Raw genomic sequence first — 576,716 nt, 5'->3', positions numbered from 1 at the left:
GATGCAATTAGTAGAATCACACATAGCTTTTTTATATTCCATTCCTTATTAGAGACAGTTACGTTCCCTACCTATCTCCCTAATCGACAGGATCAGCAAGCCTCACTTATAGATTTATTTCTGGCCACAGTTCCCAAGGATTGTGTAACAAATGCCAATAGCTCAATTGAGAATGCCGATCACATTGTGATAATGGTAGAAATCACCTTAAACTCTTGACCCCACGTTAAAGAGTCATTACTTAAAACGATAATGTACTATAAGAAGGTTGACTGAGAAGCCATAAGGGATCATATTAGAGGTGCTCCATGGTGTGGTCTTTTCTCTTCCTGTGGAACAGTGTGCAAATGAGACTACTGAATGGTTCAAAGCAGCAATTGAAGCACACGTTCCCACACAGAACTTCTTTAGCAAACCTCACTTCCTACAATGGTTCAACTATGATTGTGCAGCTGTCATCACTCAAAGGCAGCATGAATTCTGCAGATTAATCAGACATAAGACAAAAGTTTGTAAAAACTAGAAATAATTGTAAGAGAAAGATAGCCGCAACCAAGAAAAGGTATTCAGAAGTCACTAGAACGCACATTAAGTCGCAGAAATTAGGGGCTTGCGATTTATGGAAAATCCATAACAGCGTAGTAAATAATGGTCAATCAACAATTCTCCCACTATCCAACAACCTGGACATTGTTTGCATAAAAATTGTAAAAGCAAATCTGCTTGTCCAATGGTTTGCTTCAAACTCTACTATAGACCCAACTAATGACGCCCTCGAAAATTTTCCTTTGCAGACTGAAGCTACACTCGATGATCTGAAAATCACCCATTCCCTTGTTTGTGATGCCATAAAAACCTCAAAGACATATGAGCTCGATCTTATCCCTACTATATTATTCCAAAACATGCTCCACCGAGGTTACTCCGGTTCTCCCCAAACTCTTTAACAAATGCTTTAACGAATCTTCTTTCCTGACTGCTAAAAATGCTTCTGTTGTACAAGTTTTCAAAAATTCTGGTGAAAGAACTGATCTACTAAATTATCATCCCATTACCCTCCTCCTTCTCTTTGTTAAAATCTTTGAGTTTTTAATTAATCAAGCACTAGTCCACCACTTCATAGACAATAAACTTCTTTCTGACCGACAGTATGGATTTAGGCAAGCCCATTCTACTGCAGATATCCTAACTGTAATCCCCGAATGTACATACAACACACTGGATACGGCAGGGGAGATTAGGTCATTAGCTTGAGACATATCTAAGGTCTTTGACAGGGTTTGGCACGAAGGTCTTCTCATCAAAATTAAATTGTATGATATTACTGGAAGAATACTAAACATAATCAAATCCTTCTTAGATAAGAGAAAAATTCAGTTTGTCCTTGATGGTCATACATCTGAACAACATGATATAAATGCAGGTGAGCCACAGAAGTCAATCGTTGGACCTTTATTATTCCTGATATTCATAAACGACTTCCCTGATAAAATTATCTCTGAAATGGATATATTACTATAACAAACTCGAACAGGAAATGAATGAATGCATATCTAAAGAAATGGCTAAAACTCTAGAGAAAGGCTTCCAGTCTGTCGTAGAATGGAGCTGAAACTGGATGGTAACGTTCATTACCACCAAAACCTTTAATAATTGCGAGAAACCTTCTCAACCATTGATTGCTATGCCTAATGAAGAACCTGAAAGCACTTCCCTCAAACTCCTAGGCATAATCTGCAACATGCTAAGTATGCTGATTGTGACTTTTACAGTACGATTGTGAAAGAAAGTCTACTCGTTCTTCGTCATAGGCTTCTCTACAAAAATGTCTAGAAGAGTCCACAGTCATAAAATAGGGAGAACACCATCACACCATGACGCTAATAAAACAATTCAAACATTACCAAAACATAATTTTATTTCCTATCATTTTTGACTGAAGGTATTCACTAGTTTCAAATATTTCACATGACTAAATCAACCAACATGATATTTGCTTTATAACAAGAAATAAGATAAGGTTGGAGCCCTACGATTGGTTTCAATAAGAATCGAGTACGTTAGCTAGTTTAGCTATGCAGTTTGGATAATGAAGCCAGACAGATATAAATGAAATGTTTGATTTATAAGAGTGCGGCTGTAACAAAAATAATTAGAATGAGTTGAATATTTTAAACAAATAATGGAAAGTTAAAAAAAAAAAAAAAGCAAATTAAATGTTTTGAGAAAAAATAAAAAAATAAAACAATAAAAAATGACAAAAATGGAATAGTAAATAAATGGCAATCGGTCTAAATAAAGAATTTATGATAGCAAAAGTTTGCCTTTTTTTGCAAAATGCAAAAAGATGGCACAATCAGTTTCAGAACAAAGAAACGTTTTGATTATATTAGGTTAGCAACCGAATCGAGCAGAAGAGAGTTGGCTTTTAGTTACTGAGAGATTTGCTTGATGATAGATCGTCACTTTACTTTTATGATTAAATGATGATAGATGATAGATGATTAAATGATGATAGATGATAGATGATTAAATGATGATAGATGATAGATCGTCACTTTACTTTCTAAGAATACGTTACAACAAGATGTAAAAACTAGCAAGAGACGACCCAGGGATGCAACTCAATCTAACTTGACATTCATCTGTTGAAAACTGATAATAGAGCTACTGTTGAAATATAATCAGAAGTTGTCTTAGCGTTACTTCTCATGAAAGAAATGTCATTATTTCAGCGTCCACAAGACAAGGTGAACTAGCGACAAGAAAAAAAATGTCGACGAAACTGTAAAGAGGTATGTCCACTGATGTTATTCAACTGTCATGTTTAGTGATGTCACACATTAACACATTTATACGTGATACGCAAAATGTCAACTTATGCATTCATTTCAAGACGTACATCGGTGTCTGTATATACATCACTATGACATGCATAATTATGACGGTATATACCCGGTATGCAACATTTTTACTGGCTGATCATTGGGTCAAACCCAATCAATTAAACTTATCTTCTAAAAACGTTTGCTATTAGCAAAAAGTAACAATGTCTTTTCTTTCTTTTTTTACTCTTTTTCACCCCAAGCAGCTATATTAGAACGTAATGGGCTACTATTTGGGATTGTGTCTAACAGAAGACTGTGGAGAGTTGAGCAACGACATGTTTGTTCACGCTACATTTAAACTTCTGCAGATTAGTACAGTCAGAGGCAAGAAACAGGATGGGAATTCCAAAGTCCAGCAGTCCAAGAGAAGAAACTATTAGAGTAGAAGATTTTCCGGCATCTAGGGGCCTCAACAGCGAAGAGGTGGAATTTTGCTGCTTGTTGGGTTAGTCAGGGGTACGTACATCGATTGAGGAAACAGTGTTATGCGTTCATCATAGCAAAATCCATTAAAATACTTGTAAAACAAGCACAGGGATTTGACATTGCAGTGATGGGACAGAGGTTGGAGCTTGGCTGATGGTGATAGAGTGAGAGTTTATATTTGTACACATGTATTTCTTTTTATGGAGAAACAATTTTCTTTTTATTCAACAAGAAAAATACTGTGTTGCAGATGATGATTGCTAACATGAAGTTCTAACAAATGTTTTAATAGAAATTTAAGGCATGTCCAAATATTGATTTCCATTATTGAATGAATCTGTGAATATTGGGAAAGAGAAGATAGCAGATCAACATTTTACAGTAAGAAACAGATTAGGGTTAGGGTTTGGCCAGAAATTTCTCATACACAAGCAGTGTTCTTATCACCCAACCTATATACTAGTGTTGGAGCAATTAATCAGAATTTAAAACATCTTAAATTTGGGGGATAACAGATTCGAAAAAATTGTATTTTCCAATACCAAAAACGATTCTGTTTATTGTTTTTATTTGTTTTTGTTTAAAACATTTTTTTTTGTAATAATAATAAAATTTTTTGTAATGATAATAAACTTTTTTGTAATGATAATAAAAATTTTTTGTAATGATAATAAATTTTTTTGTAATGATAATAAATTTTTTTGTAATGATAATAAACTTTTTTGTAATGATAATAAACTTTTTTGTAATGATAATAAATTTTTTTGTAATGATAATAAACTTTTTTGTAATGATAATAAACTTTTTTGTAATGATAATAAACTTTTTTGTAATGATAATAACATTTTTTTTGTAATGATAATAACATTTTTTTTGTAATGATAATAACATTTTTTTTGTAATGATAATAAAACTTTTTTGTAATGATAATAAAACTTTTTTGTAATGATAATGAAATTATAAACATTTATTGATTTTAAACTACCAGTAAAACTAAAATTTGTTGGTCACACCCATAAGTGTATTTTTACATCATGCACACATGTTTTTGCTTGTTAATTTTTATTAATTTATTTATTTTGTTGCGATAATCACACAATTCTCATAAAAAAAAATTCATATTTAAAAAATTTTAAAGAATCGGAATCGATAATTGTATCGGAATTGGGGAAAAATATTGGAATCGTCCCATCACTACTATGTACCGTTCTATAAGTGAGGATATTGAAGTGCTTTCTTACTGAACTACGTATTAATCATTCGGCAAATAAGAACATGCAATTATCTGTTCAAATCAATAAGCTGTAAAATGTTGCTGGAACTTTCAAACAGTTCAAATTTGATGATTTATAAAATAGAAGTAATTGGGTACACGCCATTTTTTTTTCAAAGCTATGTGAATTCTTTTAATATAGATAATAAACTTATGTCAGTACATCCGGTTCTAGCATTAGGGATTACTAATGCAGGACGTTCACTAAGGCAGGGTTTCCCAAACTTCAAGATACCATGTAGCCCCTAAGCAAGGCAAAGGTTTTTCACGGATCATTAACAAGATAATTTCTAAAATAAATATGAAAAACATTAATTTCAAATTTTAACACTAACTAATGATAATGTTTACAACCATGTTGTGTTTTTGATTAATCAAAAATTGTTGCATTTTTTTGTTAATTTATTTGTTGTAGTTTTCGTACGAAATTAATTATTCACAAGAAGAAAACAATAAAAATAATTATGTACAGTTTTTCACAGGAGAATTAAAAATAAAAAGAATGAAAATGTCGATTACAACTTTCTTTTTCTGGTAGTAACAATAGTCGATGAACAAGGCCTTGGTTTTGTTTCCAACAACTGATTTCTTGCTTATCAATCAATCAAAGATGAGTGCTTTCTCGAACACTGGGGTGTGGAGTGGTGAACAGTCTCCCTCCGAGCTCAAACAGACTTCAAAACCTGAGTTCCAACTGACTTTAGACCGCTGTGTCTTATGTATGAAGGAGGGGTGTAGGTCTAAGCAGACATGTTTTTTCCTTTAGCCAATCCTTGCTTGTTGTATCACACTCTTGTTTGCTCTGATTGGATAATGAGCCACCTCCCCCATACGTCCCAAAAAGGTTCTCATCGATAATTTTCTTATGCACTCGGCGGCTTCAGTCCTTGATCCCCGGTCAAATTTCAAGTTGTCAGGGTTATCTGCTGTCATCAAGGACCTTTAAAATAAAAAGGTTCTAATTCATCTTTCGCTAGCACCCCTTTTTGGATCAGTTTTCAACCATAATTCTAATTTAGCTTTCTTTAACTCCTCCTATGAGGTAATCTCTTACCATTATGGTTAGTTGGATAACAAAGGTGATAGATGCCCGGAAAGGGGGAATTGAAATATCTTTTTTCCGTCTACTCAAGAGATGATTTTGTTGTTGGTTGAAATAAAACAAGTGCCTCTTTAAGCATGGAATCATATTAAGACCAATCGTTTTGAGAAAAATAATTCTTCTAGATAGGCTCCAGATACAAGGTGGAACAATAAAATTGTCCCCCTATAGAAACAACACTACAGCTTTTTTTTAAAACTTTTATTGAAAAAATCAATTCAGGTAACTTGATTATGTAGTTGAGTTGACATCTATTCAATGTAACCGCCTTCAACCTCAATCAGTACTTTGATATGGAAGAATGCCTTTTCCACAAGCACTGACGGGAGCTCGGCGAATACTCGGCAGATGGCAGCAATCAGGCTGGCTTTAGTGTTGTGAAAGGTCATGTTGGTGATGTTCTTGACGTATGACTAAACAAAGTAGTCCAGCAGGTTCAGGCTTGTGGAGGGAGGGGGGGTGAGAGAAGGGTACAAAGTCTTAGCACTCTGAAACTAAACCTGGGTCTCTTTGAACTTGTAAGCCAGTGCTGAGTCCTGCTGCCACATCCAAGGTCTGCCAGAGGCCATCTAATTGCACCAGGGGATCACCACACTTTTCAGCACATCCAGATACACTTTGGTGTTGATGTTCAAGCCGACTTCAAAGATTTGAGGTCGCATGATGTGGCCCTTATTTGAAATCACACCAAAGACCATAACCGTAGCCAGAAACTTTGTTTTCATCACCCAGGGTACGTCCCAATTATCTGGATTTTCATTTTGATGGTGCTGGCAATGGTCCAGTTTTCATAACTTGGATCAGTAGAGAGCATGAGTTGTAATGATTTCATTCATTGAACATTGTGTCACTTTCAGACATGATAGAAGGCTCCTATTGCTCTTGGGATTTGTATACAACTGGCCAACTAGTAGATGGTTTGCAATAAAAAAGAAAACCAGTTTTCATTAAATGGAAATGGAATCATGTCGTGCAACAATTTTATTGTTTCACCCTGTGCACATCTTTGAATGTCTAGCCATTATTTCTTGTGGATATTGCGGGTAGTCAGCTTCTTTGTGGCCAAATGGTGACCACTAAGGCCAGAATCTAAGATTTCTGGTTAGAGATAAAAAGATTCCAGGAGATGCCTTCCGAGTAGGAGGGGGGGGGGCGTTCACAGTATTCAGTATATAGGTTGAGAAGTGTCCTCACACATACACACACATTCTCACTTTTATAGATACTAGCATGGGTGTCTGGCATTGCCCGGGTGTTTGGAGGTGTGCATTGAGCAACACTTGTATAACACTTGCATATGCATAAGAGAGAGCGAGCGAGAGAGAGCGAGAGAGAGTGAGAAAGAAACAGATAGCCCATCTCACTACATCAGCCTCCCGATATGAGCGATAATAGAGCTTCCTGGAGAGAGATTCTAGGTACATCTTCTCCCTGTTGAATCTCGCCAGCTAAGAAAAAGAGACAGCTTCACTTGGAAATCATATGGTTGCATAACTTTCATCTCATGTCGCTCTCTGACCTCTTCAACCTCTTAAATTTCCCACTATATAACATATAGCAGATGTACCCAGCATTGTCCGATATTAAACATAACGTTACATTCCTTAAAAAAATGACGTAAAAAAATGGAAAGAAACTGAGACATGTGCATACAAGTATTGTTTTTTCTAAACAGTTCAATTCTTGTAAGTAAAAAAAAACTCGAGCTGAGATCGAAACCAAAACCTAAAGACAGTGAGTAAAGTACGATAACCATTAGTCCAACTTGACACGATCACCAAAAGGTGTTTTCAAACCTACTAATTCCTATCATAATGTAAACAAGTCATGAAACAGTTAGCAAACAAATAAAAATAGGACGAGCCCCCAAGTACTGATTTTTCAATTTTTACTCCTTAGCAGCCTGTTTTTTTTTCAGATGAAAAGTTTTCCACATGTCTGAATTCCCTATATACCAAATTTAAAATCTGTAGATCAAAAATTCGTTCAGTATATACGTTGAAATGTGTCCTCACACATACACACACATTCTCACTTTTATAGATACTAGCATGGGTGCCTGGCATTGCCCGAGTGTTTGGAGGTGTGTGTTGAGCAAAAAAAAAGTGGTGGTAGGAAGGCAGGCTCGAACCCGTACCACGAAGGAGGAAAAGAACAATAAAAAAAGTGACGTCTTTGCTGTTACGACCTCCGTCAAACCGGGAGTGACATAGGTTTTAATTAAGGCTAGACAATCGAAAAGAGGGGATGACTTTCGAAAATATCGGTGAAAAAAAGCAACCCCTCCCGGTAGAAAGTGCCCAGTTGAGGGTGAAGATATTAATGTTTTTAGACAATTTTTCGGTATTTGTCGTCTGTAGGGTCAAGCTTCAAAATGATACTGATCTTGTGAAAATCCGTCGCCTCTGTTGAAGGTTTTAGGCAGACATGCAAACATACATTTATATATTGGTAACTCAAATTTCGACCCAAACCGATTAAAAAGCTTGCCCTATCTCTGAATATTCTTTATTTAAAACTTCAAATGTTTAGACCAGAAATTGTCTGAGTAATTTAGTAGAGACCAAAGAGGTCAAATTTTTTAAACTTTGACCCCTATTATAACCCCTTAACATTTATTGTTTTGGGCTCAAATCAAGTTATTAAGTTAGATCCATGTCCAAGGAACCTATATCTAAAATTTCAAGTGTTTAGACCCAAAATTGGCGGAGGAGTTTGGTAGTTCTCAAAGGTCAAATTGTTGAACTTTGACCCCTTAACAGCCAAATTTCTGGCTGAAAACGGATTGCAAAGATTTTCCAAAATCTCCATACCCTGTATATCAAATTTCAAGTCTGTAGACTGAAAATTGACAAAGTTATTGTGTAGGGAAATGTACACAGACAGACAGACAGACAGACAGGCAGACACTTTCACTTTTATAGATATACTAGCATTTCAGCCCGGCGTTGCCCGGGTGTTTGGATGCGTATGTTGAGCAAAAAAAAAAAAAAAAGTGGTAATAGGCAGGCAGGTGCGAACCTCTACTCTGAAGCTTTCAGGACCGCGAGCAACTACTGTAAAAGAGTAATTAAAAATGCAAGAGAACTATATGCTCAATCCGTTAAATCCAAAGTAGCTGAGCAGCGGCTTGGTTCCCACCAGTTCTGGCGAATAGCAAATAGGATCCTGAACAGAAACGTGCATTCTATCCCAACCATTATCAATGGACCAGAGGTCATCTCGACAGCATCTGACAAGGCCAAACTATTTGCCAAGAACAGTATGTCCTGTATATAAGAATTCAGGTGATAAGTCATCTCCCTCTCAGTACAGACCAATAAGTCTCCTGTGTGTCATGAGTAAGTTGCTGGAATCCACAATAAATAGAGAAGTAGTCAACCACCTCAGCAGAAATAACCTTCTTAGCGACACACAATATGGTTTCCGTTCTGCTAGATCTACAGCAGATGTGCTAACGGTTATATCTCATAGGATTAGCGAATTTCTCGACAAAGGCTTCATTTCTAGGGCAATTGCTCTTGACATATCAAAGGCCTTTGATAAGGTATGGCATAAAGGCCTACTTCACAAGATTTCCAGCTACGGTATAACTGGAAATGTTTTCTCAACCATTAAATCATTTCTCTCTGATAGGTTCATAAGAGTAGTGGTTGATCGGCAGAAATCAGAGGCCCACAGTATTAATGCTGGAGTCCCTCAGGGGTCCATACTGGGCCCAACTCTCTTCCTGATCTACCTCAATGATCTCCCAAAACACATGCTAAAATCTTTCGTTGACATCTATGCTGATGACACTACTATCTATGGCAACACATCAAAGGCCGTAAATGATGATGTTCTCTCTGATTCTCTCTCCTCTGATCTTGAGCGGGTGGTACAGTGGGGGAAGAGGTGGCTGGTTACCTTTAATGCATCTAAGACCAAGCTCCTATCTCTACATCATCAACGCTCTGATCCCCATCTGGCATCAATTGAAATGGATGGCTCTCGTGTAGGGAGACCCCATGTTTTGATAAGCTCCTGGGTTTGACCTTTACTCCTGATCTTAAATGGAACACATACATCAAGTCTGTGGCCAAAGTCGCTGGGAAAATGGTGGGATCCTTCTACCGCTCCAGAAGATATCTCACTACTGATGCAATTCTCTATCTATATAAAAGCCAAGTACGCCTAAGGATGGAATGCTGCTGCCATATCTGGGCAGGAGCTGCTAAAAACAGCCTATCCTGCCTTGACAGAGTACAAAATAGACTTTGTGACTTGGTGGGGGATGCCCTTTTCTCTTCCCTGCAACCTCTCTCCCACAGAAGAGACGTAGCGAGCCTATCTTTGTTCTATCGTTATTTCCATGGCAAGTGCTTGTCTGAGCTCCATCTCTGATCCCCCCTCGCCAATCTTTTTCAAAAAACACCCGACTAGCTGAAACCACCATCAATAATTTTCCCCACTCTTTATCTGTGCCTAAATCCAAACGTAGATTCCATGAACAAAGCTTCTTTCTTAGAACTGCATGCCTGTGGAACTCTGTTCCACTTGCCTGTTTCCCTCCCGACTTCAACCTGGATGTCTTCAAGTCCAACACAAACAAATTCCTGATGAACCGCCCCCTTCAAGTAATGACACTTTATCAATTCTCCAATACTATTACAACACTATCCCATTGATTACTGTACACACAATAACCATTATCACCGAGTAGTCATTGGGCCTTGATAAGTGGTGAACTCCATGTAAAAAAAAAAAGGGGAAAAGAACGGCGAAAAAACGTGACATCTTTGCTGTTACGACCACTGCCAAACCGGAAGTGACGTAGGTTTGAATTAAGGTTAGACAATCGAAAGGAGGAGATGACTTTGAAAAATATCTGCGAAAAAAGCGACCCCCCCCCTGTGGAAAAGTGCCCAGTTGCAGGTGAAGATATTAATGTTTTGCCAATTTTTCGATATTTGTCGTTTGAAGGGTCGAACTTTAAAACGATACTGATTTTGTAAAAATCCGTCGCCTCTGTCAAAAGTTTTAGGCAGACATGCAAGCATACACACATACATTTATATATTGGTAACTAAAAATATTTGACCAAAACCGATTAAAAAACTTGCACTATCTCTGGATACCTTTTACGTAACATTTCAAATGTTTAGACCAGAAATTGTCTGAGTAATTTGGTAGAGACCGCAGAGGTCAAATTTTTTTTAACTTTGACCCCTATTATGACCTCTTAACATTTATTGTTTTGGGCTCAAATCAAGTTATTAAGTTAGATCCATGTCCAAGGAACCTACATCTAAGATTTAAGAGTTTAGACCAAAAATTGGTGGACGAGTTTGCTAGAGTTCTCAAAGGTCAAATTGTTGAACTTTGACCCCTTAACAGCCAAATTTCTGGCAGACAACCGATCACAAAGATTTTCCCAAATCTCAGTACTCTGTACATCAAATTTCGAGTATGTAGACTGAAAATTGACAGAGTTATTGTGTAAGGAAATGTACACACACACACACACGCACACACACACACACACACACACACGTTCACTTTTAAATATATACTAGTATTTCAGCCGGCGTTGCCCGGGTGTTTGGAGTTGTATGTTGAGCAAAAAAAAAAAAAAACGGTCAATTTTTTAAACTTTGACTCCTATTATGACCCCTTAACATTTATTGTTTTGGGCTCAAATCAAGTTATTAAGTTAGATGCATGTCCAAGGAACCTATATCTAAAATTTCAAGTGTTTAGACCCAAAATTATCCGAGGAGTTTGGTAGAGTTCTCAAAGGTCAAATCGTTGAACTTTGACCCCTTAACAGCCAAATTTCTGGTCGAAAGCGGTTTACACAGATTTTCCCAAATCTCTGTACCCTGTATATCAAATTTCGAGTCTGTAGACTGAAAATTGACAGAGTTATTGCATAGGAAAATGTATACAGGCACACACACATACACACAGACACGTTCACTTTTATATATATAATAGATAGATAGATCGATAGATAGCTATATATATATATATATATATATATATATATATATATATATATATATATATATAGAGAGAGAGAGAGAGAGAGAGAGAGAGAGAGAGAGAGAGAGATAGATTGGATGCAATATATAGTAATGATTTAAAAAGTATAAAAACAGATGCATGCGCCACCACCGAGAATCAAAACCAAAATGTTTAGCTCACGGTTTATTTTGCCACTGCTGTCAATGACTGGGCTATGAAGACATTTATAAAGCAAGGCTAAAAATTAAAACATGAACCAATAGCTACTACGTTATGCATTCGTAATACCGGCGTTCGGCCTTCACCTGGCAAATTTCTTTTTATTCTTAATTTTCACACTTTTGTGCCGATTTTTCCTGAACACCTTATATATGAAGTTTCATATCTGTAGACCAAAAACTCTAAGAGGAGTTTGGTAGGCAAAATTTGTTAAACAAAAATATATATGTACACATAAATATATATGGAAACAATTTTGTGTTTACTATAAACTTTTTACGCAAATATTACGCAAGTATAAATCATGTAGAATATCTGCATGAATATAATTACACGTAATAGTTAACTAAAGATGATTATCCCATTAGAAAACCCAAGCAACTTATAGCTAATTAATTAAAATGAATGTTTAAAAGAATATGCAAATTAGCTAGATCTTTTGCTAGTGAATGCAATTCCACAACCCATATATAAGAAAATTGTATTTTCTTTTTAAATAAACAGAAAAGAGGGGTTTTAATATGAATATCAATACACACAAAAGAAGAACGAATTGATAGGAGTGTAGATAGATATAGATTACCACAGTAACTACAACTATCCTTAAAAATAGAAGGATTTTTAAATCAAGGTTAGACTTCTCTAGATCCACTACTATGTCAGTGACATGAAGGCTGTGACTCTTTGCCGCCCATGGGCGGTTATTTACTGTAGAGAGTCTAATAACAGTGCTATGAGATGCATCATTATAGTGCTGGGTGTATGGCATAATCATGTTGACACACTTGTTCCCATCGAATCACTGAAGTTAAGCAACGTTGAGCCTGATCAGTACAAAAATGGGTGACCATTTTGGAATTTCAGGTGATGTATGAGCTATCCGTTTATCTTAGCATTGTTTGCAGTCAGTCTTTGGCCTCTCCTTGCTACTGGACCCAACCAGTGCCAATTCAGTAAAGGTGCGGTTGGGGATTGTGCACTTCTTGCTTCACAATTATGCACGCAGCTACCCTTAAAGAGATCTCCATTACCTCTTGAGACTGGATGGAGGCATCGAATATAGTGCTGGGCTTATGGCTATAAGTATTCCATAGCAGACCATCTCAGAAAGGTATTTTTTTTTTTTTTTTTTTTTACACAGTGATCACCACTTATCAAGGCCCGGAAGCCACTCAGGGATAAGGGTTATTGCAAGTACATTACGTTAGTGAGGAGATTTGCTGAAATGTTTACTTAAGGGGGCGGTTCATTAGGAATTTGTTAACATTGGATTTGAAGACATCCAAGTTGTAGTCCGGAGGGAAGCAGGCAGACGGAACAGAGTTCCACAGGCGTGCAGTTCTAAGAAAGAAAAATTCCTTCATTGCATGAATACTTTAAAGGTGACCACTAAAAACTGGTACTGATGGAATCCTTTCTACAATCCAATTATATTTGGTACAAATAAACTTCAATCTATGTCTGTCTTGTCCATCAAGTTCCAATCACGATTACCCAACAGTCCTATTTTTCATGTTCGATGACAAGCACATCGAGATACAATATGACACTGCCCTGATTTTGGCCATGATGTCCGTCTTCATTGCAGGAATCGTCTGCAACTTGTTTTAATAGGGATTATCATTGAAGTAACATTCACAGATAAAAATCTGAGTGGCATATGGCTCAGTGTGGATTTAATGCAGAATCACACCTCCTACTGATAAGACGATCACCAAAGTGTCCCCACATATTTTATTTATACAGAAATGCCACCATACCACTGACAAGAAAGAACAGACATGCTTTTCATCTGAAAAGATCTTAGTTTCAATAAAGAATTCCAGAGAAAACCCACCGAGTCTATATAAGAGTGCTGAATAAAGCTATTCTAACGTCCTACTAGCTGTACTAGCGTCTATGCAATGTTGACGACTTCCGCTGGTGTGAACACTCTAGATTGTGATTGTATTCACCAGAATTCGGCGTTTAATAGTTCTTAATTCACTTTATTGTCGTGGCAATTGTTTGGTGACAATGAGGCTCAGCAAATAGAGCAAAAGGTGGTTTTGTGGCTGGGTTCGAATACGGTGAGTGGCAGGAATTGCTACCCTACACTGATGATTGCGTTAACATAAAACACTAGTGTCTGTAGGTCTAAATGAATAATTATATATATATATATATATATATATATATATATATATATATATATATATATATATATATATATATATCCTTCAGAATAAAACAATGCAATAGATCTACTGGTATGGAAATCCAGTGATTATCGGTCTTACAAAAATATTATTGGCTGTAATATTTTATAAAGACAATCCCAGCTAAATAAAAATTGCTCAATATACCAGATAGAGCAAATAAATAAAAATTTAGTATTTTAAATTTTATGACATAATATATATATATATATATATATATATATATATATTCTCTACAATTATATAAATGCAACTTTGTCTCTGTGTGTGTGAGTTCGTTCCTTATAGACTCTGAAACAGCTGAAAAGATTTTCTTTAAAATTTACAGAACTTTAGTGTATAAGTCTGGAAGTGATCTTAGTTAAGTTTTGTTTCAGAATACCCCTGATAATTACCGATAATCGATAATCGAAACAGTTATTTAATTTATCTATCATCGGTAAAGCCATTTTTTCCATGTTGTCACTTAGCAGCAATGATAGAACAACGGACCATGAAAATTCTACTGTGGGTAAGTTGATAGCGTGTTTGTTTGTTTGTTTGTTTTTTGTTTTGTTTTTTGCATGACGTGATCTGTAGGTTCAAACTCTGCACGTAAATTTGTTAATGTTTTTGTTTTTTTTCGTTAACTGGAAAAGAAGTTTATATAAAATAATTTTATAAAAGAAACAGTAGATTCTCTAGAGTGCAATGTAGAATAACATATATTTTGGACTAAGTTACTGCGTGGAGGCATGTGAAGATTCCTCCCGGGCGATTTCACGGATTTTGATGACAATAAATGTGGGAAATATTCGTTGATTATTATTCAACACCGGGCAATGTCGAGTCTCCTTGCTAATATATATATATATATATATATATATATATATATATATATATATATATATATATATATATATATATATATACATACCCCGAGATACGGTGGCCCTAGGATACTGTTTTTCCAGGTTACGATGTGAAATACAATGTTTTTCGGCCCATGGTTACGGTATTTGCCCTGCCTTACGATGTTATTTATATTATAATGTTATTTGATTATATACATGTGTATTATATATTATACTGTATTGTGTTACTATTTCTTAATGCTATATCCCGGGGTTCTACTGTATATACTTATACTTATTTCTATTCTTATCGAATTTGATCACTTTCCTCATCTGAAGACACGGTAGTCAGTACTGACCTTAGCTACTCTCCTCTAATTGTCTTTCATTTTGTTCTTTCCGATGTCTCGGACATTTTTGGTAATTCTTAATGTACATTAGCAAACGATAAGTCCAGAAGAAATCTCTTTCTATGTTTAGTACTTGATTTAGAGGAAATGAATGAGTCATAGGAAGAGCCAGAAAATATTGCACCCAATTTCAGTCCTCCTCCCTCTCCACTTCTTCCTCCTCCTCTTCTGCTTCTTCGATCTTCAGTCTCCGTGTTGACAGAACATGGCATCTCAGAATTGCAGGATTAGATGCAATATTGATTTAATATCTTATGCAACATATAAGGATTATTTATGATACTGCATCAAATGTAGTTAATTCCAATCGGTTTACTCTTAGCTGTTCTCTTTCACTGGCTTCAATTTCATATTTAAAAATAAGAATATCATCAGTAAAATGCTATCAATTTGTACTTGTATCTTGTTCGAATTTATCTTGTCTAAATTTACCTTGTTTGAATTTACCTTTTTCGAATTTATCTTGTTCGAATTTATCTTGTCTGAATTTATTTTGTTTAAATTTATCTTTTTCGAATTTATCTTGTTCGAATTTATCTTGTTTGAATTTACCTTTTTCGAATTTATCTTGTTCGAATTTATCTTGTCTGAATTTATTTTGTTTAAATTTATCTTTTTCGAATTTATCTTGTTCGAATTTATCTTGTCTAAATTTACCTTGTTTGAATTTACCTTTTTCGAATTTATCTTGTTCGAATTTATCTTGTCTAAATTTACCTTGTTTGAATTTACCTTTTTCGAATTTATCTTGTTCGAATTTATCTTGTCTGAATTTATTTTGTTTGAATTTATCTTTTTCGAATTTATCTTGTTCGAATTTATCTTGTTTGAATTTACCTTTTTCGAATTTATCTTGTTCGAATTTATCTTGTCTGAATTTATTTTGTTTAAATTTATCTTTTTCGAATTTATCTTGTTCGAATTTATCTTGTCTAAATTTACCTTGTTTGAATTTACCTTTTTCGAATTTATCTTGTTCGAATTTATCTTGTCTAAATTTACCTTGTTTGAATTTACCTTTTTCGAATTTATCTTGTTCGAATTTATCTTGTCTGAATTTATTTTGTTTGAATTTATCTTTTTCGAATTTATCTTGTTCGAATTTATCTTGTTTGAATTTACCTTTTTCGAATTTATCTTGTTCGAATTTATCTTGTCTGAATTTATTTTGTTTAAATTTATCTTTTTCGAATTTATCTTGTTCGAATTTACCTTGTTTGAATTTACCTTGTTTGAATTTACCTTGTTTGAATTTACCTAATTCGAATTTGCCTCGTTCAAATTTATCTTGTTCAAATTTACTTCGTTCAAATTTATCTTGTTCAAATTTACCTTTACCCTCATGCATGCAAAGTCAAGGAAGGTTTGACTCAGAACGCATAAAGAAATGATGTAGAAAAGAAATGTTGCCATTTTCACTCGATGTATTAGCCGTTCCACACTTGACATATCTTCGATTTCCACTCATATAGGCAAAGACAACCAGAGGATGACGGATCATGGTTCCAATTCCTCCTCGATTCCTACCAAAGCCCTGTTAACTGGGTAGCTCTGACATTACCACATTGTCACAGTCTTTACTGTAGTTGGTAACGGTTGGACTTTTGCTGCAGTCTGTATACCCTGGAAATCGAGACAGACACACTGTGGGAATTGAAAAACACTCCAGCTATATGACACAAATGTGCAAAAAATAATAATTTGAGAAACCCAAATAATTCCCCCAGAACTGCTAGATTTTGGAATTTCCTTCCGGCTTCCTGCTTCCCCAACTGTACTGACATGCAGAAGTTCACGTGTAACGTGAACCGACATCTTGCTGCCCAAATCCCAACATAGTGCCCCAGTAGTTGCTGCCCCTGATAGTAGCCCCCTAAACCATAGTGGCAATGTGCCTTGTTTGGGGTGAAAATGTAATAAAAAATAATAATAATAATTCAGGTGTAAATATAACATGTTTTTACACTACACTTATATTTATCTGCCAATCAATATTCTAGCAATATTTTAACATGTTTTTTGTGCCAATTATCTCCCCCTGAAATAGAAAACTTTTAATTCAATACAGCAGTTCAATATAATAGTGTATCTTTATAAAAAATAATACACTCATACCCACGTCAGTGCTTCTATATTATGATAAAGAAAAAATATTGAATTTCAAGTAAAACTAATGGTACCTAATGTAATTGTCAGGTCTCAAATAGTAAAATATCCAACAGTTACGAAAAACGATAAGGTAGAAAATTAATTATTCATGAAAAAAGACATTTATAAAATCTAGCGATTAGGTTTCAAAAACTACCGATTTGAATTGGAGGGGAGGTAATTAAGTTTTCAGTTTCTCGGAAATCTTATGCCAATTTCTGAAAAGTAATTTCGAAAAGTTTGGAAAACAGTTAAAAAACGTTATTTTAAAAAAATTCACAAATTATGTACATATGTTTATTTTTGTTTTGTGAACAAATTCTTTCTGCTAACAAATTGTTTCAACTGAGTGACTTCTCCTTTTACTTAACCATGTAACCCAATATGTCCAACCTAGCATGTAACTTTATTGAACTGTTTTTAACATTATAGGAACTGTTTTTTCATGAATAATTAATTTTCTACTTGATCGTTTTTTTTAATTTTTGGCTATGTTACTATTTGAGACCTGATAAATACGTGCTTCAATCTATGCCCCCTTTGCCAAACTTTCACAAAAAACACTCGACATTTGCAACCACTATGTCCCCCCACTTTCTGTCTGTGTCTAAATCTAAATGCAGATTGCATGAACAAAGCTTTTATCCAAGAATTGCCTACACCTGGAACACTGTTCCACTGGCTAACTTCCCATTTGATTACAACATACTTCAAATCCAATTTATGGGGACGGCTCAACAAGAACATCCCATAAATAATCAAATTCTACCCAATTTACACCATTAACGATTACTGAACTACCACCTTACATTCATCAACCTTTATCCTCAAGTGGCCTTCAGGCCTTGATAAATGGTGACTCCCAAGTAAAAGAAAAAAGTTACCATTTTTGTTATTATAAGATAAAAGCACCTCACATACCTTATAATCATCTTTAAACAGAGGCATTCTTGATCTGGAATTAAAGTCTGACACACCAACTACAAATGAACTTAATCAAAGTTAATCAAATATTCTTAATGCAAGGTTTATCTAACTAAGCTTGTGTTTGCCATATGATAACAAGTGCGTGTCAAGAAGAAGGGGTAGAAGGACGTTCACCATACTCATGATCTTGTCCTTTCTCATTTCATTGTCGCATGTCATAATCCTTCAAGTCATAATTCTCCAACGAGTTAAACATCCTAACAAATTAACTGTTTCAACCATACACAGCTCACACCGTGTTTACTTGATTAAAATTTCAGCACAAGCATAATTCTCCGAATGTTACCAGATGGCAAATGATTTGTGGACAGGCCTTTTAGTGATCATTTGGAAGATCCTAAAACTCAACTGGAATTCTTTGCAAGCTGAGAAAAGATTACCAGAAGAATTGTAAGACAATGGAGATGAATAAGAACTCAGATGTGGAGAAAGTTTATCTGGATGAGGTTTTTGAGATTGTCCAGTTTTTATTTACTTTTTTATTACATTTTCACCCCAAACAAGGCACAGTGCCACTTTGATGTAGGGGGCTATTATCTGGGACATAAGTTGAAGGGATACTATGTAGGGAGTTGAGCAGCAAGATGTCTGTTCACATTACACTTAAACTTCTGCATGTCAGTACAGTTGGGGAAGCAGGAACCCGGAAGGGAAATCCAAAATCTAGCAGTTCTGGGGGAGAAACTATTAGAATAGAATGCTTTCTTACATCTAGGGATCTCTACTGTATAGGGGTGGGACTTTGCTGCTTGTTGGGTTTGTCAGAGGTATTTTCGTCAAGAGGTACAAGGGTTTGTAGTTCATCGGAGCATCCGCCATTAAAATACTTGTAAAACAGGCAGAGGGATGCAACATTTTGTCGATGGGACAGAGGTTGAAGCTTAGATGACAGATCAGGACCTATCAGGTTGGTGACTCTCTTTTGAATCCTGTCCAGATGCACCAGCCCAAATGTGAGAACAGTACTCCAATGGTGGCTTTGTAGAGGCATAAGTAACTTTTTAGCATAGTAGAAGAAGCCCAATTTCTTTGCAGCAGCCTTGGCAATGCCCTCAATGTATCTGTTCTAACTCATGTTCTCTGTGAACATTAAGCCGAGGAGTTTGTTACCTTAGTGATACCATTGGAGCACATGGTGGAGCAGGTGCTTGGATGATTGCAGGAATTGCTTAAGTTGTGGTAAGGGAGTTGGGTGCAAATAAGTATTTTGTGGCACATAAATATTGGGGAAACAAGAAACGCAGTCGAATTACAGGTAAGTTGAAAGATGATAGTCAGTTTGTGTGCAAGAAGTATAAGACAATGGAGACGGATGAGACAGTACATTGGGATGGAGAAGATATTGAAACTGTTGCAAAGTTTTGCTACCTTGGTGATAACAGAGCGGAGCAGAGAGTGATGCAGATGCTAGTGTGATTGCAAAAAATGAAAAGTGCATGGAATAATTTCAAGGAATTTCTGCCATTAGTAACCAGCAGAGAGCATCACCACTCAAGTGACCAAGAGAAGAGGCTATCAGGTCTGTGGGTGCAATGAAATGAGGTATGGAAGAGTAGACATCTATATGGTCACATTGAAAAAAAATGGATAGAAGTTCTTGGATTTAGTAGATGCAGAACAGTTGAGATAGCAGGGTCAGCTCACAAAGGAAGATCAAGGAAAACAAATAAAGTGATAAAAATGTATTTGAAGAAAAGAGGGATCAATAAAGACCTAGTCAGAGATTGGAAGTCAATTTCTTAAAGCTGTCAACGTATGCCAGCACGTAAAAAAACATTAAACTGATGATGATGATGATGATGATGATGATGATGATGATGATGATGATGATGATGAGGAGGAGGAGGAGGAGGAGGATAATGATTATGACGATAATGATGACTATAATGATGACAATGATGATGACGGTGACAATGATGATGATGATGATGATGATGATGATGATGATGATGATGATGATGATGGATGAGAAAGCATATCTGAATGATGAAGCTATTGAGGTTGTTGAGAAGTGTTGTTACCTTGGTGATACCATTGAAGAAGAAGTAAGGTTAAGAGAGTATAAAGCGGACCCTGGGTTTACTTTCGACAGCCTCATAACTTTTGCTTCCTTTATTTTGTCATTTGGTCCTGTAGTGGAACAAGATGAGGGGATAAATGAGATTTAGAAACAACGGTCACTACATGTTAATTACAATTATAATTTTACTGTGAAGATAGCAAAAACAGTGCGAATATGACAACAATAGATTTTTACTTATGAATTAAGTGTACAGTTTGTGAATGTCCTGTTGATTTTTGCTAGGGATTTTTTTTGCTGAACCCTCAAAATCAACAAAGATTAGATCATTCCTGTAATGATCTGGCCCCTGTTGATTTTGCGGTGGGAGTTAAGTTCTTTGCAGTTTTAGGAGGTCCACCCTCCCAGGATTTGCCTTCTCTCTTTGAGAAGGGGTTAGTTATTGCTAATCGCCTGGGGCACCTCTACCAGGGAATGCCTACGGGGCTGCACAGGCACTTTTTGCAGGTCAGAACGCCCCTCCTCGGGGGTGCTGACTTCTCAATCCCACTTTTTTGCCCTGGTGTCACAGTTCTTGCATTGGGAAGGAATGAATACCTAGTTTTCTAAAAAGTTGTCCAACACATGCCAGTACGTAACAATGGACGTTAAAACGAATATCTGTATAATGTTCTGCTTGTTCTCTCCTTAGTTAGTCCATGCGTTACTCTTTGAAAAAGGTCAAATACAAGAAAGCCAAATTCGCAAAATTTGGTTTTAAAAAAGCCAATCTGGCAACCCTGGACAAGAATATGAGAGTGAATTCCCTTTGATGTAGCCTCGTTTTCGAATATCATTCGAATAAAATATGATCATTGTTGTAATGATGTGAGAAAGGAGTTTGTGGTAATTTTTTCACTGAAGAAAGAAGTTAGCAAAACGTTACATAAAAAAGGGAACATTCGAAAGAAAACGGGGAAAAAGAACATTGTCTGCTGAGAGATGTTGGACTAAAGAAGTAAATTAAAGATTGTATCTTACAATGTGATTTTATTATTTGTATTGAACTATGTACCACAATATTATTTTCTGAGTAATTATTAGTACTTATTAATTTGTCTCATTTGCGTCAGTTCTATATTTAAAATACAAATGGACACTGTTTTCATAGAAATGTTAAACTCATATTTACTGTGCGTTATTGGTTTTTATGCCCCCCCCCCAAAAAAAAGAAAAAATTGTGCTTTCCAGAAAAATATCGGCTTTATCCAAACATATTTGTTGATTCAATATATTTCTCATTCCGTGGAATTTCCATGGGTTCTGCTAGTGATAACAATTCGTCTAGAAACTTGATTAAAAGAATGGACATGAACGAGCAATAAATAAAGGGATAAGTTAGTTTGGATGTCAATTTCTAAAAGCCGTCCAACACATGCCAACATGTAAAATGGATGTTAAACTAAATATGATGATGGAAAATAAAAAAAAAAAACACTCACTGATTTCTGGCACAAGGTTCAATTATTAGGAGGGTTCAAGTGAGTGGGTCACGATCCAAAATCTTGGCAGTGATTCATGTTCACAAATGTAATCTTGCCAATATCGTTTGGCTCTACATAGTCAAATATTGCTGATGAATAGAAATACGAGACAGAAACGGAGGCAGTGCGTGTAACCACACCATGTTGGCAACGTGGGGGTTAAAAACATGGTTGATTTTATCGGCAACATTAAAAAGGATAATGCCAGTAATAAACGCGCATTCTGACGTCTTCTCAGTGGACAGATTTGTATTTGTATTGGACGACTTTTCTTATCTAGATGTTTATTCTGACGACGTTTAATGGAATGAGTTGGACGAAGAAGAGAGATAGAGAGGGAGAGGAGGAAAGAGAGAAGCATAGAATTTATACTTTTGCCTAGGGCAATGTCGGGTAGCCCTGTTAGTCTATTATATAAAGAGCAAATATATGTATGTTTGTATGTCCGCTAAAAACTTTCGTCATCCGCATCAAATTATGTAGATAGATTTTTTTTTGTAGAATCTGTTATGTTTCAGAGTTTTTTGTTTTGCTTTTTAATTTTTTTTAATTAAGTACATACGGTTATATTGTCCAAAGATGCGATTATTTCTTCTTAACGCTGTTTTGGGGGGAATAGAATTCAATCTGTGAACGATTAAAGTAACCATGAATATAAACAATCCTATTGCAATGCAGCCACAAGGTCTCGTCGACCTGTCATACGGTGACGTTTTTCATCCCTCGATTACTGCCCTTGTGTGCCGCTTTTAATTCGTTCCTGCTATTTCGTTTCAAAAGTGAAGGCACACGTTGTCGCTGATCAATAAACCTGTGTGTAAATACATCATGTCGCTAAAAGTTTATACTAACTGTCCAAGCCTTGTGTGCAATTCCACAAAACACACGCATCCTGAAGGCAGTATAGTTAAACGGTGATTCTCCAAATATATCTACATATCTAAAGGGATAGAAACTATGCCCTAAAAGTCATGCGGAGGGCTAGGTGTGTCAGAAATTTCGTAAAAAATATTGAATAATTCCACCCCGTCTTTCTAAGCTTATAACTCATCGAAAAATGTAATTCAAGCCCTAATTTTTTTTTCAATTAAAGGAGCAAGGTTTCATTAAAAAATATTCCTACAAAAATTCTGATACACCTAGCGGTAGCAGTATCAGAATTTTGGGGGAATTTTTGACACCCCTAACAGAAAACTGCGAATAAAATATAGAAAACTCGTAATTTCTCTTTCTAAAGTGGGTTATTTATTTTCTTTATAGAATATGCTTCCAAAATAAACTATTTAAGTTGTTTAAAAATAATAGAAATATTATTTTTCATTGTTTAAAAAACAGTGTTTACAAAGTGCGTGCGTGCGCTCTGGGAGCCATTTTGTTACGTAATGAAATCAATTGATTTTTATGAGATGAATATTTTTCAATTTTTAAACTTTAAAAATCTATCAAAATTTTCCTATTCGTTCAATTGTTACGTTTTTTTCAGGGTGAATGTAAAATTTTATGCTCTTTCCGATAAACTAAATATAATATTTTAGACAAACGTTGTTTTATAAATTCACCCCCCCATTTTGGAATGTCTATGAGAATTTTAATAATTAATTTTGGTCGGCACGTTTTATATATCACAAATTGAAGATAAAACATGAATAAATAAAATACTCAAATTTAAAATAACAAAAAAATATCACTTATTTGTAAATTTACCGGTAAAGTCCAAAATGTAAATCCTTCTTTTTTCGATAACCACGTGTTTTTTTTTTGTTTTTTGTTTTTTTTACGTGGAAGCTTAATTTTTGTTTAGAATTTTCCAGTCATTAATGGTCGATCAGTTTATATTTTTATATTCAATTCCTGGTTTCCTTTTTTTCGATATAAAAAAAAAAAAGACGAAACCCGATAATGCAGATTTATAGTATAATAAATAAAAAATTCAGGTATTTCTTTAAGATATTAAAAAAAAAAAATAACATTGCATATCTTCGTCATTTCGTAATCCGTGTAAATGCAAAAATGAAAAATCCCAGTTTTCATGTACGATAGCGTAAAGGCGCAAAAATAAAAAAAAGGACAAGTTATCTCCCTTTATTCATATAGGGTCAATATGAAGCCACCCTCGAAAATTCCTTTAAAATTACGGCCAAATCTGTTCATTGCAATGTGGCCATAAAGTGGGTGCCCATTTGACGTCACATCATTATAGAAAAGTGACCCCCCCACTTTGTGACCATTTGTAAAATTTTTTATCTTGGAAACTACTAGTTTCGTTTGCCGTATATATAAATGTTTTTTTCCGTTTTCAGCGCCTCCGAAAACCTTTAAAAGTGGAAAATTTGAAGGAATATAATCCAATATCGAGATTATTAAGGTTTCTGAATTAGTGTTTTTTTTACACTTATAGGCTTCCATACATAAGTAAATTATAATTTGCACTTCCGGTGTCTTCACAACTTTCTTGAAAGACACGCGTTGTCGCGATGTGTGTTGGAAAACTCCTTCCATTTAAAAAATACATGGATTATAATACATAAATATGAATAAATTCTCATACAGGAAGATTAAAAGAATGCATATCTTACTCATTAACCAGGTAAGTTCTTTATTTTGCCGTTAAAATATATATCGTAAGATTCAACTGTGTTATTTGTTCGACATTCCGTGAAATGTTAAGTGAAGAAATCGAAGGAAAAATAAATAAAATTGTTTATTTCTCTATTAAAGCTTTTATGATATTAAAATTTGGTTTTTGCTCGTTTTATTGAAATAAAATTTACGGGTTTAAATTACGTTTTCATATTATTAAAATCTGATAGAAATATAGGTGTCTATTCAAAATGGCGACTCGGCTGAAAATTCCCCCAAAATTCTGATACTGCTAACCTAGCGGAGGGCAGCTAAGAGAGATCCAGGACAGGGCATTGGTAGCTTCAGTCGGGGAACGGAAAAAAAAAGAGTGCACGCACAAAGGGAGATAAATGCAAGATAAAATAGAGAAGGCTTACCGCTAAACGTGTTCGTGTCTGTAATGTTGAAAATGAGTGGAAGTCATTTAATAAAAATGTGGGGACGCATACCTCATCACCGGAGCCTGCGACATCCAGAAAGGTTTTAAAAATTACTATGAACACATTTTGTTTGACGAAATACTAAGACGCACACAATGTGTGTGTATTTTATTTACAACATGGAGAACCAAAGAGTTACAATAAAAGGGGAGAGAATCCCCACAGTAAAAGGGTTTTGGAAAGGGGCAGATAACCCTATAGCAATTGAATATATATCAACATGTTGTACAGGCCGAGAAGGAAAAAAATGAAAATATCCAAGATGGCGACCATCGTCTTTAATGTCAACGGTCTCAAACAGTTCTTGAAAAACTGCGTCTCATACGTGATTTTGAAGTGTGCCTGGGCACCATAAAAGCAGGTTGATGGGGGGGGGGGCAGAAGCGTTCAGACCTGTGTAGAGTGAACATCGTCAGACTATTCCAAACTTGTTTACATTGGACTTGAAGGCAATGATATTGTAGTCGGTCAAGAAGCAAACCAGTAGAACAGTGTTCCATAGGTGGGCAGTTCTAAGAAAGAAGCGTTCAGACGTGTGTAGCATGAACATCGTTGTGCGACTCAGACTTTTCCGATTCTTTCAAGGTTGAAATCATGTAAATGGCTTGCATAATTATTTCTACACCAATTATTTTATAATCTGCGAGGATGAAACATATATTTATGTAGATAATATTTATTATTAAAGTAATTACATGCATATATATATATGAGAATGTATGTGTGAGGACACTTCTTAACTTATAAACTCAACGAATATTGAATCTACAGACTTGAAATTTGGTATATAGGATATTCAGACACGTGGAAAACTTTTTAATCAGTTTTCATCCAGAAAAAAAGGGCTGCTAAGGAGTCAAACTTGAAAAATTGGTACTTGGGAGTTATCAAATTTTTATCTGTTTGTCAACTGTTTTATGAATGCGCATGTATGAATAGTTCACATGACAGATTACTTATGTTACGAATAAGTAGGTTTCAAAACACTTCTTAAATACGTGTCTAGTTGGCCTAATGGTTATCGTACTTGTCTCATTGTTTTTCTCTTAGTTTTAGTTTCGATCCTAGCTCGAGTATTTTTTTTTTATTATTATTTACAAGAAGTGAACTGTTTATAAAAACCATAATACTCGCATGCACACGTCTCAGTTGCTGTATCAATTAAAATATAATATTCAGCCATACTTTACGACTGGGTAACACCAGACGGCCTGCTAGTCTAATAGAAAATTCGTTGTTAAACATTGTTGATATTGGAATGCAAAATTCAAAATTTAACGGTTTAAAGACCAAACAAGTGCAGAATATTTTTCAATAAATAAACATATTTATTGATATTAAATTCGATATTTCGATTCATAACAGAATCTTCAGGATTTTTTTTTTTTTTTTTTTTTTCATAACGTGCTATTTGATGGAAAATTCCAAGGATCCCTTTCATCAATAGTAAAAAAATAGGCATCCTCACGCAAATGCAATTTATGTGTCGACATAGCAGATAAATAGATTTATTTACGTATCATCTCTACGGCTGGAGATGAAACTTGTTTTCTTGATTTGTGCTTCGGGGAAACTGCTATACACCTGCAGAATGAAAGCAACAAAAAATTTTAACCTTAAACTAGATTTTATTTACTTTAATGAATCTCTAATTCCTTAACTAGGAGTTCCTTTTGAGCTATCTTTGTAGGCAGAACAAGGTGTCGTAGCACCTATTTTTTATTTTTTATTTATTTTTTTTTTTTACTCACGTCCACCACAATCAAGGCATATCGCCAATTGGACGTTGAGACCATGCCTAAGGAAGATTAACAAGATAACGAGATGTTGGTTTACATTACATTTAAACTTCTGCATATCAGTACAGTCAGGGAAGCAAGTAGAAGGAAGGGAATTCCAAAGTCTAGCTGTATGAGGGAAGGAACTATTAGAGTAGAAAGCTTTTTGGCATTTAGGGACTTCAACAGTGAAGGGGTGTGATTTTGTTGCTAAGCGGGTTTGTCTGAAATATGTATGTCGAGTGGGCACAAATGCAAGAAGTTCATCAGAGCACATTCCATTAAAATACTTGTAAAACAGGCATAGGGATGCAATATTGTGGTGATGGGACAGGGGTTGGAGCTTAGTTGTTTCAAAACCTAAGATGATGTGTTATTCAGCTTAAATTTTGCAGCAACTGAATTTAATTTCAGTCGTCAAATCTCTCTTATGTCATATGATTAAAATAACCAATCAATTGACTTCTTTGGGATAAAATCAAAGTGAAGTATCTGTTCACAGAGAAAAGGAAATCCTTCTAGACTGAAGTAATTTTGATTTTTGTATCATTCATAAGTAATAATCTGTTCTAGGTTTTATGTAACAGGTCTTCTAGAGGTTTAAGGTTCAATCCTCGGTGCAAGCGATACTAAGACTCCAATTAAAAAAAATTACTTAAGACTAATATATGTTCATAGTAGATGGAATAAGAATAAGCTACACCTGTATGAAATTATTTTTATATAATGGCTCCAATTAAAATTTAAGATGCATATGTCAAGTATCATAGTTCGAGTGTGCTTTTAACAGAAACATTTTGAACGCACCTCTGGTATATCAAAGAACCTATTGTTGATTTTATGCACCAAGCTCTTCTACTTGCGAGGTGATAAAACTTCTTAAATGCACTTGTGATGTTAGGCTGTATAAAAGTGTTAACTTTGGTCAAAATTGGATTGTTCCTGCTTTAATAAGATTTTTTTGATTATCGATTTTTCAATACTTATTAGATGTATTGCGATACAAAACATATTTAAGAACATTCCTAGGAACATAAAGTGCATTTGTGTGAAATTCCATAAAAATCGGCCCGGCTGTTTTGGAGTCCATAAGGTACAAATACACACACACACACACACACACACACACACACACATGTACACACAAAATGCTTTTTATATAAAAGTACAGATTCATTCATTCAAGTGGTGTGCTGCCCGGGACAGGCATTGACTGCTATGGCTCTCCGTCTATCTCTCTCCCTCAGGCATTCATGAATTCATTGTTGCTCATCATTTTTTATGTTGCCCAGGTATTCAGACTGTCAACGTATCTTTCTCACTGTTGTTCTCTGCTTCTTCTTCTACCTCTGATCTTGCCGTCAAGCTAATCTATTCTATTTGTTTTTTTGTTTTTTTTTCTGTAGACATGGCCCATGAACCTCATTTGTCTTTTGCATACTATTTTTATGAGAGACCTTTCTGTTTGCTATTTCTAATACATCTCGATTTGTTTTCTTTTCCGTCCAAGATATTTTCAAAATTCTACTCAGGAAGTTTTAGTTGCCATCAATCTCTTCCTCCTGCTGTTGGTAATTGCCAAGCACTCACAACCATACGAAAAAGCAGACCGTACATACGTCCGTGGTATTCTGAATTGGGTGTCTATTTTAATATTTCTGTAGGTCATGATTGATAACAGTCTCTTGAATGTGACTTTGGCTGTGGCTGTGCGACTTTCAGTATTGCATCTTCCATCGGATGTGATCCAATAGCCCAGATATTTGAACAAGTAGAAATAACTTTATCAATTGGGGTCTCTTAAAGAAAATGTACATCAAGCTGAAAAAAAAATGAATTAACTATATTTCCTTACATTACATTTTGCAGTGGAATGTGGCCGTAAATGGTTGTCAACATTTAAATGTAGTGGAATGTGGCCGTAAATGGTTGTCAACATTTAAATGTAGTTGAATGTGGCCGTAAATGGTTAGCAACATTTAAATGTAGTTGAATGTGGTCGTAAATGGTTAGCAACGTTTAAAGGTAGTGGAATGTGGCCGTAAATGTCTGGCAACATTTAAATGTAGTGGAATGTGGCCGTAAATTGTTGGCAACATTTAAATGTAGTGGAATGTGGCCGTAAATGGTTGACAACATTTAAATGTAGTGGAATGTAGCCGTAAATTGTTGACAACATTTAAATGTAGTGGAATGTGGCCGTAAATTGTTGACAACATTTAAATGTAGTGGAATGTGGCCGTAAATTGTTGACAACATTTAAATGTAGTGGAATGTGGCCGTAAATGGTTAGCAACATTTAAATGTAGTGGAATGTGGCCGTAAATGGTTAGCAACATTTAAATGTAGTGGAATGTGGCCGTAAATGGTTGACAACATTTAAACGTAGTGGAATGTGGCCGTAAATTGTTGACAACATTTAAATGTAGTGGAATGTGGCCGTAAATTGTTGGCAACATTTAAATGTAGTGGAATGTGGCCGTAAATGGTTAGCAACATTTAAATGTAGTGGAATGTGGCCGTAAATGGTTGACAACATTTAAATGTAGTGGAATGTGGCCGTAAATGGTTGACAACATTTAAATGTAGTGGAATGTGGCCGTAAATGGTTGGCAACATTTAAATGTAGTGGAATATGGCCGTAAATGGTTGGCAACATTTAAATGTAGTGGAATGTGGCCGTAAATGGTTGACAACATTTAAATGTAGTGGAATGTGGCCGTAAATGGTTGGCAACATTTAAATGTAGTGGAATATGGCCGTAAATGGTTGACAACATTTAAATGTAGTGGAATGTGGCCGTAAATGGTTGGCAACATTTAAATGTAGTGGAATGTGGCCGTAAATTGTTGACAACATATAAATGTAGTGGAATGTGGCCGTAAATTGTTGACAACATTTAAATGTAGTGGAATGTGGCCGTAAATTGTTGACAACATTTAAATGTAGTGGAATGTGGCCGTAAATGGTTGACAACATTTAAATGTAGTGGAATGTGGCCGTAAATGGTTGGCAACATTTAAATGTAGTGGAATGTGGCCGTAAATGGTTGGCAACATTTAAATGTAGTGGAATGTGGCCGTAAATTGTTGACAACATTTAAATGTAGTGGAATGTGGCCGTAAATTGTTGACAACATTTAAATGTAGTGGAATGTGGCCGTAAATTGTTGACAACATTTAAATGTAGTGGAATGTGGCCGTAAATGGTTGACAACATTTAAATGTAGTGGAATGTGGCCGTAAATGGTTAGCAACATTTAAATGTAGTGGAATGTGGCCGTAAATGGTTAGCAACATTTAAATGTAGTGGAATGTGGCCGTAAATTGTTGACAACATTTAAATGTAGTGGAATGTGGCCGTAAATGGTTAGCAACATTTAAATGTAGTGGAATGTGGCCGTAAATGGTTGACAACATTTAAATGTAGTGGAATGTGGCCGTAAATTGTTGGCAACATTTAAATGTAGTGGAATATGGCCGTAAGTGGTTGGCAACATTTAAATGTAGTGGAATGTGGCCGTAAATAGTTGACAACATTTAAATGTAGTGGAATGTGGCCGTAAATGGTTGGCAACATTTAAATGTAGGTGAATATGGCCGTAAATGGTTGACAACATTTAAATGTAGTGGAATGTGGCCGTAAATGGTTGGCAACATTTAAATGTAGTGGAATGTGGCCGTAAATGGTTGACAACATTTAATGCTACTAAGACTAAGTTAAGTTCTTTCTTTTAACGATTGCAAGAAACCTTCTCAATTAAGGATTGCCATGACAAATAACACCCCACCTAAGAGGCCATCTTTCAAACTCCTCAGTCTAACAATCACAGGCGATATGAATTGGAACAAATACATTGAGGACATTGCTAAGGTTGCTGCAAGGATGTTGGGCTCCCTCTACCATGCTAGAAAATGATTCACACCAGAGAGTATCATATATCTTAACAAAGCCATGCATGGAGTATAGTTGTTACATCTGGGTTGGGGCACCTACAACTAGTCTCTCAATCTTAGACAGGGTCTTAAACGAGACTGAAGTCCTGCACGGTCAGCCAAGCTCCAACCTCTGTCCCATCACTGCAATATCACAGCCCTGCACCTATTTTACAAGTGCTTTAATGGAATATGCTCTGATAAACTCATAGCACTTGTGCTCTCTCAAGGTGCCTAATCTGACTAATCCGGAAAGCAGCCAAATTCCCCCCTTCACTATTGAGGTCCCTAGATGCCAAAAAGCCTTCTACCCTAATAGTTACTGCCCTCAAATCATTAGACTTTGGAATTCCCTCCCGGGTTCCTGCTTTTCTAACTGTCCTGACTTGCAGAAGTTTAAGTGTGATGTGAGCATATATCTTGCTGCCCAACTCCCCTCAGTCTCCTGTTAGACACGATCCCAAATTGTAGCCGTTTATGTTCTAAGTGGCAATATGCTAATGTTGTGGTAGCATTGTGTGTTTTACGACATAAATGAATGAAAATTGATACCGAGTTTATTTACGACTGTAGACTTTATTTAAAATGAGTAAAAACTATTTGCACATTTCTTTATGCAAACAATACGTTTTTGGCGGGAAAATGTATAAGACCATGTGTGTGTAGCATATGCATGCATTTGTTGTCTTCTTTGATCATGTTTATTTTGTTTAAGTGGTTACGAACTTAATTCATGGATTTTAGAGTTTGCTTGTTCATGATTTTTGCAAAGTTTAGCTTACCTCTGTAAGGCTGTATCAGTACACCAGCAATTCGTTTCCTTACCGAGTCGGTTTGCATATGTAACCCAGACTTGGAATGCGTGGGGCACGTTCATCCTGTTGTGTACCATGGGGATAAAGAGAAAGAGAAAAAGATATAGAACTCCAGAAATCAATTTTCTATCTATAACTAAAGCCTACCTGCCGAACCAACTTGCCTTACATACTAGCATTCTTTATTTAAAATTAATTAAAATGTTTATTCAAAAATTAATGAAAATGTTAAATAAAGTTGATTAAATTGTAAAAAAGATGTTGGTATTTTTTTATGGAACTCTTCTTCATCATTTCAACCAACTCAGCCAGATAGATACAGATACGACTCTCTACAAAATAATTATTTTTAGCCTCTGACAAGCATCTCATCATGTTAGTTATCAGCAAGGCAACGCTGAAGCTATGCTAGTCGGTGTTTATTATGATCATTGCAATATTTATAAAAAACAAAATGCTATAGCAAAATAAATATTTACAGAGGAAATTATAAAGACGTTTAATAGAAAAGAATGTTAGAACATAAACAATATTTTTTTTCAAAAGTTGACCTCTGTAGTCTTATGCAGAGGTCACTTCAACTGACATGAACTTCATGTAGAGCTTGGAAAAGCCACATGACTTGAGAGTCAAGAATCAGGAACCAGAGAGAGCAGATGGAGTTGGAGTTAAAATGTATTTGTTGTTAAAATGTATTTGTTGTTAAAATGCATCTGTTGTTAAAATGTATCTGTTGTTAAAATGTATTTGTTGTTAAAATGTATTCGTTTTTAAAATATATCTGTTGTTAAAATGTATTTGTTGTTAAAATGTATCTGTTGTTAAAATGTATTTGTTGTTAAAATGTATCTGTTGTTAAAATGTATTTGTTTTTAAAATGTATTTGTTGTTAAAATGTATCTGTTGTTAAAATGTATTTGTTGTTAAAATGTATTTGTTTTTAAAATGTATTTGTTGTTAAAATGTATTTGTTTTTAAAATGTATCTGTTGTTAAAATGTATTTGTTGTTAAAATGTATTTGTTTTTAAAATGTATCTGTTGTTAAAATGTATTTGTTGTTAAAATGTATCTGCTGTTAAAATGTATTTGTTGTTAAAATGTATCTGTTGTTAAAATGTATTTGTTTTTAAAATGTATTTGTTGTTAAAATGTATCTGTTGTTAAAATGTATTTGTTGTTAAAATGTATCTGTTGTTAAAATATATTTGTTGTTAAAATGTATTTGTTGTTAAAATATATCTGTTGTTAAAATGTATTTGTTGTTAAAATGTATCTGTTGTTAAAATGTATTTGTTGTTAAAATGTATCTGTTGTTAAAATGTATCTGTTGTTAAAATGTATTTGTTGTTAAAATGTATCTGTTGTTAGAATGTATCTGTTCTTAAAATGTATTTGTTGTTAAAATGTATCTGTTGTTAAAATGTATTTGTTGTTAAAATGTATTTGTTGTTAAAATGTATTTGTTTTTAAAATGCATCTGTTGTTAAAATGTATCTGTTGTTAAAATATATCTGTTGTTAAAATGTATTTGTTGTTAAAATGTATCTGTTGTTAAAATGTATTTGTTGTTAAAATGTATCTGTTGTTAAAATGTATTTGTGGTTAAAATGTATCTGCTGTTAAAATGTATTTGTTGTTAAAATGTATCTGTTGTTAAAATGTCTTTGTTTTTAAAATGTATTTGTTGTTAAAATGTATCTGTTGTTAAAATGTATTTGTTGTTAAAATGTCTTTGTTTTTAAAATGTATTTGTTGTTAAAATGTATCTGTTGTTAAAATGTATCTGTTGTTAAAATGTCTTTGTTTTTAAAATGTATTTGTTGTTAAAATGTATCTGTTGTTAAAATGTATCTGTTGTTAAAATGTATTTGTTGTTAAAATGTATTTGTTGTTAAAATGTATCTGCTGTTAAAATGTATTTGTTGTTAAAATGTATCTGTTGTTAAAATGTCTTTGTTTTTAAAATGTATTTGTTGTTAAAATGTATCTGTTGTTAAAATGTATCTGTTGTTAAAATGTCTTTGTTTTTAAAATGTATTTGTTGTTAAAATGTATCTGTTGTTAAAATGTATCTGTTGTTAAAATGTATCTGTTGTTAGAATGTATCTGTTCTTAAAATGTATCTGTTGTTAAAATGTATTTGTTGTTAAAATGTATCTGCTGTTAAAATGTATTTGTTGTTAAAATGTATCTGTTGTTAAAATGTCTTTGTTTTTAAAATGTATTTGTTGTTAAAATGTATCTGTTGTTAAAATGTATTTGTTGTTAAAATGTCTTTGTTTTTAAAATGTATTTGTTGTTAAAATGTATCTGTTGTTAAAATGTATCTGTTGTTAAAATGTCTTTGTTTTTAAAATGTATTTGTTGTTAAAATGTATCTGTTGTTAAAATGTATCTGTTGTTAAAATGTATTTGTTGTTAAAATGTATTTGTTGTTAAAATGTATCTGCTGTTAAAATGTATTTGTTGTTAAAATGTATCTGTTGTTAAAATGTCTTTGTTTTTAAAATGTATTTGTTGTTAAAATGTATCTGTTGTTAAAATGTATCTGTTGTTAAAATGTCTTTGTTTTTAAAATGTATTTGTTGTTAAAATGTATCTGTTGTTAAAATGTATCTGTTGTTAGAATGTATCTGTTCTTAAAATGTATTTGTTGTTAAAATATATCTGTTGTTAAAATGCATCCGTTGTTAAAATGTATCTGTTGTTAAAATGTATTTGTTCTTAAAATGTATTTGTTCTTAAAATGTATTTGTTTTTAAAATGTATTTGTTGTTAAAATGTATTTGTTCTAAAAATGTATCTGTTATTAAAATGTATTTGTTGTTAAAATGTATCTGTTATTAAAATGTATTTGTTGTTAAAATGCATCTGTTGTTAAAATGTATTTGTTTTTAAAATGTATCTGTTGTTAAAATGTATCTGTTGTTAAAATGTATCTGTTGTCATTTGTTGATGTTATTTACTTTCTGTTGTAAATGTTACATCTCTGTTGTAAAACTGTATCTGCTGTTGTAAGTTTTATACACACATCAATTCAACGATAGATAGAAAAACTAGATTAGGCGAATACACATAAATGCATATGGATGACTGTGACACGTACAGACAAACATATACAAACATATATACACACATTCATTGGAAGAACATTTTATAACACTAGACGATGCATAAGTTTAGACACACGTAAATAATCATAGTCATTTTGGATAACTTGTTATTCTTTACCTAATGGTTTATATATCTTTAGTGTGTATTTCTAAATACAAAGTGTGTATATCTCAATAGATTTTAATTCTAAACATTCCTTATATAATTATGCATGAATATTTAACAAAAACAAAAAATATTCTTTTAATGCCTACACAATTTTGTTCTCGCAATAAACTCACACTGTCATTTAGTGCATTTGCCCAAAATACATAGCTAAATAATTTTGGAGCAACCCCACAACTAAACATCTTTTATAGGTTTACAATTACTTACAATCTTTGCATGATGGCACATATATTTTTGAGCGCTCAAAACCGATCATGCATGAATATTTGAATAACTATTCTTTTAAAATGTCTAAATTATTTCGAAGCAAACACAAATGATATCACACAAAAAGATTAACAATTATTTGATTTAAAAGTAATTGAAACCCTTTCGTGTTAACAAAATAAATATGCCTAAAGTATTTCTAGGCAAAGCGAACTGATCACACTTGAATAGCTTAAACATTACCTTTTTTAAAAGTAAATGAAAACCATTCACGCTAACAAAAAAAGCATACCTATTTATTTATTTTTTTTTTTTTTTGACAAAATCCCACTGCTTGTTCATAGGTTTCAAATCATTTTTTTTTAAGTAAATGAAAACCATTCACGCTAACAAAAAAAGCATACCTATTTATTTATTTTTTTTTTTTTGCCAAAATCCCACTGCTTGTTCATAGGTTTAAAATCATTTTTTTTAAGTAAATGAAAACCATTCACGCTAACAAAAAAAGCATACCTATTTATTTATTTTTTTTTTTTTGACAAAATCCCACTGCTTGTTCATAGGTTTCAAATCATTTTTTTTAAAGTAAATGAAAACCATTCACGCTAACAAAAAAAGCATACCTATTTATTTATTTTTTTTTTTTTGACAAAATCCCACTGCTTGTTCATAGGTTTCAAATCATTTTTTTTAAGTAAATGAAAACCATTCACGCTAACAAAAAAAGCATACCTATTTATTTATTTTTTTTTTTTTGACAAAATCCCACTGCTTGTTCAAAGGTTTAAAATCATTTTTTTTAAGTAAATGAAAACCATTCACGCTAACAAAAAAAGCATACCTATTTATTTATTTTTTTTTTTTGACAAAATCCCACTGCTTGTTCATAGGTTTCAAATCATTTTTTTTAAAGTAAATGAAAACCATTCACGCTAACAAAAAAAGCATACCTATTTATTTATTTTTTTTTTTTTTTGACAAAATCCCACTGCTTGTTCATAGGTTTAAAATCATTTTTTTTAAGTAAATGAAAACCATTCACGCTAACAAAAAAAGCATACCTATTTATTTATTTTTTTTTTTTTGACAAAATCCCACTGCTTGTTCATAGGTTTAAAATCATTTTTTTTAAGTAAATGAAAACCATTCACGCTAACAAAAAAAGCATACCTATTTATTTATTTTTTTTTTTTTGACAAAATCCCACTGCTTGTTCATAGGTTTAAAATCATTTTTTTTAAGTAAATGAAAACCATTCACGCTAACAAAAAAAGCATACCTATTTATTTATTTTTTTTTTTTTGACAAAATCCCACTGCTTGTTCATAGGTTTCAAATCATTTTTTTTAAAGTAAATGAAAACCATTCACGCTAACAAAAAAAGCATACCTATTTATTTATTTTTTTTTTTGACAAAATCCCACTGCTTGTTCATAGGTTTCAAATCATTTTTTTTAAAGTAAATGAAAACCATTCACGCTAACAAAAAAAGCATACCTATTTATTTATTTTTTTTTTTTGACAAAATCCCACTGCTTGTTCATAGGTTTAAAATCATTTTTTTTAAGTAAATGAAAACCATTCACGCTAACAAAAAAAGCATACCTATTTATTTATTTTTTTTTTTTTGACAAAATCCCACTGCTTGTTCATAGGTTTAAAATCATTTTTTTTAAGTAAATGAAAACCATTCACGCTAACAAAAAAAGCATACCTATTTATTTATTTTTTTTTTTTTGACAAAATCCCACTGCTTGTTCATAGGTTTAAAATCATTTTTTTTAAGTAAATGAAAACCATTCACGCTAACAAAAAAAGCATACCTATTTATTTATTTTTTTTTTTTGACAAAATCCCACTGCTTGTTCATAGGTTTCAAATCATTTTTTTTAAAGTAAATGAAAACCATTCACGCTAACAAAAAAAGCATACCTATTTATTTTTTTTTTTTTTTGACAAAATCCCACTGCTTGTTCATAGGTTTAAAATCATTTTTTTTAAGTAAATGAAAACCATTCACGCTAACAAAAAAAGCATACCTATTTATTTATTTTTTTTTTTTTGACAAAATCCCACTGCTTGTTCATAGGTTTAAAATCATTTTTTTTAAGTAAATGAAAACCATTCACGCTAACAAAAAAAGCATACCTATTTATTTATTTTTTTTTTTTTTGACAAAATCCCACTGCTTGTTCATAGGTTTAAAATCATTTTTTTTAAGTAAATGAAAACCATTCACGCTAACAAAAAAAGCATACCTATTTATTTATTTTTTTTTTTTGACAAAATCCCACTGCTTGTTCATAGGTTTCAAATCATTTTTTTTTAAGTAAATGAAAACCATTCACGCTAACAAAAAAAGCATACCTATTTATTTATTTTTTTTTTTTTTGACAAAATCCCACTGCTTGTTCATAGGTTTCAAATCATTTTTTTTTAAGTAAATGAAAACCATTCACGCTAACAAAAAAAGCATACCTATTTATTTATTTTTTTTTTTTGACAAAATCCCACTGCTTGTTCATAGGTTTAAAATCATTTTTTTTAAGTAAATGAAAACCATTCACGCTAACAAAAAAAGCATACCTATTTATTTATTTTTTTTTTTTTTGACAAAATCCCACTGCTTGTTCATAGGTTTCAAATCATTTTTTTTAAAGTAAATGAAAACCATTCACGCTAACAAAAAAAGCATACCTATTTATTTATTTTTTTTTTTTTGACAAAATCCCACTGCTTGTTCATAGGTTTCAAATCATTTTTTTTTAAGTAAATGAAAACCATTCACGCTAACAAAAAAAGCATACCTATTTATTTATTTTTTTTTTTTGACAAAATCCCACTGCTTGTTCATAGGTTTCAAATCATTTTTTTTTAAGTAAATGAAAACCATTCACGCTAACAAAAAAAGCATACCTATTTATTTATTTTTTTTTTTTTTGACAAAATCCCACTGCTTGTTCATAGGTTTAAAATCATTTTTTTTAAGTAAATGAAAACCATTCACGCTAACAAAAAAAGCATACCTATTTATTTATTTTTTTTTTTTTGACAAAATCCCACTGCTTGTTCATAGGTTTAAAATCATTTTTTTTAAGTAAATGAAAACCATTCACGCTAACAAAAAAAGCATACCTATTTATTTATTTTTTTTTTTTTTGACAAAATCCCACTGCTTGTTCATAGGTTTCAAATCATTTTTTTTAAAGTAAATGAAAACCATTCACGCTAACAAAAAAAGCATACCTATTTATTTATTTTTTTTTTTTGACAAAATCCCACTGCTTGTTCATAGGTTTAAAATCATTTTTTTTAAGTAAATGAAAACCATTCACGCTAACAAAAAAAGCATACCTATTTATTTATTTTTTTTTTTTGACAAAATCCCACTGCTTGTTCATAGGTTTCAAATCATTTTTTAAAAGTAAATGAAAACCATTCACGCTAACAAAAAAAGCATACCTATTTATTTTTTTTTTTTTTTTTGACAAAATCCCACTGCTTGTTCATAGGTTTCAAATCATTTTTTTAAAGTAAATGAAAACCATTCACGCTAACAAAAAAAGCATACCTATTTATTTATTTTTTTTTTTTTGCCAAAATCCCACTGCTTGTTCATAGGTTTAAAATCATTTTTTTTAAGTAAATGAAAACCATTCACGCTAACAAAAAAAGCATACCTATTTATTTATTTATTTTAATTATTTTTGTTTTTTTGACAAAATCCCACTGCTTGTTCATAGGTTTCAAATCATTTTTTTTAAAGTAAATGAAAACCATTCACGCTAACAAAAAAAGCATACCTATTTATTTATTTTTTTTTTTTTGCCAAAATCCCACTGCTTGTTCATAGGTTTAAAATCATTTTTTTTAAGTAAATGAAAACCATTCACGCTAACAAAAAAAGCATACCTATTTATTTATTTATTTTAATTATTTTTGTTTTTTTGACAAAATCCCACTGCTTGTTCATAGGTTTAAAATCATTTTTTTTAAGTAAATGAAAACCATTCACGCTAACAAAAAAAGCATACCTATTTATTTATTTATTTTAATTATTTTTGTTTTTTTGACAAAATCCCACTGCTTGTTCATAGGTTTAAAATCATTTTTTTTAAAGTAAATGAAAACCATTCACGCTAACAAAAAAAGCATACCTATTTATTTATTTATTTTAATTATTTTTGTTTTTTTGACAAAATCCCACTGCTTGTTCATAGGTTTAAAATCATTTTTTTTAAAGTAAATGAAAACCATTCACGCTAACAAAAAAAGCATACCTATTTATTTATTTTTTTTTTTTTGCCAAAATCCCACTGCTTGTTCATAGGTTTAAAATCATTTTTTTTAAGTAAATGAAAACCATTCACGCTAACAAAAAAAGCATACCTATTTATTTATTTATTTTAATTATTTTTGTTTTTTTGACAAAATCCCACTGCTTGTTCATAGGTTTAAAATCATTTTTTTTAAGTAAATGAAAACCATTCACGCTAACAAAAAAAGCATACCTATTTATTTATTTATTTTAATGATTTTTTTTGACAAAATCCCACTGCTTGTTCATAGGTTTAAAATCATTTTTTTTAAGTAAATGAAAACCATTCACGCTAACAAAAAAAGCATACCTATTTATTTATTTATTTTAATTATTTTTGTTTTTTTGACAAAATCCCACTGCTTGTTCATAGGTTTAAAATCATTTTTTTAAGTAAATGAAAACCATTCACACTAACAAAAAAAGCATACCTATTTATTTATTTATTTTAATGATTTTTTTTGAAAAAATCCCACTGCTTGTTCATAGGTTTAAAATCATTTTTTTTTAAGTAAATGAAAACCATTCACGCTAACAAAAAAAGCATACCTATTTATTTATTTATTTTAATGATTTTTTTTTTACAAAATCCCACTGCTTGTTCATAGGTTTAAAATCATTTTTTTTAAGTAAATGAAAACCATTCACGCTAACAAAAAAAGCATACCTATTTATTTATTTATTTTAATGATTTTTTTTTGACAAAATACCACTGCTTGTTCATAGGTTTAAAATCATTTTTTTTAAGTAAATGAAAACCATTCACACTAACAAAAAAAGCATACCTATTTATTTATTTATTTTAATGATTTTTTTTTTACAAAATCCCACTGCTTGTTCATAGGTTTAAAATCATTTTTTTTAAGTAAATGAAAACCATTCACGCTAACAAAAAAAGCATACCTATTTATTTATTTATTTTAATTAATTTTTTTTTTACAAAATCCCACTGCTTGTTCATAGGTTTAAAATCATTTTTTTTAAGTAAATGAAAACCATTCACGCTAACAAAAAAAGCATACCTATTTATTTATTTATTTTAATGATTTTTTTTTTACAAAATACCACTGCTTGTTCATAGGTTTAAAATCATTTTTTTTAAGTAAATGAAAACCATTCACGCTAACAAAAAAAGCATACCTATTTATTTATTTATTTTAATGATTTTTTTTGACAAAATACCACTGCTTGTTCATAGGTTTAAAATCATTTTTTTTAAGTAAATGAAAACCATTCACACTAACAAAAAAAGCATACCTATTTATTTATTTATTTTAATGATTTTTTTTTTACAAAATCCCACTGCTTGTTCATAGGTTTAAAATCATTTTTTTTTAAGTAAATGAAAACCATTCACGCTAACAAAAAAAGCATACCTATTTATTTATTTATTTTAATTTAATTTTTTTTTTACAAAATCCCACTGCTTGTTCATAGGTTTAAAATCATTTTTTTAAGTAAATGAAAACCATTCACGCTAACAAAAAAAGCATACCTATTTATTTATTTATTTTAATGATTTTTTTTTACAAAATCCCACTGCTTGTTCATAGGTTTAAAATCATTTTTTTTAAGTAAATGAAAACCATTCACGCTAACAAAAAAAGCATACCTATTTATTTATTTATTTTAATGATTTTTTTTTGACAAAATACCACTGCTTGTTCATAGGTTTAAAATCATTTTTTTTAAGTAAATGAAAACCATTCACACTAACAACAAAAGCATACCTATTTATTTATTTATTTTAATGATTTTTTTTTGACAAAATCCCACTGCTTGTTCATAGGTTTAAAATCATTTTTTTTTAAGTAAATGAAAACCATTCACGCTAACAAAAAAAGCATACCTATTTATTTATTTATTTTAATGATTTTTTTTACAAAATCCCACTGCTTGTTCATAGGTTTAAAATCATTTTTTTTAAGTAAATGAAAACCATTCACGCTAACAAAAAAAGCATACCTATTTATTTATTTATTTTAATGATTTTTTTTTGACAAAATCCCACTGCTTGTTCATAGGTTTAAAATCATTTTTTTTAAGTAAATGAAAACCATTCACGCTAACAAAAAAAGCATACCTATTTATTTATTTATTTTAATTATTTTTTTTTGACAAAATCCCACTGCTTATTCATAGGTTTAAAATCATTTTTTTTTAAGTAAATGAAAACCATTCACGCTAACAAAAAAGCATACCTATTTATTTATTTATTTTAATTTAATTTTTTTTTTTTTAAAAATCCCACTGCTTGTTCATAGGTTTAAAATCATTTTTTTTAAGTAAATGAAAACCATTCACGCTAACAAAAAAAGCATACCTATTTATTTATTTATTTTAATGATTTTTTTTTGACAAAATCCCACTGCTTATTCATAGGTTTAAAATCATTTTTTTTAAGTAAATGAAAACCATTCACGCTAACAAAAAAAGCATACCTATTTATTTATTTATTTATTTTAATTTAATTTTTTTTTTTTTGAAAAAATCCCACTGCTTGTTCATAGGTTTAAAATCATTTTTTTTTAAGTAAATGAAAACCATTCACGCTAACAAAAAAGCATACCTATTTATTTATTTATTTTAATGATTTTTTTTTGAAAAAATCCCACTGCTTGTTCATAGGTTTAAAATCATTTTTTTTAAGTAAATGAAAACCATTCACGCTAACAAAAAAAACATACCTATTTATTTATTTCTTTTAATGATTTTTTTGGACAAAATCCCACTGCTTGTTCATAGGTTTAAAATCATTTTTTTTAAGTAAATGAAAACCATTCACGCTAACAAAAAAAGCATACCTATTTATTTATTTATTTTAATGATTTTTTTTTGACAAAATCCCACTGCTTGTTCATAGGTTGAAAATCATTTTTTTTAAGTAAATGAAAACCATTCACGCTAACAAAAAAAAATATACCTATTTATTTATTTATTTTAATTATTTTTTTTGACAAAATCCCACTGCTTGTTCATAGGTTTAAAATCATTTTTTTTAAGTAAATGAAAACCATTCACGCTAACAAAAAAAGCATACCTATTTATTTATTTATTTTAATTATTTTTGTTTTTTTGACAAAATCCCACTGCTTGTCCATAGGTTTAAAATCATTTTTTTTAAGTAAATGAAAACCATTCACGCTAACAAAAAAAGCATACCTATTTATTTATTTATTTATTTTAATTTAATTTTTTTTTTTTGAAAAAATCCCACTGCTTGTTCATAGGTTTAAAATCATTTTTTTTAAGTAAATGAAAACCATTCACGCTAACAAAAAAGCATACCTATTTATTTATTTATTTTCATGATTTTTTTTTGAAAAAATCCCACTGCTTGTTCATAGGTTTAAAATCATTTTTTTAAGTAAATGAAAACCATTCACGCTAACAAAAAAAACATACCTATTTATTTATTTCTTTTAATGATTTTTTTGGACAAAATCCCACCGCTTGTTCATAGGTTTAAAATCATTTTTTTTTAAGTAAATGAAAACCATTCACGCTAACAAAAAAAGCATACCTATTTATTTATTTATTTTAATGATTTTTTTTTGACAAAATCCCACTGCTTGTTCATAGGTTTAAAATCATTTTTTTAAGTAAATGAAAACCATTCACGCTAACAAAAAAAAACATACCTATTTATTTATTTATTTTAATTATTTTTTTTGACAAAATCCCACTGCTTATTCATAGGTTTAAAATCATTTTTTTTTAAGTAAATGAAAACCATTCACGCTAACAAAAAAAGCATACCTATTTATTTATTTATTGTAATGATTTTTTTTTTACAAAATCCCACTGCTTGTTCATAGGTTTAAAATCATGTTTTTTAAGTAAATGAAAACCATTCACGCTAACAAAAAAAGCATACCTATTTATTTATTTATTTTAATTATTTTTGTTTTTTTGACAAAATCCCACTGCTTGTCCATAGGTTTAAAATCATTTTTTTTAAGTAAATGAAAACCATTCACGCTAACAAAAAAAGCATACCTATTTATTTATTTATTTTAATTATTTTTGTTTTTTTGACAAAATCCCACTGCTTGTTCATAGGTTTAAAATCATTTTTTTTAAGTAAATGAAAACCATTCACGCTAACAAAAAAAGCATACCTATTTATTTATTTATTTATTTTAATTTAATTTTTTTTTTTTTGAAAAAATCCCACTGCTTGTTCATAGGTTTAAAATCATTTTTTTTTAAGTAAATGAAAACCATTCACGCTAACAAAAAAGCATACCTATTTATTTATTTATTTTAATGATTTTTTTTTTGAAAAAATCCCACTGCTTGTTCATAGGTTTAAAATCATTTTTTTAAGTAAATGAAAACCATTCACGCTAACAAAAAAAGCATACCTATTTATTTATTTATTTTAATTTTTTTTTTTTTTTGACAAAATCCCACTGCTTGTTCATAGGTTTAAAATCATTTTTTTAAGTAAATGAAAACCATTCACGCTAACAAAAAAAGCATACCTATTTATTTATTTATTTTAATTATTTTTGTTTTTTTGACAAAATCCCACTGCTTGTCCATAGGTTTAAAATCATTTTTTTAAGTAAATGAAAACCATTCACGCTAACAAAAAAAGCATACCTATTTATTTATTTATTTTAATTATTTTTGTTTTTTTGACAAAATCCCACTGCTTGTTCATAGGTTTAAAATCATTTTTTTAAGTAAATGAAAACCATTCACGCTAACAAAAAAAGCATACCTATTTATTTATTTATTTATTTTAATTATTTTTGTTTTTTTGACAAAATCCCACTGCTTGTTCATAGGTTTAAAATCATTTTTTTAAGTAAATGAAAACCATTCACGCTAACAAAAAAAGCATACCTATTTATTTATTTATTTATTTTAATTATTTTTTTTTTTGACAAAATCCCACTGCTTGTTCATAGGTTTAAAATCATTTTTTTAAGTAAATGAAAACCATTCACGCTAACAAAAAAAGCATACCTATTTATTTATTTATTTTAATTATTTTTGTTTTTTTTGACAAAATCCCACTGCTTGTTCATAGGTTTAAAATCATTTTTTTTAAGTAAATGAAAACCATTCACGCTAACAACAAAAGCATACCTATTTATTTATTTAATTTAATTTTTTTTTTTGACAAAATCCCACTGCTTGTTCATAGGTTTAAAATCATTTTTTTTTAAGTAAATGAAAACCATTCACGCTAACAAAAAAAACATACCTATTTATTTATTTCTTTTAATGATTTTTTTGGACAAAATCCCACTGCTTGTTCATAGGTTTAAAATCATTTTTTTTTAAGTAAATGAAAACCATTCACGCTAACAAAAAAAGCATACCTATTTATTTATTTATTTTAATGATTTTTTTTGACAAAATCCCACTGCTTGTTCATAGGTTTAAAATCATTTTTTTTAAGTAAATGAAAACCATTCACGCTAACAAAAAAAAATATACCTATTTATTTATTTATTTTAATTATTTTTTTTGACAAAATCCCACTGCTTATTCATAGGTTTAAAATCATTTTTTTTTAAGTAAATGAAAACCATTCACGCTAACAAAAAAAGCATACCTATTTATTTATTTATTGTAATGATTTTTCTTTGACAAAATCCCACTGCTTGTTCATAGGTTTAAAATCATTTTTTTTAAGTAAATGAAAACCATTCACGCTAACAAAAAAAGCATACCTATTTATTTATTTATTTTAATTATTTTTGTTTTTTTGACAAAATCCCACTGCTTGTCCATAGGTTTAAAATCATTTTTTTTAAGTAAATGAAAACCATTCACGCTAACAAAAAAAGCATACCTATTTATTTATTTATTTTAATTATTTTTGTTTTTTTGACAAAATCCCACTGCTTGTTCATAGGTTTAAAATCATTTTTTTTAAGTAAATGAAAACCATTCACGCTAACAAAAAAAGCATACCTATTTATTTATTTATTTATTTTAATTTAATTTTTTTTTTTTTGAAAAAATCCCACTGCTTGTTCATAGGTTTAAAATCATTTTTTTTTAAGTAAATGAAAACCATTCACGCTAACAAAAAAGCATACCTATTTATTTATTTATTTTAATGATTTTTTTTTGAAAAAATCCCACTGCTTGTTCATAGGTTTAAAATCATTTTTTTAAGTAAATGAAAACCATTCACGCTAACAAAAAAAACATACCTATTTATTTATTTCTTTTAATGATTTTTTTGGACAAAATCCCACTGCTTGTTCATAGGTTTAAAATCATTTTTTTTTAAGTAAATGAAAACCATTCACGCTAACAAAAAAAGCATACCTATTTATTTATTTATTTTAATGATTTTTTTTTTGACAAAATCCCACTGCTTGTTCATAGGTTTAAAATCATTTTTTTTAAGTAAATGAAAACCATTCACGCTAACAAAAAAAAACATACCTATTTATTTATTTATTTTAATTATTTTTTTTGACAAAATCCCACTGCTTATTCATAGGTTTAAAATCATTTTTTTTTAAGTAAATGAAAACCATTCACGCTAACAAAAAAAGCATACCTATTTATTTATTTATTGTAATGATTTTTCTTTGACAAAATCCCACTGCTTGTTCATAGGTTTAAAATCATGTTTTTTAAGTAAATGAAAACCATTCACGCTAACAAAAAAAGCATACCTATTTATTTATTTTTTTTTTTTGACAAAATCCCACTGCTTGTTCATAGGTTTAAAATCATTTTTTTTAAGTAAATGAAAACCATTCACGCTAACAAAAAAAGCATACCTATTTATTTATTTTTTTTTTTTTGACAAAATCCCACTGCTTGTTCATAGGTTTAAAATCATTTTTTTTAAGTAAATGAAAACCATTCACGCTAACAAAAAAAGCATACCTATTTATTTATTTTTTTTTTTTTGACAAAATCCCACTGCTTGTTCATAGGTTTCAAATCATTTTTTTTAAAGTAAATGAAAACCATTCACGCTAACAAAAAAAGCATACCTATTTATTTATTTATTTTTTTTGACAAAATCCCACTGCTTGTTCATAGGTTTCAAATCATTTTTTTTAAAGTAAATGAAAACCATTCACGCTAACAAAAAAAGCATACCTATTTATTTATTTTTTTTTTTTTGCCAAAATCCCACTGCTTGTTCATAGGTTTAAAATCATTTTTTTTAAGTAAATGAAAACCATTCACGCTAACAAAAAAAGCATACCTATTTATTTATTTTTTTTTTTTGACAAAATCCCACTGCTTGTTCATAGGTTTAAAATCATTTTTTTTAAGTAAATGAAAACCATTCACGCTAACAAAAAAAGCATACCTATTTATTTATTTTTTTTTTTTTGACAAAATCCCACTGCTTGTTCATAGGTTTAAAATCATTTTTTTTAAGTAAATGAAAACCATTCACGCTAACAAAAAAAGCATACCTATTTATTTATTTTTTTTTTTTGACAAAATCCCACTGCTTGTTCATAGGTTTCAAATCATTTTTTTTAAAGTAAATGAAAACCATTCACGCTAACAAAAAAAGCATACCTATTTATTTATTTTTTTTTTTTGACAAAATCCCACTGCTTGTTCATAGGTTTAAAATCATTTTTTTTAAGTAAATGAAAACCATTCACGCTAACAAAAAAAGCATACCTATTTATTTATTTTTTTTTTTTTGACAAAATCCCACTGCTTGTTCATAGGTTTAAAATCATTTTTTTTAAGTAAATGAAAACCATTCACGCTAACAAAAAAAGCATACCTATTTATTTATTTTTTTTTTTTGACAAAATCCCACTGCTTGTTCATAGGTTTAAAATCATTTTTTTTAAGTAAATGAAAACCATTCACGCTAACAAAAAAAGCATACCTATTTATTTATTTTTTTTTTTTTGACAAAATCCCACTGCTTGTTCATAGGTTTCAAATCATTTTTTTTAAAGTAAATGAAAACCATTCACGCTAACAAAAAAAGCATACCTATTTATTTATTTTTTTTTTTTTGACAAAATCCCACTGCTTGTTCATAGGTTTCAAATCATTTTTTTTAAGTAAATGAAAACCATTCACGCTAACAAAAAAAGCATACCTATTTATTTATTTTTTTTTTGACAAAATCCCACTGCTTGTTCATAGGTTTAAAATCATTTTTTTTAAGTAAATGAAAACCATTCACGCTAACAAAAAAAGCATACCTATTTATTTATTTATTTTTTTTTGACAAAATCCCACTGCTTGTTCATAGGTTTAAAATCATTTTTTTTAAGTAAATGAAAACCATTCACGCTAACAAAAAAAGCATACCTATTTATTTATTTTTTTTTTTGACAAAATCCCACTGCTTGTTCATAGGTTTAAAATCATTTTTTTTAAAGTAAATGAAAACCATTCACGCTAACAAAAAAAGCATACCTATTTATTTATTTTTTTTTTTTTTGACAAAATCCCACTGCTTGTTCATAGGTTTAAAATCATTTTTTTTAAGTAAATGAAAACCATTCACGCTAACAAAAAAAGCATACCTATTTATTTATTTTTTTTTTTTTGACAAAATCCCACTGCTTGTTCATAGGTTTAAAATCATTTTTTTTAAGTAAATGAAAACCATTCACGCTAACAAAAAAAGCATACCTATTTATTTATTTTTTTTTTTTGACAAAATCCCACTGCTTGTTCATAGGTTTCAAATCATTTTTTTTAAAGTAAATGAAAACCATTCACGCTAACAAAAAAAGCATACCTATTTATTTATTTTTTTTTTTTTGACAAAATCCCACTGCTTGTTCATAGGTTTAAAATCATTTTTTTTAAGTAAATGAAAACCATTCACGCTAACAAAAAAAGCATACCTATTTATTTATTTTTTTTTTTTTGACAAAATCCCACTGCTTGTTCATAGGTTTCAAATCATTTTTTAAAAGTAAATGAAAACCATTCACGCTAACAAAAAAAGCATACCTATTTATTTATTTTTTTTTTTTGACAAAATCCCACTGCTTGTTCATAGGTTTCAAATCATTTTTTTTAAAGTAAATGAAAACCATTCACGCTAACAAAAAAAGCATACCTATTTATTTATTTTTTTTTTTTTGCCAAAATCCCACTGCTTGTTCATAGGTTTAAAATCATTTTTTTTAAGTAAATGAAAACCATTCACGATAACAAAAAAAGCATACCTATTTATTTATTTATTTTAATTATTTTTGTTTTTTTGACAAAATCCCACTGCTTGTTCATAGGTTTCAAATCATTTTTTTTAAAGTAAATGAAAACCATTCACGCTAACAAAAAAAGCATACCTATTTATTTATTTTTTTTTTTTTTTGCCAAAATCCCACTGCTTGTTCATAGGTTTAAAATCATTTTTTTTAAGTAAATGAAAACCATTCACGCTAACAAAAAAAGCATACCTATTTATTTATTTATTTTTATTATTTTTGTTTTTTTTGACAAAATCCCACTGCTTGTTCATAGGTTTAAAATCATTTTTTTTAAGTAAATGAAAACCATTCACGCTAACAAAAAAAGCATACCTATTTATTTATTTATTTTAATTATTTTTGTTTTTTTGACAAAATCCCACTGCTTGTTCATAGGTTTAAAATCATTTTTTTTAAAGTAAATGAAAACCATTCACGCTAACAAAAAAAGCATACCTATTTATTTATTTATTTTAATTATTTTTGTTTTTTTGACAAAATCCCACTGCTTGTTCATAGGTTTAAAATCATTTTTTTTAAAGTAAATGAAAACCATTCACGCTAACAAAAAAAGCATACCTATTTATTTATTTTTTTTTTTTTGCCAAAATCCCACTGCTTGTTCATAGGTTTAAAATCATTTTTTTAAGTAAATGAAAACCATTCACGCTAACAAAAAAAGCATACCTATTTATTTATTTATTTTAATTATTTTTGTTTTTTTGACAAAATCCCACTGCTTGTTCATAGGTTTAAAATCATTTTTTTTAAGTAAATGAAAACCATTCACGCTAACAAAAAAAGCATACCTATTTATTTATTTATTTTAATGATTTTTTTTGACAAAATCCCACTGCTTGTTCATAGGTTTAAAATCATTTTTTTAAGTAAATGAAAACCATTCACGCTAACAAAAAAAGCATACCTATTTATTTATTTATTTTAATTATTTTTGTTTTTTTGACAAAATCCCACTGCTTGTTCATAGGTTTAAAATCATTTTTTTTAAGTAAATGAAAACCATTCACACTAACAAAAAAAGCATACCTATTTATTTATTTCTTTTAATGATTTTTTTTGAAAAAATCCCACTGCTTGTTCATAGGTTTAAAATCATTTTTTTTTAAGTAAATGAAAACCATTCACGCTAACAAAAAAAGCATACCTATTTATTTATTTATTTTAATGATTTTTTTTTTACAAAATCCCACTGCTTGTTCATAGGTTTAAAATCATTTTTTTAAGTAAATGAAAACCATTCACGCTAACAAAAAAAGCATATCTATTTATTTATTTATTTTAATGATTTTTTTTTGACAAAATCCCACTGCTTGTTCATAGGTTTAAAATCATTTTTTTTAAGTAAATGAAAACCATTCACACTAACAAAAAAAGCATACCTATTTATTTATTTATTTTAATGATTTTTTTTTTACAAAATCCCACTGCTTGTTCATAGGTTTAAAATCATTTTTTTTTAAGTAAATGAAAACCATTCACGCTAACAAAAAAAGCATACCTATTTATTTATTTATTTTAATTAATTTTTTTTTTACAAAATACCACTGCTTGTTCATAGGTTTAAAATCATTTTTTTTAAGTAAATGAAAACCATTCACGCTAACAAAAAAAGCATACCTATTTATTTATTTATTTTAATGATTTTTTTTTTACAAAATACCACTGCTTGTTCATAGGTTTAAAATCATTTTTTTTAAGTAAATGAAAACCATTCACGCTAACAAAAAAAGCATACCTATTTATTTATTTATTTTAATGATTTTTTTTTGACAAAATACCACTGCTTGTTCATAGGTTTAAAATCATTTTTTTTAAGTAAATGAAAACCATTCACACTAACAAAAAAAGCATACCTATTTATTTATTTATTTTAATGATTTTTTTTTTACAAAATCCCACTGCTTGTTCATAGGTTTAAAATCATTTTTTTTTAAGTAAATGAAAACCATTCACGCTAACAAAAAAAGCATACCTATTTATTTATTTATTTTAATTTAATTTTTTTTTTACAAAATCCCACTGCTTGTTCATAGGTTTAAAATCATTTTTTTTAAGTAAATGAAAACCATTCACGCTAACAAAAAAAGCATACCTATTTATTTATTTATTTTAATGATTTTTTTTTTACAAAATCCCACTGCTTGTTCATAGGTTTAAAATCATTTTTTTTAAGTAAATGAAAACCATTCACGCTAACAAAAAAAGCATACCTATTTATTTATTTATTTTAATGATTTTTTTTTGACAAAATACCACTGCTTGTTCATAGGTTTAAAATCATTTTTTTTAAGTAAATGAAAACCATTCACACTAACAAAAAAAGCATACCTATTTATTTATTTATTTTAATGATTTTTTTTTGACAAAATCCCACTGCTTGTTCATAGGTTTAAAATCATTTTTTTTTAAGTAAATGAAAACCATTCACGCTAACAAAAAAAGCATACCTATTTATTTATTTATTTTAATGATTTTTTTTTTACAAAATCCCACTGCTTGTTCATAGGTTTAAAATCATTTTTTTTAAGTAAATGAAAACCATTCACGCTAACAAAAAAAGCATACCTATTTATTTATTTATTTTAATGATTTTTTTTGACAAAATCCCACTGCTTGTTCATAGGTTTAAAATCATTTTTTTTAAGTAAATGAAAACCATTCACGCAAACAAAAAAAGCATACCTATTTATTTATTTATTTTAATTATTTTTTTTTGACAAAATCCCACTGCTTATTCATAGGTTTAAAATCATTTTTTTTTAAGTAAATGAAAACCATTCACGCTAACAAAAAAGCATACCTATTTATTTATTTATTTTAATTTAATTTTTTTTTTTTTGAAAAAATCCCACTGCTTGTTCATAGGTTTAAAATCATTTTTTTTTAAGTAAATGAAAACCATTCACGCTAACAAAAAAGCATACCTATTTATTTATTTATTTTAATGATTTTTTTTTGAAAAAATCCCGCTGCTTGTTCATAGGTTTAAAATCATTTTTTTAAGTAAATGAAAACCATTCACGCTAACAAAAAAAACATACCTATTTATTTATTTCTTTTAATGATTTTTTTGGACAAAATCCCACTGCTTGTTCATAGGTTTAAAATCATTTTTTTTAAGTAAATGAAAACCATTCACGCTAACAAAAAAAGCATACCTATTTATTTATTTATTTTAATGATTTTTTTTTGACAAAATCCCACTGCTTGTTCATAGGTTGAAAATCATTTTTTTTAAGTAAATGAAAACCATTCACGCTAACAAAAAAAAATATACCTATTTATTTATTTATTTTAATTATTTTTTTTGACAAAATCCCACTGCTTGTTCATAGGTTTAAAATCATTTTTTTTAAGTAAATGAAAACCATTCACGCTAACAAAAAAAGCATACCTGTTTATTTATTTATTTTAATTATTTTTGTTTTTTTGACAAAATCCCACTGCTTGTCCATAGGTTTAAAATCATTTTTTTTAAGTAAATGAAAACCATTCACGCTAACAAAAAAAGCATACCTATTTATTTATTTATTTATTTTAATTTAATTTTTTTTTTTTGAAAAAATCCCACTGCTTGTTCATAGGTTTAAAATCATTTTTTTTAAGTAAATGAAAACCATTCACGCTAACAAAAAAGCATACCTATTTATTTATTTATTTTAATGATTTTTTTTTGAAAAAATCCCACTGCTTGTTCATAGGTTTAAAATCATTTTTTTAAGTAAATGAAAACCATTCACGCTAACAAAAAAAAACATACCTATTTATTTATTTCTTTTAATGATTTTTTTGGACAAAATCCCACTGCTTGTTCATAGGTTTAAAATCATTTTTTTTTAAGTAAATGAAAACCATTCACGCTAACAAAAAAAGCATACCTATTTATTTATTTATTTTAATGATTTTTTTTTGACAAAATCCCACTGCTTGTTCATAGGTTTAAAATCATTTTTTTTAAGTAAATGAAAACCATTCACGCTAACAAAAAAAAACATACCTATTTATTTATTTATTTTAATTATTTTTTTTGACAAAATCCCACTGCTTATTCATAGGTTTAAAATCATTTTTTTTAAGTAAATGAAAACCATTCACGCTAACAAAAAAAGCATACCTATTTATTTATTTATTGTAATGATTTTTCTTTGACAAAATCCCACTGCTTGTTCATAGGTTTAAAATCATGTTTTTTAAGTAAATGAAAACCATTCACGCTAACAAAAAAAGCATACCTATTTATTTATTTATTTTAATTATTTTTGTTTTTTTGACAAAATCCCACTGCTTGTCCATAGGTTTAAAATCATTTTTTTTAAGTAAATGAAAACCATTCACGCTAACAAAAAAAGCATACCTATTTATTTATTTATTTTAATTATTTTTGTTTTTTTGACAAAATCCCACTGCTTGTTCATAGGTTTAAAATCATTTTTTTAAGTAAATGAAAACCATTCACGCTAACAAAAAAAGCATACCTATTTATTTATTTATTTATTTTAATTTAATTTTTTTTTTTTTGAAAAAATCCCACTGCTTGTTCATAGGTTTAAAATCATTTTTTTTTAAGTAAATGAAAACCATTCACGCTAACAAAAAAGCATACCTATTTATTTATTTATTTTAATGATTTTTTTTTGAAAAAATCCCACTGCTTGTTCATAGGTTTAAAATCATTTTTTTAAGTAAATGAAAACCATTCACGCTAACAAAAAAAGCATACCTATTTATTTATTTATTTTAATTATTTTTTTTTTTTTTGACAAAATCCCACTGCTTGTTCATAGGTTTAAAATCATTTTTTTAAGTAAATGAAAACCATTCACGCTAACAAAAAAAGCATACCTATTTATTTATTTATTTTAATTATTTTTGTTTTTTTGACAAAATCCCACTGCTTGTCCATAGGTTTAAAATCATTTTTTTAAGTAAATGAAAACCATTCACGCTAACAAAAAAAGCATACCTATTTATTTATTTATTTTAATTATTTTTGTTTTTTTGACAAAATCCCACTGCTTGTTCATAGGTTTAAAATCATTTTTTTAAGTAAATGAAAACCATTCACGCTAACAAAAAAAGCATACCTATTTATTTATTTATTTATTTTAATTATTTTTGTTTTTTTGACAAAATCCCACTGCTTGTTCATAGGTTTAAAATCATTTTTTTAAGTAAATGAAAACCATTCACGCTAACAAAAAAAGCATACCTATTTATTTATTTATTTATTTTAATTATTTTTTTTTTTGACAAAATCCCACTGCTTGTTCATAGGTTTAAAATCATTTTTTTAAGTAAATGAAAACCATTCACGCTAACAAAAAAAGCATACCTATTTATTTATTTATTTTAATTATTTTTGTTTTTTTTGACAAAATCCCACTGCTTGTTCATAGGTTTAAAATCATTTTTTTTAAGTAAATGAAAACCATTCACGCTAACAACAAAAGCATACCTATTTATTTATTTAATTTAATTTTTTTTTTTTGACAAAATCCCACTGCTTGTTCATAGGTTTAAAATCATTTTTTTTTAAGTAAATGAAAACCATTCACGCTAACAAAAAAAACATACCTATTTATTTATTTCTTTTAATGATTTTTTTGGACAAAATCCCACTGCTTGTTCATAGGTTTAAAATCATTTTTTTTTAAGTAAATGAAAACCATTCACGCTAACAAAAAAAGCATACCTATTTATTTATTTATTTTAATGATTTTTTTTTGACAAAATCCCACTGCTTGTTCATAGGTTTAAAATCATTTTTTTAAGTAAATGAAAACCATTCACGCTAACAAAAAAAAATATACCTATTTATTTATTTATTTTAATTATTTTTTTTGACAAAATCCCACTGCTTATTCATAGGTTTAAAATCATTTTTTTTTAAGTAAATGAAAACCATTCACGCTAACAAAAAAAGCATACCTATTTATTTATTTATTGTAATGATTTTTCTTTGACAAAATCCCACTGCTTGTTCATAGGTTTAAAATCATTTTTTTTAAGTAAATGAAAACCATTCACGCTAACAAAAAAAGCATACCTATTTATTTATTTATTTTAATTATTTTTGTTTTTTTGACAAAATCCCACTGCTTGTCCATAGGTTTAAAATCATTTTTTTTAAGTAAATGAAAACCATTCACGCTAACAAAAAAAGCATACCTATTTATTTATTTATTTTAATTATTTTTGTTTTTTTGACAAAATCCCACTGCTTGTTCATAGGTTTAAAATCATTTTTTTTAAGTAAATGAAAACCATTCACGCTAACAAAAAAAGCATACCTATTTATTTATTTATTTATTTTAATTTAATTTTTTTTTTTTTGAAAAACTCCCACTGCTTGTTCATAGGTTTAAAATCATTTTTTTTTTAAGTAAATGAAAACCATTCACGCTAACAAAAAAGCATACCTATTTATTTATTTATTTTAATGATTTTTTTTTGAAAAAATCCCACTGCTTGTTCATAGGTTTAAAATCATTTTTTTTAAGTAAATGAAAACCATTCACGCTAACAAAAAAAACATACCTATTTATTTATTTCTTTTAATGATTTTTTTGGACAAAATCCCACTGCTTGTTCATAGGTTTAAAATCATTTTTTTTTAAGTAAATGAAAACCATTCACGCTAACAAAAAAAGCATACCTATTTATTTATTTATTTTAATGATTTTTTTTTGACAAAATCCCACTGCTTGTTCATAGGTTTAAAATCATTTTTTTTAAGTAAATGAAAACCATTCACGCTAACAAAAAAAAACATACCTATTTATTTATTTATTTTAATTATTTTTTTTGACAAAATCCCACTGCTTATTCATAGGTTTAAAATCATTTTTTTTTAAGTAAATGAAAACCATTCACGCTAACAAAAAAAGCATACCTATTTATTTATTTATTGTAATGATTTTTCTTTGACAAAATCCCACTGCTTGTTCATAGGTTTAAAATCATGTTTTTTAAGTAAATGAAAACCATTCACGCTAACAAAAAAAGCATACCTATTTATTTATTTATTTTAATTATTTTTGTTTTTTTGACAAAATCCCACTCCTTGTCCATAGGTTTAAAATCATTTTTTTTAAGTAAATGAAAACCATTCACGCTAACAAAAAAAGCATACCTATTTATTTATTTATTTTTATTATTTTTGTTTTTTTGACAAAATCCCACTGCTTGTTCATAGGTTTAAAATCATTTTTTTTAAGTAAATGAAAACCATTCACGCTAACAACAAAAGCATACCTATTTATTTATTTAATTTAATTTTTTTTTTTGACAAAATCCCACTGCTTGTTCATAGGTTTAAAATCATTTTTTTTTAAGTAAATGAAAACCATTCACGCTAACAAAAAAAGCATACCTATTTATTTATTTATTGTAATGATTTTTCTTTGACAAAATCCCACTGCTTGTTCATAGGTTTAAAATCATTTTTTTAAGTAAATGAAAACCATTCACGCTAACAAAAAAAGCATACCTATTTATTTATTTATTTTAATTATTTTTGTTTTTTTTGACAAAATCCCACTGCTTGTTCATAGGTTTAAAATCATTTTTTTTAAGTAAATGAAAACCATTCACGCTAACAACAAAAGCATACCTATTTATTTATTTAATTTAATTTTTTTTTTTTGACAAAATCCCACTGCTTGTTCATAGGTTTAAAATCATTTTTTTTTAAGTAAATGAAAACCATTCACGCTAACAAAAAAAACATACCTATTTATTTATTTCTTTTAATGATTTTTTTGGACAAAATCCCACTGCTTGTTCATAGGTTTAAAATCATTTTTTTTTAAGTAAATGAAAACCATTCACGCTAACAAAAAAAGCATACCTATTTATTTATTTATTTTAATGATTTTTTTTTGACAAAATCCCACTGCTTGTTCATAGGTTTAAAATCATTTTTTTTAAGTAAATGAAAACCATTCACGCTAACAAAAAAAAATATACCTATTTATTTATTTATTTTAATTATTTTTTTTGACAAAATCCCACTGCTTATTCATAGGTTTAAAATCATTTTTTTTTAAGTAAATGAAAACCATTCACGCTAACAAAAAAAGCATACCTATTTATTTATTTATTGTAATGATTTTTCTTTGACAAAATCCCACTGCTTGTTCATAGGTTTAAAATCATTTTTTTTAAGTAAATGAAAACCATTCACGCTAACAAAAAAAGCATACCTATTTATTTATTTATTTTAATTATTTTTGTTTTTTTGACAAAATCCCACTGCTTGTCCATAGGTTTAAAATCATTTTTTTTAAGTAAATGAAAACCATTCACGCTAACAAAAAAAGCATACCTATTTATTTATTTATTTTAATTATTTTTGTTTTTTTGACAAAATCCCACTGCTTGTTCATAGGTTTAAAATCATTTTTTTTAAGTAAATGAAAACCATTCACGCTAACAAAAAAAGCATACCTATTTATTTATTTATTTATTTTAATTTAATTTTTTTTTTTTTGAAAAACTCCCACTGCTTGTTCATAGGTTTAAAATCATTTTTTTTTAAGTAAATGAAAACCATTCACGCTAACAAAAAAGCATACCTATTTATTTATTTATTTTAATGATTTTTTTTTGAAAAAATCCCACTGCTTGTTCATAGGTTTAAAATCATTTTTTTTAAGTAAATGAAAACCATTCACGCTAACAAAAAAAACATACCTATTTATTTATTTCTTTTAATGATTTTTTTGGACAAAATCCCACTGCTTGTTCATAGGTTTAAAATCATTTTTTTTTAAGTAAATGAAAACCATTCACGCTAACAAAAAAAGCATACCTATTTATTTATTTATTTTAATGATTTTTTTTTGACAAAATCCCACTGCTTGTTCATAGGTTTAAAATCATTTTTTTTAAGTAAATGAAAACCATTCACGCTAACAAAAAAAAACATACCTATTTATTTATTTATTTTAATTATTTTTTTTGACAAAATCCCACTGCTTATTCATAGGTTTAAAATCATTTTTTTTTAAGTAAATGAAAACCATTCACGCTAACAAAAAAAGCATACCTATTTATTTATTTATTGTAATGATTTTTCTTTGACAAAATCCCACTGCTTGTTCATAGGTTTAAAATCATGTTTTTTAAGTAAATGAAAACCATTCACGCTAACAAAAAAAGCATACCTATTTATTTATTTATTTTAATTATTTTTGTTTTTTTGACAAAATCCCACTCCTTGTCCATAGGTTTAAAATCATTTTTTTTAAGTAAATGAAAACCATTCACGCTAACAAAAAAAGCATACCTATTTATTTATTTTTATTATTTTTGTTTTTTTGACAAAATCCCACTGCTTGTTCATAGGTTTAAAATCATTTTTTTTAAGTAAATGAAAACCATTCACGCTAACAAAAAAAGCATACCTATTTATTTATTTTAATTTAATTTTTTTTTTTTTGAAAAAATCCCACTGCTTGTTCATAGGTTTAAAATCATTTTTTTTTAAGTAAATGAAAACCATTCACGCTAACAAAAAAGCATACCTATTTATTTATTTATTTTAATGATTTTTTTTTGACAAAATCCCACTGCTTGTTCATAGGTTTAAAATCATTTTTTTAAGTAAATGAAAACCATTCACGCTAACAAAAAAAGCATACCTATTTATTTATTTATTTTAATTATTTTTTTTTTTGACAAAATCCCACTGCTTGTTCATAGGTTTAAAATCATTTTTTTAAGTAAATGAAAACCATTCACGCTAACAAAAAAAGCATACCTATTTATTTATTTATTTTAATTATTTTTGTTTTTTTGACAAAATCCCACTGCTTGTCCATAGGTTTAAAATCATTTTTTTAAGTAAATGAAAACCATTCACGCTAACAAAAAAAGCATACCTATTTATTTATTTATTTTAATTATTTTTGTTTTTTTGACAAAATCCCACTGCTTGTTCATAGGTTTAAAATCATTTTTTTAAGTAAATGAAAACCATTCACGCTAACAAAAAAAGCATACCTATTTATTTATTTATTTATTTTAATTATTTTTGTTTTTTTGACAAAATCCCACTGCTTGTTCATAGGTTTAAAATCATTTTTTTAAGTAAATGAAAACCATTCACGCTAACAAAAAAAGCATACCTATTTATTTATTTATTTATTTTAATTATTTTTTTTTTTTTGACAAAATCCCACTGCTTGTTCATAGGTTTAAAATCATTTTTTTAAGTAAATGAAAACCATTCACGCTAACAAAAAAAGCATACCTATTTATTTATTTATTTTAATTATTTTTGTTTTTTTTGACAAAATCCCACTGCTTGTTCATAGGTTTAAAATCATTTTTTTAAGTAAATGAAAACCATTCACGCTAACAACAAAAGCATACCTATTTATTTATTTATTTTAATTTTGTTTTTTTGACAAAATCCCACTGCTTGTTCATAGGTTTAAAATCATTTTTTTTAAGTAAATGAAAACCATTCACGCTAACAAAAAAAGCATACCTATTTATTTATTTAATTTAATTTTTTTTTTTTTACAAAATCCCACTGCTTGTTCATAGGTTTAAAATCATTTTTTAAGTAAATGAAAACCATTCACGCTAAAAAAAAAAGCATACTTATTTATTTATTTTAATTTAATTTGTTTTTTTGACAAAATCCCACTGCTTGTTCATAGGTTTAAAATCATTTTTTAAGTAAATGAAAACCATTCACGCTAACAAAAAAAGCATACCTATTTATTTATTTATTTTAATGATTTTTTTTTTACAAAATACCACTGCTTGTTCATAGGTTTAAAATCATTTTTTTTAAGTAAATGAAAACCATTCACGCTAACAAAAAAAGCATACCTATTTATTTATTTATTTTAATGATTTTTTTTTTACAAAATCCCACTGCTTGTTCATAGGTTTAAAATCATTTTTTTAAGTAAATGAAAACCATTCACGCTAACAAAAAAAGCATACCTATTTATTTATTTATTTTAATGATTTTTTTTTTACAAAATCCCACTGCTTGTTCATAGGTTTAAAATCATTTTTTTAAGTAAATGAAAACCATTCACGCTAACAAAAAAAGCATACCTATTTATTTATTTATTTTAATGATTTTTTTTTTACAAAATCCCACTGCTTGTTCATAGGTTTAAAATCATTTTTTTTAAGTAAATGAAAACCATTCACGCTAACAAAAAAAGCATACCTATTTATTTATTTATTTTAATGATTTTTTTTTTACAAAATCCCACTGCTTGTTCATAGGTTTAAAATCATTTTTTTTAAGTAAATGAAAACCATTCACGCTAACAAAAAAAGCATACCTATTTATTTATTTATTTTAATTTAATTTTTTTTTTGACAAAATCCCACTGCTTGTTCATAGGTTTAAAATCATTTTTTTTAAGTAAATGAAAACCATTCACGCTAACAAAAAAAGCATACCTATTTATTTATTTATTTTAATTTAATTTTTTTTTTGACAAAATCCCACTGCTTGTTCATAGGTTTAAAATCATTTTTTTTAAGTAAATGAAAACCATTCACACTAACAAAAAAAGCATACCTATTTATTTATTTATTTTAATGATTTTTTTTTTACAAAATCCCACTGCTTGTTCATAGGTTTAAAATCATTTTTTTTTAAGTAAATGAAAACCATTCACGCTAACAAAAAAAGCATACCTATTTATTTATTTATTTTAATTTAATTTTTTTTTTACAAAATCCCACTGCTTGTTCATAGGTTTAAAATCATTTTTTTTAAGTAAATGAAAACCATTCACGCTAACAAAAAAAGCATACCTATTTATTTATTTATTTTAATGATTTTTTTTTTACAAAATACCACTGCTTGTTCATAGGTTTAAAATCATTTTTTTTAAGTAAATGAAAACCATTCACGCTAACAAAAAAAGCATACCTATTTATTTATTTATTTTAATGATTTTTTTTTGACAAAATACCACTGCTTGTTCATAGGTTTAAAATCATTTTTTTTAAGTAAATGAAAACCATTCACGCTAACAAAAAAAGCATACCTATTTATTTATTTATTTTAATTATTTTTGTTTTTTTGACAAAATCCCACTGCTTGTTCATAGGTTTAAAATCATTTTTTTTTAAGTAAATGAAAACCATTCACGCTAACAAAAAAAGCATACCTATTTATTTATTTATTTTAATGATTTTTTTTTTACAAAATCCCACTGCTTGTTCATAGGTTTAAAATCATTTTTTTTAAGTAAATGAAAACCATTCACGCTAACAAAAAAAGCATACCTATTTATTTATTTATTTTAATTATTTTTTTTTGACAAAATCCCACTGCTTGTTCATAGGTTTAAAATCATTTTTTTTAAGTAAATGAAAACCATTCACGCTAACAAAAAAAGCATACCTATTTATTTATTTATTTTAATTATTTTTTTTTGACAAAATCCCACTGCTTATTCATAGGTTTAAAATCATTTTTTTTAAGTAAATGAAAACCATTCACGCTAACAAAAAAGCATACCTATTTATTTATTTATTTTAATTTAATTTTTTTTTTTGAAAAAATCCCACTGCTTGTTCATAGGTTTAAAATCATTTTTTTTAAGTAAATGAAAACCATTCACGCTAACAAAAAAAGCATACCTATTTATTTATTTATTTTAATTATTTTTTTTTGACAAAATCCCACTGCTTATTCATAGGTTTAAAATCATTTTTTTTAAGTAAATGAAAACCATTCACGCTAACAAAAAAAGCATACCTATTTATTTATTTATTTATTTTAATTTAATTTTTTTTTTTTTGAAAAAATCCCACTGCTTGTTCATAGGTTTAAAATCATTTTTTTTTAAGTAAATGAAAACCATTCACGCTAACAAAAAAGCATACCTATTTATTTATTTATTTTAATGATTTTTTTTTGAAAAAATCCCACTGCTTGTTCATAGGTTTAAAATCATTTTTTTAAGTAAATGAAAACCATTCACGCTAACAAAAAAAAATATACCTATTTATTTATTTATTTTAATTATTTTTTTTGACAAAATCCCACTGCTTATTCATAGGTTTAAAATCATTTTTTTTTAAGTAAATGAAAACCATTCACGCTAACAAAAAAAGCATACCTATTTATTTATTTATTGTAATGATTTTTCTTTGACAAAATCCCACTGCTTGTTCATAGGTTTAAAATCATTTTTTTTAAGTAAATGAAAACCATTCACGCTAACAAAAAAAGCATACCTATTTATTTATTTATTTTAATTATTTTTGTTTTTTTGACAAAATCCCACTGCTTGTTCATAGGTTTAAAATCATTTTTTTTTAAGTAAATGAAAACCATTCACGCTAACAAAAAAAGCATACCTATTTATTTATTTATTTTAATGATTTTTTTTTGACAAAATACCACTGCTTGTTCATAGGTTTAAAATCATTTTTTTTAAGTAAATGAAAACCATTCACGCTAACAAAAAAAGCATACCTATTTATTTATTTATTTTAATTATTTTTTTTTGACAAAATCCCACTGCTTATTCATAGGTTTAAAATCATTTTTTTTTAAGTAAATGAAAACCATTCACGCTAACAAAAAAGCATACCTATTTATTTATTTATTTTAATTTAATTTTTTTTTTTGACAAAATCCCACTGCTTGTTCATAGGTTTAAAATCATTTTTTTTAAGTAAATGAAAACCATTCACGCTAACAAAAAAAGCATACCTATTTATTTATTTATTTTAATTATTTTTTTTTGACAAAATCCCACTGCTTATTCATAGGTTTAAAATCATTTTTTTTAAGTAAATGAAAACCATTCACGCTAACAAAAAAAGCATACCTATTTATTTATTTATTTATTTTATTTAATTTTTTTTTTTTTGAAAAAATCCCACTGCTTGTTCATAGGTTTAAAATCATTTTTTTTAAGTAAATGAAAACCATTCACGCTAACAAACAAGCATACCTATTTATTTATTTATTTTAATGATTTTTTTTTGAAAAAATCCCACTGCTTGTTCATAGGTTTAAAATCATTTTTTTAAGTAAATGAAAACCATTCACGCTAACAAAAAAAACATACCTATTTATTTATTTCTTTTAATGATTTTTTTGGACAAAATCCCACTGCTTGTTCATAGGTTTAAAATCATTTTTTTTTAAGTAAATGAAAACCATTCACGCTAACAAAAAAAGCATACCTATTTATTTATTTATTTTAATTATTTTTTTTTGACAAAATCCCACTGCTTGTTCATAGGTTTAAAATCATTTTTTTTAAGTAAATGAAAACCATTCACGCTAACAAAAAAAAATATACCTATTTATTTATTTATTTTAATTATTTTTTTTGACAAAATCCCACTGCTTATTCATAGGTTTAAAATCATTTTTTTTTAAGTAAATGAAAACCATTCACGCTAACAAAAAAAGCATACCTATTTATTTATTATTGTAATGATTTTTCTTTGACAAAATCCCACTGCTTGTTCATAGGTTTAAAATCATTTTTTTTAAGTAAATGAAAACCATTCACGCTAACAAAAAAAGCATACCTATTTATTTATTTATTTTAATTATTTTTGTTTTTTTGACAAAATCCCACTGCTTGTCCATAGGTTTAAAATCATTTTTTTAAGTAAATGAAAACCATTCACGCTAACAAAAAAAGCATACCTATTTATTTATTTATTTTAATTATTTTTATTTTTTTGACAAAATCCCACTGCTTGTTCATAGGTTTAAAATCATTTTTTTTAAGTAAATGAAAACCATTCACGCTAACAAAAAAAGCATACCTATTTATTTATTTATTTATTTTAATTTAATTTTTTTTTTTTTGAAAAAATCCCACTGCTTGTTCATAGGTTTAAAATCATTTTTTTTAAGTAAATGAAAACCATTCACGCTAACAAAAAAGCATACCTATTTATTTATTTATTTTAATGATTTTTTTTTGAAAAAATCCCACTGCTTGTTCATAGGTTTAAAATCATTTTTTTAAGTAAATGAAAACCATTCACGCTAACAAAAAAAACATACCTATTTATTTATTTCTTTTAATGATTTTTTTGGACAAAATCCCACTGCTTGTTCATAGGTTTAAAATCATTTTTTTTAAGTAAATGAAAACCATTCACGCTAACAAAAAAAGCATACCTATTTATTTATTTATTTTAATTATTTTTTTTGACAAAATCCCACTGCTTATTCATAGGTTTAAAATCATTTTTTTTTAAGTAAATGAAAACCATTCACGCTAACAAAAAAGCATACCTATTTATTTATTTATTTTAATTTAATTTTTTTTTTTGACAAAATCCCACTGCTTGTTCATAGGTTTAAAATCATTTTTTTTAAGTAAATGAAAACCATTCACGCTAACAAAAAAAGCATACCTATTTATTTATTTATTTTAATTATTTTTTTTTGACAAAATCCCACTGCTTATTCATAGGTTTAAAATCATTTTTTTTAAGTAAATGAAAACCATTCACGCTAACAAAAAAAGCATACCTATTTATTTATTTATTTATTTTATTTAATTTTTTTTTTTTTGAAAAAATCCCACTGCTTGTTCATAGGTTTAAAATCATTTTTTTAAGTAAATGAAAACCATTCACGCTAACAAACAAGCATACCTATTTATTTATTTATTTTAATGATTTTTTTTTGAAAAAATCCCACTGCTTGTTCATAGGTTTAAAATCATTTTTTTAAGTAAATGAAAACCATTCACGCTAACAAAAAAAACATACCTATTTATTTATTTCTTTTAATGATTTTTTTGGACAAAATCCCACTGCTTGTTCATAGGTTTAAAATCATTTTTTTTTAAGTAAATGAAAACCATTCACGCTAACAAAAAAAGCATACCTATTTATTTATTTATTTTAATTATTTTTTTTTGACAAAATCCCACTGCTTGTTCATAGGTTTAAAATCATTTTTTTTAAGTAAATGAAAACCATTCACGCTAACAAAAAAAAATATACCTATTTATTTATTTATTTTAATTATTTTTTTTGACAAAATCCCACTGCTTATTCATAGGTTTAAAATCATTTTTTTTAAGTAAATGAAAACCATTCACGCTAACAAAAAAAGCATACCTATTTATTTATTATTGTAATGATTTTTCTTTGACAAAATCCCACTGCTTGTTCATAGGTTTAAAATCATTTTTTTTAAGTAAATGAAAACCATTCACGCTAACAAAAAAAGCATACCTATTTATTTATTTATTTTAATTATTTTTGTTTTTTTGACAAAATCCCACTGCTTGTCCATAGGTTTAAAATCATTTTTTTAAGTAAATGAAAACCATTCACGCTAACAAAAAAAGCATACCTATTTATTTATTTATTTTAATTATTTTTATTTTTTTGACAAAATCCCACTGCTTGTTCATAGGTTTAAAATCATTTTTTTTAAGTAAATGAAAACCATTCACGCTAACAAAAAAAGCATACCTATTTATTTATTTATTTATTTTAATTTAATTTTTTTTTTTTTGAAAAAATCCCACTGCTTGTTCATAGGTTTAAAATCATTTTTTTTTAAGTAAATGAAAACCATTCACGCTAACAAAAAAGCATACCTATTTATTTATTTATTTTAATGATTTTTTTTTGAAAAAATCCCACTGCTTGTTCATAGGTTTAAAATCATTTTTTTAAGTAAATGAAAACCATTCACGCTAACAAAAAAAACATACCTATTTATTTATTTCTTTTAATGATTTTTTTGGACAAAATCCCACTGCTTGTTCATAGGTTTAAAATCATTTTTTTTAAGTAAATGAAAACCATTCACGCTAACAAAAAAAGCATACCTATTTATTTATTTATTTTAATGATTTTTTTTTGACAAAATCCCACTGCTTGTTCATAGGTTTAAAATCATTTTTTTTAAGTAAATGAAAACCATTCACGCTAACAAAAAAAACATACCTATTTATTTATTTATTTTAATTATTTTTTTTGAAAAAATCCCACTGCTTATTCATAGGTTTAAAATCATTTTTTTTTAAGTAAATGAAAACCATTCACGCTAACAAAAAAAGCATACCTATTTATTTATTTATTGTAATGATTTTTCTTTGACAAAATCCCACTGCTTGTTCATAGGTTTAAAATCATGTTTTTTAAGTAAATGAAAACCATTCACGCTAACAAAAAAAGCATACCTATTTATTTATTTATTTTAATTATTTTTGTTTTTTTGACAAAATCCCACTGCTTGTCCATAGGTTTAAAATCATTTTTTTTAAGTAAATGAAAACCATTCACGCTAACAAAAAAAGCATACCTATTTATTTATTTATTTTAATTATTTTTGTTTTTTTGACAAAATCCCACTGCTTGTTCATAGGTTTAAAATCATTTTTTTTAAGTAAATGAAAACCATTCACGCTAACAAAAAAAGCATACCTATTTATTTATTTATTTATTTATTTTAATTTAATTTTTTTTTTTTTGAAAAAATCCCACTGCTTGTTCATAGGTTTAAAATCATTTTTTTTTTAAGTAAATGAAAACCATTCACGCTAACAAAAAAGCATACCTATTTATTTATTTATTTTAATGATTTTTTTTTGAAAAAATCCCACTGCTTGTTCATAGGTTTAAAATCATTTTTTTAAGTAAATGAAAACCATTCACGCTAACAAAAAAAGCATACCTATTTATTTATTTATTTTAATTATTTTTTTTTTTTTTGACAAAATCCCACTGCTTGTTCATAGGTTTAAAATCATTTTTTTAAGTAAATGAAAACCATTCACGCTAACAAAAAAGCATACCTATTTATTTATTTATTTTAATTATTTTTTTTTTTTGACAAAATCCCACTGCTTGTTCATAGGTTTAAAATCATTTTTTTAAGTAAATGAAAACCATTCACGCTAACAAAAAAAGCATACCTATTTATTTATTTATTTTAATTATTTTTGTTTTTTTGACAAAATCCCACTGCTTGTCCATAGGTTTAAAATCATTTTTTTAAGTAAATGAAAACCATTCACGCTAACAAAAAAAGCATACCTATTTATTTATTTATTTTAATTATTTTTGTTTTTTTGACAAAATCCCACTGCTTGTTCATAGGTTTAAAATCATTTTTTTTAAGTAAATGAAAACCATTCACGCTAACAAAAAAAGCATACCTATTTATTTATTTATTGTAATGATTTTTCTTTGACAAAATCCCACTGCTTGTTCATAGGTTTAAAATCATTTTTTTTAAGTAAATGAAAACCATTCACGCTAACAAAAAAAGCATACCTATTTATTTATTTATTTTAATTATTTTTGTTTTTTTGACAAAATCCCACTGCTTGTTCATAGGTTTAAAATCATTTTTTTTTAAGTAAATGAAAACCATTCACGCTAACAAAAAAAGCATACCTATTTATTTATTTATTTTAATTATTTTTGTTTTTTTTTGACAAAATCCCACTGCTTGTTCATAGGTTTAAAATCATTTTTTTTAAGTAAATGAAAACCATTCACGCTAACAACAAAAGCATACCTATTTATTTATTTATTTTAATTTTTTTTTTTTTACAAAATCCCACTGCTTGTTCATAGGTTTAAAATCATTTTTTTTAAGTAAATGAAAACCATTCACGCTAACAAAAAAAGCATACCTATTTATTTATTTAATTTAATTTTTTTTTTTTGAAAAAATCCCACTGCTTGTTCATAGGTTTAAAATCATTTTTTAAGTAAATGAAAACCATTCACGCTAACAAAAAAAGCATACTTATTTATTTATTTTAATTTAATTTGTTTTTTTGACAAAATCCCACTGCTTGTTCATAGGTTTAAAATCATTTTTTAAATAAATGAAAACCATTCACGCTAACAAAAAAAGCATACCTATTTATTTATTTATTTTAATGATTTTTTTTTACAAAATCCCACTGCTTGTTCATAGGTTTAAAATCATTTTTTTTAAGTAAATGAAAACCATTCACGCTAACAAAAAAAGAATACCTATTTATTTATTTATTTTAATGATTTTTTTTTTTACAAAATCCCACTGCTTGTTCATAGGTTTAAAATCATTTTTTTTAAGTAAATGAAAACCATTCACGCTAACAAAAAAAGCATACCTATTTATTTATTTATTTTAATGATTTTTTTTTGACAAAATCCCACTGCTTGTTCATAGGTTTAAAATCATTTTTTTTAAGTAAATGAAAACCATTCACGCTAACAAAAAAAAACATACCTATTTATTTATTTATTTTAATTATTTTTTTTGACAAAATCCCACTGCTTATTCATAGGTTTAAAATCATTTTTTTTTAAGTAAATGAAAACCATTCACGCTAACAAAAAAAGCATACCTATTTATTTATTTATTGTAATGATTTTTCTTTGACAAAATCCCACTGCTTGTTCATAGGTTTAAAATCATTTTTTTTAAGTAAATGAAAACCATTCACGCTAACAAAAAAAGCATACCTATTTATTTATTTATTTTAATGATTTTTTTTTTGACAAAATCCCACTGCTTGTTCATAGGTTTAAAATCATTTTTTTTAAGTAAATGAAAACCATTCACGCTAACAAAAAAGCATACCTATTTATTTATTTATTTTAATTATTTTTTTTTGACAAAATCCCACTGCTTATTCATAGGTTTAAAATCATTTTTTTTTAAGTAAATGAAAACCATTCACGCTAACAAAAAAGCATACCTATTTATTTATTTATTTTAATTTAATTTTTTTTTTTGAAAAAATCCCACTGCTTGTTCATAGGTTTAAAATCATTTTTTTTAAGTAAATGAAAACCATTCACGCTAACAAAAAAAGCATACCTATTTATTTATTTATTTTAATTATTTTTTTTTGACAAAATCCCACTGCTTATTCATAGGTTTAAAATCATTTTTTTTAAGTAAATGAAAACCATTCACGCTAACAAAAAAAGCATACCTATTTATTTATTTATTTATTTTAATTTAATTTTTTTTTTTTTGAAAAAATCCCACTGCTTGTTCATAGGTTTAAAATCATTTTTTTTTAAGTAAATGAAAACCATTCACGCTAACAAAAAAGCATACCTATTTATTTATTTATTTTAATGATTTTTTTTTGAAAAAATCCCACTGCTTGTTCATAGGTTTAAAATCATTTTTTTTAAGTAAATGAAAACCATTCACGCTAACAAAAAAAGCATACCTATTTATTTATTTATTTTAATTATTTTTGTTTTTTTGACAAAATCCCACTGCTTGTCCATAGGTTTAAAATCATTTTTTTTAAGTAAATGAAAACCATTCACGCTAACAAAAAAAGCATACCTATTTATTTATTTATTTTAATTATTTTTGTTTTTTTGACAAAATCCCACTGCTTGTTCATAGGTTTAAAATCATTTTTTTTAAGTAAATGAAAACCATTCACGCTAACAAAAAAAGCATACCTATTTATTTATTTATTTATTTTAATTTAATTTTTTTTTTTTTGAAAAAATCCCACTGCTTGTTCATAGGTTTAAAATCATTTTTTTTTAAGTAAATGAAAACCATTCACGCTAACAAAAAAGCATACCTATTTATTTATTTATTTTAATGATTTTTTTTGAAAAAATCCCACTGCTTGTTCATAGGTTTAAAATCATTTTTTAAGTAAATGAAAACCATTCACGCTAACAAAAAAAACATACCTATTTATTTATTTCTTTTAATGATTTTTTTGGACAAAATCCCACTGCTTGTTCATAGGTTTAAAATCATTTTTTTTTAAGTAAATGAAAACCATTCACGCTAACAAAAAAAGCATACCTATTTATTTATTTATTTTAATGATTTTTTTTTGACAAAATCCCACTGCTTGTTCATAGGTTTAAAATCATTTTTTTTAAGTAAATGAAAACCATTCACGCTAACAAAAAAAACATACCTATTTATTTATTTATTTTAATTATTTTTTTTGACAAAATCCCACTGCTTATTCATAGGTTTAAAATCATTTTTTTTTAAGTAAATGAAAACCATTCACGCTAACAAAAAAAGCATACCTATTTATTTATTTATTGTAATGATTTTTCTTTGACAAAATCCCACTGCTTGTTCATAGGTTTAAAATCATGTTTTTTAAGTAAATGAAAACCATTCACGCTAACAAAAAAAGCATACCTATTTATTTATTTATTTTAATTATTTTTGTTTTTTTGACAAAATCCCACTGCTTGTCCATAGGTTTAAAATCATTTTTTTTAAGTAAATGAAAACCATTCACGCTAACAAAAAAAGCATACCTATTTATTTATTTATTTTAATTATTTTTGTTTTTTTAACAAAATCCCACTGCTTGTTCATAGGTTTAAAATCATTTTTTTTAAGTAAATGAAAACCATTCACGCTAACAAAAAAAGCATACCTATTTATTTATTTATTTATTTTAATTATTTTTTTTTTTTTGAAAAAATCCCACTGCTTGTTCATAGGTTTAAAATCATTTTTTTTTTAAGTAAATGAAAACCATTCACGCTAACAAAAAAGCATACCTATTTATTTATTTATTTTAATGATTTTTTTTTGAAAAAATCCCACTGCTTGTTCATAGGTTTAAAATCATTTTTTTAAGTAAATGAAAACCATTCACGCTAACAAAAAAAGCATACCTATTTATTTATTTATTTTAATTATTTTTTTTTTTTTGACAAAATCCCACTGCTTGTTCATAGGTTTAAAATCATTTTTTTAAGTAAATGAAAACCATTCACGCTAACAAAAAAAGCATACCTATTTATTTATTTATTTTAATTATTTTTGTTTTTTTGACAAAATCCCACTGCTTGTCCATAGGTTTAAAATCATTTTTTTAAGTAAATGAAAACCATTCACGCTAACAAAAAAAGCATACCTATTTATTTATTTATTTTAATTATTTTTGTTTTTTTGACAAAATCCCACTGCTTGTTCATAGGTTTAAAATCATTTTTTTAAGTAAATGAAAACCATTCACGCTAACAAAAAAGCATACCTATTTATTTATTTATTTATTTTAATTATTTTTGTTTTTTTGACAAAATCCCACTGCTTGTTCATAGGTTTAAAATCATTTTTTTAAGTAAATGAAAACCATTCACGCTAACAAAAAAAGCATACCTATTTATTTATTTATTTATTTTAATTATTTTTTTTTTTTTGACAAAATCCCACTGCTTGTTCATAGGTTTAAAATCATTTTTTTAAGTAAATGAAAACCATTCACGCTAACAAAAAAAGCATACCTATTTATTTATTTATTTTAATTATTTTTGTTTTTTTTGACAAAATCCCACTGCTTGTTCATAGGTTTAAAATCATTTTTTTTAAGTAAATGAAAACCATTCACGCTAACAACAAAAGCATACCTATTTATTTATTTATTTTAATTTTTTTTTTTTTACAAAATCCCACTGCTTGTTCATAGGTTTAAAATCATTTTTTTTAAGTAAATGAAAACCATTCACGCTAACAAAAAAAGCATACCTATTTATTTATTTAATTTAATTTTTTTTTTTTTTACAAAATCCCACTGCTTGTTCATAGGTTTAAAATCATTTTTTAAGTAAATGAAAACCATTCACGCTAACAAAAAAAGCATACTTATTTATTTATTTTAATTTAATTTGTTTTTTTGACAAAATCCCACTGCTTGTTCATAGGTTTAAAATCATTTTTTAAGTAAATGAAAACCATTCACGCTAACAAAAAAAGCATACCTATTTATTTATTTATTTTAATTATTTTTTTTTTACAAAATCCCACTGCTTGTTCATAGGTTTAAAATCATTTTTTTTAAGTAAATGAAAACCATTCACGCTAACAAAAAAAGCATACCTATTTATTTATTTATTTTAATGATTTTTTTTTTACAAAATCCCACTGCTTGTTCATAGGTTTAAAATCATTTTTTTTAAGTAAATGAAAACCATTCACGCTAACAAAAAAAGCATACCTATTTATTTATTTATTTTAATGATTTTTTTTTTACAAAATCCCACTGCTTGTTCATAGGTTTAAAATCATTTTTTTTAAGTAAATGAAAACCATTCACGCTAACAAAAAAAGCATACCTATTTATTTATTTATTTTAATGATTTTTTTTTTACAAAATCCCACTGCTTGTTCATAGGTTTAAAATCATATTTTTTAAGTAAATGAAAACCATTCACGCTAACAAAAAAAGCATACCTATTTATTTATTTATTTTAATGATTTTTTTTTGACAAAATCCCACTGCTTGTTCATAGGTTTAAAATCATTTTTTTTAAGTAAATGAAAACCATTCACGCTAACAAAAAAAGCATACCTATTTATTTATTTATTTTAATTATTTTTTTTTGACAAAATCCCACTGCTTATTCATAGGTTTAAAATCATTTTTTTTTAAGTAAATGAAAACCATTCACGCTAACAAAAAAGCATACCTATTTATTTATTTATTTTAATTTAATTTTTTTTTTTGAAAAAATCCCACTGCTTGTTCATAGGTTTAAAATCATTTTTTTTAAGAAAATGAAAACCATTCACGCTAACAAAAAAAGCATACCTATTTATTTATTTATTTTAATGATTTTTTTTTGACAAAATCCCACTGCTTGTTCATAGGTTTAAAATCATTTTTTTTAAGTAAATGAAAACCATTCACGCTAACAAAAAAAGCATACCTATTTATTTATTTATTTTAATTATTTTTTTTTGACAAAATCCCACTGCTTATTCATAGGTTTAAAATCATTTTTTTTTAAGTAAATGAAAACCATTCACGCTAACAAAAAAGCATACCTATTTATTTATTTATTTATTTTAATTTAATTTTTTTTTTGAAAAAATCCCACTGCTTGTTCATAGGTTTAAAATCATTTTTTTTAAGTAAATGAAAACCATTCACGCTAACAAAAAAAGCATACCTATTTATTTATTTATTTTAATTATTTTTTTTTGACAAAATCCCACTGCTTATTCATTATTTTAAAATCATTTTTTTTAAGTAAATGAAAACCATTCACGCTAACAAAAAAAGCATACCTATTTATTTATTTATTTTAAATATTTTTGTTTTTTTGACAAAATCCCACTGCTTGTCCATAGGTTTAAAATCATTTTTTTTAAGTAAATGAAAACCATTCACGCTAACAAAAAAAGCATACCTATTTATTTATTTATTTTAATTATTTTTGTTTTTTTGACAAAATCCCACTGCTTGTTCATAGGTTTAAAATCATTTTTTTTAAGTAAATGAAAACCATTGACGCTAACAAAAAAAGCATACCTATTTATTTATTTATTTATTTTAATTTAATTTTTTTTTTTTGGAAAAAATCCCACTGCTTGTTCATAGGTTTAAAATCATTTTTTTTTAAGTAAATGAAAACCATTCACGCTAACAAAAAAGCATACCTATTTATTTATTTATTTTAATGATTTTTTTTTGAAAAAATCCCACTGCTTGTTCATAGGTTTAAAATCATTTTTTTAAGTAAATGAAAACCATTCACGCTAACAAAAAAAACATACCTATTTATTTATTTCTTTTAATGATTTTTTTGGACAAAATCCCACTGCTTGTTCATAGGTTTAAAATCATTTTTTTTAAGTAAATGAAAACCATTCACGCTAACAAAAAAAGCATACCTATTTATTTATTTATTTTAATGATTTTTTTTTGACAAAATCCCACTGCTTGTTCATAGGTTTAAAATCATTTTTTTTAAGTAAATGAAAACCATTCACGCTAACAAAAAAAACATACCTATTTATTTATTTATTTTAATTATTTTTTTTGACAAAATCCCACTGCTTATTCATAGGTTTAAAATCATTTTTTTTTAAGTAAATGAAAACCATTCACGCTAACAAAAAAAGCATACCTATTTATTTATTTATTGTAATGATTTTTCTTTGACAAAATCCCACTGCTTGTTCATAGGTTTAAAATCATGTTTTTTAAGTAAATGAAAACCATTCACGCTAACAAAAAAAGCATACCTATTTATTTATTTATTTTAATTATTTTTGTTTTTTTGACAAAATCCCACTGCTTGTCCATAGGTTTAAAATCATTTTTTTTAAGTAAATGAAAACCATTCACGCTAACAAAAAAAGCATACCTATTTATTTATTTATTTTAATTATTTTTGTTTTTTTGACAAAATCCCACTGCTTGTTCATAGGTTTAAAATCATTTTTTTTAAGTAAATGAAAACCATTCACGCTAACAAAAAAAGCATACCTATTTATTTATTTATTTATTTTAATTTAATTTTTTTTTTTTTGAAAAAATCCCACTGCTTGTTCATAGGTTTAAAATCATTTTTTTTTTAAGTAAATGAAAACCATTCACGCTAACAAAAAAGCATACCTATTTATTTATTTATTTTAATGATTTTTTTTGAAAAAATCCCACTGCTTGTTCATAGGTTTAAAATCATTTTTTTAAGTAAATGAAAACCATTCACGCTAACAAAAAAAGCATACCTATTTATTTATTTATTTTAATTATTTTTTTTTTTTTTGACAAAATCCCACTGCTTGTTCATAGGTTTAAAATCATTTTTTTAAGTAAATGAAAACCATTCACGCTAACAAAAAAAGCATACCTATTTATTTATTTATTTTAATTATTTTTGTTTTTTTGACAAAATCCCACTGCTTGTCCATAGGTTTAAAATCATTTTTTTAAGTAAATGAAAACCATTCACGCTAACAAAAAAAGCATACCTATTTATTTATTTATTTTAATTATTTTTGTTTTTTTGACAAAATCCCACTGCTTGTTCATAGGTTTAAAATCATTTTTTTAAGTAAATGAAAACCATTCACGCTAACAAAAAAGCATACCTATTTATTTATTTATTTATTTTAATTATTTTTGTTTTTTTGACAAAATTCCACTGCTTGTTCATAGGTTTAAAATCATTTTTTTGAGTAAATGAAAACCATTCACGCTAACAAAAAAAGCATACCTATTTATTTATTTATTTTAATTATTTTTGTTTTTTTTGACAAAATCCCACTGCTTGTTCATAGGTTTAAAATCATTTTTTTAAGTAAATGAAAACCATTCACGCTAACAACAAAAGCATACCTATTTATTTATTTATTTTAATTTTTTTTTTTTTACAAAATCCCACTGCTTGTTCATAGGTTTAAAATCATTTTTTAAGTAAATGAAAACCATTCACGCTAACAAAAAAAGCATACTTATTTATTTATTTTAATTTAATTTGTTTTTTTGACAAAATCCCACTGCTTGTTCATAGGTTTAAAATCATTTTTTAAGTAAATGAAAACCATTCACGCTAACAAAAAAAGCATACCTATTTATTTATTTATTTTAATGATTTTTTTTTTACAAAATCCCACTGCTTGTTCATAGGTTTAAAATCATTTTTTTAAGTAAATGAAAACCATTCACGCTAACAAAAAAAGCATACCTATTTATTTATTTATTTTAATGATTTTTTTTTGACAAAATCCCACTGCTTGTTCATAGGTTTAAAATCATTTTTTTTAAGTAAATGAAAACCATTCACGCTAACAAAAAAAGCATACCTATTTATTTATTTATTTTAATTATTTTTTTTGACAAAATCCCACTGCTTATTCATAGGTTTAAAATCATTTTTTTTTAAGTAAATGAAAACCATTCACGCTAACAAAAAAGCATACCTATTTATTTATTTATTTTAATTTAATTTTTTTTTTTGAAAAAATCCCACTGCTTGTTCATAGGTTTAAAATCATTTTTTTTTAAGTAAATGAAAACCATTCACGCTAACAAAAAAAGCATACCTATTTATTTATTTATTTTAATTATTTTTTTTTTTTTTGACAAAATCCCACTGCTTGTTCATAGGTTTAAAATCATTTTTTTAAGTAAATGAAAACCATTCACGCTAACAAAAAAAGCATACCTATTTATTTATTTATTTTAATTATTTTTGTTTTTTTGACAAAATCCCACTGCTTGTCCATAGGTTTAAAATCATTTTTTTAAGTAAATGAAAACCATTCACGCTAACAAAAAAAGCATACCTATTTATTTATTTATTTTAATTATTTTTGTTTTTTTGACAAAATCCCACTGCTTGTTCATAGGTTTAAAATCATTTTTTTAAGTAAATGAAAACCATTCACGCTAACAAAAAAGCATACCTATTTATTTATTTATTTATTTTAATTATTTTTGTTTTTTTGACAAAATTCCACTGCTTGTTCATAGGTTTAAAATCATTTTTTTAAGTAAATGAAAACCATTCACGCTAACAAAAAAAGCATACCTATTTATTTATTTATTTTAATTATTTTTGTTTTTTTTGACAAAATCCCACTGCTTGTTCATAGGTTTAAAATCATTTTTTTAAGTAAATGAAAACCATTCACGCTAACAACAAAAGCATACCTATTTATTTATTTATTTTAATTTTTTTTTTTTTACAAAATCCCACTGCTTGTTCATAGGTTTAAAATCATTTTTTAAGTAAATGAAAACCATTCACGCTAACAAAAAAAGCATACTTATTTATTTATTTTAATTTAATTTGTTTTTTTGACAAAATCCCACTGCTTGTTCATAGGTTTAAAATCATTTTTTAAGTAAATGAAAACCATTCACGCTAACAAAAAAAGCATACCTATTTATTTATTTATTTTAATGATTTTTTTTTTACAAAATCCCACTGCTTGTTCATAGGTTTAAAATCATTTTTTTTAAGTAAATGAAAACCATTCACGCTAACAAAAAAAGCATACCTATTTATTTATTTATTTTAATGATTTTTTTTTGACAAAATCCCACTGCTTGTTCATAGGTTTAAAATCATTTTTTTTAAGTAAATGAAAACCATTCACGCTAACAAAAAAAGCATACCTATTTATTTATTTATTTTAATTATTTTTTTTTGACAAAATCCCACTGCTTATTCATAGGTTTAAAATCATTTTTTTTTAAGTAAATGAAAACCATTCACGCTAACAAAAAAGCATACCTATTTATTTATTTATTTTAATTTAATTTTTTTTTTTGAAAAAATCCCACTGCTTGTTCATAGGTTTAAAATCATTTTTTTTAAGTAAATGAAAACCATTCACGCTAACAAAAAAAGCATACCTATTTATTTATTTATTTTAATTATTTTTTTTTGACAAAATCCCACTGCTTATTCATAGGTTTAAAATCATTTTTTTTAAGTAAATGAAAACCATTCACGCTAACAAAAAAAGCATACCTATTTATTTATTTATTTATTTTAATTTAATTTTTTTTTTTTTGAAAAAATCCCACTGCTTGTTCATAGGTTTAAAATCATTTTTTTAAGTAAATGAAAACCATTCACGCTAACAAAAAAAACATACCTATTTATTTATTTATTTTAATGATTCTTTTGGACAAAATCCCACTGCTTGTTCATAGGTTTAAAATCATTTTTTTTTAAGTAAATGAAAACCATTCACGCTAACAAAAAAAGCATACCTATTTATTTATTTATTTTAATGATTTTTTTTTGACAAAATCCCACTGCTTGTTCATAGGTTTAAAATCATTTTTTTTAAGTAAATGAAAACCATTCACGCTAACAAAAAAAAATATACCTATTTATTTATTTATTTTAATTATTTTTTTTGACAAAATCCCACTGCTTATTCATAGGTTTAAAATCATTTTTTTTTAAGTAAATGAAAACCATTCACGCTAACAAAAAAAGCATACCTATTTATTTATTTATTGTAATGATTTTTCTTTGACAAAATCCCACTGCTTGTTCATAGGTTTAAAATCATTTTTTTTAAGTAAATGAAAACCATTCACGCTAACAAAAAAAGCATACCTATTTATTTATTTATTTTAATTATTTTTGTTTTTTTGACAAAATCCCACTGCTTGTCCATAGGTTTAAAATCATTTTTTTTAAGTAAATGAAAACCATTCACGCTAACAAAAAAAGCATACCTATTTATTTATTTATGTTAATTATTTTTGTTTTTTTGACAAAATCCCACTGCTTGTTCATAGGTTTAAAATCATTTTTTTTTAAGTAAATGAAAACCATTCACGCTAACAAAAAAAGCATACCTATTTATTTATTTATTTATTTTAATTTAATTTTTTTTTTTTTTTGAAAAAATCCCACTGCTTGTTCATAGGTTTAAAATCATTTTTTTTTAAGTAAATGAAAACCATTCACGCTAACAAAAAAGCATACCTATTTATTTATTTATTTTAATGATTTTTTTTTGAAAAAATCCCACTGCTTGTTCATAGGTTTAAAATCATTTTTTTAAGTAAATGAAAACCATTCACGCTAACAAAAAAAACATACCTATTTATTTATTTCTTTTAATGATTTTTTTGGACAAAATCCCACTGCTTGTTCATAGGTTTAAAATCATTTTTTTTTAAGTAAATGAAAACCATTCACGCTAACAAAAAAAGCATACCTATTTATTTATTTATTTTAATTATTTTTTTTTGACAAAATCCCACTGCTTGTTCATAGGTTTAAAATCATTTTTTTTAAGTAAATGAAAACCATTCACGCTAACAAAAAAAACATACCTATTTATTTATTTATTTTAATTATTTTTTTTGACAAAATCCCACTGCTTATTCATAGGTTTAAAATCATTTTTTTTTAAGTAAATGAAAACCATTCACGCTAACAAAAAAAGCATACCTATTTATTTATTTATTGTAATGATTTTTCTTTGACAAAATCCCACTGCTTGTTCATAGGTTTAAAATCATGTTTTTTAAGTAAATGAAAACCATTCACGCTAACAAAAAAAGCATACCTATTTATTTATTTATTTATTTTAATTTAATTTTTTTTTTTTTGAAAAAATCCCACTGCTTGTTCATAGGTTTAAAATCATTTTTTTTTAAGTAAATGAAAACCATTCACGCTAACAAAAAAGCATACCTATTTATTTATTTATTTTAATGATTTTTTTTTGAAAAAATCCCACTGCTTGTTCATAGGTTTAAAATCATTTTTTTAAGTAAATGAAAACCATTCACGCTAACAAAAAAAGCATACCTATTTATTTATTTATTTTAATTATTTTTATTTTTTTGACAAAATCCCACTGCTTGTCCATAGGTTTAAAATCATTTTTTTAAGTAAATGAAAACCATTCACGCTAACAAAAAAAGCATACCTATTTATTTATTTATTTTAATTATTTTTGTTTTTTTGACAAAATCCCACTGCTTGTTCATAGGTTTAAAATCATTTTTTTAAGTAAATGAAAACCATTCACGCTAACAAAAAAGCATACCTATTTATTAATTTATTTTAATTATTTTTGTTTTTTTGACAAAATCCCACTGCTTGTTCATAGGTTTAAAATCATTTTTTTAAGTAAATGAAAACCATTCACGCTAACAAAAAAAGCATACCTATTTATTTATTTATTTATTTTAATTATTTTTGTTTTTTTGACAAAATCCCACTGCTTGTTCATAGGTTTAAAATCATTTTTTTAAGTAAATGAAAACCATTCACGCTAACAAAAAAAGCATACCTATTTATTTATTTATTTTAATTATTTTTGTTTTTTTTGACAAAATCCCACTGCTTGTTCATAGGTCTAAAATCATTTTTTTTAAGTAAATGAAAACCATTCACGCTAACAACAAAAGCATACCTATTTATTTATTTATTTTAATTTTTTTTTTTTTGACAAAATCCCACTGCTTGTTCATAGGTTTAAAATCATTTTTTTTAAGTAAATGAAAACCATTCACGCTAACAAAAAAAGCATACCTATTTATTTATTTAATTTAATGATTTTTTTTTTACAAAATCCCACTGCTTGTTCATAGGTTTAAAATCATTTTTTAAGTAAATGAAAACCATTCACGCTAACAAAAAAAGCATACTTATTTATTTATTTTAATTTAATTTGTTTTTTTGACAAAATCCCACTGCTTGTTCATAGGTTTAAAATCATTTTTTAAGTAAATGAAAACCATTCACGCTAACAAAAAAAGCATACCTATTTATTTATTTATTTTAATGATTTTTTTTTTACAAAATCCCACTGCTTGTTCATAGGTTTAAAATCATTTTTTTTAAGTAAATGAAAACCATTCACGCTAACAAAAAAAGCATACCTATTTATTTATTTATTTTAATGATTTTTTTTTTACAAAATCCCACTGCTTGTTCATAGGTTTAAAATCATTTTTTTTAAGTAAATGAAAACCATTCACGCTAACAAAAAAAGCATACCTATTTATTTATTTATTTTAATGATTTTTTTTTTACAAAATCCCACTGCTTGTTCATAGGTTTAAAATCATTTTTTTTAAGTAAATGAAAACCATTCACGCTAACAAAAAAAGCATACCTATTTATTTATTTATTTTAATGATTTTTTTTTTACAAAATCCCACTGCTTGTTCATAGGTTTAAAATCATTTTTTTAAGTAAATGAAAACCATTCACGCTAACAAAAAAAGCATACCTATTTATTTATTTATTTTAATGATTTTTTTTTTACAAAATCCCACTGCTTGTTCATAGGTTTAAAATCATTTTTTTTAAGTAAATGAAAACCATTCACGCTAACAAAAAAAGCATACCTATTTATTTATTTATTTTAATTTAATTTTTTTTTTGACAAAATCCCACTGCTTGTTCATAGGTTTAAAATCATTTTTTTTTAAGTAAATGAAAACCATTCACGCTAACAAAAAAAGCATACCTATTTATTTATTTATTTTAATTTAATTTTTTTTTTGACAAAATCCCACTGCTTGTTCATAGGTTTAAAATCATTTTTTTTAAGTAAATGAAAACCATTCACGCTAACAAAAAAAGCATACCTATTTATTTATTTATTTTAATGATTTTTTTTTTACAAAATCCCACTGCTTGTTCATAGGTTTAAAATCATTTTTTTTAAGTAAATGAAAACCATTCACGCTAACAAAAAAAGCATACCTATTTATTTATTTATTTTAATGATTTTTTTTTTACAAAATCCCACTGCTTGTTCATAGGTTTAAAATCATTTTTTTTAAGTAAATGAAAACCATTCACGCTAACAAAAAAAGCATACCTATTTATTTATTTATTTTAATGATTTTTTTTTTACAAAATCCCACTGCTTGTTCATAGGTTTAAAATCATTTTTTTTAAGTAAATGAAAACCATTCACGCTAACAAAAAAAGCATACCTATTTATTTATTTATTTTAATGATTTTTTTTTTACAAAATCCCACTGCTTGTTCATAGGTTTAAAATCATTTTTTTTAAGTAAATGAAAACCATTCACGCTAACAAAAAAAGCATACCTATTTATTTATTTATTTTAATTTAATTTTTTTTTTGACAAAATCCCACTGCTTGTTCATAGGTTTAAAATCATTTTTTTTTTTAAGTAAATGAAAACCATTCACGCTAACAAAAAAATCGTTCCTAAATCAAATGTGGAGAAAACCTAAAGGATCACGCATGAATTTCTACTGTTATATAAAAGGAAAGTGTGTGTGTGTGTGTGTGTGTGTGTGTGTGTTTGTGTGTGTGAGTTCCCTATGGACTCGGAAACGGCTTGGCCCATTTTTTTTTTATTTCTCATGAAGGTACTTGATGTGTCTGGGAGTGTTCTTATGTAGGTTTTGTATTGTAATATGCCCAATGAGTATCGAAAATTGATAATTAAAAAAAATCTGATTAAAGAAAAAAGTTCGATTTTGACCAAAGTTAACACTTTTATACAACCTAACATCACAAGTGCATTTAAGAAGTTTTATCACCACACAAGCAGAAAGGTCCATCCCATGTAATCAACTGCAGATTACAGACAGGGGCGCGTTTGAAATGAATGTTTCTGTTTAGAGCACAATTGAACCATGATACTTGAGTTTTGTATGTTTAACTTAAAGTGAAGCCATTATATATCAAAATAATTTTATAACATCAACAGTAGACTCTCAACAGTGCAATGTAGATTACAATGTATTGTGGACTAAGTCACAGCTGGGAGACATGTGAAGCTTCCTCCCGGTACTCTCCGGGGGAGGGGGAACGTCTCTAACTATTGATTAAAAAATGGACGATTTCACCGATTTCGATTGTTATATTCGCATATCTCTCCACATTTCCATGAATAAACCGGAAATCAGCAAGGCAATGACGGCAGGAACAATGGCGACCCTAAGACAAATCTGTTCGCCGTTACAACGTAGTCAAACACAATGAATACACAGGACAATTTCAAATCCCATCCCTTGAGATACACACACCATTAAAACAACTCACACCGTACTTCAACATAGAAAACCTCCAGAGAAAGTTGCACAGCAAAAGAAAAAAACCTAAATAAAAAATCACAGACACTACCGTAAACGCAACTCAGATAGCATAAAAACGCAAATAATGATTCCACAAAACACCCCAACAATACGACACCGACTAGGTTACATTCACAACTTTCTCAGCTTTAAATCGATGTAACACACGCATACACACACCAAACAGATAATTCTCTACAATTCATTAAAGCACAAAAAACAAACACAAATAAAAAATACGACGGCCATTTTGACGCCGGAGCCGATGTGCCTTTTACTACGTCCGCACGTGCTGTATAAATAAGCCGGCCGTCGGAGAGAAGGTCAGTCTTCCAGCAGATCGCCAGCCAGAGCAGGTCGCCTCGCTACCAGTAGAAGCGGACACAGCCGTTCCCCTCAACTCTTTGCAGCAGCTCAGCGACAGCCGTTCCCCTCAACCTTCCAACAGCAGCAGCAGCAACAGCCGTTCCCCTCAACCTTCTAGCAGCAGCAGCGGCAGCAGCAATAGCCGTTCCCTTCAGCTCCATCTAGCAGCAGCTCAGCGACAGCCGTTCCCCTCAACCTCTAGCAGCAGCAACAGCCGTTCCCCTCAACTTCCTAGCAGCAGCAGCGGCAGCAGCAATAGCCGTTCCCTTCAGCTCCATCCAGCAGCAGCAGCAGCGACAGCCGTTCCCCTCAACTTTCTAGCAGCAGCAGCGGCAGCAGCAATAGCCGTTCCCTTCAGCTCCATCCAGCAGTAGCAGCGGCAGCTCAGCGACAGCAGTTTGATTCAAAGCGCCTAGTCACCATATCACCGCTTGTTCCAGTCCCGGACGTCATCCCTAGACCGTACCAGCATCTAGGCCCCTATACCTGCCCGAACCTGATCAGGCCAGGATCCCTACCTCTCTAATCCCTATTCCGGCCTTCCTGACGCCCGGCTGACCGTTCCGGCTTTGATTGAGGATATATATGCTTATTCACTTTGACCCTCAATAAAGGTTGAAACCAAATTACTTCGTTTGTTCTCCTTGCTTCCATACGCTCGTGTTATTTTATAACAGATGATAACAAAAGTGTAGGAGGGTGGAACGTTTCTTGATCCTTATTCAATCCCGGACAACGTCGGATCTCCCTGCTAGTAGGTTAATAAGTATTCCTTTTAATTCACGCTAACACAAAAGACCTTCCTATATTATTTTTGGTACAAATCCAACTGCTCACACCTGACTGGATTGACGATTATTCTTTTTTAAAAGTACCTGAAAACTTTATAGTCTAACACAAAAAGCGTGCCGACATGATTTCAGAAGGAAAAGACAGCTGATCATGCATGAGCAGGTTAGCAATCATTCTTTGTAAAAGTACTTGAAAACTCTACTCATACTGGCTATTCCGTGCCCCTAATTAGCATACGAATAGGAAAGAGTTTATATATAATTCTCGAAGAACAGTTACATCAGACTTGATGAGCCACTTTACATTGCAAAAAACACTTCAGATTAACACAGTTAACATGGCCAAATTATTTTTCGAACAAACCGAACTGACCATGCATGAATAGCTTAAGAATTATTCGGCACTACTTTAACTAATCGGAAGTATATTTTTGTTTTCATTCCTGGAAGTGTTATAGTAGGGAAAAGGGGAGACAATCCAAATTTTAATTATTTTTTTAATCAAGTTCAATAAAATAACGAAGTAACACAACAGAAAATATTACTGACAAATTTATTAAATTAATTTAATTTTCTGACTCTCTTGACAACGGCTTCCTTTCTAGGGCAATTGCTCTTGACATATCAAAGGCCTTCGATAAGGTATAGCATAAAGGCCTACTTCACAAGATTTCCAGCTACTGTATAACTGGAAATGTTTTCTCAATCATTAAATCATTTCCCTCTGATAGGCTCATAAGAGTAGTGGTTGATGGGCAGAAATCAGAGACCCACAGTATTAATGCTGGAGTCCCTCATGGGTCCATCCTGGGCTCAACTCTCTTCCTGATCTACATTAATGATCTCTCAAAAGACATATTTAAATCATTCGTCGACATCTATGCTGATGATACGAGCATCTATGGCAACACATCAAAGGCCGTAAATAACAAAGTTCTCTCTGATTCTCTCTCCTCTGATCTTGATTGCGTGGTACAGTGAGGAAGAGGTGGCTGGTTACTTTTAATGCATCTAAAACCAAGCTCCTATCTTTACATCATTGACGCTCTGATCCCCATCTGGCATCAATTGAAAGGGGAGGCTCCATGTTTTGATAAGCTTCTGGGCTTGACCTTTACTCCTGACCTGAAATGGAACACGTACATCAAGTCTGTTGCCAAGGTCGCTGGAAAAATGGTACCGTTCCAGAAGATTCAATTCTCTAACTATATAAAAGCCAAGTACATCCAAGGATGGAGTACTACTGCCACATCTGGGCAGGAGCTGCTAAAAACAGCCTATCCTGCCTTGACAAAGTACAAAATAGATTTTGTGGCCTAGTGGGGTGGTGCCCTTTTCTCTTCCCTGCAATCTCTCTCCCACAGAAGAGACATTGCGAGCCTATCTTTTATCATTATTTCCATGGGAAGTGCTCGTCTGAGCTCCAATCTCTGGTCCCCCCTCGCCAATCTTTCATGAAAAACACTCGTCTAGCTGAAACCATTGTCAATAATTATCCCCATTCTTTATCTGTGCCTAAATCAAGATGTAGATTCCATGAACAAAGCTTCTTTCTTAGAAGTGCACGCCTGTGGAACTCTCTTTCGTTTGTCTATTTCCCACCTGACTTCAACTTGGATGTCTTCAAGTCCAACATAAACAAATTCCTGATAAACCGCCCCTTTAAGTAAGACACTTTATCAAATCTCCATTACTGACGATTACTACGATATTATCCCATTGATTACTGTACACGCAATAACCCTTATCCCCGAGTGGCTCCCAGACCTTGATAAATGGTGACTACTATGTAAAAAAAAAACGAAAGTGTTTTTATAACATTTAAGAAAATATATTTAAATGTAGAATGTAACAATCAAATTTTGAAACAGTTTTTTCTTTTTCAATAACTTTAATTGTAAAAGTTGAAATATAAATGCTTTTTTAAGATAAATTTCTTTAATAAATAAAAATTCTTAAGATTTGTAACAATCTTTTGAAAATATTTTGATTTGTTTGTTTTCTTTGAGCCATTACTTTAAATATCAGCGTTTCCTTCTAAATTTGGTGGAAAAAATTTCTTTAAGAAATAATATTTATGGAAAAAAAAATTTTTTTTTCTTTTTTTGTGGTTTATTACATTCGACGAATAGTGTATTCATAACGGATATAGTTCTTTGATCTATTGAAAAAGTCCTTTTAAATTGTGTGCATTTACGTCCATTTTTGGAGATATCTATATATCTATAAAAGTGAGAATGTGTGTGAGGAGATTTCTCAATCAATATATTCAACGAATTTTTTTTATCTAGACTTGAAATTTGGTATATAGGATATTCAGACACGTGGAAAACCTTTTAATCGGTTTTCATCCGGAAAAAATGGCTGCTAAGAGGACAAAATTGAAAAATTAGTACTGCAGGTGGGGTCATCGGATTTTTATCTGTTTGTCAACTGTTTTATGAGGTTTGAAAACAGTTTTTAAAGATTTTGGCAGGCTTGTCTGATGGTTAGCATACTTGACTCACTGCTTTTAGGTTTTGCTTTCGATCTCAGCTCGAGTATTATTTTTTTTACATTTACAAGAAGTGAAATGTTTAGAAAAAAACATAATACTCGCATGTACATCAGTTTATTTCCGTTTTTTTACTTCATTTTTTTTTTAAGGGATTTAACGTTACGTTTAATACCGACCAACGCCAGGTACATCTAGTTATTCAATAAAATACATTAACATTTCTACCATTAGAACGCTGCTGAAAATGAAAACAGAAAATTCTTCTGGTTAAATTATTCTTTTTTAAAAGAACGTGAAAACATTTCATACTAATAATGCTGACTGGGATAGCTTCCATACATTTATGTTGGATCTACCTCTGCGTTCCATGTTTAAAAAGGATGTGTCCTCTATAGTATCAGACCTGATGGAATGGTTAATTGTAGGTATAGACCGTTTCATACTCTCGAAAAAGTTCTAGCAAAAACCTAATAGCCAGCCATAGTTCTCTCCAGAATGTGCTGCTGCCATTGCGTACAGAAATCACTTTTTCTACTGCTTCCAACGTAATAGATGTATGGAAATTAAAGCTGCTTTCAGGAATGTGAGCAACCATTGTAAGAAAGTAATAAAGAATGCAAGAGAGTTGTATGCTCAGTCCGTTAAGTCCAAAGTAGCTGAGCAGCAGCTTGGTGCCCACCAGTTTTGGCAAATAGCAAACAGAATCCTGAACAGAAGCGTGTGCTCTATTCCAACTATCATCAATGGACCGTCGGGTTAATCTCGTCAGCATCAGACAAAGCCAAACTTTTTGCCAAGAACTTTGCAACTAATTCTATCCTTTGCGACCAAGGCTGCCAACCCCCAATATTTCCTCCTGTATCAGAAAACACGTTATGTGATATGCATATATCTGTACGTGATGTTACCAAGCTAATCAAAAACCTGGATTCCAGTAAAGCAACTGGCCCTGACGGTATTCCAATTATAGTACTCAAAAAATGTCAAACAGAACTAGCACTCATACTTACAAAACTGTTTAAACGTTGTCTTAAGGAGAATAGCTTCCCATCACCCTGGTAAATCTCACCAGTATGCCTTGTATTTAAGAATTCAAGTGATCGCTCAGCCCCTCCCCCTCTCAGTACAGGCCAATAAGTCTCCTGTGCGTCATGAGAAATTTGCTGGAATCTGTGTTAAATACAGAAGTAATCAACCATCTCAGCAAAAATAACCTTCTTAGTGACACACAATATGGTTTCTGTTCTGCTAGATCTACAGCAGATGTGCTTACAGTTATATCTCATAGGATTAGTGAATCTCTTGACGGAGGCAACCTTTCTAGGGCAATTGCTCTTGACATATCAAAGGCCTTTGATAGGGTATGGCATAAATGTTTACTTCACAAGATCTCTAGCTATGGTATAGCTGGAAATGTCTTTTCAATTATTAAATCATTTCTTTTTGATAGGTTCATAATAGTAGTGGTTCATGGGCAAAAATCAGAAGCTCACAGTATTAATGCTGGAGTCCCTCAGGAGTACATCCTGGGCCCAACTCTTTTCCTGATCTACATTAATGATCTTCCAAATCACATCCTTACATCATTTGTAGACATTTATGCTGACGACACTACCATTTATAGTAGTACATCTAAGACAGTAAACGACCAAGTTCTCTCCAATTCTCTCTCCTCTGATCTTGAGCACGTGGTACAATGGGCAAAGAAGTGGCTGGTTACTTTAAATGCATCTAAAACCAAGCTTCTCTCTTTACATTATCAACGTTCTGATCCACATCTGGCATCAATTGAAATGAATGGCTCTCGTCTTCAGAAGGCCTCAAGTTTTGACAAGCTTCTGGGCTTGACCTTTACTCCTGATCTTAAATGGAATGCGTACATCAAATCGAGGCCGCTGGAAAAATGGTGGGATCTTTCTATCGAACCAGTAGATATCTCACTGCTGATGCAATTCTCTATCTATATAAGAGCCAGGTACGTCCAAGGATGAAATACTGTTGCCACATCTGGGCAGGAGCTGCTAGAAAGGACTTATCCTGCCTTGATAGTGTTCAAAATAGACTTCGTAGCCTCGTAGGTTATGTCCTTTTCTCTTCCCTGCAACTTCTATCTCACAGAAGAGATGTTGCGAGTTTGTCTCTGCTGTATCGTTATTTTCATGGAAAGTGTTTGACTGAGCTTCAGTCTATGGTCCCCCCTCACCAAACTTTCACAAGAAACACTCGTCTAGCTGAAAACACTATCAATAATTCCCCTCACTCTTTATCTGTGCCTAAACCTAAACGTAGATTCCATGAACAAAGCTTCTTTCTTAGAACTGTGGAATTGTCTTCCGTTTTCCTGCTTTCCAGCTGACTACAATATGGTTGTCTTCAAGTCTAACGTAAACAAGTTTTTGATGAGCCGTTCCACTTGTTAACAAATTGACAGAATTTCCATTTACTAGCGATTACTACTGTACACTCTTTAACCCTTATCCTCGAGTGGCCTCTTGGCCTTAATAAGTGGTGATGCCTATGTAAAAAAAAGACTAAATTATTTTTTGAAAAAAAATTAATATATCTTAATAGGTTAACAAGTATTATTTTTTTTAAATATTTGAAAACATTTTATGCTAATAAGCCTAAATTATTTTTGGAAAAAAAATAACTCTTTTTATTTCTAGATATAAGGAAACTTTTTATTTAATTTATTTTTTGGAAGAAAAACCAACTTAATAATAATTACCAATTATCATTTTTTTTAAATATTTGAAAATGTTTATGCTAATAAACCTAAATAATTAAAAAAAACGTAATATACCTTACTAAATTAACAATTATTATTTTTAAATATTTAAAAACTTTTTATGCTAATAAACCTAAATTAATTTTGGAAAACAAAACAGCATAATATACTTTAGTAAATTAACAATTATTATCATTTTTAAATATTTGATAATATTTTATGCTAATAAACCTAAATTATTTTACGACTTAATATACCTTAGTAAATTAACAATGATTATTTTTTAAATATTTGAAAAATTTTATGCTAATAAACTAAAATTATTTTTAAAAAGAAAAAACAAGTTAATTTACCTTAGTAGATTGACAATTATTATTTAACTAGCGGGGGTACCCGGCGTTGCCCGAGTGTTTGTTTCCGGGACGGGGGGGGGGAGTTTTAAAAAATGTTATGGTAGGCAAGTAGAAAGGATCAAACCCGGTGTCATGAGTAAAAGTAGGAAAATAAAGTGTGAAAAAAAAACAAAAAAAAAAAACATCTGCAACGTTAGCAGTTCGGCCACCAAGAAAAGTCCGTTCCAGTTGTTTAGGAAAAAAAAAAAAAAAAAAAAAAAACGACTACGGTAGGTCGGCGCGAACGTGAAAATATAATGTGAATTGTCCAGCACGCTAACCACTATGCCACAGAGCACTGCAGCTTAGTTTAGTGATTTTAAATAACTTCACATGAAAGAACTACGAAGCCAAACCGGTGTTCTCTTCTCAACTGTTCCTTGTGAACGATCCCCAAACGGTGTTAAGTGGTGGCAGGGGGAGGAGGAATTTATTAGAGAGAAAATATTTTACCACTTCCATTGATCTTAACCGATTTTGGCCGTGACTTCTCAGCAGAAAAAGTATAGAAATCTAAGATTATCGAGGAATTTGAGAAATAATAAGCCTATAACACACCTCAGATATTGTTCTGCCGTTTGTGCATATTATATTTGCATGAAATATCTTGATTTTTAATCCTATTAAGGTCAAAATCCCACGGGAAAAAATGAGTTCATTTTATTTATATAGAGATTATTTTTTAAACCTTCCATCCGAACCTTATATCAACTATCTTGATTTTTTTGGTGCAAACTGAACTGATTATGAATGAATAGGTTAAGAACTCTTTTTATTTTTAAAGTTTTCATGCTAACATGAAAATCAAGAAATTATCAATTAAATTATTTTCAGTGCAAGTGCCTATAATCATCCATGAATAAGTTTGCACATTTTTTTTTGTAAGTATTAGGAAACTTTTCATGCAAAAAAAACATGTTTTTATTTTTAGAACAACAGATAATACATAAATATCTTAACTATTACTAGCAGAATCCGTAGAAATTCCACGGTAGTTGAAAATTTTGAAACACATTATAAATAAAATGAATAAAAAATTTAAAAAACAAAAAAACAAATAGCGACGAATTTAAAACAATTTTTAGCAATTTTTTAACCTTTCAAAGTTAAAAAGAATTGATTTCAAAATTTAGATTTTTTTTTATTGAAAATCCATTTTTTACCTTTCAAAGTTAAAAAGAATTGATTTAAAAATTTAGATTTTTTTTCATTGAAAATTCAACACACAACACTGTTTTGTTTTGCTTTTTTTTCTGAATAATTTTTTATATAGATTATAAAGGAACGGATGTCAATGCACATTTCTTTTTAATTTTAAAAAGAAAACTAAAAAAAACTTAGTTTCTCTTCATCGTGACTTTTTTTTTAATTATAAAATAGAATAGTGAATTTGAGACCGTAAACGGACAGCCATGTATTTTTTATTTTTGAAAATTTTTGGAGAGGAAATGACTTTAATAATTTCTAACTGATAAAGAGCAACTATAAAGGAAGGTATTTGTTTCTCATTAATTAATGTTTGCAATGATGATGTTTGTTTTTTTGTAACACTGGACGTACGGACAAGTAAATTAGTATTAAGATTCTATTATAAAAAAAACTTGAAAACTTTCTATTCTAACACAAAAAAAAACAAGAATTATTTTTGGAACAAAACCTTGTCTTTAAGATTCATATTACACATTCATTTTCTTATCATTTCTATCCATGCAACACATATCCTCAACTCTCACTAGCCAGGTTTCACTTCTATACATGATCACACTCTACATTAATAGATTCTTCAGAATATGAGATACGAATGCTGTATAGCCTAATATTATTGATTAATCCTTAGAATATTTCGAGTTTCAAAGATTGCTTAACAAAATCATTGATCAGCTCATTCTTACGATTCTCACTTCAATAATTTTACCAATTCTGATATGAAAGGTTCATTTAAGATTGCATTGTATTTAGCCATCAATTCGATTCGATGCCTCCATATAATCTCAAGAGACAATGGACACCTCTGTAAGGGTAACTGTATGTGTAATAGTGAGGCAAGGGTTACACAATCCTCAATCATACCATTCCTGAATCGGCACTACTTGGGTCCAGTGCCAAAGAGAAGCCCAAAACTGACTGGAAACAATGCCGAGATAAGCAGAGAGCACATACAGCACTTGGAATTCCCAAATGTCACCCATTTTGGTTCTGACTAGGCTCAATGTTGCTTAACTTCAGTGATCTGATGGAACCGGTATGTCAATGTGATTATACTGTATTATCAATTATCCATTTGTCCCCTGAAAAGCTAATAATTGTACCCATAAAAGGGCTCTATATATAAAACTCAATGTCCGTCTGCATGTGTGTCTACGGTGTTTATGTATTCCATATAGAAAGAAAAGTTGTAAAAATCTGTATAAAACCTAAAAGTTTGTATTATTTGGACTATTTTTTCTCATCTTTAACTGCATTTTACTTTATACTTAATCTGGTAACAAGGACCTGTGGCATAACAAATAAAGTTCTAAGTGATGCTCTTCTGGATGTTGAAGGTTCAATCTTCAATATGAGCAATGCTAAAAATACAATTGTAAATTACTCCAAACTTCTAGCTGATCATGGCTGATGGAACAAGAACATGCTACTCCCATAGATTAAATGAAGTGTTCCACTTAAAATTCCCTGCAGATTTCTGAGTTCGACAGAAAGATTTTCAAGTTTGACAAAATATACTTAAAGGTTACATCGACTGAAACGTTGTAAAAATAACACTCAAGATGAGAACAGTAGTTTGAATAATCCAAATGATAGGAATTATTAGTTGTCATCACAAAAATTCAGAAACCAAACTAAAAGGATATTTTCATATAAAATTGACCGTGGAAGACAATCGAAGTAGTTTTGAATCGTTAAGTGCACCCATAAAGGGGCTATGAGGGCATAACCCCCTTAAAACTTCAAATATATCCTATTTTAATGAAATTTAAATCCTATATATATTTTCTGCAGGGGAAAATGGAAGTAGTCCAAAGTCTTTAAGTTTCTTCCTAACCTATTAATTTGATTCATATTCTCAGGATTACATGAAAAATTTTATTTATTTATTTATTTTTTTCCCATCCCTCGTTTTCTCCACTAACATTATCTGTAGAAACTGAAATTTTCGAAAAAATCTCTGAATTAATGTTCTCTACATATAGTATAAATTCCATTGAAATCAGATATACATATTTAAAGTTTTAAAGAAGTTCTGCCACCATAGCTCCCTTAAAGAAATGACTCGGAACATTGAGAAGCATGTAGAACTATTAAAACCAAATCTCCATTAAAACTTCAAATTTATCCGGTTTTAATGTAATCATGTGCATATACCTGACAATGGTTTTAATGTAATCATATGCATATACCTGACAATGGTTTTAATGTAATCATATGCATATACCTGACAATGGTTTTAATGTAATCATATGCATATACCTGACAATGGTTTTAATGTAATCATATGCATATACCTGACAATGGTTTTAATGTAATCATATGCATATACCTGACAATGGTTTTAATGTAATCATATGCATATACCTGACAATGGCTTTAATGTAATCATATGCATATACCTGACAATGGTTTTAATGTAATCATATGCATATACCTGACAATGGTTTTAATGTAATCATATGCATATACCTGACAATGGTTTTAATGTAATCATATGCATATACCTGACAATGGTTTTAATGTAATCATATGCATATACCTGACAATGGTTTTAATGTAATCATATGCATATACCTGACAATGGTTTTAATGTAATCATATGCATATACCTGGCAATGGTTTTAATGTAATCATATGCATATACCTGACAATGGTTTTAATGTAATCATATGCATATACCTGACAATAGTTTTAATGTAATCATATGCATATACCTGACAATGGTTTTAATGTAATCATATGCATATACCTGACAATGGTTTTAATGTAATCATATGCATATACCTGACAATGGTTTTAATGTAATCATATGCATATACCTGACAATGGTTTTAATGTAATCATATGCATATACCTGACAATAGTTTTAATGTAATCATATGCATATACCTGACAATGGTTTTAATGTAATCATATGCATATACCTGACAATGGTTTTAATGTAATCATATGCATATACCTGACAATGGTTTTAATGTAATCATATGCATATACCTGACAATGGTTTTAATGTAATCATATGCATATACCTGACAATAGTTTTAATGTAATCATATGCATATACCTGACAATGGTTTTAATGTAATCATATGCATATACCTGACAATGGCTTTAATGTAATCATATGCATATACCTGACAATGGCTTTAATGTAATCATATGCATATACCTGACAATGGTTTTAATGTAATCATATGCATATACCTGACAATAGTTTTAATGTAATCATATGCATATACCTGACAATGGTTTTAATGCTTACATTATTTGCTGTGTGCCAAATATCTATGCACTCTCACCTCTAAATTTACCCATGGAAATGAAACCTTCAAAAAACTTAAAATACATCCGCTTTTTCTTATAAGTGTTCTTTTAAAAGTACATAAAAATCCATTGCCAAGGTCGTTGGAAAAATAGTGGGATCATCCTATCGTTCCAGTAGATACCTCACTGCTGATGCAATTCTTTACCTATATAAGAGTCAAGTACGTCCAAGGATGGAGTATTGTCATTACGTCTGGACAGGAGCTGCTATAAAGACCTTATCCTGCCTTGACAGAGTTCAAAATAGACTTCATAGCCTAGTGGGGATGCCCTTTTCTCTTCCCTGCAACCTTTTTCCCACGATGGCAAGTGCTCGTCTGAGCTCCAATCTATAATCCTCTCTCACCAAACTTTTACAAAAAAACACTCGTCTAACTGAAACCACTATCAATAATTTCCCTCATTCTTTATCTGTGTCTAAACCTAAACATGGATCTCATGAACAAAGCTTCTTTCTTAGAACTGCCCGTCTATGAAACTCTCTTCTGTTTTCCTACTTTCCAGCAGACTACAATATGGTTGTGTTCAAGTCCAACATAAACAAGTTCTGGATGAACTGTTCCCCTTAAGTAATCCAATTTACTAAATTTTCACTTCTAATGATTACTATGATATTGTCCCGTTGACTACCGTACACTCATTAACCCATATACTCAAGTGGTTTCCGGGCCTTGATAAGTGGTTACTCCTTTGTAAAAAAAACATGAGTTTATTTATCTGAATATTTAAAAATTTAAATAATAATAATAAAAAATTTTTTTAAAAATGCATAAAAAAAAATGCATATAAAAAAATGCATATAAAAAAAATGCTCCAAAATAATTTGCAGTTTAATTTCAAAAGAGGACAACTTTGAATTATCGCCACAAAAACAGACAAAACTCGTCTGGAAAAAAAAAATACACGTCTGTCTCATTTAGGAGTTAACATCTTCAATACAGCCAAAAATTTAGATTTTTTAAAGAAAAAAGTAATCTTAGTCTTAAACCGCTTTCAGCTGTAAAATTTTACAAACTCGATAAAAGAAAAAAAAAATCATCTTGAAAAGAATTAAATCATCCCCGCAATCACGTGACACACAACAAGAATTCAATGTATTTTAATCTTTTATAAGCCTCCCCTCCCCCGTAATGTCTATTATAGACACATTACACAATAGACACAGGGCCTCACTCCAGCAGATCTCCCTATCAGGCAGCACATGCATCGTCCTTTGCACCAGGCAGTGAGGGGGGGGGGACGAGATAAAGTGAATTCCTAATGCTTGTAAAGGGTCCTCGAAAGGGGGAGAGAGTCTTAAATCTAAGATGTTTTGATCAACGGATATTTTAGCCAGGTATTTTCCAGGGATGAGGAATTTTTGTGATAATATACGAAATAAATAAAGTAAATAAAAAATTAAATCAATTACTAATGGAAATTTGGTATCTGTCTGAAGCCGGAACTATCCTATTACTTCCTGTTAATTGCATTATGGTGATGTCGTTTGATACCTAATTCAGTTTATTATACTCTTTCAGACTAATCTACCATCTTTCAATGCTGAGGAGGTGTAGTGTAAACCTATTCTGTTGTAATGAGACCATCGTCCCAGACATTATCTCCTCCTTTGGGATGGAGGATGGATAGTGTATCATAATGTTTGTTCATCATGATAGCTTCTCAGGCATCATCTCCGTTTTTCTTTTCTTTTTTTTCTTTTTTTTTTATTACATTTTCACCTCAAACAAGGCACATTGCCACTTTGATGTAGGGGGCTACTATTAGGGACACAGGCTACAGGGGTACTAGGTGGGGAGTTGGGCAGCAAGATGTCGGTTCACATTACACTTGAACTTCTGCATGTCAGTACAGTTGGGGAAGCAGGAACCCGGAAGGAAATTCCAAAGTCTAGCGGTTCTGGGGAAGAAACTACTGGAGTAGAAGGCTCTCTTACATTAGGGACACAGGCTACAGGGGTACTAGGTGAGGAGTTGGGCAGCAAGATGTCGGTTCAAATATTTTAGCAAAAAGTGGGAGGAGGCTAATGAGGCAGTAATTTGTTGGGTCAGTTCTTTTGCCAGAATTCTTGAAAACTGGTACTACAGAAGCAGTTTTCCAGCATGCAGGAAAGCAAGATTCATTAAGGCATTTGTTGTAAAGTTTGGAGAGGATTAGAGCTACTTCGGCGGAGCCCTTTTTTAATAGCACAGCCGGGATGAGATCAGGTCCACATGCTTTTGCAGTGTCAAGATTTTTTATAATGACATGCACCTGAGAAGGGGTGATTTTCAGATCGTCAAGTGTGGCGTCTGTCTGCAAAGGAAAGTCTGGGCGAGGGTGGTTAGCAGGGTCTAGTGTGGAGTTTGAGGCAAACCGACTGGCAAGCATGTTAGCCTTCTCGGTTGCTGAGCAAACAACTTCATGATTGTTGATTGCCCATTATTTACTACACTGTTGTAGATTTTCCAGAAGTCACGGGGTCCTAATTTCTGAGCTTCGATGTGTTTTTGGATGATTTCAGTAAATTTTCTCTTAGCTGTCACTATTTCTTTCTTACAGTTACTTCTGACTTCTACATACTTCTGTCTGTTTGAACTGGATTTATGTCGGTTAAATCTGTGGTACGCATGCTGCCTTTGCGCGATGGCAGCTGCACATGTGGAAGTAAACCATTGGGGAGAGTGGGGCTTGCTATAAAATTTCCACATGGGAACATGTGCTTCAATTGCTGTTTTGAACCATTCAGTGGTCTCATTTGCGCACTGTTCAGCAGGAAGTGAAAAGATATTTCACCATGGGGCGTCTCTAATGAGATCCCTGATGGCTTCCCAGTCAACCTTTTTATAATATCTCGTTGTTTTGAGCAATGGGTCTTCCATTTTGGCTCTAGAGTTTAGGGTGATTTCAACTATTATCACTACATGATCAGCACTCCCAAGTGGGCTGTGGGCGTTTGTAACACAATCATCAGGAACTGTGGTCAGAAACAGATCTAAAAGTGATGCATGTTGTTCTTACTGGTCAGGGAAACGGGTTGGAAACGTAACCGTCTGTGATAGGAAATGAGATATAGAGAATCTATGTGTTGTGGTACCAGCTGCATCTGTGTAATTAGAGAATCCAAGCCAGTTGCTGTGGTGGACATCGAAGTCACCAAATACATGCACTTGTGCGCTAGTGTCGAGGTGAAGTGCTGTATCTATGCTGTCAGAGACTTTGTTTATTAGGGTACAGTCCTGGGTCAAAGGAGAGCGGTAGAGGAAATAAAAGTAACTAATATTATGTTGCATGTTAAGTCTAAAGCACATAAAGGTTTGATCGTCCGATTCTAGTTTTCTTTCTCTAGTCAGGGAGAGGGTGTTTCGAATATAGACTCCAAGCCCATGCATATGTCTGTCAGAGTCCTTACGGCAGAGTGGGAGATATCCGGGCATGTTAAAGTAGTTAGAGGGGATGGAGGAGTGTAGGTTAGTCTCACTTAGTGCTAAGATATCCAGGGTGTTTGTTAGGAGAAATGCTTCAGCATCATTTAAATTAGTTCTAAGCCCACGAATGTTAGTAAATGCAAGCCTCAAGAGAGGAGGCAATTTGATTTTCTTTGAGTTTTGTCCTGGTTTAAGCGTAATTTTAGATTGTACTGTCATTTTTTTTTTTTTTAAGTTTCAGTTAGGTAAGGGGTGCTGAACAATTGGTTATGCAGAACACCATAAATGCAACACAAGTAGACCATCAGCTGACCTTCCATCTACTAGGACTGTGGCCTCAGGAAAGCCCACCAGGGATGATTGCAGGGTCCCTTTCCATGCGCGACATGGCACTACAAACATCCCGATATTATTCAACTGTTGATGGAGCAGCTGCTCTAAGCATTACCAAAGAGTTAAGGTTCCTGTACTACCAGTCGGAAACAGCAGCCAGGAACTGTCAATCTGGTACCCTCAACCCATCAGACGATGGTCTACTCAATCTACTTGTACTGGCATTATGATGTTCAAGCACTCCTCAGTGCCCAGTTTAGAGGGGGATGAGATGTGTCGGGAGAGGGGGAAATTGGCGTTCATTGCCCTAGTCAGGAAACAAGATCGACAACTGAGTGTTCCTGTCGAATCCCTGTACTTCGACCTCTATGCCTGGCTAATGGGCAAAGAAGGAGTATGGAAGCTGGGTGATAGACAGTGCCTATCTACTCCTTAAGCAGTTTAGGTTTGCAGACCGGTAATTTGTTCAAGTCACGGGCTCCCTTAGGTTTAGTTTCAGAGTTTTCCTTCTTCTGGACGGATGACCTGGGAAGATCTACGAGTCCATCAGCACTGAGAGGGTTTACCCCATGCCTGGGTCCTAATCCAGGTATTTCTGCGACCCAGCGTGAGTAGTTAATGTTACTGGGTTAGTATGTAAATGTTATGTCTACTGAGAAATTACACTCCTCAAAGTGATTAAGGGACATTGCTATTACATTGTTACTGGAGGAGGGGGGTTGAGTAAAAGTTCATGCAACTATATTTGCAACAGGTTAGTTGAAAAGAGTCAAGATATGGTTTAATATTTTTCCTTTAAATTTAGAATTTTTTTTTTAATTTATTTATTTATTTATATATTTATTTATATATTTTTTTTAATTTATTTATTTATATGGTGGCTTAGGAATAGGATAATGCGTTACAGAATGACTTTATATTAAGCGTGTGTAATGTATGAGTGTTAGTAGCAGCTTGGGGAGTAGGGTAGACTTAGTGTTTAGGAGAGGATTAACTTACAGAATACAGTAGAATTAATTTTTAGAATTTATAGTCAAGTAAAATTTAGTTATAGAGAAAAAAAAATTTTTTTTTTTTTATTTATTTAACATGCAAATCAGACAATGGCAGTCGTCTTGGAGGAAATGAATATATTGGATATACGTAGCACGCAGGGGTGTTTCTACCGTAATAAGACTATGTGGCGCGTCGGAATTCGTAGTTAACGGCAGTCAATTAGGGCAGGTACAAAGCATTGTGTATCTATTCAGAAAGTCATAGTGACGTATCTAAGATCACTGTATATTTATTAATTGAAAGTAAGGCAAACTATATTCCGTGGTTTGCTATAGATAGCAAGGAAGCCACATATTCAATACAAGCAAGGTTATAGTAATTGCAGATATTAAGTATATTACTTAAATAAAGTCATATCTTCTAGTGTGGAAAAAAAATATGTCCATGTTTCTGAGTGAGACATCTACTGGATCGATAGAAGGATCCCACCTTTTTTCCAGCGGCCTAGGCAACAGATTTGATGTACGTTCCATTTAAGATCAGGAGTAAAGGTCAAGCCCAGAAGCTTGTCAAAACTTGAGGCCTCCTCAAAACGAGAGCCATTCATTTCAACTGATGCCAGATGGGAATCAGAAGTTGATGATGTAAAGAGAGAAGCTTGGTTTTAGATACATTAAAAGTAACCAGCCACTCCTTTCTCCATTGTACCACGTGCTCAGGATCAGAGGAGAGAGAATCGAAGAGAACTTGGTCGTTTACTGACTTAGATGTACTACCATAGATGGTAGTGTCATCAGCAAAAATGTCTACGAATGATGTAAGGATGTGATTTTTTCAGAAGGGTGGAGGTAGTAGATAGTCTTGTATCTGTTTTGTTATCATGATACTATTTTCCCAGTTGTTATCTCCTCCTTTGTAGGGAAACAGTTGTGGAATATTAGTTCTGTAGTCATAAGACCATCCTGCCAGGCATTACCTCCTCTTTTAAAGGGGAGGCGGATAGCGTATGTCAATAAGAAATTGTCATAATCGCCCAATGGTCAATATACAAGTCTCCTCGACCTTTTTCTTACAACTTGCTCTGAGCTATGTTCATCTTCCATTCTGTCTCCACTGGGATCTTCTGATCACTCGGTTGTCTTAGTTAAGATAAAAACAAAATGTAATATGTCCTCAGACGTACATGACCATCATACAGTGTATCGATACTCTATGGTTGACTGGATAGCTTCCGTACATTTATATTAAATCAACTTCTTCATTCCATGTAAAAAAAGAATGTGTCCTCCATAGTATCAGACCTGACTGAATGGTTAATTGTAGATATAGATCACTTCATACCCTTCAAAAATTCAAGCAAAAACCTAACAACTAGCTGCAGTTTTCTCCAGAATGTGCTGCTGCCATCGCGCACATAAATCACTTTTTCCATTGCTTCCAATGTAATAGATGTACTGAGACTAAAGCCGTTTTCAGAACTGCCAGCAACGACTGTAAAAGATTAATAAAGAACACGAGAAAGTTGTATGCTCAGTCCGTTAAGTCCAAAGTAGCTGAGCAGTGGCTTGGTTCCCACCAATTTTGGCAAATAACAAACAGGATCCTGAACAGAAGTGTGCGTTCTATTCCAACCATCATCAATGGACCTGAGGTAATTTTGTCATCATCTGACAATGCCAAACTCTTTGCCAAGAACTTTGCAGCTAATAAATAACCTTCTTAGTGACATGCAATATGGTTTCCATTCACTAGATTTACAGCAGATGTGCTTACAGTTATATCTCACAGGATTAGTCAACCTCTCAATGGAGGCTTTCTTTCTCGTGCAATTGCTCTTGACATATCAAAAGTCTTTGATAGGGTATGGCATAAAGGTCTACTTCACAAGATCTCTAGCTACAGTATAGCTGGAAATGTCTTTTCAATTATTAAATCATTTCTTTCTGATAGGTTCATAATAGTAGTGGTTCATGGGCAGAAATCAGAAGCTCACGGTATTAATGCTGGAGTCCTTCAGGGGTCCATCCTGGGCGCAACTCTCTTCCTGATCTACATCAATGATCTCCCAAATCACATCCTAAGACCGTTCATAGACATTTATGCTGATGACACTACCATCTATGGCAGCACATCAAAAACCGTAAATGACCAAGTTCTTTCTGATTCTCTCTCCTCTGATCTTGAGCACGTGGTACAATGGGGAAAGAGATGGCTGGTTATTTTTAATGCATCTTAAACCAAACTTCTATCTTAACTTCATCAACGCTCTGATCCCCATCTGGCATTAATTGAAATGAATGGCTCTCATCTTGGGGAGGTTCCATATTTTGACAAGCTTCTGGGCTTGGCCTTTACTCCTGATCTGAAACGGGACACATACATCAAATCTGTTGCCAAGGTCACTGGAAAAATGGAGGGATCCTTCTACTTCTCCAGAAGATATCTCACTGCTGACGCAATTCTCTATAAGAGTCAAGTATGTCCAATGATTGTGTACTGTTGCCACATCTCGGCAGGAGCTGCTAGAAGCACCTTATCCTGCCTTGACAGAGTTCAAAATAGATTTTGTAGCCTAGTGGGAAATGCCCTTTTTCCCTCCTAGTCAACCTCTTTCCCACAGAAGAGACATTGCAAGCCTGTCTCTGTTTTATCCTTATTTCCATAGCAAGTGCTCGTCTGAGCTCCAATCTACGGTTCCCTCTCGCTAAACTTTCATGAAAAACACTTGTCTAGCCAAAACCACAATCAATAATTTCTCCTACTCTTTGTCTGTGCCTAAACCAAAATGTAGATTTAATGAACTGCACGTCAGTGGAACTCTTTTCTGCTTGCTTGCTTTCCAACTGACTACAATATGGTTGTCTTCAAGTCCAACGTAAACAAGTTTCTTGATGAGCCATTCCCTTAAGTAATCCAATTTACCAAATTTCCACTACTAACGATTACAACAATATTTTTCCATTCACTACTGTAAACTCATTAACCTTTATCTTCAGATGGGCATCTGGGCCTTGATAAGTGGTGACTCCTATATAAAAAAAAAATACTTACATTATATAAATTCCAGCAAAAATATGCGACTAAAATGGGGTAGGACATGTTTTTGTTCATTAAATGAAAATCAAAAATATTAGATTTAGCATATTTAACATAAACATGAAACATGTTAATTTTAACTTCTTAAAAGAAAAACATAATTGAATTAATTATAATTGAATTAATTATAATTGAATTAATTATAATTAATTCAATCATAATTGAATTAATTTGTTTGGTTGTTTTGTTTTACAGCATATCAAACCTTTTCAAATTATTTAATGCCAAATCCTGTAATTTTGGAAAAAAAAGGGTTTTTTGGTTCAAGTTGTTTATATCTTCAAATATTTATTTGTAGAGTTTGCTTTGGTTATTTTGTAGAAAAAGTTGGGTCTTTTTTTTTTTTTTTTGCTTTGTAGAACATGATTGAGTTTTGCAAAAGAAAAGGAACTTTCATGCATTTAAATAAAAAAAAAGCCGATAACTTCAGACAATCTTATCTGGTAGCACCAGGGGTCAGCTTGGACAACAACTCCCAATCTTCTGAAGCTGATTGACCTCAATCATTCTGGGACTAAGCGTAGAGCTAATCTCATTTCACTGAACAGTTGCATTCCGGATGGAGTCACTTGTCTGAGAGCAACTGCCTTACCACACAGCAGTGCCTTGCTTAGTACAATTCCTTCGACATCATCAGGAAACTTTTTTGATAATCATATTATCAGGTTTACTGTCTCACAACAGGTAGAGCTTTATTAACGCCATCGACAACGATGCTAATTCAGTTAAGCTGTTAACAAATTTGTCTTGTCCTGTAAATTCAGCGCAGATCGTTTGTCTCACCACTCTACATTTAATGGCATAGCCAAATAAGGTCTCGATTCTATCGATTTGCATCAGTTCTTGAGCCAGTCAACCTAGATAGAGGTGATCGTCATTGAACTGAAAGCATATGATACGATCACAAATATTAGCCTCTTACATCCCAAGTGGTAATATGCCTTGCTGGCGTGAAAATTAGAAAAAATTTGACACTTTCTGCTTTTAGAGTCGAAAGGACACCGTTTGCTCTGACCATTGCATGCTGTAAAAAATTGGAGAATCTGTTGTCAATCTTGGTACCACAGTTCATTTTGTTGAAAACAGAAAAAATGGCAAATATAAGGCACTAATTAATTGCTGCATTTTCCAGCCTATCTAAGTCAAAACATCATGAGTTCCTCAGTCACAGCCATCGTAAAGCAGGCCTAGTCATTAACAAAATGACTTCATGCTTGAGGTACAGACAAGCAAGATCTGTCGAGCAGTGAGACTGTCTATAATAAATAAGAGCTTTTTTTACAAAAAAAATGAGAAATTTTTTAAAATTCATTGAAAAAGAGAAAAATTGGAAAAGCAACTGATGAGAACGATAAAAATGCTATTATCGTCATTTGTGACTAAATTAAATTTGAAAGCGAGCTAACATTGCATTTAAATGAAAGACACCTCTAACAAGACATATCGACACTTGGACGTAAGAGGCTACTATTTGGGGCCATGCCTAGGAAAAATTAACATATTGCTGGTTTATGTTACATTTGAACTTCTGCATATCAGTACAGTCAGGAAAGCAGGTAGCAGGAAGAGAATTCCAAAGTTTAGCTGTTCAAGGGAAGAAACTATTAGAGTAGAAAGCTTTCTGACATTTAAGGACCTCAACAGTGAAGGGGTGAGATTTTGTTGCTAAGTAGGTTTGTCGGTTATATGTATGTCGAGAGGGCACAAGTGCAACAAGTTCATCAGAGTGCATTCCATTAAAATATTTGTAAAACAGGCACAGAGATGCAACATTGCGGTGATGGGACAGGGGTTGGAGCTTAGTTGACAAAGTGGGACCTAATAGATTGAAAACTCTTTTTTGGGCCCTATTCAAGAGGGAGAGGCTAGTGGTAGATGCACCAGCCTAAATGTGGAAATAATTCTCCAAGCACAAGCGAATGGTGGCCTTGCGGAGGTACAGGATACTTTCAAGTGTGAGTAGTCTTCTAGCGCGATAGAGGGAACTCACCTTCTTTGCAGCAGCCTTCGCAATGTCCTCAATATATTTGTTCTAGTTCATATTGCTTGCAAATGTTAAGCCGAGGTGTTTGAAGGAAGAATTCTCAGGTAGGGTTTCTCTATTTGTTATGGATATCGGTGGTTGGAGAGTCGTTTGTAATCTTTAAAGGAGAGCAGCTTAGTTTTACTAGCATTAAATGTTACGATCCATTTTTTTTTTTTTCTTTACACGGTGGTCACCACTTATCAAGGCCCGGAAGCCACTCAGGGATAAGGGTTATTGCAAGTACAGTACTTTCGTGTGGAGATTTGATGAAGTGTTTACTTAAGGGGGCAGTTCATTAGGAATTTGTTAACGTTGGACTTGAATACATCCAAGTTGTAGTCAGGTGGGAAGCAGGCAGACGGTATGGAGGTAATTTTCTAACGATTCTGCCATTGTTCTAGATTTGTGTACATCTATTCTTCCCTTGTGCATGTTATAGAGTGTTGTATCATCAGCAAATATACCCATCTCGGACACAATATTATCAGGGAGGTCGTTTATGAATATCAGGAATAATAATGGTTCAAGAATCAACCCCTGACGCACTCCTGCATTAATGTTATGCTGCTTGGATGTGCGTCCATCAATGACAACCTGAATGGTCCTATTTTCTAAGAATGATCTAATTATATTTGTTAGGAGTGAATGTGAGTAAAAAAAAAAAAAATTTTAACTTCTATCTCTTTACCCCTCTTTACCTATACATCTTTCTTTCTTCCCCTTTTTCCATTTTCCCCTTCCTCTTCTCTTATTGCTCTACTGCCCAGCCTATTTCTCTCTCTGGACACACACACACACACACACACACACACACACACACACACACACACACACACACATACACACACACACATAACTTTCCTTTATATATAGATTCCTCAAAAAATGAGTTGTCATAAGGGAAATAACACCTTCATAAAAAATCAGTTATTTTTCTCTAGTACATAAAATGACAACCCCCTAATCTACACAGACACGAATCCTAGAACTATGCCTCCAGACATGGCAACTTTAGACCTTCCCAGAACTTTACTGCCACTATTCATAGCGTTGAGAGCGTCCCCTTTAACAGGCGAATAAGCGGCTTAATTCTTCTTGTTGGCCTAGTGCTCTCAAGCAACTCGCCGATTTGGAGACAGGGAGACCGTCGCTTAAAAAAGTATATGAGTCTCTCCAAAACCTGTCAGCTGCTTAAATCCTATAAGAGCACTAGACTATCTGAAAAACGATTAATATTGCCCTATTGGGCTAACAATAGCAAAAAACGATTAATATTGCCCTATTGGGCTAACAATAGCAAAAAACGATTAATATTGCTCTATTGGGCTAACAATAGCAAAAAACAAAAAGCAAGTCCCTGTGGGTCCAAACACCCAAAGAATGGGGTCGGTCCTTGAGGAAAAAATCTTTAAACTTAATCAATAGATTAAGTTGGTTTCGTCACAAAGTGTAGCATCAGAACAAATACTACGCTCTGATCCAGACCTGTGCCAGGTAAGTAAAGAGGATTAATGGTACTTGCCAAAAACGACGTATGTGACGTCATAAATGATGAATGAAAGTTGCCAAAAGCAATGTGACGTCATAATGGATAGATGTTAGCTGTCAGATTGTAATTGATCAATTTATGTGATTTTTGGAATATGACATTTTCTTTCCGTTGCTGATTCGTACATCATAAAGATGTTTTCTGTGTTTATGTTTTTTTTTTAGGTTGACTTATGGATAAAAATACTCTCATTTTGTTTTTATTTTGGTTTAGTAATATTCTAAAAAAAAATTCCTTTGAGCATAATTTCAAAACACCTTATCGTAGGTAACCCTTTATTTATTTTTACTCACGTTCACCCCCTAACAAGGCATATTGCCACTTGGACGTAAGACGCTACTATTTGGGACCATGTCTAAGATTAACAAGATGTTGGTTTACATTACATTTAAACTTCTGCATATCAGTACAATCAGGGGAGCAGGTAGCAAGAAGGAATTCCAAAGTCTAGCTGTTTGAGGGCAGAAACTATTAGAGTGGAAAGATTTCTAACCTCAACCTCAACAGTGAAGGGGTGTGATTTTGTTGCTAAGCGGGTTTGTCGAGGGTATGTATGTCGAGGTATCACAGGTGCAACGAGTTTATCAGAGCACATTCCACTAAAATATATGTAAAGCAGGCACAGAGATGCAACAATGCAGCGATAGGGTAAAGGTTTACAAAGTGGGACATATTAGATTGAAAACTCTTATAAACCTTTATATTTATTTATTTTTAGGAAAAGAAATGGTGGGGGAGGATCATTTTACGTTAAATTTAGATGGGAAACTGATCTCCTCTCTAAATTAAAAAAAATGTTCACATAATCTCCTAAAAATAGAATCTCATTTTTTGTAGGGGAGGGGTGATTTAGCGGGAGATGTTAATCTACAATAATACCAAAACATTACTTTCTCCGACCGTGAGAGGCCATTTTTCAACATGGTTATATCCTGTTTATAAAGCTACTGATGTATATTTTTTTAAGGTTAGATTCATAAATTTTCACACAACGAAGAGCATTTATTTCAAATAAAAATTTAAATAATGATTGAAAGGAATGAGGAAAAAAAGGCGAAAAGTTTATTGTAAAACGAATTGTTATTGTTCGCATTAAAATGATTAGTACTTAACTCAAGTACTACGTGAGTGAATGAATGAATGAATGAATGAATGAAATCGGTTTCTTCGTTTCCATGGGATGACGTCACCGCTCGGAGAGCCGGTTTTCTTTTCACCTGTGTAACTAGTCCCTGTCGACCGGTTTACCGCCAGCATCCGCCCCCAAAATAGTCTGTGTATTGTCACCGATTTTTTCGCGTATAGCATTCAATTTAAACAGACTGCAAGTTGCGAAAATCTATTTAAGGATGTAAGTAAATTTCTGAATCGAAGTTTAATCGTTGTTAAGCAGGGCAGAAGAAGAACGACGTAGAGCTGCTGAGTCGATTTCTTTTTTTGTTGTTCTACCACTTCGCGATTACTGCCTTCTCTTCTCCTTCTTCTTCCATATTGTTGTTGGTGGGTGATCGGAGCGTTTCGCTTTTTGCTGGCTCTTTTTTTGAAATTAAATACCGGCGTGTTTTAAATAATAAAACAAGGTAAAATAAAAAAAAAAAACGAAAACAAAAAAAAAACACGTTCAGATAAAAAAAAAAAAATGACGGATCAGAGTCTAAACAAGGAGGATTTCGTGATAAAGGCTAAATTGGCCGAACAGATCGAGCGCTATGAGGATATGTCGGAAGTGATGAGGGAGCTGACAAAGTCAGGCTGCGAACTCAACAACGAGGAGCGAAACCTGTTGTCAATCGCTTACAAAAATGTCGTCGGCACGAGAAGATCTGCCTGGAGAGTTATATCCAGTCTGGAAACAAAAGCCGACGAAACTGAAAGCTACCGGGTCATGGTGAAAGCCTACCGGGAAACCGTGGAGGAAGAATTAAGAAAAAATTGCAACGAAGTTCTCGTGAGTAGAAGTTTCTTTTTTTTATTGTATAATTATTTGTTTAACAGCTTTTTCTTATCTGGTTCAGATCGGAGTGGAGTATCTGTGCGGTTCTAAAAGGCCATCTTTAGAGGCATTTGCCTTCGGAAGGGGGGGTATTCCTATTTATTTGTCTACCCTCCCCACGAGAACAGAGTTAGACACAAAATCTGTTTTTAATGTGGGGAAAATCCATCTCCCCAAAAAAGGACACTCTGGATAGGAACAAAAAATAAAAAAAAAATTGTATCGGATAAGGATTGTTCTCCACTGATTGAGTACAGAAAAGGTGAAGTGTATAGCATCATCAGCACAGATATTACACTTTGTTCCTAGCCAAAAGGTACGATGAACTGGGGGTTGCGATCAGGGCTTATTTTATCCCAGAAGGGCAGAATTAGATATAGTGAGGAAAATATTCAGCTCCCCCCCCCACACACACACACTCTGGATTATGGAATAAAAATAAAAATTTAGAATGATTTCTATGAAGTGTATGAGCAGAACAGATGCTACACTTCACTCCTAACCAAAAGGTTTCTACCCAATCCAGAGTACCCTCATGTTCAGCGGACGGGGTGAAGATCCGGTTTTCTCACGTTAGACTGACCTCGTGTCTCATTGCAGTGAGAGATGGATGGGAGAGGGTCGGGGGGCAGGTAAATATACTTTTCAAAACAGAAATCTTCCTCGAAATATTGGTAAAACTATACAAACACCGTGACAGCGAATTACCCCTAACCCTAACCCTAACCCCTAACCCTAACCCTAACCCTAAACCTAACCCTAACCCCAACCCTAACCCTAACCCTAACCCTAACCCTAATCCTAACCCTAACCCTAACGCTGTCACGGTGTTTGTATAATAATACCGAAATATTGACGTCTCCCCTCCTTTTTTAAATTTTTTTTTTTATTTCAGTCAGGAAAAACAAGTGAACGAAATTGGCCCTTCACTTTCGATAAAATAATCATTTTTTTTTTCTAGAAATGTTATTTATTTATTTTTTTTTTTTTCGATTTATTAAAGCCCTGAGCAGCACACAAACCCAATCATAATAGTTGACTTTCACTAAATACACCTTTTATTTATTGAAATCAGAAATAATTTCTATCCGGCAATTCAAAATCTCTTTTGAGTGTTCAAGTTTCCCATGTAAACATTGTATCGCACATTTTTTTTTTTTTCGTTATTATTCGGACGTTATTTTAAAAACTTTTTGGAAATTCCCGAGTTAATTTCTGACTAAAATTAAAATGTCAAGTATTAAGGTTCTTTTGTTGTATTCCTTAAGCTATATATATAAAAAAAAAAAAAAAAAAAAAAAAAAAACGTGTCAAAATCATTTCTCAAAAGATGTCATTTTATACGATTATTCGATTTGTACTTTGAAAATCACATTACAATTTAAACTGAAGTAAAAAAAAAATTATTCATAGATTTAATTTAATCTTTCAATAACTTGTGTGTGTATATATATATATATATATATATGTGTGTGTGTGTGTCTTTATATTGATTTCTTGTTTGAATATTTAATGAAGTAATAAATATTGTAATTTATTCAATATTTAGATCTATCATCCTTCTCAGATTTCAGTCTTTTTTTTTTTAAATATGAAAGTTAATATTTTGTTTTCCCTTTAAAACTGGATATTGATTTTAAATCTTAAATGTAACTTTATTACATCTTAAATTCCAATGTAATTTTAAAATTACCAATCAAATAATCGTATTTTTATTTATTTTAAGTTTATGCGCTGTAAAACCAACAATCCCCATCGCACGAATTGACATTTTTTTGTTTTAAGTCCAGGGACGTTTTCAACGTCCACAAGCGAAAAAAACGTAACTCTTTTCTAACATCAATGAGAAAAGAACCCAAAATTGGGCACTCATTGCATGGTGTGGTACTCTTATGCAGTGCACTTATTGATCGTTATTATTTAAAAAGCCATTCTTAACATGGGGAGGGAAGAATGTTTTGTAACTATTCTATACTTTAACCTTACAATTGAATAAAAAAAACATAAAACTTTAATTAAACTTGGAAGTACGATATTAAAAAAATAGCGCGGATCAGTAAGTGCATTAGCACAATATATATATATATATATATATATATATATATATATATATTAGTTCTAATTTTTTTTTTCTTTTTCTGAAAAAAAAAGGAGCACATAAAACGACTGAGAATGGAATGCATGCTAGGATTGTTTCGAGACTTCGATTCTAAATAAATTAAATAGTTGAACTTTGCGAGGCATAAGTTTTATAAAGAAAATTTTTGTAGAAAAATCTACATTGAACGAGATCACTAAAAAAACTTAAAAACATTCAACATAACCTTTTTGTATTATTACTGGTAAACGTTACTGTTGACGACATGAATTACTTTGAAAGAATTTTTTTTTTTTTTACATAGGCATCTGGCATCACCACTTTTTTGCGAGAAATTAGTCATTTGTGACAGATTTGCATTAAAAAATATTTGTTAGAAAATATATATCCTGAAGTTACCGTACATGTCGGTTGTGAGTAAATTAATCAGTCTTGTTATTTATTCACTGCCAATATTTATTTTAATGCAATAATTCGGGCTAAGATCCAAATGTAGTATCTGTTCTGATGCTGCTACAATTTGTCCTTAATGCAGGGGAAACCCTTCCATAAGACAATTTTTTCCCCCCGAGTGCCCCTTGTGTCTCACATTTTACTTTTTCGTGGGGAAGCAATACTTACTTTAATGCATATTTTTAACGTAAACCCGTCACTAATGAGTAAACCAAAGTAAACATTATTATTATTTATTTATTTATTCCTGCATTTTCTTTAAAATATTTTTGTCATCAATAGTAACATCTACTGGTCTACTGTTCGCATCGTTATTAATGTTTTGGCCGATCTAACTTCCGATCTTCTTTGGGTGCCGAAAGGTTGTGAATTTAAGCATGATGTAAATAGTAGTCCAAACACAAGTACTCCTTATCTAAAAAAAAAAAAAAAAAAAAAAATCCGATTTTTTTTTTTTTTATTGACTTCGATTTTTTTAAACATCATCACATGATTATCTAATTTATTTCATCAGCCGCATGGTTTATATGATGGAGAGAAGGATGAAGATAAAAAAGAATATAGCTTTCATTGGCCTGCTATTAAATGTTTTTATTTATTAAATTAAATATGTTTTTATTTTTAATGGATTAGATGGATCTCCCAAAAGAAAAAAATAGGGAGGGGGGTATATTCCGTATCCTTTAACATTAAAATATTTAATTTAGTAATAATCGCATTAATTTATACCAAGTAAAAAAATAATTTTTAGTAGCCTAATTATTATTTTATTTAACCAGCATGAAAAAGTGTCACTTTGATCATTGGTGATGATCAATACTTCCAATATATTTATTGGTGCAAACTATTAACCCTGTCTACCCCCTCCCCCAATCAATCGTTAGAAAAGATGGACTATTAGCTTCATAGACATATATTTTAAAACTTTCAATTCAAATAAACAGCAAAGTGTTTTCAACATGCTTTTCGTATTTTTAATGAAATGGTTCGATTGTGTGCCCCACACAAAAATACAAATTATGTTGTGAACTCTAGCAGCAGCCATCTTGGATTACGCCTACACCCCAAATAAATTTTAGCAACATTAAACACCCTAAATTAAATACAAAATAGATTTAAATACCTTTAATTAATTTTTAATTAATAATATGTAAGCCAGAACAATACAAACACGCCGTTTATTGTAAGTTGCATTTAAAGAAATCCAAACAGTTTGGCAAATTTTCTAAGAAATGTCATTTAAAAAAAATATGTATTTCCTGACGTTTTACGATTTTTTAATAAAATAATTTTTTTTTTTAATTTAAACTTGTAATTTTAGTTCTAAAATAAAAATGTCATTATTTTTCAATTTTAAAAGTAAAACTTTTAATTCAAAGTTTTAATCGTTGGCGGCCATTTTTTTTATTATTACATTAAAAATGATTTTAGTTTTATAACTTTATTTAAAATTTAAACCAATTAAAAATCAAGAAATGTCAACAATCTCCAAGAATAATAAAAACATAGCCGCGAGAAATTAAAAACTTTCTCTGCGATCAAATGTCAGTGAACGAGAGATCCTTCTAGACTGAGGCAATTAAAAATGTTTGTTATAATCCAGAGTGCCCATTTTTGGTGAGCTGTATTTTTCCTACATTAAAAACTATGTTCGGCTGCCCTCGTGGGGAGGCAAGTAAGTAGGAAAATTTAAGAAATTACACTTTTGGCTTTCGATCTGCGCCGATCAAATTGTAGTACCTGTTCTATCTTTCGTCAGGAGAGGATAAATCCTACCAAACAAAAGCAGTTTTACCCCCCCCCCCCAATCACGTGCTTCTTTTTTTTTTCTGGGGGTGGAGGGTGGAGGGATTCATCACATAAAAAATAAACTGAATTTGTGCTTAAATTTGGCCTCGTGATGAGTAAATAAGAACTTTCAGAATGTAATTTTAGTTTCTTAGTCCTAGGGACAAATCATTTTCATTTTTATCCAAAATGTACTCTAAAAAATAAAAAAAAAAGGCGAATTGTGGGGAAATTTCTGTTTCTACTGACTCTCTATTTTGTAAATGGACTTCTTTCTAAATATAGCTGTGGAAAAGAAGTACCGTACTTTTCTTGGAGAAAATGTCGACTTTATTTTTGTTTTTCTATACCGCTTGACCACATGATAATATCACGTCACAAAATCGACGGAGCAAGATTTTCCGTTTTGACAATCTTAACGATTTGATTGCTTCTTCGATACAACAACGGCGACGCGTGAGAAAATTAATGTAAGCACTTGTGCAATTTAACATCCCCAGATTTTCGACCCCCCCCTCTCCCCCGATTTTCGAAGCGTTACTGTTAGTGTTTACGCTAGTACAAATGGCTGACATGCTTGTTACTATCGTGACACTTCGAAGTTAAAAAAGCTGTCGAATAGAAAGGCATTTCTTGCTTTGTTTAAAAGTGAGAAAGAAATAAAATATAGTTAATTTGTGCCCCTAAACCGAAACGAAAACGTTTTCTCAAGCGCCTTTGTCACATTTTTTTTTTTTTTAAATAAAATTTAATGTTTCCTGTTCAATAAACGACGTTTATTTTGGTTTTGCTGAACTTGGTCAATTGTTTCTTTTATTTTTCTTGCCTCTGTGACTTGCACATTTTTATTAATTGATTATTTATTGAAAACAAAAATGCAATAGCGTAAAATGCTGGAACAAACTTAAAACAATTTAATTAGGAAATTAAATCCATCTTAATTGTTAATGTATCTTTTTTTTTTTTTTTTTCATTTTTCATATACAATTTGGATATTTTGCTAATAGCTGTAAAAAATGAAGAATGAATTCGTGATCGTTCGAAATTTGCAAGGAATTTGGAAGATTGTCGAGGAGAAATTTATTTCATACTTTTAATGACGCTAATTTCAAAATCCTAGTTAAAAATATAGAAATGAAAATGAACAAAAAAAATCTTTGGCAATATTCGGTTAGATAGAGGTAAATTGTTATTTACTAGATTGGAATTTTGTATCTCCCTGGAATTTCAAATTCTAAAATTCCACCTTATTTAGTTGAAGAGCACGTGATGAAAATGAACACCGCAATCCATTTCCAAATAGACTTTTTTGTTGTTGTTGTTTTTTTTACAAAAACATACGACATGAGGATCCCATGGTCATCCATTAGTTATTTTTAACGTGTTTTATTTTAACTTTTTATTTTCCATACTGTCATATTTAGCGGTTATTTCTTTCAATTTTAAAGAAAATAAAAGTCACTGCTTAGGAGGGGAACTTTTTTTTTCTTCATAAAACATGTCCCCCTCTTCAAAGAAGCATTAAAAGGGACGCGGTCCAAAATACTGTTTAACATTCGTTTAGGAATAGCACGACTGAAACCATAATATTAATCGAATATTTACTGAAATCAAACACGTCAGGTCGAGTTAGATAATAAATGGATGTCACAGTGATTGGTCGTAACGAAATTTAAAAATGAATTAAGTCTTTAAATTGTGAATTCGAAAGTAATGGTTCAGGTTCGTGTATTTATTCTTCTGAACGTAAGAAAAACTTTACTTTTACACGGCGCATCTATTCTAACAATGAAATTGAAAGTTAATTTAAACGATGAAGGCCACGAACGTATCTGTTCCAAACATTTGTAAATAACGCTTTTACCTACCCGGCGTTGCACCGTTGCATGTTTATGCACTTTTGTTACCGTGCTATTATCTTTTTTTTATTAAATTGTTAGGTGAAAGTACAGAATAATTATAAAACACCCTTGCCGCCTCCCCATGTTAAGAATGGCTTTCTAAATAACATTATTTCAGCACGGTAACAAAAGTGTATAAGTACCGTTTTACTTTCATTTTTGTTTCGCCTTTTAACCTTTAACTCTGCCCTCGAAAAATATTTTTTGATATGATTTGAAAAATCAAGACTTATGGCGAATACGAACCGTGCTACTTTTCTTTTTTTTTTTTTTTTTTTAGATAGGATTTTCAAGTTAAATCCAATTTTAAGCTGAAAGTACAGAATGGTTACAAAATGCAGTTTCCATCTTAAGAATGTGTGTTCTAAATAATAACGGCATATCAACATGGTCCGTATTCTCCACATAAGTATCATTAATTATTGTCTTGTTTGGTCATTTAACTTCACTGAATTTGTGGAGCTAATGCTGCTTTCATCTGTTTTCAATTGCTAAGAATTTTGTAACTAGAAATATTTTTCCGTGCTTGTTAACATAGTTGACAAATCGATTTTTTAAATATGTCATTCTAAGTAAAAACAATGTTATGTACTTTATTGTCATGTCGAAAATAGTAACATATCCAAAAATTTCGAAAAATCATCAAGTAGAACAACTGCTAATGTTTTCAGTAAAATAAAGTCAATCGCTTATAGACTTCAGGTAGATTTTCTGCGTGAGTGCACAAAACCCCTAATAAAAGATTAATTTGCAACACAAAAGCAGAGTAATTAATCAACACCTTTTGAAACAAAACAACGAAAGTGTTTATTTCGAAAGAAGGGGGACTGTGTTCGAAGTGAAAGAAAGAAAAGGAAGTTCTTGGATGATTTCGTGTCAGGAAGCAGAAACTTGGAGTGTCCTCAGGTTGTCCAGTAGAGGTCTTGAAGCAATCGCAGCCTGGGGGGATTCAGTGGATAGAGAGTGGGAGAAGAGAGATCTGTCTTCTTTGGTCAGAGCTCTCTCCTCTACTGGCTAGTTAGGTATAATTAGTTCCTTAGCTGATTGGTCAGTGCGTGGCCACATCAGTCAGCAAGAGAGCATTATTAATCCACAAGAGAAAATAGTCTGTTATTGTGACTGCTACAAGACAACAAATATTGCAACCATGAACAAGTAATCTCAAAAATTCGTTCCAAATTATCTCCCTTGAGTGAGTGTCTACTTTATAACGTCTAAATTCAATTTTACCCAATTTTCTGTAAAAAGTACTTTTAGTTTTAACTATAAATAACTTTTTACTCGATTAATTTGTCATTTTTGGAGATATTACTACTTTCGACACGATAATTAAGTATGTAATATTGTTTTTGCTTAAAACGACATTTTTAAAAATCGATCTGTCGACCTATTTTAACAGGCATAATAACAGTAAATTCATTTATTTTGAATTCTTAACGAATGGCTGAGTTGTTTATGAGGAAAGCGAAACTTCCCAATTATTTTTTTATAGGATTTTAAATTTATTTTCATTATTTTATGCATTTTTTGTCCAAGTTGTATCTGTGTTTGTTTACTTCAACTGATATTTGGGCTTGACAATGCATGTCCTGGAAAGGTCAATTCTGATTAATATTTACCAGTTTAAAAATGTTTTTTTCTGAAAATTTTTTTAAAAAGTTAATTGCTATTGAAAAAAAACAAACTTTAAAAAGTAGCTTTCAAATTCATTTATAAAAAAAAAATCATTGATTTTATTCTCAAAAAAAAAAAAAATGAAAAAAAAAATGTAATATTGTAGTCAGTTGGAAAGCAGGAAAACTGAACAGAATTCCACAGGCGTGCAGGCAGGTCTAAGAAAGAAACTCTGTTCATGGAATCTACGTTTAGGTTTAGGCACAGATAAAGAGTGGGGGAAATTGTTGATAGTGTTTTCTGCTAGTGTATTATTATTGTTTTAAAAACATTTTAATTTAAACAATCGTTTCTGCCCATTTTTAAAACATTCTCTTCATAAGGAAATTCTGGATGTTTTTAAAGTCTTCATCAATAAATTTGTTAGCATCAAAATGAAAATAAAACAAAAACATTAAAGAAAAATGTTGACAAATATAAATCTTTCCAACTACTTTCCGAGAAAGCTTGCCTTTTTTCTGTTGTTCTTGGCCTTTTGGCCAGGATCAAAGTGTAGTATCTGTTCCGACAGATACTGCGAGCAAAGACCATATGTGGGGTTACCCCCACATATCAGACCTTGGTCAATGTAGGGGCAACTCTTCATACCAATTGTCACTATCCAGCTGCCATTTCCCACCCATCGGGAGCTGGTTCCCTTTTCCCTCCCTCTCTCTCTCCACATTAAAAAACGGCCTTGTGCCTAATTTGCACAGTGGGGAAGCAAATAAATACAAACTGTTCTGCAGATGCTGCATACTGCACTTAAGATGATTTGTACCAGTCAATGGAGGGGAAACCCTCTATACTGGGACAATTATTATTTTTGGTAACCAAAGTGCCCCCTTTTTGCCTACTTTTAGGGGAGCTGTTTTTTACCCCACATTAAAAACGGCCTTGTGCCTAATTTGCTTTGGTGGGGAAGCAAATAAATACATATAGTTTTGTCTCTGAGTTGTTTAGTTCCGCTGAAGCACGTGTAAGGCGTACTTCATAAAAAATATGATAAAATAGGTGCTTGTGCAGTTTACCAAAAACATTATAAAAAATGAAAATATTGAAAAAGAACTACATTGTACGTACCCGTTACGGAATAAAGTTCTCATTTAAAAAAATCGCTTAAATTAATCAATTTATTTATTTATTCATTTTTTTTTTTTTTTTTTTTTTTTTTTTTTTACAGAAGAAAATAAAATTTTAATAAGATCGATCGTCTTGCGGTCATCTTGCCTATTTCCGCGGACGAAAAGGCGGGTGACATCACTGCTTACAGTTTGTCAAAATTTGACGAGATTATTTTGAAACATGGACAGAAAAAATACCTAGATTTTAGTTTTTTCGTTTATTTTACAGTTTCTCTGTTCTTTTAAAATCTTTTTTTTTATTTTGTTCTTTGTTAGTCCGCTTTCCGTTTAAAGGCACCCCTCCTCGTCCGCGGAAATAGGCAAGATGGGAGCGACACAATCGAACTTATTAAAATTTGATTTTTCTCTGTAAAAAAAAAGTACTTGCTCAAATTAAGCGATTTTTTTTTATAAGTTTATTCCACAACGGGTACGTATACAATATCGTTCTTTTTTCAATATTTTTGTTTTTTAGTGTCTTTAAGCACCAAAAATATTGTGAGTGAGAAGAATTGTTTGAGAATGTTGTCTATACATATTAGTTTCTACTTTCAAAGTAATTCTGACGCCTTTAAAGTGCCAATTCGAAAGTGTCTAGCTAAAATTTAGAATCACATTGGGGAGTTATGATTATTTTTTTCTAATGATAAAAAAGAAAAAAAATTGAAACGTATTGAATATTTGTATTTCGTCTTTTTAATCTCGTTTGTCATCGAGTATCAAAAACTGCATAGTTTCACAGTTATTCTTAAATCAAATAAAAATCTCATAAAAGATGTGTAAAAAATGGTTTCGCTTGCATTGCTGCTGATGTCTCTCACAAACGCGAAATGAATTGTTCGACTTCATTCCACATTCCTTCCTTCCAGTCATCGTTGAATGAATTAGATTTTTTTTTTTTGTCGCATTTTTTTCAAATCTGCCCTTTCTCTCTTCCCTAACCCGATGCTGTCTTCACGACGACGACTACTACTGTGGCCCGGACACCAAAATCTTAAAGTAGCGGTAGTTCTTTATTTAATGCATCCATAGAAATTCACCGCTCTTAAATGGTAGAATTACTGTTAAAAAAAGAAAACGCATTCACTTTTAATGTAAGCAACTTCTGCACCTTTCGTTTCTCTTTATAAAATTGAAATGAAATTGGGGAGGGGGTGACATACCGGTATAATGTTAGAATCGCACTACCCCCACCCTGCCGGAAACAAAACTGCAGGATGTGTCACAAGGCACCTAAAATGATGATGGTGATACTGATAGTCACGCTACGTACTCACCCCCATCCCACCAAACAGTTACCCCCTCCTCGTCTTCATTTTATAAATTTTAAGAAGATATTTGTTTATTTATTTTTCAAGAAAATCATATTAAAAAATTTGCTAGCAATTACAAAAAAAATAGTTGATCTCAAAGATTAATTTTAAATACCTCAAAACTAATAAGGAATACTTGTGCAATGCTAGTGTCTGTAGGTATAAAAATAATATTTATAATTATAAGCCTTTTTAAGATTATTAAAGTTGTCTGAGAAAAAAAGTGGCAGTCAGCTGCTGTATATCACAACCTCTAGTCGTTAGAATACTCTCCGACTGCTTTTCTCTTATGCTTGCATTTAGCATTTATAGGTGTTTAATTTCCTTTGATTGTCATGTTAATTGATGCTAGTCAGGGGTAACATCCTATCAAATGAAGTCAAAGGTGACTTTGTAAATGGGTTCAAATCTTTCAATCAATAGTTCTTATCATTTCCTGCACTGATAATTGCAAAAGCATAGCACTAGTGTCGAGGTATGAAAACAATTATATATATATAATCACGGACATGTTTTGCAGTCTTTGGCTCCTCAGTGTAGTTGAATCAAGCAAGATTTGAAACCAGGATCCCAGTGTAATCTAGTATCTTACCACTGAGCCATGAAAACTTACTAGCAGCAGAGAAGATATATCACATAAATGTTATTCTTGTGATATATATATGCCACTATAATAAAAACCATGTTATATTATGGACCCACCTATCAATTTCAACATTTGAGCTCTGCCACAACACGTAAGTTGCTCGGAAATCCACATAAATGATTTGTTTATAGTGGTGAAGGCTTTGTGCAGAATCAACCACACTTTTTGGTACAATTGCAAATCTTTGTTGGTGCAATGGCTGGCACAAGGCAGAACATACAGTAGACCTTAGGTTTTACATCAGAATTTTTCATTCTCCATAGATACATGTCTTAACGAAGACTGGGAGTGCATCTCTCCCTGCGAATTAACGTGGCTTCAAATACCGACCTGGAATTTTTTATGTCACCGGTGCAGTACCTTTAGCATTTAGCATTCTCAAATGGTCACGCATCTGGTACTGGCCAGTCTTATTGTTGCTTAACTTTGATCTGGTGAAAACCGGTGTGTCACCGTGATTGTGCTGTATTACATATATATTTCTATGCCACCATGTTAACGTGCGTTCTTCTAGTCACATAACCGTTTCAGTGGTGAAGAGAAAGTGACACAGTATATCGCAAGTCAATTACTTCATACATGTCCTGCTTTTGCAATGAAATTTTGCACTCTATAATAATAAAAATAAGTCAATGGTGTTTTTTTATGTTTTCTTTAGGTCATCAGAAATGATAATTTATACATGAAAAATAAAATTACTGATGTAATTTTATGATTTCGTATGGATACTTTTACATCTAGATAATGACTGAACACTGAAGAATTTTTTTGCCATCATTTTTAACAGGGTGTATACCAATGACACACGCCTCTCAATAAGTCAAGGGCCTAAGTAATAAAAGAACAAAATTTTGGCAAAATTCGACTTTATTAACCAACATGGCCTCCTTTTTTTTTTTTTTTTTTTTTTTTTTTTGTAGAATTTGTTTCCAAAAAATACACTTCAGTTTCTGATATCAATTCTTTATTGGAACCAAATTTTTTACTCTGAAACATTCTTTTGAGTTTTGCAGCCAAAGGTGCTGGGGGTTAGATCTGGAGAATAGGATATGTGCGGAAGTGCAATTAATTTAGTTTTTTCATTGTTGCGATAACTCATGACACATTTTCTTGATGAGTTTTTCTTAATCATTTGTGGCCGTTTTTTATTTAATTTTTTTTTTTTTTTTTTTTTTTTCAAACAAATAATGCTCTGATAAAGATTTTGATGGTTCTTAAGATAATCAATAAACAAAATATGTTGCACATCACAAAATAGAAAGACCAAAACTGTTTTTATCTTTGGACAGCTTTCACAGTGAATCCCTGTTTCATCAAGTTTATGGAATTTTTAGATGTTTTCTGGAATAACTATTTAGTCCACCAAAGCATTCAACATCATTTATTTCCATATAATTGTGTTTAAAGTAAGCTTACCAACTCTTAACCGTGTTTTTTTTTGGGGGGGGGGTTCTGATGAGGCAGTCTAAATAACCTGTATCAAGCCATTACTTTGCATGAACAGTACTTTTTCCGATCAAAAAGCAATGTTTCTTTAACACAATTTCTAGAAATTTTTTCGTAGTTTAAAAAATTTTCAGCTATGGCTTCACTCAAATAACTGTAATTTTTAAACTATAAATTTGATTGAACTCAGTTTTACACGTGATATTTGAAGGTTAGTATGTTATAAAAATTATGAATTTTGCACTGTTGGTACCATTTGATATCAGACTAAGGACTTGTTGAATTATCATTAGAAGTGATTCAGATTTGTATGAATACTCCTTCCCAAACTGATTTATACTCATTAGTGATACTTTTGATAATGATCTCATGAAACTGCAGTAAATTGTGAAAAATAAGTATATCGTATTATCATTTATAGTTGATATAGCTTTATTCGATAATATATTAAACTATTTATTTGTTTAAGATCTGCCTGAATTTGTTTTTTTTTTTATTTTAGTGTGTGTGTGTGTGTGTGTGTGTGATGCTTGATGCAGCTGCAGATTGGCTGTCATGTGTCTCACGAAGAGACATGTTATTATCAGACCTGAACAAATATTTTTTATTCAATCAAATGAAAATAAAGTGGTTATCCGTTCCCAAACTCTGCTTTGGACCGTAGAAGATATCAACAAACACAACTTTCTGAAGAACTAACGCAGAAGGTTGTATGAAATATATACGTTAAAAAAAAATTCATAGGGATTTCAAGAAAACTATCATAAGAACAGAGGAAAATGAAAAGATAATAGAGAAAAAAGGATTCATGCAAAAAGTTAAGATGTAAACATTAAAAGTGATGTTTTGGTTAGGAATGAACAAAATCTCAGTGAATTTAAAAAAAACATTTCTAAAGATAATATTGATCATTTTCCCTTGCTGATGAATTGGACAATCAGTCTGTTAAAAATGGAATTAATTGCTGTTTAATGCCTTTTAACCTTCCACAAGAATTGCAGATATCTGAATTTTCACAATGAGTTTCCACCCACTTTTTTTTACCTCCATTGCATAAAATTAAATTAAACTAAATATAGTCCACGTTTTGACCTCTAATGCCTCGATGCTGTGCTCCAAAGTTCATAATGATCAGTTAATTAGTTTAGGAATGAATCCTGTACATATAAATATATAAACATATACACATAACCAACTTTATATATGAATTTGATTAACTAAACATCACGTGAATATATAAAAAAAATCAGCTAACCTAAATTCTATGCGCTTTAGTTTGATGATACCTTATGGGAATGAATCGTGGAGGATTCTGGGTAGCTTAATTGCCATATATTTTCATAACTTACTACCTAGCTCTGCTAGTGTATTGAACACTGTTGAAGTAAATATTGAAAATCAATATATATAACATCTCATAACATTTTATGTGGACACATAAAATAATGTGTATGCTTTATATATATACTAGCGATGGGTACCCAGCGTTGCCCGTGTGTTTGTTAAAAAAAAACGTGCGTATGTTAAAAAAAACGTTAAAATGTTAAAAAGGGTGAGGCCCCGTGTTTTGATAAGCTTCTGGGTTTGACCTTTACTCCTGATCTGAAATGGAGCACGTACATCAAGTCTGTTGCCAAGGTCGCTAGAAAGATGGTGGGATCCTTCTACCACTCCAGAAGATATCTCATTACTGATGCAATTCTCTATCTATATAAAAGCCAAGTACGTCCTAGGATGGAATACTGTTGCCATATCTGGGCAGGAGCTGCTAAAAACAGCCTATCCTGCCTTGACAGAGTACAAAATAGACTTCGTGGCTTAGTGGGGGATGCCCTTTTCTCTACCCTGCAACCTCTCTCCCACAGAAGAGACGTTGCGAGCCTATCCTTCTTTTATCGTATTTCCATGCCAATCTTTTACGAAAAACACCCGTCTAGCTGAATTCACTGTCAAAAACTTTCCCCACTCTATATCTGTGCCTAAATCAAAACGCGGATTCCATGAACAAAGCTTCTTTCTTAGAACTGCACGCCTGTGGAACTCTGTTCCGTCTGCCTGCTTCCCACTGGACTACAACTTGGATGTCTTCAAGTCCAATGTTAACAAATTCCTAATAAACCGCCCCCTTGAGTAAACACTTCATCAAATCTCCACACTAATGTAATGTACTTACAATAACCCTTATCCCTGAGTGGCTTCCGGGCCTTGATAAGTGGTGATCACTGTGTAAAAAAAAAAAAAAAAAAAAAAAAAAAAGAAAAAAATGAAAGTTTTAGTAGGAAGATCGGATTGAACCCTGAAGCCTTGACGCGAAGGTGGAAACAAAAGGGAAAAAATAGGCAACCACCTAGGAATTGAGAAGCGTGTTAAATTAAGGGTTAAAAAGTCCCAGAGGTTTGAATGACAGATGGTCGCTGTATGAGGTCATCGCGGGGTCGTTACGATGACGTGTCATTTTTTTTTTTTAATTACTGCAGGGCAGTCTTTTGGCACTTGTTTACTCTGTTTCAATGTGGTCAGTTTTGGCTTCCTGAAGATGATGGGGGTGGAAACTAGCTCTCCATTTAAAGGGAATATTCCAATCGGACGATCACGGTGATTGCGCCGTGAATGATGCCAAGAGTTTGTTGTAAAACATGGAATCCATGGTTAGTTCGTTTCATTTATTTTTTTTAATAAACGCGTTTTTTTCTGTGTAAATTGTAAATGATAATGAGAAAAAAAACAATAAAATAAAAACCAAAAATGGGAAAGATGGCGTAAGTACCCATTGGATTAGGTAATAAAAGAACAATAAATAAATAAAAAAACATGTAAAAAAGAAAAGAAAATGGAATAAGTAACCGTTAGAATAGCTGTATGCCAATCCACTTTTTTTTAAGCAACTATGAATGCAAACCGGTGTTTTCTCATAATTTTCTGTGAACAGTCAAGTCCGGTGTAAATGGGTGGCGGTGGAAGGAGGAATCTAATAGAGAGAGAAGAGTTTACTACTTCCATTGATCCAAAGCGATTTTTGCAGCGAACTCTCACCAGATGAAATATAGGAATCTACGATCAGCGACGTTATGGAAAGCTAATATGCCTATAACACACCTCAGATATTGTGCTGCAGCCTGTGTGTAATAGATTTGCATGTAATGTCTCGATTTTTAATCCTATTAAGGTCAAACTCAGACGGGGAAAAATAAGTTCATTTTATTTATATAGAGAAGATATATATATATATATATATATATATGGAGGAAAAATATGCTTATTGGTTCCTTAACAAATGAGGGATTGGATCTAGTAATTCATATCCATTCGTTTGATCGCACTTTTTTCAATAACCACGATTTTTTAAAAAATTTTGCACAAACATTAGTCATGTTGACAGCAAACTTTTCACTAGTGGAAAGGGATCTCACATGCTCAGCTTGTTCAATTATATTTCACCCTTTATTTATACCAATCCTTTTATTTATGAAGCTCAATGTAACTACAGAGCACATACAAAGTAATGACAAAAAGTCTATATTCCAAAATTCAAGATGTTCATTTTACTCTTTATTTTTTTCAGCATGGTCAATTCTTGACAGCATCTGTTTCATAGCATAGAACCATTATATATATATATATATATATATATATATATATATATATATATATATATATATATATACACACACTAGCAGGGCTACCCTGCATTGCCCAGGGCAAAAGCATAACGTTTCTATTAAAACTTTTGTTTTCCCACTTTCTCTTCTTTATCCAGCCCATTTGTCTTTGTCTGAACACACACACACTCGCATCTCTCCTTTATATAATAGATTCTTCATGGAATTAGCATTTTCTTTTCAAATTAGTATATAATAATACTTAGTACATGTTGAGCCTGGCCAGTACCAGATGGGTGACCATTTGCAAAGGCTAGGCGCTGTATGCACCTTCTGTGAAGGTTGAACGTGGGGCCAGCACCTTCACCCTGTAAAAAGAACTCGCTACAAAAGCATCTACAAAGTTGTAGTGGCCTATGCTCCCCCAGGGCTACGATATAATAATACTTTAAAAAAAAAACCCAAAAAAAACACTTTTCTTTGAACCTGGCTGAATTGACCCTCGGAGAATGAATATTTAAAAAAAAATTTAGGCATTATTCATCCAGGGCAAAACAAGTCAAGAATGTACCAACTTTGTGGGTGTTTGTTTTTTTGTTTTTTACTTTTAGCTAGATATACAAACGCGCACAGACGTTTGCCCTTTATATAATAAAGATATATTATAAAAACATTTTTATAAGAAGAATGGTTTGTCTCATTTTTTTCAATTTCATACTTTTGAAAATTCAACTTTTTTTTTTTTTTTCTAACATTAATTTTTATCACATGAAAAATTAATTATCCGTGACGATAACTGTATAAGATATAACTCTTAATATTTTCACAAAAAAACTTACAAAAAGACATTTTCTCATTTCTTAATCTCTTTGGCATAATAAACTACACATGCTCAAATGTAATCTGAGAATCAGTGTCACAGTAGACATCAACTTGATTCACATGTCTGCTGAGAGAGAGATGTTTTTCTTTAAAATATAGCACGCTTTTTTGACCCCATAAAATGAAACTGGTTTTCCGTTGCTTTTAAGTTTATGCTTGATCTCATTTTAAGTTGATCAGAAGAATTTACACTTGATTTTTTTTTTTTGTTAATACAAGATCAAACTTTTCATTATGAGCTGCTTAAAATAGCACACGGTGAATTACTGCTATCACATAACCCAAATATTGGTAGGATTTATGGCATTTAATAATTGCCCCAAATTTTTATTTTTTTCTGTCTCCCTTACTAACACTGATTACAAAATGCATGAAGGGAAACAACTGATATTCCTGTATTTCTTAGCATCAAATTTGAATATAATGAATTATTTGATTTGAATTTTTTTTTTCTTACATCTCACCACATAATTAGTAAATAGTTAAAATAGTGAATATTTATCAAATATTTTTTTCATTTTTAAATAAAAAAAATAAAAAATATTTTCTGATATTGAAAATGTTGATTCCAAATCTGTTTAACTGTAATGCACATATATGCATGCAACTTTGCAATATATATATATATATATATATATATATATATATATATATATATATATATATATAGAGAGAGAGAGAGAGAAATAAAAAGGAACAGAGTTATGTGTTCATAAATGTTTCGTCTTTATTTTGAGACTTCCTCTGGATGAAAGACGAAACGTTTATGAACACATGGCTTGGTTTGTTTCTTTTTATTTCTCTATTTTGTCGGAATACTATTTCCATCATTCTCATCATAGATATGCAAGAAGTTGTTTGAGGGCTGTGACATGTAATCTTATAAAAGAAACACTGTTACGTATGAGACCTGGTAAATAGAACCTACCACCACGATACGATCCTGTTTCAACGCATTATGTTGGAAAATTGTTGAAATCTTTCAATATTGTCATTCTTTTTACTTGTCTCATACTCAATGGTGTTCTACCAAACTGCATTGCCATAGCTTTGAAATACAATTCAGGTGCTTGTACACTTTTGTCACCGCGCTATTTTTAAGTCATTTTTTTTCAGGTTAAATTCAAGCTTCACAATATTTGTTTTTTGTTGTTTTTTTATTAAATGGTTAGGTGGAAACACAGAATAGTTACAAAACACCCTCCTCTTCCCATATTAAGAATGGCTTTCAAAATAATATTATTTCAGCACGATGGCAAAAGTGCACAAGTATCTACAACTCATTACACGTTACACATAATGCTTAAAACAGACTAGAACATCTTCCTTATATACATATATTGTGACATAATCCTTAAATTGAATTATGTATTTGAATAAAAATTTAAAAATTTAATTTTAGGTCGACGAAAAATGTATCATTTCTGTTTGTTGTTTTTATATTTTGTCGCTGAAGCAAAATGAACATGGAAGAGAATGAGAGAGAGTATAGAAGAAAGAGAGAGGTGAGAAAGACGTTCAGCAGACAAGCTAGTGAGTTGGCAGGTGACCCGGTCAGTGACATGCTCTCTGACCCCTGTTAGTTACTAAGTGAACCAAGAAAAAAGAAGGATAAGAAGAGTACTGAGAAGAGAAAGAGACATTTTTTGCAGTAAAAACACACTCTGTTGACCTGCCGAGCAGGGAACACTCTGCCGTCGTGGAAAAATTTCCACCCAACAACAGGGAACAACCAATGTCGAAACAGATAATGTCGACCCCCCCCCCATTATCAGCGAAAGAAAAGAGATAATGCTTACCGTAAAATGACAAGGAAACAGTGAACTTTACAAATGTTTTAAACCGCATGAAACAAAATGAAATGAAAGTGTCTGGAACTCAAGGAAAATAGAAGACTACATCGAAAAAAAAAATCCCATATCAACAGCGAAAGGAGGTGATATCGGCAGCGATAAACGGCGAACTTTACAAATATATATTCGAATTATAGACTAACAAAGAGATGAATATTGAAGGCATTCATTTTAACCAACTGCTTGAAACAAAAAAAAAGGAAAATAAGAACTGTAAGTCCTCTCTCTGCATACCTCTCTCTTGTATATTAAGTTGGCAAGATCATTTTGCTATTGTTTTGTTTGGAGTGATATATTTTTTGTATCGATATATTTCTCGTCAGCATTTTCAGATAGTAGGTAAAGATACCCCTTCCACACCCTCGTAATTTGTTTTTTTTAATTTTTACTTGATCTCATCGCCCCCCCCCCCCCACCATAGTTTAATTTTTATAATAAATTAACTTTAAAACGTTATCACTGGTGTCCGTGTTCGTTCTTTCTTGCATGCTGTTGTATTCGTCCTCGTGTCTCTTATTTTTACCCTTGTCACATGTGCGATGAATATTTGTTTTTTTGTAAAATTTCTTTTTGTATCCCTTTGTTTGTTTTTTATTAAATTGCTTTTATTCCCTCCCCCCTTTCATATTCGTAACAATATATATACATATATAGTAAGTTATAAAAATATATATGACAATTAAGCTACACAGAATATTCCACGTTTCATTTTTGTGAGAATTTGTCAGGCTTATGCGAAGAGTTGTAGTTAACAATATAACTATGCTTACTAGGTGTTGTGATGTTTTTTCAAAGTTAACCCTTTCCATATCTATTTTTGGTGTGGTGCATGAGTCGCATCTTCTGTTTGGTGCAGATTGCAAACTACATACCTTAATCTCTGCCATTCCTTCCGATCTAGGGCAAGTTGGTTGATGGACGGCCAACTGTTGAGAGATGTTCAAATAAAAACATTTTCTCTTCATCTTCTCCTTGGTTTTTCTCTGCCTCTTTTGCCTTCTAACATACCCTCAAAGCATAACTTTGACAGGCCAGTGGTTGATTGTTTGAAATGGCAAAAACGTTTAAGGATTTTACTTTTGATTTTATCAAATAGAAGGGTGGATATTTTTTCTTTTTTTTCTTTCAATCAGGCAATGTCCTGTAATGAAACGCATTATGTGATTTTGAAACACCTCAATGCAATTGGCTAGTTGTTTAGTCCATGTGATACAATCAAAGCTATATAAAACTACTGGGAGGACATTGTATATAAATATATAAGGATAATCATGGTAAGTTTATGTGCCCATGGTATAATTCTTGTGTGTGTGTGTGTATATATATATAATATATATATTTATTTATATTAAAACCCTTTTTTCTATTTATTTAAAAAGAAAATACAACTTTGTTATATATGGGTCATGGAATTGCATTCATCTGCAAAAGATCTAACTAATTTGCATATTCTTTTAAACATTCATTTTAATTAATTCCCTATTAGTTTTTTTCGGTTTTCTTATGGGATGATCATCTTTAGTTAACTATTACGTGTAATTATATTCATGCAGATATTCTGCATGATTTATCCTTGCGTAATATTTGCATAAAAAAGGTTATAGTAAACAAACCTATTTCTGTATATATTTATGCATGCGTATATATATATTTGTTTAAAAATTTTGCGTACCAAACGCCTCTATCAGTTTTTGGTCTATAGACATGAAACGTAATACATAGGGTATTCAAAACCATGCAAAACTTTGTGTTTTTGCTCGAGAAAATCGGTGAAAAAGTGTGAAAATTAAAGAAATGGTATTTGCCAGGTGATGGTCGAATGACAGCATTACGAATATGCATGTGTAACGTAATAGCTATTGGTTTATGTTTTAATCTTTAGCCTTGCAGCAAACATGTCTTCATAGCTCAGGTATTAACGTCAAAGGAAAAAGTGAATTGCAACACATAAGGACACAGTTTAGTTTGAACAGCGTTTTTACATTCACATACAATGTATCTCATAATTATCTCCATCTAAACGTTTTCCATTCCAGTCGTGTTGATAATGAACAAACCTAAAGTTTTTCTACTGGTAGAATGCCCATATTTCTAAGATGTGTAGAGGGTTGGGGTTCTCTCCAATATCTCCTCAAATCTTGAGCAGTTTCTCATTAATTTCTTTTCATCCTGCCAACCAGAAAAAAAAAAAAAATGTTCGTATACTTTTAATATAGTTGATCTTGCCAACTTGTCAATCAAGCGACTTATATATAGTCTTACAATCATCCAATATAAAACTGGCAATAATTTGAAACTTATAATTTCATTTTTGAATTATGAATTTCAAATGTCTGATTGCCCTTTGATCTTTTTCATAGCAGGGATTCAGCAGACTTCATTTCACTTTCACAAAACTTATCACAAAAAGTAAATTAAAAGTGTTAAAAAAAATATCCTCAATTTCTGATTCAAAAAAAAAAAAAAAAATGGTGTCAAAATTTTTGAGATGAGGATTATTTTGATTATTCAGGTTCTAATCTTGGATTTTATTTTCACGTTTCTGTCAATATAACCTTCGACTTTTCTCAGATGTGTCTTGTCAAACTGCTCAGTGACATGTAGTATGGTTTTCATTCTTCGAGATCAGCAGCTGTATTGTACTAACTGTTATATCACACAGGATTAGTGAATCTATCAACAGGGATTTAATTTCTAGAGCAATAGCTCTTGACATATCAAACGCTTTTGATAGAGTATGGCATAAAGGTCTACTTCACAAGGTCGTCAACTATGAAATAGCTGGAAATGTCCTCTGTTAAATCATTTCTCTCTGATAGATTTCTAAGAGTAGTCGTAGATGGGCGGAAATCAGAAACTCATAGTATTAACACTGGTGTCTCTCAAAAGGTTCTCCAATTGAAATGATGGCTCTTGTCTTGGAGAAATTCCATGTATTGACAAACTTCTGGGACTGACTTCCACTCCTGATCTGAAATGGAACAAATACATCAAATCTGTTGCCAATATCGCTGGAAAAATGGCTGGATTACTCTACCGCTCCAGTTGGTATCTCACTGTCGATGCAATCCTCTATCTGTATAAGAGCTAGGTGCGCCCTAAAATGGAGTACTGTTGCTACATCTGGGTAGGAGCTTGCTTGGCACGCCCTATCCAGCCTTGATAGTTATAAACCGGCTTCGAAACCTAGTAGCAGATGCCCTTTCGTCTTCCCTGCAACTTCTTTCCCATAGGACATGTTGCAAGCCTGTCTCTGCTTTATCGTTATTTTCAAGGTAAGTGCTTGACTGAACTCCAATCCCCTCCCCTTTGCCAAACTTTCACAAAACGCACTTGACTAGCTACAAACATTTTGTGATTTTTTTTCCCCTACTTGCTGTGCTTCAATCTAAACGCAGATTCCATGAACAAAGCTTCTTTCCAACAACTGCCCATCTGTGGAACTCTGTTCTGCTTCCCGGTTGAATACAATATAGTAGCCTTCAAATCCAATGTAAACAAGTTCTTGGTGAACCGTTCCCATAAATAATCAAATTCTACCCAATTTACATCATTAACAATTACTAAACTACCGCCTTACATGCATTAACCCTTATTCTCGAGTAGCCATTGAGCCTTGATAATTAGTGACCCCCCCCCTCAAAAAAATGTATATGGAATTTGGAACTGGACCCATTATTTAATCTATAAAGGTAGTTTGCTTTCGTCCTGTCAGCCATGACCAGATAGAAATTTTTTAAGTAACTTTTATATTCTTGGTATTGCCTAGACTAAAGATGCCACTTAAAAATGAGTATTACATAAGCATTACATCCGTTGTGCCATAGTTACACCAGTTGAAACTTGAGAATAATCACCCAAGAGGAGAATAATTGTTCAAATGTTAAAAAATACAAAAATGTGTTCACCAATTTTTAAATAAAATATTCAATTGATTTTGTCTGAGGTTAATGGCAACATTTTTTTTCTTATAGTCTTTTTGGTCTTATTCAAGACCATACTCCAGGAGTATGGGGTTACACTCACAAGTCCGGTGGTCAGGGGTGATGAACATTATTAAACAACTACACCTGGATTGGCTTTATGTGCAGGAGCAGTCTTACTAGAATATTTTGTCTATCAGGGTTACAAGATGCTCCTCAACACCTTCTGGTATTTCATTTACTTCTTTTGCTGTAATACCCTGTATGTATGAATATATAAGAATGTCTTTTGTATTGTTTCCTTACCTTCATCAGATCTGTGTATGATAACTTCTATGAAATGAGGGCACAAGGAACATGTAGTTCCTCCAGGTGTGATGCTTGCTTTCGTATAGTTATGATGGAAACAGACTTTCTGAGGAAACAATACAAATAGAACATGTATTATTGATTCTGTCATACATACATGGACATACGACACCAGATTACAATGGTTGTCCCTAACATACATCAGTGGGCATATTAATACCTTTCTACCTTTGCTAACAGTATTAGTACGTAAATGACCACGATAGATCTCAGAGTATGGCAATCCTGATTAGCTGATTCTATTCTCCACTATGGTATCCATTAGGACAATAAATTAATATCTATTTTTAACATTTCTTCGATTTGTACTTTGTCCATATGGACTCATAGCATAACGGTTACAAACATTGGTTAACAAGCATTTCTAAATGACAATATTCTGGTGGTTTAAAGTTCATTCCTTAACCATGTATAATAAAAACATTGACCTTTCTACTCAGTCATGGCTGAAAGAATGAGAACAAGAGAGCCAGAAGATATAAGGGTTGACTCTGATTCCAAAATGTTCCACTTTTACTTATTTAAAAGTCTTCCAATATTCAGACTGTTGATTCTTTGAAGATTAGAAAATTTGACTCCGGTTCCTATCATTCTCATGCCTCTATTTCCTTCCAAAACTTCTGACTCGGCAATCTATCCTGCATGGGGTCAATGAGTTCCAAATTTCATGCAGGTTCCCAAGTTCAACAAAGATTCCGAGTTTGAAAAGATGTTCAAAAAGAAGGTCAGTTTACATCAACTGAAACGTAACTATAACAACTAAGATGCGAATAGTAGTTCGGATAATACAAATTATCAAACCTCATCTCCAAAATTCCGAAACATTTATGGTCAATTTTCAACAAAAGTATTAGCATGGTTTTAAATAAGTCAAAAATTTGATAGTGAAGATTACACAAACAAATTTACATAGTTAATGATTATTTGTCCCAAAAAACAACGGATTTGAAGAAATGAACCAACACTGCTGGTGGCCTCTTCGGAACATCAGGCATAGGTTAAACACTTAAATGAATCTTCTTTGCCACTTCTCTCATATAATTCTTTGTCTCCCTCCTCTTTCCAGCATCTGTAAGCCAAATGATTTACCTTGATGTGAGTCTTATATAGCTGTGGCCTTCACACTATAAATTGATTAGTTTGGATTGACCAACAAGCAAGCATATCATTACTAAGCAAATATCAACCTTTCAGTGACTCTTGACTTTCTCTCTTCACTATTTTGGGCGTTTTTATACGAAGTGTTAACATGTTTTTCTTTTTGATTAACTGATGAAAGTTCTTGGCTGAAGAAATAGTAATCATTGACCAACCAGTGCTGTTTGTAAATTGCCATTTAATGTAAAGATTTACTACTGGAATAAGAAACTGTATCACAATGAGGTATCAAAACAGCAAATTGATGGAGACCAGTAGACTAACATGTCAAACGAGCTAGAACAAAAGGAGCAGGGAATAGACAATTCTGAAGAACGTCTACCATAATAATATTTATAGAAAAGACTATCATATCCCATATCTGAGGGAGAGGTTGCAGAGAAGAAACGTTTCTATACCTATCAAGGGCCCTATGACTACAATACTGTGTACATGGTCATAGTAGGAATAAAGAACAGGTGTGAGAAAGTGTTAGTTAAAGAGAACTAACTTTACAAGAAGTAGAAAGAGCAATGGATCTAATATATGAACTCCAGAAAGATTTGATGAGAAAGAAAGATGAAGTTTCAGAGTTGATTTCTCCTTAAGAGCAGAGAAATCTCATGAGAATCTCGGGAAGAAAAGGGGCACACCTATGATTGAAAGACACATGCTGAGTCTTAACAGGATTAAATGAAACGAACCATTTCATACCCCAATTTACAACTGAAAAGTCAGTAAACTTATAGATTAGCTGCATATTTCAACTGATCCAGATGGGCAAAATCAACACCAGAATACTGCTGTCATCATCATCGTTGTCGTCATCATCATCATCGTCAGCTAATCTTTTCAGTCATATTCTATCGAAGATGATTGATAAAGAGAAGAAACAGTTAGTATTATTTGGACTATTGTTCTCATCTTCAGTGTTATTTTGACAATGTTTCTTTATGTAACCCTCGATCTTCTTCAGGGGCATCTTGTCAAACTTGAAAATCTGCACAGAATTTCAAACAGAATCCTTTCCAAATAGAAGTCTTAATTCGTAATTGTATTCTCAGTATTACCTGAGGATTGAATCGGATTATAACTGATTATTACTTTACACTTGCTGTATTACAGATAAGTGTTAAGTAATAATCGGTTCGGTCTGCAAGGGCCATCATACAATGGATGAAAGTGCATAGAGATACAGTATCGTGCACTCTAATTTTGAAAAATACTAACATAAAAAATAAATCGACCGTCACTGAAAATAGTAAGTTAACGTTAAGTAGCCTTTAGGAGAGGGGAAAAACAGCTATTAATGATACAAGAGAAAGAATTGTACATTTATAAAGATATTAGATTTTGTTTGCGTTTAAATTTGATCAAAATACCCCCCTCCCCCTCAAAAAAGCAAAATAAACGTGATATCGCAAGTTCAAATTAAAAGTAATTTCACTCAATTTACCCATGTTGTGCTCTAAACTAACTAGTTTGCGATACTTAATAATGCTAAACAGATCTTCCTGGTAAATGATGAGATTGCCATCCTAAACAGAATGCGATAAAAACAAATTGTGTATAAGCGCTATGACATGATGAATCATTTCAAGTTCAAAATCTATTTAGTGTTGCACATGAAATCTCAACAAAAACACATTTAAAATGTTCTAAGTTCTAAGAAAGAAGCTGTGTTCATGGAATCCATGTTTAGGTTTAGGCACAGATAAAAAATGAAGGAAATTATTGAGAATGGTTTCAGCTAGATGAGTGTTTTTCGTGAAAGTTTGGCGATATTTCGGTTGATGTAATCTTCAACCTTCTTCAAGGATAGGTTGTCGAACTTGGGAATCTGCATGGAATTTTGAATGGAACCCTTTATTTAATCCACGAGGGTAGTATGTTCTTGTTGTATGCTACAACTGGGTATTTAAGATTTCTACGCAGTCATGGCTGACTGAACAAGAGCATGCTACCCCCTGCGAATTAAATTAGTTCTGTTCAAAATTTTGTGAAAATTCCAGAGTTCAGCAGAAAGATACTAGAGTTTGACAAGCTACACGTGAAGAATCACAAATTTGTTTAGGTTTCAGAATTTTTTAGATAAAAATAATTTGAATTATTTGGACTACTGTTCTCATCTTGGATGTTATTCTGATATTTATGTTCAGTTTATGATTCTATCTTTTGTCAGATTGCGTAAGCAGTCGGCAGATGTCAAAACAAAGACTGCCATCTGATGGAATTTCCACCCTTTTCCTCATGTTAAGAATGGCTTTCTATCTAGATGTCCATTCTTAACATGGGGGAAAGGAGGGATCATGTTGACATCTCGTGTTGAAAAATCATTTTCAGTTTAAAATTTTAATGTCTTTATTTAATTTCACTGAAACTTGTCTTCTAACAGCTAATTGGATAATCGTTTCGGCATCTTCCGGCTGCTTATATAATCTGTTGGAAGATACCAATGCAAAGTTGCCGAAGATTGGGTTGTAAAAACTGGATCAGTATTATTCTTACGTTTCAGTCAATGTAACCTCCAACTTGAGGTTTTTTTTGTTTTTTTCATTAAAAAAAAGATTTTAGTAATTCGTACTTGTACTAAGTAAATGCTATGTACAGAGTTCGCATAGACTTGAAAATTCCTTGGGTTTTGATTTTTTTGTCTTAAAAAGGCCTTATTTCTATTATTACCTTGAAAAATTCTTGAAAATGTCTTGACAATTGTATTTTTTATGTCCAGTAAAAATTTGTGTTACAATATTAAAAATAATATCACAATAAATGCTATTAAATTATTTTTTAAGTATTAATAAAATACTATCAAAATAATTTTGTAAATGTTGAAAATAAAATCAAAATACATTGTTCTAAAATTGCATTGTATTTTTGTGAATACAAGAGTTACGTCCCTTTATCACGAAACTTTACAATATTTTCCATATAACACTAGTTGGCAGCCCAGCATTGCCTGGTCGTACAATGTGTAAACATGATATTTTAATTTATGCAGATTTCGTATGAATTATTATAGAATCAATCCTCTATTGAATATTATATATTACGAGGAATAGTTTGGCCGGTGGACTAATTCGCAGAAAACATTTAAAAATTAAAAAATGATAATGTCGTTCATCGAATTCCATCTGTGTTTGTTCACAATATCATGTGAGTTAATATTTGGGCTTGAAGTTGAATGCCCTGGAAAAGTCACTTGTGATTTAATGTTTTGTTTAAAAATATGCAAACAAATAAATGATTTGCGGTGATTTTAAATGATACCTCTGCTTTTATCATAAATTGAACTCCTTAAGAAAAAAAACTAAAATAAAATAATGAGGTACATCCAGGCTTAAACAGGAGATCATTTAATCTGCTGTTGAATACTCTACCACTAAGCTATCTCTTCAGATTATTATAAATTTTTTTTTTAAGAAGAAATGATTTGCTCAAATTTTATTATCTCCCTTGCCATTATAACATTAAATATTCCCCTGTAAAAATTATTCTTTTTTATCTATAATAGAGAAAAGCTATTTTTAAGATGAGATTTTTTTCGATACTTATCAGATAAATTTCTGTACAAAACATATCTAAGAACACTACCAGATATATAAATTTGTGTGAAATTTGCAAAAAATTATGCTCAGCTGTTTCGGAACCTATGAGGAAGGAAAACACACACACACACACAAAGTGATTTTTCTATAATAGAGATTGGGTAGTTTAATGATAAAGAGGTGTAACTTTTGTATTCACAATACTAGAAATTCAAAATTTAAAAGTGAAGCAGACACAGTATAGATCAATCTACAGTGGAGAAAATATTTAATTCCGCTTGGTTAGCCAAATATAAGTGGGTCAGGAAATATAAATATGATTGTCGGCAGGCATATTGTTTTGTATGTAAATGAAAATGACTTGTTGTCAGTTAAGTTTTTTGGTTTATTATATCATTTTTTATACATCAAATTTTTTTTTTAAAACTTGAATTTTGATTAATAGATTAAATAAGTTTCCATTAGAAATCCTGTACAGATTACTGAGTTCAACAAGACATATTGAATAAGTTAGAAGTTATATCGGCCTAAACGTTAAAATAATTTCCAACATGAGAAGCATAGTCCGAATAATCAAAATGAAACCAGTTCTTTTGCCATCACTCAGGACGTTATTAGTATCACTTGTTATTAGTATCACTTGTTATTAGTATCACTTGTAACTTGCTTTTGTAACTTGTCTTATGTACTAGCAGGAAGCCAGGTGTTGCCCAGTTGTAAAATATGCTTAAATATGATATTTTAATTCATGCAGATTTCATATTTATTACCATAGAGCCAATTCTCTAATGCTTATTATATTGTACCAAATATATATAGTAATGATTTCAGAAGTAAAAAAAAAAATGACTTTGGTGCCATCAGATAGAATGGAAACCAAAACATTTACACTCCAGCCTTAGTCAATACTGTTTGATCTATCAACAGATGGATAAGAAGGGTTAAAAATTAAGTGACTTCAAGCTAGAGATGCCTATTTGCACATGCGCAGAAGTAACAAGTTTAGTCGACTTACTTCTGCCAAGGTCAACTTTTTGGTTTCTTAATTTTGACCCCTTTTAGCAGCTATTTTTACTGGCTAGAAAATGTGCATAGATAGAACTGAGCATAATATTTAAATGGAACCAATTATATAAGAAATCTGATCCCGACACTAAATATGTTTTTTATATTTCTCATAAACGTTTTAGATGCCTTTTTTTTAAAAAAAACTTTTTTATTTACTAAGCATTTAATTTTTACAGCGGAGAAAATGGGTTGATAATATTAAATAATAAGTTTGGATGCCTGCCATCTGATATGGATTGAATCCTCATATACATTTACCAAGCAGTCTTTGTCTACAAAGCCCAATGCAGTTTCTCAAGTTTCCAGTCCCTAGTTTCTTCTTTGACCTACATAATGATTTCTGAAAGGATTGCTTTATGGTGCTCAACAACACCATTTGATCATGGGTATATGCCGCGGTTGTTTTAATTATAGATTCAACATTAGTAATTTCTTGAAACTTAACAGCATTATCTATACAAAATGTGTCTTTTAGTCTATACATACCTTTAATAAAAATACATTCAATTTTATTTATCACTAGCAGGCCACCCAGCATTGCCCGGTCCTAAGATACACTTAAATATGATATTTTAATCCATGCAGATAATGTATTTATTATTATAGAGACAATTTTCTATCGATTGTTACATTAAACCTAATATATATAGCACTGAGATCAAAACTAAATATATATGATTGGGATGAATGTCATATTAGCATTGTTACTGTGTGTAAAATTTTAGCAATTGTTCATTTTTCTATTTCAACATTCATACCTGTGATTCGAGATGGATAAAGCCTTATTAACTGGTTTTCATTCGTCTTCCATGTTCCGAATCATTATAATTTATTTGTTTAAAATCTAATTCAAAATAGACCAATTTCTGAACCGACAGCGTTTTGATAATCTTTCAGCACCTGATTCCGCATACCATTGAACACATTGGCTCTGTACACATTCAACAACTTCCTGAGGTCAATCGACTGTCCACCAACTAGTAAACTAAACTTTCTTACCAATTACATCTCCCCATCATGTGTACAAATTAATAGCAAATTGTGACTCGTATGAATCAGCCATCGTTAACTTCAGTCTCTTTTCGTAAAGCCCTCTAACATCGTTCATTCTAGACAGATTTTTGCAACCTTTAGGCAGAAGCCTGGTAAAACGATTTTTTTCAGAAGGTAGATTCACTTACTGCGGATTGTCACTTTGAGGTAGTAACGGCCAAAGAACATTGTAGCCAGGTGTGTTTGTAATGAAAAAAAAAACAGCCATACAATGTCTGAAAGTTATTATTTTAGTAATAGGAGGTGGCGATAATGTGGATTAACTCTTGAAAAATTATTGTCGAAATTAGTAACACATCCAAGAATTATGAAAAATGAAGTTTTAGTTATTTGATTGGTGTGTTTATAATGAAATAAACAGCCCAGTCAATGTAGCAAATTTATGATTTTAACAGTTTGTGATGCCTTCATAACAGACGTTCGCTCTCATACAATTCGACAACGACTCTTAGAAACGACACTCAATTGGAAAGATGCTTTTGACATAGCTCATTCTCTAGAAACAGCCAGGAAACAAACTGAATCTTCTATCAACCTCACACCATGTGGTGCCACCACCGAACCATCAGTGATTTGTGAGGTTTCTCGTACTTCCAAAAATGTTTCAGCTGCTGCAGAGGGGGGGGGGGGGTGTTTCTTCTGCAGTAATTAACATCCACAAATTAAATGCCTCACCCGTGATACGAACTGTAGAAGCTGCAGCAAAAGGGGACATTTCCAACTAGTTTGGCTATCAAATTGCTCCCCTAAGAAGGTGACTTCTGCTTGTGAATCATCAATCGCATCCATTGTAACACCTGCATCACCTGATTGTGTGTCGAAAGCCATAATTAAACTTTCAGTGAATGGAGTAATCCTGGAGGCTCTGGTGGATGCTGGTGTGTCAGAAAGCAATATATCATCGAACATCATCCATCAGTACGACTGACCAACAGAATCTTCTCATAGGAAGATATCAATGGCGTCCACAGCTTTATCAAGCAGTACATTAGGTCACTGCAATGCGACATTAACATAAAAGGTTTACCCACGTTTCAAACTTCCAGTCCTTCTCTTTGCTCAGACGTTTTACTTGGCCATGACTTTCTCAAACTACACTCAAAGGTAGAAATACCCTCTGGAGGTCACAAAGATCCCTTTTTTATATGCAACATAATGGTGTCCTGTCTTGTTTCTCCACCACTATTCGAACATTTATCGCCTGGTTGCAAGTGTATTGCTACAAAATCCAGAAGACGCTCATTGATCCATCAGCAGTTTCTACAATCTAAAATTCATGACCTTCTAAAAGATGGTGTTATTGAACCCTCTTGCTCTCCCTGGAGAGCACAGGTTCTAGTAACCACTAATGAAAGATACAAATGTCTTGTTATTGACTAAAGTCAGACCATCAACCGGTTCATGTACCTTGATGTTTATTCTTTATCAAGAATTGATGAACTCGTCAAAAAAAATCGCTATTCTGTTTTTACTATCCTGGATTTGTAGAATGTTTATCAAATACACAAGAAGAGAAGAAATTCACAGCTTTTGAAATCTGTGGAAATCTATATCAATTCTGCCATATTTCATTTGGCATAACAAATGGTGTATCATGTTTCCAACGATTGATAAACAATCTAATAAAATGTAAGAATGTTGCCGACACTTTCACGGATGCTGATAACATCACCATATGCGGCCATAATATATATCCAGCAAAATAAAAAATGAAAAGGTAGAACGCCAGAGAATCGAACTATCATCCCTTACATTTGATGTAATACATAGTCCAGGGAAAGGTAATGCAGCCGCAGACACACTTTGTGTCATCCAGCCATCACACGAATATCTCATTTTGTATGTCTGCATAACCTCCCTTACTCGATTGAGGATATTTAACAAACTATTGGGAATGGTTCCGTCTGTACAAAATTAAAACCACAATTTTTACATCCCACTAATTCTAAGCTTGTCAAAGGGGCACAACCATTTGAACGCTTAAGTGTTGACTTTAAAGGTATCCTGCCATCTAATATTCAAAACAAATATCTATTAACAATTATTGACGAATATTCACGCTTGCCCTTTGCCTTTCCTTGTCAAGATATATCCTCACAATCATAAATTGTTTCTCTCAACTATTTTCCCTGTTTGGCATGTCTTCCTTTATTCACGCTAACACAAGTCCAGCATTCCTTTCAACAGAACTAAGATTTTTTTGCAGAGAAAAGGAAAAGCAAGGAGCCGCACAACCACCTATAACCCGCAGGGAAATGGCCAGGTAGAACGACTAAATGCCACATTATACAAAATGATATCACTGGCATTGAAGTCGTGAAGACAGCCGATTTCTCATTGGGAATCAGTTTTGCGATGCCTTGCATTCCATTCATTCGTTATTGTGTACTGCCATTAATGCTACACCTCACGAGCGAATATTCCAGTGTAATCGGAAATCAGCATCTGGTACCTCTTTTCCCAGTTGGCTTTTGAATCCCGGTCTGGTTCTGATGATGTAACATGCAGTCCTCTAAATATGAACCCTTTATCAATGAAGTTGAATTGCTAGAATACAACCTTCAATACACCCATGTTAGACTTGCAACTTGCAGGGAGGAAACAGTGTTGCTGCGTCAACTTGCCCCAAAATCACAATGTAGCACCTGATACTAATGACTCTTATTTCACCGGAGACTTCATCTCTACAACCAGATGCCTCATTTGAATCGGATGTATCTGAAGAACCTTGTGAAACCTCACAGGCTGATACAACGCTTGATATAACCTATCGGAACTCATCCTTAGACAATGTGTCCATCCCTGTCCTATAAGAAACAGAGATGCTTTAACTTGAACCTTTGTATATCATTTCATAACCTTTCCCTGAACTCTTTCTACTTGGGATGAAAGTCATATTAGCATTGTTACTTTGTGTAAAATCTTAGCAATTTTTCATTCTTCTGTTTCAGCACACAATATGTGTGATTGTAAATGAATAAAGCCTTATTAACTGGTTTTCATTTGTATTTTGTGTTCCAGATCATTACAAGTATTGTCAGCTAGAATCGAAACCAAAACACACAATTCTCCACCCTCATTCCTTAGCCTCTCAGCCATGCCTATGTGCATATATATATATATATATATATATGTATATATGTATGTATATATGTATGTATATATGTATGTTTAAACAATAAATTGTCAATTTGTGATCTCAAACTTTAAAGAAGGGGGCAGTAAAAAATGTTTGTTTATTTAACTGTTTTATTAAATACAAACATTTTATTCTATGCGTCCATCTTCTGGGTGCACAACTTGCTGAATGCAAGCTCTAAAAGCAGGACAGGCCTTGACAGCTGACTCTTTTTTGATAGTGCGAAATGCTTGCTTTAGGGAGGTCCTTAAGGAGACCACACTATTATGGGGGTGGGTATTAGATTTTTTCAACATCACTCCATAACCAATAGTCGCAGGGGTTCAAATCTGGCGAACTAGAGGGCCAGATATTTGAGGGCACAAAAAGTGGCAACTCTCTCTTCAAGAATATCTGCACTGTTTTTGACCTATTAGCAAGTACAGTCCTGGATAAACATCACTTTCTTGGGATCATAGTTCTTCTAAATTCAGAGTAAGAGAACTTCTTCCAGAATTTTCAGATATTCCACTGTATTGATCTTCAGGTCCACTTCAATGAAGTGAGGTGACATCATTTTCCCATCGCTGACAATAACTCCAAACACTATGGCACAAGCAGAGTGTTTACTCTGCATGACTGGAGGAAAACCAACAGGGTCATCGGTGATAACTCGAGTTTCTGTGGTTGCAGACTTCATCCACAACAAGCTTTTTCTTTGTCCACAAAAATGAGTACAATACCATGATGATGTTTCAGGTGATTGAGTAGCAAAGGGCTTCCCTCATTCAGAATGGTCTTACATTTTGCTATAAAAATTTTATGACGTCATCTGCAATATGACTTCATCCCAAGATCTTTCCGTACTGCATTAGAATTAGTCATTTTAGTCATACTTCGCTTTTTCACTATTTTCAGCCATTGATTGTGATAGATTTGCTGCAATAGACCATTTCAAGGCACCAATAAACCTTTTGGTGCAGATTTCATCGCTTCTCGGACTGTGAGCCTTTCTTTGGATGTCTTTATTTTCCCTTAAGTTTGTTGCAACATGATAAACAGTTCTAGGAGCATAGCCAGTGTTTCCGATAATGTCAGATATCTTATGGCCAGCATGGAACAATTCTGCAATGACTATTATATGGTGAAATTCTTCACTCACACTTGTTTTTTTTTTAGTATTTTTACGTGGCTAATTTGGAACATCCGACTCTAAAGAATACAGTAGATTGATAATGCTGCTTTAAAAACTTTAATTGCAAATTGAAATTAAAGTTTTATCATTTACACCTTGTGTCATATATATATATATATATATATATATATATATATATATTGTGTATTTATACAGTATGTTTTCATTCAGACAAAGAGTGTTTAATAGCATGAAGCATTTATTTCTCAGTTGAATCTGTGCAAGAAAGTTCCATAGTCATCTTCGTCCATCTGTTTTTTCTTTTGGTTGTTTTTTGCAAGTACTTTCGACTGAATTTCATCAGTCGTCTCCAGGCAGTTTTTGATTATTGTTCGTTTAAAATCTGGATGCTTTAATATGTTTCAGTTAAAATTATATTTAAATTTCTTGAACTAGTGAACTGTCTTGTGTGTAAGAAAAAAAATATATATATATATTTATACACATTTGTTTAATGTGTTAGGAACGTGGCTGAAATAAATGTACTCTGGTTTTAAAGGTGTGACTTGCAAGATGGTATAGAATTTAGTTTTTTTATAATTTATAATTTTACATTACAACATATATATAGATATATATATATATATATATGCAACTTTGTGTGTATATGTATGTGTGTGTGTATATATATATATATATATATATATATATTAGATGGTTACATACCCAGGCACTTCAAATGTTACTACTATTTACATTGTTTATTTTTGGTTGTTTAGTTCTTATATATATATTGCTTCAGTATTTTTAATGTTTGAATCCATATGGATGATTTTTGTTTTCAACTAGGACCTTTCTAAACTGAGAATGTGGGCGGCCATGTTATTTTAGCTGTTGGCAAATCGAGCTTGTATTAGAAAGGTGTAGGGTCAATCATCTGGACTATGTATTGATCGTGTTTCCAATGTAACTATTGGTGTTGGAGATGCATTCTCCCAAGGGGCATTTGAATTAGTAGATCACATTGGTTTCATCGACTGATTTTGTTGTCCAGGAAGTGTTGTTTTTAATTATACGATTAGCAGTTGTTAATTTCTTGTAGTAGATGATAAATCGGATCTTATTATTAACTGGGGATATATATCGATTATCGTTATATTTCTTAGTACCTTTTCATCTGATTTAAAGTTTTGGTGTAATTGGTTACGACAGAATATATTGATCGAGTGGGGATTGTTAACTTGGTTATTATTAGTTTTGTCTAGGATTCTAATTGAATATATATGTGTGTGTGTGTGTGTGCGTGTGTGCATATATATATCTTCAGGTTTTAAATCAAAAACTTCCTGAAGATAACTGATAAAACTCAGTCGAAAATACTTGCAAAAAACAACCAAAAGAAAAAACAGATAGACGAAGACGACAAAGGAACTTTCTTGCACAGATTCAACAGAAATAAGAATGACAATTCAAAAAATTGAAAGATTACAAAAAAGTTCATTAGCAAGAACACTCCATGCTATTCAACAATACTTGTCTGAATATATATATATATATATATATATATATATATATAAATTCAGCTGTCATCCTGTTTTTTAAAAGATGGAATCGCATATTTGTGGTACATAAGATTTCTGTTAAATATGATTTAAATCTTTTGTTTCCATGGAATCATTGTCCCATCACCGTGACGTTGCATCCCTCTGCCTGTTGGGCAAATACTTTAACGGAATGTGCTCTAATGACCTCATTGCACTTCGGTGTAAATACCTTCGACTAAACCAACAAGTAGCAATTTCCCACTCTTCACTGTCGAGATCCGTAGATGTTGGAAAGCTTTCTACTCTAATAGTTTCTTCCCTCAAACAACTACACTTTGAAATTCCCTGCCTCTTTCCTGCTTCCCTGGCTGCATTAATGTTGAAATTTAAATGTAATGCAAACAGACATCTTGCTTCTCGATTCCTTACATAGTGCCTCTGTAGACATGATTCCAACTAGTAGCCATTTACATTAAAGTGTCAATATGCTTTCTTTGGGATTAGAGTTAAAAAAAAATATAGTATCATATGTTACTAAACAAATTATACAAACATCAACCAACAGATGGAATGGGAAAACCGCTATTTGACTGAAGACAGGTATTTAACAAACTTTGAACCAGACATACAAATTTAATGCATCACAGTCGAGCATAGCGAGGATACTAAAAAGAGCTCTCGGTTGGTTTCAATAAAAAAGTGGGGCAATGTTGGCAGCTGGTTTGGCTGCCCCATACCCAGCATTACAATCTTCAAAGGAAGAAAAAACAAATAAAAAATACAAAAATAATTGCAAGAAGTACTATCACATACCAAACCAAATCATGCTGCTCAAAAATATGCTTACCCGACAAAAATAGACACAAAAGCAAATTACTGTTAGCTCCTATACAAGAAGCCAGATACAATCAAGTGACTTTACAAAGCTTATCAAACGACTATTTTATAGATACACTAGCAGGGAGACCTGACGTTGCCCGGGAGTGAATGATGATCAACAAATATTTCACTCATTTTTATTGTCATTGAAATCCATGAAATCGCCCAGGGGGAAGCTTCTCATGCCTCTATGCAGTAACTTAATTCAAAATGTATGTTATTCTACATAGCATTCTAGAGAAACTACTGTTTCTTTTCTAAAATTATTTTATATAAACTTCTTTCCAGTTAACAAAAAAAATAACATTAAGAAATTTACGTGCGTGGTTTGAACCTACTGACCACGTCATGCAAAAAAAAAAAAAAAGTAAACAAAAAAAACATGTAAAAACATAAAATTCTTTGCAATTGATGGAAAAAAATTTAAGAAATTTATGTGCAGAGTTTGAACCTACAGACCAAAAAAAAACACGCTATCAACTTACCCACAGTAGAATTTTCACAGCCCGTTCTATCATGGTTGCTAAGCGACAACATGGAAAAAATGGCTTTACCAATGATAAATAAATTAAAATAACGGTTTCGATTATCGGTAATTATCAACAAAACTTAAGTAAGATCACTCCCAGACTTATACACTGTTCAGCCATTTCAGAGTCTATAAGGAACGAACTCACATACACAAAATTGCATTTATATAATTGTAAAGATTATATATCACAAAATGACTTATGGGGTTGATGTGCTGAAAAGCAAAAAATCTCAATCATAATCATCTTTGAAGATTTTCTTTTGTCAAAAGCCATGGTAAAGTATGACTCTTGTCTCCAAATATCAGCATCTTTTTATTTTACTTCATCTGTTTAATGACTTACTTTCCACAGCAGGGAGATGTGGTACAAAGTTTGAAGGTAGGAAGAATGAAGCCAGCATTCTTACAGGATGGGCATTTTGCTCTATTAAAAATTGCATGGGTAGCTCTGTCCGCATCCTCCATTCAGAGTACCTAAGGCAGTTAGCAATAAACTAATTCCAGCCTACTTCTGCATGGTTGCTGCTGGGGTTTGACACCTTGTCATGTTACCCCTGGTGTTGAGAGCTGCTCTCCAGGCATTACGATCATTGACCAGGTGCTCTAGGATGTTTAAAGCGTGGAGGTCAGCTTCGATGTTGTCCAGCCATCATGTCTGACCGGCTGTGGTATTTGCACAAGAACAAGTTTGTGTTGTCAAACTTGTCATCCATTCTATTCGCCTTTCCAAACCATCTCAAGTCTTCCACACCTCAGGATGACTTCCAAAGAGAAGATACCCAGATGTTCTCTCAGATTGCCCATGTGCTTCTTGTCCATAATTTTTGAAGAGTAGGTCCATCTGACCATGGCATTGTCATTTCTCACAAGCCTGTTCATACCATCAACTGTGACAGTCCAAGTTTCCTTGGCATGAAGAATGACTCCTTGAACAAAAAAGAGGTAAAGCAAGACTGGGGGATTGGACCTCCCAACTGTTATCAGTACCACAGTTCAACAAAATGGCCCTGTTCTTGCCAGACTGATTTTCGAGAATAGATTCTCGACTGGTATCTCCTAGTCAAGAGTCTCTGAGCAACAGAAACCTGCAAAACACATATCTGATAAATATTTTAAAATTTGTATCCATATACATGTGCTTCATCCTTTTCTGGGAATCATCAGCGTGCAGGAGGATTGTTCTGCTGGTCACACAATTCGAAACTCTCAAACTCAAGTGAACAGTCTCACTTTTGTCTGAACACCTAAGAACATATGACCAACACAACAACCACATATTTAATGACTGACCCCTTCCTCCCGCCTCTTCAATGTCTTATTCCTCCTTGATTATTTCTGCTTAATTCAATTAATATAACCTGACAAACTTACAGGATAAGCCACACTACATTTTGATGATTGATAAACTTGTTAGTTATGAATCGCATGAGTGTAAGATTGTGTGAACAAATCAACATAACAAATCGGAGAGAAATAAAATGCATAACAAGAATAAACGATGACGTGAAAAACGAACAAGTGTGTTTAAGAAAGTTTTTTAAGAATACACTGCTACAGAAGTAAATCAAATTATAACGGCTATCGTGAAAATAAAAAGAACAGAAAAGCAAGCAAAAAATAAAATAATAAAAACTACCAAAACCAATTAAATTAAAAAAAAAAAAAAAAAAATCAAGACACCCACATGAGGAACAATAAAAATATATTTTGAAGTTATGGTGATTAATAGAAGTGCAAACTAAGATTCTATATATTAATACCTATCTATATCTATTAACCGTTTAATTTGTGCATGAGTCAGATCTTTTGGTAGTTGCATTTTGTATACAACCCTATAAACAAAACTAGTTCTTTGTTGGAGTAGTGCGCCGCCACTTATTTAAACTGTTGCATCTACCAAGCTGTTTCTCATGGTTTCACTGTAACCCTGGCTGGATGAGTTTGGGTGCTATGCCTTGCCAGAGGGCAGCTTGGTATTTTGTCTGGAACTCGTTTGTATATTCATAGTTGTCTTCTATTGCTAAAGACTATTCTCCTATCCACAACCCAGGGAGCCAGTGGATAAGTTTTCATCTCTACACTTCCACTAGAGTGAACTGGACAAGATGAAAGCAATCTGGAAGGGACATTGTCCGACCAAGATAAAATGTGACATTTTTTAAACCATTGTTACATCAGTATACAGAAATAACATCCGGACGTTTACAAAAAAAGATTGGAGAAGTAAATTGATGTGTACATCAGAATGCATTTCTGAGTGTAGACATTTTTTTTTTTTTTTTTTTTTTTTTTTTTTACATGGGGGTCACCATTTACCAAGGCCCGAAGGCCACTCAGGGATAAGGGTTTCTTAGCCAGATCCCTATCTACCAAAACTGTTGGAGGCAGATAAGACCAATGTGACATGGGTAAAAGATGTGCTGTGCAGAGCCTTTGTGCTTGAAGGTGCAAATTAGTGAGGCCTCGGTTGGATTGTACACAATAAAAATAATCTGGAAGTCAAATTATCCTAACAAGATGAAATGCGATTTTTTTTTTTTAACGTCATTGTTACATCAATTCTGATTTGCAGAGGTAACATCTGGACTTTTACAAAAAGAGATTGAAGAAAATTGACAATGTGTACACCAGAATGCTAACAGCTACTCTTAATATTTCCTGCGGACAGCACCCCACAAGAGGTCAACTTTATAGACACCTTTCTTTGGATCTCAGTCTCGATCAGAAAGAGAAGAACTAGATTTGCTGGTCAGTGTTGAAAGGCCAAAGATGAAATTGTGAGTGATGTTCTTTTGTGAATACTAAAACAGGGATGTAGTTCAGCAAGGAGACTTCTCAACATGTACATCAAGCAACTAACAGAACTCACAATGCACTTATGATGACCTACCAGATACCAGGAGGATAGAACCATAGTGGCCCTACCAAGGCTTTAGAATTTAGTCTATCCTACTATTTCAACCAAAGCTGGAATGAGATGGGAGATAAGTGAATTTATACAATTCCCAAGAGTATTTAAGAAATTTATTGAAGTCACTTCCACTTATGAGATATTCTCATCCATCTTTGCACTGACAAGGTTTCACATTATTTGGGCGATCTAAAAATCAATATTTCAACATATTGTAACTTATATAAGAAAAGAGTGCACTTGAGGATAAGTTTGTTGATTTTGCTTGATGTAATTGTGAATTGGTTATTTCCCTATTGAACATACGTTTTTATTGCCTCAAGGATTGCAATAATGGCTAGCATGTATTTAAACAATTGCAATAATGGCTAGCATGTATTTAAACAATTGCAATAATGGCTAGCATGTATTTAAACAATTGCAATAATGGCTAGCATGTATTTAAACAATTGCAATAATGGCTAGCATGTATTTAAACAATTGCAATAATGGCTAGCATGTATTTAAACAATTGCAATAATGGCTAGCATGTATTTAAACAATTGCAATAATGGCTAGCATGTATTTAAACAATTGCAATAATGGCTAGCATGTATTTAAACAATTGCAATAATGGCTAGCATGTATTTAAACAATTGCAATAATGGCTAGCATGTATTTAAACAATTGCAATAATGGCTAGCATGTATTTAAACAATTGCCAACAGGTGATGGAATGTTGGGACCTTAAACTTAATGTCTGTTCTGTACAATCTATGATGTTTTGTGTGCGAGAACTTGAGAAAATTATTTGAGGCTGATATTTCTACTGATATTCATTGTCATAACTTTATCGGATAGTATACATGCAGTTCGTGAACAGATTTAAGGGATTTCTTTTTTTGTGTGTGTGTGTTTTTTCGTTTGCTTTGGAATATTGTTCTGGAATTAAATTTCTATTTGATTGTTTACTAAGGTCCAAGAGTGCTTAATCTGCCATTCTGGGTTTCGGAAAAAAAAAAATTTTCTATAAAAAAAGTAGAGTTATTGACTGGTTCTGTGCTTTGCCACCCACTGCAAAGTGTAATTTCTGTTGAGAATATACCAAAGAGAATTCGAAACACTTCGTTTGAGATAAGGACACATAACTAGTACTGTAAGTATAGTTTGGAGTAATTGCTAGTTTCAGAATTCGTACACAAAAAAAAATAAAATTTTGTAAACATGAAGCCTTTTGTTTCCATTGGTATGATTAAACCTCAGTCACCATTTTCTAATGTCAACAAAAGTGATGGGTGTCTGCTCAAAGAAAGATTAGGTTTAAAGTACAATTCGGATTAGTTTTTTTTTTGTTTAGCTCAACAGCCAAACTTGATGTGTTTCAAATCATGTAATCCTCTTTGATTGCTTAGCCATTAGGATCCCGTCTTTTGACATCATGGGTCACCATCAATGGCAATTTTCCTGTTGAGGGAATCTTGCCCCTCAGCTGAGGTGCAGTCAGCATATTCTATTGCACTTGCTAATAGATGATGATGACACCAGGAAGCACATGTGACTTATAAAAATTCTGACTTCCAAAGAAACCTGAGCAGAGATAAGTTTGAAAGTCAAATTCTAAAAGCCATCCAACATATGTCAGCATGTCAAATGGATGTTGAACCTATGATGATTATAAGGAGGAGGAAGTGTTATGAGGAGGCATATCATTGGAGTCTTTGTTTTTAACTAGTAAATGTAGCCATCTGGAGGGCGCATAATTTTGCTAGTAAAAATAATGTTAAATAATGTACTTTATTGTTTGCCCATTATTTTAAACATATAATGTTTGAAAGTAAAACCTGGCCAGTGATGGTTGAGGACATTTGTCACACAGGTCGAAATGATACGGTGGATGTGTAATCAGTAGGGATGTGACAACAGAATATTATTTCAATTTTAGGGTTTATGTTCTTTGATAGAAGTGCTGGTTGAGTTTAAATAAAATAAATACGTATTAGATATGTTTATTTTCTAATGCGTTGTTTTGGCTTCAAACGTATCTCATATGTGTTTATTTTATTCAAACTCAAACAGCGCTTCTATCAAGGAACATACACCCTAACATGAATTCCGCATGACCAACGCACTGTTCCGACATTTGAAAAGACTACTGTAAAAACAACAAACGGACTTCTACTGAGTCTATGCTCCAACAACAACACGGCAAAAAAGAAAAGAAAAAAAAAAACATACTGATGATGAAGTGTATCTCCGAAATATATTTATGAATTTCAATATAAATTTCAAACAAAATAAATATCTGTTTATTTTGTGATAATGCATTGTTTTGGCTTTAAACGTATTACTTTATTCTTTTCATTGTTTTAACTCTTGAGTATATATTCATCGCAGTTAGACACAGTTAATCAACTGAGAACCCTATCACTCTATATAAAAGCATATAAGATATCAACGGATACACACTCGAGTCAAAACAATGAAAAGAATATGCTGTTGAAAGTCAAATTCTAAAAGCCGTCCTAGTAATGAGTCTTAAAAACAGGCTTAGATCTGATGATCTCAACGAAACATTAAATCTGGACAGTATAGGAAGATGTGTGTAGAACAGGAAACTTTGGTGGTATGGCCACATTAAAAGAATGAGAGTTCTTGTGTTAGTAGAAGTAGATCAGTTGAGGTAGCAAAGTTAGGGAAAGGCAAAGAAAAACATGGGAAGAAGTGATAAGGATGAGTTTGAAAGATAACGAATTGGCTAGAGATGCATTAGTTTGAAAGTTAATTTTTAAAAGCCGTACGCACGTGTTAGCCTGTAAAATGGAGATTAAACTGAATATATCTTGTGCACTGTAATATGTTGCTCGCATTGAAACGATATTAGATAAATGATAACCTATTTTTTATGTTTATAACATAAAATGATCGTATGATGTCATAAACCCAGAAAATGATATTCTGGCATGTTTTATTGTTAGCTTAGAATCTCAACGGTGTGCGATCACCATATTTGACATGGAAATGTTAGCATTTTAATGAATAGCTATCACGTGCAAATGATCTGCTGAATGCGTCTTGGGAGTTTTAAAGACAGATCTGAGGACCTCAGAGAAAAATTATCTCTGGGACAGTATTGGAAGATGTGTGCCAAACAGATTTTATTTCTTTGGCCACATTGAAAGAATAGATGAGAGTTCTTGAGTAGAACAGTTGAGGTAGTAGGGTAAGTTTGTAGAGGAAGGCTAAGGAAAACTTGTGAGGAAATGTATGAATTTCAGAGAAAAAGAGTTGCCTTCCAAACTAACCTATCTCTGACCAAGTCTTTATTTAACTGAAATAATGATTTGGTCAGAGATGGGTTAGTTTGGAAGGCAATTTTACTAGAAACCATTCAACATATGTCAGCATGTCAAATGGATGTTAAACTGATGATAATGATGAGGAATAAAGAACTCATTAGAAATACATTAGTTTGAACTTTTAAAAGCCACCCAACATATGTCAGCATATAAAACTGATGTAAAACCGAATATGATGATAGACGATAACCTTTTTTAGTTATTTTTTTTATTTTTATTTTTTTTTCAGCTGCAATGTGATCTTGGCAATGTTAGTTTTTGCAAAAAGGTTTTACCATCCGCCTACACACAACACCTGGCGACCATTTAATTCTGGTCAAGGCCTAGAGCTGGTGTGCCAATCTGATGTTTTATAAGTCTAGCAAGCTTCAAACATTTTTTTTGTCATAGTCATCACTATTCAAAAGTGTGATTCACTTAATACACACATGAAATACTTTTGCCTGATCAGAATTTAAAAAAAAAAAAAAATGAACATGCTTGATTAACTATCTGCTATTTTGAGATATATTTTATGGGGAAAAATGTTTCTTCAATTTCACCTTTTATTTATACCAATCCTTTAATTTATGAAGCTTGATATAACTACAGAGCATGTAACAAATAAATGACAAAAGTCTATATTTCAAATTTTAAGATGTTGACCATCTTACCGTTTATTTCTTTAAGTACGTTGACATGCACAATTCTTGACAACACCTGTTTCGTAGCGCAAAATCATTCATGTAATTATTATGTCAATTATTGAATTTATTTCGCCATAAACTCATCAGAAGAAAAAGCACTTTGCAATTTTAAAAGAAAATAAAAGCATATGGGCATGATTACAAAATCTGAAAATTGGAAGAGAAGTTGCGATTATTTTTTCATTTAGTTACGCAATCTTTGAATTTTTTGTTATGAAATAGGTGTCAAGAATTGTGCATGTCAACATACTAAAAGAAATAAACGGTAAGATGGTCAGCATCTTAAAATTTTAAATATAGACTTATTTGTTACATGCTCTGTAGTTATATCAAGCTTCATAAATTAAAGGATTCGTATAAATAAAAGGTGAAATTGAAGAAACTTGAATACTAAAAGAAGTAAATGGCACGATGGTCAATGTCTTAAAATTTGCAATATAGACTTATTTATTTGTATATATATTTACTATTATATAAAAGGAACTCTGTGTGTATGACAGTTTATTCCCTTTGGATTCAGAAATGCCTGAGCTGATTTTTTTAAATTTCACATGAAGTTATTTGATGTGTCTGGGAGTGTTCTTACATAGATTTTGTATGAAAATGTGTCTGGCAAGTATTGATAATAAAAAAAATCAAATCAAAAGAGGAAGTCCGATTTTGACCAAAGTTAACACTTTTCTACAACCTAACGTCACAAGTGCATTTGAGAAGTTTTATCGCCGCACAAGCAGAACAACCCAGCCTATAAAATCAACTGTAGATTCTTTTATAAGATGGGTGCGTTCGAAATGAATACTTTTTAGAGCACAATTAAACCATGATACTTGACTTTTGTACGTTTAATTATGTAAAAATAATTCCATAAAATCAGCAGTTGGTCCTTTGATAAGACAGGGGTGCATTCGAAATGAATGTTTCTGTTTAGCGCACAATTGAACCATGATACTTGACTTTTTAAACTTTATGTGAAGCCAATATTTACAGATAATTTTATAAAATCAACTTTAGATTCTTTATAGTGCAATATAGATTACAATTTATTGTAGACTAAATCACTACAGGGAGGCTTCCTCCCATTACATTGTGCATGTGTGTGTGGGGGGGTGGGGGTCCCTAACTAGAGCAGGCAATAAATCGATTCGATTAAAAAATGATTGATTTCACTGATTTCAATGGCAATAAAAATATGGGTGGGTGGAACATTTGTTGATCCTCATTCAATCCCGGACAATGTCGGGTTTTCCTGCTAGTATATATATTTTTCATGTATCACTCCTATATCACCATCAAAACAGATTACTATTATTCAAATAGATAATACATGTTTTGAAATCTAATTTATAAAACTCACTATATCTGTCTCCATATTTTCAAACTCTATCTCTTCCGAAACTAAAAGTCACAAAGCGGCGCTAGGGGCCTCAAATGATTGGATTTTTTATGGACTGTTCTTTTATGGATTTTATGGGTCTTTAATTGGTTAAAATAGTTTTTAATGGGGTCAAAATTAAAAAAAATTGTTATGCATTTTGTATATTCATCTTAGTTTATTTTTAAGCAGTTCCTGTGCGTGTCACATTGTACAGTGGTAACGTCACCAGCTTTGAATGCTACAATTTTGCTTTTGGTTTCGATTCAAGCTGATTGCACCCAAGTACTTTTTTTTACTTTTAAAATCCTGATTCTATAATAATTGTACAAAATCTGGACAAATTAAAATATCATATTTAAGCGTATTTTACGATCGGACAAAGCTGGGCGCCTTCCCTCCCCTCGCCAGTACTGTTTGTATAGTACAAACAGAAGATCCAAAGACATCTATTTAAATGCCTAATTTGCATAATTAATTTTGAAACAGTTTCTAATAAATGTTTGGTGTCATTCATTTGTAATTTTATTGCCCTATTTTTCCTATACGTTGTTGATAGTAAAGTAATTTAATAATAAAAGATGAATCGCAAAAATCTTAGTCTTTTATTAAAAAGGTATAGAGAGAAAGGGGAGCTCTCTCTCTCTCTCTCTCTCTCTCTCTCTCTCTCTCCTACCCCTTTCTTATTAATTTTAAAAGATCATCTCCCTTCAACTCACGATTGCTCAACCAAATTGATTTCTTTTTCATATCTTTAAAGTCGTATTCAAAAGATGAAGAAATTTGTATCAAAAAGGTTGAAGCATTTATAGAGAGGGAGGAAGAGGTGACTGTTCTCTTATCCCTATTCCTCTCCTCTCTCGCTCTAGCAATACCAATTTTTTTATTGTTTTTACAAGAATCACCTCGGGTAAATTGATTTCTTCTCTCTTCCATTTTTTTTTATAGCATCTTATTTAAAAGATAAACAAACTTGCATCAAAATTAACAAAATGTTAATTTTGATCTTGGATGAATACATGCGAAAGTTTATCAGCTGTTTACAAGTAACTTATGAATAAATGTTCCTTATTTAAAAATGCAGAAAAAAAGCCGGATTTCTTTTCTTTATTTTTGGACATACGAAATAAAGTATTCGGATTCATAATTGCTCTTGATTTTGATTGCACCCCCCCCCACGTTTGTGTGTGCGCACAGGTTGAAACCCTTTCAAATTTCAAATGATGATAGTAAACACGTCAGCTATTTTATTCATTATTAAAAGGTTTAAAGGTGAACAACGCATATTTACATTGTAATTGGAAAGTAATTTTGAAGTTTGTAAACTGTAAAATTTCTGGCTTAAATAAAAGGCAGGTTCATTTCTGATCCTAAACTATAGAAAATTCAGAATTATCGCACCTGCTTGTTATTAAAAAAGGATGAAATATAACCATTATGAACAGATAAAAAAACTTTAAAAAATATTTTTTTTAATAAACAAATTAAATTAAAGATAAATGGCAAAAATTTTTTTCATGTTTTTGGAATAAATACATTGAGGACATTACCAAAGCTGCTGCAAATGAGGTGAGCTCCCTTTAGTGTGTCTAAAAATTATTCACACAAAAGAGCATCTTATATCTTTACAAAGCCATAATTCACCTATGCTTGGAGTATTGTCACATCTGGGTTGGTTCATCTACCATTAGTTTCTCATTCTTAAACAGTGTCCAAAAACGAGTCTCAAATTTAATAGGTCCTGCACTGCAAACTCCAACCTCTGTCCCATCACCGCAGTATCACATCCGTGTGCCTGTTTTACAAGTACTTTAATAGAATATGCTCTGAATTCGTAGCACTTGTACTTCCTTGACTTACATATTCCTGACTAACTCAACAAGCAGCAAAATTCCACACCTTCACTGTTGAGGTCTCTAGATACTGGAAAGCTTTCTACTTTAATAGTTTCTTCCTTTAGACAGGTAGACTTTGGAATTCCCTCTCTGTTTCCCGTTTTCCTGGCTGTAATAAAGTGCAGAAATTTAAATGTAATGTGAACAGACATCTCACTGCTCAACTCCCCACAGTTCCCTGTTAGACACAATTCCAAATAGTAGCCCCCTTACATTCCAAGCAGCGATGTGCCATGTTTGGGGTGAAAAAAAAAGTAAAAAGACAAGTTCGGGACAAGATCAAAGTGTAGTATCTGTTCCGGCAGATGCTGCAAGCAAAGACTAGCTATGACTAGCAAAGACCATATGTGGGGGTAACCCCATATATCTGAACTTGGTCAATTTAGGGATCACCCTACAGACCACAGTTACTATCCAGCTCCCATTTCCCACCTCCCGGGAGCTGGAGCCCCCTTTCCCTCCCCCCTCCCTCTCTCCCCACATTAAAAAACGGCCTTGTGCCTAATTTGCTCAGTGGGGAAGCAAATAAATACCATCTGTTCTTCAGATGCTGCACTTCAATTTCTTGTTCTGTCAGTGGAGAAAAAATCCTTCACGACTGAGACAATTTTTATTTTTGTTCCTTTTCTCCACATTAAAAAACAACCGTGGTGTCTAACTCTGTCCTGTGGGGAGGCATTGTAAATAGGGACAAGATCTTTTTAGCCGTTTGACTGTAGGCTACATTGATATACCAATGCATAAATTACCCCACCTAATGTGTGGAAACATTGTTGACTTCTTGTTCACAATTCACAAACCGGCTTTTATTTAAAAGAATTTCAAGATTTCTTGAATAGCTGTTGTCGTCCTATTTTTAGCATTATCACTAATGAATATGGAATAGCATTCAGCAAATGTTATAATGACCAGAGTGAGTCAAGTGTTTTGTAGTTCCGGATGCTTTTGTTAAGGCTGGGAATGTAACAAACATCACTGGATTTAAAAAAATTTTTTTTTTTTACTTATTCCAACATTTATCCTGTGCTTTCCAATGAATTCACACAGTCATAAATGATGCCTCACCAAGCAGTACAGTCTGTCACAAAATTTGAGAAAGTCATAAGCCGATGTTGAGTTTGTCTGGTGCTTTCAAAAAGCTACTCATGATTGGATTTGACTTTTTGGCTTTAAATCTATGCTTTCAAGCATATCTGACCCTGCTTATCATTGAGTTGCTGGTTTTGTTGAAACCGCTCAACTCGCCGGGGGTGAGTTGAACTGGCTTCATCCATCCTCGCCACTTTGTCTCCTACACGAATCAATCAAGCCTGACAATTTGATGTTAACGATTAGGAGATATCTGTTCCAGCGGAAAATTCTGTAGACACAGACGCTCAGGTTGGGTTCGGGTCATTTCTAACCACCATCGGCCAGGTTTTTCATTACCCACCCGAACACAATTTCTGGAAGGATTTTTGATTACTGTCTTGTGAAAGATAAAGCTACAACTGTTTTCCATCGCTTCTGCTGCATTATGGCTCAGTTCCAACTCTTAAGCCATAAGTTCCAGACTGAGCCTACATTGCAGCGCACAAATTACCACAATACGTTCAACCACAGAAATTACCGTTTCACAACTTTAATTGCTTCAGACACCTGATATGAGTGCCAAAATATTGCAAATTTTTTCAATCTCCCCTTGTTTCAATATCAGTGTTTCTAAAAGCTATTTTCATTCAAATAAACTACCCACATGATTCTTTTTTTTTTTAAAGTTGAACTCATAAACCTGTGAGGAATCTTGAACTGAAGGTAGTCACACAGAATGAGAATAATCTAAGTACAAGTGTTTATTTGTATGTTATTCTTGATATCATTTGTAGTAAGGACTAAATCTTCACCCCCATCCCCGGAAGACGGTGACAATTAGAATTTATTGTTAATCAACACTATTAACGATTAAATTATTAAATTCTTGTAGGTAATTCTAGTATGGGGAGCCTTAACTGTAATTTTGTCTAGATTTGTAGTATTACTATAGAACTAGTGGGACTTGTGGAAATTCCACAGCAGCATCTTTCATTGTGGATGTCCAGCATGAATGGAGACCCCTTAATATTATTGTAGCCCTTTTGTTAAAACTGTAAAAGTATTTATCTAAGTAATCTGGTTAATGTAGTGTCATAATAAATCTGGTTATTACAATTTATCTCCAATATCCTTCAAGGAGTCTGTAGCATATTTCCATTGTATGGACGCCCAGCACAAACAGAAACCTCATGATATCAATATCGTCTTTAGACAATACTGATACTACCTTTGAATTCTAACCAGAGGATTACAAAGATATATTTTAGTTTCATGTGCAGCCGAAAAGCGGCATTTTTTATTATTTTTTTAAAATTTATTTTTGTTTTTTACATTGCATCTTCAGTGATCGGGAGATCCTATTTATTAAAAAGAAGGATAGAAGTTGATAACATGCTACAAACATTAAATTAATATATAGATATTCTAATTTGAATGTTCATAGTATTTTGTCACCTTCCATCCTCCTTTTTAATAAATAGAATGTTCCGATCGAACAATTTATAATCTGAAAACCATGACACACGTATGTACGTTAAAGATATTATGGTATTAATATATAGATTAGTATTATTAATGCAAATATATGTGATGAAAGATTGCATAGTATCGTGATCACTGCACTACCCTTTCTCCCAAAGTAGGAGATAATGCCGGGGAGAATGATCTTATGACAACAGGTGCATCTTGTTAAACTCTAAATTTGCACCAAATGTCGAATAGAACTCCATGGGAGTAGCTTGTTCTCGTTCTGTCAACCATGGCCAGGTAGAAGTCTTAAGTAATTCTTAATTATATTCTTAGTATCATCTGTATTGAAGATTGAACCTTCAACCTCCAGAAAACTGTCACTTAGAACTTAGCACTTTTATTCATTGTGCTGCATGTCCTTGCATTGTGAAAATAACATCCAAGATGAGAATAGTAGTCCGAATAATTCACATAATGCAAATAACCAATCCTCATCTCAAAAATAACAAAATCTGTTTAAAACTCTTATTGCATTATTTAAAAAACTGCTTGTGACAGTCAAATATATTTGTTGTATTCAATAATTCTGCTTTAAATGGATGCTGGGGTTCATACCACTGAGACACTCTTTGATACTAGTAATTTCCAAACAGTATTGCAATATTTGTCAAAGCTAAAAACGTCAACTGCTATGCTGAAAACTCGTTATTTCCATGGCAGGTGCTGAACTAAGTTTCAATCTATTATCCCCCACCCCTCGTAAAACATTCTCAACACTTGTCTACCTACAACCACTGTCAACAATTTTTCTTAACTTTCTATCTGTGTCTAAAATTAAACAATATTTTATGAACAAAATTTGTTTCCCAGAGTTGTCTGTCTGTGGCACACAATACCGCAGGATTGCTTCCCAACTGACTATGATGTGGTTATTTTCAAGTTCAGTGTAAACAAGTTTTTATTGAGCTGTACTCTTAAATAATTCAATTTTACCCAATTTTCATCATTTCCGCTCCTCGGTTTTGTCTCACCAACCACCTGACACGTATTAACCCTTGTCCTCGAGTGACCTTTATGCCTTGATATGCAATGACCTAGTAAAAAAAAAATGTGCTTTAGAAAAATTTCAGAATTTCAAGGGAATGGATCAGATCAGTCATAAAAAATCCTAGGATTCAAAGTCCTTTTTTTTAAAGCTCCGAAGAATCTACAGCCTGAATATTGGAAAACTTTAAAATAAGTTGAAGGCAGGATTTTTTGAATCATTGGAGTCCAACCTCCTATACTTTCCAACTCTGTAACCCTGCTAATAACCATTCGGCCATAACTTCAGTTATATAATCTCTATTTTGACAAATTTTATTAGAGTAATGTTTTTATTGCTTTGACGTATTTAGGGGTCGATCTCTAATTATTATGAACTTGCTCTGAGATAAATATTTCATAAGAGATCTTTTTGACTCTAACACCAAATAGCTTGTAATCTTTTTGTTAATAGAAAAGAAGTGACACAATGAATAGTGACGTCTCTCAGTGGTGGCAGATGGTAGTGGAGATACAGCAGCAGCAAACAAAAATTTTCCTCTTGTAATAGAATTTAAATATCAGTTAAAATTTATACATAAAAATGTACACTTGTATTTCATAACTAAGCACATATGTAGATTGGGTGAAAAGAAGAGATAATTAATGTTAATACACAAACACTGTAAGGAAAGTACTATTTGATAGGATTAAATATATTTGTAAATGAAGTAAATCTAATTTGCTTCAGGGACGTGTTTAAATGTGAAAGAGATCAAGTTTCAAATCTATTAAAAGCAATGCAAAAACTGCTAAGTAAACCTAATATGATTAAATTTATGAAGAAAAGGTGTTCATTTTGTAGAGTTGAGGCCCATTTGAGTGTCTGAAAAAATTGGTCAAATTTTAAAAATCTGTTTAATTTTATTAAAAGAAAAAATATTGTTTTAAATTTTCTTAGAATCTAAGGTAAATTTTTTCATTCAGTAAGAATTCTTCATTCTCTCTCTGGGACACCCTTTATAAGAAAAGTAAATATGATAATCTCCTATAGTATATGTTCTGATACTACATTAATCTTTTCTGTCCTCAACCAATGAAAGAGAAATCCTTCTAGAGCGAGGTAATTTTATTTTTTGTCTCAGTGCAGTGTCTTTTTTGGAGCTGAATTTTGCCCACATTAAAAACTGACCTTGTGGACAGGCAAGTAAATAGACATAGGTGTTATATGCTACTGAATTCTGTCTAATCCAGCAAACTTTGCTAGGTTTTCATTTTGAACAAAAAAAAATGTTTCTTGAATATTTTAACTGACTTGAAGCGGTCGAAAAATAATTCCTGCTTATCTTGAATTTAATTTCACATTTGGAAAAGGTCAAGTGGTTTGCTCTCAACTATACGTTAAGGTATCTGATTGCTGTAGATATTTGAACTTATTAGTCTCCCTAAGCAAGGCAATACCGATATGTCCGGTTTTTTTTTTGTTTGTTTGCTTGTTTGTTTTTTTAACAGAATTAAATAATCAAGTATAGCTAAATAAACAGTAACTCAATTCGTTTTATTATTCAAATGCAAATTATTCTGCATACTCCTATCTGAAAAGAGACATTTCTTGAAAAGGAGTGTATGTACAGTAAGATAGGTTGATTTACGACTTTTCTTTATTTTTTTTATATAAATATTTATATGACTATGCAGAGAAAGTTGAGTATTTGTTATGGTTTTTAATTTTTGACTCCTTCAAAACTTCTCTCTTTGACTCTGCAACTCTACTTAAAACTTTTAAGAGTACTCTTATTACTGTTCTGAATTTTTGAGATGAGGATTGATTATTCAAATTCTCCTGGCTGTCTGGTGCAGGCACTTTTGCTTCCACTACCAATGTGTCCACATTTTCCATCATAGAGTGAAATTTTAGAAGTAGGTGGCTCTGATTGCAAACAGATAGAATTTAATGCAAAGTTACTTGCAAAAAGTTTAATTTATGAGGGCCGCTCAAAAAGTAATGTTTCCTATTTTTTATTCTACCAGAGTGGATTCGAGGTGGATTGCAAACTGCATTGTTATGATGACTGAACTTATGCATTGATGACTTCAAAGTTTCATCTCTCGGTTGAAGATATTGACGGTGTAAGACTCTAAGAAACCAACTCCTCATTGACATACATTGGAAACAGATTTATCATTGACTAAAGTGCATTGAGAATGGCAGTAACTATGTAGAAAAATAAATTCTGGAACACAAAAGGTTTGTTTGTTTTAATGATACCACTCCCCTCTTTGTAGCTCTTCAACTTTTTGAGTTAAAAAAACATAGGAGGCCTTACTTTTGGAACTACTATTAAATTCTGAGATTATTTAGTTCATTAATGATGGTTTGGTTAGAAGTCTTATGTCTGTTCGGTATCTTGTTTGTTATTCTGCAAAATTTCTGGGAACCAAACTTCTGCTCAGCAACTCTTCATTTAACAAATTCTTCATAGGTCTGTTTTTTCATATTCTATAATGCATTTGCAGTGGTTGCAGGCAGTATTACAGGTGGTTTTGGTTTCAGAGAATCTATTCTGTTTAAATATGAGTTTCTATGAGCAATAGTAACAGCACATTCACAGGTGTACTATGATTTGTTTGTTTGGCTTTTGTTTTGTTCACTTTTTTAGAGGGTATGTAACTCAATACCAATGATTAACAAATTAGATATATTGGCAGTAATACAGAACACATTCTTTTTGAAAATGAAATGCAGAGGAATTTCAGAGATGAAAAATTTAACGCCGTCCAAATCAACCTTCGAGTATTGATACATTCTCTGTTGGAAAGGGACATCAGAGGTTTTTCAGAACTTAGATTTGATTTTAATGAAGACAACTATATGGTGAAGGAAGAAGTCGGCAAGATGTTACATAAAAAAAGGAGCATTCAAAAGAACTGGGGGAGGGGATTTCTGCTAAGAGGTGCTAGACTGAAGGAGTAAATTAAACATTGTCTTCTATAATGTGATTTTATTTGTATTGAACTATGTAACACAATATTACTGTCTGAGTATTTTTTAGTATTTATTAAGTTATCTCGTTTAGGTCAGTTCTATATTAAAAATACAATGAACACTATTTTAATAGAAATGTTAATAAACTCATATTTGCATGTTATTAGCTTTTCTGTGCAAAAAAAAAAAGTTTTCTACCATTCAGAAAAATATCAGTTTTATCAAAACATATTTGTTGATTAAATATATTTCTAATCCCGTAGAATTTCTACGAGTGCTGATAGTAATGGGACTGTGTAAGAAGTCAGTAGAAGAGTCAGAACCAAAACACAAAATGAGTAAACTGATTATCTTTGTAAACCATTAAAGAAAGAAAAAACATTGCAGTTCCCACTAATGACATCAAGAGACTCCACCAAAAATGACTGCATTGTTTAGACTTTATCCACTAAATACTAATACAGCAACCATATTATACACCTGTTGATAGGACAGCCTCCTTGGGAGTTATTTCAAGGTTTGGGTCAGTCCAGGTAAAATATTTATCTTCAACATCTTTTTTTAGTGACATTGCAAAAAAGAAAATGCAAAGAAAAATACTCAAAGCATCTTCATGTAATGTTCACATTAAATAACAACCAACTCAAAAAAAAAACTTCTCCCTTTGTAAGAAATGTCTCTTATGAAATGTGACTACTGAGGGACAAAGTAGAAGTAGCAAGAGATATGGGGCTGCCAAAATTACATCCACGCTGCACTTTCTTCATCAGTATGGATGCACATATAGATGTTGTGCACTTAGATGCACAGTATGCTCTCCTTTATATTCAGGAGGACCGTCTAGGCAAATATATATATATATATATATATTATTTTTTATTTATTTATTTATTTATTTGTAAATGCATAAATACAGTGTCTGTTTTCTGATATAACTATATTTTTTTTAAATAAATATTAATTTTAATACTTACAGACACTAGTGTTCCATATTTATACAAACATTAGTGTAGGAAGTGATAATTACTGCTGGTCAGGAGATTCAAACCCAGTTTACAAAGCCACTCTTGGCTTATCAGGCTAGTGTTCTATCCTCCAGGCCACAGGCAAACACTACGTAATTGGAAGTGAATTAAGTATCTACAAATACATTTTTTGGCAGGCTTTCATAGTTGGCTGTTAGAGTATTCAACAACAGAAAGTTGGAATGATGCGTTTCACTAAAGTTGACCACTTTTTCTTAATTCTGAAATAGGGCTAAAAAAATGTTATTACTAAAACTAATAATTTTGCTTTCTTGCACATTGAATATATTAATTGATAGAAGGACAATTGGGACAGGTAGAGGGAATAAAGAGAGGGGATTTGTAGGAAAAGAGGTAGAGTAAGAGAATGGCCGTCGGGTTAGTCTGTAAACAGTTGTTTGTCAACTAGGGTCTTGATTGGATGCTGTAAATATAATTTTATCCATTAGCAGTAGTATTTGAAACTGTTTCTTTTTTTATTTTTTGTAACTAAAAAATGCTGAATTTTATTTCTGAAATCTCACTAATTCCCATTAAATTGGGGGAAAAAAAACAAAAACGGGAGTAAATTTATACTCTCTTGATGTACTTTTAAAATATTTTTTTATCTTCACAATCAGTTCCGGTCACTAAATGTAGATACTAGTGCTGGGACGATTAATCAGAATTTTTTGGAATATCGGAATCAGAAAATTGTGCCTATTTTCCAATGAAAATAATGGTTCCTTTAATTATTACTAGTAGGGATGAAAAAATAAATATTTATTTAAACTTCCAGTAAAACTAAAATCTATTGGTCAACCCACATTTGAGAAAATATATACACATTTAAAGCCAGTTTTTACGGCAATCAGGACAAAACAATCATTTTATAGTTAAACTAGCAGGAAAACTGACGTTGCCCAGAATTGAATGATGAACAACAAATATTTCACACTCCTATATTTTTATTGTCATCGAAATCCGTGAAATAGCTTGGGAGGAAGCGTCACATGCCTCCATGCATAATTTTGTCCAAAATATGTTATTCTGCATTGAATTCTAAAATTATTTTTCATGAATTTCTTTCTAGTTAACAAAAAAAAAAAAAAAAAAAAAAAAAAAAGCATTAAAAAATTTACATGTGGAGTTTGAGCCTACAGATCACGTCATGCAAAAAAAAAAAAAAAAAACGTAAATTTTCAAGTCTTTGCAGTTAATGAAAAAAATTACGTAATTTACGTACAGAGTTATAACCTACAGACCCCGTCATGCAAAAAAAAAAAACTATCAACTTACTCACAGTAGACCTTTCATGGCTTGTTGTTCTATCATTGTTGCTAAGTGACAACATGGAAAAAAATGGCTTTACTGATGGATAAATTAAATAATTGTTTCGATTATCAATTATCGGTAATATGCTGAGACAAAGATCACTCTCAGACTTATACAGTAAAGTTCTGTAAATTTTAAAGAAAATTTGTTCAGCCGTTTCAGAGTTTATAAGGAACAACTCACACACACACAGTTGCATTTATATAATTGTAGAGATATTTAGAGATTTATAAAGAATCAGAATTAGGAATTTAGTACAGAACTGGTAATTGGAATCCTGCCATCACTAGTAGACACTATTGTACAATGTATCAATTTCAACACAACAAGTCACAAGTTGTTTAGTGCACCTATGTTTATATTGTAATTAATTTTAGTTTTACCTAATTACCTAATAATCAGCTAATTTGGCATAATTTTAAGAGTGTTTGTTGATGGGTAAGGAAAACTAGGTTCAATCCTCAGTGAAATCATACCAAAAACTCAAAAAAATCATATTTACTATTCCCTTGTCTAAAAACTTAGTATTATATGATGAGGATCAAAAGTAATTGGAGTCATCCTGGCAAGAAAGTGGTGCCCTCTCCTACACTTGGGTGTTATACATAGTGAAAAAGGAGCCTTCAGGTTGCTCTCAACTATGGTTGATCACTTTACTCTTTTCTTTAATTGCTCAATTATTTCCAAATCTAAGATTATCAGCTTTTATTTATTAATTTTTTTTTTTATTAATAATAAAGTGTGATTTAAATCTTTCAACAACTCTTGATTTAAATCTTTCAACAACTCTTGATTTATCCTCTACTATTATAATAAAGACCAATGTGTATTTTTGTCACACAAAAGTAAAACTGTGTGACAAAATGAGTTCAGATAAATACACGTTTCCACTTCTCATTGATGCACTTCACAGCTTCCGTATTCAGCAACCATGTCACCCGATTTCTACGAGACCGTTTTGTCCACTCACAAATCTGGTCTGTTACATTCTTCAACTTATTTCACTGTTTTTCCACATTTCTTGAACCGTCTCATCTTCATTCATAAACTTGAATTTCATGTGTTCTTCATTCAACACGCACACGTTTCTCTTATAATGATAAACATGCGCTTTACCTCGAGAGCTTTTTCAATTTAAAGCCATTTAATTGGTTTACGCTGCGTCACGATTTCCTCACCAAGTATTACTTTCACATCACTCCTGATCTGAAATGGAACACGTACATCAAATCTGTTGCCAAGGCTGCTGGAAAAATGGTGGGATCTTTCTATTGATCCAGTAGATATCTCACTGCTGATGCAATTCGCTATCTATATAAGAGCCAGGTACGTTCAAGGATGGAATACTGTTGCCACATCTGGGCAAGAGCTGCTAGAAAGGACTTGTCCTGCCTTGATAGAGTTCAAAGTAGACTTCGTAGCCTCGTAGGAGATATCCTTTTCTCTTCCCTGCAACCTCTTTCTCATAGAAGAGATGTTGCGAGTTTGTCCCTGCTGTATCGTTATTTTCATGGAAAGTGTTCGACTGAGCTTCAGTCTATGGTCCCCCCTCGCCAAACTTTCACAAGAAACACTCGTCTAGCTGAAAACACTATCAATAATTCCCCTCACTCTTTATCTGTGCCTAAACCTAAACGTAGATTCCATGAACAAAGCTTCTTTCTTAGAAGTGCACACCTGTGGAATTGTCTTCCGTTTTCCTGCTTTCCAGCTGACTACAGTATGGTTGTCTTCAAGTCTAACGTAAACAAGTTCTTGATGAGCCGTTCCATATAAGTTATCAAATTTACCGAATTTCCATTACTAACGATTACTATATTGTCCAATTTCTACTGTACACTCTTTAACCCTTATCCTCGAGTGGCCTCTTGGGCTTGATAAGTGGTGATGCCTATGTAAAAAAAAAAAAACTATAATTTTTTTTCCTTACCAACAGATAATCTATTTATGTCTCTGCTGCTTCAGATTCGAAACAAAATGGCTTATCCTTTTCTTGAAAACAATATTTGCAACCAACATGTCCATAGAAAGACCAAACGCTAAGATTCTTTCTCTTTCTGCATTCCTATCATTACGATATCCATTGTTTCATGAACATCCTCAAAATCATCAGAGATCTTTCCAACATTGTTGTAGATGCACCAGCCCAGACGTAGGCTGGTACATCTACAACTAGTCTCTCCCTCTTATACAGGGTCCAAAAATGAACCTCAAATCTAATGGGCTCCGCTCTATCAACCACGCACCATTGCTGCAATGGGGTATCCCTATGCCTGTTTTAAAAGTACTTTAATGAAATGTGTTCTGATGAACCCATAGTACTTGTGTCCCCTTTATGTACATACCTCCAACTCGCTTGACAAACAGTAAAACTCCACCCTCTTAACTGTTGAGGTCTCTAGATGCTTGAACGCCTTCTACTCTAATAGTTTCTTCTCTTGAACTGCTAGACTTTGGAATTTCCTCCTTGTTTCCTGCTTCCCTGACTGCACTAACCTGCAGAAGTTTTAATGTAATATGAACAGACGTCGCTGCTCAATCCCTACAGTTCTGTTAGACACGATCCCAAATAGTAGCTCCCCACATTCTAAGTGGCAATATGCCTTGTTTGAGGTAAAAATAAAAATAACCTTTGAAATCTCCTGTGACAGCAACCTTGCCAGTTAAAATAATAAACCTGGCATAAAATGCTTTGTATGATTAATGGTTTCACTTTAAATGATTCTTTTCATTTGTCACACAGAAAATTATTACGACTTAACAATGCACAATTATTCACTACAAATATTTCAATGAAACAAAAGTTCATAGTCTCCTTTCCATGTTTCAAAATTTTTTAGATGAGAATTAATAATTTGGATCATTTTCAATTATTCAGATTACTGTTCTATGATTCAGACTACGATTTTATGCACGCATTTAACCTTTGACCTGCATTGGATGCATCTCGTCAAACTCTGGAAGCTGTACCGCATTTTGAACAGAATCTTTTATTTAATCCATAGGATTAACTTACTCTTGTTCGGTCAAGCAGATCTTTACTTGATAATGGCTGATGGACTGGGAGAAATTTACCCTGTGAGTAAATTATGTTAAAGATTCTTTTCAAAACTCTGTGCAAATTCCTGAGTTCAAAAGATGATTCTGAAGGTCAGAGTTTAGATCAGATGAAAAAATCGTAGTCTGATTAGGTCAAATAATATAACATCCCCGTTTTATTTATAACATTTTATTTATAACATTTTATTTATAACATTTTATGAGTTTTTCTTTAATGAAGTAATAAATTATATCCTTGAATAATTTGTACTAGCACAATTTGTCACATATATATATATACATATATATTAGTTTTATGAAAAGGGAGTCAAAATCCTATGAAAATTTAAATATCTCCAATTTTTGTGAAATTTTAACAATAAGTATTAGACATTAATTAATAAATATTGCCCAAATTTCAGTTTCTTTGGAGTATTTTAAATAGTTTATAGGTAGCATAATATGGACATAACTTTTAATTTAAAAATTCAAATTTTTCTTAATTTCGATTTTTTCTTAAACTTTAAATTTGAGACATTTTCTAGAATCAAAATCATGTAATAAATTTGGATCCAAATTGGAACAAGAATGGTAGACATTATATATCATTTTTAATCTTCATCATTATATATCATTTTTAATCTTCATCATTATATATCATTTTTAATCTTTATCATTATATATCATTTTTAATCTTCATCATTATATAAAAATGGTGCAAAACTTTTCTTTTTGGGGGGATTCATTTCACTCGTCCTGGGGCAGCTATTCTTACACATATATACAGCTGGCAGTTCCTGTCTGTTAATTCACAGGGAGTATTCTTGCTAGTTTTATACATAGACTGGCTGCAAATAGTCTATCATGCAAGATATATTTGAATTTTTTAGCTTAATTCTTATTAGTTGTAAAAATAATCCCCTAAACAATTTCTGATCATCTAGCCTAGGAGTAATCTCAAAATGCCTTCTGCATTTTTTTTTCTTTCTTTTTTTCTGAGACCTGAGGTTGTGTGGCCCAAAACTATAGTTTATTTAGCTTATAGGTAAGTACAGCATCATCACATTCCAAGAGTAAATGTAAACACCTTATATTGCGTATATGCACGCACACCTCGATTCCCTTCACTACATTGATACACACACACATTCTTGTCATATTTCTCCTTTCTCCCCTATTATTCCTGCCTTTCTTACTGAATGTGATGAGCTAGGTATGTCACTGCTTCACCAGCTGAAGATTTGAATGCCATAAATCACGAACAGTATTACTCCTTTCTATTTCATCTGGGTTGTGTTCAGCTTAATGACTAACAAGGAGTTATCAACACACACAAAAAACCCTTTAAAATGTTGAACTATTATGTCTTCAAAATGCAAGTCATTTTAGAAAATAAAAGTTGGGTAAAATAGCAGTATAGTTAACAGTCGATAAATAAAGAAAAAATAAAAACAAATAATTTATAACAAACGAAATAGAATTAAATTCTCTATCACCTCTTATATATTTAATGTGTGGAAACTAAGTTTGTCTTTTTTAGAATTTTATTTCTATGATTATAGTGTGCCTATATGACATCTATTATTCTCACTTCCATGACTCTCACTCACTTTTTGTTTATTAATGGTCAAAGGTAATAAAGGAAAGAATAAAACGACTGGAATAGTCCATTGTAAACAAAAGTGAATATCAAGTATTGATATCATTTAACCCACATCTGTTGAAAAAAGAGAAGCAGAAAGACAAATTGGGATTTTTTTTTTTTTTTTTTTTTGATTTGGCAAATTCACCCCCTCCCCATCCTAATTCAGACAATATAATCTGAGCTCAATTGGACTGTCTACTTTATGACTCTTGAAAATATGGTATTATCTGAATTTATATCTAATTACTCTGAAAGAAAAAACAATTGTATATTAAGCACATTTTAAAATGTTAAAATTATAATGCTGAATTAAAAAAAAACTCTATTTTTTATATATATATATATATATATGTGTGTGTGTGTGTAGTCTATAAATATTACCTTTCAATAATATTTTGTAAGACTTGAAACCACTAGATTCACTAATCTATAATCTAATTCATTTCATTATCTTGAAATATATATATTCTGTGTATTTAGGTAGCATTCTTTCATTTAAACAAACGTTGTAAAAGACAACAGAGAGCTTCTGTTTGATTAGATTTTTTTTTTTTTTTTTCAATTTTTCTGATCTTTTTAGTGTGTAGATCGAAAGAATTGATATAGTTTCTGTGGTGTAGTTCAAAGTTGGCCGTGGTCATACTTTATATATATTTATATATAAACAAATAACTTTTACTGAATGCAATTTTCTATCAACATGCATAGTTTTCGAATTCTGAAATTTAATTTTTTTGTATCAATATATGACTTTGTTGATATGTCTTTCAGATGCAGTCAGAATCCAATATGGTCGACCTCTATTGATGTTTCATTCTTAATAAAATTAGTTTGCAAAAAAAAAAAAAAAAAAAAAACCCTATCACTTGTCTAAGTTTGATCACTTCCACCTCCGGACTTTTGGTTAGTGATAAAGTAAGCTTTTGTTTGTTTTTGCTATTTTTTAAGCCTGAAATTAGCAGCAATCTTAAAAAAAAAAAAGAAAAGTCATCTTTGATTCGTGTGTGGCTAAATCAAAGTTACAATCATATATTCAGGAGTAATAAATCTTACAATCACTTTCCACACTTGAAACCTTTATAGATCGGTAGAAAATTAATTTTTACTGCATCCAAGTTATGCATTCCAAATTTTGTTTGTTTTTGATTTCTTGGTCGGTCACTATACTGTATGATTGGCTTAAAATTTTATTCTATATTAATAAAATCAAATGTGTTTGCTAAACCAATAGTGAATATGACACCATTGTAATTATTATAATGGAATTTGTCCGTGTAACATTTCTCAAATATATTTTCATCAATCTGTGACATTGTGAATTCATCTCCTATTTCATTATAAATAATATCGTCTCATATTTTGAATTCTTAGGACAACTATTCTCGGCTTGCTTGTTGCTTGTGCAACATAATGACGGAAGCTCCAATCCTCTTTAGGTGCATCTTTTCAAACCTAAGAACTATTTATGGAATTTGAAACTGAACTCTTTATTTAATTCGCGCTCGTACAAAATTCTCATTCTGTTGTGTATGAGCATGGCTAATAAAATTCTATACAAGTTCCCAAGTTCGACTAGAAAGTTCTCACCCGAAGAGGAACAGCGGTTACATTGGTATGTTGAGAATACAGGGTGTTTCAAAAGTATTGGGCACAATTTGACATTGAATATCTCGATAACTATTAAGGATATAAAAACGCTTCTGATATGTTCAGAAAGCTTGTAATCTCAAATTTTTCATGGAATGTTCAAGGATGTTCAATGTGAGCACCATTAGTCACACAACACATATCAAGCCGATAGTCAGATTCTTGCCAAACGCGTCCCAGCATTGTGTTGTCAATAGTTGCAACAGCTTTTGTTATTCGGGCCTTCAGCTCATCCACGTTTCTTGGAACGGGAGGCATATAGACCAGTCATTTTACAAATCCTCACAAAAAAAAAAAAAAAAAAAAAAATTGTAGGATGTGATCTCTAGAGATTTGGGGGGCCAGGGTATGAGATTGTGATCATTTTACCCAGATCAGCCAATCTATCTGTCTGGTGGTGTTGTGTTCAGAAACTGTTTAACCCTGAGGCTTCAGAATGGTGATGCCCCATCCTATTAGAAAATGAACTTATCAGACTCTTTCTCACTCAATTTATCCATTAACTTGAAATGTGCCCAAGACTTTTGGAATACGCTGTATAATAACCACGATGAGGATAGTAGTCAAAATGTTCGATCATCTCGGGAAAATTCCAAAACATTCTGTTTGTACTTTCAAAGTTAGATTAACTTTGACAAGATGTAATGAAAACATATTGTTAACATGCTGATAATTACTTTTGAAATGTTGCATGGAAAGACATGATGAGAATGATGTGTGTAATGTATGCCAGCAGTCTTCACCGGAAGTAGATTAAACCAGCTTCCTCCAAGAAAAGAAGTGTTGAGGGAAATTCACAAGCGGTCACTAGTCGTATGTATAATGTAAGTCTTAAAAACAGATTTGGATCTAATAAACCTCGGAGAAAGATTAAATCTGGGCAGTTATAAATGTTTGCAAATGAGAAGATTTTAGTAGGTATGACTATGTTAAAAAAAGTGGATGAGAGTTCTGGGTTAGTAAATGTAGAACAGGGTCAACCAATGGGGGGTAGACTAAGGAAAACATGGGAGGAAGTTATAAGAATGGACTTGAAGAGAAGAGGGATAAATAAAGACCTGGCTAGAGATAGATTAGTTTGTATGTCAATTTCTTAAACTTATCCACCATATGCCAACATGTAAAACGGATGTTAAATGGAATAAAATAATAATGTTGGCATATTTATCAGGTGTAAGTTAAGGAAACCTACAATCGCATTTCTTTCTTTTTATGTATAGAGAACACCTAACAGAAAAGTATTATAAAATCTGTATCCTCCCAAAACGAAAAGAACACTACACCATACAAAAAATAAGTCTTTGATTTTTATATCACCATCAAATATAATGTTCGTTTCTTTTTTGTTTTTTTATCGATTTTTTATGAACTGTTATAATATCAACACCAACTCAAATGTAATGAATTGACTTGCATAAAACTGATTGTTTAAAGTTTATGTAACACAAACAGGAAGACCTGGTGTCGCCCAGGATTGAAAAAAGATCTCTATGTCCTCCTGTTGATACCATAATACCATATTGCCTTTTTTATTAAGTTTTACATTTTTTTTTAAATATGTTTGATGGCATGCTTGATAATTCAGTGGGATTTTAAATGAATTGATATTGCTTGAAATCATTTTGGGTAAGTGTATAATCTTTAAGCACCGTTGAGATATATCGGCAATTCCCGCTTGAATATTAACATTTATAATATTTTTTCATTTCTATAATTTTCAAATCAAAAGATTAAAAAAAAGGAAATATGATTCTTCTTTTTTTTATGGTAGAAATTGGCTTCCAAACCAACCTATCTCTGGTCAAGTCTTTATTCTTTTTATTATGGCAGAAATTGGCTTCCAAACCAACCTATCTCTGGTCAAGTCTTTATTCTTTTTTTTATGGTAGAAATTAGCTTCCAAACCAACCTATCTCTGGTTAAGTCTTTCTTCTTTTTTTTTATGGTAGAAATTGGCTTCCAAACCAACCTATCTCTGGTCAAGTCTTTATTCTTTTTTTATGGTATAAATTGGCTTCCAAACTAACCTATCTCTGGTCAAGTCTTTATTCTTTTTATTATGGTAGAAATTGGCTTCCAAACTAACCTATCTCTGGTCAAGTCTTTATTCTTTTTTTTATGGTAGAAATTGGCTTCCAAACCAACCTATCTCTGGTCAAGTCTTTATTCTTTTTTTTATGGTAGAAATTGGCTTCCAAACCAACCTATCTCTGGTCAAGTCTTTATTCTTTTTTTTATGGTAGGTTGGTTTGGAAGCCAATTTCTATCTCTGGTCAAGTCTTTATTCTTTTTTTTATGGTAGAAATTGGCTTCCAAACTAACCTATCTCTGGTCAAGTCTTTATTCTTTTTTTATGGTAGAAATTGGCTTCCAAACTAACCTATCTCTGGTCAAGTCTTTATTCTTTTTTTTATGGTAGAAATTGGCTTCCAAACTAACCTATCTCTGGTCAAGTCTTTATTCTTTTTTTTATGGTAGAAATTGGCTTCCAAACCAATCTATCTCTGGTCAAGTCTTTATTCTTTTTTTATGGTAGAAATTGGCTTCCAAACCAACCTATCTCTGGTCAAGTCTTTATTCTTTTTTTTATGGTAGAAATTGGCTTCCAAACCAACCTATCTCTGGTCAAGTCTTTATTCTTTTTTTTATGGTAGGTTGGTTTGGAAGCCAATTTCTACCATAAAAAAAAGAATAAAGACTTGACCAGAGGTAGGTTGGTTTGGAAGCCAATTTCTACCATAAAACAAAGAATAAAGACTTGACCAGAGATAGGTTGGTTTGGAAGCCAATTTCTATCTCTGGTCAAGTCTTTATTCTTTTTTTATGGTAGAAATTGGCTTCCAAACCAACCTATCTCTGGTCAAGTCTTTATTCTTTTTTTTATGGTAGAAATTGGCTTCCAAACCAACCTATCTCTGGTCAAGTCTTTATCCTTTTTTTTATTGTAGGTTGGTTTGGAAGCCAATTTCTACCATAAAAAAAGAATAAAGACTTGACCAGAGATAGGTTGGTTTGGAAGCCAATTTCTACCATAAAACAAAGAATAAAGACTTGACCAGAGATAGGTTGGTTTGGAAGCCAATTTCTGTCTCTGGTCAAGTCTTTATTCTTTTTTTTATGGTAGAAATTGGCTTCCAAACTAACCTATCTCTGGTCAAGTCTTTATTCTTTTTTTTATGGTAGAAATTGGCTTCCAAACCAACCTATCTCTGGTCAAGTCTTTATCCTTTTTTTTATGGTAGAAATTGGCTTCCAAACTAACCTATCTCTGGTCAAGTCTTTATTCTTTTTTTTTTATGGTAGAAATTGGCTTTCAAACTAACCTATCTCTGGTCAAGTCTTTATTCTTTTTTTTATGGTAGAAATTGGCTTCCAAACTAACCTATCTCTGGTCAAGTCTTTATTCTTTTTTTTATGGTAGAAATTGGCTTCCAAACCAATCTATCTCTGGTCAAGTCTTTATTCTTTTTTATGGTAGGTTGGTTTGGAAGCCAATTTCTACCATAAAAAAAAGAATAAAGACTTGACCAGAGATAGGTTGGTTTGGAAGCCAATTTCTACCATAAAAAAAAGAATAAAGACTTGTACTAGAGATAGGTTGGTTTGTAAGCCAATTTCTACCATAAAAAAAAGAATAAAGACTTGACTATAGATAGGTTGGTTTGGAAGCTAATTTCTACCATAAAAAAAGAATAAAGACTTGACCAGAGATAGGTTGGTTTGGAAGCCAATTTCTACCATAAAAAAAAGAATAAAGACTTGACCAGAGATAGGTTGGTTTGGAAGCCAATTTCTATCTCTGGTCAAGTCTTTATTCTTTTTTTATGGTAGAAATTGGCTTCCAAACCAACCTATCTCTGGTCAAGTCTTTATTCTTTTTTTTATGGTAGAAATTGGCTTCCAAACCAACCTATCTCTGGTCAAGTCTTTATCCTTTTTTTTATGGTAGGTTGGTTTGGAAGCCAATTTCTACCATAAAAAAAGAATAAAGACTTGACCAGAGATAGGTTGGTTTGGAAGCCAATTTCTACCATAAAACAAAGAATAAAGACTTGACCAGAGATAGGTTGGTTTGGAAGCCAATTTCTGTCTCTGGTCAAGTCTTTATTCTTTTTTTTATGGTAGAAATTGGCTTCCAAACTAACCTATCTCTGGTCAAGTCTTTATTCTTTTTTTTATGGTAGAAATTGGCTTCCAAACCAACCTATCTCTGGTCAAGTCTTTATCCTTTTTTTTATGGTAGAAATTGGCTTCCAAACTAACCTATCTCTGGTCAAGTCTTTATTCTTTTTTTTTTATGGTAGAAATTGGCTTTCAAACTAACCTATCTCTGGTCAAGTCTTTATTCTTTTTTTTATGGTAGAAATTGGCTTCCAAACTAACCTATCTCTGGTCAAGTCTTTATTCTTTTTTTTATGGTAGAAATTGGCTTCCAAACCAATCTATCTCTGGTCAAGTCTTTATTCTTTTTTTATGGTAGGTTGGTTTGGAAGCCAATTTCTACCATAAAAAAAAGAATAAAGACTTGACCAGAGATAGGTTGGTTTGGAAGCCAATTTCTACCATAAAAAAAAGAATAAAGACTTGTACTAGAGATAGGTTGGTTTGTAAGCCAATTTCTACCATAAAAAAAAGAATAAAGACTTGACTATAGATAGGTTGGTTTGGAAGCTAATTTCTACCATAAAAAAAGAATAAAGACTTGACCAGAGATAGGTTGGTTTGGAAGCCAATTTCTACCATAAAAAAAAGAATAAAGACTTGACCAGAGATAGGTTGGTTTGGAAGCCAATTTCTACCATAAAAAAAGAATAAAGACTTGACCAGAGATAGGTTGGTTTGGAAGCCAATTTCTACCATAAAAAAAAGAATAAAGACTTGACCAGAGATAGGTTGGTTTGGAAGCCAATTTCTATCTCTGGTCAAGTCTTTATTCTTTTTATTATGGTAGAAATTGGCTTCCAAACCAACCTATCTCTGGTCAAGTCTTTATTCTTTTTTCTCGCAAGTCCATCCTTATCATTTCATCCATGTTTTCCTTGGCCTGTTACATAATCCAAAAACTTATATCCATTTTTTTTATTTTCCACGTCACTATACTATTGAAATCTCTTTTCTGCACTCGTACTTGTACTTTCCAAATTTAATCTTCCTCTGAGGTCATCAGATCTAAGCCTGCTTTTAAGACACCCTTTTAAAGATCCATTGTGTTATCTTCATATCATTTCTCTCCATGCAACATATATCTCCAACTCTCACTGGCCAAGTTTCACTTCCATACACATGCCTTACTTTTTCCTTAGTTTACAGTTTTCATGCACTGTTAGTAATGACAAAAGTATTTGAACTTCATCCATTCCTAACTCTTTCAATAACACTAGCACCAGCTCTTCCCGGTGCTCCAATGATACCAACATAATAAAACTTTTGAGCAACCTTAATAGCCTCGCCATCTAAATATGCTGTTGTCATAGCCCTAGTCATAGGTGCAGCATTCACCCTAAGTTGGATCTTTCCAGCAAGTTCACCACGTCCCAAACACTGGCTGAGCAGGCATGGCAATTCAAGGCTGCTTGTTATGAGTAAGCCATTCATAGTTCCAATGCACCCTATAAAGATGAGGACCCAGAATCGGTTCCACATCCTGCTTTGCTGTTATGAGCCAGGTTTTGAGTTGATCACCGCAGCATTTCTTCCAGCGTGGTGTTGGAGTTGGATTGATGACTTCATGGATGAAGTCGGCTGATGTCGTCGAAGGGCATTACTGAACCAATGAAGGCATCTGATAAGGAGAGATTTTTGGAGGGAGTGTATCCTACAATGAGTGCAATACTGATGCAATCGTATAGTTTATGATCAGTAATGGAGTGCTTCTACTTTTTGATGTAATTTTGTATTTTTATTGACATAATTGATGGAAATGTTTTGATCGTAATTGCTCTGTAATAGCATCAATTTACTGAATGAATTGTTGATGTTTTCTAAAAGATCTAGTATCTCACTAACTCGAATACATTCTGTGACTCTTCGTAATTTTGGAAACTATTATGTTGAATTCATTTTATTTACATCCAAATTTTTATCAAAATAATCTAAAAACAAAAACAAAGTATCCCAACTTGAATGTGAAGGGAATTTTGCTATTTACTCATTTTCACACTCTAGGCTGGTTTGTGATAACTTATTAAGGAATGTCATTTGCTGATATCTATATAAGATATTTTTTGTAAGCAGAAAATTAAAAAAAAAATAGATTCCTATTTTCATTAGTATTGTCAGTTTTAGAAATAAAGATAAAAATTAGCGATATCAGATTCCAGGTGAATTCAGTCAGGATTTAAACATTGATTAAAAAGAAGAAAAAAAAATGTAAATTGACTAAATTTAGCAAAGCAGCTATTTGTACTTTCCTCGGTGGTTGTGTGGTTTGTTATAAAAATCTATACTGTCCTCTCCCATTCTTTCTTGGACATTAATTCTATTGCACTTTTAAATTGAAATCGTCTTCATTTCCTTAATTTTCACTTCTTCAATTTCAGTTGTTCATTTTTATGACGGATTAGTTTCTTCCTGCTTTATGTATTTTATCACCAATTTTTTTTCTTTCTTTTTACAGAAAGAATATAAAAAGACTTACTGTCTACTTTTATATAACCCAGGCAAGATTATCTACTAGGTAACATGTTCACACTTGTTTATATATATATATATTCCAGAGGCAAAATAACCAATAAAGTTTTAATGGGGTTAATACAAGAGTGCTCAATAAATAGGGTAAGATATGCTTTTTATTTGTTCTCCATAAGTATTAATATGTCGTTACACATTCATGAGCATGTTTCGGTTAGCTAGTTACTAGAGACCTATCCAGGCGATTTAGCTTATACAAAAGCTTAGTCATAATAAAAATCATTCGGGTAATTAGCGTCACAAGAAATTATTATCATGGAGGTCACATTACATGTTATTAAGAATAGAAATAAAAACTGGAAATGGTTTTTAATGTATGTGAAGAAAACTGAAAAAAGGGGTGTGGATTAAGGTTTGTATTGAAATAGAGAAAAAAAAAAAAAAACAAAGGAAAAGACAAAGAAAGGAAAGCAAGGACGGGAATGATAAAACACAAACAAAAAATAAGATAAAGGTTTTGCATAAGCTAAATCGCCTGAAGAGATCTCTAGTTACTTGAAATTGGCTGACTGAAACAGGCTTATGAATGTGTAGCGACATAGTAATGCTTATGCAAAAACAAATAAAAAAGTGTGTGGGTGTGTATATATATATATATATATATATATATATAATTTTTTTTAAAAGCCAAAGACAATGCAGGGAAAGACCGGAATTGTGAAAGTAAAGAAAGAAAAACAAACAAATATAGATGGGTATGCTTGAGTAGAGGAGTGTCTAGCCTTTATTCGTCTCTTTCCTCACCTCAATGCATAATTATTTATAACCAAGTTGCTGGTATGTCCGGTGTATGTGAAGTCGGTGGGTGGTATGGAACTTTGATTAATTTCGAGAGGAAGGGACCTCTCTTTTTCAAAAGACAAAAGTCGATTCAAGATGGCGGAAAAGAACGTGGCCAATTATCTCATCTTCAAATAAAGTCCTAACCTTCTGAGCCTTGTGGCAAAATGCATCGTCCTCCACAAAAAGATTCATGAGAATTATGCTATTATTTTTGTACCACATGCTGCTGAAAAAGCCTTCTGTAAATCTCCGCATTGATATTAGCATGTATGTGAGTTATAAGCCAATTGCTGCAGATAAAATTATTTCCAACACCATCACACTGCGACCACTTAATTTTACGGTTTCCTTGACACATCGAGAAGATGGTCTTTCATCTGTTCTATGGCGTACATAATTTTTGCCATCAGAAGCAAATATATTAAACTTACACTCATCACTGAAATGAAATGTGCATCAGTCCAAACATGTTCTTTTGCATATTCCAGGAATCCTCTTTGGTTTCACTTTTAAATGAGACGCTTTGAGTCTAAAATATAAAAATGCAATTTTTGTTTCTTTTTTTTTTTTTTTAACATGCAAACATGTTTTTCTATGAGATCTTATCTGTCGCTTCATGAAATTTACGGATATTTGATGTAGCATTTTCAAAGCGGTTTTGTAGACCTAACAGTTCTTCAATCTTTCCTTTGCAAACTTTTTGGAGGTTTGCTAGATTTTAGCTACATATGTACCGTTTTCTCAACGTTGTACCTGCTACTTACACAATGAACAACAAGTTTTAGACCTTTGAAAAATATCAAGAATTTTCTGAAATTGACTTTTGTTCTTTATAGTTAAGGATAATTGAGGGTTTTTTTGTTTTTTTTTTTGCTACAAAAGAAAGCATTTTGTGTGTAGTAGTTTCCATATTGCTTTAAAATAAAATCCTAATGATAAATAAACTTTTGTTTTATCAGGTTTTTTTTAACAATATAAATTTATGCTAATTACCAACCTCGTTTCTTAACTTTTGTTCCACTTTTATATGGTCAGTAAGTCTCATATCCTAAGCAGAAAAGAGTTATTTATATATTTAATTATTTCCTTCTAATAATGAAATATTTACCGATTCATGTATTAGAAAAAAATTTTTTTTTTTTTAATTTATTTGATACTGTTGGTTGCAGACTTCGTGTTGCCTATTTTTTTCGGTTCACACACACAGGGTGTTATTTCTTTAAGATGGTCAAAGAGTTTCGATTATGAGTATAATACAACGTATTCTGTCCTTGAAATGAAGGAATAAGGTAAAGCAAAATCTGATATAAAAAATCTGTATTTTTTTTACTATTGATTGAAGAAATGTTTTATACTAGCACCACCACCAAATTGATAGAGCCTCATTATTTTTTTTATTACCTTTTTTGCATTGTTTTTCTTTTTTCTTTTTCTCCCTCCTCCTACTCCTCCTCCTCTCACCTTATTCATTCTCTTTGCCGTTGTTTTTCTCTTCCTCTCGTCTTTTCTGTCTTTCTCCTTTTATGACAGTTTATGAAAACTGAATTTCAAGAGTCAGTGACCTGTGTCGGCCAAGAACCTTCCCCCACCACCACACACGCTTGTATATGGGTGTATGGGTGCCTTTCTCTTGATTTAAAGTTTCTCAGTTGAAACTGATTGGAATTGATTTTGGGGGCAAAGTGTAGTATCTGTTCTGATAGTACACTTCATCTTTTCTGTCTTTGATTGATTAGAGAGAGATTCTTGTAAACTGAGGCAAAATTTTGTTTGTCCTAATCTAGAATGCCCCTTTCGAGGGAGCTGATTTTTCTCCATATTAAAACCTGACCTTGTGTCTATAACTCTGCTCTCGTGGGGAGGCAAGTAAAAATAATATGTTGTAACAAATTTAGATGGGATTGGTGAAACGTTTCTATTTCTAGTAGTAATGGCTACTTCCTTTCTTCTTCACACATACAGGGATGGGGGTGGGCATTGTCAGAAATTCATGGAGGGGGACGTGACCCCCAGTTTGACACATTCACTTTGATTTCACTCGTATCCCTGTTAAACAGGATTCAGAAAAGAGTCACCAACCTACTACGTCACACACTGTCAACTAATCTTAAACCTCTGTCCCATCAACAAAATGTTGCATCACTGTACCTATTTTACAAGTATTTCAATGGAAAGTGTTCTGACGAAGTCCGAGCCCTTATTCCTCCGACTAACCTGATAAGCAGCAAAATCCCACCCCTACACTCTAGAAATCTTAGATACCGGAAAACCTTCTACTCAAATAGTTTATTCCCTTAAACTGCTTGACTTCAGAATCCCTCCCGGTCCCTGCTTCTCTTACTGTACTGACATGCAGAAGTTTAAGTGTAATGTGAACAGACATCTTGCTGCTCAACTCTCCACATAGTATCCCTGCAAATTTTTCTCCCAAATAATAGCTCTTTACATCCAAATATCACTGTGCCTTGTTTTGAGGTGAAAAAAAAGTAAACCAATGATCATGACTACAGAACAGATACTACACTATGAATGGAACACTCCAATGAAGCATCTCATCAGTGAAACTTTGAAAAAAAACTCCTTTTCTTTATTGTCACTATAATTGATTCCCTGTCATTTTCTTCTAATATCGATTTCCAAAGAAAATAAAAAAGAAATAAGGTTTGGATTTTTTTTTGAAGAATCAGATTAAATAATGCTGTTGAAGATGAACTTAAAGATACTAAGGCATAATGTGTGACAAGCTGATTGATTTTAAACTTTAATTCAAGCGATTATGCAAAAATGATTTTATAAAATCTGCAGTAAGTTCTCTACAGTGCAATGTATTGTGGACTGTCACTGCGGGGAGGCATGTGAAGCCTACTTTTGGTGCACTATGGTGGGTCCCCTACTAGAACAGACAATCAATTTTATTGAAAAATAGGTGACTTCACCGATTTTGATGGCAATAAAAATAGACGATTAAACATTTGTTGATCCTCATTTAATCCCGAGGCAACGTTGGGTTTCTCTGCTAGTATAAATAATAATATTAAAGACTGTGTATATAATATATAATAGCATTATAGATTGTGCATATAATCTATAATAATATCATTATAGATTGTGCATATAATCTATAATAATATCATTATAGATTGTGCATATAATCTATAATAATATCATTATAGATTGTGCATATAATCTATAATAATATCATTATAGATTGTGCATATAATCTATAATAATATCATTATAGATTATGCATATAATCTATAATAATATCATTATAGATTGTGTATATAATCTATAATAATGTCATTATCGATTGTGTATATAATCTATAATAATATCATTATAGATTGTGTATATAATCTATAATAATATCATTATAGATTGTGTATATAATCTATAATAATATCATTATCGATTGTGTATATAATCTATAATAATATCATTATAGATTGTGTATATAATAATAATATCATTATAGATTGTGTATATAATAATAATATCATTATAGATTGTGTATATAATATATAATATCATTATAGATTGTGTATATAATATATAATAATATCATTATAGATTGTGTATATAATATATAATAATATCATTATAGATTGTGTATATAATATATAATAATATCATTATAGATTGTGTATATAATATATAATAATATCATTATAGACTGTGTATATAATATATAATAATATCATTATAGACTGTGTATATAATATATAATAATATCATTATAGACTGTGTATATAATATATAATAATATCATTATAGACTGTGTATATAATAGCATTACAGTAGAACACCAGGATACGGCATTAAAATTAGTAACAAAATACAGTACAGTATATAATACACATAGCATTATAAATAACACCGTAGAGTAAGGCAAACGCCGTAACCAGGGGCCGGAAAAACATCGTATTCCACATTATAACCTGTAAAAAACGTATCCTTGGGCCACCGTATCCTGGGGTTATATATATATATATATAGCTTTTGTCCGAGTTAGAATTAACTTTTGAATAGAAATTGAATATTTAAAAACAGTGACCAATAAATTTCTATTTCAAATTGTAAAACTGTTCACCATTCAAGTATATTTAATCAATAACCTATAAAGTGTGTACTTATGAAATATTTCTGTTGTGTTTCTGCCTGATAAGTAACAGTACCTATCCTTTCAGCATTCCCATTGTTTCTTCCAAGTTCCTTTTGACACTTAACTGTGCCTGGTGATATTTCAGTGTTGTTTGTGCACTTGTAAGATATTTAGACATTTTAAAAAATGTGAGGAACTCTCGTCTGACTGGATATGACTGACCTACAAATTTCACTTGACTGCAGTTTTTGTACTTTTTAAAATGTACACGAGAGCCTTGGTAAAACAAGACATTGAGTGCAACTTTGTTCACATTCCGTTTTTGTTGTTGAAATAATTTAAAAAAAAAAATCATTGCAATAAAAAAACTTTTTTTTTTAGATAAGGTTTGGTTGTATTTGGACTATTCTAATAACATTTCAGCCGATGTCAACTGCAACCTTCCTCAGATGCGCCTTGCTCAATCTGAAATCTATGAAATTTCAAACATAATAACCATAGTGCACCAGATAAAAATGCTCTGTAATCAGTTCTAAGTGACAGTCGACTGGAGGTTGATGGTTCAAATCTCAGTACAGCCGATATTAATGAATGCAATTACAAATTACTTAAGACTTTACCTGGTTATGGCTGATGGAACTAGCGCAAGTTTCCCCTGTGTATTAAATAAATTACATTCAGAATTCCTACAGATTATGGAGTTTGACAGGACGAACCTGAAGAAGGTTGGAGGTAGCATTGACTGAAACGTGAGAATTAAATCTAAGATGAAAACAGTGGTCTGCATAATACAATGTACTTTTTTTTAATAGTTTAATTTTGGGTGTGGATACTCCATTAGAAATTTATTGGTAAAAAAGATTAAAAAATTTCAATCTATTCCATTTTTCTAGATTTTCTTTTTTTCCTGAGAGTAAGTTTGGTTGACAGTTATCATGCTCTGTTAATTTGTATTGGCAGAAGTTCTCGTAATTTACTCCATACACTGTAAACTTTTGCAATCACACCAGCATTAGTTTTTTTCTATCGCACCAAGTTTTTTTTTATTTTTTTATTTTTTAACTCTTGAATAATCTCAATAAGTTGCCATTCAAATATCCTTTCTCTAACTCTGCTGAATTCTCATTCATCTACATTTTTTTACACTTAGAAGTAAAATTTAAAATAATTAGAATTAAAAACAAACTTAATGATATGTTATGATATCCACATAAAAAAATGTCCCATTAAAACAAAAATTATTAGTAGTGTGATTATAAAACAAAATACAATAAATATCTTTGGTGTTTAATTATCACCAATTTTCATAATGATGCGCATCATGTTCGTCCGTACGTTATCACCTTTCACACAGATTTTTAAAAACTGACATCGTCTGATTTACAAAGATGGTGACTGGTATTATCACTAAAGTAAAACATTCCGACATCATTTTAAAAGAATTTTTTCCCAAATTAAAGTGTTATCTTGTCAACATTACAATTTTAAATAAATTCGTTAAAAAAAACTGACATTCGTTATATTGGTGACACTTATTTGTATGCTAAGAAGACAGTTTATTGTTAATGCAACAATTTTAAATAAAGAAAACAATATTCGATTTCTTCATTTAAAGAATATTTAGTTGACGGTGACAATTATTTTTATGGAAGAAGTCAACTTTGTCTTAATTATATTGACTCTGACAATATTTTTTTTATTTTTTTTTTTACACGGTGGTCACCACTTATCAAGGCCCGGAAGCCACTCAAGGATAAGGGTTATTGCAAGTACAGTACGTTAGTGTGGAGATTTGATGAAGTGTTTACTTAAGGGGGCGGTTCATTAGGAATTTGTTAACATTGGACTTGAAGACATCCAAGTTGTAGTCAGGTGGAAAGCAGGCAGACGGAACAGAGTTCCACAGGCGTGCAAAAGGAATATTCTTAACAGTTAATTATCTGTAGAGGACGGGGTCGCCTTTCGATGTGTTGGGGGCAAAGTAATCCTCTATTGTTAAATAGGGAATTAAAGAATAAAGTCGCATGGTCTCCTTGCCATGAAATATAAAGACACGAAATATGTCGATATTTAATTAAAACCAAAGTAAATTTATTTACATAATACAAATATTAAATCGTAAAAGTTTATAGTTAGAAACGTATGAACAATGTTACTTGTGTTTTGACCTCAAGAATTCTTGATGAGAGGTCAAACGTCGGTTTAGTTGTTTGCCAAAACTAGGATGTGTTTTTCATCACATCTGCATTTATTGCGAAGTCCAGCGAAAAGAGAATGAATGATACAAACTGGAAGTGAAGGTGGTTGTATCGCCCCCTTGTGGCAATGAATAATATTGCCAGAGTTAAAAGGCGATGAACGTGTTTGCCTTAAGGTCATCCGTTTGTATTTGTGTGTCCGCTTGTGTGGAAAACTCGGTATGGAGGGTGGAACATTTCTTGATCCTCATTCAATCCCAGACAACATCGGGTCTCTCTGCTGGTAGTACAGATTAATGTTGAAAGTTATCTCCCTCCCACAGTGAGAAGATATGATAGAAAGGTCGGAAGTCGAATTGAAGAGCTAGCACCCTAAAGAAAGAGCACTCTGTGCTGCAAAAATTGTTTTGGTATTCCCCGGTAGCGGTGCTTCAGGTAGTTAGCAATAAACTAACCCTTCAAAAAGAGAAAAGACAAAGCCTGAGAGAGTGGACCTCCTAGAACTATACAAGACCAGCAATATATCGTAATCAACAAAGATAAAGCCATTTTAATAATGGCCTTGACTCTCTTGAATTTAGTGTTGATGAAAAAGAGAACCTTTCCGCTAGTATTAATAGATACAATAACTGTGTTTTATTGTAAACTAACAGGCCGCCCAGTGTTGCTAAGTCATAAAATATGCTTAAACATGATATTTTAATTCATGCAGATTTTTTAGGTATTATTATAAAGCCAATAATCTGTAGATTATTATATTGTACCTAATACATAATGATTTCAAAAGTTAAAAAAAAAAAATGACTTGGGTGCTAATAGTTAAAATCAGAACCAACTCCAGCCTTAGTCGTTATCATTTGAACTATTATCAGAAAGATAAGAAAACACTAAAATTTAACTGACCTTAATGTATATTTGCATATGCGTAAAAGAGCAGTTTAAATCGACTTGTGTATGCCAAGTTCCATTTTTTTTGTTCAATTTTAACCCCCTTAGCAGCTATTTTTACCAACTAAAGGCCAAATCCCCCATATATTAAGTTTCAAATCTTCAAACCAAAAATTAAAAGGAGTTTGGTAGAGACTGCTCCTCAGACATATGGTTACTTTTATATATGTACTAACAAGCCGCTCGGCGTTGCCCAGTTCTAAAATATGCATAAGCATATTTTAATTCATGCAGATTTCTTATTATAGAGCCAATTTTCTATTGACTATAATCCAATATAAAGTAATAATTTCAAGTTATTTAAAAAAATTTGTCTTGGGTACCATCCGCTAGAATCAAAGCCAGAATGTTCATAATGTTCCAGCCTTAGTCATTATTTATAGCTACTGACAGACGAACACAAACGGTTAAAATTAAGTGAACTTCGAGCTATGAATGCTTCATTTTACATATGTGCAAAAGAAACAGAAGGAGTAATGTTTTATTAGACTTACCCTGTCAAAGTAAACTGTTTTGTTTTCGATTTTGACTCATTAGCAGCAATTTTTGTCAACTAAAAACTAAATCAAGTGTGCTACAGATCCAGTACCCTATATATCAAACTTCAACTCTGTAGACCAAATATTTAGATGAATTTAGTAGACTTTTCGTACACACACACACACACCGACAAAGTCTCTTATATATATATTAGAGTTGGGACGATTACTCCAAACCGGGAATTGGAAAAATCGGAACTTTTTAGAGTATTGGAATCAGTATCGGAATCAAAAAAATTTGTGCCTATTTTCCAAAGCTAAAACAATTTGTTTGATTATATTTTTTATTTGATTTCGTTTTTGAAAAAATCTTCCACTGCTGATATGAATGATAAAATAAATATTTATTGATTTTAAACTTCCAGTAAAATTAAAATCTATAGATCACCCCCACCTCACAAGTGTTTTTACATTTGAGAAAATATATGGCACATTTAACGTGTTTTTATGGTAATCGGGACAAGATAACCATTTTAGATTGAATTATTTAGAGATTTGTAGAGAATCGAAATCTGTAATTGAATTGAAATCAAGAATTTAGTACAGAATCGATAATTGTCTCGGAATCGGGGAAAAATATTGGAATCGTACCATCACTGATATATAAATTTCCATGTGCTAGAATTCTATGCAATTATGCAGAATGTAGAAACTATGCATGAATAGAAATTGTAATAAATGAAACTACTCATCTAATAAGAAGCCATAAAAATTAACACTTGTTTTTAAAAGAAATATGCAAATTAGTTAACCTTCATGTAGTTGCTTGCATATCCTTGACTAAGTATAATAAAGAAGTTCGTTTTAATAATTTTTTAATAGAAAAAGTAGGCTTTGAATATGAATGTAAGAGCGAGAAAAAACTCAACTTTATAGACAAAGGTTTTCTGGGTTGTTGCAATATTTTTGCCCTTTTAATGGAGTATGATCCCACACAGTCGGACGATTCTATTTATAAACGATGCTCCTAGGAACTGACGAATCGAATTAATTTACGTTCTGCTACCAACCAATCAGAAACCAGAATTGCTCCATAAATATTAAACCTTTTCTGGAGCAATTTCACATGTTTCTTTCCGTCTCGACACGGTAAGAATATTTTGCTCTGTGGAACTGTTTTGGTCAAGATCAAAGTGTAGTATCTGTTCTTCGGATGCTGCACTTCTATTTCTTGTTCTCTTTCGGTGGAGGATCAGTCCTTCACGACTGAGACAATTTTTTTTTATTTTTGTACCTTTTCTCCGTTATAAAACGACCCTGGTGTCTAACTCTGTCCCGTGGGGAGGCATAGTAAATAGGTACTGCAAACAAGTCACCTCTCAGGACTTGTGTGTAACAACGAACCATCGGAAATTGTTCTGTCTACTGCAAACCAGTCACCTCTCAAGATTTGTTTAGAACAACGAACTATCTGAAACGTTTCTGAAACTAAACATGGCTTACACTTCTAGATGGGTTAAAGTTAATTCTGTATTGTAGACATCTTTTTTTTTTTTTTTTTTTTTTTTTTTTTTTTTTTTTTAAATTAAAGTGCCTTTTCTCTTTCTAAGTCTGACCCAACAACATTTAAATGTCAGATCCTATAATCTACTTTGAAATCGAATCTCTCTCACTTAAATGCTAAAAAAATTAAGTTTTAAATTTCTCTTTTGTTTAAGGACAGATAAACTTTAAGTTTGGGTTTTTTTTTTATCTTTGATAAAAAGCTTCTTTTTTTTTAATTCATTTTTTTAATTTTCCATAATATACGCAGGATATTTCTCAGCAATATGTTAGAAACGTAGCAGTTCGTCAAAGTCGACGTCACTCCTCACAATTAGCTGCATGGAATCAGTGTCTTTGTTAACGAACTCTTATTGCTGAAGGCGGACGATTTTTGATCCGCACTGCTGTTCAAGCGCTGCAGATGTGCGTTTCATGTCTTAGTACAGGTGCACTCTCATCAATGCTCACACAAAGTTCTTCTACGTAACGCTTCAAACCCTTTTTAACATGCTTCTCACCAGGTTGCACCACCATCGACTAGGTCTTACAACTTTTGTGGTGAGATGTTACAATTAAAACAAAAAATCTTTTTAAAATAGAACTAATGTAGTTTCTCTATTTTTTTTTTCATCTTTTCTTTCTTATCTTATTTCAATTGTTATTTTGCTATCAAGAATTAGCAGGTGAAACGTGTGACCAACTCAGTTTTACCATAAAGTAAACAAGTGTGTGTGTGTGTGGGGGGGGGGGTCTCTATATTGCCCGGTCATTAAAAAAAAATAAAGGAATTGACAAATGCTGGCTGCAAACTCGCATAACTAGAATTAATAAGCAAATGCATTATCAATGCAATCACGAGGACGCAGATGTTATCATGCAAATTTAGCTTTTTAAAACAAAAGAACGAAATGAAGGTTTGCGCATGCACAGTTTGCAAACCACGTCAAAAGCAAGGTTTTTATCTGACCCTCCCCTTTTAAACAAAACATTTCTACACGTAATAATGGAACTTTCCAATTTTTCCATGTTATGTGTTCGAGAGATGACTCTTTCTAACGAGACCATGTTCATGCTTGTACGATACGGATGACAAGTTTTTACGGACATACAAACACACACACACAGACGACTGAGATTTATATAACAGATAGAAAATTATTTTTTTTTTATATGAGGATTGATAATTTGTAATTTTGTAACTATTGTTAACATCTTTATTATATTCTCAGCATTCCAACTGATATGAATAGATTAGAACACCAGTAAGAAAACAGTAATTATTTATTTATATATACTAACGAACCACCCAGTGTTGCTCAGTCGTAAAATATGCATAAATATCATATTTTAATTTTTACAGGAACTGAGACATGTGTATGCAAGTATTGTTTTTTTAGTCGCATGCAAGCGACTCTAGAAGTCACTCCGTCTGTCAGTCGGTCTGTCGGTAACACTTTTGTGCTTGGCCTTTTTGGTTAAGATCAAAGGTCTGCTGTTAATAGATGCTGTTCTTAGCTTTTTAAGCTTTTCTTGGCCTTTTGGTCAAGATCAAAATGTAGTATCTGTTCTTACTACATGTTGTACTTATTGTGATATGAAGTGGGGGATCACTTTTCTGTATTAATTTAATGTAAAATGATCACCCACTTTACAACCAGTCAATCTCGAAGCCATTCAAATCATTCTCCAGATCATTCAAGTTGTTTTTCAAGGATTCCAGTTATTTTTTAAGCATTCAAGTCATTCTTACGATCATTCAATTCATCCTTAAGTTCATTAAAGTCATTCTAAGTCATTTACTTTTTATTTAAGTAATTTCAGCCCATTTTTCGGTCATTTTAGTTTATCTTTAAGAATTTCATGTCAATCCTACATTCACGCATTCATTCATTACACAAGAGCACAGACTAATGGCTATCGGCCTTGTTTCTAAACAGTTCACTTCATGTAAGTAAAAAAAAAAAAAAAAAAAAAATACTTGAGCTGAGATTGAAACCAAAACTTAAAGATAGTGAGTCATATACGATAACCATTAGGCCGGCTTGACACAATCTTTAAAAAAGTGTTTTCAAACCTACTTATTTTTAACATAAGGAATATGTGAAATATTTATGCATGTACATTCGTGAAATAGAAAACAGTTAAAAATATGACCCCCCCCCCCATGTACTAATTTTTCAATTTTGACCTCTTAACAGCTCGTTTTTCCAGATGAAAACTGATCAAAAAGTTTTCCATATATCTGAATATCCTATATACCAAATTTCAAGTCTGTAAATACAAAATCTGTTGAGTATATAAGTTAAGAAGTGTCCGCTCACACACACACACACACACACACACACACACACACACACACACACACTTTCTTTTAGTCATTTTTTAGGGTGAAAAAGCAGTAAAAAAAAAAATATATAGTGTAGTAATCCTGAGGACAGAATGATGCTCTCCCCTGCATCTGTGTTTAGCCAATTAAAAGGGAGCCTTCAGGTCGCCTATACTATTTTGCAATCATTTTACTTTTTACTTACTATCTTTTAATACTTAGTAGTATGTGTTAGTGTTCTGCTGTCATGTGGTTATCTTGCCAGGCATTACCTCCTCCTTTGGGAGAAAGTTAATATACCATGATACTATCCTTATATAGAGGGTAGTAATACACTAGCAAATATCTATACAATCTCTAGTCTTATATTTTTGTGTTTAATAATAGTTTTGTAACAATAATTCTGTAGTACTACAACAAATCTAGACAAAGTTATAGTTGAGGTTTATACTAGAATTATCGACATAGACATATGACGTAATGGTTAAAAGCATTGGTTAACAATCAGTTCTAATTGTGACAATCTTCTGTAGGTTGTAGGTTCAATCCTTCCTATAGGCAATAATAGCTAAGAATAATACAATAATGAATACTTTTACTCCATTATGATTGACAGAACGAGAACAATTTACTCCCATGGTTTAAATAAATAATTCAGTTGAAAATTTCTTACAGGTTCCTCGATTCGCAAAGATGCATATGAAGATGATGAATGGTTACATTGGGCAAAACATTGAATATAGCAACCATGATAAGAATAGAAATCCAAATCATAATGTCATTAAAAACTAGCAGGACCTGTGGAAATTCCACAGAATGAGAAATATATTTAATCAACAAATGTTTTCATAACGCTGATATTTTTTTATTTTATTTATTTATTTATTTTTTTTTTTTTGGATAACACAAAAAATTAGTTTTTTTTTTTTGGATAACACAAAAAATTAGTTTTTTTTTTTTGTTTTTTTGTTTTTTTACAGAAAAACCAATAAGACATAGCAAATATGAGTTTATTATCATTTTTATGAAAATAGTGTCCATTGTATATATATTCTTATCCAGGGTTGTCAGATTGTTTTTTTTTTTTTTTTTTCAAGTCAAATTTCACGAATTTGGCTTTTTTTTTTTTTTCTTTTTTTTTTTTAAGCAATTTGGCCTTCAAAACATAACAGACTAAGAAGCAATCATAATATTAAATAATATAAATAAATAATGTTTTAAATATTTATATGGTGTTCTACTCATTATTCAAGGTTTTTTGCAATATTGACTTTTATAACTATTAGATGTGAATTTTTTATGCCTTTCTTTTTTATATAAAACTTTGTTAGATAAGAACCTATGATCATGGCCAATTTCCTCCCATCATTGTGGTGAGGATGATCAGAGTTCACAAAGAAAAACTTTGGCAAGTTTATTTGTACAAATTTCCTCAGGAATTAGTAAACCAGCCATGGTATGTATCATGGCTAAAGTGCACGTAGAAGAATCGGCAGTTGTGTAGAAATTAGAAAATTAGATTCCCAGGCGAAAAAAGAAAAAAATGGTGCCAAATATTTTTTTAATTCTTACATGGCTTAATAAAAAAAAAGTTTTTATTTATTTGCTTTGTTTCTTTAAATCGATTTCTTAAGGTTTTCAAATCCAGATAGAATACCAGATGTTTGCCTATTAAACGGTACATGGAAATCTTCATTTTTATTACTGTATGTTATGGTTGAATACGAGTTTATGTACTTGATATAAGTGGGGGTTTATTCATTATCTCTACTGTTATATAAAAAGAACTTGTGTCTGTGAGTTTGTTACCTATGAACTCCGAAACAACTGGACAGATTTTTATGAGATTTCACACAAATGTACTTTATGTATCTAGCAGTGTTCTTAGATAGGTTTTGTATCAAAATAAGTATTGATAATCGAAATAATCCGATGAAAGAAGGAACAGAAGATTTTGACCAAAGTTAACGCCTTACACAGCCTAACATCAAAAATGCATTTGAGAAGTTTTATTACCACACAAGCAGAAAGGTCCGGCATATAAAATCAGCAATAGGTTCTTTTGATATGACAGGAGTGCGTTCAAAATGAATTTCTTTTTAAAGCAAAAGCTTTAAAAGTTTTCAATTTTATAATACCTGAAAATTTGCTAAGAATTTTAAAGGCAGTCATAAATTCATTCTTTTTTTTTTTTTTTCCTCCAGATTAAGAGCATAAGATAAAAATGGTTGATGAATAAATATAAGTGCATTCTGGTAGATTTAATTTAGTAATTAAATTACATTTTTGATTTAAACAAATATTTCATTAATAGTAAATAAAAATTGTTATAATCAAAGTTCCTATTTATTTACTTCCCCACAAGGGCAAGGTGACACACTGTCGGTTCTTATTGTGGAAAAAATTCAGCTCCCAAAAAAGAGCACTTTCGATTGAAGCAAAAATTAAAATTGCTGCAGTCTAGAAGGACTTTTCCTCCACTGACCGTGTAGAATCGGAACATACACTACACATTGTTCCTAACCAAGAAGAGTTAGTATTTATCTCCCGTTTCAGAAATGACCTATACTGTTGATTTTTGTATCAAAGTAAATTTCCCAGTGGTGCTGAGGCACCAGGTAAGTATAAGGTCTGAAAGATTTAGTTTTTATCAAAGTTACATAAGTAATTATTAAATTTATATTGAGGTGAGAAATACACACGAATATCAAGATTTCTTATAATTTTATTGATATTGATTATCAGAAATTTCCAATCTGAAACATGAACTAATCACTTAATTGCTTTCTTTTTCTCTGCCTTTCTCCCTCTCACACTCTCAATAATTTTTATAGGCAGACTGTTTGCTTTTAGGTTCTGAGTTCAGTTCCTATGATGAACTAGCTTTTTCCTTTTTCTTTTCTTTTTTTTTGTTCTAGCTGGAGATAGCTGGATGCTAGACAATCCCCTGTTATTCCATACATACCAACCCAGAAATCTTTTTAAAGATTCTAACCGTCCCTTTAAATGCAATTATTTCTATTTCTCTTGCACTTGGTTCACTGGGTATATTTGCCAAATATTTTTGAAAATTCTATTTTTGTGTGTTTGGTTGCTCCTATAATTTCTGGAATGATGGAAATCTTAAGATTCCAGTTTCTTTTCATTTTGGACATAAAACCTTGGTATTTCGTTATCTTTTTCACTCTCAGCTCTGTTTAATTCTGTATCATTGGGGGACACTAACTTCTAAGGTTGTTTCTTTCTCCTTGTCCCATACCGCTATGTCAGGTTTAATAGTTCCACTTTCTAGGTAGGATCGAATCTTCAACCTTCAGAATGTAACTTACTACTGAATTTTACTATGCAAGAACCGATAGCATAATGGATAAAGTTTGATAACACTAGAATAATGCTTAGAAAAGATATGCACTTTTTTATGAGTTTCAGCATTAAGTGTATCAATTAAAACAAAATTTTGATATTATAAATAAAAAATAAATTGAATAAACACAGATAAAATAAACTGTTAATTACCCTTAAAACAACACTCCTTATAATTACTTAGATGAGGTTTGTGACTGTGAGCAGGAGTTTTTTTCATTCCTCAACCCTCCACCCCCGAGATATTCGTCACGCTAGTTTATTATTAAATATGCTGTTGACATTTGTTGCATACAAATGAAGATTGCCTAATTCTGTCAAACTATTTTACGTTGTAATTGATTGCAATCACATTTGTAAACCTAATTTACAATAAAGCATGATCTTATTATGAAAGATTATTTCTTGAATTAGATTGGGGTCACCGTTTATAACAATTATTGGTCTCTTAATTGTTATTGCACTAAAAGACATGAAGCACAAATGAGGGCAATTTACTCTTAGGGAATGAAAATGTTTGGATTGAAATTCTCAGAAAATTAATGACATCTGAAAAAAGGCCAAAGAGTACAAGAACTGAAATATTAAAAATGCTAAACATGATGCGGAAAATAATCTAAAACGCATAAGCTATTATCGTTTAATGTTCGTTTTGCATGCTGGCATGCATTGAATGGCTTTTCAAATTGATTTCAAACTAACCTATCTCCGGCCAGGTCTCCCTATTTCTTGCAAGTCCATGTTTATTTCTTCCATATTTTGCACCACTTATCAAGGCCTTGAGGTCACTTGAGGATAAGAGTTAATGAGTGTACAGTGATAAAGGGGAACATGTCATAGTCATCGTTAGTAGTGGAAATTTGGTAAATTGGATTACTTAAGGGGATGGCTCATCAAGAATTTGTTTATGTTGGACTTGAAGACAACCATATTGTAGTAAGTTGGAAGGCAGGAAAGCGGAACAGAGCCCCACAGGTGTGCAGTTTTAAGAAAGAAGCTTTGTTTATGGAATTTAGGTTTAGACACAGACAAAGAATGGGGGAAATTATTGATAGTGGTTTCAGCTAGACGAGTGTTTTTCATGAAAGACAAAACAGAGGGAGACCATAATCTGGAGCTCAGATGAGCACTTGCCATGAAAACAATGGTAAAGCATAGAGACAGGCCCGCAACGTCCCCTCCGTGCGAAAGAGGCTGCAGGGAAGAGAAAAGGGCATCCCTCACCAGGTTACGAAGTCCAGCACCAAGCTTCCATGATAAATGTTTTTTTTTTGTTTGTTTGTTTTTTTTTTTCACTAAAAAACATTGCAAAAAAAAGCATTAGTTTTTTTGTTTATGCATATATTTATGTTTAAGTTAATACTTTGTATCTTCCCATGTTTCTATCAACACTATTCATCTATTGTTCCATTGTCTCTTTAGAAATGAATTAGAACTTCCTTAGAAAAAGAAGACAAAGTCCATTTCTAATATTTCAAACAACTTTATTGAGTCATTCTCGTTGTGGTGTAAATAAAAGAAAGAAAAGAGAAGGTGTCAGTAAGAGAATACATCTAAAACTATGGATGACGACAAATGCTTAGAAAATCTTGTTTGTAAAGAAGATAAAAGAGTTTATGTATGAAGGGCGGGCCATGTAGGTGTGAGTGTGTGTGTGTGTTATATTAAATCCAGGTGTGTGTTGCTTCTGTAGCCATGTTGGTTTGTGGAACTTCTTGTTGAACCCCAGGACTAGATGACCGTGCGGAGAACAGGTGCACCCCAAGAGAGAAGATTGGAGGGTTGAAATTGTCAAAACAGTACCTGCTATAAACAATTCATTGAACACGAGTTTCTACTTTACCCATAGTTTAGAAGGGAGTTCATACCTTTCCAGATTATTAGTGCATACTATGCCTAAACTTTAACAGATTCCATGAAAAAAGTTTCTTTCTTAGAACTGTGCGCCTGTGGAACTCTTTGCTTACCAGCTGACTACAATATTGTCATCTTCAAGTCCAACATAAACAAGTTCTTGACGAGCCGTTCCCTTAAGTAATCCAATTTACCAAATTTCCACTATTAGCGATTACTACGATATTGTCCCATTGACTATCATACACTCATTAACCCTTATCCTCGAGTGGTTTCCAGGCCTTAATAAGTGGGGACTCCTTTGTTAAAAAAAAAAAAAATGAATTCAATAGATCTGGTGGAATTTTGTATGATTTTGCTCTGAACCATTGTGCATGGGCCACCATAGTTTAAGATATGGTATATAAACCAGGTGTTACATGAAGAGCTGCCCCTTATGTATGTAAGAAGACATACTAGATAAATGAAAATGATATTAGAATAAGGTTAGAATCGAACCCTGTAAGCAAGTGTTAAAGATAATAAATGATGGAATGTTAGAAATTCAGTCTATTGTTAATTCTATTAGAAATAGTTAAATATTGTTAATTCTATTAGAAATAGTTAAATATTGTTAATTCTATTAGAAATAGTTAAATATTGTTAATTCTATTAGAAATAGTTAAATATTGTTAATTCTATTAGAAATAGTTAAATATTGTTAATTCTATTAGAAATAGTTAAATATTGTTAATTCTATTAGAAATAGTTAAATATTGTTAATTCTATTAGAAATAGTTAAATATTGTTAATTCTATTAGAAATAGTTAAATATTGTTAATTCTATTAGAAATAGTTAAATATTGTTAATTCTATTAGAAATAGTTAAATATTGTTAATTCTATTAGAAATAGTTAAATATTGTTAATTCTATTAGAAATAGTTAAATATTGTTTATGTCGGAAAAAGAGTTGAATGGACAATGCAAATCAAAAATATATTGTTTAAAAATAGGTTAGATTAGAATTGAGGATGCTTTTGTTTGCCAAAAGTGTGTTTGGACAAACATATGTAAAGCCACATGAAAAATAGTCACGTTTGAAAAACACACTTCTGAAGTCATAAACAAAGATTTCTCAATATAGGAATCTGAGGGTTCGGAGTTAGGGTCAGTTGTCAGTCAGTTGATCAGAGTTGAAAGTCAACAGTTGATGAGAGATAGTCAGTTGGAGAGGAGAGCCCTTAGAAGCGAAGGGTAGAAGATTAGACCATGTAGATCCAAGTTTGAATTCATGACGTCATCGACCGGCCGATCAGATGAATAAAGAAATCACATTTATGTTTGTAAGTGTTCGTCTCGTCATTCCTTACAACAAAAAGGTAAATGTGTTTTATCCTGTAACGAGCATTGTGTAACCCTTTCCAAGTATTATGTGTCCCATCCTCCATCATAATGGAGTATCTCCTCCCCTCCATATGTGTATAAGAACTGTTGCATCATATCTCCCAGTCCGCATTAATATGAAACCAAGAAGCATCCCAATCTGTATAAATGTCTCCCTCTTCATCATCATCGTCATATGTGTCTTTTCCCAATATGAACTCCCGTCATCTTTGAATATGAGCCTGCTGCTACACAACACAGGGAAGACACCAGTTCAATCTGAAATCAGAATAATGACTGTTACAACAAATCAGCCATTGGCTATCACTCCTTCAAATGCGTTTTACCTACTGAAATATTTACAAGTGTCTGATTACAATGTGTCTATGGCTGAAATGAATGGTTCATATTTAACCGTATAACAAAATGTATTAAGATTTTACTATTAAAAACTAAACTGTTTTAACATTTTTAAGTATTTTTAGAGGTGTTTAATTGGTGCAAATGGATATTCACACAGACTTTGTAATTGCCTATCAGGTTTATTGCATTCAGTTACATACTAATATTGTACCTATTTATTTGCCTCCCCACAAGGACAGAGTTAGACACATGGTCGGTTTTTAATGTGGGGAAAATCTAGCTCCCCAAGAAGGGGCACTCTGGATAGGAACAGAAATTAAAATTGTCTTTGTCATGATGGATTTCTCCTCTCTCCACTTACTGAGGACAGAAAAAGTGAAGTGTAGTATCAGAACAGACACTACACTTTGTTCCTAAGGGAAAGTATAAAGTATACAGCCTAAACTCCTTCACATTGTCCATAGCTAAAACTAACAACTGTGTCTTCAATACACAAACATTAAATAACCAAAATGCCAGAAAACAGAAAAACTAAATCAAACTGTTTGCCAACATTTGGGCAATTTCAATGCTAAAATATTTTTTATCTTTTTAAATGTGATCGTAAGGTAGAGAAATCACTTTGCCTTTTTACTTGCAATTTAGAAATAGATCGCAACTTGTTGAAAATCAAGTCTTTCTAAAGAAACATTTGGGCACAAATGCTAAATATTGGGTTGGAAAATAAAACAATATTGTGAAGGAGAACTATGAGGGGGTGTACAATAAGTAATGCCCTTGACCCACTTCCCATAGCAGTAGAGCAACGAAACTTGGCACAGTTATTATTCTTTCTCTACATAGGAACCAACCAGAGTTATGCAATTCTCCCATCGTTTGATGCAGCTCTGGAGACCGTTTTTGTAGAACACCCCAGGTTGGTCCTCCAACCACAACGTGACTTCAGAAATCAAGGCTGCATCATCTGGGAAATGCTTTCCTTTCAAAAACAACTTCATGACTGGGAAGAGGTGAAAGTCAAAGGGTACAAGGTCAGGAGAGTAGGAAGGATGGAGAAGGATTTCATAACCACACGTCCCGTGCTTCTGATCTGGCGACATGCGAGTTGTGGACCAGAGCGTTGTCCTGCAGGAGGAGGGTACCTTTGCTGATCTTGCCCCACCTCTTGATTTTGATAGCTTCTCTTAATTTCCTCAAAAGTGAAGCATAATAGGCTCCTGTAATTGTGGTACCCTTTGCCAGGAAATCTGTCATCACTATTCCGTCCTGGTCCCAGAAGACTGTGAGCATGACCTTGCCAGTGGAGGGCTGCACCCTAGCCTTCTTTGGAGGTGGGGAGTCCAAGTGCTTTCACTGCATTGACTGGGCTTTGGTCTCTGGATCATAGTGATGGACCCAGGTTTCATCCTGTGTAATCAGTCTTTTGAAAAACTTTGACTCATCTTCTTGGCACATCTCCAAATTCATCCTTGAGCACTCGACGCATTCTCGCTTCTGGAATGGTGTGAGCAACCTGGGAATCCATCTGGCAAACACCTTATGCAAATGGTCATGAATGATAGTTTCCACAGACCCTGTACTAATTTTGACATCTTGGGCTATTTGGCGAATAGTAATGCGCCGATCTTCCAAAATGGCAGCCTCAACTTGACGGACAGATGCCTCATCAATGGCAGAAGGGGAAGGGCGACCAGGTCTGGCAGCTGTTTCCACAGACTTCTGGCCATGTTTGAATTCACAATGCCAGCGTTTTACAAGGTCATATGATGGGGCATTATCACCATAAGTTTCTTTCATTTCATCAAAAGTCTCCTGTGGGGTGCGTTCTTTCAAATACAAAAACCGGATCACTGATCGACATTCAACAGGCTCCATTTCACACCTGACTCCGTTCAAACGCCTGTAAAACAGAAACCACAATTAGTCCCGAGCTGTAATTTGCCACATAACCTGTAGAGATATAAATCATTGCACAAGCAAAATTTCAGGTAGATCAGACAACTGGAAGTGAGCCAGGGACATTACTTATTGCACGCCCCTTGTATTTCTTATATTAAAATTAAAACAATCAGTAAATAAAAAAGTAACTTATAATTAATAAAATTTCAATTTGTAAGGCCAATATGCAAATCGGTAAACTTTGCAACAAATATCACATATACAAAAGCAGTATACAAAATGATGCATCTATTGTGTTGAATTGACTTGAAATAATATTTTTTGATTTTGTTGTGAGTGTGAGAAATGGGCATAACTTCTGTACTTGTTCATTCAGAAGATGATACAATTAAAATCCTTTTTTTTTTCTTTTTTTTTTCATTAACCATGGAATTTCCACAGGCCACATGAGTTTAAAATATTTTGTTTCATTCACATTAAATTCTAAAACATTTTGTTTAGAAAACAAATAAAAAAACTTTGTTTTTCATCAGTATATACTTTTTTCTTTCTTTTTTTTTTTTTTTTTTTTTTAAATTTCTTTACCTTTTTAATTGATTCCCTTTCTTTTTTTTTTTTCTTTTGTAGAATCTTCTGGCAGAATATTTAATTCCCAAAGCATCCGGAGAAGAAAGCAAAGTATTTTATTTGAAGATGAAGGGTGATTATTACCGGTATCTTGCTGAAATTGCTCAGGGAGAAGACAGAAAGGGTGAGTAGTATTGGAGAACGATTATTAGACATTGTGTGGGTATAATAATAAAAAAAATACTTTGCCCTCATTGATTGAGCACTATCACCGACCCTTGTTGAAATTCAATTATTCCTAATTTTTGGATATCTTTCTACCTGGAATATATATGTATATATATATCTTAGTAGTATTATTCACCAAATATATGGTTAGTAGCGAAAAGGAGATATATGAAATTTTAAATTTACTTTAAAACCACACATATAACAAAAAAGATCATGCATAAATAAATACAGTGATATATCTAAGGGTTATGAATAATGTTAAAAAAACCAATAATGAAGACGTTTTAGTTAATTGTCCATTTGAATATTATCAAAGTATAAGTATTTAGCCCAGCACACACACGCACACATATCTTTATATAAAAAAAAACATCAGTGCTCTATCATAGATTCTACAAGAGCTAATATTATTTTATTTATCTGTTTGTTATGGATGCCCGGGTTTCATTTAACTGTTTTTCCTGGATTTAGGAAAAAATCCGACTTATTTTTTGCTAGAAGGATTCGTTAATCCTTATTGACACTTTGAGATCGATGTTAAGGAGTGTAATGGTAAGTTTTTAATCCTGATCTTGGAATATCTAAAGTGTCCAATAAATCTTGCAAAAACACTTATTTTGCACTAAATACTCATCCTGATTATCCTTAACTGTGCATCGAATGTATACTATAAAAAGTGCATACAAAATTTCAGCCAGATCAGACTAGTAGTTTCTAAGAAAAAGTGGGACAGACAGACAAAGAGAAATATATATAACCACATCAGTCAATAAGTTCCGAACCTGACATGTAGATGGTACCACGAATAAAAGAAATTTATAATTTTTATAAAGTACTAACCTTCAAAAGGTACGTGCGAAATTTGAGCCCACTTAGATTATTAGTTAAAGCAACCAAACACAGGTGAAGCTAATGTTGCAAATTTTTAAAACTATGGAAAAATCTAAATTTTGTGTGTTGATAACACATTAATTTTTGATGGAGGAAAATACTGTTCAAGTAAAGTAAGGGTTTGACAAGTTGGTAACAACGCTTAAGAGGTGAAAGCTAACTTTAAATGCAATCATACAGACACAATAGTGTCAAATTTGACAGTTGTGTCAGAAAACTAAGTTCACAAACTCATTTTTGGACAATTGTAAATTGATGTTGCATGAAATAGCAAATTGTAAGGTATTGGAAGGAGTGTATTCACTAGTGTTGACTGTTGGGATGAGTAATCGGGAATCAGAATTGGAAAAATTATAGTCTAATTTCCGATTCCAAACTGATTCTTTAAAATTTTAAAATAAAAAATGAAACAAGCACAAATTGTTATTTTTTTTATTAGAAGTTGTTCCTTTCCTTTACAGCATAAGACTCAGAAGAGCCACAGAATGGGTTATAAATCTCATAGATTTAACATTGATTCAAAGAGTTTAATTTATTTTATTAGTCATTTATCACTTACTTATTGCCTCTGTCATTGTTTAGCATCTATTTGCGAAAATGTCTATGTGCCCTCATTGGAGGGAATTCATATGATTATACCTATTTACTATGCCTCCCCACGGGACAGAGTTAGACACCAGGGTCGTTTTTTAACGTGGAGAAAAGGTACAAAAATAAAAATTGTCTCAGTCGTGAAGGATTTCTCCTCCACCGAAAAAGAACAAGAAACTGAAGTGCAGCATCTGAAGAACAGATACCACACTTTGATCTTGAACAAAAGGCCAAGATGATTATAACCAAGTGTTAAATGCTCTGGCCGGGGGGGGGGGTAAATTTCGTTGATGCCAACTGTACATTGGGGTGGTTGTCATAGGCTTTTTCTGAAATAATTAAAGTTTTATGGCACCTTTTTGGATGCAAGGAAATCCTTAGACTCTCCAAACCTAATTTAATTTGTTTTTATTAGTTTTTATTGTAAGCAAAGTAAATATTTTAGAGTTCACTTGCCTATTCAATATCACAGATTTTAAAAAGCTTTTTACAACTTTTTGATTAATAGCCATATGGTGTCTATTAGAGTTTTCGCACTTTAATATCAAAGATTTAACATGATTGGCATTTTTTTTTTCTGGTGCTGGTTTTGTCTGATCACCACATCCTTTGAAATATTTCATGTTTTCTTATATTTTGCTTAGTTTGGCACAAAAATATAGATGAAAATCTCACAAGATTATGAAAACTTTGGAAGAGCAAACATTGAGAAGTTTGCTAACTTCAAATAAAAAAAACTTTCATTTACATTTAAAATACCCAAAACATATGAGATTCTACTTTTTTAGGCGATTATGTGTGAGCACGCTGAAACGTTATTTTAGAATTTAGAATAGGGATTCAGTTGTGCATATAAATATAATGTAAACTAATCTCATTTCGGTACATTATAACTTTTTAAACAGTTAAGTAATTTTTATTATTAATTCTAAGGCCGATCAGCAAAATCATAAAATCACATGTAATTGCTTTATTTTTTGTATTGCCATCCGAACTTAGGGTTAGTAGTAGGAAAGGAGTGTGGATTTTATGACTTTTAACAATACTATATAATAATATGATAGCGTGAGTGTTATTTATTTTGTGTGTCACGATTACATCCGAGTGACTGTTGTTTAATTATGGATTTCCTTTTCTTATAAATAATTTCACCAAGATTAAAAAAATAAACGTAATCACAAAGTCTAGACACAAAAAACAAAACCAAAAATTTATTTTAAAAAATAATTTAGTTTTAACACTTTTTGTGTTATCGTTACAAAACAAAAAGAAAAGAAAACACGTATTATCAAAGAAAGTAATTATTTTATTTAGAATAACTTAATTTAAACAATTCTTGTGTTATTACGAAACAAGTCAGATTTCTGCATAAAGTTCAGACTTTTCTCTATAAAACTTAAGACACCATTATTCATTGATCTTCTTTGTGTGCCTTTAAAGCATGTGTTCGCACAAATTTTCAGTTTTCATGCAGTCTTTTGCATTATTCTTACATTCTGCAAGATCTTCCAAGCTACATCGGTTGGGCAGTAGAGGGCAGACAAAGCAGTGTTGCAGCGTATGGTTCTTTTCTGTTCGCATTCACAGGTCGTTTGGTCAGTTTTGTTGCTCTATTCAGTCATAACAACTTCTCATCGACCCATCCGCATTCTCATGCAGTTGACTGTTTTCCACTAAACCCAGGATATTTTTGTGCTAGGAGGACCTCAGAAGTAGAATTGCCATGTTAGGAGGGGAGTTATTATCTAGCCGTCTGATCTCTTCCTGGGATGTTGTTAGAGGTTCAACTTGGCTAAGGAACTGACTTCAGTTGTTTAGCTGCGTGTTCATGTCCATTAAGGAGATGGCGTTCATTATTAGTAGCTTTTGTGATCTCTACTCGGTGGACAACTTTCTATCTTGTATCTGCAAGGAGTAATGTCAGTGAAGAGCTATTCAGGTTGGTTGGCTTCAAGTAGTCAGTGATCAAACAGCAGGTGTTGTTCCATGATGGGTCTAATTTTTTTAGCGTGTGTTGATTTCTCTCCCAAACAGGACACACACACATATATTTCACAAAGGAGTTACACAGTTTGCTGATGATTGAGAATTCATTGGAAGTGTCAAGTAATAGAATATGATCTTTATACTATTAAAATATATGGTGCTTTTTGAAGTTTGTTCATCTGCAAATAGAAACATATGATTGGTTGACAAAAAAAGGAATAGGCAGAGTATGCATTACCTATAGCAGTAGTTTTTATAATGTCAATGCCATATGCCTGTAAATTTAAACTTTTCTTTTAATTGAATATTTATGTTTTATCTATTTAAAGAAATTAACATAAAAAATATTACAGAACTTTTTCATCATAGATGCCCCCTCCCTTTCTTTATCAAAAAAATAAGACATAAAAAATTATTCGGTATTAGTTCAAAGCAAATTTTTGTTTTAAAACATTTTTCTTATGTTTGTTGCCAATGAAAACAATACACAAATGCATTCATCATAGTTACTTACTCTCTCATCCAATAACTAATTACTTTTTTTTCCACATAATTTAAAAAAATCGGTTTCTTTGTACTAGCTATAAAAGCAATAGAAATTAGGTAAAAATGGAAAAAGTACATATCCAGCTTTTGTATCAACGTCAGTCACTCAAGGAGCCAGTGGAAATTGGTCCGATATATATTTAAAAGAAAAAAATATCCAAAGTTTTTTTAGGTGTCTATGTGGAGTGGGGGGAGGAATCTTTAACCAATATGGGAGTCATATTTTTTTAAATGACACTCTTACCTCAGCTAGTATGGTTTGATGTTTTCGATTATAAACTAAATAAGTTTTACTTTTTTTGTACTTTTTCTGTCTTTGCTATTTCGTCAAAAGAAGAAAACCAAAGAAATCTTAATCATATTATGAAAATACCTGAGTATTTATATCTTTTTTGATTAAGAACAAATAGTTTCTTTTATTTTTTGTTTAGAAATAGATTTTGTCTTTTAATAACAAAAATCCAATAAGACTTTTTATTCTTTTCATCATTGTTGACATCACCTGCTTTCACAGGTTAAACCTTAACAGTTGAAAAATGACAGGAAAAAGAATTTTGCTAACTATCCATTGTGCATTGCGCAATCTAACCACACTGGAATTGTTTGTTTTTTTTTATTTTTGCTCATCAAAATGTTTACAATGTATTTTTTTTTAATACATTAAAACATATTTTTAATGTAGTTTTTTAATAGATTAGCAAATGTATTTTTTTAATACATTAAAACATATTTTTAATATAGTTTTTTAATAGATTAGCAAATGTTTACAATGTATTTTTTTTAATACATTAAAACATATTTTTAATGTAGTTTTTTAATAGATTAGCAAATGTTTATAATGTATTTTTTAAATACATTAAAAAATATTTATAAAGTTTATAATGTATTTTTAATAGATTAACAATTATTTATAACTAACCTAGGTGCCCGGTGTTGCCTGGGTGTTTGGAGGTGTCAAAAAGGTAGTAGTAGGAAGGCAGGTTTGAATCCGCAACATGAAGGTGCAAAGGAAAGTGAAAGAAAACCTGACGTCTTACCGCTACGCCATGACGCAACCGGAATTGTAAAGCGTTCAAATTAAACGTAGTCAATCAAAAAGATGACTTGCAGAAATGGCGTTGCTTTTAAACCTCCTACAAAGGTCGTTTTAAATGTGTGGGAAAAGCAGCTAGGCCAAAAAAGAGGGCACTCTGGCAGCATCTAAATAAATAGTAAATGAAAATTACAGAACAGATATTACCCGGCCGGGAGTTGGCAGTTGTGTTCGATTAGTCTTGCTTTATATATATGAAAATGACAAACACTGGAAACGATGGCACGGAGGGAATTTTTTAAAACTCAATCAAAAAAAGATAGAGATCATGTCCGTTTGCGAATCTGAGATATTATGATCTAGGAAGTATGCGAAAACTTCTCTCGTAATCTGACATGAGAACTCCGACACAAAAACCTTTCGTCGACATGCACAAACGCGCATGCCCATTTTGCCTTTTATATATTAGACTAGTGAGGGTGCCCAGCGTTACCAGGGTGTTTTGAAAAAAAAAAAAAAAAAATTTTAATAGGCAGGTAGGTTCAAACCCGAAGCCTTGAAGTGAAAAAGAAAAGAAAGTGAAAGAAAACGTGACATCTTACCGTGACGCTAAGAGGGCAGAGAAGTGAGAATCGTTGAAATTAAATGATTAAAAAGTTAAGTGAATGGGTTGGTTGGTTGGTTGGTTGTTTTTGTTTTACGGCATATCAACCTTTTTCAGGTTATTTAATGCCGAATCTAGTGATTTTGAGGAATGATTTTTTTAATGGCGTATATTTGTTTTTTAAGTCAGATTCTATTTAACCCATAGTTGGGACCCTAACAGGTACTACCACTCCGGGTCAGTGGACCTGGGAGCAATGGCAATTAAAGGGTGGCTCCACACTCCCCAAGGCCCGCAAGCTGGGGCCTCACCATCGGATATAGTTTTAGGTCATATCCAGGACCGTTGTATAAAGGGTTCTTAAATTTTTTTTTTTTAAGATATGAGAGTATGGTGTGAATGAGTTCACACAGGTGCGTAAATTTAACAAAATCAAACATCATGCCATAGGAGAATGAAATCCCACACTTAACTTTGGCTGCAAGCCAGTTTCTGCATATTTGTTTGTTTCCCCCAAGATGTTGGGGAAAACCAGCTCCCCCATAAAAAGGGGGGTGTCCAAATGAATAACAGTTGTTTGATATGACGGGTTTTCCCCACATTGATCAAAGCTTATAGCTTTCTGGACGTCCCTGGCAAGAGTGTCGGGGAAACGCAACTTTTTGGAATACTTTTGCTTTATTTATAGGAAAAACACAAACAAACACGCAAGAAGACAAAATAGCGGGAATTTTCTAAAATAAAAGTCACTCAAATAAAAGATAGACAACCTCCTTTTGTAAATCAGATATTATAATCTAGGGAGTATATAAAATGTTCTAAGATGTGATAACCCCTCCCCCCGAGCGCCCTACCCCCAAAAAAAGCCTTTACCGGACATACAAAAAAAGCGCACACACAAACACACATTTTCGGTTTTATATTATAGATGTTTATAATGTATTTTTTAAATACATTAACACATATTTATGTTTACAATGTATTGTTTAATACATTATAAATACTTCCTAATCTCACATTCTAATAAACAGCTCAGTTTTGTGAACATTTTCAGATCCTACGAAACAAACCTTAATACTCTTGGTTATCCATGCAACAGTCGATGCGGAATGGAATTTTGGTTTGTTTTCAAGTCACACTGAATCTTTTGATAGCTTGGATAATATCACTTGTGTGAGCTACGTCTACAAGTGAAACACAATAGTTTCTTAATTAGACTGGTTGATCCTGACCGCTGATCAATGATTGATTCTTCCGCTCAGTGTTTTTTATGCCTTGTCATTGACTGGTTCTTTAGTTCTTCCGCCAAGGCTTACCATTGTCATTCTGCTCCCCATGACATCACCAGAAACCTGTTAGCCAGCTCAGGTTCTTCATCAGTCTTCCTGCCATAGCAACATAGCATATGAAATATCAAAATTTGCATCTCAAAAGTATGGGCTGCATTAGATAAGCTGCAGTCAGTATGGACTTCAAAGCTAACTGACAAACTGAAAAGGAAGTTCTTCAGTGGTGGAGTCTATCCTTGTTTATAGTACTACAACCTGGACATTCACCAAAAGATTGGAAAGAAAGCTGGATGGCACATACATCTATATGCTATAAACAGTGTTAAATATATCTTGGCAAGATCATCTCATGAAGCAGCAACTTTATGGCAACCTACCTACCATATCTACTAGGATCAGAGAACAACGTCTACGATTTAGTGGACACTGCCAGAGGAGCAAGCAAGAGCTGGTGAGAAATCTTGTGGACTCCACGGCACAGGCGCATAAGCATAGGACAACCTAGATCCACATGCATCCAGCAAATTACACATGATGTAAGCTGTGATCCTGAAGATCTAAGGCAGCTGATGTAAGACGGGGATGTCTGGAGAGAGTTACATTGATCCAGGCAAGGAGCCTGTTTAGATTAATAGAATTATTACTCTCTTAACTCATTCAAATATTAATCACTTGAATCATGTCTCCTGGAAGAAAAAGAACCTCCGTGTACACTGTACCAGTCACCCTTCATTGTTGAGCACCTAGTCATTGCCTGTAAAGATCTCCAAGAAACCCATCAAAAATTCTACCAAATCAACAATATGAAGAATCTGTTTAACAAAATTCATGTAGACAAAATATATTCAATTTTCTGAAAGTCACAAAACTTTACAAGAAAATTGGAAAAACACAAAAATCTCTTCACTAACATCTTGTGAATTTTTACTACTACGTTTAAAAAGAAAAAAATATACAACTCTATACTAGTGCAAATAATAATCTACAATAAATTTCACATTAAATGGCCTAACAGGATCGATATGTTGTTAAAAACAAACCAAACTAAACCAAACCAAATATTATGCTCACAAAAGAAAACATTTGTATAAGTAACTTTCAAATTCCATGGAAAATTAATTAAAGCTAATCATAATTCTTTGAATTTTATTTTTGCAACAACATTTTTTGCAAACTGTGATTGAAGATGACTACTGAGCCTTTTCTCAGCAGAAAGCTTGTATATTCATGAAACTACGAAGATCTGAGTTTATCAAGTTCTTGTTCACACCATCCATCTCCATTGGTGTGAGTCTTGGCTGACTTGAGCGGCAGATCTTTGAAGACTGGAAATCTTTGATCATTACTGTTTGTGTTGCATCCTCTAAGTTTACTGGCAGCAGTTTTTTTTTTTGAATGTGGTAGTCTGGATGTGGTGCTGATTATCTCCCCTTTAGCAAACGTTTCTCGTGAGATGACTTTGCTGGTTCTGTCATGCTCTTTAACTCGACTGAAACAAATTCTTCAGAGAAGTCGTCAATCCAAAAGAAGAGGTGACCAACTCCAAATGTTATTCAGAATGCAGAACTCATTTGCGATAACCACGTGATCACCATTGCTTCTATGGTCTTCTCTTCTAGGGAGTGTCGTCATCTCTCACACATTGGTAACTGTCAAAAGGGTGCACTAACAACAAAACACAAACTGACATATTTTGCAAATATCAATTGCATTCTGAGTGCATGTGTGACACTATCATGGGAAAACAACTGCCTGAACATTAACATCCACATCTTTGTCTTCTGCTAAAGCCGTGTTTGTTAGTTCATTTCAACAATTTGTCTTCCAACTATCAGTCATCAACCATCACAAACTCAAGACTGTTCACAAATCCTTCCCAACTGTCACAAACTGTTGTAAAACTCATTACCACTGCTAAAAGTGACCATAAACTAACCATTTTTTTCTTTCTTTTTTTTTCTCTATGTTCACTCCAAAACAAGGTACATTACCACTTACACATAAAGGGCTATTATTTGGAACTATGTTTAGGGGAGATGAGCAAGATGTTGGTTTACATTACATTTAAACTTCTGCATATCACTACAGTCACAGTAGGTTGGAGCATGGAAATTACCAAAAATGAACTCTTCTTAGGCACCAATGGCTCTTAGTGTTTCAGAAACTAGAGAAAAAATCCAGTTTAATCACAAAAAAAAAAATCAACTGAAATGATCAATTCCAAAAAAAAACATAGTGGGCGTTTGAAGATTGCCAATTTTTCAATTTCGCGATAACATTATCTCACTTGTTTCATGGGAACTGTATTTTACCACCAAATCGCTGAAAGGCTTAAAAATTGACAAAAATCTGTCCAATAAACCTAATTTTTTTCACAATAAACCAGAAATGCTCCCAAGTTTGCTGAATTTAATAAAATATATCTTACTGCTCTCAGGTGCAAAAAAAATCTAGATTTTCGATAAAAAATTTTGCCGATTTTTCATTAAAAAATCCTTAAAATTCACCTTTTTTTTTTTTTTTTTTTTCACCTGAAATTTGGCACAAAACAGTAACAATTTCAAAATGCCCCAAGCCAAATTTTCCCTTGTGTATATTTTTTGAAAATATAGGTCTATGTCTTAGAAAATCTATATATGGTGAAATCTGACCTGTGGCAAGTCAAGAAAAATGAATTTTACACAGAAGCCAATTCTCTCATATCTAATGCAGACCATTTCTGGAGCGTCCATTTCCGGTTTAACATTTGTTTTTTATATTTTGAGATCAAATTAAGTTTTGATGCTGAAATTTCACATGAGAAAAGGTTTTTGACTTTGGAAATCCAAAAATTCTGTCAGATTTACCCACAAATTAACCAACTCTATTTTATGTTATTTAATAAAAATTATTTCTAGCTATGATTGTATGCATTAAACTACCACATATTGCATGATAATACCAGACCACACGTTGCATCATCATACAACACACATTGAATATATTGTCAGTGCACTACACTTTTTTTTTTTTTTTTTTTCCACATTTGCACTCCTGCTTTACCTATTTAGAAAGTTTCCCTACCCAATCGAAGAAGAAATCACCTCAGTCAGTGGATTTGATGTGGATTAGTGTTCCATCAATTCTACACAAACTACCTGCCCACTCTCTCTTGGGAACTCATTGACATGAATGATGGTTGTGGGTTGAAGTGTTTTGACGAATCTGGTTTGGAGGCCAATAACAAAATTCTCAAGCTGACAATTTGGAAAACGTGATAAACCAATTGTGGTTAGGTTCAGATCCTAAAGTAAACATTTGACTGCAAGCTCAGTTATTCTGCAAACATTGCAGTGAGTATGGTCATTGTACACGCTACTGCAAGAAAGCCTACCCAGTCTCTGAGCAATTATGACGCTGTTTGAGAAACTGTTGCTGAGGTGATGATGTGATGTTTTTTTTTTTGTTGTCTTAATAGTTGAACATGGTTTATTTTCTAAAGTCAGATAGTAACGTTAAGAATTTGGAAATAAAGTTGACAATTTTCAAGCTTGTGTATCGGCACAATAACATATTACTTATTTCTAGACTCTGCCTACTACCTAGATTTTGTTTTGGCCTTCATCCTCAAAACCCAGAAATCTATCATTAATAAGTACATTGAACAAGTCATTTCTTTCTGTTATGTAATGCACTTCCAATGAGCCCTCAACCATTATCAGGGGATCATTTTAAGCCAAATATTGCCCCAAACATGTTTCTGGCCAACGCCTGTCCAAATATGATTATTTCAACCAAGACCCTTCAAAAATTTTAATTCTGGAAAAAAATTTTTTAGCGCTGTAATAAGCTCAATAATATGATTCCAACGAGCATTCAACCATCATCAGGGGATTATTTTTACCTGAGATATTGACTTATTTCCAATATTTCACTCTCTCAGCCCATTGTGAGTCAGGGAAGCAGGTAACAGGAAGGGAATTCCAAAGTCTAGCTGTTGTGAGAGAAGAAACTATTAGAGTAGAAGGCTTTTTGGGATTTAGGAACCTCAATAGTGAAGGGGTGTGATTTTGTTGCTAAACGGGTTTCTCAGAAATATATATGTTGAGAAGTGCAATGAATTCATCTGAGAACTTTCCATTAAAATACTTGTAAAACGGGCACAGGGATACAACGTTGCAGCAATGGGACAGGAGTTGGAGCTTAGTTGACAGTGTGGGACCTACCTTCTTTGTCCTAGTCCATGCCACATCTTGACCAATAATCCCATTTCAGTTTCCTTTTTTGTTCCTTTGTGAACAACGTTGACAATGGACCTTTATGATTGATCAGTCCTCATTCAGAACTGTTAATTCATTACAATGAGCTCAACTGACCTTGGGTGAACGACATCACAAATCAACTATTCAAAAAGAAAGATTCAGCAACACTTTTCATTGAAACCAGACTTTAATTTACTTTATTCAATCTCCATTCCATTAACGAGGAATTGCTTCAGATTTTGACCAGCCGCATACAAAGAGGTGATCCTCCCAGACGCCTATTTCTCTCAACCTTGCATGTGTTTTTGATTCACTTCACTAAGATTTGCACAAATTTTTAACTTCAAATATCTCCTATGACATGATTCAACACAGAGTCGGAGGCGATAAAATCTGATTTGGCGATTCGCAAAACTCATACTCCAATTTCTAGAATTCTAAAATATTCGACTTCAACTCATTATTTTCAAGTCTTCCAATATTCACAAAGTGTGTTGATTCTTCAGAGATTTAAAAATTCAACTCGGATTCTTTCTTATGCTCTCAACTCCGACTTTGAAACTCTGGATCTAACTAATCACTCAGCTATCTTGTTCTGATGGAGTTTAACGACTGGAAATTCATTATTGCATCTGCCCTTCCCCCAATCAATAACACAATCATACAATCTACATAAGAGTCTGATGATTATTTTCTGCTAACAACCTCTGAGGCACATCAGATTAGCAAAGAATATCCGATAATTTGAATTTTTGCTATTTATAGGTTTTTGATATAAAAAAAACAAGTAAAACCTTTTTTTTTTTTTTCCTAAAAGAAACTTTTTACTTTATCAGACCAATACATACGTATATATATATATATATATATATATATATGTATATGTACGTCTTTAATTCATATGAATTGGATTGTTGTTTCTCGTCGATTCGTACGCTGATTTATATGAAAAATTATGTGTGAATTCGTCAACATCATCATCATCATCATTATCATGTACTGCAGAAGCATGAGTCTAAAACAAACTTTACTTAAAAAAAAAACAAAAAGGAAGGAGGAAAAAGATCAGGAAGGAAAAGGGACAAAAACGGTCCAGCCGCTGATCACTTACTATGTATGACTTTTGGAATGTTCCTTCATGTGTATTTTACATGTATATGTGTGTGCACGTATGTATAGGCATATGTATGCCTCTACGTGATTATGGTTGCATGTGTGTGCACATGCATAGTATGTTGGCGTACATCTGTATATATGCTTGTGTTTATTTCCATGTGTATGTGGGGTGGAGAGGGCTCCCGTAAGCCGTGGTGAAGGCAACCCCTCTAGGAGAAGCAAATCTTTGATTTAAAAAAAAAAAAACATAAAGCGGGAGACCAGTACCCGCATTAAGCTAGTCTGCAGTTTAACTTGTTGCTGGCTATCTTGCTTTTGCTTGTTGCTGGATGTCAACATTTCGAACCGAGAGAGGTTTAGCTGTCATACAAAGCTAAAACTCTGTAACATCATCTGTGTATAGATACTCCCTCAGCCATTTGTCTATGAAAAAAATGGTCCTGTGACGATGGAAAAGTTGTGATGCGTGTAGGTCTGAAATGCTGGAAACATGTAATAATTGATCTGCCATCATTATGTGTGTGTGTGTGTGTATGTATATATATATATATATATATATATATATATATATATATATATATATAGCCAGTAGAGTTTAGTTTCCTAGAAGTACATCCAATGAAACATGTGTCTACCAAAGAGTGCTTAATGAGTGAAATTTATTTATACAAACATTAATGGCTACATATGTGTATACATGTTTCTGTAATCACCCGCGTTGGGGGATTACGTCTTCAGGCCAAGAATTACCATCGAGAACTGATATTTCAAGCAAAAACATTTTCTTATTTCATTTACAAAGTTAGAATGTAACCTGGGTGGGAGTTATAAGCGGGGGGGGGGGACAAGTGAGGTTTTTGAAGATAATAAACATCTTTTTTATTTCCCTTTCTTTTTATCTATCCCATCTTTTGGTTTTTATGGCATAAGGTACTTGAGAATTTAGTATTTTTGTCTTGCAGTCCGTAAATTAAAAACATTTCGTATGGTCACTGAGTACTGACCGGTGTCTTTTAATCTACACCCATCCACACACATACATGTATACACACACACGCACACACACACACACAGACATAAACACACACGTTAATACAGATGTTCAGAAGCGAATATATGCTGTTCGTTTTATTTTACTCGCACAACTATAACTACGCAAGATTAAAATTAAAATTAAAATAAGGTAAATAAAACAAATAAATAAAACAAAACAAAGCAAAACAAAACAAAACCAATAAACAAACAAAATAAAAATAAAACCTCGAAAGTTATCAAAACTCCACATGTATACATATATATATTAATATACGTATAAATACCTACACCTTGCTACACCTGCGCATATATACACACACATACACACATACATAGACATATAATGGTCATATACAGTTATGACATGTTTACATCCATACCTACATACGTAGTAATATCCATACGTGGAATCTCAAATCCAGACATCCATGTACACACTTGGGTAACATACATCATGACTGTTATTATATCAAAACTAATATTAATCCCACTAATAATCCTAATAATAATAATTCTTGTAATATTGATAATACTAATGACACCACCAATATCAATAATAACAATAATAAGACTGTACGATTGGGAACCCCAAAACCCGTGGACTCCAACCGGATACACGTCCCCACAAATCAACCCATATCTATATATATAAAAATGTAAATTTGGTTCGTTCCAAACGAATAAAACCATATTTCTACGTTACCAATTTATTTGAAATTTTCAGACAACCCATCTTTAGAGTCGAGGCATGTTTTTATGTTATTAAAATAAATTTACCTCGCGAATTATTAAAATATTAAATAAAATAAATATATTCTTTTAACCGTGGTGCGAATCTGCTCTGTTGATAAAACTGAACTTCCGGTTCGATTCATTTCACAGCCACGAATTGACGAAAGATTTCATTTTCTGTTTAGTAAGTAAAAAAAAAAAAAAAAAAAACATAATTCATTTGTTTATCTTCCTAATTTTTTAATTTACACATTTTTTCTTTATTATATAAGGCCAAAAAAAAAAGTTTGTCGCTTGCTTTTTGAGTTTTTTTTTTGTTTTTCGATATAAGATTGGTTGGAATAAAAAAAAAAAAAAAAACACGATTTAAAAAATAGCGCGGATCACTCTCTGCATTAGCACCGAAAAATGTTACTAAACATTTATTAATAATTATTAAATTAATAATTTCTCACTTTTACAAACATTTGATTTTAAATTTCTTTTTAAATGATGACTTTTAACGACTTTTTTTTTTTTTAAATATCTCCCCCCCCCCCCAATGGTGTTTATTCCGAAATCTGTTAACATGGAGAGGTTGAGGGTGTTTATTCTGAAAGTCGTTCTTAACATTTGTGGAGATGGACCTAATGTAAAAAAATAAATAAATAAATAAATTTAAAAAAAAAACTAAATCATTTACTGATAACTTCTCACTTTTACAAATATTTTTTAATTTACATGCGCGGATGAACAAATTGTTGAATAGTGCGAAAACAAAACGTTTTTGCAATAAACTTCGGGATAATTTTTTGGGTAAATATTTACATTTAGGTCCACCTCCACAATTTTCTTTTTTAAATGACGACTTGTATTGATAAATAAATTTACTTCTCCGCAGCTTTTATGATAAATAAATCTACTTCTCTGCCACGGGCACTGAACCCCTCCTTTTTTTTTTTTTAATAGTATTTTCGGGTGGGTATGCTGACAACAAATATCGGTTAAATTTTGCAAATAACCACCCTCTCCAAAAATGGTGTTTATTCCGGAAGCTGTTCTTAAGATTTGGAGGTTGGGGGGGGGTGATTCTAAAGTGGACCTAATCTAAAAAAAAAAAAGAAGTTTTTTATGTGCACATAAGCAACTATTTTTCATTAACTTTTTTTTTTTTACTTTTTTATTTAAAAATTAGTCAATTTCAATGAATACAATAATAAATCATTTATCATTAATGTGTTTTTGGTTTTGTGTTGAATGAAACTTTTTTTTTTTTTTCATTACAACATTAATGAACCAATTTAAACCTTCCGGCATGCGTTTAAGGGTTACGAAATTATCAATAAATCGTTTAGTTACTAAGCCAACGTCAGTAAATTAAAAAAATGTTACGTGCGCATGCATTAGCCTTGCTAGGGGGGGGGGCTAAGGGAGCGACCATTAAATAATTATGCTGGTCGCCATGGAACTCAACGCCCAAGGAGTACCTAAAGTGGCACTTATGCACTTATGTTGTGCTATTTTTTAAAATAGTATTTTCATGTTAAATTCAAATTTTACAATATGTTTTTCTTTTATTAATTTGTTAAGTGAAAGTACAGATAACCCGGTCGGTTTCTAATGTGAGGAAAATCTAGCCCCCCCCCCCAAAAAAAAAGGGGTACTCTGGATAATAACAAAACATTAAAATTGCCTCAGTCTCAAAAGATTTCTTCTCTACTGAACGAGGAAACAAACGGTGAAGTGAAGTTCACCTTCTGTTTCTCTCCCCCTCTCTCTTCCTCTCTTAATATCTCTCTCTATCCATCTCTCCCTTTCCCTCTCTCAATCTATCTTTCTCTCTATTCACCCTCTCCATCTGTCTTTGAGCCCCTTTCTCTCTCTAACTCCCTCTATCTCTCTCCTTTCCTCTGTCTCATCCCTCTCTGTTTCTAACTCTCCCCCTCTCTCTGTTTATCTATCAATCCCTTTATCTCTCTATCTCCTTCTCTTTCTCTATTTTCCTCTCACTTTCTCTTTTCTATCTATATATCTTCCTCTCTATCTGTCCATCTCTAATCCCTCATCCTATTTTAGTCTTCTAAATTAATTACAGTGAATAAGGCATTGTCAAAACATGGATAAATCCTATTTTAGTCACCTAATTTACTGACACTGAGAATAGAAGTTATTTGGAAATTACTGCTACCTTGAACAGCACCAGAAGTAACTGGTAAAACCTTTCTAATTAAATTGATTTTGGCAGCCATTTGGTAACAAAATGACATAGCCTTAGCCCTTGCTACATGAGGAATACCTGCGACCTTGCTGCCAAGTAGAAGAATTATTTATTCTACTTTAAAACATTCAATTTTTCAAAAATCTCATGTTCGACATCTCCAAAACATCCAATATGGGGGAAAATATAGCAGAAATGCAAACTTATTGTTTAGGATGAATGCACAATGGTACGCAAAAAATCACTTGAGGCTCTTGGTCGATCCTTGCAAGATTTGCATGGCAATGTCAGACCATTTGGGGATGCAGTAATATTGCTTGCAGGAGATTTCAGGCAAATTTTACCTGTTATTCTTCAATCAACACCAGCAGATGAAATAAATGCTTGCCTCAAATACTCTACTTTTTTGTTCCATGTGAAGACATTAAACTTAACTCAAAATATGCATGTTCAGTTGCCGATTGTTCGATCCGCACAAAAACTTTTGCATCACTTGTGGGAAATTGGGTACGAAAAAGTGCCAGCTTATCAGAGTTAAGGGCAAAATTCTTTGACTTTTAACTTCTGTAATTTCTGTAATTTTATTTCATCAAAAGAATAGTTAGTTTAAAAGGTTTTTGCAGATATTCAAATTATAAGAATTCCATTTGACTGAGTGAATGAGCTATTCTTGCAGGTCAATACAAAGATGCCCATGAACTTAACGCTATTATTCAATGTAAAATTCCAAGTGAGGTAGTCAAATACAAATCCATCGACACTGTTGTGAAAGCAGATAAAGTGGTTAATTATCCAACAGCTATATTTGCCAGGGATGCCACCTCATGTATTGCAACTGAAATTTGGTGTACTAATTATCATGTTGTGAAATATAAACCAATCCAAGCTTTGCAATGGCACATAGCTTGCAGTAAAAAAAAATTAACAAACAATATCATAGAAACAACAATCTTAACAGGACCTTTCACAGATGAATATATCTTCATTCCATGCATTCCTATGATTTCACCGGATACATCATTACACTTTAGGAAATTGCACTTTCCAATTTTATTGTCATTTGCAATAACCATCAACAAAGCACAGGGAACAATCTTTACAATTGTGGGCCTTACAGTTACACACTGACTGTTTTTTCACATGGACAATTTATATTACGTATTCAAGAGTCACCAAACCGGAAAATCTCTATATCAGCTAAGAAAATGGAACAACAAAAACTGTGTACCCATGCAAAATGGAAAATTAAACCTATAAGAAACATGCTTTTTCTCATTTTGGAACTTTTTCCATTGCGCCAATTTGAGCCACAGCAACGCGTGGCAGGGTACAGCTAGTATATATATATATATATATATATATATATATATATATATATATATATATATATATATATATATATATATATACACATACAGATATACACAACATATATATATATACATACATATACATACACACGTACACACATCTATACATATATAAGCACACATACGTATATACACATATACGCATATACATACGCACATGCGCACCAGCATACTCACAATACATACACACATTCAGACCATCCACAGGCGCAGACAACATCCCCATCCCCTCGTGTCTCCAAATCTCCACAGATGTATACGAGACACATACACATATAGATACCAACACAGACCCACGCATACACACACACGTGCAGGGACACACAGAAACTCGCTCACTCACAACGCAGGAAAACACAGCAATACATGCACAAATGCAAAAACCTTTTTCAATAATAAGGTGCCTTTTTACTTCAGTAGTGTGGTAACCCCTTTATATATGAAACAGCATGCCACTACAGTCCACACGGGTGTACATATACATATATAACATACATACATATACACTCAGACACCCATAGATTCTTGTAATATGCATTGCTACAGCTATCATATACGAGACAGCCTATTTTAATAATTCAGAAATATATATGCATATATATATACATATATACATACATATATACATCTAGATCCATATACATACACATAGACACACATATATACATACATAAGCATACACGCATACATAAATACACTTATACATACATATTTACACAAAATACAGACATATATATATGTACACTGCCACCAAATGATACATCTAAAATAGAAATAGACATGAACTCATTTACTACATAATTCTCTTTTTCTATCAAACCCCACACGCATAGTTATATTACACGGCCCCACCCGCTTGTTACCTTTTCCTAAGTTGTAGGTTTTTTTACTACGTAAAAATTTATAATGAATTCAGCTTGAAGTTCATAGGCCTGTCTTCATATTAAGCAAGCACTCTTTCGATGGTTACGCAAATATACATAAGATATATAATGATACAATAATAATATATAATAACATATGACAGAAATCAGAGTATTTAGGTTATACAAACTGAGTATAAAAGCTTATATATTGTAGTACTTACCTTCATCTTTATTCATTCCCCCCCCTTATTTCTTTATTCCCTTTTCATTCATTCACCCTTCATTCCTTACTTTCTTTTATCTATTTATTCATTCATCCTTTTTTTTTTTTTTAATTAATTTTCCTACCCAGGTATATAAAGATCATATATCCATACATGCATACACCCAAAAATATCCACATGCATACATTATTACGAGGTTCACCCAAACAATCTATTACTCGTTTGGTTCAAATATAGTTTCATACAGGTATTTATTTAGGTTAGTAATATTATAGCTGCTTGATGAAGTAGAATATTAAGCGACTTATGTAATCCATACGGGTAGGATCATAGTTGCGACCTCACTTATCCTCTTTGGGGGGGGGCGTTATTTGATGGGGGATAGTTGTACTCATAGTTGTTCTGGTCTACTAATTTAGAGTTCTTTAAGTGTGTGTATTCTGGAATGTTTGCAGGATATAGCAGTTTCTTGTTTAATATTTAATAATTTATCCCTATCTTTAAACCTAGTTATCTCAAGTTTTTCTGATAAGCATAATGGACATGGTGAGTTCAATGAGTGGCAAGTATTGGCCCTTCTAATAATCTTCCATTCTATACTAGGTGTTTTATTTTCTCTAACTAATTTCCAGTAATATAACGATAAGGAAGTGTCCTTTTCATATGTTTGATTATTCATCGAGCGTGTATGTCCATAGAATCTATTTTTGAAAGTCATTTGGGTACTACCTATGAAGAATCTTTCGTCCCTTGAGTTCTCTACTGGGAATATCCTGGCCTGGTATACCACTGATGAGGTCAGATATTCATTTTTTATTGGGCATCCCTCAGGCTTTTGGCAGTTACATTCATTCACAGCCGTGTTTGCACTAGTATTTACACCTTCTCTATTAGTCATCCTTAAGATTCTTCCATTATGCTTTTTTTATAATCCTTTCTAAGTTATCACTACAGCTATAACTTAATTTTAATGTATTTTTATTAAATATTTTATGTAATATATTTATTTGGTGGGAAATGCTTGTTAATAAGTTGTAAAAATTTTGTACCAAGTTTTGTTTTCAACATAATATTAAAGGGGGGTGTGAACCAAATAATTTTCCTACTACGATTTCTAGACCCATTTGTGCTAGCGTTAGTTACTTTATATTTTATCTCTGTCTTTATACCCACTATTTTTAAGTGCTGTATTATAAATAGCTTTGCAATCATTAAAAGTTACTTCATCAGATGAATTGTTACTTATTCTACTTTCAATAGATAACGGTATATGTTTAATAATGGATGGTGGATGGTTAGACTGTGGGTGTATATAAATAGGATTAGCGTTATCCTTCATATAGGGTTTATAAGTATTTAAATCAAGATCTAATGTAACGTCAAGGAAGTTAACCTGTTTTAAGTTAACATTAACTTCTACTTTTAGGCCAAAATCTTTCATGTCCCTATGGATTGTTCTCCTAACCTGATCACATTTAACACTTGTAGCATTCCTCACTATTATTAGCCCATCATCACGATATAAGCCCATGTCCCTTCTATCAATAATATTATCTTTTGTTAAATTATAAATGATATAAAGTCCAACGAGATCTGTTGCCTCTGCAGAGTCCAGCGATCCCATTGATACCCCGAAAAAGTCGTTTTGCCCATTTTTTGCCCATTGTTCTCCGTTATAGACAAGGACAGCTGTGCGGCATTTCGTAATGATTTCAAAATCCTCATCGGAGACATTGGTATAGGTCTTAGCAAATTCAATTGCCTTTCCAAAAAGATCCTTTGTGATTGACGGGTAGTAATCCATTATGTCAAATTGCACGAAAGCACATTTTTTCTTGTTGGCAATGTTAAGAAACCATTTTACAGGATCCGCCGTATTTATCCATAGGTTCAGGTTGAATTGCCGTTTTAATTCTAGATTGATTCTCTCTAATATTCTTTTACTAATCTTTCCAATTTCGGGTCTGGTTGGGTTGATCAATCTTGTTGTTGGATTTGTGTGGAAGCTAGGTTTATGATCCTTTAAAAGGATATACGCTTCGTTTCCTCTAAGCTTATTTACTCTATCACTGATTTGTAATTCATCCGTGATCTTTTTACTGTCCTTATTTATCAAATCAATTATGTTGTTATTTTTTACCTTGTGATAATCTTTTTTCAAATTCTTCTGAACTAGGTCATTATATTTCTTCTTGTCTAATTTATAAAAGTTTCTGGTCTTATCCACCTTAACAAGGATATGCTGTGATTTGTTGATTTCCCTTACAATGTTGTCGAGTCTTTTTTGGAAATGATTTTTAGTTTTGTGGAATTCTAAATTTCTAATTAGTGAATAGAGGTCCTTCTCGAATAGCACTAATTGTGGGATTACTGGTGGTGATTTTATGCTTTTAAATCCATATCTTTCTTTTTTCATCTTTATCAAGTAGAAAAAAGGTAGCTTTCCATTTCATCCTTTTGAGTAAATCATCCATTTTTCATATATATATGTGTGTGTGTGTGTGTGTGTGTATAGGTGTATGTATGTTTATGTACAGGTGTATGTATATGTGTGTATATCTATGTGCATATGTATATATGTGTGTGTGTATATGTGTATATGTATGCATGTATATGTGTATGTATGCGCATGTACATGTATAAGTGCATATTTATGTATATGTAGGTAAGTGTATGCATATATATATATGTGTACATGTGTGTGTATGTATTTATGTTTATAATCATATTTACGAACTTCATTGAATGTTTTGCCGTTTTAGGCTACAGCCAGCCTTTTTTGCTATAAAGATACACGAGATGGTAAAAAGTGTATCTAATTTATATCAAGCAATGCCTGTGCGTGAGGATTGTTATAGTGGGGAAAGACTTTGCACAGAGACAATCCCACTCTCTAAACAACTGCCACATGTAAATGGCAATAAGGGAACTGGAATTTCTAGAGCCTGGCCCGGCAGGTGTTTCAGGGCTCCATAGCCTGGACACGGTTGTCATCATGCTACTGCGAGAAAATATATGACAATGACCATCGGCTGTTGGAATGTGCGGATGCTGCTTGACTTGCCGTCAGCAATAACGCGTCCGGAGCATTGATCTGCTCTTGTATCTAAGGAACTTCAACGTTATGACATGGACATAGTTGCTCTGTGTGAGACCAGGCTGGCTGATGAGGGACAGTTTTCTGAGTTGGCTGAGGCCTACTCCATTTTCTGGAGTGGTAAAGCGGATGGATATAAGAGGGAATCAGGCGTGGCTTTTGCTATAAAGGCATCAATTCTTTCTAGCCTGGAAGAACTTCCCTGTAGTGTGAGTGACCGGATCATGACTGAGGTTACCTCTGGTAAATGGCCGTTATTCAACTTTTTTGAGTGTTTATGCACCCACTATGGATGCAACAGAAGATGAAAAGGTTGCTTTCTACCTTGCTTTGTGCAGTGTAGTTAGACGCATTCCCTCTGCTGACAAGATCTTCATTCTTGGAGATTTTAATGCTAGAGTGGGAAGAGATTTTGAAACCTGGGATGTGCTGGGTAAACACGGAGTGGGCAAGTGTAATAGCAATGGTTTGATGTTGTTGCAGTTTTGTTCAGAGATGGTTTTTAAAATCGGTAACACCGTGTTCCAGCAGAAGGACAAATACAAGATGACCTGGATGTATCCTGGTTCCAAAAAATTGCACTTGATAGACTGTTAGTCAGAAAATGTGAGATGAGGGATATCTGCAGCGTTCGTGTCATGCGGGGTGCAGAGTGCTAGACCGACCATCGGTTGGTCCATGCAAAGATTAAGTGTGTTGTGAAGCCCAAGATGAGGGGAGCTAGTGTGGCTATCCCAGAGCGACTTAATGTTGCCCGTCTAATGGACAATATTGTGAGAGAGAAACTAGTTAAGGAGATGGAAGAGATTGATTGTGAAAATACTTGGCCTGCTTTTAAGGAATTTGTCTATGAGATATGTGAGAGAATATTAGGTTATTGTGAGCGTAAACATCAGGATTGGTTCAATGAGAATGATACTGAAATTCAGGCTCTGCTTGATTCAAAAGCCAGGGCATTGCACACTTATCTCGGGAGTGGTTTGACGGATGGTGAGCAAGATCGATTGAGGGACAAGTTTAAGGCAATCAAGCATGAGATGCAGAGGAGGTTGCATAATATGCAGGATGAATGGTGGAGACAGAAAGCTGAGGAAATACAACTCCCCTTGGATTCGAAAAACACCAAGGTCTTATACAGCCTACTGCACACGGTTTACGGACCATCCAGATCATCTATCACTCCTCTGCGCTCAAAATATGGTGGGGATCTTCTTCGAGACCCTACCGACATTCTTCATAGAGGGAGGGAGCATTTTGATGACCTCCTGAACAGACCTTCTTACGTTGATCAGGAGTTTGTTAGGTCGATTCCTAGCAATCCGGTCAAGGATATCTTGGCAGAGGTTCCTTCTCTCCAGGAGGTTGAAACAGCTGTCCATAAGCTGAACAATGGAAAGTCTCCTGACCCGAATCATTTGCATGCAGAGATCTTTAAATGTTTTGGACCCAAGATGATGCAACGCTTAGCGGAATTGTTGCAGACTGCTTGGCGGGATGAGTGTATTCCGCAGAATTGGCGGGATGCATTGATGGTAGTGCTATACAAGGGGAAGGGTAGCAGAGATGAATGTGGAAACTATCGAGGCATCTCTTTGCTGTCAGTAGTCGGTAAGGTGCTCTGTAGGATCATGCTAGACAGAATGCTGGAGCATATTACTGATGATGTTTTGCCTGAGTCGCATGTGGTTTCAGAAGATGTCGAGGGACAGTGGATATGATTTTTACAGTCAGGCAACTGCAGGAGAAATGTATAGAACAGCAAAAGGGACTGTATCAGGTGTTCATCGATTTAACTAAGGCTTTTGATACAGTCAATAGGGATGCTTTGTGGGAGATTTTGAAAAGGCTTGGCTGTCCTGACAAGTTTATAACTATCTGAAAGCTCTTCTACGATGATATGAAGGCTGTGATCAACGTTAGGGGAAAGCTGGCTGATCCTATCTCAGTAGAAAATGGTGTTAAGCAGGGAGACATTCCAGCACCCACACTCTTTGCATTGTATTTCACCATGGTCTTTCAGATAGCATTTGGTGGGGGTGCTCTGATGGTGTCTATATTCATTACCGAACTACTGGGGGGGGGTTCAACATTAGGCGCTTCAATGCAAGTACAAAGGTACTCACCAACACGATTCGTGACTTGCTCTATGCAGATGACTGTGATCTGGTGGCTCATACGGTGACTGATATGCAGCATCTTGTGGACGCTTTTGCGGTTGCCTGCAGTGCATTGGGCCTGACCATCAATCTGAAAAAAACTGTCTTAATGTATCAGCCTGCTCCGGGCATGCCATACTATGAGCCATTAGTTTATATCTGTGGGTCAAGGATAGCAGTTGTCTCTAAGTTTGTATACTTGAGTAGCACACAGCACACGCCTGGTACCCTGGATGATGAGGTATCGTTACGGATCAGCAGTGATGCTTTTGGAAAGTTGGATGGGTGTCTGTGGAGACGTCATGGGATCTTGCTGCCAACTAAGATTAAGGTTTATGCCGCATGCATTCTCTCTGCTCTTCTCTATGGTTGTGAAACTTGGACAACATATACGGAGCATTTGAGATGTCTCAAGCGGTTTCACCAGATGTACCTAGGGCGAATCTTAGGTGTGGGTTGGCAGATGTATGTCAGTGATGTGGAGGTACTTGATCGAACCCAATGCCTTAGCATTGAGGCTCACGATATTAAGCATAGACTGAGATGGAGTGGACATGTGGTGAAGATGTTAGACAGTCGACTTCCCAAACAACTCCTTTATGGTGAGCTCGCCGAGGGAAGACGTCTGGCTCAAAAGCCTAAATTGAGATTTAAGGATTGTTTAAGATCCACCTTAAAAAAATGTGGGATTGATGAAAGAACCTGGGAGAGTCTTGCTTTGGATCACGGAGTGTGGAGAAGGACCTTGCGGGGAGGTGTGGGCAAGTTTGAGGTGGGTCGAAGCGTGATATCCGGAAAGGGAGAGTGAAAGGAGCCGTGGATGGGAGGGGGAGCTAAATTGGTCTGGAGTGTGAGGTGTGCAGAAGAATATGTCTTAGCAGAGCTGGGCTGATGAGTCACCAGTCTACTCATCGGCGCAGCGGGCCACAAAGCAGTCTTGAGTTGCCAGAATTGACCTGTGTACACTGCGGGCGAATATACAAAATGACAGGCGGTTTGAAACGGCATTTGATCCTGCATAGAAAAGAACAGCAAGAACGTGCTGCTAGTGGTACACATGTCTGTACAATGTGTGCTAAGGAATGCCAGAGTTTAGCAGGGCTTAAAAGCCACATTCGTGCAGCCCATCACTGAATGTTTTCGTGTTTCTATATACCTTTTTTTTTTTCTTTTTTGTTGTGCTATATCGAGTGATGGCAATGTTCGAAAGCGAATTTGCTGCCATCATATGTATGCATGGGTATATATATGTATGTATGCATGTATATGTGTATGTATGTGTATAAGTGCGTATTTATGTAATATGTAGGTAAGTGTAAATATATATATATATATATAATATATATATATATATGTATATGTATTATGCATTGTGTATATTTACAGATATGTGTGTATGTGTATATATGTATGTATGTATGCCATTGGCCGTCTTGTGTATGTTTATGTATGTGTATTGTGTATGTATGTATGCATATATATGTGTATGTATGTGTGCATGTATATATATGTATGTATACTAGTGACCGTCTTCAGTGTCATGTCTGCTTGAGCGTGTGAATTTTGGCGCAGGACTGAAGTCATTTTCGGCTCATGAACTTTTAGTGCCGGAGGGAGTGGCACTCGTCTGATAAGACGATATATAATGTATGTTTGTGTTGGGGCGATTAATTGGAATCGAGAATCGAAAAATCTGAATTTTTGTGGGTATCGGAATTTGTAAAGCGTATGCCTATTTTCTATTGCTAGAAACGATTCCTTTAATTTTTTTTTTTTATTTGATTTTGTTTTAATCAGCAATGGAAGATTTTGTTTAAAAACAAAATCTTCCATTGCTGATTGTAATGATAATTAAATAATATTTGCTCATTTTAAACAACCGATAAAACTAAAATCTATACATCATTCCACACAAGTGTATTTTTTATGTTTGAGAAAAAATCTGCACGTTTAACATGTTTATATGGTGATTGGGGGGAAATAACAACTTTAAAGTTGAACATGTAGAATTGAAATTAATAATTGTATTGAGATTGAGAAATAATATTGAAATTGTCCCGTCACAAATATATATATATATATATATATATATATATATAGCTGTGCATATCCGATGTTGTTCAGGAGTTTTTTGACTTTATTTTTTATTCACTTTTTTCTTTAACTATGCCATTAAAACATTCTTTAATGGAATTGTAACATTTTGTATTATCTGGACTACTGATTCCATCTTGAATGTTGATGTAACCTCAGACTTTTTTCGGGTGCATCTTTTTATTTAATCCATAATTCATTAAAATTTTTTTAACCATCAACAAGATTATAATAACGTTTTGTGAATGCATATGGCAGCTGTATGCAAATGCTGCGCCATGTGTGAAGTGACGTCACGGTAAAGAAAAAGACTAGAAAAAAGAATGCGTGCACAGACCGATGATCAGGTTTGAGAGATTCATGTTAGAGACGTAGATGATGTGACAGCCGTAACGAGAAGTCACGTATGGTGGGAGAATGAGAAATAAGTCATTTCTTAAAACTTGAAACAGCAAGTTTCCCTTCTTTCCTATTCTTTCTTTGTCTCCTTTGCGACTGAGTCTACAACATGTTGGGTCCCGAGTTAACTCGTGTGTAAACGTATATGTTATATGTGTAATTGTTACATTTATGAGTTTTAAGACTTCCAAACTAACATATCTCTTGCTAGGTTTATATTTATCCCTCTTTCTTTCGAGTCCATTTTTATCATTTCCTTCGATGCTTTTCTTGGCCCTCATTTGTGAAATTTGTACTGTGACCCGGATATGAGACCATGATATAAGAGAGATTTTTCTCTGCTCCCAAATTAGAGTCTGTGTTAATGTACAGTGTAACCCGGATATAAGATATTTCTGGCCTGTGGGTCTCTTACATCCGGGTTAAACTGTATTTTTCTTTTCCCATCAATCAGAGTGAAAAACACAACCAACTAAACTTGATATTTTTTTTGATGTAAAATGTGTGAAATTTCTATGTTTTAAGACCCCCCCCCCCCGTCTATATTTTATTTTGAAAAATAGTATATTTTTAAATGAAGATTCAACATAGTAAAATAAATGATGGTTGACACTGTGACAGTTTGCTTGGTATGCATTGAAATATAGATATTAGGAAAAACAGAAAACTACTCACACTTTGCAGTATCCTGTATCTCTACAAAGCTACCATACACCTATGAGTATTGTTGTTGCCACATGTGAGTTGGTGAATCTACTACTAGTCCCTCCCTTTTAGACATGGTCCAACAAAGAGTCTCCAATCCAACAGATTCCGCACTATCATCATTACAAGACTGAAAACAAACAAAAAATCTTGGAAGTTCACATCGAGTTATCTCCCTTCGTTTATCCAAGATGGTAGAGCAAGACACAATCCTCATTTCCTCATAAAATTTGATTTTCTTAGTTAAAAAATATTTTATTAATTTACGTGATGTTTGGAATACGATATTATTATTCTGTGACAGGTACATACGTCATACAATTTTTTTTTTTTTTTTAATATAGGGGAATTCTAAAAGATTGCATACACCATCAGAACAGATATTACACTTTCATCCTAACTAAAATTAGTGATGTCTATATGCATCAATATTATTGTAATATTGGTTGGTATTGTGTGATGGTGACAGAAGTCTGTGCCTAAACCTAAATGTAGATTCCATGAATAAATCTTTCTTAGAACTGCACATCTGTGGAACTCTTCCGTTTGCCTGCTTTCCAGCTGATTACAATATGGTCATCTTCAAGTCCAATGTAAACAAGTTCTTGATAAACCATCCCCCTAAGTAATCCAATTACAAAATTTCCACTACACTATAATTACATTGACTAGTGTATACCCATTAACCCTTATCCTCGAGTGGCCTCCGGGCCTTGATAAGTGGTGATTCAAGTGTTAAAAAAAAAAAATTTGAAGATTTTATGTGTGCAAAATTTGTAGCATACATACAAAATGATTTACAAACTAAAATTATTTATAATAAAATTTGCCATAGCAAACTGAACACTTGAAAAAAAATTGACATTTGTCTGATTTCTTCCAACTTGATTTAGCAATGTTGTGCACAAACATAAGATAACGAACAATGTTTATGGTTTTAGTAGTAATATATATATATATATATATATTAAGGGTGTACTGATCAATTGGCAGGTAATTGATAATCTGCCTAATTGGCTACTTTGCCAATTAATCGGTAATCGACCACTTTGCTGATTAATTTGCTGAATAATTACTTTTCTCTTTCCTATTAGATTTAAATCATTTCATCACTGCGAAGTGACTCATCAGATAGCTTTGACACATTAACATAGTAACTGCTAATTTAACTTAACATTTAATTGTCTGACCGCTATTATGACTTTTTGTCTTTATTAAATAAAATTACAAAATACAATTTCTAATTCTTAAATGAAATTATTAAATAATTAGATAAGAAAAACAAATTACAACACAATTACAAATTATAATTCTTAAAGTGAATGACTATAAGCTGAAGTTCTGCACCTGCTGCTGCTCTACTTCCTCTCCTATTCTAGCTGCCTGCCTCCTCTGCTCTCATAGTCTCCTCAGTATTTAAAGTTGAATACTTTTAAGTTGTATTGTAAAAACATTAGATTTTCTCTATTCTCATGAAGCAGCATATTCCTCATAGGTTCATGCACATTACCACATGTACTAAAGAGCCTTTCACCCTCCAAGATGAAGGTGGTGCGCTTAAATATCTTGAAACCAGTTTACTCAGCATTGGTAAAGTCTCCTGTGTCTACTTTCACCACTGAAATGGATCATCACCTTTTTGCGAGTAGTTGTAAAGCTACGTAATGGTCAAGTTCTTTTGCCATTTAATTATAAAGGATTTACTCCTTTTGAGTTTAAACTGTGATTCTCTTGTATTTCTATTGTAGTTTCCAGGTTTAACTCAGTTTCTACCTGCTCCAAGTTTTAATTTGTTACTGTAGGCTTATTCAGAGCTAATTCATCAAACAGGTTTGAAAGAGATACAGTTTTACTTTCACTTTGATCTTCTTGACCCTCAACAGAGCTTGAAGAAGTGAATCCTGTCGATTCTGCTTCATTATCATCAGTAGAAGATATAGAATCCAATTCTTAGTGTTTTCCATGTCATTCTTTTGAAATTTAAATGTGAATCTTGGATTTAGGAAAGTAGACACAAGTTTTTATCATTTGGATTAAAATCTTTTTTCCATGGATTCATTGAATTGTTCAACAGTGGTAAGGATTCTACTAAAGTCAGAAATATCAGGATTAGATTGGACAGCTTTTGAAATAAATAACCTCAAATCTAAAATTGTAGGTATTATCGATATGGTTGTAGTTCTGTAATTTGCTTCTTTAGTGATTTTTTTTTTTTTTTTTTTTTCAAATTGATTCAGTAACTGGATAATTTCTTGAACAAGTTCCCAATAGTAAGTTGTTAAGGTAGGAATTTTATAGAGTTGCAAATTCTCATATGAAAAAAATGAACGAATCTCTTATTAAAAGATTTTGGTTTGTGCAAATCATTCTGCTTCACATATGCCATGAAAAAGTCCTTTCTGATTAATGTTTAGCAGATAAAAATATTCTGTTAATCTGAAAAACAAGTTCATTTGCTTATTTTAAAACTGGTAAACATATGGGAGAGAGGGTGTTTTTCTAACTAGTCTGTACTTTCACCTAACAATTTAATAAACAATGCAAAACAAATGATTTGTGCCACAAACATTGAAGGACAACTGAAGTTTTTTCTCTATGGGTTGAGGGAACCACTTCAAATGAATGAATGTGACCCGTGCCAAACGAAGAATCGCAAAGAAATACCAATTATATAAAGAACTCTTTTGTTCATAATATGCAGTTCTTAGTTTTATTAAAATCAAATTGATGTTGAACTTCTACGTTTACTTAATTACATCGCCATGATAAAGTGAAAAATACAACATAAAATTATTTCATTTTCTTGCGGATACTATTTAAGAAGTACATGGTGTAAAGAGCTGAGATTTCGATACAACATTCTACAATATGTATTGATTAGACATGCAAAATTCCAGATCTTTTAATAGTTTTTTGATATATGATTTTGAAATTAGTATATGTTTATGAAATTTGGTAATTTATTTCCGCCACCAAAATTGAACATATCAGCATTTTTATTGACTTATAATAAAGTTGCAGCTGGAATTGTTTAAAAAAAAAAAAAATAGTCATAATAACCATTATGTATAGAATTATATTGAATGTTTATATTTGCTGTCGTTGAATTCAGTTTTATTTGATGATACTTTAAAAATTGTCCATCAGTGCAGTTTTGCTATTATAAATGATGCAATATTCACTTTTCATACCTCAGAAATGAAGGCCGAAATTGAATTGGAAACAATTGTATTTGCTATTGTTTTCTTAAATTGGAGTGATAAAAGCATCTTTTTTTGTCGCAATTTACTTTACAATTCCTTAACATGAAATATGCAAGATGAAATAATTTTCTTTAACAAAAAATAATGTTAATTTGATAGGATGAGAAAGGAGGGAAATTTTCCATATGCTTACATCTATTTGCCTCAAATTGAGTGCAGCTGTAAAAATCTACATGTTAACAGCACGTCATGCCTGTTATTTGATAATGATATTGATGTCGGTCTCTTCGATAGATTTTCACTGGCAAACAAAAGAATGAGTTAACTTATCTTGCTTTCTAATATTATTAATATTAGTATCATTTATGACAACAAAATTTGTTGAAAAATCGGCATTAGAAAACAGATTAATCAGTAATCAATCGATTTTTAAAAGGGCGATAAATCGGTAATCAGCTAATTTGATAATTGGTACATCTCTAGTTAAAACTAAAAAATTATACAAAACACTGTTAGAAACCCAACGAATATATGTCAGCCTATGTCACAGTAACATATATTGAGTGAGTTTCTAACAGTATCTTGGATAATTTTTTAGTTTTAACTCATTTCTCCAAACTTGATTTAACAGAGAGCTAGCTGCCATTTGTCTTTTTCAAATAAACACAATTTTTTTAACCGATCAAATGTTTTAAAGCGAGTAAAACCACTTGAAACTTTGCCAGGTAGGTAGAAGAGTAACTTATCTTGCCGTTGATAACATTTATTTTTTTTACCACTTTTTTATACGTCTCATTATTACAAACCCATATTTCGAATCAAAATTCTAGTTTAGTCATTATATGAATACGACATCAGTTCTAATTTGGTAATCATTTTGTTTTGCTTCTTCAAAGAATGCTGACACTTTTCAAACGTGCTTTTCTTAATTTTAGATGCATAATGCTAACTCAATTTTTAATGAAAAGGTTTCCTCGAAAGAACCTAGAACTACTTTTAATGTCCAAACAGTTTTTCACATTCATAACCACAACATTTATAAATTGCCGGCATTACATTCAGTAGAAGGGCTGGTTTATTGCTGATCGCCTGAAATGCCCACAATGGGGAGGTCAATCATACCAAATTTTGCACTCATCCGGGGTGATTAACATGGAGCCAAATTTTTGCCCGTTAAACAGAAGTGTGTGCCGTTTTCTTTGTTTTAGTAATGTACCAAAAACCAGGCAAGCAAAAGAGTGAATTAACTTGTCTTTTCTAATATTATTAATATTAGTATTATTTATGACAACAAAATTTGCTAATGAATCTGCATTAGAAAACCTATTAATCGGCCGATAATCAACATCCGATTAATCAGTAATTAGCTAATTTGATAATTGCTACATCCCTAATGTATATATACTAGCGGGGGGTACCCGACGTGGCCCGGGTGTTTGTAGGTGTGTGCGTTTTTGGGTAAATGAAAAGAAAAATCGTTGGTTGTTTTTAAAAAAAAAAAAAGCGAAGCCTTGACGCGCAGTTGGAAAATAGTAAAGTGTGAAAAAAAAAATGTGCGACCTGGCAGGTGCCCGTTTTTGACGAGTTGATGACGTGAACTTTGAGTGCGGGACAGTGTTTTATTTACGAAAAAGCTTAATGCACATGCGGCGATCGTAAGCAATAGCTATTCAGCAGTTAACATTTTCTGCGGGACAGTTTTTAATGAGGTCAATAACCTGGTTTGTTTGTTTTTACCGAAGTTTGGGGAAAACCAGCTCCCTGTTTATTAGGGGGAGTCTCGTCTCGAAATGAAAGCAACCATCTGATATGACGAAGCCGACATTGATCAAACGTTACATCGCTTTCTAGAGACCACTGGCCGTGGGTCAATAATTCGAATCGAGTTTCGCTTTTATTATACAAGAAAGGTGAATCTACACGTGCCGATCCGAAAATGTTGAATATTTAACGTTTTAAAGTTGGGCAAATTAAATAGAGAGGCGACCACCGTTAAGTCGTAAATATTATCATTTAGACGTGATATAAAGTTTTAAAAATGAGCGACGGCCTTGAGAATCTGCCGGAAAAAAGCCTTTTGAAGACACACGCAAAAATTGAACATACATACACACATTTTCGCTTATATATATATAGACTAGTGGGTGTGTACCCGGTGTTGCCTGGGTATTTGGAGGTAAATCAAAACTCCGGCGGGGGGGGGGGGTTAGAATAAAAAAAGTTTTGGTAGGTGAGTATGAGGATCGAACCCGAATCCTTGAGGCGAAGTTGTAAATTAAAGTGTGAAAAAAAAAAAAATGTGCGACGTTAACCATTGCGCCACCGCGACATACTAACGGAAACACGTTTGAATTTATTTAATTACTTAGTTTGGGCAGGTGCACGTTTTAATGACTTAATTAGGTCAACTTTGACTGCGGAGTAGTATTTTATTTAATGCGGTAACGCTTTTTTGATTTTTATTTTCCCAAGATGTTGGGGGGGGAGGGGAACAGCTTCCCTTGTCCAGTCCAAATTGAATAGCAATATATTTCCACATTCAAAGCTGATTGCTTTCGGACATTTCCGGCGATGGCGACCGGAAAAATACCGCCAGAACTAGTGTCGCTTTTATTATAGGAAAAAGCCTAATCCACATGCGGCGAGCGAAAAACTATTGAATATTTATCTTCCCGAAGTCGAGCAAATTAAATAGACAGACGAGATCCGTTGTTAACTCAGAGATATTATGATTTATATGTGATCTAAAAAGTTTTAAGAAGTTGTGAGCCGACCGAGCGCTTCTCTGAAAAAAAGCCTTTCTTGGACATACACAAAAGGTGAACATACATACACACATTTTGCTTTATATATATATATATAGATGAGTATTTAAAATTTTCAAAGGAAATATGCATATTAATGTTTCTAGATTTTGATAAAAATGCTCAATATTCAAGATAGAACATCTATAAAAAGGTAGTTGAAATTACTCAAATTATTATTTACAAACAGTTATTGTTCGTACACAGATTGTTTTCTTATTGCATGGAGTTTTAAATTTTTTGTCAGAGGAAAAAGGTTAGAAAAGAAATTTTATATAATATTGCTGGTTAGCGCAAAAATTGAAAGCTTCAGAATTTGAAAGGCAATAATGTACGATGGATTATCTATCTACAAAAGTGGGAATGTGTTTGTGGGTGTGTGTGAGGACAACTCTCAACCTATATACTCAACGAATTTTTGATCTACAGACTTGAAATTTGGTATATAGGGTATTCAGACTTGTGGAAAACTTTTTAATCGGTTTTTATCTGGAAAAAAGGGCTGCTAAAGGGTCAAAATTGAAAAATTTGTACGTGAGGAGTCATCGGATTTTTATGTTTGTCAACTGTTTCACGCATTTGCATGCGTGAATCATTCACATGACCGCTTCCTTATGTTAATAATAAGTAGGTTTAAAAACACTTTTTAAAGAGTGTGGCAAGCTGGCTTAATGGTTATCATACGTTAGGTTTTGGTTTTGAACTCAGCTTGAGTATTTCTTTTTTTATTTTATAACTTACAAGAAGTGAACTGTTTAGAAAAAAACATAATAGTTGCATGCACTTGTCTCAGTTTCTTTTTTTTTTTTTTTTAAACAATTCAACGTTACACTTAATACCGAGCAATGCCAGGTAATTTTCTAGCATAAAAATATATGCAACTTGATTGATTGGATTTAATTACCCAACTGCATCTGTATACTTTTTTTTTTTTTTTTTTTTTTTTTTTTTTTTTTGCATCTGTATATTTCTATATAATTTTTTCGACATTTCTTTTGAAATATTTAATTTTTGCACTAACCAGCAATGTTATATAAAATTCTTTTGCTTACCTTCTTCCTCTGGAGGAAAAAAAAAAATGTTTAAATTCCATGGAATAAAGAAATAATTCACTTTACCTTGCTTGTATTCCTTGTTTTATGAACAACTAGTGTGTGTGCCTGGCGTTGCCCGGGTGTTGGGGGGAAGGGGGGAGTGTTAGTAGGCAAGCAGGCTTGAACCCATGACGCGAAGGTGGAAAAGAAAGTTAAAGAAAATCTGAAGTCTTACCGCTACGCTACAAGGTGAGAGGAAGTGAAAAGCGTCAAATTTATCAATCAAAAAGTTGACTTGAAGTGAAGAATCACACAGGCACAGAAATGAAGGTTGGCTGCAGGCCAGTTTCTGCTTCCCCACAATGTTGGGGAAAACCGGCCCCATCCCCAAGAAGCGGGAGATTTCCAAATGAATAGCAATTGTTTGATATGAAGGGTTTCCCCGACATTGATCAAAACTAATTGCGTTTGTGGAGGTGCCGGCTGGAAAGCCAGGCAGCCTACTTCATTCCGATTAGTTTCACTTTTATACAAAAAAAGACGAGCAAACACGCAAAAGGACGGAATGGAGGGAATTTTATAAAAAATAAATGTAGAGACGACGTCCATTCGGAAATCGTAAATATTATGATCTAGGGAGTATATAAAAAGTTCTCCAAAATAGTAAACCCCCCCTCCTCCTCCCCTCTCCCCAAGAAAGAAGTCTTTCCTGGACATACAAAAATGCGCGTTCCACTTTTGCTTTTTATATATATAGGTAAAAGTTTTATAAATCATAATTTGCATAATTTTAATTCTCTTTATATATATATATATACACACATATCTATATATGTACTTTGTATGCATCACATGTGCATCTATCACTCAATTTCTTAAGAGTAAAAAAAAATGCTAATATCTGTACTTCTTACTCTCTAAATAATCGTCTACAGCATAGAAATACATATGAATATTAAATTCTATCAAAATTGCTCCCAAACAAAAGAAACAGTAAAGAAATTAATGAATTTCTTATTGTGAAAGGGTTTATAATTTCAAGTACTTTTATGTATAGTAATGTTAATTTTGAATTTGAATTTCTGCGCTTTAAATTCTCATAACTTTTGAACTGGGACCCATGGCGCAATGGTTAGACTACTTGGAAAATTCAGTTGTGAAAGTAATATTCTCCTGAAGGTTGAAGATTTAGTTTTTAGTGTGGGCGACTGAAAAATACAATTGGGAATTACTCAGGACCTCTATTCAGTCATGGCTGATGGAATGAGAGCATGCTACCCCCGTGAAGTAAAAGTGTTCTGTTCAAAATTCTGTCCAAATTCCCGAGTTTAAGCTTCTGGGTTTGACCTTTACCCCTGATCTGAAATGGAACACATATATCAAGTCTGTTGCCCAGGTCGCTGGAAAAATGGTGGGATCCTTCTACCGTTCCAGAAGATATCTCACTGCTGATGCAATTCTCTATCTATATAAAAATCAAGTACGTCCAAGGATGAAGTACTGCTGCCACATCTGGGCTGAAGCTGCTAAAAATAGCCTATCCTGCCTTGACAGAGTACAAAATAGACTTTGTGGCTTAGTGGGGATGCTCTCTTCTCTTCCCTGCAATCTCTCTCCCACAGAAGAGACGTTGCAAGCCTGTCTTTGTTTTATTGTCACTTCCATGGTAAGTGCTCATCTGAGCTCCAATCTTTCATGAAAAACACCTGTCTAGCTGAAACCACTGTCAGTAATTTTCCCCACTCTTTATCTGTGCCTAAATCAAAATGTAGATTCCATGAACAAAGCTTCTTATCTTAGAAGTGCACGCCTGTGGAACTCTCTGCCGTTTATCTGTTTCCCACATGACTACAATTTGGATGTCTTCAAGTCCAATATAAACAAATTCTTGATGAATCGCCCCCTTAAGTAAGACACTTTATCAAATCTCCAATACTAATGATTACTACGATACTATCCCATTGATTACTGTACACGCAATAACCCTTATCCCCGAGTGGCTTCCTGGCCTTGATAAGTGGTGCCCCCCCCCCCAGACTGAAATGTTGTGAAAATGATATTCAGGATGAGAATATCCGTTGAATGCTAGTTAGTAACGAACCTGAATTTATTTTGTTTGCATTTCTAAAATAACGTTTCTAAAAAATCACATATGAAAATGGTTGAATTTTTTTTTTTCTTTCAGATGTGGCAGACAAATCTCAGGCAGCCTACCAAGAAGCCTGGGATATTGCTACTGGAGCACAGAGTACCCTGCGCCCAACAAATCCTATTCGACTTGGTTTGGCTCTCAATTTATCAGTCTTTTACTTTGAAATGCAAAGTAACCGAGAAAAAGCGTGCACTTTAGCAAAATCTGTGAGTTTTATTTTTTTTTTTAATTTTTTATTACAAGAATTCATTTTATATTCTGAAATGAATATCTAAATGGATCATGGATAGCAGGTGTTTAAATATTTTTTTTCTTGAAAACATTTCTGATTTTTATTGATTTTCAACCCAATTTTCAGATTACTAAAAATACATGATTTGCAGACGCCTTTGTGGATATTTGAACAGAATGATCATTTTTATATCAAACTTACCATTACAAACTGAACACTTCAAAAAATTTAATAAGTTTTTATTTAAAAAATATATAATCATTTTGGTATTTAATCAACAGTAATCTGAAGAATTAAAATAGGATAAATTTTACATGATTTAAAAAAACTTGAAATGATACTGAAAAAGTTCTGGAGGACTGCGGTATTGCCTCCAGAGGGACCAATTTATGTGAAACATATAACCAAACTGATTGAATGTGCATATCACAGCAAAATTTAGATCTGCAGATTATGTAATCTTTACATTTTACCTATTTACTTATTTATTTTGTGCTTTGTAAGGTCATTTAACTTTTTTTTAAGAACATTTTTTTAGAAACTTTCATATTTTGGAAATTTGTGGAGATTTTTGGTTTTATTTCATGATATAAAGTAAATATCAGTTTTTATTGAATAATAATATCACCGATTTTCAATATAAAAATATCCGTTTAAAGTGGGATATTTCCAAAGAGGCTTCACCATTTTTATCTTTGAATTATGTTTTTATTAGAAGTAAAACTAAGAACTTTTTCTTAGAAATAAAACTAAAGAACTTTTGGTAAAATTTCAAAATATTCAACACAATAACTTACACACCACAAGAAAACAACATGTGTTATATCAAACTCATTAAAACATCTGTTATATCAAACTCATTAAAACATCTGTTATATCAAACTCGTTAAAACATCTATATTATATCAAACTCGTTAAAACATCTATATTATATCAAACTCGTTAAAACATCTATGTCATATCAAACTCATTAAAACATCTATGTCATATCAAACTCATTAAAACATCTATGTCATATCAAACTCATTAAAACATCTATGTCATATCAAACTCATTAAAACATCTATGTCATATCAAACTCATTAAAACATCTATGTCATATCAAACTCATTAAAACATCTATGTCATATCAAACTCATTAAAACATCTATGTCATATCAAACTCATTAAAACATCTATGTCATATCAAACTCATTAAAACATCTATGTCATATCAAACTCATTAAAACATCTATGTCATATCAAACTCATTAAAACATCTATGTCATATCAAACTCATTAAAACACATATGTTATATCAAACTCATTAAAACATCTATGTCATATCAAATTCATTAAAACATCTATGTCATATCAAATTCATTAAAACATCTATGTCATATCAAACTCATTAAAACATCTGTTATATCAAACTCATTAAAACATCTGTTATATCAAACTCATTAAAACATCTGTTATATCAAACTCATTAAAACATCTGTTATATCAAACTCATTAAAACATCTGTTATATCAAACTCATTAAAAAATTTGTTATATCAAACTCATTAAAAAATTTGTTATATCAAACTCGTTAAAACATCTATGTTATATCAAACTCGTTAAAACATCTATGTTATATCAAACTCGTTAAAACATCTATGTTATATCAAACTCGTTAAAACATCTATGTTATATCAAACTCGTTAAAACATCTATGTTATATCAAACTCGTTAAAACATCTATGTTATATAAAACTCGTTAAAACATCTATGTTATATCAAACTCGTTAAAACATCTATGTTATATCAAACTCGTTAAAACATCTATGTTATATCAAACTCGTTAAAACATCTATGTTATATCAAACTCGTTAAAACATCTATGTTATATCAAACTCGTTAAAACATCTATGTTATATCAAACTCGTTAAAACACCTATGTTATATCAAACTCGTTAAAACACCTATGTTATATCAAACTCGTTAAAACACCTATGTTATATCAAACTCGTTAAAACACCTATGTTATATCAAACTCGTTAAAACACCTATGTTATATCAAACTCGTTAAAACACCTATGTTATATCAAACTCGTTAAAACACCTATGTTATATCAAACTCGTTAAAACACATATGTTATATCAAACTCGTTAAAACACATATGTTATATCAAACTCGTTAAAACACATGTGATATCAAGCTCGTTAAAACACGCATGTGATATCAAGCTCGTTAAAACACGCATGTGATATCAAGCTCGTTAAAACACGCATGTGATATCAAGCTCATTAAAACACGCATGTGATATCAAGCTCATTAAAACACGCATGTGATATCAAGCTCATTAAAACACGCATGTGATATCAAGCTCATTAAAACACGCATGTGATATCAAGCTCATTAAAACACGCATGTGATATCAAGCTCATTAAAACACGCATGTGATATCAAACTCATTAAAACACACATGTGATATCAAACGCATTAAAACACACATGTGATATCAAACGCGTTAAAACACATATGTTATATCAAACTCGTTAAAACACATGTGATATCAAGCTCGTTAAAACACACATGTGATATCAAGCTCGTTAAAACACGCATGTGATATCAAGCTCATTAAAACACGCATGTGATATCAAGCTCATTAAAACACGCATGTGATATCAAGCTCATTAAAACACGCATGTGATATCAAGCTCATTAAAACACGCATGTGATATCAAGCTCATTAAAACACGCATGTGATATCAAGCTCATTAAAACACACATGTGATATCAAACTCATTAAAACACACATGTGATATCAAACGCATTAAAACACACATGTGATATCAAACGCATTAAAACATCTATGTTATATCAAACTCATTAAAATGAAATTCTCTACCTGACTGGACAAGATTGAACTAATATTTATGACACTTCACTTTTTTCTTTTTTAATATCTGTCAGCTTGTTTGTCAATTTGAAATGATGTCCTACAAATGTAGAGATACTATGGCTGCCAGTAAACGTTGATTATTGAGAAAACAGAAAAAGTCTGAATTAAAGAGTTATAAATGTTAAACCTTTCTGGTTAAGTAGAGAATTTCATTCTAATGAGTGATATAAAATTATGTCTTGCCATTTTTTGGAGAGGGAGGAGGGGCTATTTTGTATTAATTATTCTGTACTTTACTAAACTTTTAAATAAATAGACAAATAGGTTCATTGATATAATAGTGGTGGTCGTTGAAAATCATTCATTTTGAATGAATCAGATGATTATTGTTGGCATTTGTTTCCCAAATATCTTTCTAGTTAGAATTCTTTTTAGAAAGATATTGAGTACTTACAGGAGGAATCATGTGACGATTGCCAACGTCCCTAAGTGAAAGTGTTTCCATGGAACAAACTAGATTCAAACTTGGCACACCCAGGTTGTCAGTTTGTGTCGTTTACCATTTAAACTTTAATTCCAGTCAGAAATGCCTTTCCATCTGCTATTGTAAAAACTTGAAAATCAAATTTGAATGTCTAAATCATGTAAAGACTGTTGGCCATTTTTTATCTGCATATTTTAGATTAAAAAAAAAATGTTTGCGTATTTTGTAGATTTTAAAAAAATGTTTGCATTTTCTAGATTTAAAAAAAAAAAAGCTTTAAAAACAAAAATGCTTGCATATTGTAGATTAAAAAAAAATGTCTGCATTTTCTAGATTTAAAAAAAGAAAATGTTTGCATATTTTAAATTAAAAAAATGTCTGCATATTGTAGATTTATAAAAAAAAGTGTCTGCTTCATGAATTTATTCATTTATTATTTAATGTTTAAATAAAAAAGTGTCTGCTTTATGAATTTATTTTAATTTTTTCTGCATATTGTAGATTAAAAAAAATGTTTGCATATTGTAGTTTTTAAAAAATGGGCACTTCATTGAATATTTTATTTACTTTTTTTTTTACATTTTAAATCGAAATATTAATTTCCAAATTAACAATTTAAAATCATCAGTAATAAAATAATTTTTCAACAAAAGTATTGTGCTTTGTGCTCATAAACCAAAGAAAAGTCTGAATCACTATTGCAGCAATAAACTCAAAAGAACACGCTTATGGGTGTGTAAACAACCTGAAAATAAATTTCCACAAAGTGTTATGATAGAGCTAGCTTATCTGTCCAAGGATGGGTAACATTAATTCTCCAAACAGAAAAGGTTTTGCACCAGTTTTATGTCCCCTTGCGAAGATTAAAATCCAAATTATAACGATCCATAATATCCATATTCTAATTTTGATCCAAATCCATTGACATGATTTTGATTTCAGAAAATGTTTTAAGATTTAAGGCTTAGAGGGATTTAAGAAAAATTGAAATTCAGGAAATCTAAATTCAATGCAAATCTAAAATATTTGAATTTTCAAATGGGAGGTTATGCCTATATTAAATCCTTTAAAATATTCCAAAGAAACTGAAATTTGGAGAATACCTTCAATTAATGCTTAATACCTATTGTTAAAATTTCACAAGAATCGGAAGTATCTGAATTTTCACGAAAGGGTCAATTGTTTTGCATGAAATTAAACTAAATATAACCCACAATACCTATCCTTACACCGAGTAACTGTCTTCCAAAGTTTATAATCAGTTAATTAGTTTAGGAGTAAATTGTATACATACAAATATATAGAGAAATAAAAAGGAACAAACCGTGTTCATCAAAATTTTGTCTTTATTTCGAGACTACCTCTGGATGAATGAATACAAATATATAACCATGCTTAAGTTTTGTGAAGATGCGCATAATTAAAATGTGATAATTTCCTAATTTTAATTTTGATCAGCATTTTTTTTTTTTTAGTTTTTGTTAAAATGTTATATTTTAAGAAAAATAAGTACTAGTCTTTAAAGAAAAATGCATGATCAAGTTTGCTGGAGCAGTGCGGCTGTAAATAAGTACGGGCTTGTTTGAAATGGTGTGAATTTTCATGAAATGTTATTTTAAGGAGCAAATGGAGTAAAGAGTGAACCTAATGTCTAGAATCCTTATTCTAATTTTAATCAAAATCCATTACATGATTTTAATTCTGAAAAATGTCTAAAATTTATGGCTTATACTTAAAAAGAAATTGGAATTAAGGAAATCATTCATAACTCTTTATGACCTGAATTATGATGTAGATGATTAAAAAATATTTATTGTTAATTTTAGTTTAAAAGGTAATGATACTATGATTGTCTTCAAACTGGAAAAAGTAGATTTCAATAAAAACTACTGAACTAAGATGTGCAAAGTGTGTTTGAATCAATTCCTACTTTATTTATCCCGTTATATCCATTTATTTATGACTGAACAAATTAGTTTATCTGGTCATGAAAAGTGATGTCAAATAACTATGCTTCAAGTTCAACGCAAATCTGATATGTTTTAATTTTTAAATGGAAAGTTGTTATATTATGCTGTCTATAAATCACTCGACTAGCTACAGCCGCTATAAACTCTCTATCTATGCCTGAATCTAAATGCAGATACCATGAAGCTTCTTTTCCAGAAGTGCCAGCCTATGGAACACTGTTCCGCAGGCATGCTTCTCCATTGAATACAACATAGTAGCCTTCAAATCCAATGTAAACAAATTCTTGTTGAGCCGTCCCCATAAATAATCAAATTCTACCCAATTTACACCATTAACGATTACTACACCACCACCTTATATTCATTAACCCTTATCCTCAGGTGGCCTTCAGGCCTTGATAAGTGGTAACTCTCAAGTAAAAAAAAAAAAAAAAACCTTTAAAATACTTCCCAGAAACTGAAATTTGAGGAATGTTTATTAATTGATGTCTGATCCGTAATGTAAAAATTTGACAAAAATCTGAGGTATCCGAATCTTTTTTAGTGGGAGCCGCTCCCAAACTTGTGCGGTGAATAAAGTGCTGATACTAGTAAAACTGCATCTACAGACTTGACACCTCGATGTATTGTCACTTTTTCATATTTATGAAGTCTTTTCTTTTTTCTTTTTTGTCTGTGGCATTTCACATGTACCGTCTGCTCAGTTGGTTATGATCTCATCGCCTGGGAATTTGTTGCCGTATTCTCTGCTTCTTGCACACATTTTCAACCTCTCTCTCTCTCTCTTTCATTTTCATCAGTTCGTTCGCTTCATTTCTGTTGGAAATAAAAAGGGAGGGGAGGTCCCCTCCCCACCTCTTCTATCATCAGTACAGTTTAAAAGTTTGCACAGCAAATATGCACTGATTGAGGGATTCTGAAATTTTCTCTCAACTTCTAACAAAATTTCTTTTAGAAGATTTTAAATAATGCAACTCATGGTGATCGCCATTTTTTTTTTACTTCACTCATTTTCATTCCAAACACAGCATATTGCCACTTGAACTTTACGGCTACTATTTGGAATCATGTCTGGTAGGACACTGAGTGGAGCGGAGTAGCAAGATGCCTGTTCACATTACATTTAAACTTTGCAGGTACCAAACAGTCATGGAAGCAGGAAACAAGGAGGGAATTCCAAAGTCCAGCAGTCCAAGGAAAGAAAATATTAAAGTAGAAGACTTTCCACCATCTAGGAACTGCAACAGTATCTATCCATAGCCCTTGAGCCCCTGGAGAGGCATAGGCCATCTACAACTTTTTTGTAGATGTTTTTGGAGCGAGGAGTTCTTTTTACAGGGTGAGGGTGCTGGACCACAGAAGGTACATACAGCACCTAGCCTTCCCAAATGGTCACCCATCTGGTACTGGCTAGGCTCAACGTTGCTTAACTCCGGTGATATGGCGAGAACCAGTGTGTCAACGTGATTGTGCCGTACATAACAGCAACAGTATAGTGATGAAATTTTGCTGCTTGTCAGATTAGTTGGGAGTATGTACGCCAAGGGGGCATGAGTGCGAGGAGTTCATCAGAACATATTCCATTAAAATACTTGTAAAACAATAAGGACGCAACATTGCGGCAATAGGATCGGCTGAAGAATTTTGTTGATCTGTTATAAATAATCCTGTCCGAACATATTTAAATTGTGATGACTTGAAGAATTTCTCCCAAATTAAAAACAAAAATAAAGAAACATCTGTATGATGTATATACCTGTGACAAAAAAAATATTGTTCACCAAAAATCATAAAAAATTTATCAGTTTTGTTTTTACAAAGGAAATAAAATTTGATGGTTAAACTATGAGCGACATTCTTGCAATGCCATCTTGAAAACATCTGAAGAAACAAGGGAGATGACTCTAAATTGAGATGTCATTTTCATGTTTCTGGCAGTTAAAAAAAATATCAATACCATTTCTTTTATTAATAAAGTATTTTTACCATCTATTATATAAACCTCAAACATCTGTGTATATGTATGTCCGCTAAAAACTTTTGTCAGTCGCATCCAACCAGGTCGAGACCAGTACCATCTGAAAGAGCAATACCTCGGATGCATCTGTGAAAATTAGGAAAGAAGATTAATTCTGTGATGGTTAACTGGACCACTTTTTGGAAAGAGGAGAGGTTGGTTTTTGTGACACTGTTTTTGCAAGTTACACACACGTAAATTATTAAAACTATATTTAAAAAGCTTATTTTGCAACATCATGACATCATAAGCACTTGTGGCCATGTTGGCTGATACGTTTGCCCATAACTTTTTGCCTTCTTCCTCTCTTTGGTTATTAATGTTTGAGCCCGGCCACGGCGGCTCTTATTTTATTTATTTATTTTTTTTTTTACCCCCCCCCCCGGTCACACATTCACTCCTTGCTATTTTGATTAAAAGAAAAATTGTTTTTATTTATTTATTTTTTTGTTTTATTTGGGGAAGGAGAGGGTTGCAGTTCACAGGCAACAAAAACTTCTCAATATCCGGAGAATAGCTTCTTCTCTTTGTATTCCTTCTGCCGAAATATCTGATGGAGAGGTTGTCATATACTTCATTTTTTGGACGATAATATTTTCGTGATTTTATCCATTCTTTTATTATTGAAATTGATGTGGGGTTAACAATGGAGTTCACATATAATAATGAAAAACTGTTCAATAGCCTTAGTATAACAGCTGTCACCAAGCGGAATTTCATGTCGACCCAGGCAACACCGGGTATCCATTCTAGTCTATTATGTAAAGGGGACCTGTCTGTGTATTTGTATGTCTACTAAAAACTTTTGTCATCTGCAGCCAACAGGATTGAAACTGATACCATCGAAAAGGACAATGCCCTGGATGCATAATATGTGAAAATTAGAAAAAAATATTCATTCTGTGGCAGTTAACTGGACCACCTTTGGGAAGGGGGTCTGGTTTTCGAAGCATTGTTTTTGCAAGTTACGTACACATAATTAATAAAAACTATGTTTAAAACGCTTTTTTTTTTTTAGCAGTGACGTCATAAGCACTCGTGGGCAAAAGCGTTTGTCTGTAAGTTTTTGCCTTCTTTCCCTCTTTCACGTTTCAAGTTCGAGCCCAGACACGTGGCTCATTTTTTTTGAGGGGGGGGGGCACACGGGATCTCCGTGCTATTTTTATTGAAAGAAAAAGTGGTTGGATTTACTTATTTTTTTTGGGGGGAGAGGGGAGTTTGTTCGTTTTTTTTTGTTTTTTTTTTTTTTTTTCCAGCAAACGAGCAAAAAAAGTGCTCAATATCCGGAGATTAGCTTGTTCTCTTCATATCTCTTCTGCCAAAATAATATCTGCTAGGGAGGTTGTCATGTAGTTCTTTATTGAAGCGATTAAATTTTCGTATTTTTATCCCTTTTTAAGTATCTTTTATTTTTGAAATTGTTGTGGGGGTATCGCTGTTACCAATGATGGAGTTGACATATATATAATAATGAAAAAGTGCTCAATATCTTTAGTATAGTAGGTGTGTCCAAACGGAACTTTGCCATGTATCCACGCTAATGTAAAAAAAATCAAGACTATTTCATTTATTAAAAAAAATATTTTTACCATGAGAAAAAAATTTTTTTCTAACTAACCAATTTGATGATTGTGTATTTAAATGATTCAGATTACTGTTTTGATCTTGGATTTTATTCTCACAATATTTCGACCAATGTCGATGACTGTTTAGTCTCAAGAGACAATGGATACCCTCTGTTGTAATTATGAGGCAAGGATTGTGCAATCCCCAACCACATCTCTCCTGAATCGACTCTGCTTTGGCAAGGAGAGGCCCGAGACTGAACGAAAACAATGCCGAGATAAGCAGAGAGCACATACAGCACCTGGTATTCCCAAATGGTCACCCATTTTAGTGCTGACCAGATTCAACATTGCTTAACTTTGGTGATTTAATGGGAACCGGTGTGTCAATGTGATTATGCCATATATATTTCAGCCAATATAACCTCCAACTTTTTCAGGCACGTCATCGAACTTGAGGGATCTTTATGCTGAATATGGGAATCTGTATGAAATTTCTGACGAAAGTTTTCATTAAATCAGTGAGGGTAGATAGTTTTTCGTTTCGTTAGTTATGACCGGGTAGAAATCTTAAATTCTTATCATATTCTTAGTGTCGTTTCTTGTGACGATTGAACGTTCAACCTCCAAAACACTCTCACTTAGAATTAACTAGCGAGGGGTACCCGGCGTTGCCCGGGTGTTTGTAGGTGTGTGTGAAAAAAAAAAAGCCTTGACGACGCGCAGTTGGAAAATAGTAAAGTGTGAAAAAAAAAAAAACAGGTGCGCGTTTTTGATTGATGTGACGGCGATAGCTATTCAGCAGTTAGCATTTTGTGCGGGACAGTTTTTAATGAGGTCAATAAATCAGTTTGTTTGTTTTTACAAACCCGCTCCCTCGTCTCAAAATGAAAGCTACCGTCTGATATGACGAAGTCGACATTGACCAAACATTACTTAGCTCTCTAGAGACCACTGGCCTGTGATTAGAGTCGAGTTTCGCTTTTTGTTTATACCGAAAACCGAATGTAACGCGTGCCGATGCGGGAAATGTGGAATAATTAACGTTTGAAAGTCAATAAAATTAAATAGACAGGCGAGCTCCGTGGTTAACTGTGAGATATTACAATTTATAGATGATATAAAAAGTTTTAAGAAGTTGTGAAGCGAGCGAGCGCTTCTCTGAAAGAAGCCTTTTGTGGACATCGAGGAAAAGCGTACATGCATACATTTTCGCTTTTATATTTATACTAGCGGGGGTACCCGGCGTTGCCCGGGTGTTTGTAGGTGTTTGTGGTGTTAAATAAAAAAGAACCCGGGCGAGGTGGTAGGATCAAACCCGAAGCCCTGAGGCGAAGTTTGAAAATAAAATCGGCCAGCCAGAATGAGTTAGTGAAAGATGTTTGAATTTATTTAAGTAAGAACCAAATTGACAGGTGCGCGGCTGGAAGTCGTCGAGCGTGACGATGATATAGGTTTGTTTGTTATAAGCGAAGTAAAAAGAGAAAACAACGTTAACACTTAAGCGGGGGGGGGGGACAAAAAAAAAAACTAACGTAAGGCAAACGAACGATGAAAATAGAAAAACTAACACGTGAAAAATTGCTTAAATAAGCCTGTTTCGATATTAAAATTTTAAAAATCGGTGGGTACCCGGGTGTTTTTGGGTGTGTGGTTGGGGGTGGATAAGCGAAGTAAAAAAACAAACAGAAAAACGAACGTTACATGAAAAATGGCTTAAATAACACTGGTTCAATATTTAAGTTTAAGCCGAACCCCTGAGGCGAAGTTTGAAAATAAAATCGGCCAGCCAGAAGTGAAAGATGTTTGAAAGTCGTCGAGCATTACGACGATGACGATGTAAGCATTGTTATAAGCGAAATAAGAAAAGAAAACAACGTTTTAATTAAGCGGGGGGGGGGGTAAAACGCAAAAAAAAGAAATAACGTGAAAAATGGCTTAAATAATACAGGGTTCAATATTTAAATTTTAAAAATAAAAAAAAAAAATAAAAAAGACGTCTCACACCACGATTCAAACCCAAAACGTTTAGATAACAAACCAAGGCCTTAACTACCTGCGCTAAAGCGGCGTATATAAAATTTGTTTGGTTTATCAACTATTTAAAGTAAATCAGGTCATGACGTCATCTGACGCATGCGTTGTTGACCCTTCCCCCTGTCGAATCTGTCTAGACATCTCTCTGTCTCTCTCTCTCTCTCTCTCTCTCTCTCTCTCTCTCTCTCTCTCTCTCTCTCTCTCTCTCACTTCGTCTGCCTTACTCTAAAGACTGGAAAATGGCGTCTGGCTGTTTTTATTTTAAAAAAAAAACTTCGATCGTTAATATATTTTGTAAGCATATTTTTTTTTACTTCACTTTTTTTTACTTTATTTTTCGTTTAACTATCGTATCTACCTATTTTGAATGTGGTAATAACTTTGGCAACGCTGCCATAGCGTAGAAGTTCATAGTTTAGCTTTAATTCATTTTTTTTTTACCGATAACAACATTTTTAAATTGTAAATTCCGACGGCCATTAGAGGTTGCTGACGTCAAGATCACGTGACATGACTCAGCGGGTTTTAAATACAAGTTGACCCAAAATAAACGGCCGCGTGTATACTTTATGTATAAGAGTTGGCGGCCGTATTTTTTGGGGGCAGTTATAAATCGATTTAAAAATATGTAATGTTTAACATTAAAATGTCACTTTTTTTTGTCCCCCCACCCCCATCCCTGCAGAAAATCGATCGGTTGACACACTTCTGATGGTCACTTTGGGCCAATTTTTCAATATTTGTCGTCCGGAAGGTGGGGCTTTCATATGAGACCAAGTTTGTTAATTTTTGTTGTGTCTGTCGAAAGTTTTTAGCATACACACAAACACACATACATTTTCGCTTTTATATATATAGATAGATATAGATATATAGAAGATTATTGTGTAATACTTTATCCGTTGTACCTAGGATTCATGATTATAATAGAAAAGATGGATTGGATATTCGATTGACATTATTTGAAGCTTTCATATGTGATATTTAAAATGATTTATTATCAGTTATACTCAAGTGTTACAGAAAAAAATTTGAATCGTTGAAATAAAATTTTGTATAATTTATTTATTTTTATTTATTCTCATGCGCTTTTACTAAGATGGTCAACGATGCATGAATGAAAGCGTTAATATTTCCTCACATCCGTTGATGCATTCTTAATTAAAAAGTATAATTGTGCTGATAAGCAACCGATTAACTATGACTAACAAAAAAAGAAAAAACTAAGAAAAGTATTTTATGTTTTTTCACATTATTAAACAAAATACGCTGAGCATTATTTGACTGAACTACAAATCTCGTTATTTTTTTTTTTTAAGAACAGGTATGGTAGGCTAAGATAAGCATGATTAATAGAGGGAAAAACCTAAAATTATAATCTCACAGAAAAAAGAAAAACAAAAATAACTTTTGTGTGAACAGATTACATGACTTGTATTTGTCTTCAGACATTTTCACATTTAAAAAAATTTATCAGAATGTTGTCCAGTTGTTGAACATTTAAACAACTTTTTTTAATTATTATAAAAATAAAATACTTTTAACCAATTTTATTCAATGTAATTCACTTCGAAAGTCCACTTTAAAGAAAGGTCAGCATAACACAGGTTTTTTTTTTATCATATCTATTTTCTATTATGTTGAGAGAAAAAAACTGAAGTATTTATGGGATTTAAATTTCAAAATTTTGTAAAATGTCCTATTGATTTTATTACAAAGCCTTCTTTTTTTTTCTTTTTTTTTTTTACTAGCATATATTTATATATTGAATTATGCTTCTAAAAATGTAAATGTTTTTTTATACAAAAAAATAGGAGAAAAGCATGAGAGGGGTTAATCAACAAAACAAAAATGAAAGTAAAATAACTTTATAATGCCAGATACATACAGTTAGTAAAAGGTAGAAAAACAATTTTTTATTATATTGTAGCAATTTAGAATTAAAAAAAAAAAAATTTAATTTATTTTATAATAGCAACTTGTATTCACATTTTGTGATCCACAAATCATTTTAATGTTATTAATTATTAGCAAATTCTGTATCTTGTTAAACGATGGAAAGTTTCAGAAGCTATATCTGATATTCTGTTTATATCCGCATTGCCATTTGTGTGGAAAGATGGATTAAATATGTCTACCACTAGGATAGTGTTTCACAACTTTTTTTGTTTACCTTTGTGTAATTCTTCCAATAATAGTGATATTTTAAGGAACCTTTACATAAGGAAATATTTTACAATCTTATTTATTTCTCCTTCAATATTTTTTCTTTTTATAACAAGTTTAGTTTTAAAAAAAATGATTTTCCTCAAATTTATTGACTATTTAAAAATATTTCGACAACAATTTCAAATACATAATAACTTTATCTTTTTTTCCCCGAGTTTATTCACAATTCAAAAATAACTGAAATAATTTCAAGAAGCAATAGCAATCAAAATAATACAAACAAAAATATATTTGTTCACAATAAAATGTGCTTCTTGAAGGAATGCTTAACAAGCTCTTAAACTTCAGAGTTCTGCAGAATCCTGGTTAGGAAACTCTTTACTAGGGTCATCTATGCATTTAAACCAGAGTTTCCCAATGGGGTTCGTACTGTACATGGGGAGATTTCAGATCAGCAATGGCCAAATTTATCATATAGGGGGTCTCTGAGATCCTTTGAAGGGGTGAAAGATTGGAGCTTCTAGTAACGTGACTAGTTTTTTTTTTCAACCCATTTTCTTTGGAATTCACAGTTCATGTGGAAATTGATTGCGTCACAATTATTTTTAATTGAAAAATGAATTCAAGAATCACACACGGTAATGTTGAATATAAACTATTATGAATATTCAATCATTTATTTTAACTTTAATTATGTACTACCTCCACTACTACTACTACTACTACTACTAATATTATTATTATGTAAGGATGCATGTAGGGAGGGGGTGGTAGTAGGTATGCAAGTGTTCTAGGGGGCGTTTGCTGAAAAAGGTTGGAGAAACCCTGGTTTAAATGATTTGATTTTTGTGAACAAATGATTGTGGAATAGATGATTAAAAACGAGTTAAGCGCATTCTATTTGTTGGTGTTGGTTACAGTCAAACTAATGGAACATTAGTGAATGACAAAATCATTAAAAATTAATTCCTTACAATGAATTCATTTTACGATGAATGAGTTTAAAAGCTGCAAAAATACCATTTTCCATGCTGATCAGCTTACATTTTTACTCGGTTCTAAATGATCAAATTAATGTTCCTTTAATTCACGAATCGAATTTAGAAAACCATGACAGCAAAATCACGATCAGGACTCAATCACCTCAATGTCTGCATAAAAATAAAAACTTAGTGCCGATTTAACTGACTGACGATGAATATTAGGCATGGACAGCTTCAAAATGACAATTTTGTCTCAGTTGGCTTTCTATTTTATTTCTTCAACAGCAACCCACCCCCACCCCCCTCATTTACCTCTGTATCTACAATATGTAAGTCTCTGGAATCTTTCAATAAGCCATGTTTTCAGTAAGTTTCAAACATGCTCGGGTAATATTTTTTCACTTTGAAGTATTTTGACCTTCCGTGAAGAAAACTAATTTTTAAGTATCTTTTTTAGATTTTCTTTTGTTTTTCTGATTTTTCAATCCATATTTTCATTATGGTTTTAAATATTTAGCTTGACAGAACCATCATTACATAACATGATCCTAAAAAAGAAAAAAAAAACCTCAATGTCTTATTTTCTCATGGTGGGAAGGCCAATAGAAACAAGCATTAAATTATCAACATAAACGCATCGAAACAATCCGTGTGAAATTCGTTGGACAATGCTTCTAGGACTCAAGATGAAAAGCAAATGTCTTATAAAATATCTTATAAATATTTTATTTTTGTGAGCATCATTGATTTTAATAAAATTATATAGATTTATACGTCTAATTGAATCTGCCTTTAACCCTTATCCCCGAGTGTCTTCCGGGCCTTGATAAGTGGTGACCACTGTGTAAAAAAAAAAAAAAAAAAAAAAAAATATTCGGGTTGGTGAATCTGTGTCCCATTTGAAGGTTCTTGATAAATTGCAGAAATGTTTCCGTAATTTGATTGGCTCCACATTTTCTTCTTTACTGCAATCTCTTTCTCACAGACGTGATGTTGCTAGTCCCAGTTTTTTTTTTCTACAAATACTGTTATAGCATGTGTTCCTCACAATTGTCTATTTCCTGCTTCGTTTGTTCCAGCTCGTTTGATTTGTTAGTCTAGTGGTCTCCATCAATTTGCTGTTTCTCATTGTTACGCATCTTCCTATTCCAGTAGCTTCTTTCCAACAATTGCAAAGTTGTGGAACTCTCTTCCTGCTCACTGTTTTCCTTCTACCTACAGCCGTGGTCTTTTAAAGACTAAGGTCAATAGGCATCTTCTGCTTTTGTACTTGTTAGCTTCTTAAATCAAGTGACTTCATGCTTTCTCTCAAGCGATTTCCATTAAAAAAAACCCACTCCGCCAACACAATAAAACAAAACAAAAAAAGGTTTCTATCACATTTCTCCCCACCTATTATTATATTTATTTTTATTTATTTGGATTACTTATTTAATTTATTTATTTTATTTTTTATTTATTTTTTTTTTTCAATACATGGTCATCTTAACTCGACGAAAATACCCCCGACAAACCCAACAAGCAGCAAAGTCCCACCCCTACACAGTAGAGATCCCTAGATGTAAGAAAGCCTTTTACTCTAATAGCTTCTTCCCCAGAACTGCAAGACTTTGGAATTCTCTTCCGGATTCCTGCTTCCCCAACTGTACTGACATGCAGAAGTTCAAGTCTAATGTGAACAGACATCTTGCTGCTCAACTCCCTACATAGTATTCCTGCAACTTAGATACTTGATAGTAGCTCCCTACATCCAAGTGGCAATTTGCCGTGTTTGGGGTGAAAATGTAAAAAAAAAAAAAAAATTAAAATCTTTACTAAACGCATATGTTAGACGCAACCACTTAACTTTAAATTCAACACATGAAACTCTAGCCATTAAGCAAAGCAGAAGCCACTACATTATTAAACGTCCAGTTTTCTTTTTATTGATTTGAACAGTTCATTTACTTGGAATTAAGATAATATGGCCTCATGAGTGAGTGGGGCTGATGCATATAAAAAGCTGTCGAGAGGTTGGCCCCAAAATTGTGTGTATTCTCTCCTGATGACCAGACATTCTGGAAACCAAAGTATAATAGTACACAATTAAAAACAGCCTACAAATTAATTTATGAATGAAATAACTACAAAAAAAGATGACAAAACGATTCATATTTCTATTCTGATTACCTGACACTAAGTGGAAGATGAATGGAAATACTTCACATGTGAAAACAACTAAAAAAAAAAAAACAATTATATTCAAACCTACAATTTTTTTAATAAAACCAGCAGATGAATTGTCGAGCATTTTGTTTCTTCCTTTGCATTTTAAATTCATATGTATATATATTAGTGACCACCGAAGCAGCAAAACCGATAAATGTAGGGGAAATAACCGAAGCTGCTTCCTCGAACATTATATATACAAATGTAGGCAAATTTGGGCATATTTTATTGGTTTGAAAATATAGGGTTTTTTTTTTTATCAATTGTCATCAAATTTTAACCAAAGAATAGTATTATAACCTTCAAAAAAGCTGCAAATTTTCATGTAGTTTTGTCCCATAGAACCAAAGATATGAGCATTTCAATATTCAATTTTGTTACGAGTATAGATATATTCACATATAGATATACCACCTTTTTTGGCAATTTTATAAGTTCAAAATCTTGGCAACAATTGATCAGAATTTAATAAATGAAGGCACGTTGGAAAGCTAATGGCCTGAATTGTATAGTGGGCTATGTGACATTTGCCCTTAAGGTTGTGCATTGTTGTTTCAAAAAGTGGGGATGACTTTTCTTTATTAATTTAATGTAAAAGGGGCACCCACTTTCTGGGGACCTTTTTTTGGAGGGAGAGGTTTTTTTTTTTTAGGGGTGGTGTTTATTGTGGCCTGGTAGACCAACGCAAAACCTTCCCTAAAATCTTGTTTTCTATAGGTTTTCGGATATGCTGAAAACGAATATAGCATTTAAATTTTCCGCAAATAAGTATTTTTCTGGGTATTAAGCAAAAATGGCCACTACTTATAACATATAGAATTACATTGCTTAATATCGGGAAAAATACTTATTGTGTTATTCTCACAGTTTTTAGACTTACTGGAGTGTTGATTGTTCTTGTTCCATCAGCCAGGGCTAGATAGAAGTCTTAAGTAATTTTTATTTTATTCTTAGTTGGAATTGCCTGTAGTGAGAATTGAACCTTCAACCTCACGTAGTTCCATGGGATTATGAAATTCACAAGCCGTCCCCAGTCACATGTACATCCATGTTAGAGATGACGACGACGCTCGGTTATTGCAACTTTTGCAGGGAGGTGTTGATCTCCTCCTACATACAGCGCCTGGAAATGCCCAAATTGGTCACCCATCTGGTACTGACCAGGTTCAACTTCGCTGATCTAACGAGAACCAGTGTGTCAACGTGATTATGCTACCACCTCCTGTAGATTGTTATTTAGAGCTAACGTTCCGTTACACCATGAGTCTTTTTTTTCCTTTGTTTTTTTTTGTTTTTTTTTTTTTTTTAGTCATACATTGTAAAAGAATAAAATGTACATAAAGATTCTCAGATATAAAATCTCTTCCCCCCCCCCTCTCCCTCACTACGAGGTATCACTCATTTGAAACTGTTTCAAGTAAAATCTCTCTTCCATTCAATGTTAAAAAAAGAATTTCTTCTGATGTCAACTTGCTTTTGCCTGCAAAGATTAAAAAAAAAATTTTTTTCTTTCTCTGCACCTGTTTCTTTTTTTATTCATAAACCTAAAAAAAAGCATCTTTTTTTTTTTTTTCTTGAGATTTTTATTTATTTATTTTATCTTGTGCTCCACATAGATAAACTCTGGTGCGGGGGTGGGGATTGACATAACTGAAGCAGCTGCTGCTGCTGCTATTTTCAGGTAGAAAAGAAAAAGGGATGTTACCCCTACTCTCCTCCCTCTCCCGTTAACATGACTCACTCGGTTTACCTTTTTATCATTTCAGCTCCAGTTTACATGCAAGCCCTCCTCCCCAATCCTTCTTTAAAAGAAAAGTGATGAAGTGTGAGACTTTTATGAAACAACTCTCACTCATATATATATATATATATATGTATATATATGTAGTTGCTGTCTGTTCACCACAAAGTCTGATTACAACCACACCGTGTATATATATATAAATATATTCTGAAATTACATTACCCAACATGGATAAATACATTTTGATCAAAAATGGTGGGGGTACAACATTATTCTGGCGTCTGTGTTCTCACTTGCCTCTAAAAAATGGAAATTTTTTTTTCTTTTTTTTTGTAGTTGTGTAAGAAATGTTGTATATGTTGATTGTGGAACAGCTAAAATGAATTCCTTGAACAATTTTGTACCATCTTTATTTCCTTATGCAAATTAAAATCAATATATAATGATACAAAACCTTATGTCTAGGATCCTTATTCCAATTTTGATCAAAATCCATTACACGATTTTAATTCTAGAAAATGTTTAAAATTCAAGGCTTGAGCTTAACTAGTCTTAAGAAGAAATTGAAATTCAGGGTATCTTGTTTAATAAGTCACTAATGACAGTTTCAAATTTAATAGAATTATGAAATATTTCAATGGTGCCCATGTTATGCCATTAAAGGTCCTTTTGAAATACTCATAAAAATTGGCATTTTAGAAAATATTTATTAATGTCACATATTCTTAAAATTTTGGAGACATCTGAATTATCTGTCTTTTTACCCACTTTACATAAAACTAAGTATAGCCCACATTACAACTCCTTATGCTTAGCAGCTGTGTTCCAAAAGGTATAATGATTAGTTAGTTAGTTTGGATTGAATCCTATACATACTTTTAATATAATTTTATATAAATAGATTTATTAGCAACACAGTGTAAGAAATGTTGTATGTGTTAGATTTGTTCAGAAATTGTCTGTTTATTATCCTATTGAAACTGAAGCTAACGGAAAACTGTATTATATAGACTTATAACTTGAAAATGATACAGGTGTGCCTCAATGATGGAAGGGATACAAAAAATAAATTTATCAAGGAGTATTTCAATTAATATCATTTTACGTATACTACCTCAAACTCAATTAATGCAGAGTACTTTATTGAGCCCAACTCTTGAATTGGAAACCATGTTTAATTTCAGAAGAGTTTCCGATGTTTATTTTATACAAGTTCTGGAGATGAAGAATTTTCAGTGGGCAGCTGTACTGTACAGGTTCTTGATTTTATAGTTTTGCAGCCAAAGAGCAAAACCTCCTTCTCATGTTGACATGAAAAAAATTAAGTGTAAGATTGCTAAAAAGATTTAATTTTTATGGAGCAATTCTGATTTCTGATTAGTTGATAGAACATGAATTAATTTGATTCGTCAGTTCCTATCGACAGGTTTTATAAATAGAATTTCTCAACTTTTAGAGATCATACCTCCGTAATTATATCAAAAATATTGCACCACCACCCCATTTTTATATAATCGAAAAGTTTTCCAGTTCCTGTTTAATTCTGTTCAAAAACAAATAAATATATATATTCAAATATGTAAAATAAAAACAGAAGTCATTTAGATCTTAAAATTCGAGCATGTAAAAAAGGAAACCACTTAATTTTGTTCAAATTTTAAAGAAAAATATGTGTAAAAAAAAAAAAAAAAAAAAAAAAAAATTGATTTTTATTTTTACCTTAAAAGGTGAACATGGGAAACTAAAGCCATTTTTATTGTAATTGTGCATTCCTGTTCTAAACCACACACACACACGTGTGTGTATATGTATATATATATATATATATATACACACACACCCTACCCCACCCTAAAGGAAAAGTAAAAACATTAGGAGAAAGAGATAGCGACTGCAGCCAGGTCAACGATCTCCCTCACAAGCCCAATAAAAGAGCAATAAAAATTGAGCATGCCAATGAATAATAAACACCTACAAGCCTCCACCCCTTGGAAAAACTTCAAATTAACTACAAAAATCGCCATTTTTACATCTCCAACACATTTGAAAATAATTTCTGACGAGGACGCATCACAGAACCTCTGAAACGCGCGTAAAAACGATTTCAATGACTTAAAAACATTATTACAATGATCCAAACATAATTCTCAATGAAAAACCAAGACACGGAATAATAAAATAATGTTAAAAAATACACATTGTTGGTGACTACTCCCTTATTTAAATCTATATATATATATATATATATATACACACACACACACACACACACACACACACACACATGTAATATGAATCCATAAAAAGTAAAATCAAAATACAGCAAAGGGAGAAAATAGGAAATTTTCGATAAATTAGAGTATTGTAATTAGTATTGTGCACAAAATAAAAATTAAAAAAGTCAATTTTAATTCATGCACACCTAAAAATAAGCATGTAAAAAGTATTTGTAAAAAAAAAAAATAAAAATAAAATGCTTACAAAAAAGTTATTTTTCCATTTTATTTTAAATTTGTTTATTTTAGTAAAAGTTCAAACCTTTGTTACACATGTTAAGTGTTAATGCAAACAAAATGGATGTAGTTTAACGTCTTGCTCAGGACAATTTTTTTTTCTTCATCTATATCTGGGCTTGTGAAAAATTATTTAAAGTCAAATTTTTACAAGTTTAGAGGCAAAACATTTCAATTTTATTTTTGTCGCCGGTTTTGTAAATAGTCTAAAACAATATTCAGTTATACTTTTTTGATCTTCATCAACGAAGGACTTGTTTAGTTCTGTTTAAATCCTTAATTTTCAGTCTTGATAATTTTTGTGATAGTTTTGATACTATGTAACATATGTCAGGTTTCATAGCAGTCATTAAGTATATAAGGCTTCCTATTATCTCCCAGTATAGTTTATTGTCAATTATTTCAGATTCTGTGTATGTATTGGTCCCCCGATTTATTGGAGTGGGACCTATGTTTTCAGTGGCGTCCGTCTGTTCGTTCGTCAGTCTGGACGATTGCCAGAGAACCCGTCGATTAGTTTTTCCTGAAATTTTGCCACAAATTGTATTTCATTATTATTATCATTTGCACAGTAAAATTATTTTGCGAAAATTCCCGTTGCATCCCGAGGGGCTCAAACGAGGAAAAAAAATGCCCCAAAAATGATACGTTTTGCCCCAATAACTTTTGATCTATCCATTAGATTTTTTCTGAAACTGAAAGTTTGTAGTTTTAGTTATATATTGTGAAAGTTACCCTTCTAGACTGATAACTGTATTCTCTACATTATACATTCCAACAAATTTTGAATTGTCATAATTTGAGAACTAATTGAGCTACCAAAATAAATTTGAGTGTTTGTTTCTCAAAAATAAATTGTCTACATTAAGTCTTTAAATACAATGAAAATAACGTTTTTGTTCAAGATACTTACTATAGAGTTTTTTTAGAGGCAGTAAATTTTAAAATGACAACTCTATTTTCTTTAATTGCAGATTCGGCAAATATCAGTTATTTTGAGTTCAGCTTGGGTTGGCAATTCATCATGTGGTCTCAGCAGGATAGAGCCACATGTCATGCACTTTGCATTACAATCTATTTACTGAAATAAATATTGATGAATGAATAATTGTCAACTAGCCACCTTGTTCATGCGATTTAACCCCATTAGATTATTGGGGGGGTATATAAAGTTCCATGTTTTCACTGATAAACCAGACATAACAGACTGCTTGGAAGACAACATTAGATATGTTATTGCTGAAATACAACTTAATTTAATGAAAATTGGATCTCTAGATTATGCCATATATGCATGAGCTGCAGGGGCCATATTTGTATTTAAATTATAAATGTAAAAACTCGACCTTTGGAATAAACCCCATATTTGTATAAGAATATTTTTGTGTGATTTATTTTGATTTAAAATTCGCTACCTCTTTAAAAAGAAAACAAAAAAAAAAGTTCTTTATAAGTGAGCAGACAAAAAGTGCTCAATAACAATATCGAAATAATACGTTGTCTATATTATAGATGTACGATAATAATATGTTGTCTATATTATAGATGTACGATAATAATACGTTGTCTATATTATAGATGTACGATAATAATACGTTGTCTATATTATAGATGTACGATAATAATACGTTGTCTATATTATAGATGTACGATAATAATACGTTGTCTATATTATAGATGTACGATAATAATACGTTGTCTATATTATAGATGTACGATAATAATACGTTGTCTATATTATAGATGTACGATAATAATACGTTGTCTATATTATAGATGTACGATAATAATACGTTGTCTATATTATAGATGTACGATAATAATACGTTGTCTATATTATAGATGTACGATAATAATACGTTGTCTATATTATAGATGTACGATGCAAATGCAGATCCTATGCTATTAGCGTAATAATCTTGATACAAATTTGATAAAGTCATTAAATTCCTTGTAAAGTTAAGGGCAGGTGAAGCCTTAGTGAGCAATTATCGAGAGATAGTGTCTTGATAAAAATTCTGGTTTCCATCATCCACTGGGTTGGTGTCAGGAACAGCTTCTGGCTTATACAAAACTTTGCCTCAATTGAGGAAATGACCTCCCAAAAAAATTCATCTCATTTCAGATGTTGGAAAGTCTGGTGAAAGTTTCTTGAAATATCTGGCCAAAGATAGGTCAGTTTGAAAGTCAATTTCTATAAGCTGTCCAACACATGCCAACATGTAAAACTGATGTTAAAGCAATGATGTTACTGCTTTGGTGTTTTCATAAAGTTTTAATTTGGTTTGGTGGTTTTATATTCATGACATAGCAACACTTATTTGATGTAGAATACAGTCCTATTAGTAAAACATTTTATGCTTGAAATTCTTGATATCTTCAAGTATTTATAAATTCATTTGTTTTATCGACATGTATTATTTTTCAATGTAAATCATAGATCCGATTTATATTATAAATAAGACTTTGACAGGAACTACCACTTCTGGATGACTGGGGGAGCAATGGCAGCTAAATGATGACTCTCAGCGTCTCTCTCTCTCTCTTTTTTTTTTCTTTCTTAGTGGTGGTGGGGCATATGACTGGAAGGGGAGGTAACTTTGAAAATGTAAAAGTAAGAAAAATATCAAAAGAAAATGAACTATGACTCCAAACTATTCTATAGTTTCTAAAATACATCTGATACATTTTACGAAAGAGGATGAAAATAATCATCTAAAAAACAGTAATATTTTAATCAACAGTTGATTTATGTAAACTTTAATGGCAGAGCTTGGTTAGATTGTTGGGTTTTACAGCGTGTCACCACGTTCATGTTTATGCATAACCTTTTTGTATAGAGATGGGGTTTGAATTAATTTGTTTTTGTAGTGAGATTTTCACAAAAAGAAAAAAAAGGAAAAAAGACTACGTGACTCTAGGAGAGGAGGTAACTTTTAAAATGTAAAAATTGGACTATTGTCTCAATATATGAAAACTGTCAAAATGAAAATGGCCGTATCTGACTTAAAAGTGTAATCTTCTCTTGATTGTATTTATGGCATATCAACATTTTTAAGATTATTTAATGTTGAATAGTCATTTCTGTGAAGCATTTTATACTTCCTAGTTTTTTAATATTTTCAAATATTTAGAGATTTGTTTTGTCAACATGTATTTTTTTCTATTAATAGTTTGCAAATGATTTATCTCATAGAGCGGAACCAGATGGATACTACGACCCTAGATAGATTTAGATTTGATGAGTTTAGAAGATTAAATTTAGACAGTAGAGAGAAATGTGTGTAAAACATGAGACTTTGATGGTATGGTCACAATGAAACATGAGTTTTTGGGTTAGCAAATTTAGAACAGTTGAGATAGCAGGATCGGTTGGCAGGAAAAGTCAGGGAAAACATAAGAATAGACTTAAGAAGAGGGATAAATGAAGACTTGAGCAGAGACAGGTCAGTTTAAAAGCATGTAAAATGGGTGTTAAACCGATGATGAGGTATATATTTATTTTATGAATTTTATTGACATCTTTTTAACTTGTAAATGACATTTTTTTTTTTTCTTTTTCGAAATCTGATTACTTTTTAATTAAATGTTGAGTTTTATCAATTGCATTTTTCACCAGCTTCATTCTTTAACTATTTTCATAATCTCTTATGATGTACATTTCTCTCTTGGGAGTGATTTTGTTTGATTACAGCTGCTTATTGTTCAGATTTGAATTGGCACATAAGTTCTTATCCCCCCCCCCTCTCTTCTTCTTCATTTAAATTCACAAAAGGTTTGTTTTTTTCATCCAACGTAATCTTACCAACCCTTCTTACCTCTTCCAATTCACCTTTTGTGTCTGGAAATTTAATCTTTTTTGTCCCCCCCCCCTTTTTTTTTTACTTTTATATTTCACATTTTATTTTTTTAATTTTATTTATTTTCTTTTTTGTAACACACTTTAGAGTTCTCAGACGTGCACTTCAACAACAAAAATCCAAAACAATATATTGTAGTAAAAGACTTTCAAAAGTGCAAGGGTGTTGCATATAAGAAACTAAGGACAATCGAAAAATAAAAATGTTTTTACTTTAAAAAAAAAAAAAAAAAAAAAAAATTGCATTATCAATATGTAAACCTTACTCTTGTTTGTTTTTTTGTTGTTTTGTTTTTTTTTTTCTCGGGGGGGGGGGATATTCGGTCCTAGTAGCCGGATTCAAACCAATTATTTAATTTTAATGAAAGATATTTTAAATTAATTAATGAAATAGATATCTCATCTTAAAAAAAATCTGTTTATGATTAATAAATTGTTGCTCATATTATTGAAAGACCTTTTTTTGGGGGGCAGGATTGATAATAATCAACTACTTGCATTATTTCATGTCAACAACATTATAAGTAACTTTTTTTTTTCTTTCTTTTTTTTTTTTTTTTGCATAGGCATCACCACTTATCAAGGCCAAGAGGCCACTCGAGGATAAGGGTTAAAGAGTGTACAGTAGAAATTGGACAATATAGTAATCGTTAGTAATGGAAATTCGGTAAATTTGTTTAACAAGTGGAACGGCTCATCAAGAACTTGTTTACGTTAGACTTAAAGACGATCACATTGTAGTCGGCTAGAAAGCAGGAAAACGGAAGACAATTCCACAGGTGTGCAGTTCTAAGAAAGAAGCTTTGTTCATGGAATCTACGTTTAGGTTTAGGCACAGATAAAGAGTGGGGGGAATTATTGATAGTATTTTCAGCTAGACAAGTGTTACTTGTGAAAGTTTGGCGAGGGGGGGGGGCATAGATTGAAGCTCAGTCGAACACTTTTCATGAAAATAACGATACATCAAAGACAAACTCGCAACATCTCTTCTGTGAGATAGAGGTTGCAGGGAAGAGAAAGGACATCTACAAGGCTACGAAGTTTATTTTGAACCCTATCAAGGCAGGACAAGTCCTTTCTAGCAGCTCCTGTCCAGATGTGACAACAGTATTCCATCCTTGGACGTACCTGGCTCTTATATAGATAGAGAATAGCATCAGCAGTGAGATATCTCCTGGATCAATAGAAGGATCCCACCATTTTTCCAGCGGCCTTCGCAACAGATGTGATGTACATGTTCAATTTAAGATCAGGAGTAAAGGTCAAGCCCAGAAGCTTGTCAAAACTTGAGGCCTCCTGAAGACAAGAGCCATTCATTTCAATTGATGCTAGATGTGGATCAGAACGTTGATGATGTAAAGATAGAAGCTTGGTTTTAGATGCATTAAAAGTAACCAGCCACTCCTTTCCCCATTGTACTACGTGCTCAAGATCAGAGGAGAGAGAATTGGAGAGAACTTGGTCGTTTACTGTCTTAGATGTGCTACCATAAATGGTAGTGTCGTCAGCATAAATGTCTACAAATGATGTAAGGATGTGATTTGGAAGATCATTAATGTAGATCAGGAAAAGAGTTGGGCCCAGGATGGACCCCTGAGGGACACCGGCATTAATACTGTGGGCTTCTGATTTTTGCCCCTCAACTACTACTCTTATGAACCTATCAGAAAGAAATGATTTAATAATTGAGAAGACATTTCCAGCTATACTGTAGCTAGAGATCTTGTGAAGTAAACCTTCATGCCAAAGAGAACTTGTGAAGTAAACCTTCATGCCAAAGAGAACTTGTGAAGTAAACCTTCATGTCAAAGGCCTTAGGTATGTCAAGAGCAATTGCCCTAGAAAGGTTGCCTCCATTGAGAGATTCGCTAATCCTATGAGATATAACTGTAAGCACATCTGCTGTAGATCCAGCAGAACGGAAACCATATTGTCTGTCACTAAGGTTATTTTTGCTGAGATGGTTGATTACTTCTCTATTTAACAGATTCCAGCAACTTACTCATGACGCACAGGAGACTTATTGGCCTGTACTATGGGAAGAAATTCTCCTTAAGACAACGTTTAAACAGTTTTGTAAGTATGGGCGCTAGTTCTGGTTGAATTTTTTTTAGTATTATTATTGGAATACCGTCACTTTACTTTACTGGAATCATGGTTTTTGATTAGCTTGGCAACATCACGTACAGATATTTGTATATCACATAGCGTGTTTTCTGAGACAGGAGGAAATATTGGGGGTTGACGGCCTTGGTTGCAAAAGGTAGAATTAGCTGCAAAGTTCTTGGCAAAGAGTTTGGCTTTGTCTGATGCTGACGAGATTACCTCAGGTCCATTGATGATAGTTGGAATAGAGCACACGCTTCTGTTCAGGATTCTGTTTGCTATTTGCCAAAACTGGTGGGAACCAAGCCGCTGCTCAGCTACTTTGGACTTGACGGACTGAGCATACAACTCTCTTGCGTTCTTTATTACTTTCTTACAATGGTTGCTGGCAGTCCTGAAAGCGGCTTTAGTTTCCATACATCTATTACGTTGGAAGCAGTGGAAAAAGTGATTTCTGTGCGCAATGGCAGCAGTACATTCTGGAGAGAACCATGGCTGGCTGTTAGGTTTTTGCTGGAACTTTTTCGAGAGTATGAAACGGTCTATACCTACAATTAACCATTCCATCAGGTCTGATACTATAGAGGACACATTCTTTTTAAACATGGAACGCAGAGGTAGATCCGATATAAATGTACGGAAGCTATCCCAGTCAGCCATAGTGTATCGATATACTGTACGATGGAGAGGGACGTCTGGGGACTTATAACATTTCATTTTTATCTTAATTGATACAACAGAGTGGTCGGAAGATCCAAAAAGAGACAGAACAGAAACTGAACATAGTCAGGGCAAGTTGTGAGAAAAAGGTCTAGTAGATTCGCATACTGGCCATCATTGTCGGGCACATGGGTGGGTTCGTGAACAATCTGAGTGAGGTCGTAAGCAATAGAGAAATCATGACAGAACCTCCCCTCATCATCAGTCTTATTTGAGTGGGTCAACCATTCCTCATTGTGAACATTGAAGTCTCCACATATGTGAATGTTAGCTGAAGAAGGTAAATCATTTTACCTACATGTGTAACCATGTATAACCTGCATTATCTACTTTGTTCTATTTGCTGATTTAAAATTATTTGTCTCAAATAGAATTTCAATAATAATTATATTATACAAATAATTTTTAGAAATAAATAGTTTAATATTTATTTGAAACAATATGGTCATCTTCAAGTCCAATCTAAACAAGTTCTTCTTTAACTGTCCTGTTAAATAATCAAACTACACCAAAGTTTTACTACTAACAATTACTACACTATTGTCCCAATGACTACCATACACTCATTAACCCTTATCCTCAAGTGGCCTCCAGTCCTTGATAAGAGGTAATTCCTTTGTAAAAACATAAAACGTAATTATTTATCTCATGAAATAGATATAGCAATGACAAGAAATAAATTTATTAATGTCATAAACAGATGCTGTTTAAATTATTTTTGAAAATGTATCCATTTTAACAATCTTTCTAGTCAGAATGAGTATTTTTAAGTAAACTGAATGAAAATACATTCTGTTCTTGAAAAGCATGTGATGAAATGTAAAAAGAAAAAGTTGGCTAGGTAGAATCAAATATCGATTTGTTAGATTCAAGCTATTAAGGACAACTTTGAGAAATAGACTGGTTTTATTTTATTGTATCGACCATCATTAATTACACAGCGTTCTATTAGTTTAGATCAAATGAAATGGCAATCAGATGAAATAGTATGCTAAATTAAGTAAAAATATATAATTGATTGTATCATGATCCGAGAAATGTCCGACATTACAATAAGGATATCATAGCAATGGAAAAGTAGGCCAACACAGAATGAAATGTATATAATATGCAAGTATACCCCTCTCCTCATCCAAAATGAGAGGGAGATTATGTTTTGCCAATGTTCGTTAGTATTCATATAAAATGTTGAGTTTTTAACTTTCCAGTTTAAGACGTTTTGTTTTTTTTAACTTTACTAATTGACACATTATTCATATGAATATTAGTGCAAACATTGGAAAATACATTATTTTTTTTTGTTGTTGTTAAGTTTGGTAGTGTGTACATTAGTGAATTGTATGTGACAGACCCCCCCCCCCTTTTAGCATTTCATCGAATTCCTAATAATACATCCAAAAGAAGTAAAAGTAAAAAAGTTCTTGTTTGCAAATTCCTTTTTGTTGTGCAAACGCAGAAAGGTCATCCTTAACGCGATGATAGCAATTTTGAGTGACAAGAATGCCATTAATAATTGGTATTAATTATTAAGTCAAGGAAACAAAAAAAAACTTTTTCTCATATGCACACACACACATACATACACACACACACACACACACACACACACACACACACACTTTGGTCCTAAAAGATTTAATTAAGGCTGCATTACCTGCATTCTATAATAAATGCTCCAATGTGAATGCTTAGAGATGGCAGCCTTGTGCCAGTCATCTGGCACAAGGCTGCCATCTCTATTAAAAGCAACCTGAGCTTGACCTTTAAAATAGGGCTTCGGCATGCAGGTCACAAAATATGTGAGTGTCAAAAAGGTCAAATGAGTTTGCGTGTGAAAAAAAGATGCAAACAAAACTTGAGTTTCTGCTTTCTCATAAGATAAAGATCAGAAACCCAATTTTTTTACGATTTGGGCTTAATTTGAACACAGACCAGCGAATTTATTCTTAAAAGGATGCAATCTTTATCGATTTATATGCATCATCTATAGACTCCCGTGTGCGTTTTTGTAATACATGTAGCTGCTAACAGTAAGTGTTCGTTGAAGCGAGAGGGAAGGAGACTAATTTGCTCATTGACATATCCAAGAGTGAGAGGGGGGAGGTCAAATAACCTATTTTTTTTTTTATTTTATTTTTTTTTTTTATTACATTTTCACCCCAAACAAGGCAAATTGCCACTTTGGTGTAGGGAGCTACTGTCAGGGGCAACAACTACTGGGGTACTATGTAGTGGTGGGACGATTAATCGGAATCGTTAATCGTAAGAATCGTGTATTTTGGGAGGTATCAGAATCGGAATCGCATCGTTAAAAAATACCTTAATTTTCCGATTCCTTCATTACGATTCTTTTAGTCTGATGTTGAAAAAAAGAAAAAAAATTCCTGATATTTCTAACCGCAAGAGAGAAATGTAGCATGTTATAAAAAGAAACCAAAGAAATTCATTATTAACAGGGCAATGCTTAGTGCCCCTCCCTTACAAGGTTCATTCATTCAGATCTATTGTAATCAAAACTACAAAAGAGTTAACTTGAAAAGAAGTATGCAGGGCTCTACATTGCGAGTAAAAATAAAAAAAACGCTTATCTTTTTGGCGATTGTTTTTTTTTACTGACAAATCTTCTAATACTGAATGAAAATGCTTTTTCAACTTATATTTTCTTAAAATAAAACGAGCAAAGTCAAATTATTTAAACAGTAAACGGTTTAATAGAACAATGTACTTTTTTTCTTTTTTTTAAAGAAGGCTTTGGAAAGAAATATCTCTAAAATGAAATTGATCACGTTGTATTATTTCGCAAAGTTTTGACAGTTGTCGGCTTCTTTTGATGTTTCCAAAAAATCGACCCCATACCTATCTCTTCCAAACCTAAAGTTATTAAATAACCCCTTCGTTAATTCAAGGGTAATTAATTCAATTCAGTCAAGTTTTTTTTTTAATTTCTTTGAAATAAAATCCATTTTTTAAATTTTTTTCTCCAGAAAGATAAAACCCTGAATTTGATTAATTGATGAAGCAGAATAATATAATCTTTTTTCTAGAATTTTAAATTGAAAATTAAAAGTGATTTGCGCAGTTTTTTCCCGAACGAAAAAGAAATTAATATATATATTTTTAAAAGGTTTTGTAATCAATTAATTTTTATGTCTAAATAATATTTACGATTAATTAAATAATTTCATTTTAAAAAGTATTTATGAATAGAATTTTACTTAAGACTTATAGTTTAGCAATATTGAACCGCATCAACCATGTGTGAATTGAACACAGTCAACCAAAAAAAATTCAAAAGAAAATGCATATTTGCATTTCATTATGTAAACTTTTATACATTGGTTTCAAAAATTAAATTCTATAAGTTTTTTTTGTTAACTACCGGTTGGTACAATTTACCGCCCCATCCCTTTATATTTTTTCTTTTTGTCTTTTTTAGCGGATTTTTTTTTTTTTTTACACAGTGATCACCACTTATCAAGGCCCGGAACCCACTCAGGGATAAGGGTTATTGCAAGTACATTACGTTAGTGTGGAGATTTTATGAAGTGTTTAATTAGGGGGGCGGTTCATTAGGAATTTGTTAACATTGGACTTGAAGACATCCAAGTTGTAGTCCGGAGGGAAGCAGGCAGACGGAACAGAGTTCCACAGGTGTGCAGTTCTAAGAAAGAAGCTTTGTTCATGGAATCCGCGTTTTGATTTAGGCACAGATATAGAGTGGGGGAAATTTTTGACAGTGGATTCAGCTAGACGGGTGTTTTTCGTGAAAGATTGGCGAGGGGAGACCAGGGATTGGAGTTCAGACGAGCACCTGCCATGAAAATAATGATCAAACAAGGATAGGCTCGCAACGTCTCTTCTGTGGGAGAGAGGTTGCAGGGTAGAGAAAAGAGCCTCCCCCACTAAACCACGAAGACTATTTTGTACTCTGTCAAGGCAGGATAGGCTGTTTTTGGTAGCTCCTGCCCAGATATGGCAACAGTATTCCATCCTTGGACATACTTGGCTTTTATATAGATAGAGAATTGCATCAGTAGTGAGATATCTTCTGGAGCGGTAGAAGGATCCCACCATCTTTCCAGCGACCTTAGCAACAGACTTGATGTACGTGTTCCATTTCAGATCAGGAGTAAAGGTCAAACCCAGAAGCTTGTCAAAACACGGGGCCTCACCCAGACGAGAGCCATCCATCACAATTGATGCCAGATGAGGATCAGAGCGTTGATGATGTAAGGATAGGAGTTTGGTTTTGGATGCATTAAAGGTTACCAGCCACATCTTCCCCCACTGAACCACGCGCTCGAGATCAGAGGAGAGAGAATCCGAGAGAACTTTGTCATTTACAGCCTTTGATGTGTTGCCGTAGATGGTCGTGTCATCAGCATAGATGTCAACGAATGATTTAAGTATGTGTTTAGGGAGGTCATTGATGTAGATCAGGAAGAGAGTTGGGCCCAGGATTGACCCCTGAGGAACTCCAGCATTTATATTGCAGGCCTCCGATTTTTGTCCATCTACCACTACTCTTATGAGCCTATCGGAGAGAAATGATTTAATGATAGAGAACACATTTCCAGTTATACCGTAGCTGGAAATCTTGTGAAGTAGACCCTTATGCCATACCTTGTCGAAGGCCTTTGATATGTCAAGAGCAATTGCCCTAGAAAGGAAGCCTTTGTCAAGAGATTCACTAATCCTGTGGGATATAACCGTCAGCACATCTGCGGTAGATCTTGCAGAGCGGAAACCATATTGTGTGTCACTAAGAAGGTTATTCCTGCTGAGGTGGTTGACTATTTCTCTATTTAATATGGATTCCAGCAACTTACTCATAACACACAGGAGACGTATTTGTCTGTACTGAGAGGGAGAGGACTTATCACCTGAATTCTTAAACACAGGGAAAACTGATGAGGTCTTCCAGGGGGTCGGAAAGCACTTCTCCTTAAGGCAGCGCTTAAATAGTTTCGTAAGTATGGGAGCAAGTTCTGGTTGAAGCTTTTTTAACACTATAATTGGGATGCCATCAGGGCCAGTTGCCTTACTAGAATCTAGGTTCTTGATTAGCTTGGCGACCTCATGCACGGATATTTGTATGTTACCTAGCTTGTTCTGTGTTGTAGGAGGAAATATGGGGAGTTGATGGCCTTCGTCGCATAGGGTAGAATTAGCTGCAAAGTTCTTTGCAAATAGTTTGGCCCTGTCTGACGCTGACTAGATGACCTCTGGTCCATTGATAATGGTTGGGATAGAACGCACAACACCAAAGTCCAAAAAAAGTCTTCCATGGAAACTTTTTGAAGTTGATGAAGATGATGAGTTGAAAGCCATTTGAAAAGTCTGTCAAATTAAAATATCGCGAGGAATAAAACCATCTAACATGACCACAACCAACATGTTAAAACATTTAACTATGATGCATCCAAATAAATTGGAGGAGCAAAATAAAAAAGAAAAGGAACAAAAAATTACCAACTAGTCACTCAGAACAGTTTTATTAGTGAGGGTCGAAATCGCAGTGTCTTTTTTTTTTTTTTTTGCCTACGTCACCATCTAGGTGTCACCATTTTTTTTTTAACCCTCCTTAACTTCAAAGAGTAAATACAATATATACAACTAAAAAAATAATTTTTAAAAATGCTGATTCTATTCATGAAAAATTCTTTTAACTAGAAATTAAAACTTAGGTAAAGATAGCTGACTGACAGCAACAGGAGCACTGGTTAACTACTGAACCACGTGGAAAGGTGTGGGGGGGAGGAAAAAAAGGAAATTAAATGATGATAATAAATTATGATAACCGTCTTTGAAAGGCACTAAACTCCTAAAATTTACTTCTTTAAAATTTTAGGCGGCACTCCCCGGCGATTTTAAAGCACTCTCTCTCTCTCAAAAAAAAAAAAAAAAAAGATTTAATTTTTAAGTTTGGGAAAGATATATTTATTATAACCGAATTCTTGTATGAAGACTGGATCTACTTTATTGGACGTTAATTTGTGAGATAAGTAATTTTTCAATGTTTAATATGTTTTTAAAGTTTCAATTATCAATTAAATTTTTTTAATTGCGTTTATTTTTCAATTTATTTAAAAAAAACAGGGTTTTAAATGTATTTTTCAAGGTAACAAGCTTCGAAAGAAGTCTAATAAAAAAAAAATCACTTAATTTTTAATTTCGACAACCCTGAGAATTTAATTATTAAAAAAATATTGAAATGTGACATTTTTTTTATTTAACATTTCTATTAGTTCAATTAATTTTCTTTCAATAATTCATTTCACTCAACAAACTTCACCATTTTTTTATCGTTTTCTGTAATTTTGGTAATTATGTTTGCTCAATTTTATCTAGTATTTCATTTGTTTTTTATAGTGGTATCATTTTTATATGTGTTCCTTTGATATACCCTATTTCAAAATTAGTTTGGCTAAACTTATTCTTCACGTTAGAAACAACGTGTAAAAGCAATGAAAAAGTAAGAAAAAATAATAGGTGTTAACTACTCCTTGTGAATTATAGAGGTCTGAAGAACTGCCGTCACAAATACAACTATCAATAGCCAAACAAAAAATCGTTTTTGAAATTCCTTTAATTGTAACTTTTCGCTATAATACCTTTTTGGTATAAAACACAAAGACTTTCGATTAATGGTATTTCTCATATATGGTCGTTAACTTTGGAAAGGTTATTTTGTATCTACGGCGCCATGTCACATGGTATATTGTTTTGTTTTTTTTCATTACGCACGTTCATTTATAAATTATTAAATTAAATATTTATCTTTTTTATATTTAATTAGTATATATTTTCTTTCTCTTCCGCTATATTTTTTTTATTTAATTCATTAAATCTGTTAATTATGAGGACCAAAATAATGAATCGTGTGTATTTATTCTCTAATTTTCTTGTTTTTGTTCTGTTATATAAATTCTATTTTATTTGTTTTTTCTCTGAAGGATAAATTCTATTTTCTTTGAGTTTCTTTTCTGTATTCCAATTAAGTAAAATAAATTTTCTCTAAAATAAATTTTGCTAAGTTTTCCGTTTAGTTTATTATATAATAATTTTATTTAAACCAAAACACGACGGTGTACTGGTGTAGACATAAAATATCTCTTCCAAAGTTAGGGAACATATTTGGGAACTACTGACCATAAGTATAAAACTACCTGGTATATTTCAAAACAATAATTCCCTAGGAATCGGAATCGGAATCGTACTTGGTATCAGAATCGTTAATCAATATTTTCCTGGAATCGGAATCGGAATCGTATAAAAATTAAGAATCGTCCCAACACTAGTACTATGTAGGGATTTGGGCAGCAAGGTGTCGGTTCACGTTACACTTGAACTTCTGCACGTCAGTACTGTTGGGGAAGCAGGGACCTGGAATGGAATTCCAGAGTCTAGCGGTTCTGGGGAAGAAACTATTGGAGTAAAAAGATCTTTTACATCTAGGGATCTCTACAGTGTGGGGGTGGGATTTAGCAGCCTGTCGGGTTTGTCGAGGGTGCTCACGTCGTGGGGGCACAAGTGATTGCAGTTCGTCAGAGCATTCACCACTAAAATACTTGTAGAAAAGGCAGAGGGATGCAACATTTCGTCGATGGGACAGAGGCTGAAGCTTAGATGCCAGTTCAGGGCCTATCAGGTTTGCGACTCTCTTTTGAACCTTGTCAAGGAGCGAGAGACTAGTAGCAGATGCACCAGCCCAGATGTGGCAGCAATACTCATGGGCGAATGGTGGCCTTATAGAGGTACAGGATACTTTCGGGTGTTAGTAGTTTTCTAGCACAGTAGAGAGAGCCCACCTTTCTTGCAGCGGCCCTGGCAATGCCTTCAATGTAATTGTTCCAACTCATGTTTCCTGTGAACGTTAGGCCAAGGAGTTTGAAAGATGGACTCTCAGATAAAGAGTCGTTGGCCATTGCTATGGGTGGTAGGGAGGGTTTCTTGTAATTATTGAATGAAACTAGTTTAGTCTTGGCAGCATTGAACGCGACCAACCACTTTTGTCCCCATTCCACTACAGATTGGAGGTCTTCTCTAGTGTTTCTGCCATTTCTTTAGAAATGTGTTCATTCGTCTTCCTGTCGTGCCTGCCATAGAGTGTAGTGTCATCAGCATATATACCCATCTCAGAGGCAATGTTGTCGGGGAGGTCATTTATGAATATCAGGAACAATAGAGGTCCAAGGATAGAACCCTGGGGCACCCCCGCATTTATATCATATTGTTTAGATGTACGACCGTCGAGGACAACCTTGATTTTTCTCTTATCTAAGAAGGATTTAATTATGTTAAGTATTCTACCAGTGATACCGTATGATCTGATTTTACTGAGGAGACCCTCATGCCATACCCTGTCAAAAGCCTTAGATATATCTAGAGCTACCGCTCTGCCCTCCCCCGCTTTGTCCAGTGAATGATATATACGTTCAGAGATCACAGTTAGGATGTCTGCTGTGGAACGGGCTTGTCTAAATCCATATTGTTTGTCAGTCAGTAGTTTAGCATCTGTAAGATGATGGACTAGAGCATGGTTAATTATGGTCTCAAATATTTTGGCAAAAAGTGGGAGGAGGCTAATGGGGCGATAATTTGATGGGTCTGTCCTTTCGCCAGAATTTTTGAATACTGGTACAACAGAAGCAGTTTTCCAACAGCCCGGAAAGCAAGCTTCATTAAGGCATTTGTTGTAGAGTTTGGAGAGAACTGGAGCTACTTCGGCTGAGCACTTTTTTAATAGCACAGCTGGGATAAGATCGGGTCCACATGCTTTTGAGGTGTCAAGGTTTTTTATGATAGCATGCACCTGAACAGGGGTGGTTTTCAGATCGTCTAGTGTGGCGTCTGTCCGCATAGGAAAGTCATGTAGGGGGTGGTTGGAAGGGTCCAGTGTGGAGTTTGAGGCAAACCGACTGGCAAGCATGTTAGCCTTGTCAGTTGCTGAGGAGACAACCTCGTGATTGTTGGTTAGTGGGGGAATTGTTGATTGCCCATTATTTACTACACTGTTGTAGATTTTCCAGAAGTCTCGAGTTCATAGTTTTTGTGCTTCGATGATCTACTTTGTTTTTGTGCTTCGATGATCTACTTTGTTCTATTTGCTGATTTAAAATGGTCTCAAATGGAATTTCAATAATAATTATTATAAATCTCAGTATTATAACACTATGACAAGATGTGTGTGTGTGTGTGTGTTTCTCATCTATATGTAACTATGATAAATATATAATGAATTATTTTTTATTTATTTACTTTTCTGATTTGAAATCATTCAAACGAAACTAATCAATAAGAAAAAGAAGACAAAACTTCCTCTCATATGTATATACAAGGCTTTAGGGACAAACTTATCTTCGTTTACTAGCCAAATAGAAACGTTACTAGCCAAAACCACATGATTTTTAGAATATGACTTGTTTATGATGTACATACTTGTCACAAAATAAAGAGTTTTCTGTGTGTGTGTGTGTGTGTTTTTATAAGTGTAATTCTAAATATACAACAAATTTTATGTTGATACTTGAAGGTATAAACATTTTAATTTCTTCAGTCTTTGTTAAAAAAAAAAAGAGTATATTGTTCTATTAAACTTTTATTTTTTAAAATATAGCTTGAATGAACACATATCTAAAGAAATGGCAGAAACACTAGAGGATGACCTCCAATCTGTAGTGGAATGGGGACAAAAACGGATGGTCACATTCAATGCTGCCAAGACTAAACTTGTTTCCTTCAATAATTACAAGAAACCTTTCCTACCACCAATAGCAATGGCTAATGACTCTTTATCTGAAAGTACATCTTTTAAACTCCTCGGCCTAAACGTTCACAGGAAACATGAGTTCGAACAATTACATTGAGAGTATTGCCAGGACCACTGTGAAGAAGGTGAGTTTTCTCTACCGTGCTAGAAAGCTACTAACACCTGAAAGTATCCTACATCTCTATAAGGCCACCATTCGCCCATGCATGAAGTATTGTCATATTTGGGAGAGTCGCCAAGCTGATAAGTCCTGAACTGTCATCTAAACTTCAGCCTCTGTCCCATCGACGAAATGTTGCATCCCTCTGCCTGTTCTACAAGTATTTTAACAGTGAATGCTCTGACGAATTGCAAGCACTTGTTCCCCTCTACGTAAATACCCCCGACAAGCAGCTAAATCCCACCCTTTCATGGTAGAGATCCCTAGATGTAAGAGAGCCTTCTACTCCAGTAGTTTCTTCCCCAGAACAGCTAAACTTTGGAATTCCCTTCCGGGTCCCTGCTTCCCCAACTATACTGACGTGCAGAAGTTAAAGTGTAACGTGAACTGACATCTTGCTGCCCAACTCCCTACACAGTACCCCAGATGCTTATGTCCCTGATTGTAGCCTACAACAAAGTGGCAATGTGCCTTGTTTGGGGTGAAAATGTAATATAAAAAAAAAACAAAAAAAAAAAAACATTGGGTATAAACTTCTAGTTTGAAGTTAAAAATAACAGCAAGACTAGAGTGCAGATAATTTCCAGTTATAAAGCAATTTGAGAGATTACAGGATATGATAATTACAATACTTCAAATACAAATCTATTTAATCAAAAATGCAAATCAATTTACAAAGGGACATAATCAGGGGAAATAAAAACACCGTAGACATACAGAAAAAGTATGCTATAGAAAAAGAAATATTTTTTTTACAATTTACATTTTTTTTTTCAATCTAAAAATACAAAAATATAAGAACCCATAGCTAAAAAATGAATTAATGACTTCACCATTAATTAAATTGAAGAGATATTTAAATTATTTCAAAAAACATTATCCTGAAATATATCTAAATAAAGAACTTTAAAAAGCAGTAATATAACTTGCAGTTTAACAATTACACTAAGAAGTTTTAAAAAAATCATAAATAAAATAATTGTTAAAGAATAAGCTGAGCTTCTGGAAATAAATAGACTTAGCAAGAGATAATAACTACAGGGTGGAATGATAAATTGTCGCCCTGGAAAAGACACAATTCTATTTACATTTGATGAAAACCAGTTTTTTGTTTTCTTTTGTTGCAGACCCTCTACTAGTTGGCCAGTTGTGTACAAATCCTAAGAGTGATAGGAACCTTCTATCATGTCTGAAAATGACACAATGTTCGATGAGCGAGATCGGAGATGCGCCACTGTACAACTCATGCTCTCTACCAATCTCAGGATTATTGCCAGCACCCTTAAAATGCATCGCTGGGTTGCCACGAATGACAGGGACGTCACCAGGGTGATGAAAATAAAGCTTCCTGCCACAGTTGTCTTTAATGTGGGTTCAAGTGAGGGCCACATCATGCCACCTCACATCTTCAAAATCGGCTTGAAAGTCAACACCAAAGTGTACCTGGATGTGCTGAGGAGTGTGGTGATCTCCTGGTGCAATCAGGTGGCCGCTGGCAGACACTGGGTGTGGCAGCAGGACTCGGCACCAGCCCACAAGTCCAAAGAGACCCAGGCTTGGCTTCAGAAGGATTGCTATGACTTTGTATCCTTCTCTCATTGGCCCCACTCCTTCCCTGCCCTGAACCCGCTGGACTACTTCGTTTGGTCATATATAGAGAACATCACCAACATGACCTCCCACAGTACCAAGGCCAGTCTGATCGCCACTATCTGCCAAGTATCCACCGAGCACTAGCTAGTGCTTTTTTTTTTTTTTTTTTTTTTTTTTTTTTTACATGGGGGTCACCACTTATCAAGGTCTGAAGGCCACTCAAGGATGAGGGTTATTGCGGGTACAGTAATCAATGGGATAGTATTGTAGTAATCATTAGTATTGGGGGGTTTGATAGTATCTTACTTAAGGGGGCGGTTTGTCAGGAGTTTGTCTATGTTGGACTTGAAGACGTCCAAGTTGTAGTCAGGTGGGAAACAGGCAAGCGGCAGAGAGTTCCACTGGCGTGCAGTTCTAAGAAAGAAGCTTTGCTCATGGAATCTATGTTTGGATTTAGGCACAGATAAAGAGTGGGGAAAATTATTGACAGTAGTTTCAGCCAGACAGGTGTTTCTCGTGAAACATTGGCGAGGGGAGACGAGGGATTGGAGCTCAGACGAGCAACTGCCATGGAAATAGTGCTTGTGGAAAAGGCATGCTCCCAGTTCCAGATCTGTATCGAGGCGGTGATTGAGGCTGAAGGTGGCTACATTGAATAAATGTCAGCTCTATAACATAATCAAGTTACCTGAATTGATTTTTTTTTAATAAAAGTTTTAAAGCTGTAGTGTTGTTTTCTTTAGGGTGACACTTTTATCGTTCTACCCTGTACAGTTCAATCTTAAATGTCCGAGTAGCAATTCATGGCATTGTGACAGTGAGACTGTGGAAATATGAGAATAACATCTCCGAGATGAGAACAGTTTTTTTATTCAAACAATTTAAATAATTTTCGAATAAACAAAGTGTTTTCCCACCAGATTCGGCATCAATTAGGAAAAGATGGAAGAGATCCGATGAAAGAGACATTTCTTTAGAACTGGTAAATACTACTTTGAACTTTGAACTATTGACAGGTTGACAAGAAAGTTCTTGCAGTTTTTAACTTTTGAATTCAGATGAACATATCTCAGCTCAAACCAAAATCGAAATAATTGAAATAAGCAGCATCAGAATCAACACAATTTTTGCCAACGCAAAACAAGTGTATTTATGCCAGTAACGTAAAAAATCTTGCATTCTAGTGGTGATGAAGTCGCTGAAGGCGTTTCTGATATTGCTTAGGTTTTTGAAGCATTTCTAACGCAGAAAGTTGTCGTGATGTTTGAAAAAGTGGTAGTCAGTAGGTGAGATATCTGAAAAGTCTGGCAGATGAGGCATAGTTTCGTAGCCCAATTCGTTCAACTTCTGCCGGCTCGGTTTAGCAATGTGCGGTCAGGCATTGTCGTGGAGAATTTGAGCCTTTTCTGTTGGTTAATGCTGGATGTTGTTATCAAAGTTTCTGATGCATTTCATACATTTGTAGACAGTACTTCTCCGCTGTAACGGTTTCGCCTGCATTAAAAAACCTGTAATGGATGAGACCATTTGCAGACGACCAAACAGTCAGCATGACCTTCTTTTGGTGCAACTCTGGCTTCGGGAAGTGTCATGGCGCTTTGTCAGTGTCTAACCACTGAGCTAAGCATTGTTGGTTGTCGTAAAGAACCCACTTTTTCTTACAAGTCACAACCCGGTCAAGAAATGGGTTATTCTTGTGAAAATGACACTTCATAATAGCGTTTCCTTTGGTTGTCATTCAATTCGTGAGGCACCATTTATCAAGTTTTTTTGTCTTTCCAATCCCTCTCAAGAAAATCGTCATACATCTAATTCAGAGGCAAGTTCTCAAACAGTTGTGCATGGATTGGCTCTGACTATAGCTCTTATCATTGTTAACATTTGATGGTCGACCACTATGCTCATCAAGATTCTTGTTGCTGCCACAAAATTTCTTAAACCACCATTGTGCTGTGTATTCAGTAGTGGTTCCTGGGTTAAACGCTTTGTTGATATCGCAAGCTGTTTCAGCAGCTTTTTGGCCTAGCTTGACTTGAAATAAGAAAATTGTGCAAATTTGATTTTTTCTATTTTGCATTCAACATTCTGAAAAGAAGACATAATTGTTTTAAACGATTGTAATTCAAACAATTAGATTGAACGAAAAAAACGCTCGTTTAAATAACGATATATAAAGTAAAACTTATTTGAAAAAACATTATTTGAAATCAAAATTAAAAATTCCACAAGAACTTTCTTCTCAACCTAATATCTTGAATTTTGAATTTGTTAATGAGAAATTTCTGTGTAGCTGGGTGAGGGGATTAGATTTGTGTATTAAAATCATAATCGAAATAGGAAACGGCGACATATCTGACTCCGTTTCCTATTTCGATTGCTTTTTGAAAAATATCTAATTCTAAATGCTTTTGTTTTGTATGAAAGAACCATTATAGATTACAAGATTTTTTTTGTTTGTTTCTTGGTTTTTTTTTTTCATCTGACAACTTTTCAAAGAAATAAAGTTGGCATAATTTACCTGCAAATGATCTGCTTGAGAAGTTCCCAGCATTCCAGTTGAACAACTTTGACATGAAATGAGTCACTTATGTATTCACATACATTTGCTAATTTAAGTTGTTTTATTTTTGTTATATAAATTGCAAAAGACAAGAAATGAAAAGAAAATCGGGCAATCTTAATAATTTAAAAACAATCTTTGACAAAAGTATTGACACATTCAAGATTGTCCAATAAGAATTATCTTGTTGATGCAGAGTTCAAATATAAAAGCTCCCAAATTTGTGTTCATTCATGCGCCTTTTTAATCACACTCGATAAACAATGTATATCGGTGCACCAACTCTACAATACGACCAATAACCACATGCATCCATTCCTTTGCAGATTATTATCCTAATCTTCACAGCTATTGCTGTTTCACCAAGTTTCGGCCAACTCATTCTCTGGCCTTCTTCAGGTTATTAACTATGACTGTATATGGATGCTGAGTTTTATAACTTTTATATCCCCAGTAATTACTGCCTTCCATAGTTGTTGTTTTGCCACATTTGACCATTTTCCTCATCTGGTCTGCTTTGGGTAGAATTGAAACTGCTATCTCCAGACAATGCTCGCCTGGAAGCATATAGACTCAACACCTTTTTCCGCTGCGCCACAGACCCCAAAGAATGAATACACAAATTATGGAGGCTCATTTAAAAAAATTTCTAAAAAAAAATAAAAATTTACATTTTACCAAAAAAAAAAAAAAATGACAACTGTCACGTATCGAACTGCTTTGTTTACACAATTACTAAACTTTTGTCGACAGAAATGTTTTCGACATTTATGCATTCATTTTTTTACAGTTCTGAATTTTTGAGATGAGTGCCGTTTGTTTATATTACTTGTTTGGACTATTGTTCTCATCTTGAGTGTTATTTGTGCAATATTACAGTCGGTGTAGCTTCCGACCTTCGTCAGGCATGCTGATGACCATCTTGGAAAAGAAAGGAGAAAAGTTACTTGCTTCGTAGATGGTTTTGTAGTCTTGGAGCTGTTTTAGTCTTTTTCATCGTGGTTTTGTATGCGTGGAAAAAAAAATTTGGTTGATAAAGGGGAGATAACTCTAATAAAGTTTGGCAGGTATTTTTAATTCATTTTTTTTTTTTTTCTTTTTTGTAGGCATTTGAAGATGCAATTGCAGAATTAGATAATTTGACCGATGATACTTATAAAGATAGCACTCTGATTATGCAGCTTCTACGGGATAATTTAACAGTAAGTAAATTCCATTTCAATTTTTTTTTTATATATATATGCATTCTTAATAATTCAACTTAGATCATATTCCATATTAACGATCAAAAATTGATTTTAAAAAATGAACTGCGATAAATCATGTACATCATCATCATCATCATCATCATCATCATCATCATCAGTCGCATCTTCTGCTGCTGGTGCGGATTGCAAACCCACGTGACTTATTTTTCGCCATTCCTTCCAATCCAGGGCAACTTGGTTGATGAACACCCAACTGTTGAGAGATGTCCAATCAAATAACATTATAAATAACACCGTAAGGCGGGCAAATACTGTAACCAGAAAAGCATTGTATTCCACGTCACAACCTGAAAAAAAACGTATCCGGGGGCCACCATATCCCGGGATTCTACTATATATATATATATATATATATATATATATATATATCATCATGAGTCACATTTTTGACTTGGTGTGGATTGCTAACCTGTATGACTTATTTTTTTGCCATTCCCTCCAAACCAGGGCAAGTTGGTTAATGGACGGCCAACTGTTGAAAGATGTCTAATCAAAAACATTTTCTCTCCACCTTCTCCTTTCCTCTGCTTCGTTCACCTTCTAACATATCTTCAAAGCATAACTTTGACAGACCAGTGGTTGATCGTTTGACATGACCAAAAGGTTTAAGGGTTTTACTTTTGATTTTATCAAATAGCGAGGGAGTAGGGAAGTAGTTTGATAGAGGGTGGATATTTTGTTTTTTTTTATTGTTTTTCGATGTCCCGAACAAAAACGCATTATGTGATTTTAAAACACCTCAATGTGATTGGTTAGTTGTTTAGTCCATGTGACATAAAAAATTTTTAAAAAATAAAAAAATTGTCCAGAACAACTTTCTTTGTTTAATATGTAAATCCAGTCATTTTTTACTATAGACAACAAAAATGAAAAAGTGATCAAAAAACAAATATATAACAAATAAATGTTACCAAAGGCAAGATAAGTTACTCTTCTGCCAAGCTGGATGTGTAATGTAAATGTACAATATCCATACTACTCTGATGTAGGTCTTTTGAAAAGGAGGTTATATCCTTGAAATATTAGTAAAACTTTTACACTTTGTAACATGAAATGGTAAACAAGAAATATAGAGAAATTGATTTTTTTTTTTTTCGCTGTTTCTCACTTATTTGTTTCAATAAGGAGAATAAGGAGAAAGGGAAATGAACTTTGTTGTGAATTTGTGTATAAACCCACAATCCGGACAGAGATCCTTGATTTCTGATAAATGAAAGAAAATTTATTTATTTGAAGCCAAATTTCAGGGGAGAAGAAAAACTAAAATGGAAATGATGACCCTTTCAATGGGACGATAAATGCCAGTGTAAGGGCTTATGAATCCCCACTCATGCCCAAATTATTATATTTGTCTGCCACTGGGAGACTACTTGTAAATAAATGAACATGTTAGCCTTGACTAAATCAGAAACATTTGGACACTGTATAACACATTATTGATCAAAGATTTTTTAAAAAAAATAACTAGAAAAGAAAGATTACATTGGATTATTGTCTTTCTTATGTCCTTTATCATCTTACATTATATTGTCACAGCCTTTAAAACCCCCAACGTATTTGTACACTACAAACAATGATTGAAGCAAACTACATCTTTTTGTTCATTTTGTTTTTTGTTTCTTGTTTTGTTTTTTTTATTATACATTTGGTGCTTATCCAGTTTTACCCAATATTAAAAAAAAATAAAAATTGCACAAAAAACTTAATGTGCATTCTTGGTAGGTTAAAAAAAAGGTTGTACACCAAAATTTATGCAAATATTTTTAACAAATAAAATTTGATCAGTGAATGATTTCTAGATGATATAATTATGATGACCCTTGTCTGTTGACCTTAATGTTAGCAGAAAATAGCAGACAAGATATTTCACTGTTAAAATGTATTTTTCCCATTTAAAAAAAAGTTACTTGAGAAATTTGCATAATTTTTGGTGTATTATCTTTTTTAAACCTAACACGTAATTCTTTTAAAATTTTTTTTTTTTTATCAGTTTTAACATTAACCCTTTATGACCTGAATTATGATGTAGATGATTAAAAAAATATTGTTAATTTTAGATGGCGGCATAATGACTGTAAGCAATGGACAGTTGCAATCTGGAAATATCAGTATCATATCCGAAGTATTCAGTATCTGGCATCTACCCAGATACTGAACTAATATGTACAAGGCGTGTTTATGCTGTTATATTCATCTACTAGCATTTCAGCCCGGCGTTGCCCGGGTGTTTGGAGGTGTGTGTTGAACAAAAAAAAAAAGTGGTAGTAGGAAGGCAGGCTCAAACCCGTACTGCAAATGAGGAAACGAATGTGAAAAAAACGTGACGTCTTTGCTGTTACGACCACCGTCAAACCAGAAGTGATGTAGGTTTAAATTAAGGCTAGACAATCGAAAAGAGGGGATGACATTCGAAAATATCGGCAAAAAAGCAACCCTTCCCTGTAGAAAAGTGCCCAGTTGAGGGTGAAGAAATTAATGTTTTTAGCCAATTTTTCGGTATTTGTCGTCTGAAGGGTCGAGCTTCAAAACTATACTGATCTTGTGAAAATTGGTCGCCTCTGTCAAAGGTTTTAGGCAGATATGCAAACATACATTTATATATTTGTAGCTCAAATTTTCGACTCAAACCTATTAAAAAAACTTGCCCTATCTCTGAATACCCTTTATTTAAAATTTCAAGTGTTTAGACCAGAAATTGTGTAAGTAATTTGGTAGAGACCGCAGAGGTCAAATTTCTTTTAAATTTGACCCCTATTATGACCACTTAACACTTATTGTTTTAGGTATAAATCAAGTTAAGTTAGATCCATGTCCAAGGAACCTATATCTAAAATTGGCGGAGGAGTTTGGTAGAGTTCTCAAAGGTCAAATCGTTGAACTTTGACCTCTTAACCGCCAAATTTCTGGCTGAAAACGGATTACAAAGATTTTCCCAATCTTTGTACCCTGTATATCAAATTTCGAGTCTGTAGACTGAAAATTGAAAGTTATTGCATAGGGAAATGTACACACGCACACTTTCACTTTTATAGACATTATAATCTATATATGTTCAACCAGGTCATAAAGTGTTAAAATCATCATCATCATATGAATGATTCTATTGGCGTTGGTTTCCCCAATATTTTTCTAATCAGAATTTTTTCTAGAAAAAGGGGCCACGTGAAAGTTGCCAACATCCTAAATTAAAGTAATTTTGTGGAACGAACTGGATTTGAACTTGAAACATCTGGGTTATAATTAAATCCACGTTGTTAAACATTTAAGCATTGTTACGTCTCAATATTAAATTAAAACTCGGTACAATTTTTTTTTTTTTTTAAGTTTTCAATTGTTCTGCTGAGTTGAAACATCTTTTTTATTTGTTTTGTCTTTTCAGCTGTGGACAGGGGATTCAGATGGCGGTGATGGTGATGGGGTCGAAAACTGAGTCGTATTGCCTTCCTAACACCCCCCCTCCCCCCTGTGCGCATACACCGATACCACTACTATGAAAATGCTGCCACTTGATTTGTGACGGCCATCATCTAAGTAAACCAAAAAGAGACAAGATTAATGGTTTAACTTTTAAGGAAAAAAAAAACAAACAAAAAAACAAGGAGTGGGGGTCGAAAAATGGAAGGAAAGAGAAGGAAAAAAACTCCTTGAAAATCTGAAGCAAGTTAAACCACTTTTACTGTATTCCCATGTCAAATGGTCTAGATGGAATTGTAGTTGTCAAACGTCTGTACGTCTGTCTGCGTAGCCCACAGCTCGCTCCTCACTTCCAAATGCTTTACTTCTTGAAGAGTTGAGCAAAAAAAATTAAAAAACAAAAAAAAAAAAGCCACATTTGTTCTTTCTCACCATTGGTCTTCATGCTCAACCAGCTAAGCTCTTTTTCACCTGGACAGAATCTGGCCAACCCTTCTATTAAATAACCAATTCTCTCTCTTTCTTCCAAATGCCTCCATTTTTCAATGGCTTGCAAGTGTGCTTGTTTTCTTTTCCTTCTTGTAGCTGTTGTTAATATCACAATCTGATTTCTTTTCCAAATGAGACTGATTAAAAAAAAAAAAAAAAAAAAAAAAAAATTGGTCAAACCCTTCAACCATTCTTTTACCCATTTTCTTTTTACAGAAATTATTTTTATTTTAAATTCGAGTGACTTGTATGTGTCAATTTTTTTTTTTCAGTTCAGCATCAATTAATTTTGTCTTTGAAATCAAAAGCAACATATTCCATAAAAAGCTTTTCTTTTTTACTATTACAAATTTTAAGATGATTGTCGCGCAGTGAAAAAATACTGTTTTTCTTTGGTTTAGAAATGTAAATCTCTATAACAATACGCAAACACGTTGGAATGTGCATTATCACCTTCACCCATATATTAAAAAAAAATATGATCAACCGATCAGCAAAGATGGTGATTAATCCGATACTGCTATGGTAAACAATTCTGACTTTACATATTTTAAGATGAATTGTTTCAAAATCAAATTATGTCATCCCATCGATTAAAATAGTCTTAATTTTAAATATATTTTTAAAAAAACTGACAATAACTTTTACAATTTATAGTTTTTCAAATAATTAAATTGCTACAATTTATAGACATATTTATTTTTCACCTGGGAATAACAATTATTTTTACAGAAGTAGTCATTTATTTTTATTGACCCTGACAAACTTTCTTCCAAAGGGAATATTATTATTATTAACAAAAACATATACAAATTGGTGTAGATCAAATCATTATAAAAACTTTAAAATAATTTTCAAATGTCAAACCTAATTTGTTCTCAATTATTATTGATATCACGTTGATTTCTTTATGGTCGTGCAAAATTTGAAAAGTGCTTTTTTTTGCTAGAATTAAACTTTACATGCAATGTTCAAGTATTCATACATTGTTTTATTTCTAAATGAAAGAAAAACAGTATTTTGTTAACCCTGCAATTATTGTACGAGGGAACTTTATATTTTAAAGTTGTAAAAAAAAAAAATCTTGGATTAATTTTGAGCAGCCATCATTTTTCCTACTTCCTGATATTGTTTGGTTGAGTAATTTTTTTATGGAAAAATGTATCTAAATTCTTGTTTTTTTGTTTTTTTTTCTCTCCAGTAATTACTTATCCCTCCCCACCCCATCCTCAACATTTAAACAAATTTTTTTTCTTTTAAAATTTTCGCATTTTAATTTTTTGTCTGCATCCTCTTTCAGGTTATTTTCCTCATTGTCATTATTGATTTTTTTTTTTTTTTTTTTTTCAACCGTGTTTTAGCTGATCACTCTCCAGCTATGTTCTCTGCATTCAATGTCTGATTACGTACGTACATTGAACAAAGGGAAAACATCAGCGTAGACAAAAGGTAATTCGTTTGAATTATCACCACTTTTATGGTCGGCTCGATTCTCTTTTGTTGGCATTTGTTTTGCCAGTCCTTTCATTCGAATCAGGTATTAACAGTAGGGCCCACATGAAGGTTGCTAACATATCCAATGATAGTGATGTTATGGCTCCGTCAATATCAACTTCCTCCATCGACAACAATAGTTTGAGGGAAATTATGCAAATAAAAATAAATTTATTGTCTTAGAAAAAAATAGTTTGGTTGTAATTTTAGATATTTTCTTTCGGTAAACAGCATTGACTGTGAATTGAGCAGAAGCCCCCCCCCTCCCCCTTTACTCCCAACCTTTTTGCTTATTAAGAAAGTGATACTTTTTTTTTTAATTTACTTATTGTCTTTTCTTTTTTTTAGTGAATCCTTATTCTCTGGCCGTATATTTTTCCATTCATGAACTGTGGTTACATTCAAATAAAAGAAGTTTGATCATAAAAATTTAGTTTGATTCATACGTTGCACTTAAATCAGAAGTGAGCCCAACTTTCCACGTGATAATTTGCTGAGTCATGAAAATAAACGCAAAGTCTATTTTACACGTTTATTTCGTTTCGCCTTCCAAAATATGAACATATTTTTCTCATCGTATTTCAATTTAAAAAAATATCTTTTTTTTTTTTTTTATCTAAAAATTTGGTTCATTCCATTTTGTTCAGTGCATTTAAAAAATGATGAGTATAAGAAAAAAAAAAATGTTTTAAAAAAATCATTTTTTTGAATTTGTATTTTGAGCAGATTTTTTTAACTGTTTCTTTTCTTTCATTTTACCATTATTGACATGGGAATTTCTTTTAATCCCTTAAAAAATTATTAAAATAAAAAAAAAAAATTGCCCCACATCCCTTCAAAACTTATTGGACTGAATTTGGATTTTGTGAAATCTTTTCATTTTGCAGACCATCTTTTTTAGTATTTGGACATTTTTTTTTTTTTTTTCTGTTTCAGCTGTAGCTCTCGTTCAACATTTCTCTTCTTCTCAGGTTCCATTTTCAGTAAATAAATTTCTCTAAAAACTTAATCTAATCTCAAAGATTCAACCAAAATTCTTGTTCTATTTTTATCTGCGAACTCCTTACTGACGTTCATCCCAATCAGATTTGTTTACTGCATACGTGATAGAGTTCAAGTGGCACTGAGGTCTGTACAAATATGTAAATTAACCACATGCCTCTTTAATGTACATTTGTGTTTCGTCCACAAAATATTTTTTGCAACACTCATTAAGAATCAAAACATTAAGTTTAAACACATTTTTCATTTCAATAAATAAACTGCAAAAAGTAGAAAGAAAAATTTTAATAAATTTGAACTAAAAATCAGAATTAAAATAAAAAAAAAAAATATTTATGCATCTATAATTTGAGTTGTTTTATTTTTTATCGATGCTAACCATTTTCATATCCAACTTTTTGTATAAATGGAGAAATAATTTCCAAATTTGTTTTATGTTTTTTTGCCCACTTTTCAACCATTCTAACAAGTCGTCTGCACATGAAACTCATCTAAGATGGAATGGACGTCACTAAAGAGATTCTTTTTTGTTGTTTATTTTAACCATTAACTCCACCCAATGTTTTTGCTGGCTTTGTTTCAAATGTTGTAACCTTTTACTGAACACATTTAAATATTCTCCCCTTTTGATTTGTCATTTTCTGAATTGCTCTGATTAAATGAGACGAGCAACTCCAACTCTTATTGTCATTCGAATTCTATTCTGCAATCCTTATTGAAACCATTTAGGAAATTTTTACCAATTTTTAAAAGTCACTGAACTTTAAAAGTAGGCATTTCTTGTGTGTCGATATTAAAATCCAAAACCACTTTAACCAAAGAAAATAAAAACAGCGTTGCCCAAATAAATGACGACATGCAATGATCTGAGTAACTACATCTTCAAGGCAAAACTGGCTTTAAGTTGAATGATAGATTTATTCACAAAATTGTTGATTTTGCCATTTTGTATGGAATGTGATCTCATCACTGAAAGCAAGAATAATTTTTTTCAAGTTTCTTAGTGATGCGGAATTGCTTGTACTAATCCGTGTCATGTCTTGAATGAGCTGCAGTGTAAGTTGCACAAGTTTCCTTACAAAACATTTAACCTGCAAAGATGCTCTTATTAGAGACTTTCTATGGGTTTTCACAAATGTTTCAGAACCTGATTGACAATATGGTGCACATCGAGGTTACTTTTCTTCCATTTTGAATTTGTTGTGCAGTGTCCAAATCTTTCAGTTTTGACTTTTTTTTTTTTAATTTTCTCCAAAATGCATTTTGTTTGACGATGTTTGAGCATATTCGAACAAATGCATTTTTATTTCCAGTAAAAGTGATTCTTCAATCTTAGAGAAAAAAGAAAGCGTTGAACTTGAGGTTTTTTTTTGTTTTTTGTTTTACAAAATTTGTGTTAAAATTGATTGAACATTGGCTACAAAGTTTTTGTTTTGTTTTGCTTTTTTTTTAATGAATTCAGTATCTTCACAGCAGCTGTAACTTTTTTTTTTTTATAACTTTCATCCCCCACCCACTGACTGTCTCCCCAGCCAAGAAAGATTTCCCCTCTTCTGACTGGAGACAAAATAAATACTGCACTAGTCCAAACACTATGAAAGAGTGTAGTTTGAGTTTCATACTAAAGGTCAATATAAAAAAAATAAATAACCTCTAAATATCGATGTAGCCAATTAATTTTGTACTTTGTTCTTGGTGACACACACTTCTCTCACCAAATTAACATATAACAACAAAAAAAAGTTTATTCTAAAGCAATGCTGAAGAATATATCAGCTTTATTGCTGTGTCTTGTGTGGCATTTAACTGGACACACACACACACACACACATGCACGGCAGTCATCCTTTATATAAGAAAGAGAATCATTTTTAACCTGAATCCTTTTTTATCTTTCCAACATTTTGTTTTTATAACATTCAAAAGAAATAATTTTTTTCAGAAATCAATAAAATAAAAAGATTGTTTAGTAATTTAAGTTTTTCTGATGTTTAACATTATTGGATGGCATAAATTAAAATGGAGACGCAACAAATAACATTTATTATTTTAATTTCATCACTCCAAAATAAAATTAAAAAAACAAAAAAACAGGTGTAGTCGATAAATGGTTCATAAAAAGTGAGGGCATATTTATTATTCTGACCAATTCCATGGAAAGGCACTCAAGAAGCTGGATGTCGTCTGTTTTATTGTCACAGTAATTAAAAAAAAATTGTATTTGTGGTTGTTTTTGTTTCTTTTCCATCTGAATCTCAACTAAAATAGACTTTTTTCTTTCTTTTTAATTCCTCTAAAATTTCTTTATGATTTTCCGAAATCTAATGTTTCTTCCTTGGAACTTGCTTCAAAGTTATTCCCCCCCCCCCTCATCTCTTCGTACTTGACGTGTTCATAAGTAATCAACCTTTTTTACAAGATATTATTCTTGGAAAAATTTTCTATCAATAAAAAAAAAAAAAAAAATAAAGATAAATTAGAGAAAAAAAATTATATTTTCTTTGTTTTTTTCTTCTTTTTTTTTTAAACTTATAAAATATGTTCATTTTTCATGATTTTCCTTAAAAAAAAGTAATTTTATTTTCTTCAGCAAAAAAAAAAAAGTAAAAAAAAACTTAATTCCAACTATTTTCTTTGATAAATGTAACATCTCAAAAAATGCAGGTTAATTACTTTTCTGGCTTTTTTAAATCATACAGAGTTCTCTCCCCTTTATCCGCTTAAGCGCTATCATTTAAATGAAAAATATCTTTCAAAACAGAAGTGATTTTGTAAACCTTGCAAATGAAGTCCATGCTTGCCAAAAGAAACCTTTAATTGTACCTTAATATATAGGTGATGTATAAAAACTTGCAAAAAATATAATCTTGGCTTAAATCCCCTTGCAAACATTCTTGTTTCTATGGATTAATATTAATGGCATTTGTAATGGATGTTCTGTTAACCCCAAAAGTAGAAAATTTAGATCACACACACATGCATGCTTAAGGAGAAATATGTTTATTCAATTAGATTTCACCTTTTATTTATACCAGTCCTTTATGAAGCTCAATGTAACTACAGAGCATAAACAAATAAATGACAAAATTCTGTATTCTAAATTTCAAGCTGTTGACCATCTTACCATTTATTTCTTTAAGTGCGTTGACATGCTCAATTTTTGACAGCACTTGTTTCGTACTACAGAATCATTCATGTAATTATTATGTCAATTTTTTATTTTATTCCGTCATTAACTCATTAGAAGAAAAGGAACTGATCAGCTTTAAAAGAAAATAAAGGAATATTGACATGATTGCAACTTCTTTCCGCATTTTGCAATCATTCCTTTATTTATGACGGAATAAAATTAAAAATTCACATAATAGTTACATGAAGGATTCTGCAGTATGAAACAGGTGCTGTCAAAAATTGAGCATGCCAATGTACTTAAAGAAATAAATGGTAAGATTGTCAACAGCTTGAAATTTAGAATACAGAATTTTGTCGTTTATTTATGTATATGTGTGTGTGTGTGTGTTGCATCTTCATAGCCAGCTTCCATTGAACAAATTTGACTTATAAATTTTGAATGTTTTTTGCAAATGAAAAAATGTAAACTTAATTGTTCTCATCATCTTGTATCGCAGATCCTTCCACTTCTCTCACACCATCTCGCTCTATCCTCCATCATACTAGGTTTTCATAGCTACATTGTGTGTCCTTTGTTTCTTGATGTTTTTTTTTTTTTTTTGTTTTTACACAGTGGTCACCACTTATCGAGGCCCGGAAGCCACTCAGGGATAAGGGTTATTGCAAGTACATTATGTTAGTGTGGAGATTTGATGAAATGTTTACTTAAGGGGGCGGTTCATTAGGAATTTGTTAACGTTGGACTTGAACACATCCAAGTTGTAGTCAGGTGGGAAGCAGGCAGGCGGAACAGTTCCACAGGCGTGCAGTTCTAAGAAAGAAGCTTTGTTCATGGAATCCACGTTTTGATTTAGGCACAGATATAGAGTGGGGGAAATTTTTCACAGTGTATTCGGCTAGACGGGTGTTTTTCGTGAAAGATTGGCGAGGGGGGACCAGAGATTGGAGTTCAGACGAGCACCTGCCATGGAAATAACAATAAAAACAAGGATAGGCTCGCAACGTCTCTTCTGTGGGAGAGAGTTTGCAGGGTAGAGAAAAGGGCATCCCCCACCAAGCCACGAAGTCTATTTTGTACTCTGTCAAGACAGGATAGGCTGTTTTTAGCAGCTCCTGCCCAGATATGGCAGCAGTATTCCATCCTTGGACGTACTCGGCTTTTATATGGATAGAGAATTGCATCAGCAGTGAGATATCTTCTGGAGCGGTAGAAGGATCCCACCATCTTTCCAGCGACCTTGGCAACAGACTTGATGTACGTGTTCCATTTCAGATCAGGAGTGAAGGTCAAACCCAGAAGTTTTTCAAAACACGGGGCCTCTCCCAGACGAGAGCCATCCATCCCAATTGATGCCAGATGAGGATCAGAGCGTTGATGATGTAAAGATAGGAGTTTGGTTTTAGATGCATTAAAGGTAACCAGCCACGTCTTCCCCCACTGAACCACGCGCTCGAGATCAGAGAGGTCATGTACATTCTGTGTGATCTTCTCACTGAGCCATATGCCTGTTTTAGCAGACACAAAAGAACATTGCTGACAATTTCATCGTCGGCCCTTCAATAGTGACCAGCAAATTTGGTTCTGTCTCTCTCTCTGTCTCTCTCTCTCTCTCTGATCAGTGCTGTGATCCAAAGAACGTGTCTTGTAGAGTGCTGCCTCCAGAGCAGCTCTTAACATGGACATACCATCAATTTCTTTATACAATCTTTATAGTTAAAGTCCAAGTGCTATTTTTTACTGTGTATATGCAAAAAACTGATGCAACAATGACTTCCTTTTTTTTTTTAATCATGTGGGACCATGCCTAAGAAAGATTAGCAAGATGTTGGTTTACATTACATTTAAACTTCTGCATATAAGTATAGTCTGGGAAGCAGGTAGCAGGAAGGGAATTCCAAAGTCTAGTTGTTTAAAGGAAGAAACTATTAGAATAGAAAGCTTTCTGGCATTTAGGGATCTCAAGTAATGGGGTGGGATTTTGTTGCTAAACGGTTTTGTCGGGAATATGTACATCGAAGGGGTACAAGTGCAACAAGTTCATTAGAGCACATTCCATTAAAATACATGTAAAACAGGCACAGAGATGCAACATTGTGACGATGGGACAGGGGTTGAAGCTTAGTAGACAAAGTGGGGTCTATTAGATTGAAAACTTGGGGGGGGGGGGGGCTATTCAAGAGGGAGAGACAAGTGGTAGATACACCAGCCCAGATGTGGCAACAATACTCCGTGCATGGGCAAATTGTGGACTTGTAGGTGTGAGTAGTTTTCTAGCTTAGTAGAGGGAACACACCTTCGTTGCAGCAGCCTTTGCAATGTCCTCAGTATATTTGTTCCAGTTCATATTGCCTGTGACTGTTAAGCCAAGGAAAGAAGAATTTTCAGGTAGGATGTTATTTTTCATGGATATTAGTCTTATAAGCAGGAAGATTTGACTTACAGATTTCTTTCATCTTTTGTTCATGTTTGGCTGATTCACACATTTAGTTCAATTTTGCTGCTGAAACTCAACATTTTTATAGACCAGTCACATTTAGAGACGAGATATTTGTATGTCGATTGAGAATATGCGAACGATGTCATGTGATAAATACACAAAATATGGCATCGTTTCTAAAGTTGTGGAAGACAAATAGAAAATATTTTTGAATTCGTAATCCTACATTTGCATCTGTTGCAAAGTTTATTTTTTATACAAACATGTGAGATTTATTTAAATTAAAAAATAAAATCGCATCCTGAATCTCATACTAGAGTTCTTTTTTAATTTGTGAAATTATTTGTTAAGCAGAAATAAATTGTTTAGAATTAGTGTTTAACTAGAACAAAACTCTTGCTATTAAAAAGAAATTTTCTCTCTGTAAAAAAAAAAAAAGCTGGAACTCTTTTTTTATTTTTTTTTATTTATTTTATTTATTTTTTATTTTTATTTATTTTTTATTTTTATTTATTTATTTATTTATTTATTTTGAAAGTTCGTAAGTCAAGTGCAACTATTTTTTTTCTATTGAATTATAAGAAACCAGAGAATGCTTTCTTGATGTCAAGTCTGATAGCCCCACCCCTACTCCAAACCACTGGTTCCGTTCAGCGTCTCCGCCCTCAATTCTCCTTGATTAAAAAAAAAAAGTGAGAAATGATTATTATTTTACAGAAATTTGGCTTAACTGAAGATGCAAATATATCCCCTTCCCACAATAAGATTCTGCTTTGTCATTTCGATGCTTAATATTTTTATTTTTTTATTTAGCCAAACGTTTTTATAAATAGAATGGCTTAAACTTAAGACAATTTCGGGGCGGGGGAGGGGGGTAGCTGAATAACTTATTTTTCTTTCAAAACTTTTAAAGCTAATCCTCCCTTCACCATTGCGTGTTATCGGACAGCAACCCACTTTGATTAGTTAAACCTTCTGCTTCATACAATCTATATCATATATAACTGGAACTTGTACTTCTCATGAAATATTTTACTTATTTTGTATTTATTTTGTATTTTCCTGCAAATAAATTGTCTGCGATTTTCTACAAAATGTTTGTTTTTGCTCTGATGAATTTGAGAGAATCGTGTTTGCAAAATTTAATTATTATTCAAAGTATTTTGCCTTCGTAAATTTTTATTGAAACTTTTCATTACTCGTAACTCATCACTTTTTGAACGGTTTTTGATTTTGTTCATTATTTTAACCCTTGAGTCTGAGAATGTGTTTAGAAGTCGTTTTTAAGTCATGACTGACCTTATAAAAAAAAAATCTCATTTGGAGTGACCTTTTTGTTTTACAAGTGAAAAATTAATATTAAAAGGTGTGTGTGTGTGTGTGTGTGTGTGTGTGTATATATATATATGTGTGTGTGTGCATTACAAAACATCAGTTCAACTAAACATGATACCATTGGTGTCAAACCAGCTATAGCCTCAGAAAAGTGCCTATAAAGATTTCATACCCTTTAACTCCCATGATGCATGATACGTCTGCAAAGGTGCGAACAAATTTTGGGTTTGAGGTTCTTCGTTTGTTTGTTTATTTATTTATTTTTTTTTTTTGTCTGTTCTATTTCCTCCACCCTTTTCCCTTGAAAGAATATCCACCGGTTTATTTATTTTTAATTCTTTCTAAATAAAACCCATTAATTTAATTACTTAAATATAAAAAAAATGATTTTTTTTTAATTACAGCATATAATTCATGCGACTTCAACTTTAAAATAGTGTTAGTTTAAATTTTATTGTTTCATTTTCTGAGGCTGTAAAAGTTATGGTATCGTGTTGATTTAACTTGATCTTCTGTAACGTTACAAATAAATAAATTGATTTAACTTGATCTTCTGTAACGTTACAAATAAATATTAAGCTCTTGTTAGATAATCAAGCACTTTGTTGGATTTCTTTCTATGAAACTGCCTCAGGGGTCGATCCTTGAACCTTTATTCCTAATATTCATAAATGACCTTCCTGGTAAAATTGTCTCTGAGATGGGTATTTTTGCTGATGACACCATGCTCTATACAGGCACAAGGGGAAAGCAAATGAACACATATCTAAGGAAATGGCAGAACCACGAGAGGAAGACCTCCAATCTGTAGTAAAATGAGGGCAAAAATAGTCATATTCAATGCTGCCAAGACTGAACTTGTTTCCTGCAATAATTACAAGAAACTTTTTCTACCACCAATAGCTATGGTTAGATACATTACCTGAAAGTACTTATTTCAAACTCCTCGGCTTAACATTTACAGGAAATATGAGTTGGAACAGATACATTGAGAACATTTCCAGGGCCACTGCAAGAAAAGTGGGCTCTCTCTACCGTGCTAGAAAGTTACTTACGCCTGAAAGTATCCTATATCACTATAAGGCCACCATTCGCCCATATCTGGAGTATTGTTGTCGCATTTGGGCTGGTGCATCTGCTACTAGTCTCTCGCTCCTGGACAGGGTTCAAAAAAATTGCCAACCTAATAGGTCCTGAACTGTCATTTCAGCTTCGGCCTCTGTCCCATCGATAAAATGTTGCATCCCTCTGCCTGATCTATAAGTATTTTAGTGGTGAATGCTCCAATGAACTACAAGCACTTGTACCCATCAATGTAAATACCCTCAACAAACACAAGCAGCAAAATCCCACCCCTACACAGTAGAGATGTAAAAAAAGTCTTCTACTCTAATAGTTTCTTCCCCAGAACTGCTAAACTTTAGAACTCCCTTCTGGGTTCCTGCTTTCCCAACTTTACTGACATGCAGAAGTTTAAATGTAATGTGAACAGACATCTTGCTGCTCAACTCCCTACATAGTATCTCTGCAACTTATGTCCCCGATAGTAGCCCCCTACATCAAAATGCCACTGTCTTGTTTGAGGTGAAAATTGAAAAAAAAAAAAACTTAAACCAACGATTATATATCTTTCTAGGGCAATTGCTCTTGACATATCAAAGCCCTTTGATAAAGTATGGTATAAAGGCCTACTTCACAAGATTTCCAGCTACGGTATAACTGGAAATGTTTTCTCAATTATTAAATCATTTCTCTCTGATAGGCTTATAAGAGTAGTGGTTGATTGGCAGAAATCAGCAGCTCACAGTATTAATTCTGGTGTCCCTCAAGGGTCCATCCTGGACCCAACTCTCTTCCTGATCTACATCAATGATCTCCCAAAACACATACTTAAATCATTCGTTGACATCGATGCTGATGACACTACCATCTATGGCAACACATCAAAGGCCGTAAATGACAAAGTTCTCTCTGATCTTGAGCGCATGGTACAATAGAGGAAGAGGTGGCTGGTTACTTTTAATGCATCTAAAACCAAGCATCTATCTTTACATCATCAACGCTTTGATCCTCATCTGGCATCAATTGAAATGGATGGCTTCCGCCATGTTTTGACAAGCTTCTGGGATTGATCTTTATTCCTGATCTGAAATGGAACACATACATCAAATCTGTTGCCAAGGTCACTGGAAAAATGGTAGGATCCTTCTACCGCTCCAGAAGATATCTCACTGCTGATGCAATTCTCTATCTATATAAAAGCCAAGTACATCTAAGGATGAAGTACTGTTGCCATATCTGGGCAGGAGCTGCTAAAAACAGCCTATCCTGCCTTGACAGAGTACAAAATAGATTTTGTAGCCTAGTGGGGGATGCCCTTTTCTCTTCCTTGCATCCTCTCTCCCACAGAAGAGACGTTGCAAGCCTGTCATTTTATCATTATTTCCATGGAAGTGCTTGCCTGAGCTCCAATCTCTTGTCCCCTCCCTCGCCAATCTTTCACGAAAAACACCCGTCTAGCTGAAACCACTGTCAGTAATTTTCCCCACTCTTTATCTGTACCTAAATCAAAACGTAGATTTCATGAACAAAGCTTCTTTCTTAGAAGTGCACACCTGTGGAACTCTCTTCTGTTTGCCTGTTTCCCACCTGACTACAACTTCAAGTCCAGCATAAACAAGTTCTTGATAAACCGCCCCCTTAAGTAAGACACTTTATCAGATCTCCGTTACTAACGATTACTACGATATTGTCCCATTATAAGTGGTGACTTCCATGTAAAAAAACAAATCTATTATATATATAAAAGTGAACATGTCTGTGTGTCTTTCTGTCTGTCTGTGTACATTTTCCTACGCAATAACTCTGTCAATTTTCAGTCTACAGACTCGAAATTTGATATAGAGGGTATTGAGATTTCGGTCAGAAATTTGGCTATTAAGGTGTCAAAGTCCAACAATTGTACCTTTGAGAACTCTACCAAACTCCTCCGCTAATTTTGGGTTTAAACAATTGAAAGTTTAGACATAGGTTCCTTGGACATGGATTTAAGTTAATAACTTGATTTGCACCCAAAACAATAAATATTAAGGGGTCATAATAGGGTCAAAGTTAAAAAATTGACCTTTTTTTTGCTCAGCATACACCTCCAAATACCCGGGCAACGCCAGGCTGAAATGCTAGTATGTATGTATGTGTATATATATATATATATATATATAAGTTAAGAAAATAAAGCGTAAATCGACATAGGAACTTTATTACATTATCAATTCCATAAGGGTTATAGGAGGAGGAATAAGGGAGAAATCTCTTTAGGCCATGGCATTTTGAAGCTAAATGCTTCTTGTCAGAAGAGAAGGAAATACAAGTATCTTTCATCTTCTCAATTGTCTTATAACGACAGCCTCTAAGGTTTTCCTTAAACTGAGGAAATAACCAAAAGTCATTGGGGGAGTGGTCAAATAGTCTGTGAAAAGAATGGAGTTGTAGACTGGTGCATTCATGCAAATCTTCCGCATCTTCAGTTCATCGCAAATAATTGTGTGTACATTTCCCACACTGACATCAAACTGTGCACTTATTGTCTCTATGGACACATAACGGTCCTTATCCGTGAAATGCATTTATTTGGCAAATCAATTCTGGTGTTCTGACTTCCTTACTCCTCTCACACCTCTGGTTATCCCTCATAGACTCCCTGCCTTCCTTGAATCTCTTATGCCACTTAAAAACTAATGCTTGATTCATGCAAGATGGTCCTAAAGCAGTATGAAGCATTCCATATGTTTCTCTAGCATTTTCCCAAACAATTCTATTGCATAACCTTTTTCTAAAATGTCCTCATGTCCAGATTGCATTTTTAAATTCACCAGCTGTGGCAATCAGGCTGTAGTAGGGTGTATTCCAATTCCTGCTGTAGTTGTTCATTTGAACCTGAAATCATAAAAATTGGTCAGTCATCTCATAGCAATAAGTCTGGAAACTTATAGAAGGTACCTCGTGTATATACAGTGCCACGCAAGAATATTGGATACATTACATTTTTCTTCATAACTCTAATTAGGGTTCAAGATTTTACCTAAAATTTGGTCTCTATATTACTATTCTAATTTACATTTGGGATAGTAATTACAAAATCAAAGTTTAGAAAGTTTATATTTAAGGAAAATATAAATGAACAAACGCAAAAATATTGGATACACTTAAAAAAATCCTTTTTCTAAAATAATTTTAGATGGCTTTTGCTGTGCATGTTGCAATAATGCAAATGAGTTATCAATCAGAGAGCTTTATATTAAAATAATTTTTATAAAATTCTTCTGGTTTGTGTTCACCTGATTCAAAGTCAACCGGATCATTTATAAAAATGCCTAAAACTAAAGAGTTGTCAAAAAATCATTGATAAGCTCAAAGAAGGAAAAAGGTATCGAATAATATCAAGGGAACTTAATCTACCACTTAGTACAGTTGGAAACGTTATTAAAGTTTAAAAACCTTAGTGAAGCTGTTACAAATCTTCTAAAATGTGATCGACCAAAGAAATTAAACAAAAACAAAAAAAATCATGGTGGGTAAGCAGAAAAGTACAAAGAAACCCTTTTGTTACTTGTGGTGAAATTCAAACCTCAGAGAAGCTGAGATTGGTGTGAGCAAGGATACAATCAATAGAATTCTAAATCGTACAGGTTTTGTTTAGGTGTTAACATGTCAGATCACGTTTGAATTATGTTAAAACATATAGAAAACAACCTCAAGAATTTTGGAACAAGATGATCTGGTCAGACGAAACGGAAATCGAAATTTTTGGAAGAAACAGCAACACAGGTATGGCGGGAAAATGGCACCGCCTACAACAAAAAGAATACCATTCCTACAGTGAAGTTTGACGGTGGTTCAATTATGATATGGGAGTGTTTTTCATCCAACGGTACTGATGAGTTAGAAATCATCAATGGTAGAAAGAATGTGACAGGGATATTCTGGAGAAAAAACTTTGGACATAATAACAATTTTGTGTTTCAGGATGACAATGATCCCAAACATACTGCCAAACTAACCAAAGAATGGCTTAAAAATAACGAAATTGATGTTCTTACTTGACTCAGTCAGTCTCCAAACCTCAACCCAATTGAAAATTTGCAGAAAATATTGAAGATCAATGTTCACAAGACGAATCCACAAAATATTCAACAACAAGAACAGTTCTGCAAAGAAGAATGGTGCAAAATATGTGCAAATTTTTGCAAAAAAACGTGCAAAAAAAAAAAAAGTGACTGGAAGCTGTTGAACATAACAAAGGCTACGAGACCAAATATTAAATCAATGTATCCAATAATTTGCATTTGTTAATTTATATTTTTCCTTAAATATAAACTTTCTAAAATTTAATTTTGTAATTACTACCCCAAATATAAATTTAAAATAGTAATAGGAATATACTGACAAAATTTTAGGTAAAATCTTGAACCCTAATTAGAGTTATGAAGAAAAATGTAATGTATCCAATATTTTTGCATGGAACTATTGACGTTGAAACATATTTTAATTTATGCAGATTGCATATATATTATTATAGAATGTATTCTTTATTGAATATTATATATTATGAGGAATAGTTTGTCCAGTGGACATATTTCAAAATTCTTTTAAAATAATAATTCTTATAATGACGTTCATCAAATTCCGTCTGTGTTTGTTTACAATATCATGTCAGCTGATATTTGGAGTTGATGATGAATGCCCTAGTAAAGTCACTTCTGCTTAATGTTTAGTTTTAAAATATGCAAACGAAGAAATGATTTGCAGCAAATTTAAATGGCACCTCTTTTATTGCAAACTGAAGTCATTAATAAGAAAAAAATAAAAGAAAATGGTGAGATACACCCAGGCTTAAACAGAAGACATTCGATCTGCAGTCGAATGCCCTACCATTGAGCTATATTTCTAGATGATAATAGTTTTGTTTTTGTTAAGAAATGATTTGCTAATAACTGAATCTCCCAAAATTTGCTGAGAATTATCTCCCTTGTCGGTGCAAGATAAAATATTCCCCTGCAAAAATTCTAAAAGAGAGAAAAACTATTTTTAGGATCGGATCTTTTCGATTTTTTATATTTATCGGATGAATTTCTGTACAAAACATATCTAAGAACACTGCCAGACATATAAAATAGCTTTGTATGAAATTTGCAAAAGATAGATTCGGCCATTTCGAAACCTATGAGAAAGGAACACAAAAGATATGTATTTAGTACTTTTGTATAATGCCGTTTTTCTCCTCTTCTAACAATATATTTATTTGGTACTGAAGGCAAATGCGGATAGTACTTACAATATAAACAAAAGAAAGGCCTCCTGAAGAGATCAAGAGAGCCCAAGTGACGTTGGGATGTTTGTTTCAAGATTTCATGTGATCACACGGCAAGCGAATACTTTCGTTAATTTACATGAAGAGAAATAAAATGAAACAAGATGAACAACTGAAATAAGAAAAACTGCAGTTTGCAGTTGTCGTTGTTGTTGAATATTATTATTGTTGTTCATTATTATTGTTGTTGTTGTTATTGCTCAATATTATTGTTGTTGTTCAATATTATTGTTGTTGTTCATATATAAACCACAACAATAATAATATTGAACAACAACAATAATATTGAACAACAACAACAATAATAATATTCAACAACAACAACGATATTCAACAACAACAATAATATTGAACGACAATAATATTCAACAACAACAATAATATTGAACAACAATAATAATATTCAACCACAACAATAATATTGAACAACAACAACAATAATATTGAACAACAACAACAATAATATTGAACAACAACAACAATAATAATATTCAACAACAATAATAATATTCAACAACAACAAAAATAATATTATTGAACAACAACAACAACAACAACAATTAAAAAACGTTGTAAAGTAACTAATAATTTTAGCTAATAATTCAACTGAACATGAAAATCATAACCAAAATTAACACAGTTCGTAAACTGCAGAAGTAAATGTCCATCCAAAAAATTGAAAAAGAAAGTTAAATTAAATTTTTACAGTATTTTCTGAATATAAAATATCTAAAAAAAAAAAAAAAAAATGAATATTGAGTTTTCACAAAAATGTTGTGAGTTATTTTTTTTTATTTAGCATAAAGTAATAAAGTTTTGCTTACGTTTGAATATATTTTATGAAAGTTTTTGCTGATTTTAAAAAATTAGAACGATTTTTTGTGTATCAGAAATAAATTTAACTTTTATGAAGTAGATATTTTTATTTGGAAGCATTTTGTTTTGTTTTTTTACATGGAGGTCACCACTTATCAAGGCTCGGAAGCCACTCGGGGATAAGGGTTATTGCGTGTACAGTAATCAATGGGATAGTATTGTAGTAATCGTTAGTATTGGAGATTTGATAAAGTGTCTTACTTAAGAGGGCAGTTCATCAGAAATTTGTTTATGTCGGACTTGAAGCATTTAAATTATCTAGACAGGCTTTGGTTCAAATTCTGTAGAAGCACATTGCATTTGTTTAGTATTCAGAGATAAGTGCTTTCTTAACTATTCTGTACTTGTACACAACAATTTAATAAACAAAACATACGATAAACATTGAATTTAACTTGAAAATCCTATCTAAAAATAGCACAGTTTGTAAACTGCAGAAGTACCAAATGGATAAAAATATGAAAATATAAGAATATGCATTTTTTAAGGGATCGCACTAGAGCTTACCTCCTAATTAAAAAAATGTTGTTTTTTTGTTTTTTTTGTTTGATTTAAAACAGAAACAAATGTGCATGGGGGGGAGGTAAGATATTATCAATTAAATAAACCCTACCATATACAAAATAAAATTTTGACATTTATAGCTTTGCTTTTTTTTTTTTATTTGTTTAATACTAATTATGTGGGTTTTCATGTGTTTAAAATATTAAAGATTGACTGGTCAAGACAAACTTGCAAACAAGTGATCAGATAAGGCTGCACTGATTGAAATTTTGGTATAGTTGATCTCATCAACTGGAGAGTGAGTTTGCGTAATATTAGAAAATGTCTGACCACGGAGCAAGGGAAAAAGTGACGTTAAATGCACATGGAAGAATGGTTGTCTAACCATTATAAAAAATGAAATAAGTAGAAGTACCTGGATGTAAGGCTTTGATAGTTATAAGCAAAATATTCGATGAAATCGAATTTATAAAACTTACTATAGTAGAGATTTAGAAGGCTGTCACAATGCGAGGAATGAAATATAGTCATTGTTGGTGAGAGAAGACGAGAACAAGTGGCGATTTACAAATCAATAAGTACATACATATATTTTATATATACATTCATATTTATTCAGTTGTACATATGTAATCTCTACTACATACCTATCCCACATAATGCTTCAAGCAAACTACATATCAATCCTAAAATAAACAATGTTTCTCTGTCTGTCTGCATATTTCCAAACTCTATCTCTTCCGAAACTAAAAGTTGCAGACCGGCGCTAAGGCTTCAAATGATTGGATTTTCTACGGGCAGTTCTTTTATGGAGCTTTAGCGGGTTAAAATAGCTTTAAATGGATCAAAAATGAAAAAAAAATCGTTATACATTTTGTACATTAATCTTAGTTTATTTTTAATTTTTAATCAGTTCATATGCGTGTCACGTTGGTCCAGTGGTAACGTCACCAGCTTTGAATGCTACAGTTTTGCTTTTGGTTTTGATTCTAGCTGATGGCACCCAAATACATTTTTTTTTACTTTTGAAATCATGATTCTATATATGAAACCTGGACAAATTAAAATATCATATTTAAGCATATTTTATGACTGGGCAAAGCCGGCCGCCCATCTCCCATGCTAGTATTAAATAAATAGATTTGTTTTGAGAATATCTGCAAAATCTACCAAAAAAAAAAAAAAATTTTAAATAAATTTTGCAGATATTGTCATGTTTTAAGATTTTGTTTTTCATGGATATTCACTTCAGAATTTAAATTTCTTCACTAACATTCATGTTGTACTCCTGTAAGAAAGGTGGGTTCCCTTTACCGTGCTAGAAAAAGTGTTACACCTGCCAGTATTCTATATTTCTATAAAGCCATCGTTTGCATACCATGCATGGAGTATTGTTGTCCTATCTGGTCTGCTGCATCAACCACCCGTTTCTCTTAAACAATGTCCAAAAAAGCAGCACTAATCCATTATGTCCCATACTGTCTACCTAGTTCCATTCCCTGTCTCATCACCACAATGTTGTATCTGCTTGTTTTACAAGTATTTTAATGGAATGTGCATTGATGAACATTGTTGCACTGATGCTTCATTTGTGTAAATACTCCCGACTAACTTGACAATCAGCAAAATCCGATGCCTTCATTGTAAAAGTTCCAAATGTTAGAAGGCTTTCTACTCTCATAACGTCTTTCCTAGAACTGCTTCCCTTTCGAGGTCGCTGATTCTTTGACCGTGCAGTAATTTAAATGTAATGTGAAAAACATGAATAAAAGTTTTAAAAAAAAATGTATTCCGATTGTTTTAAGTGTCGAGAGGTTCCAATTAAATTTGTGGAATCCGTCACACTTACATTTGGCTTAAAAAAATAAGAGATAAAAGTTCTTGGCCTTTTAGAAATAAAAAAGTGTAGTATCTGTTCTGATACTATACTCCATTTTCTCTGTCATCGGTGAGTGAAAGAGAAATTCATCTAGATTGTGCCCATTTTAATTATTATCTCAATCCCGACTGCTCTTTTTTGAGGAACTAAGTTTCCTCACATTAAAAACTGTAACTGTGCTCATAGAGATGCAAGTAAACAAGGACAATATAAAAGCCAAGGCAGATAACTCTGCAATGACTTGCACAGATAGCAAGCCAGAGTTATGAAATTCCTATAATCTTTAAAGACTACACAAAATATTGTAACAAAGCAGATGTTTTTTTTTATCTTTACACTTTTAGATTGCGTTCTGATTTCATAAAATATGTGAATATGAGTGCTAGAGTTAATCAGATGCACTAGAACTTCGCATATATATATATATATATATATATATATATATATTCCAACACTAATATATGTTGGGACAATTAAGCGGAAATCAGAAAAATGAGAACTTTTGTATCAAAATAGGAAACATTTCTGCCTATTTTCCGATGCCAAAAACGATTCCTTTAATTATCTTTCTTTATTTGATTTTGTTTAAAACAAAATCTTCCACTGCAGGTAGTCATAATAAATAATAAATATTTATTGATTTTAAATTTCCAGTAAAACTAAAATCTATTGATCACCCCTCCCCTCACAAGTATTTTTACATTTGAATAAATATATAAACTCATTTAGCATATGTTTTTGTGGTAATTGTGAAAAATAACTTTATAGTTAAATATATTTATAGCTTTCTAAAGAATCAAAATCGACATCAGTAATTGTATTGGAAGCAAGAAAAATATTGGAATTGTTCCATTACTAATCTCTCTCTCTCTCTCTCTATATATATATATATATATATATATATATATTAGTAAGTTTTTAAAATATATATGGCAATTAAGCTACACAGAATTTTCCATCTTTCATTCTTGTGAGGATTCTTCAGGTTATTCATGGAGTTGATGTTACTTTGTGGTTTTATAAATTCACATGGTGCAGAGATTGCTAATATTTATATTTAACTTATTGGCTGTGATAAATGGCTGTATAAATAAAGTTATACAGCCATTTATCAGTCAATAAGTGCAGAGGTTTATTTGGCCTATAATTCACCACTTTCTTTGGTTGTTTTGTACAGAATAGAGCCACCAATTTTATATGTATAATAGATCAATATTTCTACATTTTAAAGACACCAATTGAAAACATTAGAAACCATTTAGGAACTTTTGACTCTTTTGTCTCCCAATTTTTCGTCTGCTAAAATTTTAATCACGTGATTATGGTGTAGCGTCAATAAAATAAACCATTTAGTCAAGTGCCGTTTCTTATGGATTTACCTGAATATGATATTAAAAATCACTTTATTGGTACTTATGTACTTATGTTATCAGGCTGGAGGGTGTTTTGTAACTATTCTGTACTTTCACCTAACAAATTCATAAAAAAAGGTATTGTAAAACTTGAATTTATATATATATATATATATATATATATATATATATATACTATTTTCAAAAATAGCACGGTAACATAATTGCATAAGCACCACTTTATTTTACATATTTCTTTTCCAAAGGACCGTTTGAATAAATTGATTTAAATTTAAAGTGTTGTGTAATCATTTCTAAAAAAAATAAGTAAAAAATAACAGGCTATATAGGTAGAAAAGAAACTTTTGTTAGTCATGGTATATTTTTTTTTTTTTGCTTTTCTTTTTTACTTTTTTGTTCTTTGTAATGTATCAATTCAATTCAAATAAGACAAACCAAAAGGAACAAGAAGTGAGTTAAATTTTTTCAACAGAAATCATTTTAAATTCGAATGCACTCAATTCAAAGAAAGAACCAGCAGTAAAATTATTTTCCAACGAACAATTTATCAACAGAAACAAATAACAGGAACATGTATTTAGTTAATTTACATAAAATTCTGCAATTTGAAGGTTTCAGTCTATGTGCGACCGTATTGTTGTCGCCACATGCACTTATGTTACCGTGCTCTTTTTTTTTAAATAGTATTTTCAAGTTAAATTCAAGTTTTACAATATCTTTTTTGTTTATTAAATTGTTAGGTGAAAGTACAGATTAGTTACAATACACCTGCTGGTTCGGTAACATAAGTACATGCAACTGAAAATAATATTTTTTTTATAATTACAACTTTAAATTATGAATTTATTCAAACGGTCCTTTATTTCGCTAAATCAATCCCCCTCCCAAAAAAAAATATATATATATATATATATAAATTCAAGTTTTACGATATCTTTTTTGTTTATGAATTCGTTAGGTGAAATTATAGAATAGTTACAAAACACATACTAGTCTTTTTTTTTTTTTTTTTTTTTTTTTATTACATTTTCACCCCAAACAAGGCACATTACCACTTAGGAGGCTACTATCGGGGACATAAGCGTCAGGAGTACTATGTAGGAAGTTGGGCAGCAAGATGTCGGTTCACGTTACACTTGAACTTCTGCACGTCAGTATAGTTGGGGAAGCAGGAACCCGGAAGAGAATTCCAAAGTCTAGCTGTTCTGGGGAAGAAACTACTGGAGTAGAAGGCTCTCTTGCATCTAGGGATCTCTACTGTGAAGGGGTGGGATTTAGCTGCTTGTCAGGTTTGTCGGGGGTATTTACATCGTGGAGGCACAAGTGCTTGCAGTTCATCAGAGCATTCTCCGTTAAAGTACTTGTAGAACAGGCAGAGGGATGCAACATTTCGTCGATGGGACAGAGGCTGAAGTTTAGATGACAGTTCAGGACCTATCAGATTGGCGATTCTCTTTTGAACCTAGTCTAGGAGCGAGCGACTAGTGGCAGATGTACCAGCCCGAATATGATAACAATACTCCATACATGGGCGAATGGTGGCCTTATAGAGGTATAGGATACTTTCAGGCGTTAGTAGCTTTCTAGCACGATAGAGAGAACCCACCTTCTTCCCAGCGGACCTGGCAATGTTCTCAATGTAATTGTTCCAATTCATGTTTCCTGTAAACCTTAGGCCAAGGAGTTTAAAAGATGTACTTTCAGATATAGAGTCATTAGCCATTGCTATTGGCGGTAGGGAAGGGTTCTTGTAATTATTGAAGGAAACCAGTTTAGTCTTGGCAGCATTGAATGTGACCATCCATTTTTGTCCCCATTCCACTACAGATTGGAGGTCATCCTCTAGTGTTTCTGCCATTCTTTAGATATGTGTTCATTTGTTTTCCTGTCGTGTCGGTTGTAGAGCGTGAGGTCATCAGCATATATACCCATCTTACAGACAATTTTGTCAGGGAGGTCATTTATGAATATTAAGAATAGCAGAGATCCAAGGATAGACCCCTGAGGCACTCCTGCATTTATATCATATTGTTTAGATGTACAACCGTCAAGGACAACCTGAATTTTTCTCTTATCCAAGAAGGATTTAATCATGTATTCTTCCAGTGATGCCATATGATCTGCTTTTCTTGAGAAGACCTTCATACCATACCCTGTCAAAAGCCTTAGATATATCTAGAGCTACCGCTCTACCCTCCCCCGCTTTGTCCAGTGACTGGTATATACGTTCTAAGATTACAGTTAGGATGTCTGCTGTGGAACGGGCTTGCCTAAATCCATATTGTTGGTCAGTCAGAAGTTTAGCATTAGGTGATGGACTAGAGCTTGGTTAACTATGGTCTCAAATATTTTGGTGAACAGTGGGAGGAGGCTAATGGGGCTATAATTTACTGGGTCAGTTCTTTCACCAGAATTCTTGAAAACTGGCACCACAGAAGCAGTTTTCCAGCAGGCAGGAAAGCAAATTCATTAAGGCATTTGTTGTAAAGTTTGGAGAGAACTGGAGCTACTTCGGCAGAGCACTTTTTTAATAGCACAGCCGGGATGAGATCAGTTCCACATGCTTTTGCAGTGTCAAGCTTTCTTATGATAGCATGCACCTGAGCAGGGGTTATTTTCAGATCATTTAGTGTGGCGTCTGTCTGCAAAGGAAAGTCAGGGAGGGGGTGGTTAGCAGAGTCCAGTGTGGAGTTGGAGGCAAACCGTCTGGCAAGCAAGTTAGCCTTCTCAGTTGCTGAGCAAACAACCTCATGATTGTTGGATAGTGGGGGAATTGTTGATTGCCCATTATTTACTACACTGTTGTAGATTTTCCAGAAGTCTCGGGTTCCTAATTTCTGTGCTTCGATGGGTTTTTGGGTGGTTTCAGTAAATTCTCTCTTAGCTGTCGCTATTTCTTTCTTACAGTTATTTCTGGCTTCTATGTACTTCTGTCTGTTTGAACTGGACTTATGTCGGTTAAATCTGTGGTATGCATGCTGCCTTTGGGCTATGGCATTTGCACAAGTTGAAGTGAACCATTGGGGAGAGTGGGGTTTGCTATAGAATTTGTATGTGGGAACATGTGCTTCAATTGCCGCTTTGAACCATTCAATGGTTTCATTTGTGACATGTTCAGCAGGAAGTGAAAAGATATTTTGCCATGGAGCGTCCCTGATGGCTTCCCAGTCAGCCTTTTATAATATCTCGTTGTTTTGAGCAGTGGCTCTTCAGTTTTGGCTCTAGAGTTTAGGGCGATTTCAACCATTACCACTGCATGATCGGCATTCCCAAGTGGGTTGTGGGCATTTGTTACAGTCATCGGGAACTGTGGTCAGAAACAGGTCTAGAAGTGATGCGTGTTGTTCTTGCTGGTCTGGGAAACGGGTTAGAAACATAACCATCTGTGATAGGGAATGAGATATAGAGAAGCTATGTGTTGTGGTACCAGCTGCATCTGTGTAATTAGAAAATCCAAGCCAGTTGCTGTGGTGGACATTGAAGTCACCAAATACATGTACTTGTGCGCTAGTGTCGAGGGGAAGTGCTGTTTCTATGCTGTCAGAGACTTTGTTTATTAGGGTACAGTCCTGGGTCGAGGGAGAGCAGTAGAGAAAATAAAAGGAGCTAATGTTGTGTTGCATGTTTAGTCTAAAGCACATAAAGGCTTGATCGTCCAATTCTAGTTTAGTTTCTCTAGTCAAGGGGAGGGTGTTTCGAATGTAGACTCCAAGCCAGTAGTTAGAGGGGATGGAGGAGTGTAGGTTAGTCTCACTTAGTGCTAAGATATCCAGGGTGTTTGCTAGGAGAAATGCTTCACCATCATTTAAATTAGTTCTAAGCCCACAGATATTCGTAAATGCGAGCCTCAAGGGAGAAGGCAGGTTGTATTTGTTTGAGTTTTGGCCTGGTTTTAGCGTAATTTTTGAATGTACAGTCATTTTTATTTTTAAGAGTTTCAGTTTAGGTAAGGGATGCTGAGCAAGTGTTTATGCAGAATACAAGACATGCAACACAGGCACAACATAAGCTGTCACTCCATCTACTAGGGTTGTGGCCTCAGGATAGGCCACCGAGGATGAGTGCAGGGTCCCTTTCCATGCGCGCCATGGCACTACAAACATCCCGATATTATACAACTGTTGATGGAGCAGCCACTCTAAGCGCTACCAAAGAGTTAGGTTTCCTGTACTACTAGTCGGGAACAACAGCCAGGAACTGTCTATCCGGTACCCTCAACCCATCAGATGATGGTTAACCCAATCTGCTTGCACTGGCATTACGGTATTCAAGCACTTCCAAGTGCCCAGTTTAAGGGTTGGGATGTGTCGTGAGTGGGGAAAAATGGCGTTCATTGCCCTAGTCAGGAAACAAGACCGATCACCGAGTGTTTCTGTCGACTCGCAGTGGTTCGATCTCTACGCCTGGCTAATAGGCAAAGAAGGAGTATGGAAGCCGGGCGATAGGCAGTGCCTATCTACTCCTTAAGCAGTTTAGGTTTGCAGACCGGTAATTTTTTTGAGTCACCAGCTCTAGGAAGGTTGTCATCCAAGACTGGAGAGGCCTTCCTACCCTTAGGTTTAGCTTCAGAGTTTTCCTTCTCCTAGACGGATGACCTGGGAAGATCTACAGGTCCATCAGTACCAAGAGGGTGTGCCCCGCGCTTGGGTCCTAATCCAGGTACTTCTGCGACCCCGCGAGGGTGGTTAGTGGTGTTACTGGGTTAGTTTATAAAGGTTATATATCTACTGAGTGATTATACTCCTCAAAATGATTACGGGACATTGCTATTTCATTGTTTGTTACTGGAGGAAGGGGATGAGTAAGAGTTCATGCAGTGGAAGCAGTATTTTGCGTTACAGAGTATTGGTTCAGTTTTTGTATTTAAAATTGCAAAGCTAAGGAAGGGACAGATATTGCTATGCAATATAGATAGCTGTAAATCTAAGTACAGACCATAGTTAGTAAGTATCTACCTGGTTAAGAACAAACTAGTCCGTGCTTTAGGGGTAGAAATGAATGGATGTTTAGTGATCATGACTTCCAATCGGTCAGCATGCGAAGGTTAAGTACTGAAATCTGAGGTCCCCCATCCAAATCGTGTGTAACGTATGCGTGTTAGTGGCAGCTTGGGGAGTAGGGCAGATTGTTAGTTTTCAGGAGAGGGTTAAACTTACAGAATACAGTAGAATTAATCATTAAAATTTTGAGTGTCAAGTAAAGTTTAGTTAGAAGAAGAAAAAACATTTTTTTTTTAAATTTAATTTAACAAGCAAATCAGACATAGGCAGTCGTCTTGGAGGTAAAATATATATATATTGGATATACATAGAATCCAGCAGGGGTTTGTAACGTAATGAGAGAAAAACTATTAGTGTATGGTGCGTTGTGATTCATAGTAAAATACAGTCAGTTAGGTACGGCTCAATAAAAGTCCTAACGACGTAGCTATGTTCACTGCGTTTAAGTTACAAATATAATTGAAAGTAAGACAATGTTCAGTGATTTGATATAGCTAGCAGAGAAGCAACATTTCAATACAAGCGAGCTTATAATATTAGATATTAAATATACTACTAAATAAAGTCCTAGCTTCCTATATAGGAAAAAATAATTCCTGGTTTGTGGAACATTCTGGAATTTTGCCTAGCCTTTTTATCGCTAGTTTACTTGAATATAGCATGGGTGCACAGGTTTTTTTTTTCCCCTTTTAAGTGGAGGGGGTGGGTGACAATTTTTATCTTAGTTTGCAAGACAAGAAAAATAAACACATAAAAAAAATATACATAACTAAAACAAATAGAAAGACAAAATTATAACGAGGCACCGTGGTACATTTGTTAGGAGTTAAGATGAGTTTAAAAAAAAAAAGAAAAAGATATTAGTACTTAACTCGTTCCGGTTTGCTTGGCCAAATGACAATATGGAAATGTCTTTTAGAGGAAGAAGAGGATTTCTATATTTCCGGTTATTTTGTGCACATGTTCCTAGCTAGATTTATAGAATAGTCATTACGTTCATTTGTAAATGTTAGTTTTATTTTTATTTATTTTTTTTTTTTTGTGTAATTAAAGTCTGGTAACATAAGTACCAATAAAGTGATTTTTAATATCATATTCAGCTAAATCCATAACAAACGGCACTTGACTAAATGGTTTATTTTATTGACGCTACACCGTAATCATGTGATTAAAATTTTAGCAGACGAAAAATTGGGAGACAAAAGAGTCAAGAGTTCCACCATTTATAAAGCTAATTTAGGTGCCAAAGATGTATGTATTTGTGTGTGTTATATAACACACACACACACACACACACACATTTTTTTTCCAACAAAATAACTTAAAATCTATAACATCCGATTATTTCCTAATTACCTATTTCAATTTCACTTGGAAGCAAAGTCAATTGAAGAGTATGACACTAAAATGTTGAACAGAGTTATCCTTCTTTTTTCATTTTAGATAGAAACAAAAGGAAACTCATGTTAAGCGATTTCTTTTATTTCTGCTTTAGAATTCTTCACATAAAAATGAATGAGACTAAGTTTATGATCTGACCGTGTATTTTGGTTGAGTTTGAAATGTTTTCGAGGAATCTGAATGCTTTGACGATATTACAATTTGTCAGTTTATAATAAAAATTACGCAGAAGTCATTTGTGCTTTAGTGTTTATTTACTTACCTCCCCACAAAGACAAAGTTGGATACAAGATTGATTTTTTTTATATACTATGAAAACCAATCTCCTCAAAAAGGAGTACTCTGGACCTGAATAAAAAATATTGCTTTCAATCGAGAAAAATTTCTGAGGGCAAAAAATTTTGATTTTTGGTTTAGATAAATGAACAAAAAATTTGGATAGATGTTATTGTCAAAATAAAAACAAACAAAAACACAAAAACGTCAAAGTGGATATTGTCACTGGGCTGCAAGGATTTCCTGAGCACTTGTTCTGGATAGATAAAATGGATGAGGAAACGCCAACAAAAACTCATAAAAATAACCAATGGGAATTCATTTTTATGATTTTCAGATTTCATTTGTGAACCAGCCTGCAGCGGAAGATGCTTCCAGAAATGCAAGAATTCCCCTGACACCAGAAAGACAAATAAGCGTTTCTTTTTAGCTTTTATGTTACATTGCATTTTCAAAAAAAAAAACGTCGGATAACATCACGCCTAACCAGTCGATGCAGACTTTTACCTATGGCATCCAACAAAGAATTGAGGATGGACACGTTACATTAGCACGTTACATTAGCACATTACATTAGCACGTTACAAATTAATGTAAACCATATTTATGCTTGACATCAAAAGTTTTTTGGTTTTCTTTAATGTTTACATGCCAACTAATGCTGACAAAAGTGAATATAAAATACATCATCGGTTTAACATTTTATATGCTAGTATGCATTAAAAGGTTTTTAAGAAATTAATTTCCAAACCGACCTATATCTGACCAGGTTTTTATTTACCCCTCAGATACATTTCTGATCACTTCCATCTTTTCCTTGTGAATTGAACCTGCTACCTCAACTGTTCTACATCTAATCTAAAAACTTTGATTCAGTCAATGTGGCCGCACACCATCAAAGTCTATTCTTCTCCATATAACTCCCTAGATTTAATCTTCCTCTGAGGTCATCAGATCTAAGATTTAAGATTCACATTATATATTCATTATGTGATTTCTCTCCATGCAACGCATGTCCTCAACCCCCACTGACCTGAGTTTACTTCCATACATCACACATGTTTGATAGGCTCCTCCTATCATCAAAAGTGATTATGTACGGCCAAAATACTTTCTATGATTCTTCACTTTTTCTTTTAACGATTTTCAAATCATGCAAATTCGTTTTTTATGCATGTCCAAAAATAATTTCAATTGCAGATTTTAAACAAAATTTTTGAAAAGAAAAAAATAGCAAATGTAAAGTTTCTATTCATAAATTTTTTTTTTTTGCATCAAAAATTAACGTGTGAGATAAGCAACAGGTTTGTGTGGATGCATTTCTGCCATCGAACATCATTCAGAATTTAAGGATAAATTTTGAGAAGTTTTTCACCCCAGTGCCAAGTCATAGTCACCACTTGACAAAGCAAAAGCTGTAATGTAATTGCATTTGTCTCGTCAGAAGAAAGGCAGCATCCTCTGCCCGTGATTCTGACGATAACCATAGCTTATCCGAGATTTTTTTTTTTTTTTACACAATGATCACTTATCAAGGCCTGGAAGCCACTCAGGGATAAGGGTTATTGCAAGTACATTATATTAGTGTGGAGATTTGATGAAGTGTTTACTTAAGGGAGCGGTTCATTAGGAATTTGTTAACATTGGACTTGAAGACATCCAAGTTGTAGTCCGGTGGGAAGCAGGCAGACGGAACAGAGTTCCACAGGCGTGCAGTTCTAAGAAAGAAGCTTTGTTCATGGAATCCGCGTTTTGATTTGTGGGGGAAATTTTTCACAGTGGATTCAGCTAGACGGATGTTTTCGTGAAAGATTGACGAGGGGGGACCAGAGATTTGAGTTCAGACAAGCACTTGCCATGGAAATAATGATAAAAAAAAGATAGGCTCGCAATGTCTCTTCTGTGGGAGAGAGGTTGCAGGGTAGAGAAAAGGGCATCCCCCACTAAGCCACGAAGTCTATTTTGTACTCTGTCAAGGCAGGATAGGCTGTTTTTAGCAGCTCCTGCCCAGATATGGCAACAGTATTCCATCCTTGGATGTACTTGGCTTTTATATAGATAGAGAATTGCATCAGTAGTGAGATATCTTCTGGAGCGGTAGAAGGATCCCACCATCTTTCCAGCGACCTTGGCAACAGATTTGATGTACGTGTTCCATTTCAGATCAGGAGTAAAGGTCAAACCCAGAAGCTTGTCAAAACACGGGGCCTCACCCAGACGAGAGCCATCCATCACAATTGATGCCAGATGGGGATCAGAGCATTGATGATGTAAGGATAGGAGTTTGGTTTTGGATGCATTAAAGGTAACCAGCCACATCTTCCCCCACTGAACCAGTCATTATGGACAAAAGATTGAAACCATAAACATACACATCTGTCATTTTACATAGCTCGTTACTAATAAATTTGATATTTTTTTAATACGGAATGGGTGACGTATATAGAAATTTCTTTTGAATTCTGGTTACAGATGATGCAACTCATAGGTCAGTATAAATATTATAATCAAATTTAACTGAAAAATAAAATGTAATGCAGACGACACTTTAATGGTATAAATGCAAGAGAAAAAAGTTTATTTTTATTGTAACAGTAAAGAGGCCGAAAATGATCAAAATATCTCCATTTATTCTAGTATTGGTTTTTTGGGTGTCTTCCCCATACAACTGGACTTAAAGAACCTCCCCCTCGCATATCCTTTCAGAAAGTATATATTATCTTTTTTTTTTTTTTTTTGAAGCCAGATCATTAGTACAAATAATTAAAATGAAGTGAAATGCAAAAATTCTATTTGAAAATTAACACGTAGCTGAGAAAGAAAATACTTGTTCTTCAAATTACATTTTATCAGAAAAATAAAAATTGAAAGAGTTATCTCCCTTACACTTTAAAAAGCGCTTTTTTTTTTTTTTTTTTTACACGATAAATAATCGCGCTATTCAATCAGTATAAAAACTACACAAACTAATCTATATTTGAAAAAGCTTTATAAAAATCCCTTTAAACAAACAAGAAATCTGCTTTACTATTGAAACCAAAACAAAGTAAATTTCTTATGTGTGCGTTGTATTTTTTTTGTTGTTTTTTTTCCTCCAAATAGAATGAAAACAATATTTTGAAAAGACAGGCTGAAATTGAATCGGAGATGAAAATTAAAAGTATTACATTTTATTTCAAAGTTCTCATAAATCTTGATCTCCACACAAGTTCGAATTTTCCATTAAATTCTGCTTTTATTAACTGAAAAGTAAAAAACATTAAGTTTCTTCTCAACTAATCAGTTCACCGTGTTACAGTATATTATTCTTGTGACCTCTGAGTTTTACTGGGTTCTACGACAAAAATTCACTCAGTCTGATAGAGTATCTAGGTTAGTGTGTGATTTGAGATAATATCACTAAGAGACGGTGCACTATTAGTTAGACCAAACCGTCTGGGATCATAGTTAGGCTTTGTATACTATCTTTAATATTTAGTTTGTGTTTTTTTGTTGAGAAAAGTATCCTCATGCCAAATTGTCTTGCCAAATCTTGCACAGAAAAAAACGTTAGACACCTGAAGATGATGTCTAGTAATTATTCAAGTTCTCTCCTGCATGTGTGCATACAAAGTGATGTCATTAAAAAATTAAATGTCATTTTAAACTTTTTTTTTTTTTTTTAAATCAATTATGTGGATGGCAAACTTGCCAGTGAAACCACAAAAAATCTTGACAAGGAAGTTACTATGACTTCAGGAAAAAAAAAAAAAACTGCCAACAACCCAGAGATGTTTGACTTGTGTGAGAGAGATGTTTTGTGTGTGTGTGTGTGTGGGGGGGCTTCTATACTATCAGAACGAAATTTTGTAGTCAATAAATGGAGTTTTCAGCTAATAAATTACAATATTAGCTTCTAAATTATGCAATCGAAATTACCTGAATATTCTGGAATTATTTAAAAAAAAAAAAAAAAAAAAAAGCAACTTTAATCATGTTAGCAGATGAAAAATTGCGGCCATCTTGTTTTGAGAAAATAAATCGAAACGGAAATTACTTCCCTTTTGAACTCTCCTGTGTCTTACATGAGCAAATACGATCGATTTTTTTCTACCTTATCGATTTTCGTAATTTTTTAATATAATCATCTTAAAAAAAACACAGGGAATACGTAGACACCATTGTTTTCATGTGAAATTCAGTTTTACGATTTCTGAAAATTTCGTTCTGATAGTGTAAAAGCACTTTAAAGAAAAAAGAAGCTATAAATCTTTTCCTGGCTTACTTTCCTCAACAGTGCAAGGTCAATGGACCATAAATGTGTAACGTATCTCTAGAACATAAAACAGTGGAGAATCACTACCATTGAGTAGAACAGACAAGGAAGGAAATTTGGCTTGATAGAATTTATAGGTAGATGACACTAATGTTATATAACCAGTTCCTGATGGAAGGGTCTCACCACTTCACAAATGCAGTCAAGGAATAGAAGCCAAGATTGCTAAGTGGTTCCTTCTACAGATGGATTGAGCTGTGGACCTACGGAACACAAAAAGATCAAGTCTTTTATTCAAACGTTCAAAGCCATAAATAAATAAATGGTTTCGAGTTTTTTGTCAAAGATGAGATTAACTAAAAATTGTGGGTCATTGATTAAAATTGGGATTTGATTTGAAGAATTTCAAATGATCCAATATTAATCAAGGAAACCAGAACTTAGCACCCTCACCCATTTTGATACTGGGAAGGGATAAAAAGCTTTAATCAAAGATGTCAAATTAAATCTATTGGCAAATAAAAAATAAAAGTGCAACAAGTCATGTCGAAGATATATCATCTAGATACCATTGAAATGGTTTTGTTCAAGGCGACTGGATATGATAGACATTGTATCTCTTGCAGAAACATGGCTCGAAAAAGTCATTCTAATGAATAGAAAAAAAAAAAAGCGACCGATACATACGTTTGCCGAATCCAGTGGAGACCATGAATTGGTTGTGGGGCATCTAAACTTCTGTTGATGTTCATAAAGCAGTTCAAGCGAGATGTAATTCCAGCACTGCATTGAACTGTGGTCGTTTGTAGATGAACCATCCTGTAGAGCGTAACAACTGAAAAGGACAACTTTAAAACCATGTCGGGTACAACTCAAGCTTTCAGAAAGACCTCTTTTGGAAGAAACTATTACTCAGAATGACGTGCATTACTTTTTCTTTTAAATCTCTAAATGAGTTAACTAAAAAGGTTAATCAATTTGTAATTAATACTTATTGTAAAGTTACCCCCCCCCCCCATATTCTTATGGGTTGATTTCAATGAGAAATCGACTGAAACTGTCTTTCCTTCTCATCAAATCTTTCTTGGGAGTTCATATACTAAATCCATTGCTCTTTCTGCCTCTTGTAAATATTGGTTCTTTCAATTGTTCCAAACATTTTCTCAGACGAGCGGTTTAATGTATGGAGTAGTGTTGTCATATTTGGCATGGCGAATCTGTTTAACTTGGAGGGTTTTTGATGCAGAAACATCTAATTTGATTGCTTCCTCTATCACAGTTGAGGTTACTAATCTCCGTCTTTTTTATAAATTTGTTGCCCCAATGGTCTCCATCAATTTGTTTTAATAGCTCAGCATAATGCAGCTTTTTTCCAAAAAGTTTTCAAATAATCTGCGATAAATATGCTGCAATAGCACAAACATTCCATTAAAAATGGAGAGAATTCAAAGTTGGATTGTAATGCTTTTTATGTACAAAAAACTGAAACCTAATACTAGAACTGCTTCAAAATGAAATTGCAACATTTCTTTGCCATCATTGGAGATTAACACCGGCTAAATCGCCTCTATCCGCCTCTCCAAAATATGCAAGTCTTATTTTTAGGCAATTACATATTAACACACTGAAAAACTTGTCAAAAATAATATTAATTTAATAAAAATTTAGATGTAAAATAATCTAGGATTTTAATTCCATTCAAAAGTTTTAGAGCAGTTAAACTTTTTTTTTTTTTTTTTTTTTTTTTTTTTTAGGATGATTATGTGTGGTTTTAAAATGATTTGTATTATAGGGGTGCCACTCGGACTTAGTGGTAGGGTTAAAGGATTTTTTTTTTTTTTGAGCTGAAACTTGTCACTTCGATTAAAGGTTAATAGTGCAAGTTCAAGGGAGGCACTTATAGGAGGTGGGCTTTGTCTGTCATCTTTTTCAAATAAAAAAAAAAAAAAAAAAAAAAAAAAAAATGGGGAGGGGGGGGGATTTTTTTTTTTTTTTTCCACATTAAATTTACATGAAAAAATACCCCCCTCTTTTTAAGGGCATTTACACATAATCGCCTAAAAGTAGAATTTAGTTTTTAATTAGCAGTTATGAAGTCATTTATTACAAGTTGGAACGTTAAGTATATTTGCAAACCAAAATTTCTTGAAGGAAATTCCATAAAAGAATCAAAAACTGCATTAATTTTAAATAATGTTATTTTGAGGGGAAAAATTTCACATAACTTGTTGATTTCAAACAAAGGCAACAACAGCAGCTACTGCTGCTGCTTAAGCACTACTTGTTTAATCGTTTACTTTCGTTGAAAATGTTTTTATTGGGGGGGGGGGGGGGGGGGGCTATTTAGAAGCATTTTGTACCGAAAGAGAAATCAACACTTTTTCTTCTTTAAAATTATAATACAATCAATTCACTCAGTACTTGGGGTATAAAACATTCGGGGAAGGGGTTGAAAGTTTTATTTTTCTTAAAAATAATAAAAAAATCATTTTATACTCTGACTATGAGTAAGATTGATGCTAATTGTTTTCCAAATTTTATGAGAAAATTTCTAAGGGAATGGTAGTGAGCTCCTAAACACTGCAGGGGTTAAAAAATCTGAAAGATGGCGGTTACATAGCGTTATCAAAAAAAAAAAAAAAAAAGAAAAAAAAAAAAAAAAGGTAATTTGAGGATTTATAAAAAATGTTTTGGTTTCTGGATTATTTTAGTAGAATTACCTTGAAATCTCCAAAGCAGTTTTAATGGGCATTTCATAATGTGAAAAATAGTTAATAGGATTGAAAATTATAAAATTAAATTTTTGTTCTTGCCCATAATCCCCGCCCCATATATTTATAAAAAAAAAAAAATCTGTACAATGTACCTGTAATAAAAAACTTTTCAAACTTGCGAGATGCATGTCGTAATGTTCACAAATTCTCATTAACCGCTTACAAATGATTGATCAACTTATGGGATATTTGGAATATGATATTTTCGTAAAGCCACGGAAATTATTTTTTTTTAATATAAGGAAAATTCTGGACTTAACCCATAAATTTAAGCAATGAAAATAATGAATAAAAGAATCTGATTTTTTTTTTTTGTTGTTGTTCATTACTTATGATTGATGTAGTTGACACACGGTGAAGCTCTTCATGCTTATCGAAGACTTCCTGTGGAAACGAGTTGCAAATGATTTGATAATCACAAGTTTGGGAGGGAAAGAAGAAGAAAAAAAAAGAGAAGAGAAAGAGAAAGAGAAAAAAAACACACACAACTCAAATGCAATAACACTTATTAAAAGCCAATATCGTGAACCTAACCGGGAATAAGTATTCTATATAAATTCATTTTAATACGATGTTTGAAAAGGAATTTTAAAAACTAATTGTTAGTTTCTTATGAATCTCAAGGGATTGAGGAAATTTGTAACATAACCATACAGCCTACATGTAGGAAACGAGATTGGTTTGCTCATTTTTGCAATTTGCTGCATTTATAAAAAATATTAGCAAAAACACCCGCGCTTTGTAACGGACTTTGCTGTACGCTCGAATACAGCAAAGACCCAACCTTAAAAAATGGTGTGCACCATCCCTAGGGACAATCATCATCAGTCCAGTGATGTGGACTGTAGGAGAGTTATATACACAGGAACGCTACTATTTTTTTTTTATTATATATATATATATATATATATTTGATTAAAAGTGAAGATTTATAATTTTAGTGAATAATTAAGATCGTCAGTGACAGATGAGAATTTTTCTGAAAAAAAAAAAAAAAAAAAATTTTTTACATTTTGTTAATATCAAAATCAATATTTGAAAATATTGTTTCAAATTATGTGATGGAATTAGATTTATTAATTCCAAGTATTTGATGGAAGTGGGGAATAAAAAAAAAAAAATATATAATCGACAAAAACTTTGGATTAAAATTAATGTATAGATCTTTAGGTAACACTAAATTGAAGATACAAGAAGAAACTGCATATATAACTGAAACCGAACCAATAGACATTGGATTCCTTGTAACAAAATTTTAGGTAAAGAATTTGTTTACCTTGATGGACAATCGCCTAGAAATTTTGTTGTGATTTATAAAAAAATAAAAATAAAAAGTCTTCATCACTCCACTCAGTTGGTGCCAGAAAAGGCATCTGGCCTCTGAAAATTAGGCTTCAAATTCAATTCAAGCAAATCACTTCAAAATGAACTCGGCCACATTTCCGATTGTGCAATTTAAATGCAAGATCTGCTGAGTTTCTGGAAAATTCTGGACAGAAATAGACCATAGGTCAGCTTGGAAGTCAATTGTTTTTTTTTTTAAAAAAGCAACCCAACACATGCTGACGTATAAAACAGACGTTAAATGGAATATGGTGATAAGAAGCAACAATGGCTAAAACAAATGCTTTTCATGATTTGAAATTCTATCAAACTTTTCTCATGATGACAAATGTTAAAAACAAAAGGAAAAGTCTAAGTTTTATTTTTCTTTGCGAGGGAGAGATGATAAGAACAGCATTGAATTGTTAAAATTTCAAATCAAAATGAGGGAACGTCAAAAATAAGTCCAGCAATTGAGCAGATAGGTAAGCCGTGTTTAATTGAGAAAGTTGATAAACATTTACTTCCTGTCCTGTATTAAGCAACGTATTGTTTACAATTAACGAGAGAAGCGATCAGTGTATTGAAAGAAAATGAACACGATAGAAAACTAAAATATTTTACCAATTTAAAGCAGGTTTTCAATTGGTTAACCACTTTTGGGAAACCATAAACTGGATATGCTGATATTACTGACATCAAAAAATTCATGTTCAGCTTTTGAAGGAGACAATATTTAATATACTACATAATCACATCAACACTAGTTATCGTTAGATCAAAGTTAAACAACATTAAGTCCGGCTAATATTAGATGGATGACCATTTCAAAATACCAGGTGTTGTGTAACATCTTTCTATGACAAAGGTATACATGCAGTCGAGGACAGTTTGCGAACGCGAAATTCCCTTGAGAATTTCATTCTATGTAGGAAACGGGTTTAGACCATATTACTAGATGAAGATGTTCAAATTTTTCATTACTATTAGAAAATGGTAAATTCGCCTTTTAGAGTTAAGAGAAACATTTGAGATTTCTAATGAACTTTTTTTCATAAATACAATTGTTTTTAGATCTATTTTTACTTGTGAATCGAGAATAAACAGGTGCAAAATATGGAATTCATCGAAGCCTAAACACTGAAAGATTACCTCATTTAACTAAAAACCTACAAACATCAGTGAACGCATACATTACGAAGCATACTTGGCTAACCTTCATGTTTGATTAAAGGCTATACGAGTGCTTCATAAAAAATAAAGAAATGGCAAGGCTTTTCTTGGACAATGGTTGCTTTTCTGGTACTGTTAATATAATAGTTAAAGGTAGAATGAATAAAAAAAAAAGATTTATCATTCTTATAAGCAGACGAATCAATGGTGCAATCTTAGGACACATACCCAACTAAAGACTTGATTGTTCAAGTGAATGAAATGCTCATACAGTCATCCGTCTTTCATATTACAGCAATGATTGACTGTACTTGCCTTAACTTACACTTAAAGATTGGTGATATCATGAAACTGCAGTTTAATAAAGCTCTATCCAATAGAATAAAGCTATATCTTGTCTATCCAACGTTGAGTAACTTTGCTCAAGACTGCCATAATTAGGGCCATAAGGTTGTAGGCCATAGAAGCTCAAGCCAACGCTAAGTAGCATTGCATCGAACATAAGATATCGAAACATGTTTCATTCTGTTTGAAAGAACGCTTGTTATAATTGCAAAATGCAGAGTTTAACATCAGAGAAATGCAACTAGATCAGAACAAGAAAATGGCAAGCATGTATACCCCCACATGGTGCAAGATTGCAAAAATATTTCACGGTCATTTTAGAGTTTTAACTAAAGTTAACCGAGAGAAAGAAAAGGAGAACAATCTAATAGAGTAAGCAAAGAAAAAAGTTTCCGCAAAATCGATTTTTAGTGGAAATCAGAAGCAGGTTGGATTAAGTGGGGGGAGGGGGAAAACAGTAAAAACAATAGAAATAATAGAACATAAACAGGGATACGCGAGTATACAAGGGGTAAGTAAGCAGTTGGAAGCAGGAACATAATGGTAGCGTCCATGAAAAGCTATCAACCATGTTGAGAGAGAGAGAGAGAGAGAGAGAGGAAGGGGAGAGAAATTCTAAAAGGCATCGTGGGGTTTTAAAGAGTTTTTTCACTTCCACCTCCAAAAGCGAAAAGAAACAGTTTTGATAAGATGGAAACTTTTTTCTTTTGAGTGGAGCAATAATTTTTAAAAGACTTCAAATTGTTGGTTCACAGGTTTCCATGTCAGAACAACAATGGTTGCAAAATCCAAAAGATTTTCTTGTTTAGAAAAAAAATTGCAACAATTCAAATATAAAGCTTCCACTTATGCAACATTTTCTGGCTAAGAAAAAAAAAACAAAAAAAACTTAAGTTTCCTTTGTGTTTCCAAACCAAAGAAAGCATTTTCTGGTTCTTATTCACAATTCAACCTAATTATAAAATAAAAAATAAAAAAAAATAAAAAATCTTTATTATGTACATACCAGTTACAGAACAAAAATGTTATATTCAAGAAATTACACAAGTTGATCAAGTAGTTTTTTTATTTATTTTTTTTTTAATATAAAAGAAATTTTTTTTAAAAATGATTTTAAAGTGAGGTGAAATCAGTAGCATTACAAGACTGATCTTGCAAGTTTAAATTATTGTGGACTTATCCGTCCTTGTTTTTATTTGAAGATGGCGATGTGAGAGCCAATTTTTCCTATCCATAATTTGATTTTCTTAGTTAAAAAATAAAACTAATTTGTGATTTTTAAATTTTTTATTTTTAAATTAAGTTGAATTAGAATAAAAACCCATTTTTTCCGGCATGCCACGATATCAATCAAATATGAAACCTCTTGCAAAAAGGATAACTATAGAAAGTTTGAAAATTTTGCTCAAGATTAAGGAGGGAAGAAAAAAAAAAATCAATGATAAAAACGCCACCAAACACTTTTATATAATATTTAAATCATTTTAAGTATTCTTCAACCTAAAAAGTAATTAGAGGAAAAAAAAAATAACTCAAGCGAATCCTTTTAAATTGAATTTAACCAAAGTTTAGAAATATCACATAAAATACGGAATGATGATCTCATTGAATTTGGTGGCTTAAAAAATTAAGATATTTTAGATATTTTATTTTTTTATCTGTCCAAATCCATATTTCTTGATCTGCTACACCAATTAACAAAGCCAATATATACAAGTTCGGTTGAGTGGAAAGAAATCCAATAGTGCTCGAAGATTCTATAAAAGCAATGTTTATTAATTTTACAGAAGTTTAATAGATGTGTGTAAGAGTTCATAATTAACAGTAAATAAAGAAAACTAAAAAGTTTGCTAGATATATTTAAAAAAATTGTTACACACACAAAATTACACAGCAAAATTTTTAATCTAAATGTTATACACTAGAAATATGAACAGAGAAACATGCTGTATTAAAGAATTATGCTTTAAGTATCCAGAGCTGATTAGGAAACACCAAAATCCTTTTTAAAAAAGACATGCAAGTATTGGTAATTTATTTTTTGGCAGTGAAAATTATTTGCTACATATAAAAAAAATTGTTAGACAAACCCGAATTGAAATTTTGTTCAAATTATATAGTGAAATGAGATTCCTCTATTTTGAACAAAAACATTGAGGAAAAAAAAAAAAGAAAAAAAAGGTAAGAGGTAGAAGAAATGCGGTTCCTTGCTACAATCCATATTGTGCCAAAATTGCTTTTATTATTTAAAAAGTACATTTAAAAAAAAATTGAACAAACAAACAATACGTCCTGTCCAGATTTGGTCACAAATAATTGCACATCTTCGAATAGTCTTCAACAATAAGAAACACAAATTTGTATTTAAAGAAACTCAATGTCGTATCTTTAGAAATGTTTATTTAAGAGTCATCGAAAACTATCAGAAACGTCATAATAAATAAAGAAATTATAAAAAAATTGGTTGTGTTTCACCAAGCAACAGAAAACATAATTAGCATTTAGTGACTAAATCTTTTACAATTTTCAAATTGTTCTCAGCTAAATTTAAATTATTTTATTCTTTGATTTTCTAGTAGTTAATCTAAATTAAAAAAAGAATGGACCCCCCCCCCCTGCACTCCCGGCAAGATTCATCAAAGTAAAAATTCAAAGACATGATTAGAACTGAAGGGGATTTTTTTTTTTTTAAAGACAGAAATTAGAATTCACAGAAAAAAAAAAAAAGTATATTTATTTCGAAAATTTTTCTGCATGATTTTTTTTCCAGGAGGAAAGCAAATCTAAACTTGTCGGGTTCAGTCGAGAGAAGGGGCAGGGAAGAAAGATACACCTGTGAAAAGATTGGAACCCCAAGAAGCGTAGACAATAGTTTTCATCTCCCAAACCTTCAGATTTTTCATAAATAAGGGAGTAATTTAATTTCTTGAATATTAAAACAGATTAAGAACATGTCTGTAGTGGGAGTTGGCAATGTTAATACACATGTACTTATTCTGTAAAAGATAGAGAGAGAGAGGGGAGCTTCTTGTTCTTCCAAAAGTGAACTTGCGAGGCCATCCGTGCAACACACAAAGACGAATATGATGGAGAATAGAGTGAAGATGTACTCTCCATATTTAGGGGGATTTAAAAGAAAGAAAAAAAAAAAACCTGTAGTCGCTGTTCCCTCAAAAGAGAGTAAATAAACACTTCGGTTAAGTTCTGCTAAAATTGGCAGTTGGAATTTAATCTTCAGAATTCATGGCAACATACAAAAATGCATTATTCCACGGTAACATCAGTTTTGCCAGCGAATGCTTTAGGTATATTGAAAAGAAAAAGAGAAAAAAAAAAAAAAAAACCCTCCTCCATCATTCTGGAGGAAAAGAGGGAGGAGGAAAAGAACGAATTTGGTGGGATTGTGGTGGAAGGAATACGCGAGAGATTTTCTCGTATTCCTACAAACATCCAAAATGAGACATAATTATTAGACAGGACTTTATTAACTGGAAAACGAATTCGGGGTCAATGAGGACAAGGTGTAGCAAGCACAAATTTGATCCATAAGAAATCACCCAATTAAGAAAAGAAAAAGCCTAAAAATATGCAGGAGTTTCTTCTGGTTTCGTGTAAACAGAAACAAAACGTTTTCGATTGGATTGAATATAATTGATTTAAGAATCGATTTCAATAATCATTACAAAAAAAAAAATTGAAAACATTCTGACCAAGCTTTAATTTGTTGACTCCAAAGAAAATTTTAACTGGCATAAAATAGGCAAAGTTTAATTTTATTTAATATTTATAATATAATATGTACGTATACTTATGGAAAGGGTGGTTAGGGGTGAAAAATAAGAAAAGAGCTTACCTAACAAATTCCTTCAAGAAAGAAACTTTTTGTCAACATTTAGTTATTCTTTGCCTAACACAGAAGAGGGGAAGGGGCACAAAAAGTCTTGACATTGTTCATCGCTAGCAACGCTTCAGTAACACCAATTTGGATGAAAAATGCAGGAGGGGGGGGGGAGAGAAGAAGAAAAAGGCATGATTTTTTTTCTTTTAATTTTCACACCAATAAAGTGATTGGACAACAGCACATGGAGAAAGGAACATTTATTTTGTAGTCTTAAAGAGTGCATCATTCCAGAGGTTTAATATTATCATCATCATGAACCTTTAAAAGAGAGGAAGTGGCAAGCCACAAGGCCCAATTCTATTTTTTTTTTGTTTTGTTTTTAATAATTGGGCCACACAACTTGTTCGCACATGCTGCAACACAAAACAACACTTGGATATGTTCAATGATACGGCTAAATCTAGCTAGAATAGCAGTCTCTGGATGGCCTGAATGCAGCACATCATTGTAGTACAAGGTTGCACCACAATAATTTTAAACACTACAGCTGGCTAAAGACAAAGTAGTGTGCGATGAGCACAACAAGACTGCCACACTGGCAAGACCATTGCATCTCACCATGATACAATGGCACCTTAACTGGAGTGATTGGAATCAGTAACCATCTGTAGGGGAGGGTGGGGGAACGGGGGTAGTCCACCAAGCAGAACCTTATTAAAATAGGAATAAAAAAAAGGGAGGGGGGCATTTTAAAGAATGTTGTACATAGAAATTATTTTTTTTCTTTCTCCCTTCCTTCAAGCTAGCAAATAGCCCATGGTGTTGATCCTTGAGAAGAGCGTGTGTGCATGCACGTGCATACATCTACACAGACAAGATATGCACAGTACATTGTCAGTGCATGCAGAACTTGTGTATAGAGTACACACCCATACATATCAACATGGATTAAAAAAAAAAAAAAAAATTTTGAATCTTGCTTTAACATCCTTCCATCTTGAGCAACTGTTAAGTGATAGTGTCGCTAATATAAGTTTTTGTTTTGTTTTCTGATAGAAATGGATTCCTAAATTAAATAGTTGCTAATAGAATGTCATCTGTTGATGTCACGAGAGGAAGCGGCACCAACAAAGTTTAGAAAGCCTCAGCAAAGATCTTCAGCATTTTTTTTTTTGTTTGTCAGCATCAGATTGGCTCACACAGAAGAACTAGAGAATGAGAAGAGGAGGACGTCTTGAGCTTGGTAGATAAGTAGTAACAGTAGACGTGATGATGGTTGTTAGTACATGACCAAATGAGGTTCTGAAGGCTGCGCGGTCAGACACTTCTCAGTTATTGTCACCTCCGTCGCCACCTTCTTCTTCTGCACCTTGCGCATCAGACGTCCACAGCTGGAACGAGGAAAGAAACGCACTTAGGACGACAAGGAGAGGATTCTTTTCAAATTAAGAATACACTTTCTAAAAGGTTATACTTGAATAAAACCATCCAATAAAATTGTGTGACCACTACATGGTTTGCACATTTTTTTTTTTTTACTCAGAATCGTGAAAGCGCAAATTAAAACAAATCGTAAAATCCCATTTAAAATTTATCATGAAACAAGTCAAGTCTATCAAAAATTTGGAAGGATTTAAAAAAACTATTGACTAGAAAATTACACTGCAAAGTTTTTAGCAAATGCTGATGTATTAAAAATTTCAATATTTTGGAAGCTATTTCCATTCAATCATTTTGCAACTACAGATTACAACAAAATTAGTTTTATAACCATTTGGTTGAAGTAAAATTGTAAGTCTGCACAACAGAATAAACTATTTCAGGTAACAATTTTAATTTACGAACATCAAGTACCAGATAAGCAGTCATTTAAAAAAAAATTAACACGAATAAGCATATAAGAATATATGGAGTCAAACTAAAGTTGACATGTTAGCATCTGCACAGGAGGAAAGTTCTATTAAATGTTTAAAAGTTAACTAAAATAAAAAGCAAATGCCAAACTTACTGTTAAATTGTCCCTCAAAAGCTGCATTATCAATGTACTATCCTTGTAAGATTCTTCATTCAATTGATCTAATTCAGCAATTGCATCATCAAAAGCCTGAAAAACAGAATCCACATTTTTAAAGTAATTTCACAAGCATCATAAGTAAATTCAACATGTATTTTTTTAATCATTCAAACTACTGTTCTTATCTTGTGTTTTTATCAGGTTTCAGTCGATGTAACCTCTGTCTTCAAATATATTTTGTTCAACTCTAGAATAAACACAGAATTTCTAACAGAACCCTTTATTTAATCCATGGCAGTAGCAGGCTCTCGTTCTGTTAGCCATGAGTGGGTAGAAGTCCTAAGTAATTTGCAATTGTATTTTGAAGATTGCAATTGTTGAAGAATGCAACTTAGAATTGAATTTTACCAAATACTTCATCCACTATGCCATGGGTCCTTGTGAACAGCAGTTTGAATAGTCTAAATATGAATGAGCAATCGTCATTTCATAAATTCAGAAACACATACTACACATTCATTACTTGTTTACTTCCTGCAATTTTGTTTGGACAATTTTAAAAGTTGTATTTCCAATAAGACACTGACATTTTGAGACTTGGTGAAATTTCAAAAAAAGAAAAAAAAAAAAAGGCTTCTTTCACACATTATCATTTGTTAAAAATACAATTTGAAAACATTGTACGCACAGGGTTGCAGGTGCATTTTGATTAGCAAATTTCAACCAATCCTTCATTGCAAAGTTTTGATTTTAGCAATTACATATCAAACTATTTTGATATTGCTTAAAATAAAACAATTTGTGAGAAAGCAAATAATGAATTACTTTAAAGGAATTTTAAAGTCATCTCTAAAGTTTTACGGTAGTTGAATGTGATACAATCATGTAGTTTGCCAGGAAACAATTCCATAACATGTTGCAGATAAGGAGTTCTGAAAAGAAACTGTTCATTGAAAGTCTGCTTAATGCTCAGCACATGGAAATAAATTCTTTGTAGCCATGTTAAAACAAGTTCTTATGATAGTCTTTAATGAAGACACTAGTGATTGAAACTGGTCAATTCTTGTTCTGTATAATGAATAAAGATTAGCAATGCCCTACCCCACTATCATGTCTATACTAATAATGCAACAACAGTGCTGGCACAATGCGACAATAGTGGGTTGGATTTCCATGAGAATTTGTTTTTACTTTTTTGTTTCGTAAAAATTGCTGTTTGATAAGTTCTGTTAATTACAACATTACTTTAAAATCATTCATATTTTTTTATAACAATTTGGTTCAATTAATAATTTCATGACAAACTTTAAATTATCAATTAGTAAATAATTTCTGGTTAAAATTAAAGTTCACAGGCAAAAATTGGTTCATCTCTAGTTTTAAACTAATATTTCTAGATTAGGTTCTTTTCCACACGCATACACGTGTGTACGCAGTTATTTTTTTTCTAATTAAAACAAGAAAAAAAAAAAAAAAAAAAAAAACAAAAAAACCCTGGAACATTTCATGTGTACCACCAACGCTTTTGATTTATCAATCAGGTGAAAAAGTGAATTAACATACTAAAGACAGGCATGTTAAATCAGTGTGTGTATATATATATATATATATATATATATATATATACACACACACACACACACACACACACACACAGAATTTAAAGTTTTTTTTTGGTTGACAGGTGAATACATTACGGATGTAGAGAAGCTCATCTGAAAATTAGTTCAATTAATACCAAGTTCAAATGATAATTATTATTTCACAATTATACTTAGAATAGAAAATTTTTTTTTATAAGTCAGATTAAAGAGAAAATAAAATCTCCAAGGCAACAACACCAGGTAGGACCAACAAGTATGCAATATGTAACTGTATTTCCCTTATCTTGTTTTGAAGTCTTGTAATTTTTTTTTTTTTTTTTTTAGTATATATATATATATATATATATATATATATAAAAAAATTTGAATTTAAATATCCGTGGAGTTTCTTAGTTCTTACAACTTTTAAATTTATCAAAAATTGCTATTTTCTTTATATGTTAAAATAAAAACACCAAGTCTTGTAAAAATTATCAATTCACGCACATGTCCACTTCCTTCAACATAATTGGTCACATTTTTGTTGATTAGCCAATAAAAAATACTTGAAATATGAATAAAAGTCAAAATGGCAATCAGTAAATATGTTTACTGTTCTTTGATGAGCAGTATCGTTTTCTCAGAGAAAAAGATCCTTTTACCTATGATATATCAGTAATAGTCAGAATTAAATATTAAAATAGATTGGAACTTTTAAGGCAGAGTCAGAATTTAAAGTAAATGTTATAGGAAGCTATATAAAAAAATGATAAAATTTAGAACAAGCCGTGTGTACATGGTCCCCCTCTGGTGCTGCATGCGAGATCATGCCACAAAAAATAAAGAAATGATGAATGTGAGGAGGTGCAAAGGGCCAATGTTGCCTTCAGTTTTGCCAAGTTTCAGAAAAATCTATTGGATAGGGCATAAAGTGTTATTTTTTTTTTTTACAATTTGGAGGCATTTGTGACTCCTTTTGAGCTCCAAAAACCAAATCCCAGTGAAAAAAAAATAAAAATAAATAAATATTGGACAAATCATTTAGTTTCAAGACATATTTGAATTCAGTATCATGGAAAACCACTATATAGACATACATATCAAGATTTTGAGTAATATGAAAAAAAAAGCTCCAAAAAGGCATGTTTTTTTAACCCTAAAAGTCCCAAACCTCTTGAGCCCCTGGGGATACAACGGGAAGTTTTGCAAAAAATTTTTTTTAGTGCATACATTTATTTAATAAAATACAATTTGTAGCAAAATTACAGGATAAACTAATGGACGGTTATCTGGCAATCATCCGGACTACCGAACGCCACTGAAAACATAGGTCTCTCTCAGATAAATCGGGGTACCAACATACAAATTGTAGTGTATATCTGTTCAACAAGTTTAGTGCGTGCATCACACAGACAGCAATAAAAAGCAAATGGAGGGTTTTACTTTATAATTTATAAAAACAGACATTTCAATAAGGAACAAGAATATACAGAGGGGTTCTTATGGATTCCAAGGAAATGCTAGATGCACCTTGAAAGGGTGGAAAGATTAAATATATATTTCCTCATTCAGAACTAAACATTAAGTCTTACTGTTACGTTGCCAAGGCTTCAGGTTTGAATGGAGGAAATGAGTGTCAGGTAGGGGTCAACAGGTGACCTCAGTAAAAACTAAAGTTAGTGAAATCATGCAACTTCCTGGGGAGAGATACTTTTTCCTGGTAACACACCAAGCAGAGTAAGACGCTAACAGTGGCCACTCCTCATTTAGCTCCATTAAAAGGGGAGCAAATTTTATAGCCATCTGTATTTATCCAACACACAACAACCCACTTGCATAGTGTTTAATCGCTTTCTGGTTTTCCTGTGACTATCCATTCTATGGAAGAAATCTTACATAAAAATGACTTGTGAAATATTTGGAATGTTAAGATGAACCTGCGTTCACAACGATGGGGCATCGTAACAATGCTTTTTTTTTGTCGATAATTATAAATATCTATGTGTTTTGTTAATTTATCAAGATGGCTAGATATAAATGTACCACTAATCATAAGATTTAAACCTGGTACTTCAATCCAAAAATATCTTCTACCTGTGTTTTTTTTTTTTCATTCTCCAATTTATTTTGTTCAAACTGGTGGTGATGCAAGACATTTACCTGCGATCTCATACATTCCACAGATGAGAGATCTTTCAAGATTTTAACCATTGCTTACATCTCTCTTACACGTGTTATATTTGCCAGGTAGTTTTTAAAATTCTTTGAGGAGTCCAGTTGCTCCTATATTACTGGAACTATGGAAATCTTCCTCGGGAATTTTGCAATATAATAATTTAGTTAGCTTTTCATAGTTCCCCTACTGACCACTCTTCCTTTGAAAGGAGCTTTTAAATATTTATAATACATATTTTTCAATATCTGTAACGTGACAGTTACGCTCGAACCGTGTTTGTCACTCTCGAAAAGGAACAAAACAAAAGCGGTACTTCTGCACTTTAGTGCCCGTTTTCCCAGGAGTCGCACTCGGCAATACCCGCCGAAAAACGGAAAATGCTGGATTATAACGCAAAGTATAAAAAAATCAGAAAGAAACAAAAACAAACCTACCGTAAGAATCAAACATTTAACTGTTTTATGATTTTTTTAGGCAATTGTTTTTTTTGGGGATGGGGAGGAGGAGGAGGGGGGGAATAGGTTATTTTTTTTATTTTATTTTATTTTTTTTTTTTTAAATTAAAGTTTTGGGCAGTCGATGACAACTGTGGTTTTTGTATTTTTTTTTTTTTTTTTTACAGAAAAAAAAAAAAAAAAATAAAAAAAATAAATCCTTTAATATGCAATGTGTATTTTTTTTTTTAACAGAAAAACGGTTTCTGATTTACAGTCTAGGATTGTAACAAGAAAATCCTCCTTCTCAGAAGGGTCGTATCCTCTTAAGACACAAAGCAGTTTAACGACCCTCCCGACATTGTTTTCATCTATTGAAAACAGACTCGTCAACTTCCACTGGGCCTCCGATCTGCCGGGGATACCTAAGGAAATAGTCTTTCCAGTCGGTGAGAGTGTGATCCAACCAGATATCACACTCTCGTCCTAGGTCTTTGTGTGTTGCCATTTTGAACGCCCACAAATATATAATTTGTCTAATCGTAGATAGCATGGAGATGGGACCTCTTGAAAAAGGTGCCATGGCGCAAGGATGTCCATTGTCCGCAGTGGCCATTAGTGCACCGCCAGCCAAAACCGTCGTTTATGTTATGTTTCTTCATGATGCACTTTCGCCTACATGTTTTGCATCTCTTCATTGCTAGCCACTGGTTTTCCTGACAAAAAAGCGAGGACGCTTTCTTTTCTCTTCCAGTTTTTAACGTCTGCTAGTTGGCGTATCTTTTGGATTGCTCCTTATAATCAGACGTTTTCATTTTCCGCTGGGTGTTGCCAAGCGTGAGTCATGGCAAAATGGGCACTAAAGTGCAGAAGTACCACAAAAATAAACCTTACTGCTTTCCTTTAACACAAGTCGTTTATTACCGTTTTTTTTTCTTTCTCCTCATCTCGACACCAGATTAAAAGTCTATTGTTGCAACTATGGGGCCACATGTCCACCTCACTTGACTTGTGTTTTTCTTTCTGCTCCACTACATGCCTGCCATAGACAGCCATTTCTCGTTTTTGACTTTACCCATCCATTTTCAACCGCACTTTTTCTTCTCCCAACCACATGGTGTCCTTTTTTCATATCATACATGGCCTAATTTGCATATGTGCTTTTTTTCGGTAAGCCAGCTGTTACATATCTACAAACGTTTCATTTTAATCAAGGATAATCAGTAAGGGCTAGATAAAACTGTATCATTAGTTGCATGATTCCTAATCTTGAATTTAAAATCTGACAATTCATTGACAATGAAATTTTTTTTTTCTATTTTCTGTCGGACTTTTTTTTTTTTTTTTTTTTTTTCCAAATTGATCCTAAGAATGAGATAACACTAAGACATGGAAATACAAGTTTATCTGTTCATTTTACGATGTTTTTCCAAAGACAAAATTTGATTTTTCATTATTTAAACAATTCTGCTTCATCCTATCAACTGCCATAGTCACTGATCAAAACAACATAAGCAATAAAAAAAGTGATTAAATAAAAATAAAGTGATACTCACTAGTTTTGCTAAGCTACAAGCCTTATCTGGTGCATTTAGGATTTCATAATAAAATACAGAGAAATTAAGTGCCAGACCGAGCCGGATCGGATGTGTTGGTTGCATTTGATGTTTGGCAATTTCCCATGCTTCTGAATATGCCTCCTGTGAGTTTTCTATATCATCTATCCAAAAAGACAAAAGGGGCAAAAAAAAAAAAAAAAAAAAAAAAAAACCCCGAAAAAGAAAAAAAAAAAGAAAGCATTAAAAAATATGAAGAAATACATTTTATAAATTAATAAATTTTCAGATAATTGAAAGCTTTGTTTAGGAAAAAAAACAAAAAAACTATCAAATCGAAAATAGAGGGGAGGGGGATGACAACGACAAAGATGAAGAATTACCTTTTCTTTCATCGCCTTGGGCAACTTCAGCAAGATACCGGTAATAGTCCCCTTTCATCTTCAAATAAAATACTTTGCTTTCTGTAGCAGTGGCGTTTGGTATCAAAAAGTCATCCAGAAGACCCTATAAAAAAAATTAAATACTTGAAGTAAATGTAAACAGTCAGCATAAAAAAGGCCACCTTCTTTGTGGAGTATAAAAATGTTGAACTAATTGAAAGGATAAAGAGAGAGGATAGAAAGGATAAAGAGAGAGAGAGAGAGGATAGAAAGGATAAAGAGAGAGAGAGAGAGGATAGAAAGGATAAAGAGAGAGAGAGAGGATAGAAAGGATAAAGAGAGAGAGAGAGGATAGAAAGGATAAAGAGAGAGAGAGAGGATAGAAAGGATAAAGAGAGAGAGAGAGGATAGAAAGGATAAAGAGAGAGAGAGAGGATAGAAAGGATAAAGAGAGAGAGAGAGGATAGAAAGGATAAAGAGAGAGAGAGAGGATAGAAAGGATAAAGAGGATAGAAAGGATAAAGAGGATAGAAAGGATAAAGAGGATAGAAAGGATAAAGAGGATAGAAAGGATAAAGAGGATAGAAAGGATAAAGAGGATAGAAAGGATAAAGAGGATAGAAAGGATAAAGAGGATAGAAAGGATAAAGAGGATAGAAAGGATAAAGAGGATAGAAAGGATAAAGAGGATAGAAAGGATAAAGAGAGAGAGAGAGGATAAAGAGAGAGAGAGAGAGGATAGAAAGGATAAAGAGAGAGAGAGAGGATAGAAAGGATAAAGAGAGAGAGAGAGGATAGAAAGGATAAAGAGAGAGAGAGAGGATAGAAAGGATAAAGAGAGAGAGAGAGGATAGAAAGGATAAAGAGAGAGAGAGAGGATAGAAAGGATAAAGAGAGAGAGAGAGGATAGAAAGGATAAAGAGAGAGAGAGAGGATAGAAAGGATAAAGAGAGAGAGAGAGGATAGAAAGGATAAAGAGAGAGAGAGAGGATAGAAAGGATAAAGAGAGAGAGAGAGGATAGAAAGGATAAAGAGAGAGAGAGAGGATAGAAAGGATAAAGAGAGAGAGAGAGGATAGAAAGGATAAAGAGAGAGAGAGAGGATAGAAAGGATAAAGAGAGAGAGAGAGGATAGAAAGGATAAAGAGAGAGAGAGAGGATAGAAAGGATAAAGAGAGAGAGAGAGGATAGAAAGGATAAAGAGAGAGAGAGAGGATAGAAAGGATAAAGAGAGAGAGAGAGGATAGAAAGGATAAAGAGAGAGAGAGAGGATAGAAAGGATAAAGAGAGAGAGAGAGGATAGAAAGGATAAAGAGAGAGAGAGAGGATAGAAAGGATAAAGAGAGAGAGAGAGAGGATAGAAAGGATAAAGAGAGAGAGAGAGAGGATAGAAAGGATAAAGAGAGAGAGAGAGGATAGAAAGGATAAAGAGAGAGAGAGAGGATAGAAAGGATAAAGAGAGAGAGAGAGGATAGAAAGGATAAAGAGAGAGAGAGAGGATAGAAAGGATAAAGAGAGAGAGAGAGGATAGAAAGGATAAAGAGAGAGAGAGAGGATAGAAAGGATAAAGAGAGAGAGAGAGGATAGAAAGGATAAAGAGAGAGAGAGAGGATAGAAAGGATAAAGAGAGAGAGAGAGGATAGAAAGGATAAAGAGAGAGAGAGAGGATAGAAAGGATAAAGAGAGAGAGAGAGGATAGAAAGGATAAAGAGAGAGAGAGAGGATAGAAAGGATAAAGAGAGAGAGAGAGGATAGAAAGGATAAAGAGAGAGAGAGAGGATAGAAAGGATAAAGAGAGAGAGAGAGGATAGAAAGGATAAAGAGAGAGAGAGAGGATAGAAAGGATAAAGAGAGAGAGAGAGGATAGAAAGGATAAAGAGAGAGAGAGAGGATAGAAAGGATAAAGAGAGAGAGAGAGAGGATAGAAAGGATAAAGAGAGAGAGAGAGAGGATAGAAAGGATAAAGAGAGAGAGAGAGAGGATAGAAAGGATAAAGAGAGAGAGAGAGAGGATAGAAAGGATAAAGAGAGAGAGAGAGAGGATAGAAAGGATAAAGAGAGAGAGAGAGAGGATAGAAAGGATAAAGAGAGAGAGAGAGGATAGAAAGGATAAAGAGAGAGAGAGAGGATAGAAAGGATAAAGAGAGAGAGAGAGGATAGAAAGGATAAAGAGAGAGAGAGAGGATAGAAAGGATAAAGAGAGAGAGAGAGGATAGAAAGGATAAAGAGAGAGAGAGGATAGAAAGGATAAAGAGAGAGAGAGGATAGAAAGGATAAAGAGAGAGAGAGGATAGAAAGGATAAAGAGAGAGAGAGAGGATAGAAAGGATAAAGAGAGAGAGAGGATAGAGGATAAAGAGAGAGAGAGGATAGAAAGGATAAAGAGAGAGAGAGAGGATAGAAAGGATAAAGAGAGAGAGAGAGGATAGAAAGGATAAAGAGAGAGAGAGAGGATAGAAAGGATAAAGAGAGAAAGAAAGAGTGGAAATTCAGAATTTCATACAGATGAAAGGAAACGGAAAGTAAAGTCAAAACGACTTCGGAGTTGGAGGGGCGCATGAAATGAAAGTAGTTGGCATTAGAGACGGGAGGGGGGGGGGGGGGTTGAAACGAAAGAGACCGGCAGAAGAGGAGGAGGAGGAGAGTGAGGGCTTGGCGAACTGTTGCCGCCGCCGCCGCCCACTCTATGAGGCATGTTTCTTTGTAGAATAATCCCAGACTACACAGTTTTGTAGACATTTATAGAAATAGTTGTACGGAGCTGTACCTTTTTTTTTATTTTTTTTATTTTATTATTATTGCGTTTCACTATAAAATATTTTAATCAAACAGGCAATCAGAAAACCATTAACCGATGTGACAGACTGAAATAAATGCTTATTTTTAATCGACATTTTTTTCTCATCGAACTACTAATCAGCATAACAATAAGTTCGATCACACGTGAATGTTTTTTGTAATTTTTAAGCAAAAACATTTTAAAAGCGACGACGGTCAAATTAGGAATTGTTAAAAACCTTTAAACCTTTGAAGCTTTAATTTTTTGATTTCAAAAGAAAAACAAGAAATAAATTTAGAAAAAAAAAAAAAAAAAAAATGAAGGTCAACATTTGTATAATTTTTCAAAGATTTTGCATAAATTTTAAAAGAATTTTGAAAATGTTTTGTTTTTCAAGATATCTTTTTTTTTTTTTTGTAGAAATATAGAAAATACAAAGACCAAAGGTATTTGAATTATTTCAGCAATGAATGACAATGTTAAAAATTGCAAATCAAACTTTAATGGAACATGGATGGCTATATTGAACTTCTCAGCTTTAAGACAACTGCCATTTAAACATCTTAAAATTCGTTAGTTTTATAGCAATTTCATTTAATTACCAAACAATGCCATGATACAATATACCTGAACCAAATTCAAGACAATATTTCACTGGCAGCCATATTAAAGCTAAAAACTTCAATATTGCAGCGTAAATTAATACAGAAACTGCAAACTTTATCAAATTAACTTAATTTGGGTACTGATGCACTTATGTTACCGTACTGAAATAACATTTAGAAAGCCATTCTTAACATGGAAATGGTGTGTTGTAACTATTCTGTACTTTCACCTAACAATGAAATAAGATTGTGACACTTGACAACACTAAAAAAAAAAAAAAAAAAGTACGGTAGCAAATGCATAAGCACCCTTAGTTTTTCTGTTTATGACAAAAATTATAATTGCAAGACGTTGCATCTATATTATTTGCGCTATTTTAAATATTTTCACGTTAAATTCAATTTTTAGATATTTTGTTTATTAAATTATTAGCTGAAAGTAGGGAAATAGTTGCAGAGCACTCTCCCGATGGTAAGAATGGCTTTCTAAACATTATTTCGGAAAGGGTACATAAGTAAGGTTACCATGCTTCGATAATAGTTTAGAAAACCATTCTTAACATGAGGGGGAAGGCGTTTTATAATTATTCCGTACTTTCATCTAACAATTTAATAAAAAAATATCGTAAAACTAGAATTTAACTTGAAAATACTATTTAAAAAATAGCATGGTAACATAAGTGCATAAGCACCACAAAATGCACAAATGCTAAAAATAAATATAAGGAATTTAATTTAAAAAATAAAGAATTTCCACCCCTTTTTCAATTTATTTTTTCTTTCATTTTTGATCGACATATTTTTTATTCACCATCAACAACAAATATCGAATTTACATCGATTAAAGACTGGGTGTAGTTTTAAATGTATTAATTAAATACAAATATTGTCTTTTTTTTTTTCTTGTTTAATAACGTTATTAAATTCGACACGAGTTTTCATTTTATAAATAAAAATGGAAACAGTATTCAACTAGTCGAGTTACATTCAGCAACGATTTCAACAGAAAACACAGTAGAAACCCTAAATACTGCTAGAATCATGCATTCCTTAAACATTCCTAAAGGTTTATTTAAAAAAAAAAAAATCCTCGTAGATTAATTTAACAAAATAGACGCATATGTAGATTTTAGGTTTAACAAACGGAGATGAATAAACGCGGAAGAAAAGATTAAATGGTCATTGAAAGCGTGCGATTTTTAACTTGGACATATTGAAAAAAAAAAAAAAAAAAAAAAAAGGTAACTTTTTTTAAGACATATCTTACCAATACTTCCTTACAAATGGCTTGCAGCTCCTGTTCAACCTTTTCCCTGTACTGCTTAGCCATCATAAGTTTCCTCTCGCAATTTTCCGCCTTCGATTCAATACTGGAGATAACTCTCCACGATGACCGGCGCGCTCCGACGACATTTTTGTAAGCGACTGATAGCAGATTCCGTTCTTCGTTGTTCAATTCTCCTCCATTTTCAGTCACCTTTTTCATAGCCACGGCCATGTCATCGTAACGTTCGGCCTGCTCGGCTAATTTAGCCTTGGCCACTAAATCCTCCTTGGGGCTGGTAGACTGTTCTGTCATTTTTCCAACAAACGTAAGAGCAAGTGAAAATTCAAAGATATATCAAACGAATTTTAAGGTTAAACTTCCACCTTTTAGCAAGATGGCGGACACCCAGGACCAATCACTTAGAAGAGTGACATCATTTATTAATGCGCCGGGTAAAATTTGTAACACGAATAAAATGTTATAATTTCTACAAGTCGAATGTAAAAAGTATTGGTTTAAATGAATTTAAGGTTATTTTGGGTGTTTGAATAAGAATTAAATGGTTTGTAGGACGATAAAGAGAGAACTACTTTTGCGGAGGAATACAGTGAAGTGGCTCGTACATCACATAGATTCTTTCCCCTCGGAGGGGGTTCCCGATTGTAAGACAGGGTAGGCTCATCTGACGTCAACGGTGTTACCATAGTCGACTGACATAAAAGGAGACATTGTAAACAAACATATATTTTTTCATTCTTCTAAATTATTTACATTTTATATCGATATTATAACTCCGTAGTACACAAGAAATAAAAATAAAATTAATTTCATTTTCTAAAACTAATCTCCCATCAGACCCACCCGTTTGCTCGCACTTCCTTTTCCTGTTACCCCCCCCCCTCTCCCCATGTGCATCATCTCAAAATCAAAACTTCTAAGCTAACTTAAAAAAAAAACACACACACACACAAAATGCCGAAATCTAAACGTGATAAGAAAAGTGAGTTTTCGTTTTATTTTGTTTTTCAATTATAAATAATAATGAATTTCATTTTATGTTTAATTAAATAATATCTCTCTCCTTTTTTTTTTTTAGTTTCTTTAACGAATACAACGAAAAAAGGACTAGAAGGGAAACAACATTTAACGCAGGATGTAAGTAGTTAAAAACTTATATTTTTGTATTTTTGCAACGTTTTATTTTTTGTTTTTAAAAAATTAAACATACCGAAGAAAAAAAAAAATTAAAAAAAAAAAAGAACGGAGCGACATTTATTGTAAAAACAAAATAATTCGCTTAATCTTCATTCTACAAGTCGTTTGAATTATTCAAAAATATTTTTTAATTTAACCTTCAATTTTAAAATTCTTTCGACTTCCATTCTATTTAAAAAAAAAAAAATGGGGGGGGGCATTTTAACAAAATGGTAATCACACCTTAAAATTTATTTCGAAACTAATATCTTGAAATCACCCAAAAATGAATTTGAATTAATTGTAACACGTGTATCGCTTTTCCAAAGAAAGGGTTGGGGTTGGGCAGATTTTTATTTGCTATTTCGAAAATTGATTTTAATTTTATTAATGAAACTTGTCATAGTAAATTCTCAACCCCAGAAGTACCACGAAATACTACGAATGAAGTTTAATGAATGACTTAAGAAAGCACATATGAATGAAACTCCAGATTAAGTTTTTGGAGGGATTTTCAAAATATTTGTTCTGTAAACACATGTCAATTATATTGAGCGTTTTGAAACAAAAAGGTTTGAAATGCATGCATATACATGAAAAAAATATTACCAAAGGCAAGATAAGTTACTCTTTTACTCAAGTAGGTGTTTTTTTTTGTTTTTTTTTGTGTGTATTTCAACTTTAAAGTGCTTGAGCTTAATACAAAACTATTGTCAACGCTTAGTTAGAATGAGGAAAAATATGGCTGACATTAAATCACGTTAAATCTCGATAATAGCTCTAAAACCGAAAATTAAACAGAATCACAGCTGATTATTGTCATCAATCGTGTGAAAATGTAATGCTCAATCGAACTATATACTTTTATATTTTGGGGGTATTTTCCGATTTTTTAGCGATTATTGAGTCGACGTGATCGTCTGATGGAAACCATGTTTAACAAGTTTGTTTATTAAAACTAAGACACTTTAAAATAAATAAATACAACAAAAGTTTATCCGGGTAGGTAGAAAAGTTACAGCTTACATTTGATAACATTTGTTGTATGTTTATGTTTTGGCCATTGGTAAAAAATGCCCACCCCTATTTTTTTTTCAATTTTTTATAAAGTTTCGTCCGTCTTTATTATTCTCCATCATCTGATATGAATGCCCTGGAAAAGTCACTTCTGATTTAATGTTTATCCGTTTTAATGTGCAAACGAACTTGTTTTTTTTTCTTCTTTTAAAATAACAAAATATTTAAATTATTCAGAAGTTACGTTTTCCAGGATATTCTATAGGTATATCACTATCAGCTGACGGAGAATGTCGACAAAGAAGGAAGGAACTTAATATTATATAAGAAGGATTAGCACGGTATCTTCTCTGCATAAGTACCATATTATGTGCTGTGAGATGAGATAAATAGTAATTTTTATTGCATGTCCCTCTCATATCTAGAAACCTTATTTTTTGATCTGAGCAAATTACACCAAAGTTCGCTCAGTAATTTCAAAAAGATCAAAGTGTAGTACTGTTCTTCAGATGCTACACTTCTATTTCTTGTTCTCTTTCAGTGGAGAAATCCTTCACGACTGAGACAATTTTTATTTTTGTACCTTTTCTCCACGTTTAAAAACGACTCTGGTGTCTAAGTTAGACACTGTCTAACTCTGTCCCGTGTCCCGTGGGGAGGCATAGTAAATAGGTACTATCATGAAGATAAAATTTCTATCAGTGACTGTGAAAAGCCATTTTTGAAAACGACTGTTTCGGTTATATTGAAGCGGTTAGCTTCCAAACTGGATCCCATCAACTAGTTGTCTGATTTTCGGTATGTTAGGGCAAATTAATCCACAGTATTTGTTTTTTGCTGATTTCTTTATTGATAAACACTTCCTCCCTTAGCTCTCACTAACCCTAAGTTTGAATGGCAGCGCTCACGTTACCGTGCTATTTTTTATCGTATTTTCAAGTAAAATTCCTATTTTACGATCTTTTATTAGATTGTTAGGTGAAAATATAGAATAGTTACAGCCCCTCCCTATGCGAAGAATGGCTTTCTAAATGTCATTATTTTAGTACGATTACATAAGTGCATAAGTACCAATGTTCTTAATATACACTTCATTCTATTTGTTAATATTTGGCAAATTAAAGAAAATTAGAAATCTGCAAATCTCAGACAAATTAATACAGTGAATTTGCAGACTCACTATGAAACTCGGACATAACTAGTTGATAAAATTTGTCAACCATTTTGAGAGGCAACTACTCCAATTCCTTGGTTCAACAATATTGCGCACCACAAGACAGGGTCCATCCAGCAATAGTTCCAGAACCACGTCAAGGTTAGTGAAGACACCCGAGAGGCTCGTTGAGGACACGTTTATACACCATCAAAGCTGATATTAAACTTTTCTCTGGTCCACAAGTCTACAGTGTCCACCGGCCACCGCTGATCCGTGACTGACTAACCGTAAATACAAAGTGCCTTCAATAAGTTTCCAGACTTTTTCCATATGGGCACTTTCGTTAATAGTACACACACAAAACTCTAGTCCCCCTTCAAAGTAATCTCCTCCGGCTGCAATGCACTTGTACTCTTCCAACAACTTCTGGAAGGCCCTATGGAAGTCCTCTTGTGTTAGCGTGTCAATTACTCTCGTCACAGCCTCTTTCATCTCATCAATTGTTGTCTCCTAACGACAGCCGCTAAGGTTTTCCTTAAGTTTAGGGAAGAACCAAAGTCATAAGGAGCAAGGTCTGGATATAGAGAGAGTGAAGAACTCTCTTGATGCTCATTTTGGTTAAATAGTCTGTGACAAAGATGGAGTTGTAGACTGCACCCTTGATATAAACTTTGCACAAATCTTCTGCATCTTTAGTTCCTCGTGAATCAAACTGTGCACTTATCGTCTCTATAGACACGCAAGTCCTTATCCATGAAATTCTTTATTTGGTCAATCAACTCTGGTGTTCTGATTTCCTTACTCTTCCCACACCTCTCTTCATCCTTCAGACTCCCTGCCTTCCTTGAATCTATTATGCTACTTAAAAACTGATGTTAAAGTCATACAAGATGGTCCAAAAGCAGTTGGAAGCATTCCATATGTTTCTACAGAATTTTTTCCAAGTAAAAAACAATTTTATTTTATTGCATATCGTTTTTCTAGAGTCCAGATTGCATTTTTGTAATCCACCAGTTGTGACAAACCGGCTTTAAAAGAGTGTATTCCATTTCCTGCTATAGCTGTCCATTTGAACCTGAAATCATAAAACTTGGTCAGTCATCTCATATGTGTAGAAATAACATAATTTTCAAGAGTCTATGAAAATTTTAAATGCCTGTCCAAAAAACGTCTGGAAACTTATTTGAAGCACCTTGTATTTTTCATTTTATATTTTTGTTCAGTTTTCAGTCCCTCCCCCCCAAAAAAAGGCACAGTGCCACTTTGAAGTAGAGGGCTACTATCGGGGGCATAAGTTGCAGGGATATTATGAAGGGAGATGAGCAGCAAGTACATTTGAACTTCTGCATGTCAGTACAGTTTGGAAAGCAGAATCCCAAAACGGAGTTCTAAAGTCTAGCAGTTCTGGGGAAGAATCTATTGAAGTAGAAGGCTTTCTTACACCTAGGGATCTCTGTGTGTAGGGGTGGGATTTAGTTGCTTGTTAGTATTTACGTCGAACAGGTACAAGTGCTTGTAGTTTGTCAGAGCATATACTATTAAAATACTTGTAGAACAGGCATAGGGGTGCACCATTTCATCGATGAGACAAAGGCCGAAGTTACATGACAGTTCAGGACCTATCAAGTTAGCAATTCCCTTTTGGACCCTGTCCGGAAGTGAGAAACTAGTAGCAGATGCACCAGCCCAAATGTGACAACAATACTCCATACATGAGCGAATGGTGACCTTATAGAGGTACAGGATACTTTCAGGCGTAAGCAGTTTTCTAGCACAGGAGAGGGCCCACCTTCTTTACAGCAGCAGCAGCCTTGGCAATGCTCTCAACGTATCTGTTCCAACTCATGTTCCCTATGAACGTTAGGCCGAGGAGTTTGAAAGAAGTGCTTTTAGGTAATGTTTTTGGCCATTGCTATTGGTGGTAGAGAAGCTTTCTTGTAATTATTGAAGGCAACAATCTTAGTCTTGGCAGCATTGAATGTGACCATCCATTTTTGTCCCCATTCCATTACAGATTAGAGGTCTTCCTCTAGTATTTCTGCCATTTTCTTAGATATGCATTCATTTTCCCCCCTTGTGCCTGTTATAAAGCGTGGTGTCAACAGCAAATATATCCATCTTAGAGACAATTTTATCAGGCAGGTCATTTATGAATATTAGGAATAATAAAGGTCCAAGGATCAACTTCTGAGGTACACCCGCATTTATATTATTTAGATGTATGACCATCGAGGACAACCTGGATTCTTCTCTTATTTAAGGATTTAATTGTTATGTATTCTTTCAGTGATACCATATGATCTGATTTTCCTGAGAAGACCATCATGCCATACCCTGTCAAAATATATCTAGGCTATTGCTCTCCCCTTTCTTGCTTTGTCCAGTAACTACGGTATATACGTTCAGAGATTACAGTTAGGATATTTGCTGTGGAACGGGCTTGCCTAAATCCATATTGTTGGTCAGTCAGAAGTTTAGCAGCTTTAAGGTGATGGACTAGAGCTTGATGAATTATGGACTCAAATATTTTGGTGAAAAGCGTGAGAAGACCAATTGGGGCAATAATTTAATGGGTCAGCTTTTTTGTCAGAATTCTTGAAAACTGGTACCACAGAAGCAATTTTCCAGCAGTTAGGAAAGCACGATTCGTTACAGCATTTGTTGTAAAGTTTGGAGAGAACTGGAGCAACCTCGACGGAGCATATTTTTAATAGCATAGCCAAGATGAGATCAGGTCCACATGCTTTTAAAGTGTCAAGTTTTTTTGATACCATGTACTGTAGAAGGGGTGATTTTCAGATCATCTAGTGTGACGTCTGTCTGCAAAGGAAAGTCAGGGAAGGAGTGGTTTGCTGGATCCAAAGTAGAGTTGCAGGCAAACTGACTGGCAAGTATGTTAGCCTTCTCGGTTGCTGAGCAAACAATCTCATGATTGTTTGATAGTGGGGGAATTGTTGATTGCCCATTATTTACACTGTTGGAGATTTTCCAAAAATCACGGGTTCCTAATTTCAGTGTTTCAATGCGTTTTATGGTGGTTTCAGTACATTCTCTCTTAGCTGTCTCTATTTCTTTCTTAAAGTTACTTCTAGCTTCTATAAACTTCTGTCTCATGACCGCTGTGTTTTTTTACATGGAGCTCACCACTTATCAAGGGCCAGAGGCCACTCAGGGATAAGGGTTATTGCGTGTACAGTAATCAATGAGATAGTATTGGAGTAACCATTAGTATTGGAGATTTGATAGTGTCTTACTTAAGCGGGCGTTTTGTCAGGAATTCGTTTATGTTGGACTTGAAGACATCCAAGTGGTAGTCAGGTGGGAAACAGGCAAACAAGAGTTCCACAGTTGTGAAATTCTGAGAAAGAAGCTTTGCTCATGGAATCTACATTTTGATTTAGGCACAGATAAAGAGTGGGGAAAATTATTGACAGTAGTTTCAGCCCGACGGATGTTTCTCGCGAAGGATTGGCGGGGAAGGGGCGAGAGATTGGAGCTCAGACGAGCACTTGCCACGGGAATAACGATAAAACAATGACAGGCTCGCAACGTCTCTTCTGTGGGAGAGAGGCTTCAGGGAAGAGAAAAGGGCATACCCCACTAAGTTACGAAGTCTATTTTGTACTCTGTCAAGGCAGGATAGGTTGTTTTTAGCAGCTCCTGCCCAGATGTGGCAGCAGTACTCCATCCTTGGACTTATTTGGCTTTTATATACTTACTTACTTGTACTTGAAACGACATTCACCCTGGAGGAGTTGAGTCGGCTTCATGAAGATGCACATCTCGTATCGCTGCGGCCCAAGCCCGGCGATCGGAGGCAAGATCCCGAGTGAGCAACAGCCAATCACGTCTCCAACGAGACAGGCCATAGATGAGCGGGCCCGAAATAAGTTCAGTGTCGGCTTTGATAGTCCCGAGCCACGTATATATAGATAGAGAATTGCATCAGTAGTGAGATATCTTCTGGAGTGGTAGAAGAATCCCACTATTTTCCCAGCGTCCCTGGCAACAGACTTGATGTACGTGTTCCATTTCAGATCAGGAGTAAAGGTCAAACCCAAAAGCTTGTCAAAACATGGAGCCTCCCCAAGACGAGAACCATCCATTTCAATTGATGCCAGATGGTGATCAGAGCGTTGATGATGTAAAGATAGAAGTTTGGTTTTGGATGCATTAAAAATAACCAGCCACTTCCAATATTAAACATTTAAAAATCGAAAAAAAAAAAAAATGACATCTCACACCACGATTCGAATCCAAAATGAGGCCGCGCGCTAAGACGACATTGACAAAATTAGGTCGTTTTTTTTTTTTTTTTTTTTTTTTTTTCTTTTTAATATTTAAACTAAATCATGTTCAGAGATCATTTGCGCATGCGTAGAAGTGAACTTGTCATGAGAGGACGGTTTTTGCTGACACCTCCCTGTAGAAAACTGATGATTTTAGGGTGAAGGAATTAATGTTTATGGCCAATTTTTCGATATTTGTTGGGCGAAGGTTCGGGCTTTAAAATGATACCTATCTGGCGAAAATCCGTGGCCCGTGTCGAAAGTTTTTGCGAGACATACAAACACACACACATTTTGCCTTTTATATATATACTAGCAGGGCTACCCGGCGTTGCTCGGGACCGTATAAACAATGAAAAAAACAAAAGCAGATATTGAACATATGTTTTATTCTTAGGGGAGAGGAATCTTTCATCTTAAGTTTTAGCGTTACAAACAAACATTTGTCTTTTATATATATAGATAATGACAGGTTTTTTTGGGGCCCCCCTCGAAGATAACTGATCAGTTGACCAACTTCTAGTGGTCCGTTTGACCTGAAATTTCGATATTTGTCATCCGGGTGATGGGGCTTCGATATGATACCAAATTTGTCAAGTTTGGTTCCGTCTTTCAAAAGTTTTAGCGTTACAAACAAACATACATACATACACACAGACGTTTGGCTTTTATATATATAGAAGATATATATATATATATATATATATATATATATGATGAAAGTAATGGAAATAGTATTCCGACAAAATAGAGAAAATAAAAAGGTTAATAATACGGTTTGTTCCTTTTTATTTTATATATATATATATATATATATATATATATGACTAGCGGGAGGGGGGTACCCGGCGTTGCCCGGGTATTTAGATGTGTGCGTTTAAATATATATAAAAAAAACAATGTTAAAACTTTTTTTTTTTTTAAATCGTTGGGGGGGGGGTCTTTAAAAAAAAACAGTTTTGGTAAGTAGTTAGTATTGAACCTGAAGCCTTGAGGCGAAGGTGAAAAAGAAAGTGTGCAAAAAAACCTGACACGTTACCCGCTCGGCCAACAAAGAGCAACTGAAAAACGTTTGAATTTACTTATTTAAGTATTAAAATCTGAATTGACACGTGCCCACAATAAAAGTTAACTCCGCTACTTCTATTTGACCTCATTAATGAGGTCAAATAGAAGTAGCGGAGTTAACTTTTATTGTGGGATAGCTTTTGGGTTTGTTTACCCAACTTTGGCTGGTTGTTTCCCCAAGATGTTGAAGAGGGGGAAACCAGCTCCCCATTGTCTAGATTGAATAGCAATTGTCTGATATAAGAAGTTTGACCCCACATTGATCAAAGCTGATTGCTTCTGGACGTTCTCGGTGCGATTGCCGGAAACAGCGCCTTAGCTTTGAATTAGTTCGGTTTTATACAAAAAAGCTGAATGAACACAAGACGGGCTGAAATAACAAGAATTTTGTAAAAATCGACGTAGGGAAATCTAGACGCAATGCGCATTCGCAAACTGTACATATTATGATCTAGGAGCTATATAAACAGTTCTAAGCGATAGTTAACCCCCCCCTCCCCCTATCCCGGGGCCGTCGGCGAAAAAAGCCTTTTCGAGACATACAAAAAAATGTGCGTGTATTTGCCTTTTATATATATGGAAGACTAGCGGGGGTGTCTGGGTGTTTATAGGTGTGTGTGCTTTGGGTAAATCAAAACAAAAGAATAAGTGAAGTAATCACCCTGTATTATAAAAAAAAAAATGTTTAAACTTTAAAAAAAAAAAAAAAAAACCTAATGTAAAGCAAACGAACGATGTTAAAATTTCTTAAAACAAAAAAAGAAAACGCGAATGTGATGGGGGAAAAAAAACTCAGAAAAACGAACATTAAAACTTTAAAAAATCTGAAAAATGAAAAAAAAAAAAAGGTGAAAAATAGCTTAAATAACCCTGTTTCAATATTAAACCTTTAAAAATCGAAAAAAAAAAAATAAACATCTCACATCACGATTCTAACTCACAACCTTTAGCTAATGACGCCACACTCTAATGAACTGAGCTAAGAGGACGTTGACGAATTATTTAAAAAAATTTTTTTTTTAATATTGAAAATAATTCATGTTCTGACGTCATTTGCGCATGCGTAGAACCATCTTGTCATGAGAGGACGGTTTTTGGCTACCCCACCCTGTACAAAAATGGCTAGTTTAGGGTGAAGGAATTAATGTTTTGGGCCAAATTTTCGATATTTGTTGGGCAAAGGTTCCAGCTTGAAAATGATACCTATCTGGCAAAAATCCATGGTCTGTGTCGAAAGTTTTTGCGAGACATACAAACACGCACACATTTTCGCTTTTTTATATATATAGACTAGAGGGGGGGGTACCCTACGTTGCCCGGGTGTTTGGAGGTGTGTGGTTTTGGGTAAATCAAAACTCGGGGGGGGGGGGGGATAAAATTTAAAAAAAAAAATTTTGGTAGGTAAGTATGAGGATCGAACCCGAACCCTTGAGGCAAAGTTGGAAATTAAAGTGTGAAAAAAAAAAATGTGCGTTAATCATTGGGCCACCGCGAAATACTAACAGAAACACGTTTGAATTTATTTAACTATTTAGAATTGGCAGGTGCGCGTTTTAATGACTTAATGAGATCAACTTTTACTGCGGGAACGCTTTTTTTATTTTTATTTTCCCAAGATGTTGGGGGGGGGAACCAGCTCCCCATAAAAGGGGATTGTCTAAATTGAATAGCAATTGTCTGATATAAGGAAAATATTTCCACATTGATCAAATCTGATTGCTTTCAGATATTTCTGGCGATCACGACCGGAAAAATTCTGCCAGAATTAGTGCCGCTTTTATTATACGAAAAAGTCTAATCCACATGCGGCGAGCGAAAAATGTTGAATATTTATCTTTTCGACTCGAGCAAATTAAATAGAGGGGCAACCTCCGTTAACTCATAGATATTATGATTTATGTGATATAAAAAGTTGTGAGCCAACCGACCGCTTCTCGGAAAAAAGCCTTTTACAGACATGCACAAAAGGCGAACATACATACATACACACATTTTCGCTTTTATATTTATAGATGGTGTGTCCGTGATTCCATTGCTGCTTGGGGGATATGCAGCTCTAAAATATTGCCTAACACCCCCCACTTTACACACATCACTCTAAAGGCTTCTGAGCAGAAAGACATACCATTAGCCACCAGAACTTCTTCCATCGGGCCTTTTTCCATGAACATCTCTTCAGCAACTTTCGTTATTTCTTCTGTTGTTTCCACTAATTTTTCACCATATCGCTACTGTTCCAGGTCTCCAATCATAGTTAAATATGGTTCATGTTGATAATGTGATATTAATGGCCAATCACCACAAATTCTCTGTTACATGCAGTTTCCCTTTTTCATGCTAGGACAATGCAGGATTGTCACTCTCTATATTGCTCCACCACCTCTTGAACATCGTCCAGTTTGATGTTATGGTTCACTTTCCTTGATACAAGGTTCTTTCCTTTCCAAAACGATGCATGTTATGCAGGATATTCAGATCTTCTACTTACAGCACATGACCGTCACATTTTTGCCAAGCTTTCTTCACTTTGGTTAGTTTTCTGTGATGGAACCAATGTGATGGTTAACCCCAGTTCAAATTCTCTGATCAGGTCTTCAATTGCTCCAAATTGATGCCTAATAAGCAACTCAGCTGCCCTTTTCATCCGAAGCTGCTTATCTCCTGACACTTCTGATTTAATCCAACATGCTACCATTGCTGAGTGTGTTCATACATCCACTGTCTGTGCTCCCCCCATTTCAAAGTAAAAAATTGAAGACCTTTATCATGGCATTGAACTTTGCAATAATGATGTGGACACTCATCTTTTTTTCATAGCCAAGCAACATCTTGAGCAGTTACTCCTAATTTTAGATCCAAGTCTCCTTAGAACTTTCATTACACATCAATTGTATCATTCTTACATCATTTCTCCATGCGATGCATATCCTCAATCGTCACCAGTCAGGTTTTTTCATCGAAACATCACACTGCATAGCAATACCTGATTGATTCTTTTCTTGCTCAACAATAACAACACTCTGCTGGTTGGTAATGGCAAAATTTTTCTGAGTTTGCTCCATCCACTCCTAACGCTTGAAAGCTCTATTTAAAATAATGAGCCCATTTTGTGTGTATGATCTGTTTCAATTTGGAGTTTGTTTTTTTTCATGTTATATATAGAATTGACTGTGATCAGTAATGAAAGAGTATTTCATATTTGAATGTCTCAAATGCTCCTTTTTCTCTGGTAAAGTAGTTTAACCTAAAGATTCGAACTGAGTTTTTATAATTTCCCTTTTTATAATTTCCCTTTTTATAATAGAAATTCTGTAAAATGCATAGATATGATATCAGATGTTGCAATATCTGTTGAATACAAGATATAAAAATTTTTTTTCATGGTCAGCAAAATGAAAAATAAATGGAACTGATTTTTTTTTTTTCTGATATTAGTTGAAGATTTCTGAGTCGGGCCTTTTTAAAAATTTCAGACATCACTGACCTGTTTTAATGATATGAAATTGAAAGAAGCTTACTGTAATTATGTGAATCCTTAAGTTTTTAGTAACACAAATAATCAAATAGGTCACAATATGGGACAGATTTCTTTTTCTTTATTTGCCAAGCACAGTTAATGTAGAAAGTTCACTTACACATTTTAAAGATTTTTTATATATATATACTAGTAGGTCTACCCAGCTTACCCCAGAGGCCATCTATAATATAAAAGGCAAAGTGTGTGTTTTTGTCTTGCAAAAACTTCCGCCAGATGCGTCAGCACGTGACAAAATTGGTATCCTTTCAAAGATCAATGTCTTGGATGACAAATATAAAAAAATTGGCCAAAAAGATTCTTTCACTGTCAACTTGACTGTTATCTGCAAAGAGTAAATTTTACTGTCAACATTTTTTGCAAGTCATTCATGCCTCAACTGTCCCCTCGTGACGACGACTGGTTCTACGAATGCGTCAGATGTCATGACCTGATTTACTTACTTTAAATAGTTGAAGAACTGACTAAATTTCATGTACGTCGCGTTAGCTCAGTTGGTTAGCGCGTTGGTTCGTTATCTAAACGTTTTGGGTTCGAATCGTGGTGTGAGATGTCTTTGTTTTTTCTTTTTTTTTTTTTTTCGATTTTTTAAATTTAAATATTGAATCAGTGTTATTTAAGCCATTTTTCTTTCTGGGTTATCACGGTGGTAAATGCCTGTCACTTATAACTTCACTAGACATTTTTAAAGAATTTGCAGTCGTTTCGGCTCTTGTAATATAATCAGTAATAGTTTCAGCTTCCATTCGTTTAAGATAGGTCAAATTCGACTGCAAATTCTTTAAAAATGTCTGAAGTTATAAGTGACCGCCTGTTAATTTCTATGGTCCTTAAGGGATTACCGAGTGATTTCAAGCTATTTACCACTGTGATAACCCAGAAAGAAAAACCCATGACTTTTAGCCAATTCAAGGTAATACTCAGAAGTTACGAAGAAACTGAAAAAATGATCACAGAAAAAAACGAATTCACAAATATCATGAAATTTAAAAATACACACATAAAAACACCAAAATTAAATTATACCCATGCCAGGAATAAAAACCGCAACTTTGCTAAAACAATTTTTCTCCTAAGAAAAGTACAAAAATTATTTGCTATAATTGTGGACGACCTAATCACAAGAGTTTCCAATGTAGATACAGGACTCAAAATGGCGACTCCATTAAAAATGTAGAGAGCTCTGCTAGCGAACATACATTTTTATTTTCATGTACGTTTAATGCTTCAACAAACAATAATGATTTTCTTGTCGATTGTGGGGCCACAGCACATGTGATTACAAAGGAATCTGATTTTATCAATTTTGATCCCAACTTTAAGCCACAAAATCATTTTGTAGAACTAGCTGATGGGAGTCGAGTAAATGATATCGTTTTGAAAAGAGGCGATGCTAAAATCTTGCTAAAGAACAATAAAGGTGAACTGTTTCTGTATTTTAGAAAACGCTCTTCTAATCCCAAAATTTAAACAAAATATTTTTTCTGTACAAGCTGCCACAAAACAAGGTGCAAATATAAACTTTAGCCCCAATAAATCAAAACTGGTATACCCGAATGGAACTGTATTCGACATTAAAGAAAATGGAAAACTATTATTTAAATAGCGTAGTCCCATCGAAAACCACCTGCCATGATCTACAGACATGGCATAAGATTCTTGGACACTGCAATATTCCTGGTATCAAAAAGTTGCTGACTGTAGTTGATGGAATGAAAATACAAGCATCAAAAAACTTCAACTGCGACGTTTGTACGCAAGGGAAAATGACAAACTATCAAAGCAAGATACCAGACAAGAAGGCCGAAAAAGTCCTATCAATGGTGCATTGTGACTTGAACAGTCCCATGGAACCGATGGCCAGAGAACATTATAGATATGTGTTGAATTTCGTAGATGACCATTCAGGTTTAATAATGGTTTACTTTTTAAAGAACAAATCTTATACCCTGCTAGCAACTAAAAAATATCTAGCCAACATGGCTCCCTACGGTGAAGTCAAGTGTATTCGCTCTGACAACGGTACGGAATTCACCAATAAAGACTTTGAACTTTTACTAATTAAATATCATATCAGGCATGAAAAATCAGCTCCTAGCTCGCCACACCAAAACAGGACTGCTGAACGTATGTGGCAGACACTTTTTGAAATGGCAAAATGCCTACTCATTGAATCAAAACTCCCTAAAAACCTCTGGACGTACGCACTTATGGCGGCAGCCTATATACGCAACAGGTGCTTTAACAAAACACTATCTAAAACTCCATATGAATGTTTCTGTGGTAAAAAAACAAATTTAAGCAGAATGCATATATTTGGTTCAACTTGCTTCGCATATATAGATAAAGAGTAAATTGAATATTAAAGCTGACTTAGTATTTTTTCCAGAAAAAAAATAAAATAAAAAGAATCCGGTGTGTAAAATTCACAGACACGTTTAATTTTACAGACAAAAACCTGTCATATGAAGCTATCTATTCCCTCAAATAATTAAAACAAACGAAGACAATAAAAATGATGGAGACAAGAGTATCCATGATGATGATGATGATAGTCGAAAGATATCCCAAAAGAAATAGAAGGCGACCCAATTTTTTTGTGGTCGACAATATAAAAGATTATCAAATTGACTATTGCTATTCGATGGAAAATGCGCCAAAAAACTTTAAAGAAGCAATTAATTCAGAACATTGTGATGAATGGAAAATTGCCATGAAAAAAGAAATATATACCTTAATCGAAAATGATACCTATACGGTAGTGCCTCTCCCAAAAGATAAACGTGTTATTTCTACAAGATGTGTCTTTACAAAAAAGACTACAGCATCAGGCGTAGAACAGTACAAAGCTAGATTTGTTGCTAAAGGCAACTCTCAGATTTACGGTAGAGAATATTTTTCTATGTTTTCACCGACCACAAACCTAACGACAATCAGAATTTTACTGCAAATCGCATCGCAATATGACCTAAACATCCATCAAATGGACGTAAAAAAATGCTTATTTGAATGCCCCAATAGACTGAAATTTATATTACCCCTCCAGAGAGATTTATAATGAAAAATAGCGTGTGGCAACTTAACAAGTCATTATATGGTCTAAAGCAGAGTGCTCAGTGTTGGAATACAGTATTTCATGATTATATTATTAAACAACAATTTAGACAATGCGCTGTAGACCCCTGTTTATATACCCAACACAAAGACTATAAACTATTGATTTTGGTTTTGTGGGTCGATGATATTTTAATCGCATCAAATTGTGACATAATGTTAACTGATATTATGAACAACTTAAATAAAAGATTCAAAATGACCAATCTTGGCAAAATATCCTGGTTTCTGGGGATAGAATTTACTCAAAGAAAAGGACTTGTTACGATGAATCAATCGAGATACATCGACAAAATACTATTAAAATTTGGAATGGGAGAGTGCAAGAAACGCTCTACACCGGTCGAAAATGATATTAATAAAAATATAGACACAGAATCTGAAATAATAAATGACAAACAATACAGCGAAATATAATTCTTGCAAGAGGTGGGGTGTCACTTTTTGCATCCAGATTTTTGCAAGTCGTGCACACCTAGCAAACTTAATGTCTAAAAACATTTTTTTGAATGGTCATGATGTTGTGAGTCATTGTGGTCAAAAGCGTTTGCCAATAAAGTTTTTTCCCTCTTTTGCGTTTCAGGTTCGAGCTTGCCTACTGCAGCTAATTTTTTTTCTACACCACTCCATGCTAGTAAAAATATAAAATAGAAGTTAAGTGTGTGTAACATCTTTATATTAATATCTATTTATCTCAATCTATCTTTCTCTTTTTCCCCACTTTCCTCCACACCCGCTCTCCCACTTCTGCCCAACTCGTTTTTTTTTCTCTTATTTTAATATATTGAAAATAATAATGCAAGTCATTTGCCTGAGCTTTCAGTTTTAAAGTTATTGCTCCTGGGCAACACCAAGTTTCTTCCACACTAACTTCCTTAAAAAGAAAAATCTATATCTGGTTTAATTTATTCCTGGACAATGCCAATTTTCATATTTTTTTATTTCCTTTCATAATATAATGAAACTTGTATTTATTTTAGTGAATTTTCAGACAATAGTTTTTTTGTCTCCCCATTCTCCATTAAATTTTTTTAAATTCACCTTCACTCCAAACAAGTCTTGGACGTAAGGGGTTACTATTTAGACCATGCCTAGAAAAGATGAACAAGATGTTGGTTTGCGGTACATTTAAACTTCTGCGTATTAGTACAGTCAGAGAAGCAGATAACAGGAAGGGAAACCAAACTCTAGCTATTCAAGAGAAGAAACTGAGAGTAGAAAGCTTTTTGGCATTTAGGAACCTCAACAGTGAAGGGGTGTGATTTTGTTGCTAAGCGGGTTTGTCGGGGATATGTACGTTCATCACAAGTACATCATAATGAAATCTATATTTGTTTTAATTTATTCCCGGGCAATGCTAAGTTTTTTATTTTCCTCCTCTTAATATAATGAAAACTTTATTTTAGTGCATTTTCAGATAACTCTGAGTTTCTTGCCTTTCCATTCCCCATTAAACATATACTACAGTAAAAATGCACGTCTGTATTGATGTACGCACCTGTTCTATCTAGGATATTGAGCACCGACTCGCAAACAATGCAGAATACTTTTTCTGGAATATAATAGTATAACAAAATACAGTGAAAAATCTTTCTAACTTGTGTTGCCTGCGAATGGTAGTGAATGCTCTTATTGTAGCTGTTCCAATTCATGTTCCCTGTGAACGTTAAGTCAGGGACTTTGGACACTACTTTCAGGCAACATATTATTAGTCACGACAATCTGTGATTCAGAAGATTTTTTTAGTTGTTAAAGGAAAGAAGCTTAGTCTTAGTAGCATTAAATGTTGCCAAACATTTAGATCCCCACCCATTCAACTACAGACTGAAGGTCTTGTGCCACTATAATGTTTCAGCCATTGCCATAGATATGTGTTCATTCATTTTCTCCTCGTATCTGTTATAGAGCGTAGTGTCATCAACAAATATATCCATCTCAGAAACAATTTTATTACGGAGGTCATTTATGAATATGAGGAATAATAAAGGTCCAAGTATTGACTCCTGTGGCACACCAACATTTACAATGTGCTGTTTTCACTTATGACCATTAAGGACAACATGGATTGTTCTCTTGTCAGAGAAGGATTTGATTATATCAAGTCTTTGTCGAGTAATGCCATATGATTTAATTTTCATGAGAAGTTCTTCATACCAGACCTTGTCAAAAGCTTTAGATATGTCTAGGGCTACTACTCTAGCCTCTCTTGCCGTATGGAGTGTGTGGTATATACGTTCAGAGAATAGTTAGGATATCTGCAGTAGAACGAACTTACCTAAATCCATAATGTTGGTCAGAAAGAAGTTTATTATCTAGTGCTTGATTAACTACTCAAAGATTTTGGTGAATAGAGGAAGGAAGCTAATGGGGTGATAATTGAGTGGGTCAGTTCTTTCGCAAGAATTCTTGAAAATTGGTATCACAGAAGCAATTTTCCAACAGTTAGGGAAGCAAAATTTAGGAAAGCATTTGTTAAAAAGTTTAAAGAGAATTGGGGCAAGTTCAGCGGAGTTATCAAGCTCTTTAAAAATACTTAAGGATGCGCACTGTCTGGGAAATAAAAACTAAAAGGATGTCAACTAAAGTTTATGCAATGTTCACAACTTCCACTCGTTCGAACACTATTGTCTAATGTCTGCGCCCGAATTTAGTGTTGATTAGTTATTAATTCCCTTCATTCTTGTCGTAAAAAAGGTCACTATAAAGTAGGTGGTCATGGATGTTAAATTAATATAGAAAAGTGATCTTCCACTTTTTTAAACTATAATTTCTTCATATCTTGGAAACTACTTGTTTCCTGGAATGTTAAATGTTATTTTTGTTTTCAGCACTCTCAAAAACCTATAATAGTGATAATTTTACAGGATTTTTTAAGGGTGGAAAGATACTGCACCTTTACCAATGTTTCAATTATAGTCATTTGTTTTCCTAGTTTTGCATATGAATTACAAAATATCTGATATTTCCCCAAAACCTGGAGCCCTGATGGAGAGGAGACTAAAACTTGCTGCTATGGTTTCAAATGATCTGAAATAACAAGGGGAGACTTGATTCCAAATATTTCTCATATGTTATACCCCCCCCCCTCTTTGGTTTTCATGCATAAAGTAAATTTCACAATGTATATGCTGGTGCTACCAGATCAGGCTGCCCTGTGGCTTCCTGAGACGAAATGCACCTACATTGACGTTTTTTTTTGTTTTCTGATCTTTTTTGTAAAACTTAATTATGTTCTGCAAAACCAAAAACAAAAACAACAGCCTATTTCCCCCCCCCCCCTTTTATTTTATTTTTTCCTACCTTACTCCCGGTCCTGGATATGACCTTAAACTACATCCGATGGTGAGGTCCGGCTTACGGGCTTGGGGAGTGTGGAGCCACCTCTTAATTGCCATTGCTCCCAGGTCCACCCTGACCCGGAGTGGTAGTACCTGTTAGGGTCCAAACTATGGGTTAAATAGAAACAGATTTTAAAAAGGAAAAGAAACAACAAAAAAAGAAAGAAAAAGAAAACAAATATATTCTATTAAATTATCTATTTATTTATTTATTTTTTTGCCCTGTCGGTAGGGCATGAGAACAAACCGACTGCCCCCCTGCAGAGGGTAAAAATCCCTCGATGGGGCAACCAGTTAGCCGTGGGTTGCTACCCGTAAAGTCTTAGGACGTGATCCTGGTGATTGAGCGAACCTAAACAAGGATACATAGAAGTTTAGGCACCGCAACACATTACTTTGGCCCTTACTTCGATTAGACGGGCGGTCGGAGAGGCCCGATCCGACCAATCGGCCAGTCACGCCAAGCCCCACCATATATTGCCCATTCCAAAAACTCACTACTAATACAACACATCCCCCCTCTCCCACAAATAACCCTACTCCCTAATATATGATGGAAAGCGGTGGCTGAGGGTCAATCGATTAGGTGTGAATATCGATGACGAGGCTGTAAACTCCTCAGGATTGCTACAGATCCCATAGCAATATCAAGAGAGAACAGATAATCATTATGATACCACCAAAGTCGGTTATATCATCATTGTATCCCTGTAGAGGCTGGGCGAATGGGTTTCCCCCCAGGCTCTTCCCAAATAGGACTCCGAGGTGGGTGGGGAACAAAGATGACGAAAAAAGAAAACAAAATATATGGCTTATTCCTCCCAAAAACCACCCAACCACAACCCACTCTGATGTCTCTGACATCAGTAGCTCTGACGAAGAGACGATAAAACCAAGGAACTCAACATTCGTAGTAATAGAATCAATGGAGGAAACTCCTTTGAGCAAACTATCACCTTTTAAAATTGAAAAAAATCTTAAAACTCTAAAACCAAAGTCTATTAAAAAACAATTTAACGGCAGCCTACTAATAGAAACCCATAACGAAGAACAAACTAAAGAAATATTGAAACTAAAATTATTTGAAAACATCAAAGTCAAATGCTACAGACATCCAACCCTAAATACCTGCAAAGGAGTAGTGAAAAGCCACGAACTTGCACTTTGTCCCTTGGAGGAAATCAGGACAAACTTACAGAAACAGAATGTGTTAGATGTTCGCAGAGTTCAAATTAAAAAAAACAGTGAGAAAATCGATACCAATACATATATACTAACTTTTGATTCCCTCACCATACCCAAAGAAGTGAAAGTCGGATATATGAAAATAAATGTAGAAATTTATATTCCAAACCCCCTCCAATGCTTCAAGTGCCAGAAGTTTGGACACCATCAAGATCGGTGCACACGATTACCAGTGTGTGGAAGATGTGGAGAAAGTGGCCCACACATTGACTGCAGAAAAGATTTCAAGTGTGCCAACTGCCTGGGAAACCATGGCGCTGGCTCTAGATATTGCGAAATATGGAAAAGAGAAAAAGAAGTGACCAAACTAAAACATATAAAGAATATATCCTACCCAGAGGCCAGGAAAATCATCGAAACTAAAACATATGCAGATGCAACAAAAAAAACTAATCCAATCAACAATCAAAATGGTCATATACATGTAACGGATACAACTGACAAGAAAATTGATGTCCTAAGCAAACTAATAAAGGAAATGAAAGAACTATTAGAAGAAATGAGGAAAATGAATAGTGCAATGTCTGCAACCAATCCAAGGATAATATTAAGTAAAGACACTACTGAACCACAAAAAGAAACAAAACCACAAACCATTTCTACAAAAACAACCGAACAACCATCAAACACATCACAAGCCAGAAAAGAATAAAAATTCCCCCCAGACAAAAAAAAAAAAAAAAAAAAACAGGAAAAGAAAGATCCCGATCTATATCTCGAACAGGGACTCCGACAGAAAATAGATTTGAGGGATTGGAGACGATGGAAGTTGAACACAATTCCAAATGATGAACAAAATATTACAATATAATATCAGAGGGATAAAAGCAAACCAAAATGAACTCACATTATTAATAACAAATATGAGCCCAGCACTTGTCTGTCTACAGGAGACCTTTCTGAAAGAAAATAATACCATCAACATAAAACACTACACATCTTACAACTACATAAATAAAGATACGGACAGAGCTTCTGGAGGCACATCAATACTTGTGAAGAATGAAGTCCCTCAAAGACAAATAAATATAAACACAAACTTGCAAGCAATTGCAGTTTCAGTGACTCTACATAGAACTATAACACTTTGCTCAATATACATCCCTCCAAAAGATACAATCAACGAAACTGAGATAACTCAATTAATAAAACAACTCCCTAAACCCTTTTTTCTACTAGGAGATCTCAACAGTCACAATGTAATATGGGGAAGTAAAGAAACAAATAAAAAAGGAAAAGAAATAGAAAACATAATAAATAAAAATAATCTATGCCTCCTTAATAATCAAAACTACACCTATATATACCCAGCAACAGGTACTTTCACCGCCATTGACCTTATCTTATGTGATCCTTCCATATATATGGACTATGACTGGAAAGTACACAATGACACCTGTGGGAGTGATCATTTCCCAATCATCCTGGAAAGTCTAAGTACTAGCACTGAACAAAAAACACCCAAATGGAACCTACATAAAGCGGATTGGGAAGACTTCCATGAACAGTGCAAAAACCAATTAATTATCGAAAAGAATGATGAAGATAACCATTTGAACTACTTCATTAAAACACTCACAAACATAGCAAATAATACCATACCGAAAACAACCAAAACCAACAATCACAACAAACCTTGGTTCACAAAAGAATGCAGAAAAGCCATCAGAGCTCGACGAGCTGCCTTGAGAAAATTCGAAAAGTATCCAACAAGCGAAAATCTGGATTTCTTCAAAAACAACAGAGCAAAAGCCAGACGAATCATAAAGGAAGCCAAAAGAACAACTTGGAGAAATTATATATCCAAAATTAATGTGAATATCAAGGCGAAAACAGTTTGGAACATGATGAGGAAAATAGAAGGAAAGTGTAGTAGTACACCAATATCCCACATCTCTAAAGGCAACAAAATATACACCGATCAAAAAGACATTTCCAATAACCTGGCAGATAATTTATCAAAAATTTCATCATGTGACAGACAAACAGAGAAATTCAAAAAGATTAGAGAAAAGGAAGAGAAAAAGAAAATTCTATTTAAATCACAAAATACTGAAAAATACAACCAACCTCTTACCTTGCCTGAATTAAAAGAATCGCTAACCAAATCCCATGACACAGCTACAGGGCCCGATGAAATTCCATATGAAATCCTCAAAAAACTTCCAGAAACCTCAATGAAATACCTACTTGAAATTTTCAATATTATATGGTCCAGTGGAAACGTACCCGAGACCTGGAAAGAGGCCACAATAATACCAATCCCCAAATCTGAAAACTCAAACATCCAATCCCAATCAAGTAACGTCTCAGATCCATTGAATTTCAGGCCAATAGCTCTAACAAGCTGCATTTGTAAGACCATGGAAAGTATTATAAACAAAAGACTAATCTGGTTCCTGGAAACAGAGAATCTTATTACAGAATTTCAAACAGGATTCAGGAAAAACCGAAGTTCAATAGACCACATAGTCAGACTTGAAACCTTCATCAGAGAAGCCTTTGTAAGGAAGGAACATTTAACAGCAGTGTTTTTTGACATGGAAAAAGCCTACGATACTGTGTGGAAGTACGGTGTTACAAAGGATCTGAAGGCGCTTGGACTAAAAGGCAGAATGCCAATTTTTATTGAAAATTTTTTAAAAAATAGACGGTTCAGAATAAAGGTTGGCACAGCTCTCTCGGACTTGAAAGAACAAGAGAATGGAGTACCTCAAGGGAGTATACTGTCAGTGACCCTGTTCAGTATCCGAATTAACAACATTGTAAAAAAACCTTAACCCTGGGGTAGATTGCTCCCTATATGTGGATGACTTCCTAATATGCTGTAGATCTAGATATATATCTATAATAGAAAGGAAGCTTCAATTGTGCTTAAACAAAGTAATGAGATGGACGGAAGAGAATGGATTTAGATTCTCCAAAAGAAAAACGAAATGCATGCATTTCTGCAAACTAAAGAACATGCATAATGATCCTGTCCTAACCATGGAAGGAATGCCCATACCCGTTACTGACCAGTACAAATTCTTAGGGATTTTATTTGACAAAAAGTTAACATTCATCCCACACATAAACTATCTGAAAAAAAAATGTAACAAAGCTGTAAATCTTTTGAGAGTGGTAGCACATACCGATTGGGGTGCAGACAGGGAAACACTCCTTAAACTTTACAGAGCACTAGTCCGCTCAAAGCTAGACTACGGTTGTTTCATATATGGATCAACCCGAACATCATATATAAAAAGCCTAGACCCTATTCACCATACTGGGCTAAGATTGGCCCTAGGAGCATACAGAACTTCCCCCGTGAACAGTCTATACACGGAAGCACACGAACCCCCACTAGATCTAAGGCGAGAAAAGTTAGCCCTTCAATATTTACTGAAACTGAAGTCTTGCCCAAACAACCCTGCATACCAATGTACCTTCTATCCTAAATATGAAGAACTCTTTAACATGAGAAGAAAAACTATCAAAACGTTCGGGCTCCGAATGAAGGAAAGCATTGAAGAATCGAAAATTCCAATCTCCAGCATTCACAACTTCATACTGCCTAAAACACCCCCATGGACCATGAAACAAGTTGAAATAAAACTCAACCTAAACAAAAAGTCCAAATCTACCACAAACCCTATTGAATACCACGACGAACTTCAACATTTAAAATTACAATATTTAGACTACACCTTTATCTACACAGACGGGTCTAAAAGCAACAATCACACTGGATGTGCAGCAACGTACCATAAAACCACAATGAAGAGAAATCTTCAAAATGAAGCATCTATATTCACTGCAGAGACTATAGCTATCGATCTAGCACTCAACATAATTTCAGAGGAAACCACCAAAAACTTCATCATTCTCACAGATTCTCTATCAGTCCTATTATCTATACAAAATCAAAAACAAGAAAATCCACTAACAACAAAATTAATAGAAAAAATCAATATCCTTTCAACTACTAAAAACATTATTCTTGTCTGGATCCCCAGCCATGTGGGGATCAAAGGCAATGACAGGGCAGATACAGCTGCAAAAAAATCTTCTCCCCTTCCAACTGACAATTTTAAGATTCCACATACTGACCTTAGACCCCAGATAAAAGCATACATACAGGAAAAATGGCAACTGCGGTGGAGTCAGCAAGAGGGCAACAAATTATACTCAATCAAACCTGAACTTAAGGAACGATGTCCGGACATCAAGAGATCACGCCGAGAAGATGTGATACTGACTCGGCTGCGCATAGGGCACACCAACTTTACTCATTCTTATATACTAAATGGAGAATCGGCGCCAGAGTGCATCCCATGCCAGGAGACACTCACAGTAAAACATATCCTAGTTGGGTGTGATTACCTTGCCCCAACTAGAAAATTATATTATACAGAAAGCAATATGGAAGACCTTTTTGAAAAGGTCAACTCAGCAAATATTCTAGCATACCTAAGGAAAGTAAATTTATATAAGAAAATTTAAGGAAATTTAAAGTCACCCAAATATACACATCCATGTATAAATACAACATTTAATTTCTTAGTTCAATTTTATAAAAAAAGGGAGGAAAGGCTGAAAAAGTCATTCCCCTCCTCCCAATAAAAAAAGTTAAAAAAAAAAAAAAAAAAAAAAAGGACTCCGGCATTAAATGACCACATAGGTTGATATGCCGTAAAACCAATCAATCAATCAATCAACAATGTATATGGATTATTTTATACTGGAGATATTCATAATCGTACCGTTTCCAAAAGAGGGGAGATATAACATATGAGAAATATTTGGAATCAAGTCTACCTTTGCTGTTCATAGCAGCAAGCTTTAGTCTCCCCTTCATCAAGGCCAGGGGAAATATATATATGAAGCCTCTGGTATATAACTGCCCCCCCCCCAATGATTAATGCCTGGGAGGATGATTTTGTTACTATAGAACAAATACTACACTACCCCTACTCTGAATTGAGTATTGAAAGTAACACATTAGTCTGAAATAGTAAACTGAATTAAGCATTAATAAAATATTGTTTTGGATTCAGGCATGCATAACAAATCTCCATTAGAAATAGATATATAGGTTACTTTTACTGAATAAGATAAAGTATGTAGAATATAGAATATACTTTCATTTCGCTAAAACATAAAGTCTTAAGCTTTTTAGAAGAGTATAATTTATCCAGTTCTAACATTAGTTTTTATTTATTTATTTTTTTTTTTTTATTCAATTTTCACCCCAAACAAGGCACAGTGCCACTTTGAAGCAGGGGGCTACTATTAGGGACTTAATTAGCGGGGTTATTATGAAGGGAGAAGAGTAGAAAGATGTTTGTTAACATTACACTTGAACTTCTGCATATCATTGCAGTTGGGAAAGCAGAATCCCGGGAGGGAGTTCCAAAGACCCACAGTTCTGGGGAAGAAACTATTGGAGTAAAAGGCTTTCTTGCACCTAGGGATCTCTACTGTAAAGGGATGAGACTTAGTAGTTTGTCGGGGGTAGTTACGTCGGGGAGGTACAAGTGTTTGCAGTTCGTCAGAGCATTCACCATTAAAGTATTTGTAGAACAGGCAGAGAGATGCAACATCTCATCAATGGGACAGAGGTTGAAGCCTAGATGACAGTTCAGGACTCTCTTTTGAACCCTGTCCAGGAGCGAGAGACAAGCAGCAGATGCACCAGCCCAGATGTGACAACAGTACTCCATACATTGGCGAATGGTTGCCTTATAGAGGTATAGGATACTGTCAGGTGTAAGTAGTTTTCTAGCACGGTAGAGGGAGCCAACCTTCCTTGCAGCAGCCTTGGCAATGCTCTCAATGTATCTATTCCAATTCATATTCCCTGTAAACGTTAGGCCGAGGAGTTTAAAAGAAGTACTTTCAGGCAATGTGTTCTTGGCCATTGCTATTGGTGGTAGAGAAGGTTTCCTGTAGTTATTGAAGGAAACAAGCTTAGTCTTGGCAGCATTGAATGTGACCAACCATTTTTGTCCCCATTCCACTATGGATTGGGGGTCATCCTCTAGTGTTTCTGCCATTTCCTTGGATATGTGTTCATTTGTTTTCCCCTCATATCTGTTATAGAGAGTGGTGTCATCGGCAAATATACCCATCTCCGAAACAATTTTATCCGGGAGATCGTTTATGAATATCAGGAATAATAGAGGTCCAAGGATAGACCCCTGAGGTACTCCTGCATTTATGTCATATTGTTTGGATGTACGTCCGTCGAGGACAACTTTGATTTTTCTATTACTTAAGAAGGATTTAATTACATTATGAATTCTTCCAGTGATTCCATATGATCTAATTTTCCTTAGAAGACCATCGTACCATACCCTGTCAAAAGCCTTAGATATATCAAGGGCCACCGCCCTACCCTCCCCTGTTTTATCCAATGAACGGTATATACGTTCAGAAACTACAGTTAAGATATCTGCTGTTGAACGGGCTTGCCTGAATCCATATTGTTTGTCAGTTAGAAGTTTAGCAGCTGTTAGGTGCTGGAGTAGGGCTTGATTAACTAAGGATTCAAATATTTTGGCGAAAAGCGGGAGGAGGCTAATGGGGTGATAATTTAGTGGGTCAGTTCTTTCACCAGAGTTCTTGAAGACTGGTACCACAGAGGCGGTTTTCCAGCAGTCGGGAAAACAAGATTCGTTAAGGCATTTATTGTAAAGTTTGGACAGAACTGGAGCAACCTCGGCAGAGCATTTTTTTAATAGCACAGCCGGGATGAGATCTGGTCCACATGCTTTTGAGGTGTCTAGGTTTTTTATAATAGCATGTACCTGAGAAGGGGTGATTTTCAAATCGTCAAGTGTGGCGTCTGTTCGCAGAGGAAAATCAGGGAGTGAGTGGTGTACCGAGTTCAGTGTGGAGTTTGAGGCAAACCGACTGGCAAGCAGATTAGCCTTGTCAGTTGCCGTGCAAGCAACCTCATGATTGTTTGTTAGTGGGGGAATAGTTGACTGTCCATTATTAACTACGCTGTTGTAGATTTTCCAAAATCCCGGGTTCCTAATTTCTGTGCTTCGATGCGCTTTCTGGTGGTTTCAGAGTAATCTGTTTTAGCTGTCTCTATCACTCTCTTACAATTATTTCTAGCTTCTATAAACTTATGTTTATTTGAGCTGGACTTATGTCAGTTGAATCTGCGGAACGCATGCTGCCTTTGACAAATGGCAGCTGCACAAGCAGAAGTAAACCATTGGGGGGAGTGGGGCTTGCTATAGAATTTCCGTGCGGGAACATGTGCTTCAATAGCAGTTTTGAACCATTCAGTTGTCTCATTTGCACACTGTTCTGCTGGAAGAGTAAAGATATTTTACCATGGGGCATCTCTGATGAGCTCCCTGATGGCTTCCCAATCAGCCTTTTTGTAATACCTCGTTGTTTTGAGTAGTGGGTCTTCAGTTTTAGGATGAGAATTTAGGCTGATTTCTACCATTATCACAGCGTGATCAGCATTCCCGAGTAGGCTGTGGGCATTTTTTGTACAGTCATTGGGAACCGTTGTCAGAAAGAGATCAAGAAGTGAGGCATATTGATCGTGCTGGTCTGGGGAATGTGTCGGAAATGTAACCAACTGAGATAGGGAATGGGATATAGAGAAACTGTGTTGCGCTACCAGCTACGTCTGTGTGATTAGAGAATCCTAGCCAGTTACTGTGGTGGACATTAGTTGTTTTTTTTTTAGTATAAATAGAAATATATTTTTAAAGAAAATTTTATAATATAGAAAATAAAATCATACTTTCCAACTTAAACGGTTTTTTTTAATGAAATGGATTGTTATCCAATGTGATTTAAATGATGTCCGATTGCACACAATGTAATGCATAGAAACTGTGCGAAATGGGAGGGGACCTATTTTATTCTTTTTGCTCACTAGGTGTTCTCGTATTAGTAATTAACCGTGATTGCTCTCAATGGCACCAACAGGTCACATAATAAACGTGCTGACATCTTCCCAGGATTGTCTGGGAGTCATTTTACCCTTTTTTGGGGTGGGGGTAAATTTAATTACTACTGTATAGTTTGATCATTTAAATTATTAACTGAGCCAAATTATTGCCCTGTAAATAACTTTCAACCTTTTAAAGAAATTACTTTCTATTCAACAGTTTAAATGCTTCCAAATTCCTTTTCTATTAACAAAAGATTATACTGAAATGCATTCTAGTAGATTTAATTTCATAATTTTAAAAAAATTTTCTTTTCTGCTATTATATTTTCTATTTTAAGTAATCTATTGTTGGCTTTGAAAATAAATTTGATGGGTGATTATCGGTTGACATGAAAACCACACATGAAGTTGTCACATAATTTTATTACCGATCTCATGATCAGGACGTCTGTTTTTTCTTTGGATTGAATTTTTTTTTTTTTTTTTAAGAAAAGACTGATTTTTGGCGAATTCCTAGAGCTTTATATCCTAGCTTTATCATTTTTTTTTTTTTTTTTTTTTTTTTTATTCAATTTTCACCCCAAACAAGGCACAGTGCCACTTTGAAGCAGGGGGCTACTATTAGGGAATTAATTAGCGGGGTTATTATGAAGGGAGAAGAGTAGAAAGATGTTTGTTAACATTACACTTGAACTTCTGCATATCATTGCAGTTGGGAAAGCAGAATCCCGGAAGGGAGTTCCAAAGACCCGCAGTTCTGGGGAAGAAACTATTGGAGTAAAAGGCTTTCTTGCACCTAGGGATCTCCACTGTAAAGGGATGAGACTTAGTAGCTTGTCGGGTTTGTCGGGGGTAGTTACGTCGGGGAGGTACAAGTGTTTGCAGTTCGTCAGAGCATTCACCATTAAAGTATTTGTAGAACAGGCAGAGGGATGCAACATCTCGTCGATGGGACAGAGGTTGAAGCCTAGATGACAGTTCAGGACCTATCAGGTTTGCGACTCTCTTTTGAACCCTGTCCAGGAGCGAGAGACAAGCAGCAGATGCACCAGCCCAGATGTGACAACAGTACTCCATACATGGGCGAATGGTTGCCTTATAGAGGTATAGGATACTGGCAGGCGTAAGTAGTTTTCTAGCACGGTAGAGGGAGCCAACCTTCCTTGCAGCAGCCTTGGCAATGCTCTCAATGTATCTATTCCAGTTCATATTCCCTGTAAACGTTAGGCCGAGGAGTTTAAAAGAAGTACTTTCAGGCAATGTGTTCTTGGCCATTGCTATTGGTGGTAGAGAAGGTTTCTTGTAGTTATTGAAGGAAACAAGCTTAGTCTTAGCAGCATTGAATGAGACCAACCATTTTTGTCCCCATTCCACTACGGATTGGAGGTCATCCTCTAGTGTTTCTGCCATTTCCTTGGATATGTGTTCATTTGTTTTCCCCTCATATCTGTTATAGAGAGTGGTGTCATCGGCAAATATACCCATCTCCGAAACAATATTATCAGGGAGGTCGTTTATGAATATCAGGAACAATAGAGGTCCAAGGATAGACCCCTGAGGCACTCCCGCATTTATGTCATATTGTTTGGATGTACGTCCGTCGAGGACAACTTTGATTTTTCTATTACTTAAGAAGGATTTAATTACGTTATGAATTCTTCCAGTGATTCCATATGATCTAATTTTCCTTAGAAGACCATCGTGCCATACCCTGTCAAAAGCCTTAGATATATCAAGGGCCACCGCTCTACCCTCCCCTGTTTTATCCAATGAACGGTATATACGTTCAGAAACTACAGTTAAGATATCTGCTGTTGAACGGGCTTGCCTGAATCCATATTGTTTGTCAGTCAAGAGTTTAGCAGCTGTTAGGTGCTGGACTAGGGCTTTATTAACTAAGGACTCAAATATTTTGGCGAAAAGCGGGAGGAGGCTAATGGGGCGATAATTTAGTGGGTCAGTTCTTTCACCAGAATTCTTGAAGACTGGTACCACAGAGGCGGTTTTCCATTTGATTCAATTTGGAGGGGGGGGTATGCTTTACCCAATCCATCTTGATTTGAGCTTTTTTTTCCCCTGTCAATGGCCACTCAAATCCCTACATTATTCTAAGGGTGTCAATAAGAACCCCCTTCAATCTCTTCTTTAATAGTTAAACCTAAAAGAATCTAATCTGTATAATTAGGATTAAGTATTTTATTAATTTACTCACTAATAGTGTTATTTTGAATATTATGGCAATAAGGAATATAAGTTGCACTTTTTTTTTTATAATGAAAAATTAAAAAAAAATCTTTTTTAATAGCACATTTACAATAGTTATAGAAAGCATAAGTTTTTATATAGTTGTGGTTGTTGGGTTTTATTGAATGTCAACCTTTGTTGGGACATGTTAAGCTGGAACTTCATGTAGGCTTTGTATAGAAATGGTTTTGACTGCTAAAATTTACAAAATTGCAATTCGTAGTATTCCTACAAGTTTGCCCCCCACCTTTTTTATATTGATGGTTCACCACCTATTAAGGCCCAGAAACCACTCGAGGATAAGAAATCATCAGTTGTGCTATGGTCACCACCACAAAGGAATTGGAAACAGTGGATAAAGCTGGAAGGAGATTACTAAAGAGTAATGTATTATCTAAGAGGTTCCAAAAATATTTGCTTAAATTCAATTTGAAGACGACCCCGTTGCAGTCAGTTGAGAAGCAGACTCTTATCGTCTTCCATAAATGGAATGTTGTGTTTAGTTCTTAGTACTGAGAGAGAAAGGAAAGTGTTTTGCTTTGGTTGTAGTTAGACAAGTTCTTTCTGTGAATGCTTATTTGGTAGTGAGGCTGTAATGATACAATAGATGTTTTTTTAAACAATTTTGTTTTCTCGACAGTATTTGTTTGGGTGTGGTTTTGAAAAGCCAATTTAGTCTAGCTTACAAAAACAGTTGAGCATATTCTATTGGCATTTCCTGGTAGAGGTACATCAGACAAATTAAGTTAATAATTTGATGAAATGCTTGAGAAAAGTGATGATTGCATTTGTGTAATTATAATATTTCATATTTTAACTGTATCTAACTTGAATTGCTTGAGATTCAGTAAAACCGTTTTGGGTTTTAATTTTTATTTGCACTTTTTCTTTTTTAAATTATACAAAAAAAATTTATTTGTAAGAGAATAGGAATTTAAAAAACAAACAAACTGTAGCAGTGTATGTTATTATGGTGACGATAGCATAGTATAACAAGAAGTAATAAATGAAGACTGGCTTATCAGAATCAAATTTTGATGTGTCAACTGAAAATGCTATTTAGGTCCAACTTTTAAAATCTTGCAGGATAACTTTATATCCTTGATACAAATGTTAATGTTTCCTATTTATATGATTTGGATCATTCAGACTTTTTATTTTTAGTATTCTCACAATGTTTTGACTCATGTAACCTCTGACCTTCTTCAGGTGCATTTTAACAATGGCTCTTATTGGTGAACTAGCCTGGGTGCCCAGGTGTTTGGAAGTGTTTGTTGAGCAAAAAAAAAAAAAAAGTGGTAGTAGGCAGGCAGGCTCGAAAAAGGAGGAAAAGAATGTGAAAAAAAAACGTGACGTCTTTGTGATTGTGGCCATCGCCAAACCGGAAGTGACATAGGTTTAAATTAAGGCTAGAAAATCCGAAAGAGGCGATGACTTTCAAAAATATCAGCAAAAAAAAAAACGACCCCCCCCCTCCTTGTAGAAAAGTACCCAGTTAAAGGTGAAGGAATTAATGCTTTTTGCCAATTTTTCAATATTTGTCGTCTGAAGGGTGTTTGGAGGTGTGTGTGTGGTTTTGGGTAAATCAAAACTCCGGAGAGGGGGGGGGGGTTAAAATAAATAAAAAAAAGTTTTGATAGGGTAAGTATGAGGATCGAACCCGAACCCTTGAGGCAAAGTTGGAAATTAAAGTGTGAAAGAAAAATGTGTGACGTTAACTACTGGGCCACCGCGACATACAACGAAAATATGTTTGAATTTATTTATCTAAGTATTAAAAACAGAATTGACATGTGGCCGCAATAAAAGTTAAGTCTGCTACTTCTATTTGACCTCATTAATGAGGTCAAATAGAAGTAGCAGACTTAACTTTTTCTGCAGGGCATTTTGGATTTGTTTACCCAACTTTGACTGTTTTTTTTTCCCAAGATGTTGGGGAGGGGGAAACCAGCTCCCCATTGTCCAGATTGAATAGCAATTGTCTGATATATGGAGTTTGCGCCCCACATTGATCTAAGCTGATTGCTTCTGGACTTTTCCCGGCACGATGCCAAGAACAGTGTTAGTTCTGAATTAGTTTCGCTTTTTATACGAAAAAGCCGAATCAACACATGAGAAGCCAAAATAGCAATAATTTTGTAAAAGTCGCTGTAAGTAAATCTAGACGCTACGAGCTTTCCCAAATCGTAGATATTATTATCTAGGGTGTATATAAACAGTTCTAAGCGATAGTACCCCCCCCCCTCCAGGAGATGGTGGAAAAATGTTTGTTCTTTCTTCCAACAAACCATGATCATTAGAATTCAGAATGTGAGATGTTTTTATGAAATGGAAAGAGTGTTGAGTTATTTGTATATAATGTTTCTAGATTTTTATATGAGGGTTGATATGCCTGAAGAAGGTCAGAGGTTACATTGGACGGAACATTTTGAGAATAATCTCCGAAATGAGAATAGTATTTTAAATAACACATTATCAATTCTGCTTATATAAAAAAATTCAGAAACTTTCACATTAAGTTTTTCGATTTGGATTGATAATTATATAAGTACAACACTCTTTCTATGACTGATAAAAATGTAAGATTTTACAAAACATTCTTTTCCATTATTCCAGTTATACTTAGCATTTTAGAACTAATTTTTTTTTCTTTAATTTGAAATTATTCCTTATTATGCAGTTAATAATTTCAATATTTTATCTTTTTAAAAGAAAACCAAATTTTCATAGATAATTTTAGCCCGCTTGAATAGCATTGATTTTATAATTGTAAGCTTGTTTTTTTTTGGGGGGGGGGTATTCCTTTGTTGCGTTTCATAACTGCTGAGGCTAATAATAAATCAGTCCATTATTAAATTGAAAGCAAGTTTTTTTTTTGTTTTCAGTCATTATTATAAAAAGGTTGCTGTGTTTCTTAGGAACGTATATGAATAATTTTCGTGCCTTTCAGTTCTATGAAGAATTAAATTTTAATGAATATGAAATGCAGGGAACTGTAAACTTATTGCATGTTTCACTGGCGAGTAAGGAGAGTGAGTTTGCAAGAGATTTCAAGTCATGTTTTGGAAGTCGGACTCATAAGAATTCTAGGAATTGATCTGATTTTTTTTTATTTGCTGAAGAAGCAACTCTCTTGGAAGTCTGAATCAGATCTTTTGGAATCCTAAGAGTCGATCAGGTGTTATACTTTTGACTCCGCAACCTTTGTTTCAACTAGCTTATCATGCCTGCTTTAATGAGGCAATAAATGAAGAGGGAATAATTTTCCAAATAAAAGCTGAACTTGTTCCTTATTAAAAAAAAAAAAATGCGTATTATTGTAAAGGTCATTGCCTCCAATTCTACAGATTCTACATTTTTAGCTGATTACATATGAACATCCTGAAAAATGATCTCCAAACTTAAAGTGGAAGATAATAAAATCCCTTATTTTAGAGCAATTACCCAAAATATTTTTGAGGGGCTGGATATACATGCCGGTTCGATAGTCCACATCAATAACTTCAACATCACTTTACAAGTAAATATATAAAACTATAATTTGGGAGAGTTTGTTTCCCAAAACAAGGAAGTGTTATGGTTTTATTATAGCACTAGCGTGACCTGTGGAAATTCCACAGCGGCATTTTTCATATGTAATAAATTCTTGGATATGGTATTATGTTAATAATTTTTCATCATTTGTAACTTGCCATTTTGCACACCTTACTAAAATAATAACTTTGATATATTGTATAGGTTGATTATTTCATTACAAACACACACATCAATTAACTCACATTTCATCATTTTTCATTCTTGAATATGTTACTAATTTCGACAATATATTTTTTTATATATTTAAGGAACATTATCGCCCAACCTTACTAAAATAATAACTTTGATATATTTGCTGGGATGCTTATTTCATTTCAAACAAACCAATCAATAAACCTCCATTTCATCATTTTTCATAATTCTTGGATATGTTACTAATTTCGACAATTTTTCATAATTTGTACCAACATTACCCCTCCCCCTCCCCCCCTCCTTAATAAGATAGTAACTTTGATATATTGTCTGGGCTTATTCTTTCATTACAAACACACTAATGTATGAAATCACATTTCATCATTTTTCTTAATTATTGGATATGTTACTTATATTTCGACAATCATTTTTCATAATTTTAACCCACATTTTCGCACCTCCCCCTTTACTAAATAATAACTTTGATTTATTGTCTAGACTGATTATTTCATTACAAACACACAAATCAATTAACTCACATTTCATCATTTTTTATAATTATTGGATATGTTACTAATTTTGACAATCATTTTTCATAAGTTAAACACACCTCATCCCCCCCCCCTCACCCTTACTAAAATAATAACTTTGATATATTGTCTGGGTTGATTTTTTTCATTACAACACACTAATCAATTAAGTAACCCACATTTCATCATTTTTCATAATTCTTGGATATGTTACTAATTTCGGCAATAATTTTTTATCATTTAAACCGACGCCATCACCCCTCCCCCTTACTAAAATAATAACTTTGATATATTGTCTGGTCTGATTAGTTCATTGCTAACGCATTATTGCATTAAATCACATATCATTTTTCATAATTCTGTGATGTGTTACTAATTTCGACAATCATTTTTCATGATTAAAACCATTCTTATTGCCCTCTCTTACTAACATAATAACTTTGAACTGATTATTTTATTATAAACACACCAATCAATAAACTCGCTTTTCATTATTTTTCATAATTCTTGGATATGTTACTAATTTTGACCATAAATTTTTGTAATTAAAACCATCTCTATCGCCCTCTCTTACTAAAATAACTTTTCTATATTGTCTGGGCTGATTATTTCATTACAAACACACCATTTAATCAACTAACATTTCATCATTTTTCGTAATTCTTGGATATGTTACTAATTTCGATAATTCTTTTTCATAATTTTTATTGATGTATTGTCTGGGCTGATTATTTTATTATAAACACACTGATCAGTTAACTCACATTTCACCATTTTTCGTTATTCTTAGATACCTTACTAATTTCAACAATATTTTTTATAATGTAAACCATCCTCATCGCCCTCTCTTACTAAAACATAACTTTGATATATTGTCTGGTCCGATTATTTCATAACTTTTCATAATTCTCGGATATGGTACTAATTTCGACAATCACTTTTATATTTTTTGCTCACATTAATAACCCCACACTATTAAAATAATAACTTTGATATATTTTCTGGGCTGGATATTTCATTTCAAACACACTAATCAATTAACTCGCATTTCGTCATTTTTCATAATTCTTGCATATGTTACTAATTTCGACAATCATTTTTCATCATTTAAACCCACATCATCGCCCCCCCCCCTTACTAAAATAATAACTTTGATACATAGTCTGGTCTGATTATTTCATTCCAAACACACTAATTTATTAAATCACATATTTTTCATAATTCTTGGATATGTTACTAATTTCGGCAATAATTTCTAATAAATTTAACACACCTTATAGTCTTCTCCTTACTAAAATAATAACTTTGATATATTTGCTGGGCTGCTTATTTCATTACAAACACATCAATCAAATAACTCACATTTCATCATTTATCATAATTCTTGGATATGTTACTAATTTCGGCAATCATTTTTTATAATTAAAAACCCACATTATGCCCCCTTCCTACTAATATAAGAACTTTGATATATTGTCTGGGCTTATTTCATTACAAAAACACCAATCAAATAACTCACATTTCATCAGTTTTCATAATTCTTGGATATGTTACTAATTTCGACAATTTTTATAACTTAAACCCACTATGTCACTCCCCCTTACTTAAATAATAACTTTGATATATTGCCTGGGATGATTATTTAATTACAAACACATCAATCAATTCCAGGTATTCTTATAGTATATATGTTCCACCTATCTTATCCAATCCCAGGTGACGCCGCATATTCTGCTAGTATATATTTTTCACCTATCTAATTCGATCCTGGGCGACACTGGGTATTCTGCTACTATGTTTTCCACTTATCTCATTCAATACAGGGCGATGCTTTCTGCTAATATATATTTGCGTTTATCACATTCGATACCGGGTCTGACTTCATGTCCACCACTCCACTGTTAAAAAATATACATGAAATAAAGTAATGTTTTAATCGTAAACTGTTTCAGCCATTTCCGGGACTACTTCATATCCCGCATCCCACTGTTAAAAATATACATTAAATAAAGTAATGTCCAAAACATAAAGGGTTGCAGCCATTTCCTGGACTGACTTCATATTCCCCACCCCACTGTTAAAAATATACATTAAATAAAGTAATGTTTAATGAGTAAACGGTTTCACCCATTTCCGGGACTGATTTCATTTCCCCTACCCCACTGTTATAAATATACATGAAATTAAATAATGTTTAAATTGTAAACGGTTTAAGTAATTTCCGGGACTGACTTTATATCCCCCACCCCACTGTTTAAAATATACTTGAAATAAAGTAATGTTTAAATCATAAACTGTTTCAGCAGCTTTTCGAAATTAATACATGAAAACATTAACATGGTTAGAGATTAGGCAACCATTGCTTCAACATGAATTTCTGAGTGTAGTATCAGTCTCAGCATTCCAGTGACTTAAATTCCCCCTTTTTTTTTTTTTTTTTTTTTTTTTTTTTGGTCTTGGTTAATGGAGGAGAAATCCTTCATTACTGATACAATTTTTATTTTTGTTATTGATCAGAGTACCCCTTTTTTGGAAGCTGGTTTCCACCAAAATTTTTAACCGACATCCTGTCCAATTCCGTCTTTGTGGGGAGGCAAGTAAACAAAAAAAAAAAAAATAATAATCAGAAGGGACATTTTCCAGGGCATCTTATAATTAATCAGAAGAAACATTTCTAGTGCATTTTATAATTAATCAGAAGGGACATTTCCAAGGCATTTTGTAATCAAACCAGAAATTACTTTTCCCAGTTACTTTTTGTAATATTAAAACTTTGCAATAAATATTAAAACTTTGTTACATTAAACGTAATACCTATTCACAATGCCTCCATACGGGGCATATTTAGACACCAGGGTCGTTTTTTAACGTGGAGAAAAAATTGTCTTAGTCGCAAAGGATTTCTTCTCCTCCACTAAGAGAAGAAATTGAAATGTAGCATCTGAAGAACAGATACTACACTTTTTTCTTAGCCAAAAGGCCAAGAAAGACAAATCATTTTTATTAGCTTTGCCTCAGCAGCGACACAATTTTTTTTGTTTTATTTATTTATTTATTGTTCTTAATTTATTTTGTTTGAATATTCCACTTTGCTTTTAAGGGGTGACAAGTTTTAATTGGAATATTCCACTTTCCTTTTTTAGGAATGCACAGCATGATAACGGACGGAGCGATAAAGCGTAATATAATGTTTGTTAAATTGAAACAATGATTTGTGATCATAGCATTCTATTTATCAAAGAACTTTATAGACAAGTTTTTTTTAGTAAAGGTGGACATGTGTATATCCAATGCATTTTGTGATGTGAAGAATTTTGAGAAAAAGAAACGAATAATAAGGTGGAAAGAAAAAGAAAAATTAAAATGTCTTCTCAAATGTCAGGCTATAAAAATGAGGAGGGTTCTTTAAGCATTCTGCGTAAGTGTGAAGAGTTATGCTTGAAGGCTATGACAAAGCAGTTTTGTAGAAAAAATACTGTTGCGTACGAGGCAATAAGTAAAAGAACAATGACAATATAGAAAGATTTCAATTACAAAATTTTATTCACCAACAAAATGTGTTGCACCAGGATAATAATATTCTGTAAAAATTTCAAAGTTTTTGAAACTTTAAAATTTGGGAACTTTACATGCACTTCACTATTGCCATTATTTTTCTTTTTCTTTTATTGCCTTGCTTCATAATTAACAGTGTTCGTCTACAAGACTGCATTATCATAGCCTTTAAACCCAACTCCTTCCAAATATGAAAATATTCCCTTTCTTCATTAAAAAAAATGAAACGTCATTTCAACTTGGTTATATATGTTTAATGGTAGGGGAGAGTATTTTAACAAATGATATAATATTAACTAACAACCAAAGAACTTTCGTTCTTTGAAGATGAATCTGATATTGTCTGGAATTGAGAAGAAATGTTTCAATTTTTAAAAAAGAAATAAAAAAAAAAAAGAAATTGATTTTTCTTTTTTTTTTTCTTTCCATTTTTTTTTTCCCCCATCTTAACATGTTTCGAAAACAATTTTGTTTTTATTCAAAATTTTTGAATTTTAAATGATGCTTCCAAGAGATTTAATGCCAATTCTTATACCTTTAAAACAAATATGCACCACAAAAAGTTCACAGAAGTTCTACAACACGTTTTTGCCAAAAGCATGCCATTGAAACAACACAGATATTTACTTGCAAAGAAAAAAAAAAATGAAAAACAACCAAAGAACTCCTTCGTTTTCTGAACATGAATCAGATATGGTTCAAAATTAACAAGAAAAGTTTCAACTTTCAAAAAGGAAGGAAAGTGAAATTGAATAATTTTTTTTTTAATAAAGTTTTTTTGCATCTTAACATGCTTCAAAAACAGTTTTGTCTGTTTATTCAGAGTTTATGAATTAAAGTTTTATTTACTTTTTTTAAAAGTTCAAAAATATTAAAATAGCTAAATAACAAAAAAAAAATATATTCAGAGTTTGTTGGTTGTAAACAATGCATTTTAAAAATATTGTCTTAATAAGAATTTATATATAGTTAGCGTTGACTTGAAACCAAGTAAAATATCTTGCATGCTGATTGACTTTTTGTTGAAGGAGAAATTTTCAAAAAACTAATGATTTTTGTCTTTATTAGTTTCATTTCAATGATTTCAAGTAGTGCTTAGGAATTCAATTGCAAAAAGCTGATATGTGATTTGTGAAGTGTAGCATCCTAAATATATGGTTTTATCGCTCTCAGTTGAAGCAAAAGTTTGAATAAAACTGAAAAATATTGTCAAATGGTAAAAATTGATAAAATGACTAATATTTATGGATTCATTTATATTGATTCTTTCATTTATGTAGTTGATATTTAAATCAGTATATGTTGATATTTAAATGTGTTATTCATTCTACATCACCAATGATGTTATAATTCTTATAATGCATACTCTCCCCTACCCTTCATGACTTGTTTTTTTAACATTTAACCCTTTTGCAATCAAATCCAATGTTGTTGATCAGGTGAACGAGCTCACATTCTAGTATCACTTAGTATCACGCAGAAAGGTGACCATGTAAATGAGTCTAATATTGTGCTGATCAGTGAACATTGGGTTTTACTTTGGCAGCCTTGTAAGTCTCACTTTCCTTTTAGTCCTCATATTTCATGAGCAATGTTTCTGACAAAGGAGGAATAATTGCCGTTTTCTTAATTGAAATCTATCCATATTACTTATCATTGGCTAGTTTTTGATCTTGAAATAGTCGATTTTTTTTAGCTCCTTACATCAAGTGGTTTTATGCCTTGTCTGGTGTGATTTCCATAAAAGTTGACATGCTTTCTATGAAACAAGAACACAAGTTGTGAAATTGCATGTCTTTAACTACAATGCAAGGAATGGTCAAAGCCTTATTTAGGCCTTACTATTGTATGATTGATTATTAAACTTGCGCCGTGGAACTGAGAATTCAAAAACTGTTTACTTAATCAGGCTTGGATTTTTTCTTGGTGTTTGTTAAGCAGCATCAGATGTACAGATAAAATTTGGAGAAAAATGTCAAAAGTCAAAATTCTGTCAAAATTTCGATCATGACCAAACTTTTCTAACTCAAGGTTAAATAAGACGTGAGATTTCATTAGCTACAATATGGGTCAAGTAGTGAGTCTCTATGATGAATAGAACTAAATTCATTGTGAAAAGTGTCACTTTTGGCAATGTCCTTCCTTGATTGTACTGCTATGCAGAAGTTTAAATGTTATATAAACTAACACTCCTTGAATAGTCCTCTGTAAACAATGTCCCAAATAGTAGCCCCTTAAGTCCAACTGACGATATATGTTTGAGGTGAACAAGAGTTAAAAAAAAAAATGTTTTACAAAGAATTGCTAAAATAAAAAAGTTTTATTTAAAGAATATTTAACTAACAAAGGCAATTATTTTTACAACAAATGAAGAAAATCAAATTTTTTTCTCGTTATAATATTCCACTGTTGGAAAAGGAAAGACCCCCATAAGACTTAATACTATTGCAAATAACCTACACATAAGAATCTACGATGAATAACCTTTTACAGCATTAAATGACCTAATAGGATTAATATGGTGTTTAAAAACCAACAGACCTTATAGTATTGACCTTGAAAAACATTATTTCAAAGAGATTATTACTTCAAATCTCGTGTTACAAACGACTAAGGACAGTTTGTGAATTTAATATTCCCATGAAACTTTCTTCTTCAGAGGAAGACGGTTCAACCCACCTAGGTTGAGTGCCGTTTTGAGACTAATGTGGAAAACACAGAATTTCCAGCGTCCCGCTAAAATTTCATTGTTTATTCTGATAGTAAAAAAATCTTTAAAAAAATTAATAATAGTAATAATAAATGTGTATGATTGATAATTATGGGTTATCTGACAAGATCTATGAATCAATCACACTAAAAGGGGGTAGCCATGCACTGTGGTTCCAGACCAGGTTTATTAGTGCCCTCGCATTGCATTCTATGGCTTTCTAATGATTTATTATTATATTAATAATACAAAATTTATAAGCATAATACATCCACTGAAATGATACAAAATTTATCTTGAATTTTAAAGATCTCTCTACACTGATTGGATGAGAATAAAAGTTGAGAAACGCTATCATCGACGGGTACTCAAACAATGTACTGCATCATTTTGTCTGTTGTACTCGTTCCAACGATGTAATCACCAAATCGGTCAGATTCTGACTCCACCCTGTTGGATTTTGGCCATTAATCGTCTGTCTTGAATGATTACCATTCAAATTTGTACATTTTTATTAGTCAGGGTTTGGATGTTGAGAGTAGGAGCATCTGTGAAAGAACAAATTTCCTGCGAGGGAGGGGTCAGAAATTGCTCGTATTTGAGAGAAATGAGATTTAAAAAAATTTTTAATCTATATAATAAAAGTGAAAATGCGTGTTTGTATGTATGTGTTTGTTTGTATGTATATATCCCCCCCCCCCGCTAGTCTATATAATAAAAGTGAGCATGCGTGTATCTGGTTCACTTCATTTATTAACATTTGCAAATTTTATTTTTATAAACAAAGAGGAGGCTTAATCTTAATAACTGATGCTAATCATAAGGAAAGAACAATTGTGTATGCAAATTTAATTTTCATAAATAAAAAGAAGAGTTGATTGGTTAAAATTAAAGAATTTCCTTGTCTTTTAATAGATACTAAAAGATATTGTCTTAATATTTTTGTAGCTAAAATGGGAATTAATCTACAGGTACATAGGTGCTTTATTTGCAGATTCAAGAGAGACCGCAAATTAGTTTTGTTTTTATGTGGGGGGGGGGATACCTTAGTTATTTCAGTTTTTACACTCGTATTCCTTAAAAATTTAACAGAAATTTAGTTGTTGCTAAAAATAAATTACTACTGTGGCACACCCCTGGTTAGATCTTAATATTTTTCACTCTCAAATTTAAAATGCAACTCTAACAATTGAAACTATTTTCATGCCGCTGAGAGCGAGGAGGAGGTGGGTCACATTTTTACTTGGACATTTTATTTTTATGGAAATTGCTCCAGACAAAGTATGAAGCCAGTTATTGTAAGGAACTAAAAAAAAAAAATACTAATTCAAAAACTTGTCAACGATAAGTGTTGGATGGATAGATTCAAACCCAGAAAACAATTCCCCCCCCCCCTTTGTCAGAAACATTGCTCATGGAATGTGAGGATTAAAGGATAAAATAAGGAAAGCAAGTTATGAGGTTGCCAAAAGTAAACCCATGGTTCACTTTTGGTAACCAAATATGGCATGTTTGTTTAACATGTCTCTTTCACATGATTAGATGCAGGTTGTATGTCTTTCTCCATGAAATGTTATCATTTAAGTTGGTTTACTAAGGATCATTCCAAGATCTTTTTTAGACTCCCTTTTTTTCTTTTCTTTTTTTTTTATCACTTACCAGTGTATATCTATTTATCCAAACAGCTTCATTTGATATGGCCGTATTTCTCTGTGGTTGTAACATGGAGCAGACTCCAGTCTAGATACCTTCAGCTTCAAAGGCAGAGAGTCAGAACTCTCATCAATGTTTGCATTGCAAATCCACAGAACTATAGCCATATCATTCCTCTGTAGCCTCAAAGTGGGAGCCCAGCATGAATGAAATTTATATTAAAAAATACTTTTGCTTTTAATTTCATCATTTTTCAAACAATATGAATGTGTGAAGTAAGTTTATTTTATCAAACCAGGATCTGGTAGAAATTGTCTGTTAGCAATTTTGTTCATTCTAACTATTGTTAGGTTGTCTTTGTTTAAAATTAATTCCCTTCTGCAACTGGTGTTTCAAATTGTTTCATGTTTTTTATGATTAAACTTTTATAACTGACATTTTATATCACTTAGTTTTTCCCTTTTTTTATCCAGATTCAAGACTGTGTGGACAAGTATGCTCGAATTTTCATCTTTTCTGTCGAAAATATGCGAAATGTACAGTTAAAACAGATTCGACATGAATGGACACACAGTAGGTTCGTATCCTTTTGATTTGTTTCAGTTTTTCCAGATATTGTAGCTTTTCTATTTTTTTAAAACTTTATTTTATGTCTCTAAATTAGAATTTAGAAATATGACAAGGAATTTATAAAATACTATGTGTTGGCTTAAATTTGAATTTTTATTTTTATTTTGGTAAACTATTTAGAAAATATCTTTATAGGGGATAAGCAAAAAAATTAAAAAAGATTGTTTGCATTTTAATGACTCACTTGTGAATAATTTAAGCTAGATTTTTTTTCCCACTTTGTAGTAGAGATTAAAATATCTTCGCATTGACAGAAATAAAATCAGAGCTACAAAATCAAAATATCAACTTGATTCATATGAAAACTTGTGTGAGTTTCTCATGCTAAATTGCTCTGTGAAGTTTGTTCTATTTTTTTTTTTGTTTCACTTGACGTCATGGGGGGGGTCAAGGTCACAATAGCTTCCCATTCTTATGTTTCACTACTAATAAAAAAAAAAATTGTTTAAAATCAGATGACATAAAATTTCTGAAAATGTACTATTTTCAATATACAGTAGTGTCCAAAACTAAGAGACAAAATTTTAAAACCTAATATTTGTTAGAAATAACCACTGTGAAAATGGATGATAACAACTATTAGTTGTGAAAATTTCAGCTTTTCACAGTTGTTATTTCTAACAAATATTAGATTTTAAAATTTTTGTCCCTTAGTTTTGGACACTGCTGTATAAAACCAGAACATTCATTCCAGGATGAGTAAAATTAAACGGAACTTTTTTAGTTTTGCACCATTTTATGTCCTTTTAGATTAAAATAAAGATATGATATGAAACTTTTAGAATTTTTATTCAAATTATTAAGATCTTATTACATGATTTTGATCCTAGAAAATAAGATTTAAGACTTTAAGATTAAAAGTTCTCAAGAAATCTTGCCTTTTTGGTATCCATTGACAATGGATCAAATTCAATGCAATTGTGATATTTTTTTAATTTTAAAATCTGAGATTGTGTCCATATTATGCATTTAAAATACTTGAAACCGAAACATAAGGAATAAGTAGAGTTGGGGGGGGGGGCATCAAAATACTATTTCATGCTTAAGCATGATTCACTGCTGAAAATTCTATATAAAACTCTAAGCGTGTCATAAATCGGTTTATGGGCAGTTTCTTTTGTGAAATGCTAGGACATAAGTTTATAGTTTTTTTTTTTTGTTTTGTTTTTTTTGTACAAATATTGTTGAAACTGAAGTTAGATATATTGATTCCCTTATAATTCAACTCTATACTAAACAGCTCACCCGGGAGAGACTTTTGCTTGTTTCCCATGTGTTGGTATTTTGTTTTTTGTCAAAACATTGTCTTTTTAATTTTTTTTTCTTTAAAAATAAAGCTACTGAACTCCAGGTCAACTTTACTCACCAACTGTCATAACATTCACAGTTGTTGCAGCAGTTTTTGTCGTTGCCCTCTTAAATGTAATAATCAGTTCCAACCTTAGACTGTAGTTGAATCGATTTTGATCACTTCTCTATGGAGGGCTAAATTAAAACTTTTTAATGACATTAAATTCTGCCACATTTTCTTCCAAAAATGGCTCAGCCTCTCTCATTTTCTTCCAAAAATGGCTCAGCCTCTCTCATTTTCTTCCAAAAATGGCTCAGCCTCTCTCATTTTCTTCCAAAAATGGCTCAGCCTCTCTCATTTTCTTCCAAAAATGGCTCAGCCTCTCTCATTTTCTTCCAAAAATGGCTCAGCCTCTCTCATTTTCTTCCAAAAATGGCTCACCCTCTCTCATTTTCTTCCAAAAATGGCTCACCCTCTCTCATTTTCTTCCAAAAATGGCTCAGCCTCTCTCATTTTCTTCCAAAAATGGCTCAGCCTCTCTCATTTTCTTCCAAAAATGGCTCAGCCTCTCTCATTTTCTTCCAAAAATGGCTCAGCCTCTCTCATTTTCTTCCAAAAATGGCTCAGCCTCTCTCATTTTCTTCCAAAAATGGCTCAGCCTCTCTCATTTTCTTCCAAAAATGGCTCAGCCTCTCTCATTTTCTTCCAAAAATGGCTCAGCCTCTCTCATTTTCTTCCAAAAATGGCTCAGCCTCTCTCATTTTCTTCCAAAAATGGCTCAGCCTCTCTCATTTTCTTCCAAAAATGGCTCAGCCTCTCTCATTTTCTTCCAAAAATGGCTCAGCCTCTCTCATTTTCTTCCAAAAATGGCTCAGCCTCTCTCATTTTCTTCCAAAAATGGCTCAGCCTCTCTCATTTTCTTCCAAAAATGGCTCAGCCTCTCTCATTTTCTTCCAAAAATGGCTCAGCCTCTCTCATTTTCTTCCAAAAATGGCTCACCCTCTCTCATTTTCTTCCAAAAATGGCTCAGCCTCTCTCATTTTCTTCCAAAAATGGCTCAGCCTCTCTCATTTTCTTCCAAAAATGGCTCAGCCTCTCTCATTTTCTTCCAAAAATGGCTCAGCCTCTCTCATTTTCTTCCAAAAATGGCTCAGCCTCTCTCATTTTCTTCCAAAAATGGCTCAGCCTCTCTCATTTTCTTCCAAAAATGGCTCAGCCTCTCTCATTTTCTTCCAAAAATGGCTCAGCCTCTCTCATTTTCTTCCAAAAATGGCTCAGCCTCTCTCATTTTCTTCCAAAAATGGCTCACCCTCTCTCATTTTCTTCCAAAAATGGCTCACCCTCTCTCATTTTCTTCCAAAAATGGCTCAGCCTCTCTCATTTTCTTCCAAAAATGGCTCAGCCTCTCTCATTTTCTTCCAAAAATGGCTCAGCCTCTCTCATTTTCTTCCAAAAATGGCTCAGCCTCTCTCATTTTCTTCCAAAAATGGCTCAGCCTCTCTCATTTTCTTCCAAAAATGGCTCAGCCTCTCTCATTTTCTTCCAAAAATGGCTCAGCCTCTCTCATTTTCTTCCAAAAATGGCTCAGCCTCTCTCATTTTCTTCCAAAAATGGCTCAGCCTCTCTCATTTTCTTCCAAAAATGGCTCACCCTCTCTCATTTTCTTCCAAAAATGGCTCAGCCTCTCTCATTTTCTTCCAAAAATGGCTCAGCCTCTCTCATTTTCTTCCAAAAATGGCTCAGCCTCTCTCATTTTCTTCCAAAAATGGCTCAGCCTCTCTCATTTTCTTCCAAAAATGGCTCAGCCTCTCTCATTTTCTTCCAAAAATGGCTCAGCCTCTCTCATTTTCTTCCAAAAATGGCTCAGCCTCTCTCATTTTCTTCCAAAAATGGCTCAGCCTCTCTCATTTTCTTCCAAAAATGGCTCAGCCTCTCTCATTTTCTTCCAAAAATGGCTCAGCCTCTCTCATTTTCTTCCAAAAATGGCTCAGCCTCTCTCATTTTCTTCCAAAAATGGCTCAGCCTCTCTCATTTTCTTCCAAAAATGGCTCAGCCTCTCTCATTTTCTTCCAAAAATGGCTCACCCTCTCTCATTTTCTTCCAAAAATGGCTCAGCCTCTCTCATTTTCTTCCAAAAATGGCTCAGCCTCTCTCATTTTCTTCCAAAAATGGCTCAGCCTCTCTCATTTTCTTCCAAAAATGGCTCAGCCTCTCTCATTTTCTTCCAAAAATGGCTCAGCCTCTCTCATTTTCTTCCAAAAATGGCTCAGCCTCTCTCATTTTCTTCCAAAAATGGCTCAGCCTCTCTCATTTTCTTCCAAAAATGGCTCACCCTCTCTCATTTTCTTCCAAAAATGGCTCACCCTCTCTCATTTTCTTCCAAAAATGGCTCACCCTCTCTCATTTTCTTCCAAAAATGGCTCACCCTCTCTCATTTTCTTCCAAAAATGGCTCACCCTCTCTCATTTTCTTCCAAAAATGGCTCAGCCTCTCTCATTTTCTTCCAAAAATGGCTCAGCCTCTCTCATTTTCTTCCAAAAATGGCTCAGCCTCTCTCATTTTCTTCCAAAAATGGCTCAGCCTCTCTCATTTTCTTCCAAAAATGGCTCAGCCTCTCTCATTTTCTTCCAAAAATGGCTCAGCCTCTCTCATTTTCTTCCAAAAATGGCTCAGCCTCTCTCATTTTCTTCCAAAAATGGCTCAGCCTCTCTCATTTTCTTCCAAAAATGGCTCAGCCTCTCTCATTTTCTTCCAAAAATGGCTCAGCCTCTCTCATTTTCTTCCAAAAATGGCTCAGCCTCTCTCATTTTCTTCCAAAAATGGCTCACCCTCTCTCATTTTCTTCCAAAAATGGCTCAGCCTCTCTCATTTTCTTCCAAAAATGGCTCAGCCTCTCTCATTTTCTTCCAAAAATGGCTCACCCTCTCTCATTTTCTTCCAAAAATGGCTCAGCCTCTCTCATTTTCTTCCAAAAATGGCTCACCCTCTCTCATTTCTTCATTGATATGGTCCATACAAGTACAAAAGAAAAAGTTGAAAAAAATTAAACGGTAAAATGTTAATTTCTGCAAAACCATGATTATATCATTTCACATCTGCATAAAAACAAAGTGTCATACATATTTATTCTGCAAAGGGTTAGACACATGGTCAGGTCAGGTTTTGAAAAACCAATGCATTCTAGCTTACAAATATGCCTTAGCAGCCTTGTCAAGAATCCTCTGTAGGGATTCCTTAAGTGATTAACAATAAGCTTAGCTGCTTTGCAGAGGGAAGATAATGCCTAGGAGAGTGGGCCTCATAGGCCCAAACAGAAATATACTTCAGACCGATATCTATAAAAGTGAGAATGTGCGTGTGTGAGGATACTTCTCAACCTATATACTCAACAAATTTTTAATCTACAGGCTTAAAATTTAGTATATAGGTTATTCAGACATGTGGAAAACATTTTAATCTGTTTTCATCCAGAAAAAATGGCACGAGGGAGCCATCAAATTTTTATGTTTGCTAACTGTTTCACGAATGCACATGCATGAATAGTTCACACTACAGATTACTTATAAGTAGTTTGAAAACACCTTTTAAAGATCGCGTCATGCTGGCCTAATGGTTATCATACTTGACTCATTTGTCTTTAGGTTTTGGTTTTGATCTCAACTCAAGTTCTTTTTTTTTTTTTTTTTTTTTTTTTTTTTTTTGCTTATATAAAGTGAACCATTTACAAAATAAACATACTTGCATGCACATGCCTCAGACTTTTTTTTTTTTTTTTTTACTGTATTTTTTAAAGAAATTTTATGTTCCATTTAATACCAGGCAACGCCGAGCACATTTACTAATATATATATATATATATAATGAACTCCGTTTTTCCCCTTTGAATTTGACATTAATACGATTAAAATTCAAGACCTTTCATGCAAATGTAATATGCACAAACTGCAGCATAATATGAGGTGTGTTATAGGCCTATTACCTCTCCACTTCCTCTATATTTTTTCTGCTGAGAGTTCACGGCCAAAATCAGTTACAATCAATGGAAGTGGTAAAATATCTTCTCTCTAATAAATTCCTCCTTTCCCCGCCACCACTTAACATCGTTGCAAGATCGTTCACAAGGAACAGTTACGAAGGAACACCGATTTGAGTTTTCTTTACTTTGTAGTTGCTTCAAAAAACTGGAATTAACCGAATCAAAAGGTTACTTATGCCATTTTTTTTTTTGTTTAGTTGCTTAAAAAAACTTAAATTAACCGAATAAAAGGGTTACTTCGTAGTCGCTTAAAAAAAAAAAAACTGGAATTAACCAAATCGAAGGGTTACTTATGCCATTTTTTTTTTGTTTTTCACTGTGTTTTTTTTTTTTGTTTTTGGTTTTCCAAACACGTTTTTCCATGATTTTTGCTTTTTCTTTTTCCAATTTCTTTTTGAAAGAAGTTTTACCTTTGTCCGCTGTTTACTTTTTGTTTTCGTTTGCCGATTTTTCTCTAAGAAATTTAAGATCGTTTTTTTTTACTTCACTCATTCTTCACTTTACCCCCCCCCCCCTATACACAACGCCGGGTACACCTGCTAGTAAATAAATAAAACAAACTAATAAGGAGACCTGACGTTGCCCATGATTGAATGAGAATCAAGGAATGTTTCACCCTTCCATATTTTGTCATCGAAATCAGTGAAATTGCCCATTTTTTCGATCAAATCAATAAATTGCCTGCTGTCGTTGGGGACCCACCCTGGTGCACCAGGAGGAAGATTCACTTGCATCCCCGCAATGACTTGGTCCACATTGCACTGTAAAGAACCTACTGTTGATTTTTTAAAATTATTTTTATATAATGGCTTGAATTAAAGTTTAAAATGTAGTTGTGCTCTAAACAGAAACCTTCATTTCAAATGCACCCCTGTCATGTCAAAGAACCTACTTCTGATTTTATCTGCCAGGCTGTTCTGCTTGTGCAGTAATAAAACTTCTCATTTGTACTTGTGATGTCAGGCTGTGTAAGGTGTTAACTTACTCTTAGTCAAAATCATCTGTTCTCCCTTTTATCAGATTTTTTTCGATGATCAATACTTATCAAAGACATTCCGATCCAAAACCAATCTAAGAACACTACCAGGCACATAAAGTACATTTGTGTGAAATTTTAGAAAAATCAGCCCAGCAATTTAGGAGAAAAAATTCACACATGTGCACACGCACACAGTTCCTTTTATATAATAGTAGAGAAGCGATAATAGATTAACCCCTTTTCAGGGAGATGGTAAAGCCTGGGAGGGTAGACATCCTAGGACTGTACATAGCTAGACAGCAGCCAGAAAGCAACAAGTTCACTGTTGGACTGATTGTCAGTGACATATTCTCGACTGTTGAAGACAACACCTTGAGTTGTGCCAGGTTATTGATATGTTTGATATCCTTAGCGTACACAGGTTGGTATGTAATTGAAATAATTGTGAGACTGTTGGAAAAGAATATTAGTATCATTTCTGAAATGTTTTAAATCTGTATGGGTTGAATTTGTTATTGGAATTAAGTGTATCTTTTTTTTTTTTTTTAAGATAATGAAATGAATTTATCTGTGTTGGAATTTGAACGACTACTTGGGTCAAGAATCTTGAATGACATCTCCATTTTATTTTTCTTCACGCTGATTACCCTGTCTATGGCATCAAATTATGTCTAGTGTTGAGGCCTCAATTTGAAAGGTGGTTGTGTGGGAGTCACCTGGATTATAATTACTCCAGGTCCACTCTAACCTGTCAGTTTAAATAGAATCTTTCTTGGAAACAATATGGCACTGTATCCACTGGTGTAGATAAATTTGCATAATAACTAGTTGCATTAAACATTGAAATAAATATTTGAACAATATTAAGAAACACCAAAACTACCTAATTCAGCATTACTAGATAGATGTTTCAAATCTCTTAAAGCATTTAATTTAGTGTTAGTCACTGCCTCTGACAGTGTTGGTGTTTCTGCAACTATTTATATAATTTCAGATTGAGTAATTGCCTCTTGGTGATCATGACCATGTTCAATCAAAAGCCATTAAAACTGACAACTGTAATTTCTAAAAAGAAAAATTTTTTATACACGCATCTGTCAATCAAATTAATATTCCACTAAATTACAAAAAAAAAAAAAAAAAAAAAAGTTTATGGCTTCAAATTTTGGTCCTCTTTCTATTTTTCGGAATAAACCAAGTCTTGCATGCATAAATAGAATCGTCTATACAGAGAAACAAATGAAATTTTACAATCCTGCCAACAGATGGAACTATAATTGGTAAGTTTAGGCACAGAAAAGGAAGTCAATTTTATTTTTTTTATTAGTGCATGACAATATGTTGAATCATGACAAATTACCAAATTGCAACAGTTTTCTTCAAGTGTCAAAGCGGAACCACCAAGATTCACAATTTGTCACAATAAAAAGTAGGAAACAAAATGATTTCGAAATGAATGCCACCGTTTTGTAGGACGTGATGATATATCAGAAATGGTTGTTCAGAGATGCAGTCGATGCTACATTTGGAAATAAGCCAAATATCTCACTGTGTTTGCATTGAGATAAATAATATGAGAATGATACAATGAATGTGTCATATGAGTCTTAAAGACCTGCTTAGATCTGATGACCTCAGAGGAAGATTAAATCTGGGTATTATAGGTAGATGTGTGCAAAATAGGAAACTTGAATGGTATGGACATGCTTGGGATAGTAGATGTAGACAAATTGAGGTAACAGGTTCAAGGAAAACATGGGAAGAAGTAACCCAAATGGACTTGAGAGATGGGGAGATAAAGACTTGGTCAGAGATAGGTTAGTTTGGAAGTCAATTTTTAAAAGCGGTCTACTGCATTGCATGTAAAACAGATGTTAAATCAAAAATGATTATGATTTTGTTCACCCCAAACAATGCATATTTCCAATAAAGCATGTAGGGTTACTGTGATAATGACCAGATTAATGGCAGGGTAACCTGGATGGGGAGTTGGGTAGCAGGATGTTTGTTCACATTGCATTTAAATTTTCTGATTATTGGTATGGTAGATGGAGAGCGGTGGGGGGGGTCCAAATACAAATGAGCGATTAAGAATATCTAAAAATAAAAAAAAAGTCTTCGCAATTATCAACGCTTCTCGTCAATCACAAAAAATGAATACAAAAACTTGTTTAATATTGAGGTGTCGATATTAAATTAAATAAGCAAAATAAGGAATAATAAAAAATGTTTCTCTATTAAAAGATTAAAGTTTTTTTTTTTTTGTTTTTTCTTTAAAAACAAGAAAGAAACCCAATCCATCATTTCAACTACTTGAGCCAATCTTAATTTAAATTAAATGCTTAATATGAACCTTGTATAACTTAATGACCAACGAATCTTATAAATATGCACTTATTGGTTAAAAAGAATAGAATGCCAGACTGTCCACCTTCTCCTGTCTCAAGAGAAAAGGGTAAGCAAGAGAAAAGGGTACTTAGCAAGGGTTGTATAATCTCCAACAGCACTTCTGGTGCAACATTGCTCAAGTTCATTGGTAGGGAAAAAAAGGACGATTGGGTGCAATACTAGGGCAAGTGAAGAAAGACTTGTTATTGCAAAGCTTTACTTTTCCTAAACTAAGGTAACGTGGCCGTTATGCTCGAACCGTGTTCATTAAAGTTCAAACCTCTCTTGGAGCCCCACGCTGTTCCACCCTGTCAAAAAGGAACAAAGAAAAATAAATCAATCCAACTCGCCTTTTCTTTCTTTATTAACACAAATCATTTATTACTATTTTTCTTTCTCCTCGTATCGACACCAGCTTAAGTCTCTCGCTCCACTACATGCCAGCTATAGACAGCCATTTCTGATACATCCATCTTTTTCGACCACCTTCTTCTTCGTGCATGTGGTGTCCTTTTTTTCTCTTTCTTCAGACATTAGCTCACGCGTACTTCCTAATTTGCATATGCGCTTTTCTTTTTCTTACAACTGCTATTTTCCACTATGCTCATACGCACTCTGTTAAATGAATTTATAGACTAGACAAAGTGTTCATTAAGTTGGAAGGAATGGAGAGGGGGGGGGGGTATTCCTGAAAGAGAAAAATATTTGGCACTTCTACACTATCAAAATGAAATTTCAGAAATTGTAAAACTGAATTTCAGAACTGCACGCCAGTGGAACTCTCTGCCGCTTGCCTGTTTCCCACCTGACTACAACTTGGACGTCTTCAAGTCCAACATAAACAGACTCCTGATAAACCGCCCCCTTAAGACACTCTATCAAAACCATCAATACTAATGATTATTACAATACTATCTCATTGATTACTGTACACGCAATAACCCTTATCCCTGAGTGGCCTTCGGCCCTTGATAAGTGATGACCCTCATGTAAAAAAAAAAAAAATCCTCATATTTTTAAGATGATTATATCCAAAAAATTACGAAAATCGATCAGGTAGAAAATTATTTATTAAAGAAAATAGAATTTGAAGAAAACGATTGTATTGCCTTATGTAAGACATAGGAGAGTTCAAAAGGGAAGTAATTTTCCATTTTGACTGCCGCAATTTTTCACCTGCTAACATGATTAAAGTTGCTTTTTTTTAATAATTCGGTTATATTTAGGTAATTTCGACTGCATAATTTGGAAGCTAACATTATTTATAAAAATTAACAAAAAATTAGTGGAAACCAGTTTTCTATCTGAAAACTCCATTTATCAACTATAAAATTTTGTTCTGATAGTGTAGAAGCGTCAAATATTTAATAGATATCATAAAGTAGATAATCAGTTTATTTGTTTTTTACTTTGTAATATGGATGGCAAAATGAGCATTTTTTTTTTTTTTCACTCGACCTAATCATGTTGACACCAAAGTTAAGCAACATGGATCTTGTACTAGATGAGTGACCATTTGGAAAGACGATGCATTGTATTTGGGAGGAGGAGGACAATGTTGACACCTATAAAATCATCTCACCTGAATGGGATAAACATGCGACTGGGGGTCGCTTGTGGGTTTGATATTTGATCGGAAAAGCCAGCTAGATCCACCCAGGGTGCCTGCCACACTTAGACAGGAATCGCTTTGTTATATCTTTAAAATAGTTAATGCAGTTATACATCTTGGTATTCTTGTAGGGCTGTCATGGGTAAATTGCAGATTGACGTTTTCTGGATTACATGTCTAATGTCACCAATAAAATCATGTTTATTAAAAATTTTGTCTCATTTTATATTTTTTGAGTACAATGTAATTTTTATATTACAAAATTTTTTAGATGAGGATTGATAATTTGGATTATTTAGATTATTGTTCTCATCTTGATTGTTTTCTCACAATGTTCTGGTCGGTGTAACCTTCGACTTTCTTGAGGTCAAGGTTAAATAAACAAAATCATTTTTTATAAAAAAAAAATGTTATATAAAGTTTTCTCTAAAAAGAAAGGGGGGGGTATCTTAGAAATCAACAGATTAGTTTCTTGTACTTGCAGCAGCATATTCATCCTAGTTTGTTTTTGTTTTTTTTGTAAGTAGTTGAGGCTAACAACTTCCTGGCATGCACCACCTCTCCAACAATAGCTTACGGCCAACAAATATGGAAAGTGACAAGAAATATGTGTTAACCAACTTGATATTTAAAATAATGCAAAAACTTACATTTTAAAAAAAATTTTTATAGAGATTATTTACCGGAAAAGTGAGAAAAAAATTGTTTTTCTTTGTTTCTAAGGCTTGCCTGCAGGGTCTTCTAGTGAATATAGGTTGGAAAAATTTAAAAAAAAAACACAAAAAAACCTTGAATTGTTTTTGAAATGCAGCTGGTCTCATGATGAACCTGGTCATTCTGCTGCCGATGTTTTTTAGTTGATGATGCATGTAGAGACTGCAATTCTTTATGCAGTTTAAGCCGAAGAACTGTAAGGAATATTCTTGTCTGTCTGGTTTGGAGAATATGTAGATAAGCATGGTTATCCACTTCTGTGAACAAATAAGTTAAGAGCCTGCTTTGTATGCAGAATCCATGATAATCTGTTCAACAGAGTTGCGTAAGTTTTCTTTCATCTTATTTATTCAAGGTTTTTTTTTTTTTTTTTTTTTTTTTTTTTTTTAAGTTGGACTAAAAAAGAATTTTTAATCTGAAAAAAAAAAAATATTTTATATTTTTGCAATTTCTTATGATTGCTTGCCATTGTTCATTTGAAGCAAGGATAAAACGAAGTTAGTGAACCAGGTTTTAGATCCAACCTGGATTATTATGTTCACTTTTGAGCCTGAGAAAATGATGAATATGTCAATTTCTATTAACAGGTAATTTTGTCATTTTGCATCAACTTTAATGATGAAGTAAAAGTTGAAGTTTTCTTCATCTTTGTGTCAGACTCTGAAAGGAATACTGTCCGTTCCTGTTTGTTTATTAAGTGTTACTTTCTGCAACAACTGATTGACTCTTGCTAGATAGTATCGATATAATAGCATCAACTTCAGTCATAGAATTATGTTATCTTGGTTATGGGAGAGTAGGGGGGGGTTCATGATGAGAGAAAAGCACCTACAGTCATAGGCACCTTTTTTGTTGAAAAATCTTTTAATTGATGTTTAACCGATTAATAACTTCCTTCATATATTCTACAACAATCCAATATTATTAGTTGTTATACTGCTTCCTTTCTCTCTTCCCTTCTCCTCCTCCTCTTTTCTCTCTTCCCCTCCCCTCCTCCTTTCTCTCTTCCCCTCTCCATGCTCTCTGTCTGAGAAAACATCTATTTAAATGTTACTAATTAACAATTATTTATAATTTACTCATCATTGGCCCATATTTTACTTTCTTATCACTCTCATCTTCTCCCTCTTATTCTATTTAACCCATTTAAACATTTAACTGACTTTGCAAACTTATTCAAACAGTCTAATCCAAGGGTGCCCATTATGTCAATCGCGATCGACTGATCAATTACAGAGACTTTATGATCGCATCGTAAGAGGGGTGGGGGAAACGTTAGTGCTGGCAAACTTTAGGAACCTTGTAGCAGAGCTGAAGACATAAGCCGTCGTGTGCGCAGCTTGAGAGTGCACACTAGATAAAATAATTTGCAATTGTCCGTCAGAGTTCGACAAATGTTTTAAAAAATTAGCTTTACTCGAGCTATTCGCTACATTCATGCGCTGCCTTTTCTAAAAAGATGTTGCGGTTGTTTCATTCTCATTGAAAATTGCAATCTGAACTCGTCTGGAGTGAGGGATGAGATTCTGACACTATAAGCCAACATTCAACTGATGCAGCGTTCATGGACAATTATGGAACTTACTCACAGAGGACCCCAACACCAGTAAATGTGCTACCGTCTTGACGGCATTATTCGAGCGTACTCATTCATGTGAATCAGCCTTTTCCCACATGAAGATCATTGTCCAAATACCGCTCCACCATGATTGATGAGCATCTATAAGTCTGCTTGAGATGGGCTATTAGCAGCTATTGTCCGAACTATGAATCCCTGACTGATTCCGTCTAATGCAAGTCATCAGAGTAAGGTAATGACAAAAAATATACAGAGCTGTACTGTGCAATATGGGTTGATGCAATAATGCAACGTACACCTGCATATATTGTCATATAAAAATAAATTGCAATACATTTATGTGTTTTGCTTTTTTTAGTATGTGGTAGATCATTTAGTCATAAGTATTTCTCATGCTGAAAAAGTGTGTGCATCCCTGGTCTAATCCAATCGCCATGCAAACCCAATGAGTCACCAATTTTTTTTTTTTTTAGTATTTTACACATCTACAAGCATTTCTTTTCATGAAAATCAGACTTTAGTCACGGCCGACCCTAATAATAATCTTTTATGTTTTTCCATCTCTCCTCAGCACTAGCTCTGATATTACTGAATCAACAACGACAGCATCTTACCCGAGATTTTTTATTTCATCTAAGGATGCCTGTATTTGTGTTATTGACTTGAATCTATATTTTATGTACTATATACGGCATAATTCACGTTGACACACCAGTTCTCGTCAAATCACCAAAGTTAAACAATGTTCAACCTGATCAATAACAAAATGGGTGATTGGTTTGGAATTCCATGTGCTGTATGTGCTCTCTGCTTATCTCAGCATTGTTTCCAGTCGTCCTGGACTTCTCTTTGCCACTGAACTCAAGCAGTGCCGATCCAGGGAAGGTGCGATTAGGGATTACATAACTCTTGTTTCGCAGTTACCCACGCACTTATAGGGGTGTTCACTGTCTCTTGAGACTGAACAAAGGCATCAGTATTTTATATTCTACTCTGTACCCCAATTGTCATTACTAGACTAGTCTTTAGGAGAAATGGAGATAAAATGTTATTTTAAGCCGTAACTATTAAAGTTTGTTTTCAGAAATAAAAGTTTCTTTTTTTTTTTTTTAAATTAGTTATTTACTTTCCATCCGGCTAAAACCAAAACCAAAAACATTTTAGATCTTTTTTATTTAGCATTCTAATGTACCTATAGGAGGGAGGGAAGAAGGTGTCAGTATTCATTTTTTTTATTTTTATTATTTAAGTATTTAATTGGTTTTAGTTACTGTCTCAACTTAATCTTTCTATCGAGTTAAGGGGATTAGTTTGCCATTAACTTAATTCTACATTATTATATAAAAGGCCATATGTCTGTCTCCATATTTTCAAATGCTATCTCTTCTGAAACTAAAAGTCCCAGAGAGGCGCTAGGAGGCTCAAATGATTACATTTTTTACAGACTCTTTTATGAGTCTTTAACCGGTTAAAATAGTTTTTAAGGAATCAAAAATGGGTCAAAATTAAAAAAATCCTTAAACATTTTGTACATTCATCTTATTCAGTTTATTTTTAATTTTAATTTTTAATCTTTTAATCAGGTCGTATGCGTGTCATCACCAGCTTTGGATGCTAGTTTTGGTTTTGATTCTAACTAGAATGTACCCAAATGCGTTTTTTTTTTTTTTTTTGACACTTTTGAATTCATGACTGTAATAAAAGTACAAAATCTGGACAAATCGAAATATCATATTTAAGCATATTTTATGCTCGGGCATAATTTTTTTTTTTTTTTTTTTTTTTTTTTTTTTAAACAGTTTGCAGATTTTTGTGAGTCTGAGAGACTAATATGACACATGAATATATATTAATTACACTGCTTATCCCAGCCCAAAGGAGGAGGTAATGCCAAGAAGAATCAAGAATAATTTTCTGAAAACAGAACACACCTATACACACACGCACACACACACAAGGAGAAAGTAATGTTTAAAAAATTGTATTGTATCATGACTCAGAAACTACACTACACTCTCTTAGAATTGAACATTAAAACATAGAATATTACTTTAAGAGAAATAGTATAACTGCACACAGATACCAAATCTCCATTTATGAAAACTCATAAAAAAAACAAAATTTTAAATAAAAAAAAAAATGAATAAATTAAAACTGTTAAATGATGGTTTTTGTTTAACGAAATCCAGGTAGTAACACTCTGCACTCTTATTTGAATGTGTCCACTTTTCAGTAAAACATGTATTACTAAAAACCCCGACTTTTTTTTTTAACATTTCAGTTATCATGTTTTGTAATAAATTAATCAATGAATTCTTTCATCAATATTTTTTAATTTAAAATTTTTTTTAACAGTTGAGTTTCTGGACTAAACTTGCATAGAATCTACAAAGTGTAGCTTCTAAACTTTCCATTCATGCATTGTTTGAAGTTGTATATGCTGCAAGCATTGTAAGGCATGATGAAAGTTGCAATATTACCTTGAGTTAAAAAAAAAAAAAAGATCTTAGCAATGTCTGTTATGTGACCTACAAACTCTCCTTACTACTTCCTATAAAGCTTAGTAATCCTAGTCATTTGTATGTACCACTAGTCAGCATGACTACCTACTTGAGCAGTAGAGGCTCTCTCTCTCTCTCTCTCTCTCTCTCTCTCTCCCTCCCTCTCTCTCTCTCTCTCTCTCTCTCTCTCTCTCTGCAGTACCTTTTTTTTTTTTTTGCTGCCTACTGATTGGTAGAGATTTCTCTTACCTCATTTACTTTCCTTTATTTATTTATTTTTTCTTCAATCCAAGTACAAATTTAATCACAGCTTATCAAAAAATGAGGCGATGACCTGGGAAGTGACAAGAAGTTTTTTTGTTTTTTTTAATAGTAATGAGAAGGAGGGGGGGGGTGTCAGTATGAAGAAATGTTATTTTACTTTTTCCTTTGTATAAATTGATTAAAAATCCCACACAATTTAGCGTGTTGCATTAGAATTAATGTTGAATGTGAATACAATAGTGTTTTAACTTTCGTCCACGTTGGTATGTCACACTTTAGTTTGAAATGGCATTTTCTTTGGTAAAAATGCAAATTGATGCACCCTAAGACTAAAGTTGTTTTGTTTTTAGGTGTTTTTTTTTTTTTTTTTGTTTTTTAGGGGTGGGGGTAAAACTTTCCCAAGAAAATAACAAGACTTTTGATTAATAATTTAATGTCCCTTACCTGGTGCATACTCACTGACATGTCCTACATTAAGACAGTACCTCTCAAAAGGGGCAAGTTTGTTTGTTACCTGAGGCGATGTCATTTGTGAGAGAATCCTAAAGGAACTTTCAGGCTATTTTTCCAATTGGTTCTGAGTACTATTCCTCACACTAAAAACAATCTTGTGTCGCATCTGGAAGAGGGGGGTTAATATCTGCTAATATTGATCTATCTGTTGTCCCGATCAAAGCTCAGTAAGATGATTTTAAAGCTGAGCTTTTTAACTCAAACACTTTTGTTACTCACTGAAATGGTTATCTATGCCGAGTTAATAAAAAAAAAATCAGACGTATTGAATAAAATCTGATCAATTTTTAGTAACATTCTCAACTAAGATTTTTTTATATATATATATATATATATATATATATATATATATATATATATATATAATGATGGATCAATACTGATAGAGGTCCAGGGGTCACTTGAACATAAGAATTTAAGCTTGTAGAGTTTTTATCATATCCAGGTCAACTTTTTATTCTTTCGGTCTTTGCTTTAACTAGCAGAGAATTATATCAGGTATGTGTATATAGTCCGATTTATGTATGGAAGTAAAACCTGGCCAGTTAGAGTTGAGGACATCTGTTGCATGGAGAAATGATACAATGAATGTGTAATGTGGGTCTTAAAGATAGATCTGATGACTTCAGAGAAGGTTAAATTTATGCAGTATAGGGAGATGTGTACAGAACAGAAAACTAATAAAATGGATGAGTTTTTTGGTTAGATGTATAACAGTTGAGGTATCAGGGTCAGTTGACACTGGAAGTCCAAAGAAAACATAAGGAAGATGGATTATTCCTAAATAGTTATTAAATATATCATATCATAATAAGTAAAACCAAATGCATATTAATAGACACAAAATTCTTGTCTTTATATGCATGTAAACAAACAAATAATCAAATTGTATATTAAAGCTAAACATGTATATTACATCTGAATTCTGGCTTGACTATCTTAAACATATTTAAATTTTTTTTTTTTTCTTTCATTAATAATCAAGGTAAAGATTACTGTGATATAAAACTTGATCTATCAGCATTTCATTAATTTCTTTTAGTTTTTAATGGGGAATTTATTTTCATGTTCATACAAAAATCAAATCCCTGAATTTGAATATCAAAAAGACTGCATAAAATAACCTTTTTTTTTTTTTTTTTTTTCTAATTAATAAAATATCACTACGTTCATACATGGTAAATTTCCTCAACATTGAAATATATCAAATAACACCATGACAAACATCTTTTTGTTTTTCTACAAATTACCAAAAGTAAAATAATTTTTTTTTTTTTTTTTTTTTTTTTTTTTTTTGTAAAGAAGACGATATAAATGGTTGCCTATGGGGCAGATAGTTTATATATATATATATATATATATATATATATATATATATATATATATATATATATATATATATATATATATATATATTTGTTTACAGGAAAAATATGCTTTTTCAATTATATTTCCCTAAGCTCAATATATGATAAATCTCATTACAGATCATATACAAGTAGATGACAAAACAGCTATTTCAAATTCCAGGATGTTATTCATCTTACCATTTATTTATTGTCAAAATGTCCACGTGTTTTTTTTTGTTTGTTTTTTTTTTTTTTACAGCAGCTGTTTCTTAGCACAGAAACAATCGTATGTCAATTTTGAATGTTTTCCACAGATTGAGTCAAAGTATACAATAAACAATATTTAAAACCAAATATTGTGGAAGCAGGATACGTGAAAAGATAGGAAAAACAATTAAAATTAGGTAAAGTTTTTAAAAATAAAAAAATCGAAATTGATTAATTTTATTCAGATTACTTTTTTCTGAATATGTTCCTTGATCAAAATAAAACCGGTCTAATCTCTGATTTGATTCTTATCTCTTCCTCTGTGAACAAACATTGCTGCAGAACTCCTCACTTGGGATGCCCCTATGGACGTGGATTCAGTCCCTTACTTCTCGGTGCCAATTTTTTTTGTCTTATATATATATAGACTAGCAGGCTACCCGGCATTGCCCAGTTTTGAAATATGCATAATATTATATTTTAATTAATACAGGTTTCTTTTTATAAACAGAAATACCATACTATTAAACGATATTTTAAATTCCTTAAAAAAAAAAAAATTAAAAAGAATGAAGTAAAAAAAAAAAAAAAATGGAAAGAAACAGAGACATGTGCATGCAAGTATTGTTTTTTCTAAACAGTTCAATTCTTGTAAGTAAAAAAGAAAATACTCCAGCTAAGATCAAAGCCAAAGCCTAAAACAGTAAGTACAATAACCATTAAACCAGCTTGATACAATTTTTACATTTTCAAACCTACTTACTTTTAACATAAGGGAGCTGTCATGTTTCACGACTACACATGCACAGTCGTGAAACAGTAAACAGATAACAATCCGACGACTCTCATGTACCAGTTTTTCAATTTTGACCCCTTAGCAGCCCTTTTCTTCTGGATGAATATGAATGAAAAAGTTTGAATGCACTATATACTAAATTTCAAGTCTGTAAATCAAAAATTTGTTGAGTATATAGATTGAGAAGTGTCTTTTTTTTTTGTTTTTAAATTCGTACCAAACAGAACACATAGGCCCTGAAAAGTAAGGGACTGTAAATTTGGATCCACATCCATAGAGCATCCCAAGTGGGGAGATTTGCAGCATTATCTTTACACACACGTTCTCACTTTTTATATATACTATACTACCTGTGACCCGTTGGGTCAGTATGTTATATTAACTATGGAATTCATGTATGAGCATGACACTTGTGACGTAAAGAAAATAGTTTTTTTTTTTTTTTTTTTTTTGACATAAAAGAAACATTTCTATGAAAGTATATTAAAATGAAAAATCATGGACAGATCAGTCAAACATGAAAAAAAAAATCCTCCCTACTCGTGTAAAGTTACCTATTTTTCCAAATAATTGCTAAAAAATCGAAAATTAAACACGATTTTCCTACGAATCGAACACAGACGAAAGTCATTTAGCAGCAAAAACGCACATAAACCTACCAATGAGAAATATAAGAATGAAAAAGTTATAGAAACTTAAAATCTAAAAAAAATAATTAAAAGCTGAAGCAAAAAAAGTAAAACCTAAATAAAATAAAATAAAACTAATATTGAAACAGATTAGTAAATGTGTCAACAAATTCACCGTTCTCACAACTATTTTGTATCTAGAAATGTAGGCAAAAAATAACAAAAGGAAGGAAGGAAAAGGGGCGGAAAGAGAGTAGTAGTAGTCTTGGCTTTACTACAATTGTTCTTATGTTTGTCAACGGGTTAAAGTTGTTTAGTTGTAAGAAAATAGCGACAGTATAGTTGCAATAAAGAATAGTTGCAAAACACCCCCACTCCTCCCATGTTAAATAATAATTTCGAAATAACGTTAATATTTCAGTGCGCAGGTCAAAATCTGCAAAAGAAGTGATTTGTGTTTATTTGTTTACGTTATGAGTTGATGTTTATGCGCGCATGCGCAACTGGAGGTCGTAAACTGGAAAGTGGGTTACATCACTCGTTACAAGGTCATTTGAGTTTTTATATATATATATATATATATATATATTCTTTTTTAATTCGTACCAAACAGAACACATTGGCACCAAGAAGTAAGAGACTGAATCCACATCCATAGGGGCATCCCAAATGAGGAGTTTTGCAGCAATGTTTGTTCACATTACATTGACCCTTCTGCATGTTGCTACAGTCAGGGGGAATATGGAGGAATTCCAAAAGCTAGCAATTTGAGCAAAGAAGTTATTAGAATAGAAAGCTTTTTGGCATCTGCGGGCCTCAACAGCCTAGAGGTGAGATTTAGCTGGTTGTCATAGGATATTTATGTTGAGGCAATTCATAAAAGCACATTTCGTGGAAGTACTTGTAAAACAGGGATGCAACATTATGGTGATGAGACAAAGGCTTGAGCTCGTAGACAGTGAGAGATCTATTAGATTAAAAGGTTTTTAACCTTAAGTGGGCATTAATATTTCTCTTAATAAATATACTTCAAATGTGTCTGATAAAGTTCTGAATATTTTTTATATAGATTTTAAATCCATCTATATTGAAGAAAAAAAAACTTATTTGGACATTTGAGGTAGTCGGGTGTTGTGGCAGCACTAACTCATGTTATGTATTCATAGACTATTCTACACTCGATAAATACCGGAAGACCAAGCTGTAAGGTGGAAGTCGATATCCGGTGGACACCCTAGATTGCTTGTCAGTTAGACGAACTACCCACCTTTTGTAATACATGTTGTTACCTTATTCCGGCATTCTGTTGTCCTTATAACTCTTTAACAGAGTTTACTAAACAGTTTTATTTGTAGTAAAATATTTTAGATGTAATCAAATATGTAATATTTTTGTAAGTAAAATAAATTATATATGGAGATGGACACTGTTCTGTTGAGTCACTAAATGAGATAATTTTTTTTAATTGAAACCAAAACCGGGCATTTTTTTTTTTTTTCTGAGCATAAATTTTAACCAATCAGATTCAACTTCATAGAAACCAGATAATACTGGCTTCTGTCCAGAAACAATATTGTAAATGTTTTCCCATTCTTTCCAAAACTTTTGTTTTCATTGTATAATTATTTAAAAGTTAACTCAGAGCCTGCATGATCCTATTTTTTTTATTGCTGACAAACACTGTTATTTTTTTATTTTTATTTTTTTAGTTTATCTCTTACAAATGACAACTTGCCAAGTTTTTCTTGAAAGAAAAATGTTTTAATGGGTTTCGTGTATTTAATTTTCCATTCAAAATCTACAAACTTGAAAAATATTCAAGATGTGAGTCTTCTGCTTTTTTGTAATTCAGAAAACAGAATTCCATTGTTTTTTTGTTGTTTTTTTCCTAAGAAAAGGACCAATTTCTAGGGCTTCACATCCTTATTTTTTCACAATTTGACTAGATTTTCTCTTTTTGTTTTTTTTCTATCTTCCTATCTTTTTCACGCCTTACTTTGCCTCCCTTTCTCCTCACTCTAAAAATATAAACTTTGCCATACTTCAAACAATTCATGAGTAGGTGCGGTAGAAGACTTTTGTTTCATTAATTAATGCCTTCCCTACCTTGTTTCAAATATATCAGTTGATACTTTCTATATCAGTAAAAGAGGGCCTTTAGATTAATGCTCTTGCTTTGCCTTCTTTTTCCCTTTTCCGACATCATGGTTTATCTTGCATTGCTTTGCCTTCTTTTTTCTCCTTTTTCTGAAAATGTTAATTTTGCCATATGGGTAAAGAAGGTAGAAAACTTTTGTTTCATTAATGAATGTCTTCCAGTCTCACTTAAAACCTCAATCAATATGGGGGAAAAAAAAAAAAAAAAAAAAAAAAAACGTATTGCAGTTTAACATCCTTTGCTACCCCCCCCCCACACACACACAGGAAAAAAGATTTTTTTCTTAGGCGATTATAAGCATCCTGGCTCTCCATGTTAAGAAGTGGAGGTGTGGATAAATTTGATTTCAAATTTTTGTACCATTGACCACTGATCTTTTTGAATTTTTTTTTTTTTTTTTTTTTTTTTTTTTTTTTGACTGATCTCAAAATATATTTTTTATGCAATCTGATTCACTGATGCATTACATTTTTTTTTTTACCCCATTTTGGTGTATTGATTTGAACAATAGTTAGGATTTTTATTTTTATTCTATTTTTACAACATTTTTATGTGAAGATGTCGATACAATCTGACAGTGTGAGATTGACTGTTTTTCAAAAGTTACTTTTCCATTTCAAATAAATACAGCAATTTCCTTAATAAAACAATAACATATTTGAATAACTTAAATTTTCAAAACCTATTTCTCTGGAATTCTTTTAAATATGATGCCACATATGATATTATTACAAGAACATTTTCTCTTGTTCTCTGGTATACAAATATTTAGATTGCTGGAAAAATAACTCAAAGTAATGTATGCCATTTAAAAAATATAGGTTTTGTCATAAAATCAATAAGATCTTAAGAAATGTTGAAATTTAAATCCATAAATTTTTTTTTTTTTCTTTCTCTTTTTGTGATAAAATGAATCCAGTATAAAATGTAGTGGAGGTAGGACTGTTGCATGCCGGTTCTTTACTCGCTTGTTTTAGTTGAATTATAATATTAATTAAATAAAATATATTATATTGCTTGATTATAATATTAAATAAAACTGTTTGAAATAACACTTAAAAAAAAGAAAAATTTGATAGGCCCAATCTGATCAATCGGCTGGTCACGTTATGCCTTAGTATCTACAAGTTCATTCCCCAACCATATTATTCAATTGGATTCTTAAAAAGTTTAAAACTTTAGTTTTCCTTGTTATTTTTTCCCAAATAGATACTAGAAAGCAGTGGTCAAGGTTCAATCATTTTGAGAACAAAAACAGATTACCAATGAGTAACGTTTTCTTGGGAATTTCCTTCTGCAGTGTATTCAAGGAACAATGTATTCTAAGAATATAAATAATTGCCCTACCCATAGAATTATATTTGACAACTTTATTTGGCATTAAATAATTCATAGATGGTTGTCAAAAACAAACCAAAGTTTGTTTTTTTCCTTTATTATGCTATGGTCATAAAATCGTTATCAATAGACAGAGGCTACTAAGCTTATCAGAGAATGCATAAAATTTAGGAACATCACGATAAGTTAGCCAATACAGAACTCTGAAAAACTATGACTGTGATACATGTTCATTCACATAATTCTGAGGCAGCACGTTCAGGACTGCTGAACACAATGAAAAAGGAGATCGCCGGTACATCTCTGAGCAAACACAGTGTGATTATGCAGACAGTCTAATGTGAACGTATATCGTCGCAGATTTGGTCTGTTCAGAAATAATCTGTTGGCAACAGAAACAACCGTTTCATTCTGGCAAGTAGCAGATCTAATCCAGGCAGATCATATACTCCAGAGGGAACAGAACAACTAGGAACAAAGTGTAGTATCTGTTCTCATGCTACACTTTGACTATTGTCATCAATCAATGAAGAATTTCTTCTATACCAAAGTGCCCTTTTTAGGGAGCTCGATTTTCCCCACACTAAAAATACTTGTTTAAAAAATACTTGTTGTCAGGAGGGAATTAAATAGATGAAATGACAATATCAAAGAATTCAGTAATTTTCAATTAAATATATTTCTTTATCATCGTGAATCGAATCAATATAGTGTGGTGTCATTTTTAGTTTTAGAGGTATACCTCCTTTTTAAAAAGTAACTTTCACTTGACCCCTGCCTCCCGTCCTTTCATGGAGTAGCAGTTGTCCTAAACACAACCATTTTCATAATATATATGAGAAAGATTTTATCAGCTTATGAGGAACTTTCTGTCTGATGTTCATTTTCTGACAGGATTTACCGATTTCACCATTAACAACTGTGACAGGTTATTTTGCACCTGCTATATTTGCTGATGCTGCTATCAAAACAAGATCTTGAATCATCCATCAATTGATGGTGAAACATTCGTAAAATTCATATGCCTGCTCAATCATTGTAGTCAGAAATTCCAATCTCAAGAGACGTCTTTCTTCAGAATAATCTTGTTTGTGCCCGTCGCTTAATCTCTGAGGACCACAGAAACATTTTTTCCAGCATGTTCATAGTGTCAAGCTACATGCCCAGCCAGCGCTAAAAGGTCAGCGTGGAAGGGAACTCCACAGTATTTTGTTTGCTACCTGGTTTTGCCGTTTATTACAACATGATACAACTCCCTATCATGTGCAGATAGATGGAAGTAAATTTTTTAACTTCTACGCAAAACGGGAGTTTATCTGAGCAAACACATTATTTTAAGAGTCTGATCTGAAAAAAACACTAACTTCTTTGCCTAAGAGTAGTGTAGTATGTTTTGATTCTAGCATTACCCCCATATTAAAGACCAGTTTTGTGCTTAACTCTGCTCTTCTAATGAGACAAGTAAATAAGAACTACAAAGTAAATGACTTAAAAAAAAAATGATAAAAATGCTCAAAACAACAAAAAAACTATCAATCTTTGTGCTATTTTTTTTTTTTTCACATTAAAATAAAACTGAATTCACAACACTTTGAATATCAAAATGCTATGTAGTAAAAATAAGTAACTAGCAGGAAGACCCGACGTTACTTGGGATTAAATGATGGTCAATGAACGTTCCACACTCTATCTTTATTGTCATCGAAATCTGTGAAGTCACTCATTTTTCAATCAAATCGATTGATTGCCTGCTTTTGTTGAGAATCCACTGCGGTGCAGCAGGAGGAAACTTCACATGCCTCTCCGCAGTGACTTAGTCCAAATATATTGTAGTCGACATTGCACTGTAAAGAGCCTACTGTTGCCTTTATAAAATTATTTTTATGTATAATGGCTTGAATTAAAGTTTAAAATGCAAAAGTCAAGTATCATGGTTCAATTGTGTTCTAAATAGAAACATTCATTTTGAATATGTCCCCTGATATATCAAAGAACCTTCTGTTGATTTTCTGTCTGTTCTTATTGCTTGTGCAATGATAATGGCTTGAAGTTAAGTTTTAAATGAAAAAATATCAAGTATCATGGTGCAATTGTGCTTTAAACAGAAACATTCATTTTGAATGCTCCCCTGTCATTTCAAAGAACCTATTGATTTTATGTGTCTGGCCTTATGGCTTGTGTGGTAATAAAACTTCTCAAATACGTTTGTAATGTTAGGCTGTGTGTAAGTTAACTAAGTTTAGTCAAAATTGTCTGTCCATTCTTTCATCGGATTATTTTGATTATCGATACTAATCAAAGATTTTGATACAAAACCTATCTAAGAACACTGCCAGGCACATAGAGTACCTTTGCGTGAAATTTCATAAAAATCGGTCCAGCCGTTTTTTAATCCATAGGAAACGCACACACACACGCACGAAATTCCTTTTATGTAACAGTAGAGCTTATGGAGGATTTATTCTGTTGGATTTGAATCTTAACGTTTTTAAAATCAGTCCATGATTTAAACTACTGACCTTGCAGCCCTACTTTAGATGCTACCGATTTTCATCAGAATTAAAACTGTTACATATGTATATAAAACCTATCGCAGACCTAAAGTTATTAATCATGTCCAATAAACAAAACTTGACTAATAGACAACCTTGTCATATCTGTGCAACAACTTCATTTTCTTATAATCTCATGTCAAGTAGCAGTTTTTGGTCTGTATTGTTTTAAACTGTCCTCGTTCCCAGCTCCTATCAAGCCAACGTTATCCGAGCAGGTAGCACACCGATTTCTTCTCATGATCCATTTGTTCTGTATACCTTAAAAGTCAGCTGGAATTAATCCCATGTTCTAAATGTTATCAGTTTAATGAGGTCAGCATTATATAAGTAATTCAATCTGATTATTTGATTATAATCCTGCCATGAGAAAAAATGTTTTTTTACTCGTGTTCACCCTCTAACAAGGCATATTGCCACTTTGACATAAGGGGCTACTATTTGGGATCATGCTTAGGAAAAATTAACAAGTGGTAACTGCAATGGATAGGAACTCTGAATCTTCTGACTGCAATTACTGCCTTTCATAGTTGTTGCCGTCTTTGGGTAGTATTGAAACCGCTATCTTCAGACAATTTTCACCTGCAAATGTAGAGATTCAACGTCTCTATCAACTGCACCTTCGGAACGACACCTATGGAAGGCAGTAATTGCAGTGAATGCAGTCAGGAGATTCAGAGTTCCTATCCGCTTGACACTTGACGAAGGCGAGAGAAATAGTTGGCTGAAACGTCGTGAAACAACTAAGAAAGAGATGAGGATAATAGTCCGCAATAAACAAAATTAATGAATAATACTCGTCTCAATGAATTCCAATTAAATAATTCTGTACGGACCCGACCATGATCATATAATAAATAAACATAAATTTATAAGACCAAAAATTCAACCATGATCGCCCTTTGGGGCCCGTGGCGCAGTTGATAGAGACGTTGAATCTCTACGGTTCCAGGTGAGAATTGATTGAAGATAGCGGTTTCAATCCTACTCAGCCGGCCAGAGGCTTACTTGGCCAAAACGTGGTGAGACGGCGACAACTATGGAAGGCAGTAATTGCAGTGAATGCAGTCAGGAGATTCAGAGTTCCTATCCCGTCGCGGTTACCACCTGACGAAGGTCAGAGGAATAGTTGGCCGAAACATCGTGAAACAACTAAGAAAAGTTGAGGATAATATAGTCCGCAATAAATAAAATTAATCCGGATATTCTTTTGAATATGCTGGGTATAATTGATTTCTTCATTGAGATTGGATGGTTTGATTTATAGTCAATATAATATAGTTTGATTAGGTTTTCGATATGGTTCATGCATGTTAATTAAGGGTGACATCTAAAAAATTTACCATTTTATGATTTTTATCCATGATTATTTTTTTAGTCAATATCTTTAAAGAAATTGTATTGCATTTGAATAATTCTTTTCAAATTTCTATTACCAGAATTGATAAAGAATAGTGCATCATATTTATATAGCCCCCCACCCATATTTTGCGCTATGAACAATTACTGTCAGGAATTGTAAATGTCAATGTAATTAAAGGAATAAATTGTAAGATGGTCAACATCATGAAATTTGGAATATAGATTTTTGTCATTTGTTTGTTATATGCTCTGTAATTACATTGAGCTTTATAAATTAAGGATTACTATATAAAAAAATGAAATATAATTGAAAAATCATATTTCCACAAAAATATAGGTTGTATAGTTTGGTTTCTTAGATGTAGATCCACTGTTTATTAAAGAGTGCTCAATGGAGGACAGAGCAGGTATATAGTCTGTTTATTATACAAACATTATTAGTTACATATGTGCATACATGTTTCAGTGGAATCTCAATTTAGAGAGACCCACCTCATCAGACTGGAAAAAAGGATCGACACTGAAGTAAAAATCACTCCCTATTCCTTTTCTTTGACGCATCCTTACCCCCTAACCTCATCTACCCGCCCTCACAAACTACCCCCCCCCCCCCCGGGTTTATGTCACGCCCAGATATCTTTTATATATACAAAATTAATGAATCTTTTTTTTTTTTTTTTTTTTCCTTCAGTGTTGCCCCCTTTTTTTGGTCTGATGAGGTGGGTTTCTAAATTTAGATTCTGCTGAAACATGTCTGCACATATGTAGCCAATAATGTTTATATAATAAAGATACTGTATCTACTGTTATATAAAAGTCACTTTGTGTGTGTGTGAGAGAGAGTTCTTTCCTCATAGGTTCTGAAATGGCTGAGCCTAACTTCTGCAAATTTTACACAAAGCTAATTTATATGTCTGGCAGTGTCCTTAGATATGTTTTGTACAGAAATTCATTCGATAAGTATCAAAAATTAAAAAAATCCAATCTTAAAAATAGCTTCTTTTTTTTTTTTTTTCTTATAAATAAAACAGAATAATTTTTACATATTTTACAATATTTTATGTTACACCGGTTAGGGAGATAATAAAATTCCAGCAAGTCATTTCTTCTTATAAAATGAAAAAAGAATAGATTATTATAATCTGGAGATATAACTTAATGCTAGAGCATTCAACTATAGATTGAATGATCCCCTGTTCACTGCCGGGTGTACCTCACTATTTTAATTTTTTCTTATTAATGAGTTCAATTTACAATAAAAAAAAAAAGAGGTAGCATTTAAAATCGTTGCAAATGATTTCTGTGTTTACATAATTTAACACTAAACATTAGTCGGAAGTGACTTTTCGAGGGCATTCATTGTCAAGCCCAAATATCAGCTGACATTATATTGTAAACAAACACAGACGACATTATCATTATTTTTTTATTTTATTTTTTTTGCGGTTTAGTCCATCGAGCAAATTATACCTCGTAATCTATGATAGAGGATTTAGTCTATAATAATACATATGCAATCTGTATAAATTCAAATATTATGTTTAAACATATATGACCGAACGATGCCAGTAGCCAGACTTTGTGGGCACCCCATATATATATATATATATATATAAGTAGATTGTAGTTTGCTTGAAGCATTGTTGAAGAAAATTATAAGGTAAAATTAAAAGCCAAGAACAATGCGAGATTTTTTTTTTTTATAGAGTAAAATTAAATGAAAACAAAAGAAATAAATTTCTTTTTTTTGTTGTTTGTTTTTATCTTTTTCACACAAATTTTAACTCTAAACAACAGTATTTTTTTTTCTGTTGTATTCAATGGTGTTATAAATCTCAATATGTCAGACCTATTAGTCCTTTTTCAAGAGAAGACATTATTATTCCGCTGTCTTCTCTTGAAAAAGGACTAATAGGTCTGAAATATATTGAGATTTATAACACCATTGAATACAACAGAAAAAAAAATACTGTTGTTTAGAGTTAAAATTTGTGTGAAAAAGAAAAAACAAACAACAAAAAAAAGAAATTTATTTCTTTTGTTTTCATTTAATTTTACTCTATAAAAAAAAAAAATCTCGCATTGTTCTTGGCTTTTAATTTTACCTTATAATATATATATATATATATATGTATGGAGTGCCCACAAAGTCTGGCTACATAATGTAGCCAGACATTGTGGGCACCCTGTATATATATATATCTCCTTAAATAGACATTTTTTGTTTATTAGTTCTTTTTTCGATCCTTTCCAACTTCTGAATAACAGTCTTCACTTCTGGCAGGAACTGGCTGATGTATACACCATATTTATCATAAGTCTGAGTGCTTTCCAATTCCAATCCTTCAGAATTCATTGTCAGGGATAAATTAATCTAACTAGTTTTGAATAATTTTTTTTTTTTTTTTTTGGGGGGGGGCTCTTCTCTTTTCCCCATTTGGTTAATTATTTTATTTATTTTATCCTTTTTTTTCCATTGATCACTTAGACTTATGATAAATATGGTGATTATATCGTAAAGACTGTTATTCGGAAGTTGGAAAGGATCGAAAATAGAATTAATAGACAAAAAAACGTCTTTTATTTAATGAAATATGCTTTAGAGAAAAAAAAATGCTGCACATATATATATATATATATATATATATATATATATATATATATATATATATATATACAGGGTGACCCAAAGAAAAAACGGGCATTAACTCTAATTAGGCCCTTTTACTTAGTGTTTTGTCCGAATGAAATGAAACTTTGGTCATAACTAGTTTATTATATTAAAAACATCACATCAAAACATTAGGGTCTTTGGCCTTTTTTCTCTTTTCTACAGCATATGTTTTAGATGGCCTCCATTTAGCTTTTTTTTTTGGGGGGGGGTCACCCTGTGTGTGTGTGTGTATATATATATATATATATATATATATATATATTCTGCTCCTTCACTGTTTTATATTATGATTAGTGCAAACACTAAAGAAGTATAGCTTTGTCTGTTTTTTTTAATAATACAATTCAGTTTCCGTTATTGTTCGAAACCAAATGTAAATGATTATCTTAGTAATTTCCATGCTGCCTTTTTACTTGAACCGTTTCCCATCAATGGTTTATTCTGCTCCCTGGGGGGTGGGGATGGAACATGCCAAATATTCTGTGCAGTGTTAGTTGCACCTTTAAGTATTTTGGCTTTGGTTATGTTATGAATCTATTTATGTGCCAACCATAGTTACTGCTGTTGTTGACTGCAGCATGTCGATGACAATAGTACAAAGAAACGGCATGAGAGTTTGTAGTAGTAGTAATATTAGTATTGCTATTGGCGCACTGCGGTCACTAGTTGTGCATCCATCATCAATCAGTCAGATTCTGAAGGTACCCGATATGAATTTGGTAAGATGTGATCAATAAAGCTGGCTGGCACAGATGCCATTTCTGAGCTTTGAGAACAAATAAATGGTAACAAATAAGGAAATCATGGATCACATCAAGAAGTGTGTGTGTGTGTGTGTGTGTGTGTGTGTGTGTGTGTGTGTGTGTGTGTGTGGAGGGGGGGTTGTACAATAACCCCATCATGAAAAAAAGTCTTCTTTTCATAAATAATTAAATTTTACAATAATATGAATTTAACTATTAATGAAAATTGTAGCAGTTTAATTCTTTTTAAATATTTTGTCTTAGCGTGAAATTATTAGCTGAATATTCTTCAAATCAATTAAATGAAAATCACTCCTTGAAATGCTTTTATTGAAAATTTTATTGTTTTAGTTGATTGGACAAAATAATCTGATTTTTGGAACAATTCATTTTAAAATAAGTATGGTCAGAATTTTTTACCTTGAGATCAAGCAACCAATAATCTTTGCTGATCGAACGAGCTCATTTTTTTAAATTTTTTTTTTATTTTAGTGACAAAAAATTGTTTAAATTTAGTCAAAAAAATATATTGTAGCAATTTTATTGTTTTTATAAACAATATCTTCCGTCTTCTTACCTTCTTAAAAATAGTTGTCAGTTAAATACGCTTCAAATCAATAAAACGAATGTCACTTTTTAAAAAAATTTATTTATTAAAATGTTGCTGTTTTAGTCGACGGAATAACATAATTTGATTTTGGAGCAATTCATTTGAAAATTGTTAAAGTGGATCTTTTTTGTTTTTTTTTACCTTTGCAATATCGGATTAATTACAAATCACTATTTTCACTAATTGGAAGATTTTTGTGAAAGGTGAAAATGTAAGAACATAATGCAAGATAGCATATTCTTAGATTTCCCATTATTTGTTGTTGTGGTAGGTAGTCGTTTCAGTTGCATATTGTATGGATTTCAGTGCTAAAAAGTATATATGTGCTGCAGCGTTTAGAATTGACAATATATTTATAGATATGCTAAAAAAGAGACCTGGCATTCCTTTGATGAAACGAAAAATGTTACATAATAGCTGTATCTACCTGATAATAGCTATTATATTCAATTTAAAATGAGTTATCCCCCTTGCTGATTTTTTTTTTTTTTTTTTTTTTTTTTGTGTTACCCTGAACAAGAGAGTGCCACTAAGTTATAAGGGGCTACTATTTGGAACGATATTTGCAGGAATACTATGTAGGGAGTTGAACTGCAAGATGTGTGTTCACTTTACACTTTAACTTCTGTATGTTAGTGCAATCAGGGAAGCAGAGACCCAAAAGGGAATTTAAAAATCTGGCAGTTGAAAGAAACTATTAGTAGAAGGCTTTCCAGCATCTAGGGATTTCTACAGTGTAAGGGTGAGATTTTGCTGCTTGTAAAGTTTGTCGGGGGGGTATTTATGTTGAGGGGGTACTAATGCATTGAATTTGTCCGAACACTTTCCATTAAATACTTGTAAAACAGGCATGGGGATGCCACATTTCAGTGATGGGACAGAGATTGAAGTTTGGCTGACAGTGTGGGACATGAGGTTGGAGACTCTTTTTTGAACCCTAGGAGTGATAGACTAGTGACAGATGCACCAGCAATATTCCATCGGCATGAGCGAATAGTGACTTTGTAGAGATGCAGGATACAGGCGTGAGTAACCTAACACAGTAAAGAGAGGGCCCGCCTTCTTTGCAGCAGCCTTGGCAATTACCTCAATGTATTTGTTCCAATTCATGTTTGTGAATGTTAAGCTTGATGGAACTACTTTCAGGCAGTGTATTATTAGCCATGGTAATCAGTGGTTGAGAAGGTTTCTTGTAATTATTAAAGGAAATAAGTTTAGTCTTGGCAGCATTGAACGTTACCATCCAGTTTCTGCCCATTCCACTACAGACTGGAGGTCTTCCTCTATGATTTTTGCCATTTCTTTAGATGTTTTCCCTATTATAAAGTGTCATCAGCAAATATATCTATCTCAGATAAAATTTTATCAGGGATGTTATTTATGAATATCGGAAATAATAAAGGTCTGAGGATTGACCCTGTGACACACCCATCGACGTATGACCATCAAGGACAACCTGGATTTTTCTTTTCTCTAAAAAGGATTTGATTATGTTAAGTATGTGTCCAGTAATGCAATATGATTTAATTTTGATGAGAAGACTATCGTACCAAACCCTGTCAAAGGCCTTAGATATATCTAGGGCTACTGATCTAGTCTCCTCTGCCTTATCCAGTGTGTGATACGTCCAGAGATTACAGTTAGGATATCTGCAGTAGAACGAATTTGCCTAAATCCATACTGTCGGTCAGAAAGAAGTTTATTATCTATAAGGTGGCCAATTAGTGTTTGATTGATAAAGGACTCAAAGATTTTGGCAAAGAGAAGGAGGAGGCTAATGGGGCAATAATTAGTGTATCAGTTCTTTTGCCAGAATTTTTCAAAACACAATAGAAGTAATTTTCTAGCAGTCAGAAACGCATGGTTTAGTAAGGCATTTGTTCAAGAGTTTGAAGAGAACTGGGACGTGTTGAGTGGAGCATTTTTTTAATAGTATAACAGGGAGGAGATCAGACCCATACGTTTTCGAGATGTCCAGGGTTTTTTTTTTTATGGCATCACGAACAAGAGAAGGGGTTATTTTCAGATCATTGAATCTGTCTTTTGTGGATCATCTAAAAATGTTTCATATAAGTAGTTGTTTTGCTCGGACTAAGTATTTTTTTTTTTTTTTAATAAATTGTAGTTGAGTACAATAATAATAATAATAAATTGTAGTTGAGTAATAACAAGTAAAAAAATTGGCTTATCAGAAGTGAAGTTTGATTTGTCAGCTTATAAATACCATTCGGGTCTGTTTTTAAAAGTCTGACAAGATGCAGTTTTACACTTGACAAGGTTACATTACCGTAATGAAAATATTATCAATATGGATATCCTGAACAGTAGTTTAACCCGTTTGCTGTGAAAAACTGATATATCAGCTCAGAATTATTTTTTTATTGTTAACTACAGATTTAGATGAATTACTCTTTTAAAAAAAAAAAAAAAAAACTCTATATGCTGAAAAAAATGGATGTACCCTCTGTGATTTCCTAACATCATGCCTTCCAAATTATTTTTTTACAAAAATTTGATTTTTCATCACTTCTCTTCATCCTCTTCACCCCCCCCCTCTATCAAATATCAATTTCCAGGGCAATAATTAGCAGTAGGTATAGTAACTTTACCTATGTAAGATTCTGAAACCGTATTGCAAAAGCAGAAAATATTAATTATATTTTCAAGTGTGTTTCATTATGGGAATGACCATGAAATTTAATTATGCAGTGAAAGCATTAATGAATCTTGTCTTGACATCTTGAATTGTAGTTTAAATTTTCTGCAATCATAATTTGCAAATATTTTTCTTTGTGGGAGAGGGGCAAGAATTTTGAAGATGGCTAATTTAGCATTTTATTTTTAAACAGTCACATTTCATTTATTTTTATTTTTATTTTTATTTTATTTTTATTTTTTTGGGAAATTTTGAATAGTTATTTATTTATTGACTCTTAACCCGGATTCTGTGTGCACCACACTTTAGACATATTCTTTAAATGCAGTGAATCATTCATTGTTTATGAATTGGAACGACAAAGTTGGCATCGTGGATATGAGTAATCGTGATTGTTTAAAGACAACTGTATGCAAATATTGGAAAAAAAAAAAGTTTCTGCGTTTATGTGCGAGTGTGTAGCCTAATAATATCAATGTGAATTGTGCAGGATTGAATATCTAATTTTAGCAGATTTCAGTTTCATTCACTTCCCTGGTTTGTTTGCTTGCCCTCATGTCAACAGATGCCTAATATTTGAATGTGGGCATATATCTGTGTATATGTATATCTATTTATAGAAACAAAAAAAAAACTCAAAATTTGAACAAAGCCGATATTCTATTGGATAGTATTATATTAGATAATGTTTTTTTTATAAATGGTAAAAAAAGTGCTGTTTTCTGGTTTGGAATCTGTCTACTTACACTTATCTTTAGCTAGTTTTTTACCTAAAGTTTTTATTTTTATTTTTTTTATAGCTTCTTACATCAAGTGGCTTCATGTCTTTGGAATCATTTCCAGATTTCCATAACAAAATAATAAAATATACTTGGCTTCAACACTTGACTTCAGTTTCTATATCACTGATCATCAGAAATGTTTCTTGTGGTGGTGGAGGCGGGAGGGGGGGGTTATACCAGAGACACTTTTGATATTTGGAGATCCCGTGAAACTGCAGTAATGTGGTAAAGCTAAATATATTTTATCGTTTATTATGTATTTGTGTGTGACATAATCCAAACATTTTCTTAGGCTGGAATCTAATGTTCCTGGTTAGCAAAATAAAATCTGAATCTTTCTCAGTACGACTTCTGATAGATAAATATTAATATATTAATATTACTACTTTAAAGACTGAATGAAAGCTTTGAATTTTTTTTTTTTCATTTTTTTTTTTTTTTTCGCCTTAGACAGTTTTATACAATATTATTTGTATTCCAAAATTTAATTTCAAGATAAATTTCCTTGAATGTTAAGGATATAATTTTTTTCCACAGTTATATATATATATATATATATATTTTGAACCTCCCTCAACAGAGCTAAATTGAGGTTAAGATTACGATGAAATAAATAAAACTAAATGTAGCTGTTTTAAAATAAAATGCTAAATTAGCCATGTATTCATGTTTTTTTTTTTTTTTTTTTGAACTGTTATCCTCATCTTCATAGTTGTTGTTTCACCACATTTCCACCAACTCATTCTCTGTCCTGCTTTGAATAGGATTGAAACCGCTATCTTCAGACAATGCTCACCCTTCTCAGTTACTGTGCAAACAACCTCATGATTGTTGGGTAGTAGGGAATTGTTGATTGCTCATTATTTACTACAGTTCTAGATTTTCCAGAAATCATGAGTTCCTAATTTCTGCACTTCAATACGTTTCCTGGTGGTTTCAGTATATTCTCTCTTAGCTGTCACTACTTCTTTCTTATAATTACTTCTAGCTTCTATATACTTTTGTCTGTTTGTACAGGACATGCCGGATAAATCTGCGGTATGCATGTTTCTTCTGAGCAATGGCAGCTGCACAAGTAGAAGTAAACCATTGGGAAGAGTGGGGTTTGCTTTAGAATTTCCATGTGGAAACATGTGCTTCAATTGCTGCTTTGAAGCATTCAATAGTCTCATTTGTGCACTCTTCCATAAGAAGAGAAAAGATATTTCCCCATGGGGCATCTCTGATGTGATCTCTAATGGCATACCAGTCAGCCTTATTGTAGTACCTTGTCGTTTTGAATAATGGCTCTTCAATCTGGGGGGGGGGGGGAGTTTAGAGTGATGTCTATCATTATCACAGCATGATCAGCATTCCCAAGTGGGCAATAGGCATTTGTTAGACAATCCTCAGGAACTGTTGTCAGAAATAGGTCCAGAAGTGATGCTTGCCCTGACGATCTGTGAGATGGGTCGGGAATGTTAGTCTGTGTCAAGGAATGGGATATAGAAAAGTTATGGATGATGCTCCCAACTGTGTCAGTGTAGTTAGAGAAGCCAAGCCAATTACTGTGGTTGGCAGTAAAGTCACTAAATATGAAAAACTCACAAAGTAACTTGATGCATTTTTTTTCTACAACCCGTTATGGAAACAAAGAAATTCAAACATTAAAAATAGAAATTATTTACATTTCAAATAGAAAAAAAAAAAAAAACATAAACCAGTTTAAAATCCGTTCGCAGTAATCCCAACTAAAGTAGAGTATGTATTAATTTGTATATAATGATATTTCTTTTATAGACATGAAAGACATCATCTTACATCTTTAATTTTTCTCCCACTTTAATCTTTATAAATTTTTTTAATCTTGACCAACCTGTTTTTCTTCTCTATTCTGGGAACTAAATTTTTTTTTTTTTTTTCTTTTCATATTACATAAAATTATTTTTCCGGTTAATTTTTCGGTTTAGATTTGAAGTTTATTCATAGAATTGGCCAAGGAACTATCTTCCGTGTAACTTGAAGGGTCAGAGATATATAATGACACTATTCAATTGCAATTTTTTGCCGCACAAAATGTTTATTTCAATTATTCGAATTACTCTTCTCATCTTAGATGTTATTCTCACAGCATTTCAGATGATATAACCTCTGACCTGTACAGAATTTCACATGGAACCTTTGTTTAATACACGAGAGCATCTTGTTCTCATTCCATCAGCCATGACTCTGTAGAAGTTTTAAGTTTTGAATTATGCAGATAATCCAAATAATCCAAATTATCAATCTGCATTTCAAAATCCACCCACAAAATTAAGTTTCTGTTAAAAATATGAATTATTAAAAAAGTCCATATATTAAGTTGCTTGCACATATATGGACAAGTCAATTTATCTTCTGATTGCGTATATAATCATTAAGTTAATTTTATTTTTGCAGCATCTGCTTTTTAAATGCAAAATGAAATCTATATGACGTTTTGGATTCTTCAGACTACTGTTCTCATCTTGAATGCCATTTTCAGTCAACGTAATCGCCAACCTTCTTCAGGTGTATCTTGTTAAACTTGAGAATTTGGACGGAATTTTAAACAGACCCCTTTATTTAATTCACAGGTTAGCATGCTTTCGTACCGTCAGCGATGACTGGATTGAGGTCCTGAGTAATTCACAATTGTAATTTTTGGTTGCCCACACTTCAGAAGAATATCACTTTTACCATTGATTTTTTTTTTTTTTTTTTTTTTAACCACTGTGCCATGGGTCCTTGCAGACAGTTTTAATATGAATTTTGGGAGCTTTAAACCTATTGTATTTCTACTTGTAGTTAGATAGAAAGATTCCCAATTTGACAAGATGCACCGGAAGAAGGTCGTAGGTTACATCAACCAAATTGTTATGAAAATGACACTCAAGATGAGAACAGCAGCCCGAAGAATCCAAGTAATATTAATAACCAATCCTCATCTCAAAAATTCAAAAACACATGAAATTGTTATATATATATTTATATATTGATTAGCGTTTCTTAACTGTAATTGGATAGCTGTTGACCTAATGTTTTCTTATAAGGGAAGTATCTATCTATAAAACCTATATTTTAAGATATATATATGAATTCAATTTTCACCCCAAACAAGGCACAGTGCCACTTTGAAGTAGGGGGCTACTATCGGGGACATAATTTGCAGGGGCACTATGAAGGGAGATGAGCAGCAATATGCTTGTTCACATTGCACTTGAACTTCTGCATGTCAGTACGATATATATATATATATATATTTAAATGCCTTTCTAATGATTGTTTAAAATTTCGCAACATAAACATTAGATTTTGTTCAAAAGTAGAATACTGAAAATCTGATTTAGAGAAATTATCTGGTCAGTTTGTAAATAAAATCCTAAAGATTCTTAAAGACAATCTCATTATTTTACCAATGTTAAATTGTTACATCAAACAAAGATTGTTAGAGTTTCTTAACATAAAATTTGAAATAAAAATCATGTTAAATTGTGCTATTACTAATAAAGTGTGTGTGTGTGTGTGTATTGAAACTCATCGTACCAATGTTTTTCTGACCTTCTGTAAAATTTTAAAATAAATATTAAGATATTATATTGAATTTTTTCTTTATAAATTAAACACTTTGTTCAGTTTTTTTCCCACAGACACCACACAGTGTGTGTATACATATATAGTAGCTTCCTTCAGTTTTGAGAGACTATGGATATCCACTGTAAGGATACCTGCACTTGGAATTTTTATGGCAAGAGTTGCGTGATCTCCAACCACACATCTCCTGAGTCGGCATTGTCAAATACCAGTGACAAGTGGAAGTTCAGGGCAACTGAAAACAGTGCAGAGATACAGTGCCTAGAATTCCTAAATGGCTAACCATTTGGTATTAGCCAGGCTCAACGTTGCTTAACTTCGATCTGATGAGAATTGGTGTGTCAGTGTTTTGTCCGAATGAAATGAAACTTTGGTCATAACTAGTTTATTATATTCAAAACATCACATCAAACACCAGGGTCTTTGGCCTTTTTTCTCCGTTCTACAGCATTTAAAGACATTGTGTTTTCTTCTTTCCAGCGTTTTTTTGTTTGTTTTTTTTTTGGGGGGGGTCACCCTGTGTGTGTATGTATGTATGTATGTATATATATATATATATATATATATATATATATATATATATATATGTTTACTGTTTTTTGGAAAAGAATTCCAACAAAGTGCTCGATTACAAAGAAAAAACTTTTTTCGATATAAAAGCTTAATATATATTTATTTAAATGTACAGAAAGTCAGAAAAACATTGGTACCGTCGGTTTCAAGCCCAACATAAGGGGGACCAGTTAATGGTAAATTGTAAATAATGTTAGGCTCTCGTCAGCCATGTTGTTTAAACAACATGGCTTGAAACCGACGGTACCAATGTTTTTCTGACCTTCTGTACATTTAAATAAATATATAATCTCCACTAGGAACTGACATTCATTTGTATGCTCATCTCGAAAAAAAAAAAAAAAAAAAATCAGTATATTATAAAAATATTTATAGCTCTACTATTGCACCATTGAGCTATCTGAATTTATTTGAATACAAAGTTTGAAAATTTTGATTTCAATAAAATATATTTTTAACGATTTTGAAAATAATCAATGTAAGTTCTACTGCGTCGTTACTATGATTCAAATGGATTTTAGTTTTTTTGTACAGCCAATGTGTACAATTGTTCCAATGGATACTAAAAAAAACGGTTGAAAAAAATTGGATTTTTAAATTGGAAATTAAGAGACAATGTATGCTTTATCTTATTTCTCTTTTGGCAATATTTATTTTCGGTATTTATGGTTATTAACATTTTTTTTCAGAAAATGTTTTGAATGTTTATTTAACACCATAAACGGTACTTGTACAGCTTAATCAAGACATTAAAAAATGAAAATATAAAAAAAAAGGTTATATTGTATGTATCCGTTATGGAACGAAGTTGTCTGAAAAAGTTTCACTTAATTTCATCAAGTAGTTTTTTTTGTTTTTTTGTTTTTTTACAGTGAAAAAACAATTTATGATACCGAGCAAAAGATTCGATTTCTAGGGGGGAAAAAAGCTAGTAATAAAGATGGGGAGGGGGTGTCAGCTCTTTACGTGGAGTTATCTCCCCGTGGCGTGTTAAGTTTCCATAATGTCTGACTTCAACGCGCTCTCATAAAAACGTGTTTTTCCGCTGTAAAAAAAAAAACTACTCGATCAAATTAAATGAAATTTTTTTTTTTTTTTTTTTTTTTTTTTTTTTTTTTTGAAATCTTCAGTCCAAAACGGATACGTACAATATAACCTTTTTTTTTTTTTTCGATATTTTCATTTTTTAATGTCTTGACTAAACTGTACAAGTACCCCATAATCATTCAGATCCTTTTTAATGTCTTTAAAAACATATGATAGTTTTTTTTTTTTGTTTTTTTTTCCTTCTCTAGTGTGTGTGTTTTTTTTTTGTTTTTTTTAAATCTCTTCTAATCAGATCTGACTCCTGTGAAAATTCTTCATTGCTAACTTCACCTTACCTTAGAGTTTTGGGAGTTGACAGAAGAAAGAAAGAAAAAATAGACCTGAATACTGTGCAAAATAAAAACTGTCTTTGTAACTGACTCCAACTCTTGCAAAATTTACTGACTCCCCACCTCAGCTATTTTTACATGTTTTGCTAATATTTTTATTTGTTGTCTGCTGCCTTGATAGAGAGCAGAGCCTCCTGTTCAATGTTTGTTGTTTCTGACAACATTTGCTCGTTTTTACTGCCTATCACCACAATTTGTGCAGAGATTGAATATTGATCGCCCGGCTGTATTGTTGCTGTTAGATCTCAGCCTACAGCTTCCTGCTAGCTTGTTAAAATGGGTGGGGTGGGTGCCTGAGGGGAGGGGATTGATAGTTAAGAAATCAGCAAGTGTGTTTTGTGATGTCAGTTTTTGCTGCAATTGGTTCTTGAATTTTTCCAATCAATTGAAAAATTAACGAAATATTGAAATCTTGATAACGTAATTATTTCACCAGATTGTACAGCTGCACAATTGACACGATAATTGCGTATAAATATTACAAATAATTCCCTTTGATATTAATACTTACTAGCAGAACCCATAGAAATTCCGTGGTGATTGAAAATTTTTAAAACATAAAATGAATAAAAAATAAAACAAAAATGAATTTAAAATAATTTTTTAGCAAATTCTTTTTTAACTTTTTAAAGCTAAAATAATTTTACAATTGAGATTTTTTTTCAAAGAAAATTCAACAGAACACTTTTTCTAAATATTTTTTTAAAATAAATTATAAAGGAACAAATGTTAATGCACTTGCACAACTTTTTATTTAAAAAAGAAAACTATAATAAAAAAAAATAGTCTCTTTAACATGACTTTTTAAAAAAATTATGAAATAAAATAGCCAATTTGAAACCGTAAACAGATAGCCATGATTTTTTTTAAATTTTTTGAGAGGAAATGGTTTTAACGATTTTTAACTGATAAAGAACGACTATAAGGGGAGGTAATTCGTTTCTCATTAATGTTTGTGATGATGATTTTTTTTTTTTTTTTTTTTTTTGACACTGGACGTATGGACAAGTAAATTAATATTTAGCTATATATATATATATATATATATATATATATATATATATAAGACTAGCCAGGTGCCAATCCTTGCCCAGTTGTAAAATATGCTTAAATATGATATTTTAATTTATGCAGATGTCATATCAATATGTTGATTATTATATTATTAGGTACGGGCAAAAATAGGGGGACCTAGTTTTGAAAGCCGATTTATCATAATTTTTTGTAGATTTCCGACTACTTTTTGATTGTATTTGAAAGATTAGAGGCTAAAGTTAATTTCCTACAGGAAAAAAAATATTTGTACACGTGAAAAAAGTTATGAAAAACGTTTTCACGGCAAGCTAACCAATTTAGCTAAATTTTGAAGTTAAATAAATTCATTGTAAAAATCCTTTAAAAGATAAATATTAGTCTTCTGGGTCTATTTCAAAGATAATTAGTAAAGTCCTAAGATATTGAATTGAATAAAAACAAAACCCCTTGTTTGTGCAAAAATAACTTAATTAGCCCTCAAAAATCAAGTAATTTACCGTTCGCCAAAAATGCAACAAACTAAAATTTTGTGAACTCTATTATAAGGAAGCCCAAAATTTCAGCTAATCAAAATGCTGTTTCAAAATGAAATCATGATAGTAAAAGGAGGTAGGAGTGTCAGATTTCTTCTTTTTTTTCCCCCCTCAGACGTGCATCCATACCTTCCTATTCTGAACGTTTGTATCAATTTTTATCATTTTTTAATTTAATTATTTTTTATATTCCTGTTTTTAAATTAATTTTTTTTTTTAATTATTGTTCGAGGTTATATAAAAATTATGTTACACCGAAAGTTTCACATTTTTGCGAGCAAGGAAATTATTAAAATCTTGTATATAAAAATTATTCGAAATCTGTAATTAAAAAAAAAAAAAAAAAAAAAAAGAAATATTTTTGCAATTATAATTTTTTTGTGTGTGAAAATATTAAATAATGCTTAATTCAATGGTAATATCGGTAGTTTGAGAAATTAATTTTACTTAGTTATATCGAATTCATTAATATGGACCTCAGGGGCTTTTTTCGTAATGTTCTTGTAAAAAAAATTTTTTTTTTTTTTTTTTTTTTTTTTGTTACAAATTACGATGCTTTATTTATATAAAAAAAAGCAAAAATAAATTGTTTTTTATTTACTACTGAAAACCATCACTTTAGTAAAGGTATTTTTTGTTTAAACAATACATTTTCACTCAGATTTAAATAAAAATAATTAGTTCATTATATTCCGCAATCATTATTTGATAAATACTGAAAATTTCATAAAAATTGGTTAATTTCCTGATTTTCGGTGGATTTTTAAGTAAAGGGAGAGGTCAAAATGTTTATACATTTTGAGCATCGGCATTCATTTTGCCCGTACCTATACATTATACTCAATATATTAGTGATTTTAAAAGTAATAAAAAAACTATCACTTGGGTGCCATCAGTTAGAATCAGAATTAAAAAATATATCGCTCTCCAACCTTAGTTGTTACAGTTTGAGATGGACAAGAGTTAGAAAATGAAATAGACTTTAATGTATAAATTAATATTTGCACAGACCATTCCTCACACACACACACACACACACACACACACACACACACACACACAAGGTCACTTTTATTTATATATATATATATATATATATATATATATATATATATATATACTAGTAAGAGGGGGGAGGGCTTTGCCTGGTTGTAAAATATGCTTAAATATATTTTAATTTGTCCAGATTTTGTATATATTATTATAGAATTGTGACTTCAAAGGTAAAAAAGCAGGTATTTGTGTGCTATGAGCTAGAATAGAAGCCGAAAGCAAAGCTGTAGCATCCAAAGCTGGTGATGTTACCATTGTACTAACGTTAACCGATTAAAAATAAACTAAAATGAATTTACAAAATGTATACAATTTTTTCAATTTCGACCCCTTAAAAACTATTTTAACTGGCTAAAGACTCATAAAAGAACGGTTCATAAAAAATCCATTCATTTAAGGCCCCTAGTGCCACTCTGCGACTTAATTTCGGAGAAAGTTTGAAAATATGGAGACAGACAGACAAACATATAGATTTTTATATATTAGATTATATTGTACCTAATATATAGTAGTGGTCTCAAAAGTAAACAAAAAAACAAAACAAACTTTGGTGCCAGCAAGTAGAATCCAAAGGAAAACGTATAGCTCCAACCTTAGTTGTTACTGTTTGAGCTATTGTCAGATGGATAAGAAATGGTTAAAAAAAAAATGAACCAACTATAACGTATGAATATATATTTGTGCATTTTTTTTTTTTTTTTTTTTTTACACAGGAATCGCCACTTATCAAGGCCTGGAGGCCACTCGAGAATAAGGGTTAATGGATATGCATTAGTCAATGTGATTATAGCATAGTAAACATAAGTAGTGGAAATTTTGTAAATTGGATTACTTAGAGGGATGATTCATCAAGTACTTGTTTACGTTGGACTTGAAGACAATCAGATTGTAGTCAGCTGGAAAGCGGACAATCGGAAGAGTTCCACAGGCGTGCAGTTCTAAGAAAAAAAGCTTTTTTCATAGAATCTAGATTTAGGTCTAGGCACAGATGAGGAGTGTGGGAAATTATTGATCGTGGTTTACAAGAATGTCATTTGATACACTTCACACTGCTCTGTGATCTTGTGTCTCTGAGGAGATGCACTTTGAAAAAATAGACACAGGCATACACATTGATATAGTGAGTTGTATGTATTGTGTGTGTGTGTGTGTGTGTGTGTGTGTGTGTGTGCATATGCAATTCCATGCTCATCCTCCATATATATTAAACAGCAATTTTTGTGTGTGTATATGTATGTTAGTGTCCCAGTTTTGAATCTTGTTAGGTTTAGTCAAACTGATAAGTAGTGAGGTTATGAAACACATCTCTAGATAATGTTTTAAATATGTGTTGCTCTCCTAATGGGAGCATCACATGGGTGAAGGAAAGAATTCTTATCTAGCATTTAGGTAAAATGTTTTTTCTGTATAAATAGTTAAATTCGTTAGAGTATCACAAATGACATATTAATCAACTCCATCACAAAAGTTGATGAGTAAAAAAAATTGTCCAAATAAGGAAAGTTAGTTTCCCACTGCCGCCTTGATTCTATTTCCAGAAGATATTTTCTTTCCTTTTTTTTTTTTTTTTTTTTTTTTTTTTTACAAATGTTTTTTTTTACCATCAGAAGTCGTTTGTTTTAATGTCAAGTTGGCAGTTCAAATTCCTCTCACACACACACACACACACTATTCTTATAATATTGAGCTATTTATAAACCTTACAAAAAATATATTTGAAATAGAGTACAAAAATATACTTATGGCAAGTGAGTTACGTAGAAACATTTTATTACCAGGGAAATCATCAGGCTAATTGCTCTACTCACACTGAAGTGATTTGAGAATGCACATATATCCATTACATCCTCTGCTAAAAATTACATTGGGGGGGGGGGGTATTTATTTCTAGCTTAAGACGTTTTATTTTATTTTTTTAACTTAAACAGGATGTTATTTTCTAAGAATCCACCACTCCTCTGTTATTTTTTACAGAGGTGGGTACACTAGTATATATTAAATGTTTGATTATTACACATTTAAATAATTTAATAGATGTGTCAATCTATAACACCCCAAACTAGGCATACTGGCTATTGAGGTGTATTGGACTACTGTGATAGAGCCCGATTAGGGGAGAGGCTCACAGCAAGATGTTTGTTCGCATTACATTTATATTTTTGCATGTTAATACAGTCAGGAGCAGGTTTGCTAATACAACATAAAATTTGTTCAATGTCTCATCAGAACAGTATTTCAAACATCTTTCATATGTATCTTTTAAGACTGAAAATAAACATGATCTTGAAACAGTTGTAAACAACTTTAATACTGTTGTGTATCTTAATTTGGAGTATGATTTGAAAAAATTTAAATAGTTACATGTATAAAGAATACTAGAGAAGGAAGTGACTAGTACATTGTAGAAGAATCTTTTTATTTTATTTATCTTTTTTTATTTATCTTATTTTATTCAAAATATGGTGTTAAAAACAACCACAAAAACAGTGTACCAGGGAACATATGATGCCTATCAAATTTCAACTTTTAAATCCATCCATTTTGAGTGCCTATTGTCACCTGGCAAAAGTACAATCAATTTTAATTAGGTTGATCAATATTCAATCTTTGCAACATTAAAAATAGAAAAGCTATGAAGGATTAAAATTTTATAAAAACAAATTGATTTATGTCCGGAGAATAGCAAATATTGAAATTCTTTTGTTTTTAATAAATTATAGAAATTTATTTTTGTTGGTTTCTCTTGCGCATCTTTTTTTTATACCTTGTTTATCTAACAACTTTATCAGCAATTTTTTTCTCTTTTTACGATTTACAATTTTTCGAAAGTTTTTCTTTCCATTCATGTAAAGTGAAAAAGGCTTATTTCCGGACCCACCACAAAGATCCGTTTGTTTGATCTTGCAAATATTTTTGTTTTTATTTTTACTTTTTTCCTGCAGCTGCTATTCCTGCTGCTCATTTGTCTAAGTGGTTTTAAGAAATTGAGACTCGTTTCAATATCTGCCTTGCAAAGTTTATATAATAGAAGAAACAGCAAATTCTAAAAGAATTTAAATGTTTTGGAAAATATTTATACACAAGCGTACAATCTTAAAAAAAAAAAAAAAAAAAAAAAAAAAAAAAATGGCAGCAAAACAACTTATTTCACTAGTGTTATAAAACAATGCTGATTTTTTTTTTTTAGAGAAAATATATCAATCCATATAGAAAGAGAAAAATGTCTAATTTTAGAAATAAAGGATTTCTTTTGGGATTCATTTTAGACTGTGGAACTTGTCTGACTTGCTATTTACTTTCTCCCTTTTAAAACGCTTGATATGGTTTTGCCCAGCATGTTTTTTCTTGCTTGATGAATAAGAGATATATATATATATATAATGACATGTCTGCCCAATTACTTTCTTATATAGCTGCATGTCTTCCAACAAAGCCTACATCAGATGATGATGCCGAGTTCCAGCATGGTTTCTAAGCTGAAGCATCATTACCAATAGCCAGAGCACCCAAGCAGTATCTCACAATCCCACCAGCCTTAAAATATTTTTTTTTTTTTTACTAGAATCCTTGAGATGAGTAATTTGTATATTTAGAAATTATATTTATATATGAAGATGAGAAGAGTCTGCAAATAAATAAACATACCACCAGACTTTGTGGGATTGCCATATTCACATTGATGTAGATAGTCTTGCCTTGTATTTTTTAATGCATTTCCTCTTGTCTGATGGGGAAAGACAAAGAAAAATGTAGAGGTTGAGTTGGCGATAAAACCTCATCATCCGACTTTGACAGGAAATGCAGTGTTTTTTTTCCAGCCATTTCTCACACCTTATGTTTTCAACATGCCAGTCCAAATTTTCTTTAAATTTAATAACGGATTTTTTTCAAATTAACATACCAAATGACAATATGCTGATGTGTTAACGTTATTTCAGGTGGAAATACTAGCCAGCATTCCAAGTCGAATATGTGCAAATTTGTGCGGCTATCAGTGACAATCTCTGCCTATTTTTATGCACACATTGGTTTTTATTATAGAGTGGAGGATTTCTATGCAAATATTCTGAGTGCAATTTCTTTCACAATCACAGGCTGGTAAACGTCTTCTCTGGCAATTTTTGTAGCTTTCTTTTTGCATAGCAGTTTTTCTGATGTGAGCAGTGTTTTGGAATTTTCCTTTTGCTGTGATACAAAACTTAAAAAAAAAAAAAAAAACATTCAAAACAGAACCAATGAATATTTATTATAAATGAATTTTGCCAATAAAGGCAATTATGAAGGAATAAAGAGGATCGATTCTCTTCAGACACTGAATTGATAAGTAAAACAAAATGAATACTTGTGAAAAGGCCAAAGGTTATTCTCTAAATTTTTGGTGATTTTGTAAACCATTTATATACATTTTTCTTTTTCCTAAGATTTTTTTTCTTCTAGTCTTTATTATTCTGAGAATGGACCAGTTAACTATTATTCTTTCTTATTTTTTTCACATTCATAATAAAATTTTATTTAAATTAAAATCTATTTTTAAACTGAAAATTTACAAAAAAAAAAAAAAAAAGGCATTGCTTGATTGAAAATTTTTTTTAAAAAATGCTAATTTTCAAAAATTAAAACATTTCCTAAACCAAACTTAATGGTGGAGAGCATCAGTGGTTCTTATTTAGTTTATATGATTTCAGTTATAGAATTATAAGAAATTAGACTTTTCAGTCCATTAAAAGCTGAGAAAAAATAATAGCCCATTGACTTAAAATTAGTGCATTATATACCAAATTGATGATTTAATATGATTAAATTTGTGCTTATTTTTGCATTAAATATTAATCCCTAACTTTGCATCCAATGGATACCATAATACTTAGTTTGGTGCACCTTATAATAAAGATCGATATAAAATTTCAGCCAGATTGGTCCAGTAGTGTTCAAGAAAAAGTGAAATGGATGTACAGACTAAGAAAAATATAGAATAAAATTTGTAGAATATGATAAAACAATTCTTAATTGCAGTTTGTTAGATGTGTTATGTGCGGAAAGCAAATGCCGAGAATCTTTCGTAGTTGATTGGGTTAGGGTTAGAAAAATTAAGTTGTCATATTGCGATTAATTTATGTGATGACGCATTTTCAGCTAGAAATTTTATGCAATCTACTATTGAACGAGGAGGCTCTGTCAAGACAAATCTTGAAAAACGAATAAATATTCTTGTCGACAGAATTGTTGGCTGTTGTTCAAAAGATTGGTGGCATTGCTTTTTTTTTTTCTTCTTTCTGATGTCGAACCGCCTCGATAAAATCTTGAGACTATTGTAAACTTATAAAACATATTTACAAATGATTATTTTTACCCATGAAAAATGTATTTTCAAAATATGAATAAAAATTTAATTTACTTTTGCTATCAGATTTCTTATCTTTTCAAATATATTGAAATGTGTCCAAAATATCTTAAACTAGCTTTTTCATCTTATTTTGCTAAGTTTGCCACTTGAATTTTTTTGAACGAAAATTTTGTAAGTTATTTTGCAAACTCTAGACTAAATTTTTTGCATTTATTCATGTAAATAGACATTAACATGTTGATAAATTTTTATACAAATTTATCTTTTTAAAAGGATTGTAATAGAATCAAAAGCAAGAAATCAATTTGCCTGAGCAAGAGTGGTGGGAGGCTCTGCTTGTCTTTGCAATTTAGAAATCAAAGGCACAGTGATTTTTATTCTCTGGGTGGGGGGGGGCAAAATCAACAGAAATTAGACCATTTCTGTAATGACCTGGTCCCTGTTGATTGCTGTGTAATGGTGGTTCTGTGCAATTCTAGGAGGTCCATCTTCCCAGGCTTTGCCTTCTCTCTTTGAAAAGAGCTTAGTTTATTGCTAATTGCCTAAATACCATAACAATCAGCTTTTTGTTTTTCTACAAATTACCAAAAGTCAAATAAAAATTCTTTTTTATTTTTATGTTCATACAAAAATCAAATCTCTCAATTTGAATATCAAAAGACTGTATAAAATAACCTTCTTTTTTTTTTTTTTCCTAATTAACAAGATTAGACTGTTCATACACAGTAAATTTAATGGATTATATCAAATAATACCATGACAATCATCTTTTTTGTTTTTTCTAATGTGATATGAAAATTGTTTTTCTATGAAGAAGGCTGCAGCTAGATTAATTGTGCTACAGAGTGCTAATAGATATTTTTTTTACTTATATATATATATATAGAGAGAGAGAGTCTTCAATATTTGCAAATTCACTAATTAAACAGGGGATCCATATTAGTAACAGCTTAAAAGTTATTTGAAAAGGATGTTTGTAATTTGAAGAGTCTTTTTTTCTCTCCATAAATACTTGAAATGTACGTCTGAGAATTGAAGAATGAAGAGAACGGTGAGCCATGGCTATTTTTTTTTTTTTTTTTTTTCACTTGGCAACACGATCGTGTAAATGAAGAAACCAAAAAATGTATACATTTTTTTTTTTTTATATATCAGTTTAGTTGCATTTGTGTAATGCGCTCACTTGATTCTAAAGATGAAATCATCAACTTTACACTTTTAAGATGTTTCATAACTAATGACGACGGTGCTGATATAAAATAAGGTTAAGATTTTGCATTCTTTTAGTTGGGCAGAAAAGGAAGAATGTTTTGATGAAAAAGAACGTTTTCCTTCGCTTCTATGAGAGCCAAAAAAATCTCCCATGGCGAACACTCCTCGATGGCAATGTTACAAAGAGCATATTTTTCATTGCGTTCTCGTGTTTTAAATGATTTTGTTTCCTTCCTCTCAGTAAAGTTACATCTTTAAATAAAAAAAATTTTTTTTGTTTTATTTTCTTGTAGGAAACTGTGTGGTCACTTCTAATGCCATCTACCAACATAATTTTAGACAATTACATGTGAACATCCTGAAAAACTTGGCAGTAAGACCAAACAGCAACCCAAAAACAATTATTTCAGAATTTAGAGTGGGAGATCAGTTTTGTATGGCACTTTAACGTAAAATGATTCTCCTTTTCAGGCTATTCTAAAAAAAAAAAATTAATCACTGACCCTAAATCTGACTGGTAATTTCATCAAACCACATGTAATCACACTCCTTTCCAAAAAACACAATTTATCTCTCTTAGTAAATTATTTTCAGTTAAGTGCCAGAAAATGCTAGGCTGACTTGGAAATTTTCTCATTTTAGCGTGTTCACATGTAATCACCTAAAAATGTAAAATCTTAAGGGTCATGGTGATTTAGCCGAATCTTCTGTTAATCCACAATAATATTATAATAATACTTACATAGTAAAAGCATCTTCTTCTACAAAGAAAACAATGGAAACTTTCATGTTATATTAAATTATGTTTCAATATGAAATAAGAATTTTTTAAAAAAATGCTGGTAATTGATTTATAAAACATTTTAAATGTCTTTACAATAGTTTAAAATATATTTGGGCATTTACATTTTTACGTTAACAAATTTTCACTTAATCTGAAGTGTATGTGTGTTCGTATCAATAGGAAAATATAGCAACTGTCAAATGGTTGCAATAATATTAATGATGAAAAAAAATCATTTTTTATCATTAATATTGAATTTTATTACATTCTATTTCATTTTATATAATTTCCAAAGAAAAATGAATGTTTTGAAGGTTTGATGTGCAGTTAAATAAAAACAAAGACACTTTCAAGTGTGTCTTGTCAAACTTTAGAATCTGTATGGAATTTCAAACTGAACTCTTCAATTAATCTACAGGGTAGATTGTTTTGTTCTGTTAGCTATGACAGTGTAGAAGTCTTTTAGAGGTTGATGGTTCAATCCTCACCATAAGCAATATTAACTAGATATATAATAAAAACTCTCGTTTATGGCTAATGAGACAAAAACAATCTACCCCTCTCCTCCAGCTCAGATTAAATAAAAAGTTCAATTTTAAATTCTATATAGACTGCATAGTTCAACAAGATGTATCTGATGATGGGCAAAGGTTACATCAGCTGAAATAATGAGAATAAGATACAAAATAAGAACGGTAGGCCAGATAATTTTTGTTGGAATTTCGTTTTGCATTGTTTTAGAACCAGTTCAAGCATGGAACTTAAAATCAAAGAACTGCCCCTCAACGTGTGTTCTTTTTTACCTAATTCCACTGCACATCAAACCTTTAAGAATTTTTTTTTTTTTTACTCCCACATTTTTTGGGGCTACTTCTTGTAAGGTTTGCTAATATTGAGGAACTGGACCAAAACCCACCATATAATTAAAAGAAAAGAAAATTGATAGTACAAAGTAAATAAATTAAAAACGAATTTAACATTTTTTTTTATCTTCTACTTTTAATTTATTGATGATATTCGATTTCATGGCGTTCATCTAGAATGAGTTGAGCTGTTTTCTCCTATAGAACATAGTGTCTCGGATGGATGTAAATCAAACACAACAATCTTCAGTGGCCAAGATAGGTGTGAGTAGCCAGTCCAGGGACCAGCAGCATCGACCAAAAGTAGGTTTGACATCGGCTTTGATATTGTGTAACTATGTCTTCAGCTGACCTTTCAGGAGTATTTGCCAATCTTGAAGTGGTTCTGGAACTATTGTTTCATGAATGAATTCTCATTCCGGCACGCAGAGTGGTCAAATCAACAAAGTTTCGTCTTTAAAAGCATTTGGTTTAATGGGATGATCCTGCATCATGTTCACATTTGTGTATTGGAGATAAAATGGTACCTGCAGAATTTGAAGGCAGTATAGATCAAACCCTAATCTTTTTATCCCTGCCCTGTGGCAACAAACATTAAACCCAGATATTTGAAGCAATCAACTTCTAGGGTTTCCTCTTTGAGAAGAATTTTGCTTTTCTTGGAGAGTAGGAATCCTGCAGAGGTTTTTGTTTTTGTAACATTTACCTTCATACCAATGTTAGATGCAAAAGGTTGCATTTTGTCTATAGATTGGAGTTCAGATGAGCACTTACCATGAAAATAGCAATAGAGAAAAGACAGGCTCACGACATCTCTTCTATGGGAAAGACGTTGCAGGGAAGAGAAAATGGCATCACCTAAGTTTCGAAGCCGGTTTTGAACTCTATCAAGGCAGGATGTGGCAGTACTCTATTGTAGGACGTATCTGGCTTTTATACAGATAGAGGATTGCATCCGTAGAGATACTTACTGGAGCAATAGTGATCCAACCATCTTTCCAGCGATCTTAGCAACATATTTGATGTATATGCTCCATTTCAGATCAGGAGTAAAGGTCAGTCCCTGAAACTTGTTAAGACATGGGGCTTCCCAAAGTCTAGAGCCATTAATTTCAGTTAGAGAGTGGAGGGGATCAGAGCTATTATGATGAAAGGATAGAAGCTTGGTTTTCAATGCATTAAAATTGACCAACCACCTTTTTCCCCATTGTACCATGTTCTCAAGATCAGAAGAGAGAATCAGAAAGATCTTTGTCATTGCTGGTCTTTAAAGTGTTGGCATAGATTGTGTTGTCTGCATGAATGATCTAAGAATGTGATTTTGGAGATCATTGATGAAGATTAGGAAGAGGGTTGGGCCCAGGATGGAACTCTGAGGGACACCAGCATTAATACAGTGAGTTTCTGATTTCTACCCATCAACTACTCTTATAAGTCTATAAGGGAGAAAGGATTTTATAACTGAGGACATTCCCAGCAATTCTATAGATGGCGATCTTGTGAAGTAGACCTTTCTGCCACACTCTATCAAAAGCCCAAGAGCTATTGCTCTAGAGACAAAGCCTCCGTTGAGTGATTTGCTAATCCTGTGTGATATAACAGTTAGTACATCAGCTGTGGATCTCACAGAACGGAAATCATACTGCATGTCACTAAGCAGGTTATTTTTGCCAAGGTGGTTGATCAGTTTCCACCAACTCATGACATACAGACTGATTGGGAGATGATTGATCACTGGAATTTTTAAATACAGGGCAGACTAATGAAGTTTTCCAGGGTGTATAGAAGTATTTCTCTTTAAGACGACGTTTAAACAGCTTTGTAAGTATGGGAGCTAGTTCTGGTGTGTGCGTGTGAATGTACATGTATGCTGTATGTTTGTGCAACACATCTATTTATGTGGATGTTATGTGTGTGTGTGTTCACGTGTGTGTTGTATGCGTATTATATCAATGTATGGATGCTGTCTTGGTGTGTGTGTGTGTGTGTGTGTGTGTGTGTGTGTGTGTATATATATATATATATATATATATATATATATATATATTTTAAAAGCTGTACTACCGGTGAAGCGAACGTCTCTATTCTATGTTCTGTGTATTTGGGATTGTTTTACTCTTTTATTCATGTTGAATTCACCTATTCGTAACAGTCATCATCATCATCATCATATATATTCTACATGTATGTGTACGTGTGTGTGCATATGTATGTATATGCGTGTGTGTATGTGCATGCTGTCATGTGTTTGTTCTTGCGTATGTATGTTTGCGTGCATCTGTTTGTATGCATGTTTGTATGTGTATATCTTTATTTCGATATGTGTGTGGGGTGGAGAGGACTCCCAAAAGCCCTGTTAAGCCAACCCCTCTGGATGAAGCAAATCTCTGATTAAAAAAAACAAAAAAAACAAAGCGGGAGACCAGTACCCGCATTAAGCTGGTCTGCAGTTTGATTTGTTGCTGGCCATCTTGCTCATGCTTGTTGCTGAATCTCAACATTTTGAACCGAGAGAGAGACTTAGCTGTCGTACAAAGCTAAAACTCTGTAACATCATCTTTGTATAGATAGTTCCTCAGGCATTTGTCTATAAAAATTGTCCGTGGCGATGGAAAAAGTGTCACGTGTGTAGCCCTGAAATGCTGGAAGCATGTAATAATTGATCTGCCATCATTCTATATATGCATATATATATGTGTGTGTGTATGTATATGTACTAGTGTATGTATACCTATTTGTATACGTATGTATATATATCTTTATTTTTTGTGTATATGTTTGTGTGTTTGTATATAGGTATATATATTTATGTGTATTTATAGGTATATGTATGTATGCGTATAGGTGCATATATATGTATGTGTAGGTATATGTAGGTAACTTTGTGCATGTATGTATATGTGCATACATGTGTACGTATATGTATGTATATATTTGTATATGATTGTATATATGTGTATATGTTTATGGGTATGTATGTGTATATATGCCAAGGACCGTCGTCAATGTCATGTCTGCTTGAGCGTGTGAATTCGCTGGCAGGACTTAAAAAAAAAAAAAAAAAAAAAAAAAAAAGGTAATCTTCGGGCTCATGGACTTTAAGTGACTGAGGGAGTGGCACTCGTCTGACAAGACGTTGCAATCATCATATATATATATATATATATGTAGCCATATTCAGAGATATATAGTTGTTCAAACATATTTTGAATATGAATAAAAGGATCCTTTTCTTATTTGATCCGATTCTCCCGTTGGATAATCTTAAAACGATATCCTTTTAAAAATATTTTTAGTTACTTTTCAATATATGTGCTAAATAGCAAGATTTATGTTTATCAATAATAATTATCTGGCTAAAGACATTTCCTCTGAAGAAATGAGCTATGCATTGAAAATCCATGGATTAAAGAAAAAACTTTAAATTGTATTCCTTGTTTCAAATAATAAATTCATTTAAAAATTCTATATTTTTACTCCACAAAATTGAAATATAAATCCTACAATTCTTTGTTCTATCTTGTATATTGAGCTGTTTTATTTGGCTGGGATTGTCTTATAAAATATTTTCTCTCAACAATATTTTGTAAGACTGTGAACCATAAGATTAATTAATCTAATTGTTTGGTTATATATATATATATATATATATATATATATATATATATATATATATATATATATATATATGTGTGTGTGTGTAAACAAATTTACAAGGTCACAACACTGAACATGCTAATGTTTCGGAGAAATGCTCGGTTAAAACAAGTCCTCGTGAGGCGACTTAATAAATGGTTGCTTTCCACAGAAGGAACCATTCCTCAAATCCTTTGATAAGGAATGGTTTCTTCTGTGGAAAGCAACTATTTATTAAATTTCCTGACGAGGACTTATGGCTTTAACCGACCATTTCTCCGAAGCATTAGCAGGTTCAGTGTTGCAACCATGTAAATTTGTTTATATTAATAAAATATATTTTGCTCTTTTATTGAGCACTCTTAATAACCTCATTATTTAGAAAATTGGCCATGGCAGAAGTGTCTTAAAATCTCTATTTCTTCATTCTACACACAATTTATCTTTCTTTTTATTTTGAACTCGCTCTTTTTTCCTTGTACCCATTTGTGAATTATTTCATAGAATTCTATCTTTTGGATGACATCGAAATATCTTCCAGGAATGCGATTCCTTGGGATTTTTACACTGGATACTGAGCTTTAACCAACTTGGGTTTTACCGTTATTGGATATTCTATTCTTCACCCGGCCATCCATTCACGGGAAATAATCCCCCCCCCTTTCCTCTGCTTCATTATTATTTTTTAACTTTTACCAAGTAAGCTCTATGGCTAACTTGTAGTTTCATTGAATACTTTGCAAGCAAAATCTAATTCCACATTTTGTTAATTCCTACTCTCTGATGAGAAGGAAAGTATTTCTTTAAAAATTCCGCAGATTATGGACAATCCACTTAATTTGTGTTTCCTTTTTGAAAATTAAATATGTTTTTAACTTTTCTTAAAGTGTTTTTAACATGTTTTATTTATTCTTTGTTCTTATATATACATATAACATAATAACTTTTCTTATATATACATATAACATAACTTTTCTTATATATACACATAACATAATAACTTTTCTTATACATATAACATAACTTTTCTTATACATATAACATAACTTTTCTTATATATACATATAACATAACTTTTCTTATATATACATATAACATAACTTTTCTTATATATACATATAACATAACTTTTCTTATATATACATATAACATAACTTTTCTTATATATACATATAACATAACTTTTCTTATATATACATATAACATAATAACTTTTCTTATATATACATATAACATAATAACTTTTCTTATATATACATATAACATAATAACTTTTCTTATATATACATATAACATAATAACTTTTCTTATATATACATATAACATAATAACTTTTCTTATATATACATACTAGCAGGGCTACCCGGCGTTGCCCGGGACCGTAACAACAATATAAAAACAAAAGCAGATATTGAACATATGTTTTATTCTGAGGGGAGAGGAATCTTTCAGGGTGAGAGAGAGAAGATAAAGAGTGTGAGAGAGAGGCAGAAGAGAAAGTTGTTCCATCCTCTTTCCCAAATTTGAATACTGTGCACGTTTGAACTCTCATCGTCGAGTTGATCCTCGAGTTGCCTATTGGCCTTGATAAGTGCTAATATAGAGAGAAGAGAAACAGGGTGAGAGAGAGAGAAGATAGAGTGTGAGAGAGAGGCAGAAGAGAAAGTTGTTCCATCCTCTTTCCCAAATTTGAATACTGTGCGCGTTTGAACTCTCATCGTCGAGTTGATCCTCGAGTTGCCTATTGGCCTTGATAAGTGCTAATATAGAGAGAAGAGAAACAGGGGTAGAGAGAGAGAGAGAGAAGATAAAGAGTGTGAGAGAGAGGCAGAAGAGAAAGTTATTCCATCCTCTTTCGTGAGAGAGAGGCAGAAGAGAAAGTTGTTCCATCCTCTTTCCCAAATTTCACTACTGTGCACGTTTGAACTCTCAATCTCGAGTTGCCTATTGGCCTTGATAAGTGCTAATATAGATAGAAGGGAAAGAGGGTGAGAGAGAGTAGATAAAGAGGGTGAGAGAGAGAAAGAGAAGAGAAAGAGGTCTAGAGAGAGAGAGAGAGAGAGAGAGAGAGAGTGAGAGAGAGAAATATGGTGAGTCGAGTTGATCCTCGAGTTGCCTATTTGCCTTGATAAGTGCTAATATAGAGAGAAGAGACACAGGGTGAGAGAGAGAGAAGATAAAGAGTGTTAGAGAGAGGCAGAAGAGAAAGTTGTTCCATCCTCTTTTCCAAATTGTAATACTGTGCACGTTTGAACTCTCATCGTCGAGTCTATCCTCGATTTGCCTATTGGCCTTGATAAGTGCTAATATAGAGAGAAGAGAAATAGGGTGAGAGAGCGAGAGAGAGAGAAGATAAATAGTCTGAGAGAGAGGCAGAAGAGAAAGTTGTTCCATCCTCTTTCCCAAATTTCACTACTGTGCACGTTTGAACTCTCAATCTCGAGTTGCCTATTGGCCTTGATAAGTGCTAATATAGATAGAAGGGAAAGAGGGTGAGAGAGAGAGTAGATAAAGAGGGTGAGAAAGAGAAGAGAAAGAGGTCTAGAGAGAGAGAGAGAGAGAAGAGAGTGAGAGAGAGAGAAATATGGTGAGTCGAGTTGATCCTCGAGTTGCCTATTTGCCTTGATAAGTGCTAATATAGAGAGAAGAGAAACAGGGTGAGAGAGAGAGAGAGAGTGTTAGAGAGAGGCAGAAGAGAAAGTTGTTCCATCCTCTTTTCCAAATTGTAATACTGTGCACGTTTGAACTCTCATCGTCGAGTCTATCCTCGATTTGCCTATTGGCCTTGATAAGTGCTAATATAGAGAGAAGAGAAACAGGGTGAGAGAGAGAGAGAGAGAGAAGATAAATAGTGTGAGAGAGAGGCAGAAGAGAAAGTTGTTCCATCCTCTTTCCCAAATTTCACTACTGTGCACGTTTGAACTCTCAATCTCGAGTTGCCTATTGGCCTTGATAAGTGCTAATATAGATAGAAGGGAAAGACGGTGAGAGAGAGAGAGTAGATAAAGAGGGTGAGAGAGAGAAAGAGAAGAGAAAGAGGTCTAGAGAGAGAGAGAAGAGAGTGAGAGATAGAAATATGGTGAGTCGAGTTGATCCTCGAGTTGCCTATTTGCCTTGATAAGTGTTAATATAGAGAGAAGAGAAACAGGGTGAGAGAGAGAGAAGATAAAGAGTGTTAGAGAGAGGCAGAAGAGAAAGTTGTTCCATCCTCTTTTCCAAATTGTAATACTGTGCACGTTTGAACTCTCATCGTCGAGTCTATCCTCGATTTGCCTATTGGCCTTGATAAGTGCTAATATAGAGAGAAGAGAAATAGGGTGAGAGAGAGAGAGCGAGAGAGAGAGAGAAGATAAATAGTGTGAGAGAGAGGCAGAAGAGAAAGTTGTTCCATCCTCTTTCCCAAATTTCACTACTGTGCACGTTTGAACTCTAAATCTCGAGTTGCCTATTGGCCTTGATAAGTGCTAATATAGATAGAAGGGAAAGAGGGTGAGAGAGAGAGAGTAGATAAAGAGGGTGAGAGAGAGAAAGAGAAGAGAAAGAGGTCTAGAGAGAGTGAGAGAGAGAGTGAGAGAGAGAGAAAGAGAAATATGGTGAGTCGAGTTGATCCTCGAGTTGCCTATTTGCCTTGATAAGTGCTAATATAGAGAGAAGAGAAACAGGGTGAGAGAGAGAGAGAAGATAAAGAGTGTTAGAGAGAGGCAGAAGAGAAAGTTGTTCCATCCTCTTTTCCAAATTGTAATACTGTGCACGTTTGAACTCTCATCGTCGAGTCTATCCTCGATTTGCCTATTGGCCTTGATAAGTGCTAATATAGAGAGAAGAGAAACAGAGTGAGAGAGAGAGAGAGCGAGAGAGAGAGAGAAGATAAATAGTGTGAGAGAGAGGCAGAAGAGAAAGTTGTTCCATCCTCTTTCCCAAATTTCACTACTGTGCACGTTTGAACTCTCAATCTCGAGTTGCCTATTGGCCTTGATAAGTGCTAATATAGATAGAAGGGAAAGACGGTGAGAGAGAGAGTAGATAAAGAGGGTGAGAGAGAGAAAGAGAAAGAGGTCTAGAAAGAGAGAGAGAGAGAGAAGAGAGTGAGAGATAGAAATATGGTGAGTCGAGTTGATCCTCGAGTTGCCTATTTGCCTTGATAAGTGCTAATATAGAGAGAAGAGAAACAGGGTGAGAGAGAGAGAAGATAAAGAGTGTTAGACAGAGGCAGAAGAGAAAGTTGTTCCATCCTCTTTTCCAAATTGTAATACTGTGCACGTTTGAACTCTCATCGTCGAGTCTATCCTCGATTTGCCTATTGGCCTTGATAAGTGCTAATATAGAGAGAAGAGAAACAGGGTGAGAGAGAGAGCGAGAGAGAGAGAAGATAAATAGTGTGAGAGAGAGGCAGAAGAGAAAGTTGTTCCATCCTCTTTCCCAAATTTCACTACTGTGCACGTTTGAACTCTCAATCTCGAGAGAGAATGTGTTCTTTGGAAAATGTGCACGCGACCTAATTTTCGTTTACATAAGCGGCCTGATACTGATACCCACCCCTCCCCCTTCAAGTTAACAGAGTTAGAATGTATAAACAAAATGGCTAAATCTTTTGGCTAAATCTTTGTTTACATGTTTTACAAAGAGCAAAGTCATCTTCGCCGGCAAAAAACTTCAAGCAAAAATAAAAACATTTTCCCTACGTCAATTTTCGTGTAATTTTGGGATTTTGATTTTTGGAGTGCGATAATTCCGTTGGTAATAACGGTTCGAGTCGAAAACTAATATTTAACTATGTTATAGTATCAATTTCTCCTCCGAAGGCAGTTTTAACGTACCTCAGCCGCAGCCGACATTTTACTGAGCTGACGTCACGTCACGTGACACGTAATGAATAACGTTAAAATGACAGGTTTTTTGGGGGGCCCCCTGGGAGAAAAACGATAAGTTCACCCCTTTCTACTGGTCCGTTTGACGTGAAATTTCGATATTTGTCATCCGGGATATGGGGCTTCGATATGATACCAAATTTGTCAAGTCTGGTTCCGTCTTTCAAAAGTTTTAGCGTTACAAACAAACATACATACACACAGACGTTTGGCTTTTATATATATAGAAGACTAGCAGGGCTACCCGGCGTTGCTCGGGACCGTATAAACAATGAAAAAACAAAAGCAGATATTGAACATATGTTTTATTCTTAGGGGAGAGGAATCTTTCATCTCAAGTTTTAGCGTTACAAACAAACATTTGTCTTTTATATATATAGATAATGACAGGTTTTTTGGGGGGCCCCCCTCGAAGATAAATGATCAGGTGACCAACTTCTAGTGGTCCGTTTGACGTGAAATTTCGGTATTTGTCATCCGGGTGATGGGGCTTCGATATGATACCAAATTTGTCAAGTTTGGTTCCGTCTTTCAAAAGTTTTAGCGTTACAAACAAACATACATACATACACACAGACGTTTGGCTTTTATATATATAGATAACATAACTTTTCTTATATATACATATAACATAATAACTTTTTTTATATATACATATAACATAATAACTTTTCTTATATATACATATAACATAATAACTTTTCTTATATATACATATAACATAATAACTTTTCTTATATATACATATAACATAATAACATTTCTTATATATACATATAACATAATAACTTTTCTTATATATACATATAACATAATAACTTTTCTTATATATACATATAACATAATAACTTTTCTTATATATACATATAACATAATAACTTTTCTTATATATACATATAACATAATAACTTTTCTTATATATATACATATAACATAATAACTTTTCTTATATATATACATATAACATAATAACTTTTCTTATATATATACATATAACATAATAACTTTTCTTATATATACATATAACATAATAACTTTTCTTATATATACATATAATAACTTTTCTTATATATACATATAACATAATAACTTTTCTTATATATACATATAACATAATAACTTTTCTTATATATACATATAACATAATAACTTTTCTTATATATACATATAACATAATAACTTTTCTTATATATACATATAACATAACTTTTCTTATATATACATATAACATAACTTTTCTTATATATACATATAACATAATAACTTTTCTTATATATACATATAACATAATAACTTTTCTTATATATACATATAACATAATAACTTTTCTTATATATACATATAACATAATAACTTTTCTTATATATACATATAACATAATAACTTTTCTTATATATACATATAACATAATAACTTTTCTTATATATACATATAACATAATAGATTCATTATTGAAGTTTTTTGTATTAAATCTTGTATACAAAAGAATCATTTACCGAATATATATATTTGGATGGTCAGTGTGTTCATATGAAAAGGATTTCTCAAGCCCCCGCCCCTCCCCCAAAATATAAGTTTACAGGGGTTTGTATAGCTTGCTGGCTAATGTTATTGTAACCTATAAATGTCAGGTTACTCTATCAGCTTCTGTTTCTAAAATGTATTGTTGAAATCAGAGACACTAAAACAAAATAATGGAGTACTTAGACGTGAAGTCCTTATATTTCATGTACCACTTTTTTGTGTCTCAGAAGATCCACTGGAGAATGCCCCCCCCCCTTTTAAAAAATGGTTGCAATCTTAAATAAGAGTTAATAAAAAATAATCTACTACTCCTTCTCTTGAACAAATGCTTCTGTATCCCAAAGTTCTTATTCTCTTGCTGTAATGCATCATGTGACCAGTTTCATCACTATCACTATAAATGACATTTTTTTGGAACACCTTAACAGCTTTCTGTAAATGCCAATTTTCATGATGTAGGTTTTCGATTTTAACATGTTGATCAATGCGTCTTTCATCTGTGCCAGTCAGGATCTGTTTGAGCACATTCCATGTGAAGCATCCACATATCCTTTCAACCACCTGATCTGATTTGTCCAAGGATTCGAGAATGGCTAGCCTCTACATTCAAGAACAGATGACAGAAGAGCGCCATCACAAACTGACTTGCCTTTACAAGCGTTCACTATTGTTTTTGAGGGTGTGCTTAAAGTTTATTTTCAGCCTATATAACCAGCAGAAAATCCTTGAAGCTTCCTAACATTCACAAAAGCTTCTTTTTTTTTTTTTTTATTGAAACAGATTATTTCAAATTGGACAGCAAAAAAAATAAATGTTTTCATTAACTTTTTAACGAGTATAAAATTGAACTTTATATCTAAATCTAATGATATTTTGTCAAATTTTTAGTTATGTATTTATTGAATAAATATTTTTTGAAGCTGAAAAACGTTAATGTAAAAAGTTTGCATTCTTTAAAAATGTATCACAAAAGTCAATCATTTGTTAACATTCACTCCAGTAGTATTTTTTTTTTTTTTTTTTTTTTTTATCTGTTATTTTCACAACATTTCAACAGATTTACTCATTTACTCTCTAGGCTTCTTTAGGTGTTTTTTTTTTTTGTTATTTACAGGTTTCTGGTTGTTTTCAATATCATAAGATTGTTGTTATATCTTTCAGCCTTCTTGGGCACCTTTCTAGAAATTTCCCAAAAGACACTGAAGAAGGCTAGATAGTCTAATGGGCAAAATGTAAGCATGACAAAGGACGAATGAGCTCCCTAGGAGTCAACAGCTATTTGTAGAAAGTGAACCTTTAACTTAGGTTTACTTTTGTATTGCCTTCCTTTTCTCCCTTATGACAGTTTTTTCAATTCTACCATGAAGGCTAAGTCTTGAAATGATTCATGAGGAGAGTAGAAGACTTGGAATGACTTCCTGTCTCTTTTCCCTCACATGCTCACACTGTTGCTCTTAATTTTGATTTAATTGAAACTCTCATTTCAATCTATTTTGCACTTTAATCCTCACATTCCACACGTGATGTTTCTGACAAATGAGGAAGAATTTCCAGTGTTAAAATGTTTTAACACAACACCAAGATGACTATTTTCTAATCTGATTTAAAGCAAAAATGTCAAGTATTATGGTTCATTTGTGTTCCTAATTGTGTTCTCATGGAATCCAATTTTATTTTTATTTTTCTCTTCAGATTTTTTTTTGGCAAAAACAAAGTCATGGCAATCGCTTTGGGACGCACACCAGAAGAAGCATATCGCGAAAACCTTCACAAACTGAGTGCTCAATTAAGAGGTCAAACTGGTTTGCTGTTCACAAACAAGACAAAACAAGAAGTCCTTGAGTAAGTACTGTTTCTTTTTTGTATACCACTCTAAAGGAAAACTCTTTAATCCCCCCCCCCCCGGACAAAATTCACCCTTTTCCATTTGTCCGTCCACACTTTTCTCAATAACTACGCCTTGGAATTTTTTGAAATTTTGCATAAACGTGATATGAGTAAAAAAAAAAAAGTTAACTGATTTTCCAAGAAACCTCCGGTTACTCCCCTAGGGGTGTCTTTTGGGTTAAAATAGACACTTTTGTGCTAATAAAAAATAAAAAAAATTGATGCCTTGGATTTTTATAAAACTTTCTGAAAATTTGTAGCTAACTGCTTTCTATATAATTTTGTTTGTCTATACTTCGCGATAACTCTTTTAGGGCTAATTAAGACATTCCATTTTTGGGACTATTTTACCATATTTGTCCAGAATTTTGTGTGCATGTCTATTTAGCAGTTTTGCATGGTGCTGAACTAAAATTTAAATATGTTGAGACCTTGGGGACTTATGGAATGAAAGGGAGCAGGGGTTAGTAATTTCCTTTTTTGCATGGTGCAGAACTCCCATTTACATATGTTAAGGCCTAAAACTACACCGTTTGGGGCAAAATGGGGCAGGGGGCAAATGCTGAATTTAGTCATTTTTTTTTTTTTTTTTTATGCCTCGTTCACTGTGCACTCAAGGGGGACATGCATGCTTCACTTGTTTTTTTTTTTTTTTTTTTTTTTTTCTACTCGATAATTTTTTTTCAAAAGTTTTTCAAATAACAAGTGTGTTAAGATTATTTGCTGCTGATTTTCTATCCAATTCATATATAATTATTAACAATTTATTAATCTCTGAAGCATGAAGGCAGTCTGAATATTAAAACTTGAAGATAAGGAATCAGGATTAGATATTTTGGAATTCTAAGAGTCAGCCAGATTTTTATTCTTCTGATTCCACAACCGTCGGGTTAGTATCATCTATCTATACCTGATTGGAAATGTAAAGTATTGGAATTTTTTTTTTTAAGTACTATTTGCTCTATCAAAGTTTGGAAGTTTATTTTACTCTATTGATTCACAGATGGCATATTGTACCTTTCTTAGCGAAAATATGAAGTTCTTGACACCTGCAAAAATTGTTTACTCCAACTTCTGATTATCTTGTTGTGGATAGTTACATCATCAACCTTGTAAAAAAAAAAAAAAAAAAAAAGTTCCTATATAAGAAAAGAAATTCCAGCGGAGTTTAAAAAAAAAAGAAAAAGGTATATTCAGCTCGAGCTCACAGAGATTAGCCTGAAATTATTAGAAAATCTCCACAACTTGATGTGAAAAAATGCTACCCACGCTCTTCAAGTAAAGACAAATTCTGATTCTTCCACGTATCCTTTTCAATCATCTCAAGATGTTGTTCCATATTCGATCTTATTAACCTTTGTCCTCATGTGATCTCGCTTTGATAAATGCTGATCTATGCGTATAGTTTGCAAAAACATTTCATGGCTTCTGTCTTAACCGCACAACAGGAATGAGACTTTTTCATGTTTTAATGGAATTCCATTTTATTATTCAAAGTTTTTTGCATAATTCTTTTGGGGGTTAACATTCACAGACAAACGCATGGAGGTAATTGCCAAAGCTACTGCAAGGAAGGTGGGCTCTCTCTACCATGCTAAAAGGCTAGTCACACTTAAGAGTATCCTGTATTTTTACAAGGCTACGGTTCACCCATTCAGGGATTATTGTTGCCACATCTGTGCTGGTACGTCTGCTATTAGTCTCTTGCTCCTAGACGGAGTTCAAAAAAGTCTCCAACCTAATAGATCCCACACTGTTGGCCAAACTCCAGCCTCTGTCCCATCGCGAAAACATGGCATCCTTGTGCCTGTTTTACAAGTATTTCGATGGCAAGTGTTCTGCTGAACTCTAAGCACTAGTATCTTTTTGACGACAATACCCTCGACAAACCTGACAAGCAGCAAAATCCCACCTCTACATTGTAGATACCCTAAATGCCGTAAAGCCTTCTACTCGAGTAGCTTTTTTTCATCGAACTGCTGCACATTGGAATTCTCTTCCGAGCCCCTACTTCCCTGACTATACTGACATGCAGAAATTCAAGTTTAATGTGAATAGACATATTGCTGCCCAATTCCCTGCAAATCTGGTCCCAAATAGTAACCCCTCATGACTAAGTGGCTCTGTGCCTTGTTTGAGATGAAATGACAATAAAAAAAAAAAAGTCTGATTATTACTGAAGCAATTCTATTTCTCCTTCCTCTTTCTCTTTCATATTTTTGTTTCTCCTTTCCCGTTTGTTCTCTCTTCCTCTCTCACCATTTTACCTCGACGGCCTACCACTCGAACATAGGGTTAGTAGGTGGTAGGGTAAGTGTTTCTTTTTTTTTTTTCTTTTTTTTTTTTTTTTTACTAACTCTCCATTCCCCTCCCACCTCCAGAATTTATTTCCCTATAACAAAGGATTTTGTTTAATTTCTTTAAAAAGCTAAGATGGCCTGAAAAGGGGGGAGGGGTGCTTTTAATTTGGATTTTTTATTTTTTGCCATTGGCGATTTTGTTATGAATAAACTGGTTTTGCTGTGCACAGATTAACAATTTTGCTAATATTTATATCCTAGGACTTCTATTTTGTTGGTACTTGAACACAGCAGCTACTCTAGCTATTGATTGTTTTAAATTTGTCTCGACCGATTCTTGTGCAGCCAGTGTCAAATAATGCCATTGCATCAAATGTTCGGACGACTGCTGTCATTGTGAAATTTTGATTCCATTAATTACCATCGCTTGCAAGTAATGCTTCTGCTTTCCAATCAATCAGATCAATATTTTGCAAATTCACATCACACCCTCGTTTAATATTTTTAGGAAAGAAACGCTTTATTTCTATGAATGCATTTTTTAAAATATTTATCAACTGTCTAGTATAATTATTAATGAAAAGGGGGGGTGCAATATACAAACTTTCCAAAATCGCCAAACTTTAACAAAAAAAATTAAAAAAAACACTCAACTACCTACAACCACTATAAAGGATTTTCCCCACTCTCTATCTGTGCCTAAATCTAAACGCAGATTCCATGAACAAAGCTTCTTTCCCAGAATTATCTGCTTCTGGAACACTGTTCAACTGGCCTGCGTCCCGGTTGGATACAACATGGTAGCCTTCAAATCCAATGTGAACAAGTTCTTGTTGAACCGTCCCCATAAATACCCAAGTTACACCATTAACGATTACTACACTACCACCTTATATTTATTAACTCGTGGCCTTTGGGCCTTGATAAGTGGTGACTCCCAAGTAAAAAAAAAAAAAATTGCCAAATGTTAGAAAATTTAATATTGACCTGTTTTAAAATATAATTAGTTCAGTGCTTGACTCTCTGTTACCAAGATTGGCAGTATTTATTTATTTTTTTTTTTTTATTTTTTTTTTTTTTACACTAAAATTTTTATACCAGTATTTCTGGTTTTCAGTTAAAATTATATTCCCACCACAATATTTAAAAATGTAAAGTATTTTCATTTAATCGTTTACTATAGTTAGCCCCTTACATATACACACAAATCTATAGTATTTGCAATTTAAAAACAAAACAGAAAATCAATATGGAAACTAGTTGAGTTGGGCTCAAATTTTGATTTATGCCATTTGAAGGTTAGTACTTGAACAAAAAAAAAATGTCATGTCCACAACTTATCGAGTGATATGTTAAGAAATTGAAATTCGGGGAATCTTTATTTGTGTCTAATGACTATGGATGAAATTTAATGCAAATCTGAATTTTTAAATAGAAGATTGTCTCTAGTATACTCCTAAAACCTTAACCCCCCTCCCAAAAAAAAAACTAATTTATAAAATAGTAGTTGATGTTTAAATACCAATTAACATTTCAGAAAAATCAGGTGTCTGAATTTTCAAAAAGTGCTTCTTCCACCACTCTTTATATCAGACTAAAACTAAATATTGTCCACATTACCCACTATTATGCCTAGTAGTTGATTAGTTAATTAGTTTAAGAGTGGATCCTATACATATACACATAACTTATCTAACGTTTTATAACTAGCAATAATAAAAGCAGAATAAAATTATTCGACAAAACCAAAATTTAATGTTAGGAATTATCAATAATTATGCTATAGAAAAAAAATAACCCTGTTTTTGTATTGCAACTATGATAAATGAATCAAGGTCATTCGTAAGTCTAAATAGCAAGTACAGTCTCAGTACAATAAAAATAAAATGTTAAATATGTTGGGAATCTTTTTATAACAAAAATGAAATGAATCCCACATGTGCAAATTTCAACTGACAACCGGAAGTCTGTAATCATTTATACTATTGGCTTGTTTTTTTTTTTCTTTCATTTGTACATATAGTTATTTGAGACTGTTCAACAAATACACGTTGACTCATTTCAATTTGTTTTTTGTTTTTAATCTTTGTTCAGCATATTTAATTTTATAAATACAAATACTTAGATCAAAATATTTGAGATTTTTTACTTTGTAAATGTTTTTATTTATTTTTATATAGCTTTCTTCCATAACAGTTCCAAAAAAAAATAAAAAGCCAGTGAAATTTGTATGTTTTTGGGTTTTTTTTTTTGTATAAAATTGTTTTTAAATATTGTAATATCATAATCAAGACTGCTTAGTTGATATATTCCTGCATCATCAGAAAAACAAAACATCAGTATATAACTTGTATAAAGACCACTCTCCTCTTTTAAAACTAAACTATTTTTAATGGTTATGAAAATTTTCCAGGATTTCAGATTTTAGCATATGGTAGATATAATTGTAAGTTTCAAATTGAAAAGGAAAGAAGCTGAGGACTTGAAGATCAAAGTGACTTCTGCAGAGTCAACTAAATAATAATTCACTAACTAGCACAAAAGATGAATAAGAAAATGAAAAAGCAGAAACACCATTTGAATTATACGAACTGAAGAAGCTTAAAAAGAAAAAAAAAAAGAAGTCAAACATAGTATGAACTCAAGTTGTATTTTTTCTATCAAAAGTAATAAACAGCTTTTTAAATATCTTAAATCTTTTTGAAATTATTTTATCATTTCAACATTAATCATCATATGACGAATGATCTTCATTTTAGTTTGTGTACTGATTTCATAAAATTAATTTTGTTACTAACCTTCCTCCCCCACTCCCCGAAATTTATGTTGCAGCTCAGGTATCGCCAGAATCCAACACAGCCTTCTATTCTTTTCACGGACCTTCCTAGTAAAGTTTCACACAATCATTACATCACTTTAATATCAATACAGCATATTATCAGGGTTATTTTTTTGTTTATTTTTGAATTGTTACTTTCGTTCATGTTTTGAATCAATATTTTAAACGATTAGAATTTTTATACATTTAAATGGAAATTAAATTCATGACTAACGAAATTGAAATTGCATAAATTATATATTAAATTGCTTAAATTATATATTATATAAATTTAAAGGTATATTTTCAATGGGCAGAAGGCAATTTATTTTTGAAGATCATTTTAAAAAAATGATCAGTTATAAAGATTACTGTTCAATTCAGTAATTGGAAAGATTGATCATTTGTCTTTGTAGTGTCATACAAATAGACTTGTGACCTTTTGAAACAGATGGTCCATTATTTACATTTGTATAGAGACAAAATGATTTATCCAAATAAAAATATGTTTGAGTTTGTATTTTTTTATTGCTTAAACATTGATTTTTTTTAAAAGTTATTTTGTATTAATCATCTGTTATGTAAGCCTTGTTTGTGTGTGTATGCTTATTTTCCAATCAAATAAAGTTGGTTATATTTTGCATGGATATCCGTGATAGCTATTATAGATGACTGATTGTCAAAGACATATCCCAACTGTTACAAACACCAATTCAAGCTGTGCCAGGCGATGTAGATCTATTACTAATGGAGATTTGGTATCTGTCTGCCTGGAACCTAAACTATATTTTTACTTCTATTAATTGTACATTTTTTTTTCTAATGCTTAATTCAGTGTTGTATCTGTTCTGTTATGAAACCATCCTGCCAAGCAGTTCCTCCTGTTTTTCCTTTTTTTGTTTGGAGGTGGGTAGTATATCATCCTTTCAACATCAAAAAGTATTCTATACTTATATTATCAAATAATATATACATATATTTTTTAAATTTATTACTAATGTCTTTTTCCCCTCCAATATTTACTAATATAAGTATAGCTTAGTAATAGTATGAAAATACACTTGTATAGTCTGATGAGCTCTTAAATAAAACCAAGATTTCTATGTAGCTTGTTTGCCATAAGTACGTTTTAATACTGTATATGCAAGTAAAAGGGTATTGTTTATTATTTTAAGAAAACTTGATGTCCTGCTCTTATATTTGAGGTTATTTCATTAATTACTATAATAATTTACAATTTTATTTTGTCAGTTATCTTTATAAAAACTATACTACAGTGCTATAAATTCTTTTTTTTATACTCTTAAAACAGAAACCGTTCTGGTTCATATGATTGTCTGCACCCCCTCACACATGCCCACATACACTTGAATAAAACTGTTTTATTTTTGTTCCTTGAAATCATAAACTGGCAAAGTTATTTCCAGTAGTTAAGAAAGGACACAGTATTTATTCCTAAGATTTCGCTAATTTTCTTGCAAGGTCACATTCATCAAATACTTTATTTTAAGAAGAAAAATCCTAAATGATCTGCAAGATATGCCATCAGTCTGGTGGTTCTAACCGTATAATGTTTGGGAGTTCATTTGTATGGACATTAATCAACAATCTGAATATTGGAAGACTTTAAAATTAGAAATCTGAAATTTTGAAACTCTAGGAGCCTGACCTTATACTTTAATACATGAGAAATAGCAAAATAATTTTAAAGAGAAAAAAAATAGAATTTCATAAAATAATTAAAATGGCTGACTTGTTTTCTAGGAAACCAAAATGCATTTGAGATTTTTAATTCCACAAAGTAATTCATTAAAATGGCTGACATGTTTTCAAAATATTAGAAAAAAGGAAAAATCCCTGGCTCCTCCTCCTCCTGAGGATGGATAAAGTACATTTTGATCTCTGCCCAAAAGATCAGGAATCAACAGAACTTTCTTGAACAGTATACATTTTCTATAGTCTAGGCAATAAATATACTTCCAACTTTACAATTCTAGTGAAAAGTAAATAATTTAATATATACTTTAAATTGTACGACAAATTTAAATAACATGTCTATGTAAAAAAAAAAAAAAAAAAATTTCTGAAAAAAAACCTTTAATTTCTCGTTATTCATATCCTATGAATGTTTGTTAAACATGTTTTCTTAATCATTTCAAATAACACAGTTTAACAATTTTGTTTTTGCAGTAGTTTTGAATAGTGCATCTAATTTAGTATTTAAAAATATTTATATTTTAGCAGGATAACTCTGCATTGCTCGAGATTTATTGAGGATCACTATGTATTTATTTATTATTTTTTTACTGTGTTCATAACACTATTTTGCTTTCTTTTTATTGACCCTCTACTCTTTCTTCCATTTTCGACTCCTAATATAGTCAGAAGGAGCTGAAATATTTGAAAACTCCCTGAATTAGTATCTTATATATATGGCTTAAATTTTATTAAGGTCTGATTTACATTTTTTTAAATTTTAAGTGGGTTCTGTCCCTATTGATCACTTAGGAGTGGGCATAGATATTCAGCACAGAACCACTTCCATTGTCTTTTTTATACATACGATTTAAATTTAATAAAAGTAGGATATATTTAAAGTTTTAAGGAGGTTATATCCTCATAGCCTTCTTAGGGGGCGCACTTATAGATTTGGAAACACATCCATTTTCTCTGAATTTTATGTAAAAATACGCATTAAGATTTTATGTAGGTTCTCTAACCTTTTTTCTATAGAAAAATACACACATAAATTTCTTTTGGGTTTGTTTTAAAAAAATGAACTTTGCTTTTATTTACTACACTCTGACTTTGTTGATCACTTGAAAAGAATTAAGATTATGGTGTCATCTGGCAAAATCTATCTTGACACAAAAAAAATCTTGGCTTTCTTATGAAGACAAGTAAATAGGAACTTATTAGAATAAAATTAAATATTAGCATAATGATACTTCTACAAAAGCTGTTTTTTTTATTTTTTTTTTTTTTTCAAAATGTGACCCCCACCCCCCACCCCACCCCCACCCCAATAAATCTGGAATTTGATTACAAACAAATCAAATGGACAAAAAATGTTAATCTTATTATAAATGAAATATACATGATGCCAAATTAATCATATATTTGGTTTAATGTCCATTTTACATGCTGGCATGTGTTTGGTTGACTTTGTAAAATTGACTTCCAAACTAACCTATCTCTGGTCGGTTCTTTATTTAACCCTCTTTCTCTCAAGTCTATCATTATCATATTCTCCCATGTTTTTTTTTTTTTGGCCTTCCCCTGACAACTGACTCTGCTACCTCAACTGTTTTACATTTAACGCAAGAATTTTCATCTATTCTTTCAGTGTGACTATACCATCATAGTCTCCTGTTCTACACAGATCTCTCTATAGCATCCAAATTTAATCTTCTTTGAAGTCATCTCATAACACTCACATTATGCATACTATTTGTATCATTTTCCTCCATGCAACGTATGTCCTCAACCCTCATTGGCCAGGTCTCATTTCAATATGCAAGATTTGGAACATTTGCTTTTTAACAGAATTTTGAATTTTTGTAACTTGGAAAGAATGGAACGAAATTCTTTTTTAGGCAATTGTGTGAAGACCGTAAAAAACTTAAAACAATTACAATTAGTGGGGGGAGGGGAGTCAGTTTCACACATTAATTTAACATGAAATTATACATTATCACATTGTACAACAGTTAACCATTTTTGACAATTGCATGTGGTTTTATAATTTTTTGGTTTGAGGGTAGGCTTCCCACTCAAACTCAAGGTTAATAATAGTGAGGGGGTGGGGTTGTTACTCTAACATAGGGCTATTGTAGTTTTTATTTTTATTATTCAGACTTAGGATTAGTGATAGTTTTGCAAAGGGGGTGCAGGTTGAGAAATTGGTACCAAGCTGTGACCGCCTACCCCGATTGGGAAGTTCATTTCGATTTCAGATTAATTTGCCATAGATCACTCCCATCCTTGTGCATAGAAACTGAAATCTTAGGAATATCTCCACCATTCCAGTAATTATATGAGCAACCAGACTTTATAAAACTACCTGACAAATATACCCAATGAACTAAGTGCAAGAGAGATATAAACAATTGCACTTAAAAAGATGGTCAGAATCTTAAAAATATCTCTTGGTTAGAATATACAAGACAGCAGGTGCATGTCTGGCATCCGGTAAGATGCCCCATCCACCCCCTCTGCTAGAACAACACGATAAAAAAGAAAAAGATCACACTGTATGTGCATGCTATAAAACCAATAAAGCAGATTGTATACATTGTACAACATTCACTTCGTCCGCTCCAGCCTTTTTAGACGCCTCTTGCTATAGTGGAAGGTCCAATGATTTTGAAAGGAACCCCATATTCCCTTGTGCTGATACAAAGTATTTAAAAGGCATGGAATGTGGAATGAAAGTAGTCAGTCCCCGTGAGAATTAAATAAAAGGTTATTCTCGGCTAGATGCAGTGGTGGGTTTCCAGGATTTCAGATTTTTAGCACACGAGAGATGTGATCAAAGGCTTCAAATTTAAAGAAAAAAGTGGCAGAAGTCTCACCAAAGTTAATTAAAATAATGATTTACCAATTAGCACAAAAGATAAAGGAGAAAATGAAACGGGGGGGGGGGGGGCTGTCAGAAGTTAAAAAAAATAATCGATCGTAAGAACTAAAGTTGACTCTTTTCCTAAAACTGTAATTTAATGAAAAACTTGTATTATTTGTATCATTCGGACTACTGTTCCCACTAAACTTGCAGGGAGACTCAACGTTGTCCGGGATTGAATAAGGGTCAACAAATGTTCCACCCTTCAATATTTTTATTGTCATCAAAATCAGTGGAATCGATCATTTTTTAATTAAATCGATTGGTTGCTTTAGTTAGAGACACCCTTCCCAGTTTACCAGGAGGAAACTCGCACGCCTCCCCACAGTGACTTAGTCCGCAATACATTGTAGTCTACATTGCACTGTAGAGAATGTTTTTATAAAATTATCTGTAAATAATGGCTTCACTTAAAGTCAAGTGTCGTGGTTCAATTGTACTCTAAACAGAAACATTAATTTCAAACGCACCCGTCTTATCAAAGAACCAATACAATATTGTTGATTTTATGAAATTATTTTTACAATCATTTGAATTAAACGTACTAAAGTCAACTCTCATGGTTCAATTGTGCTCTAAACATTGATTTTGAACGCGCCCCTATCTTATTAAAGAGTCTACAGTTGATTTTATAGGCTGGGCCTTTCTGCTTGTGCAGTGATAAAACTTCTCAAATATTAGATTCTATAAAAATGTAAACTTTGGTCAAAATCAGATTTCCTCCTTCAATCATGTTTTTTTTATACTTATCAGATGCATTCCAATACAAAACCTACGTAAGAACATTCTCAGTCACATCAAGTATCTTTATGAAATCGATAAAACATTGTGTATCATTTGATATATCACAGAGTAATGTTAATCCATTATCTTTACCAGCTGCAGAGAAATTGTTGATAGCGAGGCTTTTACTTTCTTGTTTATGAGCATTACATTTATTAGTGCAAAATAACATCGACAGTTATTTCCACATTCCCATTGTCTATTTTAAATTTCGCTTTTGATGTAAATAGTGAATTTCCAAACAATCGCGAGAATCGGTTATCTTTCACCTTCCTGGCATTAACAATCTCATATCGTGTTGGGCTGTTGGAAGTAAGTTATTTGATTGCTATGCCTTGCCTTTGTCGTAGGTTAATATCTCTTTATTTAAATCCTTTCTATTTGATAGAAAATGCAGAAGCTTTTTGCAGAAATTTGGTTTCCATTGCCAAGTATAGAGTTATTTCAGGCCTGACTCTAATCTCACAAGTTTTATTAAAATCTGTGATGAATTGGTTTACATCACCACCAGGCTTGGATTTCTTGATGTCTTTCGAGGCGAAGGGTAAATGTTTGTATATTGGAGTTTATAAAAGTACACAGGTTTGGTAAGGATAGTAATCCTACTTCTAACCAGCCTAGAAAATTACTACAGCCTTTGTTTTATTTATTCAGTTTCTTTTATTTTTTTAATTGTTTTAAAAAAAGAAAATATTTTTACTTTTTTTTTTTTTTTTAAATCATTTATTTTATTTATTTATTTTATTTATTTATTTTTTTTTTTTTGAGGGAAACATTTGAAGCCTTTCCAAAACAAAACATTGCCAAAGTAATCTCAAAGACATTATGAATATTATTTCATTTGTGATATCACATGCTGCCTTCTTAACAACTGCCATCCCCAATGTTGTGTGCCATAGCTTTCTTCTCTTTCGTTTTCTCTGGTCATGATTTTCTATTCTTTTCGTTTTCTCTGGCCATGTTGTAGTCTCTCACATTGGCAACTGCCTTGGAGATACGTATAAAAACAAAACAAAAACACATTCTACAAATATCAGTTGCATTCTGGGTGTGTGTGTGTGACACCATAGACTTTTTATACGCTAAGGTTCACATTTACATCTTCTGTCAAGGATGTTCGTCAGTTGTCCGTGACTCATCTTGGTCTGCTCTGAGCCACCACCCGCATTCCACTGTTTCCAACTTGCAACTGGCATAAACCATCTCAAACCCTGGACTGGCTGCAAACTGCTTCCAACTATTGTAAACTATCGCAGAACCCACCACCACACCTAAAGCTAAATCTAGAATATATTAACTGATATTTTGTTCCTGTTCACGGCCACATCATGGCCAGCCATCCAATTTTAGTTCTTTTTGTAGACATTGGTGAACAACTTCCCCTCTGTAATTTTACCGATAAACTTATTTCATTTTTTTTTTAAGTTTATGAAATTAATTCTTATACAATCAAATTTATATGATAATTTGCTAAGTTATTTCGTGTTTTACACATTTTTGAACAAATAAGATTGATTGGTAATTAATCTGATGTCACTAAGGTAAAACAAAAAAATCCTGACTTTAACTATTTTAAAATGAATGTTCCAAAATCAAGTTCTTGTCCTGTCGACTAAAACAGTAAATTTTAAATGCATTTTTGATTTGGAGAATATTTAGCCAACAATTATTTTCATAGTAAAAACATGTAATATTGTTTTAAAAAGAATTAAATTACTACAATTTTAAATAAAGAAGAGAAATTTGTTTTATTTATTTAAAGAATATTTAATTAACGTGAATTATTTTTAGCAAAGTATTTTTTTCCTTAATAGTATTGACACATTTATTGTTCTAAAAAAATATTTTTAACAGTAAATTATACAGATTGAAGGTGAAAGCACCATGGAATTTCCACTAGGTTTTGCTAGTATCTTCTATTCGTTTAATATCAGTTTTTCCTTGTTCGGGAGTCAAACGTTTTCTGATATTTTGAAATCTCCCCAGTTTCTCATGGTTCAGCAGTCAACTGTCTCCAGAAATTTCGCTGTGCCGCTTTGTTTAATTAAATGCTTTCAAGTTTCCATTGATGAGCTAACTTTACAGCAAGTTGTGTGTGTTATATGTGAAGTAACCAGCATGCCCAACTAACTTGCATAGTTTTCTCATAGACACTACACATATTTATGATCATCCAGTGAAATGGAAGGTACTGATAGACAATCATAAATATACGTAGTGTCCATTAAATATATTAATCTAGCAAGGTGGTTAAAAGCAAGCAGTTTTGTGACGTAGACACTTTATAATTTCGAAATGCATCAAGTAGTAATTAATCTATGCAACTATTTAGATTATGAATACTCTATTTTTTTTTTTTTTTTTTTTTTTTTGTAAAATAAAAAAAGGGGGGGTGCTTAGTTAGAATTAAACCTATTTTCCAAACAAAAATGGAGAAATATCTTTTTAAAAAACTTTATAGTGTACATATTTGTCATGGAACGATGTCATATTTCCAAAATCATATAAATTGATAAAGTATATAAATTCCAAAAATTAAATTTTATGAGCAAGCGAGCTGTTAGGTTTGGATCTAACATGTTTTATAAACAAGGGAAGACACCTCAATTCAAACTCTCGAGATCAAAATCAGCCTTATTATAATTTCCTATTAAAATTGCTAAAAACTGTTAAAAGATGATTTTCTTTTAAAAATACTACTTGATAAATTTGTGATTTTAGAATGACATGTTGGTTTCATTACAGGTACGTCATAAAGATTTTTTTAAATAGTTTTAATTCTATGAATAATTACTAAACACACAAAAAAAATCTATCTAAAAATTAAGGATGACATTTACAGAATAAATGGCTGCCGTCATTTTTTTTTTTTTTTTTTTTTTTTTTTTTACAGTGCAATCGATAAAATAGTTCATTGAAAATTGCATTTTTTTTTTTTTTTTTTTTTTTTTCTGACACTATTGATTGTTGCTAATATTGTTTGCTGATATCTTGCTTTTCAAGTAGCATTTGCACAAAGAGAAAATGTCAAGACTTGTATTTGGTTTTAGCTCCTATTCTCGCTCTATTAAATCTTTCACAGATTTTCCAAGTGCTATCTTTAGTATGTTTGTACACCTTTAAAAAAAATGCTTCACCAGTGTTCACACTAATATTCATATAAAATAACATTTCAGTTAGCTATAAAGAAGACGTCACAACTGAAGTTTTTTTTTTTTTTTTTTTTTTTTTTTAAATACATATCACTGAATATAGAAAGAAAAAAAAAACCTCTTAAAAATCAAACGAAGAATTCCTCTTGGGTTGATTTGCTATATTCCCCTAAATACTTGAAATGGTTTTGTGTAATAGGTTTTTAATCGTTTTTTTGCATCTGGGCTGGTTCAGTTACCACTAGTCTCTTCACTTTTAGACAGAAGCCAAAAAAAAAGAGTCTCAAATCTAATAGGTTCCACACTATCAGCCAAGCTTCAACCTCTGTCCCATCGCCACAATGTTCATCCTTGTGCCTGTTTCACAAGTACTTTAATGGACTATGCTCTGAACTCATAGCACTTGTGTCTCTTTGATGTACGTGCCCTGGAATAACCTGAGAAGCATCAAAATCCCACCCCTTCATTGTTGTGGTTTCTAGATGTCAGAAAAGCCTTTTACTCTAATAGTTTCTTCCCTGGGACTGCTGGACTTTGAAATTCCATCACTGTTTCCAGTTTCCCTAACTCTATTAATCTGCAAAAGTTTAAATGTAATGTGAACAGACATCTCGCTGCTCAACTCCCCACTGTCCCTTGTTAGGCACAATCCAATCCAAAATAGTCCCCCCCCCCTTTTTTTTTAATGAGATTTTTGTATACAAATTGATTGAAAGATTAGCATCAATTGTTTAAAGTGAAACATTTCTTCTTCTAAACAGATTCTTGGAATTTATTGGATAAAAAAAATGCATGAAATGGATTTGTTAATCTGATCAAAAATATCTGTTTAGAGATAATATCGTAAAGCTTTTAAGATGGCCGCTGATATATTTTTGAAAGGCAATTATCAGTGTCTTCTATCAACTCGAGTACAATGTACATTTCTTAGAAAACGTTGTTGACGCATCTTGTATTGCCAGCAGATCGGTCGTGTTTTAACAACTGCTGTTCTCCGTCAGCACCTCAATCCAATGTCTGTCATCTGTCCTATGTCAGTGACATCTTCAATGGATTGAGCATGTAGCTTGTTGCTCAGAGGGGGGGCCAATTCACAATGTAATCCTCCCTACATCTCTTACTGGAAAAAACAAAGGTATTGATTGATGGACAGCTGAGAACCTGGACCACAGATATCAAGAATGACTTGGCGGAGTTCTTTTATGGTTGGCTTGGCTTCGATAGTGGAATTATGATCAATTAGCCATCTTGTGCGACCTTGCTCTGAACTGCCACGATTCACAAACTATTGCACATCAAGGGAAAAGCTGACTCAGCCCAACTAGGGTGAATGACATTACAACAAAAAAATATCTTATGTACATATTCAGCAATATGCTATTTTTCATTCATTTCAGCATGATACCTTCGCCTTCAGGTGGCCAGAATTAAATCCTAACATGCAGTTCACTGTTAAGCCTTCATTTTTCCGACATTAGAAAAGCAGTGAAGAACAAGACAACTCAAAGAAGCAGCGCATATGATGAGTGACGATCAGTTATTAAATAGACCTAGTATAGAATTTGCCACACTATGGGAACTGTTAATTATGCATAATAGACAATACATTAAGTAATAATATATATATATATATATATATATATATATATATATTATTACTTAATGAAGAGTGATATTTACATCTAGAAATAAAGTAGATTTAAGGCTCCTAAAATTTGTACTAAAATTGTTCACAATGACCCATGGCACAGTGGTTAGAATACTTGGAACAATTCAATTAAAAAGTGATCTTCTGAAGATTAAAGGTTCAATTCTCAGAACAGTTCAATTGTGAATTACTTAGGACCTTCATCCAATCATGGCTGATGAAATGAGCACCCTCTTGTGAAATAAATGAAGAGTTCCATACAGATTCCTAAGTTGGACAAAAACATTCTCAAGTTTGATAAAATACACCTGAAGAACGTCAAAGGTTACATTGACCGAATCCTTGTGAAAATGACAAGAGGACTCTGTAGAATTTTAATAATATTGGATGCCATTTCTTTCGTAGGATATCTGGTTGGGTTATGAAGTTAAACCAGATGTCCCAGGGAACGGGGTGGACGAAAGAAGACCAGAGTCGGGTGCATAAGTAACAATCTGATTATTCGTAACCGTTTAACGCATGGAAAGCAGGTCTGAGGTGTTTCACATCCTGAAAGCGGGGGCACTGCTAATGCAAAATCGTGATGAAGATACAGCTTGTCTTTCCGTGGCTTCATGCTTTGCCTGGAGCAATTTCCAGTTAAAAAAAAAATGTTATAAAATTATAAGCTCTTGTATTTTATACGTAATACTAATCTTATAATTGAATGTCGTCGTTGTTACATGCCATTTCTACTTATCTAACATCGTGCGTTGAATTTAGTTTTTATGACAATAGGATTACTATCAAAGCTGAGGAGTTGGCAAATGTGTGTGTAAACAAATTCTAGTCGAGCCCATCCTCATAATCAAATTCTACCCAATTCACACCATTGACGATTACTACACTATCACCTTACATTCATTAATCCTTATCCTCGAGTAGCCTTTGATGGTGATTCCATGAAAAAAAAAAAAATGCACTCCTGTGCAACACTTTTCTATTTCCCTGCTTCCCAACTGACTACAATATGGTCATCTTCAAGTCCAATGTAGACAAGTTCTTGATGAGCCATGTCTTAGGTAATCCAATTTACTAAATTTCCACGACTCCCAATTACTATGATATTATCCTGTTGACTACCGCACACTTATTAACCCTTATCCTTGAGTGGTCTTTGGGCCTTGATAAGTGGGGACTCCTTTGTAAAAAAAAAAACAAAAAACATAAAATAAAATGTGTGTGTGCAATCATCTTCCTGTTTTTAATAAATATGAAAAATAGAATATTAATTACAGAGTTCACATAGAGATAATGTCCTGCTTTTTGTTTTTCTTGGCATCTATAGAAGTATATTGCATCACTGATAAAGACTTATATGGTAATAAGCGGTGAACTCTAACCTTTGCTCTGTTCCTTCGGTTCATGGTGCCTAAATACAAACAATAGCTGCTATTCATTAGCTTCTAGCTTAGCTAGGTGAAATATCAGATTTAAATATGGCCTAAAATGCCCCTCCCCTCTTCCTCAAAACAAGAAAGAATAATAATCTAATCTTAGGACCCAAAATAAAATCTTAAAAAAAATTTAAATAGTCATGAGAATAGTGTTCTCATATTGGGTGCTATTGCCACGTTTTTGTTGATGTAACCTCTGACCTTCTTCAAGTGTATCTTGCTGAACTTAGAAAGCTTTCTGTTAAACTCGGGAATCTGCACAAAATTTCAGACACAACCATTTATTTAATTCACAGGGTTAGCATGATTTCATTCCAGCAGCCATGACCAACTCTCTTCCTGATCTACATCAATGATCTCCCAAAACACATACTTAAATCATGCTGATGACACAACCATCTATGGCAACACATCAAAGGCCGTGAATGACAAAGTTCTCTCTGATTCTCTCTCCTCTGATCTTGAGCGCGTGGTACAGTGGGGAAAGAGGTGACTGGTTACTTTTAATGCATCTAAAACCAAGCTCCTATCTTTACGTCATCAACGCTCTGATCCCCATCTGGCATCAATTGAAATGGATGGCTCTCGCCTTGGGGAGGCTCCATGTTTTGACAAGTTCCTGGGTTTGGCCTTTACTCTTGATCTGAGGTGGAACACGCACATCAAGTCTGTTGCCAAGGTCGCCAGGAAAATGGTGGGGTCCTTCTACCGCTCCAGAAGATATCTCACTACTGATGCAATTCTCTATCTGTATAAAAGCCAAGTTAGTCCAAGGATGTAGTACTGCTGCCGCATCTGGGCAGGAGCTGCTAAAAACAGCCTATCCTGCCTTGACAGAGTACAAAATAGACTTTGTGGTTTAGTGGGGGATGCCCTTTTCTCTTCCCTGCAACCTCTTCGCCACAGAAGAGACGTTGCAAGCCTGTCTTTGTTTTATCATTATTTCCATGGCCAGTGCTCGTCTGAGCTCCAATCTCTGCCCCCCCCCTTGCCAATCTTTCATGAAAAACGCCCGTCTAGCTGAAACCACGGTCAATAATTTTCCCCACTCTTTATCTGTGCTTAAATGAAAACGTAGATTCCATGAACAAAGCTTCTTTCTTAGAAGTGCACTGTGGAACTCTGTTCCATTTGCCCATTTCCCACCTGACTACAACTTGGATGTCTTCAAGTCCAACATAAACAAATTCCTGATGAACCGCCCCCTTAAGTAAGACACTTTATCAAATCTCCAATACTAACGATTACTACGATCCACGCAATAACCCTTATCCTCGTGTGGCTTCCGGGCCTTGATAAGTGGTGACCTCCATGTAAAATAAAAACAAAAAACGTCTTAAATAATTCGCAATTATTGTTTCGGTTGGAACCTTCAGAAGAATGTAGCTTTTACAACTAAATTCGTCTAAATACTGTGCTGCAGGTCTCTGCAGATATTTTTAGTACAAAAAATGTACACAGACAGGCAGACAGACACTTTCACTTGTGTGTATATACATATATATATATATATATATATATATACATACACGCACACGCACACACACACACATAATCTCTATTCGGCTATTCAGTCTCAACAAAACAATGAATGCCTGCACGGGAAGTGTTTCGTTCAATAAGGGTAACACAATTCCTGACTGCAATTCTCCTCATCTGACATTGTTGTTGGAGTTCACTGGCAAGAAATCCAGGACGAGTGCAAACGAGTAAGCAGAGAAAGACTGGTGTTATTCTGGAATTTCCTTCTTCTAGATGAGTTGCACAACCAAAGCTTGAATCTAGTTTACCATACTATAGTTGGAGGGAAAATACATAAATTCATACCTTTCTGAAGAGTATGAATCAAAATGGTGCACGTCTCAACAGAATTCTAATCGAGTACGTAGAGTGAACAGTTTGCGTGTATAATCATTATGCAACTTGCGAGCACACACACACGGCATGAGAGCAGAGATTTGTTTAAATTTTGATGCATGTTCAATGATTTAACTCCTAAGGGAAAAGATATTTTGCTGTTCTGATTTTGCTCTGGCAGGTTTAAAAAAAAAAAAAAAAAAAAAATCTTGTGCTTGCACTGCTATGAATATTGAAAGCAAATATTTAATCATGAGCCTGTTGTGATTGAATACACAGAAGAATGGTGGTGTTGGGGAGTCTGACATTGTAAATCATATACAATCTATTGATTATTTTGTCTGGTACCAAATGTTGACTTTTATCACTAGACCAAAAAATCTCTGCACTAATCGTGCTCATATTGTTTAGATAATTCTAATAACACCCAAATTCCAAGATACTCTTTCTTATTTCTTGCTTTCAAAACGTCTGTTCTCCAATTTTTAGAGATTTGCCCCTTTAAAATATTTTTTTTTAATTTAAAAAACGGATTTCCACTTGAACTGCAAGGTTCTTCCACTATGAATGCGAGTTCTTTGTTTTATATATTAATTAAAGGATGCTCGATTAACAGCAAAATTCCACCCCTTAACTATAGAAATGCTTGAGGATTTTCTATTCAAATGTTCAACTCGAACACCTTAATTTGGGGATTTTTTTCTTCTATTTCCCCAACTGTACCAACAGTTAGGAATTTAAATGTAATATGAACAAATATCTTGCTGCTCAACCTTTTACTTGAGCAATAGACCTTGTGCCTATTTACTTGCCTCTCCATGTGGGCAGTTAGACACAAGGTTATTTTTTAATGTGGGGTAAATCTAGCTTCTTAAAAAGAGGCACTCTGGATAGGAACAAAAATAAAAAAAACTTCCTCAGTCTGGAAGAATTTCTCCTCTGCTGACCAAGGTCAGAAAAGGTGAAGTGTAGTATTAGAACAGATACTACACTGATCTTGAAAAATTCAGAAAAAATTTTTCCACTTATCTAAACAGCTATTCTAAAATATTACTTTCAAACATAATTTTTTTTTTTTTAATTCATGTAAATAAAAAGAAGCACCAAAAATTAACGCCTCTGTTTTCGCTAATTTCTATTTTGGAACGACGGATTTTCTATTTTAAGACAATGTTAAATGTCTCTTTTTGCTAAAATGAAGCCGGATGAAACTAGAGAGATTTACAATCAGTAATTATATTTTGTCAGCCCTATCAAGTTTTCACGTCCATACACTACATGCTCCCAAACAAACTATTGTCTTCTCTTTCCCACTCTCTCTCTCTCTCTATGAACCATGTGATGTCATATCCGTTTCTATTAATCCTCACAATAAATTCAGTAATTTGACTTCTACTGACCTTTCATTTCTTGTTTCTCTCAAATAAACATTTTATTTACTCTTTTTTATACATGGAGTTCACCACTTATCAAGGCCCAAGGGCCACTCGGGGATAAGGGTTATTGTATGTACAGTAATCAATGGGATAGTGTAGTAATAGTATTGGAGAATTGATAAAGTGTCATTACTTAAGGGGGCAGTTCATCAGGAATTTGTTTGTGTTGGACTTGAAGACATCCAGGTTGAAGTCGGGAGGGAAACAGGCAAGCGGAACAGAGTTCCACAGGCGTGCAGTTCTAAGAAAGAAGCTTTGTTCATGGAATCTACGTTTTGATTTAGGCACAGATAAAGAGTGGGGGAAATTATTGACGGTGGTTTCAGCTAGTCTGATGTTTTTTCGAAAAAGATTAGCAAGGGGGGGGTGACCAGAGAATGGAGCTCAGACGAGCACTTGCCATGGAAATAACGATAGAACAAAGATAGGCTCGCTACGTCTCTTCTGTGGAAAAGAGGTTGCAGGGAAAAGAAAAGGGCATCCCCCACTAAGCCATGAAGGTCTAGTTGCTTCAGTGCAGTTTTTAATACTGCTAGGGGTCAAAAAGTGTAAACAAAAATAGCTGACATGATTGGAAATTTTAATGCAAACCATTTCTTGCATTATTTGGATTATTGTTGAATATTCTCATATTTCGGCCATTGTAATTTCCTATCTGTGGCGTAACGGATGTAAGTGCTGAGTATAATCAGTTCTAAGTGACAGACTTCTAGAGGTTGAAGGTTTAATCCTCATTACAGACGATGCCAAAAATATAATTACGAATTACTTGAGGCTTCTATCCATTTATAACATGAACTAGAGAAAGCTACTCTTGTAGATTAAATGGGTTCTATTTGAAGTTCCGTACAGATGCCAGAGTTCAACAAGATGAACCTAAAGAAAATTGGAGGTTGCATTGTCCATAACATGAGAACAATAGTTTGAATAATACAAACTAGTGGGAATATATCGGTGTTGGCATTTTGTGCATGTTCGGCATAAATGGAAATGCCTTGATATTATTGCAGCTCTTTTGTTAAAACTGCAAAAGTATTTATCTAAGCTAGGTGAGACAGCCCTGTATATAGCCCAGTCATAAAATACGCTTAAATATGATCTTTTAATTTCTGCAGATTTTATATATAATTATAAAGTCAATTTTCTATCAATTCTTATGTATTATAAAGTTGTGATTTCAAAAATAAAAAATATATCTATGACTTGGGTGCATCAGCTTGAATCAAAACCAAAACTTATGAAAAAAAAAAAAATGTATGTATGTATATATATATATATATATATATATATATATATATATATATATATATATATATATATATATATATAAACTTGAGTTTCTTCAGCTATAATCGAAACCAAAACATATGAAGAATACTTGGTAAAATTATTTATTAAAAAAAATAGATTACTAGAGTGCCATCAACTATAACCGAAACCAAAACTTATGAGGAATTCTTGGTAAGATTATTTATTACAAGAAATGGAAGGTCATAAAAATTAAATGACATTAACTCAGAAAAAAAAAAAAATGTAAGCGTGACGCACACACTTTCCTATTAATTTATAGATTATCAATCCTCATCTAAAAAATTGCAAAAGATTTGATTCTTTCTAAAAAGTTAATCAACTATTTTGAATGTTATTTGATGCAGTCCGCAGACAAGTAAACTTAGTTTACATGAACAAAATCGGTTTCAATCCCCCCCCCCCCGTATATATGGCTGTATACAAGGGTCGGACAAAATCATGAAAAAAAAAAATTTCAAGTCATTTTATTTTAATGTTGTAGAATCGTCTTGATTTCTATGATCCATTGTTTCCAAAGGAATTTTTCATTTTCTCCAGTTCTTGTGTTAATACTAAAGCATATCAACTTGTTGTTTTTCTAAAATACATCATAAATGTTTAATAATATTGAGATCTGTGAACTAGTCGCCAGATAACATGTACAACTTCACTAGAATGGTGCTTCTGCCATTTGCTAACAAGTTGAGCTGCTGTGCGAGTAATTACATTTAGCTCAGGAAACAGTTTTGTAATCATAGGATGAATTTGATCAAATAAAATGCTCAAATATTCTTGATTATTAATTTATCATAAAAAGAAACGATTGGGCAGCAGGTTTTCAAGGTATGTCCTCCCCCCCCACCATCCCAAATCATTAATGCAGGTACTCTTCCATGTTTAACTGTTGGAAAAAAGCAGTCCCAGTAAAATATTTGTTCAGGCCATCTTCATGTATATACTGGGTCGGTGGTCAGAAACAAGGTAAAAAGAAAAATAAATTCTTTCACTACTCGAGGGACTAAGTCTGAGGTTTTAATCTAAATTCTTTGCAACATGTTTTTTTACACACATACGCATGCACGTATGTATCGTTCTATATTCCACAAAATAATGAGAAACGTATGACAAAAATGTTATAATACATCCTATGAACTAAATAAAAAGTATGCTTTCCTATTATTACATATTGTAAATTTTACCCCTCCTCCTCCACAAAAAAAAAAAAATACATTTTTCTTATCACAGTACATTCATACTCATCTCCAAAAGTTTGAATTTTTGTTTTACTGTCTGCATTCTTCAGTTATTGTATTTCTAATTGGTATCTTTTGTCTACATTCAAATGACGTCTAATTACTAAAGCATGACGTGGTTTGTAAATTCCTCTCGAGTCTGGTTTCTAAAGTGCCCGTTAATATCAGGTTCGTTTCAGTCTCTGCTGTTTATTCATCGCATTGGCCTCTGCTGCACAAGATCTTGTACCTTGATGGTGTCTTACATAAATTTTAAAAGTTTAGATATTTTCTGTTGTTAGCTGTTCTGATTTGAACGTGTAAATTTTATTTTTATTGTCAAATACGCATGCCAATTAACAATTTATTTTTTTACTTATATATGGTTGTTCATACATAGTGGTTTTATTGTCGACATCTAGTCACACTAATGAGTTATATCAGTGTGGCTAGATACGAAACCGTGACACCAGTAATTGGATTACAGTGCTTTACCAATTAAGCTACTAAATCTTACTGGAAGTGGGGAAAAAATTTTATTTGAATGAAATTATTCATTTATATCTTTTTATGATATCTGAAAGTACTCAATTTTTTTATGATAATAATAACTGAAAGTACTCAATTTTTTTATGATAATAATATCTGAAAGTACTCAATTTTTTTATGATAATAATATCTGAAAGTACTCAATTTTTTTATGATAATAATATCTGAAAGTACTCAATTTTTTTATGATAATAATATCTGAAAGTACTCAATTTTTTTTTATAATGATATCTGAAAGTACTCAATTTTTTTATGATAATAATATCTGAAAGTACTCAATTTTTTTATGATAATAATATCTGAAAGTACTCAATTTTTTTTTTTATATAGATGTACATAAGAATACTTTGATATGTATGATTTAACTTAAATAGGGATGGTATAATAAAATTGTGGGGTTTGCGTTCGCGCCTGGCCTCCATAGAATGGAAATGGGCACAAACTTTAATAAAGACTTTTCATATCTATCTGCGTAAGTATACTTTGATAATTATATTTCAGTTTGAAGAAATATGGTATAATAAAATTGAGGTGTTCTTTCGCGCCTGACCTCCATAGAATGGAAATATGTCACAAAGTTTAACAAGGTTTTTTAATGTAGATCCACAATATTGTGATAAGTGTTTCAGTGTGAACAGGTATGGTATAATAAATTATGGGGTTTATCTATTTTATTTTTACTTTCATCATATTTTGCTTTGGTTTTGATACCCTCGAATTCAAAGCTATCTCTTTAGAACCCTTCCTTTTCACAACCTATCATACCTTAATAAATCAGTCCATTTTCTGTAGGCTGTTTTTGAACCCAGTCAACGACGGGTACTTTTGTTAGTATCTATGTATGTGTATATATATATAGAACTGCTTTAAAGCTTCACTGCTTATTCATTTTGTGACTAAATTTCAAACAATTTTTACAGTTCATAGGTCACCTTCTCAGCTATATTTTGAAATAAAAATTTTCAATTTTCGTTCATTAAAACAAAAATTATAATAAAATTACTGGTGTTCAAAAGTCTTCAGAATAAGTAAGGAACGTGAGAGATGTTTTCTTCTGATTGGCTGTTGGTTACCATAGCAACTTTCTCGTCGTTGACACCTTTATAAATTATAGTGGGAATGTCACTCGCATGCCATATTATTTGGGTTATATAGAGAGAGTTAACAATCTTGATAGTTGATACTTTCGTTTATGACATCGCCCGTTAATTCTGTTTCTCTCTTTTTTACCATGCTAGAGCTGATAATCTTTTGCTTATGACGTTGCCTGCTAATTCTGTTCCTCTCTATTTTTGTCCCTTTCTATTTATTTACTTACCTCGTTTATTTGATTTTTTTTTTATTTAGTCAATTTAAGAAGTTGGTAAATTTTTTTCTTATGGATTGTTGACAATGTGTATGATATTGAACACAAAAAAGAAAAAAAATATTACTTCAAAGCAAAGCCTGGAAAAATCATGGATTACATAAAAAAAAATATGTGAGCATGAAAAGTAATATAATTAAGATTAAATTTGGAAAATTAAAAGGACTAGTTGTTAAAACTGAAAAAAAAAAAAAAGGTATATGGCAAAAAATATAAATTTATAACTTAAACATTGCAGTATTAAGAATTTTTTTAAAATTCAAGTTAGCGTTATATATAAATTGTTAATGCTGCAATATTTTAAGTTATAAATTTATATTTTTTTTACTAAAATATCTTTTTTTTCCAGTTTTAACAACTAGTCTTTTTAATTTTTTAAATTTACTCTCAACCATATTACTTTTCATGTTCGCATTTTTTCTATGTAATATTAGGTTGGTGCAAAAATGTTTTTTGATGTTCAAGTTAAAAAATGACATTTTTGCACCAACCTAATATACTCCTATAATATCGTTTTTTTTTTTTTGTTTTTTTTTTGGGGGGGGGGGGTTGCATTGATATTCATATTAAAAACCCTCTTTTTCTATTTATTTAAAAAGAAAATACAACTTTGTTATATATGGGTCCTGGAATTGCATTCACCTGTGAAAGATCTAGCTAATTTGCATCCTCTTCTAAACAGTCATAATTCCCTATTAGTTTTTTTCGTTTTTCTTATGGGATGATCATCTTTAGTTAACTATTACGTGTAATTATATTCATGCAGATATTCTACATGATTTATACTTGCGTAATATTTTTGTAAAAAGGTTATGGTAAACACAAACCTTTTATATATATATATATATATATATATATATATATATATATATATATATATATAAAAGTGAACATGTGTGTGTGTGTGTGTACATTTCCCTACGCAGACTCGAAATTTGATATACAGCATACTGAGATTTGGGAAAATCTTTGTGATCGGTTTTCGGCCAGGAATTTGGTTGTTAAGGAGTCAAAGATCAACGATTTGACTTTTTTGAGAACTCTACCAAACTCCTCCGACAATTTTGGGTTTAAACACTTGAAATTTTAGGTATAGGTTCCTTGGACATGGATCTAACTTAATAACTTGATTTGAGCCCAAAACAATAAATGTCAAGGGGTCCTAATAGGAGTCAAAGTTAAAAAAAATTGACCACTTTTTTTGCTCAACATACACCTCCAAACACCCAGGCAACGCCGGGCTGAAATGCTAGTATACATATATATGTATGTGTATATTTTTAAAAAGGTTTTGCCTACCAAACTCCTAGAGATTTTGGTCTACAGACATGAAACTTAATATATAGGGTATTCGAACCCATGTGAAACTTTATATTTGGGTTTTAGTGGGGGGAAATCAGTGCAAGTGTGAAATTTGAAAAAAAAATGGAATTTGCTAGGTAAAAGTTGAACGGCGGCATTACAAATATGAATGTGTAACGTAATAGCTAATAATTCAGGTTTTAATTTTTAACTTTGCAGCAAACATATCTTCATAGTTCGGGCATTAATGTCAAAGGAAAAAGTAAATTGTAAGCTAAACGAGTCCAATATAATATAATGATATATACGAAATCTGCATTAATCAAAATATATTTAAGCATATTTTACAACTGAGCAATGCTGGGTGGCCTGCTAGTATGTATGTAATATATATATATATATATATATATATATATAAACACAAATTTAGAAAGTAAAGTGTTGTACACATCTGCTATGGTTTGTTTTTTCAAGTGGTTTAGATTGCTATGCCAATTCAAAGTAAATTCCGGTTGATATTTTGAGGGAATTTCTTCACCATTCTAATTTACTTCTCCATTTCAATTACTATACCTCTTAAAAGTCCAATCTTTAAATTATATAATGAAAAGAAATTATATCCATGCTTAATAAAGAGTTGAAAACTAAGTGATAATTTATTTTATATTTCATTTACATAGCAAAGTTCTTCACTTCCTTGCTAAAAATTGAATAGTATTTTTTTCTTTGAAAATTTGGTGTTCAATCAATCGTATTCCAAAAAAAAAAAATAATAAATCCATATAAAAACATCAGTTGGAGTTGTATATGTCTTCAGCATCAAATTTTCAGATTATGCAAAGAAATAATGTTGGCACAAATACATTTTGGGAAAAACTTGCATAGCAAATGGAAGCCTATCTAAAAATTGAACATTGACTCTAAAAAAGAAACAAAAAACACTTAAATCTGGAGATTTTTTGTTCGATTGAGATTGGGATCTGAAGTTGTTTTTCAAAAAGATTAAATTGCGATCAAAAGGGTAAATAAATTCTCAGGAAACAGTAATGTTGACTATTTTTATATTGAATTTTTATATACGCAGAAATTCAGTTATTTTGGATTCAAAGTAAGGTTGCAGGGTTGGAGATATTGGGTGGGATCAGACTTGTAAGAATGTTATAAGTTGGATATTTTAATCTTTAAAGAACAAAGTTATAATATTGGAAAACTTTAAAATAAGGAGTCAGAATCTGTTTTGAATTTAACTTGGATTCCACAGTCTTGAAGTTGAAAGTAAACTTACATGATCTACTAAAATTATTTAAAATATCTTAAATTTCCTCGTCTACATCTGCTTTCATCATTTTCTGCATTTTTAGTTATAATTTGATGCAAAAAAGAAATGTGAAAAATTAAAGAATCGATTTTGAGAAAATCAAGACTAAAAGTCCAAATTTATAATTTTTTTTTTTTTTTTTTTTCTTCGTTTTTGCATATCTGAAGAAGATACATTTTACCAATATTATCTAATGTGTCACTATTTTATCAACGTCCAGAAAAATTAACATGATGATCACCACCACAAGAGGATCGGGGACAATAGGTTGAATAAGAAGAAAATTGCTTAGGAATTGATTATGATTATCAAAGAAGACAGTTCAACGAGTATTTGTTTATTAAATGTTAAGATGGCGATGCTGTAGTCTGTTGGGAAGCAAACTCATTTGTTAGAAGTTTTGTTTTTGTTTTTGACGAGAAAGAAGTCATAAATAAAAATAATTTCCGATTTGGTAAAATACATTTTTCTGGTCATTATTTAGAAATGTTGTTTTAACAAATGAAATATTCTTGTGTTAATTCGTGACCGTATTTGACAAAAAAGAAAAATGAATAAATTATTTACATGTTTAAATCCTATCAGTTTGGCACACCTGAACTTTGCTGTATTATAATTTATATAAACGCAAATATTGGATGTTTTCTTTATCTTAAAAATGTTGGCAAAAATGATTAGATAAAAAGAAAAATGATCCAAATACTATTATAAAGTATAAATTCCTTTCAACTTTTCTCTCACTGAATATATGCTACCAGCTTGTATATATGTGTGCATGTGGAAATGGAAATTCCAAGTTAAATTATGTAGAATTACGACAAAATTTGTTTGACAAAGGAGTACAAATAATTATTAAAGATTTTTTTTTCTTTAATTCACTTTATTAATTATTTTTACTCCTTTGTCAAACAAAAAATTTTGTTGTGATTCTACATAACTTAGAATTTCGATCTATATTATGACTCTCACAAATTAAGCTTACTTTATCTGATTAAGATTGTCTTATGAATAGTAATATTTATTTGGACTTTTTTACAGTATTATACAATCTATAATCTTACGGCATTTCAGTATTTCCTGTAATTTTATATTTATATCTACATGCTAGCTATATCTATTTGGGATTGCATGGGACACCCTTTACTTTTATTTTAATTTTGGCTTTGGCTTTTTATTGTTATCAGTGCACATTTGGTCATTAAATTATTGACATTTTTTTTTTTTTTTTTTTTTTTTTTTTTTACATGTAAATAACTTCTAGAACAATCTTTTAATATATGAAAATCTGCTAAATGTTTAAATGCTTCCAAATTTCAAAAGGTCAACGTAATTCAGTACTTAAATGATTGACTTGAAATAACCTGAAATGCATGGTGGTGGATTCAATTTTATAATTATTTTTGGATGGGATTTTTAAAAAAATTTGTTTGAATATTTTAGTCTTGCATATTTTTCTTTCCAATAAATAATAATAATAAATGCAAGTTACGGAAGGGAAAAACATACACAAGAAGTGTTGACAATTTTATTACTATAGATGTGCGTGTGATTTTAAATGGTTTTATTTATTATACCATGTTTATCTGGCCAGACTGTTGCAGTAACTAGGGGCAGCAATAATCCGGCGACTGCTGCGGCTGCCACCTCCACAAACTCTTCTGCCAGCAGAAATAGTCCAGTAATTTATTACCTAGCTGCTGCAACAAGGAAAAAAAAATATATAAAATGATGCTGTAAGCAGCAGCAATAATAGTGGCAACAGTAGTGACAGCATCTTTATCTCTCTCCATCGCTGTCTCCATTTATCCCTCCCTCTCTTCCTCCATCCTTCCCACTCCCTACCTCATCTGAATTATCTCATTGTGAGCGAGATAGCAACACAGATCAACATATGGATGATAAATTGCATCATTATTAGTCGAGTCGACAAGAAAATGATTTATAAAAGCGTTCATGGTATGAAGTGTTGAGGGACAGCGATAATCTTGCTTGTTAGCGAGGTGTATCCATACGTGAATGTGCGATATTATGAATATTTAGCTTATCTCTTCATGCATACATTTGCACTTGTTGATAGATGCTGATGCATTTCTAAATACCTTATATATGTGTGTGTGTGTGTGTGTGTATATATATATATATATATATATATATATAAGAACAAACAGTTAATAAAACATGGTAAAAAAACACTTTGAAAAAAAGTTAAAAACATTTAATTTTAAAAAGGAAACACTAAATAAGTGGATAGTCCTTAATCCGCGGAGTTTCAAAGAAATACTTTCCTTCTCATCAGAGGGTAGGATTTAGCAAAATGCGGGATCGGATTTTGCTTGCAAAAGTATTTAATGAAACTATGAGAGAATGTTCCTTTTATTACAAACATTGTTGAAAGAAATGGACACTGCAGAATACCCACCCATTATTTTTAACGTGTTCAGGGAATATAACAGTTTTTCAATTTGTAGTAATATGGAAACATATATATATATATGTGTGTTTCAAGTTCTTTATATCAAGAGTTCTTTATGCTTCAAGTTCTTTATATCTTCAAATATTTATACATGGTGTTTAGTTTGGTTTTGTGGAGGAAAATAATTTTTGTTTTTGGCTTTGCAGAACATGATTGAAGTTGTATATAAATATTTATGAAAAGAAATGCGTCTTTCTCTCTCTCTCTCTCTCTCTCTCTCTCTATATATATATATATATATATATATATATATATATATATATATATATAGAGAGAGAGAGAGAGAGAAAAGATGCTTTTTTTTTTTTTTTTTTTGATATTTACATACATGCATATTAAGTTTAATTTAACTTTTTTTTTTTTGTTAAATTTATTAGAAAGTGAATTCAATGAAAGAATCAATTATATATTTGAAGAGTAATCTTATGATTTTCTGTTCAACTTTCATTTCTCTCAAAAAGAACAACGTTTATGAGACTTAATTTTGTACTAACAATAACCTTTTTTTTTGGGGGGGGGGTTCTCTTTTCCTATTAAAATGGCCTTTTATCATTGTTATATTAATGTGTACCCATAAAAGTTTTCTCTGTACAATGACCTTAGCAAGACCTTCAGTAATTTCCTGATTCTTAGATGTACATTTTATTTTACTGGATTTTCATAGAATATATTTAAAACAAAATCCATTGTATTTTTTGTTTTGTTTTTTTGCTTTTTGTTTGTTACATTCTGTTTCCAATTTATTCATGTAGGCGTTGTAAAATGGAAGACCAAATGTGATTATTTAACAATATAAATAGAAGATTAAAAAGTCCGGAAGAAATGAAGATTTATAAAACAAAAACTGCTTGATTTAAATTTCACTAATTATTTATTATTGGGAACTGGTGCTATCAGATTAGGCTGTGTGAAAATATTGGCCTCTTGACTAAATGCACCAAACATTGTTATTGTTAACCATAGGGAAGCCATAATACTGTTCTCCACATCTTTTTTAAATGTGGCAGATGTTAAGATGCTGCTTTAGTATGAAAACTGATCCACTTCCTTTATTGGTTGGCCATTTATAATGATAATGTTTGGAAGCAGAAGACCAGGTAGATGTTGAACAAGCATCTTGGTCATCTTTATTCATTTGCATCTCAAAACGTTTGTAGGATGTGTTGTATGTGTCGGCTAACACCTGGAGGTCATTTGCAGATTGACCTTGGATAGCATTGTCATCAGCATACTGTAGTTCCCATACTGAACGTATAGCTGTCCTATTTCTGGCACAAAGTAAATTCTTCATCTGTGCGGAAACGAAAGTCGATTGAGTGAGAATCACATTAAGTATTGCTGCTGTGTAGAGAGAGAAACACATTGGAGCCAAAACCTTTTTTTTTTTTTTTTTTTTTTTTTTTTATAGAGGCTGATGGTGATACTCTCCTCACCATTCCATTATGGAGAGTGTACATCAGGGTGCTGAAACTATCGTCCACTGTTTCTGTTGGGCAGACCATATCAACAGGATGGATCCATCCAGGCTCCCCAAGAAAATGCTCCATAACAAGCTTGCCAACAGAACTAGACCAAGAGGAGCCCCGAAAATGGACTATAAGACCAGATGAAATGTACCTGGTCTGAACCAGCATAGACCTGTCCTCATTGGAACAAGCTGCCAATGACTGGAACACATAGAGAAGAACAATGTGGTAAGACATTGTGAATTTTGAAGAAAAGAGGAGCGAAAATGAAGAAGCAAGACAAAGGATAAAAAAAGAGCAGAGTGAACAACCTTGTTCTCCCAATTGCTTGGCCTAAAGGTCAAGATCACAGGGTAGTATCTGTTCTGATGCTACATTTGATGCTACTTTTCTAATCTTGGTCAGTGATGTAGAAATCCTTCATGGCTGAGGCAATTTTTATTTTTGTTTCTATCCAAAGTGCCCCTTTTTGGGGAGCTGGATTTCCCATATATTAAAAACCGACCTTGTGTCTAACTTTGCCCTCGTGGGGAGGCAAGTAAATAGGAACCTTGTCCTCTGTCTACCTTTCCCTATGAACACTGTAACTCTTTCACCACAAACTAGGCCTTTGAAGCCATACCATTCATTGACATTAATAAAGAAGAGACAAACAACAGTACCTGGTGCTCAGATGCAAGTGGCAGCCAATGATGACAAAGGATGACCATTATATTTCATAATGCATGACTTTTCAATCTAAGCCGACCCATCTGCTTCCTATCAAAACCGTTGTTGGTTCAAGTCCTATCAAAACTTTGTAAAAACATAAATCTGCTCACTAATGTTGGGTGGCTAAACAAAATCAGAAATTGGAAAAATCGATTTATTTTTATGTTTGCAAACAATTATGCACGTATTACATGAGTTTTTATGTCACCCATAGCCCCTCCCCCTTTTTTTTTTAAGCTAAATGTTTGGAGCTTTAGAAAGTATCAGAACCGAGGAAAATATTGGAATGGTCCCACCACTACTGCTAACTTACTAAATCAATTTTCAGATCAAATGATTTTGCAAGTGTCAAAATTTACTATTGCTTTGATTCTACTATTTGTATTCTATTAGTTTTAAGTTATGTCTGAATTGTTGAATTTTACTGATGCTCTGATTTCACCAGAAAAATACTTAATATGGATTAGCAATTGACTCGGCTTAAACTTAATCTCTTATATACTTTTTTGTTTTTTTTTTGTAGTAGTTGTGCACCTTTTATAGATCGAATTTGTGAGAAAAGTAAGTTTGCTTACAAAATGAGCTAACGATTGTATGACAATTATAGAGGTGTTTCTGCGTGATATTAAATGGCTTAATGCACCTGATGAGAAAAAAACAGCACTTAGTATTATATGCAACTGTGTTTATACTTATTTAATCCAGCACAGTGGGAATACGTGGTGTTTGTTTGGTGAAGGATACATCTTCACTAGTTGGGCTGAAATATGGTTCTGTTTAGTCCTAAGAGATTCACCCTTCCAGGCTTTACCTTCTCTTTGAGAAGAGGGTAGTTTATTGCTTATCGTCTGAAGCACCCCTACCGGGAAATGCAGATAGTTCAAACAATTTTTTTTTGTAAGCCAGAATACACATCTACTAATCTGCTGGCTTTTCAAAACCTCACTTGACCTTGTCTAACCTTCCGCGAAGGAAGTGAATATAATTATTAATGATTTCCATCAAAAGTCAGCCTTTTTTTTTTTTTTACTGAGATATCTACACTTCTGCTACCAACTCTATTTTATCATAGAAACTGGACTCTGATTGCAGACCTTGCTCCTAAGATTTTTTTCTTTTTGCAGAATGTGGGTGGGGGTGACTTGTCTAGTTATTATTGGATTTTCTGATTCCATTCATTTGACTTTGATTTCCATATCAAAAGAATAATTTGTCAACCATAAAAAATTGTTTTTTATTATTGAAATAGATGTACACTTGTGTATATTCTCACTTGTTAGCCGAGCCTGAGAATGGACAATGTTATTTGTTAAATATGTGTCCATGTCTACTGGATTATTATTAAGTCGTTAGTATGTTAAACTGGTTTTATCTGTTATTTTAAGCTTTTTTTTTTTTTTTTTTTTTTTTTTTTTTATCACTTACTAAACAAAATTATTTTGATAAAAATTCATTGCATAACTATTGACTAATTTATTTTTTAAATTATTACTGATCTTTGTTTTAATAAATGTTTATTTTTTAGAGGGTGGGGTATACATACAACCTATATACTATTAAAGTTACGGTGTTTTCGAAATTTGTCTTCCCATATTCAAATAGAAACAAGTGATGAGTTGACAAAGGACTTGGCAAAATACACATTAGTAAAGCAGTAGTTTTTACAGCATTAAAATTAAATGAGTTTATTTTCTCATTTGCCATACCCAAGTTAGAATTTGTGTGTTTTTTTTGTTTGTGTTTTTTTTTTTTTTTTTTTTTTTTTTTTTTTAGAATTGGATATGTTTTATAAAATTAAAGAAATTAACATAATATAAAAAAATTACATATTTTAAAGAAAAATTTTTTTAAATTTAATTTTAATTATATAATAATAATAAAAAAAGAAAATGTGAACATAGACGGTATTCAATATTAGTTCAAAGGGAATTATTTTGCTTAAAAACATAATTTTTAAAGTGATAGAAGCTAGGTAAGGATGGAAATCAATATTCCAAGGTACTATACCAATGTTGCTCAAAGAACAGCTAATCAAAAATTTAAGACCAGTTGAAAATCTTTAAAAAGAAACCCTTTTTGTAAGGATAGATTTTAAACTCCTCCCACTTAAGGTTACCAATACTACAACCTAAAAGGTTATGCAAAAAAAGGTTACATTTTAAACATTTAATTCAGAAATTTATGTTTTATAAAATTAGACATTTTATACTTGATCAAAATTATAAGGGCTATAAACTGTTTTTTTTTTTTTTTTTTTTTTTTTTTTTTTTTTAGTTCAATTACAGATTTTTTTTTTTCAGTCCAGATATCCAACAGTTAAGCAGAGGGTTTGTGCAACAAGCTGAGATCACAAATTAGATCAGTTTGTTCTTTCTAAGAATAAGTGTTAAAAATCATGTCTTCATCTTGAACACTGGAGGAATTTCCATCACCAGTGTCATAAAGTACTCTGCAGTGAACTACTTAGGCTACCCTGATTCTTTCTGTTGATTCCAGTTAGATTAATAGCACAAAAATCGCAGTCGGTGTCATTTTCTTGGAAATTTCAAACATCAAATTTTTTTTTACCCATAGTTCACTGATGCATGTATTTTATGCATATTGTGCGTATCAGGTGTGACGTCCGAATTTCATCCTACTTGCCAAGTTTAGTATGAAAATGTGAGACTAGCATTTTATAAAATGCTAGTGTATTTACCACAAATGTTAAAGAATGTGTTGGATTTTCTTTTGTAAGGGATCTTCTTTTCGAAAGCAGTTCACCTGTAAAATAACAATTAGTCATAAAATAGCAGGTGTAAACTTATTCAGTTATTTTTAAGAAAAATAAAATGGTGCTTATTTAGAATTAAACCTATTTTCAAAACAAAAATAGAAAACGATCGGTACTCGTGCAGTTATTAACCCGCAATTTCCACGAAATTACTCGGGTGTGCATGGCAGATGACGGAAACTGCTGGGCGAGCCTTATTACAAAAAACATAAACTGTTACAACCAAACATGTTAAGAATGGCGACGTCCACTGAAATTCATAAAGTAATTGGAAAAAATGTCTTAATATCCAGAAAACTACTTGCTGACTGTTTCTGGTTGTTCTTGTCATCTGCCAGGCTCATCTGATTAACTCACGAGTTCATAAATGCAGAAGTACCAAACGGTCTTTCAAAACTCTTTGTACATATCTGTCATGGAACGAAGATGTCAATTGATAAAGTAGTTTTTTTTGTTTTTTTACTAAGAAATTCAAATTTATGAGTAACAAAAAAGGGACTCACGTCACCATCTTGAAAAAAAAAAAAAAACCAGATAACTCCACAATAATTCAAACTTGAGATAACTCTTGTAATTCATTATTTTCGCAATTAATGTCATCAGTAAAAATCGTAAATTTTAAAAAAGAAAATATATTTGAACAGTTTACATAATTTTTGGCATATGATATCTTCGTTCCATAACGGATACATAGATCATAAAGATTCTTCTGCAATTTAGTTTTTTAAAATAGGTTTAAGCATCAAAACTTATAAAAAGTAAACATGCCGTACATATGAATAAAAAACATTTTTAATGTCCATTCTTAAAAAATAGTTGATCTGATTGATCAAAATTGATGTAATTTACATGCTCACCAGATCCTAATAAGGCTAAAAGCATTTAGATCATTTTGTTGTTGACCAGTGTAATCTTAATATATTGTACATTTTGTCATAAAGTGATTTCACAAAAACTAAGCCATTTTCCTGGGTTTTTTTTTTTCTCTGATCACAGCATTTTAAAAACATCCATGCTTTTATTTTATAGTTATTAGCAATAAATGTTTGAAAATTAGATACTGAATGAAGGAATTTTTCAAACTGCCCCTGTCCCATCACCGTAATGTTGCATCTCTGTGCCTGTTTTACAAATATTTTAATAAAATGTGCTCTGATGAACTCGTTGCACTTGTGTCCCCTTTCGTACATATCCCCGACAAACCTCGCTTAGCAACAAAGTCACTCACCTTCACTGTTGAGTTCTCTAAATGCAGAAAGCTTTCTACTCGAACAGTTTCTGCCCTCAAACAGCTAGACTTTAGAATTCCATTCCTGCTACCTGCTTCCCTGACTGTACTGATATGCAGAAGTAAACCAACATCTTGTTAATCTTTCTTAGACCTGGACCCAAATAGTAGCGCCTTACATCCAAGTGGCGATATGCCTTGTTAGGGGTCAATATGAATAAAGAAAGAAAAAACATGAAAAATATTCTTTTTAAAAACACTTCAATATTTATAGCCAATATCTTTGCTGCAAAAACTAAAGCTGCACATTATTTTTTACTGAATTTTACCCATAATGCACTGATTTTGTAAAAGAAAATTAACAACTACAGGCATCTGTTCAGTTTTTGGGTTAAGAGAAATATCTTCTTGACTGGGGCAATATTTTTTTTTAATCTCCATCGGAGTATTCCTTTTTGGGAGAGCTGATACCCCCACCCTCCCCCTCGAAGGAAACTACCTTGTGTCTAATTTTACCCTTGTGGGGAAACAAGTAAATAAAGATATTGGTTTTATAAGAAAATGTTCCTCCAGTCAGTTATTTGATTTCTATGATCACACTTAAACTAAATCTAGCAAGGCATTTACAAATCAAAAAGAATTGGTTGAATACCTTCATGCTTAATTTAGATCTTTTTTTTTTTTTTTTTTTTAAATTATCCTCTGAAGTTGCTAGTCAAAATGTTTCTTACGGTGACTATTTTTCTTTACTTAAAATAACAAAATACAAAAAAGTACATTCCTCCTGTCTGGACTTTTAATTAATGACTAAATACATACAAATATTTACTCTTTAGCCAAAGGAGAATTTAACCTTATTTGGTTGGCTGTGTTGGTATGCTCAAGAAAATCATAATGGAAATTTCAAGTCATTATCATAAAATGAACAATGATAGATCTTTTTTTTTTTCTTTTTTTTTCTTTCTTTTTTTAACTTTTTTTAAAACTTTTTTCGAATGTAAAACAAAAAAATATGGAATGTTTTTAAAACAAAAAAATTATGCATGAGTAAATATTAAAAGTTGGATTTTTTTTCTTTAAACTGATTCCAGAGTTGTTTTTAAAAGAACGTGTTGACTTCCAATTATGTTACAGAGATAGGGTTGGTAAAAGAAAAAAGAAATTAACTCAAGTTTTTTTTTTTTTGTTTTTTGTTTTTTTTATGTTAAAGATAAAGAGAATTTCAACATAGAATCTAATCCCTAACTTCTGAAAAAAAAAAAAATTAGGCTTCTGACACACCTGTATTTATAATCAGTTAAAAAAATATATTAGGCTTCTGATACACCTGTATTTATAATCAGTTAAAAAAAAAATTAGGCTTCTGACACACCTGTATTTATAATCAGTTAAAAAAAAATATTAGGCTTCTGATACACCTGTATTTATAATCAGTTAAAAAAAAAATTAGGCTTCTGATACACCTGTATTTATAATCAGTTAAAAAAAAAATTAGGCTTCTGATACACCTGTATTTATAATCAGTTAAAAAAAAAATTAGGCTTCTGACACACCTGTATTTATAATCAGTTAAAAAAAAAATTAGGCTTCTGATACACCTGTATTTATAATCAGTTAAAAAAAAAATTAGGCTTCTGACACACCTGTATTTATAATCAGTTAAAAAAAAAATTAGGCTTCTGATACACCTGTATTTATAATCAGTTAAAAAAAAAATTAGGCTTCTGATACACCTGTATTTATAATCAGTTAAAAAAAAAATTAGGCTTCTGACACACCTGTATTTATAATCAGTTAAAAAAAAAATTAGGCTTCTGATACACCTGTATTTATAATCAGTTAAAAAAAATATTAGGCTTCTGATACACCTGTATTTATAATCAGTTAAAAAAAAAATTAGGCTTCTGATACACCTGTATTTATAATCAGTTAAAAAAAAAATTAGGCTTCTGATACACCTGTATTTATAATCAGTTAAAAAAAAAATTAGGCTTCTGACACACCTGTATTTATAATCAGTTAAAAAAAAAATTAGGCTTCTGATACACCTGTATTTATAATCAGTTAAAAAAAAAATTAGGCTTCTGATACACCTGTATTTATAATCAGTTAAAAAAAATATTAGGCTTCTGATACACCTGTATTTATAATCAGTTAAAAAAAAAATTAGGCTTCTGACACACCTGTATTTATAATCAGTTAAAAAAAAAATTAGGCTTCTGATACACCTGTATTTATAATCAGTTAAAAAAAAAATTAGGCTTCTGATACACCTGTATTTATAATCAGTTAAAAAAAAAATTAGGCTTCTGACACACCTGTATTTATAATCAGTTAAAAAAAATATTAGGCTTCTGATACACCTGTATTTATAATCAGTTAAAAAAAAAATTAGGCTTCTGATACACCTGTATTTATAATCAGTTAAAAAAAAAATTAGGCTTCTGACACACCTGTATTTATAATCAGTTAAAAAAAAAATTAGGCTTCTGATACACCTGTATTTATAATCAGTTAAAAAAAAAATTAGGCTTCTGACACACCTGTATTTATAATCAGTTAAAAAAAAAATTAGGCTTCTGACACACCTGTATTTATAATCAGTTAAAAAAAAAAAAATGCTTGTATATAATAACTGTTTCTTGCAATCATTTGGTAAATGTATTAAAGATTGGGTACTGTTAGAGCTGCATATCATTTTTGTTTTAAATGCCACGTTTCATCAGATTGAAAAGAAACGTTTGTTATTTCTTCATTTTTCAAAACATCTCCTTTTGTGGTTTCATTCACAAATGAAGGTTACAAAACAAAAATGATTTTTTATTGCTAGCAACACTAGTCATGTTCATTCTTTTATAAAACACGAGTGCCTCTCACACCCAACCGAAGGACCAAGCACGCAGGACCTCGTTGCTCCAAAGTTTTTCAGTTTGCTGATAGTATTTCTCACAATTGTTTTTGTTTCTACGAATTTCCTGTCCAAGTGATAAATGTTTACTTTTTAATTCCATTGACAACTCAAATGTCAAAACACATTCAAACACATTTCAATTTTGATCCGTGTCATATCAGCCAACTTTTGCAACCTCGGTTTTTGTTTATCATCGCTATTGCAGATGATGCTGCTTCTTCATATCGCACTACCCTGGAAACACATGAAATAAAATTCTAATTTTAGGAAATACATATTTGTTAGGGAGCGGCAGGGGGGTGGGGTAACTGAAGTTTATGGAAAAGAATCCAAATTTTTTTTTTTTTTAATTTACAAAATTTAATTATCACCACATTCTGCTCAGTAAAAATTCACCATTTGCACAAAAGCGATTACTCTTAATATTAAAAAAAAGAAAAAGAATGCAACTCTGAGTTAAAGAAAAAAAATTGAATTTCCAGAATATAAAAAACAATTCATGTACTGATTTTGAAGAGGAAAAAAATCAATTTCTAAAGTAATTTAAAAAAAAAAAAAAATACACATACTAGATGGTTTTTCGTATAATTTGATTACTAGGAGTTTTTTTTTTTTTTTAATTTTTTTTTAAGTTAGAATTTTATTTAGCCTAATAGCATTTCAGCTCGGCATTGCCCGGGTGTTTGGATGTGTATGTTGAGCAAAAAAAAAAAAAAGTGGTAGTAGGAAGGCAGGCTCAAACCCGTATCACAAAGGAGGAAAAGAACAGGGTTAAACCTAACGATGCTGTTACGACCACCGCCAAACCGGAAGCGACATTTTTTTAAATTAAGGCTAGACAATCTAAAGGACAGAATAACTTTAAAAAATATCGGCGAAAAAGGTTAAAAAAAAAACCCATAGAAAAGTGCCTAGTTGAAGGGGAAGATATTAATGTTTTTAGCCAATTTTTCAATATTTGTCGTATGAAAGGTCGGACTTTGAAACGATACTGATCTTGGTAAAATCCGTCGCCTCTATTGAAAGTTTAAGGTAGACATGTAAACAGACATACATACATACATTTATATATTGGTAACTAAAAATTTTCGACCCAAACTGATGAAAAAGCTTGCCCTATCTCTGAATACCCTTTATGTAAAATTTCAAATATTTAGACCAGAAATTGTCTGAGTAATTTGGAAGAGACCGCAAAGGTCAATTTTTAAAAAAAACTTTGACCCCTATTATGACCCCTTAAAATTTATTGTTTTGGGCTCAAATCAAGTTATTAAGTTAGATCCATGTCCAATGAACCTATATCTATAATTTCAAGTGCGTAGACCCAAAATTGTCGGAGGAGTTTGGTAGAGTTCTCAAAGGTCAAATCGTTGAACTTTGACCCCTTAATCGACAAATTTCTGGCCCAAAACTGATCACATCAATTTTCCCAAATCTCAGTACCCTGTATATCAAATTTCGAGTCTGTAGACTAGAAATTGACAGTTGTTGCGTAGGGAAATGTACACACACAGACAGACAGACAGACATGTTCACTTTTATAGATATATAGATAGATTTATCAGAGACATTATTATTGATATTGGCACCGTTATTATTAGATTATCAGCACTTTCCTCCAACTCCACAAAACTCTCGAGTCAATCCAACTTATGTTTTTCACATGTTTGGAACTATTGTCACAATTGACATGCTTGAAACAAAAATGAAAAAAGAACAAAAAAAAAAAATGGAACCATTCAACAGAAAAAAAATATATATAACCATTCAACAGAAAAAAAATATATATAACCATTCGACAAAAAAAAAAAAATGGAACCATTTAAAAAAATTAAAAAAAAAAAAAAAAAAAGTTTGAACAAATTTTTTCTTTTTTTCATTGGGATGCATTTAACCAGTATATGTGTATGTATTAGTCATTCAGAGACTGTTTTGCTGTATCACAACTCTTCTGTGTGGCTATACTAGCACCCGTCCCAAACTAGAGACCGAACCTTCAAACATTTAGTTGATAGTTCGCAGCTCTCATCACTAGCCATGAAACAAGCATTGGTATTAACAATGTCTTTATATTGTTTGACCGCCACCTTTACAGTGCTCTATTTGTTTATTTGCAAAGAGCCTTGCATTATGCTAAGAAGCAGTAGACAATATCATTTAATGACAGTGCTCAACCTAAAAGTGGGAGGGGCTTATATAATCATCCAGACACCACGGTTTCATGGCTCTTAAGTGCAGTAAGACTATCACGCATCCTAAGCCAGAGGGAAATCCTTCAACCATCTAGTTGATGGTTGTCATCTTAGCTATGTTAGACATCCGCTGATCAAGATGATAGCTACCACTGTTGCTTACACCATAGTCACATACGTTTACCCAACCAGTGTCTTTTAGAACTCTTTTGCCAGATTATTTTCAAACTATGCATTCACTTTGAATTTTTTTGTAAACTCCTGAATGACTCTTCTTTCATATGTTTTATTCTGGTGAAAGTTAATTCAATAATAATAATAATAATAATAGAAACTTTTTAAAAAGGTATAATCTCCCCCACCCCCCAGAAGTGGGTGATTGGAATCTGTTGAAATTATCTTTAACATTATTAAAAAAAAAAAAAAAAAATGGAGTTAAATTTTTATCTTCCTTTACTAACCCTATTTCCGTGGCATTGACACACCGGTTCTCACAAGATCACTTAAGTTAAGCAACGATGAACCATACCAGTACCAATGCTCAGAATGCTAGGCGATATATATGCTCTCCGCTTATCTCAGCATTGTTTCCAGTTGTCCTGAACTTGTGTATACTTGTAACTGGAATTAAAACGGTGCCGACCCAGGAGAGGTGTGGTTGGAGATTGTGCACTTCTTGCCACAATAATTTCACACACAGGCACCCTTCAACGGTTATCCATCGTCTGACAAGACTGAATGGAGCCGCTTTAGAACAGCCATACAATTTCAGAAGTGGAGGACAAACATTTTGTCATGTCTCGTTTAGAGTTTCTTTCATTTGAATATTCTCTTCACACTTGGCTAGGTTGCCTCGTCTTGCTTTCGTGGCATAGTTTCTTTTGCGGCATAGTTTCTTTTGCTTAAAGGAGCTGATAGAAGTGATATGTTTCTAGTACTCCCATTATTCAAAGTTTTCCTTCTCGGAGACTAGCTGCCATATCTTGGCTTGAGAATTTAGTCTACTATTGAATCTATAGCTGGAGGGAGCCAATAAGAATTCATACCTTTTATAAAAGATATTAGTGAAAGTGATGCGTGGAACTCCAACACACTTTATCTTCACTGTCTTTGCAACTTCTGCATCAGCACCATTCTCTTATTTATTTTGTGGAGCGTCACCCCATCCCTTATTTTTATAGATGTTTCATTAGCAAATTCTAATCCTAAATATTGAATTTGGTTGACAAAAAGGTTGTTACACTTGTCTGCAAAATTGGTGAACAAGTTCCACTTCTGTAAATCTTATTCATTAGTTTTTGTGGGTTTTTTTTTTTTTTTAATGCCAAAATGCATTTTCTCTTATTTTAATGCTCACTTCACAATCCTCGGGTTGGCAACCATGTCTCAAGACATTCATACTTTTCATGACATAAGCTTTTACAGGGAGACTTGGAGGAGTGATATATCTCCAGAACTATAACTTTTATTTCAGAGATTTTCTTTTTTAGTTTTTTTCTTTTTTTTTCACTGGGTCGGATTTATTTGAAAATTTAATGAAAAAAAAAAAAAGAAAAAATTGCTGTAAATTTAATCTCAACAGAACCTGTTAAATAAATTAAAAACCTCCTGTGTCAATCCAACTCAACTTGCAGGTGCATATCGAGGGATATTATTACAATCGACTTGCACCAATTTTTACACCCCCCCCCAAAAAAAAAACACTGACTATAGTTTATACAATCTTTTTATTCATTTATAGATGCCTTTGTGAAATGGTATCTATAATAAATACTGCAGCTAACCCATCTCATATGCTAAAAGAAATGCATGTATCCTCAGATTTGTAGGTGAGCAGATTTAGCATTGGTTCTTCTCCAGATGGCTTCTTTTATCTACCAATCCTTTAGAAATAACAAAAAATGACGCCCATCCTAATCTAACTTGTACCTTATGTAAATAGTATAATTAGATGATTTCATTTTTGTGGCTTTTATTCATGACGACCAAAAAATTATAGAATTTTGTTTTGTTCTTTTTTACTTATTCTTTCCTAGATTTTCTGTCTGTTTTTGTCATTAAATTTGAATATGATTTACAGGAACAGGAAATAAATTAGAATCCATGATTTAAAAAAAATCTAATGATTAATGTAATTTTGAAGACAGCATAAAAGTTGAAAACTTAGAAACCGCAATCATGGAATCTGATATAGTGAGGATCGCTTTCAAGATGAGATTTATTTGGCAATATTTATATTTTCAGATTCTCTTTTATTCAGTCATACACACACACACACACACACACACACAATTCTCCTGAAGATCTTCCTATCCAGAAATTTTATCTTAGATTTTACTCTTGGCTCACATTATCTTGGACAATTATCGTTTTCTACACAAAACGTCATTCTTACTCATTATACACATTTTTCTCTCTTATTATATGTATTTCTGTCTCTCATTTAATCTTTCCTCTACCTTTATTTTTTTTTTGGGGGGGGGGTCGTTTTTGTTTTTGTTTTTTTGTCTTTTTGGGTGGTTCCCATTCTTTTATATCCTACTATACTTTTATTTATTATTCATTTTTTGTTGCAGTTTTTTTTTCTCTCTTTTTTTTTTTTTTTTTTAATTTTAAAATTTTTTTGTATTTTTCGGTCATTCCTATTCTTTTATATCCTCCTGATATATACTTTTATTTTTTATATTTTCCTATTGACGTGACGTATATATATGATTTCTCATTTCTAATCTAAATGTTCTTCAGCTGGTTTTTTATATTCTTATATTTGTATAATGCTGGCTTTTCTCTTCTGATAAGCATTTAGCTTCAAAATGCAATGATCTTAAAGAGGTTTTTCTTTTTCTCCTCTTCCCTCTTTATTGATCTGATGATATAATAAAGTTCCATGTCACTTGTATTGTTACATGATAAGGGCTGTCCCCTTTTCATGTAAGTATAAAAATAGAGAGATTAGTTAAAATGAAAATGAAATAGCAATAGACGAAATTCGAACCTCGTAATTTAGGTTTAGAGTAGATTACGTGTGAGAATTTTTAAAAAAGGAATATAAAACAAACGATTGTTTAGAATAGAGATAAAATATTTCAAGAAAAGAATGTGCACTGTCAAGTTTGTTATGAAATTTTAATTGAAAGAATGCAGCTATAAGATAATGTTTTGAACATATTGGAAAAATAGGTTACTGAGTATAGGTTAAAATTCCTTTTGTAGAAAAAGGAAAAGTTTTGGACACGCATGTCCAGAACACGTGAAAGAAGGCACATGTTTTAACATGTGTATGACGTCACGGAAAATAGAAAGTTCTAGAGATAGAGAAAAAACTTTAGAATAAAAGGAGACAGAAACTGGGAGAAACTCAGAGAGTCTGGATTTTGGAATTCGAACGTCTAGAAGCGGGACGATCACTTTTAAACTTAGTATGTGAAGCTTTGAATTCTTGATGATGAAAACCACGGCCGGTCATGAAGAAATAAAAACCATCATGTGTTTTTGTAAAACGTCGTCTTGTGTTTGTGATTCCTACAAAAAGGTAAAGTGAAAATTGTATTATATGTCTATATATCTGTGTTATAAAATGTCATTACATACACGTCTCGACATCTCATGTCTACACAATGTCTGAACAGTGAACACTATCTCATCATTCTAAGAGCTTTCTTCTTCTACACGTCTTAGCAATGAACATTTAAAATATATGAATCGTCATAAAACGAACAATCTCTCTCACAACATCCCTCTCTAGAACTCTTACAACAACATCTCTCTCAACAGCATCACTTGTAATAAGACTCTCTTTCTAAGCAACTCTCTCTAAGACTCTCTCTTTTAATGAAACCCCTATATGTAACATATACATATTTTGGTGCCCGTGAACCAGTTTGCATCAGCGATGCAAAAACCGAACCTGGGGTCTCTCATTTTAGTTTATATATATATATATATATCCCCTCACATCAAATCTAGCAAGGGATGAGAAAGAAAGAAAACTGCTACATAAAAACCATTTAATGTTTGAAGAAGGTGGGTTAATTTAGTTCTGTTATCCGACAATCGTCCCAAATATCCCCCCCTACCGATGGGGCAAGTACATGTTGGTTCATCCTATATCATTCTCCCTTTTATAGGAGGGAAGATAGTGTTGTATCAGTTTTGTGGTCATGATACCGTCCCTCCAGGAATTACCTTTTCTTTGTGGAAGAGGGATAATGCTATTCTAGCAAAACTGTGACGTGTCATGTTTTTCTTCATAATAATAATAATAATAATAATGCCACGAAAATGTAGATTTTTTTTTTTACTCATGACTTTTGTATGATTCCTATTAAATGCAATAACTGACAGACAAAACTTTTTAAAATGATCCCCATTCATTGGTATTCAATTGACCTTCATCCTTGGGGATCATTTCGACTTTTAACAAGATCATGTTCGACTTGACTAGGTCCTCATTTCATATAGAAATGTCAGTTGTTTGAAAGGTTGTTATAATCGTAGCATTCAGTGAAATGATATGCTTGCAAATGTGTTTTGGAAACCATAAATGTCAAATATATTTTATTGTAAACAAAAAAAACTATCCTGACGCTATTAATCAAGCGCTAAGTATTTTTTTAATGTATTACATTGCATATGTAAAACTATTGTCATTTTAAAAACTTTTAAAATTGATATTTTAAGAAAGTTTTGGTAATTTTTTTTTTTTTTTGTTAAATCATTTTAATATATGTATAAAAATAGGATAATAAAAATTACAAATCAATTATACCAAACATTTATGTATATATATAAGGCAAAAATGGCACATGTGTATCTTCAGCAAAGGCTTTTTCACAGGGATTCTCGGGGGTGGGTGGGGGTACTATGTTTCAGAACTTTTTATATACTTCCTAGATTATAATATCTACGATTTGCGAAGGGACGTCATCTCTATATATATTTATTTTGATTGACTTTTATAAAATTCACACTATTCCATCCTCTCGCGTGTTTGTTAGTGTTTTTTCATATAAAAGCGAAACTAAGTGTAGGCAGCTTCCCGGCTTTTCTGCAGGGACGTCCAGAAAGCAATTAGCTTTGATCAATGTGGGGGGGGGGGCCTTTCATATCAGACAATTGCTATTCATTTGGACACTCCCTTTTTATGGAAAGCTGGTTTTCCCCAAAATCATGGAAAGCAAATAAATGAAACGGCAGAAAGCTGAACTGGCTTTCAACCAACGTTCATTTCTGCACCTTTGTGAACTCATTCACTTAGCAAGTCAACGTTTTGATTGACATCGCTAAATTTGGATTCTCTGCACTTCCTATGGTTTCATGGCATAGCTGTAAGATGTTATGTTTTCTTTCACCTTTTTTTGCGCCTTAGTGTCACGGGGTTGAGCCTGCCTGCCTAGTAACACTTTTTCTTTTACACCTCCAAACACCCAGGCAATGCTGGGTACCCCCGCTAGAGATATAAATCTCACCTGTCTGTTTAAATGTATGTATGTTTTGCAAAAACTTTCGACGGATCCTGACACGATCAGTATCATTTTGAAGCTCGATATCTCTGACAACAAATATCGAAAAATTAGATAAAAACGTTACTTCCTTCACCCTAAACTGGCCAGTTTTGTAGGAGGGAGGGATCAATTTTTTGCGAGTCATCGTATCGGTTGGATTGACTTCGTTTCAACATTCCAAACTTCCAGTCGCATCATGGAGACATCGGCTAAGGCGTCAGATTTTCTTTCACTTTCTTTTCCACCTTCACATCACGGGTTCAAGCCTGCCTGCCTACTACTCTTTTAACACTTCTCTTCACCCTGGCTGCCTATTGTTATTTTGATTCCCTCCCCACGCTACCACCATTTTTTTAACACCTCTCTCCACATGAGCTGCCAACTGTTGTTTTGACAACCCCCCCCCTTCCCCGGCTACTTCACCACTTACACACGCCCGGGCAATGCTGTGTACCCCCCCCCCCTCCGGGTTACTGTTGTTCCTCCACCGCTACTCCACCTGGACTTCCTACTGTTACCCCCCCTCCCCAGCAATATATATATATATATATACACGCACACACAAACTTGTTTTTTTTATTGTTGATCACTCAGTTGAAATAAAGTCGGTCAATTTAACTCACATGCGCAGATCAACATATAATGATTAGATCACTCTGACAGACATTAAAAACGTTTAAAAATAAATGGTTAAATTTCAACAATATTTCTCATGGGTAACGGTAGCCAAATGGATTTGGTCCTTGCTAATGGATGGCTTCATTGTCGGGTTCAAATTTCTCGACCGGTGTTAATCATAACACCCTGCACTGATGATTCCCGAAAGGATGAAACACTAGTGTCTGTAGGTATTCAATAATTATTATAGTATTTATCAGTCAATTTTAATCAATACTAGAAGTTCCACCCGGCTTTGCTTGGGCCCTATGTACTGTTCATAACTTTATGTGCCTATGTATACATTAAAAAGTGTGAATATGTACGGTAATGCCTTTCTATATAATAGGCTTTCTTAACTACCATAGAGAAAAGTTGATAGAGACCGCAGATGTCAAATTATTTTTAATTTTGACCCCTTAACATTTATTGTTTTGGGCTCAAATTAAAATGTTTGATCCATGTCCAAGTACCCTACATCTAAAATTTCAAGTGTTTAGACCCAAAATTGGAGGAGTTTGGTAGAGTCTGCATAGGTCAACTCTGTAAACTTTGACCTCTTGCCAGCCCAATTTTCACTCAAAAACTGATTAAAAAGCTTGCCGCATGTCTGAATACCCTTCATGTAAAATTTCAAATGTTTAAACCCAAAATTGGCTTAATAGTTTGCTAAAGATCGCAAAGTTAATGGGTTTCTAAATAATTGAACTTTGACCCCTTGGCAGCCAACTTTTCGGACAAAAACCGATTAAAAACATTGCCCTATGTCTGATTACACTTTATGTAAAATTTCAAATGTTTAGACCAAAAAGTGGCCGAGTAATTTCATAGAGACTACAGAGGTTAAATTGTTTGTTTTTTTAGACTTTGACCCCAATTATGACCTTAACATTTATTGTTTTGGGCTCAAATCATATAGTTAGATCCATGTCCAAGTAACCTATACCAAGTATTTAGACCCAAAATTGGTGGAGGAGTTTGGTAGAGTTCTCAAAGGTCAAATCGTTGAACTTTGACTTAACAGCAAAATTTCTGGCCGAAACTTGATTAAAAATTTTTTCCCTAAATCTCAATACCCCATATGTTAAATTTTGAATCTGTAGACCGAAAATTGGCAGTTATTTGGTAGGAAAATGTACACAGACACACACAGACATTTTCACTTTTATAGATATATAGATAATATTTCTGAGGATAGTCACTCAAGCAAGTCATATTTACAGGTGATACTAGGATACTTACTCGGTCCTTATTTTCTATTTTTACTCTCTGACAAAACTGGGAACTTTGATAGATTGGTCATTGAAATTGATTTTATTAGTTAATGCCTTTTTGTTTTTACGTGAAATACTAGGGTATACGAGTATAGGAAATTCATCTTTCAGTTCAAAGCAAAAAAGCATCATTAATCAAGCATCAAGAAAAGGACCAAAGAAAAAATATGGTGACAAGTAATCTGTAATATTTAATGAAATATACAAGCTTTTTTAAAAGAACTTTTTTGTGAACATTGTATGCATGTAATGTAATCCAATGCTATAACATATATATAATAATAGAGGCTCGGTTTTTCCTCTCTGGACCAAAATATCGTAGGTTTACAACAGCAGATGCCACATACAAATTCATTATGTCTACACTATTAGGCACTATCTTATGTAACTATTGAACAGCATTTTTGACACATTAGTTCAGATAAAACCCTAGAATTAACCCCAGGAGTGACATCATTACGATCGCACTGATATAGAATGGAAGTAGCTGTTGCTTTTCCCTCAAAAAAAGTACTACTCCCACTACCATTTGACACAGGGGGTTTTCTGCATTAGGGTCCTATATGGGGTTTCACCCTAATTTTCTGGCTCATATACTTATACACATACCATAATTTTTCCTTTTTTTTTTCTATTCCCATAATAATGATTTCTCCCTCCTCACATTTCACAAAATCTCATTGATCGAGACCTACATATTTTCTCATTCTGGAATGAACAAAACCACATTCAAAAAGAACGCTCCATACATTAAAACAAAATGGCTTCCCTGATTAGATTAGGTAATCATTACATATTAAATACCCCGATTACAAACTTCGGAAATTCAAAAAAAATGAAATGAACTACATTTTTTACTATTACCAGAAAATATGTACTTTTCCTGTTATTACTTTAGTAAGAACAAATTACTATTTCCTTACCTTTATTACTAAACTGTTTCATTATCTTACTTACTAATATATATATATATATATATATATATATGTGAAATAAGACAAAAGTCTGTTCCAAGTTTCATGATGTTGACCGTCTTACAATTTATTTCTTTAAGTACGTTGACATTCACAATTCTTGAAAGCACCTGTTTTGTAGTATAAAATCGTTTATTTAATTGTTATATCGATCAATGAATTTATTCTGCCCTTAACTCCCCAGAAGAAAAGGCACCTATCAATTCATCAAAATAAAATACATATGGGCATGACTACAAAATCCAAAAATTGGGAGAGAAATTACCTTTTATTTTTTTCTTTTATTACGCCATTTTATAGACTTTTGTCATTTTTTATTTGCTCTGTAATTAAATTGAACTTCATTGATCAGTTTTTGATTGATAAAAACAATTTGCTTTCATATATAGCAATGTTTTTTAAATTTATTTGAAATAAGTAATTACAAAAATCTTTCTGATGAGCAGTATGGATTTAGGCAATGCCGTTCTACTGCAGATATTTTAACAATCATCTCTGAATGTATATACCATGCACTAGATAAGACAGGTGAAGCCAGGGCTGTAGCCCTCAGTATATCCAAGGCCTTTGACAAAGTCTGGCATGAAGGATTGCTAATGAAAATTAGATCATACTTAGGTCATAACTGGACAAATACTAAATATAATATTAGATCTTTCTGAGACAATAGGACCATCCAGGTTGTCATTAATAGACATTCATCTAAGCACCATAAAATTAATGCGAGAGTGCCTCAGGGGGTCGATTCTTGGACCACTATTATTCCTGAGAATCATAAATGACCTCCCTGATAATATTGTGTCAGAGATGGGTATATTTCCTGATGATACAATGCTCTATAACATGCATGAAGGAAGAATAGATGTACACAAATCTAAGACAATAACTGAAACCTTAGAAAATGACCTCGAGATCACTATAGTTGAATGGGGGCATAAATAGATGGTAACATTTAATGCTAGTAAAACTAAGCAGCTCGCCTTTAACAATTACAAGAAGCCTCTCCAACCACCAATATCCATGACAAATAACTCCATACTTGAGAATTCTTCCTTCAAACTACTTGGCTTAACATTCACAGGAAATATAAACTGGAACAAAATACATTGAGGACATTGCCACAAGGAAGGTAGGTTCCCTCTAACGTGCTAGAAAAACTACTCACACCTGAAAGTATCCTGTACCTTTACAAGGTCACTATTCGCCCATGCATGGTGTATTGTTACCACATTTGAGCTGGTGCATCTACCACTAGTCTCTACCTCTTGGATAGGGTCCAAAAAAGGTCTCCAATCTAATATATCCCACTTTGTCAACTAGACTCCAACCCCTGTCCCATCGCCGTAATGTTGCATCCCTGTGCCTGTTTTACAAGTATTTTAATGAAATGTGTGCTGAACTAATTGCACTTGTGCCCCTTTGATGTACATATCCCCAACAACCCCACTTAGCAGCAAAATCACACCCTTCCACTGTTGAGGTCCCCGAAAGTTTTCTACTCAAATAGCTTCTTCCTTCGAACAACTAGACTTTGGAATTCTCTTTCTGCTATCTGCTTCCCTAACTGTACTGATATGCAGAAGTTTAAATGTAATGTAAATCAACATCTTAATCTTTCTTAGGCATGGTCCCAATTAGTAGCCCCTTACGTCCACGTGGCAATATGCCTTGTTTAGGTTAAAGGTGAATAAAAAAATATTTGATTAAAAAATACTTAAAGTATTTTAGTCTGTCAGAATTTACTATTAAATTTTTCTGATTTCAGTTAATATTTTCAGATGTCATGCAGCCATCTCTCTGGTGTTGTATCCACCTGTCTCTGTCTCTTCCTCTCCATCTGTTTCTTCCGATGTCCAGAAAATGCTTTCTTCTCCCAAGCCATACATGTGCAGATTGCTTGAAGCCAACATTAGTCAATCGTTGAACTTTCCATTATCGTTGCCTCTTCGAGGAGAGATGGCAATTGGTGGTCGTTAATCTCATTGACATTTATTGCTTTCACAATAATGCATTTGCAATCGGCTTTTCAAGTTGTGAAACCCATTTCTGCACACAGTGTTAAACATCTTTCAACATAGTTTTCCTTTTTGGATGAGAAAGAAATTACATCTCAGGTTTTCCAGTGAAATTGCATCTGAGACGGTGTCTCATCATTTTTAATGCAAGAATGGCCTTTTATGAAATTCTATATGAAATACGTCAATTCAGTTTAATTATTTTGTGTGTATATTAAAAATAAATTTTACATAAAAACACAAATGTTTTATGACCTTATTTAAAATTAAATGTAAATAGATTCTTTAAAAATAAATTTTTAATCAGAATCTGGCCATGAGTGTTTCAAAAACCAGGCTCAGACTCTTGACTCTAGATATGTGTTGTTGACTGAAAAAATCCAACTCTTAACTTCCGGTTTAATATTTAAATAAATTCAAGAAAAATTAAACCAATTACAAACTCCAAAAGTTGCCAACTCCCATCTTATGTGAGAAATCAACTGAAATCAATCTGATTCTAGTATGAATTTAAAAAATCAAAAATAGGCTGGTATGAAAGTGTAGTATCTCTTCTATTAGAGGAAGAGAGATCCTCCTTCATTGAAGCAATTTTGCTGCTTTGAGTTGAGTTTTTCTTATATTAAAAACCAACATTGTGTCTAATTCTGCCCTCGTGAGTAAGTAATTAGGGACTCAGATTCCAGCTACCATAGACATGAAATTAGTTGGTTTAAAATAAAACAAACTCCTCACCTAATTTTAACCAAATATGACTAATTTTTTTTTTATGGTTTATAGAAAAAAAAAAAAAAAACGTTTTTCCTTTCTTTGATTCAAATTAACAAAATCGTTATAATGCTTATTTTGTTTTCTCATAATTCCCCCAAATTTTTTAAATATTGATTTTTATCAATCACTAGTTACAAAATTGATCTTTTTACTTAAAGTGTGATTAATGCGTAATTTTTTCATACCTAAAACTAGTTCAATTAAGTTATTTCGATATTAGTAGGAAACAATTTGCTGTGAAAGAGAATTTGACCTTTCATCACCAATGCATTTTTTTTTTTCTGTTGTATCAATGGCTGACCACATTTGACATTAAATATCTTTTCTTTTCTCTCTCTCTCTCTCTCTCTCTCTCTCTCTCTCTCTCCCCCATTCTCTCTCCCCGTTCTCTTCTCTTGTACATCACGCTTCTGAAATTATAACTGTTACAACTGCAAATATATGCAACTGATGTATTAGTGAATAATACCTGCACAAAGTTTTAGTGCAGTGAAGTGTGCAACTAACAGTTCAGCCACCGATTTGCGTCTTTTGTTCGCCGATTGATCATATGATTTTGCATTTATCAGTTCTTTTGAATGTTTTCTCTAAAGTAAACGAGTCGAAGTTTATCACCTTAGATAGGTTTATCACTTATCCTAATCTATCGTGATCGACTGGCAAGTACCTTAGGCTGGTAATTATTCTATCATAAATAGAACCAATTTTCATCACGGAAAACGAGAGCTAATTCGGCCATACATCGATTGGTATCTGAGTTACATTCTAAATGTAAAGATGTAATCTAACTCAACCTGGACATAAGCCAATTCTGACAGTGCTAGTGTTACGAGATCAGGTTGTCTGGAGATACTGGCTTCCGAACCTAAAACGCTTAAGTTTAGTTTGACAAAAATCTGTTTAGTTTGATTCAAATTCTGTAGAAGTATTGTGAAATGAGGTACAACACATATGTCTATATATAAAGTTAGGTTTATGTATCTGTACATACAGGATTCACTCCAAAACTAATAAATCTATCATTATGAATTTTAGAACACAGTTGCTAGACATAAGGTGTCCAAATGTAGGCTATACTTAGTTGAATTTACTTCTGTAAAAAGGTAGCTTTGTGCGAGTCTTTTTTTTTCTTTTTTTTTTTTTTTTTTTTGTGAAATTTAAATCATATGTATTAATATTAAGAAATAGTTCTCAAATTTAATTTTTAATAGTTTTAAAGAGTTTTTAAGGACCGCAACTTATTGAACATAAAGTCAGTTCCTCCAAAGAATGGGTTGAAAAATACCAAAACTGGTGTGAACATAAGGCTTTACATTGCAAATGAAACAGTCACATTTGCGAGATATTTTTTTTTTTTTTTTTAAGTAGCAACTAGAAATAATAAAACGCTTATCTTTTGACGACTGTTTTTGTTTTTTTCATTGACAATCTTCCAAAGCTCAGTACTGAGTGAAAAATGTCTTTCAAGCATTTTATTTTGTTTAAATAAAACTAGCAAAATCAAATTATTTAAACAATAAAAGTTTAATAGAGCAATATATCTTTTTTTTAAACGGTTGTTAAAAACAAATCTGAATAAATTTGAATTTTTATACCTTCAAATCTAAACCTCACATACTGTCATATTCCAAAAATCATATGCATTTGGTTATTAACTTTTCTATTTAGCGAGTTAACAAAAATATTTAGTTGTCAAAGGTCAATTATATATAAATTTGTCCGTAGAGGCCTGAAAAACTACTGTCCTACCATCAAGGACAGCCAACCATTGTTGGCATTTCTGAATTCTATTTAATTGTTAAGCATTTGACCATGAAATAAAACAATATTCTTGGGCAGAACTATTTATATTAAAATCAAAACAATATAAAAAAAATATATAGTTAATTAATGAAGTCTTTTTGCACAGCAATATGCAAATTAAACTTTACTGCCTATATCAAATATACATACACAGGATATAAATCAGTGTGCTGCTATTGTGTAATTTTTAATTAACTGATTTTAGAACTCATCATTAGTACAAGAAATGAACCCAACTTTCGTATTGAGATAAGTAGATTGTTTGCGTAATGTTTTAAAGATAACTTGCTTTGTCTTGAACCTCTGCCAGCTTCGCTTATCTTTGCAGTAAAATGTCTTGACCTGAAGTGTACGTGTTTGATTCTAAAACCAGTTCTGATATGAAATATCTTCACTGATTTGAATGATTAGCCGATGCCAAGCGAGAAGCTAATCTTTAAAAATGTTCATGTTTTTGCAACATTTTTGATACGTTTTAAAGATTAACAAAAAATTAATTCTTTCAATATTACATCCTGCCCAGAAAAGAAATGTATAATTTCAATTAAGTTTTTGTTTTTTTTGTTTTTTTTTTTGTTTACCCACACTGGATTACAAACTATATTTGCTAATTTTGTGTTGGTATATCATATTCTGTTAATGTGCTAGCAACAGATATTCAGTGTGTTAGTGTAATTTTTTTTTTTTTTTTTCTTATGCAGAATACAGCTAATGTTTTTTTTTTTTCATAGGATTTTCAAGTTAAATTCATTCTTTATGGCAGCTTTTACTAAATTGTTACAGAATAATTATATAATGCTCTCCTTTCCCCATGTTAGAAATGGTTTTCTAAATAATGTTATTTTAGCAGGATCCATATTCTGCATAAGTATCATTTTTTTATGTTAATCTTTTTGATATCAACGACCCTGCTGTTTTAACAGCATTGGCAACTATAGTTCTGCAAATTGTAACACTACATCTCTATGTAGATATATGCTATATATTTGCATATGATTCTCTAAACTAATTAACCAATCATTATCAATTTGGGAACATAACTGTTAGGCATAGAGGGTTGTAATGTGGACTATATTTAGTTTTATGCAAAGGGGGTAAAGTGGAGAAGAGAGCCGTTCATGAAAATTCTGATACATCCAAATTTTTAATTTAATTTCATAAGTATTAGACATTAATAATTATTGCCCAAATTTCAGTTTCTTTGGAATATTTTAAAGGGTTTAGCAAACATAATATAGATGCAACTTTTGATTTGAAAATAAAAAATATCAGATTTACATTGAATTTGATCCATAGTTATTAAGCAAGATTCCATAAATTTTAATTTCTTCGTAAGACTGTTTAAGCTTAAGCATTAAATTTTATATATTTTCTAGAATCAAAATTATGTCATAATTTGATACGTGCAGTTTAATAGAATCATGTTAGTTTTAATCTTTGACATAAAAGTGGTGCAAGAATTTTTACCCACCCTGGGACAGGTATCCTAATAAAATCAACATGAATATAAACATAAACTAAAACTATTCTGGTTTCACCAAAAATAACTGATTTACTGTGTATAAATTTGCATATCGTCTGATGGTATTAGTTGTACACATAATTAAAGGTACAGTCTTTTTTTTTTTTTTTTTTTTATGCAAGATTTCAAGCATAAAATTTCCAGGGAGTATCTAGTTCTATACTGCTGTATATTGAACCATTTTTTATGTTATTCTTGGATATGTACCGTCTTATTTTTTAATATTGTGTGCATGATTAAATATGGCTGACATTTGTCAACATTTTTGTAGAGATCAATTCAAGTTTAATTTTTTGTTTCAGGTGGAATTTGTCTAATAAATTTGTCATGATTACAATACCAAATACTTAGGGAGTTCTGAGTGTTGCAAAGATAATCAACATTCAGTAGGAAAATTTATATAATTTTAAATCAGTTAAAAAATCACTTCTGTATATTTATTGAATTCACCCTCCCCCTTTCCCTCCCCACCCCTGGACAAAGGCTGGATTGGGCCTCCTAGTAATTTATCTCCGTTCGTCTGTTTGCACTTCTCTCAATAACCATGCCCTGGATTTTTTAAAAAAAAATTGCATGAACATTAGTCATGGTGAAAGGAAATTTTTGCCAGAACAGATTTTCTGGGATAACTCTGGTTGCCTCGTAGGGGTCATTATGGGGGTAAAATTGCTCCTAAATCGTTCATCTGTTAATTTGTTTGCACTTTTTTCTGTAACCACACTTTGATTTTTTTTTTTTTTTTAAATTTTGTACAAACATTCGTCATAGTGAAAGTAAATATTTCACTCATGAAGTTGGACCCCGTATGCTTGGCCTGTTTCATATGTATTGATTTTCTATTTTTAACTATTGAACCTGTTTCAGAAAGGTGCATCATAAAGTTACCCCAAGAGCATTGTCATCATTGTAAGACGTGCGTAGGTATTTATTTGGTCAGACTGTTTCCAAGGAGAATTAAATTTGTCTTATCTAAAACTAATGGAGAGAGAGAGAGAGAGAGAGGAGTTATAGGTGATATGTTGATGCAAAAAAAAAAAAAATGTGTATGAGAAATGATCACGCAATTAATAAAGAGGATTTTTTTTTTCTTTTCTTTTTAAATGATCAGGGAGTTCTGGAATTGTGTGCGTGTGGTGAACATAGCGAACAATCACTATTAATAAAACTCTTTGTAAGATCTTCACGTCTCATTTTTCTCTCAGATTAATCATCTTGCAATAAAGCATCTCCATTTTTGTTTGGTTTACTCCATCGTTTTTAATCTTACTTTAATGCTGCCTCTGTGTCCATTTCTTCAGGAACAATGAAGACCCAATTGTGTCTTTTTAGCTAATACTAGTGGGGGTACCCGGCATTGCCCTGGTGTGTGTAGGTGATGTAGTAAGGACCCCCCCAGTGGAAATAGCAGGGAGGGGGAATCAAAACAACAGTAGGCAGCCCGGATGGAAAGAGGTGTTTAAAAAAAAAAAAAAAAAAGTTGTAATAGGCAGGCAGGCTCGAACCTGTAACACGAAGGAGGTGCCCGGCGTTGTCTGGGTGTGGAGAGGTGGGGTAGTAAGGAACTGGGAGGGAGAAGTCAACAGTAAGCAGCCTGGGTAGAGAGAGAGGTTTAAAAAAGCAAAAAAAAAATGGTAGTAGGCAGGCAGGCTCAAACCCATAACGCGAAGGAGAAAAAGGGTTTTAAAAAAAGTGACGTCTTAACCAATATTTCCATGGCACGACCAGAAGTCCCGAACGTTGAAATTAAGCGTAGTCAATCGAACCAAGACAGTAACTTTGCAAAAATGTCGACACAAAAACAGACCCCTCCTTGTAAAAAAATTGCCCAGTTGAAGGTGAAGGCATTAATGTTTTTGGCCAATTTTTCGATATTTGTCGTCCAAAAGATTGAGGTGTAAAACGATACTGGTTTTGTCACATTCCGACGCATCTGTCAGAATTTTTTTATGAGATATACAAGCACACACACACACACACATTTTGCACTTTATATATATATATATATATATATATATATATATATATGACATTCCAACGAGTTATTTATGGGCGTCGATTCCATGATCGAGTGGGAGAACTGCCGACTGTCAACACAACGGTTCTAGGTTCAATCCTTGGCTTGGGAGAGATGCTGTCTAGCGGCACTGATGAGTTGTGATACAACGAAACAGGACTGTATGTCGATGACTATATATATATATATATATATATATATATATATATATATATATATATAAACTAGCCTGGGTGCCCGGCATTGCCTGGATGTTTGGAGATGTGTGTTGAGCAAAAAAAAAAAGGCAGGCTCGAACCTGTACCGCGAAGGAGTTAAAGAACGTGAAAAAAAAAAAAAAAAAACGTCTTTGCCATTGCACTTATCACCAAACCGGAAGTGGCGAAAGTTTAAATTAAGGCTAGTCGATCAAAAAGAGGGGATGACTTTCAAAAATATCGGCGAAAAAAGCGACCCCCTCCCTGTAGAAAAGTGCCCAGTTGAGGGTGAAGGAATTAGTGTTTTCAGCCAATTTTTTCAATATTTCCATCGGAAGGGTCGACCTTCAAAATGATAATGATCTCGTGAAAATCCATCACCTCTGTCGAAAGTTTTAGGCAAACATACAAACATACATTTAAACAGACAGGTGAAATTTATATTATAGATGATCTTGTATCAAGCATAATGGTCAACGCATCCTTCAACAAGAAAATTGATATAAAAGAGCAGGTTTGTTTGTTTGTTCTCTACAAAAATGAATGATAATCAAATAATGTGAATCAGATGTCATTTTTTCACAAAAACAAAAGAACAACCAATCGCGTTTATAAGTTTCAAAATTCTGCATTATTCAAATATTGGCTCTCATTTTATTCTCATATTGGGTTTCATTTGTACAACGTTTTGGCTGATGTAACCTCCAGTCATCTTCAGGTGTATCTTGTCGAACTATGGAATCTGGTCAAAATTTTGAATGGAACTTTTTCTTTAATCCACAAGGATAGCATGCTCTCATTTGAAGGTTATGTCGGTGGAAACATCGTGCGAATAACACTCAAGATGAGAACAGTAATCTGAAAAATAAAAATTTTCAATCCTCATCGCAAAAATTTAGAATTTTTTAAATTTAATTCAGTAAGTATTTCCCTTCCCAACAAATAACATTTTTTAAAATCCTATTTAAAAGCTTTTGTATTTTTGATACATTTCTTGCATTGGCAGTGGGATTTTAATTTACACGGCAAAACAATATCTTTTTAATATACTGATCATACATATGCCGTCAAAGTCGTGCAGTTAACTAATTTGCATATTGCTCTACAAAAGGACATTGTTTTATTGTTCAGCAATTGTTTTCACTTTAATCTAACATAATTACGGATATTTTATATATATATATATATATATATATATATATATATATATATATATATATATATATTTCTTTGTGGTCAATTTATTTCTGGTGCACAAATTTTAATTTCAACAAATCCAGTTGTAAATTAAAACCTACTCCCCATCCCAAACAAGACACATACCACAGCCAAGCAAACATCAGTGAGTACTTCCCCCGCCCTAACATTTTTAAAATCCTATTTAAAAACATAATTATTCATTGCAGCTATGACAAGAGAATATTCTAATCATTGTTTTGACTCTCGAGTATATATCCGACACAGTTAATCAATCGAGAACCACATCACTCTATCTAAAAACATAAGATATTAACTGATATACACTCGAGAGTCAAAATAATGAAAAGAATAATCTCTTGTCATAGCCCTATTTATCGGATTCAAACTATTATTTTTTTTCTCATTTCTCGATTCTTTAAGGCATACGATCAAAGGGTGTCTATGTGCAGTTGACCATTCATTCATCAATATTGGCACCCGTTTTGGTACTCTTGTTCCATAGCCGGAAACTTAATGTGATGTAATTTCTCTTTTTGCAAATGAATTAAGTTACTAACCATTTGATTTGTTTTAATCTTTAGTTCAGTTTCTTTACCATATTTTGTGAGCACGTACGCGCGTGTGCGCGCACTCGCGCGCGCGCGCACACACACACACACACACACACACACACACACACACACACACACACACACACACACACACACACACGTGAATGTGGCTGACTTGTTGTCTCTTCACTGACTATTCCAGCCTGCCATATGTGGTGCAAGAACTCTAGCTTGAGAAACTAAATCTTCTCTCCTGGTACATTTGATACTGCAGTGCAGTACTTACTAAACCAGTAGCAGTAGTTCAACTATTACTCACAACCATTTACTCTCTGTTGCCGTGTTTAATATCTTTTTCTTCTTTTTCTTTTTCTTTTCTTTTTCTTCTCTTTTTCTTTCTCTTTTCTCTTTTTCTTCTTTCTTTTTCTTTCTTTTTCTTCTCTCTTTTTCTTCTCTCTCTTTCTTCTCTCTTTTTCTTCTCTCTCTTTCTTCTCTCTCTTTCTTCTCTCTCTTTCTTCTCTCTCTTTCTTCTCTCTCTTTCTTCTCTCTCTTTCTTTTCTCTCTTTCTTTTTCTCTTTCTTTTTCTCTTTTTCTCTTTCTTTTTCTCTCTTTTTCTCTTTCTTTTTCTCTCTTTTTCTCATCTTTTCTGTTTTTCTCATCTTTTCTGTTTTTCTCATCTTTTCTCGTTTTTCTCTAACATGTTCTTCTCCCTCTCATTATCATTTTCATTGATTGCAGGTAAACTACTGTAGTAGTAGCAAGTTAACTGTCTTCCATTTGATAACGTTTTTCTCATTTTATTTTAGAATCTTTTATTTTTGTAATCGGACATATTTTTTTTTTACGTCAAAGTTTATTCGTTACTATACACCAATTATGCTTTTTCTTGTTAGGAACTTTCAATGAAAAATATGTACATATGTAGGCATGTGTGTACACAAACACACACACACACACACACACACACACACACACACATATCTCTTTATATTACAAATTGAGTACAGATCAAATTGTCTATAATGCTTATTATATAGACAACAAAACTTGTAATTCATCATTTTATCTTTTTTTTTATAAACCCAGTTTATTTTGAAAATCTTTTATGTTGGTGATATTTTAACCTGATTAAGTAATGTGTTCTTAATTAAAATATAGTCTAATTGTGTGATAAATGTATTTATTTAGAAATTCTTATCTATAAATATGTATGGTCTGGAAAGAAAAAAAAAATTTTCTGTTGAATGTCAACATTTGATCAAGGAAATTTATTTAAAAACAGTGTCTTGGCCAAAAATGACGGTCTTTTGACATCCATGCAAAGTTCAAAACCATCCTGTTATATATTATAACCGTTTATGAACATTGAAATACTTTTACACATAAGTATTGTTTAGGTATTGCCCCCCTACCTACAAAAAACGTTTCATTTGTTATCCATTAAACAAGCATTCTCTTTCATGTATATGAACTTGCTTCCAGATTTTTTTTTAATTTGTTATTACATAATTCATGTTTTACCATTCCTGGTGTAAAACCTGCAATTGCTATCCTTGTGTTTGGTGGCTATGGTAGCAGCAGGAGTAGCAGCCAGAATACAATTCTAATGTCTAGAAAGGAAGTATGGTTGCTCCTTATATCTCCTTCAATCCCGATTCCTTAGACAATTATGGCCCCACTTGTCTGTATTACTGTTCTCCTCTGACTCATCCCCCATCTATGTTATGTATGTCCGCCTGCCTGTCAGTCTCTAAACGCGTGCAGGGAGGCAGGCTGGGTAAACGTCTTCACTGTTACATTTCATGCTTTATCTCTGTCTGCTGCTAACAAACGCTTTCTCCATCCTAAAAGCTTCATAATATTTCAACAACGCAAAAAAAAAAAAAAACAATCTTGGCATTATTTTATCAAAAATGTTACAAATTTTGTTTGCAAAATTATCAAAATAGAAACTTTCACATTTTCCTCTCATTAAAACCTTATTCTTTTTTATATATATATATATAATATTACTTCATTTTTGTACGAGGATTGGATTCCTCGCCTTCTGAAATCTTTAACGTATTCCATTTTTGATAGTGTTTTTGTTTTTATTTGGCGCTTATTAATTTTACCATACACGTTTGTAATGTTCTAAAAAAGCTTTTTTTTTCCTCCTAGATTCGAAGACGTTATAAATTGTATTGAAACATAAGTTGAATAAAACCTATTTCATATAACGTGTTTTTTCCAATGTTTATAGAATTTAACTATTAGAACATGTGTAGAAATATGCAGAGATGGTGAAGGGTGGTGTTATAAGAAAAATCTATTCTTGGATCTGAAAATTCATAATGTATATTTATTTATAATCAGATTAGATTCTCCTTTCAATTTGATTGTTTCATCTTTTACTTGAAGATGGTTTTATAATTCATTAAAAGAAAACATTTTTTAAATTTATTTTCAAATTCATGCTAATCAGTAATACATTTTTTTTATTTTTATCGTCTGATAAGGAAAACCTATCTTTGAAAATTCATGATTTAAGGATTATTCTGTAATTCCTTGTTTAGACATCTACAATAATTGCAATTCAATTTTTATTTCACTATCAATTTTTTGTTGTTATATATATATAAAATTTCATGCACCTACATAAACTTTTATGTATTTACTTCAATAGTGTTTTGAGGATGAAATTTGTGACATTCTGTGTAGCTTAATTGCCATCTGTTTTCTAAACTTTGTATGTATAATATATATATATATATATATATATATATATATATATATATATATAATGACAAAAGTCTGTATTCCAAATTTCATGATGTTGACAATCTTACAATTATATAATTTATTATTATAATAATTAAATTGTAAGATGGTTAACATCATGAAATTTGTAATGTAGACTTTTGTCATTTGCTTGTAATATGCTCTGTAATTACATTGAGCTTCATAAATTAAGGATTACTATATAAAAAAGTAAAATATAATTGAAAAAAAATCATATTTCAACAGAAATCTATACTCCTATAAATTTGAGTTTTTTGATATTTTTTTCTATTTATTTCAAAATAACTTTTTTTTACATGGGTCGTGGAATTGCATTCACTAGCAAAAGATCTAGCTAATTTACATATTCTTTCAAGCATTCATTTTAATTTATTCCCTGTTAGTTTTGTCAGTTTTTTATGGGATAATCATCTGTACTTAACCATTATGTGTCATTATATTCATGCAGATATTCTAGATGATTTATACCTGCGTAATATTTGTGTTTATAGTAAACACAAAACTCTTTCCATATATATTTGTTTAAAAAATTTGCCTACAAACTCCTTCAGTTTTTGGTTTAAAGTATTTGAACCCATACAAAACTTTTTGCGTTTTAGCCTAGGAAAATTTGTACAAAAGTGAAAATTGAAAAAAAAAAAATGCCAGGTGAATGTCAAATGACGACATTACGAATATGCATGCATAATGTAATAGCTATTGGTTCATGTTTTAAATTTTAGCCTTGCAGCAAACATGTCTTCATAGCTCAGTCATTAACAGCAGAGGATAAAATAAATCGTAAGCTAGATGTTCTGGTTTCGATTCTCAGTGGTGGCGCATAAGTCATTTTTTTTTTACTTTTTAAATCATTACTATATATTGAGTCCCTATGATATAATTATAAATACGAAATCCGCATTAATCAAAATATCATATTTAAGTGTATTTTATAACCGAGTAATGCCGGGCACCCTGCTAGTATATATATATATATATATATAATAATCTTAACTATTCTTCTCCTGTCTCCATTTATGGCTGTTTGGAAGAGAGAGAGAAAATGTATTTTCAAGGTCACTCTCTTTTAATGGTTCTATCAATGCATCCTCGACCTCTTTTTGAAATTTCATGCCAATGTTTACTATTTTGTCATCTTAGTTGTAAAATAATTCTTTCACGTTTTTGTTTTTCATTCATAAAGCTAAAATAAAGATCTGTTAACTTTATGAATTTTGCAGGATATTTTACAATCCGGTTTAAGAGAAAGAGAGAGGCTGGGAGAAAAACGAGAAAAGATTGACTTTTTTTTTTATTTTTGTAAAGGAGTCACCACTTATCAAGGCCCGAGGCCACTCAAGGATAAAGGTTAATAAGTGTACGAAAGTCAATGGGAAAATATCGTAATCGTTAGTAGTGAAAATTAGGTAAATTGGATTACTTAAAGGGGCTCATCAAGAACTTGTTTACATTGGACTTGAAAACGGCCATATTGTAGTCGATTGAAAAGCAGGAAAATGAGTTCCACAGGCATGCAGTACTAAGAAAGAAGCTTCGTTCATGGAATCTACATTTAGGTTTAGGCGCAGATACAGAGTGGGGGAAATTATTGATAGTGGTTTCAGCTAGACGAGTGTTTTTCATGAAAGTCAGGAAAGGGGGACCGATGAGCACTTGCCATGAAAATAACGATAAAATCAAGACAGGCTTGTAACGTCTCTTCTGTAGGAAAGAGTTTGCAGGGAAGAGAAAACAGCATCCCTCACTAGGCTGCTAAGTCTATTTTGAACTGTCAAGGCAGAATAAGCTGCTTCTAGCAGCTCCTGTCCAGATGTGGCAACAATACTCCATCTCTGGATGTACTTAGCTCTTATACAGGTAGAGAATTGTATCAGTAGTGATATATCTACTGGAGCCGTAGAACAATCTCACCATTTTTCCAGCAGCCTTGACAACAGATTTGATGTACGTGTTCTATCTCTGATCAGGAGTAAATGTCAGATCCAGAAGCTTGTCAAAATATGGAGCCTCCCCAAGGCGAGAGCCATTCATTTTAATTGATGCCAGATTGGAATCAGAGTGTTGATGTAGATAGAAGCTTGGTTTTAAATGCATTAAAATTAACCAGTCACCTCTTTCCCCATTGCACCACATGATCAAGATTAGAGGAGAGAGAATCAGAACTTGGTCATATATGGCCTTTGATGTGCTGCCATAGATGGTAATGTCGTCAGCATAAATGTCTATGAATGATTTTAGGATGTGATTATGGAGATCATTGATGTGGATCAGGAAGAGAGTTGGGCCCATGATGGACCCCTGAGGGACTCCAGCATTAATATTGTGATTGGCCAAATGGATAGCATCGCAGACAATGAAATCGTTTGTCAAGTTCTAATCCTATTATTTTTTTAATTATGCAATGTCATTATGATGGCTTCCTTCAGTCTTGATGGATTATGGATATCCACTGTATTTTTGTGAGAAAAGTTGCGTAATCTCCAACAACACCTCTCCTGGGTCTACATTGTTAAATACTAGTGGCAAGAGGAGGTTCAGGACGACTGGAAACAATGCCAAGATAAGTGTAGAACACATACAGCACCTAGAATTCCCAAATGGTCACCCATCTGGTAGTAGCCAGACTCAATTTTGCTTAACTTCGGTGATCTGACGAGAACCGGTGTGTCAACATGATTACACCATATATATATATATATATATATATATATATATATGAACAAATGATTAATAAAATATGTTAAAAGACATCTTGTAAATATTAACTCTTTAATATTTATAATATATTTTAAGTTTACCATTTTGATTACCTTAGTAAACTTATTGTAACTTTTATTTTATTTTTATATATATATATATATATATATATATATATATATATATATACACACACACACACACACACACACCCAATGTAATGTTACATATGGTATAATTACATTTCCTACACCAGTTCTCATTAGATTTCCGAAATTGAACAATGTTGAGCTTGGTCAGTGCCAAATAGATGACCATTTGCAAATATCATTGTTGCATGTCTTTGCAAAAAAAAAAAAAAACTGTAAGAAACACCATTAAAATCATCCAGCCTCAGCAGGATACACGTGCCAACTGGAGACCACTTGATATTTCTAAGAAACTTCTTCCTTTGGTATATAGGATAATCAGTTTTCATTCAGAAAAAAAGGGCTGCTAAGGAGGTCAAAATTGAAAAATTGGTACTTGAAAATCATCGGATTTTTATCTGTTTTTCAACTGTTTCATGAATGCACATGTGCTGCTGTGAAACATGACAGCTTTATGTTAAGAATAGAAGGTTTGAAAACACTTTGTAAAGTTTCTGTCAAGCTGGTCTACTGGTTATCGTACTTGACTCAGTCTTTAGGTCTTGGTTTCGATCTCAGCTTGAGTATTTTTTGTTATTTACAAGAAGTGAACTGCTTAGAAAAAAAACAATACTCTCATGCACATCTCATTTTCTGTATTATAATATTTATGCATATTTTACGACTAGGCAACGCTGGGCAGCCTTCTAGTACGATAAGTAAAAAGAAAAGATTATATTTCATAGAAATGTACTTTTTATGATTTATTTAATGCATTCCTTTAGGCATTGGTGTCCTATGGATCCTGGTGCAGCATTCACTGTTGTTGGGTTGAAATGGCTAACTCCAGAGAAGGAAGGTATTAAATATACAAGCGATCCTTAGTCACCTGCTCAGTTTTAACAATATTAGTTTTGTAGGGAAATGTTGTCACTTTCATATACAGTACCTGATATTCTCAAATAGTCACTCATCTAGTCCTGGCCAGGCTCAATGTCACTTAACTTTGGTGATCTAAAAACATGTGTGTTAACATTATGTTGTGTTTAGAAGTCATTGAATATTGGATAACTGTGATTCAAAATGTTATAAATTAGTAGATATGATAAAAAATAAAACAAAAGATTATCAATAGTTGTGTATTTAGAGATTAAAGACTTTACTTCTCCAAGACAATCTATCTGTGCTTCAGAAGGACAAATGAACTTTAATACTTGACATTGGTGTATAAAATTTATGCTGTCCAGAAATTACTTTCAAATTAACATTTTAAAGGCGTCAAAGTCTCATTGGAATTTCACAATGATGTTGGCCGTATTTGTTTTCGTTTATTATATGTGAAGGTATTTTTATTATTTATTATAGGTAAAATCATTTGGATATTTTTGTCATTTATTTTAGGTGAATAAAAATGAGGTTGCCAATGATTTCTTTGTGGGCATAGTAAATTCAAGTTATTTTTATATATTTACATTTTTAGATCAAAATCAATTTCTGGCTAGATTTGAAATTTATAGGCTAAACTTGAGTATCATGCTTGATTTGTGCTAGATTAGAGATAAACTCTGTTACCAAATAGTTTTATTACATCGATAGATAATTTGTCTTTTTTTTATAAACGATCTCTTCTGTCATTAAGGTTTATAATGGTTGAGATTTGAATGGCAAAGCTATTGATGTGGATCATAAGTTTTGTTACCTAGGTGATACCATTGGAGCACAATGTAGAGCAGATGCTGGCATGGTTGTAAGAGTTAGGAGTGGATGGAGTTAATTCATAGGTATTCTGCTATTACTAACCAGCAGAGCATTACCACTGCCCACCCAGAGTGGGTTGAGCCAGCTTTACCAAGCAAGTTGATTGTCACGGATCAGAGCTAACCATGTTGCTTCAGCTGCTGAAGCTGCGATTATGGAGCACCAAACACGTGGGCCAGAGACAGGGTCCACATCTGCTTTGACACAGTGGAGCTATTTCTTGGTCTGTCTATCCTGGCACTCATGTCAGCAACAGCAGCAGCCTCATGATGGGTGGTGAGGATCATGACCAAGCCATTTCAGGCAGCATCTTGCAAGGATCTGCTGGAGATTTTCAATGCTACATCTTACACACTGCTGAGTTGGAGATGATATTGCACCATTCGAATCAAAGGATACAACACAAGCAGAAGTGATCAAACTCCCACAGTTGATGCAAGTCTGATACTCTCACCAACCAGATCTCACATTTGTATAGTAGAATTGACAGCACTAGAGCGAATTTACCGTCTTGACCAGAGGTGAGACTACAAATGGATGAATGCATGCCAGGAACTGTTCACAAGTATGACTATATTATCTTTCCCCTCACCGGTAGCGAGGAACATAAATTTCAGATACTTGAAGCATTTAACTTCTTTAGTGACAATATCGTTTAGGAAAATAAGCATATTTTTATTATTATTATTATTTTTTTTTTTGATGGAGCGAATCCAGCAACAAGTATCTTCATCTTTGACACGTTTATCTTCATGCCTCCTTGGAAGGCATAAGTATATCTGTCGTCAACAGCTGTTTGTACGAAGCGCTTCTCCATTCTGGCATGTTCATGAATTGAATGATTGTAACAAAAATCCAATCATTTAAAACAATGTCACAATTTTTTTTTTTTTTTATTGTAAAGGCGGTTAAGGGAGTTAAATTTGAAATTATTTCTTAGTACATAGAAAGATGAATGTTATTCCTTAAAGTCATTTGCCATGTGTCGATTCCCTGCATTTTAAGGCTGGGATCAAAGTGAGGTGTCTTTTCTTTCCTTATTCAGGTTGCAATTTCTGTTCTTGTTTCTAATAATTTTCATGAGAATTGGGTCATCCAAAAATATGTTCCATGTTGTAGCTGTCACTAATGAAATATCTCACCACACAGAATAAACTCTTTCATGTTTGTGTCACTTGGATTAAAAATGAGTAAAACAAAAAATAATTACTTGTATAACTGTTTATAAAAAAAAAGCAAAAAAAAATTTACAAAAACAAATCAAAACTGCATTCGTCTGAAATACGGTCCCAAGTATTTTTAATTCCAGAAATACATATAAACATTAAATTTGTAGAAACTGCGTATTGTTCAAGAAAGTGATTCTTAACCTGCTGATTCCTGACCTTTTTGGGTTGAGATCAAAATGTATTTTATTTGTTCTCAGAGGAACAGGAGGAGATAATTTTTTTTTTTTTTTTTTTTTTTTTTTTTTAATAATACTTTGAAAAGAAGTCAGCCATTTTAATGAATTACAAAAATTACTTTACTGATAAAATTAAATCCACTCAAATGCATTTTGGTTTCCTAGAAATGAAGTCAGCAATTTTATTAAATTATTTAATGAAATACTGGCAAAAAATAATGGATGATTTAAAAAAAAAAAAAAAAAAAAAATTTAAGAAAACACTTCAGCCATTTTTTAAATTATTTTTTTCTTGTCTTTTTTTATTTCTTATGTATTATTAAAATTGAAGTTGGAAAAGATAAAGAACGGCTCAAACTGACTCCTAAAATTAAAAAATTTCCAACTATTTTAGGTTTTCCAATATTCAGATTGTTGATTTCTTTGGAGATTTGAAACATCCAACACAAACTTCTATGAATTTTTACAAGTGCAACTCTGACTTCTTGCAACCAGGAACATAAGAAACTTAATAAAAAATACGATTTATTTTTAGATCTGATGAAAGTTTTACATAAACAATTTAATAATTTTACTAATTTTTTTATCTTCATACTTTAATATGAAAAATTCTTCAAATTTGTAATTCTATATTTACTGAGCTAAGGGAGATAACCACTGTCTTCATAATTTGAAAAATATTCCTTTTGTTTTAAATGTGCTTAGTGCACTCTTATTTTAACATTAATTCCTGTTATCTTCTAAATAATACAGTTATGTTCTAGTTTTTGGGGTTTTTTTTAGTACTTGCACCTTATGTAGAATATTATACACAGTGCTTAGGATTTGATTATATAATTGATGTAATTTAGCTAAGATAATTAGATTTTGACTCCAGTTAAAAAGAAAATTAAAAACTGGTAAATGTTTCTGGTACCTGAATATGTCTGCTGGCACTGAATTAATAAAAGTTCATTTATATGTTTAACAGAAATCTTGTCTGGGAACATTTTTTTTCTAAATCTCTCTCTCTCTCTCTCTCTCTCTCTCTATATATATATATATATATATATATATATATATATATATATATATATAATCGTGTGTGTGCAGAACAGTATCTACCAAACAACTTAATTTTTTGTCTACAGACTTGAAACTTGATATGTAAGGGATTTGGACTTGGAAAAAAAATTTTTTTTCTTCTTTTTTTTAGCTAGTCAAAAATAGCTGCTAAAAGGTCAGAATTGAAAAATTGGAACTTGGCAGGCATAAGTCGACTTAATGTGTATCCTCTAGGCATGCACAAATATACATTTAACCGCATTAATTTTTAAAATTTATACATCTATGTGTCCTTAGGTCAGATGATAACGAATACCGCTGGAGAGCTAAATGTTTTGGGTTCAATTTTAGCTAATGGCACCAAAGTCATTTATTTCTTTTAATTACTACTAAATATTGGGCACAATACAATAATAGAGAATTGGCTTTATAATAATAAATACAAAATATACATAATTTAAAATCTATGTAAGCATGTTTTATGACCGGGCAACACCAGACGGCATTCTAGTATTTACTAAAGTGAAATGGGGAGAGCAATTTTGAAAGTTAGTATTTTGAGACAAATTTGCATTTGAAATTTTCAACTGAAATTCTAACTTCTGATGCCAGTGTAACAAATTCAAATAACAAGACTTTTTTTTTATAGCTTAAAATTACCACCACACTACCTATACTGTACATCTCAAGTATTATAGTGCATGGCAATCCTTGTTGCTGCAAAAACCTTGTATCTGTGAGTGGGCCGATTTGATTAACGCAACATTTCTTCAACATCTGGCAATTGATACACATTAAAATACCCATGACGCTTCTTGAAGTTCATTTTGTTGTTCCGGTTAGCTTGCACTCAATGGAGCAATATGACTTGCCTATGATGTCAGAGGGTCGATGGCAACTGGCATAAAATTATACTTCTTCATTAATTTGTTTTATCTACTGCCCATGCAATGGTTCCTATGGCTGTTGCTTAAAATTAAAACTAATCGCCACAGGTTGTGTAGCAAATGTTTTCCTCTTTTGTATGCAAACACGGTCATTACATCGGATTACTTCCATTGTTATGATCTAACATTATCTAACTCAACAAGGCTAATCAACAATCTGACCCTACAGGGGCAAGCTGACCCTCTATCTAACCCCATAGGGCCGGACTGACCCACTATCTAGCCTCACGGGCAAACCGATAAATTTCGAATTGATGGAAACAACAGCAACATCCTCAGGTCATTTGATGATGCCTTTCAAGAAAATATGGCAAGAGATCCTTTCAGCTTAGATCCATTAACATACAACAGACATCTTTTTGAGGCCCACAGAATTATCAACCTTTTTTATTTTTTTTAAGAAATATATGCATTCATCTTTGGGGGGCAAAAACACTTTCACACTATGTCACAAAATTGTTAAATATTCAGAAATAATTTTACTGACAACTTTTTAGATACGGTGTAAAAATGCGTATGGAGTTAACCATTTCATTTTCAAAAATCCTCCATGTGATAAAAAAAACAAAAAAACAGATGGTTATTGATTGAAGCTTCATCCTGTAAAATACTCAACAGCATTTGTAAAGCTTATCATATTACAGTTGAAGATTTGAACAGCTGCAGGAATGGTGAACTCAAAATTATATGAACAAAGTTTTTGAAAATGTTTTCAAGTCAGACATTTTAAACTTTTGAAATATCTATTAATAATCTTTGTCAGTTTTTCAGATTTTTTTTTTTTTATGGAGGTGGGCGATATTTAATGCCTCCTTTATTTGTGGCTATTCTGTTGGCATTCCACTTATGTTGTTTGTGGGTTGTAGTTTTCTTTCCATTCTTCCATGTTTTCATTTTTGTGAAGGTTTTTACATTTATTTTAATGGCTTGCTCTTGCTTTTATTTGATTTCAATTAAAGCTGGCCATTATTCTAACCATTTTATCAACAATTTGACAACCATAGTTTGTGCACACTTAAGGCAGCATTAATCTTTATCAAGCAAATCTTCTGATTCATGTGATTAAATATTGACCCAAGATATACGAGGTGCCTTCAATAAGTTTCCAGACTGTTTTTTTTACATGTATTTTGAAATTGTTGTAGACTCCTGAAAATTCAGTGTTATTGCAATACATCTTATCAGGTGACTGACCAATTTTTATGATTTTGGGTTCAAATGAACAGCTACAGCAGGAATTGGAATACATTTTACTAAAGCCTGATTGTCACAGCTGGTGAATTAAAAAAATGCAATCTGGACGTGAATACACTTTAGAAGAACGATATGCAATAATATTGTTTTAAACTTTGAAAAAATGCCACAGAAATGTATGGAATGTTTCAGACTGCTTTTGGACCATCTTGCATGAATTGAGCATCAGTTTTTGAATGGCATAAGAGATTCAAGGAAGGCAGGGAGTTTGTAAGGGATGATGAGAGGTGTGGGAGGAATAAAGAAGTCAGAACACCAGAATTGATTGGCCAAATAAAGAATTTCATGGATGAGGACTTCCATGGGGTCTTTTAGAAATTGTTGGAACGACACAGTTGAGATCCAAAATGAAAGAGAACCTTCTATTCCAGTAGTTTCTTTCCCAGAACTGCTAGACTTTGGAATTTCTTTCCGGGTTCCTGCTTCCCCAACTGTACTGACATGCAGAAGTTCAAGTGTAATGTGAACTGCCATCTTGCTTCCCAACTCTCCACATAGTACCCCTGTAGCTTATGTCCCTGATAGTAGCCCCCTACATCAAAGTGGCAATGTGCCTTGTTTGGGGTGAAAATGTAATAAAATAAATATATATATATATATATATATATATATATATATATATATGTATAATTTGATTTTTATTAGCCAGTTCTCATTATGGATCATGGTACCATGTTCTACAGGACAATAAAATGTAACCCGATTTGTTTTTAAAATATACTTTATCTGCTTAGGAATATTTATCAGATGGATGCCATCCTTGTTATCAGCAGCAACTGTAAACTATTAAATAATATATCATTGCATCTATTATCAACAGCAACTGTAAACTATTAAATAATATATCATTGCATCTATTATCAACAGCAACTGTAAACTATTAAATAATATATCATTGCATCTATTATCAACAGCAACTGTAAACTATTAAATAATATATCATTGCATCTATTATCAACAGCAACTGTAAACTATTAAATAATATATCATTGCATCTATTATCAACAACAACTGTGAACTATTAAATAATATATCATTGCATCTATTATCAACAGCAACTGTAAACTATTAAATAATATATCATTGCATCTATTATCAACAGCAACTGTAAACTATTAAATAATATATCATTGCATCTATTATCAGCAGCAACTGTAAACTATGAAATAATATATCATTGCATCTATTATCAACAGCAACTGTAAACTATTAAATAATATATAATTGCATCTATTATCAACAACAACTGTGAACTATTAAATAATATATCATTGCATCTATTATCAACAGCAACTGTAAACTATTAAATAATATATCATTGCATCTATTATCAACAGCAACTGTAAACTATTAAATAATATATCATTGCATCTATTATCAACAGCAACTGTAAACTATTAAATAATATATCATTGCATCTATTATCAACAGCAACTGTAAACTATTAAATAATATATCATTGCATCTATTATCAACAGCAACTGTAAACTATTAAATAATATATCATTGCATCTATTATCAACAGCAACTGTAAACTATTAAATAATATATAATTGCATCTATTATCAACAACAACTGTGAACTATTAAATAATATATCATTGCATCTATTATCAACAGCAACTGTAAACTATTAAATAATATATCATTGCATCTATTATCAACAGCAACTGTAAACTATTAAATAATATATCATTGCATCTATTATCAACAGCAACTGTAAACTATTAAATAATATATCATTGCATCTATTATCAACAGCAACTGTAAACTATTAAATAATATATCATTGCATCTATTATCAACAGCAACTGTAAACTATTAAATAATATATCATTGCATCTATTATCAGCAGCAACTGTAAACTATTAAATAATATATCATTGCATCTATTATCAACAACTGTAAACTATTAAATAATATATCATTGCATCTATTATCAACAGCAACTGTAAACTATTAAATAATATATCATTGCATCTATTATCAACAGCAACTGTAAACTATTAAATAATATATCATTGCATCTATTATCAACAGCAACTGTAAACTATTAAATAATATATCATTGCATCTATTATCAACAACAACTGTGAACTATTAAATAATATATCATTGCATCTATTATCAACAGCAACTGTAAACTATTAAATAATATATCATTGCATCTATTATCAACAGCAACTGTAAACTATTAAATAATATATCATTGCATCTATTATCAACAGCAACTGTAAACTATTAAATAATATATCATTGCATCTATTATCAACAGCAACTGTAAACTATTAAATAATATATCATTGCATCTATTATCAACAGCAACTGTAAACTATTAAATAATATATCATTGCATCTATTATCAACAGCAACTGTAAACTATTAAATAATATATCATTGCATCTATTATCAACAACAACTGTGAACTATTAAATAATATATCATTGCATCTATTATCAACAGCAACTGTAAACTATTAAATAATATATCATTGCATCTATTATCAACAGCAACTGTAAACTATTAAATAATATATCATTGCATCTATTATCAACAGCAACTGTAAACTATTAAATAATATATCATTGCATCTATTATCAACAGCAACTGTAAACTATTAAATAATATATCATTGCATCTATTATCAGCAGCAACTGTAAACTATTAAATAATATATCATTGCATCTATTATCAACAACTGTAAACTATTAAATAATATATCATTGCATCTATTATCAACACCAACTGTAAACTATTAAATAATATATCATTGCATCTATTATCAACAGCAACTGTAAACTATTAAATAATATATCATTGCATCTATTATCAACAGCAACTGTAAACTATTAAATAATATATCATTGCATCTATTATCAACAGCAACTGTAAACTATCAAATAATATATCATTGCATCTATTATCAACAACTGTAAACTATTAAATAATATATCATTGCATCTATTATCAACAAATGTAAACTATTAAATAATATATCATTGCATCTATTATCAACAGCAACTGTAAACTATTAAATAATATATAATTGCATCTATTATCAACAACTGTAAACTATTAAATAATATATCATTGCATCTATTATCAACAACTGTAAACTATTAAATAATATATCATTGCATCTATTATCAACAGCAACTGTAAACTATTAAATAATATATCATTGCATCTATTATCAACAGCAACTGTAAACTATTAAATAATATATCATTGCATCTATTATCAACAGCAACTGTAAACTATTAAATAATATATCATTGCATCTATTATCAACAGCAACTGTAAACTATTAAATAATATATCATTGCATCTATTATCAACAGCAACTGTAAACTATTAAATAATATATCATTGCATCTATTATCAACAACAACTGTGAACTATTAAATAATATATCATTGCATCTATTATCAACAGCAACTGTAAACTATTAAATAATATATCATTGCATCTATTATCAACAGCAACTGTAAACTATTAAATAATATATCATTGCATCTATTATCAACAGCAACTGTAAACTATTAAATAATATATCATTGCATCTATTATCAACAGCAACTGTAAACTATTAAATAATATATCATTGCATCTATTATCAACAGCAACTGTAAACTATTAAATAATATATCATTGCATCTATTATCAACAACAACTGTGAACTATTAAATAATATATCATTGCATCTATTATCAACAACTGTAAACTATTAAATAATATATCATTGCATCTATTATCAACAGCAACTGTAAACTATTAAATAATATATCATTGCATCTATTATCAACAGCAACTGTAAACTATTAAATAATATATCATTGCATCTATTATCAACAGCAACTGTAAACTATTAAATAATATATAATTGCATCTATTATCAACAGCAACTGTAAACTATCAAATAATATATCATTGCATCTATTATCAACAACTGTAAACTATTAAATAATATATTATTGCATCTATTATCAACAGCAACTGTAAACTATTAAATAATATATTATTGCATCTATTATCAACAGCAACTGTAAACTATTAAATAATATATAATTGCATCTATTATCAACAGCAACTGTAAACTATTAAATAATATATCATTGCATCTATTATCAGCGGCAACTGTAAACTATTAAATAATATATCATTGCATCTATTATCAACAGCAACTGTAAACTATTAAATAATATTGCATCTATTATCAACAGCAACTGTAAACTATGAAATAATATATCATTGCATCTATTATCAACAACAACTGTAAACTATTAAATAATATATCATTGCATCTATTATCAACAGCAACTGTAAACTATTAAATAATATATCATTGCATCTATTATCAACAGCAACTGTAAACTATTAAATAATATATCATTGCATCTATTATCAGCAGCAACTGTAAACTATTAAATAATATATCATTGCATCTATTATCAACAGCAACTGTAAACTATTAAATAATATATAATTGCATCTATTATCAACAACAACTGTGAACTATTAAATAATATATCATTGCATCTATTATCAACAGCAACTGTAAACTATTAAATAATATATCATTGCATCTATTATCAACAGCAACTGTAAACTATCAAATAATATATCATTGCATCTATTATCAACAACTGTAAACTATTAAATAATATATCATTGCATCTATTATCAACAACTGTAAACTATTAAATAATATATCATTGCATCTATTATCAACAGCAACTGTAAACTATTAAATAATATATAATTGCATCTATTATCAACAACTGTAAACTATTAAATAATATATCATTGCATCTATGATCAACAACTGTAAACTATTAAATAATATATCATTGCATCTATTATCAACAGCAACTGTAAACTATTAAATAATATATCATTGCATCTATTATCAACAGCAACTGTAAACTATTAAATAATATATCATTGCATCTATTATCAACAGCAACTGTAAACTATTAAATAATATATCATTGCATCTATTATCAACAGCAACTGTAAACTATTAAATAATATATCATTGCATCTATTATCAACAGCAACTGTAAACTATTAAATAATATATCATTGCATCTATTATCAACAGCAACTGTAAACTATTAAATAATATATCATTGCATCTATTATCAACAGCAACTGTAAACTATTAAATAATATATCATTGCATCTATTATCAGCAGCAACTGTAAACTATTAAATAATATATCATTGCATCTATTATCAACAACTGTAAACTATTAAATAATATATCATTGCATCTATTATCAACAGCAACTGTAAACTATTAAATAATATATCATTGCATCTATTATCAACAGCAACTGTAAACTATTAAATAATATATCATTGCATCTATTATCAACAGCAACTGTAAACTATTAAATAATATATCATTGCATCTATTATCAACAGCAACTGTAAACTATCAAATAATATATCATTGCATCTATTATCAACAACTGTAAACTATTAAATAATATATCATTGCATCTATTATCAACAACTGTAAACTATTAAATAATATATCATTGCATCTATTATCAACAGCAACTGTAAACTATTAAATAATATATAATTGCATCTATTATCAACAGCAACTGTAAACTATTAAATAATATATCATTGCATCTATTATCAACAACTGTAAACTATTAAATAATATATCATTGCATCTATTATCAACAGCAACTGTAAACTATTAAATAATATATCATTGCATCTATTATCAACAGCAACTGTAAACTATTAAATAATATATCATTGCATCTATTATCAGCAGCAACTGTAAACTATTAAATAATATATCATTGCATCTATTATCAACAGCAACTGTAAACTATTTAATAATATATCATTGCATCTATTATCAACAGCAACTGTAAACTATTAAATAATATATCATTGCATCTATTATCAACAGCAACTGTAAACTATTAAATAATATATCATTGCATCTATTATCAACAGCAACTGTAAACTATTAAATAATATATCATTGCATCTATTATCAACAGCAACTGTAAACTATTAAATAATATATCATTGCATCTATTATCAACAGCAACTGTAAACTATTAAATAATATTGCATCTATTATCAACAGCAACTGTAAACTATTAAATAATATATCATTGCATCTATTATCAACAGCAACTGTAAACTATTAAATAATATATCATTGCATCTATTATCAGCAGCAACTGTAAACTATTAAATAATATATCATTGCATCTATTATCAACAGCAACTGTAAACTATTAAATAATATATCATTGCATCTATTATCAATATATTTTAGGTTAAAGAAATAAAATAAGACCAGTTAGAATTTTGCTACTGAAAAAAAAAAATGTGCATTCTGATTTCAGATTATTGTGATTGTTAACTCAAGTCATATTTATTTTAGATGATTTTCATGTGTGAAATTTTACATTTTCCTTTCCATTAAGGAAAACAAATGAATACATGGCTTTCAAAAGTTTAATACAAGGATGAGGTGAGGGTAAATAGCTATAGATGGTGGTGTAGGAGATAGGTAAGAGTGAAAACAATTTTTAAAAGAAAACGTTTTTCTCAAGATTTTAAAGTATTTTTCGATAATAATAGTGATGCAGATGCAGAAAATTAAAACATTTGTATTATTCAAAATATACTAAAAAAAAAAACTGAACTATTTAATAATTAAACAAATAAAAGTTTAAAAAATACTTTGTAATCCGTATAAAAATAATTTTTTCTTATACCTAAGACCATTGCGGTCACCAACTTTAGAGAAATTTGTTTTATTACAAAATGAATCTAAAAAAAGGTCAACGGGGCGTGTGCAAAATTTCACAATTTGATTAAGACATGATTCATATGTGACCTTTTTAATGTTAACAGATGGGGGAGGGGTAATTCGGTGTCTAAAATTAGATATGGAAAACATTAAATAGGGTTTTTACTCTTTTTCTAGACAATATAATAATGAAGAGACAAAATAAAAAAAAATAAAAAAACATTTTCTTGATTAAAAGTTTAAAAGAAAATTAAAATCAGAATGCATTTCTGTTTCTTTGTAAATTTTAATCAAATTCAACCAACAGTCATATTAAAAGAAAAAAAAAAACTCATACAATAACAGGTTAGGGTTATGAAAATTAAAATTAAACTGATGCGATATTAAACTTTGTTTAGAATCCTTATTTTAATTTTGATAAAAAATCTATTATCCCCCCCCCCATCACTATCAAAAATTCCCTCATTCTATTAGTGCATAAACCTAAATGTGGATTCCATGAACAGAGCTTCTTCCCTGGAACTGGCTGTCTGTGTAAGTCTGTTCCATTGGTCTGCTTTTCGTCTGACTACGATATTGTTTTCAAGTCCAACGTAAACAAGTTCTTATTGAACTGTCGTCTTAAATAATCTAATTATACAAAATTTCCACCACAAACGCTATTGTCCTGATGACCACTGTATACATATTACCCCTTATCCTCGAGTGACCTCCAGGTCTTGATAGGTGGTGATCCCTTTATAACAAAAAGAAAAGAAAAATCCATTACATGGTTTTGATTTTAGAAAATTTCTTAAGCTTAAGTGGTCATAAGAAGACTTTGAAATTTAGAGATTCTTATTGTATAATGACTGGATCAAATTCAATGCGATTCTAATATATTTGACTTTTCAAATGGAAAATTGTGTCGATACTATGTCTTCTAAAATAATTTATAAAATTTAAATTTAGGCAATATTTATTGATATGTATTCATAATGATCTGTTAATTAGTTTAGAAGTGAATCCTGTACAATCAAATATATAAACATGGCTAACTTCATAAAAATGTATGTATCGTGGTGGTAATGCTGAAAACATTCCAAACATCTAAATATTTAAGCTTATAATCTATTATATAAAACAAACTTCGTGACTCGGAGACGGTTGAGTCGAGTTTTTGTTTTTAACACACACAAAAGTATTTGATGTGTCAGGGAATGATCTTGTGTAGGTTTTGTATCAGAATGCGTCTGATAAGTATCAATAATAAAAAAAAATCCGATTAAAGAAAGAAGTATACAACCTAACATCACAAGTGCAAATTTTATCACAGCACAAGCAGAAAGGCCCAGTCTATAAAATCAACTGTGAATTCTTTTATAAGACAGGGGTACACTCGAAATGATTGTTTCTGGTTAGCGCACAATTGGACCATGATACTTGACTTTCACATTTTAAACTTGAATTCAAGCTATTATTTACAGATAATTTTATAAAATCAACAGTAGGTTCTCTACAGTGCAATGTAGACTACAATATATTGTGGACTAAGTTACTGTGGGGAGAGGTCTCTAACTAGAGCAGGCAATCAATTAATTTAATTGAAAATAGGCGATTTCACCGACAATAAAAGTATGCGAGTGTTAAACATTTGTTGATCCTCATTTAATCCCGGACAACATTGGATTTCCCTGCTAGTATATAATATATATATATATATATACACACACACACACATAACTGTAATGATCCAAACGTTTCTTTTTAATAAAATCTTTACTGTACTCCAGTGAGTATGCATTGTATTCTTCAGTTCAGTTTTGTCATATTTTCATTGCTAAGTGTGCAGTTTGACTGGGTGCATTTTAAGAATCCTACTTTTCTTTTCTTTCTTTTTTCCTTCTCCTTTTTTCCTTCTCCTTTTTTCCTTCTCCTTTTTTCCTTCCCGTTTCTTTTTCTCCTTTTTTTCTTTCCGTTTCTTTTTCTCCTTTTTTTCTTTCCGTTTCTTTTTCTCCTTTTTTTCTTTCCGTTTCTTTTTCTCCTTTTTTTCTTTCCGTTTCTTTTTCTCCTTTTTTTCTTTCCGTTTCTTTTTCTCCTTTTTTTCTTTCCGTTTCTTTTTCTCCTTTTTTTTCTTTCCGTTTCTTTTTCTCCTTTTTTTCTTTCCGTTTCTTTTTCTCCTTTTTTTCTTTCCGTTTCTTTTTCTCCTTTTTTTTCTTTCCGTTTCTTTTTCTCCTTTTTTTTCTTTCCGTTTCTTTTTCTCCTTTTTTTCTTTCCGTTTCTTTTTCTCCTTTTTTTCTTTCCGTTTCTTTTTCTCCTTTTTTTCTTTCCGTTTCTTTTTCTCCTTTTTTTCTTTCCGTTTCTTTTTCTCCTTTTTTTCTTTCCGTTTCTTTTTCTCCTTTTTTTCTTTCCGTTTCTTTTTCTCCTTTTTTTCTTTCCGTTTCTTTTTCTCCTTTTTTTCTTTCCGTTTCTTTTTCTCCTTTTTTTCTTTCCGTTTCTTTTTCTCCTTTTTTTCTTTCCGTTTCTTTTTCTCCTTTTTTTCTTTCCGTTTCTTTTTCTCCTTTTTTTCTTTCCGTTTCTTTTTCTCCTTTTTTTCTTTCCGTTTCTTTTTCTCCTTTTTTTCTTTCCGTTTCTTTTTCTCCTTTTTTTCTTTCCGTTTCTTTTTCTCCTTTTTTTCTTTCCGTTCCTTTTTCTCCTTTTTTTCTTTCCGTTCCTTTTTCTCCTTTTTTTCTTTCCGGTTCTTTTTCTCCTTTTTTTCTTTCCGTTTCTTTTTCTCCTTTTTTTCTTTCCGTTTCTTTTTCTCCTTTCCGTTTCTTTTTCTCCTTTCCGTTTCTTTTTCTCCTTTCCGTTTCTTTTTCTCCTTTCCGTTTCTTTTTCTCCTTTCCGTTTCTTTTTCTCCTTTCCGTTTCTTTTTCTCCTTTCCGTTTCTTTTTCTCCTTTCCGTTTCTTTTTCTCCTTTCCGTTTCTTTTTCTCCTTTCCGTTTCTTTTTCTCCTTTCCGTTTCTTTTTCTCCTTTCCGTTTCTTTTTCTCCTTTCTCCTTTCCGTTTCTTTTTCTCCTTTCTCCTTTCCGTTTCTTTTTCTCCTTTCTCCTTTCCGTTTCCCTTTTCTTTCCTCCTTTCCTTTTTCCTTTTCTTTCCTCCTTTTCTTTTTCCATTTCTTTCCTCCTTTTCTTTTTCCATTTCTTTCCTCCTTTTCTTTTTCCTTTTCTTTCCTCCTTTTCTTTTTCCTTTTCTTTCCTCCTTTTCTTTTTCCTGTTCTTTTCTCCTTTTCTTTTTCCTGTTCTTTTCTCCTTTTCTTTTTCCTGTTCTTTTCTCCTTTTCTTTTTCCTGTTCTTTTCTCCTTTTCTTTTTCCTGTTCTTTTCTCCTTTTCTTTTTCCTGTTCTTTTCTCCTTTTCTTTTTCCTGTTCTTTTCTCCTTTTCTTTTTCCTGTTCTTTTCTCCTTTTCTTTTTCCTGTTCTTTTCTCCTTTTCTTTTTCCTGTTCTTTTCTCCTTTTCTTTTTCCTGTTCGTTCCTCCTTTTCTTTTTCCTGTTCTTTCCTCCTTTTCTTTCCTCCTTTTCTTTTTCCTGTTCTTTCCTCCTTTTCTTTTTCCTGTTCTTTTTTCCTGTTCTTTTCTCCTTTTTCCTTTTCTTTCCTTTTCTCTTTTTACTTGCTACTGAATATTGCCTATTATTGCTGCTGCTGTTTTTTTTTTTTTTTTTTTTTTTTTTTTTTTTTTTTTTTTTTGTATTTAGATCTGCCAGCAGAGTTTGGCCTCAAAAGATTGCATCTGGTATACGGTCTGCTACACAAGTACCATCTTGCTATAATTGATGGAACATCTCGAATAATTTGGTTGCTAGGTGCCAACAGCTGCTCAAGTGTTAGTTACAAAATACTATATTCAACGATTGGAGTAATTGTCGCACGAGAATCTACACCTTAATGTTAGCATCCATCTTGGTGCGTACTTAAAACGAAAATGTCATATTCTGTGTACAGCCGCTCATTTTTCTGCATGCAGACCCACAAAGTGGGGGAGTGGCTAAACATACTGAAAAAGAGAAATATATATATATATATATATATATATATATTAAAATATACTTATGGCAAGTAAGCTATACAGAAACGTTTGTGTAGTTTATTTGCCATTAATATGCTTTCATGCTAATACTAAGCTCTATTTATGAGCATTGTTAAAATAAGTAAAATAAAATATACTTAATATATTATACATGACATTGTAAATTTTTAAGGACATTTTGTATTCCTACACATCAACAAATAGAGAAATTTTTTTATTTTGTATTAATCATATAATATTACCCAGTCCCATATTTCATTGTCTCTATGGCTCATTAGCGAAATTTGAAACCAGGATCCCTAGTGACTGACATCCAGTTTTCTATAAAATGAACCAAGAACTTTCTAGTTGTAGGAGAAATTACGTTGTTTTATAAATGTTATTTTTCAATACTCCTAGTTTGGAAATTTTTTTCTTAAAATCGTCCATCAGATCAGCCTGTAAAACAGACGGTAAAGTAAATATGATTGGCTTCTTTCATTCATTAATAGCCAATGAGAATGAAAGATTTCTATTTTGCGCTTGTCCGTATATAAATGTGATTTGGATTTCTTAATTTTCTTATTTACATGAATGTAAAATAATGTTCAGCTGTTGCTTAAAACAGATCTTCAATGCCGAATCAATGTAATAGTTCTGCAATATCATCAAACATTAAACATGTCGTAGGAAACCCAATCTATGTTTCACTTTTTTTTTTTTTCACTCTTGTTTACAACAATGCGTGCATGCAGCGGTCCTGCTGTTTTAACAGCGTCGGTGACCATGGCTCTTCAAATTGTAGAGGTATATCAATCTCGGGAAGACAAGTATGGACGGTAGTTTCTCGTTGCTTTCTATTTTGATTCGGGGGTGGGGGGGTATCTTCCTTTGCGAGTTAAATGCGCCCCCATATATCAACCTGGAAATTTCTATAACTCCATGCAGTACATACAGTGCCTTGCCTTCCCAAATGGTTACCCATCTGGTACTGGTCAGGTTCATCGTTGCTTAACTTCGGTGATCTGGTGGGTCAACGTGATTGTGCCGTATATAAGAACAATGAAGTTATGACAATAATAGAAGAACAAATCTGCATTTTTAACTTGAGTTGCCGTAAATAGGATATGCCAATAAAATAAACAAAATACATGCCTCTGTGTAGGTAAGTATCTGCGTTAGAAGATTGCCTGACTCGGAGATTCACGTCATGTTGAGAAAATGTAGAATTGTAGGATGAGAAAGCAAAAAGCGTATTTCATTTCGGCTTGTATTTGTATTTGCTGTTCAAATTATTTCTGCGGATGTGACAATAAGTGAATGAGATGAAGATTCAAATCCCTTTACCCAGCTTCACCCATCTTTTTCAGCTGAAATCTACACTAGAATGTATACAAGTTGAAAATAAATTCTTTGGGGAACCAAAAGTAAGATGGAGGAAGCAGCATCCTTATATGCTGATAAGAACTCACAACATCATCTCATGTGACAGATGTAAATGGGATTCATTTGAATGTGGTTTGTCGCTAATCATTGTCTTTTTGTTTGGTTTTCAATTTTCTAATGGAAGAATTTGTGAAGGAGATGAGAATAAAATACACAGTATGTCATGAAATGAAGTCGTGGAGACAGAATGCATGAAAAACAGAATGGGAAACAAACACGAAAAAAAAATTTTTATCTGTGTTTATTTGTTTTTCCATTCTTTCATGTGTATATTGTCATGGGCCTAACTATAATGTAAAGAAACATTGAATGCAAACAAAATATTTTGTCAAATTCGAATGCAAATTAAAGTTTAAAAGAAATTATTCATCACAAACTCCAAATTTTAGAAGATGACAAACAATATACTGAAGGAACAACAATCACACAAGGAATTGTTCATTCATTTTCCAACATTTAAATATCTTGGCAACATCAGGAGAATCTGCTGAATTCTGTCACATGTTCATTATGTGATTGATGCTAACGATACCATATATGGGTTTTCCAAACGTGATTCTTTTTTTTTTTTTTTAATTTATTCACACAAATATACTTTGTGTCTGGGATGTGTTCTTAGATTTTATATTGGAATGCCTCTGATAAGTATCAATAATCACAAACATCTGATTAAAGAAGGAGCAGTACAATTTTTAATTGCATTTGAGAAGTTTTATGACCACACAAGCAAAAGGTTCCTTGATAAGACAGAGGTGTGTTTGAGATTAATGTTTCTGTTTAGAATACAATTAAACCATGATACTTGACTTTTATACATTTAAGTTTAATTCAAGTGTTAGATCCCATCTCCTGCAACAGTTTTAGTGCATAGAACAATGAAGATTTAAATTCTACTCAACCAATTCCATAGTCTGTAATGGTATCCATTAAACCAATCATGCACAACCTATTTGGCTAATGGCTTCAGATGAAAATCCAATCCATATATTACTAAAACTGCATTTATTCGCTTGATTTTCTCTGTGCACACTGGTTGACATTATAAAAAGATCCGAACAAGAGTCAACCATCTACTTTTCATGGATGAACTAACGCTGTATGCGAGTCCAGATGCTAACTAAAGTCGACTCTTGTAGGTCGTATATAACTCCTCCAAAGATATTGGGATGAATATACCAAGTGCTCCAGGAGAGCTGGGAAAAAGATCCAAATAAAAAACATACGGCTTGATGAAGATGCGCACATCAAGGGTGTAGAAGAGCGAAACGAATACAAAAGCCTTTCTTTAGAAGAGAACAATTCAGCATGTTAAGATGAGAAAAAATTGGCAGTGAATGTCGTGTAATGGAAATTTGTGAAACACAGCTTACAACAAAAACAAGGTAACTGCCATTAACCAACTTACCATGCCTGTGATAACGTACAGTTTTGGCATTGTCGACTGACCACAAAAGAGCATAAACAAGCTTGACACTAAAACATGGGAAAATGTTGACACTGTACAGAGTAACATACAGAAACTAGTGTCTGCCTAGGCTGTATCTGCTCAGAGGAGCAGAAGGTAGGAGTCTCTCAGAAATTGAGCATCAACATTGTGCCACTACTGTGAGCATTGGGCAATATTTGATAAGATTCTAGAAACCATACCTCATACTGGTACATCAACAGCAAGAACCAGCAGAACAACCTTTGTCATGAAAATTGCAAAACATTTGGAACAAGACTGTCTTACAAAGGAAACATAATCAGAAAGCTAGCTTGCTACAGAAATAGCACAAAAGAGTTGGCAAAAATACACCAAGATCTTCCGCTGTAAAAAAAAACTGAAAAAATGGACCAACCAACAGTTTGCCAAGTATTTTATGGATGAATTCCCTCAGGATTTTACAGATTATATAGATAAGTAAGGTTCTATGGACTGACTAAAATGAGGATCGCTCCACTATTATCAGGAGAGGATTATAATGGCTGTCCGACATCAAAGCTTAGTGATTAATGCTTTTAAGATGATGAGTGATTCTGCCATACAGAAGTAGAGTGTGAGACATCTGGCATCCAGCTGTAAGGTTCTGCTGGGAGACGACTGTTATACGATGTGACACAAGAGTGGGTAAGTATCTCCATTGGATGATTTGTAAAAAATTAAATATCGAATTTATCAGCAAGTCCTGGGAACATGTTTACCAGAAAGAACAGTTGGAAATAAGTTATACACCATCCACTACATGACGATGCAATTTCTACAGCTATGTACCTAGAAAACATAGCTATTAAATTTGACAACGATATGGGACAGGGAGAAAAAAAAGTAATCTTAGAAGTTAGTGTCCCCAGTAGTACTGGATTAAAACAGATCTGAGAGTGGAGAATAGAAACTGGAATCTTAGGAAGATCGCCATCATTCCAGTAATTATAAGAGAAACCAAACTCATAAAAAAGAATTATAAAACTACCTGGTAAATGCAAGAGAGATACGAACAGTTGCAATTGTGGGGAAGATTAGAAACTTAAAAAGATCTCTTCATTGGAATGTATGAGAAAGTAGGTGAATGTCTGGCATCCGGTAGAATTCCCCATCTCCTAGAACAAAATAAGAAAAAAAAAAAAGTGAATGATTAAGGAGAAAATGGGAAGAGATGAATGACAAAAATAAAAACGATTTTTATTAAAGAGGAAATCTATGTATTTACTTAAAAATGGAAGATTATCAACAAATATCAGTTAAATTTTTTCTCTACCACCAATAGCAATGGCAGAGGACACATTACCCAAAAGTACTTCCTTGAAACTCCTCGGCCTAATGTTTACAGGGAACATGAACTGGAATAGATACATTGAGAGCATTGCCAAGGCTGCTGCAAAGAAGGTGAGCTCTCTCTACCATGCTAGAAAACTACTTATGCCTGAAAGTATCCTGTACCTCTATAAGGCCACCATTCGCCCATGTATGGAGTATTGTTGTCACATCTGGGCTGGTGCATCTGCTGCTTGTCTCTCGATCCTGGACAGGGTTCAAAAGAGAGTTGCCAACCTGATAGGTCCTGAACTGTCATCTAGGCTTCAGCCTCTGTCCCATTGACGAAATGTAGCATCCCTCTGCCTGTTCTACAAGTACTTTAATGGTCAATGTTCTGACAAACTACAAGCACTTGTACCCCCTCGACGTGAATACCCTCGACAAGCAGCTAAATCCCACCCCTTCACAGTAGAGATCCCTAGGTGTAAGAAGGCCTTCTACTCCAATAGTTTCTTCCCCAGAACTGCTAGACTTTGGCACTCCCTTCCGGAATTCTGCTTTCCCAACTGTACTGATATGCAAAAGTTCAAATGTAATGTGAACAACCATCTTGTTACTCATCTCCCTTTATAATACCTCTGCAACTTATATCCCCGATAGTAACCCCCTACTTCAAAGCGGCACTGTGCCTTATTTGGGATGAAAATTTAATTTAAAAAAAATAAATACTTATTCATATCTATGTAACATATACTGACCCACTGGGTCACAGAGGTCTAGTGTAATCCTAAAAATAAAGTTTTGTCTTGGGAGTGAGGAGTAAGGGCATATTTTGCATACTTGTTTGAAATACGTCTGGCTGAAACACAATATCTAAAATAAATGGACTGAAATAGCTATCCTGCTTCTTTCTGAAAACTTTAAATCTCTTTGTTTCTGACATAAACATGAAAATAGGTTAACAAAAGTTTTCAAGGTCTTCTGTTGTTTGATATCATCATCAAGTAATTGTTAATATCTACCAAGAGAGGATTATCATTTCTTTTTCTTTTTGCTTTTTTTCTTTTTTTTATTTTTTTTTTGCTTTTTTTTTATTTTTTTTTTGCTTTTTTTTTTGCTTTTTTTTTTTTTTTGCTTTTTTTTTTTTTAATTTTCTTTTTGCTTTTTTTAATTTTCTTTACAATAAAAAAATATTTTGATAATCATTGTAAAATTTTAATCAAAAAGTTTAATCTCAGGGAAAAGTATGCGCGTGCGTGCGTGTATATATATATATATATATATATATATATATATATATATATATATATAATTTTACTCCTCATCTTCAACAAGGCATATTGAGTCACGTTTACAGGAGATGAGTTAGATGTTTATTTACATTTAAATTTATGCATGTCAGTACATTCAGGGAAGCAGGTAATAGGGAGGGAATTCCAAGGTTTAACAGTCCAAGAGAAGAAGCTATTAGAGTAGTTTTCCGGCATCTAGGGACCTAGACAGTAAAGGGGTGGGATTTTGTTGCTAAATGCGTTTGTCGAGAGTATGTTGAGGGAGTACAACTGCGATGAAATCATTAGAACAGAGTCTATTAAAATTTGTAAAACAAGCACATGGCTGCAACTTTACGGTTATAGGAGAGGGGTTGTAGCTTAGTTGACCGTGCAGGGCCTATTAGATTGAAAACTTGTGGATCCTGTCCATCTAAGAGGAAGACACTAGTGGTGGATGCACCAGTCCAAATTGTTAGTTCACTTAGATTGTGACATTCCACAGTGCCATTATTGAATGGACTTTCAGTGGTTGTAGTGCAAGTTTCAAACGTCACTTTAGTTCTCCCATTCCTTCCCCAAACAGTCTCAATATTTTCTCTCACTGCACAATTATTTCAATCCTAATGTAGTGATTGCTAGATGTCGCATCCCTATTATGTTAGCTAGCATCTTCTTTTGTTGAGAAGCATTGGGCTTCAAAATAACATGGTATAAAGAATTTTACGTATCCTATACTCCTAATTGCTGTATCATCCTTATTGAATGAATTAATAACTCTATAGATATTAGTATATATTTTTATATTGTCGTTTTATTTTATTGATACTCTCTTTTTTATATATATATATATATATATATATATATATACTAGCACGCCATCCGGCATAGCCTGGTTGTAAAATACATTTAAAAATATTTCAATTCATGCAGTTTTTGTACTTATTATTATAGAGCCAATTCTCGATCAATTATTATATTGTACCCATTATATAGTAATGATTTCCAAAGTAAAAAAAAAAAAAAAAAAAAATTAAAAAAAACTTGGGTGCCATCAGCTAGAATCGAAACTAAAACATATAGCTCTCCAATCTTATTACCATTTATACTACGTCTTTATGCATAGAAAACTTTTAAAAATAATGTCTTAAAAAGTATAAATGTATATTTACACATGCATAGAAGTGCAGTTTATGTCTACTTACGACTGCCAAGTTCCAATTTCTTCAATTTTGACCTTAGCAGCTATTTTTACCGGCTAATGACCAAATCCTCAGTATATCAAGTTTCAAGTCTGTAGACCAAAAATTGACAGGAGTTTATCTGTCTCAGGAACGGTCTCTACCAGTATCATATATATATATATATAATGAATCTTCAATCTTGATATCTTTGTTTTTCAAAGATTTATTTTTATTTTTTCTGCTTGTATGGTTTGTCTTCTTTGAAATGATATCCATTTTAACAATTTGTCATTTCCAGTTATATGTATACAATTTGTTATCTGTAACAGCCATTGGCTCTTCTTCTCTATCCATCCTCCCCATGCATATCTTCATAAATTCTTGGCCATGTAATTATATAGGCACTTCTCTCCCATTCAACTTTTTCTCTTTCTCTCTTTTTAATAATCTTGTTGCTACTGATTCCTCATAACACTGTCATTGTATGTCATTTCAAGGTGACTGTTAAAGATATTGTCATGGTGTAGACTTTCTTTCACCTTGAACTAATATGCCAATTTCTGTCACCCCTCCTCCCATTTCACCTCCACCCTATACACATGACAAAAAAGAAGACTGATCAGTGATACTTATTATCCCCCCCCCCTTTCTTCTTTTACTTATAAGGTATCTTTTTTTTTTTTTTTTTTTTTTTTTTACATTAATAGGATTAGGAAGAACATTTTGGATGGGTATGTGATAAAACCTAAAAAGTTTTTCTTTTCTTTATTGCTGTTAAATGTGCCTATTCTGTCAAAAATAATGGCAAAGTACCTATATTCTTATGTCGTCTGGCAAAAATGTTACATTTTTTTGTATTATTATTGTTGCTTCCTTGCTAAACAACTTTTACAATTAAAGTCACTTGGAAAAAAAAAAATTTGCAGGACTGAATTACCTCCCTTATTGTTAATGCAATGAAATGACTATGATTGAAGATACTGAAACAAACAACATATTAGAAATTTACATGTGACTAATCACAACCTTCTGATCCCTCTTTGGCCTTTAAGCTTTTTTTTTTTTTTTTTTTTTTTTTTTTTTTTTTTTTTAAATACTACTATGCCTGGAGCAAAATGTAGCATCTGTTTTGATACTACACTTCACCTGTTCTGTCAGTGAAGAAGAAATCATCTAGGCTGAGGCAAATTTTATTTTTGTCCCAATCTAGTGTGCTGCTTTTGTGGAGCTGGATTTTTTCCCATATTTAAAACAGATCTTGTATCTGCCCTCATGAGGAGGCAAGTAAATAGGGACAGAAGTGCCCCCCCCCCATTTCTCTATTTCTATCGGTCTGTTCCGTCTAGTTTCTTTACTAATTTTTTTTTTTTTTTTTTTAAATAAAAATGTAACCAAAATTCATGTGTAGAAGAACGTTAATCTTTTTGCAAATTAAACCATGAAATCTTTTCTGGCTTTTCAAAATTAGTCACGCTAAATTGTATGTAACACATCTCTCGGGCTTAACCTATTAAATCATCTTTTAAACAAAATTTGATTTCATTCATCAAAAGTTTCCGTTTTTGCTGATAACACGGATTCTAACACTTCTAACAATTCAATTCTATTTTTGTAGAACAATTTGTCTTTTGTCTCAAAATGCGCTTCAGTTTCTGATATTTCATTGGAATCAAATCTTTCACAGATTCCTTTTGAGGTTTGCAAACGGCCATTAGTGTCTAGGATCTCTGTCTAGAGAATAGAGTGGGTGCAGAAGTAATTCAAAGTGTAATTCATATAATTTTGCAATTCACTTGTAATATGCTGCATTGTGAAAGAGCACTTTTACTTTATTTGAGGCTTATTGGCGAGGTGTAGTTTTATTTTTCTAATGTACCTCATTTTGAACAGTTTTCCCATTGACAAATATTCATGCAATATGGTGAATAATTTTGTGATATCGTCAACTCCTTTTCTATCTCATTTATGATCGAACAAAAGGTGTTTTTATTTTTATTTTTTTATTATTTTTTTGACAACTTCCAAATTTGGATGAGTTAAGCGTTCACCATCATTTGTGTCTGTACAACTATTTCTGCTTTTTACCTTTGTTTCCAATAGAAAGCCCAACTAATACATATGAAGCCATTGCTTTACTTGAACAGTATTTTTCTCATCAGAAAGCAATACTTTATCAACACACAAAATTCAGATTTTTTTTTTTAATTTGCAACAGTAGATGCAATTCAATAACAATTTGTAAACAAAAAATCTGATTAGGTTCAAATTTTAACATGTGGCATTTGAAGGTTAGTACTTGATAAAAATCACATGGAATTCGTTATTGATAACAATCTATATTTCAGGGCCGGGACTTATTGATTGAAGTGTTATTTTCTTCAGGACAAAAAAAAAAGTTCACTTTTCTGATTTAAATTTACTAAACTATAAATCTGTTTTCTCAATCCAAATTCATTCAATAGCTTTTCCTACAAGACCTATTTCACATAAAATGACCTAAGTTTGTGGCATAAAAAAAATCCATTCCAAGTTTAAAGCATCTCTTTTAATCGAGTCTAGAAAAAAAAAAGCTGTAATTATTCTAACAATTTTCACTTGAGAATCAACTTCCCTTTCTTTCTTTTTCTCCTTCCTTTTCTTTCCTGATTGATTGGCCTGTGATAAGTTAGTTTCCTGCAATCAAATTCTATTTTTGGTGACATTAATTCAAAGAGAAACCGTATTAATCAAAAAGAATGACGTTTTCTGATTAAAATCTCGTTTCGTTTGTTACATTCATTCATTGCATGTTAATCTTCTTTTTTTTTTTTTTATAACAATTTTTTTTTTATAATATAACAAATTTTTTTATATATAGCAATTATTTTTATTGTATACTAGCAGGCCACTCGGCATTGTCCCATTACAAAATAACCATAAATATTACACTTTAATTCGTTCAGATTTCTTATTATAGAGCCAATTCTCTATTGCTTATTACCCAATATAAAGTTATAAAAAGAAAATGTCTTGGGTACCATCCGTTAGAATCAAAACTAGAACGTTTAGTGCTCCAACCGTAGACATTAATTATCTCTCCAGTGTTGTTACCGTCTGAACTACCAACAACTTACCAGATGGATATGAAAAGGTTGAAAATTAGCGACCTTGAGCTATGAATGTTTAATTTTGCACATGCACAAATAACAGCAGGAGTAATGTTTTATTTGATTTACCCTGCTAAGTTGAACGATTTGGCTTTCAATTTTGACCCCCTTACCAGCAATTTTTGCCAGCTAAAAGCAAATCGAAAGTGTGCCACAGATCCCAAATACCCTATATATCCAATTTCAACTTTGTAGGCTGAATATTCAAAGAGGAATTTGATAGTTTTCACACAAACAGACACGGTCACTTGTATATATAGTTCTGTGCTAGAACATTTCTATGCAATTATGCATGTATATATATATATATATATATATATATATATGCAGAAATAAATTCAGCATAATAGTGAAATGAAACCAATCATCTAATAAGAAAATGATAAAAAATAATTAGTGAATGCTCATTTTTCAAAGGAATATGCAAATTAGTTAACCTTCACGCAGTCACTTGCATTTCCATGATTGAGCATATTAAGAAATTCGTTTTAATAATTTTTGAATAGAAAAAGTAGACTTTTAATAACATTGTCAGAGCAAGTAAAAAAAAGAAAACTACGTTATAGTTGTCTAGATAACGATTTTTTTTATTGTATATCACAATTTTCAAATTTAATCTTGAGATTTTCTTATCAACTAAATTCCTTAAACTAGTTTTCCAATTTCTCTCATAAATTGGTCTTTTAAACTCAACATCTAAATGATCCAAATAAACTATTATTATTTTTCTCCATATTTTCTAAACATTAGTCCAGTTTGATAATGTTACATGAGCAGGGACAATGTGGGTATAGATGTAGAATATAAAGTATGAATTGAAAAAAGTAATACTGAGATGCTCGGCGTTTTTTTTTTTGTTTGTTTTTTTGTTTGTTTTTTTTAGTGTTAAGAAACCAACAAAAGAGTGAAAAAATAAAAACAATGCAGAAATAAAAAAAATTAAAAAAAAATTTTTTTAAATTAATAGTATAGATTTTTAAAGAATAATTGTAGCTATTACTAGGAATGAAATATTAAGGGTTTTAAAATTATGTACAAAGAATAATAAACTAATACCAAATAAAGATCTGATCTGGTAGGACCAGATCTTTGACTGAAGATGCCGGTTTCTTAAGGTTGATATGCCATAAACCAAAACAACCAAGTAAAGAATGCTTTGAAGGCAATTTACATATTTTTTGGTAGACGACCCTTTTGTAAAACAAGGGATTTTTTTAATTATCAAAAAAAAATTAATACATAATTTTGCTGAGTATAATTAGAAATACATTGGGTCGCTAATTTGAAATGGAATACATGCATCAAATCTGTCGGAAAAATGGTTGGATCATTCTACCGCTCCAGTAGATATCTCACTGCCAATGCAATCCTCTATCTACATAAGAACCAAGTACATCCTAAAATGGAGTGCTGTTGCCACATCTGGGCAGGAGTTGCTCAGCATGCTCTATCTTGCCTTGATAGAGTTCAAAACTAGCTTTGAGTCCTAAAAGATGATGCTCTTTTCTCTTCCCTGCAACCTCTTTCCCACAGAAGAAATGTGAGCCTGTCTTTACTCTATCATTATTTTCATGGCAAGTGCTTGTCTGAACTCCAATCTATGCCCCCCCCTTGCCAAATTTTCACAAAAAAACACTTGATTAGCTACAACCATTATCAACAATTTCCTCCACTATATCTGTGCCTAAATCTAAACACAGATTCCATGAACAAAGCTTATTTCCTAGAACTGCTGCACCTATGAAATACTGTTCTTTCCTGCCTATTACAACATGGTAGTCTTCAAGTCCAACGTAGGTCCTGGATATGACCTTAAACTATATCCAATGGTAAGGCCCCAGCGTATGGGCTTTAGGGAGTGTGGAGCCACCCTTTAATTGCCATTGCTCCCAGGTCCACTCTGACCCAGAGTGGTAGTACCTGTTAGGGTTCCAACTATGGGTTAAATAGAAACCGACTTGAAAACAACAAATATATTCTATTAAAAATGTTTTCTTCCGAATCTTTGGATTCGGCATTAAATAACCCAAAAAGGGTTGATATGCCGTAAAACAAAAATAACCAACCAAATCAAGTCCAATGTAAGCAAGTTCTTGTTGAATGCGAATTCTACTCAATCTACACCATTAATGATTACTACACTACCACCTTACATTCATTAATCCTTGTCCTCAAGTGGCTTTTATACCTTGGTCAGTGGTGACTCCCTTGTAAAAAAAGGGGGGTTGTAAAAATAAAACTTGTATGCTAAATATTTGACTAAAAAAAAAAAAAAATTGGTCGTAGATTTTTTTGTTTGTATTGAACAAAGAAAATTTATATTTATTACTTTTTCATTTCAGTTATTTTAAACATTTCATTGCTCCTGACTTTGCCCGTTCTGGTAATGTTGCTATCAGTGATGTTGAAGTAAAATCTGGTCCATTGCTTAACTTTTCTCATTCCATGGAACCACAGCTTCGGCAACTTGGCCTTCCAACATGTCTGAAAAAAGGTGAGTTAAAATTTTATTCAATGTAGACTTTGAAAAACTTTAAACGGACAAAAACTTGTAAATATGTAATCAGTACGAGTTGATTAATACAAAACTCTTTACTTATTTATATGCTTGTGATGATCCTCGTAAATCCGTTGATGGCTCAACACCCGATTGTGCAAACAGTTATATCTTTGAAACCCCCCTACTTTCCAACCAGTTCATTACATTCTCTTTTGAATTGCTCTGCTCACCAATTTTCATCTGAAATCACTTTGTAAACTGAAAATAATTCTTGTCTCAATTCAGCGTCTTGAAACGTGAACGATGACAAAAGGACAGTTGGAATATGTCATGGAGGCTTCACATCAGATGATGATTGGAACTGGATTAACCAAAATGACTTTTCAATCTATTTGTATTACTTGCTTGATACTGGAATAAGTCTTACTATCAGTGGGGCCCTGTGGAAATTCCGCGATTGATTAAATTTTATTGCTTTTGTCTGCTTATTTAAATATGAAGTTTTATTCAGATAAAAATACATTAAGAAAATTTGTCTTTCTAAGTAATATCAAGTTATACAGAAATGGGGATTAATCATTTGATAATTCCATTATTAGAAACTAGCAAGTCTATCTATCTGGTTGCATAAGGTAGGAATGTGAGTTCTCAGACTTTTTTTTGTGTAATTAAGAAAAAAACGGAGTTCCAATTCAACACATTCACAAAAAAAAAAAATAGGTGAGTCACCACTCTTCAAAACCGAACAAGGGATGAGGAAGTAAAAGTCAGCTGAACCTTTGTCTTAGAAAAGTCCTGTCATTGGCTAATAGAAATATTGACCCATGGGTGAGAATAACAATGAATCTGATTGGTTAAACATCACATGTATAAGAACACCCGGTAAAATTAATTCCATGCATTTTAATCTGACTAGTTCCTACATGAATGAAACCCGGAAGATTGCGTGTAGCCTAATTGCAATAAATATATTTCCATAATTTATTATCTAGCTCTACTTGCGTATTGAGCATTGTGGAAGTAAATACTGAAAATTGATGCATAAAATATTACATTTCTAAATTGTGTGTGTGTGTATATATATATATATATATATATATATATATATATTTGGGGTGGAGAGGGCTCCCGTAAGCCCTGGTGAAGGCAACCTTTCTAGGAGAAGCAAATCTGATTTAAAAAAACCATAAAGCGGGAGACCAGTACCCGCATTAAGCTGGTCTGCAGTTTAGCTTGTTGCTGGCTATCTTGCTCTTGCTTGTTGCTGGATCTCAACATTTTGAACCAAGAGAGACACTTAGCTGTCGTACAAAGCTAAGACTATGTAAAAGCATCTGTGTATAGATACTCCCTCAGGCATTTGTCTATTAAAATGGTCCTGTGGCAATGGAAGTCATTTTTGGGCTCATGAACCTTAAGTGTCTGAGGGAATGACACTCGTCTGACAAGACGTTGCAATCATCATATATATATATATATATATATATATATATATATATATAAAATAGAACTCTGCTTTTTTCTTTATATAATGTGAGCAAAAATTATGGAAATAATATTCAAATGTGTTGGAAAATTTAAAAAAAAATCAAAATTATTTTATGTTCATCAACGTTTCATCGTTATTCATTTCTCATGATGATTGATTTGAAGAAATAAAATTTCTTTTCTCCATGTTTTATCTTGCCTTGCTTCACAATCTATTGGTAGAGTAAGTCGAAAACTTTTGTTTCATCAATCATGTCTCCGTTAAAACGTAAGTTGATACTTTCAGTATGAAAAAGATTATTCCCCCCCCCCCCGGAAAATAATTTCACTAATTTTAACCACCTATATTGGTATATTGATAAAGACCATGATACCCTTCTCCCCAAGGTTGAGAAATTAATTTCTATTTCAGTCTTTTTTTTTTTTTTTTTTTTTTGGCCAATCACATTGCTGTGTGCTACTTACCCTTGTATTACCATTTTCATTTTTTCTTTTTAACTGCAGAGTTAGTTTACTTGAATTAAAGTGTTTTTTTATTTCTGATTTTTTTTATTTCTGATTCCATAGTCACTAATTTGATTTATGATAACTACAAATGAAAGAATATTAGAGTGAATTGTTTACTCAAACCTGGCCGATGTGATACTGAAGTCGAAAATATATTTCACTGCAGTAAATCATTTATTTCTATAGAGAATGGACAGATTTAGAAGAAATAGTTGATATACTGAAAAAGGCAACCAAAATGGCTGACAAACTTCCAAATATAATAAGATGTAATACATTACAAAGCAATGGCAAACTATATTGAATATATTCTCAATAAAACTATACGTACATTAACCATTATATTTTCACTTACACACACATCGCCATTGTCTGTAGATAGAAAATAAGAAAATCACTCCGATGGCGAAATTTATAAAAGGGTTTATTTAAAAAGAGAGGAACCGAAGAGAAGTTACCTTTTGTATGTGTGAGAGAAAGACATATAGATGGCTAGCTCATCTTCACTACATTTAGCCACATCTTAAATGCGCATAAATTTTCCCAAACATAAAAATACACTTATGAGTGGGTGAGCTTTTAGTCTTACTGGAAGTTAAAATCAATAAATATTTATTATTTCATTATTATATTCAGCAACAAAAGATTGTTTTTAATACAAAATTAAATAAAAAAAATATAGTTAAAGGAATCGTTTTTGGCTTTGGAAAATGGGTACAAATTTTGTCCAATACTCCAAAACCTTCCAATTTTACTGATTCTTGATTCCAATTAATAATTCCACCACTAATTTCAACACAAAAATTAGATTTCAATACAAAACTCCTGGGCAAGTTCAGTCAGTTTCTGACGAGAGAAAAAGTTTTTGTGAAATATCAAATTCACAAGTGGTTGCAGGTGTTCTCGGTTCAGACAAGATTACTTTTTTTCAACATTGGTTTTCTGCAGAGGTGTTTCAGTTTTCTCATGTATAGCACTTGATATGGTCAAATGGTCACCCTTTTAATATTGACCAGGTTCAATTATAGTGATTAAATGAGAACAAGTGTTAATGTGATATTCTAATGAATGTAAGAAAACAGCCATAAATCTATTTATGTAGAAAACCTCACCTTTCATGTAGGCACACACCCAATCGACATGTGGAACATAAGTATCTGTGTTTTTCTTGCTTTATTTTTCTACTTGTGGATTCGTGCATCCCTTTCGGCAAGCTCCAGTGTGGAAAAGATGACAATGATGCAACCAGAACAGGAATGATTAAAGATGGAGAACAAAGCTATGACACAACGTTTGGGTTCGATGATTTGTCGGTGGGGTACAATAATCTAACTTGGATAATTATCATAATCTTTAAATTTCCTGGAAGATTGTTCCTGAAAACAACTATTTGATAGAAAATGACCATTTCATGGTTGATGTGCTTTAGAACAGAAATCTAAGACAAAGCAATCATAAAATAGAAAAAAAATCTCTTGAATTTCACTTTTATTTTAAGCTGATGTTAAATATTTTTGTTTGCACAGTTCTTCATCATTCACATTTTGTTTTGAATGTCAAGATATCATTGATGTGTGTTTGCTCTACTATTTACAACCTTCTCCCCACTTTTTTCATCGTTTCCATCTACCTCCCTGACTCTCTCCCTGCGTTCCTCCCTCTTTCTACCTCTCCCTCTCCCTGTGTCTCTCTCTTTCTCCCTCTATCTACCCCGTGTTTCTTTATCCCTCTATCTATCCCGTGTCTCTCTCTCTCTTTCTCCCTCTCCCCGTGTCTCTATCTACCTCTCCCTCCCTGTGTCTTTCTCTTTCTCCCTCTCCTTCACCCTCTCTTTCCCCGTGTCTCTCTCTTTCTCCATCTCTCTCCCCGTGTCTCTCTCTTTCTCCATCTCTCTCCCCATGTCTCTCTCTTTCTCCATCTCTCTCCCCGTGTCTCTCTCTTTCTCCATCTCTCTCCCCGTGTCTCTCTCTTTCTCCATCTCTCTCCCCGTGTCTCTCTCTTTCTCCATCTCTCTCCCCGTGTCTCTCTCTTTCTCCATCTCTCTCCCCGTGTCTCTCTCTTTCTCCATCTCTCTCCCCGTGTCTCTCTCTTTCTCCATCTCTCTCCCCGTGTCTCTCTCTTTCTCCATCTCTCTCCCCGTGTCTCTCTCTTTCTCCATCTCTCTCCCCGTGTCTCTCTCTTTCTCCATCTCTCTCCCCGTGTCTCTCTCTTTCTCCATCTCTCTCCCCGTGTCTCTCTCTTTCTCCATCTCTCTCCCCGTGTCTCTCTCTTTCTCCATCTCTCTCCCCGTGTCTCTCTCTTTCTCCATCTCTCTCCCCGTGTCTCTCTCTTTCTCCCTTTCTATCCCCGTGTCTCTCTCTTTCTCCCTTTCTATCCCCGTGTCTCTCTCTTTCTCCCTTTCTATCCCCGTGTCTCTCTCTTTCTCCCTTTCTATCCCCGTGTCTCTCCCTTTCTCCATCTCTCTCCCCATGTCTCTCTCTTTCTCCCTTTCTCTCGCTGTGTCTCTCTCTTTCTCCCTTTCTATCCCTATGTCTCTCCCTTTCTCCATCTCTCTCCCCGTGTCTCTCTCTTTCTCCCTTTCTTCCTCTCTCTCCCTGTGTCTCTCTCTTTCTCCCTTTCTTCCTCTCTCTCCCCGTGTCTCTCTCTTTCTCCCTTTCTCTCCCCGTGTCTCTCTCTTTCTCCCTTTCTCTCCCCGTGTCTCTCTCTTTCTCCCTTTCTCTCCCCGTGTCTCTTTCTTTCTCCCTCTCTCTCCCCGTGTCTCTTTCTTTCTCCCACTCTCTCCCCGTGTCTCTCTTTCTCCCTCTCTCTCCCCGTGTCTCTCTTTCTCCCTCTCTCTCCCCGTGTCTCTCTTTCTCCCTCTCTCTCCCCGTGTCTCTCTTTCTCCCTCTCTCTCCCCGTGTCTCTCTTTCTCCCTCTCTCTCCCCGTGTCTCTCTTTCTCCCTCTCTCTCCCCGTGTCTCTCTTTCTCCCTCTCTCTCCCCGTCTCTCTTTCTCCCTCTCTCTCCCCGTGTCTCTCTTTCTCCCTCTCTCTCCCCGTGTCTCTCCCTCTTTCTCCCCGTGTGTCTCTCCCTCTTTCCCCCCGTGTGTCTCTCTCCCCGTGTGTGTGTCTCTCTCTCCCCCGTGTCTCTTTCTCCCTCTCTCTCCCCGTGTCTCTTTCTCCCTCTCTCTCCCCCGTGTCTCTTTCTCCCTCTCTCTCCCCCGTGTCTCTTTCTCCCTCTCTCTCCCCCGTGTCTCTTTCTCTCTCTTTCTCCCTCTCTCTCCCCGTGTCTCTTTCTCCCTCTCTCTCCTCGTGTCTCTTTCACTCTCTTTCTCCCTCTCTCTCCCCCGTGTCTCTTTCTCTCTCTTTCTCCCTCTCTCTCCCTCTCTCTCCCCGTGTCTCTTTCTCTCTCTTTCTCCCTCTCTCTCCCCGTGTCTCTTTCTCCCTCTCTCTCCTCGTGTCTCTTTCACTCTCTTTCTCCCTCTCTCTCCCCGTGTCTCTTTCTCTTTCTTTCTCTTTCTTTCTCTTTCTCTCTCCCCGTGACTCTTTTTCTCTCTCTCTCCCCGTGACTCTTTTTCTCTCTCTCTCCCCGTGACTCTTTTTCTCTCTCTCTCCCCGTGACTCTTTTTCTCTCTCTCTCCCCGTGACTCTTTTTCTCTCTCTCTCCCCGTGTCTCTTTCTCCCTCTCTCTCCCCGTGTCTCTTTCTCCCTCTCTCTCCCCGTGTCTCTTTCTCCCTCTCTCTCCCCGTGTCTCTTTCTCCCTCTCTCTCCCCGTGTCTCTTTCTCCCTCTCTCTCCCCGTGTCTCTTTCTCCCTCTCTCTCCCCGTGTCTCTTTCTCCCTCTCTCTCCCCGTGTCTCTTTCTCCCTCTCTCTCCCCGTGTCTCTTTCTCCCTCGCTCTCCCCGTGTCTCTTTCTCCCTCTCTCTCCCCGTGTCTCTTTCTCCCTCTCTCTCCCCGTGTCTCTTTCTCCCTCTCTCTCCCCGTGTCTCTTTCTCCCTCTCTCTCCCCGTGTCTCTTTCTCCCTCTCTCTCCCCGTGTCTCTTTCTCCCTCTCTCTCCCCGTGTCTCTTTCTCCCTCTCTCTCCCCGTGTCTCTTTCTCCCTCTCTCTCCCCGTGTCTCTTTCTCCCTCTCTCTCCCCGTGTCTCTTTCTCTCTCTTTCTCCTCTCTCTGTAGATTTTATTTGCCTTCCAAACATAATTCATAGAATTAGTTTGAATTGCAACTTTCTTCATTTTAGTTGAAACTAAAAAGATGGTGAGTTGCATATATTTTATTCCCTACTCTTACCCCCCCCTCCTCTCGGCTCATAATCAGATTAACACCTAGAGACTTTGTTTCTTTGCTGTAATTACTTAACCTCTTTATTACGATTCTTATTGTGCGCTCAATCACCCCATACTGGCATTTTTTAGGGGGGGGGACATGTGTCTCAGCACATTGTAGCTGTTATTTTTAATTTTTTAATACAATAAATTTTTAAATCATTAATTTGTGTTCTTCTTGACTCAAGGGATGGGAAGAGAATAAAGGGAAAAGTCTCCAAAATCGCAGCTGCAAGGTGGCACACCCGCACATGACGAAAGTTAGCATGCACCTGATGCACAAACATAAAAAAACCCTCATTCACTTGTTGAACCATACATAAACCTGTACTTTGAAAACCAGTTGGGCTGGCAAGCCAGAGAGTAAAAAATATTTCCTATACAGGTGTTTTTTATTTTTTTTTGAAAGGCAACTTGAAAATGCAATTTGGTGATAATATTTTAAATGCATTGCACAGCTGGAAATGATACGATGGCTGGGTGTGTAATGTGAATTTTAAAACAAGTTTAGATTTGATAACTTCAGAGGAAGATTTAATCTGGACAGTATAGGGAAACGTGTGCAGAACAGGAGATTTTGATGGTATGGTCACATTAAAAGGATGGATGAATGTTCTTGGAGTAGTTGAGGTAGTGGTGTCAGTTGGTAAGGGAAGATCAAGGAAAACAGGCTAAAGTGATAAGAATTAGTTTGAGAGAAAGAGGGATAAACAAAGACCTGGTCAGAAATTGGTTAGTTTAGAAGTCAATTTCTAAAATGGCAACATGTAATATGGATATTTAACTGAATATTTTAATAGAAGTTTTATAGGAGAAATAAATTTTTCATCTCTTGTTTGCTTGTGGATGAAAACTTTTAACCAGAAACTGATGTGGAGAGTTGGTCTCTAACTTGTTTTCCCCCTGGCCTTAAGAGTTGGTATCAAATTTTTTTTTTTCTGAAAACAAATATTATTTTTTTGCCAGATACCAAATATTTTTTATATGGGTTATCTGATGACTGCATTTAGAATTGAACCCAAATTTTCTATTTCCCTTGTCACTCGTAGAATCTATATATCTGGCTTGCTGCCAAAAACTTTTAATAGATGTTTTTTTAAATAAGTACTCTTATCTCTGACTGTTAGGAAAATGAAAAAAAAAAAAAAACATTTCACTGAATGACTTGTCTGGATTATTTAAAAGTCTGTTTTTGTGCTCATATTGTTTAAAATAATTAATACTTAATTTGAAAAGTTTAATTCAGTTTCTTGTAAGATGATTAAATACTTTATTTAAATGAGTTTGTAGTAGTAATAACTAAGTAAAATGTTTGCTTTTTTATTTTTCTCTTGCAGATAATTTCTGATAATTATCTACTTTACCTAGTGCATGAGTTTTCATAGTTCGCTTCTGTATAATTATATATTTGTAAATGTCGTCCTATTGTGTCATCTATGAGAAAATGTTTAGAAATGGCATTCCTATGACTCACCAACTTTTTTTTTATATGTGACTATTACTCCTCCACCCCCCTCTTTCCCGGAGTCTATAAAATGATATCTCATTCAGATTATTATGCCATACACACAACAATAAAATATTATTGGAAGAACTCCTAATATAAACAAAGTGTTGAAGTGAAATTATGACAAATTTATATTTATAATAGAAAATGTTAATGTTATATCTAATATATAAATTTAAGGCTGTTTATTTCTCAAACAAATTGATATTTGATTCTAACTAGCCTTTTTTTTATCAAAAAATTCATTTTATGTTTTATTCATCACAATAATTCTTTTAGTAACATACATTTCTCCGGATTCCTATTTATCTTCATGAAATGATTAATGCATGAAACAAAGAAACGTAATGAGTATAATAACATATCTTTGTCGATAATTGATATATTATCAAAATTCAAAATGAATTTCTTAATGGATCTTTTGTCAAATATAGCACATTTAAAGAAGATACTCTGAGCTCTGACCATCACCTTTAGGCAGAACCTGAACACCATGACAATCGGTTCTTTGACCATACAGGTAGTGTCACACCCCATACATAAGTTGTTGGGGTTACAATCAAGTGAGTTTTGCAGTTGTTGTTAACTGTTAAAGTCATGGAAGTTATCATCTGATTCTGATGTTCGTTTCAAAGATTAAAATCAAAATATTAAACATTATGCCTAGAATACTTACTCAAACTTTGATAAAAATCCACTGCATGATTTTGATTTCAGAAAATAGCTCAAATTGAAGGCTTACAGGATTTTAAGATGAAATTGAAATTATAGGGCTATTTCTGATTTGGTATTTAATGACTCTGGATAAAATTTAATGCAAATCTGAAATATTTAAATTTTTAGTGAGGTTGTGTCTATATTATGCCCCTTAAAACTCATTAAAATACTCCTAGAATAAACTAAACAGTTTTGGAATATTTATGAATTGATACCTCATACAAAATTGAATATTTCGCCAAAATTATAATCTGAATTTTTACAAAGAATTTCCACCTCCATTTTGTATAAAACTAAGATAAACTAAATATAGCCTAACAGCTGTGTCTCTAAATTCATAATGATGAATTGATTAGTTTAGAAGTGAATCCTATGCATAGAAATATCGAAACATTATATACATTCATCCTCCAAATGTTAAAATTTACAAAAAATAAAATAATGCTTGTGTTACTCACCGTGTTGCCTAGAATATATATTCTAACATTCATGATGATCCTTTAACAGAAACAAAACTATATAAACATGTACTTCGTAACTTTTTTTTTTAATCTTGTCATCAGATGATATAAAAAGGAGTTGAGCTGCCATAAAATACAAACCCAATCAGATCAAAGATACACCCACGAATCGCTTGATCTTTCTCTATTTCCTCATCATTTATGGTATAATGCTTCTAGATTATTCTCAACCTGTGAAACCACCTGCACAGGTTGAGCAGGTTGATCGCATGAATTACAAACTGTAGACCAAGTGAACACCCGCTGTTATAATGAGAAAATTGAAAATAAATTATTGTGCTACAACCATTTTTATTGTTTCGACTCATTTGTTATTGTTATAACTTAGAAGAATTGTTTTTTTCTTGACCTTCCGGCTGGGATCAAAGTGTAGTATCTGCTTGTTCTAATGAATACTATGGAAATTGTTTAAAAATATTATGTTCTTTCTTGTCTATTTTTTCATGGTAATTGTAACTATGTCCTCATTTACATTTTATTTTTAACTTTGTCCCTTCCTTTCTTTTTTAAAATCAAAATGCCATTGGTCGCCCCTGATGAAGATCGAGAAAGACGTCTTGGGTTAAAAGGAACTCTTTACTATCATTTAGAATGTGTGTATGTTTATCTTTGACCACATGCGAGGTGTCAAGATTGCTAAACATTTTAAGTCATCATACGAGTGAAAGAAAAATATTAAACTGAGATAATTTTTATTTATTTTACTCAGTGGCCCCTTTTAGGAACTGCATTTTCTCCCCCACATAAAAATTTTTTTTTTTCTTTTCTTTTTAGGAGTTGTAACATTAATGACTGACTATACAATTTGTAAAGTGGGAGAGAAACTGACACCAGAGCAAACAAGAATTTTGGTAAGTTTAATGTTTTTTTTTTTTTTTGTTGACCTGTTCGTCTGTTTATGGCCTTATAGTCACCTTTGGTTATATTACGGTCAAAACAACATGGAACAAGTCGAAGGGATATAACTTAGTTGTGTTCGAAATGGATGTGTGATACCCTATCTTGTCAGCTCTAATGACAATCCTTCTTTGTGCCATCCAAGATCATTGTCCTTCAAACAGACAATATGCGTGTGTGTTCCAATATTATATTTATTTTCCATCAAAAAGTCAGCTAAGTATTATTTACATTATTTGGAATGTATATCGTTCTCATTTTGAGTGTTGTTCATGTTTCGGTCGATGTAACCTCTGACCTTCTTCAGGTGTATCTTGTTCAATTCGATATGCCTAGAGAAGGTCGAAAGTTACCTCAGCCAAAACATTGTTTGAACAACACTCAAGATAAGAATCCAAATTATCAAAGCTTATCTAAAAAAAAAATTCCAACCCAGAAATCAAATGTTTGTTTGTTTTTTAACATTTTTGTAAACTTTTTTTCTTTCTTGGCTTTCATCATCATTATTTGGCCACTGAGAAAGTCAACAATTAATTGTAATATCATCGCTGGTCTGAGTGAAATAAATCATTCATTCATTTCCAACCATTCATCTCATTCCTAACCAATTCTCCCTGATGGTCCGATCTGTGTATTCTATAATATTATGCTAGAAACAGTCTTAAATATGATTTTACACTATGGTCACTAGTGAGGTTCCAATTTTGTAGCTTTGGAGAATCTGGAATCAACTATAGTCACTATTACTCTCACATCTTGTGTGACTCTGAGCTGTCATAACTGCCAAAGCTCTTGATCGAATAGATTCGTTTGGTTTTTATTTACAAAATAAACTAATATACAAAGATTTCTTATATGAAATAGGATCAATCGTGAATGACATGAAACTGTATCAAGATACACACAACACATTGCATCCTTGATCTTTTGGCTAGGGGCAATTTACAGTTTTGTCCCAATCCAGAGTGCCCCCTTTTTTTTTTTTTTTTATTAAGCTACTGGAAATTAAAAAAAGACCTGATCTTATCTAATTCTGTGCTTGTGATGTGCAACAATGCACAAACAAACTTTACACCATGAATTGTCAAACATTAACGAATTGATGCATAAAAACGTTGAACAAAATGACTTGATTCTACATTGAATAATCCAGAGAGTTGATGTAGCAGAGAAACAAATGAACAAAATGACTTGATTCTACATTGAATAATCCAGAGAGTTGATGTAGCAGAGAAACAAATGAACAAAATGACTTGATTCTACATTGAATAATCCAGAGAGTTGATGTAGCAGAGAAACAAATGAACAACCAAAACATTTTCTGTGAATGTCTTTTCTTAAACTATTTTTTTGTTTGTTTTTTTACCAGAAACTGTTTGGTCACATGATGGCTGAATTTCAGATGAATATTGAAGGAATGTGGACAAATGATGGTACTTGGGAAGTTTTCAAGAAAACTTCAGACAAGATCGTACCTGACAAAGTGACGGTAAAAGGTGAGAAATTCCCAAAATTACTTTGGATCGGTTGAAGAATACAAATATGTCCGTTTTGTCTAAACTCATATTTTAGTTTTACAATGTTTTGCCTCCTAATATGGTTGGAAGAAGAAATTTGGAAAACTCTTGATTAGTCTCTCCTAGTTTAAATTTACTTAAAAATTGAACGTATATATTTGAAGTTTTAAGGCAGATTCCATCCCAATATCCCCTTTAGTGAGAAATGTAGAGATTCAGAAATATTTATAGATTTTACTTTTATCAAATAAGATATACTTTTCATGACGTGATTCTACTCTCTCGGGGATGCATTTTGGGATTCTGGGCTATTTTCATTGTCCTGTTGCTTGTGAATATAATTTTGTTTTTATGTCTATTTAGTGACTTTTTTTAGAAAATGTAGAGACATTGCTGTTTATAAAGATTTTCTTATGAAAACTAAAAAAAATTTGTAAAGACATTTTTATAAGATCAAAATTTTCTTCTTTACAAAGCTTTTCCTTGAATGTGATGAAATTGGGTTCCTTGAATGTGATGGAATTGGGTTCCTTGAATGTGATGGAATTGGGTTCCTTGAATGTGATGGAATTGGGTCCCCCATTTTATATACACTTATTAATGGCTGCTGTTCATCCTTGTTTCGTTTGAGTTAAGAATGGATATTTTACATTTTTGCATGCAAGAATGTATATAGCAATGGTTTTTTTTTGTTTTCAAACTAAGACCCAAATAACAATTTGTCTGACATATAATTGCTTGATTTAAATGGAAATGAATACTTTGAAAATTGTTTAAAAATATTATGTGACTAGAATATGTGTTGATTTGTCTTTGATCTCATGTGTGTGGTGTTGTCGAGATTGCTTAACATTTTAAGTCATCATACACGTGACATAACCCATAGCATAACCGATGAAATAAAAATTGGTAAAAATCAGTTGTAACATACTTCTGGATGTTGGAAGGTTCAATCCTCAGTGCGGGTAATACTCAGAATATTATTGCAAATTATTTAACACTTTTTATTCAGTTATAGCTGACGGAATGAAAGCATGTTACCACTTTTGATTAAATAAATGGTTCCATTCAAAATCTGTGTGGGTTCCTGAATTTGACAAGATACACCTGAAGAAGGTTGGTTGTAATGACCAAAACATGTGAATGACACGCAAGATAAGAACAGTCGTCAAAATAATCCAAATTATCAATTCTCGTCAATAAAAAATATAAACAAAAAAGTTTTTTTCACAAAAACTGTAGTTTCTTGTGAAAATTTAAAAAAAAAAAAAATTTCATTAATTTCTACCAATTTGAATTTAAGAATTTTGTGTTCGTACAATTGCCAGGTAAGATTTAGATAATGGAAATTTTGTTTGGATTAAATTGAAAGCAAAAATACAAAAATCATTATATTCAGTAAGTTTTGTTAGTAAAGTTTGCACCTGGTGGTTGTTAGTAAAATCTCTGCAAATAGCAAATAGAGGGAGTGAGAATTCTCTGTGGATTTTGACTTTGTATGGATCATTTTCTCAGCTTCAGATCAAAGAAATTTTTTTTTCTGCCATGTCAACTAAAAAAGGTTTATTTTAATCAATTCCACTCTAAATCTACCCTGATAAAAACCTCATTGGTTTAATGTCTGTTTTACATGGCATGTGGTGAACAGCTTTCCCAAATTGACTTCTACACTAAACTATTTTTATTCATTCCTTTTTCTCCTAATCATTTCTTCCCATGTTTTAATTACTTTTCCCTGCAAAAGTACCTTGCTATCTCAACTATTTTACCTCTCATCCATTCTTTCATGTAACCAAACCAACAAAATCTCCTGATCTGTCTTTAAGACTTGTATTACACATCTATTATATCATTCTCATATCATTTCTCTCCATGCAACACGTTCTCAACACTCACTGTATTCACTTTTTTTTACGTCTTTTCAAAAATGTCATGAAAACAAATAATTGAAGAAAAGATGAATTTTAAATTAATGAATGTAATTTTTTTTTTTTTCCAGCAAGCGATGCAGATGAAAAAATGATGCAACATGATGATGATGATGATGATGACATGCTTTTAGAATCTCTGGAAAATACAGATAAAGAAAATACAATCTGAAAAAAAAAAAAAATACATATTGTAAATAAACATCTGCAATATCATTTTTTTAAAAATTGTTTTCTTTTTCCTTTTTTTCCCCCTTTTCCTTCAAGAATTTTTTCAATTTAAAATACAAATGAAAAACATTTTCTCTTCTATAAATTTTCTTAAAATAATCATGAAAAGAAAATGTAATCCAGTTAAAATGAAAAAGAAAAGTTTTGTTTCATTGTGTATTTAATTATCACATTGTTTGAAGCATAAGTTGATGTAAAATAGTTTTTAAAATCTTGCGTAAAACTCTTAAATCTGCCATCATTTTGAATTACCACATTTGATTTCTTACAATCATGAAGTTTATATGCACACAATCTGACATCACAAATCCTTTTGAGTAATCCCAATATATTGCCATATTATCCATTTTTAATTGCATTACTCAGTCTTTTTGTATCGGTCCATTTTATTTTCATTTTTCATCTCGTCTTGTATTGAAGTTAGACATTCTGTGAATGACTTTCGAACGTTGTCATTTGTGCTGTCAACAACAGATCCCCTCCTTGGCTTTAGTCGCTTACTGCACGATCGTTCAACATTGACAAAAAAAAGCATTTAATGCTCTTTTGCTTTAACAATAAGAAACCTTTCCAACCACCATTTGTTATAACTGATTGCACCCTTTCCGAAAGTCCAACATTCAAACTACCCGGCCTGACATTCTCAAGCAGCGTGAAGTGGAATAAGTACAGGGAAGATACTGGCAAGTCTGGTGCAAAGAAGATAGGCTTCCTCTACTGGGCTAGAAAACTTCTCACATAATATTTCTCTATCTTCATAAAGCCACCATTCGCCAATGCATGGGATATTATTACGACAATCATAAGCCTCTTCCTCTTAGACAATGTGCAACAAAGAATTTTGAATTTAATGTGTATTGCATTGTCTGCCGAGCTCCAGCTCCTGTTGCATCACTGCAGTATTGTCTCTCTGTGCTTGTTTTACAATTACTTCTATAAAATGCGCTCTGATGAACTCGCCAACTTACCTGAATAGCCGCAAAATCATCCCCCTTCCTTGTAAATCTTCCAATACGCCAGAAATTTTTCTACTCTACTATCTTCTTTCTCATACGTTTCACTTTTGGAATTCCCTCCATGCTCCGTTTCCCCCTGACTGCATCAACATGCAGAGATTTAAATGTGATATGAACACACATCTTATTGCCCAACTTCCCAGCCAGGTTGTTTCCCCATAAATCTGGTCTCTATAACAGTATCCTCTTATATTCCAGTTGCAATGTCTTGTTTGGAGAATGAACAACAGTGGAAAAAAAAAGGCTAGAGAAGAATGAATAGATGTCTTAAAAACTGTCGAGTCATTTTGATGCAACGCATTCCCATAAAATAATTACTCGCAGTGGTCACTATTTTTATCATGGAAAATTCATATTAAAAAAAAGTCGACCACAAGTTTCTTTTTCACGGTGTTTTACCCTTGTAATGAAACGATTTCATTATAACTCTTGCTATCAATCCAAATCTGCTTCTGTCCTTTTATAAACCGACAGCATAAAGAAAATTCATCGAAATTTTAACTTTAACCAAATTTACAGCATTTCGTCAAAGCATTGTACAACATATCATCATAATTATATAATCATCATTATTGTTAATCCCTAAGTATTTTTTACTATTTCTTTTTACTTACATCATCATAATTATATAATCATCATTATTGTTAATCCCTAAGTATTTTTTACTATTTCTTTTTAATTACATCATCATAATTATATAATCATCATTATTGTTAATCCCTAAGTATTTTTTACTATTTCTTTTTAATTACATCATCATAATTATATAATCATCATTATTGTTAATCCCTAAGTATTTTTTACTATTTCTTTTTAATTACATCATCATAATTATATAATCATCATTATTGTTAATCCCTAAGTATTTTTTACTATTTCTTTTTAATTACATCATCATAATTATATAATCATCATTATTGTTAATCCCTAAGTATTTTTTACTATTTCTTTTTAATTACATCATCATTATTGTTAATCCCTAAGTATTTTTTACTATTTCTTTTTAATTACATCATCATAATTATATAATCATCATTATTGTTAATCCCTAAGTATTTTTTACTATTTCTTTTTAATTACATCATCATTATTGTTAATCCCTAAGTATTTTTTACTATTTCTTTTTAATTACATCATCATAATTATATAATCATCATTATTGTTAATCCCCAAGTATTTTTTACTATTTCTTTTTAAATTTCTTTCAAGCTATAAAAGAAAATAGGATTATAGCGTAAACTACATAAATATTGATTCAGACCTTTGCACTGAAAAATGACGTCATGTCTGAAGTCCTACACACAGCTGGGTTATAAAATATTTCGTTGGCAAATAACCTTTTCAATTTCAGTCTGACGTCGAAGAACAGTGAGGCTGTCAATAATAAAAACTTTTTACAGAGTTACTACTAACATGATTATATTTATGGCCGTCTTATTTTTCTCTTTTTATAAAAGTCGATTTTCCTTAAAGTTTAGAAATTATTTTTATAAATATAAAAAAACTGCATTTCGTTTTTAAAAAATTCACCTCAATCTTAAAACCATGACTTTTGTGTTAAAACAAACTAATAAAACATTTTTACGATTTTTACTGATAAAAAATGCTAATTTTTTTTTGCATAGAAATAGCGTTTTCATTTCAAGAATAAATCAGAATATTCTGCAAATATATAAACATTTGTGTGTCTGTATGTAATTGTGTCAGAATGCATACTTATAGCAAGTGAGCTACACAAATGTTTTTACTAAAATAATTCACCAAGCTAATTGTTAGTCTGGTGAATTCCTTCGATAAAATGAAACACTTGTAATGAGTGTATATTTTCTACTATTGCAAAACTAGAGTATTGAACAGTTTATTAAAACATGAAATGAGATCTCTATCAAAATGGAAGAACAAAGATATAAGCTCCTTTTTTTTTTTTTTTAAATAAAGCTTATTTACACCAAATAAACTGAATTCCTATTGTTACATGGAGGGGGGGGGCTGTGTCTGTCTTTTGGGAATGACGTCAAAGGAAAGTCGGTTAGATCCAGGTGCCCCAGGAATGATGTAAAAATGGGGATGTAGAATCCCAGATACTAGGTCAGCTGGATTGACCGACATTTCAAGACAATGCATGGTGGAATGTTTTGACATCATCTCTGCTGATAAAATAGAGGCAGCAGACAACGACGAGTGAAGAAAGGAGAATCACAGATCGAGGACAAACTCACACTTTTTTTTTACTGCCAAGCAGCCATACCCCCACCATACGCCTTCACTGAAGTCACAACTGTCAGACTGAAATTGAACAAGTTATTTGCTAATAAACAAAATACTTTATAACCCAGCTGTGTGTTTAATTTTGCTGCCAATTTTGCTATCAAGAAAGTAGCAAAGTTGATTTTTAGAAAATATATACACTGAAAAGCACATTGGAAGACCGACCGCAGCAAATATATAAGTATATATAACTCATGTAAATTATTTAGTGAAATGTGTTGACATTGCTCCTAAACTTTTTATTTACTAAAACTAGTTTCTTTAAAAAAAAAAAAAAAGTCCTTATGCAAAGAAAGTACTATTTTTTTTATAATAAAAAAAAAAAGAAAAATAATTTACAATAATAATAATAAAAATTGTTTAAATAAATATTTAATTATCTTTGAACATAAAAATATATTTTTTGTTTTTAAAAGCAGATATCGTTTTAGCTTTCTTAAATTTCAAATTTTAATAATTAAAAAATGAACTTTTAAAAAATATAAATATCTCTAACTTTTACTGTATTTCCCCAACAAAAAAATTATCTTTTAATTGCACGTGTCGAAATGGAAAATAATTTCTTCTTGGGGAATGGAAAATAATCACTTTTGGACGATGTTCATAATTTCCCTCTGCAATTCGATACAACAGAAAGACTTCTCGTCATGTTTTTGGACTTTACTCCATTACATCAGCAGTTTACGTGACTTTAGTGTAAGGGTCATCTATATTTACGTAGGCCACGGTTATAGTCATGAACGAACAGACAGATGAAACAACAATTTAGTTATATATCATGTATGCATTCATTGTATAAGCCATGATTGTCCACTTGTTTTGTGCCAATCCGATCATTTGTATTAATGCTTGGTTTCCGTCAGTGCTGCAATAAAAGAACTCTTTTTCCAAATTAAAATCGTGACTTTTGTTTAAAACAAAGTTTTCTTTCGAAAATTATAATGATGCTCATTTTCTTTTGAACAACAGACATGCAAGTGAAAATTTTAGCCTGACCAAATCTAAACACAAATCCAATGACTTATGGTTCAATGATCCACCTTGCTTGGAGATGCATGAAAACCAAATTGATTGTGAGCAGGCCATTTCCGACCAGTCTTCTTTGCCAATGTGCAGATCCTATCAAAGCGAAAACCCACTTGAGATGATCATTAGGCAGCGTCCACTTCTGAATGCTAATCTGCTGATACTCCCCCCCCCCCCCAAGTACTCTGCTCTAAGCATGAACTCTCGATTTTAGGTACTTCATACTTATTTTTCTCAAGGAGAAATTGTGATGACTGAATTGTGAAGTGATTCCTACAAATTCTCTAATTGCTTTCTTTTCCTGTTTCGTTGGAATTTGCCTTCCTCCTAAAAACAAGTCTTCACAGGAACGTGTTAACTCAAAGTGTTTATAACCAATGAAAATCGTTTCAAACGCGAAAAATTTATATGACAGTAATAAGCCAAAGCAAACTTTGAAACGTCTGTAAAACAGAAAAAAAACAGCAATTTATCCAGTCGACACCTCGTACAGGATTCCAAGAATGTATTCTCAACAACCAACCCCATCTTCATTAAATATGGTAAATCAAAGCACTCTATTCTTGCTTTGTCATAAAATTTTATTTTCTTAAAAATATTTTTGAAATATGTCATTTTTGATCCATGATGAGTATGCTCTGAATTTTTTTTTAAAATTAAGTGGAATTCTCGACTTGCCCCAATATTTTACAATATATATATATATATATATATATATATATATATAATCTATGGCTAAAGATAAATTACCTGAAAGTACTTCTTTAAAACTCCTTGGCTTAACGTTCACAGGGAATATGAGCTGGAACGGATACATCGAGGGCATTGCCGCAGCTGCGAGGAAGGTGGGCTCTCTCTACTGTGCTAGAGAGTTACTTACGCCTGAAAGTATCCTGTACCTCTATAAGGCCACCATTCGCCCATGTATGGAGTATTATCACATTTGGGTTGATGCATCTGCTACTAGTTTCTTACTCCTGGACAGGGTTCAAAAGAGAGTCACCAACCTGATAGTTCCTGAACTGTCATCTTAGTTTCAACCTCTGCCCCATCGACGAAATGTTGCATCCCTCTGCATGTTTTACAAGTACTTTAATGGTGGATGCTCCGACGAACTACAAGCCCTTGTACCTCTTGATGTAAATACCTTTGACAAGCAGCAAAATCCCACCCCTACACAGTTGACGTCCCTAGATGTAAGAAAGCCTTCTACTCTAATAGTTTCTTCCCCAGAACTGCTAGACGGTGGAACTCTCTTCCGGGTCCTGCTTCCCAACTGTACTGACATGCAGAGTTCAAGTGTAATGTGAACAGACATCTTGCTGCTCAACTCCCTACATATTATCCCTGCAACTTATGTCCCTGATAATAGCCCCTTCCCCCTTACATCAAAGTGGCACTGTGCCTTGTTTACAGTGTAAATTGAATAAAAAATATATATATATATTGATAGAATGTGTTTATATATCGTCAGTTAAAAAGACAAAATTAACTTCTTAAAAAATTGATTTGTAATATAAATATGAATTTGACAAATAAGTAAAAGAAGATCGTGAAAAGGTCCCACCATAAAATCCAAATCCACAGATATCATAAAGGGAAATAACTGTTTTGGGTTAGGGAAGAGTTGTTTCCCTTAAAGTGTGAAACGTATAAACAAAGTTATTCCCTTCAATTTAAAACACAGACACAGTTTTCAATTAAATGCCAGATTTTCTAAATCTAAATTAGGCAATTAAAGGGAGGTAACTATATCTTACTAAGTATTGTAAGAAAAAAATTTTTTTTTTCAATTACGTAAGTTAAATAGAATTATCTCTCTTAGAACAATGAGTTAAGTTTCCAAATTGATATAAAATTACTGCTGGAACAGAGGTTCCATATTTCTTGTGTCCAATTTGGGCAGTTTTTACAGAGTGAAACAATATTGTCGACCTAGACAAGACAATATTATTACACTTCCCTTTTTTTTTTTTTTTAAATTCAATTTTCACCCCAAACAAGGCACAGTGCCACTTTGAAGCAGGGGGCTACTATCAGGGACTTAATTTGCAGAGGCATTATGAAGGGAGATGAGTAGAAAGATATTTGTTCACATTACACTTGAACTTCTGCACAGTTGAGAAAGCAGAATCCCGGAAGGGAGTTCCAAAGACTTGCAGTTCTGGGAAAGAAACTATTGGAGTAAAAGGCTTTCTTGCACCTAGGGATCTCTACTGTAAAGGGATGAGACTTACTAGCCTGTCGGGTTTGTCGGGGGTAGTTACGTCGAGGAGGTACAAGTGTTTGCAGTTCGTCAGAGCATTCACCAATGAAGTATTTGTAGAACAGGCAGAGGGATGCAACATCTCGTCGATGGGACAGAGGCTGAAGCCTAGATGACAGTTCAGGACCTATCAGGTTGGCTTTTGAACCCTGTCCAGGAGCGGAAGACAAGCAGCAGATGCACCAGCCCAGATGTGACAACAGTACTCCATACATGGGCGAATGGTGGCCTTATAGAGGTATAGGATACTTTTAGGCATAAGTAGTTTTCTAGCACAGTAGAGGGAGCCAACCTTCCTTGCAGCAGCCTTGGCAATGCTCTCAATGTATCTATTCCAGTTCATATTCCTTGTAAACGTTAGGCCAAGGAGTTTTAAAGAAGTACTTTCAGGCAATGTGTTCTTGGCCATTGCTATTGGTGGTAGAGAAAATGAAAACCGTTTTTCTTTTTTTTATTGCAGACCATTTACTAGTTGGTCAGTTGTGTACAAATTCCATGAACGATAGGAACCTTCTACTATGTTTGAAAGTGACACAATATTCAACGAGTGAAATCGAAAATGTGCCGCTGTACAATTCATGCTCTGTACCGATCCAAGTTATGACAACAGGACCATAGCCAACACCCTCAAAATGCATGACTGGATTGCCATAAATAACAGGGATGTACTCAGAGTAATGAAAACAAAGTGTCCGGCCACGGTTACGATCTTTGGTGTAGTTTCAAGTGAGAACCACATCATGCCACCTCACATCTTCGAAGTCAGCATAAAAGTCAACACCAAAGTGTACCTGGATGTGCTGAAAGGTGCAGTGATCCCCTGATGAAATCAGGTGGCCGCTAGCAAACCCTGGGTGTAGTAGCAAGACTCAGCACTGGCCTACAAGTCCAAAGAGACCGAACCTTGGCTTGAGAAGGAGTGCTACGACTTTGTACCCTCCTCTCACTAGCCCCCCCTGCCTCCTCGACCTGAACTTGTCCGACTACTATGTTTAGTCATACATCAAGGAAATCACCTCCCACAACACCAAAGACAGTGTGATCGCCGCCATCCGCCGAGTATCTGTCGAACTCCCGTCAGTGCTTGTGGAAAAGGCATGCTCCGAACCCGTATCGAGGCAGTGATTGAGGGTGAAGGTGGCTACATTGAATACATATCAGCTCTACTACATAATCGAGTTAGTATACTGAGGTTGTGTCGCATGCCTGTTCATACTGAATATCGAATGTAGCAACAAATCGTGCGAACATATACAAGAAAGAACATTAGGAAATAAGTCACGTGCCATCCATTATGATTATGCAATCTGTACAACTACGTATTTAAAAAATGGAGCTATTAAACCTGACATAGTTATATGGAACAAGAAAAAGAAAGAAGCAACCTTAGTAGAAGTTAATGTCCTCAATGATGCTTGATTAAGCAGAGCTGAAAGAGAAAGGAAAAGGTAACGAAATACCACGGTCCGATGTTTGACATGAAAAGAAATTGGAATCTTAGGAAGATCTCTATCATTCCAGTAATTATGGGAGCAACTGGACTCATGAAAAGAATTTCAAAAACTGATGCTTCCATTCAGTCTCAAGAGACAATGGACACTCCTTTAAGGTTAGCTGTGTATGTGATTGTGCAGCAAAGGTTGTGCAATTCTCAATCACACTTTTTCTGAATTGGCACTGCTTGAGTCTAGTGGCAAGGAAAAGTGCTAGATGACTGGAAACAATGCCGAGATAAGCAGAGAGCATATACAGCACCTGGAATTCCCAAACGGTCACCCATTTTAATACTAACCAGGCTCAACATTGCTTAACTTCAGTGGTTTAACGGGAGCCGATGTGTGTCAACGTGAATTATGCTGTATATCATTAATAATTAAAAAAAAAACTACCATGCAAATATACTTGGTGAACCAAATATAAGAGAAATATAAACAATTGCACTTAAAGGGACTGTCAGAATCTTAAAATGATCTCTTGGTTGGAATATCGGAAATGGCAGGTAAATGTTTGCCATCTATAATATATATATGCACATACATATATATATATATATATATATATATATATATATATATATATATATATATACACACACACACACACACACACACATGGATACACATATAGAGATACATATATATATATAATATCTAAAGAAATAGCAGAAACACTAGAGGATGACCTCCAATCTGTCGTGGAAGGGGGACAAAAATGGATGGTCACATTCAATGCTACTAAGACTAAACTTGTTTCTTTCAATAATTACAAGAAACCTTCTCTACCACCAATAGCAATGACCAATGGCTCTTTATCTGAAAGTACATCTTTTAAACTCCTTGGCCTAACGTTCACAGGAAACATGAGTTGGAACAATTACATTGAGAGTATTGGCAGGACCACTGCAAAGAAGGTAGGTTCTCTCTACCATGCTAGAAAGCTACTAACGCCCGAAAGTATTCTATACCTCTATAAGGCCACTATTCGCCAATATATGGAGTATTGTTGTCATATTTGGGCTGGTGCATCTGCTACTTGTCTCTCACTCCTAGACAAGGTTCAAAAGAGAGTCGCCAACCTGATAGGTTCTGAACTGTCATTTAAGCTTCAGCCTCTGTCCTATTGACGAAATGTAGTATCCCTCTGCCTGTTCTACAAGTACTTTAACGGTGAATGCTCCAACGAACTGCAAGTATTCGTACCCCCTCGACATGAATACCCCTGACAAACCTGACAAGCAGCTAAATCCCACCCCTTCACAGTAGAGATCCCTAGATGTAAGAGAGCCTTCTACTTCAGTAGTTTCTTCCCCAGAATCGCTAGACTTTGGAATTTCCTTCCGGGTTTCTGCTTCCCCAACTGTACTGACATGCAGAAGTTCAAGTGTAACGTGAATCGACATCTTGCTGCACAACTCCTCACATAGTACCCCTGTAGCTTATGTCCCTGATAGTAGCCTCCTACATCAAAGTGGCAATGTACCTTGTTTGGGGTGAAAATGTAATTAAAAAATATATATCTGGTTGACAATAAAGTTCTTGCAGTTTTTAACTTTTAAATTCAGATGAACATATCTTGAAAAAAACTATTGATCGAAATAAGCAGAAGCAACACACACTTGCCAACACAAAACAAGTGTATTCATGTATTTATGTCAGTAACATAAAAATCTTGCATTCTGGTGGCGATGAAGTCACTGAAGGCGTTTTTTGACATCGCTTAGGTTCTTGAAGCATTTCTCACACAGAAAGTTGTTGAGATGCTTGAAAAAGTAGTAGTCAATAGGTGAGAAGTCTGGCGAGTATGGTGGATGAGACAGAGTTTTGTAGCCTAATCGTTCAACTTCTGCTGTAATTATTTCACCTACATTCAAAAAACTGTAATAAATGAGAGAAGTCATAAACCAACAGTCAGCGTGAATTCGGGAAATGTTGTGGAGCTTCATCAGTGTTTAACCACTGAGCTGAACCGGTTGTCGTAAAGAACTCACTTTTCATTGCAAGTTACAACATGGTCAAGAAACGGGTTGTTCTTGTGGCATAAAAGAAGGGAAGATGACATTTCATAACGGCGTTTCTTTTGATTGTTGTTCAATTCTTGAGGCATTTATCAAGTTTTTTGTATATCCAATTTCTTGATTTGTAAGTTCGTCCTTCTGAAAATATAAACTTTAATTAAAAATGGCCAACAAATGCTTCCCTGTTGTGTACAAGAATAGAACCGAACGCTGAACAAAAACTTTGTTCATTTGATATGGAATGCAACAAATAACAAAGTTTTATTCATTCCAACAATCACAAAAAAGTTAATTACATTAAAAAAAAAAAAAAAAGAAAAGAAAATGTCCCTTTTATCATAATAAATAGCATTACTACAAAAGGTTTTGCCAAGCATGAAAGGCTGCAGCAGGACGGATAGGAGACTCTTTGAACCGATCAAGACCTATTTTTATTTTAGCCAGTTTCTCTAAGGTTACTATTGGTTAACACGCCAAATTCAAACTGTACGCGGTGTCGGTCAGCTGATTCTCACTTCATGAGAAATATGAAAATTTAGCTGCTCTCATTTCGGTTGCTGGAGTTAACTTGAACATCTTCGAACCTGATAGACTACAGTTTATTGGACACTATTTCTTCATCCATTTATTCATTTTCGACAATACTGGAATTATCCATGTTCTGACGAAGTGTGACTATCAGGTGATAATAATAATTATCAGTTGATAATAATAATTATCAGATGATAATAATAATTAAAAGAATAAAAAGTAAGTATACACCATCTTATTTATTGAAATTTCTTTTTTTTCATGATTTGTTTTATTTTTTATATCAAACAAGAAAGTCAAAAGTGATGGAAAAAAATATAATTCGCCAGTGTTCGCACTAACACTCATATAAAATCAGAGAATTACGCCAGTAATTTAAATTTCCACATATAAATTATTATTATTTCTGATGACCTTAAAAAATAAACGCGTACAATTAATTTTTTTATTTAAGGTCGAGGATTTATTCCCCAATTTATTGCAAACGACTAGGAGGGGGTATTTGACCCTTTTTTATAAGGGAGTTAATTATTAAAGCCCAAAAGCCATACGAGGATAAGGGTTAATGAATGTCAGGTAGCCATAATGATTGGTAATGGTGAAACGTGGACAGAATTTGATTATAAAAGTGGACGGATTAATAAGAACTTGTTTGCACTGGACTTGAAGACGACCATATTTACCATGTTATACTCAGCCGTGAAGCAGTCCTACAGTATTATCTTCCACGGACAAGTAGTTCTAAGAAAGAAACTTTGCTCATGGAATTTTTGTTTAGTTTTAAGCACAGACAGAGGGTAAGGGAGATTCTTGACAGTGGTTGCAGAGAGACGAGTGTTTGTTGCGAATGTTTATTAGTGAGGAGGGGGGCATTGCTTTGTGATGTCTTTCTAATCCTTTTTTCTTGTTTTAACGGGATAAAATTGGGAGTTGAAAAAAAACGTCTTTTTTGATAACCTAAAAAAATACCAATGTTAACATTGCTTTTTTTCTTCCTTTTCTTCTTCTTCTTCTTTTGACTATTGAGAGGTAGGGGCTAAAGGAGAGGCATTCAAAAATGATGTTGGATGGTAAAAATATCAAAGACGTTAGCGGGTAAACATGAAATTGAAACAGAACAATTGTTGGAATAAGACAGGAAGAAATCATTCCAGACTGGAAAGTTTTTCAAACTCATCCTCTTTCGTACGGATTTTGTTTTGTGTTTTTGTTGTTGTTCCTATTTGCTTGCCTCCCCGCGAGGGCAGAGTTAGACACAAGATCGGTTTTTAATGTGGGAAAAATCCAGCTTCCAGAATGGGGTACGCTGGATAGGAACAAAGATTAAAAAATTGCCTCAATCTTGAAAGATTTCTCCTCCACTGATCGAGGTCAGAAAAAGTTAAATGTATTATCAGAACAGATACTACACTTTGCTCCTAGTTCAAAGGCAAAGGAATGTTGTTATTATTATTGTTGTTATTATTTTGATAAATTCTATATGCAAATCGAAACAAGACAAAAGAAATTAACGAGGATTGTGTAATTTCCCAGTTTGATGGAGGAATTTTAGATTTTTTTTATTGATGCTGGGAATTACTTCAAAACGGTTTTGGGTTTGTATTAAAATTATTCTCTAAAAAAAAAAAAATGATTAAAAAATATTAACTGGTACTCATTATTACCATAATATAACACTAAAATTCAACATAGCATATGTTGGCCACAAAAGGGGGAATAACTCTAGTTCCTATTTACAATGCCTCCCCATGGGACAGAGTTAGACACCAGGGTCGTTTTTTTAACGTGGAGAAAAGGAACAAAAATAAAAATTGTCTCAGTCGTGAAGGATTTCTCCTCCACTGACAGAGAACAAGAAATTGAAGTGCAGCATCTGAAGAACAGATACTACACTTTGATCTTGTCCCGAAGCTAGTTACTTCCGGTTTGGATATATATATATATATATATTATTTTTAAAATGTAATTATCCACTGACACATGTTTCGTTGTCTACAACTCATCAGAGTGGCTGTATATAAATTCGAAATCGGGACCCAACGGTAATGAGCCTAACCCCTTACCCCTGGACCATCTCGCCAGCTGTCTGGATATATCGTGATTTACTTAGATGTTGTTTTGTTTTGGTTTTAGCGATATGTTTTGAATGAATTCAATCATTTACGAAAGTGCATTTTTACCTAAATGCGAGTTGGGAATAATTTTATGCTCATTACTGTTGGGTCCCGATTTCGAATCTCGCTACATACAGCCACTCTGATGAGTTGTAGATGACGAAACATGTGTCAGTGGATAATTACATTTTAAAAATAATATATATACCGTTCCCCATGTGGGGGTACCAAATTGATTAAAAGGGAAAATTATTCCCAACTCGCATGTAGGTAAAAATGCACTTTCGTAAATGATTGAATTCATTCAAAACATATTGCTAAAACCAAAACAAAACAACATCTATATATATATATATATATATATATATATATATATATATATATATATGGCGATTAAAAATATATATATATATATATATATATATATACATATATATATATGTGTGTGTGTGTGTGTGTGTGTTCGAAAACATTTATTACATTTTTAAGGATAATAAAAATATAAACAAACAACACATCATTAATTAAATAAAACGACATGGCTACTTAAGCGAAACACATATTTAATAATTTCATTCAATGAAATCTCCCTCCACTTCAATGCCAGCTTCTATTCGAGACCTAAACCTTTGGCAGACATGTTTAAGATGGCCCTCGTTGATGTTGTCCATTATGCTGACTATAAATATTTTCAAAGAATCTTTGGTGTTGTGAGGATGTCTATTATCTCTCTCAACAACGCCCCACACATAATAATCCAACGGTTTAAGTTCTGGCGAGTTTGGAGGCCACAAGTTGTGAGTAACGTGATCATAAAAATGTTCTGCTAACCATTCCTGAGTGGTTTGAGCCTTATGTGATGGTGTAGAGTCTCTTGGATCTCACTAAACGATTTTTTTTTTGTTTCAGACATAAACTAGATTCTCTTTATCACATAGGACTTGTATCAAAGATTCTCATGGACAGTCTTTTGAATTGTGACTTTGGAGATACTGAGATCTTTTGCAATTGACCTTATTGCCTTTTGGAGGCTTTTGTCAATGATATTCTGAACAAAGATATAGCTCCATTTATCTACCTCAACCTAGTTTTGTGACTAAGTCATGTCGCCAATGTTTATATTATGGTAACAATCAATGTTGGCTTAGTATATTAGTGTAATGTACATTGAACAATTTTCAAGTTATTTCCCTTGAATTATCCCGATAACATGTGAAAATGACTTTTCAATTTTAAAGTACGAAAATGACTTGCACATATGTGGTGTAAGATTCGAAATTGAAGCTAAGTCTTTTTTTTTATCCTTGGATTTTGGAAACTCTCCATGTTTAAATAATTTTACTCCGTTGGTACCATGTTCGTCTTATTTAATTTCTGTGACAATTTAAATGGGAACTCAGCAAATAATCAGTCATTTCCCGTTGGCACTTTTACCACTGATTATAGTAGTCTTGTACAAAATGGTTCCTAGATGTTGTAAGCGATAATAAAGGGAAATAACTCTAAAAGACTAGAGTTGTCTGCGCTTGGCAGAAAGAACGAACCAAGATGGTGGATTCACGTTTTATTTTTTTTTTATTGTTAATAAATAGTTTCATGTTCATACGAAGTTTTTTTGCTACTTGTAATATCCCTAACCCCTCATCCCTTGAATGAACTCTTCCGTTAACTATAAATGCTGCGTAATTAACGCTATTTGTGACTTGCTTTCTTTTGTGAATAAAACCTTTACAAAGGTATTCGGCTCTTCGTTTTTCACTACACTACTTCTACATAACCAGCAACAAATGACACATCATTAAATCAAATTATATTTTATAGATGCACATATTCTTCATGTTTTTACCCTGGCAATTCATGTTTGTTTTAATCATGTGTAGAACTTTCAATGTGGACTTTTGCATAGGACTTTTGTATAGGAACTATGTCTGTTAATGCCCACACTCTTTCTGCATATATGTGTGGTGTAGTCCCTTGTTTTAGATAGAAGCCACTCTAATATGGCGTCTAAGGACCACATTGATATTCAATATGAATTTAGGTATAAAAGTTATGTTTTACTGAAGGAAGAAAATGGAGAACATGCATGCATATTAAAATTAAATATTATTTGGATTCATCGGACTACTGTTCTCATCTTAAGTGTGATTTTTACAACATTTTGGTCGATGTAACTCGTGACTTTCTTCAGGTGTATCTTGTCGAACTTGGGAATGTTTTTGTCGAACTTGGGAATTTGAATGGAATTTCGAGCAGAACCCTTTATTTACTTCACAGGGGTAGCATGCTCTTGTTCCATCAGCCATGACTGGATAGACGTCCTAAGTGATTCGCTATTGTATTTTTCCAGTCGCCCACACTGAGGATTGAACCTTCAGGAGAATATCACTTTTTACAATTGATTTTTCTAACTACTGCGCCACGGGTCCTTGTGGACAATTCTGGTACGAATTTTAGGAGCCTTAAACCTATTTTTATTTCTAGTTGTAAATATCACCATTTATTACTAATTATTATTATATATTAATGTTTATCTATCTCTATACTTATTACTTGCATATATTAATGTTTTTACTTATTACTTGTATATATTATCTATTGTTTATAATTACTGGTTCCCATATCGTATTGAATTCTATACTAAGTCTACTTAGTAATTGAGTGTTTGCCAGCATATATGATGCTTCTTTAAGTCGTCTCTCTACCGTTCCTCTCTGTCTATGATTTTTACTTCGTCCCATAATGGAAGATGGTTTCCCTTTTCCCGATGGTCAGCTATACCTGATTTTTCAATCTCTCCACATACTATGGCTTCTCGATGTTCCTCTAACTGTACTTTTAGTGGACGACACGTCTCACCATTGTATAGTTTTCATATTTACATGGAATTCCATATACACAGTCCTTAGTCATGATTTTTTCTGTAGGAAAATATTATGACAATTTACAAAAAAAAAAGAAGACTATTTAAAGTACATTTAATTTCAAACCAAACTAAAATAAGAGTTTAACTTTTTCAATTTCTTTTCTTTTGTAGAAAAAACTGAATTAAAAAAACGCTAAATAAAATACACATAAAGCAGAACAAATGATTCCATTAAGCAACAAATCGCGATTTATACAACTTATGTGGTTGACGTGGGCGTTCGCATTACTGGTAGGTTTTCTTTATTCAACTCTGTTTTTTACTCCTATCCATTCGGTGATGGGATTCAACTTCTTTTTTTTTTTCTTTTTTTTTTGTAGAAATTAGTTGTCCTTTTTTCATGTCTATAAAATGTTTGGTTTAAAACAAAAATAAGAACCAATTGAAATTTTTTTGTCTGTGTCTTTTTTTCACCTTCCCCTAAATTTAACAACTGAAATGAAAATTTCATTTTTAGCCAATCAGTTGTCACAAAGTGATTAGGCAAGAGAATTTAAAAGCTGGTTTTGCAAACTTTTGTAAATGTTGTGATCAATTTGTTTGAAAAACTTGAATCTCATCAAAGATTTCATTTGTTAATTTTTTTCTGCTTAAACTCAAATGTTAAATATGGTAAAAATTCTTTGAATTCACTATGAAATGTAATTAAGAATTTTTTTGGGCCCTAAATTAAATTAAAATAAGATTGCAAAAAAAATTGTGGGCTTAAATTTAATTTAAAATGTAAATAAAAAATTCTTTTGGTCTTAAATTCAATATGATTAAAAAAAATTCAATGAGATTTTTAAAAATTAATGAGATTTAAAAAAATTCAATGTGAATAAAAAAATTCAATGTGAATAAAAAATTCAATGTGATTAATAAAATTCAATGTGATTAATAAAATTCAATGTGATTAAAAAAATTCAATGAGATAAAAAAAATTCAATGAGATAAAAAAAAATTCAATGCGATAAAAAAAAGTTCAATGAGATTTAAAAAATTTGATAAAAAATTTAATGTGATTAAAAAAATTCAGTGAGATTAAAAAAAAATAATGTGATTAAAAAAATTTAATGTGAATAAAAAATCAATGTGAATCCAATTCTTTAAAATTCGTTTGGGCTTTAATTCAATTTAAAATGTGATTTAAAATTTTTCTTTTGTGTTTTAATTCAATGATTTAAAAAATAAGAAAATGTAAAATGTTCACTTGCGTCTGCAACTGCTAAATTTGTTCCTTTAGCAAGAGCTAACAGACCTTAAGTAATTATTAAAAAAAAAAAAAACGAGAGAGTGAGTAATAGAAGAAGAAGGAAAGAAGGAGAGATAGAAAGAAGTCACTTACTGATGCGCCTTTTACAATGGACTACTATACTATCTTTTTATTTGGAGACGAAAATAAGTCAACATAAGTTACTTCCCTTTAGGCGTCGCAATATCTTTTTCCAACTTTGAGTAAATAAATCCATGTTAGTTCCTTGTAGATGACGAAAATAAAACCACGAATGTTCAATGAAAGTTCATCTAGCAATTCCGGTAATTTCGTCTTTTCAGAAGCTGAGTTCCACCACCTTGCTCGGTAGAATTTCCTTTCTTATCATGTACATTGAACGTCGACTTTCCATTTGTAATCTGGCTAAATTTAGCCTCTCAGCATTTCGACCTTGTGTATGCCATTAAACAACTTCTTCGTTTCTAGAAAAAATATTCTGTCTTTTAACATCAGATGCACGAATGTACTGATTTTCATGTCTTTACAGACATTTTTTTTTTTTTTACAAAGGAGTCACCACTTATCAAGGCCCAGAGGCCACTGGAGGATAAGTGTTAATAAACGTACAGTGGTCACCGGGACAATGTCGTAGCAATTGTTAGTAGTGGAAATTTGATAAATTGGATTACTTAAGGGGGACGGCTCATCAAGAACTTATTTACATTGGACTTGAAGACGACCATATTATAGTCAGCCGAAAAGCAGACAAATGGAAGAGAGTTCCACGGGTGTGTAGTTCTCAGAAAGAAACTTTGTTCATGGAATCTACGTTTAGGTTTAGACACCAATAAAGAGTGGGGGAAATTATTCGATTTTTTATAGTCCAGTCACGACATCAAGATAAAACCTAACCCTCACTTGGTTAGCTTTTTTCCAAACTTTCTTGATTTCCAACTGTTTTAAAGTCTAGTTAAGACTGTTTCTAATTCTTACATCTTTTTTGACGGAAACAAACCTCAACTGAGAAAATAACAAAAATCTTAAAAAAAAACAAATGGGAACTTGCCAAACCAAAGCAAGTACAATTCAGTCACACGATACAATAATCATCATCATTACATCAGAAATAGATAAAAAGAGTAACGCGTACATCAAATCTGTTGCCAGGGACGCTGGGAAAATGGCGGGATCCTTCGACCGCTCCAGAAAATATCTCACTACTGATGCAATTCTCTATCTGTATAAAAGCCAAGTATGTCCAAGGATGAAGTACTGCTGTCACATCTGGGCAGGAGCTGCTAAAATAGCCTATCCTGCCTTGACAGAGTACAAAATAGACTTTGTGGTTTGGTGGGGAATGCCCTTTTCTCTTCCCTGCAACCTCTCTCCCACAGAAGAGACGTTGCGAGCCTGTCTTTGTTTTATCGTTATTTCCATGGCAGGAGCTCGTCTGAGCTCCAATCCCTCGTCCCCCCTCACCAATCTTTCATGAGAAACACCCGTCTGGCTGAAACTACTGTCAATAATTTTCCCCACTCTTTATCTGTGCCTAAATCCAAACGTAGATTCCATGAGCAAAGCTTCTTTCTTAGAACTGCACGCCAGTGGAACTCTCTGCCGCTTGCCCGTTTCCCACCTGACTACAACTTGGACATCTTCAAGTCCAACATAAACAAACTCCTGACAAACCGCCCCCTTAAATAAGACACTCTATCAAAACCCTCAATACTAATGATTACTACAATACTATCTCATTGATTACTGTACACGCAATAACCCTTATCCTTGAGTGGCCTTCGGGCCTTGATAAGTGGTGACCCCCATATAAAAAAAAGTAAGAAAGAAAAAGCAGAAGGAGAGTAAGAAGAAGAAGAAGAAGAAGAAGAAGAAGAAGAAGAAAAAAAAAAGAAGAAAACAGGAAATAAAATTCCAACATTTTATTTGATTTTGTTTAAAATAAAATTTTCCACTGCTAGTAGTAATAATAAAATAATAAATATTTATTGATTTTAATAAAAATCAATAAATAATAATTAAATTTAATAAAAATCAATAAATAATAATCAAATTTAATAAAAATCAATAAATAATAATCAAATTTAATAAAACTCAATAAATAATAATCAAATTTAATAAAAATCAATAAATAATAATCAAATTTAATAAAAATCAGTAAATAATAATCAAATTTAATAAAAATCAGTAAATAATAATCAAATTTAATAAAAATCAATAAATAATAATCAAATTTAATAAAAATCAATAAATAATAATCAAATTTAATAAAAATCAATAAATAATAATCAAATTTAATAAAAATCAATAAATGATAATCAAATTTAATAAGAATCAATAAATAATAATCAAATTTAATAAAAATCAATAAATAATAATTAAATTTAATAAAAATCAATAAATAATAATTAAATTTAATAAAAATCAATAAATAATAATCAAATTTAATAAAAATCAGTAAATAATAATCAAATTTAATAAAAATCAGTAAATAATAATCAAATTTAATAAAAATCAATAAATAATAATCAAATTTAATAAAAATCAATAAATAATAATCAAATTTAATAAAAATCAATAAATAATAATCAAATTTAATAAAAATCAGTAAATAATAATCAAATTTAATAAAAATCAATAAATAATAATCAAATTTAATAAAAATCAGTAAATAATAATCAAATTTAATAAAAATCAATAAATAATAATCAAATTTAATAAAAATCAATAAATAATAATCAAATTTAATAAAAATCAATAAATAATAATCAAATTTAATAAAAATCAGTAAATAATAATCAAATTTAATAAAAATCAATAAATAATAATCAAATTTAATAAAAATCAGTAAATTATAATCAAATTTAATAAAAATCAATAAATAATAATCAAATTTAATAAGAATCAATAAATAATAATCAAATTTAATAAAAATCAATAAATAATAATCAAATTTAATAAAAATCAGTAAATAATAATCAAATTTAATAAAAATCAATAAATAATAATCAAATTTAATAAAAATCAATAAATAATAATCAAATTTAATAAAAATCAGTAAATAATAATCAAATTTAATAAAAATCAATAAATAATAATCAAATTTAATAAAAATCAATAAATAATAATCAAATTTAATAAAAATCAATAAGTAATAAAATAATAAATATTTATTGATTTTAAACTATCAGTAAAACTAAATTCTATAGACTACCCACATACAAGAGTATTTTTATGTTTGAGAAATTATCTGCACATTTAAAGTGTGTTTTTGCCGTAATTGAAATAAATTACAATTCTATAGTTAAATATTAAAAGATTTATAAGGAATCAGAATTGGAAGCGGAAATTGTATCGGAATCGGGAATTTAGTAAGGAATCAGTAATTGCATCGTTATCAGGAAAATATTAGAATCATGCCATCACTAAAAATTATACGTTCAGTAGTCGATGAAGTTCAAAAGGTTGTCGACTTATGTGCTCTAATGCGCAAATATTATTAATATAAATAAGATTATTATATAAATATCTTCTTTGTTTTGTTTTTTTCCAGGGTCTTGATAATGGGATCCTCGGTCCAACCCTTTTGGATCTGGCCAACAATGTTGGAATCGAACCCAGAGACATAAACGTCATCTTCCCTGCTCAGGGTCTAGGCTTCATCATTGGAATCAGCATCAGCAGCTTCTTGGTGAAATTGAACTACTTGCATTTCAGTATTGGTTTGGCACTCCTGTTTGGATCCGTGGTAAACATTTTAATTCCGGTCAGCCGCTCAATCGTCTGGCTAGCCATACTTATCGGTATGCAAGGATTAGCAAAAGGCGTTGTAGATATATGTGAGTATTTATTAGCTTTGTAGATATATGTGAGTATTTGTTAGCTTTGTAGATATATGTGAGTATTTATTAGCTTTGTAGATATATGTGAGTATTTGTTAGCTTTGTAGATATATGTGAGTATTTGTTAGTTTTGTAGATATATGTGAGTATTTGCTAGTTTTGTAGATATATGTGAGTATTTATTAGTTTTGTAGATATATGTGAGTATTTGTTAGTTTTGTAGATATATGTATTTGTTAGTTTTGTAGATATATGTGAGTATTTATTAGCTTTGTAGATATATGTGAGTATTTGTTAGTTTTGTAGATATATGTGAGTATTTGTTAGTTTTGTAGATATATGTGAGTATTTGTTAGCTTTGTAGATATATGTGAGTATTTGTTAGTTTTGTAGATATATGTGAGTATTTATTAGCTTTGTAGATATATGTGAGTATTTATTAGCTTTGTAGATATATGTGAGTATTTGTTAGTTTTGTAGATATATGTGAGTATTTGTTAGTTTTGTAGATATATGTGAGTATTTATTAGCTTTGTAGATATATGTGAGTATTTGTTAGTTTTGTAGATATATGTGAGTATTTATTAGTTTTGTAGATATATGTGAGTATTTATTAGCTTTGTAGATATATGTGAGTATTTGTTAGTTTTGTAGATATATGTGAGTATTTGTTAGTTTTGTAGATATATGTGAGTATTTATTAGCTTTGTAGATATATGTGAGTATTTGTTAGCTTTGTAGATATATGTGAGTATTTGTTAGCTTTGTAGATATATGTGAGTATTTGTTAGTTTTGTAGATATATGTGAGTATTTGTTAGTATTGTAGATATATGTGAGTATTTATTAGCTTTGTAGATATATGTGAGTATTTATTAGCTTTGTAGATATATGTGAGTATTTGTTAGCTTTGTAGATATATGTGAGTATCTGTTAGCTTTGTAGATATATGTGAGTATTTGTTAGCTTTGTAGATATATGTGAGTATTTGTTAGCTTTGTAGATATATGTGAGTATTTATTAGCTTTGTAGATATATGTGAGTATTTGTTAGCTTTGTAGATATATGTGAGTATTTGTTAGTTTTGTAGATATATGTGAGTATTTGTTAGCTTTGTAGATATATGTGAGTATTTATTAGCTTTGTAGATATATGTGAGTATTTGTTAGTTTTGTAGATATATGTGAGTATTTATTAGCTATGAGATTCGAGAGGGGGTGCATAGTGTCTCAGATTAAAAGACTACAAGAATAGTAAGGAGACCTGACAATTTTCTGGAATCTTAGAAAATGAACTATTTTTGTTACTACTACTACTACTGCTACTACTACTACTACTACTAATTATAATAATAATAATACTACTAATAATAATAATAACTTGGATGTCTTCAAGTCCAACACAAACAAATTCCTGATGAACCGCAATCCCCAACAACACTTTTCCTAAATCAACACTTTTTGAGTCCAGTGGTAACAAGAAGTTCAGGACGACTGGAAACAATGCCGAGATAAGAGGAGAGCGCATACAGCAAAGCTCCAAATGGTCACTCATTTAGTACTGATCAAGTTCAACGTTGCTTAACTTCGGTGAACCAAATGGGAATCGGTACGTCACTGTTATTATGCCGTATGAGAGTATTCTATCTCTACAAGAGCACCATTCACCCATGCATGGAGTATTGTTGTCATATTTGGGCTGGTGCATCTACTACTAGTCTCTCACTCTTAGAGTCCAAAAAAGAGTTTCCAACCTAATAGGCCTTGCATTATCAAGTATCTCCAACCTCTGCCCCATCGCCAAAATATCGTGCTTGTTTTACATGTTGATGGAATGTGCTTTGATGAATTCAATGCACTTGTACCTCCTCGACATAAAATGTACCCCTCGACATAAATTGTACCTCCTCGACATAAATTGTACCCCTCGACATAAATTGTACTTCCTCGACATAAATTGCACCCCCTCGACATAAATTGTACCTCCTCGACATAAATTGTACCCCTCGACATAAATTGTACTTCCTCGACATAAATTGCACCCCCTCAACATAAATGGTACCCCTCGACATAAATTGTACCCCCTTGACAAAAATTGTACCCCCTCGACATAAATTGTACCCCCTCGACATAAATTGTACCCCCTCAACATAAATTGTACCCCCCGACATAAATTGTACTTCCTCGACATAAATTGCACCCCCTTGACATAAAATATACCCCTCAATATAAATTGTACCCCTCGACATAAATTGTACCCCTCGATATAAATTGTACCCCTCGATATAAATTGTACTTCCTCGACATAAATTGTACCCCTCGATATAAATTGTACCCCTCGATATAAATTGTACCCCTCGATATAAATTGTACTTCCTCGACATAAATTGTACCCCTCGATATAAATTGTATCCCTCGACATAAATTGTACCCCTCGATATAAATTGTACCCCCCGACATAAATTGTACTTCCTCGACATAAATTGCACTCCCTCGATATAAATTGTACCCCTCAACATAAATTTTACCTCCTCGACATAAATTGTACCTCTTCGACATAAATTGTACCTCTCAACATAACTTATACCCCTCGACGTAAATTGTACCGCTCGAAATAAATTGTACCCCCTCGACATAAATATTCCTGAGCAGTAAAATCCATTCCCAACAATGTAGAAACCCCCAGATGCCATAAAGCCTTCTACTCTAATAGTTTCTTCCCTTGAACTGCTAGATTTTGGAATTCCCTTCCTGTTACCTGCTTCCCTGACATGCAGAAGTTTAAATGTAATGTGAACAGATATCTTGTTGCTCAACTCCCTACATAATATCCCTGTAGATTTGGTCCCAAATAGTAGCACCCGTATGTCCAAGTGATATTGTGTCTTTTTTTGATGAAGAAACAATTTAAAGAAAAAAGAGGGTTTGAATTCTCTGTTTGATTAAACAAAATAATAATCGTTCTTAATTTCTCTTGCAGTTGTCTTCACACTTTGTCTTCGTCTTTTCCGCAAACAACGTGGCTGGCATATGTTGCTCATCCCCATATCAGCATCTTTTTCATCTTTTGTCATCCCGTTTGTCGTGCAACCATTTCAGAGTCACTGGGTAATCAAAGTCGGTTCAAACATCACATCGATCAGTAATTGCACGATGGATACATGTTTGGAGATTCCCTCAAGGATTATCATTCCATACAGCCTAACTGCGGTGGCATTATTACCACCGATAATCGCTTTCTTTGTGTATGCCACATTCAATGCCGAAGCAGCTGCAAACATTTACCACAGTATCAACAAAGCGGAAACCCTGAAAGTTGCCCATTTCAAAGACAGGTGGATCATAATTTTACTCACGTTTCTGTTCCATGTTCCCGTTTTTGGTAGTGTCATCGGCTACAGTGACATGCTCACGTTATACGGGACCTCAAAACTGTTCTTATACAGCAAAAGCTTCATGGCCTACATGACCGCTCTCTTCTGGGGTTTCATGTTAATCGGACGACTTTTCAATATGGTGGTGTGTAATTTTATACATTTAGAAATTCTCCTTCGAGTCAATTTTGTGGGTCTGGTCTTCTTTGCCACAATCTTACTTATCCATCAGGAGACACAGGTGAAATTCCTTCTTTGGGTCGGAACTATCGGTTACGGCTTTTTTCAGTCTTCTTTCTTACCGTCTGTGATTGCGTGGATAAGCACGTTCATGGAATTGGATTCTGTTATTCTGTCAACAAGCTTGATTGCTAACGCTATCGGTGAGTTGTTCGTGCCCTACATGGAAGCACTGTCATTCACCAAGGATGGACGCAGCTATTTGATGTTTGTAGTATTCACTCTTAGCATCATAGAAGCAGGACTTTTCATCAGTATGAGCAAGTATAAGCGCTATTGGCAACAAAGGGTAATAGAGGCTTAAGCCTAGATGCATGGTCGGTCCAATGGACATCATAAAAGACTATGGAATCGGCTGAATCATATCTGATCAGATCTATTGTGGGCATTTGTACCTTAACACTGTTGGGAAAGGTATAAGCCCATAATTTTACACACATTCCTAGCTATGGGTAAAATAGCAAGTTGTGTTCAATTAATTGTATGTAAGCAATCGTTTACAGTAGGTATTATTATAATTGATATTAAATAACTCAAAAAAATAAAAGTACAGAATAGTTAACAACAAAGAATTTATAAATTAAAAATAAACAACAACACGTAATTTATATAAATTATACAACATCAGGTTACATTCAGCCGCCATCTTGTTTTGATTTTGCTTATTCATATAATATCAACAAATTTTAAGCATGATTTTCTCAATTTTACATGTATAATACTAACTGGATTCAAACTTAAAATGATTGCTCATCTAATACTATATAAGAAAAACAACAACACAAAACTGTTTTAAGATCTATATTGAATTTTTCTCGCAGTTTGCTCTGGCTGCAACCATTAACATTTACCCCAAAGTTTTACAAATTGTTTTGATTTCTGATAGTATTCGTCATTCATTCTAATGCGTTTTATATAAATTATGTGTTGCTTTTTATTTTTTTGGTGTGAAGGGGGGGTGTACGAGTTCTGTATTCCCCTCTCTTTCACGTCAAAAATGGAATTTCCATTAAAAAAAAAAAAAAAAAAAAAAAAAACGAAGCCATGGTTAAACAAGTCCTTCAAATTCAAACATCGCAATAATAAAATATGATTCATGACTGAAAAAAAACACAATTTGAATGAAGTTAATAAAAAATTTGGAGAGTCGAAAGTGGACCTTAATTTACTTCTGGCATTCTCTCTCTCTTTGTCCCCAGATTTTGTCCTTTAGTTCTCAAATTCCATGAGCGATGTTTCTGATAAAGGGGAAAGAATTGCTGTTGTTTGGAGTGAGTAAATAAATAATCTGATGAAAGAAGGAACAGGCGATTTTGACCAAAGTTAACACCTTACATAGCCTAACATCACAAGTGCATTTGAGAAGTTTTATTACCACACATGCGGAAAGACCTGACATATAAAATCAACAGAAGGTTCTTTGACATGACAGGGGCGCATTTGAAATGAATGTTTCTGTTTAAAGCACAATTGCATCATGATACTTGACTTTTTCATTTTAAACTTAAATTCAAGCCATTATCACCACACAAGCAGAAAGCCAGGCATATAAAATCAACAGTAGGTTCTTTGATATGATAGGGGCGCATTTGAAATGAATGTTTCTGTTTAAAGCACAATTGCATCATGATACTTGACTTTTTCATTTTAAACTTAAATTCAAGCCATTATCACCACACAAGCAGAAAGCCAGGCATATAAAATCAACAGTAGGTTCTTTGATATGATAGGGGCGCATTTGAAATGAATGTTTCTGTTTAAAGCACAATTGCATCATGATACTTGACTTTTGCATTTTAAACTTAAATTCAAGCCATTATCACCACACAAGCAGAAAGCCAGGCATATAAAATCAACAGTAGGTTCTTTGATATGATAGGGGCGCATTTGAAATGAATGTTTCTGTTTAAAGCACAATTGCATCATGATACTTGACTTTTTCATTTTAAACTTAAATTCAAGCCATTATCACCACACAAGCAGAAAGCCAGGCATATAAAATCAACAGTAGGTTCTTTGATATGATAGGGGCGCATTTGAAATGAATGTTTCTATTTAGAGCACAGCTGAAGCATGATACTTGACTTTTGCATTTTAAACTTAATATAAGCCATTATATATAAAATAATTTTATAAAATCAACAGTAGGTTCTCTACAGTGCAATGTAGACTACAATGAATTGTGGACTGTCACTGCAAGGAAGGATATGAAGCTTCCTCTGGTGCACCACGGTGGGTCCTAACTAGAACAAGCAATCAATTGCTTTAATTGAAAAATGGGCAGTTTAACTTATTTCGATGACAATAAAAATATGGGATTGTGAAACATTCGTTGATCATTATTAAATCCTGGACAACAGCAGGTCTCCCTGCTAGTAATTAAAATGTGCAATCGTTTCTATAATCTGACTATATTTGGTACAAATAAACATTAGTGGATATAGAGATTTTCAAACCTCTTCAATCCTCACCATTCAAAGTCAATCAATCCTTCTCATCCTCTTTATCCTCGAGTGGCTTTTTGATCTCCATAAGTGATGACTCATTAGTGAATGAAAGAAAAAAATTTCAATAATTTACTTCTAATTCTTCTTTTTATTTCCACGCTTAGTATCATAGACATACATTTAGCAATGGTCCATTAGAGTTAACAAGAAAAAAGGGTGTGAAAAAAATCTCAGCAAATAACTGTTACCAAAGGCAATAAAAGGTTTCTACTGATTTGCATCGTGTTTTTTTTTTTTTTTTTTTTTTTTTTGTGTGTGTGTGTGTGTGTGTGTGTGTGTGTGTGTGTTATAATGTGTTAAAGTGTTTATATTTCAATTTAAGATTTTGGTCAAATCGGAGAGTTGCATTTCATAATGGCAGAAATTTGATTGATTGGTTTTTCATCTTTTTAGTGAAAAAAAAAAAAAAAGAAACAATTATATAACAACTAGCTGTTCAAACCGCAATGAAATTTAATTTTCGGCCAACCTGAAAGAAAAAGAAAACATAATGAGACCTCGGTGATTTATGGAAAGTTGGGGTGGCTGTTTTGGATTCTAACTGTACCGATTTCCAATTTGAACAAAATTTTGAATGAAATTAAAAAAAAAAAAGATTTAAAACGTTTTAACACACACACAAGTATGCAGGTAGGTGGAGTAACTTCTAGTGTCTTTGATAATTTTTTTTTTTAAGGTTTTTTTTCTCATGCGAGTAGTTTTAGTGTTTTCTTTATGGCTTGATTAGTATGGAAGCACATACATAAGTTAGAGTTTAATGCTAGTATGTTATTAACGCCCCGTCTTTATTCAGCAACAGCAACATTAAAGACGTTGGCAACCTTCACGTGGGTCCTTCCATCTAGAAAGAATTCTTACTAGAAAGATATCGGGGAAACGAATGCTAACAAATAATTATCATGAAATATGCTTAACAACAACAACAACAACAACAACAACCCCCCCACACACACACACAAGAACAAGGTAACACATTGCATACAAGGGCCCTAATTTCGGTTTAGTGTTTTCTGTTTCAAGGGCGACAACTCATGTCCTTGTTATATTGCACTTTTTTTGTTCGTTTGTTTTTAGGAGTTATGACATGTTTTCGTGTTTTTGTATAAGATTATAATATCACAAAATGCTTGGAATTTTTTGATTGTGCATCTAACTATCAAAATAATGAGCATTCTATGTTGTCGAGGTTTAATATAGAGGCAGATAAAGTTGTTCTTGTCCAGAATTTCCCTAATGTTAAAAATACTTACAAAACTATTTAAACGTTGTCTTAAGGAGAATAGTTTCCCATCTCCCTGGAAAATTTCATCAGTATGCCCTGTATTTAAGAATTCAGGTGATCGCTCATCCCCCTCTCAGTACAGGCCAATAAGTCTCCTGTGCGTCATGAGTAAGTTGCTGGAATCTGTGTTAAATACAGAAGTAATCAACCATCTCAACAAAAATAACCTTCTTAGTGACACTCAATATGGTTTCCGTTCTGCTAGATCTACAGCAGATGTGCTTACAGTTATATCTCATAGGATTAGCAAATCTCTCGACGAAGGCAACCTTTCCAGGGCAATTGCTCTTGACATATCTAAGGCCTTTGATAGGGTTTGGCATAAAGGTTTACTTCATAAGATCTCTAGCTATGGTATAGCTGGAAATGTCTTCTCAATTATTAAATCATTTCTTTCTGATAGGTTCATAAGAGTAGTAGTTGAGGGGCAAAAATCAGAAGCCCACAGTATTAATGCCGGTGTCCCTCAGGGGTCCATCCTGGGCCCAACTCTTTTCCTGATCTACATTAATGATCTTCCAAATCACATCCTTACATCATTTGTAGACATTTATGCTGACGACACTACCATTTATGGTAGCACATCTAAGACAGTAAATGACCAAGTTCTCTCCAATTCTCTCTCCTCTGATCTTGAGCATGTAGTACAATGGGGAAAGGAGTGGCTGGTTACTTTTAATGCATCTAAAACCAAGCTTCTCTCTTTACATCATCAACATTCTGATCCCCATCTGGCATCAATTGAAATGAATGGCTCTCGTCTTCAGGAGGCCTCAAGTTTTGACAAGCTTCTGGGCTTGACCATTACTCCTGATCTTAAATGGAACACATACATCAAGTCTGTTGCCAAGGTCGCTGGAAAGATGGTGGGATCCTTCTACCGCTCCAGAAGATATCTCACTACTGATGCAATTCTCTATCTATATAAAAGCTAAGTACGTCCAAGGATGGAATACTGTTGCCATATCTGGGCAGGAGCTGCTAAAAACAGCCTATCCTGCCTTGACAGAGTACAAAATAGACTTCGTGGCT

At 32.5% G+C, this 576,716-nt stretch overlaps 4 protein-coding genes, 1 long non-coding RNA gene, 1 other non-coding gene and 3 pseudogenes across 7 annotated transcripts; 4 read left to right on the top strand and 5 right to left on the bottom strand.

Annotated features, from left to right (window-relative positions):
- The first annotated feature begins 105,751 nt into the window (after window positions 1–105,751).
- Window positions 105,752–283,455, top strand: LOC145294123 (14-3-3 protein zeta/delta-like). Its single transcript, XM_080141227.1, has 5 exons — window positions 105,752–106,593; window positions 197,660–197,783; window positions 234,229–234,401; window positions 276,863–276,958; window positions 280,404–283,455. The coding sequence occupies exons 1-5, from the start codon at window positions 106,285–106,287 to the stop codon at window positions 280,452–280,454; spliced, it is 753 nt and encodes a 250-aa protein (XP_079997353.1). The 5' UTR covers window positions 105,752–106,284; the 3' UTR covers window positions 280,455–283,455.
- On the bottom strand, window positions 106,169–107,944 carry LOC145294124 (uncharacterized). The gene is made up of 2 exons (XR_013869823.1): window positions 107,484–107,944; window positions 106,169–107,300 (listed from the first exon to the last, which is right to left on the bottom strand). It is a non-coding gene; the product is annotated as an uncharacterized LOC145294124 (long non-coding RNA).
- Window positions 187,387–187,512, top strand: LOC145294452 (U2 spliceosomal RNA; annotated as a pseudogene).
- Window positions 243,623–243,740, bottom strand: LOC145294271 (5S ribosomal RNA; annotated as a pseudogene).
- A 36,620-nt stretch (window positions 283,456–320,075) lies between the features above and the next one.
- Window positions 320,076–334,824, bottom strand: LOC145294122 (14-3-3 protein zeta-like). 2 transcript variants are annotated; one of them, XM_080141225.1, is made up of 5 exons: window positions 334,513–334,824; window positions 329,865–329,988; window positions 329,482–329,645; window positions 323,727–323,822; window positions 320,076–323,109 (listed from the first exon to the last, which is right to left on the bottom strand). In XM_080141225.1, the coding sequence occupies exons 1-5, from the start codon at window positions 334,822–334,824 to the stop codon at window positions 323,047–323,049; spliced, it is 759 nt and encodes a 252-aa protein (XP_079997351.1). In that variant the 3' UTR covers window positions 320,076–323,046. The 2 variants fall into 2 exon arrangements, with proteins under 2 accessions (XP_079997351.1, XP_079997352.1); XM_080141226.1 differs by having other exon boundaries at window positions 329,482–329,636.
- A 546-nt stretch (window positions 334,825–335,370) lies between these two features.
- LOC145294121 (mRNA turnover protein 4 homolog) lies at window positions 335,371–547,567 on the top strand. The gene is made up of 8 exons (XM_080141223.1): window positions 335,371–335,512; window positions 335,609–335,667; window positions 377,272–377,375; window positions 439,306–439,455; window positions 533,803–533,954; window positions 543,772–543,848; window positions 545,264–545,390; window positions 547,411–547,567. Exons 1-8 carry the CDS (start codon window positions 335,485–335,487, stop codon window positions 547,509–547,511), a joined length of 798 nt encoding a protein of 265 aa, XP_079997349.1. The 5' UTR covers window positions 335,371–335,484; the 3' UTR covers window positions 547,512–547,567.
- LOC145294437 (U2 spliceosomal RNA) lies at window positions 371,669–371,873 on the bottom strand. The gene has a single exon (XR_013869869.1). It is a non-coding gene; the product is annotated as a U2 spliceosomal RNA (small nuclear RNA).
- Window positions 504,198–504,314, bottom strand: LOC145294282 (5S ribosomal RNA; annotated as a pseudogene).
- Window positions 547,568–563,098: 15,531 nt separating the features above from the next.
- Window positions 563,099–572,199, top strand: LOC145294219 (sodium-dependent glucose transporter 1A-like). Its single transcript, XM_080141327.1, has 3 exons — window positions 563,099–563,462; window positions 567,995–568,280; window positions 571,262–572,199. Exons 1-3 carry the CDS (start codon window positions 563,394–563,396, stop codon window positions 572,197–572,199), a joined length of 1,293 nt encoding a protein of 430 aa, XP_079997453.1. The 5' UTR covers window positions 563,099–563,393.
- Window positions 572,200–576,716: the final 4,517 nt, after the last annotated feature.

Source organism: Euprymna scolopes, chromosome 15, assembly GCF_053919585.1.
Source record: "Euprymna scolopes isolate OS-2025 chromosome 15, ASM5391958v1, whole genome shotgun sequence".
Classification (NCBI taxonomy): domain Eukaryota; kingdom Metazoa; phylum Mollusca; class Cephalopoda; order Sepiida; family Sepiolidae; genus Euprymna; species Euprymna scolopes.
Note: the sequence above shows the minus strand (reverse complement) of the source record. Positions and strands in the feature narration are given on the sequence as shown.

Coding starts and splice junctions, on each gene's coding strand:
- LOC145294219 (XM_080141327.1), top strand. CDS start 563,394: ATGATTCCATTAAGCAACAAATCGCGATTTATACAACTTATGTGGTTG. Junction 563,463..567,994: donor CGTGGGCGTTCGCATTACTG/GTAGGTTTTCTT, acceptor GTTTTTTTCCAG/GGTCTTGATAATGGGATCCT. Junction 568,281..571,261: donor AAAAGGCGTTGTAGATATAT/GTGAGTATTTAT, acceptor TTTCTCTTGCAG/TTGTCTTCACACTTTGTCTT.
- LOC145294123 (XM_080141227.1), top strand. CDS start 106,285: ATGACGGATCAGAGTCTAAACAAGGAGGATTTCGTGATAAAGGCTAAA. Junction 197,784..234,228: donor TCAGGGAGAAGACAGAAAGG/GTGAGTAGTATT, acceptor TTTTTCTTTCAG/ATGTGGCAGACAAATCTCAG. Junction 234,402..276,862: donor CGTGCACTTTAGCAAAATCT/GTGAGTTTTATT, acceptor TCTTTTTTGTAG/GCATTTGAAGATGCAATTGC.
- LOC145294122 (XM_080141225.1), bottom strand. CDS start 334,824: ATGACAGAACAGTCTACCAGCCCCAAGGAGGATTTAGTGGCCAAGGCT. Junction 329,646..329,864: donor CCAAGGCGATGAAAGAAAAG/GTAATTCTTCAT, acceptor CTTTTTGGATAG/ATGATATAGAAAACTCACAG. Junction 323,110..323,726: donor TTTTGAGGGACAATTTAACA/GTAAGTTTGGCA, acceptor TCCTCGTTCCAG/CTGTGGACGTCTGATGCGCA.
- LOC145294121 (XM_080141223.1), top strand. CDS start 335,485: ATGCCGAAATCTAAACGTGATAAGAAAA. Junction 543,849..545,263: donor CAGAGCAAACAAGAATTTTG/GTAAGTTTAATG, acceptor TTTTTTTACCAG/AAACTGTTTGGTCACATGAT. Junction 545,391..547,410: donor TGACAAAGTGACGGTAAAAG/GTGAGAAATTCC, acceptor TTTTTTTTCCAG/CAAGCGATGCAGATGAAAAA.